Source organism: Bombina bombina, chromosome 6, assembly GCF_027579735.1.
Source record: "Bombina bombina isolate aBomBom1 chromosome 6, aBomBom1.pri, whole genome shotgun sequence".
Lineage (NCBI taxonomy): Eukaryota > Metazoa > Chordata > Amphibia > Anura > Bombinatoridae > Bombina > Bombina bombina.
In genome coordinates, this window is record NC_069504.1 from 517372420 (window position 1) to 517949135 (window position 576716).

Consider the following 576716-nt stretch of genomic DNA (forward strand, 5'->3'; position numbering starts at 1 on the left):
TATATGATTAAGTTTCATTTTATCTTATAGTATTGTCTTTATGTTTATCATATGCTAACCTGTTGTTAGTTAATATTCAGATACTTCTGGCGACTGGCATGCTTTGCCTGATAAATTAGCATTAGCCTCACACCACTCGTTACCCTCATTTGCTCTAATATTCTTTGAAGCACTCTCACTATAGGGAGGTTGTTGTTTGTGTCTCTTAGAGATGCTCATATCATGGCCTCGGGAACTATTGCCCTATGTTATGTGCAAATTAATGTATTACATATACCTTCTAATATACCCAATTGCAGTTCATTTCATTTGGTTCTGGGATACTACCTAGATTGACCATCTCTCTTCCTATTGTGCTATAGATTTAAAAATACCATAGGATTTCTGTCTTATTAGGAACAGTGCTGTTCCTATACTGTGTACCAGCAGATGTAACTATTGCTTATGTAAATGAAGTGCAGATTTCCCCCTTAATATACAGTGGTCCACAGTTCAACTCTGGTTGGAATGGATATCTCCTGAGGACTGGGTCTTAGATACACACTAGCAGGTTGTCATACACACTAGCAGGTTATCATATCATCCAAACTCATAACACACAGTTTGTAACACGCTCATATCCTCATCACCCAGCAATATATATTCACTAAGTTGTCATGTCATTTGAAGTCCTATTTGATTTCCTTGACTACCCATGTGACAAGGTGTGAGAGATCTATTAGGCCTTTATGGATACAAAGGTAAATACATGATAGGGTACCTAAGATATTTGTGTGTATTCTTAGACTGTATGTCAAATTACGCCCTATAATTTATATATTTCAATAATCCCCCTGCACATAATTCTGACAAGTGATACCCTTGCTTTTTTGTTACCTCTTCCCTTCACTGCACTCTACCATATCTTAAGCATAAAAGATCACTTTGTTCTCTGACATACCTACATACACAAATGTGGTCACGTTACTGTTATACCTATGTTGGACAAAATATTACAGTTTACAACTGCTATGTGGTTCTGTTTGTTGCTGTGAGATAGGCAGTAAATAATTATAGCTCTTCCTACAAACTATTATTGTCTATCCTATATATCCCTATACTAGTCAGACTTAGTAGAGGAATAATTAAGCCACTACAGTTTATGTAGAGTATTGCGTACAATATTTAAATAGGCCCTAGATCACCGCTATATCTAGAAGTTCTCTAGGAATATCAATCATAATTATACCCTGAGAGCACTATGAACCTCACTATTAATTTAACAAGCAACAAGCTGTTTCTTGACAGTTTAGTCTTTTGATAATACAATATGACACTCCTGTACTCCTTGCACTGTACTATCTTGGTATTATATGAGGCTCCGCCCCCCCTTATCTCCCTTCCCCGTCCCACTTAGAGCGGCTCCTGCCCGCTGATTTCCCTTTTTCCCTCCCCGCTAACATCGGCCCAAGAGTGGTCGATGCACATGCCAACTCTCCACAGGCGGATATTGTTGCATTAGATAACTTATTGGGTGCTTCCTATTTTATTGTGGAGATCATTTATTCATAACATTATATAAAATGAAGTTTTATTCTGTTTCGCCTAAATCAATGCCCAATGCCATTTGCAGATTTGATATGTGTGTTACTTCCTACATGTGTATTTTGCTTTATAGATAATCCTAGCTCGTAGGCAATGTATTATTTATTCTGATGTTACATTGGCTTAAAGGCGAACCCTGTTTGTTAATTTCTATCTCAACTTCAATAAAAAAATATTTTTCAAAAAAAAAAAAAAAAAAACTTGATTTAAAGTGTTTTCCAAGCTTGCTAGTCTCATTGCTAGTCTGTATAAACATGTCTGACATAGAGGAAACTCCTTGTTCATTATGTTTAAAAGCCATGGTGGAACCCCATAGGAGAATGTGTACTAAATGTATTGATTTCACTTTAAACAATAAAGATCAGCTGTTATCTTTAAAAGAATTATCACCAGAGGATTCTGACGAGGGGGAAGTTATGCCGACTAACTCTCCCCACGTGTCGGACCCTTTGACTCCCGCTCAAGGGACTCACGCTAAAATGGCGCCAAGTACATCAAAGACGCCCATAGCGATTACTTTGCAGGACATGGCGGCAATCATGGATAATACCCTGTCAGCGGTATTAGCCAGACTGCCTGAATTCAGAGGAAAGAGCGATAGCTCTGGGGTTAGACGTAATACAGAGCGTGCAGATACTTTAAGGCCCATGTCTGATATTATTGCTTTGGGGAGGTATTAGCTGCTCTGAATGACTGTGACACAATTGCAGTGCCAGAGAAATTGTGTAGACTGGATAAATAATATGCAGTGCCGGTGTGTACTGATGTTTTTTCCAATTCCTAAAAGGTTTACAGATATTATTAATAAGGAGTGGGATAGACCCGGTGTGCCGTTTTTCCCCCCTCCTATTTTTAGAAAAATGTTTCCAATAGACGCCACCACACGGGACTTATGGCAGACGGTTCCTAAGGTGGAGGGAGCAGTTTCTACTTTAGCAAAGCGTACCACTATCCCTGTCGAGGACAGTTGTGCTTTTTCAGATCCAATGGATAAAAAATTAGAAGGTTACCTTAAGAAAATGTTTATTCAACAAGGTTTTATCCTGCAGCCCCTTGCATGCATTGCGCCTGTCACTGCTGCTGCGGCGTTCTGGTTTGAGTCTCTGGAAGAGGCCTTTCAGACAGTTACTCCATTGACTGAAATACTTGACAAGCTTAGAACACTTAAGCTAGCTAATTCTTTTGTTTCTGATGCCATTGTTGATTTGACTAAACTAACGGCTAAGAATTCTGGATTCGCCATCCAGGCGCGTAGGGCGCTATGGCTTAAATCTTGGTCAGCTGATGTGACTTCAAAGTCTAAATTACTTAACATTCCCTTCAAGGGGCAGACCCTATTTGGGCCTGGTTTGAAGGAAATTATTGCTGACATTACTGGAGGTAAGGGTCATACCCTTCCTCAGGACAGGGCCAGATCAAGGGCCAAACAGTCTAATTTTCGTGCCTTTCGAAATTTCAAGGCAGGTGCAGCATCAACTTCCTCTGCTACAAAACAAGAGGGAACTTTTGCTCAATCCAAGCCGGGCTGGAAACCTTACCAGTCCTGGAACAAAGGCAAGCAGGCCAGAAAGCCTGCTTCTGCCTCTAAGACAGCATGAAGGAATGGCCTCCTATCCGGTAACGGATCTAGTAGGGGGCAGACTTTCTCTCTTCGCCCAGGCGTGGGCAAGAGATATTCATTGGAGATCATATCTCAGGGATATCTTCTGGACTTCAAAGCTTCCCCTCCTCAAGGGAGATTTCACCTTTCGAGATTATCTGTAAACCAGATAAAGAAAAAGGCATTCTTACGCTGTGTGCAAGACCTCCTAGTTATGGGAGTGATCTGTCCAGTTCCACAGACGGAACAGGGACAGGGCTTTTATTCAAATTTGTTTGTGGTTCCCAAAAAAGAGGGAACCTTCAGACCCATTTTGGATCTAAAGATCTTAAACAAATTCCTCAGAGTTCCATCGTTCAAAATGGAAACTATTCGGACCATCCTACCTATGATCCAGGAGGGTCAGTACATGACCACAGTGGATTTGAAGGATGCTTACCTTCAAATACCGATTCACAAAGATCATCATCGGTTCCTAAGGTTTGCCTTTCTGGACAGGCATTACCAATTTGTGGCTCTTCCCTTTGGGTTAGCTACAGCTCCAAGAATCTTTACAAAGGTTCTGGGATCGCTTCTGGCGGTCCTAAGACCGCGAGGTATATCAGTGGCCCCTTATCTGGACAACATCCTGATACAGGCGTCAAGCTTTCAGATTGCCAAGTCACATACGGACATAGTTCTGGCATTTCTCAAGTCACATAGGTGGAAGGTGAACGAGGAAAAGAGTTCTTTATCCCCACTCACAAGAGTCTCCTTCCTAGGGACTCTGATAGATTCTGTAGAAATGAAGATTTACCTGACAGAATCCAGGTTATCAAAGCTTCTAAAATCTTGCCGTGTTCTTCATTCTATTCCGCGCCCTTCGGTGGCTCAGTGTATGGAAGTAATCGGCTTGATGGTAGCGGCGATGGACATAGTGCCATTTGCGCGCCTACACCTCAGACCGCTGCAACTATGCATGCTCAGTCAGTGGAATGGGGATTACACAGATTTGTCCCCTCTGCTAAATCTGGATCAAGAGACCAGAGATCCTCTTCTCTGGTGGCTTTCTCGGGTCCATCTGTCCAAAGGTATGACCTTTCGCAGGCCAGATTGGACAATTGTAACAACAGATGCCAGCCTTCTAGGTTGGGGTGCAGTCTGGAATTCCCTGAAGGCTCAGGGATCGTGGACTCAGGAGGAGAAACTCCTCCCAATAAATATTCTGGAGTTAAGAGCAATATTCAATGCTCTTCTAGCTTGGCCTCAGTTAGAAACCCTGAGGTTCATCAGATTTCAGTCGGACAACATCACGACTGTGGCTTACATCAACCATTAAGGGGGAACCAGGAGTTCCCTAGCGATGTTAGAAGTCTCCAAGATAATTCGCTGGGCAGAGACTCACTCTTGCCACCTATCAGCAATCCATATCCCAGGTGTAGAGAACTGGGAGGCGGATTTTCTAAGTCATCAGACTTTTCATCCGGGGGAGTGGGAACTCCATCCGGAGGTGTTTGCTCAATTGGTTCATTGTTGGGGCAAACCAGAACTGGATCTCATGGCGTCTCGCCAGAACGCCAAGCTTCCTTGTTACGGATCCAGGTCCAGGGACCCAGAAGCGGCACTGATAGATGCTCTAGCAGCGCCTTGGTTCTTCAACCTGGCTTATGTGTTTCCACCGTTTCCTCTGCTCCCTCGACTGATTGCCAAAATCAAACAGGAGAGAGCATCAGTGATATTGATAGCGCCTGCGTGGCCACGCAGGACCTGGTATGCAGACCTAGTGGACATGTCATCCTTTCCACTATGGACCCTGCCTCTGAGACAAGACCTTCTACTACAAGGTCCTTTCAATCATCCGAATCTAATTTCTCCGAGACTGACTGCATGGAGATTGAACGCTTGATTTTATCAAAGCGTGGCTTCTCCGAGTCAGTCATTGATACCCTTATACAGGCACGAAAGCCTGTCACCAGGAAAATCTATCATAAGATATGGTGTAAATATCTTTATTGGTGTGAATCCAAGAATTACTCATGGAGTAAGGTTAGGATTCCTAGGATATTGTCCTTTCTCCAAGAGGGTTTGGAAAAAGGATTATCAGCTAGTTCTTTAAAGGGACAGATTTCTGCTCTGTTTATTCTTTTGCACAAGCGTCTGGCAGAAGTTCCAGACGTTCAAGCTTTTTGTCAGGCTTTGGTTAGAATTAAGCCTGTGTTTAAACCTGTTGCTCCCCCATGGAGCTTAAACTTGGTTCTTAAAGTTCTTCAAAGGGTTCCGTTTGAACCCCTTCATTCCATTGATATTAAACTTTTATCTTGGAAAGTTCTGTTTTTGATGGCTATTTCCTCGGCTCGGAGAGTCTCTGAGTTATCTGCCTTACAATGTGATTCTCCTTATCTGATTTTCCATTCAGATAAAGTAGTTCTGCGTACAAAACCTGGGTTTTTACCTAAGGTAGTTTCTAACAAGAATATCAATCAAGAGATTGTTGTTCCATCATTGTGTCCTAATCCTTCTTCAAAGAAGGAACGTCTTTTACATAATCTGGACGTGGTCCGTGCTTTGAAGTTTTACTTACAAGCTACTAAAGATTTTCGCCAAACATCTACACTGTTTGTTTACTCTGGACAGAGGAGAGGTCAAAAAGCTTCGGCAACCTCTCTTTCTTTTTGGCTTTGGAGCGTAATACGCTTAGCCTATGAGACTGCTGGACAGCAGTCCCCTTAAAGAATTACAGCTCATTCTACTAGAGCTGTGGCTTCCACCTGGGCCTTTAATACGCTTAGCCTATGAGACTGCTGGACAGCAGTCCCCTGAAAGAATTACAGCTCATTCTTCTAGAGCTGTGGCTTCCACCTGGGCCTTTAAGAATGAGGCTTCTGTTGAACAGATTTGCAAGGCGGCGACTTGGTTTTCGCTTCATACCTTTTCAAAATTTTACAAATTTGATACTTTTGCTTCTTCGGAGGCTTTTTTTGGGAGAAAGGTTCTACAGGCAGTGGTTCCTTCCATTTAAGCCTGCCTTGTCCCTCCCTTCATCCGTGTACTTTAGCTTTGGTATTGGTATCCCACAAGTAATGGATGATCCGTGGACTGGATACACCTTACAAGAGAAAACATAATTTATGCTTACCTGATAAATTTATTTCTCTTGTGGTGTATCCAGTCCACGGCCCGCCCTGTCTTTTTAAGGCAGGTCTAAATTTTAATTTAAACTACAGTCACCACTGCACCCTATGGTTTCTCCTTTCTCAGCTTGTTTCGGTCGAATGACTGGATATGGCAGTTAGGGGAGGAGCTATATAGCAGCTCTGCTGTGGGTGATCCTCTTGCAACTTCCTGTTGGGAAGGAGAATAACCCACAAGTAATGGATGATCCGTGGACTGGATACACCACAAGAGAAATAAATTTATCAGGTAAGCATAAATTATGTTTTTACTCAAACACACACACCTATAAATAGTAAAACTAGAGAAAATGATAAGTGGTCTCTTAATTTTACCAATAGCCAATATATTAATAGTAACTACTTAAGAACTGTCTTTTAGTTAAATAGTTTAGTACAAAGTATGAAAGAATTGTATTAATTATACACACTTAAGAATAAAATGTAATTGGTAGACTACTCTCACCATACAGCCACAAGTCGTCTTTTTTTGTTCTGGCATTTGGCTGCCAAGTAAGCATGTTATAGTTTGCACTTGGGAGAGCATGCTTATTTCTTATACTGTATGCTTCCTTATATGACTCCGCACAAGTGTGCCTGGCTCCTAAATATTTTTCTAGCTTTAGTACAGCATATATAGTTACTACCAGGGGCGTATTATGGCCTAGGCCAAAAAGGCAGATTTGGGAGAGGCAGCACACCTGCCCTATCCTCTCTCTAAAAACCAGCACAGTGTGCAATAAACTGCAGACTTTTAGTCACTCTTCACAGGCAGTGCTCCTTTAAACCATTGCTTCATTTAGAGTCGCCGGCATTTTTGCAGTGGAAGCGTTCTTAGTGAAAATCTTGCCCGGGGATATGCTTGCAAGGTAAGGCTGGAGGAGAATATCTTGTGCCAATATGCTGCCTCCCCTTGTCAGCTGTGGTGGGTCTGCAAGTGCAGTGCTTATTGCAGATCTAGTAACTAACAGACTGAATGCCTATGTGCACTGCTTAGATCAACTTGTGATGTCTAGTCATCAACTCTCAGCGCTAATGTATGTTTGCTACTAATAGCTAGTTTTCTCTGTAAAGGGCAGTGATTGTTTCAAATTGTATTCTTCTTTCCCTCCCTTCCCCTCTCCCTTCTTTCCCTTCTTCCCTCAACTCACTCCCTCCCTGCAATTCAACCCACCTGTAAGTGCTAGCCCATTTTCTTTTGAATTGTTATGATCAAAATAAATTTAAAATAAAACATTTTACACACTGACCCCAAAAAATATTAAGGGGGAAAAAGGCCTAAAACCTTGGGGGGGGGGGGGGGGGCAGCAGAATTTTGAGTGCCTAGGGCAGCACAAAACCTAAATACACGACTACCCATGTCAATTTATGATTGCAGTAATTAAATAAATATAGGCAATTTCCTAATAAATGGTATTTGTCTTAGATAAAATTAGCTAATTTACCTTTAATTGTTAGCATTTGATTTCCAGTAATTATTTATCAATTTTCTTCAATAAAAATAATTGTTTTGAAAGTATGCGACTATGTTTTTGGGAACTTTTAGTTAATATTGATAAGTTTCTACTAAGTATTGTTACACAAAGGGAAACTACAAATACATATTGCATAAAAGCATAACAAATATTGCCTATCCTGAATTCAAGTACTTAACACAAAAGTATGACATTTATATAAGACTGTTACATTTTTTTATTATTTTGACTAAGATAAGTAGTAATATTCAGGGCCAAAGCTAGGATTATTATAACTATAATAGCTATAAAGGTTAACTTCTGCATGCCATAACATAGCAAATCAGTGGTGGCTCTGCTCAACATAGCAAATCAGTGGTGGCTCTGCATAATAAATCAAACAGTGGTGACAATATATAAAACACTCAAACATGGAGTCAGGACTTTAGTTTTTCACCACCATACCTAGACTGATACTAGCATGTCTAACAGGAAAATGTATCAAGCTGTTGGCGGACAAGTTCTTAAACAGAGAACCTGTCCACCTGCAGTCACCATTTGGCAAAATTTAAGACCTCAAAATAGCTCTGCTATTCAATCCTTCCCCCTGCTCTTGGGCAACCAATTTTGTGAGAGCAGGCCCTGACAATCCCCCCCCCCCCCCCCGAACCAGTGCATTTTTAGGTGATTTATCTCTGCCACGTAGGACAAGAAGCAAATGCTGCTTCTTAAAGGGAGAGGAAATCCCAACTCTTTTTTTTTTCTCATGATTTGGATAGAACATACAATTTTAAACAATTTACTGCTATTATCAAATTTGCTTCATTATCTTGTTATCCTTTGCTGAAGGAAAAGCATTGCACTACTGGCAGCAAGCTAAACATATCTAGTTAGCCAATCACAAGAGACAAATGTGTCCAGGCACCAATCGTGGGGGGAGTGTATCTCAGCCACAGAAGATTCGCTGTATATGGAGTTTGATATCCACAGATTTTCAAACAGCTGCGCTACACGGATCTTAGCGTGATCCGTGTAGCGCAGCTGTTTGAAAATCTGTGGATATCAAACTCCATACACAGCGAATCTTCTGTGGCTGAGATACACTCCCCCCACGATCCGGTTACCTGATTGGCCTCCAACGGAACACGTGAGACATACGACGTCAGGGAGAGGAAGCAAGCCGCCGGGAACTTCAAACGGAGAGACGCTGATCCTCCATCGGGCGTACAGCTTCCCAAGACCCCAAAGAAAAACGAGGTAAGATTCAATCAGAAGTCCGGTTAGGGGGAGTGCAATACTACATTGTCCAGATTTGGAGACACGGAAGATAAGTCAAAGAACTCAGTTGTGGCCACAACTTCACTACATATTTTTCGCAACATATGTATACATAATCTAACAGTCAAGTTAAGACACACAAGGAGAGTGTGCACTGGAGTATTTGATACCACATCACTAATCAGACTCTAGTAGCCTTTTTATGTAAAAACGGACTTTTATACAAAGTGTTTTTTTATATGTATGCCAACAATAGGTGGCTAACGGAATCATTCTGATTTTATTTTAGTAACATTTTATCTGTATAATTTTTATTTGTATCTGCATATATAACGTGAAATTTCATATAAAAATATTTTGAACATAAACTAGTTTGGTGTCATTAGAAAGATATATCAATTTGGTATGAGAAAATATAGAGGAGCAATCAATTCATTTTACGACTAATAAAGGGATTTAAAGGCAAAACACGATAATATATTTTAAAGGCACATTGATTTAAAGGCACAAAACGACATTAGATTCTTAAAGGTATATACTGTAAACACATTATATGCACTATTAGCATAATATATGCACTATGAACACTGTTTAAAACCATAGGTTATCACCAGACAACATTAATATAGTGTTGAAAGAATATTGTTGACTATTTTCAATCACTAGGTGATAGATAGACACGTGGAACAATTGTAAATACACTTGAATAATACATAATAGATAATACATATAATTACCACAATAATTAGTCCAACTCACAGCTAGAACTATTAGCGCTCCCCACACCCCCTCACACACACCTTGAGATATTTCTTGGCCCAGTCTTGACGTTTCAGCTTGTGTGTCTTGTTCAGTGGTGGTCGTCTTTCAGCCTTTCTTACCTTGGCCATGTCTCTGAGTATTGCACACCTTGTGCTTTTGGGCACTCCAGTGATGTTGCAGCTCTGAAATATGGCCAAACTGGTGGCAAGTGGCATCTTGGCAGCTGCACGCTTGACTTTTCTCAGTTCATGGGCAGTTATTTTGCGCCTTGGTTTTTCCACACGCTTCTTGCGACCCTGTTGACTATTTTGAATGAAACGCTTGATTGTTCGATGATCACGCTTCAGAAGCTTTGCAATTTTAAGAGTGCTGCATCCCTCTGCAAGATATCTCACTATTTTTTACTTTTCTGAGCCTGTCAAGTCCTTCTTTTGACCCATTTTGCCAAAGGAAAGGAAGTTGCCTAATAATTATGCACACCTGATATAGGGTGTTGATGTCATTAGACCACACCCCTTCTCATTACAGAGATGCACATCACCTAATATGCTTAATTGGTAGTAGGCTTTCGAGCCTATACAGCTTGGAGTAAGACAACATGCATAAAGAGGATGATGTGGTCAAAATACTCATTTGCCTAATAATTCTGCACTCCCTGTATATATACATACACACATACACACACACACACACACACACACACACACACACATATATATATATATATATATATATATATATATATATACACACATACACACACATATATATATATATATATATATATACACACACATACACACACATATATATATATATATATATATATATATATATATATATATATATATATACACACACATACACACACACACACACACACACACACATATATATATATATATATATATATATATATATATATATACACACACATACACACACACACACATACACCAGACATCGTGCACTGATATCTTGCAGTATATCATAAGTTGGAGGATTGTTAGTGCTCCTACAAGTGCCTATCAGCCCCAGTAAGTAATATCCATCAAGCTGTGGTTAAAGGTGAGTCCGAGTCCCACAGCTTTCATCAGTTCCACCAACTTTTATAAAGGCTGTTAAAATTGTGCAGAGAGTGCAGGGACTGTGCAGGGAGATATTTCAGCAAGATGCTTACAGCTGTTCTGACCTGCACTCTCTTCCTCCCTATGTTCCAGGGGAGTCCCCTCCAATTCTAGCCATTATGCCAGCACATATGATCCATACTATGAAACCCAAGTTAAAGTGAATGTAAATGTTGATGCTAAAGTGCCCGGTTTTTAAAAATTTGATTAAAAACAGGGGCACTTTAATTCATCAAAATTTACATTTCAGTCCTGTTGTGAAAAAAACTTACCTTTTAATCTTCACAGCAGCTCCAGCTTCCTCCACCTTTTGCAAAGCCTCTTCCTGGGTCTAAAATGATTAATCCGACTTCCTCCAATCACGGCGTTGAATCAGGCACTGATTCCCCCGGGGGGGAGCTGTGATTGGAGGATGACCTATCCATCATTTCTGACATCAGAAATGGCTTGCAACAACCGGAGGAAGCTGGAGCTGCTGTGAAGATTAAAAGGTACGCTTTTTCACAACAGGAGTGAAATGTAAATTTTGATGAATTAAAGTGCCCCTGTTTTTAATAGAATTTTTAAAAACCGGGCACTTTAGCATCAAAATTTACATTCACTTTAAGCAGTAAAAATGAACAAAAAATGTATGTTATTCACCAAATTTGACCCCCCCCTCCCTTGTAGGGGTGCTCTTATTCAGTTGCATTGTCTGCCTCTTTTCTAGTACCTGCCCTGATAATATTAATTGATGATTGCATATTCTTCAGTATTATTAGCTCTTGAAATGTTATACCCACATTGTCCATTAGATGTCGCCATATTCTTATGAATGTTTCTTCTAAATATTTTGTGTGCTAAATTATAGGTTTTTACTCTCTATATACCTGGTGGATTCATTAGCAGCCAATAGGTCATACTTTTCTGGATATTCCCATGTACTTTACCACTTGGCTTTTAATGTTATGTAAAATACTAAACTCTGTGCAACATTAAATATTTCTTCCATTTCAAACAAATACGAGCAACTGTCATTTTGTCTGCTGTCTGACTACATCATACAATGAGTGTGTTATCTGTACTGTTATTGTATGAAATTCCTAATACTGTACCATTTGTGTTCCAATGCAGGCGTCACCGTTGCCCCCACATGCCTACAAAGATTTTTGAGAAATCAGGAAAGCCGTGTGTACTTACAGAATATGTTGAAAAGTACCCTCAGTATGATAACTTCCAACCTACAAAGAGCTTGAAACCAAACCAAGAGTACCGAGGAAACCATGGGAAAATGGAAGGAATAACAACCTTTAAGTAAATGTGTTTTAAACTGATTATATTTAAAGGGATATGAAACCCAGAATATTACTTTCACGATTCAGACAGAGCATGCAATTTTAAACAACATTCTAATTGACTTCTATTATCAATTTTCTTCATTCTTTTGGCATCTTTTGTTGAAAAGCAGGAACATAAGCTTAGGAGCCGGACCATTTTTGGAACACTATATGGCAACAGTTTTGCAAGAATATTATCCATTTACAAGAGCACTAGATAACAGCACTGTTTCCTGTCATGTAGTGCTCCAGATGCCTACCTAGGTATCTCTTCAACACAGAATATCATGGGAATTAAGCAAATTTTATAATAGAAGTAATTTGTAAACTTTTTTTTTTAAATGGTGTGCTCTGTCTGAATCACAAAATACATTTGTGCGTTTCATATCCCTTTTAATGTCATATCGTATACTACTGTCTCCCAGTTCTTACATGTTAAGTCCTTATGTCATTCTTTATTGTACAGTATCAATTCATTCTATCTTCACTGTTATTCCTTTATTTATTTCTCTTCCATCTCATAGGTTACAAATGTACAATATGATCCTTCTACTGTAATTATTGTTTTGTGTCTGTGCACTGTATGTCTTCTGATTCTACTAGGGCAGTTTATACTAAAACTAGACATGTTTTACATCTTTAGAAGAGATTCCTGAGACAGTTTGTCACCAATGAGTGATACAATTCTGCAGAAAACGTACTTTAAAGGGACATAATACTCATATGCTAAATCACTTGAAACTGATGCAGTATAACTGTAAAAAGCAGACAGGAAAATGTCACCTGAGCATCTCTATGTAAAAAAGGAAGATATTTTACCTCACAATCTCCTCAGCTCAGCAGAGTAAGTTCTGTGTAAAAAGTTATACTCAGCTGTTCCCAGCTGCAGGTAAAAAAACAAAAAAACAAATAAGAAATGAACAGCAGCCAATCAGCATCAGCAGTGTTGAGGTCATGAACTCTTTTACTGTAATCTCATGAGATTTGACTTAACTATCATGAGATTTCATTGTAAACTTCCTTACAATGAATACGGAAATAACATAAGAGTGCACAATGCTCATCCCTTCAGCTGTCCCGGGACAGACATACTGATGTGCTGCTTAGAAATCCTTTACAATGGGATGTGGCTACTGAGGAACTTTTGAGGTAAAGTATCTTTCTTTTTTACATAGAGATGTTCAGGTGATATTTTCTTGTCATCTTTTTACAGCTATACTGCATCACTTTCAAGTGTTTAAACATTTGGGTATTATGGCCCTTTAAGTGTCCTGTTTAGTTTGTTACTAAGCATGTTGCAACATCAGGGGCATTATCAAAAGCAGGTTTTCATTTTAAAGATTTTCCCAGAGTAAATTATTTAATATTCTGCCCATCCACTTACTTAGGTTCTGTAAATGTAATGGTGGCGATGGTATACATGCATTTTTAATCTTTTCTTTGCACATAAATCCTAAACATGTTATAAAATCTAGAGACTGTAGATCTCTCATAGCTACTGCTTAATCAACCTGTGCTGGGGTCGGTGCGGATGCTCAGCAGTAGTGATGGGCAAATGTTTTGTAACATTCGAAAATTAAATCATAACACGTTCATTCGTTTCGAATTTCGAATGTTTGCACAACATTCTAACATTCATTTTATGTAATAGTATTTATAATGCTTTCTTTAAATGTAATATTCGATTCAAATTTTTCTAATAATTCAATTTGAATTATGCAATTTTCAAAATGAAAATTCAAATCTATATATTCGTAATAGAATTTCTGATGTTCTCTTTAAATGTAATATTTGAATTAAGCAATATTCGAAATAGAAACATTCAAATTGATATATTTGTATCTATCATGTATCAATTTACTAAATTCCCTACCACATGAACTATTGAACTTCTGAATAGTATTTCTTAAATCGAATGTTACATTCGAAATTTAGAATGTGGATATTCGATTTCTTTATGAGCATTTGAAAATAAATTTACATTCAAAAACCGAAATTTTTATGGATTTTTATTCTTATCAACATTCAATTGTCCAAAACGAATGTCCACAGGACTATTCGTTCTACCAAACGAATTACACTTTCACCACATTTGCCCATCCCTACTCAGCAGGGACAAACTTTTGCAGTGCAGTGAAAAGGTGAAAATAACCAATGCTGACACCTTGTGTGAATGGTGACTTCTCTATTTGTTGTAGGTCCCAGGAAAACCAGTCCACATAGTGGATGTCTTTAGCCGTAGAGAACATTTGCAATAAGAAAAAAGGAAGACTGGTGACCTTTACATCTCTTGGCAGAAGTTTTATTCATTCACAGGTGATACCTGACATGTGAACAGACAGTGGCACTGCATTTGACGCGTTTCTCGCATGCACACGTGCGCTTCCTCAGAGATTGCAGGCCTACCTTTTTTTCTTATTGCAAACCTTTTTTTTTTTTTTACTTACTGATCGTTATTACTGATGGCAGAATTATTGGCGACCACATTAGAGATAATACAAATACATGATAATTCATCCTGGTTAGTGAGGGTAAAGCTCCTTATCACTTTTATCTGTTAGCAGTTTTAAATAATTGCTTTAAATACTTATTTGTGTTTTAGGTCAGATTTCATACCATATGATGTTGTAGGCCGCCCTGTACGCCCACATGCAGAATATCAACCAAAACCTGGTAATATTGACCTTGGAACAACCTATAATAAGGATTATAACCCTTATAAAATACAACCTATGGCACCTGTGCGGCCAGTGGAAAGGCGACCAACTTATGTTGGAAAGTTTGATACCAACCCTACATATAAAGGTAAAGCTGCCTAAAATAAAATAAATCAATATTTTATTTGTATTTATTTGTTTACGTTAGTTTTACCTATAGATATTAAACTATATCTCTTACTTGAGTTTTTGATTACATAATACATGCTCTGTAAAGGGACAGTAAATGTCATTTTAAACAACTTTCCAAGTTACCTTGACTATCAACTTTGCTTTGTTCTCTTGGTATGCTTTGTTAGAGAACAGACTCAGGAGCAGCAATGCACTGCCGGGAGCTAGCTAAACACATCTGGAGAGCCAAAAACAAGACATATGTGTGCACTAATCACCAGTTAGCTCACAGTTGGGCATAGCTGTTACTGAACCTACCTATGTTTACTCTTCAACAAAGGATACAAAAAGAGAACTAAGCACATTTAATAATTGAAGTAAATTGGAAAGTCGTTACAAATTGCATGTTCTATCTGATTTATGACGTTTTAATTTTGACTTTACGATGTTAATCCATTTGCTGTAAATTTCAACCATATCTTCTTTTTAGTTAAGCCAGCCTTAAACGACCACTAAATACGTTGGAATTTTATAATTGATAAATAAACAATAAAAAGATAATGCAATAGAACTTTGAATTTGAAATGAGCACTAGAATATTTTCTTGGAAATTTTTAAAGTTAATCTAATTTTCCCTCCCCCCCTGTATCATGTAGCAGCCAATTACAAAACGGGTATACATATATACTGTGCACTGTAGCACATGCTCAGTAGGAACATAAAAATAATATGCACGTTTTGATAATGGAAGTATATTGAATTTATTTTTTTAAATGCATGCTTTATCTAAATAATGAAAGTTTAATTTTGACTTTAGTGGCTTTTTAAATTTACTGTGTGGATTATCTGGAGTAAGAATTGGTAAAACTTTTAACACATCTGTTGATCAGGTTTGATAATTTTTAGAACATATATAACTTTTCTTATTTTATTTTTATTTAAGATGACTTCAGGGCATGGGATATGCAAAAAAGGGAACTTGCAAAACATGATAATGCGTATCAGCCTCCAACAGGAAAGTTTGGAAATTCAACTACTTTTCAGGATGACTATTTTCCAAAGGAACTTATGCCAAGAGAGAGCTATAAGCCATCTAACATAGCTAAACATAGTGACATTCCTTTTGATGGTACGACAAGTCACCGCACTTCTTATGTTCCCTATGACATTGTACCAAGGTTTGCAAGACAAAAAGAACAGTTTAAGCCTAGTAGCCAGCCTTTTGAAGACCTAACCACCCATCGTTTGAATTTTAAGGGTGTACTTGGAGAGCTAACAAAAAGCTATAAACCTGAGCATGGCAAGGTTGGTAGCAGTGCTAAGTTTGAGGGCAGCACTGAATTCAAAGATAGTTTTCAGCCATGGTCAGTAAATATGCCCCATGTCCACAAATCTCAAGAGTATATTCCACCAACCACCCACATGGAATTAGATACTACAACTCATCTTGATTATGTTCCACATCAGTTGGGTTTCATTGCCCCCATCAGACCAGTTTCTCATGGAAGGAGAAGCAATGCACCATTCCAAGGAAATTCGACTATGAAAGATGACTTTAGAGCCTGGGAAACTGGACGTCAAGAAATGATTAAGAAAGATCATCAAATTCCAAAGCCCACTGGAAAGTTTAATGGACTAACAACCTTCAAATCCCATTACCAACCTCATGAAATACATCTAACGCAAAGCTTTAAGCCTTCAAATGCAGCACTCCGCAGTTCTGCTCCATTTGAGAGTGGAACATTGTATCGCTCTGATTTTACACCCAAGGCAAATGAAATCTGCCCAGCAAATTATCCATCCCCTCCTGGCTATGTCTTTGAAAATATTGATACTCGAGGTCATAAAATATTTCGGAAAATGCTTACACCAGGAATGAATGTATTTTCTAAGTTAAATGAAGACAACCTTGCAAAGGCTATTGCAGTGATTTCTTAAGTAAAGTTCTGCATTGATCATCATCATGTAATAAAACGCATTGCATTATTTAAGAATAGTGCAATTAAATCAGTTTCTGCACTTTTTACCTAATTTCATTTATGATCCATATAAATTAATAATAATTGAAGAGATAATTCTGAATAGTTTATTGCATATTGATTCTAGTTTCTAAACTTAACTATGTATGGAGTATATCCTAATAAATACAAAAAGCATAGCACAGTGCAGTAACGTCTGCAATTTTACAGAAGAGCAGATTTTATTTTATAAATGCATTTATTATAGAAATTATTCCTCAGTAACAAAAATGAAGAGGTATTATCATAATTAAAATATATATTTTTGCTAAAATTATTATATTAAAGGTCTTTATCCATATAAATATAACACATTTACTACAATTATAAATATAATTTCACTCTTATTCTGTTTGACATTTGATTTTGACTGTTTAATTAATGTTAATGATTAATAAATAGCAACTAATAGATTATTTACAGATATATCTGGATTTTGATTTATTTATTAAAACACATCATGTTATAGTTTTATAAATGCATTAAAATTTACAATATTTTTTAATAAATAATAAATATAATTTTTTTTGTAATTATACACATTGAATTATCAAAGTATTCACTAAAATATATTAATAAAATTGAGGCTTCTGCTTTCAAATGAAAAAATCCCTGACATTATTTTGTTAAAGTCATTTGAGAATACTGCATTTAGAACTAACATGTAAATACAATTTTACTAGATGTGGACAACTTCATTATCATCTTTCCTTCACTTAGCATGCAGGATGTTAAATTGCATCTTGTTATTACATAAAGGGCCAGATTATAAGTGGAGTGCATGCAAGCGATATTAGCGCTCCACTTTATAATACCAGCGCATGATAATGTGCACTGGTATTATAAGTTAATCGCAATGCGAACACAAGCTCACGTTCACATTGCTAGTAAGTATTGCACTCGCAAGAGCACGCTTCCATAAGCTCCTATGGGAGCCTTGTTCTGATGCCGTCAGAGACGGCATAAGAACCTCGTGCAGCAAAGGGGTTAAGTAGCGCAGCATTTTTAAATATATATGTATATGAATGTATACATATATATATTTATGTGTTAATATGTGTATATACACACATTAACACATAAATATATATGTATATAATCATATACATATATATTTACATTGCGGTCTATGGGAACCCACCGTTCCCATAGATCACAAAGTAAAGGCACTTTTCAGTGCCTTTTTTTTTTTTTTTCAAACACCTCACTCCCACCAACTTTAAAGCCCCAGAACTGCTCAGTGCAGTTTTTTTTTTATTAAATAAAAGTGCTACTTTTTTTTTAAAATAAAAAAAAATACAATGCCCTTGATTTTGAGGGCATTTGGCACACTTTTAGAAAACTAATGATCTAATCTCTGGTTAATTTTCGGAGTGCTAATTATTAACAGGGGGTTGTAGTAGCAATAACCAGCCACTGGTAATAGCTGGCTAATTATTGTGCTCCCGCAAACAGGCAAATTGGCCCGTTTCCGGGAGCACAATAATTTAGTGCTCCATTTGTAATCTAGCCCATAGAGTGATAGAGAATTATGACTTGCCCTAAGCAAACCCAATGTAAATCTTTTATACGGTGAATTCTTATAACCCTATAAAACATGTCCTACACTGGTATGAGCACACAAAACGTTTGACATCCAACAGTAATAAATACAGGTATACTCCTATCTTGGTCAGTTCTTTAGTCACTTTTTGAACATTCCGTAGTGGTTATCTATCAAAGAAAAAAACATGTCCCTTCAAAAGAAATATGCAGTACAAATATATTAGAATATATTCACATAAATACTCCCCTTTTGCTTATAGCGCTGCAGAATCTGTTGGCGCTCTACAAATAACCGATAATAATAAAAAATACAATGTTACACAATTTCATTATACGTGAGTCCAAGAGGTATTAGCTGCTGAAAATCTAAAATCTTATGTCCCTTTTGAAGATCACTAATTGGGCCTATCTTAAATATTGTGTACAGTTTTAGGAACAAATCTGCAGAAAGATATAAATAAGCTACAAACTGTTCAAAGGCTGTTAATAAAATGTTGAGAGCAAAAAATTGAACAGATACCTTATGTAATAAAGCTGGGAATGATCCATAAACTAAAGATAAGATTCAAGGATATGTGCAAATGAAAGTAAAAAAATAATAATCCAATTTTATACTAAAAGCTTGAAAAAAAGAAACATTGACCTCATAAAAAGGAAAATATCAAAAAAGAATATTAGATTGGGGTCAATGTTTTATCTACTTATACAGAACTTAAAAACTTTAAGGCACAGGAAACCCATTTTTTTCATTTCATGATTCAGATAGAGCATACAATTTTAAACACCTTTCCAATTAACTCCTAGTATCTAATTTTCCTCATTATTTATAGAAAAGCATAGCTAGCTAGGCTCAGCACCTGTGTGCTATTTGCTGATTTGTGGCTGCACATATCTGAAAAGAAAAGAAAAATATTTTCCTGTCCCTTTAATAATGAATTACAGTGGCCGCTGTATGATTCAGTTAACAACTCATTTGTCATAAAAAGGATTTGCTTATACACACGCACAAGTTGTAATGTATAGGCTATATAAAGTCTAAAAAGGATTGGAGAGGCCATTCCATTTAAAGGGTAAATAAACTCAGAATTGGATCTCCCTTAATAAGTTTACTTATGCATAGCAAAAAACATTTTTTGCAATGTTTAATGTGGCTGAAGGGGATGTAGAATCAAGGCTTTCATATTGCACTTGGATGACAGAATACTGCAGAGCCATGGGGCTCACAATGGGATGCAGAACCAGTGGCCTTACGTGACTATCATGGGAAAGCAGAATCAGGGCTCTATATTTGCATGTGGATGTCAGAAGACTATATTGATGTGGCACATGGCTATTAGAGATAAGGTCTGATGTAATATGATGCAAAATATATTTGTGTGTATGTGTATAGTAAATCTGGTGCAAAATGTGTATTCCCAATAATAAACAATATATTAATTTCTTCAATTTCTTGAATGTTACCTTGTAATTTAACAACTATGGAATCCAAACTGTAACAAGTGAAATTTTTAAAAACTAATATAGTAAAATATTTTTATAATAGGCGAAAAAAAACCTTATGGCAAATTTAGTACTTATATTCTACCTAGCTATATCCATCTCTCTCTATTATACAATCAATATCTGTTTAGCTGCTGGCTACAGAACTCCCACATTCCTGGAAGATGTTCCTCAAAAGAAGCACAATCCACATATAGGGCTCGATGTACTAAATTGTGAACTCTACTTTGGAGCCCTGGCTGAGCCTGCTTACCGCAATCTAAGAAGCAGAAGACTTACGACCTCTGCTTCTTACCTCTCTGTCACCTCATAGTTTGTATGGGCTTTTACAAGAACAAAGGGTGGCGCTGCAGCAGACTGGCAAACACTGGTGTACAGACCTGATCATTAGTGCACCGGGGGCAGTGAGTTTAATGGCCCGCACTGTCCACAGCTTCTATTGAAGTTAGGGCTTCAGGGCAGTACCATCTCACCATGCTGCATGCATAATCACAGCAAAGTATATACTGTACATTAGTATATTGCCTCCATAGTGATGTACAGTAACCCCTTTAACATTTAAGGCACAATTATACTTACATTCTTAGGTACTATACCAAGCATTCTATAGTAGACTTCTTGAAAAAACCTCTATATACGCTCGCTTTATATATAAAAAGTATGTGGACACATGACCTTAACACCTATATGAGCTTGTTGGACATCCTATTCCACAACAATGGGCATTATTATGAAGTTGCCCCCCTCCCCTTTTCAGCTATAACTGTCACAGTCTGAAGAAGGCTTTCCCCAAGACTTTGGAGTGTGTCTGTGGGAATTTGTGCCCTTTCAGCCAAAAGAACATTTATGAGGTAAGGCACTGATGTCTAACATCATCCCAAAGGTGTTTAATGGGGTTGCTCTGTACAGGCCTCTAGAGTTCCTCCACAGTCCACACCAAACCTGTCAAACCAAGTATTCATGGGTCTCGCTTTGGGCACAGGGGCATAGTCATGATGGAACAGGAAAGGGCCTTTCCCAAACTGTTGCCACAAAAGTTGGAAGCACCCAATCGTCTAAAATGTCTTTGTATCATTTAGCAATAAGATGTCCCTTAACTGGAACTAAGAGGCCTAGCCCCAACCATTAAAAACAGTCCCAGACTATTATCCCTCCTCCCCCACATTTTACAGTAGGCACTATGCATTCTGGTAGGTAGCATTCTCCTTGGACCCACCACACCCAGATTCTTTCATCAGACTACCATAATATTAAGTGTAATTCACCACTCCAGGGAACGTTTCCACTGCTTCAGAGTTCAGTGGCAATGTGCTTTACATCACACCAGCCAATGCTTGGCATTGTGTATTTTGGTATGAGGTTTGTGTACAGCTGTTCAGCCATGGAAACCCATTTCATGAACCTCCTAACGCACAGTCCTTGTGCTGATGTTGCTTCCAGAGATAGTTTAGAACTTTGTAGTGAGTGATGAAGCAGATGATTATGTGATTCTACACTTGGCAACCCTGCTCTGTGAGTTTGCATGGTTAACCTCTTCATAGCTGTTATGCTGTTGCTCCTAGATGCTTACACTTCACAATAATAGCACCTACAGTTAACCGGGGCAGATCTAGTAAGGCAGAAATTTTGCAAACTGACTTGTAGCAAATTTGGCATCTTATGACAGGGCCATGTTCGATGTGCAGCGGACATGATCCACTATATCGAATCATGTCTGCTCACACCATCATAAATAGGTCCCTTACTGTGTGTGTGGCAGGTAGACATCAACCGATTTAAAACTGACAGGTTTTGAGCTAAACAATTGCAGTTTCTCATATATATATATATATATATATATATATATATATATATATATATATACATACATACAGTATGTTCCCAAGGTAATTTTGCTCTCCTAGTAAACAACTTAGTAATGCAGCAGCCAGGTTGCACGGTCAGAGGTAATGCAGTTGTCCAATAAAAGACTGCACTCGCTGGGCTTCTATAAAAAAATAACTTTTATTAATCCATACTTAAAAAAGGGAAAAGAGCATGACATTTCGATGCCCTACTGGCATCTTTATCAAATGTCCCCAAGTCTAAATGTAGAAATATCATAGGGGTGGTGCTATAGTGATACAAGATTATAATGACTATAGGCTAGAGGCTCTACGCCAACTATCAGATGTGTCCACATACAAGAGATTACCTTCAAATCCCACTAGTCAATACAAAAAACTTATTGACAAGACCATTCATTTTGCTCTACAAATGAATTACATCACAACACAGGAAAGTGAATTTCTCACTACAGATTTTCCCCAAACACCTCTATTATATCTTTTACCAAAGATTACCTCTCCCCCCGGAAGGCCGATAGTCTCATCCAGGGAATCTATACTGTCAGGAGTAGCCAAATACATAGACTTTTATCTTCAACCGGTTGTACGAAATTCTTTCTCATATCTACAGGATTCCATTGCTATAATCAGGAAATTAAGGGACTTCTAAATTCTTTAGGAAGGTGACATATTGGTGACTATGGACGTTGACAGCCTATATACTGTTATTTCCCATCAATAGTGTTTGGAAGCTGTCAGGTCCATAGTCACTGAGAACCATGACAATAAGGGCCCGTCCTTAGAATTCCTCCTGGAACTAATTGAACACTGTTTGACCAAAAATTACTTCAGCTTTGAGAACAGCTATTACCTTGAGACGCCAGGAACTGCCATGGGGTCAAATATGTCACCAGTTTATGCCAATATTTTCATGCAGTGGTATGAGCTGGAAGTAATAAAACCCCTACACCACACAAACATAATTTTTTTACACACAATATATTGATGATCTGTTTCTTCTCTGGAGGGATAGCTTTGAGACTCTAATGGATTGGGTACATGAATTGAACAATAGAGATTCTCCCATTTGATTCAAGATAGAATTTGATCAGAATGAAATACATTTCCTTGATCTCAATATCTTTAAAGTCAGACATGACAAGGGAGTTAGATTTGGTACCTCTTTATACTCAGACAACTGACAGAACATCTCTACTATTAGCATCCAGCTATCACCCTTGACACCAGAAAATGGGGGTAATCTCCTCACAGCTCATGAGAGTAGTCAGAAACAACTCCGAACCAAAGCTACTAACAACCCAGCTTGACTCTATATGTGATAAACTTGAACAGAGGGGCTATGAAAAAGGACATTAAGGCCGCAAGAAACAGATTGGATCATTGTACACAGGACATGTTACTGACATCTAAAACAAATGAACCGATGCCCAAAAACCAACAGCTCAACTTTGTGACTACATATACCCCTATACACTCTACCCTACAACAATCTTTATGTCTAGATGGGACATTTTGGGGACTGACAAAAGTCTTGCTAACTGGAAACATAAACCAGCAGGGCTGGTATACCGCAGAGCAAGGAACGTCTGTGGCCTGTTAGTCAAAACAGACCCTAAAAAATGTTACCCGAAGGAAACCTGGCTTAAATCTACAAGAGTAGGGTGCTTCCGCTGTGGAGACTGTGTCACATGTAATAGCATGCATGTTGAAGATTCTTTTCAACATCCACACAAGAACAAACGATACTCCATTCGGTATCAAATCACATGCAGCAGTACTTTTGTCATTTATATACTCATTTGCCCATGTTCCCTTTTTTGAGTGGTTAAAACTACAACTACTTTTAAAGAAAGAATGGCCAACCACAGATTCTCCATCAGGGAGGCGTTGAAGAAGGGAGAATCAGATCTTCCTGTGGCACGTAATTTCGTCACACATAAGCACAACCTGCCAAGCCTGAGCAGCATGGTAATCGACCATGTTCCTCGCCAAAAGAGAGGTGGGGACCGCGCTATGATGTTACTTCAATTGGAGTCCAGATGGATATTTATGCTGGACAATGTGTCCCCTAAGGGACTTAACATAAAACTGGACTTTGGACCTTTTATTGATTGAGAGCAGCGTTAATACATTCATATTGACATCCTTCACTTTATCTTTAATGGATTATCATCACAATGGTTAATCTCTCTACCATAAGTGACAAGATCTCCATTTGCTTCTATTTCTACAGACCTGCTTTGATACCTAGCATTATGATGTGCTTCTGAGGGGTGTGGCTACATGGCAGTGACATGGATATGCTAATTAACCATGTGGCTGTTTGTTTCACTTCAAGCATTGGCCCATGTGATTAACGGTTCGATCCAATCATACGAGACTTTTATCCGACAGTGAGATGGATGACTAAAATTGCTGACAGAGCACCAACTCTGATTGTACACAGCTGTATGAGTTTCAACTCACCAATTGCTCACACAAGAGGGGCTATAAAACCCTGAACATTTGCATTTTTAGATTGACTTCTTTGGGGCATCACCCTGGTGATGTTTCTACATTGAGACTTGGGGACATTTGATAAAGATGCCAGTAGGGCATCTACATGTCATGCTCTTTTCCCTTTTTTAAGTATGAATTAAGAAAAGTTATTTTTTTATTGAAGCCCAGCGAGTGCAGTCTTTTATTGGACAACTATATATATATATATATATATATATATATATATATATACATACATATATATATATATCTACACTACATAAAATGCTAGTTTAGAAGTCTAAACAAACAGAATTTTTATTGTTTAAAAAGATAGATAATCCCTTTATTACTCATTCCAAAGTTTTTTCATGACCAACACTGTTATATTAGTATACATTTTACCTCTGTGATTACCTCGTATCTAAGCCTCTGCAGACTGCTCCTTTATTTCAGTTCTTTTGAGAGACTTGTATTGTAGCCAATCAGTGCTGCCTCCTAGGTAACTCCACGGGAGTGAGCGCAATATTATCTATATGGCACACTTGATCTAGCGCTATCTAGCTGTAAAAAAATGTCAAAATGCACTGAGATAAGAGGCAGCCTTTAAGGCCTTAGAAATTAGCATGAGCCTACCTAGGTTTAGCTTTCAACAAAGAATACCAAGAGAAAAAAACAAATTTGATAAGTAAGTTGTTTAAAATGACATTCCCTATATTTATATATGTATATATATATATATATATATATATATATATATATATAGTTTAATTTTGACTAGACTGTCCCTTTAATGAGGATTACAATTGTTCTGAAACAGTTAAAGCTGAATAGTGGCATAATTTAGCTGCCCTCATGATGTCAGCAAGTGTAATTCAACTGTGATTTTGCTACCAGCACCTTAGTTGATGCAAAATGCAATTCATAAATCCTAATTCTAGTTTATTGAAAGGCCAGATGGGAGGTCAATGCGTTTATATGCAATTACGGGTCATCTTCCTTAGCACCATTGCAAACCTAGTTGAAATATGAATCTGACAATCTCACACAGAAATGTTACATGTGGCTGTTTGGTTAGGAACTAGTTTTCTGATATGGAATACTAACTTCCTGATGCAAATTTATTAACTATCCAGAAACATTTGTATTCAATGTTACAATTCACAACTGCAAATTCAGCATGTTTTGTAGTATTTGTATAGAACTGAACATAAATCCTCAATTGTATTTTACTTACATCTATTATAATTTGAAATGTAATTTCTAAAATATTAAAGGTATTTAGAGTCCTTCCCCAGGGCAGTGAGCTGGCCAGAATCTTTCTTCTTGAGCATATGTGATTTAATCATGTTCAGTTATGTATAAGCCACATGCAGGGGGTTAATGAAATCCTGCGCTCTTTGTGGCCCTCAAAGAACAGAATGTGGACATTGATTATTTACACCACTGTCACAGGGATAAGATTCTTCAGCCCAGTCTTCTTTGTGACATCAGACTATGAAGTTGCCCATTATTAATTTGTCTTCATTGTTCATTTTATGGCCACAATAAGTTGCTATATAGTGACATCAGGGAACATACCATTCTTTTGTTGGTATGCATAACACGATCATCATATTTCCCCAGTTATGGTCATCATAAAACAGCAAATATGAAACATCTGTATAAGTAATGTCTCATGAGCCTTTTATATCAGGTGCATGTGTTTTATGTAATCTTGTGATTACCAAGTCCTGCTACTAAGATTATTATAGCTATTGGATAACCCTATGTGTGAAGTACACATACAATATCATTTATACTAGGTCACAGATGAAATTGAATTTCAAACTGTTTTTGGGGAAAGTATTTTATTCACTGTTGTCAATTTATCGATAATTTATTTCTAGTCACAAAGTTAATATTTACATTTCTTTTGGGCCATCGTGCTCCCCCCTGTGATTACAACAGTTTTTATTTATTTATACAAAATACTTTAACCCCTTAGTGACCAGACCACTTTTCCATTTTCTGACCGTTTGGGACCAGGGCTATTTTTACATTTCTGCGGTGTTTGTGTTTAGCTGTAATTTTCCTCTTACTCATTTACTGTACCCACACATATTATATGCCGTTTTTCTCATAATTAAATGGATTTTTTAAAGATACCATTATTTTCATCATATCTTATCATTTACTATAAAACAAATGATAAAATATGTTGAAAAAATGGAAATAAAAAACACTTTTTCTAACTTTGACCCCCAAAATCTGTTTCACATCTACAACCACCAAAAAACAACCATGCTAAATAGTTTCTAAATTTTGTCCTGAGTTTAGAAATACCCAATGTTTACATGTTCTTTGCTTGTTTTGCAAGTTATAGGGCAATAAATACAAGTAGCACTTTGCTATTCCAAACCATTTTTTTCAAAATTAGCGCTAGTTACATTGGATCACTGATATCTGTCAGGAATTCCTGAATATCCCTTCACATGTCTATATTTGTTTTAGTAGACAACCCAAAGTATTGATCTAGGCCCATTTTGGTATATTTCATGCCATCATTTCATCGCCAAATGCGATCAAATAAAAAAAATCAATAATTTTTTACAAACTTTAGGTTTCTCACTGAAATTATTTACAAACAGCTTGTAGGGTTAATTTTAACTTTAGTGTAGTGTAGTAGACAACCCAACGTATTGATCTAGGCCCATTTTGGTATATTTCATGCCACCATTTCACCGCCAAATGCGATCAAATTAAAAAAATTGTTAACTTTTTTGCTAACTTTAGGTTTCTCACTGAAATTATTTACAATTAGCTTGTGCAATTATGGGACAAATGGTTGTAAATGCTTCACTGGAATCCCCTTTGTTCAGAAAAAGCAGACATATATGGCTTTGGCGTTGCTTTTTCGTATTTAGAAGGCAGCTAAATGCCGCTGCGCACCACACTTGTATTATGCCCAGCAGTGAAGAGGTTAATTAGGTAGCTTGTAGGGAGCTTGTAGGTTTAATTTAAGCTTTAGTGTAGAGATCGGTCTCCCACCTGACACATCCCACCCCCTGATCCCTCCCTGACCCCTCACAAACAGCTCTCTTCCCTGCCCCATCCCACAATTGTCACAGCCATCTTAAGTACTGGCAGAAAGTCTGCCAGTATTAAAATGAAAGCCTTTTTTTTTTTTTTTAAGCATTTTAAAAAAATATATATAAATAGTTTCTGCAGTGTAGGTTCCCCCTAACCCCCAACTGCCACGATCCCCCCAAACAGCTCTCTTAAACTCCCCCTTCTTCCTATTTATGGCCAATTTAGGTACTGGCAGCTGCCTGCCAGTACCCAGTTTCTTAACAAACTTGCTCATTTTTTTTTAATTATTTTTATTTTACCCCATTTTCCATAGTGTAGCTGCCCCCTCAATATCCTCCCCCTCCCAGATCCCATTCCAAACAACTATTTCCCCCTCCATCTCCCTCTCACTTAGGCACAGATCGGTCGCGCGCCCCCCTTCCCGAACAGCGGCCAGAACTAGTTTAGCGATCGGCCATCCACCCGCCTCCCTGCAGCTGCTCCCACCCACCTCTGCATTGGTGTGCTAAAAAAGGTATTGCAGTGATGCCTTAATATCGAGGCATCACGGCAATACCTTGAAAGTGGCTGGAGGCGATCAGGATCACTTCCATCGCTTGAAACCCCTGACGACGTACAGTCGTTGGTCGTTTAACAACCGTTTTTTGTATAATATACCCTGTACGTCGTTAAGGGACAGGAAACCCCCAAATTTTCTTTCATGATTTGGATAGAACATACAATTTCCAGCGACTTTCCAATTTATTTCTATTATCAAATTTGCTTCATTCTCTTGTTATCCTTTGCTAAACGAACAGCACTGCACTACTGGCAGCTAGCTGAACACATCTAGTTAGCCAATCACAAGAGACAAAGGTGTTCAGGCACCAATCAGCAGCTAGCTCCCACTAGTGTAGGATATGTGCCTATTCTTTTTCAACAAGGGATACCAAGAGAACAAAGCACATTTCAACATAGAAGTGAATTCATATGACATGCTCTTCCTGAATCATGCAAGTTTAATTTTGACTTTCCTATCCCTTTAATTTGCCTTATCGATACTGATTCATAGGAAATACTGTTCTTATTCCAGTGGGAAACAATAATTATGTAAATGTGTAACTGCTTCTCCCTAGGAATTAATGGCTGCATTTAAAAAATCAGTGTACAAATTTAACATTTAAAAGATTTTTCTTAGCTAAATGTACAGTCCAGAAACACACCACTTAAAAGCCTTTAAGTATTGTATATGTTATCCCTTTCTCATGTTGATTTTCACATAACTTAGTTTATCTTTTAAAAAAAAAAATATTTGAAAAGTGTTTACAGTTGAGGTCTATCTGCAAATAATCTTGAAGTAAAGTAAGAGAAAGAGAAGGCGTCTGATAGGGTAGACAACCACACTAGAGTGGTATATGATGGTAAGAATATATGATCTACTTACATGCAGGATAGCACAACCATGTTCCAAGTAAATAGGCCGGATCCTCGGAGTCACCCGTCAGACTCACAAACTGCACTGGAAAACAGCCAGTGTTCAGCCATGACGTACTTCAAATCCCAAAGTTGTGGACAGGTCAAATCACATCTGGTACTGGAGCACAAGGGGTGGAACATTCCAAACAAAGTCAGGCTTGCTGGCTAAGGTTCCCACTGGCAAGAAGAAGTGATAAGACAAGCTCCACTCACAGGAGCAAATAGGTGAAATAAGTGGCAGATGTAAAGTCTAAAAACATTTATTAAAAACAAAAGCAAAGCGTTACTCTGTAACAAAGTACAGTTTAATCAGCCTGACTTTGTTTGGAACGCTTTGGAGAATTCTATAGGAGAGAACAGCAGATAGAGAGTATCCTACAACCTTACCTAGATCAGGGCCTGTGCCACTGGACATTTTTAGGAAATAAATTACAATTTGTGGGTAGCCATACATTTATTTGTGGCCATTGAGGCTTCTAAAATATTGATCTGTGTCCCTTAAAGCTTCTAAATTCTGATCTGTGGCCAACATGTGTTAAGGAGTTCAGACATTCTTTAATGGTTCTTTGGCATTTGATGTATTTGATTTTCCTTTATTTTTTTTTTAAATTGCTTTTATTATTTTATATATAGTATTGTATTTTAATAAATCTGTTAAATACACATTAAGTCTTAGCCATTTATCCAGAATACTGGAGAGAGGGCAGCATATGATCCTGTAATCATATGGCATATTTGGTATCCTGAGAATGTTGTTGCTCTGTTCCATGTGAATACACACTGGGCATTTGAAGGAACGTATTACTTCTTTTGTGACATTTTGTGTTTTCTCTTCTTCTCTTTTTGGGAGCTATTATAGAGACTTGTCAGGGTATTGGTGAGTAATATATATATATATATATATATATATATATCTCAACAGACAATATGTGTTGTATTTCAATATTCTATGAAATGCCCTGAGCATTGCTAAATGCAAATCCATTTGTCAAGATTTGGAAGCTAAACTCAGAAATAAAACCCCCTTTTTATGGTTACACGTCAGGAGCAGACATTGTGTGTGTGCGTGCATGTATGTATATGTGTGTGTGCATGTATATATATATATGTGTGTGTATGTATATGTGTGTGTGCGCATGTATGTATGTGTGTGTGTATGTATATGTGTGTGTGCATGTATGTATATGTTTGTGTGTGTATGTATATGTGTGTGTATATGTGTGTGTATCTATATGTGTGTGTGCATGTATGTATATGTGTGTGTATGTATATGTGTGTGTGCATATATGTATATGCGTGTGTAACTGTGTGTGTATGTATATTTTTGTGTGCATGTATGTATATTTGTGTGTGTGCATGTGTGTATATGTGTGTGCATGTATGTATATGTGTGTGTGCATGTGTGTATATGTGTGTATGTATATGTGTGTGTGCATGTATGTATATGTGTGTGTATGTATGTGTGTGTGCGCATGTATGTATATGTGTGTGTATGTGTGTATATGTGTGTGTATGTATATGTGTGTGCATGTATGTATATGTGTGTGTATGTGTGTGTGCATGTATGTATATGTATGTGTGTATATCTGTGTGTGTATGTATATCTATTTGTGCATGTATGTATATGTGTGTGTATGTATATGTATATGTGTGTGTATGTATATGTGTGTGTACATGTGTGTATATGTGTGTGTGCATGTATGTATATGTGTGTGTGCATGTATGTATATGTGTGTGTGCATGTATGTATATGTGTGTGTATGTGTGTATGTATATGTGTGTGTGCATGTATGTATATGTGTGTATATGTGTGTGTGTATGTATATGTGTGTATGTATGTGTATATATGCTTGTGAGTGTGTATGTATATGTAGGTATGTAGTGCTAGTGCACATGACTCTTGTAAATTCATAAAATTATGCATGCTTTTACATGAATTCTGCACACAGTAAAACACTTGATGGTTTGTTTAGGTTTATTTTTTTTCTTATGGTAATGTTATAAGTATGTTTATTAAAGTTTACATGATTTGGGTTTATCATTGGGTTAAAAACATATGATGAGACATATGAATGTGTGTGTTTTATATGTTTGTTTTTAACTCCATATTATTAAATGTGTGTGTCTCTATATACTTATTTGACACATCTGTCCCACAAATGTGTAGTGAATGTATCTGTGGGTGTAGTGAGTGTATGTAAATCTGTGTCTCTGAATAAAGGTCTGTAAGTTTTCTATCTCTGACCTGTGCCTATGATTTGGGAGGTGTATTAGTATGTGATGTGTGGCTTTGCGCATTGGTAGGTAGAATTGGGTGGGGGGGGGGGGCACATTTTGAATTTTTGCACTGGGAGCTATATTCTCTAGAAACGGCCCTGGTATGCCTATACCTATATTTGAAATTGTTTGCCACTTCTTCTTCCTAAACATGGTCTCTTGAAAATGTAAATGTTTATGTCCTATATTAGAACAAGGACTGCAATGAGCATGGCAAACTGGAAAAGGGCAAGATGTCTTATGCTCTGCTTATGTGATTGAATACATTTTCTTCTTAAAATGGAAGAGTCCACAGCTGCATTCATTACTTTTGGGGATTCAGAACCTGGCCACCAGGAGGAGGCAAAGACACCCGAGCCAAAGGCTTAAATTCCTCTCCCATTTCCCTCATCCCACCGTCATTCTTTGGCTTTCGTCACAGGAGGTTGGCAGAGAAGTGTACAGAAGTTTGAGTTAGTGTCTTATGGAGGGTAGTACTCTTCACAATGGGACTGGAGTTTTAAGTAATCCTGTCAGCCTCTCAGCGAGAGCATGGATGAAAGTTAGGGTCCGGAGATGCATGGAGAGTTTTCCTGCGAACCCATCCCGACTCATATTAACAGCTCTTTGGTAATCAGCGTTGACGAGTTTCGCTGCCTACCTTTCTTCACTCAAGTCCATGTCAGAAGCGAGGCTACTATCTGTCACACTTGAAGGGCCGTGTTCCTGTTCCACGGCATAGATTCTGGTAATATTGTTTCATTTTATTTCAATATGAGATGTATTATTAAAGAAACAAGGTAGGGTCCCAGTGGGACTCCTTTTATCCTAAATAGGAATCATGGGCTAATATCTCCTGAGGGGGGTTATTGAACAGGTGGGACTTTAATCATGTTTGTTATGTGGTTCCATCTGCAATATGTAGCTATACTTAGGCTCTCTGCCTTTACGGAACATAACGGCCTTCTATTAGGACACGATCTCTCAAGATTGCGCGCCCTTTTTTGTGATTGGCACGGTGCACCTCATGACGAGTATGGTTACGTTGTTTTTTTTACTTCCATATGCTGACTGTGTGTGACCCAGAGAGTCTTGCTAGTGGGTTGTCTGGTTCACAGGAGGTGGTGAGTGCCCCAGCCATTGGGGGTGTCAAAGTGTGCCAGTTAATTTTGTATTTTTGTAATCCCAAGATTATGGAGGATTCTGATATGCACGACATGGATGCCTCCGATACTGAGGATGTGTCTTGTGATGAATATGAAATGGCCCGGGTAATTAATGCCCATCAGTTATGTTCCGGGTGCCGTTCTAGAGTACTCACTTCTCCTGAGGCTGGGAGCTTAGAGTGCGTTGAGCCATCTGCCTCCGAGGTTTCTATGACCTGTGAGGCGCGTGCCCAAGACCCTTTCCCGGCTACGCACGCAGGTGTCCCTATGGCCTTCACTCCTTCTCTGGAGAGTGGCTTGTTTCCGCCGGAGGTTATGGCACAGTTCCGCATGGCCATTTCTATGGCGCTGTCTCATTTATATCTCCCAAGTGAAGTATTTCTCCGATACTGTCCGTGCTCTGTTAACCTAGGCCCATCAAGCATGGGATTGCCTGATTCAGTTCGGCCTTCTGGGGAAACTCGGATCCTACTGATGTATGAGCCTGTGGTTTATATGCAACTTCTCCGGACGGAGGGTTGTGCGTACCACTCTAAGGATGGTCGGTTCGAGCTACTCGCCTGGGCTATGATTCTGCTTTCTGCAGATGACTCTAGGTTTTTCAGGTCCCTGAGACTTAAAACCGTTATTTCCTTTAAATGGAAGTTGGGAGATGTGTGTAACCTGTTTGGTCTGATGTGCCTGGTGAATAACTTTTGGTTTTCACTCAAGGTTCTTCTGGATGCTGACTCATTAGCCAAATGCGCTCTTTCTTGCGATGGCGGAGCTTCATCCTTCCCCACTTTTGGGGGGGATCGTCTGGTCGGGTGTGTGGGCATGTTTTACTCTGTTCCGAGTTATGTTACTCTGGGAGGTGGTGTGCAGGGGTTCCCTGCCTTTTGTGGGAGATGAAGCTCCAACGTTTGCTGACTCAAGGTAGTTTTTCTTGAATAATAGCTTTTTCAAGCTCTCTGACTGTCGTCTATTCCAGCTAATACCCGCAGTTGGACTACGGTCTTTGCCATTCGGGTGTGTTTCGTCCTCAATGTTACGCTAGCCTTGGGGCTTGTCAGTAGCAGTGTCAAGGTTGGGTACATCTTCGAGGGTCAGGCAGTTGTCCTTTTTTCCTTGATACTCCGTTTGCAGTTTTGTGGGTGATGCCTTGCGTTACTTCTCTGAGATGGCAAGCAGGGCCCTGGATTATCATTTCCTTCGGGTATTGATGTTACCCTGCCTGTGTGTGTATCATGTGTTACCGATTGCCTACGAGATTTCTTGCAATCCATTTCACTGGATGCTGATTCTCAGACTTTTCAGGAGTCCTTTGTGACTCTTGAGTTTAAGGCTATCTAGATCGCCAGGTGTACGAACTTTAGAGGTGCACTCCTCCTTGGAGGAGGCAGTTTAGGGTTCTCTCCGAGATTGGATCTTTTCATCTTCCATTGTCGATAACCCTGGCCTTGGTCCACGTCTCTCCATGGATGGGTGTGGGCGGTTAGTTTCTCACTTGAAGTTGTGGTCCAGTGAGCCCCCTTCGTAGGGACTGGGGCTCTGGGAGTGATGCCTTTGTGACTGTGGCTCAGGCTTTAGGCCTTTCTGACGGGCCCCTACCTGTCTTCTGGTGCATTCACGATGTTCATGTAGACTCCAGGTGCTTTTCATCTGGGTTGGCATTGTGGCCAAGGGCTCTCACCTCTATGGTAGGGTTTTTTTTCCCGTTGTTCATTCCCTTCTCTTCCAGAGTAGGGTTTGGGTTCTCCGGGTTCGGAATTACCTTAGTATCGTGGAGTCCTGGGGGTCCTTGGTCCTGCCTTGCAGGGTTTTTTCCCTTCCTGTGTTTCAGGTTCCTGGGAGAGGAACTGTGATGCAGTGTCTGGTTCCTCTATTCCTGCAGCAGGAGACTGAGGGTTTTGCTCCAGTGGGGGCTTCTATGTGTATCCAATATATGGATGCTGAGGCTTTTGGGGGACTTCTTCCCTTGGGAAGTGTGCCCTTTTTTTGCCCATGACTGTGTGTAGGGGGTCTCGTACCCGATCACAATGTTTCTCTGACTCACGGTAGCATGCCGTTTGCAGCAGCGGTCTAACAGGGGAGTTTGTTCCTCGTTGATCCTCTCTCTCCTGTAGTCTGGGACTCTTGTCTTCGGTCTTTTGACTAGCCTTTGGGCTGGGACTGTTATCCGGAATGAAGGTTAGGAATTGGTTACTCTACGCAATGTTGACCATTTCTGCTGTTGGCCCTTTCCTTTATACCAGCGATTGGTGCTGGGAGGGGGTGCTTCTTGGAGCCGCTATTCGGTGTAGGCCCTTGGTGGTTTACAGTTGGAACCATCCACAGCGATTTACTTAGTGTGGTGTATCCAGCTACTTGCTTTTGTCTGGATGCTAACTAGCTTGACGCGCCTTCTAGGAGGTTTTGAGTTAGCGATAGGGTCAGCCTTCCTTTTGGATGCTGGTCTTTGAGAGTTCCTGTTCAGACGATTTGAGTTTCTCTGGGAGAGCTCTGTTCTAGCTGCTGGGATATTTATCCTGTTCCTGCTGTCTCCGCCTATCTAGCCTCCAGATCTATATATGTTATGGAGCATTGGAGGACTCATGGGTTTCCTGGAGTACTGTATGGTATGGGATTGGGGGAAATGAGCGGTTCCTTGAGTCCTTTTGAGGACATGTTCCCTGTGTATGGATCCTTCTTTTTGGGTCCTTGTGTTCTAGGGAGTTTGTCTCCCGGGGCGTTGCCTTTGTACAGACGACCATGGGTTGCTTTCTAGGTGTTGAGTGGGAAAAGTTCCTTTGGATATTCATGGTCTCGGGTTCTCTTTTGGGGGGCAGATGAGGTCCTTATCTTTAGCCGGGTACCTTCATGGATGTCGTGTCCCGTGGGGTGGTTGTTTGGACCTGACGGACTCTAGGTTTGAGTGTTCTAGTTCAGCTTTGCCGGTGGTGTAACTGATCGGCAGTTACCTGGGCTTGGGTTTTTCTCGGCGTCGTTTGTACTTTTTTTTTTGGGGGGGGGTGTTGAGTAATTCAGGCTGTGGTGCCTTTTGAAGGGGCCACCTTTTGTACCCACGCGTTATTTGCATTCAGTGTCCTCTAGCTTGGGTATTGTTTTCCCAAAAGTAATGAATGCAGCTGTGGACTCTTCCCTTTTAAGAAGAAAAACATAAATTAAGCTTACCTGATAATTTCATTTTCTTCTGAAGGGAAGAGTCCACAGCTCCCACCCGTGTTTTTATCTCTATGAGGTGGTTGTAAATGTTTTGTTCTTCTGGCACCTTTTTTCACCATGATATTTCTCCTACTGTTCCTTGTTCCCTTGGCAGAATGCCTGGGGGATGAGGGAAGTGGGGGAGGTATTAAAGCCTTAGGCTGGGATGTCTTTGCCTCCTCCTGGTGGCCAGGCTCTGAATTCCCAAAAGTAATGAATGCAGCTGTGGACTCTTCCCTTCAGAAGAAAATGAAATTATCAGGTAAGCATAATTTATGTTTTCTCTGTGCTTTGCAGTCTAACAGTAATCTCCTCACACTTTTTTAAGAACAGAAGCATCTTTGAGATGTTTGCCTATGCAATATGTAATTTTCTGTCTGACCATATACCTGCTTGTTCAATCTGCTCATAGTGTTCTGCCAGCCATTACCTTCTACTGTGTTCTACTAGCCATTACCTTCTACTGTGTTCTAATAGCCGTTCTACTAGCCATTACCTTCTAGTGTGTTCTGCTAGCCATTATCTTCTACTGTTTTCTGCTAGCCATAACCTTTTACTGTGTTCTGCTAGACATTACCTTCTAGTGTGTTCTGCTAGCCATTACCATATACTGTTTTCTGCTAGCCATTACCTTATACTGTGTTCTGCTAGCCATTACCTTCTACTGTGTTCTAATAGCCATTCTACTAGCTATTACCTTCTAGTGTGTTCTGCTAGCCATGACCTTATATTGTGTTCTGCTACCCATTACCTTCTAGTGTGTTCTGCTAGCCATTACCTTCTAGTGTGTTCTGCTAGCCATTACCTTCTAGTGTGTTCTGCTAGCCATTACCTTCTAGTGTGTTCTGCTAGCCATTACCTTCTACTGTGTCCTGCTAGCCATTACCTTCTACTGTGTTCTGCTAGACATTACCTTCTAGTGTGTTCTGCTAGCCATCACCTTATACTGTTTTCTGCTAGCCATTACCTTATACTGTTTTCTGCTAGCCATTACCTTATACTGTTTTCTGCTAGCCATTACCTTCTATTGTGTTCTGCTAGCCATTACCTTCTACTGTATTCTGTTAGATATTACCTTCTACTGTGTTCTGCTAGCCATTACCTTATACTGATTTCTGCTAGCCATTACCTTCTAGCGTGTTCTGCTAGCCATTACCTTCTACTGTGTTCTGCTAGACATTACCTTCTAGTGTGGTTTGCTAGCCATTACCTTATACTGTGTTCTGCTAGCCATTACCTTCTAGTGTGGTTTGCTAGCCATTACCTTCTACTGTGTTCTGCTAGCCATTACCTTCTACTGTGTTCTGCTAGCCATTACCTTATACTGTTTTCTGCTAGCCATTACCTTCTCACAGTGTTCTGCTAGCCATTACCTTATACTGTTTTCTGCTAGCCATTACCTTCTACTGTGTTCTGCTAGCCATTACCTTCTAGTGTGTTCTGCTAGATATTACCTTCTACTGTGTTCTGCTAGCCATTACCTTCTACTGTGTTCTGCTAGCCATTACCTTCTACTGTGTTCTGCAATCCATTACCTTCTACTGTGTTCTGCTAGACATTACCTTCTAGTGTGTTCTGCTAGCCATTACCTTATACTGTTTTCTGCTAGACATTACCTTATTCTGTTTTCTGCTAGACATTACCTTATACTGTGTTCTGCTAGCCATTACCGTATACTGTTTTCTGCTAGCCATTACCTTATACTGTTTTCTGCTAGACATTACCTTATACTGTTTTCTGCTAGACATTACCTTATACTGTGTTCTGCTAGACATTACCTTCTAGTGTGTTCTGCTAGACATTACCTTCTAGTGTGTTCTGCTAGCCATTACCTTATACTGTTTTCTGCTAGACATTACCTTATACTGTTTTCTGCTAGCCATTACCTTCTACTGTGTTCTGCTAGCCATTACCGTATACTGTTTTCTGCTAGCCATTACCTTATACTGTTTTCTGCTAGACATTACCTTATACTGTTTTCTGCTAGACATTACCTTATACTGTGTTCTGCTAGACATTACCTTCTAGTGTGTTCTGCTAGACATTACCTTCTACTGTGTTCTGCTTGCCATTACCTTATACTGATTTCTGCTAGCCATTACCTTATACTGTGTTCTGCTAGCCATTACCTTATACTGTGTTCTGCTAGCCATTACCTTATACTGTGTTCTGGTAGCCGTTACCTTATACTGATTTCTGCTAGCCATTACCTTATACTGTGTTCTGCTAGCCATTACCTTATACTGTGTTCTGCTAGCCATTACCTTATACTGTTTTCTGCTAGACATTACCTATACTGTGTTCTGCTAGACATTACCTTCTAGTGTGTTCTGCTAGACATTACCTTCTAGTGTGTTCTGCTAGACATTACCTTCTAGTGTGTTCTGCTAGACATTACCTTCTACTGTGTTCTGCTAGACATTACCTTCTAGTGTGTTCTGCTAGACATTACCTTCTACTGTGTTCTGCTAGACATTACCTTCTAGTGTGTTCTGCTAGACATTACCTTCTACTGTGTTCTGCTTGCCATTACCTTATACTGATTTCTGCTAGCCATTACCTTATACTGTGTTCTGCTAGCCATTACCTTATACTGTGTTCTGCTAGCCATTACCTTATACTGTGTTCTGCTTGCCATTACCTTATACTGATTTCTGCTAGCCATTACCTTATACTGTGTTCTGCTTGCCATTACCTTATACTGATTTCTGCTAGCCATTACCTTATACTGTGTTCTGCTAGCCATTACCTTATACTGTGTTCTGGTAGCCATTACCTTCTAGTGTGTTCTGCTAGCCATTACCTTATACTGTGTTCTGCTAGCCATTACCTTATACTGTGTTCTGCTTGCCATTACCTTATACTGATTTCTGCTAGCCATTACCTTATACTGTGTTCTGCTAGCCATTACCTTATACTGTGTTCTGGTAGCCATTACCTTCTAGTGTGTTCTGCTAGCCATTACCTTATACTGTGTTCTGCTAGCCATTACCTTATACTGTGTTCTGCTTGCCATTACCTTATACTGATTTCTGCTAGCCATTACCTTATACTGTGTTCTGCTAGCCATTACCTTATACTGTGTTCTGGTAGCCATTACCTTCTAGTGTGTTCTGCTAGCCATTACCTTATACTGTGTTCTGCTAGCTATTTTATTTTACTGTATTCTGCTAGCCATTAACTTCTTGTGTGTTCTGCTAGCCATTTTATTCTATTGTGTTCTGCTAGCCATTTTATTCTACTGTGCTCTGCTAGCCATTACTTTCTACTGTGTTCTGCTAGCCATTACTTGCTATTGTGTTCTGCTGACCAATACCTTCTCACAGTGTCCTGCTAAACAATGCCTCATATTGTGTTGTGCTGGATAGTACCTGCTCACAGTGTCCTGTTCACCATTACCTGTTACTGTGTCTTGGCCATTAATTACTACTGTGATATGCTGGTCATTATTATCATACACTATTATGTGTTGCTCCAAATATCGCAGTTAGTAAACTCTACACAAACTGCTGCCTATGGTCTGTTTTTATGTGCTGTTATCATAGAAACATATCTGTGATACTTGTATTTTCTTCAGTAGAGTTGCCATCCCTCATTTATATCCAGGGAGCTCCCTTATTTTTCCAAACTTTTTTACAATCTCCCAGGCTCCCTTATTTATCTACTCTGAGAACATTTTTCTCCCTTATATTTTACATGTAAAATCTTAATTACAAACATTTAATATTGTATTCTTATTTAGTTAATAATGTTGATGTATGTGACATTGTTTTGCCTTTACTCCCACTGTGCCATAAATGAGAAATAGAATTCACGTATTTGCAGAAAGGTGTTGAAAGTATTAAGTTAGACTGAGTGAATATGAACATGATTTGCATGAAGAATTTTGTTGTACAAAACATGTAAAATAAAGTATTTTTTTCAGCAACTACTGTATAATTAATCCATTTCTTGGTCACCCTTGTTTTCTTCAATAAAAGTTGGCAACCTTTTTCTTCAATTACCTTAAAGGGACATAAAACGGAAAATGTTTCTTTCATACAATTTAATTATCTTCCTAATGTAAATTACTGTGAGAAAGCTATGCTTTCTCAAGGTGATATTCTGCCTTTAACTAAATGTATCAGTATAGTGAAGGTGGAGTTTAGCCCTAATAATGGGCCAGATTACAAGTAGAGCGATATTTAATGCTCACGCACAAGTGTTAACTGCGCTAGAAGTAAGCTTTTTGCACGCATCAGGTTGTGCTCGTAATATGAGTGGAAAGTAAACTGTTTTCGCTCTCGGATTAACCCAGCAGGCGCAAAAAGCCGAACTTAGGATATCACGTGCACGTTCACATATTCCACCAAAGAAGTCAATGGAGCAAAAAGAGAAACCCACCCAACTCGCTCACAAACCCAATTGCATATTACAATGTTCTTCACATAGCAGAGTATGTTCTATTTATTCATAAATACATATTGCTACATATATCTGATGTTTTTTTGGTAACAATATACAGTATATATATATATATATATATATATATATATATATATATATATATGTGTGTGTATATATATATATATATATATATATATATATATAGATTATATACAGGTATAGATATATAGATATACATAGGAATATCTATTTATAAATACATATATCATATTGACTGTTAAAGGCTCCAGTGCACTTATATATGTATACATATGTATTTATCTGTTCATATGTCTTTAAATACATATAAATGCATATGTACACATACACACACACACACACACACACACATATATATATATATATATATATATATATATATATATATATATATATATATATATATATATATATATATTATATACACACATATACATATTTACTTTGGCTGCCTTTTTGTTTTCTAACACCTGATATCTTTAAGCCTTTATAACTTTATTGTGCAATTTTATTTTGTAATGATTCTTATTAGATAGTGTTATTATGAGTGTAACTGTACTTTGTGATGTCTTTTTGATGTGTTTCGTGACACTTTTTTGTTTCACAAAACAGTTAACCAGGGCTCTGAAGTCACGGTAATCATTCAAGCATAAATCACGATTGCACTCAAGTGATCGCATTTACTTTCAGCTCATAATACCAACTGTAAACCCGACAAGCGATAATCTTATTGCTTGTGCGCAAATGTTAATGCTCCACTCATAATCTGGCCCATTATGTCTACCTAAACAACACCATGTATAGTACGTGCGTTTTTATTAATCTGTGGTTATTTGGGAGTAAACTATATTTCTAAGTCCCCTGTTGAAGCTCTCATCCATACCCGAGCCTTCATTTTAGAACAATTTGGATTTTTTTTGCCAGATATACACTTTAATAAATTAAGTTCTTATCCCATTATGTACATTATTATTTATATCTTGAAGGAGAATAGAGTTCATTTTCTGAACTTGTAATTACATTTAACAATTCTCCATCTCCATTTTATTTCCACAATATTAGAAGGAAAGCTGCAGGGATTTTGTTTCCATAAGGGGGAAATAATCACATTTAGTGGACCTTTCCTAAACTAAGACAATGTTCAGACTAACTTTCAAAGCTTTGTAGTATATATTTCTTTCCTATGACTTGGAGAGTCCACGACTTCATTCCAATTACTAGTGGGATATTCAACTCCTGGCCAGCAGGAGGAGGCAAAGAGCACCCCATTCCCTGCAAGCAAGGGGGAAATAATCACATTTAGTGGACCTTTCCTAAACTAAGACAATGTTCAGACTAACTTTCAAAGCTTTGTAGTATATATTTCTTTCCTATGACTTGGAGAGTCCACAACTTCATTCCAATTACTAGTGGGATATTCAACTCCTGGCCAGCAGGAGGAGGCAAAGAGCACCCCATTCCCTGCAAGCAAGGATTGGGGTCTAACCGTGTCCACGTCAATCTCTTTAGTAAGAGTAGTGGTGGCTTTTAGCAGAAGGTGGCGAGATAGTCTTTGCTTTGCTTCTAATACTTTGCTACCCCTTTGCAGAAAGCCAGGGTCGGTTACTTTGTTCTTTCTTTTACTACAGGTCCCTGACAGGGAGTGGAGTAACGGTCACACCTAAGTAGCTGTTATCTGCCCTGCAGCTGGATCCATAGGTAAGTGCTTTTGCCTTCTACGTCCTGAAGGACAGCACTTTTGAGGTTATCCCTCAAACGGATCTCTTTTGGGACTTAGTTATCCTTATTGATAAGGTTACATATTATGGGCAGCTTTACAGGCACTTTACAGGCATTGAGAGACAGTAAGAGATCGGCTTGTAATTGTGATTGACGAATGGATCGTCTGTCAAGAGGAAAGGATCGCCGAAGAGTGTCTTGCTTCCTCTTACTAGTGGGGTATTGTTCCTGTCATGGTAGGAGCCTCAGGCAACAGAGCGATTGTCTGAGGTTGTTTTTTTTTAGGGTGATAGTTTCTTTTGCACTCAATATTTTAGTCTGGTTTATGTAATATAAGTCATACTAAATTGGTGCATTATCGTTATTGTGTATAATTTATTTAAATTCCAATTGTCATATTTAGTGGGATCCGATTCTGTAGCTATGGACTCAAAACAGGATCAGTCTATGTCTATGGATAAATGCTTGCTATGTTTAGAGGCCCAAATTGTCCTGCCTGTGCAATTTTGTTCCTCATGCTTAGCTAAAACTTTAAAATTTAAAGACAAGTTACTCCCTTCTGAGCCAAGTGTCTCTCAGGATAATGCTGTGCGTGACATGCCTCAGCTTTCTCCACAAACGTCCCAAGCCTTAATTGTTTCTCATGCTGTGCCTTCTGTTTCCTCTCAACCTCCTGGGGGTGTTTATTTACCAGGGGATTTTGCCGCACAGATAATGTCTGCTGTATCTGCGGTTTTATCTGCTTTTCCTAATTCAGATAAGCGTAAGAGGAAATCTAAATATTTGTCTGCTAGTAAGGTTTCTGACACTAAATCCGCACTGGTCAACATTTCCCAAATTTCTGATGATGACACTTTAGTAGCTTCTGGAGGTGAGATCTCAGACACTGACACAATGGGGGGAAATGTTATGAATCTGAGGAAGTTAATTTCAGATTTAAACTTGTACATCTTCGGTTGCTTCTGAAGGAGGTTCTGGCTACTTTGGATGACTCTGAACCTTCGGTTGCTGTCAACCCTAAAAAGTCTACTAAACTTAATAGAGTTTTTGATTTTCTCTCTTCTGTGAATGTTTTTCCTGTTCCAGACAAGATGTCTGAAGTTATAGACCAGGAATGGGATAAGCCAGGGGTTCCCTTTTCCCCTTCCCCTGTTTTTAAAAAAATGTTTCCTGTTGCTAACTCCATTAGAGACTCTTGGCGCACTGTGCCTAAAGTAGAAGGAGCTATCTCTACTCTAGCTAAAAGAACAACCATTCCTATAGAGGATAGTTGTTAAGGATGCCATGGATAAGAAGCTAGAGGCTTACTTAAAAAAAGATGTACATCCATCAAGGTTTACAATGGCAACCTGCGGTATCTATTGCTACGGTTGCGGGAGCAGCATCCTATTGGTGCGATGCTCTGTCTGATCTGATATCAGAATTCAGAAGAGACTATGATAGAGGAGATCCAAGATAGGATCAAAGTTCTTAAACTGGCCAATACATTTAGCTGCGATGCCAACATGCAGGTAATTAGACTGGGATGTCTAGCTTCACTGTTCTAGCTCGCAGAGCTCTGTGGTTAAAATCTTGGTCGGATGATGTATCTTCAAAGGCCAAGCTTTTGGCTTTACCTTTTAAGGGTAAGACTCTATTTGGGCCTGGTCTGGTGGAAATCATTTCTGAAATTACCTCAGGACAAGAAAAATAGACCTAAAGGGTGTCAGAATTCTAATTTTTGCTCCTTTTGCAACTCTAAAGGACATAAATCTTCTCCTTCTTCCGAGCCAGAGCAATCCAGGTCCTCTTGGAAGTCCAGTAAGCCCTGGAATAAGGGGAAGCAGAACAAAATCAGCATGAAGGGTCTGCCCCGATCTAATTTTGGATCAAGTGGGGGTCAGACTTTCTCTTTTTCAGCGAGCTTGGATATGAGATGTCCCAGATCTGTGGGCTGTGGACATAGTATCCCAGGGTTACAGAATAGGATTCAAGTCTTGTCCTCCAGACAGATTTCTTCTGTCAAGACTATCCTCAAACCAGGTAAAGAGGGAGGCCTTCTTAAACTGCGTAAAGGGCCTATCCTCCCTGGGAGTAATTGTCCCAGTTCCTGTGAGAGAACAGGGACTAGGAGTCTACTCAAGGGAACTTTCCGTCCTATCCTTGACCTAAAGTGTCTCAACAAATTCCAAAGGGTTCCGTCCTTCAAGATGGAAACTATTCTTTCCATCCATCCCTTGGTTCAAGAAGGTCAATTCATGATGACTGTAGACCTGAAGGACGGGTATCTTCATGTTCCTATTCACAGGGTTCATCACCAGTTTCTAAGATTTGCCCTTCTGGACAAGCATTTCCAGTTTGTTGCACTTCCATTTGGTCTTGCCAGGGCTCCCAGAATATTCACAAAGGTTCTGGGGGCTCTTTTGGCAGTGGTCAGATCCCTAGGAATTTTTGTGGCACCTTACCTAGATGACATCTTGGTTCAGGCATCATCTTTTCATCTTGCAAAATCTCATACAGAGATGTTGTTATCTTTTCTACGTTCCCACAGATGGAAAGTGAATCTGGAAAAAAGTTCCCTTGTTCCAGCTACAAGAGTGTGTTTCTGAGGGACAATTATAGATTCCCTGTCCATGAAAATTTTCCTCACAGATGTCAGGAAATCCAAGCTTCTTTCTTTGTGCCTTTCTCTCCAGTCTGCTATTCGTGCCATCAGTGGCTCAATGCATGGAGGTGATTGGTCTGATGGTTGCTTCCATGGACATCCATTCCTTTTGCTCGGTTCCATCTGAGACCTCTGCAGCTATGCAGGCTCAGTTATAGTATGATTTACTCTGGTCTACTATTCTAAAGCTTGGTATAGTATACTAAAAGCCTGCACTGACAAGTGCCAAAGACAAAGCAAAGTGTGTTAAAGTCTCAGCATTCAAACCTCTGAGGATTCATTCTGCGTGCGTATATGCACTTAAAGAGTGGATGACTTCTTCCCTTCTACTTAAGAAAGCGGATCAGATGTACCTTTTGAAATATATGATTTACCAATAGGATTGGATTCCACTCACATCATATACACACGTTACCATAACGGCAGAGGAACAAACAGCACGGAGGCTGATCGGCTAAGAAATGTTTGTCTTATCCCGTGTTTGTCAATCATTCCGGAAGCCAGGTGCTTTTTAGTCACATCTTAAAAGAAATATCCTTGGTTACCTTTATGCACTGCAGCTTCGCAACAGCATTATTGCGCTTGAACTTGGTTGCAATTCTTTGACAGCGACTGACTGTGTTTCTTTTTGCATCTATTGTATCAATGACTCTCAGTGGTGGCAATTTTCTTTTAATTGTTATTTTAAATCGGAGACGTCCGATTTTTATTATTAATATTTTTACTATTTTGAGTACCGTATGTTAGGGGTAATATGAACCTGATGGCAGCCATCTTGTTCTTCGCAGCCATCTTGTTCCTCGCAGCCATTTTGTAATGAATAGACTTTATTATACTGGGGTATTATGCAGTAAGAATTATATGCATGTTATGATAATTTCCTTAGCTGTTCGGCCTTGCCAATGTACCCTGGCCCGACGCCCAGAAATAAGATAGAATAAGATAATGTAAACAAGAGGCTTCAGAATCCTTGTTGTCTCCGCAGATGGTAGTTTGTTATGACTCTGTAATTATTGTTATGAGAAACTCATGTTCCAGTTTTTCCTTGTAAATTGCTCTGTATAACTGTGTAAGATGACGCGGTCCTAACGTGTCATCCCCTTAACCCTGTATGTCACTATAAGAAAGGCTTGCACTGTGCAATAAACAGAATTGGCTTTCGATCATAATGCTGCGTGGTCTGAGTCATTCTAAGGGGCTTTTATCAGGTAATCTACATATGCCTCAGGTGGTACACTAGGCCCCAGGCTTTGGCCTGCGCTGACACCCCCCCGTGGGATTATACACCTTACAATTCTTGGTGTCAGAAGTGGGATTCGCAGTGCGTAAGTATGAGTGCTTTTACCATGCTTTCCTTCTGTGAATCTGAACCTAAATTTAGTTGTTTGTGTTTTAAAAAAAAAAAAAAAAAAAAAGGTGTAATATATGATAATGATATAAGGTTAAAGGGGTTCCTGTGGTTGAAGCACAGGTTTGCGGAGGTTATAGTCCTGCCGGCAGTTGTGATACCCCTCCAGACAGGTAATCAGTCCTGTGCTGGGACACGACAGGTATTGTGAGTCCTGTCGGTGATAAGCGCGCAAGTAATATATGTATGCCAGTTGACGGGGAGCTTTTAAGATAAGCTACTCCGGGCGAACTTGGCAGTGAGTGAGTCTCACGTGTGTTGAAGTTTCCCATATTCATTCCCATAATAGAGTTTTGCTACCCACCTGAAGCTCATGTTGATATCTGATGCTTGCTTTGCTTTGATTTGTTTGTGTTTTTGATGCTGTGCGTAGAAAATATTAAGTGGCTATGCATGTTATTATTGTGGCTATTATTGTATTGAGAAAGGGGAACTGCTCATAGATAAGATTGCACAGAGAAAATTACATGTATAAGGTAAAAGAAAAAGAGAGTTAATAGTTTCTGCAAAAGACAGAAATATTTTTAAAACACTGTCAGTAAGTACTGCTGTTTGATAAATAGAGTAATCTCTGTGTTAAAGAATGTAGCAGGCAAAGAAGGGGGGCCACCACTGAGCGCGCACATAGCTCAGAAGAAAAGAAAAAAAAAGAGGAAAGAAACCTGCTACAGCAGCTCCGTTTGTAAGATTTTTTTTGTTTGCTTGCAGTAACAAAAATGAAATTTTGTATATTGAGATGCATATTGTGTGATGGTCTGTAGGTTCTCACTGTGGTATGAGTGTAACAGATTTGCTTTAAACCAAAAACAGAATGTATTATTTGAAAATGATTATCCCAATCCACGCAAAAAATGGCCATTTTGCGTGGAATCGGAAAGAAAAAAATGCATTGTGGACATGGTGAAAAGTTAATCTAGTGTTTTATATATATATATATATATATATATATATATATATATATATATATGTATGTCGTACGCTAGAAATTAGATGTTTTTCTGAGAAAGGAAAATAGGGAGTGAATCTCTGGTATGCGAGATGGAATGAACTTGTGTGTCTGTATCGTAAGAATGTTTCCTTATGTTTCTCTGTTGGGAAATCAGACGTTTTAAGAAGATATTTTGTAATGTTATTTTATATACCTGTATTTTAAAGTCACCAGCATGTTTTAAGTATGTGGTATTCATATGCAGTTTTAGTTTTAAGTGATAATTGTTGTTCGGCATGTAAAGATATGATATTGTTTTTGCAAGTGAAGTAACGGCTTTGAAAGTGCGATGGTGTGTGATTTTTTTGTCACGCTCTGGTAAATATGAAATTGTTTCTGGTATGATTAATGGGTTAACGTATGTTGTATTTGTAAGGTCTGTGCACGGCGTGGGTGCACACAATGAAATATATTTATAGGCTGTAATTGAAAGTTTTTCTAAAAGGGCGTCCGTTTTTGTTGCAAGTAAATTAATCTGCAGGTCATGCTACAGTACAGAGGTGAAATTGGTGTGGTAAATCATACAAGCAGCCTAAATTATGGTTAGGATATACATATGTAATTTGCGTGATGAATGGTTAGTCCTTAAAGGGACAGTTCACTGTAACAAGGTGTTGCTATTAATGTATTGTCCATGACTTGTTATACAAGCGGCATATTATCTTATATTTCTCTGGAAAATCAGAGCTCAGTGCGTAGACGGAGCAATAGAAAATTGTCATTTTCTTATTTAAAGAACCAGTGCAATAACCCTGTATTAGTAGTTTGCTAAATATATTTTTAGAGACCTTTCTTTGTATATATTTATGTTAAATTTGCTGTTCAGATAGCAGATATTTTTTTGCAGCATAACTTAATTCTCTCTGTAATGCAAACTGAAGTGATAAGTTGTCTACAATTTTAGTGTAGGGATCCGTGAGACTAGCGGACAGAAAAGAAAAAAAAAAAAAAACGAGAAAAAACAGAGGAGTGAAAATATTTAAAGGGATACAGGAAAACTGGTATAACATCTGAGAATTTAAGGGAATATTTACATAAAAGACGATGAGGTTTACTGTAAGCCTAACACTAGTATATTTCACTGTGTTAGCAGTTTCAATTAAAGATTATTTTTAGTTTGGTTAAAATGTCCCTTTAATTAGCCTGCATCCCACTGTGAGTGCGTTCTTATGCTGCTTATGCTTGTTTAGGCTATTTAATGAACGTCAGTATACATTTTTTATTATAAGGATCATTGGGATTAATTTAAAGGGGAAATTGTATTAGTATTTCTTTTTCAGAAAGCTTATTTTTTTTGTGTTATATGCGGTTGTTATATTTGGCTGGAGAGCTGCAGAATGGGGAATATCAAATTATATACAACGTTAAATCCAATAATTTTGTTGTGGTTAAACTAATTAGCATTTATCAAGTTTTAGTGTGAATTTTATATTTTTAAGCAGTAAACAGTGTTTTCTCCTTTAAGTAAAAATTAAACTTTGAACTTGCCTCACTATCCTTGAGAAAGACTGATAACACTGTGCATGTTTTGGGGGTTTTTTTAAAAAAAAAAGAAAAGAAAGTTCTCTCTTGTGTTTGGCTTTGTCGAGAACGATTTGTCCTTTACATTTAAAGCGGCAGTACTGGTGTTCTATGTTATAAAAAATGATAACTATAAATTGCTCACTACAAAGAAACAAGTATTTATATTATATTCTGTCATAGAATATAGCTTAAAAATGATAATTTTATTTCTGTGGCTGTCAAACTGTATCTCACAGATATAACTCTTTGTTATTTAAAATAACCCCCACTGCGTTCAATAAATAAATGAGATATTATTTAATGAAGTGATTTCAGTGACACTTTAAAATATATAGTTATTTGGTTATTAACTAGTCTACCACTATTATTGCAATGACTTTGATTGCTGCTTAACAGTTAAGCCGTGGTCTATAAGGTGTCTAGAAATAAACACCCCTAATTAAGGCAATAGGGGTCAGCAAACAAATGATGCACATTTTATCTGATTCTACTGCATTTATATAACTTGCTAATTTATCTGATCACAGTTTAGTTTTATTTATATGGCTTACGTGTATTCTGTCTCTTGGTGTTGTAATGAGATTTATACAGCCTGTGATAAGAGGCAGTCCTCAAAGGTTTAAAAAATTAGCATATGAGCCTACCTATGTTTGGTTTAATCTAGGAAGGTTGGTTAAAATTAAAAGTCCTATCTGAATAATGAATTTTCATTTATCCTAGAATGTCCCTTTAACAGTGGCTACTGTGGTTATCTGATCTTTCCCAAATAAGCGCAATTTTATTTGTATAATCTGCAACTTAAGTTTCTTGGGCATCTGCTGTGATTGCTTTCTTTGTGTGATATTAAAGTTTTGTACATAGTGGATGTTTTTAATTGTTTGTCGTGTTCTGAGTGTGTTGCATTTCAGCGAATGTCAGAATATGTGTTGCATTCTAAGTTAATTGTGGTTGTTTGAAATTTGTGTCAGCAGCTAATGTTTCGTTTTGTGTAAGACAAGAACGATTGGTTTTCATTGTTTGTTATGTTTTTCTCTTTTGTTGAAGCGTGCTGTATGGACAGCATATTGAATTGTGAAGTGTATTTCATTTTGCTTGCTATTGAGAATTGTCTCTGCATGAGTGGAGTGCATGATTTATCGTTTAGTTTCTTGTTATCTTGTGTTTGCGTGCCACATGAGATGTTTTACGCAAACATGGGGGAAGTATTGATGAGTATTGATGAATATCTTTATGTAATGGGGGTGATTGTTTTGATCTTTTTATTGCCTTTCTGTGTTTTATTTTGCTCTCATATTTCAGATGCCTAAAATGTTTTATTTTTCTATGTGGTTCTTAACACTATATTTGTATTTGCAGGATGAGAGTATGCAGCTGTTTTCAGAGATTGAAACACACTAACTGAATTATTTTTGAGTTTCCATATTTAGGTAAAATCTGTACAGGCAAAATTCCATAAGTGCACTCTTCAAAAGATTAAAGATTGAAAGCAAGTAAACCTTTAAAGAAAGAAAAGATAAAGATGAAAGACTTTTTGTCAAGCTTGTTTTAACCACCATACTGCAGTAAAAAAAGTTACTGAACTATCTTTGGATCCATTCTTTGCTTTGCATGCTGGTACCAGCCCCAGAACTGGACTCTGGGTAATCCATGACTGTTTCCTCTGATGTGTGTCTTCAGGACATAAAGACTATCCTTCTCTGGACTGTGCCTTACCGCTCGATATGGAAGTCCTGTTATGCTGTTACAGGGTCAACCAATTAAATTAGGGGAGTATTGTTTTAACCCTATTCCTTATATTGCTTGTTTTGTATTCTCTTGTATTTGTTTTATTTTTATTGATCATATTGGGTATAAGACATCATATGCTTCATTGGTATTAGTGCACATTGTAGTTTATGTGCTTAACATAGTAACTCTTTAGATAAATGTAACTGTGAACTTCGCAGTATTGTACTCTATTGAATGGCCCACTGAGTATAGAAAATAGGCTTAAGGAAAATGCTGCAACATAGAATAATATTTTAGACCCTTCACCCTTTATAACATAAGGAGGACACGTCTAAGCTAGAAGTTTATAGTAAATATACAGAGAAACGTTTCAGGGAATAGCATAATTATAGTTTATGAAAGCAAAGGTATTTTTCCCTTTTATTAATTAGTATGGTATCTGCAAAGTGAATTTGGTCATTCCTGATGTTTGTCAAAGAGAATAATTCTTACCATCAAGATGTGTTTACCTTTAAAAGAGCTTGTAGTTTTAAATGATGTTCTGTTTGTATGCTTTCCTCATATAGGAGTGTGAGAGAATTTAGGTTGCAATAAAATAATTAGTAAACTAGTAGTGTTTATATCAGATGAGATTGTTGAATATTAGGATCATGGTTGGAGAATTATAAGCATTATAGATAGCAGCCATCCAGAATAAAGCAACACAAGGTTCTTTTATTTTTTAGAAGTTCAAAGTGATATTGTAAAGAAATTCATTTATTTTCATTGACTGTTTTTCTTTTTTTTTTCTATTCTTACTACAGGGCAGGCCTTAGCATAAGTTTTGGTATAACCCTTCAGGCCCTTGATGAAGTCTGACAGGATTTCACTTGCGTAGTATTCATGAAGTATCATTTAAAAGTGTATAGAGAAGTTGTAAATTATTCTCTGAGAAATATCAATGTATTTAGTTTGTATTATATATCAACAATGTTTTGTTTGATTTTAAATGACATAGGATGAAAGTGACGTTTTATTTGGACATAATTGTGATTGTATTGCGGTGTGTACTCATCCTGTACTGTTTCTGTTTGCTTCCTAGACTCCCTGTGACTCGAGTGTTTGCTTGCCATGGGTATCCACTGGTTGCCTTGTCTACCCCATGAACAAACCATCAGATTTCCAGTATCTCCCTGCGGAAGAACCGTGGATAAGCACTCCTACTGCAAATGAACTGTTGGAGAACTGTATTATAGCAAAGTGTCAAGGTGCAGCGCTCTCAAATGGACAAAGACTGTTCTTAAAGTGATCAGAGGCCACCTAGAGACAGTTGTGCTGTTGCTATGTCATGCTTTACTGTGGAAAAGGAACTGTTGGACATATTGGGGGGTGCTAGCAATGCAGGTGGAGAGATAGAAGATGCAGCGTTGTTTGGGGGTAGATGGGGGGCTGGTTGGGTCTCTGTGCTGGTAGACCGGTAGTTTTGGGAAGGCTGGAAGATAGATGGAAGGTATTGGAGGGACTGTACCTATATGCAGTGACAATTAGCCTATAAAAGTATATCACGACATGCGAATATTTTTCTCTTTAGTATTCTCACAGAGTTCTGTTACCATAATATAAGGCTTTACTAATTTTCTATGCCTGTCTATTTTTATGTTATTCTGTTAGAATAAAAGGATGGTATGTTAGGGGTAATATGAACCTGATGGCAGCCATCTTGTTCTTCGCAGCCATCTTGTTCCTCGCAGCCATTTTGTAATGAATAGACTTTATTATACTGGGGTATTATGCAGTAAGAATTATATGCATGTTATGATAATTTCCTTAGCTATTCGGCCTTGCCAATGTACCCTGGCCCGACGCCCAGAAATAAGATAGAATAAGATAATGTAAACAAGAGGCTTCAGAATCCTTGTTGTCTCCGCAGATGGTAGTTTGTTATGACTCTGTAATTATTGTTATGAGAAACTCATGTTCCAGTTTTTCCTTGTAAATTGCTCTGTATAACTGTGTAAGATGACGCGGTCCTAACGTGTCATCCCCTTAACCCTGTATGTCACTATAAGAAAGGCTTGCACTGTGCAATAAACAGAATTGGCTTTCGATCATAATGCTGCGTGGTCTGAGTCATTCTAAGGGGCCCTTATCAGGTAATCTACATATGCCTCAGGTGGTACACTAGGCCCCAGGCTTTGGCCTGCGCTGACACCCCCCCGTGGGATTATACACCTTACACCGTAATATTATTTGAGGACTGTAACAAATTGTTATTTTTGTAGCCCAGTAATCTACTCAATTATTACAAATATATCACCATTATTTGCTATTTGACTGTATTACGCCTAGGTTAACGCAGGTTTATCTATCTCACATTTATTATATGTGATACCAGTATATGAACAATTGTACCTTAGCCCCTGGGCACTCCTAACTCTTATCTTTGTATATATACCGGTTTCCTCCATTTGCTCTCTTTCATTGCTCGTATCAAGCAGGAGAGAGTGTCTGTGATTCTAATAGCTCCTGCCTGGCCTCTCAGGATCTGGTTCGCGTATCTGGTGAAGATGTCATCTCTTCCACCTTGGAGGTTATCTCTGAGGAAGGACCTTCTAATTCAGGGTCCATTACTCCTTTCAAATCTAGATACTCTGAAGCTGACTGCTTGGAGATTGAATGCCTAGTCCTGTCTAGACGTTGGTTTTCTGTTACTCGCAGGATTTACCATAAGGTATGGCGTAAATACCTTTTTTGGTGTGGATCTAAGGGTTTCTCCTGGAGCCGGGTGAGGATTCCCAGAATTTTATCTTTTCTTCAGGATGGCCTGGAGAAAGGTTTGTCAGTCAGTAATCTGAAGGGTCAGATTTCTGCTCTGTCTATTCTTTTGCACAAACATCTGGCAGATTTACCAGGTGTTCAAGCTTTTGTTCAGGCCCTGGTCAGAATCAGGCCTGTGTTTAAACCTGTTGCTCCTCCTTGGAGCCTTAACCTAGTTCTTAAAGTTTTGCAGCAGGCTCCGTTTGAGCCCATGCATGTTGTTGATATAAAGTTGTTATCCTGGAAAGTTTTGTTTCTCCTTGCTATTTCTTCCGCTTGCAGAGTTTCTGAGCATTCAGCTCTGCAGTGTGATTCCCTGTACCTTATTTTTCATGCATATAAGGTGATCCTTAGTACTTAATTGAGGTGGTGTCGGATCGAAACATTAATCAGGAAATTATTGTTCCTTCATTTTGTCATAATCCTTCTTTTCATAAAGAGAGTCTTTTGCATAGCTTGGATGTTGTGCATGCTCTAAAATTTTACCTACATGCTACTAAAGATTTTCGGCAATCTTCTGCCCTGTTTGTGGTTTTCTCTGGAAAACAAAAGGGTCAGAAGGCTACTTCTACTTTCCTTTCCCTCTGGTTAAGAAGTATAATTCGCTTTGGTTATGAGACAGCTGGACAGCAGCCTCCTGAGAGAATTACGGCTCATTCCACTAGGGCTGTCTCCTCATCTTGGGCTTTTAAAAATGAAGCTTCTGTTGAGCAGATTTGCAAGGCAGCAACACAACATGATCTTCTTTGCATACTTTTTCCAAATTCTACAAATTTGATACTTTTGCCTCGGCTGAGGCCCCTTTTGGGAGAAAGGTTCTACAAGCGGTGGTGCCTTTGGCTTAGGTCCTCCTGTCTTGTTCTCCTTCCCTTGGGTATTGGTTCCCACTAGTATTTGGAATGAAGTCGTGGACTCTCCATGCCATAGGAAAGAAAACAAAATAAATTTATTTCTTTCCAGGCATGGAGAATCCACGACCCCGCCCTCTTTTTAATAATTATTCAGCAGGTTTTTTTAGTAAACCTCAGGCACCTCTGTACTTTTGTGTTTCTTCTTTTTCCCTTTTCCTTTGGCTGAATGACTGGGGATTATGGGTAAGGGAAGTTACACTTAACAGGTTTGCTGGGGTGCTCTTTGCCTCCTCCTGCTGGTCAGGAGTTGAATATCCCACTAATAATTGGAACAAAGTCATGGACTCTCCATGGCCGGAAAGAAAGAAATTTATCAGGTAAGCATAAATTTTGTTTTTATGATGTACATATTTAATGATGTCCAGTAAAATTACTGTGGAAACAGGCTCTATTCCTTCTTAGGGTAATATTGGATTATTTGAAATAACCTCATTTTTATTCATACATTATATCAAGAGAATTGGGTTGGGTCTGCAAATATTAGGAGACATACCAAACAGATGAAAACAGGGGAAAGGATATATATATATATATATATATATATATATATATATATTGTATATACACACACTTTTCTATAAGCCCAGGGTGCATTCAAAGTATAAACAATATTCAATGAAGCAGGAAGCATTCACCCTGAAACGTCACTTGAGTTATTAAAAGTGTGAAATTATTACAAGTCCCGGTGAGAGTTTTCTGCTTCATTGAATAATACATATACAGTATATATATATATATATATATATATATATATATATATATATATATATATATATGTAAAATAAAAAAAATATTATTTATTTATGATTTTACAATATAGATCATCCATATAATAGATTATTTTGTCTGATTTGAGATCTTCTGAACCACTAGACTTTTTCCCTTCACAGAGATTAGCAGGCACTCAATTTGTAGGGCAGACTGCAGAAAACAATAAATATATATAATTGAAGGACTAAGCCTAGTTGGTGTTACCATGGAAATTCTATTTGAATTTGAGTTAATATATTACAGTGCCATATTTTATTTAACTTAAAGGGACATTGTAGAGCAACAGCTGCAAGCTTTGCAGTTCCCAATGTGAACACTACCAGTGATTGGATTGGTTGTGTGAATGCCACTGATTATTGGCTTACCAACTATTTCCTGCCTGGGACCAGTAGTTCTCTGCAGCTCCTGTATTGAACCTTATCTATGTGTTTAACCACTTTGTGGGGGTTAAGCACACAGGCCTAATTTTCATTGCTGTTGTAAACTGGTGGTGATAACAAGTATATCCATTAAAGACTATGGAGATGTTTTATGTTGTCACCATTTTACAAAGTTTACAACAGCAATGAAAACAAGGACTTATAGTTCAGTGGTACTGCAAAAATTAACATGCAATTTATCCCCTACAATGTCCTTTGAATTAGATTACTGGTAAACATAAAAGTCAGAAATATTGTTTTACTTATTTTCATGTGTGCCATGTAACCATTTGAAAAACACTTTACATAATAAGAAAACTTTATGTATATGTGGGATGATAGACAAACAGAACAAAACAAGAACGGTTTTAATAACTCAAGTATATTTTATTGCCAAAATACTGCAACTCTGTTCATGAAAGATCAAAAACATTTTGATTATTGCTTATAACAAGAATAATAAGCTTTGAAGGAATGTCAGATTAACAGTATTAAATTATAGCAACTGTGCTTCCATATTGCATGCATACTTAAAGACACATTTGTCATAGCAAAAAATGCTATACGTTGTCAAATTTTAACTTTAAATACAAAGAACAAATGAAATATATTGGTAATAAGAAAATATATGTCCCAAAATCTTTATTACACACTGTACAGAACACAATATTGCACTTAAATCAGACCATAAATATGTACACGAGTATTTTACAAACTTTATCTCTTAATTTATAAATCTCTAATAACAATCGAGACATAAGGATTAGAAAGACTAATGTGGAATATTTGAATGCAGTAGTTCTCTTCTAACATTCAGTGACTAAAAGGCAGGTTGTTTCCTCAAACAAGTATTTGTGAAGTAAATAACTTCACTGCTCAAGAGCAGTTGTAGGAGTCTATTGGGTATATGTGCTCAGTGAATGTCTAAAAATGTCTGTCAGTCAATTAGCCTGCAATATTAGCCTGCAATAAGATAATCAACAGTCTATTTTACCTGCTGACCAATGCCTATAGAGTATTGTGCGTTGACATGATGATTAAAGAAGTTATATGTTCTAAACATGTTAAATTATAGCTGTACAAAAAGTGATTTCAGTTTATGTTCCAATTTGTATTTCTGCTGAAATTGTACCTACAAACCCATCATAGTAATTTTATAAGGTAACTTGATGTCCAGATTTTTTGCAGTTCAGTGTTCCGTACTCTTTTAGCAGGAGATGATCCAAAATAAGCGCTACTTACTTATTGTGAGAAGGACCAAAATGTGCGCTACTTATTTAGCTAGAAAATCACTATTCCTTCTGAGGTGTCATTTCTCACGCTAAATAAGAAGTGCTTGTTTATGGGCCAACTCGCACTAAACAAGTAATGTTCATTGTTGGACCATCTTGCAGTAAATAAGTAAAGCTCATTTTGGGTTATCTCAAGGTCTTTTCTGCTCACAGCTAGTAATAAATCAATATATAGTTTTTTTTTCACCATTTCCTATACATTTATAAGGTGTCCCGAATTTGGGTCAGAAATCTGGTACCCTGAAATTTAAGTTAAAGGGACATGAAACCCAAATTTTTTTCTTTCATGATTCAGATAGAGAATACAATTTCAAACAACTTTCCAATTTACTTCTATTATTTAATTTGCTTCTTTCTCTTGTTATCCTTTGCTGAAATGTTTATCTAGGCAAGTTCATGTGCAGCAGAGAACCTAGGTTCTAGCTCTTGATTGGTGGCTGCATATATAAACTGATTGCCATTGGCTCACCCATGTGTTCAGTTAGAAACCAGTAGAGCATTGCTGCTCCTTTAACAAATGATACCAAGAGAATAAAACAGATTAGATAATAGAAGTAAATTACAAAGTTGTTTTCTCTATCTGAATCATAAAAGAAAATGTTTTGGGTTTTAAGTACCTTTAATGACATAGTATGCTTCATCATCAGCAGTGTTGATTGGTCGGATGTATTCTTCTCATTTATATACATTTTTCAGTGGATGGGCAGCTTTTAAGAAGTTAAATATCCTAACTTTGTATACCAACCTTAAATGCATTATTGTATAACTTAAATATGTGGTGCAAATTATGACTCTAATCTAGAATCTCTGTAATAGAATGGAAAGTAATATTAAGGGTATTTTAAATTCAAAATTAAATGCATCATGATATGTTTAATTATGCACTGTAAAGAAAATAATGCAATGTATATTCAATGCTTATTCTGCCTGGTAGTTTACTGCTACAAATTGTGCGTTTTCTGCTCTCCTCGAGAGATTTTAGTGCATATTGCAGCTAAAGTTTTCCTGACCCTGCAAAATCCTTAGAGCAGTGCAAGAGCTTATTTACATCTGACCCTAACTGGCCACATTTAAGGGACCTTAAACACTAAATACATTTTATGCACCACCCTCTAATCATGTCTGCTACCATTATGGGACCTAGGTTACACTACAGGTATCTAAGCGCGAGTTGCTGCACATATTCAAACAGGTTAGCACCGGAATGTAGTGAAGGCTATGGGGTATATTCATCATAGTGCGAGCAGACATGATACTATGTAGCGTATCAAGTCCGCTGCACATCGATAAATGCTGACAGCATATACTGTCTGCATTTATCATTGCACCAGCAGTTCTTGTGAACAGCTGGTGCAATGCCGTCCCCTGCAGATTTGCGGCCAATCAGCCTCTAACAGGGGGTGTCGGACAAGTTATGGAGCAGTGGTCTTTTTATGGAGCAGCGGTCATACGGAGCTTGATAGATCGGCCCCTAAATCTCAACATGACTGCACCCAGGACTAGAGGGAGGCGGAGAATAACCTTAATACTATGCTTATAAAATGTATTTAGTGTTTAATGTCCCTTTAAATAAAACAAAATGAGAGTTTTAAATTCTTATAAAACAGCTATTTTGTATACAGGTCTTCACGTTATAGAATGGCTTTAGCTGACGGTTACCAAACATCTACTTTGATCATGGAGTAGCACTTGCATGAGTTCCAAACTGCACTGTATCAACACTGATAATATTAAACTCCTATATCTCAAATGAGGATTTGGAGTGGGGTTAAAGAAGCCCATCTCATCTAAGCAAAAACTGCTAAAGCTCTGGAAATAATACTGTAACTGCCAGCCCAGCACCACTTGATCAATACAGTTACCATTTGTTTCTAATAGAAATGAAAAACAATGATGTAGAGTGAATGACATTGGATGTCATTGGAAAATTATTGTAAAGATAGATTACTTATTAAATAGTAATACTAATTATTAGATAACTATGTACCTTTACATTAAATAATGTATTTGCCTTAAAAACAAAGTTTGAAGGAGAATTAGAAAGTACAGCCCTGGAAATATTGCGAGCATATATTTTCTGCCATTAATCCATACTGTAACAGGAACCTATATTTATTAGTCAATTCTTCAATGCTAACTGTGTGTTATATTCAGGGCCATTATAGAATGTAACACATTCTTGAGTTACTTGAGATTAGACTTCACAAAATCTGTTTTAATATTTGTAACAGTAGTTTCATCAGATGGCTAAAAATATTTAAGGATATAATTTTCTCAATCAAATTAAATAATTTATTAATAATTCCATCCAAATTGAAATCAATGTTTATAAGTCTAAATTTGTCCCTGTATGCTAGATATTTATTTCTATTAAATTATGATTTAAAAGGTATTTTAATATCATATTCTACCTGGTATTTTGAGAATATGTTTTTGAAGATACTGTATGTATGTGTTTTACAAGTAGTAAATTATGACTGTACATCTGTGCTTAGAGGCATATTAAAATAGACTAATAAACAAGAAATCAATTGTGCAATGAATACCATTAGGAAACATCAAACATTGGATTAGATAAAGCGCTTGCTTACATTAAATAATGGGTTTAAATTTGGTTTCATAGTTTTAATACAGCAAACAGAAATGTTTGCAATCAGATTCTACTGCACTTTATAAACCATAACCAAGGGCATTCTGTTTATTTATTCTATATAAATCAGATTTACTATCTCTTTTTAAAATATGTGCTGACAATGTGACCAGAGATTATATTTATAATTGTTATTTACCAAACACCTTCAGCCTTATAGCCTTTTTTATTCACTAAATGTTAATGAAAAAAATGAGTTTGATAGAATAAAGGAATCTCAGTAAAGCTTTATGTTTTCTGGATACAAAGCAAACAAAAATGACAATATCTTCACCTAGTAATGTGAATTGATGGTAGCACATCTGTTGAATAGACAACAAAGTATTCAAATCCCTAACTGTACAGGTTTTATACAATAGGAAAGGATCCTTTTTATCTCTTCAGTTTACCGCAGAGCATGGAGAGAAGAGTTATGTTCCTGTACATGATTCACAACACCTCTGTCTGTAGAGGTCTATTAAGCACAACTTAAGCTGTTTTACAAATGAACAGTAGTGAGTTGTGTCCTTGCATTCTCCTTCTGTAAAATAAAAAAATCTTATTATAACACATGATTAATACAGCAAATTGTATAACAATATATTACAAATAAATCTTGAGGCTACGGTCTGAGTTTTTCTTTGGCAATTATGAACTTTTGTTTCATGTTTATAATCCAACTGCTTAAGTATCAATGATTGTAATAGCCAAAAACGTGCATACTTCCACAGGCTGTAACGTTGCAGTGCTGCCAGGTAGTTGGTCTCCGTTTCCAAACACAGTATTGGTTGGCCACAATTTTTCCATGGACGTTATGCACACAGTCTACCTTGCGAGACTGAAAACCATTTCCACAAGCTGCAGTGCATGGTCTCCATGGACCTATTCGCCAAGACACATCACACATCTCTGAAGAACAGTCTCTCCTGGCAGCTGACCTGAGGACAAAGCAATATATTTTACTTTAGACTTCACTTTATGCTCCAACAACTGCTCTAAATAGATCTTAATGTTTAAGCAGGAAGGTATCAAATAATACAATGGAATGATATGACCTATGATGTCAATCTTACAAACACAGGAAATTCAAACTTACTAAAACTGTAATAAGCAATACTCATTTGCGTTATGGTGGAGATAAAAGCATGAGATTAAAAGCTTCCATTTCATAAAAGTAAAAGTCATATAATTGAATAAATAATGAGAAAATCTAGACAAGTATCCCACTTGCATTACCCCAGAAGTACTCTGTATACATTGCTACCAATGCACCAGAGAACTCTGAGTAAGATAAGAATTGTAAATGCATGAGATACTGTATATCTGATTTATATATCTTACCCCGAGTTCTCTGATGCATTGATAACAATGTATACAGAGTACTTCTGGGGAAAAGCAAGTGTGGATACTTGCCTAAATTTGCTAATTTTCTATCCAATAATTCTATAACTCTTAAAACTGTAATACAAATCAATATTATAACCAGAATATATAGGGCATTATTACACTATTTATCCTTCACAGATATGTTGCTATATTACGGGCACATTCATTCAAAAGGTCAGTAATTTTTCTTTTATACATTGTTTCTACTAATAACATATTACTACATTAAAATAAACTATTGTGAAATATTTTTAAGGTATATTCTTATTCTCAGAACAGAAAATATCGTCCACAAAGATGGTTATTTACATTTTTTTCTTAAAATCATTATGCAATTTTTAAAAATGAAGGAACAGAAATTATAAAAGAATTACGTCTAACAAATGCTTTTAGTACTGACGTAGAAAAAATAAAGAAGTCTAATTTTAGACGCAACCTCCATCAGCTATAATGTCATGAACAGTTTTTTTAACTATCTTTTATATCTAGAAAGACAGAATACGGCTAATTACTCAACCGACTCTGGGTAATGCCACAGTCACCAGCTCCAAGTATAAATAGATAAGATTTCTTAAAAAGGAACAGTTATAATGCAGTTAAAAGACCTAAACAGAACTTCACAACACTGAAAGGGCCATAATACCCAAATGTTTAAACACTTGAAAGTGATGCAGCATAGCTGTAAAAAGCTGACTAGAAAATATCACCTGAACATCTCTATGTAAAAAAGAAAGATATTTTACCTCAAAAGTTCCTCAGTAGCCACATCCCATTGTAAAGGATTTCTAAGCAGCATTTTAGTGTGTTTGTCCTGGGACATCTGAAGGGATGAGCATCGTGAACTCTCATATTATTTCACCAATCAGGTAAAGGAAGCTTACTATGAAATCTCATGAGAGATAAGTCAAATCTCATGAGATCACAGTAAGAGTTCATGACCTCAGCACTGCTGATGCTGATTGACTGCTGTTCATTTCTTCATTTTTTTTTTATTTTTACCTGCAGCTGGGAGCAGCTGAGTATAACTTTTTACACAGAACTTACTCTGCTGAGCTGAGGAGATTGTGAGGTAAAATATCTTCCTTTTTTACATAGAGATGCTCAGGTGATATTTTCCTGTCAGATTTTTACAGTTATACTGCATCAGTTTCAAGTGATTTAGCGTATGAGTATTATGTCCCTTTAAGTTACATGCACAGAAAGTACCATCTGAAACATACAGGCAACATTCTACTACTACACCTATAAAACTGGCATGAACTGTGCATGACAGCACATCTGTAATCACTTATTGCATTTCTATGCTGGTCTGCAGATTGTTTTAAATACCTCTTTCTCTTGTCACAGAGGGTGTCTGGCACTGCTGTACCATTACGATACTGGCACAGTACGTGTCGGCATTGGAATCCCATTCCTTGACCAATGCATCGGTTAAAGCACTGTAAGAAAATATATTTGTATATGTTAAATGTCAGACTAACCACATAAGTATTTCTTCCCTCATCTGACAGATTTATACTGAGTGTTCTTGAGTTTCCTATCTGGATGAACATTTAGAAGGCAGATCCAACCATGGCATTGCTGTGAAGACCATACATTTGATAGTGTGTATTTTCAACTGAAATTTCAGGCAAGCAATAAACTAGCTACTTCTCAAATAACATAAATGATACATTGATTAAGAACATTCTTTTGTACAATAGAGAATTAAACATTTGCATGTGTCCCCAATCCTCTCCAACTAGTTAATATATTTTGCTTTAGAAAAACAAACACCTAGATTACGAGTTTTGCGTTAGAGACTGTGCGGTGCTAACGAGCAGTTTTCACTCACCGCTCACTTACAGACAGCGCTGGTATTACGGGTTTTTACAAACCAGACAAGAAGTGAGCGTTGAGCAAAATTTTTTGGTTAGAAGCTTTAGCGCAACAAGTAACAGATCATAATTCTCATAGCATTATTATTCTTCTTCAACATGCTAATAATTTTATTTGTGATGCCATCTTTGATATCATTAGAGTTGATGTCAGGTATATGTCTCTAGCTATTTTAGCTAGAAGAGCTTTATGGCTTAAAACTTGGAATGCTGATATGTCTTCTAAGTCTACTCTGCTTTCCCTTTCTTTCCAGGGTAATAAATTGTTTGGTTCAGTTGGATTCTATTATCTCAACTGTTACTGGAGGGAAAGGAACTTTTTTACCACAGGATAAAAAATCTAAAGGTAAATTTAGGTCTAATAATCGTTTTCGTTCCTTTCGTCACAACAAGGAACAAAAGCCTGATTCTTCATCCTCAGGAGCGGTATCAGTTTGGAAACCATCTCCAGTCTGGAATAAATCCAAGCCTTTTAGAAAATCAAAGCCAGCTCCTAAGTCCACATGAAGGTGCGGCCCTCATTCCAGCTCAGCTGGTAGGGGGCAGATTACGTTTTTTCAAAGAAATTTGGATCAATTCCGTTCACAATCTTTGGATTCAGAACATTGTTTCAGAAGGGTACAGAATTGGCTTCAAGATAAGGCCTCCTGCAAAGAGATTTTTTCTTTCCCGTGTCCCAGTAAACCCAGCGAAGGCTCAAGCATTTCTGAAATGTGTTTCAGATCTAGAGTTGGCTGGAGTAATTATGCCAGTTCCAGTTCTGGAACAGGGACTGGGGTTTTATTCAGATCTCTTCATTGTACCAAAGAAGGAGAATTCCTTCAGACCAGTTCTGGATCTAAAAATATTGAATCGTTATGTAAGGATACCAACATTCAAAATGGTAACTATAAGGACTATCTTGCCTTTTGTTCAGCAAGGGCATTATATGTCTACAATAGATTTACAGGATGCATATCTGCATATTCCGATTCATCCAGATCACTATCAGTTTCTGAGATTCTCTTTCCTAGACAAGCATTACCAGTTTGTGGCTCTGCCGTTTGGCCTAGCTACAGCTCCAAGAATTTTTACAAAGGTTCTCGGTGCCCTTCTGTCTGTAATCAGAGAACAGGGTATTGTGGTATTTCCTTATTTGAACGATATCTTGGTACTTGCTCAGTCTTCACATTTAGCAGAATCTCATGCGAATCGACTTGTGTTGTTTCTTCAACATCATGGTTGGAGGATCAATTTACCAAAAAGTTCATTGATTCCTCAGACACAGGTAACCTTTTTAGGTTTCCAGATAGATTCAGTGTCCATGACTCTATCTTTGACAGACAAGAGACGTCTAAAATTGATATCAGCTTGTCGAAACCTTCAGTCACAATCATTCCCTTCGGTAGCCTTATGCATGGAAATTCTAGGTCTTATGACTGCTGCATCGGATGCGATCCCCTTTGCTCGTTTTCACATGCGACCTCTTCAGCTCTGTATGCTGAACCAGTGGTGCAGGGATTACACAAAGATATCTCAATTAATATCTTTAAAACCGATTGTACGACACTCTCTGACGTGGTGGACAGATCACCATCGTTTAGTTCAGGGGGCTTCTTTTGTTCTTCTGACCTGGACTGTAATTTCAACAGATGCAAGTCTTACAGGTTGGGGAGCTGTGTGGGGGTCTCTGACAGCACAAGGGGTTTGGGAATCTCAGGAGGTGAGATTACCGATCAATATTTTGGAACTCTGTGCAATTTTCAGAGCTCTTCAGTTTTGGCCTCTTCTAAAGAGAGAATCGTTCATTTGTTTTCAGACAGACAATGTCACAACTGTGGCATACATCAATCATCAAGGAGGGACTCACAGTCCTCTGGCTATGAAAGAAGTATCTCGAATACTGGTATGGGCGGAATCCAGCTCCTGTCTAGTCTCTGCGGTTCATATCCCAGGTATAGACAATTGGGAAGCGGATTATCTCAGTCGCCAAACGTTACATCCGGGCGAATGGTCTCTTCACCCAGAGGTATTTCTTCAGATTGTTCAAAGATGGGGACTTCCAGAAATAGATCTGATGGCCTCTCATCTAAACAAGAAACTTCCCAGGTATCTGTCCAGATCCAGGGATCCTCAAGCGGAAGCAGTGGATGCATTGTCACTTCCTTGGAAGTATCATCCTGCCTATATCTTTCCGCCTCTAGTTCTTCTTCCAAGAGTAATCTCCAAGATTCTGAAGGAATGCTCGTTTGTTCTGCTCTCCGGCATGGCCTCACAGGTTTTGGTATGCGGATCTTGTCCGGATGGCCTCTTGCCAACCGTGGACTCTTCCGTTAAGACCAGACCTTCTGTCACAAGGTCCTTTTTTCCATCAGGATCTGAAATCCTTAAATTTAAAGGTATGGAGATTGAACGCTTGATTCTTGGTCAAAGAGGTTTCTCTGACTCTGTGATTAATACTATGTTACAGGCTCGTAAATCTGTATCTCGAGAGATATATTATAGAGTCTGGAAGACTTATATTTCTTGGTGTCTTTCTCATCATTGTTCCTGGCATTCTTTTAGAATACCGAGAATTTTACAGTTCCTTCAGGATGGTTTAGATAAGGGTTTGTCCGCAAGTTCTTTGAAAGGACAAATCTCTGCTCTTTCTGTTCTTTTTCACAGAAAGATTGCTATTCTTCCTGATATTCATTGTTTTGTACAAGCTTTGGTTCGTATAAAACCTGTCATTAAGTCAATTTCTCCTCCTTGGAGTTTGAATTTGGTTCTGGGAGCTCTTCAAGCTCCTCCGTTTGAACCTATGCATTCATTGGACATTAAATTACTTTCTTGGAAAGTTTTGTTCCTTTTGGCCATCTCTTCTGCCAGAAGAGTTTCTGAATTATCTGCTCTTTCTTGTGAGTCTCCTTTTCTGATTTTTCATCAGGATAAGGCGGTGTTGCGAACTTCTTTTGAATTTTTACCTAAAGTTGTGAATTCCAACAACATTAGTAGAGAAATTGTGGTTCCTTCATTATGTCCTAATCCTAAGAATTCTAAGGAGAAATCGTTGCATTCTTTGGATGTTGTTAGAGCTTTGAAATATTATGTTGAAGCTACGAAATCTTTTCGTAAGACTTCTAGTCTATTTGTTATCTTTTCCGGTTCTAGAAAAGGCCAGAAAGCTTCTGCCATTTCTTTGGCATCTTGGTTGAAATCTTTAATTCATCTTGCCTATGTTGAGTCGGGTAAAACTCCGCCTCAGAGAATTACAGCTCATTCTACTAGGTCAGTTTCTACTTCCTGGGCGTTTAGGAATGAAGCTTCGGTTGACCAGATCTGCAAAGCAGCAACTTGGTCCTCTTTGCATACTTTTACTAAATTCTACCATTTTGATGTATTTTCTTCTTCTGAAGCAGTTTTTGGTAGAAAAGTACTTCAGGCAGCGGTTTCAGTTTGAATCTTCTGCTTATGTTTTTCGTTAAACTTTATTTTGGGTGTGGATTATTTTCAGCAGGAATTGGCTGTCTTTATTTTATCCCTCCCTCTCTAGTGACTCTTGTGTGGAAAGATCCACATCTTGGGTAGTCATTATCCCATACGTCACTAGCTCATGGACTCTTGCTAATTACATGAAAGAAAACATAATTTATGTAAGAACTTACCTGATAAATTCATTTCTTTCATATTAGCAAGAGTCCATGAGGCCCGCCCTTTTTTTGTGGTGGTTATGATTTTGTATAAAGCACAATTATTCCAATTCCTTATTTTATATGCTTTCGCACTTTTTTATCACCCCACTTCTTGGCTATTCGTTAAACTGAATTGTGGGTGTGGTGAGGGGTGTATTTATAGGCATTTTGAGGTTTGGGAAACTTTGCCCCTCCTGGTAGGAATGTATATCCCATACGTCACTAGCTCATGGACTCTTGCTAATATGAAAGAAATGAATTTATCAGGTAAGTTCTTAAATAAATTATGTTTTTCACTCACCGCTCACTTACAGACAGCGCTGGTATTACGGGTTTTTACAAACCAGACAAGAAGTGAGCGTTGAGCAAAATTTTGCTCATTACCGCACTCCAATACCAGCACTGCTTACGTTAGCGGTGAGCTGGTGTAACGTGCTCGTGCACGATTTCCCCATAGGAATCAACGGGGAGAGCAAGCTGAAAAAAAGTCTAACACCTGCAAAAAAGCAGCGTAAAGCTCCTTAACGCAGCCCCATTGATTCCTATGGGGAAATAAAATTTATGTCTACACCTAACACCCTAACATGAACCCTGAGTCTAAACACCCCTAATCTTACACTTATTAACCCTAATCTGCCGCCACCACATCACCGCCACCTGCATTATTCTTATTAACCCCTAATCTTCCGCTCCGGACACCGCCGCCACCTACATTATACTTATGAACCCCTAATCTGCTGTCCCCAACATCGCCGCCACCTACATTATATTTATTAACCCCTACTCTGCCGCCCTCAATGTCGCCGCCACCTACCTACACTTATTAACCTCTACTCTGCCGCCCCCAACGTCGCGGCCACTATAATAAACATATTAACCCCTAAACCACCGCACTCCCGCATCGCAAACATTAGTTAAATATTATTAACCCCTAATCTGCCACCCTCAACGTCGCCACCACTATATTAAAGTTATTAACCCCTAAACCTAAGTCTAACCCTAAACCTAACACCCCCTAACTTAAATATAATTAAAAGAAATCGAAATAAATATTCCTATCATTAACTAAATTATTCCTATTTAAAACTAAATACTAACCTGTAAAATAAACCCTAAGCTAGCTACAATATAACTAATAGTTACATTGTATCTAGTATAGGATTTATTTTTATTTTACAGGCAAGTAAAGCTGATTGCATCAGCCAATAGGATTTTTTTCTACCTTAATTCTGATTGGCTGATAGAATTCTATCAGCCAATCGGAAATGAAGGGATGCCATCTTGGATGACGTCATTTAAAGGAACCTATTCTACCTAGTTAAAATAAATACAAACTTGCCTGTAAAATAAAAATAAACCCTAAGATAGATACAATGTAACTATTATTTATATTGTAGCTATATTAGGGTTTATTTTACAGGTAAGTATTTAGTTTTAAATAGGAATAATTTATTTAAAGGACCAGTCAACACATTAGATTTGCCTAATCAACAAATGCAAGATAACAAGACAATGCAATAGCACTTAGTCTGAACATTAAATGAGTAGTAGATTTTTTTATAACAAATTTCAAAGTTATGTATATTTCCACTCCCCTTGTACCATGTGATAGCAATCAGCCAATCACAAATGCATATACGTATAGTCTGTGAATTCTTGCACATGCTCAGTAGGATCTGGTGACTCAAAAATTGTAAATATAAAAGACTGTGCACATTTTTTTTAATGGAAGTAAATTGGAAAGTTGTTTAAAATTACATGCTATATCTGAATCATGAAAATTTAATTTAACCTGAGTGTCCCTTTAATGATAGGAATATTTATTTCGATTTCTTTTAAAGGGATACAAACCCCTCATTTTTTCTTTCATGATTCAGATAGAGCATGCAATTTTAAGCGACTTTCTAATTTACTCTTATTATCAATTTTTCTTTGTTCTCATGTTATCTTGATTTGAAAAAGCAGTAATAAAAGGTTAGGAGCCGGGCCATTTTTTAGTTCAGCACCTTGGTAGAGCTGCTGATTGGTTTGCTACATTTAGCCACAAATCAGCAAGTGCTACCCATGTGCTGAACACAAAATGGTCTGGCTCTAAAGCTTACAGTACTGCTTTTTCAAATCAAGATAGCATGAGAACAAAGAAAAATTGATAATAGGAGTAAATTAGAAAGGTGCTTAATATCTCATGCTCTATCTGAATCATGAAATTAAAAAAATGGGTTTAGTATCCCTTTAATTATATTTAAGTTAGGGGGTGTTAGGGTTAGGGTAGACTTAGGTTTAGGGGTTAATAACTTTAATATAGTGGCGGCGACGTTGGGGGCGGCAGATTAGGGGTTAATAAATGTAGATAGGTGGCAGCGATGTTAGGGCCAGCAGATTAGGGGTTAATAATATTTAACTAATGTTTGCGATACAGGAGTGCGGCGGTTTAGGGGTTAATATGTTTATTATAGTGGCGGTGATGTTAGGGCCGGCAGATTAGGGGTTAATAATATTTAACTAATGTTTGCGATGCAGGAGTGCGGCGGTTTAGGGGTTAATATGTTTATTATAGTGGCGGCGTTGGGGGTGGCAGATTATGGGTTAATAAATATAATGTAGGTGTCGGCGATGTTGGGGGCAGCAGATTAGGGGTTCATAAGTATCATGTAGGTGGCGGCGGTGTCCGGTTCGGCAGATTAGGGGTTACATTTTTAGTGTCTGCGATGCGGGAGGGCCTCTGTTTAGGGGTTAATAGGTAGTTTATGGGTGTTAGTGTACTTTTTAGCACTTTAGTTAAGAGTTTTATGCTACGGCGTTGTAGTGTAAAACTACTGACTTTAATATGCGGTACCAGCCTTGACAGGAGAGGGTCTACCGCTCACTTTTTGGCAGACTCGTAATACCGGCGCTATGCAAGTCCCATTGAAAAAAGAGGATACGCAATTTACGTAAATGGATTTGCAGTATTTCCAAGTTTGGCCAAAAAAGTGAGCGGTAGACCTGTACCTGCAAGACTCGTAATACCAGCGGGCGTTAAAAAGAAGCGTTAGGACCGGCTAACGCTGCTTTTTAAGCCTAACGCACAACTCATAATCTAGCCGAAAGGATGTGCATTGGGATTAATGTGTACGTAATTTTATTCATATTACGTTATTAGCAAAAGGTATTAAAATCAGTTTTTTTCCCTTTAAGTTTTGGATTGTCTGCTTTAATTATTCACCCTCTTACAAACATTTTGGTGCAGGGAGGCCAAATACGTTTACTTAAGGTTCCGTCTTTGCCAGAGGGTTTTAGCACGGTTATATTGTGCTGTTTAGTTTGGTTCCGATCCCTCAACAAAATTACTATAATAAAAATTTTCTAAAATAAAACTTTTATAGGCTGATTTTCCACATACACACACACACAACTATCTGAATTGCATAGTGTCTACATACTTTCAAATTCAAAAATATATTATTATAACATAATTACCACTTTTAACGTGGACTGAATGATACTGAAAGACATTTTAACATGCGGTTTTGATTAGAATAATACACATGAGGTGCAAGATTTAATATTTACCAATTATGTTATGAAGAATATGTCTTTAGGCTTCTCACTAATAAATACCTAATTACTCTTACTAAAAGAAAGCTGTGAATGTCCGAGTGCCAGATAGTATTTTGTGGCCAAAATCATATTAAATAAATATTAACATGCATGTAACACTTTAGAAATCTTTGTGAGGAACTCTCTTGAGATCCAGGAGTAGATGACTACATATCCAAGCACTCATGACAATAAATGGAAGTAATTAGACTACAAATGAGTGACAGTTATGGAATTCTTGCAAAATATAGATTTAGAAGAACAAAAATATTCTGCCAAATTGTACAGTGTATAATATCTATAGTAACAGATAGTGAGATAAGTTCATTAATTGATCATCCAAATGCTGTACCTGTTTAACTCATCATTGTTACAGATTTAATTCCCCGAAGGAACAAACCAACATTTCAACCTTCTGAGATCAATAAATGGAGTTAGCATTAAGGGCTAGATTATGCAAAAAAACTAACTTTGAGCATCTGGACCGCGTTAACATATTCCCGCATAGACTTCAATGGAGCATGAAAAGTAGAAAGAAAACCCCAACACCCTTACCGATGTGCAAACCCAATCGCGTTTACCCAAGTACACTAACCCGACATGAAATATAAATATTTCACATTCTGATGTTCTTTACATAGCAGAATATGTTCTATTTATCCTTAAATACACACACACACATATATATATATATATGATGTTTTTTTGGTAAAATATATATCTATACATATATATATAATTATATATAGGTAAAGGAATATATATATATTTAAAATACATAAAACGTATTCCCCTATGTTCTGATTGGCGCACAGAGCCCTGATAAACCCCTTTTCACTCACGCACAACTGTTAAAGCGCCACTCATAATCTAGCCCTAAATCGATTAAAACAGCTATTATTTATCAGCTGCTGCTACATAGCTAAGTCTCTGGTTGTGAGCTAAATGCTTCTCTGTCTTCGTGGGGGAGGCATATAATTTTAATGATAATGGCAGCAACTTTTCTAGTACTAGTTCCCTGAGAAGGACTCAAAGCACTTTACAATTTTATATCTGAAAAAGAAGAATTAGAGATTACATCTTGTTAAAAGGGATTTAAGGTCTTTCTGAACAATTTACTCTTTTTGTCTTTTTATTGGGAATATTTCCAGAGACCAAACATCTCAAACTGTTCCAGGATAAGAGTTTCACTGACTGATTGCTACACTGCATGCTTGGTAAACTCTTGGTATATGCATTTGCAGAAATGTTTCTGATGGAAGAATCCAGTTACCAAGGATTACTTAAGGTAGCTGGGTACCTGATTATGGGCCGCATTATGAGTGGTAAGCGATAAGGGGTTTATAGCAGGTGTTTGCGCAAGTTGAAAGTAAACGCGATAGCTTGAGCGCAATTCGACACGTGTCGGTTAGTGTGTCGGTTTCCACACTTCTGTTATGGTATATGTTCATCTTGAAATTAAAATTAAGCACAGACAAATCAAAATATGATTATGTATTTTACTGGGTGATAACTACTCACCGTTATAGATACATCTTATTGACATGTTTTTGGCAGGATAATGTAATAATGGTGGTTAGCCCACACAGCTAGGTCAACTGTTATATAATAAATGTCTAGCTCAGTAAGGTTTACAATATTTAGTGTGTTACCACTTTTACAAAAAATGAATCAGGAAGAGTCGGCCCATATTGTAAAAACTTAACATCTAATTAAGTCACATGTGGTGGTATAAAATGAATGCAGTCTTTAGCTAAATGCATTCCTTTCCCATAAGGATTTTAGATTAGGAGAACTATCAACCCAATTTTTCTTGATTTCTTGCAAGCCCGGTTGATATTTCCATATGTAACTAGCCTTTGTGTTTTTATGCTCTTCTTTTTACACATCTGGGGTTTTTTTATTTCAAGAAATAACATTTTTTTTACCTGTCCCCAAGGCTGAGGAGCCCACTCTGCACAAGCATCAGTGGAACATGGTTTCTGTGAAGCTGGACGGTCAGTAGGTCCACATGAATTTAAAGGCAACACTTGCACACTTCCATCTGACTTAATTTGTTGGCAATTTACTTGACGCTGTTGAAATGTTTTGCCACAAAAGGATGGACATTCAGACCAGGGACCTGTCACCCACCTGAAATATATAAGTAAGTAGGAAAAAATTATCCCATCATAATCAAAACTGATTAAAACTAATTAGATTCACCTCTTTGAAAGTAAATTAAACTCAGAGTTTAATTCACCATACTGTTATTTTTCATAGCCAAAACCTTATTATGTGCTCTCATTATTTATGTTCCCCAAGTTTCCTGTAATGTACCTCTAAAATGTGAGGTTTTTCCAATGCCCAAGTGACGTTGGATCCAGAACACCAACGCGTAAAATATTCTACATAGTAATAGCTTGAGCAGGACAGGAGCTCATGTTTCCATAATTGGCCACAGCAAGGGAGATAATATAAACAATACCCAAAAGGTTTTACAAGTGGTGTGTCCCCAGACTTAAAACAATAAGGGCCAGATTACAAGTGGAGTGCTAAATAGCGCTTTTGATCTGATCTCTGGTTAATTTTATAAGCGCTAATTGCTACAGTGAGCTCGCTGCAGCAATAACCAGCCACTTGTAATAGCTGGTTATTTATTGTGCGCCAACTAACGAACAAATTTGCACGTTTGCGGACGTGGCAATAAATTAGCACTCCACTTGTAATCTAGCCCTAAATGTATTGATTAAAAGAAAGTAAATATTGTTATTGCATATTGTTCATATAGTTAACTTACTTTAATAATCATATAATGTTAAAAAGGCTTTTTGTGTACTATAAAATATTCTCTTACCTTGCTGGACAGTCCTGCATATTGCATGTTTGCACAGTGGCAGTTAGTGGCTGTAGATAGTGACATAATGAGTTGTGTACTCGTTGTCCCTCAGTGTTCATACAGTGTTGTGTTCTGATCTGGGTTCCAGTATTTCCACACATTGCAGAACAATTTGTCCATTCACCATATTCTAATTTGTACCCTGTGGGACAAAAATATGTAAGCTATGTAAAATAGGTAAGAGGCTATCACATATTGGTGTTAAAATAAAAGATGTAAAATTGAATAGTAAGCTTCATTTTGTATGGATTTCATCAAGATGGTTTTTTTTTTTACAGCATTTAACCTAAACCTGTTAGACGTGTCTTATCACAAGCTACAATATGCTGTCTTTTTAAACAAAATTAGCCCATCCTTAATGGATATAACTGATAATTCCATTATTAGAATTTGAATATTTTGCTTTGACATAATATTCCATGACCATCGATACGTACACAGTTACCCTATTTGTTGAATTGATGCCTTAAGAAGAAGAATGCTTTTTGCACACATCAGGTTGCGCTCGTATTATGAGTTGAAAATAAAAAGTTTTCGCTTGTGCAGTTCCTTGACGTGCATAAAAAGCCGAATTTAGAATATCGCGAGTGATGACTTATTCTTCCGTAGAAGTCAATAAAGCAAAAAAATTGGAAAAAACAAACACCATACTCGAGCACAAAAATGATTGCATATTCTCAAGTGTGCTGACCAGATATGAAAATATGAATATTTCACATTCCAATGTTCTTCACATAGACGAATATGTTCAATTTATTCATGAATACATATTTCTATATATATATATATATATATATATATATATATATGATGGGTTTTTGTACAAATATATATTTATACATATATATATATATCTCAAAATAACAAGAGTATTACATTGAGCAATGATACTTTTTTATTGGACTAACTATACATTTATAAGATGACAAGCTTTCGGAAGAATGTCTTTCTTTTTCAAGTCTGAAGCAATAGTGATACATTTTATGGAATTTACAGATTATATCTTAAAACATAGGATGGCTAGAAAGACAGAAAGTGTTATAGAGGTCTGAATGCAGGGGGAGGAGGGGGTGTCGTAAAAATCATGATGGGGGTTTAGGAGACAGAGGCAGATAGTGTCAGTAAAGGATAACAGACGGGGGAAATATATGGTTATACACAAAGCATATACTGACATAAAGTTATATATCAACATAGAATCAATCTGTATAAAGATGTGACATTATGTATACAGGGGAATATAGGATAGTCAAAAAAGAAGAAAGGAAAAAAAAAAGGGGGAATAATAATGACAAAAGTGTGTACATAGGCTTACGTGCGTACCCATGCATAGAGAAGGTGGAATATACAATGTAATTGACTACAGTATATGAAAGTACATTTCAAAAAATTTTGATAATGGGTTAAGAAACCAGAGTCCACATTTAGTCCAAAATTTAGCAAGTTGAAGTGCATTATCATTTTCATTTCAAAGGTTTTTCTTTCCATGGTGTTTTTGAAGTTGCCTCTGAGAATCTTGATTTTGAGGTTTTAGATGGAGTGGTCAGGTTGGGTGAAATGGTGACCAACAGGGGTACAGTATTTTGTTTCACAGTGGTTTTTGATTGAGTGGGGCATATGTATCAAGCTCCGAAAAGGAGCTTGATGCCCCGTGTTTCTGGCAAGTCATCAGACTCGCCAGAAACAGCAGTTATGAAGCAGTGGTTACAAAGACCGCTGCTCCATAACCTGTCCGCCTGCTCTGAGCAGGCGGACACACATCGCCGGAAATCAACCCGATCGAGTACGATCGGGTTGATTGACACCACCCTGCTGGCAGCTGATTGGCCGCGAGTCTGCAGGGGGCGGCGTTGCACCAGCAGCTCTTGTATTCAGCGAAGTCTGGCTGACCTGATCCGCACTGTCGGATCAGGTCCGCCAGACTTTGATAACTAGAGGCCAGTGTCTGTGTAAGTTCATCTGAAGGTGCGGTTTTTGGCTTGTTTCTCCAATATAACATCCCACTTCATATGCAGTGCAATGTATCATGTATACCACATTTGCAGATATACATGAATCCGGAGCTTGATAATTCGGCCCCTAAAACTTAACCTTTATTTAGGTTTAATGATAAAATTATGTTTAGAAAGAGTAAAAACGCAAAAGCTTTCTCTATGCATCATCTGAGTCAGATTAGAGGCAAATATATTAGATAGTCTAGGATTCAAAACCTATGTCGCCTTGTATTATACCATCAAAATACAATACATATGATGGCTATGGATAGTGCCATTAGCGTATAAGTTTGAAAACTAGATATTTTTAAATTGTCTTCAAATGCCTCTAGGAGGTTTCTAATTGGACCATAGCGTTAGCTTCTGATATTTAAAAATAGAGAGCAAGAACGCCACTGACGCTTTTCGCCGTCATGGCTTTTTCAAAGGGCCCTTTGAACATCTTTTCATGTAATGGTTACTTTGTTGTAGACACTGATTGCTATACAGTGTACTCTTTTCTCAGCCTCTTGCTGAAACAGTTTCAAATTATGTAACTGTGTTTTGTAATGTATTTTTGTTGACACTTTTTTGTATAGCGAAACAGTTAACCAGAGCTCTGAGGGCATGCTTACCTGACGCCCGTCCGGTTCCATTGCGCTTACTTTCAACTTGTAATATGAGTGAAAAACTCGATGCGCAAACAGCAAAGATAAACCCCCTTTTCGCTTGCTCGCAACTGTTAGCGCACCACTCGTAATCTAGCCCTATATTAGCTTATATAACATAAATCAATGAATTCGTTTTATGATGATGGCTAAAACCACCTTCTATGAAGGGCTGCCAGAATCCCACTAAAACTCAATGAAGGGCAACTTCAAACTCCAAATTACATAATTAACATTCATGAGTTTACCTAATCATAAACAACAAATAACATGGAAATATTGTATAAAAACTCTGGTGGTTTTAGTAATAGACAGCTTTTCTAATGGTTTGGAATGGCACAGAAAACGGAGTCAAAATTACCTAAACTGGCATTGTTTTTAATGAGCAAACTTAAAGGAACAGTCTAGACCCAAATATTATTTTGATTACTGATTGTTACATACCAGAGAAGCATCCTGCACCTGGTCCCATATATATAAGCTTTTAAGAAGTACATGAAACATTTAAATATTCATCTACAGGAAAGTTCTTCTCTGTGTATGGCACATGCTGGGCAAAAAGAGGCTACTTCTTGGTGGTAGCTAGCCATAGAACAAGCTATTACTCTATTGTTTGTTCCCTGGTTCTGCTTCTCTCTTTTTGTGTATTTAAATATTCATCGTTTGTTAGGAGCCAAAAATGGCCACCAAGCACTTCCTATCTATTGCATGTATATTTTGTACTTGTACACACTAATTTATGCATGTGCAATTTGAAATTAGTTAACTGAAAAGTATTAAACATGCACTGCTAAACTGTCATACATGCACTGCTAACTGGACAAGAAAAAAGCTATGGGCGGAGCTTGGCAGCCATTTTCAGCTGCTAACAAACGATGATTATTTAAAAGTTTCATGTACTTCTTACAAGCTTATAGATGTGGAACCCATTGCAAGATGCTTGTCTGCTATGTAACAATAATTAATAAAGAATAAGTATTACGTCTAGACTGTCCCTTTACATGGATTGGATTATAAGGCCATGGTGTCAATGAATATTGAGTTTAGGATTAGAAATTGACAAGAAAGACAAGATGATGGGGGGTAGTTATCAAGCCGTCAACCTCAAATACGCTGGAATTCCGCAGCGTATTTGTGGCGAGGCTGATTCGCCTTAGTTATCAAAGGCTAGAGACCGGCAAAAGTAGAATTTTGTGACGTAAGCTTCGATCCGCCGGACTCAGTCCGACACAGATCGATTCTTACGTCACTCCAGATGTTCCGCACACAAGTGCGGCACAATCTGACTACTTTTGCTAGTTATCAAAAAACTAGCAGGTACGCTCGGCACTTTTACGGCCCAGCGTACCTGGTTTTCAATCCGCCACCCTGGAGGCGGCGGATCCCAAAGGAATCAATGGGAGTCTGACCATAGCGAAAGTACAAGTTCGCTGCTGCCAGACATCCCATTGATTCCTATGGGAGCTGTCTACACCTAACACCCTAACACGTACCCCGAGTCTAAACACCACTAATCTGTCCCCCCTACACCGCCGCAACTAAATAAATGTATTACCCCCTAAACCGCCGCTCCCGGAGCCCACCGCAAGCTACTCTATACATATTAACCCCTAAACCGCCGCTCCCGGAGCCCACCGCAACTATAATATATGTATTAACCCCTAAAACACCGCTCCCGGAGCCCACCGCCACCTACATTATACCTAGTAACCCCTATCCTGCCCCCCCTACACCGTCGCCACCTATAATAAATTTATTAACCCCTATCCTGCCCCCCACTACACCGCCGCCACTGTAATAAATGTATTAACCCCTATCCTGCCCCCCACTACACCGCCGCCACTGTAATAAATTTATTAACCCCTATCATGCCCCCCACTACACCGCCGCCACTGTAATAAATTTATTAACCCCTATCCTGCCCCCCACTACACCGCCGCCACTGTAATAAATTTATTAACCCCTATCCTGCCCGCCACTACACCGCCGCCACTGTAATAAATTTATTAACCCCTATCCTGCCCCCCACTATACTGCCGCCACTGTAAGAAATTTATTAACCTCTAAACCTAAGTCTAACACTATGATGAACTAAATTAATCCTATTTAAACTAAATACTTACCTTTAAAATAAACCCTAATATAGCTACAATATAAATAATAATTATATTGCAGCTATCTTAGAATTTATATTTATTTTACAGGCAAATTTCAATTTATTTTAACTAGGTACAATAGCTATTAAATAGTTATTAACTATTTAATAGCTTACCTAGCTAAAATAAAGAGAAATTTACCTGTAAAATAAAAACTAACCTAAGTTACAATTACACCTAACACTACACTATACTTTAATAAATTATTACCTGTAAAATAAACCCTAAGATAGCTACAATGTAATTAATAGTTACATTGTAGCTATCTTAGGATTTATATTTATTTTACAGGTAACTTTGTATTTATTTTAGCTAGTTAGAATAGTTATTAAATAGTTATTAACTATTTAATAACTACCTAGCTAAAATAAATACAAAATTACCTGTAAAATAAATCCTAACCTAAGTTACAATTAAACCTAACACTACACTATCATTAAATAAATTAAATAAATTAACTACAAATAACTGCAATTAAATACAATTACATAAACTAACTAAAGTACAAAAAATAAAAAAAGCTAAGTTACAAAAAATAAAAAACATAAGTTACAAACATTTAAAAAATATTACAACAATTTTAAGCTAATTACACCTAATCTAAGCCCCCTAATAAAATAACAAACCCCCCCAAAATAAAAAAATGCCCTACCATAGTCTACATTAAAAAAGTTCAAAGTTCTTTTACCTTACCAGCCCTTAAAAGGGCCTTTTGTGGGGCATGCCCCAAAGAAAACTGCTCTTTTGCCTGTAAAAGAAAAATACAACCCCCCCAACATTAAAACCCACCACCCACATACCCCTAATCTAACCCAAACCCCCTTAAAATAACCTAACACTAATCCCCTGAAGATCATCCTACCTTGAGTCGTCTTCACTCAGCCGAGCCACCGATAGAACTGAAGAGGAAATCCGGAGCGCCAGATGTGATCCTCCAAGGGGCGCTGAAGAAGTCTTCCATCCGATGAACTGATCCTCCAAGCGGCGCTGAAGAAGTCTTCCATCCGGCCGATGTCATCTTCCAAGCGGCGCTGAAGATCATCTTCCATCCGGGCGATGTCATCTTCCAAGCGGGGTCTTCAATCTTCTTGCTTCAGGATCGATCTTCATCCCGCCGACGCGGAACATCCTTCTTCCCCGACGGACTAACGACGAATGAAGGCTCCTTTAAGGGACGTCATCCAAGATGGCGTCCCTTCAATTCCGATTGGCTGATAGGATTCTATCAGCCAATCGGAATCAAGGTAGGAAAAATCTGATTGGCTGATTGAATCAGCCAATCAGATTGAGATCGCATTCTATTGGCTGTTCCGATCGCCGGTATAGGGGGTAGAACAGTGCAGTTTAGTGTGAGTGCTTAGTGACAGGCTAGCAATAAAGCTGGGAAAAAGCCGAAGAGCAGTGAGATTGGATGAGTGATAACTCTCACAGTCCGCTGCTCATCGCCCCGCGGCTTTTTGACAGCTTTATTTGATAACTTAGGCGTATTTTTTCAGGTCCGCGGCGGCGAAGGTAGGCGAGCTCAGGCAGGCGTATTGGGCCAGCGAAGGCAGGAAAGTTGACACGATGATAACTACCCCCCATAGGGTCTGATTATCAAAAACTCGCTGGCATAGAAAGACATCACACAAACTTTTTTTTAAATTATTTTGGAGCATTTTATTGTAATGTAGGTGTCTCTTCTTCACATCCAGTACATCGCCCTCCTTAGCAAGATAAACAGCTTTCAAGCTAAAATTTTCCTTTCTAAAAATGTTTGATGTACTTTCCAGTACCTTCAAGACATAGGTCTCAATGAGCTACAGGTCTCTGGGCTGGCAAGATTATTAAAGAATGTACACCAGTACTTCTATTTCCCTGGTGGAATGATCTACAGCTGCTTTTTACACTGAAAACAGGGTGTCTCGCTAAGGGGCGTATACTACATTTTCGTATGGGGAGGAGATGTATACATTACAAAAGTAGTTTAAAATTCAATAACAAGGGGGAACCCCAAAAGGTAGTACAAGCAACTCTAGAAGTGTGATTTTCCCAATGCTCACACTAACAATAAAATATATATACCAAAAGACAGAGTGCACTAAAAAGCTCTACCATATATTAATAACCACAAATGGATTAATTGTAGTCGAAAATAAATAGATATTAATAGATAAACATATATATTTTTATAATGCTAATGTTTTATTTTAAAATCAATATAATTCATACAAACACATATAAAATAGTATTAAGGTGCACCTTATAAACAATAATGAATCTAAAACTAGTAATTCATAAATAACACTAAACAGCAGTACTCCTATAAAGTTATGGTACAACAAATGTCCGTGTGTTCCCAAATATTAGGAGTATAAGAATGCTTGAAATTCTCAGTAAGTTAAAAACAGTCTCCGAATATTGCAACAATGTTCATCAAAGCTTTATGTATCCGTTTTCCAGGCTAAAACAATTGCGCTTATACTCATATATAAATGTCAGTATAATAATCCGCTCCTTAGTTTTTAGTTGTTATTGTTATGGAAGTCGTTTATATAGCCCAAAATAGTGTGTGACTCATCAGAATCCGAAAGGTTTTTTTATCCTTTCCACGAACATGTATCCACCTCTGTACAAAGATGCTGGCATCTCCAGGTTGGCCGTTAGCTCTGGCCGTGACGTGTATCTCCCACGTGTTTCCTCTGATCAGCCAATAGCCCGGTCAGGTTGCCGGTGTTAGATTTTGTTTAAAAAAACGGGTCTCCTTGTAATTAATGAACCCGGTTCAACAGGGCTTTGTTGTGCTCAACAGTACTCCTTATTCGTTCAGTCACTCCGGTGACGATTCAACCATTCGAAATGGTGTATAATAACAAAGTCCAATGTAGCAATAGAGGCTGGCCAGCTCCCACAGGTTAGGTCATCTACGCGTTTCAGCTCGTAAGCTTTTTTCAAGATGAACCTGTTCCTTCCCAGCATACTCTTATACATGTCTTCTTAAAGGGGCAGTTACCTTATGTCCAAATTCTTATATTAACTCTTTATTTATTATGTCAAGAATTAATTTCAATTTCAAGCATACTCCATTTTGGTTCCTATAGACTTTTACCTCTAAAGAGGTTTCTCTGTATATTATATAACACAAACAATTCAATACTTTATAGTTAATCAGAGGCATATAACAATTAGCATATGTTTTACTAATATATGATAAACATACAAAATATCTCCTTATTTTCCTTTTGTGAATAAATGGTATCTACTGGTCTTATGCCGCACTAATAAACATTAATATATACTAATAAACATTAAATTATTAAATTATCTTTCAACTGCATAAATATATCAAATTTTCTCTTATTTAAAAGTGGATAATTAAATTATTCTAAAATTCATATATTTAATTTAAAACATATAACTTCATTGGAATATTACAAATTAGAAAGTTAAAAATATAAAAGTAAAAATCTACCTCTATCATAATAATAATAAGCATAGATTAAACTCCATAGACACTTCTAAAATATATATAGAGATAAAAATGGATCTAAAAAATGAATCTAAAAAATCTGAACATCAATCTAAGAGATATAAAAATTCTCAATAGTCTAAAAGATCTAAAAAATCTAATGAATCTAAAATGTTTAAAAAGAAAGTGAGTCTACTTAATAGTTTTATGTGAAGAGATTAAGATCTAACCCTGCATTTAATCCTAAAGGGGCTAGTGTTTTAAAATTAAAAAATAATTCTGCTTCTATTCTTAAAAGCTTTTTATTTATATCACCCCCTCGCCAATCTTGTTTAATCTTCCTCAAGCCCCAATATTTTAAACCCTTTGGATTTTGATTATGTTTCTCTTTAAAATGTTTGGAAAGCAAATGGCCTTCAAATCCATTCTCAATATTTAAAAGGTGCTCTCTGAGCCTATCCCTCAACATACGTGAGGTCTCGCCAAGGTATTGCTTTTTACACGGGCATTCTATTAAGTAGACTATATTTTTGTCAGAGCATTTAATTAAATCTCTAATTTTATAATCTTTTTGTGTTACAGTTGATTTGACACTAGTCTTTTTACAGCTAAATTTGCATGCCTTACATGATATGCATGGGAAATAACCCTCTATTTTATTCCCTTTTAAATCTACATCTATAGAGTCTGTCCTCCTAGGTTTGAAGGTGCTTGGTGCTAGTATGTTTTTTAAATTTTTAGCTTTTTTATAAACTATTCTAGGTTTTTCAGTAAGGGATTCGCCTATAAATGGGTCTCTTTACAACAAGTGCCAATGGCCCCAAGTTATCAAAGTCTGGCGGACCTCCGACAGTGCGGATCAGGTCCGCCAGACTTCGCTGAATACGGCGAGAAATACGCTCGCCATATTCAGCATTGCACCAGCAGCTCACAAGAGCTGCTAGTGCAACGCCACCCCCTGCAGACTCGCGGCCAATGGGCCGCCAGCAGGGGGGTGTCAATCAACCCGATCGTACTCGATCGGGTTGATTTCCCGCGATGTCTGTCCGCCTCCTCTGAGCAGGCAGACAGGTTATGGAGCAGCGGTCTTTGTGACCGCTGCTTTATAACTGCTGTTTCTGCCGAGCTTGCAGGCTCGCCAGAAACACGGGACATCAAGCTCCATACGGAGCTTGATACATATGCCCCATTGTCTATTTAAAACTTCTCTTAATTTATTATGATTAATATTAAAATCTGTAATAAAAGGTATATCAAGTATATTATCATTACACTCATTTAGAACTTTTCCTTGTAGTAGTTCATTTTGCGTTTTTTTGTTGGCTTTCATTTTAGCTGTAGTTATAAGATCCATATTACATCCTCTCTTTTTAAATTTACCTTCCAAAAGAGTTGCCTGTTGTTCAAAATCTTCTAATTCACTACAATTTTTTCTGATTTGCAAAAATTGGTTCTTACGTATATTTTCTAACCCTTTTTTGTAGTGGCAACTTTTATTATGGATAAAATTGTTCGAATCAACTTCTTTAAAATGCGTTTTAGTAATAATTTTATTGTCTAACACTCATATCTATATCCAGATAATTAATACCGGTATTAGTTCTACTTATTTCATACGTCAAATTAATTTCCAAATTCATTGTTACTAAAATCTTCCAAAAAAATGTCTATGTAGTTGTTTGTATGAATTATATTGATTTTAAAATAAAACATTAGCATTTTAAAAATATATATGTTTATCTATTAATATCTATTTATTTTCGACTACAGTTAATTCATTTGTGGTTATTAATATATGGTTAGGGATGGGCGAATGTTTCTAAAAATTCGAAATTTAAAATGAATTTTGATACATTCGTTCGTTCGAATCGAATTTCGAATGTTTATATAACATTCTAACATTCTATTTTCGAATTTTCGTTTTCGAATTTTTCAATAAAATTCGAAAATATTTGTTCGAATAATAGAATGTTTAGAGATGTAATTCATTCAATTTCAAAATGTAATATTCAAATTCGAATGTGACATTCAAATTTGAAATAGTATTTCTAGTCTACAACTGTGTTTAATAAATGTAATATTCGAATTTGAATGCTACATTCGAATTCGAATGTCACATTCGAATTTGAAGTAGTATTTCTAGTCTAATACTGTGTTTTAAATGTAATATTCGAATTCCAATGTGACATTCGAATTCGAAATAGTATTTCTAGTCTAATACTGTGTTTTTTAAATGTAATATTCAAATTTGAATGTGACATTCGATTCGAATGTGACATTCGAAATAGTGTTTCTAGTCTACAATTGTGTTTTATAAATGTAATATTTGAATTTGAATGTGACATTCGAATGTCACATTTGAATTTGAATTTGAATGTCACATTCGAAAACTGTAACTAACATTCGAAAATCAAATTTTTAAGAATATTCGTTCTTATCAACATTCTATTATGTAAATCAAATTTCTACAATAACATTCGTTCTAACATTCGAATTCGGATATAAACACATTCGCCCATCCCTATATATGGTAGAGCTTTTTAGTGCACTCTGTCTTTTGGTATATACATTACAAAAGTACACAATAAAATTTGTATTTTAAAAATCTTACAAAATGAATAATTAAGCCATTCACAGAAAAATATGCAGGAAAAAAATTGTATTGTTAAAGTGCATCACAAATCGTATCAAAATTCTTCATCAAAAATCATAAAATTTGTATGTAAATTACACAGGAATAAATCGTATTAAATAGGCACAGCATAAATCGTAATTTTAGTACGCAGGATGTGCAAAAATCACTTAGAAATGTATACTTATAAGTACAAAATACAAAGCATAATTGTTGTTTTTCATAAATTGAGCTGGACATGGGCGTTACATGCGTGTATATAAAATTGTCTTTCAAAACCCAGCGTAATTCTGTAAAGATTTTCGCACCACACATCTCACAGTTTTTTTCGCAAGCTAAAAGGTGCCAAACTTTTCTCAAAATACTTATAACCCTAATAGATAAACACATGCATAGGAAAATATAGGCAATTGTAAGATGCTATACGCAAAAATATTGGCTGCTGGATTTCATTTTTAAAGTGCGCCCCCTACTCATTGCTAACTTAGCTCCATGGAGTGAAGTGTTTCCATTACTTTCAATTACAGACATCTCGCCACTGCTCCTTTTTTAGGATAATTCTATCAGGGCAGCCCCTGCGAGGGTCGGCGAGAAAAACCACATCTGATAAGGCAAAGTTTAGATCATCGGCCCCATAATCTCGCCAGACCAGAGATCTTCAGAGAATCAGGTCCATAGAGCAGACTTTCATGCAGTTGGGTATGTTAGAAAAGATAATTGCAGTGAGTTAATGAAGAAATGAGACACTAGTAATATTTTTACTGCAACTAAACTCTGGTCATTCATGCAAATACAATTAAAACTGACTCAAAATAAACCGAAAAAAAAGCATCTGTACGCCTCTTTGTAAATAGAAGATTGCAGCAGTGATGTGCAGTCACTAGAGGCAGGTGAGGCAGTGCTTCACCTCTCATATGGGCAAAAATATATTTTTTTTTATTGGCTTTAAAAAAAAAATTGTAATTTTTTTTTTCCCAGCATTTTTTTTTCTCACAGCTATATGTTGTGCAATGAAGAGGCACAAGCAGGTCTGCCCACCATTACACAACATGCTGCGCCATCTACTGGATGCAAGTGGTTAAGATCATTGCATGGCCCATTAACTGCTTATTTGAGGCAGTCCTATTTGGGCTGAACCAATCCAGCGAGAGGCATTAGTAAGTGGAACATAGGGTTGGGGCTGGATGTTAAATCATATAAAACAAAACAAAAACGGAAAAAAACAACTTTAATATATTTTGTTGCTGTCCTGTGAAGCTGCCAGCTTTGCTAAAGTGAAAAAGAGAGTTCTGTTCTTCCCCTCTAAGTGCAGTGGAATGTGCCACTGTCACTTCCTGAATCCTTCCAGAGCAGGAGAGAGGCACAGAGAGCAGTGTTTCACCCACATCTTATTAAAGTAAGATTTTACTGATAGGGATTCTGTTAGTGAAAATGCTAATTTAATGAATGTGGTTTAGTGTTTGTTTACTCTTTTACAGCAGGGTCGTTTTTGTATTTTGTTTACTCAAACTTTACACCCACTAACTTAGCAGCTTGCCTCTGTACTTCACACTAAATTTCTGAACTCTCTGTAGCTCTGCTGTTTTATTACTTTAAAATGCTGTGGTCCCTCCCCCCCCCCTTGTGTGTGTGTGTGTGTCTCTCTCTATATATATCTAGCCATCTCTCTCCTTATGTGTTGTTCTCCCCCATGGTCTCTTTCTCTCTCTGTCTCTCTTCCTCCCCCATGGTCTCTTTCTCTCTCTGTCTCTCTTCCTCCCCCATGGTCTCTTTCTCTCTCTGTCTCTCTTCCTCCCCCTCTGACTCTCATCCCTTATGTAATGAAAGAATCTATAAGCATAATTTGCAGCATTAAAGTAAAAAGTATGTTTTAAACATATTTTAATGGGCATGGATTTCTAGATCTCATAATCAGAGCAAGCATTGTGTTATCTGGCAAGAGTTTCTGTTACAATCCTTTTAGACTAAAATCAGATGTTTACTAAGTTGACCAGTTTTCAAGACACCATTTAAAGGGACATGAAACCCATATGAAACCCATATGCAAATTTAAATAACTTTCCAATTTACATCTAATATCTAATTTTCTTCATTATTTTGATGTCCTTTGTTGAAAATCATATCTAAATATGCTCAGTAGCTGCTGATTGGTGGCTGCACATAGATACCTCATATGATTGGCTCACCCATGTGCATTGCTATTTCTTCAACAAAGGATATCTAAAGAATGAAGGCATATCTTGCCACTGCCTCACCAGCCTCTGATGTCACTGCACGTCACTGGATTGCAGGGAGTAAAATGTAAAATATACAGACTCAGTAACTTAAAATATAGAATTAAAAAAGTTTAAGAAAATATAGGTATAAATATTTATGGTTAAAGCTAATTTAGTGCATACACATTTTAGAAAACAGTCTAATGTTATATAGCTTTTCTTTTAATTTAGTCACTGAACATTTGACAAATATATTTTCATCTCTTTTTTGACACTTGGTTAAAGATGAAGTAGTGTGCAATGTTGACAGATTTTTATGTGATTGCAGAAAGAGCCAGAATTTTCTTAAGTAACTAGCAACAAATGATAGTTCCCAGCTGTGTCTACAGACTCTGTACGGCAATACATCACAAAATCCTTAATTCATTGTTTTCCAGTGTTTTCTTTTCTTTACAATTTCTTCTAATTTTTTTGTTAATTAGTCCAAGCTGTTCCACATTTTGTAATTTACTCAACTTTGGTATATATATATATATATATATATATATATATATATATATACAGTATATATAAAGAAGAAACTGGGTAATATTCAGTGCTTGGTATTTCCCAGTAGATTGTTACTAATATATAATGATCTATATTGCGCATATTTATAAATAAATAAATAATATGCACTATTAGAGTGTCCAAGAGAAGCTGTAAAGTTCCTTGCTTGATTTCTGTCCCCTTGGTTTAAAGCGTTACAAAGTCCACTGATCTCAAACTCTGTATGCCTTTCTCACTCGAAGTACACTGGTTACACCACGGTGTGGAGATAATAGAATAGGGGACAAAAAAGAGGATGGCACAAAATAGTGTAACTCTGTTTAATTGAGCAAGATAAAAAACAAGCTAAAACACACTTACAAAATATAACCCCAATGATATGAGGTAACAAGATCACAGTGATAGCTAATGTTTAAGCTGGAATGCCCCGTATGAAGACTGCACCGGCCGGTTGAGGTATTGCAGTAGAAGCGTTTGGAAAATACAGAGTTAATTCCGGCAATCTTAAAACATACATCTGATGAAGAAAGTGGATATTATACATACCTTCGAAACGCGTCAGGTGCTTATGTACCAAGGAGTACATTGTTTTTAGATTACCGGAATTAACTCTTTGTATTTTCCAAACGATTCTGACGCAATACTGCAACCGGCCGGTACAGTCTTCATATGGGGCATTCCAGCTTCAACATTATCTATCACCATGAATCTCATTACCTCATATCATTGAGGTTATATATTGTAAGTGTGTTTTAGCTTGTTTTTTTATCTTCCTCAATTAAACGGAGTTACACTATTTTGTGCCATCCTCTTTTTTGTCCCCTATTCTATTATCTCCACACCGTTGTATAACCTGTGTACTTGGAGTGAGAAAGGCATACAGAGTTCGAGATCAGTGGAGTTCGTAACGCTTTAAACCAAGGGGTGCACCGTGAGGAAATACAGCTGTTGACGGATGCATTGGAGTACATACTGCCACATACTTACCTCATACTATTGAGGTATTAGTCTGTAAATAGGCTACCTAAAGAGAGTGCCGTGGTATATCCTTGTTTATTTTAATTTATGCTCCTCACCTATTCAGTATATGTATCAAGAACTTTACAGCTCCTCTTGGACACTCTAATAGTGCATATTATTTATTTATACCTTTGCGCAATATAGATCTGTCAGGGTTTCTTGTCGCTCATCTCCTATGTCCCTTTAAGGATTCACTGCATTCAGATTCCAAGCTTATATTAACCTGGTCACGCCCCTTCCTCCTTGCTTCAGTATTGTTTGAGCTCACTAGTTCAAGTTCCTATTCTCTGCAGGAGAAACTTTCCAGGCTCTCCATATTACACTGATTACCTCCAAGAACCACAGAACAGGATTGTTTGAGTTTAAAGACAATTCCCACTTGGATCTACGTTTAACTTTTACAGGAATCAACACCTCTTTCAACAGCACCTGCTACAAACAAGTGAGACCGGAGCTATTATCTAATTTCTTCATCTCCTCGCTGAATATTCCTACCACCTTATGACTGACCTCCGGTTGTATTAAAACCCTCCTGATTCTTTTCAACAAATAACCTGCACTTGAGCTCTCATTACCTGCTCTCACCAAATCACCTCTGCCATTTTTCAGAACGCAGCTGCTACACGCTGCACACACCTCTCACAGCGTGTCCATTCCTCTGCAGCACAGACACCTGTCAGCACAGGCAGAACAGATTCACCACTAACACAGTCTTACTCTGAACTCAGTTTACACAGGTGCCTGTTTCCTTGCAGCAGAAGCCAAATACGCTCTGCAAATAATTTTGATTCAAGTTAAGCCCAAGCTCTGGGAACTTCCTTATTTATTCTTATCCTGATTCAGAAATACTGATCAGGATAGACACTTACAGCAACTCTCTTTTGCCTTGTTGGGAATACTTAGCAACAGATAGCTTTGTATTTAACCTTCACTGGCATACATTCAAACTTATTAGCTCCGCAGCTGAGATCCACAATCTAGCTAACTGTGATCCTTACGTAATACTGAAGCCTAAATATGGATCCAGCGGAGTTACCCCAAATAGTGTACGCACTATCACAGAGGGTGGATCAATTGAGTCAGGGACTCAGGGATTTACAGGTACAAAACAACAGCTTGAGTAACATTATAAAAGACTCACTAACTAAATCCGCAGCTGCTGTTGCGACCCCAGAACCCCAAGTGTCTATGCCAGATACCTTCGCGGGGGATAGAGCTCAATTTACTCAGTTTAGGAACTCCTGTAATTTATTGTTTAACTTAAAACCCAAGACATATTCTACAGAACGTGTTAAAGTCCTGACAGTCATTTCCTTCTTAAGAAGTGAACCCCGAAAATGGGCTGACGCATTCTTTGAACAAGACCACCCCATTTTAGCCTCTCTTCAGGATTTCTTCAAAGAAATGGCTGTATTATACCAGGATACCAATATTCAGCTGACTGCTGAAACTAAGATGAGGTCTCTCAAGCAAGATAAAAAACCTGTCGAAGAATACCTCAGCGAATTCAAGCAGTACAGTAAGGATACAGAGTGGAGCGAGATCGCTCTAAGGAATCAATACCGTTTAGGGTTGAATGATGCTTTAAAGGATGAATTAGCACGTACCGAGTTGCCAAGATCATTAGAAGGTTTGATCACTTTAAGCATCCAAATAGACCGAAGATTAAGAGAACGTAAAACAGAAAAGCTAGCCACTGAGACTTCCAGCAGGCCTTCAGTCTCTTATCACAAACCACCTACTAGTCACACCACTGAACCAATGGATATCGGGTTCACAAAGGGACCGCTTCAGCCAGAAGAAAGGAACCGCAGACGCATGAATAACTTATGCATGTACTGTGCATCCAAGACACACACCGTAAAGGACTGTCCTATTCTCTTAAGACAAAAGAGACGTAAGTGTTTTTTGGACACAACATGTTTGTCCACTAGCATAAAACATGTGGCTTATTGTTCTCTATCTCTTAATTTGCAGTGGGATCGTCACCAGGTGATCAGTGAAGCCATCATTGACTCAGGAGCACAAAATTCCTATATAGATGCCATGTTTGTCGCTGTAAATAAAATACCCACCTTGTTGAAAGCAAAACCTGTCTCCATTAGAGTAATTGATGGTAATTTTATCACCTCAGGACCTGTCACACATCAAACAGTTCCTATTAAGGTATCTAGTCTCTCAACACATGTAGAATACATTTCTTTTGATGTTATTTCATCCCCTATGTTCCCAGTAGTCCTTGGTCTGCAATGGTTGCAAACTCATCAACCTACCATTCACTGGGATAGCTTGGAAGTACAGTTCCTCTCTGACTATTGCAAAACCACTTGTTTTCCTCATCCTACATTGTGTTGCACTATTACAAACCAACTACCTACCGATTACCAAGATTTTGAGGACGTTTTCAGTGAAAAGGAAGCAGAGACTCTCCCTCCTCATCGACCTTATGATTGCCCCATTGAACTTCTACCTGGGGCCACAATTCCATTCGGACACATCTACCCTCTATCACAACCAGAATTGGAACATTTAAAAACCTATCTATCTGAAAACCTACGGAAGGGTTTCATACAACCCTCAACCTCACCTGCAGGTGCAGGAATATTTTTCGTTAAGAATAAGGACCATTCTCTCCGTCCTATAATCGATTATAGAGAGCTAAATAAACGCACGGTAAAAAACCGTTATCCACTTCCTTTAATACCAGAACTCATTGAAAGACTCAGTCATGCTACTGTCTATACCAAATTGGATCTCCGTGGAGCGTATAATTTGGTAAGAATCCGAAAAGGGGACGAATGGCTCACCGCCTTCAGAACCAGATACGGACTCTATGAGTACAAGGTGATGCCATTCGGACTCTGCAACGCTCCAGCCACATTCCAGTATCTCATCAACGATATTTTCCGCGACTTATTAGACGTCTGTGTAGTCATCTATTTAGATGATATCCTGATTTACTCTGATAACATCTCAGAACACAGGAAACATGTCCGGTGGGTTTTAACACGTCTACGTCAACACAGTCTCTTTGCCAAATTACAGAAGTGCATATTCCATACGAATCAGATTACCTTCTTGGGGTATACAATATCCCCCAATGGTATTCAGATGGACGATACCAAAGTACAGACAATCAAACAGTGGCCTACACCGACTTCTAAAAAGGAACTTCAAAGATTTTTAGGGTTTGCCAACTATTACCGTAAATTCATCAAGAATTATTCCCTACTCACTAAACCACTCACCTCTTTGACCAGCAACAAAACTCAGTTTACTTGGAACCCTAAAACACAAGCTGTATTCAACCACCTGAAAGAGATTTTCACTCAAGCTCCAATTCTCTCTTACCCAGACCCAGATTCTCATTACGTACTAGAAGTTGATGCATCGGATTATGCCCTCGGTTCAATCCTCTCTCAACGAAGAACACCAGGAGAACCACTTCATCCAGTTGCTTTCTTCTCCAGGGTAATGACACCTGCTGAATATAACTACCCCATCGGAGAGAAGGAATTGCTAGTCATCAAAGTCTCTTTGGAACATTGGAGGCATCTTCTGGAAGGAAGTAAACATCCCATACTGATCTATACAGATCATAAGAATCTAGAATACCTTTTGACCAACCGAACTCTTTCTGCTAGACAGCTAAGATGGAGTCTATTCCTATCAAGGTTTGATTTTCACATCACATACCGGCCAGGGAGTAAGAACGGGAAAGCTGACGCTCTATCAAGGAAGGATTCAAAACCTTCTACTTTATACTGCTCCGGGAACAGTTATACCTGTTGAACAGATAATAGCCCTGTCTCTGCCCTATACACAAGTTTTGAGGAATTCTCAGAAAGACGATCCAGAGATTTTCAATAGTAATCTCACTTTAGGACAAGATGGACTTTATTACCATATGGGGAAGATTTATGTACCCCCCGCTTTACGCCTAAACATATTAAAAGAACATCATGACTCACCCATGGCAGGACATTTGGGTATTAATAAAACCCTTGATCTTCTGACGCGCACTTATTGGTGGCCTTCCTTGAGATCTTCCGTCCAAGAATACATCCACACTTGTCACGTTTGTACAGTCTCCAAAACAGATAAAAAACCACCATTTGGATTGCTGCTACCCCTTCAAATTCCAGACAGGCCCTGGCAATGCATAGGAATGGACTTTATAGTGGAACTTCCTCCCTCTGATGGCTACAACACTATTCTAGTCGTGGTAGATCACCTAACCAAGATGGCACATTTCTTGCCTTTTCACAAGTTACCTACTTCCTCTGAAACAGCAAAACTCTTTTTGGATAACATTGTTAAGTTACATGGGTTACCTCAATCCATAGTTACGGATAGAGGAACCCAATTCACTTCCCGTTTTTGGAAACAACTATGTGCAATCATGCAAGTGGAATTACGCTTCTCCTCCTCCTTCCACCCACAATCAAATGGACAGACAGAGAGAGTGAACCAATGGCTTGAGCAGTATATCCGTTCATATTGCTCTAGCCAACAAGACCAATGGGCTTCCACTTTGTCTATGGCAGAATACGCATACAACAATGCAACCAGTTCCACTACACAGAAATCCCCGTTCTATGCCAACTACGGATTTCACCCTAACTTCCAACTGCACCCTCGCTTGGATACCACCTGTCCACAGGTGGACGATGTTACAAACAATCTTCTCGACTTATTTCAAGATCTTAAGAGACATATCTCAGAAGCTCAAGCCAAACAAAGGCATTACTATAATCTTCGACGACGCCAAGCACCTACCTACAACGTCGGAGACATGGTATGGTTATCCACTAAGAACATTAAATTAAGGACACCTAGTAAGAAACTTAGCACTTCTTTCATTGGACCTTTTCCTATAACAAAGATCGTGAATCCCAACGCTGTCACTTTAAGTTTACCCTCTAACTACAGACTACACCCCACTTTCCATGTAAGTTTACTCAAACCTCACCGGCAAACCAGATGCTTGGACACCTTAACACCTCCTGAAACTCTGATCGAATCGGATGACGAATATGAAGTTGACTCTATATTAGACTCCCGCATCGTCAGTGGTGTTCTTCAGTATTTGATTCATTGGAAGGGTTTCAGTTCTGAGGACGATTCATGGGAACCATCTACCAATGTACATGCTCCCAGACTAGTTTCCTTCTTCCATAGGAGGAATCCGGATCGGCCTCGTTTTGTAGCTTCTGGGCAGCTACCCTGAGAGGGGGGGTATGTCAGGGTTTCTTGTCGCTCATCTCCTATGTCCCTTTAAGGATTCACTGCATTCAGATTCCAAGCTTATATTAACCTGGTCACGCCCCTTCCTCCTTGCTTCAGTATTGTTTGAGCTCACTAGTTCAAGTTCCTATTCTCTGCAGGAGAAACTTTCCAGGCTCTCCATATTACACTGATTACCTCCAAGAACCACAGAACAGGATTGTTTGAGTTTAAAGACAATTCCCACTTGGATCTACGTTTAACTTTTACAGGAATCAACACCTCTTTCAACAGCACCTGCTACAAACAAGTGAGACCGGAGCTATTATCTAATTTCTTCATCTCCTCGCTGAATATTCCTACCACCTTATGACTGACCTCCGGTTGTATTAAAACCCTCCTGATTCTTTTCAACAAATAACCTGCACTTGAGCTCTCATTACCTGCTCTCACCAAATCACCTCTGCCATTTTTCAGAACGCAGCTGCTACACGCTGCACACACCTCTCACAGCGTGTCCATTCCTCTGCAGCACAGACACCTGTCAGCACAGGCAGAACAGATTCACCACTAACACAGTCTTACTCTGAACTCAGTTTACACAGGTGCCTGTTTCCTTGCAGCAGAAGCCAAATACGCTCTGCAAATAATTTTGATTCAAGTTAAGCCCAAGCTCTGGGAACTTCCTTATTTATTCTTATCCTGATTCAGAAATACTGATCAGGATAGACACTTACAGCAACTCTCTTTTGCCTTGTTGGGAATACTTAGCAACAGATAGCTTTGTATTTAACCTTCACTGGCATACATTCAAACTTATTAGCTCCGCAGCTGAGATCCACAATCTAGCTAACTGTGATCCTTACAAGATCATTATATATTAGTAATTATCTACTGGTAAATACCAAGCGCTGAATATTACCCAGTTTCTTCTTTTCATTTTTCGTTTTATTAGGTTTCTCTTGGAAAAGGATATCCTGCATTTCTGGGTTTTTATTCTTAGCTGCTGGTAGTTATATCCAAAAGTCAAAATATATATACCATTCTGTCTAATTTTTATTTTCAGTACAACGCCTATTTATTGAGCACACTGTCAATTTATAGTACACATTAGATATAACCATTATCGGTTATTTTGAGTTTTAGTTTTCTTTTATGTATATTTATTTCTTGCTGTGTGCATAGAATATACATAGAATATAAAGATTTTATTAGTCCTTTCTGGTCGCTCATAGCCAGAAAGCAATATTGATAACCTCCTTAGCTTTGCGCACCCTACAAAAAGCTTACACCTACACTTGTTGGAGGGGTATTCTACTTTGTTCATATATATATATATATATATATATATATGTATATATATATATATATATATATATATATATATACACAGTGTATATATATATATATATGTGTATATATATATATATATATATATATATACACTATATATACACTCACACATATAGGCACTCAAACACACACATATAAGCACTCACACACACACTCATTTATAATATAAAATGTGCAGTGTATAACATACTAACAGAAAACATTTCGTCCCTATATGCCATTAACTTTTTTTCTGACCATAAGAGGAAATTTAAAAATACTTTAATAGACTTGTTAATCTTCATTTATATCAACACTAATAAAAAAAAACTCTTTGCTCACATTAAGCCCTAACTTACTAATTTAACATAATTATCTTAATTCTTAAACCTATTAGAAAAAACTTTAAATAGTGACTTCAGTGAGCGCTATTTGCTATATATATTATTTTACCCTTGGTTAATATATAACCAACTTGCCTGATTTTTCATGAATTATATCTTATAACACCATGTGGGTGTGAATAATGATAACCCATGAAGACTATCTGACCACAGGTGTGAGGCAAAAGAGAAGAAAACCTGATATTGAGCTAGCTTACAAGTGGAGCACTATTTTAATGTGCACCTGTAAAGGGGTAAATGTGTCACTTTACAGGCGCACGTTAAATAACCAGCCATTACAAGTGGCTGGTTAATGCTCCTGCGAGCTCACGGTAGCGTTTTGTGCTCAGTGCAATTAACCAGAGGTCAAAGCTCTAATTAATTCAACAAAAAGAAAATTTATGCTTACCTGATAAATGTATTTATTTCTTGACACGGTGAGTCCACGGATCATCATAATTACTATTGGGAATATCACTCCTGACCAGCAGGAGGAGGCAAAGAGCACCACAGCAAAGCTGTTAAATACCACTCCCTTACCCACAACCCCCAGTAATTTGACCAAAGGGAAAGGAGAAAGGAAGTAATATAAGGTGCAGAGGTGCCTGAGGTTTATGTAAAAATAAACTGTCTGAAAATACAGGGCGGGCCGTGGACTCACCGTGTCAAGAAATAAATACATTTTACAGGTAAGCATGAATTTTATTTTCTTTCTGATGACACAGTGAGTCCACGGATCATCATAATTACTATTGGGAATCAATACCCAAGCTAGAGGACACGGATGATAAGGGAGGGACAAGACAGATAGCCTAAACAGAAGGCACCACTGCTTGAAGAACCTTTCTCCCAAAAGAAGCCTCAGCTGTGTCAGGGTTTTTTCCCTGTTTTGTTTGCCATTTGCTGCTGGCAGCCATTTTACTCACCTCTCTTGCTGACTATGGTGCATTGTGGGGGATGCTGCTCATTTTCTGCACTTCCTTTTATGGCCAGACTGGTGTGCATCATCCGTGTGAGACAGGATGCAGTCTCAGAATTGTGATGTCATCACTTATTATATAAAGGGCCTCTGTTCAGTATGCTTTGCCTTTGCGTTGTCTCAGACCTGTTTGTGAGAGTTCCTGTGTATTACCTGGCTGCCTGACGTCCTTCCTGGTTCCTGATCCCTCCCTGGCTTGTTCCTGACTCTGCTGTTTTCCTTGTTCCTGATTCTGGCTCGTCTGACTATTCGCTTTGGCTCCTGACTTGGCTCGTCTGACTACCAGCTCTGGTTTTGGCACCTGGCTTATTCTTGTCTCAGTCTGATTCCTGGCACCCTGACATTACGCAAAGGCCATGAATCCTGATGGTGCTAATAATCCACCTTTACCTGCCATCATTTCCAGGATGGATGTACAGGATCACCGCTTGGATCAATTTGCACTAGCCCTGCAAACCCTGCTGACTCGCACTGCACATTTGGACCAAAGTGTCCCGCAAGTTATGGCTGCTCCTGTTTCCGCTGCTGCACCTATGCCTACCAGGAGCATGTCCGGTTCTGCACCTCTACCTCAGCGATATGGAGGCGATCCTATTCAGTGCAGAGGGTTTTTGAACCAGGTGGGCATTTACTTTGAGATTTTACCTTAGGCGTTTCCCTCTGACAGAGCTAAGGTGTGATTTCTCATCTCGTTACTCTCTGACACAGCTCTTGCCTGGGCTAATCACTTGTGGCAGACTAATAAACTTGTGATTTCAAATTACCCTGAATTTGTGGCCTCCTTTCGAAGGGTATTTGATGTTCTGGCTCGCTTCTCCTCTGCTGCTAAATGACTCATGTCCATTCAGCAAGGTACAAGATCTGTTGCTCAGTATGCTATTGAGTTCCATCCGCTTGCCGTAGAGGTAGGTTGGAACAATGAAGCCCTTGCTGCCGCCTTCTTTCGTGGGCTCTCTGATGCGATTAAAGACAAAGTTGCTGCCAGAGATTTACCAGAGGATCTCGAGGCATTGGTGTCTTTTTTGATACTAATTGGCATCAGATTCAGAGAGAGGCCCTCTTTCAAGGAGCGCTTGCGGAAGCCTCCTGTTCCGTTGTCTCCTACGTGTTCGTTCCCACCCATGCCTCCCTTTCCTCCCATGCCTCCTGGTCCCGAGTCACCAGGAACTGCTGAGCCGATGCAGTTGGGATTCACGCGTCTCGCCACGGTGGAGAGGGCCTTTAGGAAGAGGGAGGGGCTCTGCCTCTATTGTGGGTTACAGGGCCACCTTTTGAAGTCTTGTCCTACACGGCCGGGAAACGCTCACACCTAAGGTCCTGTCGGGGGCAGACCTTGGGTGGTTTATCCTCGTCCCCGGAACCGCTTAAAGGGACACTGAACCCAAATTTTTTCTTTCATGATTCAGATAGAGCATGACATTTTAAGCAACTTTCTAATTTACTCCTATTATCAAATTTTCTTCATTCTCTTGGTATCTTTATTTGAAATGCAAGAATCTAAGTTTAGATGCCGGCCCATTTTTGGTGAACAACCTGGGTTGTCCTTGCTGATTGGTGGATAAATGCATCCACCAATAAAAAAGTGCTATCCAGAGTTCTGAACCTCAAAAAAAGCTTAGATGCCTTCTTTTTCAAATAAAGATAGCAAGAGAACGAAGAAAAAATGATAATAGGAGTAAATTAGAAAGTTGCTTAAAATTGCATGCTCTTTCTGAATCATGAAAGAAAAATTTTTGGTTCAGTGTCCCTTTAAGGAGAAACCTTTGGTCACGGTTGTCCTTTCCTGGGTGGACTCCTCCATAGTCACTCAGGCTCTTGTTGACTCCGGTGTTGTGGGCTATTTCATTGACAGTGCTTTTGTATCAAAGCACTACATTCCTGTTTTGCCTCGGTCCGTTCCGCTTGCTATTGAGGCCATTGATGGCAGGCCCCTTCAGCCCGCACTCGTTACTCACAAAACTGCTCCATTGTCCATGGCTATTGGGGCTCTCCATTTTGAAACCCTCCAGTTCCAGGTGACAAACTCTCCACATTTTCCGGTTGTTCTGGGTTATCCCTGGCTCCAAAAGCACAATCCCAGTCTCGACTGGCGCAGGTCCGAAATGTTGTCGTGGTCCCCGCAATGTATTTCCACTTGTCTTCGGAAACCAGTTAAAGTCTTGTGCACTTCTTTGGTATCTCAATTGCCAGAGGAGTACCGAGAGTTCCTAGATGTTTTTGACAAGGTGCGTGCTGGTACGTTGCCCCCTCACCGGTCTTACGATTGTGCCATAGACCTGCAACCCGGAACTATTCCTCCTCGGGCCGGGTGTACCCTCTGTCTGTTGCAGAGAATTGTGCTATGGAGGAGTATGTTGCCGATGCTCTGTCAAGGGGGATCATCCGCAAATCCTGCTCTCCTGCAGGGGCTGGCTTCTTCTTTGTGAAGAAAAAGGGTGGCGAGTTAAGACCATGCATCGGTTATAGGGGTCTTAATCGTCTTACCATTAAGAATGCTTACCCTATTCTGCTCATAACAGAACTCTTTGACCGCCTCAAGGGAGCTACGGTCTTCACTAAACTTGATTTGAGAGGAGCGTACAATCTCATTAGGATTAAGGAGGGCCACGAATGGAAAACAGCATTTAACACCAGGAGTGGGCATTATGAGTATCTTTTAATGCCCTTTGGCCTATGTAATGCTCCTGCTGTTTTTCAGGAATTTATTAATGATGTCCCACGAGATATGTTGCAACAGTGTGTTGTGGTGTACTTAGACGACATCCTCATACACTCACCCACACTTGAGGCTCATCGTTCTGATGTTACACGGGTTCTTTAGAGACTACGTGAGAACGGCCTGTTTTGTAAACTCGAGAAATGGGAGTTCCATCAGACTCAAGTAACCTTCCTAGGTTATGGTATCTCCGTTGCAGGGTTCTCCATGGATCCTGACAAGTTATCTGCAGTTCTGCAGTGGCTTCGCCCAGTTGGTCTTCGGGCTATTTAACGTTTTTTGGGGTTCGCCAATTACTATAGAAAGTTTATTAAAAACTTTTCTTCCTTGGTCAAACCTATCACAGACATGACCCGTAAAGAGAATGATCCACTCCATTGGTCACCTACTGCCATTGAGGCCTTTGATAGTCTTAAGACTGCCTTTGCTGCCTCTCCAGTTCTGGCTCATCCTAACCCTGTCCTGCCTTTTGTTCTTGAGGTTGATGTGTCTGAGACTGGAGTAGGTGCCCTCTTGTCTCAACGTCCTACGCCTGACGGTTCCTTGCATTCGTGTGGTTTCTTCTCTAAGAAATTGTCTCCAGCGGAGTGCAATTATGAAATTGGCGACAGGGAATTACTGGCCATAATTTTGGCACTCAAGGAATGGAGGCATCTTCTCGAGGGTACTAGCATGCCAGTCCTCATTCTTACTAACCACAAGAATTTAACTTATCTATCTGAAGCAAAACGTTTGTCGCCCCGACAGGCCAGATGGGCACTATTTTTGTCTCGGTTTAATTATGTGGTCTCCTACCTGCCTGGTAGTAAGAATGTTAGGGCTGATGCACTCTCTCGACAATTTTCGCCTCTGTCCAAGGAGGAGTCTGTACCTACTCCTGTTATACCTCCTGACCATATTTTGGCTACCATACGTACTAATTTGACTTCTCCCTTGGGGGAGGAGATCCTGACTGCACAAACCAATGCACCTCCTGAGAAACCTAGTGGTAAGAGTTTTGTTCCTGTTTTGTTCCTAAACTTTTGCACACTTACCACTATCCTAAAGCTGCAGGTCACCCAGGCAAGAACCAAATGATTTGGTCTGTCACTCGACAATTCTGGTGGCCAGGTCTTCGTTCTGATGTTGCTGCGTATGTTGCCTCCTTCTCAGTTTGTGAACAGAGTAAGACTCCTCAACGTCTTCCTGTGGGTCTTCTTCAACCTATTGCTTATGGTGAGCATCCTTGGACACATCTTTCCATGGACTTCATTGTTGAGCTCCCTGTTTCCAATGGCAATACTGTTATCCTTATGGTGGTTGATCGTTTTTCTAAAATGTCACATTGCATTCCCTTGATGAAGCTGCCTACCGCTCAGGAGCTTGCTTCAATTTTTGCCCGGGAGGTCTTCCATTAACATGGGTTACCCAAGGAGATAGTGTCGGACCGGGGTAGCCAGTTTGTTTCCAGATTTTGGCGTTCCTTTTTTGCTTAAATGGGGATATCACCCTCAATCCAATGGGGCTGCGGAATGGTCTAATCAAGCTCTGGAACAGTTCCTCCGTTGCTATGTCTCAGATCACCACAATAATTGGTCTGAACTGTTACCTTGGGCAGAGTTTGCTCGTAATAGTGCTATTAATGCTTCCTCCAAGTTATCCCCGTTCATGGTGAATTATGGGTTTCAACCATCCTTGTTGCCCGATTCATTCATGTCTCAGGGTATTCCGGCTTTGGAGGAGCATCTCCGTTCCACGTGGGTGCAGATTCAGGATTGCCTTCATCGTTCTATGCAGCGCCAAAAGTTCCAGGCTGATCGTAGGCATCTGCCTGCACCTTCCTACCAGGTTGGTGAGAGAGTTTGGCTGTCCTCCTGCAACTTGAACCTTCGTGTGCCTTCCAATAAATTGGCTCCCCATTATGTTGGTCCTTTTCGAATACTCTGACGGGTTAATACTGTGGCCTACGCTCTTGACCTTCCTCCTGCCATGCGCATTCCCAATGTTTTTCATGTCTCCCTCTTGAAACCATTGGTTTGTAATCGGTTTACCACTGTTTTGCCTAGTCTCTGTCCTATCTTTGTTGACAACCATGAGGAGTATGAGGTCAGCAGCATTATTGACTCTTGTATGTCCAGGGGCCGTGTACAGTATTTGGTTCACTGGAGGGGCTACAGTCCGGAGGAGCGTTCTTGGGTTCCCTCCTCTGATGTTCATGCTCCCGCCCTCCTCCGTGCCTTCCATGCCCGTTTCCCCAATAAGCCTTTTGTCCTCCCGCGGGGGAGGGGTCATTGAGGGAAGGGTACTCTCAGGGTTTTTTCCCTGTTTTATTTGCCATGTGCTGCTGGCAGCCATTTTACACACCTCTCTTGCTGACTATGGTGCATTGTGGGGGATGCTGCTCATTTCCTGCACTTCCTTTTTTGGCCAGACTGGTGAGCATCATCCGTGTGAGACAGGATGCAGTCTCAGAATTGTGATGTCATCACTTATTATTTAAAGGGCCTCTGTTCAGTATGCTTTGCCTTTGCGTTGTCTCAGACCTGTTTGTGAGAGTTCCTGTGTATTACCTGGCTGCCTGACATCCTTCCTGGTTCCTGATCCCTGGCTTGTTCCTGACTCTGCTGTTTTTCTTGTTCCTGATTCTGGCTCGTCTGACTATTTGCTTTGGCTCCTGACTCGGCTCGTCTGACTACCAGCTCTGGTTTTGACTCCTGGCTTGTTATTTGACTTGTGGACTTTTTATTATTTTTTGCTATCAATAAAGGTGTGATTATTTTTGCACGTCTGATTCCTGGCACCCTGACAAGCTGAAGCAAAAGTATCAAATTTGTAAAATTTTAAAAAAGTGTGTAAAGATGACCAAGTGGCAGCCTTGCAAATCTGGTCTACAGAAGCTCCATTTTTGAAAGCCCAAGTAGAAGAAACAGCCATCGTGGAATGAGCCGTGATTTTCTTAGGAGGCTGCTGACCAGCAGTCTCATATGCCAAGTGAATAACACTCCTCAACCAACAAGAAAGAGAAGTAGCCGTAGCTTTCTGCCCCTTACGCTTCCCAGAAAAAAAACAACAAATAAAGAAGAAGACTGGCGAAAATTCTTAGTCGCCTGCAAATAATATTTCAATGCACGGACTACATCCAGGCTGTGCAACAAACTTTCCTTATGAGAAGAAGGATTAGGACACAAAGAAGGAACAACAATGTCTTGATTAATATTCTTATCCGAAACAACCATGGGAAGAAAACCTAGGGCAGTACGCAGTACTACCTTATCAGAATGAAAAACAAGTAAAGGAGATTCACATTGCAATGCTGAAAGCTCCGAAGTTCTTCGAGCCGAAGAGATAGCAACTAAAAACAAAACCTTCCAGGATAACAACTTAATATCCAAAGAATGCATAGGCTCAAACAGAGCCTGTTGAAGAACTCTAAGAACTAAATTAAGACTCCAAGGAGGAGTCACAAACTTAAACATAGGCCGGATTCTAACCAGGGCCTGACAAAAAGACTGAACATCTGGCACATCCGCCAGACGCTTATGCAACAAAATAGATAAAGCCGAAATTTGACCCTTCAAGGTACTAGCAGATGAACCCTTCTTCAGACCCTCCTGGAGAAAAGACAAAATCCTAGGAATCCTAACTCTACTCCAAGAGTAGCCCCTAGATTCACACCAATACAGATATTTACACCATATCTTATAATAAATCTGTCTAGTCACAGGCTTATGCGCCTGAATCATAGTCTCAATAACCGACTCAGAAAAACCACGCTTGGATAGAATCAAGCGTTCAATCTCCAAGCAGTCAGCTTCAGAGAAACGAGATTTGGCTGAAGGAAGGGCCCCTGAATTAGAAGGTCCTTACTTAACGGAAGACTCCAAGGTGGGGAGAATGTCATCTCCACCAGATCTGCATACCAGATTCTGCGAGGTCACGCCGGCATGAATCACAGACACCCTCTCTTGCCTGATCCGAGCAATGACCCGAGGAAGAAGCGCAAACGGAGGAAACACATATGCCGGACTGAACTTCCAAGGAACTGCTAGCACATCTATCAGTAAAGCCTGAGGATCCCTTGACCTCGATCCGTACTTCAGAAGCTTGGCATTGTGACGAGATGCCATAAGATCCAACTCCGGTTGACCCCATTTGAGAATCAAACTGGAAAACACCTCCGGATGAAGTTCCCACTCCCCCGGATGAAAAGTCTGTCTGCTCAGAAAATCCGCTTCCCAATTGTCCACTCCTGGAATGTGGATTGCGGATAGACAACAACTGTGAGCCTCCACCCACTGCATAATCTTGGCTACCTCTGTCATGGCCAGGGAACTCCAAATTCCTCCCTGATGATTGATGTAAGCCACTGACGTAATGTTGTCCACCTGAAACCTGATAAACTGGGTTGAAGCTAACTGAGGCCAGACCAGAAGAGCATTGAAGATTGCCCTCAGCTCTAAGATATTTATGGGCAGAACTGATTCCTCCTGGGTCCACAGATCCTGTGTCTTCAGTGAACCCCAGACAGCTCCCCAACCTAGCAGACTGGCATCCATGGTCACGATCACCCAGGTAGGTCTGCGAAAACAAGTTCCCTGGGAAAGAAGATCCTGAGACAACCACCATGTAAGCAAATCTCTTGCAGCCTGATCTAGAACAATCTTTGGGGACAAATCAGTATAATCCCTGTTCCACTGTCTGAGCATGCATAACTACAGAGGCCTGAGATGGAACTGAGCAAATGGAATGATGTCCATGACTAAAACCATCAGACCAATAACCTCCATACACTGGGCCACCGATGGCCGAGGAGATAACTGAAGAGCAAGGCAAGAATTGAATATTTTTTATTTCCTTGCTTCTGGCAAAAAAATCTTCATCTCTAGAGAATCTATAATGGTCCCCAAAAATACCACTCTTGTAGCCGGAATCAAGGAACTTATTCCTAAATTCACCTTCCAACCGTGGGAGCGCAGAAAAGACAACAACAACTCCATGAGTGAGCTTGCTAGTTGAAAAGATGGTGCCTGAACTAGAATGTCATCCAGATAAGGTGCTACCACAACCCCCTGCAATCTGAGCACTGCCAGTCATGCTCCCAGGACCTTTGAGAACACCCTGGGAGCTGTTGCAATACCAAAAGGAAGAGCCACAAACTGAAAATGCTTGGCCAAGAAAGCAAATCTCAGAAACTTGTGATGTTCCTTGTGGATGGGAATATGCAGATACGCATCCTTCAGATCTACTGTAGTTATGAATTGACCCTCTTGAACCAGAGGAAGAATTGACCGAATAGTTTCTAACTCTGAGAAACTTGTTTACACACTTGAGATCTAGGATGGGTCTGAAAGTTCCCTCCTTTTTGGGAACTATAAACAGATTGGAATAGAAACCTAGCCCCTGCTCCAGAACTGGAACGAGAACGATCACTCCCATGTCAGAAAGATCCTGAACACAACTTAAGAATGTCCTTCTTTTTATCTGGTCTACAGATAACCTGGAGAGAAGAAACCTTCCCCTGGGAGGAAAGGTCTTGAACTCTATCTTGTATCCCTGGGACACAATATCCACCACCCAGGGATCTGGAACATCCCGAGCCCAAGCTTGAGCGAACAAATAAAGTCTGCCCCCCACAACATCCTCCCCGGGATCGAGAGCAGACCCTTCATGCTGACTTTGAATCAGCAACGGGCTTCTTAGATTGTTTCCCCTTGCTCCAGGACAGATTAGACTTCCAAGAGGGCTTGGACTGATCCTCAATAGGAATAGTGGTTCTCTTAGCCAAGGTAGAAATTGCTCCCTCCACCTTGGAAACCGTCTGCCAAGATTCCTTAATAGAATCCGCAATAGGAAACATCTTCCTAAAAATTGGAGGAGAAAAAAGAATTCCAGGCTTCTCCCATTCCCGTGTAATAATCTCTGAAACACGATCTGCAACAGGAAAAACTTCCGCCACGGAAGGAACATCAAAAAACGTATTAAGTTTACTAGCCTTCTTGGGAGTAACTATGACCGTCAAGTCAGAGTCATCCAAAGTAGCCAAAACTTCCCTGAGTAACAAAGGTGTTCCAGATTAAATCTGAAAGAAACAACCTCAGAATCAGCAGAAGGAATTACACTATCAGAGTCTGAAATTTCACCCTCAGCCGTTACCAAAGTATCATTCCCCTCAGACCTATGGGAAGAAACATTTGACATAACTGCAACAGAGTCAGAAACCTTATACATCCTTTTGCGTTTCCCCTGTAACACAGGAAAAGCAGACAAAGCCCCAGATACAGCAGAGGATATGTTTGTAGCCATATCCTGCAAAGAAAAACTAACCTGAGATGAAACGCAGGGCACTGCATGAGAAAAGGATAGAGATTTGGATGATTGGGGAGAAATCTGTGGTATAGCTTGAACAGGAGACTCCTGAACAACATTCTCCTTAGAAAATGAAGGCTCTCAAACAAAAAGCCTATCCCTGTAATGCAATGTTCTCTCAACACATGAGGAACAAAAAGGGATAGGTGGCTCTACATTAGCATCTAGACATAAAGAGCAAGTCACAGCTTGCAGGTCCTCTTGATCCATCTTTAACACACAAAGGATAAAAAAATAATAATATAATATCAAAAATAAAACCGTTACTGTCACTTTAAGAGCAAAAAAAACGTTACCAAGGGAGAAATAATAAAACCAAATAAACCTTTACTGCACCCCCTACACCACAGCAGACCCTGCTGAGGCACTACCAAACCTCCCACAGACAAGAGGAAAGCGTAACCCAAGCACAGCACAGATAGCGATCCAGAACTCCCCTGTCAGCACCCGCTCATACGAAACAGCCAGAACAGAAGCATACAAGAAAAAAATATCCCCAGAAAAAGCGCGCAAAAAAAGTGCAAAGCTAACTCCGCGCATTGTGGGCGTGCACAAACACCTCCCGACCGGCATTACACATGACGTAACCAACAGCCGTCGGGATGAGAGTAAAAAGCGCTATCATTAAAAAACAAGCAGACCGCATACACTGATGACCCATCTGAATAAGGGAAGTCCACAGCAAATAAAAAACATCAGATACTAATACACAGAGCCATAAAAAAACCTACCAGAGCCAACAAAACCCAGCAGTGCCCCACAAAAACTGCCATAAACAAATCCTGCACACACAGGAATAATGTCTCCAAATTAACCCCATAAGTGCCAAACCTTTCTGAGCCCTTCATATCAGAAAATGACAAAGCACTTACCTCCATAACAATCTAGGTTTGAAAGGTACGTTCCTAACATGGACCTGTGGATACAAAAGAAAAGACCAAGTAAACCTACAAAGTCTTTTACCAAAAGGGTAGCACAAACAACTTGGGAGGCACAGTAAGGATTATACCCCACAAATTCCCAAAAAGCTTAAAAGCCACCACTGCTCTACTGAAGAGACTGACATGGACTACGGCTAAACCCCAGAAAAGAGACCAGAGCAAACCTGCTCTGCTTTAAAAAATAACAAACTCTTGATTGAATAATCAGACACCAAACTTTACCCCTCCTTGCAACTGATACAAGCAAAGAGAATGACTGGGGGTTGTGGATAAGGTAGTGGTATTTAAAAACTTTGCTGTGGTGCTCTTTGCCTCCTCCTGCTGGTCAGGAGTGATATTCCCAATAGCAATTATGATGATCCGTGGACTCACTGTGTCATTAGAAAGAAATGTACCCCAATTGCCCCTGAAATAAAGTGGACAGTAGTTCATTATAAAATAAAATGATGAGCATCTTTAAATTTTTTAAACAGCATGAAGCAGTTATAAGGGGTTAAAGTGAGGGGATATGGGGTATTTGAAGGGGGAAAAAAAGGCACTAAAAAAGGCCTTTACATTGGATCTATGGGTGACTGATTTAATTGTAAATATATACAGTATGTATCTGCTTATATACATATATATGTATGTGTTAATATGTGTATATATGTATGAAATGCCTTTCATGCCTAAACCTTAACGAAGTTGCGCTAGTTCAGGCACAAAACGTGTAGGTGTTTCCTTATGGAACTCGGTCTGTTTGCTTGGACTATACTTGTTATAGACATGTGCGTTTCGATTCGTTCTGAATCCAAAATTCAGATGAATTTGTTAAATTCGGAGATTCGGATCGATTCGAATTTCCAAATTACGGTAGTACCGAATCTACCGAATAAATCCGAATTAGTTCGGATTTATTCAGTAAATTCGGATGGCCATGGATTACACTAGTATTATACAGTATATTAGGTTATATCACTCTGCTATGGGTTACACCTAATATACAGTACATAATACTAGTCTAATACACAGCACATCCCACCTAACATATACCGAAATTCCGAATTTCCGAACCGAACCGAATCCAGCCGAATTTATTCAAATCCGAATGAATCCAAAACTAATCCGAAACAAATTCATTCGAATTTTTCCAACTTCGAATAGATCCAAACTGAAATTCAAAAAAATCTGAATCGATCAGAACCGAAACTAAGTTTTCAACCATGCACAAGTCTAACTTGTTATTGTTTTTACCTTGTTGTACAATGAAAGTTTTTTTTTTAATTTCCTCAGAGTCTAGTTTGGATACATTGGTTACATTGTTGCAAACCTTCGGCTAGATTACGAGTTTTGCAGTATGAGTGAAAAAGCAGCGTTATGGCTCTTTTTCACTACCGCTGCGATTACAAGTCTTGCAGGTATATCTGTACTGCACACTTTTTTGGCCATAACGCAACATAACTACCGCAGCTTTCAAAAAGTCCTTTTTCAATGGGACTTCCACAGCGCCGGTATTACAAGTTTGCCTGTCCGGCCAAAAAGTGAGCAGTACAGCCAATACCGTCAAGAGCCATACCGTAAACTGAAAGTCAGTAGTTATGGCTTTTATGTTACAAAGCCGTAACATAAAACTCATAACTAAAGTGCTAAAAAGTACACTAACACCCATAAACTACCTATTAACCCCTAAACCGAGGCCCTCCCACATCGCAAACACTAAAATAAAATTATTAACCCCTAATCTGCTGCTCCGGACATCGCTGCCACTATAATAAACATATTAACCCCTAAACCGCCGCACTCCCGCATCGTAAACACTAGTTAAATATTATTAACCCCTAATCTGCTGTCCCTAACATTGATGCAACCTTCATTACTGTTATTAACCCCTAATCTGCTGTCCCCAAAATCGCAGCCACTATACTAAAGTTATTCACCCCAAAACCTAACCCTAAGTCTAACCCTAACATCCACTAACTTTAATATAATTAAAATAAATCTAAATACAAATTACTATCATTAACTAAATAATTCCTATTTAAAACTAAATACTTACCTGTAAAATAAAACCTAAGCTAGCTACAATATAACTAATAGCTACATTGTAGCTAGCTTAGGTTTTATTTTTATTTCACAGGTAAGTTTGTATTTATTTAACTAGGTAGCCTAGTTACTAAATAGTTATTAACTATTTACTAGCTACCTAGCTAAAATAAATACAAATTTAACAGTAAAATAAAACTTAACCTGAGTTACACTAACACCTAACCTTACACTACAATTAAATACATTACATTAATTAAATACAATTAACTAAATTACAAAAAAATCAAAACACTAAATTACACAAAATTAAAAAGAAATGATCAAATATTTAAACTAATTACACCTAATCTAATATCCCTATCAAAATAAAAAAAAATAAAAAAAAATAAAACCCCCCTAGCCTACAATAAACTACCAATGGTCCTTAAAAGGGCCTTTTTCGGGGCATTGCCCCAAAGAAATCAGCTCTTTTACCTGTAAAAATATAATACAAACAACCCCCTAACAGTAAAACCCACCACCCACACAACCAAACCCCCCAAATAAAATCCTATCTAAAAAAACTAAGCTCCCCATTGCCCTGAAAGGGGCATTTGGATGGGCATTGCCCTTAAAAGGGCATTTAGCTCTTTTTCTGCCCAAACCCTAAGCTAAAAATAAAACCCACCCAATAAACCCTTAAAAAAAACCTAACAATAACCCCCGAAGATCCACTTACAGTTTTTGAAGACCGGACATCCATCCTCAACGAAGCCGGGAAAAGTCTTCATCCAAGCAGCAAGAAGTCCTCAATGAAGCCGGGAGAAGTCTTCATCCAAGCGGCAAGAAGTGGTCCTCCAGACAGGCACAAGTCTTGATCCAGACGGCATCTTCTATCTTCATCCTTCCGACGTGGAGCGGCTCCATCTTCAAGACATCCTGCGCGGAGCATCCTCTTCTTTCCACGGCTCTTCCAGAATGAATTCTCCTTTAAATGACGTCATTCAAGATGGCGTCCCTTGAATTCCGATTGGCTGATAGAATTCTATCAGCCAATCGGAATTAAAAGTGAAAATATCCTATTGGCTGATGCAATCAGCCAATAGGATTGAGCTTTAATCCTATTGGCTGATCCAAATAAAACCTAAGCTAGCTAAAATGAAACTATTAGTTATATTGTAGCTAGCTTAGGTTTTATTTTACAGGTAAGTATTTAGTTTTAAATAGGAATTATTTAGTTAATGATAGTAATTTTTATTTAGATTTATTTTAATTATATTAAAGTTAGTGGGTGTTAGGGTTAGGTTTAGAGGTTAATAACTTTAGTATAGTGGCGGCGACGTTGGGGGTTAATAAGTGTAATGTAGGTGTCGGCAATGTCAGGGGCAGCAGATTAGGGGTGTTTAGACTCTGGGTTTATGTTAGAGTGTTAGGTGTAAACATAACTTTTGTTTCCCCATAGGAATGGGGCTGCGTTACGGAGCTTTACGCTCCTTTATTGCAGGTGTTAGCCTTTTTTTTAGCCGGCTCTCCCCATTGATGTCTATGGGGAAATCGCGCACAAGCACGTAAAAACAGCTCAAAGCAGCGCTGGTATTTGAGCGTGGTATGGAGCTCAATTTTGCTGAACGCTGCAATATTGCCTGCTAACGCCGGATTTTTGCAAACCTGTAATAGAAGCGCTATAGGGAGGTGAGCGGTGGCAATAACTTGCAAGTTAGCACCGAGCTGCTCATAACGCAAAACTCGTAATCTAGCCGATTGTCTATAAAAAGCTTCTGGCAATAAAAAGTGATTAATACACTGATGAAGCAAAACTACAAAAAAAAAGTCCCAAAAAAATTCTTTCATGAGTCATAAAGAGAATACGATTTTAAACAACTTTTCAATTTACTTCTATTATCTAATTTGCTTCATTTTTTGGTATCCCTTGTTAAAGGAGCGGCAATGCATTACTGGGAGCTAGATGAATGCACACATATTAAATAAAAACAACAAAAAAAAACAACTAAATATTATATACATAAATTAAATTTGAAAAAAGTTAAAGATAAAAGAAAGCAAAAAAAAAAGAGACAAACTCTGTCAACTTTGAAATAGCGAGAAGTGACCCCTGATGAGATACTTCACAAGGGATATCATGTCTTTAAATTTGTTTGAGGTTTAGGTGAAAAACTGTACCATGTCTTGAAAATGCACCCATGGTAATCCCGAGACAAATCTACTTTACCCTAATAAAGCAGACATGTCTATATTTAACCATTACAAGCATTTACAGAACCCAAATGTGTTTCTGAAGTGTTTCAGTTTTTTCTCCCCACTTTTCTGGTGGTTCTGGTTTGATGTACAAGATGTACAAGATATCATGTATTGGATACCTCATGCAATTATAAATGTTAGCTGCAGGAATGCCCACTGCAATAGGCTGGAGTTTCAAACATGACCTGGTCTGAACAATGAGACCCTTCATCAGCCTATTGAGTGTCAGTGAAAGGGACAGTCAAGTCCAAAAATAGGGAATGTAATTTTAAACAACTTTCCAGTTTATCTTTATCACCAATTTTGCTTTGTTCTCTTGGTATTCTTAGTTGAAAGCTAAACCTAGGAGGTTCATATGCTAATTTCTTAGACCTTGAAGACTGCCTCTAATCTAAATGCATTTTGACCACTAGAGGGCATTAGTTCATGTGTTTCATATAGATAACATTGAGCTCATGCACGTGAAGTGACCTAGGAGTGAGCACTGATTGGCTAAAATGCAAGTCTGTCAAAAGAACTGAAATAAGGGGGCAGTCAGCAGAAGCTTAGATGCAAGGTAATTACAGAGGTAAAACGTGTGTTATTATAACTGTGTTGGTTATGCAAAACTGGTGAATGGGTAATAAAGGGATTATCTTTCTTTTTAAACAACAAAAATTCTGGTATTGACTGTCCCTTGAATCAAGCCCAACATCATGATTAAAAGGACAGTAAATTCAAAAATAAGGTTGAATTTATTGAATAGAGCTTGGCATTTTAATCTCTTAGTGACCAGACCACTTTTGTGTTTAGCTGTAATTTTCCTCTTACTCATTTACTGTACCCACACATATTATATATTGTTTTTCTCGCCATTAAATGGACTTTCTAAAGATACCATTATTTTCATTATATCTTATAATTTACTATAAAAAATATAAAATATGTTAAAAAATGGAAAAAGCACACTTTGTCTAACTTTGACCCCCCAAATCTGTTACACATCTACAACCACCAAAAAACACCCATGCTAAATAGTTTCTAAATTTTGTCCTGAGTTTAGAAATACCCAATGTTTACATGTTCCCTTTTGTCTTCCTCACACCTCACTACCTGCCCACTTGACCCTATTCCTTCACATCTAATCCCTCCTCTGTCTACCACCCTCACTCCGTCTCTTACTCACATATTTAACCTATCCCTTTCTACCGGCTCTTTCCCTGCCTCCTTCAAACATGCGAAGGTCACCCCCATCCTCAAAAAACCCTCCCTCGACCCTAACTCCCCTGCAAACTACCGCCCCATATCACTGCTCCCACTAGCTTCAAAACTCCTTGAAAAACTAGTTTTCAATCGCCTAACCCACTTCCTGTCCTCCAACTCATTGCTCGACCCCCTGCAATCTGGCTTCCGTCCCCAACACTCAACTGAAACTGCCCTCACTAAGGTTACTAACGATCTCCTTTCTGCTAAAAACAAAGGCTACTACTCTATACTCATCTTACTTGACCTATCTGCTGCCTTTGACACTGTTGACCATCCTTTTCTCCTACGGTCTCTCAGTTCTCTTGGTCTCTGTGACACTGCCCTCTCCTGGATTCACTCTTATCTCTCTAACAGATCCTTCTCAGTCTCTTTTGCTGGTGACTCCTCCTCTCTATTGCCCCTGTCTGTTGGAGTACCTCAAGGCTCTGTCCTGGGTCCTCTACTCTTCTCTATTTACACTTCTTCACTGGGTAAACTTATCAACAGCTATGGCTTCAGCTATCACCTCTATGCTGATGATACCCAGATCTACCTTTCCACCCCTGCACTCTCTCCTTCTGTCAACTCTCACATCAGCGACTGCTTATCTGGCATTTCCTCCTGGATGGCCTCTCACCACCTAAAAATAAATATGTCCAAGACCGAACTACTTCTAATTCGCCCCTCTAGCTCCACTCCAGTCTCTAATTTTTCTATCACTGTTGGCGGCACCACTATCTCCCCATCACCCCAAGTCCACTGCCTCGGAGTCACGCTTGACTCAAATCTGTCCTTCATTCCCCACATCCAACTGCTCTCTTCATCCTGCCGCAACCACCTACGCAATATCTCCAAAATTCACCCGTTTCTGAGTGCTGAAACTACCAAACAGCTCATCCACTCCCTGGTAATTTCCCGACTTGACTACTGTAACAACTTACTAACTGGCCTCCCTCTCTCCCGCCTCTCTCCCCTCCAATTCGTTATAAATGCATCTGCCAGACTAATCCACCTCTCTCGATGCTCTGTTTCTGCTGCGCCTCTCTGTGAGTCCCTTCACTGGCTCCCCATTCACAACAGAGTTAAATTCAAAATTCTCACCCTGACCTACAAAGCCCTCACCAATGCTGCCCCACCCTACCTGTCCTCACTCATCAACAAATATACTCCTGCCCGTCCCCTAAGATCCAACAACGACCTGCTTCTTGCGTCTTCTACCATCACCTCCTCTCATTCTATACTACAGGACTTCTCTCGTGCGGCACCAACCCTCTGGAGAGCACTTCCTCGAGATGTGAGACTTGCCCCTAACCTCTCCTCCTTTAAACGTTCCCTAAAGACCTTTCTGTTCAGGGAAGCTTATCACCCGACTTATTAACAAACTAACTTCAATTAACTAACAGTTGCCCTCTATCTCCTCACTTATATCATTCTCACCTCTGCAGTCCCCACCTCCTGTTTTCAATCCTCCTACCCATCTAGATTGTAAGTTCCCACGGGAACAGGGCCCTCAATTCCCCCTGTATTTGTCTGTAAAATTTTGTGTCTTATCGTATTGTTTCTCCACTGTACTGTTATCCTTGTACCCATGGGCAGCGCTGCGGAATCTTTCGGTGCTTTATAAATAAAGAATAATAATAATAATAATAATAATAATGTTCTTTGCTTTTTTTTGCAAGTTATAGGGCAATAAATACAAGTAGCACTTTGCTATTTCCAAACCATTTTTCTTTTTTAAATTAGCGATAGTTACATTGGAACAATTATATCTGTCAGGAATCCCTGATTATCCCTTCACATGTATATACTTTTTTTTTAGTAGACAACCCCAAAGTATTGATCTAGGCCCATTTTGGTATATTTCATGCCACCATTTAATCGCCAAATGCGATCAAATAAAAAAAATCGTTCATTTTTTCCTAAACATTTTCACAAACTTTAGGTTTCTCACTAAAATTATTTACAAACAGCTTGTGCAATTATGGCACAAATGGTTGTAAATGCTTCTCTGGGATCCCCTTTGTTCAGAAATGGTAGACTTATATGGCTTTGACATTGCTTTTTGGTAATTAGAAGGCCGCTAAATTCCACTGCGCACCACACGTGTATTATGCCCAGCAGTGAAGGGATTAATTAGGGAGCTTGTAGGGTTAATTTTAGCTTTAGTGTAGTAGGCAACCCAAAGTATTGATCTAGTCCCATTTTGGTATATTTTATGCCACCATTTCACCGCCAAATGCGATCAAATAAAAAAAATTGATAACTTTTCCCCAATTTTAGGTTTCACACTGAAATTATTTACAAACAGCTTCTGCAATCATGGCACAAATGGTTGTAAATGCTTCTCTGGGATCCCCTTTGTTCAGAAATAGCAGACATATATGGCTTCCAGTGGTTCAAACCTCAGAGGACGTGCCAGGCACGTCCTTAGTCGTTAAGGGTAGTTTTTTGGAGGACGTACCTGGCACATCCTCGGTCGTTAAGGGGTTAAATGAGATTTAATACGGAAAAATGCAAGGTTCTACATTTTGGAAGTAAAAATAAGCAGGATACGTATTTTTTAAATGGGACAAGACTTAGCCAAACACAGGAGGAAAGGGATTTGGGAGTAGTAATAGATAACAAGCTAAAGATGGGTGCACAATGCAGGGCAGCGGCTTCAAAGGCTAATAAGATACTAGCATGTATTAAAAGAGGCATTGATTCAAGGGAGGAAAGCATAATTCTGTCATTATATAAAGCCCTGGTAAGACCTCACCTTGAGTTTGGAGTGCAGTTCTGGGGACCAATTGCTAAAAAAGATATTGCAGAACTAGAAAAAGTTCAGAGAAGGGCCACAAAGCTAATAAGGGGATTGGAGAAATTAACCTATGAGGAGAGGCTAGCCAAACTGGGTCTGTTTTCTTTAGAAAAAAGGCGCTTGAGAGGTGACATGATTACTTTATATAAATATATTCAAGGCCCATATACAGAGATGGCAGAAGCTCTGTTTATTCCAAGAAAATTGTTTCTGACAAGAGGTCATAATTTAAGGTTGGAGGAAAGGAGATTTAATCTCCTGCAACGGAAACGTTTTTTCACTGTGAGAGCAATAAAATTGTGGAACTCCTTACCAAAGGAGGTAGTGAATGCCAATACCATAGATACATTTAAAAATAGTCTGGATAAGTTTCTGTATACAAACAAAATTCATGGATATGATTGCTAGTATTAAATGGGTCACATTTTAATGGGGTTATTTAAGCTTAACTGGAGCTTTTTGTAAGTATTTTAGATTTGTATAGGTTGAACTCGATGGACTTCAGTCTTTTTTTCAACCTTATCTACTATGTTACTATGTTACTATGTAAACAACTTTTCAATTTACTTCTATTATCAATTTTGATTAGTTTTCTTGGTACCTTTTTTAAAGAGTGCATGTGTCTTAAGCCATTTGGCAGCAGTATTGGTAACATGGTTTATAGCAATGTTATACATAGTTGCAAACATTGCTGCCATAGACTGCTATAGACACTTGCACGCTCCTGAGCTTCTATCAGCCTACCTAGGTTTAGTCTTCAACAAAGAATACCAAGGGAATAAGGCAAATTTGATAATAGAAGTAAATTGGGGAAACAAATTTACAATTGCATGCTCTATCTGAAAATTTAATTTTGACTTAACCGTCCCTTTTTTAGCCCTCTCCCTCCATTAAAAATAAAAACACTATGAAGGGATTTATGTGGGGGGTTGTTCCTGTGTACGGCAAATTAGCTCATCTCAAACTTACTTTGCCTCTGTCCTACTGGGACAAAACTGCTGTTCTACCCTCTATCTTTCAGAATACACAACACAGATCATAATATTAATTTATATGGTAGTTGTATCAATGTCTCTTGGCCCCTTTTTCAAAGGCACCTATTGGTAAGTTATATTTTTAATGGGTTTTTAGTTATACTATCTTACATTATAGTCATATGTAGTTATTCTAGAATATAGGTACATGGATTGTTTTTTTAAATATATGTATTTATCTGTTTATGATTGTATCACTATAACTGATATTATTTGGAAAAGTAGTAAAATCCTTTTGGTTTAATCTTCTACTAAAAAGTAAAAAATAACACAAAAATGACTTCATACAGGGGGCAAATGCCATCTTGTATTGCATTATCACATGGGTGTGAGAATTCCTAAGTATCAACTTCTGGTTAAGGCTAAGAGACTGGGGGCAAGTGTTGAGAGTCTGCTGGGCTTAAAGTGACATGCAACTAAAACATTTTCTTTCATGATTCAGATAGAAGATGTAATTTTAAACTACTTTCTACTCCTATTATCAAATTGTCTTTGTTTCCTTGGTATCTTTTGTTAAAAAGCAGGGACATAAGATCAGGATCGTGCATGTATTTGGAACACTACAGGGAGTGCAGAATTATTAGGCAAATGAGTATTTTGACCACATCATCCTCTTTATGCATGTTGTCTTACTCCAAGCTTTATAGGCTCGAAAGCCTACTACCAATTAAGCATATTAGGTGATGTGCATCTCTGTAATGAGAAGGGGTGTGGTCTAATGACATCAACACCCTATATCAGGTGTGCATAATTATTAGGCAACTTCCTTTCCTTTGGCAAAATGGGTCAAAAGAAGGACTTGACAGGCTCAGAAAAGTCAAAAATAGTGAGATATCTTGCAGAGGGATGCAGCACTCTTAAAATTGCAAAGCTTCTGAAGCGTGATCATCGAACAATCAAGCGTTTCATTCAAAATAGTCAACAGGGTCGCAAGAAGCGTGTGGAAAAACCAAGGCGCAAAATAACTGCCCATGAACTGAGAAAAGTCAAGCGTGCAGCTGCCAAGATGCCACTTGCCACCAGTTTGGCCATATTTCAGAGCTGCAACATCACTGGAGTGCCCAAAAGCACAAGGTGTGCATTACTCAGAGACATGGCCAAGGTAAGAAAGGCTGAAAGACGGCCACCACTGAACAAGACACACAAGCTGAAACGTCAAGACTGGGCCAAGAAATATCTCAAGACTGATTTTTCTAAGGTTTTATGGACTGATGAAATGAGAGTGAGTCTTGATGGGCCAGATGGATGGGCCGTGGATGGATTGGTAAAGGGCAGAGAGCTCCAGTCCGACTCAGACGCCAGCAAGGTGGAGGTGGAGTACTGGTTTGGGCTGGTATCATCAAAGATGAGCTTGTGGGGCCTTTTCGGGTTGAGGATGGAGTCAAGCTCAACTCCCAGTCCTACTGCCAGTTTCTGGAAGACACCTTCTTCAAGCAGTGGTACAGGAAGAAGTCTGCATCCTTCAAGAAAAACATGATTTTCATGCAGGACAATGCTCCATCACACGCGTCCAAGTACTCCACAGCGTGGCTGACAAGAAAGGGTATAAAAGAAGAAAATCTAATGACATTGGCTCCTTGTTCACCTGATCTGAACCCCATTGAGAACCTGTGGTCCATCATCAAATGTGAGATTTACAAGGAGGGAAAACAGTACACCTCTCTGAACAGTGTCTGGGAGGCTGTGGTTGCTGCTGCACGCAATGTTGATGGTGAACAGATCAAAACACTGACAGAATCCATGGATGGCAGGCTTTTGAGTGTCCTTGCAAAGAAAGGTGGCTATATTAGTCACTGATTTGTTTTTGTTTTGTTTTTGAATGTCAGAAATGTATATTTGTGAATGTTGAGATGTTATATTGGTTTCACTGGTAAAAATAAATAATTGAAATGGGTATATATTTGTTTTTTGTTAAGTTGCCTAATAATTATGCACAGTAATAGTCACCTGCACACACAGATATCCCCCTAAAATAGCTATAACTAAAAACAAACTAAAAACTACTTCCAAAACTATTCAGCTTTGATATTAATGAGTTTTTTGGGTTCATTGAGAACATGGTTGTTGTTCAATAATAAAATTAATCCTCAAAAATACAACTTGCCTAATAATTCTGCACTCCCTGTATATGGCAGCAGTTTTGTAAAAATGCTAACCATCTGAAAGATCAGTAGATGGCAGCACTATTTCCTGCCATGTATTGTTCTAGATCTCTACCTAGGTATCTCTTCAACAAAGAATATCATGGGAACAAAGCATATTTGATAATAGAAGTAAATCTGAATCACAAAATAAATTTTCTGGGTTTCATATCCCTTTAACAGCATCAGCAAGGGGTTTAATGCTGGTATCTAGAAGACACCATCATGTAATTTAAAATTTAACCCAAGCATTCCAGATGAAAACAGTACATTATATGAGTTGGAGTTTTCATCTAGGTCTCCTATAGTTCTGAAAGGGTTACGTTTTATTATAATCTTTACCTTAGCATCGCTGTTCTTATAAATTCCACCAATCAGAAGTGCCCCTCTCACTTCTCATAAAGGCAAGAAAGTCTTACCCCCGAACTCCTATTTTTCAGGTCCAATAAGACCAATTTTTTTTTTAATTTCATGTCTCCTTTCACTTGCTAGATGAGAGAAGAAGGTTCATGAAAGTGATAAGAAATCACCTGCTAGCATTCTGTGGTTGTGTACAAGGGAGGGGTGTAAGATTTTTTTTAATTTATTTTTTTGGCCTCACTCTTTTTAAAAGGAGTCTAATCTTCCTGAGTGTACATAACATACATATGATTTTATAAATGTATTTTAGGGCAGTAAACCACAGATTTATGAGTTGAGGTGTTGAGGTCTAAGGATTTGTAAAACCTTGATTAGGTTTGTTGAATTTAGTGCCTCATAACCACATTAAGTTCTGGCTTGTCACGGACCAGAGGCCCATACCAGCCGAGAGGGTTGATCTGGTGGTCTAACTCTGGGCAGGCTGTGCTGCCGGTCCTTCCCTTTCCCCTCCACTCTGCCATCAGGGGTCGTGACTGTTATGGATACCAGGCTGCAAGGACGACCCCTTCACCAGTTGGATTAAAATGTTTTCCACCAAGTCCCCTTGGTTGTTGCAGTGATTAAACTTTGTCCTGAAAGAACTGATCGCTACCCCGCTTTACCCCCTTTCCACCAGAGATTACCGCCGGACTTTAACTTAGGTCACTCTGAAACCCCTTGTCCCTGAGCTCTGCTCTTTTGGGGACTTAACCTACAGTTGATGGGCATGGGATGGGGTGAATACTAAGAGGGAGCTCCCTCAGGAACCTGTTTTTTTTTCACCCCCCCCCACCTTGCACTGTTCCTGGGTACCTTTACCAGGCTGCCACTCTGGTCATGTCACTTTTTGGAGTGTGACATCTGGGGACCAGGAGATCTCCAACGACACCCTGGAATAGCCTCCATTCCCTCTGGATCACCCCGAAAAGACAATCTATTCATTGTGGGGATCTCCATGTGCCTATGGCCTCTATGAAGGCGCCAGACTGTCTGGGGGGGCGGGATGGGATTAGGCTCTTATCAGATGGCAAATGTATATAAATACTGTGAGTTTGCGTGAATAACCCAGTTCTTGTTTCACCTTAATACTGGTCTTGTCTGGTTATTAGGGTGGGATACTTGCTAAAATCACTTCCAGCTCTACAGCTACAGGTTCCAGGGATCAAGAAGGTTTTTTTTGGCGGAGATACCCAGAGTCTGTCACAGGGTTAAATAAACACCAACCTGTAAACGTCTGAGCTTTACACTTATCTGCCTAAGGTGAGGTTAAGGTTTTTATGGTACCAGTAAGGCTATTTCTTTATGTATTATGAATCCTATAGTATAGTCAATTAGCTTTAGGCTTTCATCTCCCACATACTGCAGGTACAATTTAGCTGTTCCAGGGACAGAGGAACTACCAATTATCTTCATCCCCTTATTCCATAACAGAAAATTAGAAACAGGCAAATAATTAAATAAATTAAACCCCTATTTATATCTTTGTGTCCTATGCATGCTCATAAAAATAAAACCAAATGAAATGGCCTAGCAGCGAAAGGGTAAATTGTTTGCCAACAGCTACTTTACCTGCATTTGTTATTGCCTGTTTTATCCCCACCTACACTGAAAATATGAGTAACAAATATTTTCTCTGTAGGAAGGTGACAATGGCACTGATTAATCTCCTAGTGGGGGGTATAAGGGAGAGATACATTTTGTATGTGAAATAGCTGCTTGTGTTTATTCAACACCACCAGCTAGAATTATCATTTCAATACCTAACAAATAGTTGTAGGCTCAGCCAATAGTTATGGATCCCAGGTGATTGTTTTAATAAGAAAAAACACTTGATATTTCAAATACAAAAATAAACCTAAATGAACAAATTCCCATACATTAATACTCTGCAATAGGTATAACAAGTCATTTGGAACACATTAAGGGGAAATAAATTTTATTTTATCGTACAGTGTCCCTTTAAGCATGCATATGCATATAAAAGATATAAATATAAAAAAGCTTCAAACTCTAACCTTCTAGAGTGATGTTCAACCAGGCAGACATTGTTCTAGAATGATTTGAAGTCCAACATCTGTATTCTCCAGTAAATTGCTCTGATAGATTATTTATCTCTAACACTCGGCCTGAAACAAGAGCTCTATATTTAAAGCCCTTTATATTTTCAATAGGCTGTTTTTTTAGAAACCAGTGAATAGTATTCCGGTGGTTGGTTTGCACTGGACAGCCTGTAGAAAAAAATGAAATAAAACATTTTAATCAGAAACAGTATATTCTACAGTACAATATTATTGGGAGTATCTCCCGCTTTATGCATTTATTTGAAGGTAGTGAAATTAGTCAAAAAAGCGGAGATAGTATTTAGTATTTTTATTACATACTATATAATATAAGAACCAAACATGCATTTTATATAATCAGTAAAAGAACTGACACAGTAGCGTTATCACAATCTCAATCCAGATACACATTTTCTGAGTCATACTTTTTCAGAGAGGAGAGGGTAGTAAATGTGGTGATAGGCTGGAGACACGGCCTGTAGAATTGTATGCATTAGTTGTGATTATCTAAGTAAGACAATTACCTTACTTAAAACTTACCTATACGCAAGAGGTCTCCAGGTCTGACCACTATAGTACTGCCACCTGCTGATGCCATCAGAACTCGTCTTTTGGCCTTAACTTTGGATTGTTCATCATGAGACTCTTGATTACTTTCTGTTAAAAAATGAAACCTTTTAATTTATCATAATCTGTTTAAATAAAATAATTATCAGCAGTGGTAGAACTGAACAAAGACTAAATAATTTAGTCAGGTCTTAATGTTTTGCGTGAAAAAACAACCTATATAACAGCTCTAGGAGTTCTTGTTTCCTCACCGAAAGGATGATCAGAATGTAATTCATATGCTTATCTTAAAAGGATAGGAAAGTCAAAATTAAACTTGCATGATTCAGAAAGAGCATGTAATTTTAAGATACTTTTAAATTCACTTCTATTTTCAAATGTGCTTCGTTCTCTTAATATCCCTTGTTAAAAAAGAATATGCACATATCATACACTAGGGGGAGCTGCTGCTAATTAGTCCTGCACATATTTGTCTCTTGTGATTGGCTAACTAGATGTGTTGAGCTAGCTGCCAGTAGTGCAATGCTGTCCCTTCAGCAATGGATAACAAGAGAATGAAGAAAATTTGATAATAGAAGTCAATTTGAAAGTTGTTTAAAATTATATGTTCTATCTGAATCATAAAAATAGAAAATGTTGGGGTTTACTATCCCTTTAACTCACCTTGACTACAATAACCTCCTCCTATGAACCCTTCTTTATACTTGCCCTTGACCTCTACAATTTGTCATAAATAGCTTTGATGGCTCTTCATGTAACCATAACCTGTATCCCCATAATCTCACCTCTCTGCCATTTCTTACACATCTTACCTTCTTGCTTAAAGTGATTGTAAACTTATTCGTTATTGGAGAAATCAATGTAACTATGATCAAAATCTAACCCCACTTTCATTCATGGTTACTGTTTTCACTAAATAAAAGTGTTTTTAGAGCTAATCGCTCATACTGCTCATCCTCCCTGCGCCGATCTACACTTTATTTTTACAAGTGACGTTTCTTCATCCGGCCAATAATTAAAGTTTTATGATTCAGATAAAAGACCTGATGATCAAGGATTCTCCTGCTTGGAGATAAATTGTAGTGCAGATTTCATATGGGCTGAACTCACTGAATGAACAAAGAAAAAGGGTGGAACTCTCCAGCACTGCGGGATCTCTCTTTCTTATTTCTATACCTGAAGGAGAGACAAGCTCAATGCGATATGGCACTGCATGATTATGCTTTGTGCATTGTATTTTTTTTTTTTTTTTTTTTGAAACAATTTTTATTGAGATTATTGGCAAAAATAACAACTTGAATAATGTTCATTCACAATGACAGATGATTTACATAATACATAGAACATAGAATACAAGGGTAGACAATACAGGTAGTGGGAGATAGGACCTATTTGTGTACTGAAAATGTAAGCCATAGAAAAGAGAAGTTTTTGGGATATGGAATATAAATTTTCTGGGCACTTCTCTATAGGTCGTCGTATAGCTCCCTTTAAGAATATGTGAATGAACTTAGCAGAAAGAAATCTCCTTTTGTTATATAGGGTAATTTTAGTATGTGATAAAATGAAAAATAAAGCATAAAGGGTAAACAGCGGGCCAGAGCCGCTTTGATATTAATGGGAGGGGAGGGGGACGTGTCCAGGATTATGTTGATGTGACGTGATCTGGTGAATATGCGGATATGATTTACAGTCTAGGCCTGAGGGTAGGTTATGGAGGTCTATAAACAAGCTTCTGTCTTAGGTGGGAGACTCAAAAAAATCTTGAATAAGAGGCAGAGAGGGGATATAGCTAAAATGGCCTGAGAAGAGATAACACAATGGGACTGCTGCTATGGGCTGGATTAATACTGAGGGGTGAGCAGTTTTATGTTATATGGTAATGTAAGGGGGTAGTAGTAAGTAGAGTTACATAACTGAGGGTTTCACTATGTAGTGGGAAACTAAATATCAGCTGATAGAATTGGCTGTAGAGGGGCCTATATATGTGTGATAAAAGTGTCTCCTCGCACTTTAGAGAGGGAAAGAGTGCTAACCTAGACCTGCTAGGTATGTAATGATATATGTGAGAAACTGTTACATCAATGAATGCCATTAGTAATCTCTTTCTATACTTAAGTCTGGTATTAGCGAGAGCTATTAATAGGTAGGAAATTATGTTAAGAGGGATAATATTATAGGACCACTAGTACTATTACACTTATAGGAATAATAAGGGAGAAGGAGCAACACCATGGTATATAGGGTGGCAGAGCTGATTGCAATAGATGAGTCTAATGTACTTCAAAATATCTTAATGTAAAAAAACTATTGACCCCTATGTCAGCAGCAGACATATGATTATGAAAACCATAACAAATAGTGAAACAGCCTAACAGGAGCTCTTGTCTAAGTAGCAATTAATTTAGACAGACAGACAGTCATATTAGTAACAGGTACTGAGGGATATTGTCTGCTACAGCTGTTAGACTAAGTATATATGGTCTTAATAGAGTTAAGATCAGTAGGATATAGAAAATAATCAGTGTTCCTGTGTTTGTGGGTGGAGAGCATTTTCAATAAATGTATGTACTTCCAGACAATTATAACCACTACTATAAGACATGCAACTATAACTTAGCATTGGTATAACAAAGTAATAGTATCAGAGGCAGGTATCAAGCCTTATTAATACATCTTGCCCACTGGCTGAGTTGATGGGAGAAATATGTCAAACTATGCTATATTTTACATGAAAAACTGTTTGGTCCTCAACTAGTTAACCCCCACTTTACCCCCTACACAATGAGCCTCTGTCGCACATAAGTAAATATCAAATAATATCAGGCACTAAGCAACTCAGCAAACATAGACAGTATAAAATACATGGAAGCTCATCACAAAAATTTAGGAAAAGCAGATCCTATACACGCTATAGGAAACGTAAGCATCACAGTGTAGTCCTGTTCATTGCAGATCTGAGGAACATTTTAAAACTTAGGTATAGATAACCGCATAACAAAACATTAGAAGGAGCAAAGTACTATATGTAAGGCTTAAGCATAAGTCCCACTGGGTGGTCATAAAGATAGTGTCCGAACTGACCGCCGGTAAATGTGCTTGCCTGGAGGCGCTACTAGCCGACTCCTCTTCTGGAGCAAATGGGAGGTTGGTATTGGTAAAGATCAGGCCCACGACTAGACATGGTGAACCGGGAGATCAAGAGTTCTTTTAGCCAAATTTCAATGACCGGTACTTGTAGTGATCTCAAGTGCGGTCTAAACAGCACACGCTGTCGAGTAGAGTTAAGCGAAGGGAACTTGCCTTGTTCCTTGTGAAGCCATCCGCCTCCGGTGCCATCCAGCCAACCCAGGTAAATGCCAGAGAGTGCTGAGAGGTCTCGGTGGTGGTAGTTATTATCATTTCTGGCTGGAGCCTTCTTTTTCACTGCGCCATCAGAAGAGAGTTCTTCAGCAATCGGCGATCTACTCTCCTCCCCTCCCCCAAGGCCGGCCGCATCCTCCGGGTCAGGTAAAGGAGAGTCAAGAGGCGAGTTATGTAGTTGTGTTTGTGTTTGGTCAAAAGTAGCGGAACTGTACTTAGGTTGCGCAGAGTTTTCATTAATCTCCTCTGACTCCGCCATGTTTGGAGCGGGTATATCCATGTGGCCATAACGTAGCGTAAAGTGTAGACTACGAAATTGACGTGCCATCTTTGTCTCAAGGGCTATGAAGAGGGCCCTTACTGAAGTATCAAAGTCCTCCATGGTTGGTGTATATGGCATGTCCATAGTTGTAGTAGATATTGTGTCTAAGGATGGCGGTATGGTCTCTGTGTGTTTGTTTGCCTGAAGAGGAGTTTGAGAATCATCTATGGGAATGTAGGATAAGGGGCAAATGGCTGGCTCTGGGACTTCCAGAAATAAGATATAGGTGTCCTTCGATGCAGGAGAATGAGCCTAGTAAACTGCAATAGGTATCAGCCTTGGATGGCATGGAATAAAACAGAATTTATGTTTACCTGATAAATTACTTTCTCCAACGGTGTGTCCGGTCCACGGCGTCATCCTTACTTGTGGGATATTCTCTTCCCCAACAGGAAATGGCAAAGAGCCCAGCAAAGCTGGTCACATGATCCCTCCTAGGCTCCGCCTACCCCAGTCATTCGACCGACGTTAAGGAGGAATATTTGCATAGGAGAAACCATATGATACCGTGGTGACTGTAGTTAAAGAAAATAAATTATCAGACCTGATTAAAAAACCAGGGCGGGCCGTGGGCCGGACACACCGTTGGAGAAAGTAATTTATCAGGTAAACATAAATTCTGTTTTCTCCAACATAGGTGTGTCCGGTCCACGGCGTCATCCTTACTTGTGGGAACCAATACCAAAGCTTTAGGACACGGATGAAGGGAGGGAGCAAATCAGGTCACCTAAATGGAAGGCACCACGGCTTGCAAACCTTTCTCCCAAAAATAGCCTCAGAAGAAGCAAAAGTATCAAACTTGTAAAATTTGGTAAAAATGTGCAGTGAAGACCAAGTCGCTGCCCTACATATCTGATCAACAGAAGCCTCGTTCTTGAAGGCCCATGTGGAAGCCACAGCCCTAGTGGAATGAGCTGTGATTCTTTCAGGAGGCTGCCGTCCGGCAGTCTCGTAAGCCAATCTGATGATGCTTTTAATCCAAAAAGAGAGAGAGGTAGAAGTTGCTTTTTGACCTCTCCTTTTACCAGAATAAACAACAAACAAGGAAGATGTTTGTCTAAAATCCTTTGTAGCATCTAAATAGAATTTTAGAGCGCGAACAACATCCAAATTGTGCAACAAACGTTCCTTCTTCGAAACTGGTTTCGGACACAAAGAAGGCACGACTATCTCCTGGTTAATGTTTTTGTTAGAAACAACTTTTGGAAGAAAACCAGGTTTAGTACGTAAAACCACCTTATCTGCATGGAACACCAGATAAGGAGGAGAACACTGCAGAGCAGATAATTCTGAAACTCTTCTAGCAGAAGAAATTGCAACCAAAAACAAAACTTTCCAAGATAATAACTTAATATCAACGGAATGTAAGGGTTCAAACGGAACCCCCTGAAGAACTGAAAGAACCAAGTTGAGACTCCAAGGAGGAGTCAAAGGTTTGTAAACAGGCTTGATTCTAACCAGAGCCTGAACAAAGGCTTGAACATCTGGCACAGCTGCCAGTTTTTTGTGAAGTAACACAGACAAGGCAGAAATCTGTCCCTTCAAGGAACTTGCAGATAATCCTTTCTCCAATCCTTTTTGAAGAAAGGATAGAATCTTAGGAATCTTTACCTTGTCCCAAGGGAATCCTTTAGATTCACACCAACAGATATATTTTTTCCATATTTTGTGGTAAATTTTTCTAGTTACAGGCTTTCTGGCCTGAACAAGAGTATCAATAACAGAATCTGAGAACCCTCGTTTTGATAAGATCAAGCGTTCAATCTCCAAGCAGTCAGCTGGAGTGAGACCAGATTCGGATGTTCGAACGGACCTTGAACAAGAAGGTCTCGTCTCAAAGGTAGCTTCCATGGTGGAGCCGATGACATATTCACCAGATCTGCATACCAAGTCCTGCGTGGCCACGCAGGAGCTATCAAGATCACCGACGCCCTCTCCTGATTGATCCTGGCTACCAGCCTGGGGATGAGAGGAAACGGCGGGAATACATAAGCTAGTTTGAAGGTCCAAGGTGCTACTAGTGCATCTACTAGAGTCGCCTTGGGATCCCTGGATCTGGACCCGTAGCAAGGAACCTTGAAGTTCTGCCGAGAGGCCATCAGATCCATGTCTGGAATGCCCCACAGTTGAGTAATTTGGGCAAAGATTTCCGGATGGAGTTCCCACTCCCCCGGATATAATGTCTGACGACTCAGAAAATCCGCTTCCCAATTTTCCACTCCTGGGATGTGGATTGCAGACAGGTGGCAGGAGTGAGTCTCCGCCCATTGAATGATTTTGGTCACTTCTTCCATCGCCAGGGAACTCCTTGTTCCCCCCTGATGGTTGATGTACGCAACAGTCGTCATGTTGTCTGATTGAAACCGTATGAACTTGGCCTTTGCTAGCTGAGGCCAAGCCTTGAGAGCATTGAATATCGCTCTCAGTTCCAGAATATTTATCGGTAGAAGAGATTCTTCCCGAGACCAAAGACCCTGAGCTTTCAGGGATCCCCAGACCGCGCCCCAGCCCATCAGACTGGCGTCGGTCGTGACAATGACCCACTCTGGTCTGCGGAAGGTCATCCCTTGTGACAGGTTGTCCAGGGACAGCCACCAACGGAGTGAGTCTCTGGTCCTCTGATTTACTTGTATCTTCGGAGACAAGTCTGTATAGTCCCCATTCCACTGACTGAGCATGCACAGTTGTAATGGTCTTAGATGAATGCGCGCAAAAGGAACTATGTCCATTGCCGCTACCATCAAACCTATTACTTCCATGCACTGCGCTATGGAAGGAAGAGGAACGGAATGAAGTGTTTGACAAGAGTTTAGAAGTTTTGTTTTTCTGGCCTCTGTCAGAAAAATCCTCATTTCTAAGGAGTCTATTATTGTTCCCAAGAAGGGAACCCTTGTCGACGGAGATAGAGAACTCTTTTCCACGTTCACTTTCCATCCGTGAGATCTGAGAAAGGCCAGGACTATGTCCGTGTGAGCCTTTGCTTGAGGAAGGGACGACGCTTGAATCAGAATGTCGTCCAAGTAAGGTACTACTGCAATGCCCCTTGGTCTTAGCACCGCTAGAAGGGACCCTAGTACCTTTGTGAAAATCCTTGGAGCAGTGGCTAATCCGAAAGGAAGCGCCACGAACTGGTAATGCTTGTCCAGGAATGCGAACCTTAGGAACCGATGATGTTCCTCGTGGATAGGAATATGTAGATACGCATCCTTTAAATCCACCGTGGTCATGAATTGACCTTCCTGGATGGAAGGAAGAATTGTTCGAATGGTTTCCATTTTGAACGATGGAACCTTGAGAAACTTGTTTAAGATCTTGAGATCTAAGATTGGTCTGAACGTTCCCTCTTTTTTGGGAACTATGAACAGATTGGAGTAGAACCCCATCCCTTGTTCTCCTAATGGAACAGGATGAATCACTCCCATTTTTAACAGGTCTTCTACGCAATGTAAGAATGCCTGTCTCTTTATGTGGTCTGAAGACAATTGAGACCTGTGGAACCTCCCCCTTGGGGGAAGCCCCTTGAATTCCAGAAGATAACCTTGGGAGACTATTTCTAGTGCCCAAGGATCCAGAACATCTCTTGCCCAAGCCTGAGCGAAGAGAGAGAGTCTGCCCCCCACCAGATCCGGTCCCGGATCGGGGGCCAACATTTCATGCTGTCTTGGTAGCAGTGGCAGGTTTCTTGGCCTGCTTTCCCTTGTTCCAGCCTTGCATTGGTCTCCAGGCTGGCTTGGCTTGAGAAGTATTACCCTCTTGCTTAGAGGACGTAGCACTTGGGGCTGGTCCGTTTCTACGAAAGGGACGAAAATTAGGTTTATTTTTGGCCTTGAAAGACCTATCCTGAGGAAGGGCGTGGCCCTTACCCCCAGTGATATCAGAGATAATCTCTTTCAAATCAGGGCCAAACAGCGTTTTCCCCTTGAAAGGAATGTTAAGGAGTTTGTTCTTGGAAGACGCATCCGCTGACCAAGATTTCAACCAAAGCGCTCTACGCGCCACAATAGCAAACCCAGAATTCTTCGCCGCTAACCTAGCCAATTGCAAAGTGGCGTCTAGGGTGAAAGAATTAGCCAATTTGAGAGCACGGATTCTGTCCATAATCTCCTCATAAGGAGGAGAATCACTATCGATCGCCTTTACTAGCTCATCGAACCAGAAACACGCGGCTGTAGTGACAGGGACAATGCATGAAATTGGTTGTAGAAGGTAACCTTGCTGAACAAACATCTTTTTAAGCAAACCTTCTAAGTTTTTATCCATAGGATTTTTGAAAGCACAACTATCTTCTATGGGTATAGTGGTGCGTTTGTTTAAAGTAGAAACCGCTCCCTCGACCTTGGGGACAGTCTGCCATAAGTCCTTTCTAGGGTCGACCATAGGAAACAATTTTTTAAATATGGGGGGGAGGGACGAAAGGTATACCGGGCCTTTCCCATTCTTTATTTACAATGTCCGCCACCCGCTTGGGTATAGGAAAAGCTTCTGGGAGCCCCGGGACCTCTAGGAACTTGTCCATTTTACATAGTTTCTCTGGGATGATCAAATTCTCACAATCATCCAGAGTGGATAATACCTCCTTAAGCAGAGCGCGGAGATGTTCCAACTTAAATTTAAATGTAATCACATCGGGTTCAGCTTGTTGAGAAATTTTCCCTGAATCTGAAATTTCTCCCTCAGACAAAACCTCCCTGGCCCCCTCAGACTGGTGTAGGGGCATTTCAGAACCATTATCATCAGCGTCCTCATGCTCTTCAGTATCTAAAACAGAGCAGTCGCGCTTACGCTGATAAGTGGGCATTTTGGCTAAAATGTTTTTGATAGAATTATCCATTACAGCCGTTAATTGTTGCATAGTAAGGAGTATTGGCGCGCTAGATGTACTAGGGGCCTCCTGAGTGGGCAAGACTCGTGTAGACGAAGGAGGGAATGATGCAGTACCATGCTTACTCCCCTCACTTGAGGAATCATCTTGGGCATCATTTTCAGTGTCACATAAATCACATTTATTTAAATGAGAAGGAACCTTGGCTTCCCCACATTCAGAACACAGTCTATTTGGTAGTTCAGACATGTTAAACAGGCATAAACTTGATAACAAAGTACAAAAAACGTTTTAAAATAAAACCGTTACTGTCACTTTAAATTTTAAACTGAACACACTTTATTACTGCAATTGCGAAAAGTATGAAGGAATTGTTCAAAATTCACCAAAATTTCACCACAGTGTCTTAAAGCCTTAAAAGTATTGCACACCAAATTTGGAAGCTTTAACCCTTAAAATAACGGAACCGGAGCCGTTTTTAACTTTAACCCCTTTACAGTCCCTGGTATCTGCTTTGCTGAGACCCAACCAAGCCCAAAGGGGAATACGATACCAAATGACGCCTTCAGAAAGTCTTTTCTATGTATCAGAGCTCCTCACACATGCGACTGCATGTCATGCTGCTCAAAAACAAGTGCGCAATACCGGCGCGAAAATGAGGCTCTGCCTATGATTAGGGAAAGCCCCTAGAGAATAAGGTGTCTAAAACAGTGCCTGCCGATATTATTTAACAAAAATACCCAGATTAAATGATTCCTCAAGGCTAAATATGTGTAATATATGAATCGATTTAGCCCAGAAAATGTCCACAGTCTTAATAAGCCCTTGTGAAGCCCTTATTTACTGTCTGAATAAAAATGGCTTACCGGATCCCATAGGGAAAATGACAGCTTCCAGCACTACATCGTCTTGTTAGAATGTGTCATACCTCAAGCAGCAAAAGACTGCTCACTGTTCCCCCAACTGAAGTTAATTCCTCTCAACAGTCCTGTGTGGAACAGCCATGGATTTTAGTAACGGTTGCTAAAATCATTTTCCTCATACAAACAGAAATCTTCATCTCTTTTCTGTTTCAGAGTAAATAGTACATACCAGCACTATTTTAAAATAACAAACTCTTGATTGAATAATAAAAACTACAGTTAAACACTAAAAAACTCTAAGCCATCTCCGTGGAGATGTTGCCTGTACAACGGCAAAGAGAATGACAGGGGTAGGCGGAGCCTAGGAGGGATCATGTGACCAGCTTTGCTGGGCTCTTTGCCATTTCCTGTTGGGGAAGAGAATATCCCACAAGTAAGGATGACGCCGTGGACCGGACACACCTATGTTGGAGAAATTAGATTCTTTCATGAATTGCAGCCTTAAAGTGGAGAGCTCTTATTAAAGTGGCCATCTTAGATGCTGGTCCGGACACGCCCCCCCTGTACATTGTATTTTATATTAGTTTACACTTCAGATTGGGTCATTTCAGTATTATTACATTCAACCTTAGCACTTTCTATTTTATATTTTAATACATTTAGATTTTACAAATTCTGATTATGTTTTGAAAGTTTCTGTGTTACTTTAACAAATTAGGATCATACTTTATACTTTGTATATTTCTGTGTAGCTTTTACAAATTACATTGCACTTGGTATTTTCTATATTGTAAAACAAAACACAGCTTCAGAAAGTGGGAGGGAGAGGGCAGTTCTCTGGGCTGAAGAGGGGAGTTCCCAGGGTATGTCTGAAGCTCTCTCACAAGTCTTGTGTAATGCTGTAAGTTTTTTAAACAACCTGGTATTACGGATTTTTCTCGCCAGCTGTATGCAGGTGAAAATTGCTAAAAATTTTAAATACAGTTATTTAACTGACAGAAAAGTAATATATACTAAACTATAGGCAAAAGCAAGTTAAAAATTCTGGTGAAAACATTTCAGTTGATGCAAATAAAGGCTTTATATTAGTTCCAGGTGTTTTCCAGTTACCTTCTACTCCCCTGTGAAATTCTGTATCCCAGAAAGCTTCATTACTTTGCTTATCAGACCCCTAGAAAGTAATGAAGCTACAGATTACACAGAAACTTTGAAAGCATAATCAGAATTTGTAAAATCACAATCCTAAATATACTGCTGTATACAAAATAAAATACAAAATAGAAAGTGCTAAATTAGTAATAAAACTTAATCTGAAGTGTAAATTAATATAAAATACAAAGCACAAAGTGTACATACAGCAGAACTTCCATGTCATGAAATGCTATATTACACTGGCTTGTCTCTCCTTCACATACAGATATGCAGGAGCTTTAGATGATCAGGCCAAACGCCTGCAATTAACGCATGTTGGGATAGCGCAACCTCAGAACTCTTGTTAACTGTTACACAAGACAAAAAAATTACACAAAACACATCACAAATACATTTTAAAGTACAGTTGAAATAACACTATCTAATGAAAATTAAAGCTATGAGGTCTCAGGGATTAGAAAAAAAAAAAATGCAAAGGGCTTTAAAGTGATATGAAACACAAAATTTTTCTTTCATGATTCAGATAGACCATGCGATTTTAAACAATTTTTCTAAATAACTTCTATTATCAAATTTTCTTCATTCTCTTGGCATCTTTTGTGGAAAAACAGGGACACATGCTTAGGAGCTGGCCCATTTCTGGAGCACAATGTGGCAGCAGTTTTTCAAGAATGTCATCCATTTGCAAACGCGCTAGATGGCAGCACTTTTTCCAACAAAGTAAATTTGATAATAGAAGTAAATTGGAAACGTTTTTTAAAAATAGTATGCTTTGTCTGAATCACATAAGAAAATGTTTAGGTTTCATATCCATTTAACATATATATATATTGATTGGAGTAGCCGTGTTAGTCCAGAGATTTAGATATCAAAATAACAAGAGTATTGCATTGAGTAATGATACTTTTTTATTGGACTAACTATACATGTATAAGATGACAAGCTTTCGGAAGAGTTCCTTCCTTTATCAAGTCTAAAGCAATACTGACCAATTCAATGGAATTTACAGATTGTATCTTAAAACACAGGCTAAAAAGACAGAAAGTGTTACAGAGGTCTGAATGCAGGGGGAGGAAGAGTGTCGTAAAAATCATGATTGGGGTTTAGGAGACAGGCAGATAGTGTCAGTAAAAGATATCAGGCAGGGGAAATATATGGTTATACACAAAGCATATACTGACATAAAGTTATATATCAACATAGAATCAATATGTATAAATATGGGAAATTAGGTATGCAGGGGAATATAGGATAGAAAAAGGGAGAAAGGAAAGAAAATAAAAAGGGAAATAATAATAATGACAAAAGTGTGGACATAGGCTTACCTGCATACCTATGCATAGAGAGTGTGGAATATACAATGTAATTGACTACAGTATAGGAAAGTACATTACAAATGTTTTGGGGATAATGGGTTAAGAAACCAGAGTCCACATTTAGTCCAGAATTTAGCAAGTTGAAGTGCATTATCATTTTCATTTCAAAGGTTTTTCTTTCCATGGTGTTTTTGAAGTTGCCTCTGAGAATCTATAGGATGTATATATATATATATATATATATATATATATATATATATACATACATACATACATGTCTAAAGAGGGATATGGATATATATATATATATATATATATATATATATATATACACACAGGGGTTGAAAAAGTTGCCCAAGAGCTAGTGGTCCCATGAAATTTCTTTGTGGTCACACTTTTTTAACTCCAAAAAATTGTATTAAGGATAAAACACTCTTTGTATACAATTATAAACTAATAATTCTCATACCTAAAAAGAGAATATTCTTGTTCACATGGCAGCAAGTTGAGGCAGGAATAATTGCACACATACATTTATAGCCAGGGATATACACACACTCAGATATATATGCACAAACACACAATCACAGATACACACAAACACACATAAGTTCTCACTTACACACTCACACAAACAAGACTCACGCACACACTTGTAAACAATCTGTCACACAGTTTCTCTCACATATATTCTCACTTTCTCACACACACATCCTATTTCTCACTCTCTCATATTCTCACTATGTAAAACACACAAACTCTCTTACACACAATTGTTTTGCAGTTATTATGGATAAGTGGCACATTTATTACAGTAGAAGTAGCACCCATACTTCTTAAAGGTCCTATGCTACAGCAGGACAAGGAGAATGATAAATAAGAAAAGAAGGAATAAGTAAATATGATACCCCCTGCCATCTCCACTGTGCAGCCATCAATAGGGTACAAGCAAAGGTTGCTAAAAAAAACTAAAACATTAAAGTGTAGAACCACCTCTACTATAGAAAAACTTTTAACCATAATCTTTTTCAGGCAAGGCATATTTTATATTGACCAGATTAGGGGATTAATTCTTCATGTATATGGTTTATATCCCCCTATCATTTGAGAATATTGACCTGAGAAGTGCAGTGTTACTGTGAGTAAACTGGAACAGCCTCTACAATGACTTTATTTGAAAATTGTTGTGTGGGGCAGTATTAGAAAAAGTAGTAATAACCTAATATGATAAATCTTTATAAACATTAAAGTTTATATGACAGATACATGTTGAAAATAGCAGACCATTTTCCTAAGTCGTCCCAAGAAATTTCAAGGTCGTCCGGAACCACTAGGCGACCGGGTTTTTCAACCCCTGTATATATAAATATATATATAAAAAGAGGGATAAATAAAAATAATTCTGCATAAAGGAGTACCAAGGATAGTTAAAAAATATGTATGTATCCCAGTGTGCACAGGGGGCATAAAAAAAATAATCATGGTTAGTAAAAGAAAGAAAAATAAGAAAAAAGAAAAAAGGAAGAATATACAAGGACGCCCTAGCCAGCACTCTCCATAATTCATAAATTATGCAATTCCAGGGGTATGACCATCAGGGTGACCAGAGTCAGTACAAATGCAAAGACAGCATTAAATGTAAGGTAAATTTATTATAAACAAATCACATCTAATAAAAATAAAAAAACACATACGATACACCTTAAATATATAATTATATATAATTGGAAAATACCAATGGCCATGGTAAAAGGGGACCATAAATGGAACAATCTAATGCATATACATAATGCAACACAAATTATAGAAGCAGTGCAATATAGCATAATTCAAGGCATGGATATAGCATATTCCATCAGTCAATGTATGGTCACATATGAAAATGTAGACAAGACTTGGAAAATCACTGGTGGATAGTGATGTCGCGAATAGTTCACCGGCAAATGGTTCCCGGCGAACATAGCTTGTTCGCGTTCGCCGCGGCGGGCGAACATATGCGATGTTCGATCCGCCCCCTATTCATCATCATTGAGTAATACTTTGACCCTGTACCTCACAGTCAGCAGACACATTCCAGCCAATCAGCAGCAGACCCTCCCTCCCAGACCCTCCTACCTCCTGGACAGCATCCATTTTAGATTCATTTGGAAGCTGCATTCTTAGAGAGAGGAGGGACAGTGTAGCTGCTGCTGATTTAATAGGGAAATCGATAGCTAGGCTAGTGTATTCAGTGTCCGCTACAGTCCTGAAGGACTCATCTGATCTCTGCTGTAAGGACAGCACCCCAAAAAGCCCTTTTTAGGGCTAGAACATCAGTCTGCTTTTTTTTTTTCCTGTGTAATCTAATTGCAGTTGCCTGCCTGCCAGTGTGTGTGTCAGACTCACAGCGTATACTGTACCCACTTGCCCAGTGCCACCACTCATATCTGGTGTAACAGTGTAGATTTTAAAAAAACAACACTTTTTTGACTGTGTTAAATAATAGCAGTCAGTTTCCTTCACACGTGTGCGTTTCAGTGCCTGCCTGCCAGGACACAGTGTCACTCCAGTGCAACTCATATCTGGTGTAACAGTAGTGTAGATTTTAAAAAAACAACACTTTTTTGACTGTGTTAAATAATAGCAGTCAGTTTCCTTCACACGTGTGCGTTTCAGTGCCTGCCTGCCAGGGCACAGTGTCACCCCAGTGCAACTCATATCTGGTGTAACAGTAGTGTAGATTTAAAAAAAACAACACTTTTTTGACTGTGTTAAATAATAGCAGTCAGTTTCCTTCACACGTGTGCGTTTCAGTGCCTGCCAGGGCACAGTGTCACCCCAGTGCAACTCATATCTGGTGTAACAGTAGTGTACATTTAAAAAAAAATATACAATTTTGACTGTAATAGATTGAATAGCAGTTAGTTGTCTGCAAGCGTGTGTGTCAGGCCTACAGCGTCTACTCTGCCAACTTCTGCCAGTGCACAGTGCCACTCATATCTGTTGTCACAGTAGCTTGCACGCATAGTACCACTAATCGGAAAAAAAAATGACAGGCAGAGGCAGGCCACCCCGCATGGGGCCTTCATGTTCGTGGTGCTGTGATTCCCTTTGGCCCTAGAATAATGCCCAGTGTTCAGAGGCCACGTACCCCTAACTTGAACAGTTCTGAGGACATAGTTGACTGGCTAACACAGGACACCCAATCTTCTACAGCTTCCGCTCGGAACCTTGACGCACCATCCTCCTCCAGCTTAGCACCACAGCCGCTTCACTTGATCTGTCAGAGGAGATATTTACACATCAGTTGGAAGAAATGAGTGATAGTGATGCGCAACCATTATTGCCAGAGGATGTAGATAACAGGGATATGTCTCAGTCAGGCAGCATTACACACATGGACGTACGGTGTGATGATGATGTTGTACCCGCTGCTGCTTCCTTTGTTGAGTTGTCAGATACAAGTGAAGCGGTTGATGATGATGATGCGTCCGTGGATGTCACGTGGGTGCCCGCTGGAAGAGAAGAAGAAGAGGGGGAAAGTTCAGATGGGGAGACAGAGAGGAGGAGGAGACGAGTTAGAAGGAGGGGGAGGTCATCGCAAGGAGCTAGTGGCACAGTCAGACAGCATGCATCGGCACCTGGGGTCAGCCAGACAGCACTCCAATCAACGCATGCTGTTGCCACCACCAGAATGCCGTCATTGCAGAGCTCAGCAGTGTGGCATTTTTTTGTGTGTCTGCCTCTGACAACAGCGATGCCATTTGCAACCTGTGCCAAAAGAAACTGAGTCGTGGGAAGTCCAACACCCACCTAGGTACAACTGCATTGCGAAGGCACATGATCGCACATCACAAACGCCTATGGCATCAACACATGAGTACAAGCAGCACACAAACTCAAAGCCCCATCCTCCTCCTGGTCCAGCATCTTCAGCCACGTCAGCCACTGCTGTCCTCCTTGCCCCCTCTCAACCATCCGCCACTCCGTCTCTCACCTTGAGCAGTTCCTGCTCATGTGCCCACAGTCAGGTGTCTATCAAGGACATGTTTGAGCGTAAGAAGCCAATGTCACAAAGTCACCCCCTTGCTCGGCATCTGACAGCTGGCTTGTCTGAACTCTTAGCCCACCAGCTTTTACCATACAAGCTGGTGGAGTCTGAGGCGTTCCAAAAATTTGTAGCTATTGGGAAATTTCTTTGCACAAAAGGCAATCCCCAACCTGTACTCGATTGTGCAAAAGGAAGTAATGGCATGTCTGGCACACAGTGTTGGGGCAAGGGTCCATCTGACCACTGATACCTGGTCTGCAAAGCATGGTCAGGGCAGGTATATCACCTACACTGCGCATTGGGTAAACCTGCTGACGGCTGCCAAGCATGGAATGCGTGGCTCTGCAGAGGAGTTGGTGACACCGCCACGACTTGCAGGCAGGCCTGCTGCCACCTCCGCTACTCCTCCTACTCCATCCTCTTCCATAACCTCCTCGGCTGAGTCCTCTTCTGCTGCTGCGTCTTGCTCCACATCAACGGCACCCCCCCAGCTCCCCAGGTAATATTCCACATCCCGGATACGGCAGTGTCACGCCATCTTGGGGTTGACTTGCCTGAAAGCAGAGAGTCACACCGGACCAGCACTCCTGTCCGCCCTGAACGCACAGGTGGATCAATGGCTGACTCCGCACCAACTGGAGATCGGCAAAGTGGTTAGTGACAACGGAAGAAATTAGGTGGCGGCATTGAATTTGGGCAAGTTGACACATGTGCCGTGCATTGCACATGTGTGTAATCTGATCATACAACGCTTTATGCATAAGTACCCAGGCTTACAGGACTTCCTGAAGCAGGCCAGGAAGGTGTGTGGCCATTTCAGGCGTTCCTACACGGCCATGGCGCACTTTTCAGATATCCAGCGGCGAAACAACATGCCAGTGAGGCACTTGATTTGCGACAGCCCGACACGTTGGAATTCAACACTCCTAATGTTTGACCGCCTGATCCAACAAGAAAAAGCTGTTAACGACTATTTGTATGACCGGGGTGCTAGGAAAGCCTCGGCGGAGCTGGGATTTTTTTTGCCACGTTACTGGACGCTCATGCGCAATGCCTGTAGGCTCATGCGTCCTTTTGAGGAGGTGACAAACCTAGTCAGTCGCACCGAAGGCACCATTAGTGACATCATACCATTTGTTTTCTTCCTGGAGCGTGCCCTGAGAAGAGTGCTGGATCAGGCCGTAGATGAGTGTGAAGAGGAAGAGGAAGCAGCATCGCTTGCTGGACTTGCGGCAACGCTGGAAGAGGATTGTGAGGAACAGGAGTCAGAGGAGGAATGTGGCTTTGAGGAGGAGGAGGAAGACCAACCACAACAGGCATCCCAGGGTGCTCGTTGTCACCTATCTGGTACCCGTGGTGTTGTACGTGGCTGGGGGGAAGAACATACCTTCAGTGAGATCACTGCGGACAAGGAACGAGACATGAGTAGCTCGGCATCCAACCTTGTGCAAATGGGGTCTTTCATGCTGTCGTGCCTGTTGAGGGACCCTCGTATAAAAAGGCTGAAGGAGAACGACCTGTACTGGGTGTCCACGCTACTAGACCCCCGGTATAAGCAGAAAGTGCCTGAAATGTTACTGAGTTACCGCAAGTCGGAAAGGATGCAGCAGCACAACGGGAATCTAACAGGGGAAGAGGTGAAAGTAATCCTCCTCCTCCCACGACCACGCCGGCAAGGCAAGGACAGGACGCTTTATAGACGTGTTGTTGATGGAGGACATGCGGAGCTTTTTAAGTCCTACGCATCGCCACAGCCCTTCGGGGTCCACCCTCAGAGAACGACTCGACGGACAGGTAGCAGACTACCTCGCCTCAACTGCAGATATCGACACTCTGAGGAGCGATGAACCCCTTGACTACTGGGTGTGTAGGCTTGACCTGTGGCCTGAGCTATCCCAATTTGCGATAGAACTTCTGGCCTGCCCTGCTTCAAGTATCCTGTCAGAAAGGACCTTCAGTGCAGCAGGAGGTATTGTCACTGAGAAGAGAAGTTGCCTAGGTCAAAAAAGTCTAGATTACCTCACCTTTATTAAGATGAATGAGGGATGGATCCCGAAGGGACTGACAGTGGGCGATACATTTGACTAAAAAAGGCCTGATGAGATGAGCTGCCTTGGGCTAAAAATGGTCCACACGCTGCTGTATTTTATCTCTGAATGCCGGATGACTTGCGTGACTTATCCGCCACCAACTAGGGTTCAAGTCGCAATGTTTTAGGGCACTTTCTGCCTGGGAAACAAACATCAATTTTTCTGGGCGCTGCTACAGCAGCGGCTGCAACAATACCTAATTTTTCAGGCATGTGTACATGCCTAATTTTTCTGGCCTCTGGTGCTGCACTGTGGCTTCAAAAACCAAACAAAAAAAAGACACATAACAGGGATTAAACTGATAGGAATAGTACTACTTAACACACCACTCCAATCTGGTGGCACATTAGATTGCACGCGCAGTGCCCCAAATTTGAAGTAGGAGGTCCGACCAAGCATCTTTTTCCATCTCCCGGTTCCTAAAATCGATGCCATATACACGTCCCCTGATAGGGGACGTAACAGGGATTAAACTGATAGGAATAGTACTACTTAACACACCTTATAATAATGCAGAGAGAGGCAACGCAGAGAGAGGAGTCTGAAGAAGAGGAGTCAGAGGAGGAAGGTGGCTTTGAGGAGGTGGAAGACCAAACACAGCAGGCGTCCCAGGGGGCTTGTTGTCACCTTTCGGGGACCCTTGGTGTTGTACGTGGCTGGGTGGAGGAAGAGACCTTCAATGACATCAGTGAGGACAAGGAACGGGACTTGGCTAGCTTGGTATCCAACCTTGTGCAAATGGGGAGTTTGCGGTTGTGCAAATGGACTGTTTGCAGTTGTTTGCGGTGCGTTAAAGGGACAGTCTAGGCCAAAATAAACTTTCAGGATTCAGATAGAGCATGTAATTTTAAACAATTTTCCAATTTACTTTTATCACCAATTTTGCTTTGTTCTCTTGGTATTCTTAGTTGAAAGCTTAACCTAGGAGGTTCATATGCTAATTTCTTAGACCTTGAAGCCCACCTCTTTCAGATTTCATTTTAACAGTTTTTCACCACTAGAGGGTGTTAGTTCACGTATTTCATATAGATAACACTGTGCTCGTGCACGAGAAGTTATCTGGGAGCAGGCACTGATTGGCTAGACTGCAAGTCTGTCAAAAGAACTGAAAAAAGGGGCAGTTTGCAGAGGCTTAGATACAAGATAATCACAGAGGTTAAAAGTATATTATTATAAATGTGTTAGTTATGCAAAACTGGGAAATGGGTAATAAAGGGATTATATATCTTTTAAAACAATAAAAATTCTGGTGTAGACTGTCCCTTTAAACGGGGAGTTTGGGCTGTCACTGTGAAGCGGGCGTAACCCTTAAACTACGTGATCGATACAACATCATACCTGATGTTTTAAAGCACGTTATTCAAAACAATTTAGGAATGTTAGGTGATTTATGCCCTTTATGGATTAAAACCAGACTCTGCATCAACTATGTAATTTTCCATGGGAGTTTTGCCATGGATCTCCCTCCGGAATGCCACAGTACAGGTGTTAGTGCCCTTGAAACAACTTTTCCATCACTATTGTGGCCAGAAAGAGTCCCTGTGGGTTTTAAAATTCGCCTGCCTATTGAAGTCTATGGCGGTTCGCCCGTTCGCGAACAGTTGTGGAAGTTTGCGTTTGCCGTTCGCGAACCCAAATTTTTATGTTTGCGACATCACTACTGGTGGATCAAATTCAATGCATAAAGCAGCATATAATGTTAGTGCAGTGCAGCTCAAAACAGCATTAGTATAGCATTATCCATCAATCAACATGCAAAGATATCAGCCAGCAAGTATATCATAGAAGCGGTAGCATAGGGTATTCAAACAATGCAAATCAAAGCTATAGTATAGTGTAACATACTCCAGTAGGCAGCAAATCTACCACTCCACTTGTAATCTAGCCCATAATACACTATTATGTAAAACAAATTAAGAAAAAGTACACTGCAAATATTAAAATTGGACCACACAATGGTCTAGATTGCAAGTGGAGCGGTATTTTTTCCCCCCGCAACTTCGCTAGGATTTTCATTTTTATGCTGGTCGGGTTGAGTTCGTATTACAAGCTCCCAAAAAATTATTTTGTGCTAGCGGTAACCCGAATAGCGTAAAAAACCTTAACCTGGAAAATAAACAGCCGAGATTGCGCAAACATAGATATTGATATTGACGGCAGATAAGAGCCATAGGCCCAGCAAGTCTGCCCGACCTTACCTAACAGTATAAACTTATTTAGTTCGTAGGATAGCCCTATGCTTGTCCCATGCATTTTTAAAGTCCCCCACAGTGTTTGTTGCTACTACCTCTTGAGGAAAAAAAAAATTGTTGAAAAAACCCCAAACACTAATCGCGATATAACATATTCACATTAGGAAATGTCAAATATTTACAGTATATACATTAAAATCATTATTAAATATGAATATTGCATAAATATGTTTTATCATGTTTTCAATATATATATTTCTATATATGTGTGTACATATATATTAATGTTTTATATGTGTATATATGACTGTAAATACATATATACCCATATAAATACATTAATATACTATATATACACATATATAAACATATATATATACATACATACAAATACATCTTTAGCAATGTATATTTATGTCTCAATGTTAAAGCGATTTGCCTGCCTTTTTTTTTCCTAACACCCGAGATCTCATATTTTATTAGATGGTGTTATTATGAGTGTAACTGTACTTTGCAATGTATTTGTGATGTGTTTTTAGACACTTTTTTGTTTCGGAAAACCGTTAACCACAGCTCTGAGACCGCGATAAAGATTGAAGCGTAAATGACGATTGAGCTAGCACAATCGTGATTTCACTCAAGTTGCAATATCAGTGGAATGAAAAAGGCTCGCAAAAACACAATATCACTTGCACAAAACCGTTTGCGCCACACTTGTAATTTAGCCCAATATATTTTAAATGAGTTTGTATCTTCTAAGATGTTACTATTTAAGTGTTGAGTCTGGGATTGGGGAAGTTAGAAGGATAAATTTGGCAGGGGATAGGAGAAAGGGGTAGTAGAAAAATAAAAGATGTAAAAAATAACTAAGTAGTTGTAGTCATATTGGTAGCTTATAAGTGCAAGGAAATACTACATACTGTGACTGCCAACAAGAAATATCAGCCTACTGCCAAGCTGTGTGATTGTATGAATAGATAGTCATGTCTTTATATTGAGGGTGATGTTATGCAGTAGATATTATTAGAATATAAATACAAAATTAGATTACAGGTGTAAAATGTAATCTTTCGAGGTGGGCGGAGCGAGCCAGCCAGGGAAATGGCCGCGGCTTGAGTGTGCTCCTGAGCCCTTTCTGACTGAGCAACGTTTTTCTCCCATAACCGGGGGAAAAGTTTGGCCCAAAAGTGCTGTCCAGCACCATAATAGATAGGAGAATCAAATGTGAGGCCAAAACTTTACCGGTGCTATACTTCACAGCAGGTGATATGCCGCGCAACGGAACAGGCCTAAGCACCGCAGGGTCCAGCTGCAGCTCTTGCCGCCGCACACAACCACATCCGAATACAACGAGGATTCAGGCTGCGGGTAAGAGATCTGGATTAATCCTATAACGGACATTTACCTACCTGCCCCGACATGGTCACCTATCTGAGTGGCGCCCTATAGTCCATAACGCAACTTATACGCACAGAGCAGAGGCCCAAATATAAGGGGGACTAAATTTAAGCTCCTGGTACAAGAGTCATTCAAAGAGAGAGAGGAGTGTTTTGGAAAAATACTTCAATGCAACGGCAAGGTTTCCTAAGACTTCCCCTAGCATATACGGCTAAACAGGGCCAAAGAAGCTTGAAATGACGCAGCACTATAAAATGCAAACACGCTGTACAGCTCTACTTGATTTTCTACTGGGGATCTAAATTGTCATGCAAACATAATCGCTCCTGAAATATATGTGCTTATATGTTTATGGTGCTAACACATTCTAATCCTATGTACTGTCTCAAAATAATTGAAGTTACACTTGGCTGCAAGACAGGAAGCACGCTCTATAGCCTTTCATATGGAGAGGTTTCTCTATACATTCATAGCAGTTTTTTAAGGCCACATCTGTAGCTGATTCTACAAGCTTTGCCCAAAGCACACATCACTCATCTGACTTTTATCAGGCAATACCTATCACAAAGGGTACGCACAAACAGTGTCTTTGTTTCTATTCAGGGTAAACATGTCTACCAAAAAATCTAATAAAAAAGGTGCGACACAAAAGCAGAGGAGCCATGTGACCCCCTCAGTTAACGCTTTTTTTAAAGCAGCGGAGGCCAAATCTACAAACCTCAATCCCACCGAGGATCAGGATTCTGCCGCAGCCTTCTATTCCTCAGACTCAGATTCTGAAACCACAGCTGACTCTATTACAGTACCCAAAGCCCTGTTTGACTCGCTGCCCTCGAAAAAGGACTTTTCTGCACTGGTGTCACAGGTCAAGCAGTGTATCAAAGAGGAAATAAGCGAGCTAAAGAAAGAAATTTCAGATATAGGGCACAGAGTGGAAGCAGCTGAAAATACACTGGACGCTCACTCTTCAGCAATCTCGGACCTTCATACTACTATCCACAAACAAAATGACACCATACTAGGCCTTGAAGACAAAATAGATGATGCTGAAAATCGGAACAGAAGACATAATATCAGAATCAGAGGTGTGCCTGAATCCATCCCTCCCTCTGGCCTAGAGCAATACTTGCAAGACTTGTTCAACTCACTGAAACAAACAGAAACACCCATAAAAATTGATATTGACAGGGCCCATAGGGATCTACGACCAAAGCCTTCAGATTCGCAACCTCCTAGGGATATAATTGTGCGAGTCACAAATTTCCAAGTTAAAGAAGAACTAATGAAGCTAGCTCGAGACCAGCAACCTGTCAAATATGAAAATGCTGATCTTCAATTTTTCACAGACTTATCACAGAGAACTCTCCTCAAAAGAAGGGAACTCAAACCATTCACCACTCTCCTCAGGAAGTCCAACATCCCATATCGATGGGGGTTCCCCTTTCAATTAATCATACCCTGGCAAGGAAAGAGATTCATATGCACCAACCCAGGAGATGTCAGCCAGATCTGCAAGGCCTTGGACATTATTCCTCCAGAGATAGAGAAGTTACAAGACACACTGGATCAACACAACCTGAGGCCTAGAAATAACTCCCTCCCACAGAGGCAAGAATGGCAGCAGGTGCAACAAAGAAAAACACGCAAAATGAACGTGGGCAGCCAAAACCCCTTACTTGAAAGAGCAAGCCCATGAGCCATTTAGGCTGTATCCTTTTTTCTGCTTTTTACTTACTACAGTATTTTATACAGGTCAAAGCTAACCCTCCCTTTCTTAAGGGATAATCATCACAGGACTGTCACGAGATAGCTGACGATCCAGGACAACCAAGTTAATAATGTTATGCCTACTTTAGGTTGTTTAGAGTTTAGAGATTTTTGTTCTCCAATTAGCCTTATATGAAAGTTGTTATATGTTTACATGTGCTCTCACCCTCTCTTTTTCAGGGGCCTATCGGCCATTTCAACATTTAGACCTTGCTGTTCATCCTTTAGCATGCAGCCCAGTAGTTAAATTCTGAAGGTTGTACTATCATATTGTTGTAAATCTAATGTTGTGACATATATGTTCTCAGTCAGTTAGGAGATAAATTCTCCTTTAGGTAAAATTATGTACCCTACCCTTTCACTTAGGAAAGGGGTAAAATGTTATTGTATTTGTTTCTTAATTCTTTTTTATTTCTTGTTTTCTTATTTCTTCGTTATCGAGAATGCAATGGACCATCAGCATATACAAGTGCACTTGGAGTGGGAAGGTGGGCAGAGCATGGAGGTAATATCTAGTTATGGCTCCCTCAAATTTAAAAATGGTTACTCCACATAAAACTCTAGATCAGACCCTCACTATCTTAACCCAAAATGCGAAAGGGCTGAACTGTCCAAACAAACGTAGGATGGCATTGCTAGATTTATCTAGGAAGGGAGGTCATATCCTGATGCTTCAGGAGACACATTTTAAAACCAAACACATACCCAAGTATTTCTCATCCAACTACCCGCAACATTTTCATAGTACCCACCCAACCAAGAAAATCAATGGGGTAAGCATTTTAATCCATAAGTCAGTGGCTTTTAGCAAACTTCACGTAGAGCATGATAAAGAGGGCAGGTTCCTATGCTTGACGGGTCTTCTCTATGGCAAACCTATCACCTTGGTAAACTTATATACACCTAATAGATTTCAAAGCAAATTTATCCATACCATCACAAACTCCATTCTAGCACAAACCAAAGGCTCTCTGTTTATAGCAGGAGACCTAAATGTTCCCCTAGACCCCCACATAGATTGCTCCAACCCCTGTACCAGGCAAAAAATCCCGCGTATGCAAAACATATGGAAAAACCTCAAATTGTTAGGGGTCCACGACACTTGGAGATACATAAATCCCCTGAAGTCAGATTTCACCTTTTTCTCATCCCCAAATAAATGCTACTCTAGGCTGGATTACATTTTCATTGATCATCTCTCTTTATCTTTCTTGAAAACAGCTGAGATTAGGCACACTACATGGTCAGATCACTCTCTAGTCTCGTGCGACATAGCCTGGCCCTCAGCCCCACTTAGGCCCTATCAATGGAGGCTAGATGAGTCACTTCTCAAGGGGAAACAGCAAGTAAAACGCTTGGCTAAACTCATTAAATCCTATTTCACCATAAATAACACACCGGATGTATCCCATCCCATACTATGGGAAGCACATAAAAGTACAATAAGAGGAGAACTCATCAAAGTCAAAGCTTATCTGAAAAAAAAAGGAGAGAAGAGCTTTCCTCTTTAGCTAAAGAAATTGCAGATTTAGACTACCTCCACAAACAATCCCCAGAAAATACCGAAATCATGACCGACCTAACCTGTAAGCGTGACCAATTAAATAATCTCCTGCACATAGATTCTCAGAGACAACTATTGTCTTTCCAGCAAACATTTTACAGAGAGGGTAATAAGGCAGGGAAATGGCTAGCAAGAGCCTTAAAACACAGACAACAAAAGACATATATTCACTCAATAAAAAACAAATCGGGGAAACACATCGAGGACACCCACAAAATTGCTGAAGCATTCCAATCTTTCTATCATAAGTTATACAACCTATTCCCAGACAGGACAGCCACATCTCATAACCAAGTATGTCACCAATATCTATCTAACATACAACTACCTCAGCTAAGTGAAGAACAAAGAGAATTCCTGGACAAACCAATTTCTTCTAGGGAGGTGCTGGATGCAATTCATACCCTTAAACCTAATAAAGCTCCAGGCCCGGACGGGTTTTCAGGTTTATACTATAAAACCTTTTCAAAATACTTGGTCCCACATTTAACCTCTTTATTCAACCAGATAGCGGATGGCTCCACATTCCCTGACACTATGCTACAAGCACATATCTCAGTACTAGAGAAACCAGGCAAGGTGCCTGATAACCCTGCCAATTTCAGACCTATCTCCCTCCTTAACACTGATTTAAAACTGTATGCTAAAATCTTGGCCACGCGCATAAACCAAATCCTCCCACAAATAATCCATCAGGATCAATCAGGTTTTGTACCCAATAGAGAGGCTAAAGACAACACCGTGAAAGTGCTTAACCTTATAGAATTTGTATCTAAGACCGAAACACCAGCCCTTTTTTTGTCCACTGACGCCGAGAAGGCATTTGACAGACTTGACTGGACTTACTTACAGACGACCTTAGGACGTTTTAATTTCCTAAATCGATTCATTCAAAAAATTATGGCCCTCTATACTAATCCCACAGCGCAGGTCAGGGTAAATGGGACTTTCTCTGAAGCCTTTGAAATAAGGAACGGGTCAAGGCAAGGCTGCCCCCTTTCCCCGCTGCTTTTCATAATATCCCTTGAGCCCCTTGCAATTAGAATTAGGGAGAACTTACTTATTAAAGGAATAACAGTAGGATCTAAACAACACAAAACTACCATTTATGCAGATGACCTTTTACTGACACTGACGGACCCTCTCAACTCTATCACACATGTGATGTCGGAACTTTCCTCTTTTGGTGAGGTTTCCAATTTTTCCATTAACATGACAAAATCAGAATTCTTACCGGTTCTGATCCCCCAACGGATGCTAGAGGACATTAGAGCCCTTTGCCCCCTGAAGGTACAAACCAGTCGCCTTAAATACCTGGGAATTTACCTGACGCCTGACAGCCAACTAACGCGCAAATTTAACTATGATGAACTCATCAATGAGTTCCAATCCCTGACTTCCTCTTGGCTTTTAAAGAATATTTCGTGGTTAGGGAGAATCCAAGCAGCAAAAATGGTCCTACTACCCAAAGCTCTGTACATACTTCAGACAGTACCAACCCAACACATCTCTAGAGAAATTGACATCTTGCAAAAAATACTGAATGACTACATATGGAGGCGCAGGCCACCACGCATTAATAAAAGCACGATTTATAAAGCCCCAGACCTAGGTGGACTGGGGGTACCTCATCTCCACTCATATAAATTAGCAATATCTCTCCAACGGGTGTTGGAATGGTGTAGCTCTAATGGGACCCATCCTAAGGGTTGGGTGCAGATAGAAACTTACATGGCAGACACAAAACACCTAGGTAGCAAATGCTGGAACTTTCAAGCATTGGGGAACCATAAAATATCAACGTCCTCCATCTCTAACGAGACGTGGAGGGACTGGCGATTCATTCTCAAGGCGCTCCCAAAAATTTCCTCAAAATACTCTCCACTCACAAGCCTGTTGTCTAACCCAGAATTCCCACCAGGACTCATACAGGAAAGAGGTTTACACACACCCCAAGACCCTTTAATACGGATTCACACCTTGCTAGATAATAATAAGCTAATGTCAAAACAACAAGTCGATTCCCTTTCTCTCCCCTTCTTTACCTCCTGGTTCAACTATCATCAAGCGAGACATTACATACTCACACACAAACAAAAATCTGACTTCTTGCGACCCTTAACAAAATTCGAGCAATATTGCTTGAGTGACCTAAAGGCTCTTAGATCTGTTTCCACTCTATATAAACTAGTGTTGGAAAATAGGTTCCCAAGCTTACCCTTATACACCGCAGGATGGGACAGGGAGCTAGACACAACCACAAGCAAAGCAAACTGGCATAATAGATTCGAAAATCTATCACACTCCGCACATTCCTCAAGAGCAAAGGAAACAAACATAAAAATTTTCACCCGCTGGTATCTCACCCCAACCAAAATTAAGCGTATCTTTAGAAGCAGCTCAGATGCATGCTGGAGAGGCTGTAGTCAACCTGGAAGTATGACTCATATATGGTGGGACTGTGTGCCCATAAGAAACTTCTGGACAGCAGTTTTCCGAGAAATTAACGCTGTTCTTGCCACACAACTCCTCCCAAGCATAGAAACGGCCCTTTTACATGACTCCCCCCAAATAACATGTAAAATCCGTAGACAACTATTCCACATTATGGTAAACACTGCGAAACAAATGATTCCCAGATGTTGGAAATCCACTAAAATCCCCACTATTAGCGAATGGAAGAAACTGGTCAACTCTGACTTGATATTAGAAAGATTCCATTACCTTCAAATCGGCAAATTAGATTTCTATGAGAACATGTTACTCCTCTGGGAGCTAGATAGATATAAACCTTAGTTAGCCCATCTGATCAACACCCAGTTGAGCCCATGGTAGGTTAACCATATAAATACCTCCCCATTAATCTCTCGTTCAAGCTTATTCAGAGCCATTGTGATGCCCATCTCCTCACCCGAGTGCACAAGGTCTATTTATCGATATTGTCATTTATTCTGTTATTGTTATTATTTTTTCTTCTTTTTCCTTAGTTGATTTATTGGGACTCAAGTATTTTAATCTTTGGTGGTTTTTCAATGTAATTCTTTGTCCACGCCAGACAAGGTTGCTAAGCAGAGGCTTGGTCAGCCATACGGTCTTCACTATTATTTACAAATGACAGTCCACTTATAGAAATGAGTAATATTCCTGAAACTATATTGTCTTGTATCACCTACCTTTATGCACAGATAAAGGGACTAAATCTCACATGGACTGCATACTCGACTACTGGACTCGAGAAGTTTAATTTATCCACCAGATCTGTTTGTAATTGTATATGATTCCCGTCATGCTCACTGTTGGTTTAATGCTATTGTATGTTTTTTTTTCTCTTATGCTGTTGAAAACCCAATAAAAAACAACTATATAAAAAAAAAAAATGTAATCTTTCGATCTTTTGTCTCGTCTTTAAAGGGATAGTCTACACCAGAATTTTTATTGTTTTAAAAGATAGATAATCCCTTTATTACCCATTTCCCAGTTTTGCATAACCAACACAGTTATAATAATATACTTTTAACCTCTGTGATTATCTTGTATCTTGTATCTAAGCCTCTGCAAACTGCCCCTTTTTTCAGTTCTTTTGACAGACTCGCAGTCTAGCCAATCAGTGCCTGCTCCCAGATAACTTCTCGTGCACGAGCACAGTGTTATCTATATGAAATACGCGAACTAACACCCTCTAGTGGTGAAAAACTGTTAAAATGCAATCTGAAAGAGGGGGGCTTCAAGGTCTAAGAAATTAGCATATGAACCTCCTAGGTTAAGCTTTCAACTAAGAATACCAAGAGAACAAAGCAAAATTGGTGATAAAAGTAAATTGGAAAATTGTTTAAAATTACATGCTCTATCTGAATCATGAAAGTTTATTTTGGTCTAGACTGTCCCTTTAAATTATGACATTGGTCAAATATGTTACAACCACATATAACAGTAATTACCACCTACAGCAAAATCTCATATACAGTTTATTAACTGGAGGCAGAAGTCATTGAGTACTCAACACATTGTAAAAAATATGTTAGCAGTAATAGATAAGCAATATTAGTATCCATTTGCTCATAGCACAGGGATAAATAATCCTTGTTAAAGCCCAAGAAAAGTTGTATATAAGTTTATCTGATCTATTTAATGAGGTTAGAGCCATTGAATGTTGGAATCTGCATATTGTGAGACTTGTAGCTTGTAGAGAGTATGTCAAGTTATGGTATCAAGCAGCTGTTAGACTTGGCAGAAAAATGTTTGTGTAAGATGAACATTATCTGAAACTAGTGTGTGGTTGCTTGGCCATAATAAGCTTGTAAGTCCAGATCATAAGAAAAAGATAAGACGTGTGTGGTCTCTATTCTTAGTGGAATATTAACATATGTTGTATAAACTTTATTTATTTTTTTGTGGCTAAAAATATTTTACTTAATATGTATCAAGATATAAATCCTATTAAGGAACAAGCACCATAAAATGTAAAATTTTCTTCAGCCTGACAATATTCCTATTCATACACTTGGGCTGCACTCCTAGGTCAGGTTGCAAATTAGTTGCAAATAATAATCACTTAGTTGCTGATCCAAGATTGGAATGTGGGAATAGGAATAGACACTACATTAAAATATAACTTTTATTGGGTTTAACAATTAAAATAGGAAAAATCATTAAAACCACACTTAAGTACCGACTGTAGTATGTAGAAATTTAATAACCGAATTTGTGGTTCAGTTAAGCAGTTATACCTGCTTGCATGCAAGCCTAGTATACCTATCTAACGTAGTACATAACTTGTAAATTACCAGTAGTAGTGATAGGTTGGCTTAACACTCTATATTAATACGTGTGTGCGAGAATAGAGTAAAGGGTAAGTCCACTTATATTTAGACAGGTAGTTAAACCATGACTGATTGAGTATTGTCATATATGAGCTTAATAGACTAGCGTTGTGATGGCACACAATACTGTGACTCCATGTGCCCAAACTTCTCCTAAATATTCATATGATAAACCACAATATAGAAAAGGTGAAAATAACTATAGGAGAGAGGTTGTGCTAAAATATTGGTTAGAAGCTTGCCACGTGTTTATATTGGCATTGTAACATTCACAGGTTCACTTGTTATATTGTCTCCGGTTTTATGTTACGGATAATTCACCATGTATTGTTTGGCCGGTATGTCTGTATATTATTTGACCCAAGAGTTATAGGTAATACAGTTAATGCTCTTAGTATTATTTAGCCGGTATGTATCAACATTCGATCGACCCAAGGGGTTGCAAATCATACAAGGCAAATGCGGTATCAATTGAACGTCTGTAGCGTGGACTTTATTAGAGCTGATTAGATATTGGTCGTGCAGCGTCTAAACAATTGAAGTACCAGTCAGATGTGAGCTGTGTGAGCTCAATACTGTTTAGCCGGTATGCACAACTATAGTATTAACCCAAATCACTGTGAATAATACGAGGCAAGAAAAATGCCAGTCAAATATTTGTAGCGTGGGCTCCAATAGAGCTAAGCAGACATTGGCCGTGCAGCGTCTAAGCAAATAAAGTGACAGTCAGATGTGAGTAGCGTAAATTCAGTCGAAACTGAATGGACATAAGTCGTGCAGTGTCTAGATCCACTACTTGTCACCCACTTAATTCTCATATAGATTATTAGACTTAGTAAGGCAAGTGAGGTGCCGGTCAGTTGTTTGTAGCATGGGCTCTAATAGAGCTAAGTAAATAGTAGCCGTACGGCGTTTAAATAGGTAAGGTATCAGTCAGGTGTGAGTAGCGTAGACTCAGTTGAAACTGAATTATATTAGTCGTGCAGTGTCTCGGCCAAACACGTCCTCACACACTTGGTTCTCATATAAATTATTCACTTCAGCGTTCTGGGCTAGAGTCCCATGCATTCACTCTCAAACACACTTATAAATTTATGCAGGATAACTCAGATAACTGAAATTGTAATTTCATGATAAGTCTTATTGAAGGAGATAGTTACTCCATCTAATGACTACAGTAAAAGTTCGGTAGCTTAAGGCTAATCTAAAACACAGGAGCTCCTAGGACTCCTCACCATTGCCCTAACGTCCCTAACATGTTTCGCCACTTAGCGTGGCTTTTTCAAAGGTGAACGCGCCGCTCAGTAGTCGGCTATTTAAGGCTGCTTAGAATCACACCCACAAAAGGCGTGCATACACCTTCTGACCTATCAATGACGATAGAGGTGTATGTGTCATAATGAGGAGGGGATTAGCAGGATAGTCTCCGAAATGATTAACTGTTAGATGGCTGGAAACGATAAAAAAGCACATTTATTGACTATCAAACTTATAGCAAACATTTGTATTATTGTGGACAGCTTCAGACGAATAGAGAATAATTAGATTAAAAGTTAGATAAACATTTGAGATTTCGTGACGTTAGTGTTTACCAACGGCACATTGCATAGTGTATATCTTTTGCCATTTAAACGTATGTTGAATAATGCTTTTTTAAGCAAGATCAGTGTCCATATATTGCAGTCCTATGTGTATGTACATTTGCTAGCTCCATAAATCTGGAACCTCCTGATACATAATCAAGAGAGAAACAGATATAGTTAGATGTGCAATATTCTAATGTACATCTCTCAAACACTTAATTACGTTTGTATTTATTATAATATTTAAGGTCCTGGTGTTAACAGCGAAGATTGATGAAGGAAATGTGATGTTAGTGTGCTAATATTGTGTGAGAATAAACAAAATTGACCATTCGTGTGAAATTTACTATGTACGGTCATTTTATATTGTGAGTAGTGTCGGGGTTGCCTGAAATTGTGATCGTGTGGTTCTAAAAGGATTATTATTTAGTAGTAAAAACATTTTTTTATTGTATATATAAGTGAGTGTTAAGGTGAATGCTGTCTCAATTTGTCGTGAAGTTTACAAAAATTGAGATATTATTTGCGTCAAACATAATGTGCATTATAAAGGAAACTTTTAAGGGTGATGTACAATAAGACAATTATAACATAAAGTTGTGCTAAGTGTTAAGATAGGGAAAAGGAAGATTGTGATCTATGATTTACTGGAACTGATAGGTTCGTTGTATGAATTGTAGTTAGAGAGATAAGAGAGTACACGGAGTGTCGCTCATAATTATTACACATAGGAATATTAGGAATCCTATCAACAGCGTTTATTGGTCTTATTACAGAGTCGTTTGGGTATTATTCTCTATAGGTTTTAAATCTTAATTGCTTATTTAAAGCATTATGTGATGTTATACTTGGCTTAAAATCCACTTTATATTCTGTAAATTACAGAAATGAAACAAAGTTGTTATATTCATTTAGTCCATATGGTTGGAATGTATTAAGTAAAAATATCCATTTGCTTTCTGCTTGTAGCAGGATGTTTTCTAAATTGCCTCCTCGTACACCTAGTTGTATTTTTTCAATGCCAAAACATTTGAGTTCGGATTGTTTGGAATGATGATTTTTAAGGAAGTGACGTGCCACAGAAGTCAGATTTTTGCCTGGTTAGTGACAGCGGACGTAGAATCACGCTATACATGTATAAATCATGAACTAGGCATTCAAGCTGTGAAGTGGTTTCTGTCAATGAGCTCTGAGGAAGACCCTGCTCATGATGATTTTGTCTTACAACTGTTACAATTCATTTTGACACATAACTTCTTCACATTCAATAATGGCTTTTACCTTCAAACAAGAGGTACCGCTATGGGCACTGCATGCGCTCCCACCTATGCCAACCTTTTTCTCGGCTGGTGGGAGTAAAAATATGTTTTCTCAGATGATAATACTGAAGATCTGAATAGAATCCCCCTATGGATTCGGTACATTGATGATGTGCTCTTCTTGTGGGAGGGCACGAAAAACGAACTTGACGAATTCATGGCAAAACTAAATTCCAACAACCTGAACATTAAATTAACTTATGAAGCGGATCTAGCAAAGATTAACTTCTTAGATCTCCAAATCATCAAAACTCAAACTGGTATGTTGGAAACAGATGTCCACCGTAAAAAGACAGCTACAAATAGCCTGCTTCATAGCACAAGTGCACATGCTCCTAATACAATCAAAGCACTTCCAGTGGGTGAATTCTTGCGAATGAGACGTAATTGCTCCACTGAAGAAAATTACAAACTAAGAGCTAAAGAAGTAAAAGAAAGACTAATTGCCAGAGGATATAGCCGTAAGTCCATTAAAAAAGCTGAATTCAGAGCGAAAAATACTCTTAGACACGATTTGTTAAAAAAGCAAAACAAATCCAAAAAAACAAGAAATAAGATTTATCTCAACTTACAATTCCAAGAGTACACAAGTAGTGGACATCCTACAAAAAAACTGGCACATATTAACGTCGGACCCCATATTATCACACATTATGGGTGATAGAATTCAAACAGGCTTTAGGAGAACACGCAATCTGAAGGATTTAATCAGCCCAAGTCATCTACAAGGACCCAAAACTAAAGGAGCATTCAAGAAGGGCTCATATAAATGCGGCACATGCAGCACATGCAGTTTCATGCTGAAAAAAGAAGAAATTCGCGATCGTTTTCAAAAAACACATAAAATCAAATCATACATCAATTGCCACACAGAGGGAGTTGTCTATGCCCTCCAATGTCAATGTAATAAAACCTACGTAGGCATGACAACAAGAAAAATCAGAACACGATTACAAGAACATCTGAGGAACATAAAAAATGCAAGCAAAGACCTTCAAGAAGGCAAAAATCTGACTTCTGTGGCACGTCACTTCCTTAAAAATCATCATTCCAAACAATCCGAACTCAAATGTTTTGGCATTGAAAAAATACAACTAGGTGTACGAGGAGGCAATTTAGAAAACATCCTGCTACAAGCAGAAAGCAAATGGATATTTTTACTTAATACATTCCAACCATATGGACTAAATGAATATAACAACTTTGTTTCATTTCTGTAATTTACAGAATATAAAGTGGATTTTAAGCCAAGTATAACATCACATAATGCTTTAAATAAGCAATTAAGATTTAAAACCTATAGAGAATAATACCCAAACGACTCTGTAATAAGACCAATAAACGCTGTTGATAGGATTCCTAATATTCCTATGTGTAATAATTATGAGCGACACTCCGTGTACTCTCTTATCTCTCTAACTACAATTCATACAACGAACCTATCAGTTCCAGTAAATCATAGATCACAATCTTCCTTTTCCCTATCTTAACACTTAGCACAACTTTATGTTATAATTGTCTTATTGTACATCACCCTTAAAAGTTTCCTTTATAATGCACATTATGTTTGACGCAAATAATATCTCAATTTTTGTAAACTTCACGACAAATTGAGACAGCATTCACCTTAACACTCACTTATATATACAATAAAAAAATGTTTTTACTACTAAATAATAATCCTTTTAGAACCACACGATCACAATTTCAGGCAACCCCGACACTACTCACAATATAAAATGACCGTACATAGTAAATTTCACACGAATGGTCAATTTTGTTTATTCTCACACAATATTAGCACACTAACATCACATTTCCTTCATCAATCTTCGCTGTTAACACCAGGACCTTAAATATTATAATAAATACAAACGTAATTAAGTGTTTGAGAGATGTACATTAGAATATTGCACATCTAACTATATCTGTTTCTCTCTTGATTATGTATCAGGAGGTTCCAGATTTATGGAGCTAGCAAATGTACATACACATAGGACTGCAATATATGGACACTGATCTTGCTTAAAAAAGCATTATTCAACATACGTTTAAATGGCAAAAGATATACACTATGCAATGTGCCGTTGGTAAACACTAACGTCACGAAATCTCAAATGTTTATCTAACTTTTAATCTAATTATTCTCTATTCGTCTGAAGCTGTCCACAATAATACAAATGTTTGCTATAAGTTTGATAGTCAATAAATGTGCTTTTTTATCGTTTCCAGCCATCTAACAGTTAATCATTTCGGAGACTATCCTGCTAATCCCCTCCTCATTATGACACATACACCTCTATCGTCATTGATAGGTCAGAAGGTGTATGCACGCCTTTTGTGGGTGTGATTCTAAGCAGCCTTAAATAGCCGACTACTGAGCGGCGCGTTCACCTTTGAAAAAGCCACGCTAAGTGGCGAAACATGTTAGGGACGTTAGGGCAATGGTGAGGAGTCCTAGGAGCTCCTGTGTTTTAGATTAGCCTTAAGCTACCGAACTTTTACTGTAGTCATTAGATGGAGTAACTATCTCCTTCAATAAGACTTATCATGAAATTACAATTTCAGTTATCTGAGTTATCCTGCATAAATTTATAAGTGTGTTTGAGAGTGAATGCATGGGACTCTAGCCCAGAACGCTGAAGTGAATAATTTATATGAGAACCAAGTGTGTGAGGACGTGTTTGGCCGAGACACTGCACGACTAATATAATTCAGTTTCAACTGAGTCTACGCTACTCACACCTGACTGATACCTTACCTATTTAAACGCCGTACGGCTACTATTTACTTAGCTCTATTAGAGCCCATGCTACAAACAACTGACCGGCACCTCACTTGCCTTACTAAGTCTAATAATCTATATGAGAATTAAGTGGGTGACAAGTAGTGGATCTAGACACTGCACGACTTATGTCCATTCAGTTTCGACTGAATTTACGCTACTCACATCTGACTGTCACTTTATTTGCTTAGACGCTGCACGGCCAATGTCTGCTTAGCTCTATTGGAGCCCACGCTACAAATATTTGACTGGCATTTTTCTTGCCTCGTATTATTCACAGTGATTTGGGTTAATACTATAGTTGTGCATACCGGCTAAACAGTATTGAGCTCACACAGCTCACATCTGACTGGTACTTCAATTGTTTAGACGCTGCACGACCAATATCTAATCAGCTCTAATAAAGTCCATTCTACAGACGTTCAATTGATACCGCATTTGCCTTGTATGATTTGCAACCCCTTGGGTCGATCGAATGTTGATACATACCGGCTAAATAATACTAAGAGCATTAACTGTATTACCTATAACTCTTGGGTCAAATAATATACAGACATACCGGCCAAACAATACATGGTGAATTATCCGTAACATAAAACCGGAGACAATATAACAAGTGAACCTGTGAATGTTACAATGCCAATATAAACACGTGGCAAGCTTCTAACCAATATTTTAGCACAACCTCTCTCCTATAGTTATTTTCACCTTTTCTATATTGTGGTTTATCATATGAATATTTAGGAGAAGTTTGGGCACATGGAGTCACAGTATTGTGTGCCATCACAACGCTAGTCTATTAAGCTCATATATGACAATACTCAATCAGTCATGGTTTAACTACCTGTCTAAATATAAGTGGACTTACCCTTTACTCTATTCTCGCACACACGTATTAATATAGAGTGTTAAGCCAACCTATCACTACTACTGGTAATTTACAAGTTATGTACTACGTTAGATAGGTATACTAGGCTTGCATGCAAGCAGGTATAACTGCTTAACTGAACCACAAATTCGGTTATTAAATTTCTACATACTACAGTCGGTACTTAAGTGTGGTTTTAATGATTTTTCCTATTTTAATTGTTAAACCCAATAAAAGTTATATTTTAATGTAGTGTCTATTCCTATTCCCACATTCCAATCTTGGATCAGCAACTAAGTGATTATTATTTGCAACTAATTTGCAACCTGACCTAGGAGTGCAGCCCAAGTGTATGCTTTCCTCTGTAATTCCAATACTCATACTCATACACCATGCACCCACATCTTGCCATACTGTAGTGGCATAATTGAAGATATAAATAGGTCTATTACACATAGGTAGTGCCATTGGTAACTTTTTCAAATTAATATTCCTATTCAATTTGCAGTTTAAAAGACTGTTTGGTGCAAATGTGTGTGACCAGCTAGTTAGGCGTTAACACTTTGCTTTACACTCTCTATAATGTTAATTTTGTTATTGTATAGTCGCCTAACCAGTATGGCCTTAAAGATAAAAACTGTATTGGTAGGTATATTGGATCTTTTTAAAGGGACAGAAAACACCTTGTAATTTCATTTTTTCCCCCAAGTCTTGTTGTAAATTGACATATTAAACATTACGCGCAGGATAACAAGTGGCACGCTAATTTTTTTTTTTTCACTTGCATGCTAACTTTTTTTTTTGTATTTGAGAATAATTTTTATCAGATAGTGTAACACTTTATTTTAATGTATTTATGTTGTGTTTAACCCCTTAACGACTGAGGACGTGCAGGGTACGTCCTCAGAAAAAAGGCAGTTAATGCCTGAGAACGTACCCTGCACGTCCTCAGTGTGGAAAGCAGCTGGAAGCGATCCTGCTCGCTTCCAGCTGCTTTCCGGTTATTGCAGTGATGCCTCGATATGGAGGCATCCTGCAATAACGTTTTTAAGTAATCCGGTGCAGAGAGAGCCACTCTGTGGCCCTCTCTGCACCGGAGATCGGTGGCTACCTGCGTTGGTGGGTGGGAGCCGGACCGGGAGGCGGGTGGCGGCCATCGATGGCCATGTGGATGTGAAGGGGGGCGGGATCGTGGGCGGGGGTGGCTGGGGGCGCGCACGGGCGCGCGCGCGTGCACGGGAGGGTGGGGGCGGGCGCGTGCACGGGGAGGGAGCGGGTGGGAACCGCTACACTACAGAAAATGGGAAATAAAAAATATATCAAAAAGGTCAAACAAAAATGTCAAACAATAAGCAAGGTGGTGGGGGTTAGTCTGTGGGGGGTGGGGGAAGCTACACTACAGAAAAAAAACAAAAAAAACAAAAAAAAAGCATTTTTTTATTGTAAACTGGGTACTGGCAGACAGCTGCCAGTACCCAAGATGGCCCCCAATAAGGCAGAGGGGAGGGTTAGAGAGCGGTTTTGGGGGGGATCAGGGAGGTTGGGGGCTAAGGGGGGGATCCTACACAGTAGCATATGTAAATATGCTAAAAAAAAATTCATTTTTTTTTAAAAACCCTTTTATTTTAGTACTGGCAGACTTTCTGCCAGTACTTAAGATGGCGGGGACAATTGTGGGGTGGGGGAGGGAAGGGAGCTGTTTGGGAGGGATCAGGGGGTGGGATGTGTCAGATGGGAGGCTGATCTCTACACTAAAGCTAAAATTAACCCTGCAAGCTCACTACAAACTCCCTAATTAACCCTTTCACTGCTAGCCATAATACACGTGTGAGGCGCAACAGGATTTAGTGGCCTTCTAATTACCAGAAAGCAACGCCAAAGTCATATATGTCTGCTATTTCTGAACAAAGGGGATCCCAGACAAGCATTTACAACCATTTGTGCCATAATTGCACAAGCTGTTTGTAAATGATTTCAGTGAGAAACCTAAAATTTTGAAAAATTTTACGTTTTTTTTAATTTGATCGCATTTGGCGGTGAAATGGTGGCATGAAATATACCAAAATGTGCCTAGATCAATACTTGGGGTTGTCTACTACACTACACTAAAGCTAAAATTAACCCTACAAGCTCCCTAAAAGCTCCCTAATTAACCCCTTAACTGCTGGGCATGATACACTTGTGGTGCGCAGTGGCATTTAGCGGCCTTCTAATTACCAAAAAGCAACGCCAAAGCCATATATGTGTGCTATTTCTGAACAAAGGGGATCCCAGAGAAGAATTTACAACCATTTATGCCATAATTGCACAAGCTGTTTGTAAATGATTTCAGTGAGAAACCTAAAGTTTGTGAAAAAATTTGTGAAAAAGTGAACAATTTTTTGTATTTGATCGCATTTGGCGGTGAAATGGTGGTATGAAATATACCAAAATTGGCCTAGATCAATACTTTGGGATGTCTACAAAAAAAAAATATATACATGTCAAGGGATATTCAGGGATTCCTGAAAGATATCAGTGTTCTAATGTAACTAGCGCTAATTTTGGAAAAAAATGGTTTGGAAATAGCAAAGTGCTACTTATATTTATGGCCCTATAACTTGCAAAAAAAGCAAAGAACATGTAAACATTGGGTATTTCTAAACTCAGGACAAAATTTAGAAACTATTTAGCATGGGTGTTTTTTGGTGGTTTTAGATATGTAACAGATTTTGGGGGTCAAAGTTAGAAAAAGTGTGTTTTTTTCCATTTTTCCTCATATTTTATCATTTTTTTTATAGTAAATTATAAGATATGATGAAAATAATGGTATCTTTAGAAAGTCCATTTAATGGCGAGAAAAACGGTATATAATATGTGTGGGTACAGTAAATGAGTAAGAAGAAAATTACAGCTAAACACAAACACCGCAAAAATGTAAAAATAGCCTTGGTCCCAAACGGACAGAAAATGGAAAAGTGCTCTGGTCACTAAGGGGTTAATGCAATATTTTTAGCCCTAACTCTTTATGTGAAGTCTTCAGTAGCACTAACATAAATAATTTTTTGGGAGCTTGTAATACGAACTCAACCCGACCATGCCAAGCTAACTTTTTCTCCCCATAGAGTTCTATGGGGTGCACTGAAAAAAAACTATTAGTTATCTCTTGCATGCTAATCCGACACTGCACTAGACCAACTGCACTAAAGCCGAATTTGCGTTAGGAATACTTTACATTCCTATGTTCTTCACAGGCCTGAGGAAACAGTAGTAATACTGAGAAACGTGTTGCTGTGCATTTTTGTGTTTAATAAAACACTTATTTTTATGTGTCTTGCTACCTTTTACCTTTATTGGGTAATCCTTTTCCACCACTGGATGGTTATTAGCAGGAAGCAGGTTTATTTAGTATCCTACCAACTGCGAGTGAAGAGGGACCTTGAATCTCTGTGCTTCCTGCACATAAAGGAGAGTTATACCGGACAACTCTGAGGATCCGACTCATATAGTTTGCACTATGTTACAGTGCTACACCTTATGTGAGTGTATACTATCCTGTATTTGCCATTTGATATACCCTGCAGTATTACGCTATGTGGTGGTTGTGCTATCTTTTATAGAGCTACCTGCGAGAGAAGAGGCACTTTGAAATAATATTTTTAAGTCCTGTGTTTCTTACACCCAGAGGAGAGTTTTACCGGACAACTCTGAGGATCCGGTCTGTCCAGTTTGCACTACCTTACAGTGCTGCACTAAATGTGAGTGTATATTATCCATTATCTGTTATTTGATTTATTCTGCAGAATTACGCTATGTGGCATTCTAAAATGTTCTAAAATATTCTAAAATATTGTAAAAGAGGTGTGAAATGGCCATTGTATAAGTCAGTTTCTGTTGGATCTGCAGTTTAAATCGATCGATTCTAGTGAAAACTCATTTGCGGCTTTGGGCTTTAAATAGCAAAATCTAGGGGGGCGGAGCCAGCAGCAGCAATGGAAGCTGTGTAATCTCTGAGCTCCGGGACCCAGTTCCATATATCAGCTCAAAACTACTCGCAAAGCCCTAGATTCCACTAAATAACATGCCCTCATAAATGCTCTATAGATCGGGAGTCAGGAGACACCATTTTTAAGCAGACCCAGCGGGCTTACTCTCGTCTTAAAACCTCACCGCATCTCTACCCGATAACGCACTAACTTTTACCCGGCTCGGAGCCAACCTTGAATCCGGGACTTCACTACGTTTCCTGACCATCTTGAGGAATCCTTCCTCTCTCTGATCGCAGACCCGGACTGCCCTTAGCTGTAACTACAGTGTCTCCTACCTACTCCTGGACCCCACCGCCATTACTGGGAGCGAACCGCACACGCAGCATAGAGACCGCAGCTGCACTATAAGAAGCCGGAGGTCACTTCTTTTACGGGTAAGGAGAGGGGATAGAACGGTGCCCTACACCACCCGGGCCCTAACTAGTGACAGGGGGAGCGAGTGCAGACAGGCACACTCATAGTGGAGACCAGCCGCTTATCCAGAGGCCTGCTGTACGGGGCCTAAAGATTTTAGCCTGCACAGTTAACCACGTGGCAGAATCACCACGCGGCAGTGTACCAACTAACACTACTCAGACCCCAGAGGTACTTGGGCTCTGCACCTGGCCCTTAATTCATCCCACTTTATTGGACATCATCACACTAATAACAGATCTGGTTCAGGCCTTTCCCTTTTTTTTCTCTTCTAACCATAACTGCATAGGAAAGGGTATCTGTAACATTCTTTTACAACTTCCCCCTGCACAATGAATGCAAAACGCACTTCGAAACTGAATAAACCCCCTAAGATGCACAACCACAGAGACAGCATGGTCGCTCAGTTTTTCTCGCCCCCTGCCTCAAAAGTGGGTGACAGTACTGAACCTGCCAAGTCGCCAAAAAAGAAATTACAGTCTTCGCAAGTACAAGAAGATGACACTGAGGAGAGCACACCTGTCCCCAACACCATCCTCTCTACCCTAGCATCCAAACAGGATATAGCGGATATCATTCGCTCGTGTATCAGGGAAGAGATAGCAGAAATAAAGCAAGACCTTCACTCAGTGGGCAATAGAGTGGAGGCCTTGGAAGAATTCACGGACCACCTTCAAGTGGAAATCAATACAACTCAGGATTCAACAAACCATCACACAGCTCTTATAGCAGATCTCTTCGACAAAATCGAGGATCTGGAGAATAGGAGCCGCCGGAAAAATCTCAGAATCAGAGGTGTTCCTGAGTCGGTATTACCTAAAGACTTTCCAATCTATCTCCCAGCTTTATTCGCACATCTCAGAAACACCACTCCCTCCACAGATATCCCTTGGGTTCGAGCCCACAGAGCCCTTAGACCGAAACCCCCTGACACTGCCCCCCCAAGGGACATCATCATGAAGTTTAGAGAGTTCAACGAAAAGGAGGAACTCCTAAACCTCTCTCGTAGGCACCAGCCTGTTAAATTCAGGGGGGTTGTTCTCCAATTTTTTCAAGACCTCTCCCAACGAACATTGCAAAGGAGGAGAGATCTGGCTCCTGTAACATCCCTTCTCAGACAGAAGAAAATCCTCTACAGGTGGGGATTCCCCTTTCATCTCTATGTTCTTCATGGAAATAGAAAGTTAATTTGCAGAACCCTAGAAGATGTCAACGCCTTTTGCCAGGCCTTGGAATTGGACCCTCCAGAAGAACTCTCTCCAGAGAACTCTCACGAACCCCCTAGAAAGAAATCTACAGGACCTGTCATGAGAGACTGGCAGCGTATTCCCCCCAAACCTCAGTCTAAGCCGCAGGCCAAGCCCCCCGGCTTGCTCTCTAAAGTCACAACTTAATCAATTATTTTGTATCTTAGCTACCCCTACGAGCTGATCATTCTACTAGAGACTTTGCCCGGTGCTACAGCTTGGTCGCTGGGTAATGTATAGCCACATTGGCCATAAACCTTTTACTGTTAAACGACTTCTGATCTAGAAATAAGTAAATTTAGGAATTTAGGAATTATTGTATTGTACTGTTAGAAATATTTTACCAATGTAATTGAGCATTAGTCATCCCTAAATGTATATCACTTGCTATGGAATGGGTTATAATCCCTCCCTCTTAACACTAAAAGTTTAATGCTTGCATTAGTATCTAGATTTTTTATGAGAAAATGTATGTTTTGTTTTATGTTCTTATTCATGTTTTTTTTGCTATGCGACAGAGATACAGACCCTAGGGCATACTTAACACAACCTTCTTTCTATACTCTACAACCACACATGCATGCCTATCATTTATTGCAGTCATCTAATCACGGACACCAGTCACACCAGCACCATGGAAGGTCACACTAAAACTCTCACTTTACTGAGTCAGAATACCAAAGGCTTGAATTCTGCACAAAAACGCTCACTAGCCATGAGAGACCTACGTAGGAAAGGGGGTGATATTCTTTTCCTCCAAGAGACTCACTTTTTAAAAAATAAGGAACCTAATTATTTTGGAGGTTTCTATACTCAAAGCTTTCACAGCTCTTTTGACCACAAAAGGCACGGCGTAAGCATCCTAATCAGCAGACAGATCCCTTTTACTCACATCCACACCTACACTGACTCTGAAGGCAGGTTTTTATGTGTAACTGGCACCCTGTTTGGCTCCCCGGTGACACTGGTCAATCTTTATGCTCCCAACACCAGACAGCTCCCCTTTTTCAGGAAAAGTTTCGCCAAGATTCTAGACCACACAATAGGTGCCCTATATCTAGGGGGAGACTTCAATCTCCCCATTCAACCACATTTAGATTCCTCGAACCCTCGACCCACAACTCCTAAACACACAATCAAGCAACTATGGAAACTTATGCTAGACCAAACTCTATTTGACATTTGGAGATTCGTCCACCCTGAGAAGAGGGACTATACCTTTTTCTCTGCCCCTCATAGTTCATATAGTAGAATTGATTACCTCTTTACTAATCAAAGAGGCCTTTCCAATGTACTATCCTCCAGGCTTTCACATACCGTTTGGTCAGACCACTCGGCTGTACTAACAACACTCAAATGGCCATCAGCACCTGGTGGCAATTTTCAGTGGAAACTAGACGAGAAACTATTAGATTCCCCAACTCTAGTTCCTAACTTAGAAAAGCTTCTACAGGAGTATTTCAGATTTAATTCCTTACCGGAAACAGATCCTTTCGTTGTCTGGGAGGCTCATAAATGTTTTATCAGGGGGGAATTAATTAAACAACATGCACAAGCTAGAAAGAAAGCACGGCAGGTATACAAAATATCCACTGACCTACTAGCCAAACTTGAATACGACCATAAGCGAAATCCTTCCTCCCCCCAACTATTAGCAGACTTAATGAAAGCCAGGAAAACTGTACATGACTTACAACTTAGTGAAGCTAATGCACTGGCCTTACTGACTAAACAAAAATTCTACTTTGAAAGCAATAGAGCAGGAAAACTCCTAGCACGCTCCTTAAAACTGAAAAAACTTAAAACCTTCATCCATGAAATTAAATCTCCAACGAACCAAACTGTCAATACCACTTCTGAAATACTTTCCCAATTTGAGGCATACTACTCTAATCTTTACAACCTCTCTAACCCTGACCGCCCCCCGGACCCCAGTAATGCCATAAACAACTACCTTCTAAACACCCCTTTACCACAACTCTCTGATGCACAAGCGACAGAACTGGACGAACCTTTCTCAATGACAGAGCTCACAACCACCCTTAAAGACTTGCCATCAGGCAAAAGCCCTGGCCCTGACGGTCTCTCGGTCGCTTATTATAAAAAGTTCGCATCCACTCTGCTTCCACACCTCTGTACCTTATTTAACTTAGTTGACCAGGAACACCCCTTTCTCCCCCCTATGCTGGAAGCACACATTTCAGTGATCCCTAAGACCGGAAAACCCGCAGATAGCCCATCTAATTTTCGCCCCATTTCACTACTAAACGTAGACGTTAAGCTTTACGCTAAACTCATAGCTAATAGACTTAATAAGTTCCTCCCCCAACTAATTCACACAAATCAAGTAGGTTTTGTCCCCAAAAGAGAGGCGCGAGACAATACCATCAAAATCCTAAACTTAATCGAATACACGCAGTCACAAAACATTCCTTCTATCTTCCTTGCCATCGATGCCGAGAAGGCCTTTGATAGGCTGGATTGGTTGTTCCTTAGGTCAACGCTCACTCGTTTTGGCCTGAGCAACAAACTCATTGAGAAAATATTTGCCCTATACCATATGCCGAAAGCCCGTATTAAGTTAAACGATTCCCTGTCAAATGCATTCCCAATAACAAATGGAACGAGACAGGGTTGCCCTCTCTCCCCCATATTGTTTATTCTGGCCATGGAGGTTCTTGCCTCCAGGATCAGGAATGATGAAAAAGTCCACGGTATTTATATAGCAGATACCCACTACAAACTAACACTCTACGCGGACGATATTTTATTCTCACTGACTTCCCCCCCACAATCTCTAGAGGCCCTTTTACTGGCTTTGGGCATTTACAGTACTCTCTCCAATTTCAAAATAAATAAGCAGAAATCAGAGTTTCTAGGTATTGGCATCTCAGACCAGACACCCCAACAGATCACTAATCACTACCAATTCCGATTCCAACCTTCTTCCATAAATTACCTAGGGGTAAAACTAACGACCTCAAAAGAAGCTCTACACCAACTAAACCACCAATACCTTTTTGACTCCATCAGAACAGACATGAGAGCCTGGCGCAACAAATTCCTCTCCTGGCTTGGTAGAGTCCAAGCATTCAAAATGAGCATCCTGCCTCGCTTTTTATATATGTTCCAAGCCCTACCCATACAACCCCCCTTACATTACATTCGTAGTGTGCAATCTTTCGTTAACGGCTTTATTTGGGCAAATAAACGCCCTCGAATCTCTAAAACCACCCTTTATAGGAAAAGGGATGAGGGGGGACTGGGTGTACCCAACCTTTTATTTTACTCACAGGCAGCACAACTGACCAGAATAGTCGACTGGTGCAAAAACAGTACTGATAAAGAATGGGTCAAGCTTGAGCATGATCTATCTACTTCTCGAAGTCTTGGGTCAGTTTGCTGGACATACAGGCAACATAGGACACTACCTTCTCTTACACCCTCGTTAGTGACTGATACACTCTCCACTTGGGACCACCTTATAGGTTCACAAAAAGGCATATCGACCATACCCTCACCACTTACCCCCCTTCTACACAACAAAGATTTTCCTCCACTACTTCAAAAACGGACCCAGGACCGGTACACACTATCAGCGGGTTTGCCCTGCCATCTTGTTCTAGAAAGAGGCACCATCATTCAGAAAACCGCCCTTGCGGACAGGAACATTAGCTTTTTTGATAGATGGTTCGAATATTTACAATTAGCACACTTTCTCTCCCACCATAAAGACAAACATAACCTGGTAAGAAACCTAAATCCATTCGAAACACTATGCCACTCCACATTATTAGCGCAGGGCACTCTCTCTAAGATATATAAAATACTAATTACTCTACACTCCAAAAACCTTCCATCATATACAAAAGCATGGGAAGTCGAGCTAGGCCATGAGATCCCCTCTGAGACGTGGGACATTATATTTCAACAAATGGGGAAGGCCCCCTCCTCAATGGGAATCACTGAAACGAACATAAAACTCTTAGAAAGATGGTACCTTTACCCCAGCAGACTCGCTAAGATTTACCCTCACACAGACCCACTATGTTGGAGAGATTGCAAACAAGTTGGTACACTCCTCCACATCTGGTGGGATTGCCCCACACTTCAGCCTTTCTGGTTGGACACCCATAGAGAAATCCAAAAGGTACTCAATACATCTATCCCCTTCAATCCTTTGACGCTATTATTTAACAAACCCCCTAAGATCAAATGCAAATACCGACAGGTCTTATTGTATATCATGCTTAGTGGGGCCAAGCAACTGATCCCTAGACTGTGGAAACAGCGACACATTCCTACTCAAAAAGACTGGGTACATAATGTCACTCTTCTCCTTTCCCTGGAAAGGTTTCACTATCAGAAAACAAAAAGGATGGATTTTTACTGCGCCATGTCCTTTTATTGGGAAACATACACTCTCACACTTTCTAGACCCCCGCCACAACTACCTAATAATTCCTAGTCACCCCGACACCTTATACAGCCACATCATCTCCCGTAACACATCTCAAAACTAGGACACATCTGACTCATCTGGAAACTCACCCTGGAGCCATACTTCCTCCGCGCTGGTTTGCTAGACCTTATACCCTATCACTTAACTAACTCCTTGATGACTGTAACTTACCTCTCACGTATATCAACATCAGTGAGACCTTTCTATCTTTTACATAGATCTCTGTCGCATTGCTTTGCCCTGTTTAAATGTTAATGTGGAAGTTTCATCCACATGTGTTATCTTATAAAAAAAAAAAAATCCACAAGCTACTATGTCCAAGACCAGAACTTTATGTGGGACTCAACAAATGCATGGATCCTTGGACTTACATACAATGGTCATTACTGGTCTTGCTCTTCGTATATTTCACTTTCATTGTTTTTTCTTTTTTGTCTATGTTATACCACGCCGGAGTGTTTCCATGGCAATTGTAAAATTATTATTTACACTAATAAAGCTTGTTGGAAAAAAAAAAAAAAAAAAAAAAAATAACATAGCTCCCTTTAAAAAAAAAAAAAAAAAAAAAAAAAAAAAAAAAAAAATAGCAAAATCTATTTTGGATTTTGTGATCACTCAAAAAAAACACCCACTTCCTTTATCGACTGAAACAGAAACATCATTTTTAAAAGCCAATATTGGACAGCTTGGAATTGACCCCTGTCTGCTTTAGAATTGGTGGAAGGTGCCAACCATTGGTTGACAAGTGTTGATTTCATAATGCTCCATGGTTAAGGCTACTGAGAAAGAAGATTTAAAGAGTATGATAGGCAATGTCAGAGGCAAACTCCTTCCACACTAGGCAACTTGTAACATGTCATTGTAGTTATTTAGTAGTAAGCTTTTGCTATTGCTAAGTCTGTGGAAATAAACTCCCTATTCCATTTTACCCCTTCCCTTTTATTTTCCTCTTCCTACTGTATATCGTTTTCTTTGTAGTTGGCACAGATCACACTCACTGATTTTTCTTTTTCTAAAACTGTAATAATTCAGTTATGTATATTTAACAGTTGTCACGTTTTTGTTTCTTTTTCAGTACTGTATCTTAATTTCATCATCTTATCAGTCTCAGTTTACATTCCCTTGTATATTATTACTATGACGTATTTGTACATTATACATGTATGTTATTCTTTTTCTTATACTGAAATAAAATATAATTAAAACAAGCATATACCAGTCTAATATCTTGGAGGTTCTGATTGCATTTTTTTTGTAATAGGTTACTTTTAAAAAATTGCAAACATTAAAGGGCCATGAAACCCAAATGTTGAAACACTTGAAAGTGATGCAGCATAGCTGTAAAAAGCTGACTAGAAAATATCACCTGAACGTCTCTATGTAAAAAAGAAAGATATTTTACCTAAAAAATTCCTCAGTAGCCACATCCCATTGTAAAGGACTTCTAAGCAGCAAATCACTATGTCTGTCCTGGAACAGCTAAGGGAGTGAGCTTACGTGCACGCTCATCTTATTTCCCTATTCAGTCTAAGGAAAATTACCATGAAATCTCATGAGAGTTAATTGAAATCTCATGAGACACAGTAAAATAGTTCATGACATCAGCACTGCTGATGCTGATTGGCTGCTGTTCATTTCTTCATTTTTTTATATTTTTTTTACCTGCAGCTGAGCAACAGCTGAAGTATATTTTTTTTTACACAGAACTTACTCTGCTGAGCTGAGGAAATTGTGAGGTAAAATATCTTCCTTTTTTAAATAGAGATGCTCAGATGATATTTTCCTGTCAGCTTTTTACAGTTATACTGCATCAGTTTCAAGTGATTTCTCTTATGAGTATTATGTCCCTTTAATATAGAAGTGTAAGCCAACATTCTAAAATAGATATGGTTATCTGAATTTTCAAATGTTACAGTAATTATCGTTTGAACAAAACAACGTTCATTTGAATCTATTTCAATTCAAACATAACACTCCAATATTGATTTTCAAAGAAGCAAAATCTAGCAATAGGTTGCAAGTCACTACTAAGATTACATGAGCCAATCTTTTCATACCACTTTTTAAAGTATGTTCTCAGTCCTGATTTTTGACATAGCCCCAACAATCCCCAAGTTTCTGTTTCTAATTTGAAACATATGTCCTATAGCCACATTTAGTGGTTTCCAAGACTGGGCTTTCTATAACATAGGTGTAGGTCCATATTTACAAGCAACTTGCTTCTAAGCTTGACTCCCACATCATTCAGAGGACCACAGACTGCACATATGCTCTGTGATCAGACAGGTTGAAAGTGATGGTACCATTGCTATTTCTGACCCAAGATGGTCTGGAATGTATCATGCACCTACATTGCATCCCTCAATTAGGTTGTAAGAATCCCCTGCTAGAAAAAGCTGAACTGAACTGAAAAGCTGTCTCTATACTCCATGAACTTGATCTGTTATTTTAACAGATCATTTATGTGACGTCTGCATTACTGTCAGCACCAATGTGCTGCATTAGTTGAATTTCCACCGACTGTAGTAGTGCACATACAAAACCATGGTACATAAAATCTAGTAAATATTACAAGGGGTAGTAAACATTTCATCAGTGAACACCATTGCAATGCAATAAATCCATAAAAGCTGAACAAATGACATTGGGCCGAGATACCCTCTTTGGTAAGGGATATAACTGTAAAGTGCACTGAAATGCAGAGGCTAGAAACCAATTTCAGTTTTACATTCAATCAACAGGCTTAGAATAACAGAACCATGAGTTTTGTCACAACTATTATTTCTAAGGAATGCTATAAAAGCTGATATCATTATAAAACTACACCACACGACTATGTCATTCTGAAAGAATGCAAAAATAAAGTTTAATACTAACCAGAGAGATGAAGAACTGACATTGCTACTGTTTTTCCAAGTGGGTTTGTTGCTGTGCAAATGTACGTTCCTTCGTTTTCTGCAGACACATTTGTGAGTAGCAAAGAACCATTTGAAAGCAGAAAAGAATTGTTTGCCATGGAGAATTCTTTCTTCAGCCACGATAGTTTGGGTCGAGGAGAACCTATAAAAAAAAATGATGTATATTAAATGAGGTACTGGTAATCAGATTCACATCATAGCAGCTCTGGCATAAATAATGCTTGTGCAATGCCGCCCCTTGTTCACTGCCGGACAATCGGCCGCTAGCAGGGGCTGTCAATCATCCTGATCAGGTCCGAATGATTTCATTCAGGTTAAGAGGCAGCGGTCTTTTGACCGCTGCTTCTTAACTTCCATTTCAGGCAAGACTGAAATGATGGCCTCCGAAGCAGCATCCACTGCTTTAATAAATGGAGCCCAAAATATCTTCCTTTTCTACACATAGCTGTACAGGTGATATTTTCTAGTCAGATTATTACATATATGCTGCAGTGATTCAACACAGAAAGTAATAAAGCTCTCTAGGATATCTCACAGGATGTAAATGATCAGTTTGCAGAAAACATTACTATTCTGTCAGGTAACTAAGGGTATTGTGAATTTTGAATACATTTCACATGAACGCAGCTTGCAAGTTAAAGGCACATTAATTACTAAGGGCTACATTACAAGTGAGGCGCAACCGGTTTTGAACTAGTGCAATCGTGTTTTTGCGAGACATTTTCATTTCGCTGATATTACAAGTGGAGTGAAATCGCAATTGCGCTAGCGTGATTGGCTGTGCGCGGGCAGCACAAAAGAGAGGGGGAGAGAGAGAGCGCAAAAGAGAGGGGGAGAGAGAGAGCGCAAAAGAGGGGGGAGACAAAGAGAGCACAAAAGAGAGGGGGGGAGAGCGCAAAAGAGAGGGGGGAGATCGCAAAAGAGAGGGGAGAGAGAGAGCACAAAAGAGAGTGGGAGAGAGAGAGCACAAAAGAGAGGGGGAGAGAGAGCACAAAAGAGAGGGGAGAGAGAGGGGGAGAGAGCGTAAAATAGAGGGGGAGAGAGAGAGCGCAAAAGAGAGGGGGAGAGAGCGCAAAAGAGAGGGGGAGAGAGAGAGCGCAAAAGAGAGGGGGGAGAGAGAGAGCTCAAAAGAGAGGGGGAGAAAGCGCAAAAGAGAGGGAAGAGAGAGAGCAAAAGAGAGGGGGGAGGGAGAGAGAGAGAGAGAGCAAAAGAGAGGGGGAGGGAGAGAGCGCAAGGGGTTGGACTGCTGTACTGCAAAAAATGGCCCGTGTGAATGGGCTTTAGGACTAGTTTACTATATTTGTGTAAAATAAATATGATATATTCAGCATGCAAGGCAAAATATGAGCCATATCACAATTCTTACATCAGAATTAATAAATCCTAGACATCTTGTCTTCTCATCTTTACCAGAAGGTGGCATGAGATGAGCAAGCTATGAAAAGCCCTTAAGAATATGTACTGATGATATGAAGCAGTAAGCAAGATTTTTTTTTTTCGAAACAGACTTTGAAAGTTTGATATATACTGGCAAACTAAATATTTTCTTACACAAACACAAAGAATCCTTTCTCTGTATGCTGTAAATGTTGTCCAAGGAAAAGCACTGTTGATATTTATACCACATCTGTTGACTGAAAAGCATTTGGCTGTATAAACAAAACACAAATCAGCCCTAGAATGTTGTAAATATATCTCAACTTCTGCAAAGTGGAACCCTTTGATAATGACTTAGACTTACTGCTGGACAAATGGTGTTCTAAAAAAAAATATATATATATTTACTGCTGGACAAATTGTGTTATAAATATATATATATATAAATACTTGTATGAGATACCAGGGCTCGGCTAGCTCCCCAGCAACGTTCCTCATTAAGCAGGCACACTCAGGGCTCGATGATATATTGTTCGCCAGCTCAAACCTTCTTTTTTCTCGCTGACACTCGCAGGGCTGCCCCGGTGCAATGATCGTAAAAAAGGGGCAGTCCCTGCGAGTTGCGAGATAGCTCCTATTAAAAGTAATGGAGCTCGCTGGATTGGGAAACTTCGCTCCTTAGTGCGAAGTTAGCAGAGAGCAGGGGGAGCACTTTAAAATTAAAATCCTGCAGCCAATATAACTCACATTACGCTGCTTTCTGCTTATAGCATCTTACATTCGCCTATATGTTCGTATCCATTTGTTTTTCTATTGGGGTTATAAGTGTTCATATTGTTTTGACAAAAGCTTGCCACCTTTTAGTTGGCGAGAAAAAACTGTGATATCTGCAGTGCGAAAATCTTTATAGAATTACGCTGGGATTAGTGAGACATTGTCATATACGCCCATGGAATGCCCATGTTCAGCCCATTTTACGAAAAAACAACAATTACGCTTTGCATTTTGTATTTATAAATTCAAATTTCTGTGTGATTTTTGCACATTCAGTGTACTACAATTACAATTTACGCTGTGAATATTTAATTTGATTTATTCCTGTGTAAATTAGATACTAATTTTACGTTTTTGTTAACATACGATTTTTGGTGAAGAATTTTGTTACGATTTTTGATGCACCTTAACAATACAATTTTTCCCTGCTTATTTTTGTGTGAATGATTAAAATATTTGTTTTGTATAATGTTTAAAATTACGAATTTTGTTGTGCACATTTCATATGAAAATGCAGTATACGCCCCTTAGCGAGACACCCTGTTTTCAGGGTAAAAAATGGCTTTAGATCATTCCACAAGGGAAATAGAAGGACTGGCGAGCATTCTTTAATAATCTCGCCAGCCCAGAGAGCTTTCAATCATCGAGCCCTCAGTCACTTTCCAAAAAGCCTTTTATTAGAATAATCAAGCAAACCCTTAATCCATAATGTTTTGGCTCTGACTCAAGCCTTTGTCAAATTGAGGCAGTAAATATATATGTATATTTACTGCTTGACAAATAATGTTATAAAAAATATTTATATATATATATATATATATATATGTATATATAGATAGATATAAAAAAACTCTAGACATTTTAAAATACGTTTTAAATTAATTTTTAATTTTTATTTTTTTTGCTCACTTTTCTCAAGGTTAGTGTTTAGTAGTAAACACTTTAACAAAGCTTTGAGATCATTGACAAATTAAGCAAAACTTGCTCACAAAAAGGATTTATGTATCTATAAATGAGGTAGTATCCCACAGCCCCATATAAAGGTTGACACACCCTGGAAACGCCTCTATTTAGCCCAGGGAACTTCCCCATCCCTCCCATTTTCTGAAACTGTTAGGCTTATTTCACATAGAAAATGCACAAATTGCAATGTAATTTGTAAAAGATACACAGAAATATACAAAGTATGGTCCTAATTTGTTATAGTTATGCACAAAGCATAATCAGAATTTATACAATTACAATCCTACATACACTGCTGTATACAAAATCTAAATGCATTGAAATACAAAATAGATAGTGGAAAGCTTAATTGTAATAAAGCTTAAAGGACAGAATCTGAAGTCTAAAATAATATAAAATACAAAAAACAAAGTGTAAATGTAACATAACTCTCATGTCACGCAGTGCTACAGTATATTGCATTGGGCTTGTCTCTCCTTTACATCCAGAAATGCAGGGAATGACCCTTAGAGAAGTATAGTGAAATTTCCGTCTACAATCTTGTGAGGAATCTCACACCACTCTTGGATCATTTTAGATCATATTATCTGAACGGAGAGCTTAAGATCATCAGGCCCTCAGAGGGGTGCAGAGTTGCGAACAAACATAGCCCAGTAATTAGTTCTATGGGGTTTTGGTCACAAAGAGGCAACTTCCTATAATCCTCCTGTGCACTTCACAGGGGAGAACTTTTAGTTCAGGCGTACCTCGGAGATATGGCGGGTTCGGTTCCAAACCACCACAATAAAGGGAATATAGCAATAAAGCGAGTCATGTTCATTTCTTTCATGTAATTGGCAATAGTCCATCAGCTATTGACATATGGGATATACAATCCTACCAGGAGGGGCAAAGTTTCCCAAACCTCAAAATGCCTATAAATACACCCCTCACCACACCCACAATTCAGTTTTACAAACTTTGCCTCCTATGGAGGTGGTGAAGTAAGTTTGTGCTAAGATTTCTACGTTGATATGCGCTTCTCAGCATTGTTGAAGCCCGATTCCTCTCAGAGTACAGCGAATGTCAGAGGGACGTGAAGGGAGTATCACTTATTGAATACGATGATTTCCCTAACGGGGGTCTTTTTCATAGGTTCTCTGTTATCGGTCGTAGAGATTCATCTCCTACCTCCCTTTTCAGGTCGACGATATACTCTCAATTTACCATTACCTCTACTAATAACTGTTTTAGTACTGGTTTGGATATCTGCTATATGTGGATGGGTGTCTTTTGGTAAGTATGTTTTTTATTTCTTAAGACACCTCAGCTTGGCACTTTATGCATTTATATAAAGTTCTAAATATATTTATTGTACTTATATTTGCCATGAGTCAGGTTCATGTATTTCCTTCTGCAGACTGTCAGTTTCATATTTGGGGAATATAAACATCTTTTAAAAATGAAATTTATTTCTTACCTGGGGTTTAGTCTTTTTTCAATTGACTACGTCTTAAAAAATTGTGGGCGGTATTAGGCCGGCGGGTGAGACAAATGCTAAACCTTATTGCGTCATTCTTGGCGCGAAATTTTTTTTGGTGCGAAAAAGTACGTCTATGACGCAAGTTCGTCACTTCCGGCGTCATACTTGACGCCGAGACCTTTCACACTGTTGCGTCATTAGTGATGCGAGTGTGTCATTTCCGGTTATTTTTCATTATTTCAATACCCCATTGATGTTTGCCTCTTGCTTTTTTCTATCAGAGGGCTATGCTATTTGCATTTTTTCCCATTCCTGAAACTGTCATATAAGGGAATAGATAATTTTGCTTTATATGTTGTTTTTTATCTTACATTTTGCAAGATGTCTCAACATGATCCTGCCTCAGAGGTTTCTACTGGAACATTGCTGCCTGACATCGGTTCTACCAAAGCTAAGTGCATTTGTTCTGATTCTATTCTGAAAGCTTTGTCTGCATTTCCACCTTCAAATAAACGTAAAAGGTCTTTTAAAACTTCTCATTTAGTTGATGAAATTTCAAATGACCAACAACATAATAATTTATCCTCTTCTGATGAGGATCTATCTGATTCAGAAGATCCTTCCTCAGACATTGACACTGACAAATCTACTTATTTATTTAAAATTGAGTATATGCGTTCTTTATTAAGAAGTGTTAATTACTTTGGATATTGAGGTAACCAGTCCTCTTGACGTTCAGTCTAATAAACGTTTAAATGCTGTTTTTAAACCTCCTGTGGTTTCTCCAGGTTTTTTTTCCTATTCCTGAGGCTAATTCTGATATGATTTCTAAGGAATGGAATAAGCCAGGTACTTCTTTTATTCCTCCTTCAAGGTTTAAAAAATTGTATCCTTTACCAGCAAAATCTATAGAGTTTTGGGAAAAGATCCCCAAAGTTGATGGGGCTATTTCTACTCTTGCTAAACGTACCACATTCCTATGGAAGATAGTACTTCCTTTAAGGATCCTTTAGATAGAAAGCTTGAATCTTATCTAAGGAAGGCCTATTTATAGACAGGTCATCTTCTCAGACCTGCAATTTCTTTGGCTGATGTTGCGGCTGCATCAACTTTCTGGTTGGAGAATTTAGCACAACAGGAATTGGATTCTGGCTTATCTAGCATTATTCGCTTACTGCAATATGCTAATCATTTTATTTGTGATGCTATTTTTGGTATTATCAAAATTGATGTTAGATCCATGTCTTTAGCTATTTTAGCTAGAAGAGCTTTGTGGCTTAAATCCTGGAATGCTGATATGACATCTAAATCTAGATTACTATCTCTTTCTTTCAAAGGTAATAATTTATTTGGTTCCCAGTTGGATTCTATTATTTCAACTGTTACTGGGGGAAAGGGAGTTTTTCTGCCTCAGAATAAAAAACCTAAGGGTAAATCTAAGGCTTCTAACCGTTTTCGTTCCTTTCGTCAGAATAAGGAACAAAATCTCAATCCTTCCCCCAAGGAATCTGCCTCCAATTGGAAGCCTTCCTCAAATTGGAATAAATCCAAGCTTTTTAGGAAACCAAAGTCAGCCCCTAAGTCCGCATGAAGGTGCGGCCCTCATTCCAGCTCAGCTGGTAGGGGGCAGATTAAGGTTTTTCAAGGATATTTGGATAAAATCTGTTCAAAATCAATGGATTCAGAGCATTGTCTCTCAAGGGTATCGAATAGGATTCAGAGTAAGACCTCCTGTGAGAAGATTTATTTCTCTCACGTATCCCAGTAAATCCAGTAAAAGCTCAGGCTTTTCTGAAGTGTGTTTCAGACCTGGAGTCTTCAGGGGTAATCATGCCAGTTCCTCTTCTGGAACAAGATTTGGGGTTTTATTCAAATCTATTCATTGTCCCAAAGAAGGAAAATTTATTCAGACCAGTTCTGGATCTGAAAATTTTGAATCGTTATGTAAGAGTACCAACTTTCAAGATGGTGACTATATGGACTATTCTGCCTTTTGTTCAGCAAGGACGCGATCGCCTTTGCTCGTTTTCACATGAGACCTCTTCAGCTTTGTATGCTGAATCAATGGTGCAGGGATTATACAAAGATATCACAATTAATATCCTTAAATCCCAATGTACGACACTCTCTGACATGGTGGATAGATCACCATCCTTTAGTTCAAGGGGCTTCTTTTGTTCGGCCAACCTGGACTGTGATCACAACAGATGCGAGTCTCTCAGGTTGGGGAGCTGTTTGGGGATCTCTGACAGCACAAGGGGTTTGGAAATCTCAAGAGGCGAGATTACCAATAAATATTTTAGAGCTCTTCAGTTTTGGCCTCTGTTAAAGAGAGAACCGTTCATTTGTTTTCAGACAGACAATATCACAACAGTGGCATATGTCAATCATCAGGGTGGGACTCACAGTCCCCAAGCTATGAAAGAAGTATCTCGAATACTTGTTTCGGCAGAATCCAGCTCCTGTCTAATCTCTGCGGTGCATACCCCAGGTGTAGACAATTGGGAAGCGGATTATCTCAGCCGCCAGACTTTACATCCAGGGGAGTGGTCTCTCCATCCAGATGTGTTTTCTCAGATTATTCAGATGTGGGGTCTTCCAGAGATAGATCTCATGGCCTCCCATCTAAACAAGAAACTTCCCAGATACCTGTCCAGGTCCAGGGATGTTCAGACGGAAGCAGTGGATGCGCTGACACTTCCTTGTTGTTATCATCCTGCTTACATCTTCCCGCCTCTAGTTGTCCTTTCAAGAGTGATTTCCAAAATCATCATGGAACAATCATTTGTGTTGCTGGTGGCGCCAGCATGGCCACACAGGTTTTGGTATGCGGATCTGGTTCGGATGTCCAGTTGCCCGCCTTGGCCACTTCCGTTACGGCCAGACCTACTATCTCAAGGTCCGTTTTTCCATCAGGATCTCAAATCAATAAATTTGAAGGTATGGAAATTGAATGCTTAGTTCTAAGTCATAGAGGTTTCTCTGACTCAGTGATTAATACTATGTTACAAGCTCGTAAATCTGTCTCTAGAAAGATTTATTATAGAGTTTGGAAGACTTACATTTCATGGTGTTCTTCTCATAGATTTTCTTGGCATTCTTTTAGAATTCCTAGAATTTTACAGTTTCTTCAGGATGGTTTGGATAAGGGTTTGTCTGCAAGTTCCTTGAAAGGACAAATCTCTGCACTTTCTGTTTTATTTCACAGAACGATTGCTACACTTCCTGATATACACTGTTTTGTACAGGCTTTAGTTCGTATTAAGCCTGTCATTAAATCAATTTCTCCTCCTTGGAGTCTTAATTTGGTTCTGAAGGCTTTACAGGCTCCTCCATTTGAGCCTATGCATTCTTTGGGCATTAAACTACTTTCTTGGAAATTGTTGTTCGTTTTGGCCATCTCTTCTGCTAGAAGAGTTTCTGAGCTATCTGCTTTTTCAAGCCCCGCCTCAGAGAATTACAGCTCATTCAACTAGATCAGTCTCCACTTCGTGGGCTTTTAAGAATGAAGCTTCAGTTGATCAGATTTGCAAAGCAGCAACTTGGTCCTCTTTGCATACATTTATTAAATTCTACCGTTTTGATGTATTTGCTTCTTCGGAAGCAGTTTTTGGTAGAAATGTTCTTCAGGCAGCTGTTTCAGTTTGATTCTTCTGCTTTTGATTTAAGTTTTTTACTTTCAAATGAAAATAAACTTATTTTTTTGGGTGGTGGACTAATTTTTTCAGCTGTATATGGTTGTTTTTATTTTATTCCCTCCCTCTCTAGTGACTCTTGAGTGGAGATCCACATCTTGGGTATTGATATCCCATATGTCACTAGCTCATGGACTCTTGCCAATTACATGAAAGAAAACATAATTTATGTAAGAACTTACCTGATAAATTCATTTCTTTCATATTGGCAAGAGTCCATGAGGCCCACCCTTTTTATAGTGGTTATGATTTTTTGTATAAAGCACAATTATTTTGAAATTTCCTTTGTTGATGGTCTCTACTCCTTTCTTTATCACCCCACTGCTCGGCTATTCGTTAAAATGAATTGTGGGTGTGGTGAGGGGTGTATTTATAGGCATTTTGAGGTTTGGGAAACTTTGCCGCTCCTGGTAGGATTGTATATCCCATATGTCACTAGCTCATGGACTCTTGCCAATATGAAAGAAATGAATTTATCAGGTATGTTATGTTATCAGGTTTTTTTCGTTTCCCGGTGCATATAGAAGTTATATTTACACTATAATGTAGTCTTTTAAGTGTGCAATAGCATTATGTCTAACAAAACAATGTACATGCCTTACTTAAAAAAATACTTCATTGCTAAAAAATGCTAACCATCATCTGAGCCTTCAGTGAGTCAATCTTTTTGCTGGTGGTGTGTATATATAGGTGTGTATATATGTATATTTATTTGTATATATGTTGGAAGAATGGTGCCAATAGACTTGCTCAACAAAGGGTTGCCATAAACCTTCAATTTGTAAAAAGAGCAATCCCTGCAAAGCACAATAAAACGAGGTATGCCTGTATTTTAGTGTATTGGTCATTTACTTTCTGAAAAGCACAGTACATTCCAAAAATACCAGGTAATTTCACATCTGACTGATAGTTTTATACAGATAAGTTAAATTTGTATTCAAGAGTGGAAGTGCTGCTATATCCCTTATGGAACAACAGGAAACTAGTACCCATATCTCCAAGCTGCCTTTATTGAAAGTAATCAAATGTTACCATTGCACACCTTTACCGGTACCTTTGACTGTACCTTTTCAATGCTTCTAGACATTTTTGTACATTAATCACATGTTTTACTTTGGTATTATTTTCATCTTGCACAAGTCACAAATTTACAATATGAAAAAAAACAACAACACAAAAGCAAAAACTATTAAAACAGTACTTATAGTTAATTAGCTGTTCATGTAGTTCATTAGCTGTTAGGCAACATTTAAGGAACCTATTGATGGCATTTTCTGTGGCATGTTTCTTTATGATTTGTACTGTTTATTGTACCTTGTTCTCCTGCCACTGAATCTAAAGGAGTTTTTTAAATCTATTATTTTCTTGATTACGGATGTGTAGAGCAGATATATTTTAATTCATATGCTGGAAGGTTAAAACATCTGATGAAATTCACCCAATTTAAAGAATACTCATGTTAAACTTACTCTAGTACATATAACATATGGGGATTTAATGTGCTAAAACAGAAGCTTAAGGAACTTATTTTCAGATATAAATATACACAAAGGGGGCTGTGGGAAATCCACCCTCCTCATACAAGTAAGGATTGATAGATTGAATAGATTAAACGGAATCCTGAGAGCTGCCATGAAAAGTTCATATGTCTTTACTTAGATTTTAACATAAACAGAGTTGTTTCAAGCTCATCTGAGAGTCTCTTTTATGCAGTACTATTGAAAAAAAAATCAGTTTAATGGAAATGACAATCTGATATCTAATGTGAAAAAGAGGCCTTGTTTGTGCCTTACACACTAAGTAAATTATTAGAGAGTGGTTTATCCTTGCAAAAATATTATTCCCCTAATGTTCCTGTAATATTGCCAAGGTCAAGAAAAGTTTAAAATGGAAAATCTAGCTAGTTAAATTATTCACACTTAAACTAAGTTACCCAAGCCATTTATAAAACCTAATACCCAAGAGAACTGCATTGGGTTCAAATTGCAGTGATGATTTCTATTAACTTGTGAGCTCTGAAAAAACAGAATTTATGTTTACCTGATAAATTACTTTCTCCAACGGTGTGTCCGGTCCACGGCGTCATCCTTACTTGTGGGATATTCTCTTCCCCAACAGGAAATGGCAAAGAGCCCAGCAAAGCTGGTCACATGATCCCTCCTAGGCTCCGCCTTCCCCAGTCATTCGACCGACGTAAAGGAGGAATATTTGCATAGGAGAAATCATATGATACCGTGGTGACTGTAGTTAGAGAAATTAAATCATCAGACCTGATTAAAAAACCAGGGCGGGCCGTGGACCGGACACACCGTTGGAGAAAGTAATTTATCAGGTAAACATAAATTCTGTTTTCTCCAACATAGGTGTGTCCGGTCCACGGCGTCATCCTTACTTGTGGGAACCAATACCAAAGCTTTAGGACACGGATGATGGGAGGGAGCAAATCAGGTCACCTAGATGGAAGGCACCACGGCTTGCAAAACCTTTCTCCCAAAAATAGCCTCAGAAGAAGCAAAAGTATCAAATTTGTAAAATTTGGTAAAAGTGTGCAGTGAAGACCAAGTCGCTGCCTTACATATCTGATCAACAGAAGCCTCGTTCTTGAAGGCCCATGTGGAAGCCACAGCCCTAGTGGAATGAGCTGTGATTCTTTCAGGAGGCTGCCGTCCGGCAGTCTCATAAGCCAATCGGATGATGCTTTTAAGCCAAAAAGAGAGAGAGGTAGAAGTTGCTTTTTGACCTCTCCTTTTACCAGAATAAACAACAAACAAGGAAGATGTTTGTCTGAAATCCTTTGTAGCCTCTAAATAGAATTTTAGAGCACGAACTACATCCAAATTGTGCAACAAACGTTCCTTCTTTGAAACTGGATTCGGACACAAAGAAGGCACCACTATCTCCTGGTTAATATTTTTATTAGAAACAACTTTCGGAAGAAAACCAGGTTTAGTACGCAAAACCACCTTATCTGCATGGAACACCAGATAAGGAGGAGAACACTGCAGAGCAGATAACTCTGAAACTCTTCTAGCAGAAGAAATTGCAACCAAAAATAAAACTTTCCAAGATAATAACTTAATATCTACGGAATGTAAGGGTTCAAACGGAACCCCTTGAAGAACTGAAAGAACTAAATTGAGACTCCAAGGAGGAGTCAAAGGTTTGTAAACAGGCTTGATTCTAACCAGAGCCTGAACAAAAGCCTGAACATCTGGCACAGCCGCCAGCTTCTTGTGAAGTAAAACAGATAAAGCACAAATCTGTCCCTTCAAAGAACTTGCAGATAATCCTTTCTCCAAACCCTCTTGTAGAAAGGATAGAATCTTAGGAATTTTTATCCTGTTCCATGGGAATCCTTTCGATTCGCACCAACAGATATATTTCTTCCATACTTTATGGTAAATTTTCCTAGTTACAGGCTTTCTAGCCTGAATAAGAGTATCAATGACAGAATCTGAGAACCCACGCTTTGATAAAATCAAGCGTTCAATCTCCAAGCAGTCAGTTGGAGTGATGCCAGAATCGGATGTTCGAACGGACCTTGAACAAGAAGGTCCCGTCTCAAAGGTAGCTTCCATGGTGGAGCCGATGACATATTCACCAGGTCTGCATACCAAGTTCTGCGTGGCCACGCAGGAGCTATCAAGATCACCGAAGCCCTCTCTTGATTGATCCTGGCTACCAGCCTGGGAATGAGAGGAAACGGTGGGAACACATAAGCTAGGTTGAAGGTCCAGGGCGCTACTAGTGCATCTACTAGAGTCGCCTTGGGATCCCTGGATCTGGACCCGTAGCAAGGAACCTTGAAGTTCTGACGAGACGCCATCAGATCCATGTCTGGAATGCCCCATAATCGAGTTATTTGGGCAAAGATTTCCGGATGGAGTTCCCACTCCCCCGGATGAAATGTCTGACGACTCAGAAAATCCGCTTCCCAATTTTCCACTCCTGGGATGTGGATTGCAGACAAGTGGCAGGAGTGAAGCTCCGCCCATTGAATTACTTTGGTCACTTCTTCCATCGCCAGGGAACTCCTTGTTCCCCCCTGATGGTTGATATATGCAACAGTCGTCATGTTGTCTGATTGAAACCTTATGAATTTGGCCTTTGCTAGTTGAGGCCAAGCCTTGAGAGCATTGAATATCGCTCTCAGTTCCAGAATGTTTATCGGGAGAAGAGATTCTTCCCGAGACCATAGACCCTGAGCCTTCAGGTGTTTCCAGACCGCGCCCTAGCCCACCAGGGGGCCGTCGGTCGTTACAATGACCCACTCTGGTCTTCTGAAGCTCATCCCTTGGGACAGGTTGTCCAGGGTCAGCCACCAACGGAGTGAATCTCTGGTCCTCTGATCTACTTGGATCGTCGGGGACAAATCTGTATAATCCCCATTCCACTGTCTGAGCATGCACAGTTGTAATGGTCTTAGATGAATTCGCGCAAAAGGAACTATGTCCATTGCCGCAACCATCAAACCTATTACTTCCATGCACTGCGCTATGGAAGGAAGAAGAACAGAATGAAGTACTTGACAAGAGCTTAGAAGTTTTGATTTTCTGACTTCTGTCAGAAAAATCTTCATTTCCAAGGAGTCTATTATTGTTCCCAAGAAGGGAACTCTTGTTGACGGGAATAGAGAACTTTTTTCTACGTTCACTTTCCACCCGTGAGATCTGAGAAAGGCTAGGACAATGTCCGTATGAGCCTTTGCTTGTGGTAGAGACGACGCTTGAATCAGTATGTCGTCCAAGTAGGGTACTACTGCAATGCCCCTTGGCCTTAGCACCGCTATAAGGGACCCTAGTACCTTTGTGAAAATTCTTGGAGCAGTGGCTAGTCCGAATGGAAGTGCCACAAACTGGTAATGCTTGTCCAGAAAGGCGAATCTTAGGAACTGATGATGTTCCTTGTGGATAGGAATATGTAGATACGCATCCTTTAAATCCACCGTGGTCATGAATTGACCTTCCTGGATGGTAGGAAGAATTGTCCGAATGGTTTCCATCTTGAACGATGGGACCTTGAGAAATTTGTTTAGGATCTTGAGATCCAAAATTGGCCTGAATGTTCCCTCTTTTTTGGGAACTATGAACAGATTGGAGTAAAACCCCATCCCTTGTTCTCCTAATGGAACAGGATGAATCACTCCCATTTTTAACAGGTCTTCTACACAATGTAAGAATGCCTGTCTTTTTATTTGGTCTGAAGACAATTGAGACCTGTGGAACCTTCCCCTTGGGGGTAGTTCCTTGAATTCCAGGAGATAACCTTGAGAAACTATTTCTAGCGCCCAAGGATCCTGAACATCTCTTGCCCAAGCCTGAGCGAAGAGAGAGAGTCTGCCCCCCTTACCAGATCCGGTCCCGGATCGGGGGCCAGCATCTCATGCTGTCTTGGTAGCGGTAGCGGGCTTCTTGGCCTGCTTACCTTTGTTCCAGCCTTGCATCGGTCTCCAGGCTGGCTTGGTTTGAGAAGAATTACCCTCTTGCTTAGAGGATGTAGAATTCGAGGCTGGTCCGTTTCTGCGAAAGGGACGAAAATTTGTTTTATTTTTAGCCTTAAAAGACCTATCCTGAGGAAGGGCGTGGCCCTTTCCCCCAGTGATGTCTGAAATAATCTCTTTTCTCTTTCAAGTCAGGGCCAAACAGCGTTTTCCCCTTGAAAGGGATGTTAAGCAATCTGTTCTTGGAGGACACATCCGCTGACCAAGACTTCAGCCAAAGCGCTCTGCGCGCCACAATAGCAAAACCTGAATTTTTCGCCGCTAATCTAGCTAATTGCAAAGTGGCGTCTAAGGTAAAAGAGTTAGCCAACTTAAGTGCTTGAACTCTGTCCATAACCTCCTCATAAGAGGATGCTTGATTGAGCGACTTTTCTAGTTCCTCGAACCAGAAACACGCTGCTGTAGTGACAGGAACAATGCATGAAATTGGTTGTAGAAGGTAACCTTGCTGAACAAACATCTTTTTAAGCAAACCCTCTAATTTTTTATCCATAGGATCTTTGAAAGCACAACTATCTTCTATAGGGATAGTGGTGCGTTTGTTTAGAGTAGAAACCGCCCCCTCAACCTTGGGGACTGTCTGCCATAAGTCCTTCCTGGGGTCGACCATAGGAAATAATTTCTTAAATATAGGGGGAGGGACAAAAGGTATGCCGGGCCTTTCCCATTCTTTATTTACAATGTCCGCCACCCGCTTGGGTATAGGAAAAGCTTCGGGGGGCACCGGGACCTCTAGGAACCTGTCCATCTTACATAATTTCTCTGGAATGACCAAATTGTCACAATCATCCAGAGTAGATAACACCTCCTTAAGCAGAGCGCGGAGATGTTCCAATTTAAATTTAAATGTAATAACGTCAGGTTCAGCTTGTTGAGAAATTTTTCCTGAATCTGAAATTTCTCCCTCAGACAAAACCTCCCTAGCCCCTTCAGACTGGTGTAAGGGCATGTCAGAACCATTATCATCAGCGTCCTCATGCTCTTCAGTATCTAAAACAGAGCAGTCGCGCTTTCACTGATAAGTGGGCATTTTGGCTAAAATGTTTTTAATAGAATTATCCATTACAGCCGTTAATTGTTGCATAGTAAGGAGGATTGGCGCACTAGATTCACTAGGGACCTCCTGAGTGGGCAAGACTGGTGTAGACATAGAAGGAGATGATGCAGTACCATGCTTACTCCCCTCACTTAAGGAATCATTTTGGGCAACATTATTATCAGTGGCATCATTGTCCCTACTTTGTTTGTCACATTCATCACATATATTTAAATGGAGAGGAACCTTGGCTTCCGAACATACAGAACATCGTCTATCTGATAGTTCAGACATGTTAATAGGCATAAACTTGATAACAAAGCACAAAAAACGTTTTAAAATAAAACCGTTACTGTCTCTTTAAATTTTAAACTGAACACACTTTTTTACTGAATATACGCAAAAGTATGAAGGAAATGTTCAAAATTCACCAAAATTTCACCACAGTGTCATAAAGCCTTAAAACTATTGCACACCAAATTTGAAAGCTTTAACTCTTAAAATAACGGAACCGGAGCCGTTTTTACATTTAACCCCTATACAGTCCCTGGTATCTGCTTTGCTGAGACCCAACCAAGCCCAGAGGGGAATACGATACCAAATGATGCCTTCAATAAGCTTTTTCAGTGGATCTGAGCTCCTCACACATGCATCTGCATGCCTTGCTTCTCAAAAACAACTGCGCATTAGTGGCGCGAAAATGAGGCTCTGCCTATGACTAGAAAAGGCCCCCAGTGAAAAAGGTGTCCAATACAGTGCCTGCCGTTTTTTTAATAAAATTCCCAAGATTAAAATAACTCTCCAAAGTTATAAACCATTAAATATGCTTATAAAGTAATCGTTTTGGCCCAGAAAAATGTCTACCAGTCTTTAAAGCCCTTGTGAAGCCCTTTTATTCTTATATTGAAAATTAAGAAAATGGCTTACCGGATCCCATAGGGAAAATGACAGCTTCCAGCATTACCAAGTCTTGTTAGAAATGTGTCATACCTCAAGCAGCCAAAGTCTGCTCACTGTTTCCCCCAACTGAAGTTAATTCCTCTCAACAGTCCTGTGTGGAAACAGCCATCGATTTTAGTAACGGTTGCTAAAATCATTTTCCTCTTACAAACAGAAATCTTCATCTCTTTTCTGTTTCAGAGTAAATAGTACATACCAGCACTATTTTAAAATAACAAACTCTTGATAGAAGAATAAAAACTACATTTAAACACCAAAAAACTCTGAGCCATCTCCGTGGAGATGTTGCCTGTGCAACGGCAAAGAGAATGACTGGGGAAGGCGGAGCCTAGGAGGGATCATGTGACCAGCTTTGCTGGGCTCTTTGCCATTTCCTGTTGGGGAAGAGAATATCCCACAAGTAAGGATGACGCCGTGGACCGGACACACCTATGTTGGAGAAAAATAGATTGTGTTAGAAAATGTACCGATAACTCAAAGACACCCTAAAGACATTAAAATATTGTACATAAACATATTTAGTAATTACCAAATTGTGTGCTCTATCTTAATGAAGCTTTGTGATATTTTTTTAATATATATTTCGAGATTAGGGTTGTCCGGTATCCATTATTTGGTTGTCCAGTTAAAAATATGCAACAAAACTGGATACAACTGATTGGTTCTGATCTGAGGGCTTACAGTATCTCACAAAAGTGAGTACACCCCTCACATTTTTGGAAATATTTTATTATATCTTTTCATGTGACAACACTGAAGAAATTACACTTTGCTACAATGTAAAGTAGTGAGTGTACAGTCTGTATACCAGTGTAAATTATCTGTCCCCTCAAAATAACTAAACACACAGCCATTAATGTCTAAACTGTTGGCAACAAAAGTGAGTACACCCCTAAGTGAAAATGTCCAAATTGGGCCCAAAGTGTCAATATTTTGTGTGGCCACCATTATTTTCTAGCACTGCCTTAACCCTCTTGGGCATGGAGTTCACCAGAGCTTCACAGGTTGCCACTGAAGTCCTCTTCCACTCCTCCATGACAACATCACGGAGCTGGTGGATGTTAGAGACCTTGCGCTCCCCCACCTTCCGTTTGAGGATGCCCCACAGATGCTCAATAGGGTTTAGGTCTGGAGAAAAGCCTGGCCAGTCCATCACCCTTAACCTCAGCTTCTTTAGCAAGGCAGTGGTCGTCTTGGAGGTGTGTTTGGGGTCATTAATCATGTTGGAATACTGCTCTGCGGCCCAGTCTCCGAAGGGAGGGGATCATGCTCTGATTTAGTATGTCACAGTACATGTTGGCATTCATGATTCCCTCAATGAACTGTAGCTCCCAGTGCCAGAAGCACTCATGCAGGCCCAGACCATAACACTCCCACCACCATGCTTGACTTTAGGCAAGAAACACTTGTCTTTGTACTCTCCCCCTCGTTGCCGCCACACACGCTTGACACCATCTGAACCAAATAGGTTTATCTTGGTCTCATCGGACTACAGGACATGGTTCCAGTAATCCATGTCCTTAGTCTGCTTGCTTTCAGCAAACTGTTTGAGGGCTTTCTTGTGCATAATTTTTAGAAGAGGCTTCCTTCTGGGACGACAGCCATGCAGACCAATTTGATGCAGTGTACGACGTATGGTCTGAGCACTGACAAGCTGACCCCCCACCCCTTCAAACTCTGCAGCAATGTGGCAGCACTCATATGTCTATTTCTCAAAGACAAACTTTGGAGATGATGCTGAGCACGTGCACTCAACTTCTTTGGTCGACCATGGCGAGGCCTGTTCTGAGTGGAACCTGTCCTGTGAAACTGCTTTATGGTCTTGCCCACAGTGCTGCAGCTCAGTTTCAGGGTCTTGGCAATCTTCTTATAGCCTAGGCCATCTTTATGTAGAGCAACAATTCTTTTGTTCAGATCCTTAGAGAGTTCTTTGCCATGAGGTGCCATGTTGAACTTCCAGTGACCAGTATGAGAGAGTGTGAGAGAGATAACACCAAATTTAACACACCTGCTACCCATTCACACCTGAGACCTTGTAACACTAACAAGTCACATGACACCGGAAATGGCTAATAGGGGTGTACTCATTTTTGGTTGCCAACGGTTTAGACATTAATGGCTGTGTATTGAGTTATTTTGAGGGGACAGCAAATTTACACTGTTACACAGGCTGTACACTCACTACTTTACATTTTAGCAAAGTGTAATTTCATCAGTGTTGTCACATGAAAAGATATAATAAAATATTTACAAAAATGTGAGGGGTGTACTCACTTTTGTGAGATACTGTATGTGGGCAATCGGCTGATGGAGTAGTAAAAATAATTATACTGAATGCTCAAAGATGGCCTGTTAATTACTTTAAACTTTCCAATTTGCTTCTAGTATCTAAATTACTACATTCTCTTGGTATCCTTAGCTGAAAAGCATATCTAGGTAGGCTCAGGAGCAGCAATGCATTACTGGGAACTAGCTGCTGATTGGTGGCTGCACAAAAATGCCTCTTTTCATTGGTTCACCAGAGGTGTTCACATAGCTCTCAGTAGTACATAGCTGATCCTTCAAAAAAGAATACCAAGAAAATGAAGCAAATTGGATAAAATAAGTAAATTGGAAAGTTGTTTAAAATCACATGCTCTATTTTAATCATGAAAAATAAGAAAAAGAAAGATTTTGGGTTTCTTGTCCCTTTAAGTGTTTTATGTTTGCAGCTGCGTCAGATCACATACCACTTTATTGTTGAATTTGATCGTCAAACTCCTTGTTCACTACGCTTTCTCCTATACCCTATCCATTTCCTCCTTAAGCTATCACACACTCCCATCTCTCTTTTTTTCTCTTGAAATTAAGGAGTTGATTGGTTCTTAAAATGGATTATAAAACTTTGCAAATATGGCCATATAATAAACATATCGCCAGAAAGATTATCTAATACTCTTTAAATTGCACTTACTTGATCTTTGAAACAAAGCTTCTATTATAATAAAAATATAAATTTTATTTTCCACGATTACGTCATATTGCCAGCCCCATAAAATGGTTGTGTCTTCAGAAAACACTAATCACAGTGTATTACATTTGCATATTATTGAGGTCTGTATTCATAGCATGTATATCTAAGAAATTAATTATATTTATGTTGACATGTTTTTTAGATTTATTGAGAATAAATCTACTTAAGTTGTTTAAATATCTATTTCCCTCTCGAAATGTATGTTTTATAACTAATAAATGTATTGCCATTTCAAGTACTGTATAAAAAATTACTTTTACATTACATTTAAAGCTCATTGACTCATGGAGATTTGTTAGAGTATTAACTATCTATGAAAGTCTGAAACTTTTAATTCACAAGGGTCAATTTTATGATTATGAGTTTATGATTGAGTTGAAAGAAAACTTTTTTTAAACTATTAGAGAATGCTCATTTGTCTAGGGAAAGTGATAATAATGACGGTATCTGAATGAAAAAAATATTTTTTTGCTGCTGCTTTAGTTTAAAATAATTTTGCATGTTTATGTAGGGGTGAGATACGCTCGTTCACTCGGTCACTGCGGTTGTTTCTGGTGTGATCCTTCTCCAGTCATGCGGCTGCTCAGAAGGTGACGTCGGCAATTACATTATTGACACAATGCACATGCGCAGCACCGATTGAATTGCGTATGCGTTGGTAGGTGCGCACTCCCCTAAGAGACGTCGAATGTAGAACTCAGGCTGCCCACCATGATTGGACTATGCAAATGAGTCCCACGGTGGGTTTGGAAATGGCTGGGTTTTCAATACAGGATTGCAGCAAAATAAGAAACAAACAAAAATAGAAAGTATTACATTATTTTTTCAATATATAAAGACCTGGGCAATATTTAATAAAAAACATATTTGAGTTTAATATCCCTTTAACAATTCTCTGCGTTATATTATAGATAGTGTCAGTGTACGGTACTGTTTACACAGTCTGATGAAACGGAGTGGATCGCTGAGAAACGCGTCACTGTATCAATGACATTTGTTTTTACTCAATAAATGTTTTTATCGCTACCGCTCCTGTTTAAAATTTTGTTACCATTTTTATCTACCTGGATTACGATCTAGATCAATAATCCTGAACATTGGTTTGCTGCAGAGTCACCGCTTGGCACTAGCTGATGACGATTGGTTCAAATTACCTACGGTGAAAGTGGGCCATCACTCTGAGAGTTTCCCTGTCTGGAGAGCGGGTTGTCTAGTCAGCCAGGCGGCTCAGAAGTCTCGGCCTGCCCCATTTGAACTATAGTGTGCATTACCGCACGTGAGTGATTTACCTATTTCTTTGTGTTGGCTTCTTGCTCTTACGTTACTGCACTTACAGGGAGTGCAGAATTTTTAGGCAAGTTGTATTTTTGAGGATTAATTTTATTATTGAACAACAACCATGTTCTCAATGAACCCAAAAAACTCATTAATATCAAAGCTGAATAGTTTTGGAAGTAGTTTTTAGTTTGTTTTTAGTTATAGCTATTTTAGGGGGATATCTGTGTGTGCAGGTGACTATTACTGTGCATAATTATTAGGCAACTTAACAAAAAACAAATATATACCCATTTCAATTATTTATTTTTACCAGTGAAACCAATATAACATCTCAACATTCACAAATATACATTTCTGACATTCAAAAACAAAACAAAAACAAATCAGTGACCAATATAGCCACCTTTCTTTGCAAGGACACTCAAAAGCCTGCCATCCATGGATTCTGTCAGTGTTTTGATCTGTTCACCATCAACATTGCATGCAGCAGCAACCACAGCCTCCCAGACACTGTTCAGAGAGGTGTACTGTTTTCCCTCCTTATAAATCTCACATTTGATGATGGACCACAGGTTCTCAATGGGGTTCAGATCAGGTGAACAAGGAGGCCATGTCATTAGATTTTCTTCTTTTATACCCTTTCTTGCCAGCCACGCTGTGGAGTACTTGGACGCGTGTGATGGAGCATTGTCCTGCATGAAAATCATGTTTTTCTTGAAGGATGCAGACTTCTTCCTGTACCACTGCTTGAAGAAGGTGTCTTCCAGAAACTGGCAGTAGGACTGGGAGTTGAGCTTGACTCCATCCTCAACCCGAAAAGGCCCCACAAGCTCATCTTTGATGATACCAGCCCAAACCAGTACTCCACCTCCACCTTGCTGGCGTCTGAGTCAGACTGGAGCTCTCTGCCCTTTACCAATCCAGCCACGGGCCCATCCATCTGGCCCATCAAGACTCACTCTCATTTCATCAGTCCATAAAACCTTAGAAAAATCAGTCTTGAGATATTTCTTGGCCCAGTCTTGACGTTTCAGCTTGTGTGTCTTGTTCAGTGATGGTCGTCTTTCAGCCTTTCTTACCTTGGCCATGTCTCTGAGTATGAATAAGGTAGCAATACCGAAACGTTGCTGTTAATGCTGTGTTGTACCCAATAAACACAATTGTTTGCTGCTACTCTTTTTGGAGTGTGTTTGGATATTACTTTAGAGACTGGAGTGGGTCTCTTGGGTAGCTGGCACAAGGACCGTTGTGTGCTGAGTCAATTGACTTTGTATTTTGCATGTCTCTGAGTATTGCACACCTTGTGCTTTTGGGCACTCCAGTGATGTTGCAGCTCTGAAATATGGCCAAACTGGTGGCAAGTGGCATCTTGGCAGCTGCACGCTTGACTTTTCTCAGTTCATGGGCAGTTATTTTGCGCCTTGGTTTTTCCACACGCTTCTTGTGACCCTGTTGACTATTTTGAATGAAACGCTTGATTGTTCGATGATCACGCTTCAGAAGCTTTGCAATTTTAAGAGTGCTGCATCCCTCTGCAAGATATCTCACTATTTTTGACTTTTCTGAGCCTGTCAAGTCCTTCTTTTGACCCATTTTGTCAAAGGAAAGGAAGTTGCCTAATAATTATGCACACCTGATATAGGGTGTTGATGTCATTAGACCACACCCCTTCTCATTACAGAGATGCACATCACCTAATATGCTTAATTGGTAGTAGGCTTTCGAGCCTATACAGCTTGGAGTAAGACAACATGCATAAAGAGGATGATGTGGTCAAAATACTCATTTGCCTAATAATTCTGCACTCCCTGTAGAGGCGCCTCTGTTTTGTTTTCTTTCCCAGGAATCCGATTCTCTACGGTACTGTTTATATGACAAATATAGTCCTTATTTGCTATACTAGTAAATATAGTTACCTGTTTAATCCTTTGCCTTGTGCTTAGATTACAGTTATCTAGTTATGGTTGTACTTTACTGATTTATTCTATTTTTGTATTACGGAAATTGTATTTGTCTTTTAAATTCAATAAGTATAATAAAAGATAAAAAAAAACTTGAGTAATGATTTGAATGAAAAAGACTTATAAATGCTTATTAGTTATTCTCCCATATGTCCCATTTTGCATACTCTGTCAATATTACACAAGCACACAATGTCCTTCAGGGAAACCAACTGTCTCATCTCTTGATTCATGTTTGCAACCTAAGTTTGTCAACTTGTAACTCCAACATATATTGACACATACACAATAAAACCTTTTTAAACTATTTAAGGATCAAACAATATGGCCTACAGATATTTTGGTTACCAGCATGGCTGGTATTTTTAAGATTCAGGTCAAAGTTGAAAATAATAGCCCCTTGAAAAGCCTTTTGGGTGTCATCTCCATTACTGTGGCCAATTAGGGACTGATAGAAATGAGCTCCCGCACATATTAACCAATCACTGCACAGAACATAGGGGAAATCAATGCTTTTTCTGGGAGGAGTGAAAAAACACATACATTTTACATTTAAATGGCAGGAAAAGCATGCAAAAAAAAAAAATTACTTTGCAAAGTTTTTTTCTTTACTAAGCTTTTTATGGGGAATTACATTTTGAGATTAATTTCCTTTTTGTGCTATCGAAAAACAACTAAAACCAATTCCATATGTTTCTTAAACACTTTAGAAGTTCTGGAGTGACAGCTAATTGCATATGGGAGGTTAAGAATTCTGATCTATGCTATTCTTCTGAAGGATGGTATTATGTATTTGCATGAGCATCTATTCATTCTCTTACTGGATATTAGTAACACTATAGCTGCTGTTATGGGTCATTCCCTTTCCTGCTGATGATTGATTAACGACCACGGGCTGCATTTGGTCACTATGTGGCTGTATATCATCCAGCTGCAACTGGATCTACTTTATCTCATTTTATCAATACAGAATATCAGGTTTGGGACCTTTCAATTGTAGTGGAATCCTGGCATTTATAATAACTACACAAGGTAAATAGTACACAGTGGAATTCATGCTTTTAATTTAGTAATGTGCAAATTTTGAAATCATCATTATGATCTGCCATGAATATACCATTGCAATCCCTTTGGGTTATCACATTATTAAATCACATCCATTCCTTTTTAATAACAACCACATGAACTTTTTTTTAACAAGCCTTTATCATTGCCTTTAAAGGGACAGTCAACACCAGATTTTTTGTTGTTTAAAAAGATAGATAATCCCTTTTTCTCTTGTTAGGTGTATCCAGTCCACGGATCATCCATTACTTGGGGGATATTCTCCTTCCTAACAGGAAGTTGAAAGAGGACACCCACAGCAGAGCTGCTATATAGCTCCTCCCCTAACTGCCATATCCAGTCATTCTCTTGCAACTCTCAACAAAGATGGAGGTAGTAAGAGGAAAGTGGTGAAATATAGTTAGTTTTTGTCTTCAATCAAAAGTTTATTATTTTTAAATGGTATCGGAGTTGTACTATTTTATCTCAGGCAGCATTTAGAAGAAGAATCTGCCTGCGTTTTCTATGATCTTAGCAGAAGTAACTAAGATCCACTGCTGTTCTCACATATGTCTGAGGAGTGAGGTAACTTCAGAGGGAGAATGGCGAGCAGGTTATCCTGCAATAAGGTATGTGCAGTTTTAAGTTTTTCTAGGGATGGAATTGCTAGAAAATGCTGCTGATACCAGATTAATGTAAGTTAAGCCTAAATACAGTGATTTAATAGCGACTAGTATCAGGCTTACTATTAGAGATATATACTCTTATAAATGTGCAATATAAAACGTTTGCTGGCATGTTTAATCGTTTTTATATATGCTTTGGTGATAAAACTTATTGGGGCCTAGTTTTTTCCACATGGCTGGCTTGATTTTTGCCTAGAAACAGTTTCCTGAGGCTTTCCACTGTTATAGTATGAGTAGGAGGGGCCTATTTTAGCGCTTTTTTGCGCAGTTAAAATTACAGACAGAGACATTCAGCTTCCCTCAGCAGTCCCCTGCATGCTATAGGGCATCTCTGAAGGGCTCTAAAGGCTTCAAAAGTCATTTATTGAGGCAGGTAGGACCACAGCTGAGCTGTGGCAGTTGTTGTGACTGTTTAAAAAACGTTTAATTCGTTTTTTTGATCCGTTTTTTGCATTAAGGGGTTAATCATCCATTTGCAATTGGGTGCAATGCTCTGCTAACCTATTACATACACTGTAAAAATTTCATTTGATTTACTGCCTTTTTTCACTGTTTTTCAAATTTTGACAAAATTTGTTTCTCTTAAAGGCACAGTACTGTTTTTTATATTTGCTTGTTAACTTGATTTAAAGTGTTTTCCAAGCTTGCTAGTCTCATTGCTAGTCTGTATAAACATGTCTGACATAGAGGAAACTCCTTGTTCATTATGTTTAAAAGCCATGGTGGAACCCCATATGAGAATGTGTACTAAGTGTATTGATTTCCCTTTAAACAATAAAGATCAGTTTTTATCTTTAAAAAATTTATCACCAGAGGATTCTGACCAGGGGGAAGTTATGCTGACTAACTCTCCCCACGTGTCAGACCCTTTGACTCCCGCTCAAGGGACTCCCGCTCAAATGGCGCCAAGTACATCAAGGGCGCCCATAGCGATTACTTTACAAGACATGGCGGCAGTCATGGATAATACACTGTCAGTGGTATTAGCCAGACTACCTGAATTTAGAGGAAAGCGTGATAGCTCTGGTGTTAGGCATAATACAGAGCATACAGACGCTTTAAGAGCCATGTCTGATACTGCCTCACAATATGCAGAAGCTGTGGAAGGAGAGCTTCAGTCTGTGGGTGATATCTCTGACTCAGGGAAACCTGATTCTGATATTTCTACTTTTAAATTTAAGCTTGAGAACCTCCGTGTTTTGCTTAGGGAGGTGTTAGCTGCTCTGAATGACTATGACACAATTGCAGTGCCAGAGAAATTGTGTAGACTGGATAAATACTTTGCAGTGCCGGTGTGTACTGAGGTTTTTCCAATACCTAAAAGGTTTACAGAAATTATTAATAAAGAGTGGGATAGACCCGGTGTGCCGTTTTCCCCCCCCTCCTATTTTTAGAAAAATGTTTCCCATAGACGCCATCACACGGGACTTATGGCAAACGGTCCCCAAGGTGGAGGGAGCAGTTTCTACTTTAGCAAAGCGTACTACTATCCCTGTCGAGGACAGTTGTGCTTTTTCAGATCCTATGGATAAAAAATTAGAGGGTCACCTTAAGAAAATGTTTATTCAACAAGGTTTTATCCTGCAGCCCCTTGCATGCATTGCTCCTGTCACTGCTGCTGCGGCGTTCTGGTTTGAGTCTCTGGAAGAGGCTTTACAGACAACGACTCCTTTGGAGGACATACTTAACAAGCTTAGAGCACTTAAGCTAGCTTAATTGTTCATTTGACTAAACTAACGGCTAAGAATTCTGGATTTGCCATTAAGGCGCGTAAGGCGCTATGGCTCAAATCTTGGTCAGCTGACGTGACTTCAAAGTCTAAACTACTTAACATTCAATTCAAGGGGCAGACCCTATTCGGGCCTGGTTTGAAGGAAATTATTGCTGACATTACTGGAGGTAAAGGTCATGCCCTTCCTCAGGACAGGTCCAAATCAAGGGCCAAACAGTCTAATTTTCGTGCCTTTCGAAACTTCAAGGCAAGTGCAGCATCAACTTCCTCTGCTACAAAACAAGAGGGAAATTTTGCTCAGTCCAAGACGGCCTGGAAACCTAACCAGTCCTGGAACAAAGGCAAGCAGGCCAAAAAGCCTGCCACTGCCTCTAAAACAGCATGAAGGAATAGCCCCCTATCCGGTAACGGATCTAGTAGGGGGCAGACTTTCTCTCTTCGCCCAAGCGTGGGCAAGAGATGTTCAGGATCCCTGGGCGTTGGAGATTATATCTCAGGGGTATCTTCTGGACTTCAAGGCTTCTCCTCCACAAGGGAGATTTCACCTTTCACAATTATCTGTCAACCAGATAAAGAAAGAGGCATTCTTACACTGTGTGCAAGACCTTCTAGTTATGGGAGTGATCCATCCAGTTCCAAAGGAGGAACAGGGATTTTACTTAAATCTGTTTGTGGTTCCCAAAAAAGAGGGAACCTTCAGACCAATCTTGGATCTAAAGATCTTAAACAAATTCCTCAGAGTTCCATCATTCAAAATGGAAACTATTCGGACCATCCTATCTATGATCCAGGAGGGTTAATATATGACTACGGTGGATCTAAAGGATGCTTACCTTCACATTCCGATACACAAAGATAATCATCGGTTCCTAAGGTTTGCCTTTCTGGACAGGCATTACCAGTTTGTGGCTCTTCCCTTCGGGTTCGCTACAGCCCCAAGAATTTTTACAAAGGTTCTGGGGTCGCTTCTGGCGGGCCTAAGGCCGCGGGGCATAGCAGTGGCCCCTTATCTAGACGACATCCTGTTACAGGAGTCAAATTTCCAAATTGCCAAGTCAGATACGGACATAGTTCTGGCATTTCTGAGGTCGCAATGGTGGAAAGTGAACGAGGAAAAGAGTTCTCTGTCCCCACTCACAAGAGTCTCCTTCCTAGGGACTCTGATAAATTCTGTAGAAATAAAAATTTACCTGACGGAGTCCAGGTTATCAAAACTTCTAAATTCTTGCCGTGTTCTCCATTCTATTCCGCGCCCTTCGGTGGCTCAGTGCATGGAGGTAATCAGCTTAATGGTAGCGGCAATAGACATAGTTCCGTTTGCGCGCCTATATCTCAGACCGCTGCAACTATGCATGCTCAGTCAGTGGAATGGGGATTACACAGATTTGTCCCCTCTACTAAATCTGGATCAAGAGACCAGAGATTCTCTTCTCTGGTGGCTATCTCAGGTTCATCTGTCCAAAGGTATGACCTTTCGCAGGCCAGATTGGACAATTGTAACGACAAATACCAGCCTTCTAGGTTGGGGTGCAGTCTGGAACTCCCTGAAGGCTCAGGGATCGTGGACTCAGGAGGAGAAACTCCTCCCAATAAATATTCTGGAATTGAGGGCAATATTCAATGCTCTTCAGGCTTGGCCTCAGTTTACAACCCTGAGGTTCATCAGATTTCAGTCGGACAACATCACGACTGTGGCTTACATCAACCATCAAGGGGGAACAAGGAGTTCCTTAGCGATGTTAGAAGTCTCCAAAATAATTCGCTGGGCAGAGAAACACTCTTGCTACCTATCAGCGATCCATATCCCAGGTGTAGAGAGCTGGGATGCGGAATTTCTAAGTCGTCAGACTTTTCTTCCGGGGGTGTGGGAACTCCATCCGGAGGTGTTTGCTCAATTGATTCATCGTTGGGGCAAACCAGAACTGATTCTTATGGCGTCTCGCCAGAACGCCAAGCTTCCACCGTTTCCTCTGCTCCCTCGACTGATTGCCAGAATGAAGCAGGAGAGAGCATCAGTGATATTGATAGCGCCTGCATGGCCACGCAGGACCTGGTATGCAGACCTAGTGGACATGTCATCCTTTCCACCTTGGACTCTGCCTTTGAGACGAGACCTTCTACTTCAAGGTCCTTTCAATCATCCAAATCTAATTTCTCTGAGATTGACTGCATGGAGATTGAACGCTTGATTTTATCAAAGCGTGGCTTCTCCGAGTCTGTCATTGATACCTTAATACAGGCACGAAAGCCTGTTACCAGGAAAATCTACCATAAGATATGGCGTAAATATCGTTATTGGTGTGAATCCAAAAGTTACTCATGGAGTAAGATTAGGATTCCCTGGATATTATCTTTTCTCCAAGAGGGTTTGGAGAAAGGATTATCAGCTAGTTCTTTGAAGGGACAGATCTCTGCACTGTCTATTCTTTTGCACAAGCGTCTGGAGGATGTTCCAGATGTTCAGGCGTTTTGTCAGGCGTTGGTTAGAATCAAGCCTGTGTTTAAACCTGTTGCTCCCCCATGGAGCTTAAATTTGGTTCTTAAAGTTCTTCAAGGGCTTCCGTTTGAACCTCTTCATTCCATAGATATCAAGCTTTTATCTTGGAAAGTTCTCTTTTTGATGGCTATTTCCTCGGCTCGTAGAGTCTCCGAGTTATCTGTTTTACAATGTGATTCTCCTTATCTGATCTTCCATGCAGATAAGGTAGTTCTGCGTACAAAACCTGGGTTTTTGCCTAAGGTGTTATCCACTAAGATATCAATCAAGAGATTGTTGTTCCATCATTGTGTCCTAATCCTTCTTCAAAGAAGGAACGTCTTTTACATAATCTGGACGTGGTTCATGCTTTAAAGTTTTACTTACAAGCTACTAAGGATTTTCGTCAAACATCTGCTTTGTTTGTCGTTTACTCTGGACAGAGAAGAGGTCAATAAGGTTTCGGCAACCTCTCTTTCTTTTTGTCTAAGAAGCATAATCCACTTAGCCTATGAGACTGTTGGACAGCAGCCTCCTGAAAGGATTACAGCTCATTCTACTAGAGCTGTGGCTTCCACTTGGGCCTTTAAAAATGAGGCTTCTGTTGAACAGATTTGCAAAGCGGCGACTTGGTCTTCGCTTCATACTTTTTCCAAATTCTACAAATTTGATACTTTTGCTTCTTCGGAGGCTATTTTTGGGAGAAAGGTTTAACAGGCAGTGGTACCTTCCGTTTAAGTACCTGCCTTGTCCCTCCCTTCATCCGTGTACTTTAGCTTTGGTATTGGTATCCCACAAGTAATGGATCATCCGTGGACTGGATACACCTTACAAGAGAAAACACAATTTATGCTTACCTGATAAATTTATTTCTCTTGTGGTGTATTACAGTCCACGGCCCGCCCTGTCATTTTAAGGCAGGTCAAAATTTTAGATTAAACTACAGTCACCACTGCACCCTATGGTTTCTCCTTTCTCGGCTTGTTTCGGTCGAATGACTGGATATGGCAGTTAGGGGAGGAGCTATATAGCAGCTTTGCTGTGGGTGTCCTTTTGCAACTTCCTGTTTGGAAGGAGAATATCCCACAAGTAATGGATGATCCGTGGACTGGATACACCACAAGAGAAATAAATTTATCAGGTAAGCATAAATTGTGTTATTAACCATTCCCCCGTTTTGCATAACAAACACAGTTATAATAATACATGTTTTTCCTCTGTAATTACCTTGTATCTGAGCCTCTACAAACTGCCCCCTTATGTCAGTTCTTTTGACAGACTTGCATTCTATCAGTGCTGATTTCTAGGTAACTTCAAGTGCATGAGCTCAATGTTATCTATATGACACACATGAACTAATGCCCTTTAGTGGTGAAAAACTGTCAAAATGCATTCAGATTAGAGGGGCCTTCAAGGTTTAAGAAATTAGCATATGAGCATACCTAGGTTTAGCTTTCAACTAAGAATACCAAGTGAACAAATCAAAATTGGTGATAAAAGTAAATTGGAAAGTTGTTTAAAATTACATGCCCTATTTGAATCATGAAAGTTTATTTTGGACTTGACCGTCCCTTTAAGGTCTGAATCTATTTATATTTTCTGACCAGTGCAAATTTATATTTAACTCAGTCACCTCTGTCTAAATATGTTAAAATGTATGAAATAACTCTCTTAGGCCTAGATTTGGAGTTCGGCGGTAGCCGTCAAAACCAGCGTTAGAGGCTCCTAACGCTGGTTTTAGGCTACCGCCGGTATTTGGAGTCATTGATTAAAGGGTCTAACGCTCACTATTCAGCTGCGACTTTTCCATACCGCAGATCCCCCTACGCCATTTGCGTATCCTATGTTTTCAATGGGATCTTTCTAACGCTGGTATTTAGAGTCGTTTCTGAAGTGAGCGTTAGAGCTCTAACGACAAGACTCCAGCCGCCTGAAAATAGCAGGAGTTAAGAGCTTTCTGGCTAACGCCGGTTCATAAAGCTCTTAACTACTGTACCCTAAAGTACACTAACACCCATAAACTACCTATGTACCCCTAAACCGAGGTCCCCCCACATCGCCGCCACTCGATTAAAATTTTTAACCCCTAATCTGCCGACCGCCACCTACGTTATACTTATGTACCCCTAATCTGCTGCCCCTAACCCCGCCGACCCCTATATTATATTTATTAACCCCTAACTTGCCCCCCACAACGTCGCCGCCAGCTACTTACAATAATTAACCCCTAATCTGCCGACCGCAAAGCGCCGCCACCTACGTTATACTTATGTACCCCTAATCTGCTGCCCCTAACCCCGCCGACCCCTGTATTACATTTATTAACCCCTAACCTGCCCCCCACAACGTCGCCGCCAGCTACTTAAAATAATTAACCCCTAATCTTCCGACCGCAAATCGCCGCCACCTACGTTATCCCTATGTACCCCTAATCTGCTGCCCTAACATCGCCGACCCCTATATTATATTTATTAACCCCTAATCTGCCCCCCTCAACGTCGCCGACACCTGCCTACATTTATTAACCCCTAATCTGCCGAGCGGACCTGAGCGCTACTATAATAAAGTTATGAACCCCTAACCCGCCTCACTAACCCTATCATAAATAGTATTAACCCCTAATCTGCCCTCCCTAACATCGCCGACACCTAACTTCAATTATTAACCCCTAATTTGCCGAGCGGAGCTCACCGCTATTCTAATAAATTGATTAACCCCTAAAGCTAAGTCTAACCCTAACACTAACACCCCCCTAAGTTAAATAGAATAGCGGTGAGCTCCGCTCGGAAGATTAGGGGTTAATAATTGAAGGTAGGTGTCGGCTGGAAATACGCTGGAATTGTGGCGAGCCTGATTTGCCTTATTTATCAAAGCCTACAGACCGGCAAAAGTTGAAATTTGTGACATAACATACGATCCGCCGGTCTCAATCCATCACAGATCGATGCTTACGTCATTACAGATGTTCTGAATACAAATTCGGCACTATCTGACTACTTTTGCTAGTTATCAAATTTCTAACAGGTACGCTCGCCACTATTCCGGCCCAGCGTACCTGCTTTTCAATCCGCCACCCTGGAGGCCGCGGATGCCATAGGAATCAATGGGAGTCTGAAAGCAGCGAAAGCTCATGTTCGCTGCTGCCCGATATCCCATTATCGCCGCAACCTAAATAAAATGTATTAACCCCTATCCCACCACTCCTGGACATCGCCGCAACTAAATAAAGTTATTAACCTCTATCCCACTGCTCCTGGACCCCGCCGCCACCTAAATAAATATATTAACCCTTATCCAGCCGCTCCCGGACCCCACCGCAACTAAATAAAGTTATTAACCCCTATACAGCCGCTCCCGGACCCCGCCGCAACTAAATACAGTTATTAACCCCTAAACCTCTGGCCTACCACATCACTACCACTTACTAAACCTATTAACCCCTAAACCGTCAGCCCCCTACATCACCATAAACTAAATTAACCTATTACCCCTAAACCTAACAACCCTCTAATGTACATTAAAATTACATCATCCCTATCTTATAATAAATTTAAACTTGCATTTAGAATTAAATTAAACTATGTTAAACTAATAATTAACCTACCCTAACTGTTATACTAAAATTACATTAAACTACAAATTAAATTAACTATATTATATATTTAAAAACCTAACCCTACTCAAATTATTTAAATCTACAATTAAAAATTACAAAGTTACAAAAACTAACAACTAAGTTACACAAAATAAAAAACACTAAGTTACAAAAAAATAAACACTAAATTACACAAAATAAAAAAGAAATTATCAAATATTTAAACTAATTACACCTAATCTAAGAGCCCTATGAAAATAAAAAAGCCCCCCAAAATAAAAAAAAAAAACCCTAGCCTACAATAAACTACCAATGGCCCTTAAAAGGGCCTTTTGCGGGGCATTACCCCAAAGAAATCAGCTCTTTTACCTGTAAATAAAAATACAAATACCCCCCCAACAGTAAAACCTAGCCTACAATAAACTACCAATGGCCCTTAAAAGGGCCTTTTGCGGGGCATTACCCCAAAGAAATCAGCTCTTTTACCTGTAAATAAAAATACAAATACCCCCCCAACAGTAAAACCCACCACCCACACAACCAAACCCCCCCAAATAAAAACCTATCTAAAAAACCTAAGCTCCCCATTGCCCTGAAAAGGGCATTTAGCTCTTTTTCCGCCCAAAGTCCCTAACCAGCCAATAGAATGCGAGCTCAATCCTATTAGCTGATTGGATCAGCCAATATGATGAAAGCTCAATCCTATTGGCTGATTGCAACAGCCAATAGGATTTTTTCAACCTTAATTCCGATTGGCTGATAGAATTCTATCAGCCAATCGGAATCTAAGGGACGCCATCTTGGATGACGTCATTTAAAGGGAAACTTCATTGTTCCAGTAGACGTCGGAAGAAGAGGATGCTCCGCGCAGGATGTCTTGAAGATGGAGCCGCTCCGCGCTAGATGGATGGAGATAGAAGATGCCGTCTGGATGAAGACTTCTGCCGGCTTGGATGAAGACTTCTGTCGGCTTCGATGAGGACTTCTGCCGCTTCGTTGAGGATGGATGTTGGGTCTTCAAAAACTGTAAGTGGATCTTCGGGGGTTAGTGTTAGGTTTTTTTAAGGGTTTATTGGGTGGGTTTTAATTTTAGGTTAGGGACTTTGGGCGGAAAAAGAGCTAAATGCCCTTTTAAGGGCAATGCTCATACAAATGCGCTTTTCATGGCAATGGGGAGCTTAGGTTTTTTAGAGAGAATTTTATTTGGGGGGTTGGTTGTGTGGGTGGTGGATATTACTGTTGGGGGGTATTTGTATTTTTATTTACAGGTAAAAGAGCTGATTTATTTGTGGCAATGCCCTGCAAAAGGCCCTTTTAAGGGCCATTGGTAGTTTATTGTAGGCTAGGGTTTTTTTATTTTGGGGGGGCTTTTTTATTTTCATAGGGCTCTTAGATTAGGTGTAATTAGTTTAAATATTTGATAATTTATTTTTTATTTTGTGTAATTTAGTGTTTTTTATTTTGTGTAACTTAGTTGTTAGTTTTTTGTAACTGTAATTTTTAATAGTAGATTTAAATAATTTGAGTAGGGTTAGGTTTTTAAATATATAATATAGTTAATTTAATTTGTAGTTTAATGTAATTTTAGTATAACAGTTAGGGTAGGTTAATTATTAGTTTAATGTAGTTTATTGTAATTTTAGTATAATAGTTAGGGTAGATTAATTAATAGTTTAATATAGTTTAGTGTAATTTTAGTATAACAGTTAGGGTAGGTAATTAATAGTTTAATATAGTTTAATTTAAATCTAAAGGTAAGTTTAAATTTATTATAAGATAGGGATGATGTAATTTTAATGTACAGTTAGTGGGTTGTTAGGTTTAGGGGTTAATAGGTTAATTTAGTTTATGGCGATGTGGGGGGCTGGCGGTTTAGGGGTTAATAGGTTTAGTAAGTGGTAGTGATGTGAGAGGCCAGGGGTTTAGGGGTTAATACATTTATTTAGTTGTGGTGGGCTCCGGGAGCGGAGGGATAGGGGTTAATACATTTAGTTAGTTGTGGCGGTGTCGGGGAGCGGCGGAATAGGGGTTAAACATTTTAGTATAGTGGCTTTCCTTAGTGACAGGATATAAATAAAGCTGGGAAAAAGCCGAATAGCAGCGAGATCGATGACTGTTAGTTAACAACAGTCCGCTACTCATCGCCCCGTACTTGGTGCGCAGCTTTTTGGCAGCTTTTTTATAAATATGGAGGGCGTATTCAGGTCCGCGGACGCGATGTTAGGCGAGCGTATTGGTGCCATCGAATGCAGCATAGTTGACAGCTTGATAAGTAGGCCTTCATATCTCAGCCCCTGCTCCACATACAGGGACATTAAAAGGCAAGCCCCTCATTTAAAAAACACAATTTATGATTACCTAGGAAATTAATTTATTTCATGATGCTGAGAGTCCATGAGTCATCATGTGTGGGAATATTCTCTTTCTGACTTCTAGCAGGAGGCAGAAGACACCCCAACACACCAGATCTTAAAATCCCTCCCACTTGACATAATCCTCAGTCATACATATAGCCAAGTAGATGAGGAAAAAAGGAAATCAGGAAAGATAAAGTAGGGCAAAGAAGTATAAAAACAGGTACTGCTGTCGCCAAAACAAAAAAGAAGGGGCAGTGCTCATGGACCATCATGAAAAAAAATGAATTTATCAGATAAGCATACATTTTGTTCTCTTTCATCAGATAGTGAAAGTCCACAAGTCATCACATGTGGGAATCAGTACCCAATACTGTGAATAGAGGGGACAAACAATGAAGGCAGGACATTACTATTCAGGTACTATGGCCTGCAGAACTTTCCTGCCAAAGGCAGACTCAGAAGAAGCATACACATAAAAGTGCTAAAACATAGAAAAATTGTGTAAAGAAGACCATGTAGCTGCCTTACAAATTTGATCAATAGAAGCCTCATTACGAAAGCCCCAAGAAGTAGCAACTGCTCTAGTGGAATGAGCAACAATGCGCTCAGGGGGAGTTTTCCCTGCAAGTCTTGCCAATTAAAGGTTTAAGCCAAGCTGCTATAGTAACATTCGTAGCTTTCTGACCTTAGCGAGGCCCAGAAAAATGAACAAAAAGAGAAAGTCATAAATCTTTTGTGACTTCCACATAATATTTGAGAAGTCTTACAACATCCAAATTATGGAGAAGATACTCTTATTCTTAGTAGCTGGAGTATTCAGTCCAGACCCAAACAGAGTTTTAACCAGGAAAGGGAGATAAAGCAGTCTGAGCTTAGAAACCATATCAGCAGGCCAAGGGCTTTACGACTAATCAGATGAGATGATATAAAATAATCCTTCAGCACTTCAAGATCCCTAGAAAAGACAGATTTTGCTATACTTCTCCAAGGGTGTCCCTGCATTTCTCTATGTAAAGAGAGACAAGCTAAGTGAAATATAGCACTGCATGATATGAGAGTTCTGCTGCATTTACTTGTGATTTGCATTTCATATTATGTTAAACTTCAGATTACATTTTATTACAATTAAACTTTATATTGTATTATTTTATTTTGTATACAGCATTTAGGACTGTGATTTTACAAATTTTTATTATACTTTTGCAGATTCAAATTACAAATTATATTGCACTTTGTTTTTTCTATTTAAATGAAAATGAAAAACCTGACAGACCTTGCTGAATGCGGAGAGCAATACACTCTCCGCATTCAGCATTGCACTAGCAGTTTTTGTGAACTGCTGGTGCAACGCCACCCCCTGCAGATTTGCAGCCAATTGCCGCTAGCAGGGGGTGTCAATCAACTCGATCGTATTCGATCAGGTTGAAATGCGGTGGTGTCTGTCCGCCTTCTCAGAGCAGGCGGACAGGTTATGGAGCAGCGGTCTTTAGACCGCTGCTTCATAACTGGTGTTTTTGGCGAGCCTGAAGGCTCGCCAGAAACACGGGGCTTCAAGCTCCATACGGAGCTTGATAGATATGCCCACTAGTTTGGAGAGGCATTATAGTGCAAACTTCATAAGGGTTGAGAATAGCCTTCCATAGAAGGTAATGAGGCTTGCTGGAATACAGAATTTCAAAGGGGAGAAATCAGTTAACTGGAGAAGCCCTGGGACTAATAGAAATTCTCAGTTTACAGCAAATACAAATTAAACTGAAATGTTTTCACTGAAATTGAACTTGTTTTGCCAGCAGTTTAGTATATATTACTTTTCTGTTAGTTAAACATGTGTATTAAGAATTTTGAGCAAACTTCACCTGCAGCTGTCAAGATAATTCAGTGACACCAGCTTGTTTAAAATGCTTACAGCATTTTACAAGATTTGTGAGAGAGGCATACCCTTGGATCTCCCATGTTTAGCCCAAGGAACTGCCCTGTCCCGTATACTTTCTAAATCTCTGTTTTGTTTTACAATAGAGAAAATACAAATTGCAATGTAATTTGTAAAAGACACACAGAAATAAGTATGATCCTATACAAATTTGATAATAGAAGTACATTGGAAATTTGTTTAAAATTGTTTGTTCTAACTAAATCATGAAGAAATTTTTTGGGTTTTATGTCCATTTAAATATCAGAGCTAAACAGAAGCAAATTAGCATAATAAAGCACACATATAGTTAACCCCGAAGGGAAGAAACAGCACAATGTAAAATTGATTCACTCTCAAAAGGTAAAACTGTTAAAATAAGCACTGAAAAACTGTAAAACAGTAAAAAGACTTGCATAGCAAATCAGTTAACACAGCACATTAAGGGTTAAATAAAAATTGTTCCCCAAATTTGAAGTCAAGCTCTGATGATCAGTGTGCCTTACCACCTCCACTGGTCCTGAGAATCTTCCTACATGCTGAGAATGTTAGATCAACACAGGAATAGGAAAGGATTATAACACAGAAAAGGTGCACTACACGAGTTAACCCTTAGAGCACTTGCACTCCTGGTGAGCGATAAAGCTGAACACTCAAAGGTAACTAGCTCAGAAGCAACTTCTGATCTTGCTAAGCCGACTGTACTAAATTTAAATCAACAATTACCTTAAAAACACAAGATTTTTAAAAAATGCTCAAAAGTGGACAATGCAACATTTCACCAGGGAAGGGCTGTGATCCACAAATAGCAGCTCACTATAAACCAGGGGATTGGTGGACAACTCCACATCTGGAGGCCTGCAACATTTCTCACTGAGAAAAGATCCTTCACTGTCTGGCTGATAACTCCTTGTTTGTCACTCTAAGCAACAGATTACTGTGAGGAGAACTGAGCCTCAGATTGGTTAGAGTAGATCTAATGATTGAGGATCATGGGAAGGGGGAGGGATTTAAAGCTGTGGTGTGTTGGGCTGTCTTTTGTCTCCTCCTAGTGATCAGGAGGGGAATATTCCCACACGTGATAATTCGTGGACTCACCATCTAATGAGAAAAAAGGGGAGTCTGGCCTTTCAAATGAAGAATTAAATAAAAAAGTGGAAAACAGCACTGTACAACTTACAATTTCAATTTAAGAATCGAGGATCGGCCACATTCAGAATCAATGCAAACAAAAGTTTTGATTCAGGCCTTTTTCACTAGAGAAGAATAAGTAGCCATTGCCCCCTAGGATGCAGGTTGTCACCACAAAAATAGTAATCACTTGCTCCACTGACATACATTTATGGAGGTGATTGCCATAAACACATTTAATCTATGGGGAAACACTATCTCTAAAGACAACATGCACAATGCCCCATATGAGGGGGTTAACTCTCTTTAAAAATGAGAGGTCGCTGGCACCTCTAGTTAGATAGATTTCCACAGGAGTTGTACTCACCTGACGATTAGGTGATATTTAGGGAGCTCAGGCCTTAAAATGTATCATTGCACCATATATATATCTATATATCTATATATATATATATATAACTGAGAGACACAATTTTTTGAGTTGTTAATGCCAGAGCTCATACATCCTTGTTTCTCTGAGTTTGCAATTATTTAAATACATGGGTGAACTTTGTGACATCTTGTAAAATGGCTGATTTTGGTGAACTTTATGTTCAATGTTTTTATTTTTTGCTATGCTAAGTGAATTGGAATTGGGTAGATGCATATATACCCTATCAAAATTAGTTAAGTCATCCCTCAGGGAAATTAGATTTTGTTTGTTTAAAATGGTTAGCTAACTTCTACTTATTTTCTGAATCAACTTCAAAATGGTGCAAGGTGTCAAGAAAATCCTCTCAAGGTAAGAAACAATCATCTTATTTTTGGTATCTTGTAAACTACTGTGTTGTTTAAATATCAGGAAATAATGATCCCTATAAAATATTTACCCTGGTATGCTACAGAAAACAAAATAAAAATTTTTCAATATGGTGATTTTTTAATTTATTTATTTACTATTATATTTTTTTTCTAGAAACTAAAGACTAAGGACTAAAAACCCCAAAACTGAAATATTTTTTAAGGGTAACTTTACATCTAAAAAAAACAATAAAATTCACGTGTAAAAGCACTGACTGAAAACAGCACTATCAGGATGTGAAATAGTTTAGCAGCAAAGGGATTAATATTAAGTATAATTGTACTACACAAATTGGAAAACAATTTCATTTTTCACTGGTTCTCTATTTTAAAATTTCTCCATCTGGAATACAGAAATGTATTATTTTTATATGATTCTATATAACCTGCTGCTGACCTAAGTAAGCACAGCTAGGTTAGACAGAAACCCTTTCGTTATAAGACACAGAATAACTTGGAACATGGAATCTATTATAAATCCTCTAAGGAAATATATAGTTTATAATCTGATTTGTGATGGAAGACTACAAACACTGAATATGAAAGGACCACTCAGATGTCTATAGGATATTCATGAATAAAACAAATGAATTGGATACAAGAGTTTACCAGACATGACATGTTTTGCTTCCACAATATACCAGTTAACATCTTGGATTTATGGTTGGTCAATTCATTTATGATAAGTACAATGTTTTTATAGGAATCTAAAAGTTTAGGATCTTCAAATCTAATTTAGCAACAGGCTGCTTTAATTATATCTCTGCATGGGCAATGCAAAATCTCAGTGAATTACTCACTCATTAATCCCTGGACTGTCTGAGATGGCATAGAAGAGATTAAACTATATGGGCAAGATTACAAGTCACGCATTATGAGTTTTCCGCACTCAATATGGTCTTTACGCAATCAATTTCCATTGCGCAGCTATTACAAGTCTTGAAAAATCGCGATTGCTTGTGCATTCACCTTTTACACAACAGTCCTTTCTGCGCTCAAAAAGCTGTGGTTAACAGTTTTGCGTAACATAAAAGATTCATTAAACACTTCAAAAATACATTACAAAGTACAGTTACACTCATATTAACATTGTCTACTAACAATTATTTAAAAAAAAATATTGCACACAAAAGTTATAAGGGCTCAAAGATAGGAGATTTTGGGTGTTAGGAAAAAAAAGCAGACCCAGGGATTTTACATTGACAAACATACACATACATAGAGAAACATGGATTTATATGTATAGAGATATGTTTAACTATGGAGGTAATGAAAACATCTCCCATTACAATCTTATACACATTAAATAATATCTCAGAGGGATTTTAAAAGAGATATTCACATATAGATCTCGAGCTATCTAGACATATATATATTCATATACATATCTCACTATAAATAGATATATTAGTCCAAAAATCATCACATATTTAGACAAATATTTATTTATAAATAAATAGAACATATTCAGTTACAAAAACATTTTCGCAATATGAAATAATCGCATTTTCATGTACACTTTTCGAGGAGAATACGTCATCATGGGCTTTGCGAAACAGATTAGGGTTTTAGTAGGGGGGGGGTTCTATTTGTCTTCTACATTGACTTCTATTGGGAATACATGAAAGCGGACGCGATTTGGCTGTTTGGATTATGCGGCTTAACGCGTGTGCAAAATAAGTAAAAGCTGCGCAACCCCAAATGCGAAAAAGCAATAATGCGCACTGTTTTATCGCAACTGATTTGCCGCGTGACTTGTAATCTTGCCCTATGTAAGCCGTGCCTGCCGACATGAAAATGCCTAAGAAATGAGTTAAAGACCTCATATTCAATCCATATACCCCGTGGCATGGTGCAGTATTTAGAAATACCTTATGTGTTAATGCATCTGTTTCTTTCATTTATTAGACCAGGGTGATTAACCTAAAATAAACAGAGAAGCAGCAACAGGAAGAAAGCAAATTATCGTTAAAAATATATTCTGGCATCTAGCAACTCTATTCTGAGACAATTTTCTGTGATTCAAATACTCGTCACATTTATTATAGGCCAACCCCTCATAAAGAACAGTAACATAACATATCTTTTTTATCTACATTTTAAAATAAAACCGCCACCATCTTATCTGCAAAGACTTTAATTGCAGTAAATCACTTTAATCTGATCATTGTTGACAGACAACAATCAAGTTGAGAGTTGTCATTTACACCAAATATAGAGCATAAAGGCCCAAAAATATTTGCTTCAAAACTTAGAACTTTCTCTTTTGTTGTTTAATTTAAAACAAAATGTATCATATTACATTTATCCCCACCTAAGAAACGGCTAGATTACGAGTTGTGCGTTAGGCTTAAAAAGCAGCGTTGGCAGGTCCCAACACTGCTTTTTAACGACCGCTGGTATTACGAGTCTTGCAGGTACAGGTGTACCGCTCACTTTTTTGGCCAGACTTGGAAATAACGCAAATCCACTTACGTCAATTGTGTATCCTATATTTTCTATGGGACTTGCATAGCGCCGGTATTACGAGTTTGCCAAAAAGTGAGCGGTACACCCTCTCCTGTCAAGACTGGTACCGCATTTTAAAGTCAGTAGTTAAGAGTTTTACACTACAACGCCATAGCATAAAACTCTTAACTAAAGAGCTAAAAAGTGCACTAACACCCATAAACTACCTATTAACCCCTAAACCGAGGCCCCCCACATCGCAAACACTAACATACATTTTTTAACCCCTAATCTGCCTAACCGGACATCGCCGCCACTATAATAAATATATTAACCCCTAAACCGCCGCACTCCCGCCTCACAAACATTAGTTAAATATTATTAACCCCTAATCTGCCGTCCCTAACATTGCCGAAACCTACCTACATATATTAACCCCTAATCTGCCGCCCCCAACGTCGCCACCACTATACTAAAGTTATTAACCCCTAAATCTAAGTATAACCCTAACCCCCCTAACTTAAATATAATTTAAATAAATCTAAATAAAATTCCTATCATTAACTAAATAATTCCTATTTAAAACTAAATACTTACCTATAAAATAGACCCTAAACTAGCTACAATATAACTAATAGTTACATTGTATCTATCTTAGGTTTTATTTTTATTTTACAGGCAAGTTTGTATTTATTTTAACTAGGTACAATAGTTATTAAATAGTTATTAACTATTTAATAACTACCTAGCTAAAATAAATACAAAAGTACCTGTACAAATTACAATATTTTTAAACTAATTACACCTAATCTAATCCCCCTAATATTTTGTTAGGGGGATTAGATTAGGTGTAATTAGTTTAAAAATATTGTAATTTGTTTGTTATTTTCTGTAATTTAGTGGGGGGTTTTTGTACTTTAGATAATTTTATTTAATTGTATTTAATTTAGGGAATTAATTTAATTATATTGTAGTGTTAGGAGTAATTGTAACTTAGGTTAGGTTTTATTTTACAGGTAACTTTGTATTTATTTTAGCTAGGTAGTTATTAAATAGTTAATAACTATTTAATAACTATTGTACCTAGTTAATATAAATACAAACTTGCCTGTAAAATAAATATAAACCCTAAGATAGCTACAATGTAACTATTAGTTATATTGTAGCTAGCTTAGGGTTTATTTTACAGGTAAGTATTTAGTTTTAAATAGGAATAATGTAGTTAATTATAGTAATTTTATTTAGATTTCTTTTAATTATATTTAAGTTAGGGGGTGTTAGGTTTAGGGTTAGACTTAGGTTTAGGGGTTAATAACTTTAATATAGTGGTGGCGACATTGGGGGCGGCAGATTAGGGGTTAATAAATGTAGGTAGGTGGCGTCGATGTTAGGGCCGGCAGATTAGGGGTTAATAAATATAATGTAGGTTTCGGTGATGTCGGGGGCAGCAGATTAGGGGTTCATAAGTATAATGTAGGTGGCGGCGGTGTCCGGAGCGGCAGATTAGGGGTTAATAATTATAATGTAGGTGTCGGCGATGTCGGGGGCGGCAGATTAGGGGTTAATAAGTGTAAGATTAGGGGTGTTTAGACTCGGGGTTCATGTTAGGGTGTTAGGTGTAGACATAAATTTGATTTCCCCATAGGAATCAATGGGCTGCGTTAAGGAGCTTTACACTCCTTTTTTGCATGTGTTAAGACTTTTTTTCAGCCGGCTCTCCCCATTGATCCCTATGGGGAAATCATGCACGAGCACGTTACACCAGCTCACCGCTAACGTAAGCAGCGCTGGTATTGGAGTGCGGTAAGGAGCAGAATTTTGCTCAATGCTCCCTTCTTGTCTGGGTTGTAAAAACCGTAATACCAGCGCTGTCTGTAAGTGAGCGGTGAGCATAAACTGCTCGTTAGCACCGCACAGCTAAAAACGAAAAACTCGTAATCTAGCCGATAAATAATATACTCTAAGGGGTCAATTTACTAATGTGCTAGCGGACATGATATGATGTAGCGTATCTTGTCCGCTGCACATCGATAAATGCTGACAGCATGCACTGTCGGCATTTATCATTGCACCATTAGCTGGTGCAATACCGCCCCCTGCAGGTTTGCAGGGGTGTCAATCAACCCTATCATATTTGATTGCGTTGTTTTCTGTCCACCGCCTCAGGGCAGGCTGACAGGTTATGGAGCTGCTTTATAACTTCTGTTATAAGACCGCTGCTTTATAACTTCTGTTTACGGCGAGACTAAAGTCTCACCAGAAACACGGGGCCTCAAGCTCCGTAGGGAGCTTGATAAATTGACCTCTAAGGCTGTTAGTTTAGAGACCAGCTGCTCTTTACTGCAGGTGAATCCCTTGGGGGCAACAGCAGTTAGTAAATTAATATCAGTCCCAAACTATTATTCCTCACATGTTTATGGAACTACCAAAGGGATTAAATGAAACAAAATCTCACCATTTAGAAATACTGGTACTGGTAGGTGCCCATATTGCCCTCATGCCCTGTAAACTAGGAGAAACTATCAATCCTACCCCTCACATGGAAGTATAAAGAAGAAGGGGTTACTTTTATTTAAAGGGATAGAAAAGTCCAAATGGAAATGTGCATATATACATTTCAATGTTATATAGAAGCATTTTGCAATATTCTTCCATTAGCAAAAATGCTTCTTGCTAAAGACCAAATGATAAACTAAGGCCTAGATTACAAGTGCAGCTCAACTGATTAAGCGCAGCTCGTTATTTTGTGCATGGCACAATCACTAACACTTGATTGGTTGTTAGTTAAAATGCTTAACTAAAGGATTTTGATGCACTGGGTACATATATAGTGCCCTCTATGCTTTAATGGATATCGCAAAAAAGATAATAGAGTGCTCACTGCTCTCGTATTACAAGTTGACAAATCCATTTTGTGCATGCGTGCAATACATTCTAAATGTAGCCACCAATCAGCAAGCGCTACCGAGGGTGCTGAACCAAAAATGGGTCGGCTCCTAAGCTTATATTCCTGCCTTTTCAAATAAAGATATCAAGAAAACGAAGAAAAATTGGTAATAGGAGTAAATTAAAAAGTTGCTTAAAATTGCATGATCTAGCTGAATCCTGAAATATTTTTTTTGGTCATATTCCTTTATCCATCCACTCTTAATAGCAGCACAAAAATGAAAGAGGTATTGAAGCCCGATATACTGCCTAGCAACAGTGTTAACGTTCCATACCGCTAGCATTTTTGCACTCCACTTGTAACCTAGGCTTTAATTTTGTATTTGTATTTAAACTTTTGCCTTCTTATTACTCAACTGCAAATTTTGTTCATTTATCCCAAAAAGGGCTGACTGACTGGTGTGGAATTTCAACCCACACATTTCAGTATCTGCAACTACAGCTCATACTGGTACCCTGCATAGAAGACATCCATCTGCTATTCAAACACATATGATAAAGTTGCACACACATCTGGGGACCAAGTGTTTCTCTTCTCCCTAATGACTTAGAACGTTGTATACATGCTTAATGTAAACCCTTGTTCTGAACAAGGCTCCTGTGTGGGAATGGGAATTTACATCTGACAACATTAGGTATGTAAGCACATTTTAAAATATATACGCAAGGTAACGCTGTCTTGTGCTGTGCTTTCCTCCCACTGTAGCTGAAAAGTCACATCTGGTTTGCGGTGCTTTTAGGGATATCTGGTTAATGCTACATTTTCCTCTCATGATGATATTATTTGCTAATCCAGAAGGTTACTTAATTTAATAAAAATAGTGATTTTCAAAAACCTGCAAACATTTATATAAGAGCATACTTTTAAATATTCCTTTCTATGAAGAACATTTTATTCCAATGCAAAATTGTCTGATTTCTCCTATTTGTATATCTCCATATAAGAACATGAATACACCCTAGAAGTATTTAATTCTTTTTTTTTCCGGGGGTGGGGGTACAATTTACATGTGACAATTTAAATTAGACTTTTTTAATATGAACTATAAATGCAGTTGGTTCAAACGTCATTATGAAATTATCTGCAAGAAAAACATACACATGACAGTTCTTGTGCTGGAAAATTTTAGAATCATTAAGAATAATAGATCATAGGAAACACATGATATTGAGTCATCTAAATGAATCCTTTTTGCTTCCTTTGAAAGATGTGTCTATTAATTAAATAGTAGAAAAGCAACTGTTAATGCCAAATTTTATAGTCTCCGTTATTGTGAAAAAAACATGGATGTTTCTGGTTTCAGTACTTGCTTGAATAACATTAAAGGGATAGTAAACCCCCAAATTTTCTTTTCTGATTCAAATAGAACATACAATTTTAAACAACTTTCCAATTTAATTCTTTTATCAAATTTTCTTCATTCTCCTGTTATCCATTGCTGAAGGGACAACATTGCACTACTGACAGGAAGCTGAAAATATCTATTTAGCCAATCACAAGAGACAAATGTGTGCAGGCACCAATTAAAAGCAGCTCCCACTAATGTCTGATATGTGCGTATTCATTTTTTAACAAGGGATACCAAGAGAACGAAGCACATTTGAAAATAGAAGTGAATTTAAAAGTATCTTAAAATGACATGCTCTATCTGAATCATGCAAGTTTAATTTTGACTTTCCTATCCCTTTAAACATTTTCTGCCACCACAAAGATAGAAAGATAGAAAAATAACTGCAGCACTATATCTAGAAGCTTTTTACTTAGCAAAAAGTTACAGAGTTAAAGGGACAGGAAACCCCAACATTTTCTGTCCTGATTTGGATAGAACATACAATTTTAAACATCTTTCCAATTTACTTCCATTATCAAATTTGCTTCATTCTCTTGTTATTCTTTGATGAAGGAACATCATTGCACTACTGGCAGCTAGCTGAACACATGTAGTTAGCCAATCACAAGAGACAAATGTGTGCAGGCACCAATCAGCAGCTAGCTCCCACTAGTGTAGGATATGTGTGTATTCTTTTTCAATAAGGGATACCAAGAGAACAAAGCACATTTTAAAATAGAAGTGAATTTAAAGTGTCTTAAAATGACATGCTCTATCAGAATCATGCAAGTTTAAATTTGACTTTCCTATCCCTTTAAATGTTTGATTTAGATAAGAAATTAAACCATGAATCTCCAGTCGTGTTGATTTGTCAAGAACTTGAATTCTGATATTAAGGTTACTTTTTGTAATTTAATTTCCCTACTTTTTATATAGGGCCAGATTACAAGTGGTGTGTAAATTAACGCTTCAGCTTGAGCGTTAAATTGCGCTAGAAGTAAGCTTTATGCACTTCTTGAGTTGCGCTCATATTATGAGTTGAAAGTAAACTGTTTTTTCTCTCGAGCTAACCCGACAACCGCAAAAAGCCGAAGCTAGAATATCACGTGCGTGTTCACTTATTCCACAATAGAAGTCAATGGAGAAAAAAGAAGTGGAAAAAACTCAAACCTGATGGCATATTCTCATTTGCGCTAACCCGACATAATAATATGAAAATGTCACATTCAAATGTTCTTCACATAGAATAATATGTTCTGTTTATTCACAAATAAATATTTCTACATATATCTAATTTTTGGTAAAATATATCAAATTGATTTCTTTGAAATTCTTGGGTGTGTTTTTTTTTCAAATCCAAGAAAGAAAAAAAAAAGAAAATTCAATAAAATGTTTTCAAGTATTTAAGAGGTATAAACATTTAAAACCCATCAGTATATTAACACCAATCTCTACATCATTATAACATTTTTACATCAAAGAAACCTTTATAGTAAAAAAGTAATGTTCTAACTGTAGATGATTATTGAACCGACACATTAACCCTTTTATAAATATTCATATAAGTGAGATTCTTTTTTTTTCTCCAGGTAAGTATAAAAACAATACAGTTTTAAAAAATATCTTGCCCAGTGAAGTAAACGTCTGTTTAAAGTCACACTCAAGTAAAAATTAAACTTTAATGATTCAGATAGAGCAGGGGTGTCCAAACTTTGCTCTCCAGAGGTTTTGGAACTACATTTCCCATGATGCTCAGCTAGATAAAATGCTGGCTGAGCATCATCGGAAATGTAGTTCCAAAACCTCTGGAGAGCAAAGTTTGGACACCCCTGAGATAGAGCATCCAATTTTAAACAACTTTCCAATTTACTTCCATTAACAAAATGTGCACAGCCTTTTTATTTTTACACTTTTTGAGTCACCAGCTCCTACTGAGCATGTGCAAGAATTCATAGAATATATACGTACAGTATATGCATTTGTGATTGGCTGATAGTTGTCCCATGACACAGGAGGAGTGGAAATAGACATAATTTTGAAATTTGGCAGAAAAAAACGCACTACTCATTTAAAGTTCAGACTAAGGGGCCGATTTAACAAGCCCCAAATGGTGCCTAATGCACCTTCAGGCTCGCCGGAAACAGGAGTTAAGAAGCAGCAGTTTTAAGACCGCTGCTCCTTAACTTGTCCGCTGCCTCTGAGGCTGCAGACATCAATCCGCCTGATCGAATACGATCCGGTTGATTGACACCCCCTGCTAGCGGCCGATTGGCCGCAAATCTGCAGGGGGGGCATTGCATGAGCAGTTCACCAGAACTGCTTGTGCAATGTTAAATGCCGACAGTGTATCATGCATTTGTTGATTATGTAATTCTACTGTATTTACTGTTCCTTTAAATGTATTTTCTAGAATTAAAAATCAGTCGGCCAGATTACGAGTTTTGCGTTATGAGGGGTGCGGTACTAACTTGCACATTATTGTCACCGCTCACTTCCCTACAGCGCTGGTAATACAGGTTTTTACAAACCCAGCGTTTCATACCACACTCCAATACCAGCGCTGCTTAAGTCAGCAGTGAGCTGGTTGTACGTGCTCGTGCACGATTTCCCCATAGACATTAATGGGGAGAGCCAGATGCAAAAAAAAGTCTAACACCTGCAATAAAGCAGCGTAAAGCTCCGTAACGCAGCCCCTTTGATCCCTATGGGGAAACAAAATTTATGTTTACACCTAACACCCTAACATGAACCCCGAGTCTAAACACCCCTAATCTTACACTTATTAACCCCTAATCTGCCATCCCTGACATCGCAGGCACCTACATTATACTTATGAACCCCTAATCTGCTGCCCCCAACATCGCCGACACCTACATTATATTTATTAACCCGTAATCTCCGTCCCCCAATGTCGCCGCAACCTACCTACATTTATTAACCCCTAATCTGCCGCCCCCAACGTCGCCACCACTATAATAAACATATTAACTCCTACACCGAGGCCCTCCCGCATTGCAAACACTAAAATAAAATTATTAACCCCTAATCTGCCGCTCTGGACATCGTCGCCACTAGAATAAACATATTAACCCCTAAACCACCGCACTCCTGCCTCGCAAACACTAGTTTAATATTATTAACCCCTAATCTGCCGCCCCTAACTTCGCCGCCACCTACCTACATTTATTAACCCCTAATCTGCTGCCCCCAACGTCGCTGCCACTATATTATATTTATTAACCCCTAAACCTAAGTCTAACCCCCCCTAACTTAAATATAATTTAAATAAATCTAATTAAAACCTACAATTAATAACTAAGTAATTCCTATTTAAAACGAAATACTTACCTGTAAAATAAACCATAAGCTAGCTACAATATAACTAATAGTTACATTGTATAAAACAAACACTAAATTACACAAAATAAAAAACAAATTACAAGAGATTTAAACTAATTACACCTAATCTAATAGCCCTATCAAATTATCAAATCAGCCAATAGAATGCAAGCTCAATCCTATTGGCTGATTGCATCAGCCAATAGGATTTTTTCAATCTTAATTCCGATTGGCTGATAGAATTCTATCAGCCAATCGGAATCTAAGGGACACCATCTTGGATGACGTCATTTAAAGGAACCTTCATTCGGGAAGAAGACTTAGTTCAAAGAGGATGCCTTGAAGATGGACCCGCTCCGTGCCGGATGGATGAAGATAGAAGATGCCGTCTGGATGAAGACTTCTGCCCATCTGGAGGACCACTTCAAACGGCTTGGATGAAGACTTCTCCCGGCTTCGTTGAGGACTTCTTGCCGCTTCGATGAGGACTTCTCCCGGCTTTGTTGAGGATGGATATTGGTTAGTGTTAGGTTTTTTAAGGGTTTATTGGGTGGGTTTTATTTTTAGGTTAGGGCTTTGGGCTGCAATAGAGCTAAATGCCCTTTTAAGGGCAATGCCCATCCAAATGCCCTTTTCAGGGCAATGGGGAGCTGAGGTTTTTTTAGTTAGGGTTTTATTTGGGGGGTTGGTTGTGTGGGTGGTGGGTTTTACTGTTGGGGGGGTTGTTTGTATTTTATTTCAGGTAAAAGAGCTGATTTATTTGGGGCAATGCCCCGCAAAAGGTCCTTTTAAGGGCTATTGGTAGATTAGTTTAGGCTAGGGTTTTCTTTATTTTGGGGGGGCTTTTTTAATTTGATAGGGCTATTAGATTAGGTATAATTAGTTTAAATCTCTTGTAATTTGTTTTTTTATTTTGTGTAATTTAGTGTGTTTTTTTTTGTAATTTAGGTAATTGTATTTAATTTATTTAATTGTATTTAATTTAGGTAATTTATTTAATTGTAGTTTAGTGTAGTGTTAGGTGTTAGTGTAACTTAGGTTAGGTTTTATTTTACAGGTAAATTTGTATTTATTTTAGCTAGGTAGTTAGTAAATAGTTAATAACTATTTAGTAACTATTCTACCTAGGTAAAATAAATACAAACTTGCCTGTAAAATAAAAATAAACCCTAAGCTAGATACAATGTAACTATTAGTTATATTGTAGCTAGCTTAGCGTTTATTTTACAGGTAAGTATTAAGTTTTAAATAGGAATTATTTAGTTATTAATTGGTTTTAATTAGATTTATTTTAATTATATTTAATTTAGGGCATCTTAGGGTTAGACTTAGGTTTAGGGGTTAATAAATATAATATAGTTGGGGGCGGCAGATTAGGGGTTAATAAATGTAGGTAGGTGGCGGTGATGTTAGGGGTTAATAATATTTAACTAGTGTTTGCGAGGCGGGAGTGCGGCGGTTTAGGGGTTAATATGTTTATTATAGTGGTGGCGATGTCGGGAGCGGCAGATTAGGGGTTAATAATTTTATTTTAGTGTTTGCGATGCGGGAGGGCCTCGGTTTAGGGGTTAATAGGTAGTTTATGGGTGTTAGTGTACTTTTTAGCCCTTTAGTTATGAGTTTTTGCTACGGCTTTGTAGTGTAAAACATAACTACTGACTTTAGAATGCATTACGAATCTTGCGGGATAGGCTGTACCGCTCACTTCTTGGCCTAAAAAAAAAAAGCTTCTAATTCCGGTGCAATGGAAGTCCCATTGTAAAAAGACTATACACAAATTGCGTAAGTTAATTTGCGGTAAGGCAAAAAAAGTGTGCGGGACAGCTGTACCTACAAGACTCGTAATAGCAGCGGTAGTAAAAAAGCAGCGTTATGAGCCTTAATGTACACGGATGGGTGAGAGTTAAGAATAATGAGCGGTTTGGTCTGAATGGGAGTGTAAAGGGAAGCTGTGTCGGCGCCTCTCCTGGCACAAACCTAAGCTTGCAGACCAGGCTGCCGGTTCTCAGGTATAAATATCAACAAGAAGAAATTCCCCTGTATACGGTTCCCAGACCAAGTGAGATCTCCAATGAGTTAGGCACAACACAAGCACATAAGTCGAGATAAAGTAAATCAATTCATACCTTTATTGTGGCATGTCGGACAAACACTCTGCATACAATTGCGTTGTGACTACCAGGAGACACAGGTGTGTGTGGAGTGTGACGTCATCTGACGCGTTTCACGCCCTTCTGGCGCTTTGTCAAAGCAGTGTTATGGACCTTAACACTGCTTTTTTACTCATAATGTAAGACTTGTAATTTAGCCGAGTTTTTCTAAATTCCATTTCTTAGGGAACTCTAATAGGCCAGATTTTCAGGATATCTGAATTTGTGAATAGGTGAACTAATCAGATGATCAGTAGCCAGGGCTATTATCCTGGCCTAAAAAAAAAAGCTTCTAATTCCGGTGCAATGGAAGTCCCATTGTAAAAAGACTATACACAAATTGCGTAAGTTAATTTGCGGTAAGGCAAAAAAAGTGTGCGGGACAGCTGTACCTACAAGACTCGTAATAGCAGCGGTAGTAAAAAAGCAGCGTTATGAGCCTTAATGTACACCGATGGGTGAGAGTTAAGAATAATGAGCGGTTTGGTCTGAATGGGAGCGTAAAGGGAAGCTGTGTCTGCGCCTCTCCTGGCACAAACCTAAGCTTGCAGACCAGGCTGCCGGTTCTCAGGTATAAATATCAACAAGAAGAAATTCCCCTGTATACGGTTCCCAGACCAAGTGAGATCTCCAATGAGTTAGGCACAACACAAGCACATAAGTCGAGATAAAGTAAATCAATTCATACCTTTGTTGTGGCATGTCGGACAAACACTCTGCATACAATTGCGGTGTGACTACCAGGAGACACAGGTGTGTGTGGAGTGTGACGTCATCTGACGCGTTTCACGCCCTTCTGGCGCTTTGTCAAAGCAGTGTTATGGACCTTAACACTGCTTTTTTACTCATAATGTAAGACTTGTAATTTAGCCGAGTTTTTCTAAATTCCATTTCTTAGGGAACTCTAATAGGCCAGATTTTCAGGATATCTGAATTTGTGAATAGGTGAACTAATCAGATGATCAGTAGCCAGGGCTATTATCCTGATTTCATCCAAGGAAATCCTACAAATCTGGCCTATTAGTGTTTTGTAAGGACTGGAATTGAGAAACACTGCTATAGACAGTATTTTTGGCATCAGCACACACACACACTTTTACAGAACAAGACAAATTTCCATAAAATTGTGGAGCTAGACCCAAATCTTTGGAGCCCTAAGTTTTCCAAATAAAGAACAGTTATTTTAGAAATTGAATAATATTGGTCCCATTGACAGGCAGATAAGATGTTTGCAAAAATACTTCTATTAAGTTACTGCAGTGTTTATGACAGTTGCTGTGCTGTGGATTTTGTAGAAGGTCAGTTCATCTGTATCTTGCACTAAACATTGTACATCCAATTTGGAAGTTATTCTGATCAGCTAGTTTGATTTCATTATAGTTTCACTGTTATGCTGAAGTCACAGGCTCGTGGTTCAAATCACACTCAAGGCAGTTAGTATTTTTCTCATTAGTCATGTAAAAAAACTTATAAAAAATTCTGTTTGTGTAAAATAAATATACATCTATCTGACTAAGGAACCTATGGTGGTTTAAAAAAACTAGGCAAATTAAATAACAAAAACGTAAGAAAGCTAAAACTAGGATTTTTATTTTTTTCACATTTCAGCAAGAATGGGTTTTTCTCATTTAAAGAGCCTTAATAGTCAACATATTACATGCCATAATTCATTAGACCATGTCATTTTAAAACTATGTGCCCTACACTTCTGTGTGTTTATCCCCGTAAAGGGGTTAGAAACACAGCATAATTGCCACTCGGGATCCGCGGAGCACCGTGGGTCCTAAGTGGAAACCATTACTGATCCAATCAGCAGCGCTAGTCAAGCTTCGATCAGCAGCGCTTTCCACTTGGGACCCACAGTGCTCTGTGGAACTTGAGAGCTACTTCTACTGTGTTTTTAACTGCTTTGTGGTGTTAAACACACAGTAGTGTAGGGTCAATAGTCTTAAAATGACATGCTCTAACAAACTGGAGCTTGTATTCTTTCGATCTTTATGGCCCTTTAATATACTTCTACATAAAGAAACTTCAGATGAGCAATTCTTATCCTTTTCAGTGATAATCCATATCTTAGGAGAATTAACTACAAAAACTATTTGTTGTCGTTTTAATCATCAAATTAAGCACTTTAAGGATAACCCTAAAAGGGACACTGAATCCCAAATTTTTCTTTCGCGATTCAGATAGAGCATGAAATTATAAGCAACTTTCTAATTTACTCCTATTATCAAATTTTCTTTATTCTTTTGTTATCTTTATTTGAAATGCCAGAATGTAAGTTTAGATGCCGGACCATTTTTAATGAACAACCTGGGTTGTCCTTGCTGATTATTGGATAAATTCAGAGAAGCAGAAAAACAGCAGCACCTTGTTAATGCAAAAAAATCTTCCTTTATTGGTTTAACATCATGGCAGATAGGAGATACAACGTTTCGGTCATACACTGACCTTAATCATGTTCTCATGATCCACCAATAAAAAAAGTGCTGTCCAGAGGGCTTAACCAAAAAAAAAGCTTAGATGCCTTCTTTTTTAAATAAAGATAGCAAGAGAATGAAGAAAAATTGATAATAGGAGTAAATTAGAAAGTTGCTTAAAAACAGAATTTATGTTTACCTGATAAATTACTTTCTCCAACGGTGTGTCCGGTCCACGGCGTCATCCTTACTTGTGGGATATTCTCTTCCCCAACAGGAAATGGCAAAGAGCCCAGCAAAGCTGGTCACATGATCCCTCCTAGGCTCCGCCTACCCCAGTCATTCGACCGACGTTAAGGAAAAATATTTGCATAGGAGAAACCATATGAAACCGTGGTGACTGTAGTTAAAGAAAATAAATTATCAGACCTGATTAAAAAACCAGGGCGGGCCGTGGACCGGACACACCGTTGGAGAAAGTAATTTATCAGGTAAACATAAATTCTGTTTTCTCCAACATAGGTGTGTCCGGTCCACGGCGTCATCCTTACTTGTGGGAACCAATACTAAAGCTTTAGGACACGGATGATGGGAGGGAGCAAATCAGGTCACCTAGATGGAAGGCACCACGGCTTGCAAAACCTTTCTCCCAAAAATAGCCTCAGAAGAAGCAAAAGTATCAAACTTGTAAAATTTGGTAAAAGTGTGCAGTGAAGACCAAGTCGCTGCCCTACATATCTGATCAACAGAAGCCTCGTTCTTGAAGGCCCATGTGGAAGCCACAGCCCTAGTGGAATGAGCTGTGATTCTTTCGGGAGGCTGCCGTCCGGCAGTCTCGTAAGCCAATCTGATGATGCTTTTAATCCAAAAAGAGAGAGAGGTAGAAGTTGCTTTTTGACCTCTCCTTTTACCGGAATAAACAACAAACAAGGAAGATGTTTGTCTAAAATCCTTTGTAGCATCTAAATAGAATTTTAGAGCGCGAACAACATCCAAATTGTGCAACAAACGTTCCTTCTTCGAAACTGGTTTCGGACACAGAGAAGGTACGATAATCTCCTGGTTAATGTTTTTGTTAGAAACAACTTTTGGAAGAAAACCAGGTTTAGTACGTAAAACCACCTTATCTGCATGGAACACCAGATAAGGAGGAGAACACTGCAGAGCAGATAATTCTGAAACTCTTCTAGCAGAAGAAATTGCAACCAAAAACAAAACTTTCCAAGATAATAACTTAATATCAACGGAATGTAAGGGTTCAAACGGAACCCCCTGAAGAACTGAAAGAACTAAGTTGAGACTCCAAGGAGGAGTCAAAGGTTTGTAAACAGGCTTGATTCTAACCAGAGCCTGAACAAAGGCTTGAACATCTGGCACAGCTGCCAGCTTTTTGTGAAGTAACACAGACAAGGCAGAAATCTGTCCCTTCAGGGAACTTGCAGATAATCCTTTTTCCAATCCTTCTTGAAGGAAGGATAGAATCTTAGGAATCTTAACCTTGTCCCAAGGGAATCCTTTAGATTCACACCAACAGATATATTTTTTCCAAATTTTGTGGTAAATCTTTCTAGTTACAGGCTTTCTGGCCTGAACAAGAGTATCGATAACAGAATCTGAGAACCCTCGCTTCGATAAGATCAAGCGTTCAATCTCCAAGCAGTCAGCTGGAGTGAGACCAGATTCGGATGTTCGAACGGACCTTGAACAAGAAGGTCTCGTCTCAAAGGTAGCTTCCATGGTGGAGCCGATGACATATTCACCAGATCTGCATACCAAGTCCTGCGTGGCCACGCAGGAGCTATCAAGATCACCGACGCCCTTTCCTGATTGATCCTGGCTACCAGCCTGGGGATGAGAGGAAACGGCGGGAATACATAAGCTAGTTTGAAGGTCCAAGGTGCTACTAGTGCATCCACTAGAGCCGCCTTGGGATCCCTGGATCTGGACCCGTAGCAAGGAACTTTGAAGTTCTGACGAGAGGCCATCAGATCCATGTCTGGAATGCCCCACAGTTGAGTGACTTGGGCAAAGATTTCCGGATGGAGTTCCCACTCCCCCGGATGCAATGTCTGACGACTCAGAAAATCCGCTTCCCAATTTTCCACTCCTGGGATGTGGATAGCAGACAGGTGGCAGGAGTGAGACTCCGCCCATAGAATGATTTTGGTCACTTCTTCCATCGCCAGGGAACTCCTTGTTCCCCCCTGATGGTTGATGTACGCAACAGTTGTCATGTTGTCTGATTGAAACCGTATGAACTTGGCCCTCGCTAGCTGAGGCCAAGCCTTGAGAGCATTGAATATCGCTCTCAGTTCCAGAATATTTATCGGTAGAAGAGATTCTTCCCGAGACCAAAGACCCTGAGCATTCAGGGATCCCCAGACCGCGCCCCAGCCCATCAGACTGGCGTCGGTCGTGACAATGACCCACTCTGGTCTGCGGAAGGTCATCCCTTGTGACAGGTTGTCCAGGGACAGCCACCAACGGAGTGAGTCTCTGGTCCTCTGATTTACTTGTATCCTCGGAGACAAGTTTGTATAGTCCCCATTCCACTGACTGAGCATGCACAGTTGTAATGGTCTTAGATGAATGCGCGCAAAAGGAACTATGTCCATTGCCGCTACCATCAAACCTATCACTTCCATGCACTGCGCTATGGAAGGAAGAGGAACGGAATGAAGTATCCGACAAGAGTCTAGAAGTTTTGTTTTTCTGGCCTCTGTCAGAAAAATCCTCATTTCTAAGGAGTCTATTATTGTCCCCAAGAAGGGAACCCTTGTTGACGGAGATAGAGAACTCTTTTCCACGTTCACTTTCCACCCGTGAGATCTGAGAAAGGCTAGGACGATGTCCGTGTGAGCCTTTGCTTGAGGAAGGGACGACGCTTGAATCAGAATGTCGTCCAAGTAAGGTACTACAGCAATGCCCCTTGGTCTTAGCACAGCTAGAAGGGACCCTAGTACCTTTGTGAAAATCCTTGGAGCAGTGGCTAATCCGAAAGGAAGCGCCACGAACTGGTAATGCTTGTCCAGGAATGCGAACCTTAGGAACCGATGATGTTCCTTGTGGATAGGAATATGTAGATACGCATCCTTTAAATCCACCGTGGTCATGAATTGACCTTCCTGGATGGAAGGAAGAATTGTTCGAATGGTTTCCATTTTGAACGATGGAACCTTGAGAAACTTGTTTAAGATCTTGAGATCTAAGATTGGTCTGAACGTTCCCTCTTTTTTGGGAACTATGAACAGATTGGAGTAGAACCCCATCCCTTGTTCTCCTAATGGAACAGGATGAATCACTCCCATTTTTAACAGGTCTTCTACACAACGTAAGAATGCCTGTCTTTTTATGTGGTCTGAAGACAACTGAGACCTGTGGAACCTCCCCCTTGGGGGAAGCCCCTTGAATTCCAGAAGATAACCTTGGGAGACTATTTCTAGCGCCCAAGGATCCAGAACATCTCTTGCCCAAGCCCGAGCGAAGAGAGAGAGTCTGCCCCCCACCAGATCCGGTCCCGGATCGGGGGCCAACATTTCATGCTGTCTTGGTAGCAGTGGCAGGTTTCTTGGCCTGCTTTCCCTTGTTCCAGCCTTGCATTGGTCTCCAAGCTGGCTTGGCTTGAGAAGTATTACCCTCTTGCTTAGAGGACGTAGCACTTTGGGCTGGTCCGTTTCTACGAAAGGGACGAAAATTAGGTTTATTTTTGGCCTTGAAAGGCCGATCCTGAGGAAGGGCGTGGCCCTTACCCCCAGTGATATCAGAGATAATCTCTTTCAAGTCAGGGCCAAACAGCGTTTTCCCCTTGAAAGGAATGTTAAGGAGCTTGTTCTTGGAAGACGCATCAGCTGACCAAGATTTCAACCAAAGCGCTCTGCGCGCCACAATAGCAAACCCAGAATTCTTAGCCGCTAACCTAGCCAATTGCAAAGTGGCGTCTAGGGTGAAAGAATTAGCCAATTTGAGAGCATTGATTCTGTCCATAATCTCCTCATAAGGAGGAGAATCACTATCGACCGCCTTTACCAGCTCATCAAACCAGAAACACGCGGCTGTAGCGACAGGGACAATGCATGAAATTGGTTGTAGAAGGTAACCCTGCTGAACAAACATCTTTTTAAGTAAACCTTCTAATTTTTTATCCATAGGATCTTTGAAAACACAACTATCTTCTATGGGTATAGTGGTGCGTTTGTTTAAAGTGGAAACCGCTCCCTCGACCTTGGGGACTGTCTGCCATAAGTCCTTTCTGGGGTCGACCATAGGAAACAATTTTTTAAATATGGGGGGAGGGACGAAAGGAATACCGGGCCTTTCCCATTCTTTATTTACAATGTCCGCCACCCGCTTGGGTATAGGAAAAGCTTCTGGGAGCCCCGGGACCTCTAGGAACTTGTCCATTTTACATAGTTTCTCTGGGATGACCAACTTGTCACAATCATCCAGAGTGGATAATACCTCCTTAAGCAGGATGCGGAGATGTTCCAACTTAAATTTAAACGTAATCACATCAGGTTCAGCTTGTTGAGAAATGTTCCCTGAATCAGTAATTTCTCCCTCAGACAAAACCTCCCTGGCCCCATCAGACTGGTTTAGGGGCCCTTCAGAACCATTATTATCAGCGTCGTCATGCTCTTCAGTATCTAAAACAGAGCAGTCGCGCTTACGCTGATAAGTGTGCATTTTGGCTAAAATGTTTTTGACAGAATTATCCATTACAGCCGTTAATTGTTGCATAGTAAGAAGTATTGGCGCGCTAGATGTACTAGGGGCCTCCTGAGTGGGCAAGACTCGTGTAGACGAAGGAGGGAATGATGCAGTACCATGCTTACTCCCCTCACTTGAGGAATCATCTTGGGCATCATTGTCATTGTCACATAAATCACATTTATTTAAATGAGAAGGAACTCTGGCTTCCCCACATTCAGAACACAGTCTATCTGGTAGTGCAGACATGTTAAACAGGCATAAACTTGATAACAAAGTACAAAAAACGTTTTAAAATAAAACCGTTACTGTCACTTTAAATTTTAAACTGAACACACTTTATTACTGCAATTGCGAAAAAATATGAAGGAATTGTTCAAAATTCACCAAAATTTCACCACAGTGTCTTAAAGCCTTAAAAGTATTGCACACCAAATTTGGAAGCTTTAACCCTTAAAATAACGGAACCGGAGCCGTTTTTAACTTTAACCCCTTTACAGTCCCTGGTATCTGCTTTGCTGAGACCCAACCAAGCCCAAAGGGGAATACGATACCAAATGACGCCTTCAGAAAGTCTTTTCTATGTATCAGAGCTCCTCACACATGCGACTGCATGTCATGCCTCTCAAAAACAAGTGCGCAACACCGGCGCGAAAATGAGGCTCTGCCTATGATTTGGGAAAGCCCCTAAAGAGAAAGGTGTCTAAAAAAGTGCCTGCCGATATAATCTTATCAAAATACCCAGATTAAATGATTCCTCAAGGCTAAATATGTGTTAATAATGAATCGATTTAGCCCAGAAAAAGTCTACAGTCTTAATAAGCCCTTGTGAAGCCCTTATTTACAATCTTAATAAACATGGCTTACCGGATCCCATAGGGAAAATGACAGCTTCCAGCATTACATCGTCTTGTTAGAATGTGTCATACCTCAAGCAGCAAGAGACTGCTCACTGTTCCCCCAACTGAAGTTAATTCCTCTCAACAGTCCTGTGTGGAACAGCCATGGATTTTAGTAACGGTTGCTAAAATCATTTTCCTCATACAAACAGAAATCTTCATCTCTTTTCTGTTTCTGAGTAAATAGTACATACCAGCACTATTTTAAAATAACAAACTCTTGATTGAATAATAAAAACTACAGTTAAACACTAAAAAACTCTAAGCCATCTCCGTGGAGATGTTGCCTGTACAACGGCAAAGAGAATGACTGGGGTAGGCGGAGCCTAGGAGGGATCATGTGACCAGCTTTGCTGGGCTCTTTGCCATTTCCTGTTGGGGAAGAGAATATCCCACAAGTAAGGATGACGCCGTGGACCGGACACACCTATGTTGGAGAAATTGCATGCTCTATCTGAATCACGAAAGAAAAAATTTGGGTTCAGTGACCAAAAAATGGCAAAAATCAGTTGACCTGAATACAAGACTAGTTATAATTTCAGAGCGCACACAGTAAATAACATGCACCTAGATTACGATTTTTGCGCTATACCGGGTGTGTAAAGAACGCAATAAAATGAGCGGTACCACACTTTCCATAGCGTTGCCATTAAAAGTTACTGAAAAACCTCCTTGTGCTGTGCGGTATGGTGCGTTAAAGGAACAGTCTACCATAGAATTGTTATTGTTTTAAAAGATAGATCATCCCTTTATTACCCATTCCCCAGTTTTGCATAACCAACACAGTTATATTAATGTACTTTTTACCTCTGTGATTACCTTGTATCTAGGAACCTTCTTCCAGCCCCCTGATCACATGACTGTGACTGTTTATTATCTATTGTCTTAAATTTAGCATTGTTTTGTGCTAAATCTTAAATAACCCCCTGTGCCTGAACACAGTGTTATCTATATGGCCCACGTGTACTTTCTGTCTCTTTGTGTTGAAAAGAGATTTAAATAGCCTGTGATAAGAGGCAGCCCTCAGAGGCTTAGAAATTAGCATATGAGCCTACCTATGTTTAGTTTAAACTAAGAATACCAAGAGAAAAAAGCAAATTTGATGATAAAAGTAAATTGGAAAGTTGATTAAAATTAAAAGTCCTATAATGAATAATGAAAGTTTCATTTATACTAGGCTGTCCCTTTAAGCTCCATACCGCACAAAAGCCAAGGGCTGAGTTTATGTGCTCGTGCACACTTTCCTCCATAGACATCAATGGGGAAAGAGTTTTAGAAAAAAACTAACACCTATGATTGCGGAATGGCAAATCGCCATAACGCAACCCCATAGATGTCTATGGGGAAAAGAAAGTTACGTTTAAACCTAACACCCTAACATAAACCCCTAGTCTAAACACTCCTAATCCTCCACCCTCCGTAGACACAAAATCGTAGACACAATCGTAGACACAAAATAAAGTTATTAACCCCTAATCTGCCGCTCCCCGACATCGCTGACACTAAATAAACCTATTAACCCCTAAACCACCGGCCCCCACATCGCAAATAATAAATAAACCTATTAACCCCTAAACTGCCAGCCCCCACATCATAACTAATAAACTAAACCTATTAACCCCTAAACCACCAGACCCCCACATCGCAAAACACTAAATTAAACTATTAAAAATAAAAACTAAGATTAAACTATAAATTAATCTTATATAACTATTATAATAAAATAAAAAAACTACCAATTAAAAAACCTAAATTACAAATTTAAATAAACCTAATACTACAAAAAAATAAAAAAATCTAGTTGTACAAGAATTAATAAGCACTAAAATAAAAAAAAATAAAAAAATCTAAGATTACAAAAATAAAAACAATTACATTTAATCTAATAGCCCTATAAAAATAAAAAAGCCCCCCAAAATAAAAACACCCTCTTACCTACAATAAACTACCAATAGCCCTTAAAAGGGTCTAAGTTAAACAGCTCTTTTACATACAAAAAATTACAAAGTCCCCCCCAACAGTAAAACCCCCCACCCAATCAACCCCCCAAAATAAAAAACCTAAGTCTAAAAAAAACCTAAGCTACTCATTCCCTAAAGGGGCATTTGTATGGGCATTGCCCTTAAAAGGGCATTTAGCTTTTTTACAGTGCCCAAAGCCCTAATCTTAAAAATGTATTTGAACAGCCAATAGGATTTCAGTAGCTCTCATCCTATTTGCAGATTTGAATTTGAAGAATCAAATCAGCCAATAGGAATGCAAGGTACGCCATTTTTAAACGGGTACCTTGCATTCAACTTCAGTGTACAGAGGTGATCGTATGAAGAGGACGTTCCACGCAGGATGTCATCGCTGGTCCTGGATAGCTCCGCGCCGCTGAGAAGAAGATAGAAGACGCCCCCCGAGATGGATAAAGATGTTGCTGCCTGGATGAAGATTTCTCGCCACCTGGATGAAGACTTCTCGCCTCCTGGATGAAGATGGATGTCCGGACTTCAGGAAACGTGAGTAGATATTCTGGGGTTAGTGTTAGTTTTTTTTTAAGATTAGGGCTTTGGGCACTGTGAAAAAAATTGAACGCCCTTTGAAGGGCAGTAAAAGAGCTGAATGCCCTTTTAAGAGCAATGCCCATACAAATGCCCCTTTAGAGGCAATGGGTAGCTTAGGTTTTTTTTAGACTTAGGTTTTTCATTTTGGGGGGGTAGGTTGGGTGGTGGGTTTTACTGTTGAGGGGACTTTGTATTTTTTTTGTATGTAAAAGAGCTGTTTAACTTAGTGCAATGCCCTACAAAAGGCCCTTTTAAGGGCTATTGGTAGTTTATTGTAGGTTAGGGGGTGTTTTTATTTTGGGGGGCTTTTTTATTTTTATAGGGCTATAAGATTAGGTGTAATAATAATTTAGTTGACTAATTTTTGTAATGTTTGTTTTTTTATTTTTCGTATTGTTCATGTTTATTATTTTTTGTAATGTTAGATTTCTAAAAGTTTTTCGTAAAAATTTGTAATTTATTTTTTCGTAGTATTAGGTTTTTTTAATCATGTAATTTAGATGCTAACGTTAACAGGGAGGCTTAGGCTTAGTCAGGGAGATTTAAGGGCAGGGTTGTGGTTGTTCCATGTGTAGAGTCATGATAAGCAAAAGTTGAGTAAAGAGTATTCTGTGGGCATAGCCAAAGGTGACATTCAGCAGACATTCCGTCAGTGTGGTCTGAGGCAAAGCTAGGTGGCCCCAGGTTTGTTTGGGATATTTTACATTTTTAACTATGAATAAATGCACATGGCAGAAGCTGCTTAGTGTTTCTGTTAAGTAAAAAGAATCTTGGCTAAAGAGCCTCTATGACAATCACAGAGTGATGTATGGTAAGGGTAGACAGCATCTTTCTACAGAGTCAGTTTTAAAGGCTTTTCCCTTTTCTTGTATAATATATAAAATAAAGTTTAGACAACAACAGATGGTACCCCCCCCCCCCATTTACTATGTTATTAATGTCCCTGGTAGCATAATGCACAATAAGATTGGTGTTCCTATTCAACAAATCCACAAAGTACACAGAAGGAAGACATTTATTTTCAAAGCAATATTTTCAGTTTTTGATTTCAACACACAGATTATCAATAAAATTCTCCTACCTTTTCCAGGACAGTCCAGGATCAAATTTACTCCAGTTCTTATCACAACTGTATCACCCACAACTGCATACACGTTGCTCATATCCAGGCTGGTGATATTCCTTCTGGAGGATTGGATGACAGGTGCTTCTTTAATTGAAAGTGATAAATGAAACATGAGTTTCTGCTGTTCTGCTTGATTAACAATCATTCCCAACAAGGTATTCTGCAGCATAAACGTTCATGACCTTAGATGTTTGAAAAGACTAATCATAATATGGTATCATATTAATATGCTTCTAATCAAAATGCTGTGGCATCACAAATGTTGCAATCACAAGGTCAATATTTGAAATATGGTAAGTTAGGTTAAGGGTTAAGGTTATGGTTAACTCTATTGCTGTGATGGTATAAGACCACTTAAGAAAAAATTGTACCAGAGCATGGGGCTGTCTAAAAGCAGCAAAATTAGATGCTATTTAATATTTATACCAAAGAGTTGTCTCTGCACTAAATGGACAGGATGTATAACTCTTACTCCTGTCACAGACTGACCCTCAGATCAGATCATTTTACTTGCAGCTGCTGCCATTTATATCCCCAGTAATGAGGCATTTGCATTTGGAGGTTTCGGAAGCCTCTAAATGCGGAAGAAGGTGGCTGCTTGCGGCGTTCGTCTCTTTTCGGAGCTGGGTTTCTGCTTGTGAAAGTGCAACACACTAAGATCTGGGTTTGCACAGATCTTAGTGTGTTGCACTTTCCCAGGAAGAAATCCGGCTCTAAAAAGAACTGAATTCCACAAGCGGCCATCTTCTTCCGCATTTAGAGGCATCGGAAACCTCCAAATGCAAATGCCTAATCCCCATATTGGGTGTCAGGCCAAACCAATGAGGCCCATGTTACTATATACCCTCATCAGACCTCAGATCAGACCTATGACCCTTTAGCTACTGTCATCCATTTGCTTACACATCCCACGGCTTTAGCCCTGGTCAACTATATACCCAGGAAGGACCTCAAATATGTAACATAAATTGCAGCACGTTAATTTTATGGCCATACTGGAGCTCATATTAGACCTGTGACCCTGAGGGCTTTGATCCCATTGACTATATCTTCTGATAGTTAAATATGTTCTTATTGTACCACAGATCAAATATGATGTCCCCATTGCACCAGTAAGCTATACGTATGTCCATATTAGCTACTCTCTGTCATATATGCCTACATCAGTCATCAGATCATAATCAATAAGCTAAGTTTACAGTTGTTTTTTTTTTGTTTGTTTTTTTAAACAAAAACATGTTTCACTAGAAATGTAGTTCAAATGCCTGACTGATTAAATGTTGGACACCTGGCAATCCTAACAGAAAGTGATACATTCTAATTAATTCATGTTTAAAATTAAGAAACATTTTCAAATGCAATATTAAAAGTTTTACAAAATTAGCTGCAATGTTTCCATAGGAAAACAATCCAATTACCGCTCTCACAAACCATGTTATTGCATTAAGAGGTAGCACTGCCTTGCATATGTCTTAAGACTAAGTGCCAAATTCTATAAAACTCTCTTTTCTGCACAATTATCAAAGATGTCTATCAGTACTGCAAGGTCCCTCAAAAATGTTTAGAAAGGCAAATATTAGCTTGAGGGCTGTTTATCTCACTATAGGTTCTAGATACATTACAATATAATGATTTATTTCCATGGCAGCAAGATTTTGATAATCTGGCCCTAAGCCATTTGTTTTATGAATACAACCAAGTGTATCTTATATATAACTGGAAAATATATTTACAGGAATCAATTACAGGATAATTAAAAATATAACTTGTGTTTCATTTACAAACAAATAGTTCATCCAATAATATCATGAATTGTACTTAGAGAATCCTAAATATTGTTTCTCAAGCAACCAGTTCAAATATTACAAGTTTTAAGTGGGCTGAAATGTAATTTTCATATTAGACAGCTGCCATTAAAGGGACATTGCACAGTAAAATTGTCTTCTTTAATGTGTTCCAAATTACCTATGTTACATGAAGAACTCCTTTATATATATTTTGTTGTTTCATTTTGCGGCTTTTCCTGTTAAAATCTACACCTATACTTATACTATACCTTTACTTAATACTGCAGTAATGGCTACAGAAAAGCTATGTAAACAAGATGTATCTGAGGAAAATATTCTCCTGGAGAGGGATGAGACAGAGACCAGCCTTGAGTACAACAGTAGAGCAATGTGTGGAGAATACATTTGTGGTGAACATTAAAGAGGCAGATCTGGTCCATAAAAACAATTCACTTGTGTACACTCTCATTTGCTCCCAGGAGCATTGCCTTGTTGTCCGAAATGCTTTCTATGAGGGAAAAGGCTAACTAATTCTTATAAGACTGTAAAAGTAAGTTTGCACATCATTAGTAATACTACTATTTTTCTACTACCTTAACATCTAAGCTTCTTCTGCATACAGCAATAGGTGCATAAAAAAGGTACTCACTCTATTGCAAATGTAGACAGCTGGCTGATTTAAGGTTTAGGAATGTTACAATAATGAATAGGCTGAATAGCAAGTCACTGTCTACTGCAAGAAGGTGTTTGTCTGGGCCCACATTATAACCTGATTTATAAATTACCTGCATAAAGCAAATATGAGACTTCCATATCAGAGCCAAGATCGTTGGTAGCTGAACATTCATATGACCCCATATCTTCAAAAGTTGGATTGCGAATTTGTAAGTTTCCACTGTTTTCCAGGAAAATCCTAGACAAATATAAACAGATAATATAATCTAAGTACATAATTAAACACAAAATAGTAATTCTTGACATCTTGTTAATGACCAAGATGTCTTCCATTTTAAATTATTTTATCCTTTTCACACTTTAAAGGGACAGTAAACATTAACAGGCCCATTTATCAAGCTCCGTATGGAGCTTGAAGGGCCGTGTTTCTGGCGAGTCTTCAGACTCGCCAGAAACACAACTTATGAAGCAGCGGTCAAAAGACCGCTGCTCCATAACCCTGTCCGCCTGCTCTGAACAGGCGGACAGGAATCGCCAGACATCAACCCGATCGAATACGATCGGGTTGATTGACAGCTCCCTGCTGGCGGCCGATTGGCCGCGAGTCAGCAGGGGGCGGCGTTGCACCAGCAGCTCTTGTGAGCTGCTGGTGCAATGTTAAATGCGGAGAGCGTATTGCTCTCCGCATTTAGCGAGGTCTTGCGGACCTGATCCGCAGTGTCGGATCAGGTCCGCAAGACCTTTGATAAATGGGCCTGTAGTTGTTAAAAGGCAGCATCTAATGCATATGGTCCAGTATAATCTATTAATTGTTACTTCACTGCTCCTGCATTCCCTTTTTAGGTTTAACTTGAAGTTGCAATCAAACCCTCTGCAGCACCACCCTGCTGCATAAACAGTTTTATTTCTTGAACTTGTCAGCGGGTTGTGCAGCCAATCAGAATCATTCTGGTCACACTACTGAATTTAACCAGGGCATGCTCCAGATCCTCTCCTGAGTGTAGCTGCAGTGAAGTAGCTATTAATAGATGTAATACACACCTACAGGGTGTTTAGGTGCAAGTAACTATTAATAGATGTAATACACACCTACAGGGTGTTTAGGTGCAAGTAGCTATTAATAGATGTAATACACACCTACAGGGTGTTTAGGTGCAAGTAGCTATTAATAGATGTAATACACACCTACAGGGTGTTTAGGTGCAAGTAGCTATTAATAGATGTATTACACACCTACAGGGTTTTTAGGTGCAAGTAGCTATTAATAGATGTAATACACACCTACAGGGTGTTTAGGTTCAATGAAGTAGCTATTAATAGATGTAATACACACCTACAGGGTGTTTAGGTGCAAGTAGCTATTAATAGATGTAATACACACCTACAGGGTGTTTAGGTGCAAGTAGCTATTAATAGATGTAATACACACCTACAGGGTGTTTAGGTGCAAGTAGCTATTAATAGATGTAATACACACCTACAGGGTGTTTAGGTGCAAGTAGCTATTAATAGATGTAATACACACCTACAGGGTGTTTAGGTGCAAGTAGCTATTAATAGATGTAATACACACCTACAGGGTGTTTAGGTGCAAGTAGCTATTAATAGATGTAATACACACCTACAGGGTGTTTAGGTGCAAGTAGCTATTAATAGATGTAATACACACCTACAGGGTGTTTAGGTGCAAGTAGCTATTAATAGATGTAATACACACCTACAGGGTGTTTAGGTGCAATGAAGTAGCTATTAATAGATGTAATACACACCTACAGGGTGTTTAGGTGCAAGTAGCTATTAATAGATGTAATACACACCTACAGGGTGTTTAGGTGCAATGAAGTAGCTATTAATAGATGTAATACACACCTACAGGGTGTTTAGGTGCAAGTAGCTATTAATAGATGTAATACACACCTACAGGGTGTTTAGGTGCAAGTAGCTATTAATAGATGTAATACACACCTACAGGGTTTTTAGGTGCAAGTAGCTATTAATAGATGTAATACACACCTACAGGGTGTTTAGGTGCAATGAAGTAGCTATTAATAGATGTAATACACACCTACAGGGTGTTTAGGTGCAAGTAGCTATTAATAGATGTAATACACACCTACAGGGTTTTTAGGTGCAAGTAGCTATTAATAGATGTAATACACACCTACAGGGTGTTTAGGTGCAATGAAGTAGCTATTAATAGACTACACTGGGCTTAAGTAATCTTAAAATGAATTACTAAAAAAACTTCCACACATTTTTCCTTTTTAGTTCGATACCTTACATTCTTTAGATTGGGTCTATCTGATAAAAAATACCCCTAAGCTCCATATTGTATTAATATAAGTTTTATATGGCTATTTAAAGGCAATGCATATTCTTATTAAAACCAATCCAATCAAACTCACTCTAACTCTCCCTGATACGTTACTCGCTAATTAAAAGTTGAATCTCCTCAGGTGCAGGTTAGTGGATATATTGTCGGTTGGATGAGAATTTCTACTGTTAAGTTTACGCTCATGTATAATGTACTATTTTACAGTTTGCTATTAGGAACATTGTAAAGCTGAGATCACTTGTTAAAGGTGTTGGAACAATAAAACAAGTTAGTATATTGTGTATTTAAGTCTCCTTTTTAATATATGTTGCTTTATTCATGACTGAATTTCTCAGAGATACACTTTATACTATTAAAAAGACTAGATATGGGTACAATTGACGGGATAACAAGGGCTGTCATCTGACACAAATGTGCCTCAGGAAAGAGCTCAATAAAAAACAGAAGAATATATCAGAAAAATAAATTAAACATAGTCCAAACTAAAAGTTATACCAAATATATATCACATAAAGTTATAAACATATACCAAACTAAGGGCAAGATTACAAGTTGCGCATTATGAGTTTTCCGTGTGAGATATGGTCTTTTTGCAATCAATTCCATTTTGCAGCTATTAAAAGTCTTGAAAAATTGCAATTGCGCAAGCACATTTGCATTTTACGCAACAATCCGTCCTGCGCTGTAGTTAACAGTTTTACGCACCATAAAAGTTTCATGAAACACTTCAAAAATACATTACAGAATCAATCAATAAGCTCAGCACCCAAAAAGACATAGCTCTTATTTTAGTAATGATACAAGAGGTAAGGGGTAACTGCATACCCCAAGTCAATCAAAGCATCCATATAAACTACAGCACCAAGGATATCTTCACAATATTATACCTTTATTTTCATGACACAATGCAAAGCATGGAAACAAAAATATATTACAAAGCATAGTTACACTCATATTAACACTGTCTAATAAAAATTATTTTAAAAAAAATATTGCACACAAAACGGTTATAAGGGCTCAAAGATAGGAGATCTCGGGTGTTAGGAAAAAAAAGCAGATGCAGGGATTTTACATTGACATATAAAAACATACATAGAGAAACATGGGTTTATATGTATAGAGATATGTTTAACTATGGAAATAATGAAAATATTTTACATTACAATTTTATGCACATTAAACAATATCTCAGAGGGATTTTCAAAGAGATATTTGCATATAGATCTCCAGCACTTTATCAAATAGACTTTATTTAAACACAAATAGCGACGTTTCGGTGTCACAGCACCTTATTCATGCTTGGTCACAGCATGAATAAGGTGCTGTGACACCGAAACGTCGCTATTTGTTTTTAAATAAAGTCTATTTGATAAAGTGCTGGAGACCTTGCTTATCTTTACTTATGTGTTTAGGGCTTGGCAGCGCCCTAGGTCTACCGTGCACACTCTTCACTCCCAAGTGCTGTTCCCCTGTTGGACTTTTGCATATAGATCTCGAGATATCTAGACATATATATAATATCATATACATATCTCATTATAAATAGATATAACAGTCCAAAAATCATCACATATATAGAAAAATATTTATTTATAAATAAATAAAACATATTATGAATACATTTTTGCAATATGAAATATTTGCATTTTCATGTACAGTTTTCAAGGAGAATACATCATGGGCTTTGTGCATCAGATTAGGTTTTTTGTGTGTTTTTTTTTCTATTTGTCTTCTCTATTGACTTCTTTGGGGAATAAGTGAACGTTCACGCAATTTGGCTTAACGCGCATGCAAAATAAGTTATAGCTGCACAACCCCAAATGCGAAAAAGCCATAATGCTCGCAGTGTTTTTGCAACTGATTTGCCGAGCGACTTGGAATCTTGCCCTAAAAGTTTAGTAAGGGTGCACACAACACAATAAAGTTTCATTAAGGATCATAAATACTCCCAAGCAGACGTCTGCATGCCAACACCTTAATTAACCATAACATCTGAGATTTAAAGCTAACAAATAATCACAAAAAAACTCTTCAACAAAATGCAGAGGCTTTTTTTTATCAAATTCAAAAACCACTGTAGACAATTTTACCAATATGAAATGCATATTTCTTATAGAAAAAAAATGTTAAAAAAGGAATAAAAAGATGTTTGAAATATTTCTCAGTGGGCTGGTCATTTTTTAATTAGAATATCTCTAGCATTGGCATTCCCTTTTAAAAACCACAGCCTCATTGGGTGAAGACTTTATGGTTGATCAGTTTAAGACCTGAATTATTTATGAGATGTTATATATCCCCACAGACTATGTATATAGGTTCAGAACACTGCCACAGTATATCTAAGCTTAATCTTTTAAATATCCAATTGAATTGCTCGATTACACAATACAGCTTTCAGTCATCAAATAAGAAATTTCAGAAAGATTCTGTCCTGGCAAAGAATTCTTACTTTTGTCATTTTAATGCTTCCATGTGGCACAGCAAGAGGGAAATTAGACAAGTCTCCTGAGTGTCACAAAACCAGAAATGTATACATGATGCCAACGTTCAAAGTCTTGACATGACCTGCCTAATTTTTAAGATCCATTTATGAAAATATTTGTTATAGCTTTTTCGGTATTCTGCATTTAATCACATAGCTCAAGGGATGTAAACAGGGAATTCTTCCAAGTGAAAGCCGACTGCAAGAGGGATGAATATAATAAAGGGGAACAAGCAAACATACATCAAGAATTCTACAGAGGCCTAGACCAGTTGGCACACTGTTTATCATTAATGGCTGCCAAGCCTGATGATTGGGTTTAATTTCTGGTTTGTGTCTCTTCTATTTTGCTGCCTGTCTGGAGGTTGTTTTGAAAACGCCATTGAGAACCATTATAAAAGTAAGAAGCCAGCATTGTATTGAGGGAGAAATCGAGAAATTGCTCAACAGAGGCATTCAAAGGAACTACTGCGGCTACTGTGTTTATGAGCATTCCCCTAGCATGTCACGCCATGTGTAACAACTGCTATTATTAAAGTTAGCACAGCATTACAACTAAGCATAGGGATATCATTAATAAATTCGTGTTTTATGACTAACATTTTCAGTAACATTTTGGACATTAATGGCCACAGCTGATCACTGCTTTATGCATTATATTCATTGACCATATACGGTGATCAGCAAAGTATATGGGATATTGATACATTCTACTGCCTTGGGTTGTTTATATTTTTACTGATAATATAGGCTAGATTACAAGTGGCACACTAACATTAGCGCACACTCAATATTAAAATATTGCGACCACGTTAAATTGTGTGAGTATTACAAGTTGAAAGTAAATGCAAGCACAAACTAAATTTACGCCCATCAAGTTAGCTGGATTAAAGTCCTTACGTAAAGGGTTAGGGCTAAAAAAAAGTTGAATTGGTAATGACAAACACTGTGGGGAACTTTAAGAATGCCTGGGATAAGCATAAAGCTATCCTAAGCACTAGACCATTTTATACTTTTAGGAAATATTGGGCAGATTTGCTGGGCCTATGGCTCTTATCTGCCCTCAAAATCTATGTTTCTATGTAACATAAATACATTAAAATTAACACTCATATATACATTTGCTATTTAAAAATTATTGATCTAAATATTAAAAACATACGGCTAGATTACGAGTATTGCGTTATGAGCGGCTCGGTACTAACTTGCAAGTTATTGCCACCACTCACCTCCCTATAGCGCTGCTATAACAGGTTTGCAAAAACCCGGAGTTAGCAGGCAATATGTCAGCGTTGAGCAAAATTGAGCTCCATACCAGCGCTGCTTTGAGCTGGTTTTATGTGCTCGTGCACGATTTCCCCATAGAAACACCTGCAATAATGGAGCATAAAGCTCTGTAACGCAGCCCCATTGATTCCTATGGGAATTTGTTTTTTATGTTTACACCTAACACCCTAACATAAAACCTGAGTCTAAACACCCCTAATCTGCCGCCCCCGACATCGCCGACACCTACATTACACTTATTAACCCCTAATCTGCCGCCCCCGACGTCGCCGCCACCTACCTACACTTATTAACCCCTAATATGCCACCGACACCTACATTACACTTATTAACTCCTATCTGCCGCCCCCGACACTGCCGCCACCTACCTACCTACACTTATTAACCCCTAATCTGCCGCCCCCAACGTCGCCGCCACTATACTAAAGTTATTACCCATAAACCTAAAGTCTAATCCTAACCCTAAAGTAACCATAACCCTAACACCCACTAACTTTAACATAATTAAAATAAATCTAAATAAAAATTACACTTAATACCAAAATAACTTGTAGTATGTGTGCAAAATAACGCTACCACAATATTTCAATATTGCTTGTGTGCTAATCTTAGTATGCCACTTGGGGTTTCACAGTTATTACAAGTTGCAAAATAACTTATTTTGTGTACGCATTAAGCAGCATAATGCAAACAGCCAAATCGCGTGTGCGTTCACGTATTCCCCATAGGAGTCAACGGAGAAGACAAATAGAAAAAAAAACATGAAAAACCTAATCTGTTGCGCAAAGCCCATGATGTATTGTCCTCGAAAAGTGTATATGAAAATTCGATTATTTCATATTGCGAAAGTTGTTCTATTTATTTATAAATAAATATTTCTTTATATATGTGATGATTTTTGGACTGATATATCTATTTACAGGGAGATATGTATATGAATATATATATATATATATATATATATATATATATATATATATATATATATATATATATGTACAGGTGGCCCTCAGTTTACAATGGTTCAATTTAAACCGTTTCAGAATAACAACCTTTTTTTCCAGTCATGTGACTGCTATTGAAAAGCATTGAGAAGCAGTGCATTTATTAAAATAGCCAGTAGGTTGAGCTGCACGCTTGTGTTGCAGCAAAGCCAAGCAAGCTGAAATTAATCAGTTTAACCAGAACTGAGCTATCGAGCAGATTTCAAAGGAACATGATCTTCCTGTCTATAAATCAGTCCAGATTGGAATGCATAGAAAGAACTGTTTGCAGAAAAATGCAAGTAAAGTCTGTGTTGTGTGATTATTTTATTAGGTTTATAATGCTGTTTAGCAAATGTTTTTGTTCATTTAACTTAGTTTAATTATATATTCTGTGTTGTGTGATCATTTTATTAGGTTTATAATGCTGTTTAGCATTTAAAGTCTTCATTTCAAAGCTTTAAAAATAATGTATGAGGGGTTAATTATGACAATTTTGAGAGGGGCCTGGAACCTATCTCCCTCACTTCCCATTGACTTACATTATAAACTGGGTTTCAATTTACAACGGTTTCGATTTACAACCATTCCTTCTGGAACCTAACTCCGGCGTAAACTGAGGGCTACCTGTATATGTATATATATATATAGATAGATAGATCTATATGCAAATATCTCTGAAAATCCCTGATATATTGTTTAATGTGCATAAGATTGTAATGTAAAATCTTTTCATTATCTCCATAGTTAAACATATCTCTATACATAGAAATTCATGTTTCTCTATGTATGTGTATGTATGTCAGTGTAAAATCCATGCGTTGGCTTTTTTTTTTCTAACACCCAAGATCTTCTATCATTGATAACTTTTGTGTGCAATATTTTTTTTATTTTTTTTTATTATATAGTGTTAATATGAGTGTAACTGTACTTTTTAATGTATTTTTGAAGTGTTTTGTGAAATTTTTATGTTACACAATACCATTACCTACAGATCTTCGAGTGTGGAAAGGATTGTTGCGTAAAATGCGAATGCGCACGCGCAATTGCGACTTGTAATACTTGCACCATGGAAATTGATTGCGAAAAGACCACATTGCACACGGAAAAATCAGAACGCCTGACTTGTAATCTTTCCCTGTGTCTGTTATATCGTGCTGTAGAAAATGATGGTTCTTGAAAAACAAATATTTCAATACTATTTTAGTTGTACATGATAATTTTTTAATATAATGTCATATTTATTATAACGTAGTGCCATGATTTCATTGTATAAAAATATTATCAGGCTTTAAACTATCTACATAAACTGTACAGTAAATGACTAGTCTAAACAGCAAAAAGACCACAAAAGTATCAAAAAGAAAATGCTGATTTTCCTGTTTTATGGTTTAATGATTATAATGGCTTAAAACCTCTTAAAGAATACAGATGCATTTATATGATTTATAGCAGTATACAAATAACTAAACATTATTCCTTTCCTCAGCACCTCAAGGAGATTCTGAAATGCCACAAAAGGCCAGGCATTTAAATATAAATGTTAACCATATCTGGAAATGTTCTTGATTACCAGTATTTAAAATAAAGCGTTTGATCAGTGAGCTCCTAAATGAAAATACATCCCAAACCCACGTCTGTGCACCTTTTAGCCCGAAGCTTTCCACAACACCTGTGACAAACCTTACATAGGCCTATTCATTGATATGGCATTCTCCAAATATCGCTAAACCACAGAAAAGTGCAATATCGTGTAAAACAAGCCACTGCAGGGAATCAAACATAATTATCGTTAGCAGATTTGTAATTACTGCTTAAAGCTGCTCATTAAATAAGATTTGAAGAGTAGCACGTTTTTTTTTTAAGATAAACTCAAGTACAATACTCCAGTGAAAGAAGCTCCCAAGTTATGCCATTCTGTAGAGCCTATGGGGCCGATTTATCAATGTCTGGCGGACACGATTCGCTAGATTTGCGGCCAATTGGCCGCTAGCAGGGGGTGTCAATCAACCCAATCGTACATGATCAGGCGGATTGATGTCTGCAGCCTCAGAGGCGGCGGACAAGTTAAGAGGCAGTGGTCTTAAGACCGCTGCTTCTTAACTCCTGTTTCCGGTGAGCCTGAAGACTCGCGCGGAAACAGGGCAATTAGGGCTCTTGTTAAATCAGCACCTATATACTAAAATGTGTTAAATATCTACATCTTAAATAGTTTCATTTTACAAAATTCTGTTGCCCTTATTTCCTGTTACATGCATGGTTTAGGGCTAGATTTATTAAAGCTGAGGCGTACAGGGGCGCGTATACGCGCCCCTGTACGCCTCAGCTCGCCTGTGGCGGGGCGAAAATACCCGCAGGTATTCGGCATTGCACACAAGCGCAATTTTGCGCTCGCGTGCAATCCCGCCCCCTGCCCGCGCACAGCCAATCATGCGCGGGCAGGAGCTGTCAATCTCCTCGGTCTGACTAGACCGAGGAGATTGAATTCCGCCACATTAGATGTGGCGAAGAGGCTAAGGAAGCAGCGGTCTGGTGACCGCTGCTTGATAAATGACCGCGAGCAAGTTCTTGAGAGAACTTGCTGCCGTAGGGGCTTAATAAATCTAGCCCTTAGTGTTACATGCAGGACTTCAAAATACTCATAGAATTCTGTAGATCACTGTTTAACAGTGTTCCCTCTAGGGTTGCCACCTCAGCCATGTTTTCCTGGAAACTTATAAGTTACACATGCTGCAGGGTGTGCACAGAGGAATATGAATAGTGCATATAATTAGGGCAGTCCAAAAACACAATACATGTTCCTCTGTGCACACCTTGCAGCACGTGTAACTCATAAGTGTCCAGCAAAACATGGCTGAGGTGGTAACCCTAATTCCCTCTAAGGCAAGCTTTGTGTGAGGCCCCGCAGTGAAACAGGTAATCAGGTAAGCGCACCCTGCAATTAGCAAACACTGCACAATGCAGACTGTGAGGTATGGTTCCCTTATTAACTGTTTTACTGCTGGGCCGCACACAAAACTCACCTTAGAGGGGAACACTGCTGTTTAATAGAGGAGTATTAAACAAAAAAAGCACAATTTAAAGGGCTAAAAAGATCAAAATTAAAATGTGCATGGGTGTATTTTGTTTTTAAATACTTCCATTAGCACTAGTAAACGTTATTACTGTTTCTCAGTGGCAGACACACATATGCGGTGTAGGTCCTGCAGAAGTATTCACAGCATATGTGCATATGCCACACAAAAAACAGTAATAACTTTTGCTAGAAACATATTTTACTATTGGAAGTATATAGCAAAAATGCTTTGATGTGCTCCCATGCACACTTCAATGCTGACCTTTATATATCTTTAAAAGGAATTTACTTTGTTCTTTTGGTATCCTGTGTTAAAGAGCATCCTTGTGTATATTCAGAAGCAGCAATGGAATAAGTTAGCTTGTTATTGGTGACTACACACATATGCCTCTTGCCATTGGCTCACCAGATGTGTTCAGGTAGCTCCCAGTAGTGCACTGCTGCAGGGGTTAAGCACATAATTATTTGGAAGCAATAGTGCAATTATAAAAGGCTCTAACACATTAGACCATTTTCTTTTTGCACTTTTATGTACTTTAAAAAGAATTCAAATGAAAAGTTACACATCAGTTCTTCATCAGCTGAAATCCACAAATATAAACAAAAAGCAGTTTTAATTCAGTGAAGAAAGAATCATAAAAAACAAGAAAATGTAAAGCAACATTAAACTACTAGGTAATAATACAATAGCATGGGTACTACCCAACCAACAACTCTCTTTTTATACCCCATACAGGTGCTGGTTTGTGAAGCTGTCGCTCTTCATACTGAGATGATGTATTCTAGCACTATGTGACACAAGCAGAGTGCATTCACAAATACTGCAATAGACTACAATTATAGGGAAAGCAGCCAATATAAATAATGACAACATTGCAAATTTGTTTCCGTATAAATAATCAAACGTAGTTATGGGAATTTAATGCTTCTAAAAGTACTGTACATTGTGTTGAGTGTATTCTGTACCATTTTTTCTTCTTTTTTTATTAATTACTCTTTGCTTTACTATTTTATAAGAAAGAAACTGAATAAGAAACAGTCCCATCAAGTGAACACATGTTCAGTTATTTTCTATACAGTTGGTAGATAGAGGCCCATTTATCAAATGTCTGTCGGACCTGATCCGAAAGTGCGGATCAGGTCCAACAGACATCGCTGAATGTGGAGAGCAATACGCTCTCCGTATTCAGCATTGCACCAGCAGCTCTTGTGAGCTGCTGGTGCAACGCCGCCTCCTGCAGACTCGCGGCCAATTGGCCACCAGCAGGGGGGTGTCAATCAACCCGATCGTACTCGATCGGGTTGAATTGTGGCGATTCCTGTCTGCCTCATCAGAGCAGGTGGACAGGGTTATGGAGCAGCGGTCTGAAGACTCGCCAGAAACACTGGCCCTCAAGTTCCGTTCGGAGCTTGATAAATGGGCCTCATAGGGTCTTTGGCTTTTAGGGTATATTTTTGATTAAACTTAAACAGGGCATGTGTGTCTATTTTTAACACCTGATTTACTTACTTGTTGGAAAACTTCAAAACATCTTCGTCTTTAGTCCAAAAAAACTTTGTCTTTTTGCCCCCATCAACTTCACAATGAATGATAACCAGTTGTGTGCTGTTAGTGATAAAGGCAGTACTTCCAATGCCTAAATGCAAAGTCTTGTTAGAAGACAATACATAGCCATGCTTGTGCCTGCGGTTAATAAGTAAATGTTCTTTGACTGCTTCCTTTTCAATGATTTTGCTGTTAGAATGTACTGATGGGTTTGGCGCCTTTGCAATAAATTTGGGGTCTGATACGTTATCTTCAATAGCTCCCTTCCATTTTTCAGAGGATGGTTTGGTTAGCTCATTTACCACATGTGATATAATTTGTGTAGCAAAGTCATCACTTATCTCTCCAGCCTCAATAAGTTCACTCATGTTTCTTACTAGAGCCTCAAACTGGACAGTGTCCATACTATAAGCTCCCTGTAGAACCGCCGCTTCCAGTCTCTTATCTTTAAACTCTTGAGATCCATATATTTCTGCTGAGTTTGTAACAAGGGTTTCAAGGTTTCTTAACACCAGATCATCTTGGCCTTGACTGTCCTCCAGATATAAATTATTCTTTTTGTTCCATGACTTCCACATATTACTCATTTTATGCCATTTTGCTCCTAAACTGTTTGCCTCATTATGATCTATTTCAAAACTAGGAGGCTCTAGAAGTCTGTTATCGGTGCCAATAAGCTTGAGAACAAACGTTTCAGATGCAGAGTCTGCCATGCACTTGTACACTCCAATATCCTGTGCCTCCAAATTATGTATCTTTAACGATCCTGATTTTGTTACACCAAGTTTTTTAGAATGTTTAAGCGGCTGCCCATCTTTTTCCCACTTTAACTGTGATTTCTGAAATCGTCGAACAGGGCACTTAATAACAATGGATGTTTTGGGGAGCAAGTAAGCTCTGCTCCCAATAGTAAAATTAATGCGCTTTTCTTGTCTGGTCTGAATGTAGACCCTGTGGATACTGAGGATTTCAGGCATTCCATTGCTTGCTTCATTGCTTGACGAATGCTGTTTATTTCCTTGAAAAAATATATTATTATTAATAATAATAAAAAACAAACTGTTCTCAAAAAGTCCCTGCTACATAGCAAAAATCTAATAATTAATGCACACGTATTTAAATTACAGCCAATATGGTATTCAAGATAATATAAATAACAAAATAAAACAATCAATTATTTTTAAAATCATGGAACTTTGTACCTTTTTTTACATTTTCTTTAGTGCCTAATGCAATATATTTGCAAGCATTGTATCACTCTTCAGCAGCAGAAACTTGGTGAAAAAACGCCTCTTATCTCAGTGCATTTTGACAGCTTTTCACAGTTAAAGAGTGGTAGTTCATGTGTGCCATATAGATAAACATTGTGCTCACTCCCATGCAGTTAATTAAAGGGATATTCCGGTCAAAATCTAACTTAACATAGATGAATTACTTCTTTGAATAGAAAAATATTTGCAATATACATGTATTGGCAAAAATGCTTCTAGTAGAAGTTATCGCTGTTTTAGTGTTAACATTTTTCTCTGCACGTGCACGTGAAGCATAGCTAGATATTCTCAGTGCACCCGTATTTTAAATACTGCAGCTGCTCAGAGAACCAGTGGGGCTTTTATCATGTCAGCAATTAACAAATTGAGTCATTACCAGATGGTACAAGCACCTTAGGCTCTCTAAGCAAGTGCTGTGTTTAAAATGCTGGTGCACGGTACATACTTAAATACACATTTAAAACAGCTATATCTTTTATTAGAAGCATGTTTGCTAATACATGTATATTACAAAAATGCATCTATTTAAAACTGAAATGCACCCGTGTGGAATCCAATTTTGGCTGGAATGTCCCTTTAAGAGAGAGCACTGATTGGCTAAAATGCAAGTATGTCAAAAGAACTCAAATAAGGGTGCAGGCTGCAGAGGCTTAGATACAAGGTAATCACAGCGGTAAAAAGTGTATTAATATAACTGTGTTCCTTATGCAAATCTGGGGAATGTGTAATAAAAGGATTATCTATATTTTTAAATAATACAAATTGTGGAGTAGACTGTCCCTTTAAGTCCCAGTTACACTTCCTGTTACCTTTAAAATCAAAACAAACAGCATTAAAACTATTTTTACATGCATACAATTTCTAACAGGTTTAAATAGTACACTGTGTGTAGGATATATATTTTTTCGAGTTCTGTGTCCTTTAAACTTCCTTGCTATTGTGCATTCGGCAATTTCCTCTTTTCCTTTCATGTCAAGGTAACTAATGGTGCCAATGCTTTTCCACTATCACTCTCCACCATTTCATTTTAACAGCAACCACCTTGCCATTTAGTTCCCCACAATTAATTCAATTAAGACAGATATGCAGCTACTTTCTTACTTAATTCTGTGCCAAGAACATTCCTGTAAGTCCACAGGGCTTTTAAAAGTGCTACAAAGTCAGCCGACTGGCATGTTAATCTGAAATAAAGCCTGAGGAAAAGAAGTCTCTTATTATACCCTGAGATATTTTCATTGCTATAAATTAATTCCAAGCCATAATACACAGTCTGAAGTCTGGCCCAGATTTTTTAAGGTGGTTAATTTGTCAACTTTTTACATCAAAAGCAAAAACCTGTTACATTTTCATTTGAGCATTCTTTCTATACCCAAATCATTGCACGACATTTTTTGCTGCACCTGTTGCTTGTTCCACTGCATTCAAAGTCCAAATATGCCAAAGGCCACCATGAACAATATTTACAATCCTGCCCAGTGCTAAGCCATGTGGCACCTTATAAAATATCGAATTGAATCAGCCGTATGTTGTCATTTTGTATAGAACATGTGATCTTGTATATACTTATGCTATTTCATTTTGCTTGGTCTACGCAATTTCCTTCTAAAACTACTTATCTTTGCACCCAACTGTCTGCTATGATTACATCACCTCTATTGGGCCCTCAGCAGATAGGAGACAGACATGTAGCATATAGTATTGCATGCATTGGGATCTACAAAAAAATTATGTGGCAAGGGAATATATACAGATAGATAGATAGATATATAGATATCAAAAGAAGAGCAACATTTTGGACACGTGGACACCCATATGCCACCCATCCCTTAAAATACAGAACACTTATGAGTTACACATGCTGCAGAGTGTGCAGGGAGGAATATGAACAGTGCTGTCCAGAAACACAATACATGTTCCTCCCTGCACACCCTGCAGCATGTGTAACTCATAAGTGTACAGGAAAACATGGCTGAGGTGGCAACCCTACCCATATCCCATCGTCTGTAATAAAGGGAGAACTCAATCTATAATTCTCAACTCTATAATTATTTGAAACAATACAGATAATATTAATCTTTTAAACTGACCCTAATTAGCAAATTGAAAATCTATTCAAATGTAATGGTCTTCAATACAGAGATCTATTTCTAATTAACATGTTTAAAAGTCAAAATACTAAGCTACCATGAAACCGTGCAACCTTTTATTTTCTTACTTGCATTTAAATAACCCCCTATGAACAAACAGCAATATACAGTTATAGAAAATGTATCAACTGTCACCATTGCAATATGACTAATGTGCTATGAAGCCCTGTGCTTCAAGTGGTGTTTGCTTTTGTAACAGTACAACCGATGATGATGCATAAATAGTATATCAATAAGTGGGCATAACCGTAAGTAAAGCATTACAGAAAATACTCTGAGAGCTAGATCAATATACCTGTCCACATAGGGAGCTGTGCTTAAAGCGTAAAAGTGGGGAGATTTGTTAGCCTGTGCCAGATGATAACACAACAAGTGCTATAGAATGAGCAGGGGACACAGAGGGAATACTGGGGGTAAACTGCAATGTGATCCTATAAACATGCTAATGATAAAGGCTACATGCTCTCATACTATGTGCTGTCACTATCCACAGAGCAGGCACAGCACAGGAGAGCATAAAGTTTTGTCCTCAGTCTATTCATGCCCACAACAAAGCTAACTACCCCCCAGTATGTGATTTCCACTGCAAGCACTTGCTGTAAGTATATAACCGTACATTGATAATAGAGCTCATATGAGTAATACTATTCAGTCACATATTGTTGATATTTACCTGCAACAATTTCTATAGCAAGCATATTAAAGAAGCAATGCAAGATCTGAAGAGGTGGTAGAGAGGGAGATGAATATAAGCACAAAGACAAAACTCTGTGGAGTGTCACATAATTAACTTAGGTACATATTTTTGTGTATTCTTTGGAGCTGTAGTTGATAACTTATGCATGGTTATGGCTCTATATGAAAACTGCCACAAGAAGCATTATATGGGTTGAAAGTAGTATTCAAGTAATATACAGATGTTCACCAATGGACAGCCGTTTTATGGTATAAGGGATGGACTTTAAAGTTTTGGAGAGGAGTTGTACATTCATTTTAGGGTCAAAGCAAGGGGTTTATAGAATACATAATAGTTGATTTAGTGGTTTAATATTTTCTTGCTAATTCCATAACCTCTACAAATAAATCCAAAAAAATGTTCCATAACCTCTACAAATAAACCTAGCAATCTTTCTTAAGCATGATAAATCTATTTCTAATTAAGATATTATACTGATATAACACAAATTGTGGTTTGTTTTGTGGCCTTTGGTGAAAAGAAAATAACAAAAAAAATTCCATTAAATTGATAAACATCATTCCCCTTGCCTTTAAGAGCTTGGGGTAGATTTAACAAAGGTTGAGCAGACATGATTTGCATACGCTGTCGGCATTTAACATTGCACAAGCATTTTGGGTGAAATCGGCCACTAGCAGGGGCCATCAATCATCCTGATCGTAATCATATCAGGATGATTTCAAGAAGTTAAGGAACAGCTGTCTTTTTATGACCGCTGCTTCTTAACTTCCGTTTCAGGCGGACCTGAAATGATGGGGCTATGAAGCAGCATCCACTGCTTAATAAATAGACCCCCTTGTCTTAATGATTCAGATAGAGCAAGAAATTTTAAGCAACTTTCTAATTTACTCCTATTATCAATTTTTCTTCGTTCTCTTGCTATCTTTATTTAAAAAGCAGGAATCTGATGCATAGGAGCCGACCCATTTTCGGTTGAGAACCTGGGTTATGCTTGCTTATTGGTGGGAAAATGTAAGCCTCCAATAAGCAAGCGCTATCCATGGTGCTGAACCTAAAATGGGCTGGCTGCTAAGATTTACATTCCTGCTTTTAAAATAAAGATAGCAAGAAAACTAAGAAAAAATGATAATAGGAGTAAATTAGAAAGTTGATTAAAATTGCACGCTCTATCTGAATCATGAAAGCAAAAATTTGGGTTCAGTGTCCCTTAACTATCACCGTAGTAGAAGCAGAAATCAAACTGTGTCCATATATTTGATATATCACAAAACATTTAAAACTGACACCCTTCAGTCACTATTTCTATTTTCTTTAACTAGTATAGTTATTTTAAAAAGTGTTCTGTATTAGTATCAGCAAATGGGTTATAGACATTATGGGGCTGAATTATCAAGCTCCGAATGGAGCTGGATGCCCCTTGTTTCCAACGAGCCTTCAGGAAGCAGCGGTCTAAAGAGGTGATCGACACCCCCTGCTAAAGGCTGAATCTGCAGGGGGGGGCATTGCACCAGAAGTTCACAAGAACTGCTGGTGCAATGATAAAGCCGACAGTGTACGCTGTCTGCATTTATCGATGTGCGGTGGACATGATACGCTACATCGTAACATGTCCGCTAGCACATTAATAAATAGGCCCCTATGTCTATACTCACTAAAAGAGCTTCCTTATGCTGTATATCCTTTTTAAGTAATTGTGTTTATTCATTTTGGATTAGTTTTGTAAGCACTGGGATAGCAAATGGTAAGCAGAAGCAAGATAGTCATTTTGCATAAAGACATTTTTCAACATTTCAGGTTTTAGAGGATTTAAAACATACTTACTATGGCAAGTGCCCATATGGCATGATCTTACAAGTGCTGGCATGGCGAGTCCATAACACAGAGATCCATTAACAAGGATTTGCTGACCTTTGGCTGTCATCTTATTACAGGCCAGTTTGCGCCGCTGAATTCCAACCCCGCACCTTACAGAGCACTGCGGAAAACAAATATGGATGTATAATTAAGCCATTAAAGCTTGCACGGGGCAACTTTGAATACTTTCAGGCTTCTAGCTAAATTGGATTTATCTTTTTCAATTTAAGCAGGATTATCTAGTTTTAAGGTTATTCCCACAGCTGCATTTAGAAAGCAGATTCTAAAATATAGGTTTAGAATTATATACTTGATAACAGTATTAACTGTAGTGACCCTTTTCCCCCCAAAGATATAAAAAGTCACATGACATTCCTCTTAAATACATATGACATTACAATAATGCTGAGTAACAAGGAACAGGCCCCCTGAGATACCATGCACCCCCTACGTGGTCACCTTTTTCTCATTATGTAGATTCATATCTAGCCACGATAAAATTAATATTAGTGAAACAATCACTTCCACTACTCACTGCCACAGGTAAAAGATGCTAAAGCCTTGCATAGCAGGTGTAACGAGCTGAAGTGCACATGCTCATGACCAGCTGGAATAGAGTCTCTTAGGCCCCAGTGTTAAAAGCATTGTGATAAAAGCGATATTATAAAAATGGATTTGTATTTTACAACCGAGATTGGCTGTGAAATTTTATAAAGAGCCGAAATCAGCATACGAAAGCAGCCGTGCCAAGAGATGTTTTAATAATCTCTGTGCGAGGTGAAGCTTCTCTGACAATGTAAATGATCCCTTAACACAGTATTGAATGACAAAACAATTTACATGTGTCACCAGAAACGATACAATAGTGAAATGATGAAATAAATAAACTTTTAGGAGCAGGGGGGGTTGTGTGTATATTACATATGTGTATACATTTTGTTATGTATAAGTATTATACTGTAAAATACTATAATATGTATTAACAGTTTTTTGTTTTTCAAATAAACTTTTGGTGTACTCTTTTCTTTTTGGGAAAAAGATTTAGTGCATGGGACATTAATATTCCTTAGAAGACAGTAGCTGCAGCTTTTTTGTTTATACAAAAGTGCGTTTTTTCAGCTTTGCACTATGTAAAATGTGTTCTTTTGAATTGACAACTTTTTAAAAATTCTATTTTTATAGCTGCTATAGGTTGTCACTGTATTGTACGTGTTTTACTTCTGATATTGCCACTGCACTGAACCAAATGCGTTCCATATTATTAACTCGTTTGTTACAAAGTAGCTGCAATATTAGAAGTAAAACACGTTCAATACAGTGTGAACTTATAGCGGCTATAAAATAAAATATTTAATAAGCTGTCAATTCTAAAAAACACATTTTACATAGTGAAAAGCTGGAAAAAAACGCACTTTTGTCTGGTGATCCTTTTATCATCGGGCCCTTGAGCTCTGAAGGAATGGGCTGGAGAAAGAGCTACACTATAAATTATTCTAAAATTATATACAAAAATTACAAATTAATTTTTAAAACAACAATAACTTTTAGGCATCAAACTACAAATAGTGCATTAAACTCAACCTATAATGTCTAAGAGTGAAATAAAAATCAGAAAGATAACATCACATTTTAAATCAATAAACAATAAAAACAACACTTTTTTGTAAATATTAAAGAAACAGAATCCAGGGTAAAAACATAATTAACACTCTATAGTATTAATATGAGTGGTATCAAAATAAATTGAAAAACAGTTACTATATTTTAAATATGTACTCTTTGGTAACAAAAATAAATAAATAATAAGTAGAAAATAATAAAAAAAAACATTCAATATTAACAAGTGTGTGTTATACTACAAGTCTCCTGTGTTTTATTGTAAAAACTCATATAGATACTAGAGAGTTTGTGATACTTTCACCCTGGCGTAGGTTCCATTTTTTATGACCATATTAGAATTTTGAAAGGGAGTTAATAAAATATGAATTTATAGTGATCTTATATTACTGCTTATTAGTCTTCAACGTTTAATTGTTGTTTCTACTTACTAACACTGTATGTAATTTATTATATCATTACTATTTTATCCTTTGCATTTCACTGACCTTGGACCACTCTCCTATAGTTAATTGTGGAGGACAATCCACTCTCCCACAAAGCTTATGACTAACTGGCTTGTGAGTCTGGCAGAGTTCATCTGAACGTTTCATAAAGCTCCCATCTGCCAACAGCTGTTTACAGGTCACTTTGCGGTTTTGCGCACCTCCTCCACATGTCCGTGAACACTAGAAATACAATGAGAGCATTGTGACCAACATCAGGATTGCTTCAATTACACCGTGTCGTGTGGCACATGTCAAAGTGATAGTACTGATTAACACAACAGTGTCAGATGCTCAAGAGTAAAATAAACCAAATTTCCCATCCCACGGTACACATTTTATAGTATATATTAACTTATGTCTTAGGAAAATCCATTGTAGGGTTTGGGTAATAAATGACTTAACAATATACCGTTTTCATTTCTTACTCTATTTTGTTTCCCACGTTTATATTAATGGAAACCTAAAGATTCTACTTTTTATTTTTTTTAATCAATTAAATTATATTGTTTTAAAAGTACATAAAGATATTTTTTCATGACAAATTTGTAACACATATTTAGTAGTGTTTATTTAAAGGGACATGAAACCCAAAGAGCATACAAATCTTAAACAACTTTCCAATTTCCTTCTATTATATATTTTGCTTTTTATCTTGGTATACTTTGTTAAAAATATGCCTAGATAGGCTCCAGAGCTGTGAGTTAGATGCTAATTGGTGGATGCACATAGATGCCTCTTATCATTGGCTTAATTATGTGTTCAGCTAGCTCCCAGTAGTGTATTGCCACTTTTTCAACAAAAGATATCATGAGAATAAACAAATGTGATAATAGAAGTAAACTGGAAGGTTGTTTAAAATTGTATGTTATATATCAATCATGAAAGAAGAAAAAAAATGGATTTCATAGCCATTCAATATTTATGCAAAGTCATTTGTTGAAAATGGTATAGTTACCATCTAAAGTTTATTTATAAAGTACTCAATGAACGGTGTTCTATACAGAAATTGTTTACTTGCGATCACACTCTAGGGGGGGGGGGGGGGCAATTTTTATCTATAAAGATTACTCAAGGATTTATATCTTATATTACACTTAATAAGCTGGTTGAAAATACCTGCTGCCACTCTTCTGTATGCCAGGCTGCAGGGCAGTCTACTTGGTTGCATGCCTGCAATTCAGCTGGCTTTTTGTGGGTACACTCTTGATCAGAATGATTACTGGGCTCTGCTATGCTTGAGCAATACACATCTCTTGTCTGTATCCCAACTCCACAGGTAGCAGAGCAACGGCTCCAAGCACTTGTTTGCCACCTATGGTTAAACCAATTGACATTGTAAAACTTTATTGATACTGGTACATATTTAAGAACAAAAAAAGGAATTTCTTGGGCTGCTTTAGATCACAGTCATAAAACATGGATTGGCAACTAGAGACACATAACATAGCAATTATACAGATGATATAGGAGATAGCAAAAGGAGTAGGGACATATTAGATACATAACAATACATTTCTGTAGAGCTCACTAGAAGATGTTTATCATTCACCAACCTAGTCAAATAAGCAATGAGTAACCTGGCAGACATCTATTTGACCACAAGTGTTAGATGAACACTAAGCTCTTAGGAGCTGTTTAACAAAACTGTTTCTCAGAATTAGAAATGTAGAATATATCATCCATTCATGCACTCAACAAGAATGTAGTATCCAGCCTCTCTAACAAAGTGGCCTGCACTCCCCATACTTACTGTTATGTATCAGCACTGAGTGCTTTTATAAATGCTTCTATTAGAAATATACCAAGTAAACCACTCTCTCTCCTTTGTGGATCATTATAAAATAAAACAAGCCAGTTATTCCAACCTACAGTATATTAATTCTGTGTTGTCATGGATACTCATTTAACCTGTGCTCTAACTGGAATCTCAGTTCAGTTATTTACTTGCTTCTTGTATTTGCTCCTTCAACATTTTCAGAAATGCTAATCAAAGTATTAATTATGATTCTGTAAAGTGCTGCATTTTAAAATCATCTCTAACACCTTTTGAGATCCCTTAAAGGGACATGTAACCCAAAAATTTTATTTCAGGATTTCGGTAGAAAATACAATTTTAAACAACTTTCCAGTTTACTTCTATTAGCAAATTTTCTTCAGTCTCTTGGTATCATTTGTTGGAGGAGCAGCAATGCACTACAGGTTTCTAACTGAACACATGGGTGAGCCAATGACAATCGGTATATATATGCAGCCACCAATCAGCAGCTAGAACCTAGGTTGCCGCTCCTGAGCTTTCCTAGATAAACCTTTCAGCAAAGGATAACAAGAGAAGGAAGCAAATTAAATAATAGAAGTAAATTGGAAAGTTGTTTAAAATGGTATGATCTGTCTGAATCATGAATGTGTAATTATGACTTTACTGTTCCTTTAAGTATGAAAGCCTGCTGTCATCTGTTGTGGCCAAATATAAATAAGCAAAATTAAAGCAATAGAAAAGCCAAAATTAAAAGTTTGTGATTCAGATAGAGCCTGTAGTTTTAAAAGACATTCCAATTTACATCTATTATCAAATTTGCTTTGTTATCTTGTTATCTTTTGTTGAAGAATAAACCCAAGTATGCGGATAGGAACTTAGGAGTGTGCATGTGTCTTCAGCAATCTATGGCAGCAGCGTTTGCAACAATGTATAATATTGCTTTAAACATTGTTACAAACACAACTGCTAGATGGCTAAAGACACGTACAGACTCCTAAACTCACCTAGGATTACTCTTTAACAAAGGATAACAAGGGAACCCAGCACAATTTACAGAAGTAAAGGAAAATTTGTTTACATTGTCATGCTCTGTCCAATTAATTGCATTTTATTTTTGACTTTACTGTTCCATTAAGCAATCATTGTGTAGCGTGTATGTTTTCCCTTTTTTTATTATGCTTAAAGGGATATAGAAGTCAAAATGAAACTTTGATGCTTTAGACAAAGGGCTTGATTTATCACGTGTCGAGTGGACATGATTCACACATGAATCATGTCCACTTCGGGGGTAGATTGCAGCATCCGCCGCTTAGTAAATCTACCCCAAAGAGTAGATTTGATCAATAGAACTATATTTTTAATGTACACTCTATTTGAATCATGAGAGATTAATTTTGACTTACACGTCTCTTTAGTTCAATATTTCATGAGAGATTTAATGTCCCTTTAAAAAAAATGTTTATTCACATAACGTGCTGTGCTCCATTTGAGCTTCCCATCCCTGACAATCGTGACTTGCACAAGTGAGCCTGCTACTCTAGCAGAGATTCTAATAGTGGTGGCTTAGATCACCCTGGTCAGATCGGACCTGGATGCTTAACAAGCCCTGCTCTCATGTGATTGGCTGCACAAGTTCAAGCAATGATAACTGCAAGCAATGGAAACTCCCCGCTCATTGCTGGGCAGATAGGATCCAGGCAGTAAACTTTCTCAGCCCAAAATACATAATTTTAATCACTATTCCTCTGTTATAACTAAAACTTAAAATGCTCGTGTTTTTTTCCACCATTTTCTGTGACGTAGCTCACCTCTGTTTTCATAAAGTCTTAATCTTTGGAGAATTATATGTTTTTTTTAAAGACTTCAATATACCTTTTTGGGGCCTCCAAAATTGCCTTTGAAAACTTTCCAACAAACCTGTGCATCTTTCTGCTAAATGAATCTGTGCCTGTCTAGTTTCTTTAATTGTATTGCCATATGTTTAAGATTACCTTTTTGAAAATCCCAGCTCTTGTTATGGTGCCTGTAAGGGAGTATTACACTTACTTACTGTGCTCTTTGAAGTTAATTCAAAATTTAAATCTAAATACAGTAGTTGGTAAAAATAGTATGAGAAGGTGTAATGTGACAGCGTTCTGGACAACATTAAAAATCCAAAATAAGGCAATCACTTGTAGGGAAAAAGACATATTAACCTAATTATGATTCCTTGTGATTACCTCCTTATTAATCAAGGGCAAAATATGTTATTTTTATTCTCAATTGACAGTCACTTCCAAACAAGATTTATGCGCTCACAATAAGGAGAATACCTGCTATATAGAGCTTAATTCAATATTTAATATCATACATCAGTGTACCCTTAATATTATAAAGCCTGATGATTTATTTCACTAAAAAGATGGAACCGCCTGTTTCAGAAAAAAATAATTGCTTCTTATCTACAACAAATATTAGAAATTTAACAGCACACGTGGCACAAGCAAAATATTTCTTCTTCATAAACTTCAATTCACATAAGTTAAGAATACAATAAATATTAACACCATTTTTTTAAAAGTATAATTCAGAGAATTTAGGATTAAGCAAATCAACTGATCAATAAATCAATCAATAAAAAGATTAAAATGTATCATTCACTAGCTTGTCACATTACAGGTGTCCAATTTGACCTCTCCCCAGAAACAATTTTATTCAATGCTTTATTTGATATTCCATGTAAAATCAGGAGACATCTATACCAAATCTTGTTAAATGCGGCCAAGAGGCTAATTCCTACACTTTGGAAAAGTCCCCTGATGCCTACTATCCCCCAATGGATTGACCTAGTAAAAAATACTTTGACCCTAGAGAGATACTATTATTTTAAGATTGGCCATATGGATTTCTTTCAGGATATGATGCTCTTATGGGAACAATACATTTATAATAAATAAAGAACTTTAGGGCCAATATGTGCTAACTTATTATGACGGGAGCCTCAGACCCTTTGTTCCCTGAGTAGAGTCTTATAGAATGCCAATTCTTGAGCTTATACTGTTTTAACATTGTTTATTGTGAAATGTTTGTATTGCAAATCCCTGAATGTTTTGATCTGTTGTTGTTTGTTTCTACTCTATTTTTGTTTGAGTAACCACACAGCCTTCGTTTGGATCATAGAGAGACTTTGTTTTTCTCCCAATCCCGATACAACTTGACTCATCATACTGGGACTACTTCTTCATTGATATGTGTTGTTCTTGTATGCGATATGAAGAAAATGACTGTGTTTCTACTTTTACTGTTAACCTAATGTATATGTTGTAACGTGTTTTTGGAAAATAAAGAAACAAGATATAAAAAAAAAAAAAAAAAAGATTAAAATTTATTATGGTTCTTAAATGTGTTTGTCAAAAAATTACATTATGATTGAATAGAAAAATTGGAGAGTAAAACATATAGGGTCAAATTACGAGTTGAGCGCTATCTTAACGTGCATCCATAAAAGGGGCAAATTTGCCTGTTTACAGTCGCACATTAAATAACCAGCCATTACAATTGGCTGGTTAATGGTAACGCAAGCTTCCAGTTTCACTAAGTGCTAAGCACAATTAACCAGAGGTCAGACCTTTGGCTAAGAATAAAAAGTTACCCCAATTGCCCCCAAAATAAAGAGGACAGTACAAAAAAATAAAAAATAAATAAAATATAAACAAAGAAAAAGAAAAAACGTGCTTAAAGCAGATATAAGGGTTTAAAGTGAGGGGATGTGGGGTGTTAGAAAACAAAAACAAAATTGTGCTCCACTCGTAATCCAGCTCATATAGACGGATTAAATATTTATTAGACTTGGAATTTATTTGAATGTTGCATGAGTTGAAGTTAATCTTAATTAGATGCTTATTGGCTTTTTAAGTCAATGCCCAGTGATGTCAACTTTACATAAGTAATATTGCCAGTAGCTATGCATACTGATCCCAGAATGCAACCTGGGCCAGACTGGCAAATAAGACCGGCTCCACCCCCCCCCCCTTCCCCAGTCACCCCATGCTCCATCCCCCCCCCTTGCCCAGTCACCCCACCCCGGCCCAGCCTCCACCTTGAATAAATGTGCTACGCATGCACACAACGCTCACTCAGTGACCTCCCTGCCTAAAGGATGTGGCCCTGCGGCACCAGTGACCCAATGCGAAAACTCCCTGCACTAAATGCAACAGTGTATAGCAAAATGTAATCTCTTGAACATCAGGTAATTTATCCCATAAACTGCTGCTTGATGTGAAATTCACCCTTCTAGATGTTAGAATGGTTAATTTATGGCATGTGATTATATATACGCCTAACCCTTACTTACTGCATCTACTTACAAAACACATCATGGCTTAGATAGCGTTATTGATAGTGAAGGCTGCAATATCCATATAGTCACCCTGCGCTTAGAATAGAACAAAATCTGGAATTACAGGTGAATGGTAAAATAATTTTACCAGCGAATGTAAGCACCGCTGACATTTCTGTGCTCACTATCATCAATCATAAGTGGTGACATATGTGTTAAGCACAAGCACAACACATTATAGTGCATAAGAATTTAGTATGTGCACACACATAAAGATACATATGTAAACACTTACACATATATACATACACACATACAATTAACACATTTACATATGCACCTTTGAACACTTCCTAGTCCCAGTTTTTTTTAGGACGCCCCTAAAGTCTATAATGTGCAGGACTTAGTACGTCCATGCTTTCAGACCTTAAGATGTGAGTGCGCCCTAGGCTTTCACTTAAGCGCTAACCTTTTACTTTTAACTTGTAACATGGAAGCAATCTGGACTGCGCTCTAGCGCTGTTAGCACACCATACACTTGTAATCTAGGCCTATATGTCCAAATAAATCAAGATTTAATGTCCAGCACTCCTGCATACAGGTGCACTATAAGGGCTCTGCACTCACTCCAAAGTTATACAGAAAAGTCCAAATGAGTAGCAGCACCACTTGTCTGGTTCACAATATGTTATAAACTTTTCTGTATGTCCAAATACTCAACTATGCAGACGTCCCAACCTGCAAAAACTCATTTCAGGGAGGTGACTTCACCCGCTACTGCGCCGCCACCCCCCCCGCCCCCCAGTTATATATTGGACATCTTGAAACCCTAAATAAGATAGAGACTTATCATTATTGTAGCTTCCCACTAATGTCACATAAAAAAGTAGCTTTATTGCACAACCACATACAATAAACCTATTTTCCAGTGATCGTACGCTTGTTGATTAAATATTTTAGAATACGAAGTTTAATTATGTGCATTAAATAATGTAGTATCTGTGTTTTATTTTATTAAAATTAGTGGGGGCTTTTGGTTACTGATGCATATATATATATATATATATATATATATATATTTATATAGGGTACATATATATTAATGCGTTTATATATGTATATAAATGCATATGTACACACATATAAACGCACACGTATATATATATATATATATATATATATATATATATATATACACATATATATGCATTTTAGACATATATGTATGTATCTCTATGTTAAAGCCTTTTGCCTGACTTTTTTTCCTAACACCTGAGACCTCATATCTTTGAGCCCTTATAACTTTTTTGTGCAATATTTTTAAAATAATTTTTATTAGATAGTGTTTCTGCAGCTCTATACACAGCAGTGATGTGCAGTCACTAGAGGCAGGTGAGGCAGTGCTTCACCTCTCATATGGGCAAAAATATATTTTTTTTATTGGCTTTAAAAAATAAAAAAAAATTGTAATTTTTTTCCCCCCAGCATTTTTTTTTCACAGCTATATGTTGTGCAATGGAGAGGCACAAGCAGGTCTGCCCACCATTACACAACATGCTGCGCCACCTACTGGATGCAAGTGGTTAAGATCATTGCATGGCCCATTAACTGCTTATTTGAGGCAGTCCTATTTGGGCTGAACCAATCCAGCGAGAGGCATTAGTAAGTGGAACATAGGATTGGGGCTGGATGTTAAATCATATAAAACAAAACAAAAACGGAAAAAAATAACTTTCATATATTTTGTTGCTGTCCTGTGAACCTGCTAGCTTTGCTAAAGTGAAAATGAGAGTTCTGTTCTTCCCCTCTAAGTGCAGTTGAATGTGCCACTGTCACTTCCTGAAGCCTTACAGAGCAGGAAAGGAAGAGAGGCACAGAGAGCAGTGTTTCAGCCACATCTTATTAAAGTAAGATTTTACTGAAAGGGATTCTGCTAGTGAAAATGATAATTTAATGAATGTGGTTTAGTGTTTTTTACTCTTTTACAGCAGGGTCGTTTTTGTATTTTGTTTACTCAAACTTTACACCCACTAACTTAGCAGCTTGCCTCTGTACTTCATACTAAATTATAGACTAATTTTCTGAATTCTCTGTAGCTCTGCTGTTTTATTACTTTAAAATGCAGTGGTCCCTCTCCCCCCCCCCCTTGTGTGTGTGTGTCTCTCTCTCTCTCTATCTATCCATCTCTCTCCTTATGTGTTGTTCTCCCCCATGGTCTCTTTCTCTCTCCGTCTCTCTTCCTCCCCCTCTGACTCTCATCCCTTATGTGTCTCTCTAACCCTCTGTGTGTGATAGTGTCTCTCTCTCTAACCCTCTGTGTGTGATTGTGTCTCTCTTTCTCTCTCTCTCTCTCTCTCTCTCTAACCTTCTGTGTATGATTGTGTCTCTCTCTCTCTCTCTCTTTCTCTCTCTAACCCTCTGTGTGTGATTGTGTCTCTCTCTCTCTTTCTCTCTAACCCTCTGTGTCTCTCTCCCCCTGAGTGCTTTTCTGTGTTTCTGTCTACCTTTTATTTATTTAATTAATGAATTGGTAGTGCCATCTGATGGTGTGGCTTTATTTAAAGGGGTGGGGTCAAGCTCCCCACCATCTTTTAATTTCACCAGCCGCCACTGGATCAAGACATTTTTATATTTACTGAATAATGAAATAATCTATAAGCATAATTTGCAGCATTAAAGTAAAAAGTATGTTTTAAACATTTTTTAATGGGCATGGATTTCTAGATCTCATAATCAGAGCAAGCATTGTGTTATCTGGCAAGAGTTTCTGTTACAATCATTTTAGACTAAAATCAGATGTTTACTAAGTTGACCAGTTTTCCAAGACACCATTTAAAGGGACATGAAACCCATATGCAAATTTAAATAACTTTCCAATTTACATCTAATATCTAATTTTCTTCATTCTTTTGATATCCTTTGTTGAAAATCATATCTAAATATGCTCAGTAGCTGCTGATTGGTGGCTGCACATAGATACCTCATGTGATTGGCTCACCCATGTGCATTGCTATTTCTTCAACAAAGGATATCTAAAGAATGAAGGCGTATCCTAGCCACTGCCTCACCAGCCTATGACGTCACTGCACGTCACTGATACACAGATCATCATAAATAAAACCTACAAACAAATGAAATGAGGAATATTAGAGAGCCCTATACTACACTCTAGACATTATCTAAGTGGTGATTGGTTGAAGATAAGAGAGTATATTGCGAATGACAGGGGTTAGTTCTAAATACAAAAGTAAGAGAATTAAAGGGACCAAAAAAACCATTTATGTTTACAATTTAAAAAAAATATCAGGTAGGCAGGCTATATGGCACCAGTTTTACAAGAATGCTTTTAGCAATGTTATACATTTTCAATAGCACTAGATGGCTGCAGTTTTTGCTGCTATGGTAGTGATCAAGACACTTGCATGCTGCCTACCAAGGTATGATCTTCCACAAAAAATACCAGGAGACAAATTCAAATTTGATAATAGAAGTAAAATGGAAACTTTTTTTTAAAGTTTTCTGAATCACAAAATACATATTTGGGTTTTATGCCCCTGTAAGTAAATAACAATCTAGCCTTCTCTTTATAAAAGAGTCTTAAGGGATGATGTAAATGATACAGAGAATTGCAACGTTTTATAGGACAGGAGCAGCATGCAAATAGTTTGTCATTTTGGGGACTGCAAAGCAGAGCAAAGAGTTTGCATAGTCAGACATCCCAACTCTCCCTGAAGTTCAGGGAGTCTCCCTGATTGTATTAGCGGCCTCCTGATACCAGCAAATGGAATGCAATCTCCCTGAAACTCCAAGTACCATGATCCAATGTGGCCCAAATCCGGAAAAGTGTTTCTTTAAGGAATGGCTTTAGTTGCTGGGACGTTATAGAACCCTTAAAGCGTATGCTGTTGGCATTTAGCGAGGTCGAGTGGACATAATTCGCTACAGTGAATCATGTCCGCTCGTCCGTTATTAAATCTACCCCTATGTGTGGAGAGAGAATGAAAGCTAAATGATTTATTTATTACCAGCTTTGTTTGATTTGTCTAATACAATAAATATATAAAAAAAACTACAATATAAATGTTTTTCTAAATCTATTAATGAGAAAATATGCAAAAACTAAATATACTTTAGCGTAGTTGGCCCAGGTACAATAAACATACAAGGTAAATTAGGACAATGCTGATCACACTGTCTCACATATTTTTCTTTATTTCTCTCCTCACTTCATCTTGCTTTTCCTTTTCTTTTTTGGAAAGCATTTCAGTGTGCTGTGTATATGATTATGTTGCACATATTTATAAATCTCCTGCAGGTGGTCAGTTAGAATACTGTAATGTATTTAGTGTGATTGCTCTGTTTTATAGTTCAGTTTTGTTTACTATTTCCCCTTCAATTGTTCTGGGCAGAGTGATCTCAGAGATAGAGATTAGCAGATAGGACATAGATCTGCATAACCCATTCAAAAGACAAAATTCCAGTATTTTCCATAAGTTTAGGGATCATAAAAAAACTGGAAAGAAACTAAAGAACTCTTTTGCCTTCATAAAATTGGGGCCAAAACATCTTTGTGCTTATTTTTTATTAGACCTGATGAACACCTGGTTGTGGATCAGGGTAGGATGTGCTCTTGTTTGGAGATATAGACAACCCTCCCTCTCAGCTGTGTGGGCTGTTGCAGCTGTAATGGGGTGCTGGCCTTGGGATGCATGAAAATGTAGGAGAAGATGGTACCTCCCTGTTGCGCTGGAGAGAGTTAATATATGGGGGCGTGCCTGACACCAAAGTCAAGGAACTTGGTATTATTTTGGGGGGCAAGCATCTATTCCCATGCTCTAGATCCATCATGCTGCTATAGAGAACAAAATATATTATGCATTTATTGTCTTGTATTTATGCACTTGTTCTTACTTCTGTTCTTCCCTATAGACACTTTATCCCACTAACAGAAAGAAAGCGCCTCATTGTGTAGTATTTCCAATCAATGTGGAACAATGGAAGAAAACAGATGAGCAGGTACTCACAAGTGTGCTGGCACCCTTAGCGAAAAAGGAACAAACAAGCAGGCTGACCTTTATACAGCAGTCAGCACGCTGAAAACTCAGTCTCCTTATTGTGGCAAGTAAGCTGGTCAGACATCCTCGCAAACAAAACCCTTTGGGCCAATGAAAGGTGCGTCAGCTGCGGTGTGGTGTCTAGTCTGACTCCCGCTGTCTGTTAAAGGCTTGGGTTACAATGGCAGTTGCAACAGGTAAATGCTGTTGTAGGTATAATATAGGTTGCAAATCAGAACTTTATAATAATGAATATGAACCATATTGTGATCTCTTCTATGTCCGGTTTCCTCGCAGAACTAACTCAAGTGTCGAACAAGTGTTTTGTTTATATGTTTGCAGAATTGCACTCTCTTTTTACGCTGTCAATTCCTTTTACATAAAGAAAACCTAACTTATCCTCTCATTGTTCTTCTCTGCTCACTTACATTAAAGGGACACTGTACCCAATTTTTTTCTTTCATGTTTCAGATAGAGCATGCGATTTTAAGCAACTTTCTAATTTACTCCTATTATCACATTTTCTTCATTCTCTTGGTATCTTTATTTGAAAAGCAAGAATTTAAGTTTAGATGCCGGCCCATTTTTGGTGAACAACCTGGGTTGTCCTTGCTGATTGGACAGCACCAATAACCAAGTGCTGTCCATGGTTCTGAGCCACATATTGGCTGGCTCCTTAGCTTAGATGCCTTCTTTTTCAAATAAAGATAGCAAGAGAACAAAGAAAAATTGATAATAGGAGTAAATTAGAACGTTGCTTAAAATTGCATGCTCTATATGAATCACAAAAGAAAAAAAATTGGGTTCAGTGTCCCTTTAAAGGGATATGAAACCCAAATTTCATGATTCAGATAGTTCATGGCATTTTAAGCAACTTTTTAAATTCACTCCTATTATCAAATTTTCTTTGTTCTCTTGCTATCTTTATTTGATAAGCAGGATTGTAAGTTTAGGAGCAAGCCCATTTTTGGTTCAGTACCTACGTAGTGCTTGCTGATTGGTGGCTTACTGTTGCATGCTCTATCTAAATCATGAAAGAAAAAAACAGAATTTATGTTTACCTGATAAATTTCTTTCTCCAACGGTGTGTCCGGTCCACGGCTTCATCCTTACGTGTGGGATATTCTCATCCCCTACAGGAAATGGCAAAGAGAGCACACAGCAAGAGCTGTCCATATAGCCCCCCTCTGGCTCCGCCCCCCAGTCATTCGACCGACGGTTAGGAGAAAAAGGAGAAACTATAGGGTGCCGTGGTGACTGTAGTGTATAAAGAAAGAAATTTTTCAAACCTGATTAAAAACGAGGGCGGGCCGTGGACCGGACACACCGTTGGAGAAAGAAATTTATCAGGTAAACATAAATTCTGTTTTCTCCAACATTGGTGTGTCCGGTCCACAGCTTCATCCTTACTTGTGGGAACCAATACCAAACCTTTAGGACACGGATGAAGGGAGGGAGCAAACCAGGTTACCTAAACGGAAGGCACCATGGCTTGCAAAACCTTTCTCCCAAAAATAGCCTCCGAAGAAGCATAAGTATCGAATTTGTAAAATTTGGCAAAAGTATGCAGAGAAGACCAAGTCGCTGCCTTACAGATCTGATCAACAGAAGCCTCGTTCTTGAAGGCCCATGTGGAAGCCACAGCTCTAGTAGAGTGAGCTGTAATTCGTTCAGGAGGCTGCCGTCCGGCAGTCTCATAAGCCAATCGGATGATGCTTTTCAGCCAAAAGGAAAGAGAGGTAGCAGTAGCTTTCTGCCCTCTCCTCTTACCAGAATACACAACAAACAAGGATGATTTCTGTCTGAAATCCTTTGTTGCTTCTAAATAGAACTTTAAAGCATGGACCACATCTAGATTGTGTAACAAACGTTCCTTCTTTGAAACTGGATTTGGACACAGAGAAGGAACAACAATTTCCTGGTTAATATTCCTGTTAGAAACGACCTTTGGAAGAAAACCAGGCTTGGTACATAAAACTACCTTATCTGTATGGAAAATCAGATAGGGAGAAGAACACTGCAAAGCAGATAATTTAGAAACTCTTCTAGCAGAAGAAATAGCAACCAAAAACAGAACTTTCCAAGATAGTAACTTAATATCTATGGAATGCATGGGTTCAAAAGGAACCCCCTGAAGAACTGAAAGAACCAAGTTTAGACTCCATGGAGGAGTCATAGGTCTATAGACAGGCTTGATCCTGACTAACACCTGTACAAACGCCTGTATATCTGGCACGGCTGCCAGACGTTTGTGCAACAAAACCGACAGAGCAGATATCTGTCCTTTTAGAGAACTAGCTGACAAACCTTTATCCAAGCCCTCTTCGAGAAAGGAAAGTATCCTTGGAATTTTAATTTTACTCCAAGAGTATCCCTTGGATCTGCACCAACAGATATATTTTTGCCATATCTTATGGTAAATTTTCTGGCCTGAACCAGAGTATCTATAACCGAGTCAGAAAACCCACGCTTAGATAGAATCAAGCGTTCAATTTCCAAGCAGTCAGTTGGAGAGAGACTAGATTTGGATGTTCGAATGGACCTTGTACAAGAATATCCTGTCTCAAAGGTAGCTTCCATGGTGGAGCTGATGACATATTCACCAGGTCTGCATACCAAGTCCTGCATGGCCACGCAGGAGCTATTAGAATCACTGAGGCCTGCTCCTGTTTGATCCTGGCTACAAGCCTGGGAAGGAGAGGGAACAGTGGAAACACATAAGCTAGGTTGAACGACCAAGGCGCCACTAATGCATCCACCAGTGCCGCCTTGGGATCCCTGGATCTGGATCCGTATCTAGGAACCTTGGCGTTCTGGCGAGACGCCATCAGATCCATATCTGGAATGCCCCATAGTTGAGTTAACTGGGCAAAAACCTCCGGGTGGAGTTCCCACTCCCCCGGATGAAAAGTCTGACGACTCAAATAATCCGCCTCCCAGTTGTCCACTCCTGGGATGTGAATTGCAGATAGGTGGCAGAAGTGATCCTCCGCCCATTTGATGATCTTGGATACCTCTCTCATCGCCAAGGAACTCTTTGTTCCCCCCTGATGATTGATGTACGCTACAGTCGTCATGTTTTCTGACTGGAACCTTATGAATTTGGCCTTTGCTAGGTGAGGCCAAGCCAGGAGTGCATTGAATATCGCTCTCAGTTCTAAAATGTTTATCGGAAGAAGAGACTCTTCTCGAGACCATAGACCTTGAGCTTTCAGAGAGTCCCAGACCACGCCCCAGCCTAAGAGACTGGCGTCGGTCGTGACAATGACCCACTCTGGTCTGCAGAAACTCATTCCCTGAGACAGGTGATCGTGAGACAACCGCCAGCGGAGAGAATCCCTGGTTACCTGGTCTACTTGAATCTGGGGAGACAAGTCTGCATAGTCCCCATTCCACTGATTGAGCATGCACAGTTGTAATGGTCTTAGATGAATTCGAGCAAAAGGAACTATGTCCATTGCTGCAACCATTAATCCTTCTACTTCCATGCACTGAGCTATGGAAGGCTGAAGAATAGAGTGAAGAACTTGACAAGCGTTTAGAAGCTTTAACTTTCTGACCTCTGTCAGGAAGATCTTCATTTCTACAGAATCTATTATTGTTCCCAAAAAGGGAACTCTTGTTGACGGGGACAGGGAACTCTTTTCTACGTTTACCTTCCACCCGTGAGATCTGAGAAAGGCTAGAACAATGTCTGTATGAGCCTTTGCTTTGGAAAGAGACAACGCCTGGATTAGAATGTCGTCTAGATAAGGTGCTACAGCAATGCCCCTTGGTCTTAATACCGCTAGAAGGGACCCTAGCACCTTTGTGAAAATTCTGGGAGCAGTGGCCAAACCGAAGGGAAGTGCCACGAACTGATAATGTTTGTCCAGGAAAGCGAACCGCAGGAACTGATGGTGATTTTTGTGGATCGGAATATGCAGTTACGCATCATTTAAGTCCACGGTAGTCATATATTGACCCTCCTGGATTGTTGGTAAAATCGTTCAAATGGTTTCCATTTTGAATGATGGAACTTTGAGGAATTTGTTTAGAATTTTTAAATCCAGAATTGGCCTGAAAGTTCCCTCCTTTTTGGGAACTACAAACAGGTTTGAGTAAAACCCCTGACCTTGTTCCGTTAAAGGAACTGGGTGTATCACTCCCATCTTCACTAGGTCTCCTACACAGTGTAAGAATGCCTGTCTCTTTATCTGGTCTGAAGATAAGCGAGACATGTGGAACCTTCCCCTCGGGGGAAGTTCCTTGAACTCTAGAAGATACCCCCAAGACACTATGTCTAGTGCCCAGGGAACCCGGAACATCTCTTGCCCAAGCCTGAGCAAAGAGAGAGAGTCTGCCCCCTACTAGATCCGGTCCCGGATCGGGGGCTACCCCTTCATGCTGTCTTGGTAGCAGCAGCAGGCTTTTTGGCCTGTTTACCCTTGTTCCAGCCTTGCAATGGTTTCCATGCTGGTTTAGGCTGAGAAGTGTTGCCTTCTTGTCTGGAGGCCGCAGAGTTAGGATTCGGTCCGTTCCTGAAATTGCGAAAGGAACGAAAATTAGATTTGTTCTTAGCCTTGAAAGGCCTATCCTGTGGGAGGGCATGTCCCTTTCCAGCAGTAATGTCTGAAATAATCTCTTTCAATTCCGGCCTGAAAAGGGTCTTACCCTTGAAAGGAATATTAAGCAATTTATTCTTGGACGCCACATCTGCCGACCAGGATTTTAGCCAAAGCGCTCTGCGCGCTACTATTGCAAAACCTGAATTTTTCGCAGCTAACTTAGCCAATTGGAAAGCGGCATCCAAAATAAAGGAATTAGCCAACTTTAGTGTGTGAATTCTGTCCATGACTTCATCATATGGAGTCTCTTTTTGGAGCGAATTTTCTAGTTCCTCGAACCAAAAATACGCTGCCGTGGTGACAGGAATAATGCACGAGATTGGTTGAAGAAGGAAATCTTGCTGAACAAATATCTTTTTTAGCAATCCTTCCAATTTTTTATCCATATGATCTTTAAAAGCGCAACTGTCCTCAATAGGAATAGTTGTGCGCTTAGCTAACGTTGACACTGCCCCCTCAACCTTAGGAACCGTTTGCCATGCGTCCCTTCTGGGGTCAACAATGGGGAACATTTTCTTGAATATATGAGGTGGAACAAAAGGTATACCTGGCTTTTTCCACTCCTTAGTCACTATGTCCGCCACCCGCTTGGGTATCGGAAAAGCATCAGCGTGTAATGGGACCTCTAAGAATTTTTCCATCTTGCACAATTTCTCTGGAATTACCAAAGAATCACAGTCATCAAGAGTAGTTAGGACCTCCTTAAGCAGGGCGCGGAGATGTTCTAACTTAAATTTAAATGTTACGATATCAGTGTCTGCCTGCTGAGAAACTTTTCCTGAATCAGAAATTTCCCCCTCAGACAGATCCTCCCTCACTGCCAATTCAGATTTATGTGAGGGTATAACTGATAAAGTGTCCTCAGCCCCACCCTGCTCATCTTCTGTATTTAAAACTGAGCAATCACGCTTTCTAGGGTAGGATGGCAGTTTGGATAATAGATTTGCTATAGAATTATCCATTACTGCAGTTAATTGCTGCAAAGTAACCAGCATTGGCGCGCTAGATGAACTAGGTATCGCCTGCGCGGGCAAAACTGGTGTTGACACAGAAGGAGCGGATGATGAACTATCCCCACTACCTTCATTAGAAGAATCATCTTGGGCAATCTTATTAAATGTGACAGTACTGTCCTTACTTTGTTTGGACGCTATGACACAATTTGCGCATACATTAATAGGGGGAACCACCTTGGATTCCATACACACAGAACATAAGCCATCTGAAGGTATAGACATGTTAGACAGAATTTGGCAGGCTAATAATGCAATAAAAGCGTTTTTAAAGAAAAGCATTACTGTCCCTTTAAATAATAAACAAGCACACTTTATTTCTGATATTTTGAAAAACTATGAAGGCAATGTCCGATGTTTACAAAATTTGCACCCCATAGTCCTAATGCCTTGAAAGTATTGCACACCAAGTTTCAAGACTTTAACCCTTAAAATGAGCAAACCGGAGCTATTTGTTCAATTCAACAATTTTAGTACACTACAATCACTGCCACAGCCTTGCTGCGGCTTTTTACCTTCCCTGAGAGTTATTCAGCACTGAAATAAACCTTCCTGAGTCCGTTTTAGTAGCCACAGGACCCCTCACATGAAGCTGCATGCACTGCCATGGAAGTAAACTGCGCAATTGAGGTGCGAAAACGGGGCCTCCTTCCTCTGCATACCAGAGTGAAGGGGCCTTTCTGACTGAAATAGTAGTCTAACTAAATGCCAGGCGAATAAAAACGTTCCCAAAAGTTCTTTTAATTACACAAAACACTCTAAATGCCATCTAAATATGAAATAAATCAATCGCTTTAGCCCACAATAGTGTCAACCAGTATAGAGCCCATTTATAAGCCTTAATCTGTTATGAGTCTAAGAAAATGGCTTACTTACCCCTTAAGGGAAAACTGACAGTCTTCTAGCATTAACATGTCTTGTTAGAAATATGACTGATCATACCTGAAGCAGATAAGCCTGCAAACTGTTCCCCCCAACTGATGTTCTCTGGTTTCAACAGCCCTGCGTGGGAACAGCAATAGATTTTAGTTACTACTGCTAAAATCATATTCCTCTTTAACAGAAATCTTCTTCATTTTCTGTTGTAGAGTAAATAGTACAAACTGGCATTATTTTAAAATAACAAACTCTTGATAGAAGAAATAAAAAACTACAACTAACACCACATACTCTTTACCATCCCCGTGGAGATGCTACTTGTTCAGAGCGGCAAAGAGAATGACTAGGGGGCGGAGCCAGAGGGGGACTATATGGACAGCTCTTGCTGTGTGCTCTCTTTGCCATTTCCTGTAGGGGAAGAGAATATCCCACAAGTAAGGATGAAGCCGTGGACCGGACACACCAATTTTGGAGAAATGTGGGTTTCATATTCCTTTAAAATAGCTCACCTTTAGGGACTGATTTATCACATGTCGGATGGACATGATTTGCTGTGGCAAACATGTCTACCCGACATTGCTAAATGCCGACAGCGTTTAACATTGCACAAGCATTTCTAGTGAAATGCGTGTGCAATTCCGCCCCCTGCACATTCACGACCAATCGGCAGCTAGCAGGGGGTGTCAATCATCCTGATCGTCTCCGATCATGATGATTGCAGTCCGCCACCTCAGAGGTGGCGGACGAGTTAAGGAGCAGTGGTCTTACGACCACTGCTTCTCAACTTTTGTTTCGGGTGAGCCTGAAGGCTTGCGCAGAAACAGCTGCATCCGCAGTTTAATAAATATACTCCCTAGAATGTAAGCTTGAGAAACTTTCTATTCGTAGCACACTTTGTTTAAAATGCAGGTACTAATTATGTAACTCAAGGGCAGGGCCTACCTTTATTTTTATGGATGTGCCATACCCCTGGAAATGTTAAAACTTTCTAAACAAAAGATACTACTAATAATTATTTTCTTAGAAACCCCGAAAATACTCTCTTTTTACATTTTGCAGGATTTGGAGACCCATCATATAACACAATAACAGCCCCTAGGGCAAATAAGCTGTATTAACTGATAAGGGATAGCCATAATATAATCTGGAGTACATACTCCAAATGGTGTGTCACACAAACTCATATTGTATCCAGACAAAGTCAGAATATGATCTATATTGACCAAAAAAGGTCACATTTATATTTCTGATTCTAATCAAAAAGAAGGGAGAGTAAGAAAGTTTTCCTTCTCAGTTGGAAAAAAAAAGTACGTATGACCTTTCTAAAATTACACTATTACTTAAATACAGCAGACTTCTGCACAAAAGAGCACACCTGAAGCCACTAAGTCGAGCATATAAATCTGCTCAGTGCTTATTAGCAAGTCTCAGAAGAAGATATTTAAGAATAATGTCTTTAGTGTAGAACTGAGAAATCATTATGGAACCAACATGAAATCTTCTTTTAGCTACAAGGTGAAACAATTTCCTGAATCATTATTAAAAAGACCTTTCCTGACTTCTGGCGGAGGAAGAAAGAATTCAGCTGCCAGTACATGTTAAATGCTGGACCTGACTTTTGGATAGATTGCAGCCTCATATATTGTTTCCAAAATATTCAGTGTTAAATCAGCTAGATCCACGGAGGAGCTTACACTTGAAGATTGAAACACATTTTCATTTGTGGAAGATTTAGATAATATTCCTCAAAATAAAATCCCATCTTAATTAGAAATAATAATGTACAACAAGAAATCATATTAAGAATCTGGATATATAATCACTTTATTAGGATTCCGGAACCTTATCTCAGTTTTTACAACAATGCTAGAATTTGTCCGGCTTGGCACTTGCTTTATGCTAAATTCTGAAATAGTTTCATTATGTGTCTGCCAGATGTGCTATGTGCAGTTAACTTTGGTTTTTAATCTTAAGAAAGTTAATAAGAAACTGAGCTCTTCAACCTTTGGCGTCATTTGTTTAAAGTGGCAGAGAAAATCTAGACCAAACCGTATTTTCTTTATATTTATATAAACATGAAAAACAGAAGCTTAATTACAAATAAACTTTCAATTAACATCAAAGCTTTAATGCTTCCCTTTTATGAGTGAGTGTGAATTATTAAAGGGATATTAAAACATTAAGGGCTAGATTACAAGTGAGGCGCAAACGTTTTTGCACAAGTGATATTTCGTGTTTCCGCAAGCATTTTTAAATGCACTGATATTACAAGTTGAGCAAAATCATGATTTTGATAGCGCAATCGCCATTTACACTTCAATTCTTACTGCGATCTCCGATACATAAATATACAAGTACACATATAGACATATATATATATATATATATATATATATAAGTGCATTGGAGCCCTTTACAGTTAAACGGATAGGAAAGTCAAAATTAAACTTGCATGATTCAGATAGAGCATGTCATTTTAAAACACTTTTAAATTCACTTCTATATTTAAATGTGCTTCGTTATATTGGTATCCCTTGTTAAAAAATGAATACACACATATCCTACACTAGTGGGAGCTACTGCTAATTGGTGCCTGCACACATTTGTCTCTTGTGATTGGCTAAATAGATATTTTCAGCTTCACCTTAAAGGGAGGTGTTTAATGTCCCTTTAATCAAAAATAATGGCAGAGGAATCACAATGAAGCTTATACTGCTTTTGAACAGATAAAGGCATAGCCATTTCTTTGGGGTCAGAAGCCTGGCACAGAAGTCACGTTAGGGACTATCAACAGTACTGCTGTATAAATCCCCAAATTGTCCCAGACTGGAACAGATCTTAGGCTAAATAAGAACTTTTAATCCTGGGGCAGTAAATATTCCATGATTATTTCCAGGCATTTGTAAGTGTAAAATGTATTTACTACATGCCCACATATATGGTTAACTTTCAAGCAATACTGGTTGTCTATCAGTGGTGTATAGTGAGTGGGCAGTATATATATATATATATATATATATATATATATATATATATATATATATATATATATATATATATATATATATACACTAAACCCTCACCCAATTCCCGAAAATAAAAATCCTGAAGACACTCATTCTTTTGACAACCCTGGAGTAAAGTATAGGTAGAGAAACTAATATTTAGACAGCAACAAGAATAAAGTTAAGTGAATTATGGCATTGAAGCACCTTATTGCCATTGCTATATTTGTTTTTTTTTTTAGCAGAACATGATGGATTCAGTTATTTCTTTTATCAGATCTGAAGTACTTTGTTTGGGGGTGAATATTAGGATATCAAGGACACTACTGACAATACTGAACAAGGGAGGAGCAAGGGAACTACTTCAAGGTTAATTGAGGGTGTGATACAGTTGTGGTGGCTAGTGGGTTTGTTTGTTAAATGTGTAAGGGTCTCTCATGGGTTGTTGTCAGGTGAGTAGGTGGGAATATTATGTAAGTGGTTATATTGTGTAGGCGGTTGTCAGGTGACTAAGTAGGAATACTGTGTGTGTGGTTGTCAGGTGACTAAGTAGGAATATTGTGTGTGTGGTTGTCAGGTGACTAAGTGGGAATATTGTGTGGGTGGATGTCAGTTGAGTAGGTGGGAATATGGTGTGGGTGGTTGTCAGGTGAGTAGGTGGGAATATTGAATGGGTAGTTGTTAGATGAATAGGTGGGAATATTGAATGGGTGGATGTCAGGTGAGTAGGTGGGAATATTGAATGGGTGGATTTCAGGTGAGTAAGTGCGAATATTACGTGAATGGTTGTCAGGTGAGTAGGTGGGAATATGGATTTTAATGGCATGTAGCGCCAAAGACAAGCACCTATAGCTCTGAACAGTAGGCTAACTAGCTAGCTTGGAAAATGTACTAAGAAAATAAATGTGTTCAGAGCGCCTCAAATGGGCTAGGTGTTGTAAAATGTGTAGAGTTTGTATTTAGAAATATTTTAATTGTAAATCTAGTACTTTACACAAGAATAAAACATGCCACGGTGGGTACAGTGGTAATAAATAACAATAAAAACAATAAGATGTGGATCCACTCTTGTACAAATTAAATATTGAATATATCTATATAAAAACGCTGAATATAAAATGATACAGAGGCAATAATAATGGTAGCCCCAATAAAAATATGAGAAAGTTAAAATTCCAAATAATGTCTGAAAGAAATCAATGGTGGGAATATTGTGATGGTGGATGTCAGGTGAGTAGATGGGAATATATTCCGTGGGTGGATGTCAGGTGAGAATATTGTGTGGATGGATGTTAGGTAAGCAGATGGAATTTTCATCAAAAAGGCTAAAAACGGTGAGACTAATTTGTATATCATTACCCAGAATTCCTTGCTCCAGTGGAAATACTGATAATTGAGGTTTTCTGTGGAAAAAATGTGTAGAGTTGCTATACAATGATCTATTGTGTGTCAAAATACCGGGCAAATACAGTATATGTTTATAATTTCTATACATAAAAGATCATTTAATTGCTAGTTAACTTGAATGAAACCAATAATCGGTACATTGCATGGCATTTCTTCTGGAGTGCCAGACACATGTAAATGCACTTGCTTTTAGCATTGCTTTCATTTCTTTGAAGTATGCAAAGCGCCCTTGTTAAAAAATCCTGAAACTTTCAATAGAGACACATGATTAGATATTCTATATTACTTCCAACTCTATGCATTTCAGACATATCCATTATATTGCTTTGTCTACAGCTATTTCCTGTTTAGAACGCCAATTTACTTATAAACTAATTTTAATTTGAAACATATTGAAAAGATTCTTTTATAGACAAATGGATGAGTCCATGTGCATTTTTAACATAATCATGACACAATTTTACTGCTGAAGGTGGCCTAAACTATATGGTGTTTAGTGAAAAAAGATAATGATTATTAGGGTATATCCCAAAGTACTAGAATAGCTACAGTATGCAAAGTATTATTTTTTATTCAAGGCAATGGCAATGCAAATGAAAACCTGGTGTTTCATGTTTTTTTTTAATTACTTTGCAAAACCTCCTAATCCACCAGAAAACACCTTTAACACAAGTTTTCACTTTCATTTTGGATTTATTCAGTACTAGGGGGATATTTATCAAAGCATCAACTGAAAATACGCTTGAATCCCGCGTCATGTTTGTTGTGAGATTGATCCGCCGTAGTTATCAAAGGATCAAGATTGTCAAATGTTGAAATATACGCTCCCGCAATCTCAATCCGACGCAGATTGATGCTTGCGTCATTACAGATGTTTCAAATTCACATTCGACTCTATTTGACCATTTTCCCAATTTATCAAACATTTAACAGGTACGCTCGCATCTATTCTGACGCAGCGTACCTAGTTTTCAATCCGCCACCCTTGAGGCCGCGGATGCAATAGAAATCAATGGGAGTCTGAAAACACAGAAAGCTTAAGTTTGATTCTGCAAGAGAATGAAGTATATTACATAATAAAAGTAAATTAGAAACTTTATTAAAATCGTACACCCTTTCTAAATCAAACAATATTATTGCTCCACATTTGGTGCACTAGTTAGTAGACATAGGGATAAAAATTAAAAATAAACTGCTACTTATGGATTATGTTACAACTTTGTCTCTCATTACAAAGCAAGGGGACAATATTATTTCTCCAAATTTTTGCAAAGTTTTGCCCAAAACTTATCGTACTAATAGATATAGAGATACAAATTAAATAAATACACAACATAATATAGCTAACTTCCTTTTTATTTTTTTGGAAAAATCTATTTGCACCATGTTTAAGCTTAAACAACCAACACACTAGTGAATTTATCAACCACTTTTGATTGGAATATGCATAATCACATGATTTATGACATCAGCCAATCTGATTCAAATATATATTTTAAACTATCACTAACAAATCAAATTGCTTGATACTTGTGTCATTGATCAGTCATCAGAACTTGTAAGTGCCATTTGTTACATTGTGGCCGAATTATCATTGTGCGAGCATACACTCTTGGCATTTATCATTGCACCAGTAGTTCTTGTGAACTGCTGGTGCAATACCGCCCCCTGCAGGTTCGCGGCCAATCAGTCGCTAGCAGGGGTATCAATCAACCCGATCGTATTCGATCTGGTAGATTTCTGTCGATTTCTGTCCACGGCCTCAGAGCAGGCTGACAGGTTATGGAGCAGCAATCTTTAGACCGCTGCTTCATAACTTGTGTTTCCGGCGAGTCTGAAGGCTCGCCAGAAACACGGGGCATCAAGCTCTGTATGAAGCTTGATAAATATGCCCCATTGTGTATGTGAAATACATGCTGACATTAGGACACACAGTGTAATATTTTAGACAATGATTTTAAAATTCAAATTGATTTTTGATTCAATATAATCTTAAGATGAAAACTCAAAGGGATAGCCCACCTAACATTAAACTGTCATGATTCAGATACAGCAGAAATTAAAATCACCTCTTTATTGTCATGATATTTTCAGTGTTTTTTCAGTGTTTTTCTTCCTTCTCTTGAATTTCTTTTTCAGTTAGAAATGTCTTATATGTCAGCCCATTTTAGAACACCTGTGTAGGGGTGGTTTTTTTTAAAACTAGATTGCAATCAGGTGGGGTTACACAGGTACAGACAGAAAACTGTCCCAGCTCTTAAAATATCCATTGATTGCAAATAAATACATATGATACCCTGATTAAATGCTATATTCACAATTATTCCAGAGATATGACAGACAACATTGTTTAGAGCAAAAAAAGGAACTTAGGGACACGTAAATATGTTTGCAAAAATATTCTGACATACACACACACACACACACACATATATATATATATATATATATATATATATATATGTATATATATATATATAGACACACACATATATATATATATATATATATATATATATATATACACACACATACAAGTATGTGCAAATATATATGTACAAATTCTAGCATTAATAATCATTTATAAAAAAAAACATGAGATAAAAGCATATCATGACTTCTAGAAATACTAGAAATACAAATACACATTAATTTATGTGAAAGTATCATATAACAAATAAATATAAAAATAACTTTCTATGACATATTGTTTGTTGAGGTATAAATGTAGCTATTTCTTGGACATTAACAGATGAATAATCACAGATTATCTTAACAGAAATGTGCTTGTTCATGGACAGTAATGAAATGGTATAAATAAACTTGGGAAAAACCTGAATAACCTGTTACTTAAAGGGCCACTGTAAGTAAATATTTTCTATACCTGTTACTAACTAACTACCCCAAATACGCTTTTTATCAATAGCATTTCATTAACATATCTCTACCGTATATCAGAAATCTTGTCTGCAAATTTAATTAATGTTTATTAACTTTAATATGTTAGTTGTTTAGCTTAAAAATTATAACAGAAAGTAATCCTTTAAGAAGCAGCAGTGGGTATCCTTTGCTCTGTACCAATCCGCTTACAATACCTAGGTTTCAAAATGGCGCTTTAAACACAAAGTTATTGGTTTAAGTATTTTGAACATGCAGTGCTGAAAAAGTGGGCAGGATAACGTGACATCATCAGCGAATAAAAGATATAACTTTTAGAACGTTATGAAACTTCGTTTTGGAGAAAATATAGGTCAGTAGGTTTTAATTAATGTTTATTAACTTTAATATGTTATTTGTTTAGCTTAAAAATTGTAACAGAAAGTATTCCTTTAACAACAGTCCGATCCACTCGCGTCGTACTTGACGCATGTATTTTTTACTTTTTTTTAATAAATAAGGGCATTGTAAGTGGTCCCGTGTCAGCGATGTCTGGCGAGTGTATTGACGCCGGCAAATGCACTGAGATTGACGCTTTGATAAATATCCCCCCTAGAGTGATTTTTGCATGTTTCACATTGCATTTATCAGCTTCTTATACATTTTTTTTTCTTTTCAAAATATTTTAAAGGGACATTAAACAAAAAAGTTTTCTTCCGTGATTCAGACAAAGGGGACGATTTATCAAAGTGTGATCGGACATGATCCGCTGTAGTGATCATATCCGCTGCATAACAAGCATTTCTAGTGAAATACTTGTGCAATGCCGCCCCCTGCACATTTGCGGCCAATCAGCTGCTAGCAGTGGGTGTCAATCAACCCAATCATATCCAATCAGGATGATTGCTGTCTGCCATCTCAGAGGTCTTCAGACCGCTGCTTCTTATCTCTCTTGTTTCCGGCGTGATATAAAATTTACTTCAGTTATCAAATTTCCTTAATTCACTTGGTATTCTTTGTTGAAAAGATAACTAGGTACGCACTGTGAAAATGTCTGGTACACCACATGGCAGGAAAAAGTTCTACCATCTAGTGTATTTGCTAATGTATAACATTTTTGCAAAACTTGCACACTCCCGAACTTACCTTCCTGCTTTTCAACAAAGGATACCAAGAAAACAAAGAGAATTTGATAATAGAAGTAAATTGGAAAATTGTTTAAAACTACATGCTGTGTCTGAATCATAAAAGAAAAAATGTGGGTTTCACATCTCTTTGAGTTTTCATGCATGCTCAGTTATATTATGACAGGAAAACCCAGCAATCAGATACTGGTCTTACTGTTAGTCTATGGGGCCGATTTATCGGCCCCATAGACTAACAGTAAGACCAGTATCTGATTGCTGGGTTTTCCTGTCATAATATAACTGAGCATGCATGAAAACTCAAAGAGATGTGAAACCCACATTTTTTCTTTTATGATTCAGACACAGCATGTAGTTTTAAACAATTTTCCAATTTACTTCTATTATCAAATTCTCTTTGTTTTCTTGGTATCCTTTGTTGAAAAGCAGGAAGGTAAGCTGTAGCATATCATGTCTGACAGACATCGCTGAATTCGGACAGCGTACGCTGTCGGCATTTAACATTGCACAAGCAGTTCACCAGAACTGCTTGTGCAATGCTACCCCCTGCAGATTCGTGGCCAATCGGGGGTGTCAATCAGCCCGATCGTATAGGATCGGGCAGATTGCAGACCGCAGCCTCAGAGGCAGCAGATCAGTTATGGAGCAGTGGTCTTTAGACTTCTGCTTCATTACTGCTTTTTCACAGGAGCATCAAGTTCCATTCGGAGCTTAATAATTCGGCCCCATTATGTGTAGTAGGCTTCTATACGTATGTATATTTGTTGAGAATGACATGTACCAAGTCTCTCCTGCTTTATGAAAGAAAACCACAAGTGAAATAAGACCAGGACTATGTGGCAGCTGAGAGAGTTACGTTGTTACATATTAATACAGGGTAAAAAAAAAAGTCCCCCAACTTCAACTTTTCACACATAACTATTACCACTGTAGATACAAAAGAAGGGGGGAGAATCCAAAGTGGCAATCAGATTTCTCCTTGGATCTACAAGCTACCATTATACTATATATACTTCTTGTATATGCTGCTATGCCAATACAGCATTTTTTTAAAATTATCTAATGATTTTGCTTAAACAACCTTAGGCAGAGAATTATATATCCTTATTGTCGTACTCCTTATGCTGCAGGTGAATGTGCTGTTCCTCAAGTTTCAATTGATAACTTTTTGTCCATTGTACAGTCCTATTGATGAACACATCTGCTGATAATTGCTTATTTGGGCCCTGAATGTACCTATGTAATGTAATTACTCTTTCCCAGTGTAAATAATTGCAACATTTCCAGTGTTTCTTCATAACTCAAATGTTCCTTATCCCCTCACCCTCCTCAGAACTTTTTCCAGTTCTATAATATCCTTGGAAAATAAGTGCCCAAAACGGCATATTTAACATGGGGTCTTACTATTGATTTAAAAGTGGCATGATTAAATTATTATCACATAAATGTATACCCCTTTTATACATGGCAGTACCTTACTGACCATGGCAACTGATGACTGACATTGCATCTTGTTGCTGTCTGTTATCTACAATAATTCAAGTCTGTCTCATAGAATGATTTACTTAATTTAACCCCATTTAGGGCCAGATTACGAGTGCATGCTTACAGTTACGTGCAAGCAAAAAGGGGTTTATCGCAGGTGTTTGCATGTGTCGGGTTTACTGCTCGTATTACAAGTTGAAAGTAGTGCGATTGCTTAACTTGCGAATAACACTAGAATAATAACAGCGTCCTTCCTCAGAGCTCTGGTTAACTATTTCGCAAAACTAAAAAGTGTCTCAAAACACATTAAAAATATATCATAAAGTACAGTTACACTCATAATAGCACTATCAAAAATTATTAAAAACTTATTGCACACAAAAGTTATAAGGGCTCAAAGATATGAAGTCTTGTGTTAGAAAAAAAAGCCAGACAAAGGGCTTTAACATAGGAATACATTCATATACATGTTTAAAGATGAACATTTATGTATGTGTGTATATATATATATATATATATATATATATATACAGGTGGCCCTCGTTTTACAACGGTTCAATTTACACCGTTTCAGAACAACAACCTTTTTTCCAGTCATGTGACTGATATTGAAAAGCATTGAGAAGCAATGCATTTATTAAAATAGCCAGTAGGTGGAGCTGTCCGCTTGTGTTGCAGCAAAGCCAAGCAAGCCGAAATTAATCAGTTTAACCAGACCTGAGCTATCGAGCAGATTTCAAAGGAACAAGATCTTCTTGTCTATAAATCAGTCCAGATTGGTATGCATAGAAAGAACTGTTTGCAGAAAAATGCAAGTGAAGTCTGTGTTGTGTGATTATTTTATTAGGTTTATAATGCTGTTTAGCAAATGTTTTTGTTCATTTAACTTAGTTTAATTATATATTCTGTGTTGTGTGATTATTTTATTAGGTTTATAATGCTGTTTAGCATTTAAAGTCTTCATTTCAAAGCTTTAAAAATAATGTATTAGGTGTTATTATGACAATTTTGAGAGGGGCCTGGAACCTATCTCCCTCACTTCCCATTGACTTACATTATAAACTGGGTTTCAATTTACAACGGTTTCGATTTACAACCATTCCTTCTGGAACCTAACCCCGGCGTAAACTGAGGGCTACCTGTATATATATATATATATATATATATATATATATATATATATTATATATATATATATAAGCTGTAGAAAAACGAATCCTCCCTCCTGGGTCAGCCACCTGGGTGCAGCATTGAGATGAATAGAAGCAAAGTTGATGCACTCTCAGGCTTTTCACAAATAAGTGTCAAATTTATTAGATGACGTTTCAGATCTACATAAGACCTTTCATCAGATCAAACAGACTGTTTGATCTAATGAAAGGTCTTATGTAGATCAGAAACGTCATCTAATAAATTTGACACTTATTTGTGAAAAGTCTGAGAGTACATCATCTTTGCTTTTATATATATATATATATATATATATATATATATATATATATATATATATATACATATATATATTTATGTTTATATGTGTGTACATATGTATTTATGTTTTCATATGTGAATATATGTTTTTATTTACAGACATATACACACAGGGGTCAAGTCCTACAAAAAATAGTGTGGGAACTTACCAAGACTTCGACCCCTCTCTCAATAGATATTGTTTTATACACACACACTGTATTTATATGTATATAATCTATACACCTTGGTTAATAAAAGCAAATTAAATCCAATGAAGGGTTGAATGGTTGACTTTGGTCCTGAGACTCCTCCTCTGTAACAGAGTCTCACTCACTTAAGGTGCAATAGTCATATTTCTGCTGAGAGGAGCTAAATAACCCCAGAGCAAGCCACATAGAAATTTAAGCACCATGTGCACCACACAGTGCTGGGTGATCACACAGCAGGACCACTGACAGGCTTGCATTTAGTGTATTGTAGGAAGTGTTACTCCCCATTACTAGAGGTTCTCACTATCCCTCTAACCAGACTGTGTTCCAGCTCCTCCCACCAGCAGCAGCAGTGCAAAAATAGTGCAGGAACTCTGTTCCCATGCGTTCCCGCTGGACTTGACCCCTTCATACACAATAAACACACAAATACATATGAACACATATATAAACATATATAGAAGTGCATTGGAGCCCTTTGTAGTCAAGTGTAGGAAAACATATAAAAGCAGATCTATGCAATATTCATATTTAATAGTTTAAATGCGTTATACTTTGTATTTACTTTAAATATTTCATATTCCAATGTTCTGCAGATAGCAGAATATGTTCTATGTATTTATAAATAGATATTCCTATATATACTGTATCTGTATATATCTATATATATATATATATATATATATATATATATATATATATATATATATATAGGTGTATATATATATTAAACAAAAGAAAAAGAGAGAAGACAACCACAATTATGCATGGGTATCAAAGAATGACAAGGTTGCACACTAAAATCCTCATTAGAGAAAAAGCGTTTATTTAATCTTAATGTAGGTCATCAAACGGACTCCACTCACCCATCCCAAGTGCAAAAAAACATATGTTATAACATATAATGAAAAACAACAATTTTGGCAACATTCAATCTAGATAACATATGTCCCTTTAAGTCCGTGAACCAAGAGCAGACCTAGTAAGCACTAAGTGTAAAAAACACGCTCACGTCGCTGCCAAACAGCCGAACTGCAACAAGTCTCTTATTTGTATCCAATTGACACTTGCAAATTACAAATGCGGAATGAAAGAAAAACAAGGTTGCATGTAGCGATCCTTAGTTAAATCACAGACCGAAACATCACCATTTGTATCACTTTGAGCACTTAGTGTATAGAACACGCTCAAGCACAGCTGTAGATGGTGAAACACTGTTCAGTGTAGGACAAACAGTACTCGCATTGCATTTAATTTCTATATCGTCTCACCGCTCATACTTCATGGATGACCGATAATGCAGCAACGGACCAATACTCTCATGACATGGGGCGTGTTTCCACAACAAATCCTTGCTGTCGGTTGCTATTTCCAAGTTTGTGTCGACTCCTAGTTTGAAGTTGCCGGTTAGATGAGCGGGACATATGCTCTCTCCTTTGAATGTTGCAGAAATTGTTGTTTTTCATTATATGTTATAACATATGTTTTTCTGCACTTGGGATGGGTGAGTGGAGTCCGTTTGATGACCTACATTAAGATTAAATAAACGCTTTTCCTCTAATGAGGATTTTAGTGTGCAACCTTGTCATTCTTTGATACCCACGCATAATTGTGGTTGTCTTCTCTCTTTTTCTTTTGTTAAATAATAGTATATGACTGTTTGCACCTTGAATAATTCCTGGGATAAGTGTGCACCCACTCACTGTATATATATTGTACCAAAATACCATCAGATATATGTAGAAATATGTACTTATGAATAAATAGAACATATTCTGCTATGTAAAGGAACATTGGAATGTGAAATATTCATATTTTCATGTTGGGTTAGCGCACTTCAGAATATGCAGTCATGCTTGCTCGCAAGTAGGGTGCCCATTGACTTCTATGGGGGAATACGTTATCGTGCGGGCAATATTCTAAGTTCGGATTTAGACACGCATCAGGTTAGCGTGTGAGTGAAAACCGTTTACTTTCAATTTGTAATACGAGAGCAACTCGAAGCACACAAACAGCTTACTTCTAGCAGTTACTGCTCAACTTGTAATCTGGCTCTTAGAGTATAATTTGCAGTGTTTATTTTTGCTGCCAAAATACATAACACATTCAGCTAAATTGAATCTCATATGTCACTTGCCTGCCCAGTCTAACAATTTCTCCAAATCACTATGTAGAGAAAAAACATCCTTTTCAGACTGTGTTATCTTAAAGGGACAGTAAAGTCAAATTTAAATGTTCATAATTCAGACTTATAAGGAATTTATGAGCATGCAGGTGTCTTTAGCAGTCTACTTCAGCAGTGTTTGCAACAATGTATATCATTACTATAAACAATGTTGCAAACACTGCTGCCAGATAACTAAATACATGTGCACACTCCTAAGCTTACCTAGGATTAGAAAGAATATGAAACCCAAAGCTTTTCTTTTGTAATTCAGACAGAGCATACCATTTACAAAAACAAATGTTTCCAAGAGAATTAAGCTAAATTGTAATTAGACGTAAATTGAAGAGTTGTTTAAAATGATGTGCTCTATTCAGTTCATTTAAGTTTAATTTGGACTTTTACTGTAGCTATAATTCATTTTATTCTACTTACTACTTTTGTCAATTATTAGAATTTACCATTAAAAGTTAAAGGGATAAGAAGGTCAGAACTGACATCTGCATGGGTGCATTTCAGTTTTAAATAGAAGCATTTTGCCAGTATACTTCCATTAGCAAAATTTATTCTAGTAAAAGTTATTTTGTAGATAATTATAAAGACTATGGGGGAGATTTAATAAGCAGCAGATGTTGTTTTCTCCGTGTGAAGTTTCCGGCTCCCCGGAAACAGAAGTTAAGAAGCAGTGGTCGTAAGACCGTAGCTCCTTAACTTGTCCGCCACAAGGATCAGGATGATTGAAACCCCCTGCTAGCGGCCGATTGGCCTATGTGCAGGGGGCAGCTTTGCACAAGCATTTCACAAGAAATGCTTGTGCAATGTTAAATGCCAACAGCATATGCTGTCGGCAATTAGCGATGTCGGGCAGACATGGTTAACTATAGCGAATCATGTCCACCCGACATTTGGTAAATTGACCCCTATGTGTTGTGATCAGCCAAAACACAACTGACATGTTAAGTATAAAGTCGCTTTTCAGCAAACTGATAATGAAACAATTATCTCAAATAAAAAATTGAAATGGCTGATTGTGACTACATTGACATCTGCAGCCAGATCAAACAATAGATTGTGATTAACTCCTAGAGTAAACGTGCTAACAAATTAGTACCTTCAAATATTTTTCATATTTTACTGTTTCCTTATTTCAACAGTACCTTGGAGGACAAAGTTTGGTGTTGCAGGCTCTGGTCATTGCAGGAGGGCGCATGGAGCTATCGCAGAGAGTGTTATTCACTGGTTGCTTTGTCTGTACGTGTAGACACACTGCTATCGCTTCTTGTATTCCTGGTTATAAAGAACAGTAATAGGCTGGTGAAAATGGCATAGACGACTCCAAAAATATTACAGCAAACTGCATGCATCATCCCTTTTTTATTATCTATCTCTCAATATATCTATCTATCTATAGAATTTTATATATATGCACTACGGGTCAAACGTTTAAGAGCAACTCCATTTTCCAGCTTTTATTGAAATGTATGCAGTTTAATGTTTTAATGAAATTAAAGCATAGAACAAATGAACAATCAGAGATGAAATAAAAAGAAAAAAAAAAAAAGAAATACATTAGAAAAAAGAAATCATGGAATCGTTATGTTTAACCAAATTAAATATACATCAAAGTAGCCACCTTTTGCAGATATAACAGCTGAATAAGGTAGTTTTGACATAGCCTGGACATATGCTTTAGGTCATTGTCATGCTGTAGGATTAGCCCCTGACCAAAAAGACGTATACCAGAGTGTACTGCATGGCGTTGCAAAATAGTGTGGTTGTCTTTTTGGTTCAGGGTGCCACTAACTCTGTACAAGTTGTTGACTTTGGATCCATCAAAGTCCCAGACCATCATGCTTCCTCCTCCATGTCTGACAGTTGGTGTCACACAATGAGAAGCTATCCTTTTGTCTACTTGTTGCCATACAAAAACCTTGAGTCATGAACTGAACATTTCAAATTTTGATTCATTGGTGCATAGACCTTCTTTGGGTCTTCAGTATTTCACTGGTGTTTCTTCATGGCCCAAGGAAGCCTTCTTTTCTTATTTTACCATTTAGCTGCATCTTTCTTCTTAGCTACTTGATCTCTCAAATCTGCAGCTCGAAGTCTTCTCTTCAAAGTTGAAAGTGAAACAGCTTGAAGCTATTGTGCTGTGAGCCGCCTATTACAAAAGCTGTTGACTCTCAGGAACGTGTCTTCTGATTCTGTTGTCACTTTGGGTCTGCCAGACCTCTTCCTGTCAGCGTTTCCTCCAGTTTGATGGTGTAGGAAGCTGTGTTCATGGACACCCTGGTTTTCTTTCCAATTACTCTAAAGGTTAAACCTACACTTTAAAGGTCATAATGATCTACATATATTGCTTTTCAGTTTTTGGTAACCTAAACTTGTTACTTTAACCTTTAGTAGTTTTCCACTTATCTTTGCAATGTCTCACATTACTTAATGGATTTGAACTGAAGTTCAATAAAAAATGGAAAAATGGAGATATCTAGTATATATTAAATTATGATTACCTGATCATTTTCTTTTCTTCAGATGGAAAGAGTCCACAGCTGCATTCATTACTTTTGGGAATTCAGAACCTGGCCACCAGGAGGAGACAAAGACACCCCAGACAGAGGCTTAAATACCCCTCCCACTTCCCTCATCCCCCAGTCATTCTGCCGAGGAACAAGGAACAGTAGAAGAAACATTAGGGTAATGTTCCAGAAGAATAGAAATAACGGACGCCCCACAGAAATCCGGGCGGGGAGCTGTGGACTCTTTCCATCTGAAGAAAGAAAGAAAAGAAGATTAAGAAGTTTTTCTTCATTATTGGAAAGAGTCCACAGCTGCATTCATTACTTTTGAGAAAACAATACTCAAGCTATAGAGGACACTGAATGCTAAAACGGGAGGGTACAAAAGGAAGCCCATTCTGAGGGCACCAGGCCTACAATCCCTACCCACAAAAACCCAGCTTCGTCCAAAGACGAGGAAACCTTTGACAAAAAGGAAAAGGCCCCAAGGACACTGACCCATAGATAGACCATAAGCCTTGCTAGAGACCGCAGAAAGGACACGACTGAGCCAACACGCCTCCTGGAGATGCCGTCGCCCAGCAGTCAGTCCCCAACAACACACCCTTTACCAGAGAAAGGGATCAACTACCGTAAACTCTAAAAAGGGAGAAAACATGGAAGAAAAAATCAAGGATTCCCAAAGGGACCCCAAATAGGGAGCAACACATTCCAATTAAAAATAAGGAACCCCTAGAACTGAGCTAAGCTCACAGAGACCCTAACCAGTCTTGAGAAAAAAGGAAGGCAATACACTCTTTGACAGTCTCAACATGGAGACTTCAAGCTCCACAGATGAAACAGAACAACCCCAGAAGAGCAGGCTGCTCTCCTTCACAGGATAAAAACACCTGTTCCAACCTCCTGCACAGAGGACAGGAAAATGACCCTCCAGAGAGAGAAAAATTCCTCCTCCATAGGAGGACAAACTACCCCCCAAAGGGAGAGCATATATAAGGAAAGCACACATGCTCACAAGACGTGAGCCATAGTCTGATGAAAACAAAAGCTGAATAAAATCATCCAGACGTCCTGAGGAACACAGAAGAACTCCCCCTGAAGGGGAGCATACATCGTTTAAAGGACAAGGCAAGCCATAAGGAGCGTATCCAAAAGCGCAACAAAAACCCTGACCAAACTGCTAACAGGCTCAACAAGCCAGTCCTTAGACCCTAGCCTATGTCCCTTGGAAAAACTGGAGCACTCCGAACCAGCCACAGGATCTAAGGCTTCAGACATCCAGAACGATCCCAAACAAAAACCAAAAACTATCGGCCCAGGCCCCAGGGAACACAAACACCCCGAGATTTAGACCTCACAGGGGAATAACCGGAACAATACTCACTCATAAATCCCAACACAAATGGAGGAGAATACCCCTTGCAGGAGTCTGACACTCCAAAAAGGAGCTAGGGCATGACAGAAGCACGCCAAAGGCTCTAGAAACCAAGGGAGAACATTGAGGACAAAGTCACCCGAAGAACGAGTAGAACAAAAGGCTAGTTTCCATATATTTCTCAGGGTATGTAACCAGAGGACCACACCCAAGGAAAAGGAATGCAGAGCATCCCAAATCCCGGTAGAACCCCCCCCTAAGTGAAGCTCGGAGGAGACAAGGGGAAATGTACAAAGTCCAGAAATCTTGCCCCGAAGGAAGAGAACTTCAAAAGGAACCAGACCAAAAAAGGACAATTCCAAAGAGCCTCTGAAGGGCAAAACTGCCAGAAACCAATGGCAAGGAGGCCCTAAGACCTCCAAGCCTTCAACCCACGTAGAGAAGGAAACACTCTAAGTTCCAACGAAATATCGGAAAACAACGGAGTGTGTCGCAGCGGAACCTCACTGAGTCCCAGTCGACCAGTCTGAAAAGCAAATAAACCAATCCCCCATGCCTCAGTGACCCTCAGGTCCTCTCCAAATGCTTAGCTGAAACTTGTAAAATAAAAGCAAGAAATAACACAAATAATAATGTGAAGCACTCAGAGCCCTACCCGGACCAGCCGGCAGAACAGGCGCCACTTGTCTGAAAAAGAACGCAAGACAGAAGGATCTGAACCCAATCAGGACCAGCCAGACGGACAAATATAGGACTAAACATGTCCACACACCAGAACAAACTTCCGTAGAAGTAAACAGTGCAATCAAATTCGCGAGTATCGATTCCAGACAAAAAATTCCAGAAGGAAATATATAATAAACCTGAGCTAAAAACAAATAAAAAATCATCCTAACTGGATTAAAATAAAAGCTAAGGCAACCCGTAGGCTATCACCCAAGAAGAACAGACACATCCGCAGGACCAGCCCAACAAGGATCTTGTTCTTCCAAGCTCAGAACTGGAAAGGGATACTCTAAGAAACAAAACTATAAGAAGATTACATCATCCTCTTATATCTAATTCTGCTAGTCATTCGAAGGAAAAGAATGACAATTCCCAGGTCCATTAAGGATGGGATCCTTCAACAACACCAAAACGTGTCTCAGTAGGACACAAAGGCACGCCAGTCTATAACAGCATACCTTTGCCAGAGCAAAAGATGACCCCAGCCCCGAAGGTTGACCCCCTAAAGCCTCAGGGACAGTCATTCCCCCAGAGAGCTGAACAGGACCAGGCCATCCCATGCCTGAGGAGCCCCGGTTAACAGAACATGTACAATATCGTAAGCACACTTCTGGGAGTTGCAGATGTGCCATAACCTCTGGAGGGAACAAGCCACCTTCCAGAGAAGGATAAGCAAAATCTAGGTTACCTGCATGCATAGTAAAAGATGGTGGTAGGGAACTCGCCACTCGAGGGACAGAACCCCCAGAGGTGGACGGCTCAGCAGCCCCTTGATTCCCCGATCCCGAGGAATTGAGCACTCTAAAACGGCATTCTGATAGGCCTGTATCATCCGGGCCAATTCATTACAAGAAGCAGAATCTGAACTAGAGACTTCCGCCTCCACAATATCAGAATACTCCATAACCGGGTATTGGATACAAAAAATGGACCAAAGTAGAAAATGTAAATGGCACCTGACACCCCCAATGGCTGGGGCACTCACCATTTCCTATAAACCAGACACCAGCGGACCAGAATTTTTCCGGTCAGGAATGCGGAAATGGAGAGCCAAAACGTAACCACGCCCGGTCACCAGGTGAACCGTACAGTCCAGAAAAAGTGCACCAGATCGTAAAGGCCACATCATTTCCCAAGGCCGTTATGTTCCACAAGCCATGAGCCTAAGTAACACTACACATAAGCAGGTCGAATCACATAACAAACATGATTTAAAAAAAAAACCTGTTCAATAACCCCCTCAGGAGATATTAACCCTTGATTCCAAGACACAAAGGAGCCCCATTGGAGACCCTGAGTTATCGTTAGTCCCGAAATGTAGTAGCCTCTCAGGAAAGCATTAGTATAACAATACAATCATGACGAAAGTAAAATGAAAAGATCTTACCAGAATCTACGCCATGGAACAGGAACACGGCCCTTCAAGTGTGACAGATCATAGCTTTGCCTCTGCCATGGACTTGAGAGAAGAAGCAGGCAGCAAAACTCGTCAACGTTGATTGCTTGTGGAGCTGTTAATATGAGTCGGTATGGTTTCGCAGAAAGACTCTCCCTGCAGCTCCGGACTCTAACTTTCACCCATGCTCTCACGGAGAGACTGACAGGACTACTTAAAACCCCAGTCCCATGCTGAAGAGTACTACCCTCCATAAGAGACTATCAAAATTTCGGACACTCTGCCAACCTCCTGGGACAAAAGGCAAAGAATGACTGGGGGATGAGGGAAGTGGGAGGGGTATTTAAGCCCTTGGCTGGGGTGTCTTTGCCTCCTCCTGGTGGTGTCTTTGCCTCCTCCAGGTGGTGAATTCCCAAAAGTAATGAATGCAGTTGTAGACTCTTTCCATTTATGAAGAATATATATACAGGTAGCCCTCAGTTTATGCCGTGGTTAGGTTCCAGAAGGAATGGTTGTAAATCGAAACCATTATAAATTGAAACCCAGTTTATAATGTAAGTTAATGGGAAGTGAGGGGGTTAGGTTCCAGGCCCCTCTCAAAATTGTCATAAGTAACATCTAATACATTATTTTTAAAGCTTTGAAATGAAGACTGCAAATGCTAAACAGCATTATAAACCTAATTATATAGATTGTATCATCATCAAACTAAGTTTAATGAACAAAAACATTTGCTAAACATCACCTAATAAAATAATTACACAACAGATTGTATCATCATCAAACTAAGTTTAATGAACAAAAACATTTTTTTACTTGCATTTTTCTGCAAACAGTTCTCTGCATTGTTAGCATGTTAGATAATATTGGGTCTGCACCTATTCTATGCATTTCAATTTGGAGTGATTAATAGGCAGTTAGGCACCCTCATCTCAAGCAGCTGGACAGGAAGATAATAGGGAAGTGGATGCTAGATCTTGTTGATCGATAGGTCTGGTCTGCTCTGTGTACACAGATCAATTTCAGTCTGCTAAGCTTGCATTACTTTGCTTCAACACAAGTGAACAGCTCCACCTACTGGCTATTTTAATTAGTGCACTGCTTTCCAATACTTTTCAATAGCAGTCACATGACTGAAAATTGTTATTCTGAAATGGCGCAAATTAAATCGGCCACCTGTATGTATGTATGTGTGTATATATATATATATATATATATATGCCAAAGTGAAAAACGCCACTCAATGGACTTTGCATAAAAAGTATATCTTTAATGAAAACAAGTTAAAAGATGGCATAACTTTTCTAGGTCCTTTGACAAATGCCCAAACATGGCCCACCTCAGTGAACCTAAAAACATATAATATGTTATATATATTAGACACGTTCATTTAATGTTTCAAATGCACACAAATGTGGAAGAAGGCGACCTCTTGCGTCATTCGGCTATTTTCGGGGGTTGGATTTATTCTTATGAAAGGACGACACACTAAGATCTGTAATTTACACAGATATTAGTTTGTTGCCTTTTCACAAGAAGAAATCCGGATCCGAAAAGAGACGAATGCTGTTAGTGGCTTCATTCGTCTGCATTCGTGTGCATCCAAAACCTATGAATGCAAATGTTTAATATATATATATATATATATATATACAGTATCTCACAAAAGTGAGTACACCCCTCCCATTTTTGTAAATAACAGAATTTATGCTTACCTGATAAATTACTTTCTCCAACGGTGTGTCCGGTCCACGGCGTCATCCATTACGTGTGGGATATTCTCCTCCCCTACAGGGAAAGGCAAGGAGAGCACACAGCAAGAGCTGTCCATATAGCTACCCCTCTGGCTCCGCCCCCCAGTCATTCGACCGACGGTTAGGAGAAAAAGGAGAAACTATAGGGTGCCGTGGTGACTGTAGTGTATAAAGAAAAAGAAAAAATTTTCAAACCTGATTAAAAAACCAGGGCGGGCCGTGGACCGGACACACCGTTGGAGAAAGTAATTTATCAGGTAAGCATAAATTCTGTTTTCTCCAACATTGGTGTGCCCGGTCCACGGCGTCATCCATTACTTGTGGGAACCAATACCAAAGCTTTAGGACACGGATGAAGGGAGGGAGCAAATCAGGTTACCTAAACAGAAGGCACCACGGCTTGCAAAACCTTTCTCCCAAAAACAGCCTCCGAAGAAGCAAAAATATCAAATTTGTAAAATTTGGCAAAAGTGTGCAGAGAAGACCAAGTCGCTGCCTTACATATCTGATTAACAGAAGCCTCGTTCTTGAAGGCCCATGTTGAAGCCACAGCCCTAGTGGAGTGAGCTGGGATTCGTTCAGGAGGCTGCCGTCTGGCAGTCTCATAAGCCAATTGGATAATGCTTTTCAGCCAGAAAGAAAGAGAGGTAGCAATAGCCTTTTGTCCTCTCCTCTTACCAGAGTAAACGACAAACAAGGATGAGGTTTGTCTAAAATTCTTTGTTGCTTCTAAATAGAACTTTAAAGCACGGACTACATGTAAATTGTGTAACAAACGTTCCTTCTTTGAAACTGGATTCGGGCACAGAGAAGGAACAACTATTTCCTGGTTAAAATTCTTGTTGGAAACAACTTTTGGAAGAAAACCTGGCTTGGTACGCAAAATAACCTTATCTGAATGGAACACCAGATAGGGTGGATCACACTGCAAAGCAGATAATTCAGAAACTCTTCTAGCAGAAGAAATAGCAACCAAAAACAGAACTTTCCAAGATAGCAACTTGATATCTATGGAATGTAAGGGTTCAAACGGAACCCCCTGAAGAACTGAAACAACTAAATTTAGACTCCAAGGAGGAGTCAAGGGTCTGTAAACAGGTTTGATTCTGACCAAAGCATGTACAAAAGCTTGTACCTCTGGCACAGCTGCCAGTCGTTTGTATAACAAGACAGATAAAGCAGAAATCTGTCCTTTTAGAGAACTCGTTGACAATCCCTTATCCAAACCTTCTTGGAGAAAGGAGAGGATCTTAGGAATTTTAATCTTACTCCAGGAGAATCCCTTGGATTCACACCAACAGATATATCTTTTCCATATTTTATGGTAAATCTCTCTAGACACAGGTTTTCTGGCTTGGACCAGAGTATCTATCACTGAATCTGAAAACCCACGCTTGGATAAAATCAAACGTTCAATTTCCAAGCAGTCAGCTGCAGAGAAATTAGATTTGGATGTTCGAATGGACCTTGTACTAGAAGATCCTGTCTCAAAGGTAGCTTCCATGGTGGAGCCGATGACATATTCACCAGGTCTGCATACCAAGTCCTGCGCGGCCACGCAGGAGCTATCAGAATCACAGAGGCCTTCTCCTGTTTGATCCTGGCTACAAGCCTGGGAAGGAGAGGGAACGGTGGAAACGCATAAGCTAGGTTGAACGACCAAGGCGCCACTAATGCATCCACTAGAGTGGCCTTGGGATCCCTGGATCTGGACCCGTAGCAAGGAACCTTGAAGTTCTGATGAGACGCCATCAGATCCATGTCTGGAATGCCCCATAATTGAGTCAACTGGGCAAACACCTCCGGGTGGAGTTCCCACTCCCCCGGATAGAAAATCTGATGACTCAGATAATCCGCCTCCCAGTTGTCTACTCCTGGGATGTGGATTGCAGATAGGTGGCCGGAGTGATCCTCCGCCCATTTGATGATCTTGGATACCTCTCTCATCGCCAAGGAACTCCTTGTTACTCCCTGATGGTTGATGTAAGCTACAGTCGTCATGTTATCTGACTGGAATCTTATGTATCCGGCCTTCACTAAATGAGGCCAAGCCCGGAGAGCATTGAATATCGCTCTCAGTTCCAGGATGTTGATCGGGAGAAGAGACTCTTCCCGAGACCATAAACCCTGAGTTTTCAGGGAATCCCAGACCGCGCCCCAGCCTGATAGACTGGCGTCGGTCGTGACAATTACCCACTTTGGTCTGCAGAAACTCATTCCCTGAGACAGGTGATCCTGTCTACTGGAGCATGCACAGTTGTAATGGTCTTAGATGAATTCGAGCAAAAGGAACTATGTCCATTGCTGCAACCATCAACCCTACTACTTCCATGCACTGAGCTATGGAAGGCTGCAGAATAGAGAGAAGAACTTGACAAGCGTTTAGAAGCTTTGACTTTCTGACTTCTGTCAGGAAGATCTTCATTTCAAAAGAATCTATTATTGTTCCCAAAAAGGGAACTCTTGTCGACGGAGACAGGGAACTCTTTTCTACGTTCACCTTCCACCCGTGAGATCCGAGAAAGGCTAGAACAATGTCTGTATGAGCCTTTGCCTTGGAAAGAGACGACGCTTGAATTAGAATGTCGTCCAGATAAGGTGCCACTGCAATGCCCCTTGGTCTTAGAACCGCTAGAAGGGACCCGAGCACCTTTGTGAAAATTCTGGGAGCAGTGGCTAGTCCGAATGGGAGAGCCACAAACTGATAATGTTTGTCCAGAAAGGCGAACCTTAGGAACTGATGATGATCTTTGTGGATAGGAATATGTAGATACGCATCCTTTAAATCCACGGTAGTCATATATTGACCCTCCTGGATTGTAGGTAAAATTGTTCGAATGGTTTCCATTTTGAACGATGGAACTCTGAGAAATTTGTTTAGAATTTTTAAATCCAGAATTAGTCTGAAAGTTCCCTCTTTTTTGGGAACTACAAACAGATTTGAGTAAAAACCCCTGACCTTGTTCCACAGTTGGAACTGGGTGTATCACTCTCATCTTTAACAGGTCTTCTACACAATGTAAGAATGCCTGTCTACTTATTTGGTTTGAAGATAAGTGAGAAATGTGGTACCTTCCCCTTGGGGGTAGTTCCTTGAATTCTAGAAGATAACCCTGAGAGACTATTTCTAGTGTCCAGGGATCCTGAACATCTCTTGCCCAAGCCTGAGCAAAGAGAAAGTCTGCCCCCTACTAGATCCAGTCCCGGATCGGGGGCTACCCCTTCATGCTGTCTTGGTAGCAGCAGCAGGCTTCTTGGCCTGTTTACCCTTATTCCAGCCTTGCATTGGTTTCCAAGCTGGTTTAGTCTGGGAAGCGTTACCCTCTTGTCTAGAGGCTGCCGAGTTAGAAGCCGGTCCGTTCCTGAAATTGCGAAAGGAACGAAAATTGGACTTATTCTTAGCCTTGAAAGGCCTATCCTGTGGGAGGGCATGGCCCTTTCCCCCAGTGATGTCTGAAATAATTTCTTTCAATTCTGGCCCAAAAAGGGTCTTACCTTTGAAAGGGATATTAAGCAATTTTGTCTTGGAAGATACATCCGCCAACCAAGACTTTAGCCAGAGCGCTCTGCGCGCCACAATTGCAAACCCTGAATTTTTCGCTGCTAATCTCGCTAACTGCAAAGCGGCGTCTAAAATAAAGGAATTAGCTAACTTAAGTGCGTGAATTCTTTCCATGACTTCCTCATGCGGAGTCTCCCTACTGAGCGACTTTTTCAGTTCCTCGAACCAGAACCACGCCGCTGTAGTGACAGGAATAATGCACGAAATAGGTTGAAGGAGGTAACCTTGCTGTACAAAAAACTTTTTAAGCAAACCCTCCAATTTTTTATCCATAGGATCTTTGAAAGCACAATTGTCCTCAATGGGAATGGTCGTGCGTTTGGCTAGTGTAGAAACCGCCCCCTCGACCTTAGGGACTGTTTGCCATATGTCCTTCCTGGGGTCGACCATAGGGAACAATTTCTTAAATATAGGAGGAGGGACAAAAGGTATGCCTGGCTTCTCCCACTCCATATTCACTATGTCCGCCACCCGTTTAGGTATCGGAAAGGCATCAGGGTGCACCGGGACCTCTAGGAGCTTGTCCATCTTGCACAAGTTTTCTGGGATGACCAGATTGTCACAATCATCCAGAGTAGATAGAACCTCCCTAAGTAATGCGCGGAGATGCTCTGATTTAAATTTAAATGCCACAACATCAGGTTCTGCCTGCTGAGAAATTCTTCCTGTATCAGAAATTTCTCCATCTGACAAACCCTCCCTCACTGCCACTTCAGACTGGTGTGAGGGTATGACAGAAAAATTATCATCAGCGCCCTCCTGCTCTACAGTGTTTAAAACAGAGCAATCGCGCTTTCTCTGAAATGCTGGCATTTTGGATAAAATATTAGCTATGGAGTTATCCATTACTGCCGTCAATTGTTGCATAGTAACAAGCATTGGCGCGCTAGAAGTACTAGGGGTTGTCTGCACGGGCATAACTGGTATAGACACAGAAGGAGAAGATGTAGAACTATCTCTACTTCCTTCATCTGAGGAATCATCCTGGGCAACCTTACTATTTGTGACAATACTGTCCTTACTGTGTTTGGACGCTATGGCACAATTATCACATATATTTGAAGGGGGAGCCACATTGGCTTCCATACATACAGAACATGATCTATCTGAAGGTACAGACATGTTAAACAGGCTTAAACTGGTTAATAAAGTACAAAAACCGTTTTAAAACAAAACCGTTACTGTCTCTTTAAATGTTAAACAGGGCACACTTTATTACTGAATATGTGAAAAACTATGAAGGAATTATCCAATCTTTACCAAATTTTCACCACAGTGTCTTAATGTATTCAAAGTATTGCACCCGATATATATAAAACCCTTAAAATGTGGAAACCGGAGCCGTTTGCAATTTTAACCCCACTACAGTCCCAGCCACAGCCTTTGTTGTGACTTCAACTATCCCAGGGGGGTATTTCAAGCCTTCTAGAAACGTTTTCAGTGGACACCAGACCCTCTCACATGCATCTGTATGCACTGTACTTAAAGAAACTGCGCAATAATGGCGTGAAAATGAGGCTCTGCCTAATACAGAGAAAGGCCCTTCCTGACTGGGAAGGTGTCTTAACTAGTGCCTGGCGATAAAAAACGTTCCCCAATAATAAAAGTGTGAAATCCACTTCAAACTTTAAATAAAAACTTAAATAAACAATAGATTTAGCCCTAAAGAGTGTCCACCAGTTAATAGCCCATAATAAGCCCTTTATTCTTTCTAAGTCTAAGAAAATGGCTTACCAATCCCCATGAGGGAAAAATGACAGCCTTCCAGCATTACACAGTCTTGTTAGAAAATGGCTAGTCATACCTTGAGCAGAAAAGTCTGCAAACTGTTCCCCCCAACTGAAGTTCTCTCATCTCAACAGTCCTGTGTGGGAACAGCAATCGATTTTAGTTACTGCTGCTAAAATCATACTCCTCTTTTAAACAGAACTCTTCATCTCTTTCTGTTTCAGAGTAAATAGTACATACCAGCACTATTTTAAAATAACAAACTCTTGATAGAAGAAATAAAAAACTACAACTAACACCACAAACTCCTCACCATCCCCGAGGAGATGCTACTTGTTCAGAGCGGCAAGGAGAATGACTGGGGGGCGGAGCCAGAGGGGGAGCTATATGGACAGCTCTTGCTGTGTGCTCTCCTTGCCTTTCCCTGTAGGGGAGGAGAATATCCCACAAGTAATGGATGACGCCGTGGACCGGACACACCAATGTTGGAGAAATTTTATTATATCTTTTCATGGGACAACACTTAAAAAAATTACACTTTTCTACAATGTAAAGTAGTGCGTGTACAGCCTGTATAACAGTGTAAATTTGCTATCCCCTCAAAATAACTCAACACACAGCCATTAATGTCTAAACCATTGGCATCAAAAGTGAGTACACCCCTAAGTGGAAATGTCCAAATTGGGCCCAATTAGACATTTTCCCTCCCCGGTGTCATGTGACTCATTAGTGTTACAACGTCTCAGGTGTGAATGGGGAGCAGGTGTTAAATTTGGTGTTTTTGCTCTCACACTCTCTCAGACTGGTCACTGGAAGTTTAACATGGCACCTCATGGCAGAGAACTTTCTGAGGATCTGAAAAAAAAGAATTGTTGTTCTACATAAAGATGGCCTAGGCTATATGAAGATTGCCAAGACCCTGAAACTGAGCGGCAGCACGGTGGGCAAGACCATACAGTGGTTTCACAGGACAGGTTCCACTCAGAACAGGCCTCCCCATTGTCGTCCAAAGAAGTTAAATGCATGTGCTCAGCGTCATATCCAGAGGTTGTCTTTTGGAAATAGATGTATGAGTGCTGCCAGCATAGCTGCAGAGGTTGAATGTGTGGGGGGGTCAGCCTATCAGTGCTAAGACCATACGCCGCACACTGCATCAAATTGGTCTGCATTGCTGTCATCCCAGAAGGAAGCCTCTTCTAAAGATGATGCACAAAAAAACCCGCAAACAGTTTGCTGAAGGCAAGCAGACTAAGGACATGGATTACTGGAACCATGTCCTGTGGTCCGATGAGACCAAGATAAACTTATTTAGTTCAGATGGTGTCAAGTGTGTGTGGCGGCAACCAGGTGAGGAGTACAAAGACAAGTGTGTCTTGCTTACAGTCAAGCATGGTGGTGGGAGTATTATGGTCTGTGCCTGCATTAGTGCTGCCGGCACTGGGGAGCTACAGTTCATTGAGGGAACCATGAATGCCAATATGTACTGTGACATACTGAAGCAAAGCATGATCCCCTCCCTTCGGAGACTGGGCCGCAGGGCAGTATTCCAACATGATAACGACACCAAAAACACCTCCAAGACGACCACTGCCTTGCTAAAGAAGCTGAAGGTAAAGGTGATGGACTGGCCAAGCATGTCTCCAGTCCTAAACCCTATTGAGCATCAGTTGGGCATCCTCAAAAAGAAGCTGGGGGAACGTAAGGTCTCTAGCATCCACCAGCTCTGTGATGTTGTCATGGAGGAGTGGAAGAGGACTCCAGTGGCAACCTGTGAAGCTCTGGTGAACTCCATGCCCAAGAGGGTTAAGGCAGTGCTGGAAAATTAACACTGTTATACAGGTTCTACACTCATTAGTTTACATTGTAGCAAAGTGTCATTTCTTCAGTGTTGTCACATGAAAAGATATAATAAAATATATACAAAAATGTGAGGGGTGTACTCACTTTTGGTGAGATACTGTATATATATATATATATATATATATATATATATATATATATATATATATATATAGTTCATATGTGCCATATAGATAACACTTATTTATCAGTCACTAATGATTGGCTAAAATACAAGTCTGTCAAAAGAACTGCAATAAGGGGGCAGTCTGCAGAAGCTTAGATAAAAGGTAATCACAGAGGAAAAAAAGTGTATTAATTTAACAGTGTTAGTTAAGCAAAACTGGGGAGTGTGTAACAAAATGATTATCTATCTTTTTAAACAATAACATTTTTGGAGTAGACTGTCCCTTTAAACTTGGGCACAGGCATGCTGGCTTTTTCTCTTGAGATGCACAGCAGGGGTACAAAACAACTGTAAATAGACAGTAAATAAATACCTCCTGAACATGAGCTGGAGCAGGCTGTAAACCCTATATATTCCCAGTCATAAATTCCATTGGCTTCCCCACCATGCACTGAAGGTTCTGCTGTGTGAGTCACATGGTCGGCCCCACACGGTTGTAGATGGCATGTTCTTTCTGTGCCCGGTTTATCCTCTTCACATTCTTCATCAGGCAATTCCAGCTCGGCTTGAGTGAATGCAAGCAGAATACGACATTTTACCTCCCTCACTTGTTTTCCATGGCCACAGGTGACACTGCAGGATGACCATGCACCTGGAATAAACCTAAATAAAAATATGAATTAGGAAATAATCACTATTGCTTCTATACAAAATGACCTGAATGCAACATTCTACACAGTGAACGGTTGACGCACAAGTTCATTTACATCTAATTGGGGGCAACAGAGTAAAAACATGAACATGGATTCTATGTGGCTTTTTAAGAGGTGAATCTATTAACTGCTCTTGATTTGCAAAACCTTTTAAATCGTGCTCACAAAATGACAGTGTTAAATAAGTTTTAGAAACTGAATTTGCAATGCATTGCTTAATTGCTGATGTTATGAGCTTTACATGCTTTTAAGAAAATTAAAGGGACATGATTAAAAGTTCCATTTGAATACATTTTAGAAAAAATATTTGTTAAGCAAGCATCACTATTAAAGTATTATAAATTAGCAAACTATCATATTTAAACACTTACTTTTATTATCCTAAAATAGTTTATTTGGTGACATTTTCGAAGACCCTTAAAATGGATGTTTTTTGTTGCCTAAACTCCAGCACCCATCAGATGTTACTCTGTGATTAGTGCACTTGTGAGATCCTTTCTAGAAGTGCTGTGACACGGTAGCAAAAAGCTGGTTTCCTATAGCAGCAGGTGCCTCAGGGTTCAGTGATACAGCACTGCAAGTAGCGGTGTGAAGCGCACTAAGCATTCTAAGGTTACACCAAAACATGTACTGACATAACATATTCACATGTCAACCGCTGGCACAAGCTGTTCATCCATATGTACAACTTGTCCTCTGCATTAAGCGAACAATGTAATCTATGTGACATATTAATATACACCTTACTTTTAATTGATCTGATAGGGAGCAGTACAGACGATGTACACAAGGTTATACAATTACAGAGAGTTTCTTATTAACCATGACCCTCTCAAGACTTGAGTTGCTTGTGCCTGTAGGGCTGAACGCACTGCTGCTGTTTGGCTGTGGGAGTCAGTACTATTAGCTTCTTTTTGTATTACACAGCGGAGCTAAACCTACAAGCACTGATTCTCTTACTTCACACATACATAATAAAACAGCAAAACAATAAATTATAATATCTGATGCTGTGCTTTGGGTCCAAGACACGGTAGCAAGGATTCATTAAAAAGCTTTATATTAAAATGCTACCTACAGTATTTGCTATATATCTGGCAAAGAGCACGGAAGACAGCTATGGTTAAAGGGACACTCAATCAAAATTAAACTTTCATTATTCAGATGGAGCATGCCATATTAAACAACTATCCAATTTACTTCCATTAACAAAATGTGCACAGTCTTTTTATATTTAAACTTTTTGAGTCACCAGCTCCTACTGAGCATGTGCAAGAATAAGTGTGTATGCGTTTGTGAATGGCTGATGGCTGTCATATGGTACAGGGGGAGTGGAAAAAGACATAACTTTTAAAATTGTCAGAAAAATAATCTACTACTCATTTAAAGTTCAGACTAAGTGATATTGCATTGTCTTGTTATCTTGCATTTGTTGATTATGCAAATCTACTGTGTTGACTGGTCCCCACATGCAATAGAGTGGACGGCTCAGATTCTGTCCATTGTGCACTAGCTACACGTGCATATTTCCAGTGAGAAAGGAATGAGAGACTAGCAGGTAGACGTACATACGATATAGTATATACTACTATGCTACTATGCTAACAGTATACTGCTAATATATATATATATATATATATATATATACACATACATACATACACAATATTAAAATACTGTGCTAATCTGTGGGCAGTAGAATTAATCTATTAAGAAGGCAGTGGAATTACTCTAGGATGCCTAATGAAGTAGTGCTGGTTTAAAGGGAAAGTCTAGTCAAATTTAAACTTTCATGATTCAGATAGGACATGCAATTTTAAACAACTTTCCAATTTACTTTTATCACCAAATTTTCTTTGTTCCCTTGGTGATATTTTTGAAAAGCTAACCCTAGGTAGGCTCAAACTGATTTCTAAACCATTGAAAACCACCTCTTAGCTCAGAGCATTTTGAAAGTTTTTCAGTTAGACTGTACTAGTTCATGTGTGTCATATTAGATAACATTGTGCTCACTCCCGTGGAGTTATTTAGGAATCTGCACTGATTGGCTAAACTGCATGTCTGTCAAAGGCAGCGAGATAAGGTGGCAGTCTGTAGAGGCTTAGGTACAAGGTAATCACAGAGGTAAAACATATATTAATAAAGCAGTATTGGTTATGCAAAACTGGGGAATGGGTAATAAAGGGATTATCTATCTTGTTAAACAATAACAATTCTGCTGTTTAATCTTGCACTACTGCTGGCTGTGCTGTTGAAAATGACTAGAATGCCCCTTTAAATCTAGAATACATTATGAAAAAAGTCATCTGATCAGCTAAGTATCAAATATCTTCTGGATCAGTGTTACACCTCTATATATATAAATATATGTTAGCTAAGAAACATACCGTCTGAGAAATAACACATTACATTGTTGAAAAGCTGAAATTTATACTTATAACATAGAGGGCCCGGGAGTGTGGTCATTTAAAATCATGATGGGTTTCAACTGTCATCACATTCCACAACTAAAAACAAAAAGGGTCAGGCTCAGATTTTTCTTGGCTCATTATTTCAAGTAAGTCACATTATATTCTGCCAATAAAAAAGCCCTCTGAATGTTCAACATTAATATAAATGTAGGACACTAGCCGTGGTAGACCACAAAGGCCAAGCTATTTATCTTGCACGAGGCTGGTTTGGCAATGTTCAGGTTAGTGCTTTGGAAACTAGCAGAGTTTTTTGTATACCGCTCACAAAGCAGCAGATCTGGATAGATAAAATCTTGTTCAAGGATTACAATGGAGCAAACTGGAATCAAAATCTGTGTAATTCAATTCTCTTAAGCTGTGAGCTGAAATTAAGCTATGTGATGAACTACACAGTAATATCTTGCTGTTCTCCAAGGCAGGAAAGGAAAATTGTGTAATTAAATAGGTAAAAAAAATGGAAATTGATAAAAGAGAACATTTTAGCTTAAAAGTGTAAATTTACTTAATGACTTTTCTGTACATTGTACACTAGATTTTTTTGCATACATGTTTTGTAGACGATCCATTTATATAGCCCATCTGGGAGTGTTTTTGTAACAATGTATAGTTCTGCTTATTTTGTAATAACTTTGTGCTGATTTTCAGACTCTTAACCAAGCCCCAAAATACCAGATGTAGGGGGCTAGTTATCAAGCCGTCTACTTTTCTGGCTTCGCCGGCCCAATACGTCCGCCTAAGCTCGCCTACCTTCGCCGCCGCGGACCTTGAATACGTTCGCCTAAGTTATCAAATAAAGCTGTCAAAAAGCCGCGGGGCGATGAGCAGCGGACTGTGACAGTTATCACTCATCCGATCTCGCTGCCCTTCGGCTTTTTCCCAGCTTTATTGCTAGCCTGTCACTAAGCACTCACACTAAACTGCACTGTTCTGCCCCCTATACCGGCGCCCCCGGAGCCCCCCGCAACTAAATAAAGTTACTAACCCCTAAACCGCCGCTCCTAGACCCTGCCGCAACTCTTATAAATGTATTAACCCCTAAACCGCCGCTCCTAGACCCTGCCGCAACTCTTATAAATGTATTAACCCCTAAACCGCCGCTCCCGGACACTGCTGCCACCTACATTATACCTAGTAACCCCTATCCTGCCCCCCCTATACCGTCGCCCTCTATTATAAAATTATTAACCCCTATCCTGCTGATCCCGCACCTCTCCGCAACTAAATAAATAGTTTAACCCCTAAACCGCCGCTCTATGAACCCGCCGCAACCTATAATAAATTTATTAACCCCTATCCTGCCCCCCACTACACCGCCGCCACTGTAATAAAATGATTAACCCCTAAACCTAAGTCTAACCCTAACCATAACGCCCCCCTAACTTAAATATTAATTAAATAAATCTAAATAAATTAACTCTTATTAACTAAATGAATCCTATTTAAAACTAAATACTTACCTTTAAAATAAACCCTAATATAGCTACAATATAAATAATAATTATATTCTAGCTATCTTAGGATTTATTTTTATTTTACAGGTACCTTTCAATTTATTTTAACCATGTACAATAACTATTAAATAGTTATTAACTATTTAATAGCTTACCTAGCTAAAATAAAGAGAAATGTACCTGTGAAATAAATCCTAACCTAAGTTACAATTACACCTAACACTACACTATACTTTAATAAATTATTCCTATTTAAAAATAAATACTTACCTGTAAAATAAACCCTAAGATAGCTACAATGTAATTAATAATTATATTATAGCTATTTTAGGATTTATATTTATTTTACAGGTAACTTTGTATTTATTTTAGCTAGTTAGAATAGTTATTAAATAGTTATTAACTATTTAATAACTACCTAGCTAAAAGAAATACAAAATTACCTGTAAAATAAATCCTAACTTAAGTTACAATTAAACCTAATACTACACTATCATTAAATTAACTAAATAAACTACCTACAAAGAACTACAATGAAATACAATTACATAAACTAACTAAAGTACAAAAAATTAAAAAAGCTAAGTTACAAAAAATAAAAAATTAAGTTACAAACATGTTAAAAATATTACAACAATTTTAAGCTACTTACACCTAATCTAAGCCCCCTAATAAAATAACAAACCCCCCCCAAAATAAAAAAAATCCCTACCCTATTCTAAATTACATAAATTTCAAAGCTCTTTTACCTTACCAGCCCTTAAAAGGGCCATTTGTGGGGGCATGCCCCAAAAAGTTCAGCTCTTTTGCCTGTAAAATAAAAATACAACCCCCCCCCCCCCCAACATTAAAACCCACCACCCACATACCCCTAATCTAACCCAAACCCCCCTTACAAAAACCTAACACTAATCCCCTGAAGATCATCCTACCTTGAATCGTCTTCACTCAGCCGAGCCACCGATGGAACTGAAGAGGGCATCCGGAACGGAAGAAGTTAATCCTCCAAGCGGCGCTGAAGAAATCTTCCATCCGATGAAGTCATCATCCAGGCGGCGCTGAAGAAGTCTTCGATCCGGCCGATGTCATCTTCAAAGAGGCGCTGAAGAGGTCTTCTATCCGGGCGAAGTCATCTTCCAAGCCGGGTCTTGAATCTTCCTTCCGCCGACGCGGAACCACCTTCTTCACCGACGGACTACGACGAATGACGGCTCCTTTAAGGGACGTCATCCAAGATGGCGTCCCCTCAATTCCGATTGGCTGATAGGATTCTATCAGCCAATCGGAATTAAGGTAGGAAAATCTGATTGGCTGATGGAATCAGCCAATCAGATTCAAGTTCAATCCGATTGGCTGATCCAATCAGCCAATCAGATTGAGCTCGCATTCTATTGGCTGATCGGAACAGCCAATAGAATGCGAGCTCAATCTGATTGGCTGATTCCATCAGCCAATCAGATTTTCCTACCTTAATTCCGATTGGCTGATAGAATCCTATCAGCCAATCGGAATTGAGGGGACGCCATCTTGGATGACGTCCCTTAAAGGAGCCGTCATTCGTCGTAGTCCGTCGGTGAAGAAGGTGGTTCCGCGTCGGCGGAAGGAAGATTCAAGACCCGGCTTGGAAGATGACTTCGCCCGGATAGAAGACCTCTTCAGCGCCTCTTTGAAGATGACATCGGCCGGATCGAAGACTTCTTCAGCGCCGCCTGGATGATGACTTCATCGGATGGAAGATTTCTTCAGCGCCGCTTGGAGGATTAACTTCTTCCGTTCCGGATGCCCTCTTCAGTTCCATCGGTGGCTCGGCTGAGTGAAGACGATTCAAGGTAGGATGATCTTCAGGGGATTAGTGTTAGGTTTTTGTAAGGGGGGTTTGGGTTAGATTAGGGGTATGTGGGTGGTGGGTTTTAATGTTGGGGGGGGGGTTGTATTTTTATTTTACAGGCAAAAGAGCTGAACTTTTTGGGGCATGCCCCCACAAATGGCCCTTTTAAGGGCTGGTAAGGTAAAAGAGCTTTGAAATTTATGTAATTTAGAATAGGGTAGGGATTTTTTTTATTTTGGGGGGGTTTGTTATTTTATTAGGGGGCTTAGATTAGGTGTAAGTAGCTTAAAATTGTTGTAATATTTTTAACATGTTTGTAACTTAATTTTTTATTTTTTGTAACTTAGCTTTTTTAATTTTTTGTACTTTAGTTAGTTTATGTAATTGTATTTCATTGTAGTTCTTTGTAGGTAGTTTATTTAGTTAATTTAATGATAGTGTAGTATTAGGTTTAATTGTAACTTAATTTAGGATTTATTTTACAGGTAATTTTGTATTTCTTTTAGCTAGGTAGTTATTAAATAGTTAATAACTATTTAATAACTATTCTAACTAGCTAAAATAAATACAAAGTTACCTGTAAAATAAATATAAATCCTAAGATAGCTATAATATAATTATTAATTACATTGTAGCTATCTTAGGGTTTATTTTACAGGTAAGTATTTATTTTTAAATAGGAATAATTTATTAAAGTATAGTGTAGTGTTAGGTGTAATTGTAACTTAGGTTAGGATTTATTTCACAGGTACATTTCTCTTTATTTTAGCTAGGTAAGCTATTAAATAGTTAATAACTATTTAATAGTTATTGTACATGGTTAAAATAAATTGAAAGGTACCTGTAAAATAAAAATAAATCCTAAGATAGCTAGAATATAATTATTATTTATATTGTAGCTATATTAGGGTTTATTTTAAAGGTAAGTATTTAGTTTTAAATAGGATTCATTTAGTTAATAAGAGTTAATTTATTTAGATTTATTTAATTAATATTTAAGTTAGGGGGCGTTAGGGTTAGGTTTAGGGGTTAATCATTTTATTACAGTGGCGGCGGCGTAGTGGGGGGCAGGATAGGGGTTAATAAATTTATTATAGGTGGCGACGGTGTAGGGGGGGCAGATTAGGGGTTAATAAATGTATTATAGGTGGCGACGGTGTAGGGGGGGCAGGATAGGGGTTAATACATTTAATATAGGTTGCGGCGGGTTCAGGGAGCGGCGGGTTAGGGGTTAATACATTTATTATAGTTGCGGTGGGCTCCGGGAGCGGCGGTTTAGGGGTTAATATGTATAGAGTAGCTTGCGGTGGGCTCCGGGAGCGGCGGTTTAGGGGGTAATAACTTTATTTAGTTGCGGCGGTGTAGGGGGGGTCAGATTAGGGGTGTTTAGACTCGGGGTACATGTTAGGGTGTTAGGTGTAGACAGCTCCCATAGAAATCAATGGGATGTCTGTCAGCAGCGAACTTGTACTTTCGCTATGGTCAGACTCCCATTGATTCCTATGGGATCCGCCGCCTCCAGGCTGGCGCTTTGAAAACCAGGTACGCTGGGCCGTAAAAGTGCCGAGCGTACCTGCTAGTTTTTTGATAGCTAGCAAAAGTAGTGAGATTGTGCCGCACTTGTGTGCGGAACATCTGGAGTGACGTAAGAATCGATCTGTGTCGGACTGAGTCCGGCGGATCGAAGCTTACGTCACAAAATTCTACTTTTGCCTGTCTCGAGCCTTTGATAACTAAGGTGTATCAGCCTCGCCACAAATACGCTGCGGAATACGCAGCGTATTTGAGGTTGACGGCTTGATAACTACCCCCCGTAGACTCAAGTCTACAGAGTCCTGCTGCTCATGTTTGTGTAATCTGTCTTTTCATATGCAGGGGAGGGGATAGTGTCTGCTGTTCCTGCTTTCCCAGTCCCTTTCACTGGGTGTCCCAGCCTAACCTCATCAACAGTGCTAAACTGGGAGCTTCTAAGTAAGTTTTTAAAAGGTTTTATACTGGATTTTTAAATCAGCATCTGTGCATATAAGAAGTGTCTGTTATATGCAGTTACATGAAAATTAGTGTATACTGTCTCTTCAACCCACATACACATGCAAAATGTTGTATACATAGATATTTATGCTCACTGGCTGATAAGGAAACATTCCTAGAAAGAAAATAGTTTAATTCTGTAAATAAACATCATTTTTGCCAAACAATACATTTAAAGACATATTTTTTTTTTTTAAAGATGGAAATAAAAGATAACTAAAACACTGTACATGTTCCTTTTAAGTAGAGCATAGCGATAAGTGACTTATCTCCTTAACTGTACACATGATATGCAAGACTCTATACTTTATTTATTATGTGCAATAGGATTAAACACACACGAAACAAACATAAACTACTTAAGAAACTTAAGTATCAGATGATTTTAAAGTAGGTTTTGTCAATGATTTTTAGGGAAGCAAAAGATTTCTGGCCAAACCAAAAGTTAAATATGACAGATGAAAAAATCAGTATTGATGACAATCGCTTAACCATTAAAGGGACACTGAACCCACATTTTTTCTTTCGTGATTTCTAATTTACTCCTATTATCAAATGTTCTTCATTCTCATGGTATCTTTATTTGAAATGCAAGAATGTAAGTTTAGATGCCGGCCCATTTTTGGTGAACAACCTGGGTTGTTTTTGCTGATAGGTGGATACATTTACCCACCAATAAACAAGTGCTGTCCATGGTGCTGAACCAAAAATTGCCTGGCTCCTTAGCTTAGATGCCTTCTTTTTCAAATAAAGATAGTAAGAGAACAAAGAAGAATTGATAATAGGAGTAAATTAGAAAGTTGCTTAAAATTGCATGCTCTATCTGAATCGTGAAAGAAAAAACATTTGGGTTCAGTGTCCCTTTAATATCAATAATATAATATCATGGCAAGTGTGCAATTAAAAGTTTATTTATTTATAATTTCACACATTTTCACTTGTGTAGCCCCTCCCATGGCCTTGCACAACCAATTGCACAAGAGTGAGCTTTGTCAATCATCTTGAATGAAACAGCACTGGATAATTTAATTTGGGCTTAAGACGCAGCAGTCTTAAAGGGACAGTAAAGTCAAAATAAAACGTTTGGATTGGATAGAGCATACCATTTTAAACAACTTTCCAATTTACTTATATTATCAAATTTGCTTAGTTCTCATGGTATCCTTTGTTAAAGAGTAATCCTAGGTAAGATCTGGAGTGTGCACGTCATCTGGCAGGAGTATTTGCAGCAATTTTTATAGTAATGTTATACAAAGTTGCAAACACTGGTGCCATAGAAAGCTATAAGACACGTACGTGCATGCTTCTAAGCTCTCATGAGCCTAAATAGGTTTAGTTTTAAACAAAGAATGCCAAGAGAAAGAAAATTTGTCAATAAAAGTAAAAAAAAATGTTGTATAAAATGACACACTCTTTCTGAATCATGAAAGTTTAATGTTGACTTCACTATACCTTTAAGTTTACTGCTTCTTAACGGGAAATGATACCCAAATGCCGCATCAGTTGAAAGTAATGTAGCATATCTATGAACAACTCTACGTAAAAAGGAAGACGTTTAGCATAAAAATTTCATCAGTAGCCACATCTCATTGTAAAGGGACTTTAAGCAGCCAATCAGTATGCTAGTCCCAGGACTTGCAAGGCAGTGTGCATCTGGCATGTCCAGCACAGTTGCTGTATTTCCCTGCTCAGTGTAAGGAAATTTACTATGAAAATCTCACAAAATTTCACTAATCCCATGAGATCACAGTAACGGCACTGATGAAGAAAGCACATAGTGTGTGTTTTAGAGGCACTAGTGCATTGGAAACGAGATAGACAAAAGGGTTATAATGAGGGTTTCTATTTTTATATATTTTGGAATGGTTAGTATACAAGAACCATAGAAAAACACATATAATGCAGTTTGCAAGGCAATTCTGGTTGACTGGAATGGACCTCACTATTAATTTTATATAGTTTGTAACTTTTAGTTCTGACCAGTTGATTATTTAATCTATGCAAATCACAAGAGCTAATGTTTTGTTAAATCATTAGAGATTACAAATAAAATGGAAATGTCTTGGTAAATTGTGTTTGTCTTTTAGAAAAAAAAGCAGATTTAATGCCGGGATGTTGACAGAATTACTCATTATAGGACTTTTTAAAGCCTATTAAATGTCGAGCACATGGGATTAGTAAACAAACTTACGTAGGTTGATCTGAAGCTGTTCTGGGCTCATCCAGTTCCTGAGCTTGTTTGAGCCACGGAAGTTTAGCTTCTACTGGGAATTTTTCTAGAATACAAAGAAAACACAGTACTAGTTGTAAGTGTGATTAATCATTCTGACATCACCATCATGAGTTGCAGAATTATCTTATACTAGAGAACAAGGTAGCCTATACTGTAAATGATGGGTAAACATGCAAGTTACCTCTTGGTTTATAACACGGTACTGGTACAACACACTCCTCTTTTATGTGCGGCTTGAGCTGGGGATTGCACCCACCAGTATGCTGCCCTCGATGGTCATTACACAGTACCACTCTGTAGCGCAGGCCACGGCCACATGTCACGGTGCACTGAACAAATGTACAACAAATTGACAAATTCCAGTTATAACCCAACATGGGAGGTAACTCTATAAACAGGTATAAAGTGCTCCCATTACTCTTATGAAATTCTTATTGACTGATAGAAAAGCTGGATATATATTGTACAGATGCATTTATTTATGCTGCAAAACTGAATATATAAAAATAATATTCAGGTTTTTTTTTTTACCAGTTAGGACATTTGAAAAAATGACCATAAACATGTTCATGTTGAAAGATGACAGACAGAATATGTCTAGAACCACTTAACTCCAAGAGTGCCGGGCACTTTGATTTAAAGGGACATGAAACCCAACATTTTTCTTTTTATGATTCAGATAGACGTTTTTTCTATTGTTATACTTTGTTGAAAGGCATACCTAGGTAGGCTCAGATGCAGCAATGCACTACTGGGAGCTAACTGCTGATTGGTCTCTAGGCATACTGTATACACCTCATTATTTGCTCACCCTATGTGTTCAGATAGCTCCCATTTGTGCACTGATGCTCCTTTTAAAAAGGATACCAAAAGAGTGAAACAAATTTAATATTAAAAATAAAATAATAAATAATATTAAATAAAACATGAAGTTGTATGTTTCTTTAATGGGCTACTGGAAAGGAGGTCAGCTTTTTTCAGGTATAGAGGAAGGATGGGACAATAGTCACAAACTCTCTGCTTTTACCACCATTTATATACAGTATATAAAAAAGCCTTTTTATCATTTTACAATCATTCCCACATCCTCTTCCCTGCTTGTTAAAGGGACATAATACTGATATGCTAAATCACTTGAAACTGATGCAGTATAACTGTACAAAGCTGACAGGAAAATATCACCTGAGCATCTTTATGTAAAAAAGGAAGATATTTTACCTCACAACTTCCTCAGCTCAGCAGAGTAAATTCTGTATAAAAAGTTATACTTCCACTGCTGCCCAGCTGCAGGTAAAAAAAGAAGAAGAAATGAACAGCAGCCAATCAGCATCATCAGTGCTGAGGCCATGAACTCTTTTACTGTGATCTCATGAGATTTCACTTAACTCTCATGAGATTTCATTGTAAACTTCCTTACACTGAATAGGGAAATAAGATGAGTGTGCATGTAACCTCGCTCCTTCCACTGTCCCGGAACAGACATACTGATTTGTTGCTTAGAAGTCCTTTACAATGGGATGTGGCTACTGAGGAACTTTTGGGGTAAAATATCTTTTTTTTTACATAGAGATGTTCAGGTGATATTTTCTAGTCAGCTTTTTACAGCTATACTGCATCACTTTCAAGTGTTTAAACATTTGGGTATTATGGCTATTTAAGTGATCAACCCCTCCAGAGTACTTAATTATTTCCATGCACTTCCCTGGGGGACCTTTGATTTGTTGTTAAGCAAGATGAATATAGTAATTTCTTGCTCCGGTTATAAAAATGGCACACTCTTGCAGTCCTGTCACATGTTTGTGGGCAGTGCTAGCTATGGGATTATGAAAGCATATGCATGTTTGGTATCTGTCAGCTCAGGAGACAAGGGACATATAAAATGACTCCTTACTATTTACAAATTCAATTACTTATTCTCCTTACCACACTATTCTCAATTATGTGAAATATGTGAAATATTTTTCTGTGATAAAAATAAAGCTTATTTTATGTTTTTGTTGTTGTTTGACTTTATGGGGTGAAATTGAGTATGTGGAGCAGTTTAGCCTTGGTAAACCAGGTAATGTTGATTTTATGTTTAGCAATTATGGAAAATAATTTTGTGTACTTAGTAATTTTGTGTAAATATTGCCTCTAAAATTATGAATACTTATTTGTTATTGGTATTTAATTACTCCAGAAGGACCAGGTTGTTTATAAAAAGGTTTACTTTTAGCAAGTAAATTTAATTTGTTATAAAAAGTAACCGCGTTAGATTACAAGTGTCGCACTAACTGTTGCGTTTGAACAATATCGGGTTTTTGCGTGTAACGGAAATAGCATTCGTATTACAAGTTGAAAGTAAATGCGATCGACTTAAACCCTTGCGTAAAGGGTAGTGAGTTTAAAAAGTTGTCTTGAACACAACATAAATACATTGAAATTTAGTTACAATCATATAAACACTATCTGATACAGTATATATATATATATATATATATATATATATATACAGTATATATATATATGTGTGTGTATGTATGTGTGTACATATATATTTATGTGTTTTACTGAATATATACTATACATATTTCACATTCCAATGTTCTTCAGATACAGAAAAAAGTTATTTTTATTGTAAATATATATCCCTATATATATATATGTATCTATATATACCTATACCTGTTTATCTATTGCTATAGATATATAGGTATAGATATCTATTTAACATTATCGTACACACACACAGTATCTATAATAATTTTTAGTAATTATTATTTTTTTAAAATGTAATATTTAATATTTCAAGAACGCTAGAGCGCAAACTTTTTACTTTCAACTTGTAATAAGAATGCTACCCGGCGCGCACAAAAAGCTTACTTATAGGGAGCAAAGTTTATTTGTAACCTAGCCTATATTGTATAATATAAAAAAAATCACTTTTTACTTTTTTCCTGATTTATTGCATCAAATTTTAATCCAAAAACAAACATTTAAAGTTAAAGGTGCAGTAAATACCTTAAAGTGACACTGAACCCAATTTGTTTTATTTCATGATTCAGATAGAGCAAGAAATTTTAAGCAACTTTCTAATTTACTCCTATTATCAATTTTTCTTCGTTCTCTTGCTATCTTTATTTTAAACAATATATGTATGTAAAGAAAAGATACATCCTAAAGAGCACTCGCTTAAATGCTAATGTAATGTGAAGGAAGCAACGACACAAAACATCACAAACAACAAAAGATATTATATAAAAATTAACTTTTAGTAATTAAAGATAAAATAGGGGAATACCCCTCAACCATAAAAATATTATTAACAATAAAATGGATGTATAACATCTCCTGCAGTAGATACCGTTAGATGTGGGGTAATAAAGCCCGATATTATATAGTAGGGAAACTGGGCAGAAAATATATTAAACAAGTTTAAAAATAGGGACACAATCCCACAATTCCCACTGTACCACACAACCCAGCCCCATACAGTACTATCTCTAGGGAAAATTAGACTAAAGTGTCAAGTATTAATAAATACATATGGAACATTTGTCACACAAATAGAACACTCACTAGCGTAGAGTAATACACCCAGCACCATATAGTAAAGTACCTAGGCAGGACTAAAGCAAATTAAAGATAGGGACACAATACCAATTATCGTACCGGTACCGTACAGCCCAGCCCCAAAAGAACATATGAATTTACAGTATCCCTGTCACTAAATATATGTGGAACATTTTTCACACATAGATTAACGTTATAGATAGAGTAACTGATTGCCTTGATGCACGTTTCACCTCAGTTTCTTCAAAAGGCGAACCCGGTAGTCATTGGACCTACCCTTAAAAGTACTTAGTTAGCCAATCAACAGACAGTATAGTATACATGCCTATTTGATAGCCTATCAAAAAACAGAAGCCTGTTAATGGCTGAGACAGGACATGTGAGAACGACACGTCATCACCTGAATTGTGATTGGACTTGTATTACACGCCTCCTCAATTTGATTGGGTTATCACAATGGAAACAACGGTGAAGTGTGACACTGTTCACCAAATTGGGGTCTATTCCTATCATACTACATGTAGGAACAATATGAATGGTCCTATGTTCGTTATTTTACGATTTAATCGGTTGTTCAGGTCTTTGTTATGATCCTGTCACACTTCACCGTCGTTGCTTCCTTCACATTACATTAGTATTTAAGCAAGTGTTTTTTAGGGTGTATCTTTTCTTTACATACATATATTGAGGCCCATTTATCAAGCTCCGAATGGAGCTTGAGGGTCCGTGTTTCTGGCGAGCCTGCAGGCTTGCCAGAAACAGCAGTTATGAAGCAGTGGGCTAAAGGCCGCTGCTCCATAACCCTGTCCACCTGCTCTGAGTAGGCAGAGAGAGATCGCCACAATTCAACCCGATCAAGTACGATCGGGTTGATTGACACCCCCCTGCTGGTGGCCGATTGGCCGCGAATCTGCATGGGGTGGCATTGCACCAGCAGCTCACAAGAGCTGCTTGTGCAATGCTGAATACGGAGAGTGTATTGCTCTCTGCATTCAGCGAGATCTGTCGGACCTGATCCGCACTGTCGGATCCGGTCCGACAGACCTTTGATAAATAGGCCTCATTGTCTAATTATTTACACTAAGCACCCTCCTCAAATTTTCTCTTTTGGGGATAGATTATGGTAATATCACCTCTCACACATTACTGTTATTCATCTTTATTTTACAAGCAGGAATGTAAATCTTAGCAGCCAACCCATTTTAGGTTCAGCACCATGGATAGCGCTTGCTTATTGGAGGCTTACATTTACCCACCAATAAGCAAGCATAACCCAGGTTTCTCAACCAAAAATGGGCTGGCTCCTATGCATCACATTCCTGCTTTTTAAATAAAGATAGCAAGAGAACAAAGAAAAATTGATAATAGGAGTAAATTAAACGTTGCTTAAAATTGCATGCTCTATCTGAATCGTGAAACAAAAAATGTGGGTTTAGTGTCCCTTTAAGATTTTTATATAAAGTGTTTAGTTATGCTTAGTAAGACACCTTGGTAATACACTTCATTATTCATTTTGCACTCTTTTCGTTTAATTTAAAAACACATGAAACCCAATTTTTTTTCTTTCATGACTCAGATAGATATTGTGATTTTCAAACAACTTTCCAAGTTACTCCTATTATCTAATTTGTTTTGTTCTCTTGGTATCCTTTGCTGAAATTGGGGGCTGCACATATATGCCTCATGTTATTGGCTCACATGATGTGTTCAGTTAGCTTCCAGTAGTGCATTGCTGCTTCTTCAACAAATTATACTAAAAGAACAAAGCAAATTTGACAAAAGAAGTACACTGGAACGTTTTTTTAAATTGTATTCTCTAAATCATGAAAGAAAAATGTTGGGGTTTCGTGTCTCTTTAATTCTTAACGCTGCAAAAGCACACAGTTGTCCTTAAAAATCAGAGTATTTACAGGAAGAACATTAGTTTCAACTTATTTTCTTCACATTTTTCATGCAAATAAAAAAATAAATTCAACATATTTAAAGCTTGCTCTTTTGTAAAATATACATTTGAAGTACAATGCCCCATAACAAACACTCTAGAAGAATATGCTTGGAAGTTACCTGTGACCACTCCATAGCCATCCATTTAGGGCAGTCAAAGAGATTACAAGTCTGCATGACAGTGGGCTTGGGAGCGTACATGCATTTCCATTCATCCACCTGCAATATCTCTCCATGCATGGTTTCCTCCACACACACTATGCTTCGCCTTTGAATTCCTCCTCCACACGATACTGAGCATGCCGTCCATGGATTGTGCTCCCACCTGGGAATACAAATAAACTGTTTATTATCATATCACTAGTAGAGAGTGTAATACACTTTGAAATCTGTGATACCTTTTATTGACTCACTAAAAAAAATAAAGGGACATAAAACTGCCCAAAGTAAAGTCCCTTTGCTTGTCTATAACTCTTTTTAACCCCCACAATGGAGTTAAATACATAGTCAAAGTCAGCTCCAAATTAGCAATGAATTGCCGATCCTCAGTGTAACACAGATTAGTGAGCCAACCATGATTATCATATGTGCATAGCTACCAATCACCAGCAGTGATCAATTTTGGAGTGCATTGCTGCTCCAGAGCTGACTTTTATTATGTATTTAATCCTTTGCTAGGGTTGAAACAAAAGCTATTGCGAAGCAATTGTCTAATAAGAAAATTCTTTAAGGGATTAGAACATATTTATTGTAATTTTATGTCCCTTTAACAGCTCTCTTCAATTCTCATGTTAAAGGGATATTAATAAACAGTATGAAACTGAATTATAAAATGTTTAATTATGTGTATTTTTTTTTCTAAATTACACTGTTTCTTTAAAGTAATGTGCGCTGCAAAGTTTTAACTTAAGTTTTCCTGTTATCTCATTCTCCTGCTGAGAATAATTAGGGACATATCATTTATAAAATCGACTTTCCAAACAAGGCTGTGCTGAACATAAGATTATCTACAGGGTTTCCACACAGCACGGTTTGCACAAACTCTGTTTTATTGTCTGATTTATATCTGCCCCTAATTGTTCTCAGCAGAAGACAGAAACAGAAAACTAGTTTGAACATGGCGGAATCCCTTACTTTATAGAACTAAACCTTCACACTTACATAGGCAATATTTAAACAATTAATATAATCGTAACAAATAAATCTCCATAATATTCTAAGGCTAATCTTTGCTTTGAATGCATTATTATGCCAAGCATATATTTACTGTTTAATATCCCTTTAACCTAATGATGCATGTTCACTAAATAATCCAGTCTAACCTCTTCCATTATTCTTCTACGTAGCTGATTTGCTAAAGATTTGCTCCACTGAGTAACATAGGATGTGAGATTCTCTTAAATTCTCGAGCATGTATAGAAAAATCCCACCAACCTTTGCATGAGCAGCCCTCACTAGGGACTAAACATGAAAGTTCAAGCAAGTGGTCAGCTGCCTTACCTAGAAAGTAATGAGGCTCTCTGCAATAGAAAATGTCACAGCAGCACTCGTCAGTCGTCACTGCTAACAAGCAAATACCTGTAGTTTTGCATGCATATCTTTTTCTATCAGTGCAGTAAGTGCAATGCATATTTTAAGACAAGCTCGTCAGCTATTGTCTGGAAAAGTGAGACTTGGAGGCATAACACTCTTAGAGAATATGAAGAGACTTGTGAGAAAACTTCAGACATACCCAAGGAACGTCCCTGTTCAGCCCCTGACCAAGAGAGAACTTCATTTTACAATAGAAATGTAAAGTATGATTTAAATTATGTATGTTTTCTTATCATTTTATCTTTGTATTTTGAAGTCACATTGTACTTTAAATACCATTTTTACTGTGTCCATTAAATATTTATTTTCCTGAGCACTTGTAATACAATCTGCTTAGTTTAAATTTGCACTTTGCTGCAACTTTTTCATCCAAAATTTTGAATGTGCACTTCCGCTAACATGTCCGCCCGGGAACGCAGGAAGCATGCAGCAATAAGCTGCCCGCATTTAACATTGCACAAGTGCCTGCTTGTGCAATGCGGCCCTTTGATTACGCTAGCACAATGGCACGCAAGTAGGGGCTGTCAATCACTCCGGGCGAACGTGTCCTGGGTGATTTTGACTTTGCATTTCAATATAATTTTTAAACTGCATATTCTATTCAGTCTCATATTTCAATATTTCAATGCATATATTTACCTCTCACTGAAATGTAAAATTGTTGGGTATATCCCTTAGTGAGACACAGACATCTTAAAGTGAAATTTTAGAGAATCATGTGGACCTTGTAGGATCTTTTTAGAGAATTTTATCTGAGCAGTGAGCACAGAGCTTTTGAGATTCAGATCCTAAAAGAGAGAGTTTCTGCAAAGTTTCCCCACTGCATTGATCAAGTAGGACATTAAAGGGACACCAAACCCATTTTTTTCTTTCCTTCATGGTTTAGATAGAGCATGCAATTTTAAGCAACTTTCTAATTTACTCCTATTATCAATTTTTCTTCGTTCTCTTGCTATCTTTATTTGAAAAAGAAGGCATCTAAGCTTTTTTTTTAGGTTCAGTACTCTGGACAACACTTTTTAATGGTGGATAAATTTATCCACCAATCAGCAAGGACAACCCAGGTTGTTCCCCAACAATGGGCCGGCATCTAAACTTACATTCTTGCATTTCAAATAAAGATACCAAGAGAATGAAGACAATTTGATAATAGGTGTAAATTAGAAAGATGCTTAAAATTTCATGCTCTATCTGAATCACAAAAGAAAAAAAAGAGTTCAGTGTCCCTTTAAGTTGCCTGGTTTTAAAAAAGGAGAGAGCATGCTTTCATTTTTTTTTTTAATTTTTTTTTTAAATGTAGTTTGTATGGAAATATAGCTTCTGTTCCGTGAAATCCTCCCCTCAGGATGTAATGTTAAGTTGCCAATGGGCCACAGTTTATGCTCTATATAGAGAAACTGCTTATGCTTTTAATTGGATGGCAGCATTGTAAACAGATTTGACAAACTCGTCATAACAGTACTAAACATGACAGCCTGAATATAATGTAAGTATTTTTTAAAAAAAAATTAAAATAAAAGAAACATTGAATCAAATTTCAAAAACATGTAGCAATAAATATGGATATTTAAATTCTAGTAAAATCCATTGAATACATTACGAGAATAAGGCAAACAAATAATAGTGGCATGTCTGCAGTACATCTCCATAAAGTATTATTTCACATGGAAAATATTTATCCAAGGTTTACTCTTTATAACGGGATTTTGTTTAATTTATGTAGCATTTGGTTTCACTTTAAAACATATCAGGTTTTTTTATATTAGATTTGGTTTGTTTCCTCCAAGCTAATGCATTTTTATGCAAGTTAAGCTATTGATTTTATGTGTGGGTTTTTTATATTCCTTTTTAAACTAATAACAAAATGATTAACAAGTAAGGAAAAACAGCTTTAGGTGCCGTCCCACTTAACATTATACATTGAAAATATTCTAAAAGTTCCTCAAATTTTAATGCAAACTATGTTTATTTTAGTAGTTTGTATAAATAACTTTGTGGTTTAAAACCTTGTTACAACACAGTAAACACATCAGTATAATGTAATTTATCCCAGATTTTGCTATTTCACAGTTGCTGTTTATTTATGAAAACCAACACGCTTTGCAATGATTTATAGTGTGAGAAAATGCAATTTTCAAGAAAAACAGTAGTAGCAAGTAATACATACAGTAAGTACATCCGTATTTTTAATAATGTGTAATTGTTGTTCTATTTAATGTATAATAGAAAATAATTGTGTTAAAAAGTCTCTTTAAAGTGATGATAAACTGTCCCCTTTTTAAAATCAGAACCATGTCGTCAGTGATATTTTAGATAGAGTTAGAGCTAAAGGTTTAAATTGTCAAATCAGAGCTCTCTCCATATGGCACTTTTATTGTAGCTGATTGGACAATTCAAACTGTTAACTCACAGAAAAATTGACTTTTGAAGTGGGTGGTGGAGCGCGCAGTATTTGAAATCATATCGATATTAAAAAGTAAGTTATAGCGCATCTTCATTACAAATAATGAACGAAACTACATCTAAAATATTACTAACATTCAGGTTCTTATTTTAAAAAAGAAATAGTTTACCATCACTTTAAGACAGCCAGATAGGGAGTTTTGCTCCTAACTCTTTGTGGGAATGAGGAGTCTAATTTATGTGAGAGGAGTACAAAAATACAGATATTGCCCCCCCCCCCAATTCTAAACTTCATACAAAGAGCTAGATTAAGTGGTGTGCTGTTAGCGCGGGACAAGCTAAGCAATACCGTGACCGCGCTAACGCTCATATTACAACTTAAAAGTAAATGGTTACACTTCAGCACAAACAAAATTTTCACTTAACTGATTACCGTGCCTGGAAACCTATCATAAAGTGTAAGGGTTAAAAAAATGTATCACCTGGAAATCTCTAGGTAAAAAAGGAAGATATTTTACCTCAACATTCCTTAGTAGTCATATCTCATTGTAAAGGGACTTTTAGCCAATCAGAATGTCCCAGGACTTGCAAGGGAGCGTGCATCTGGCATGTGCAGGCACAGTCATTTTATTTCAAAAACACAAAACAGGGCACTTCAAGGTGTGATTTTAAAAAATAAAAGCATACATTTATTAGAAATATGTTTTAAAATATACAAATACAATCTGTTTCTGACAAGATGCCATCTGTGTCTGTATATTTGTAAACATTTTTCTAACAAAGGTATGCTTTATCTGCCGAAAAACAGCACTCCGACCTCAGGAAAGGTTTGACTTTGCTTTGTTGAACTTCCAGGTTATGGATGTCACAAGCAGCCTGGAGCCAGCGACTACAGTGTTTGGCAACAGCCATTTTATATCCCTCCTCAATTTAAGGAAGGTTACTATAAAATGTCATGAGATTTAAGAGAAATCTCATGAGATCACAGTAACGCAAAGTGTCAGTACTGATAAAGCTGATTGGCTGTTGTGTTTTTTTACAACATGCAACTGACAGCAGCTGAAGGATAACTGTTCACAGAACACATACTATTGTGAGCTTAATAAATGTTGAGGTAAAATATCTTCCTTACTTAAATAGAGATGTTCAAGTGATCAAGAGCACATCAAAAAAGCATATCCAATAAGCTAGTTTATATGCTTTTTTGATGTGCTCTTGATAACGGCAATATAGTTGCTGAAACGCATAGAGCTTTTTAATATTGTTTTAAATACATTTGACAAAGCCGCATTTCAACACTGTCTTGCTGGTGATTCCGGAAATAAAATCTGTTTACCGTTTTGAACCCTGTCAAGGCGCTTGATGTGACTGGAAAGCAAGAAGGATATTCAGCCAGGCTCCCTAAGAGACACAGCGCCGCCAGACCAATATCTACACTCATTTTTAATTTACTGTTCCCTTTTTATTACCAAGTTGTCCAGGTCCTGAGGCAGGAAAGCAGCCATAAACTATGATGCTCCCTCCACCATGCTTCCTGGTTGAGATTAAGTTTTAGTGTTTTTCATCTAACATAGCATGGTTTTTGTTAAAGAGTTAAACTTCATCTCATCTGTTCTAGAACAACTGTTGAAAACCCAGGTGGGTTGTTGAAGTCTAGAGCGTTAATAGAATCCATTCAGAATTGTCAAGGAGTATAGTTTTTATATGTGTTGTCAATTTAAGCAGCGACTTAGCGGAACATCCGTCCATACTTTATGGATTAGGTATATGGCTCCTTAGGGAGCAGGGTGCTATAATCCTTCTGTCCCAGGCTGCTTTCCTTGTCTTGTCTTTATTTATTGTAGCCCTAGTATAGCGCTGCAAACAAAAACCACAATAATAATAACAATGCATGTGTATTTACTGGCTACTTAACATTCCGTTTGTCATGTGATTTCAGTTTTTATCCCAGCTCTCTATAACTGGATTCATTAAAATAAAAAGGGAGAAAGGGTACAGATATGAAAGGGTAATACATTAAGTCTAAACAAGGAAGTGAATGAAGAGGAAATCAAACACTTTAAGAGGTGGCATACTTAAAAGGAAAGGGAAAATTTAACATTTATGATTTAGACAGATCATTTTCAAATAACTTTCTTCTCTTTGTACTCTTGGTATCCTTTATTGAAAAGGAGACCTAGGTAGGCTAAGGAGCAGCAATGCACTTCTTGGAGCTAGCTCCTGATTGGTGACTATTTTATGTGTTCAGTTAGTTCCAAGTAGTACATTGCTGTTCCTTCAACAAAGGATACCAAGTGAATTATGCAAATTTGATAAAAGAAGCAAATTGGAAAGTTGTTTAAAATTAAATATTCTATCTATCCCTTGCACCCCTCAAACCCAGCCCTCATAGCCACACCTCTTATTAACAAAACTTTCTGTTACTTTTCACCTGTAACAGAGGAAGACATCTTTAGACTCCTTTCCTCTGCTAATCTCATAACTTGTCCACTTGACCCTATTCCTTCACAACTTCTTCCCTCTCTGCTTCTTTAACCTGCCCTTACTCATCTCTTTAGCCAATCTTTTCCAACTGGCACATTTCCTTATACATTCAAGCAGGTGTCAGTCACACCAATCCTAAAAAAGCCCTAACTTGACCCTTCTACCACTTACAATTATCATCCAGTTTCCTTGCTTCCTTTTGCCTCCAACTTATTGGAATAACTAGTCTATAACCATTTAACTCTATTTCTCTTAACTAGCTCCTTACTTGATCCACTACAATCTGGATTTTGTCCTAAACACTCAACTGAAACTGCTTTTACTAAAGTAGCAAATGATCTGCTATAAGCTAAATCAAATGGACACTGCTCCTTACTAATTCTTCTGGATCTATCTGCTGCTTTCGACACAGTTAACAATAATTTCCTCTTAAAAATCCCACATTAATTTGGCATCCGAAAAACAGCCCTCTCCTGGTTAGCTTGATATCTCTCAAACCACTCGTTAACAGTTTCCATTAACAACATATCATCTGATCCTTTGAGGCCTACTTATCAAGCCGTCAACTTACTTGCATTCGACGGCACCAATACGCTCGCCTAAGATCGCCTAACATCGCGGGTGCGGACCTGAATACGCTCTCCATATTTAACAAAAAAGCTGTCAAAAAGCCGCGCACCAAGTACGGGGCGATGAGCAGCGGACTGTTGTTAACTAAACAGTCATCGATCTCGCTGCTATTCGGCTTTTCCCCAGCTTTATTTGTATACTGTCACTAAACACTGCCACTATACTAAAATGTTTAACCCCTATCCCGCGGCTCCCGGACCCCACCACAACTAAAGTTATTAACCCCTATCCCGCTGCTCCCCGACTTATTAACCCCTATATCAGTCAATAGGATGAAAGCTCAATCCTATTGGCTGATTGAAACAGCCAATAGGATTTTTTCAACCTTAATTCCAATTGGCTGATAGAATTCTATCAGCCAATCGGAATCTAAGGGACGCCATCTTGGATGACGTCATTTAAAGGAACATTCATTGTAAAGAAGACATCAAACGAAGAGGATGCTCCGCGTCGGATGTCTTGAAGAAGGATCTGCTCCACGCCTGATGGATGAAGATAGAAGATGCCGTCTGGATGAAGACTTCTGCCCGGTTGGATGAAGACGTCGGCCCACTTGGATGAAGACTTCTGCCGGATTCGATGAGGACTTCTGACGATTCATTGAGGATGGATGTCGGCTCTTCAGAAACTGTAAGTGGATCTTCGGGGGTTAGTGTTAGGCTTTTTCAAGGGTTTATTGGGTGGGTTTTAATTTTAGACTAGGGTTTGGGCTTTTGAAAAAGAGCTAAATGCCCTTTTAAGGGCAATGCCCATACAAATGCCCTTTTCAGGTTTTTTAGATTAGGTTTTTATTTGAGGGGTTGGTTGTGTGGGTGGTGGGTTTTACTGTTTTTAAGGGCCATTGGTAGTTTATTGTAGGCTAGGTTTTTTTTTATTGGGGGGGGGCTTTTTTATTTTCATAGGGCTCTTAGATTAGGTGTAATTAGTTTAAATCTTTGATAATTTATTTTTTTATTTTGAGTAATTTACGCCTAGATTACGAGTCTTGCGTTAGCCTTAAAAAGCAGCGTTGAGAGGTCCCAATACTGCTTTTTAATGCCCGCTCACTTTTTTTCCACGACTCGAGCATACTGCAAATCCACTTACGTAAATTGCGTATCCTATCTTTTTAATGGGATTTGCCTAATGCCGGTATTACGAGTCTTGGAAAAAGTGAGCGGTACACCCTCTCCTGTCAAGACTCCTACCGCATTTAAAAGTCAGTAGTTAAGAGTTTTATGGGCTAACGCCGTAACATAACACTCTTAACTAAAGTGCTAAAAAGTACACTAACACCCATAAACTACCTATTAACCCCTAAACCGAGGCACCCCCCCACATCGCAAACACTTAAATACATTTTTTAACCCCTAATCTGCTGACCGGACATCGCCGCCACTTCAGTAAATATATTAACCCCTAAACCGTCGCACTCCCGCCTTGCAAACATTAGTTAAATTTTATTAACCCCTAATCTGCCGTCCCTAACATCGCCGACACCTACCTACATTTATTAACCCCTAATCTGCTGCCCCCAACGTCGCCGCAACTATATTTAATTTATTAACCCCAAAATCTAAGTCTAACCCTAACACCCTCCTAACTTAAATATAATTTAAATAAATCGAAGTAAAATTACTACAATTAACTAAATTATTCCTATTTAAAATTAAATACTTAGCTATAAAATAAACCCTAAAATAGCAACAATATAACTAATAGTTACATTGTAGCTAGCTTAGGGTTTATTTTTATTTTACAGGCAACTTTGTATTTATTTTAACTAGGTACAATAGTTATTAAATAGTTATTAACTATTTAATAACTTCCTAGTTAAAATAAATACAAATATACCTGTAAAATAAATCCTAACCTAAGTTACAATTACACCTAACACTACACTATAATTAAATTAATTACCTAAATTAACTACAATTAATTACAATTAAATTCAATAAACTAAATTACAAAATTACACCTACTCTAATCCCCCTAATAAAATAAAAAAGCCCCCCAAAATAATAAAAGTCCCTACCCTATACTAAATTACAAATAGCCCTTAAAAGGGCTTTTTGCGGGGCATTGCCCCAAAGTAATCAGCTCTTTTACCTGTAAAAAAAAAGACAATACCGCCCCAACATTACAACCCACCACCCACACACCCAACCCTACTCTAAAACCCACCCAATCCCCCCTTAATAAAACCTTACACTACCCCCTTGAAGATCACCCTACCTTGAGACATCTTCACCCAACCGGGCAGAAGTGGTCCTCCAAGCGGTCCGAAGTCTTCATCCTATCTGGTCCTCATCCAGGCGGCATCGGAATTAAGGTAGAAAAAATCCTATTGACTGATCCAATTAGCCAATAGGATTGAGCTTAATCCCATTGGCTGTTCTAATCAGCCAATAGGAATGAACTTCAAACCTATTGGCTGATTGGATCAGCCAATAGGATTTTTTCTACCTTAATTCTGATTGGCTGATAGAATTCTAGACAATCGGAATTGAAGGGACGCCATCTTGGATGACGTCATTTAAGGGACCCGTCATTGTTCCAGTCGCCATCGAACGAAGAGGATGCTCCGCATTGGATGGTTTGAAGATGGACCCGCTCCGCTCTGGATGGATGAAGATAGAAGATGCCACCTGGATGAAGACTTCTGCCTGTCTGGAGGACTTCTTCTGCCGGATAGGATGAAGACTTCGGACCGTCTGGAGGGCCACTTCTGCCCGGTTGGGTGAAGACTTCTCAAGGTAGGGTGATCTTCAAGGGGGTAGTGTTAGGTTTTATTAAGGGGGGATTGGATGGGTTTTAGAGTAGGGTTGGGTGTGTGGGTGGCGGGTTGTAATGTCGGGGGGGTATTGTTTTTTTTTTACAGGTAAAAGAGCTGATTACTTTGGGGCAATGCCCCGCAAAAAGCCCTTTTAAGGGCTATTTGTAATTTAGTATAGGGTAGGGATTTTTATTATTTTGGGGGGCTTTTTTATTTTATTAGGGGGATTAGATTAGGTGTAATTAGTTTAAAAAAATTGTAATTATTTTATTATTTTCTGTAATTTAGTGCTTGTTTTTTTTCGTAATTTAGTTTATTGAATTTAATTGTAATTAATTGTAGTTAGTTTAGGTAATTTATTTAATTATAGTGTAGTGTTAGGTGTAATTGTAACTTAGGTTAGGATTTATTTTACAGGTATATTTGTATTTATTTTAACTAGGAAGTTATTAAATAGTTAATAACTATTTAATAACTATTGTACCTAGTTAAAATAAATACAAAGTTGCCTGTAAAATAAAAATAAACCCTAAGATAGCTGCAATGTAACTATTAGTTATATTGTAGCTAGCTTAGGGTTTATTTTATATGTAAGTATTTAGTTTTAAATAGGAATTATTTAGTTAATAGTAGTAATTTTATTTAGATGTATTTAAATTATATTTAAGTTAGGGGGGTTAGGGTTAGACTTAGATTTAGGTGTTAATAACTTTATTATAGTGGAGGCGACTTTCGGGGCGGCAGATTAGGGGTTAATAAGTGTAGTTAGGTTGCGGCGACATTGGGGGCGGCAGATTAGGGGTTAATAAATATAATGTAGGGTTCGGCAATGTTGGGGGCAGCAAATTAGGGGTTAATAAGTATAATGTAGGTGGCGGCGGTGTCCGGAGCGGCAGATTAGGGGTTAATAATATAATGCAGGTGTCGGCGATGTCTGGGACGGCGGATTAGGGGTTAATAAGTGTAAGATTAGGGGTGTTTAGACTCGGGGTTCATGTTAGGGTGTTAGGTGTAGACATAAATGTGTTTCCCCATAGGAATCAATGGGGCTGCGTTAGGAGCTGAACGCTGCTTTTTTGCAGGTGTTAGTTTTTTTTTCAGCCGGCTCTGCCCCATTGATTCCTATGGGGAAATCGTGCACGAGCATGTTTTGCCAGCTTACCGCTACCGTAAGTAGCGCTGGTATTGAGGTGAGATTTGGAGCTAAATTCTGCTCTACGCTAACTTTTTTGCGGCTAACGCCGGGTTTAAAAAAACCCGTAATTCCAGCGTTACTGTAGGTGAGCGGTAAGGAAAAACTGTGCATTAGCCACGCACACCATTACCGACAAAAACTCGTAATCTAGCCGTTAGTGTTTATTATTTTTTTTGTAACTTAGTGTTTGTTATTTTGTGTAACTTAGTTGTTAGTTTTTGGTAACTTTGTAATTTGTAATAGTAGATGTAAATTATTTGAGTAGGGTTAGGTTTTTAAATATATAATATATTTAATTTAATTTGTAGTTTAATGTAATTTTAGTATAACAGTTAAGGTAGATTAATTAATAGTTTAATATAGTTTAATGTAATTGTAGGATAATAGTTAGGGTAGGTTAATTATTAGTTTAATATAGTTTAATTTAAATCTAAAGGTAAGTTTAAATTTATTATAAGATAGGGATGATTTAATATTTAATATAAAGTTAGCGGGTTATTAGGTTTAGGGTTTAATAGGTTTAGTAAGTGGTACTGATGTGGGAGGCCAGGGGTTTAGGGGATAATAAGATAATGTAGGTGGCAGCGGTGTCAGGGCGGCAGATTAGGGGTTAATAACATAATGTAGGTGGCGGCAGTGTCAGGACCGCAGATTAGGGGTTAATAACATAATGTAGGTGGCGGCGGTGTCGGTGCGGCAGATTAGGGGTTAATAACATAATGTAGATGGTGTCGGGGCGGCAGAGTAGGGGTTAATAACATAATGTAGGTGGCGGCGGGGTGGCAGATTAGGGGTTAATAACATAATGTAGGTGGCAGCGGTGTCAGGGCAGCAGATTAGGGGTTAATAAGTATAATGTAGGTGGCAGCGATGTCGGGGCGGCGGATTAGGGGTGTTTAGACTCGGGGCTTATGTTAGGGTGTTAGGTGTAAACATTACTTTTATTCTCCCATAGAAATCAATGGGGTATCGGGCAGCAGCAAACATAAACTTTCGCTGCTTTCTCTCATTGATTCCTATGGCATCCGTCGCCTCCAGGGTGGCGGATTGAAAAGCAGGTACGCTGGGCCGGAATAGTGGCAAGCGTACCTGGTAGATATTTGTTAACTAGCAAAAGTAGTCAGATAGTGCTGAATTTGCATTCTGAACATCTGTAATGACGTAAGCATCGATCTGTGTCGGACTGAGACCGGCGGATCATATGTTACGTCACAGATTTCAACTTTTGCCAGTCTGAAGGGCTTTGATAAATAAGGGGAATCATGCTCGCCACAATTACGCTGCAGAATTCCAGCGTATTTGCGGTTGACGGCTTGATAAATAGGCCTCTTTGTCTCTCTCAGGTGGAGTACTGCATAGCTTGGCCTTGGATCCCTTGCTTTTTTCCTCCTTTGGAAAACTTATATCCTCCTTTGGCTTACAGTACCACCTTTATGCTGATGACACGCAAATCTATCTTTTTTCTCCTGATATCTCTCCCTCTTTACTCAGCCAGATTACTAACTGTCTCTCTGCAATTACCTCTTGGATGTTCTTGCACTATCTCCAACTCAATCCGTCTAAAACTGAGGTGCTTCTTATTCCCCCCTCTCTGAGACCTCCAACACCTGACATTTCTCTTACATGACTATTCTCAACACTGCACCCCGGGTCCACTGTTTTGGGGTCACACTTGATTCTGAACTCACATTGACTCTACATGTTCAATCTCTTAACAAATCCGACCGTGCACACATATGCAACATTTCCAGAATCTGACCTTTCCTTACTCTAGAAACGAAAAAAATATTAATTAATTTACTCATTTTATGACACATTGACTACTATAATCTACTTCTTAATGGCCTTCCCAAACACTGCCTCTTCCCCCTTGAATGGTTCAGCTAGACTCATTTTCCTAAGATGCCAATCTACATAAGCTGCTTTGCTCGGCCAGTCTCTACACTGGCTCCCCATACACTCTAGAATACAATTCAAAGTATTAACCCTAACCTATAATACACTCAACAGCTTCACTCCCAACTATATTTCCTCTACTCCCTTAGCCGCTCTCTTTGATCAGTCTCTGACTTATGTTTCTCCACTCCTAGTATCTCTATGTCTCTCTCTCACCTCCATGAATTCTCACGCACTGCTCTAAACTCTCTTCCCCGCTCCATCAGGCTGTCTCCAACCTTCTATAGCTTTAGACGCTCATTGAAAAGCCACCTATTCAGAGAGGCTTAACACCTCTCCTCTGTTTTTCATGCTACGCAAAATAAATCTTGAACTGCATTGACTCAATGCTGCAGCTACAATCCATGTGACAAGCTACTCCAAAGCTTATGTCACTGCACCCTCAGACTGTAAGCTCTTCAGAGTAGGACACTTCTCCTTCTGTACTAGTTTTGTTTAGTCTGTAATGTTTTTTTTGTATCTTATCACAAATCTTTGTTATTGTATACCCCTATCTCTATACCAAGCGCAACAGAATTTTGCGGCGCTATAGAAAATAAACTGTAAAATAAATGATAATACTAACAGTAATAATCTGATTCAAAAAAGAAACATCAGTATTACCCATCCATTTTTATCTTTTGTCTATTTTTCTACTTCCTCTTGTTATTACCACATAGGGAGAACCCAGAAGAGTCAGGAGGATTATTTCATGATTAGAGTGACCACACTCAGTCCTAGACAATTGTCTAATACCCTTCAAATGTGTCTCTATTCATAGGCCTAGCAATCTCTTGCATAAATCTACATGCCCTGTCTTTTACTGTGTGCAACAAAAAGCTATTACTTTTGTAGAATACCTTTGACAAGTGGATACTATTTAGAAATCAAACGGCAAGACTAAAATAGTGACAAATATATATTTTATTTTACTTTAACATTTTCTATACAACCCTTAGGATTTCTTTTCACAGGCAGCTGCTAGGTTTCAGAAAAAAATGTTTTAAGTCAAAACAAGAATATGATAAAAGGTCTGGCACAATGCTAAAAGATATCACTTACGTCAAAAGAGAGCAGAGAATGTTTTCCCTACAACATACCGTGGGAGAGGCTGGAAATGGTCATAGGGCATTATCTCCTTAAACCCATCACTGAAAAGACATAAAACAAACACTATATTAGACAGGAATATTACCATGAATAGTTGTATACAAAGAAGCAATTGCTGATCTAGATTTTAATCAAATCAAGCATTTCTCACTGCCTCAGCTAAAAACATGAGTGAAAAAGGGCACTGGTGTCTGCATTATAAGAAACATTTAAAACAGCACCAATGCATTCTGCAAAAAGGTTAAATCTTCTTTGCAAGGTACACTTCATACTGCAATTTAGCATATTACACTATGCAGGGTGCATTCTACTATTTGTGATGTACTCTTCAACAACCTTTAAATAACCTTTGTTGATGTTTTGAGAATTAAAAGAAAAATAACAAAACACTCAGTTTTAGATGTTGCCTTTTTTATAGGATATTATTAGAACATTCTTACCACATGCAATGCTTTTTGGTAAGCCTTATTAAATGTTAAAAAAAATAAATCCTGCTCCAAATCCTGTCAAATAGTATCTAAGGTATAGCTAAAGAAATCAATGTGAACACAATTTTAAGTCAATAAAGTTTATAAAACCTTTTTTTTTCTCTACATTTTAAAATGGATATTATAAGTATGAGGTAAGTGCTTTATTGCAGGAAAAATCAGTGATCTAAATCTTGTACAGTTACCTAAAAAGACACAAAAAGTTGCAATTTCTTTTAAAGTAACCTATGGGAAAATGATTTCCCATTTGTATAGTAATAAAATAAGCTAGTAATATTTAGGGCCAGATAGCAAGTGTAGCGTTAGCAAGTCAACTTGTAACGTGCGTGGGATAGTGTGCGTATTACAAAGTTAAAAGTAAAAACTTAGTCGGCGATCAAAAACCTGACGCGCACTAACTGTAGGACTTAAAATATTGGGGCCGTGTTAACTTGTTCTCCCCATAAACATCAATGGAGAGCGCAATGGAGAGCGCAACTTAAAGGGTCAGTAAACCTTAAAAAAAATGTTATATAATTCTGCACATAGTGCAGAATTATATAACATTACATTAGCCAAACTTTTTAAATCATAATATTGCCTTTTTATTTTTAAAACATATCGCCGTTTTACAGACCCGCTCTCTGGGCTCTGCTGAGCGGGTCTGTTGTTTTTACTGAGCGCATCGGGCCAGCTGTATAGTCACAGCCCGGCCCGACCGCGCCATTAGACACAATGCAGCTCGCTCCCGCGAAAAAATATATATCTATACCTATATATCTAAATAAATATATAGATATATATATATATATATATATATATATATATATATATATATATATATTTAATATCGAGAAATAAATACGGGAGAGAAGCAAATGCTTTAAAATTTATATATAAGCTAGTGAACAAGGGTAACCTCCAATCGGTCCTTGTTGGTATTATAAGTACATATGGTGCAGGCCCTTAAATAGTATTATAATGTGTAATATAACAGAAGAACTCATCCTGGAAAATAGCCAGGTTGAAAAAAGACAGGGAAACAGCACTCTTTTGAAAAAACAATATTTTTACTAGCACGATTTATATACATAAGTGGTAAAGGGGATGGCAATCGGGAGTCCTGCCTCCACCCTTGAACCGCAAGGATAGGCAAAGTACACTGTGTGTAAGGTACAAAATAGTTTGCAACAACAATATTTATCAAAAAAAACAAATATTTATAATGGGACCTTCCGAGTCCAATATACAAAACCTGACCGGTCAGGGGATGTGCGGAACAAGTTGCGCAATATGTAAATGCAGCACAATACAAAGCTGACTTAAGTAAAGCCTGTCACACTTCCTACACCCAGCTGCACACAGCACCTCTGTGAAGAGGTAATTGCTGGGCAGGTAAAACGTAGTAAGGGATCTAAGAAAGTGATGACAGCTTTATAACAAGCGGGATAAGCTAGTCAGATATACCTTGCAAACTGTACATAGAAGAATTTATATTCAGAGGGGAAGTGTATTCCTGGGATCAACTACACCCTGCTGCAGCCGACGCCTCACTCAGGAGGTATAGCGGTCGGGCAGGTAGAAAAATGGGATCTAAGTGATCTTAATGGAAACACGCCCTCAGGATATGTACATAAGTAGATAGACCAGACATTTAAATCTTCATGTATGGATGACATGTATTGCAGACAAGGTATAAGTAAGTACATTCAAGAAAACAGCGTTATTGCATGCCATGCAGAAAAGCAATTAGGTGTGTTAGTATTCAGCATATGTCTGTCCATTTTAAGTTCCTAGAAAAAGCTGTGCCCCCTCTCGACAGAGTGGCGTTTGCCAGGTGCGAAATTCATGCACATAAGCCAAAGCTGATTCATGCAGTTAGCGGCAAGGAATGTAATGGAACCATACGACCTGATAGCTGAAATGACAAGTCGGCCGTGCCGAGTAGCTGTGAGTCCATGACATGTATGCCAAAATATGCCGAGTTTTGATTCTGACTTTGCTTTAAGAGTGCCTGGTAGTAAACCGCAGGGCTTGTTTGCAGATTCTTTGCTTAATGATCTTCACACGCACATCACGTGATCCGGTCGGCTGGACCTATGCCGACGCGCGTTTCACCCGTGCGTCCAAGTTGCTTAACGGGCTTCGTCAGGGCGTGATATCCAAGGTGCACCTGTCACTCTATTTATACCTAGTGTCGTTTTGCGCCTCTACTGACGGGTGAAAGTATTGCAAGTATTTGCAAAGTATCAACAATTAAGGAAAAACCAAAATGTGTCTATATTCAAATATGAAGTAATAAAAAAGGATCTATCTTACTTTACATTGAAATTTAGAGAAATATAAAGGAGAAAATAATAAATATATTGATGTTGCAATCGTCTTTTTATTAAAAATTAACAGAATTTAGCCTACTATAGTACAAGACGCTAGAGAATGTGTTCATTCACAGAAAACAGGCCATATCCAATTTGTCATTGAGGCCTGCAGGAAGCTGGGTACCCAAAACTGAGATCCACCTGCATTCCTTTTGGAGGAGAATTCTGTCATTATCCCCCCCTCTATTGTTGGTTATGCCCCTATCTATCCCGATAAAGGAGAGAGAGTCAGGATTACTGTCATGCATGTGTTCGTAATGTTTGGCAACGTTACTTTTCTGGTTCTTATATTTCACATCGTCCCGGTGCTCTGTTATCCGGTCTTTTATGGCCCTTCTCGTTTTTCCCACGTAATAACGCGGGCAGCTACACGAAAGAAGGTAAACAACCCCTTCCGTGTTGCAATTCACAAAGTGTTTTAGAGTATATGTTTTTCCTGTGTGTGTTGCAAATTGTTTGGTCTTAACCATATACTTGCATGCAACACATTTCCCACAGGGATGGTTGCCATAGGATCTGTGTTTGGACAACCAATTTTGTTGTTTAGGAGTCGACAAATATTGGCTCCTCACCAATTTGTCTTTAAGACTCGGTGCCCTTTTGGCTGTGATGTTTGGAAAATCCCCAACATCACGTGATACTGCTTCATCACTAGTCAAAGTGTGCCAGTTGTGTGCCAAAATCTGTTTTAATGAGGTCCAATGGCAATTATACTCAGTGACCAATCTAATTTTTGATGATTCACCAGTCTTGTCTTTGGGTACCAAAAGACTATCCCTATTCAGATGGGCCGCACCGGTTAGGGCTTGTTTCACTATCCTCTTTGAATATCCTCTATTCAAAAACCTTTTTTCCATTTCAGCCGCATGCTGATAGTACTTCCCTTTTGTGGAACAATTTCGGCGTAGCCTGAGAAATTGGCCCTTAGGGATACCCCTTTTTAGGTGGCTTGGGTGATGGCTAGAAGCGTGAAGAAGGCTATTAGTGGCCGTGCTTTTGCGATAGTTTTCTGTCATCAGGCAGCCATCTTTAATCTTCACATTTATATCCAAAAAGGATATTTCTTCCTTACTAAACTGTAGGGTAAGTGAGATATTACTCTTGTTCTTATTTAGAGAATTCACAAATTCTTTCAAGGTCTGCTCTGAGCCTTCCCAGACTAGGAAGACATCATCCACATATCGTAGCCATATGTGGATGTTCTCGTCGAAAAGGGGATTCTGGTACACTTCTTCCATTTCCCAGATGCCTAGATGGAGACACGCATAAGTGGGAGCACATGTTGCTCCCATAGCTGTGCCCTGTTGCTGGGAATATATCTTATTGTCAAACATAAATATGTTATTTGTAAGTGTGAATTTTAGCAGTTCAATCGCGAAGTCAGTATGTTGTACAGCACTCATACCTCTCGTCGATAGGAAATGCTTACATGCCCTAAGTCCTACTTCGTGTGGGATTGATGAATATAGTCCCTCCACGTCTAGGGTGACAAGGATGGCATTTTCGGGGAGCACCAACCTGTCAATCTTACGTAGGAAATCCGAGGTATCCATGATGTATGATGGAAGGGTGATGAGGTAGGGTCTAAGAAAGGAGTCCACGTAGTTGCCCAGATTTTCAGTAAGGCTGCCTATGCCAGCCACAATCGGTCTACCTGGAGGATGGTTGGCATTTTTGTGGATCTTAGGGATGCAGTAAAATACAGGCATCACCGGATGTTCTGGATAAAGGTACTTAAATTCTGTGGAGGTTATAATATCCTTGCTTTTTGCTTCTTTCAAAATATTGAAAAGTGCAAATTGTAATGCAGGGATCGGGTTAAACGTTAAACTCTTGTAGAATGTTTTATCCAAGAGTTGACGTTTAACCTCCAAAGTATACATGTTTTCGTCCCAGAGAACCAAATTCCCACCCTTATCCGCGGGTTTTATTACAAAGCCCTTGGCATTCATTAGCTGGTTAAGTGCCTTTCTTTCAGATTTTGTTAGATTGTCATTGACCAATCCAGTGAAGGGTAGTCCTAGGATTTGTTTTTCAACTTCTCTGACGAAAATGTTCACAGCTGGTACCATGGATAGCTGTGGCATGTATTTGGATTTTGCCTTAAAATTAGAGTGAAACCTCTCATACTGGATGGAGTCTTCCATCTGTGAGGGGACATATTGGCTGCCTTCACTATCTGCCAAAAGACTCTGAAGGTTCAATATGCTAGATGTATCTTCTCTATTTAGAGCAACATCCTCCACTAGGTGTCTACTCTTTCCTTTCATAATTTGCGATAGTACAACCCGACGTGCAAATAGGTGTAGGTCTTTAATAAACTTAAACTTATTAAGTGAATTAGTAGGACAAAAGGTCAATCCTTTTTTTAAAACCTCTATATGTATGAGATTCAATTTGAAGGAGGATAGATTGATTATCTGAAGACCCTCTTCTGAATTATTCAATATCCCCTTCGACCCCGAAACCCTCGCGATCTGCCCCGAGGGTAGTTCGTTTGGTTCTGGTCGTAACTCCGTTGCCGTCGTTGTCTGGAGGGATACCTCCTCTCTTCTAAGTGTGTACCTGCTGCTTTTCCTCCTCCTTTTTCTTCCCCCTCTCCTCCTTCTCCTAAAAAAGACTGTGAGTTCCTACGGGTAGATCTTCGGTGCTCAGATTCTATATCTGACCCATCAGTACCCGAGTCGTAGGAACTTCTTTGTGGCAGATAATTATAAACTTTTTTATTTTTATAATCATCATTGTCTCGCGAGAATTTCCTACCTTTTCTTAATTTAATATCAGTTTGTAACCTTGATATTTGTTCTTTTATCTCCTCATTTAGTTTTGCAAAGTTTGTATTACTTGAAAAAGTGTTAACCAGTTTAAGTGATTCCTCTGCCTGAGTGATGGTCTTTTCTAGTCTTTCTTTGTTACGAATGACCATTTTTTCCATCAAAATGATGGAGCAGTCTGAGAGGCTGGAATTCCAACCTTCCATAAACTCTTCACCTCCCTCGTCTTCCCTCAGATTAGTCCCAGGGTCCAATCGAAGACGTAAACCCCTCGGGATGATGTTCATTTTAATATAATTCTCAAGGCTTGATGTCTCAGCCCTAAGTTTTACTTGTTTAACAAGTTGTTTTTTATAGCTTTTAAAAGCACCATAGATGTTGACTGGTGTATTGCTACTAGTATCCTGACTCTCTTCCAAATTGGATACAGATAGTGAAGCTGTAAGTTCAGCCTCCCAATTTTCATCTGAAAATGTAAATGCCATTCTAATAGCGTCTTGTAAAGTAATATATATGCCAAAACCTCACGGTTCAAAGCCGGAGACAAGGTATCCAGAATGCCAAAAGGAACCCCAAAGTTTTACCAGGGCAATGTATGATATTCCTGGTTATTTAGCTAGGGGATCTATCTCACCGGAGACCAGGGAAGCTAGGATAAACCTAAGTAGCCTGGTATAATAATAAAGAATATCGAGAAATAAATACGGGAGAGAAGCAAATGCTTTAAAATTTATATATAAGCTAGTGAACAAGGGTAACCTCCAATCGGTCCTTGTTGGTATTATAAGTACATATGGTGCAGGCCCTTAAATAGTATTATAATGTGTAATATAACAGAAGAACTCATCCTGGAAAATAGCCAGGTTGAAAAAAGACAGGGAAACAGCACTCTTTTGAAAAAACAATATTTTTACTAGCACGATTTATATACATAAGTGGTAAAGGGGATGGCAATCGGGAGTCCTGCCTCCACCCTTGAACTGCTAAAATTCACACTTACAAATAACATATTTATGTTTGACAATAAGATATATTCCCAGCAACAGGGCACAGCTATGGGAGCAACATGTGCTCCCACTTATGCGTGTCTCCATCTAGGCATCTGGGAAATGGAAGAAGTGTACCAGAATCCCCTTTTCGACGAGAACATCCACATATGGCTACGATATGTGGATGATGTCTTCCTAGTCTGGGAAGGCTCAGAGCAGACCTTGAAAGAATTTGTGAATTCTCTAAATAAGAACAAGAGTAATATCTCACTTACCCTACAGTTTAGTAAGGAAGAAATATCCTTTTTGGATATAAATGTGAAGATTAAAGATGGCTGCCTGATGACAGAAAACTATCGCAAAAGCACGGCCACTAATAGCCTTCTTCACGCTTCTAGCCATCACCCAAGCCACCTAAAAAGGGGTATCCCTAAGGGCCAATTTCTCAGGCTACGCCGAAATTGTTCCACAAAAGGGAAGTACTATCAGCATGCGGCTGAAATGGAAAAAAGGTTTTTGAATAGAGGATATTCAAAGAGGATAGTGAAACAAGCCCTAACCGGTGCGGCCCATCTGAATAGGGATAGTCTTTTGGTACCCAAAGACAAGACTGGTGAATCATCAAAAATTAGATTGGTCACTGAGTATAATTGCCATTGGACCTCATTAAAACAGATTTTGGCACACAACTGGCACACTTTGACCAGGATGAGTTCTTCTGTTATATTACACATTATAATATATATATATATATATATATATATATATATATATATATATATATATATACACACACACAGATATATATATAGAGAGAGAGAGAAATACATATTTAGAAATAGAAAGAACATTTTCTTCTATTAAAGAACATTGGAGTGTAAAATATTTACAGTAAAAACACAGTAACAGCCATAATTCATATTAAAAGGATAGGAAATTCAAGACTAAACTTGCATTATTCAGATAGAGCATGTCATTTTAAATTCACTTCTATTTTCAAATATAGTTTTTTTTTGTCTTGGTATCCATTATTGAAATTGAATATGTACATATCCTACACTAGTGAGAATTAGCTGCTGATTGGTCACTACACACATTTGTCTCTTGTGATTGAATGACTAGATGTGTTCAGTTAACTCTCAGTAGTTCACTGCTTCTCCTTCAGCAAAGGATATCAAGGGAATGAAGCAAATTTGATAATAGAAGTAAATTGGAAAATTGTTAAAATTACATGTTCTATCTAAAACCTGAAAGAAAAAAATGTGTTTCATGTCCCTTTAATATACAATAAAAATAAAATGTATGCTTGCCAAATACATTCCTTTCTTTCCTGGCAGGAAGAATCCACAACTTCATTCCTTACTGTTGGGGAAATACAACACTTGGCCACCAGGAGAAGGCATAGACACTCCAGCCAAAAGCTTAAATATCCCTCCCACTTCCCCTATCCTCCCAGTCATTCAGCCAAGGGAACAAGGAAAAGTAGGAGGGTATAAAGGTGCCAATAGAAAAAATAAACTGGTAGCCGCAAAAATCAAAATATCATACAGGCGGGGTTGTGGACTCTCTGTGCCAGGAAATAAAGGAATTTATCTGGTAAGCATGCATTTTGTTTTCTTTCCATACGGCAGGGAGAGTCCACAACTTCATTCCTTACTGTTGGGAAAACAATACCCAAGCTCCAGAGGACACTGAAGGAATAACGGGAGGGAACAAGAAAGAGGTGGACCCTATTCTGAGGGCACCACAGCCTGCAAAACCTTTCTCCCAAAAGCTGCTTCAGCCAAAGCAAACACATCAAACTTGTAAAATTTAGATAAAGTATGTAAGGAGGACCAGGTAGCCGCCTTACAAATCTGATCAATAGAGGCTTTGTTCTTGAAAGCCCAGGAAGAAGCTACTGCTCTAGTGGAATGAGCTGTAATCCTCTGAGGAGGCTGTTGTCCCGCTGTCTCATAAGCTAGGCGGATGACACTCCTCAACCAAAAAGACAGGGAAGACGTAGTGGCTTTCTGACCCATGCGCTTACCCGCATAGAAGGCACAAACCACATGTAGATTGTGAAGCAAACGCTCCTTTGTCGAGGAAGGATTTGGGCACAATGAAGGAACAACAATCTCTTGATTAAAGTTACAATCTGACACCACCTTAGGAAAGAAACTTAACTTAGTACGTAAAACCGCCTTATCGGCATGAAAAAACAAGGTAAGGGGGTCACATTGCAAAGCAGAAATCTCAGAGACTCTGCGAGCTGAAGCAATAGCCAATAGAAATAGAACCTTCCAATATAACAGTTTAATGTCAACATTATGCATGGGCTCAAACAGAGCCTGCTGCAACACACGAAGAACAAGATTGAGGCTCCAAGGCGGAGCCACCCTTCGAAACACAGGTTTGAACCTAGTCAGGGCCTTAACAAAGGACTGCACATCCGGAAGCTCAGCTAATCTCTTGTGCAGCAACACCGACAGGGCCGATATTTGTCCCTTCAGGGAACTAGCAGATAGACCCTTCTCCAGTCCCTCCTGTCAACTTTAACCTTATGCCAAGAAAAAAAACGCTCCTCACACCAGTGCAGGTAAATCTGCCACACCTTATGCTAGATGCGTTGAGTCACTGGCTTACAAGCTACGCACTCAGCCTAAGAGAATCTCTCTAGTAACGAAAGGCAAAGAATGACTGGGAGGATAGGGGAAGTGGGAGGGATATTTAAGCCTTTGGCTGGGGTGTCTTTGCCTCCTCCTGGTGGCCAGGTGTTGTATTTCCCCAACAGTAAGGAATGAAGTTGTGGACTCTTCCTGCCTTATGGAAAGTAAATTATTTTTATTTTTTCAGATATTTGAGTGGAAAAGACTCCAAAGTATATATACATTTGTATATATGTGTTAACATGTGTATATATGTATGCATATTTAGACATGTATATGTATGTATATATATATATATATATATATATATATATATATAAATATATATAATAGCCCATTCCAATCAAACACCTTGTCATATTTGTTGTCATTCACCAATATACATATACCTTTTAACCCTTATAATGTTTTTATCAATATTTCTATGAGTATTTTTTATTAGATAGTGTGTATATGAGTGTAACACTTTATTTTAAAGTATTTATGTTGTGTTTGTTGTTACTTTCTATGAAGTCCTAACCCTTTACATGAGGTCTTCAGTTATACTAACTCGACAAGTGCAAATTTAAGTTGCTCTTGTGCGGTCACGTTTACTTTCAACTTGTAATATGAGCGCAAGTTAACACAAGCACGATATTGCAATTTCACGCCCATGCTAATGATTGAGCTACTTGTAATCTAGCCCATAGTATATAGTAACAGTAATAAACACAGCAAGTCATTTGATTGATGGTTAAAGAAATAACATAAAGTGGTCTAGATTCAACAAGCTATGACAGAAAGAAATGAGACACGCTTCTCAACGCTGTTTCTCCCTTCTTGATACTAATCTTTAAATTCACTACCCCCTAAAAGTCCCCTCATATTTCACCCACTGATTTAAATTATAGATGGTGGCATTTGTACTGTTTAAAGGACCCTGTTTAAACAACTTTGATTTTTAAATCTCAGCTTAATTTATAGTAAACTGCTACATAAGTGTTTGGAAGAGAGTTGGGGGTGAGAGGGGTCAAATACCCACTGTAATTATCCCCCCTGTTTGAGTCAGTCTCTTGATATTAATAAGCCATTTTTTTTAAAAAGGCTTAAGCAGTTCATGTGTACAAGAATCAGATCTCTTCTGTGCCATTTGATATGATTATGTTTGGGTCATATATATTTATTTATTTGTTTGTTTACTCATATTATGCCCCACTTTCAGGAACATTTTCTGAGGATTACCATGGCCTGTGGTGGTAAATTCTTTCAAGTAACCACTATTTTATTTTTAAATTGATTTCATGTGGGATTTCCAAGATTATCCATGATGAGCAAAGTGAATTTTATAAGGATTCTTTTTTAGTTCCTCAAATGAGGCATGTAGCTTGGCATTTGGATGCATATTAAGATACTTTAACCCCTCAGTTGTCACAGGAGACTTCAACACATTGATACATTATTCTATAGGAGTTCCATGATCCATGTAATGTTCTATTTTTCTGGGAAAGAGGAAACAGCAGTCAGTCTGGACATATGATTAGTAAAATAAAGCAGAATTCTGTATGAATTCTAATGAGCGAGATTATAATTTGGTTTGACTATTCAGCCATGCATGTTTCCCAGCAGACAATAAAGTCCAGACAGGGTGGTCTTACTTCATGGCTTAAAAAATCCCATATAAGAAATATTTATGTATTGCAATTTCTTAGGATAACTACCTATGTGTCATAAGTAAATGTCAGCCTGTGCTTAACTGTGAATAAAGGAAATGGGCAGTTACATGCAGGAAGTGGAAATATAACTGGAGTGTTCCTTCATCACAGTTGTACCTATTCCTGGCATCACAGAAACAATTTTCAAAGCTGAATAAATTATAGTTTGTACATAATGCATAATTTACAGCAGGTTACATGTTGTCTATAGATTTAAATGATGTATTTGAAAGCATTTCAGCTATTTAACTATCATATCTGGTTCTAACTGGACTGGGGCATGATTGGGATTATATTTCTGCACACCTAGAAGGGCAGGCATCCATGTTACACTCCTTCAGCTTCGGTTTCGGCTTCTTGTTTTCAGGATAATAATGACAGTAATGGTCAGGAACGGTCCGATTTAACCGAATATCCACACATTCAGCAGAATTCAACTGATACCCTGAATAAACATATAAACAATAACAATGGTAAGTTTAGATATCAGTCAAAGACAGCAATGTTGATCTATATAGCAAAATATTAAATATATTGCCTAGATTTCAAGTGGAGCACAAATTTATTAGCGCTATCGATCACTAACAATGGCATGCTCAAGATAAATCAATAGCGCTCCCATTCTTGCGCTCATATTACAAGTAAAACTTTTTTGCTCGAGTAGAAGCCTCAAGTGTGCTATATCTGGAGGTCGGATAGCACTAAATCTCCCTCCCTATATACTTCTATTGGGCATGATACAAACACTTATTCAGGCATTCACTTGCGAGCTAAGCTAAGTGCACTAAAGTTGAAGGCGCATTAAAAAATACTTGAAATAGGATTGTTCTTTACTTAAATAATGTCATTATATATATATATTTTTTCATTATTTATATATATATATATATATATATATATATACACACACATATATATCCATAACAGGCCAGAGTGGTGCTAGCATTTAGTTCAAAACATGCAAACAATTGGGCTTAGAATTCCCTGACAAGAAATGCTTTTTTTTAGCACTCTTTCACCAGACTGATCTTAGAGGCAGAAAATTGTGTTTAAAATTTAACTTTTATTGAACAACTTAAAAGATGGGTGAACACGAACAAATTAAAATCCCTATCCTGAGTAATTAGGATGTGCAGATATCAGTGAGCCCCGGTATAAGGCTGTCAGGCCTTTATTACATAAATGTCAAATCGGGACTCGCTGGTTATCGGTAACAAAATCTCTATATATGCGTTTATCCAGTAAAAGTGAGCTATATAATTTGTTGAGACCTCTCTCTCATAATCCTCTAAGTTGTTTAGAATTATACCTTATACTTTCTTGTTCTGTGTGCATATAAAATGTGATCACCAGTAATTGTGTATCATCTGGATATATGTAAAATAATTATTAATGCATGTGAACAAGCCCTGTATATGTTCAGATCCTGTGTATATTCAGGGTAGGTTGACAAGGATTTAGTCTAATGGTACAGCAGTATGTCAGTGAATAAATTGTTACATTTAAGTATATTAATCAGCTGTTAATCGTTATAATTTTTACTAGCTGCAATGGATACTTGACAATGTTACCACTGGTGGGGACATCCTAAAACATTTAATGTGAAAATGGCTTAATGTAGCTTAATGAGTAAAAAAGTGGCCAAATGTTAATCAATTGCTGCATAATTTAGCACAACCCAAGATTTCCACTATCCAAGCCTATCCTAGAAGTTTCATGTATTTTGGAATTCCATAAGGCAAATGAGTGACATTAAGCTTGTTTTTTGGGGAGCTTAATGTGGCTTAACGTACAAAATTGAACTTAGATGTTAACCAATTTCCACCAAACTTACCACAATACATTAATCTATGGATTCAAACATATTCTGAAAATTTCAGAACATTTGATAAAACATACCAAAAGTTATTCACATTTAACAATTTTTTTACAATCCTAAAACATTTAATGTGAGCCGCTTAATGTAAAAAGAGCTTAATGTACCAAAATTCACCTAAACATCGATCAATTGCCTTGAAACTTGGCACAAACTCAGTTTGTCCCTTTCCAAACCTATCCTAGAAGTTTCATGGTATTTGGTTTCCCACAAGGCAAATGAGTGACATTAAGCTTGTTTTTTGGGGAGCTTAATGTGGCTTAACGTACAAAATTGAACTTAGATCTTAACCAATTTCCCCCAAACTTCTCACAATATATTAATCTATCTATTCAAACATATTCTGAAAATTTCAGGAAATTTGTTAAAACATACCAAAAGTTATTCGCATACATTAAGCCATTTTCACATTAAATGTTTTAGGATGTCCCCACTGGTGGTTGGTATATCTCTCTTTTAGTTAGATTACACTAGTGTTACGCTCCACATTTAACGTCTTGTATACAAATTAGCAAATTGTAAATTATTATGCTGCGAAATGGCGCTCTATCTGAGCAGCTGATATATTGCTAATTGTTTGCTGTAAAAAGATTGTTAATGCACATGGAACGGTTTTGTATAAGCTCAGATTCTGTATATATTCAGGGTGAGGTGACAAGGGTTTAGTTTAACGGGACAGCAGTGTGTTGGTGAATAAATTGTTACACTGGGTGTATTTGTCAGCTGTTTACCATTACAATTGTTGCTGACTGCAATAGATACTTAACAGTGTTACCACTGGCTGTTAGTATACCCCGCTTGTAGTTAGATTATACTGTTGTTACATTCCACATTTAACGTTTTGCATATAAATTAGAAAATTGTAAATTGTTATACTGCAGAATGGCGCTCTATCTGAGCAGCTGCTATATTGCTGGTCGTGTGCTATTAACGATTTGCGTGTATCAATTTTTTGTAATTGCGCTCCACCATTCGCAGTCATGCATGCACATTAGCTTGTATGTGCTTGTAATATCATGAGTGGTATTCTCTAACTGTACTAACAGTTTTGCATTAAAAAGTTTTCTTTAAGTAGTCATATTCTTGCCAGTTTACCTAATATATAAGTGTGCAATCAAATAGTGATATTGAAGTTTTTTTCCCCAAATTCAACTATTGCGTCACTTATCCATCTATGTGGTTAGACTTATCCTTCCCACCCTTATATATTTGTGACAAACGTAGAGGTTTTGAGATAGGTCACATAATTTTTAGCATTACTATATCAATTGTTAGCGATTCCCATATATAGAGACTATAATCTTTAAGTTTAGTAAATTATCTCATATTTTGACATCCATTTAGCTCGGATAGTGTATAAATTAAAATAGCAACAGTATATGGGACGCCATCATCCCACACAACCCCCCTGACGCGTTTTGCCTGCTAAGGCTTTATCAAAGGCGGCAGGCTGCCTTGGTTCCAAGTATTTATTTATTTCCTTACTTGGAAGTCCCTCAAGACATAATTGGTTTTTGCCGACTGTCACTTATGTTCGGACAGCCTATTGGGATCAAGCATATAGTCAATGAAGATTTTAAGATGGATTTTCACGTTATTTTCATGTGGTTCATATTTGATTTGAGTTTCTCTATATATGCGTTTATTCGCATCTAAAGGTGGATTAATATATCTCCATGAAATAAAAGAATTACATGTGTGTTAAAATGTTGTGTTGAACATCTTAGTATTATTTGACCAATGTTTCGTTTTTACTGTATAATGATTCACATGTTCTATTTTTTTGTTTTACTAAGTGCACTTCTGTGTATTTGTTGTGTGATATATAGACGTGATTTGTGATGTGTTAGATTTTCAAGATATCTGGACTGGAGCACAGGTGAAATAATCAGCTGATTAGTAAACATGGTTGTTAACCTGCCTGAGGACAGGTTTGAAAACTCCTGACATATATAGAACAATGCTATTTCAAGTATTTATATTCTAAAAAAACATAAATGCTGTTAACGTTGTTTTAAAGGGATATGGTGTATGACAAGGTGTTTGACTGGGAAGTTCTGGGGGTGTATGTGTGTATGTATATATGTGTATATTTGTGTATGTATGTGCATGTACGTGTATATATGTATGTGCACCCATACTTACTGTACCTACACATATATAAATACACACATCTGAGCCCTTCCCAGTCCAACACCATATCCCTTATAAACACTTTTTATACATTTATTTAAATAATAAACATATATTTTATATTTAATATATAAATAATTTTTGTTAATATGTTTTACAATTGTTTTGATAAATTTTATTCTAGTCCTAACACTTTACTTCAAGTCGGGATAATTTTTTATTCAATACTTACTTTATTTTCATTAAGTGCAGTAGTGGAAATATTCAACAGAGGGCCCTGGTGCAAACATTTTATTGGGGTAACTAAGTAGTAAGTAATAGTAATAATATACATGCTTTTCTGTATAATGCTTTGGAATAGAAAGATAAAGCTGGACCTGCACTATTAAAAGGCTGCCTTGCATCAGGATTATACACATTCTGCACACTTGCATTTGAGTCCTGGTACCACTGCACTGGCTGCACCACTGGTAGTTCTGCCCCTGAGTAAGTTATTACTGATCTACTGCCAGGACTGGAAGTGTTATATTGTTCTCATTTATTAATGGATGTTAATTTGCTGATTAAAATTAATTTTGACTTTCCAGGATTGTTCCTTTCTACAAATACACCTGTGAGCGTTGTCTTAATCACCCAGTGAGTATGCATACAATAGTTTTATTCAGGCTAATTTCAATATTAATGTAAACGTAACATTTTGTACACAAACATATTTTAACAAATTTATTTGGGGTCCTTTTTTTAGCATGATAGATGTTTCATATATAATGCTACTAAAATGAATTCCTTTTATGTCACTGTAATTACTATAGGATTGTTATTGCTACATAAATCTGAAACTGGAAATACCCTAAAATCATACTACTAAGACACCTTCTATATTTGTGAGAAAGCTTCCTGGTTATCTATTTCTATGATGATTTTATTACAATGAAACAAAAAAAATGTACATGGGAATTGTTTGAAATCCCATATAAACACAGCTGAAAAATATTAATAAACATGCAAATGCTTAAAGGGACACTAAACCCATTTTTTTTTTCTTTCATGATTCGGATAAAGCATGCAATTTTAAGCAACTTTCTAATTTACTCCTATTATCAATTTTTCTTCATTCTCTTGGTATCTTTATTTGAAAAACAGGAATGAAAGCTTAGGAGTCTCCCATTTTAGGTTCAGCACCTGGGTATCGCTTGTTGATTGGTGGTTAAATGTAGCCACAATTTAGCAAGCGCTATCCAGGGTGCTGAAGCAAAAAAAGGCCAGCTACTAATCTTTCATTTCTGCTTTTTCAAATAAAGATACCAAAAGAACAAAGAAAAAAAATATAGTAGGAGTACATTAGAAAGTTGCTTAAAATTGCATGTTCTATCCGAATCATACAAGAAAAAAAAATTGAGTTAAGTATCTTAAGGACTAGATTACAAGTGGAGCGCTAAATTATAGAGACATTTCTACCACAATGAGAAAGATTGAACACTAAACAATGTAATAAAAAGGGCAAAGCACAAAGTGCTTAAAGGGGCATTCTATTTACCTGTTTGCTTCATCCAAACAATTTAATTTAAAAATGTATTTCAGTTTTTTTTTGTTTTTTTTTAAACTCATGTCCTGTACAGCATAAGCCTGTGTTATTTTGTAATTGTTATGGAAGTGCATCTCTCTCTCCACCAATATAGCAGTGAGGTTGTTCTCATCAGCCCGGGAGGATTAATAGGACGAACACAACCAATACTATAGTGTCAGGTTCACTTTAAATTCAATATAAACAGGTTTTACTTGCAAACATATGTCCAACACTGATAAATGATGCCTGTTCAGATACATGATATAAATAATTTGAGTAAATTTCCTCTTAAAGTATATATTGAAGTTTCATGATTTAGACAGACCATGCAATTTTAATAGATTTTTTCAATGCACTTCTATTATGAAATGTACTTTGCTTATTGGTATCCTCTGTTGAAAAGCATCCATAGGTAGGCTCAGGAAAAGCAATGCACTGATGGGTGCTAGCTGACTCATCAGATATGTTCAGATAGTTCCCAGTAGTGCATTGCTGTTCTAGAGCTGACTTTAACTATGTGTTTATCACCATTTGCAGAAGTTAAACACATAGCTATATGCATGCATTAGTGCAAAAAATGGTTCTGTAACACATTAGATTATTTCCTTTTTGCACTTTTATGTCATATTTAATTGCTGTCCTTTCATAAGATAGTTGGTATATTTGTGCCTATAATGTCCCTATAACTACTAAGGAAGGTTGAGAATGCAAACAACTACATTTGGAAAACATTTATTTTAAGGAGTAGCCCCTTGTGAAACTGCACAATTACTCACCTCCTCCACAGGTTACTGTACACGGAAAGAAGTCTGTCTGTCTCCACTGGTGACTAATAGGCTGGTAGAAAAAAAACTGTACCACACTGTCCTTAGGAGCAACATACCTTATCTGCAGAAATAGCAAGAGGAAAACTTTATTGTGCATTGCAAAAATATTTTTGGACACTGAACTAAAACATCAGATGTAGAATTAACAATAAAAATGTGTGAAATTATTTAATAGCTTCCATGAAATATCCACAAAGACCTTAAGAGTTTTAAGATTTCTTCTCTGCTAGACTTGTGTAATTACTGTTTTTAATTCCTGTATGTTATTCCAGTAAATTTATCCCAGGCAGAACATCATTTCAATGTACATTTTATGGTCTGGCATCCTATGTAAATAGTTCCCTTAATAGAGATCAAAAGCTGTCTGTATTTATATGTTAATACTTTGTTAGCCAGTAAAATGCATGTGTTTTTTTTTAAAAAAACTGTAGAATCAGTTAACTGGTGTGGAAATCATATTCACAATGGGATAATAGTCAGTGCTTACAGAATCATTAAAGCATTTGTCTGGTTGTAGTTAAAAATTCCATTAAATGCCTTAGGTAATATTTTAACTATATATATACTGTATATAGACACACACACATATTATATGGTCAAAATATGTGGAAAACCCTATTAACAGGTGCACCTAGCCATGAAACCTCCATAGGAAAACATTGGCAGTACAATGGGTCATATTGAAGAGCTCAATGACTTTAAACTTGACACTGTCATAGAATGAAATTGGACTGTTCCATTGGACAGTTGGGACTCTAATGTCACAAGGAGGGTTGAGACTTTGGGGCCGATTTATGAAAGTGCGAGCGGACATGATACAATGTAGCGTATCATGTCCGCCGCACATCAATGATAAATATTTAATTGCACAAGCAGTTCTTGTGAACTGCTTGTGCAATGCCGCCCCCTGTAGATTCACAGCTAGCAGCGGGTGTCAATCAGCCCGATCGTATAGGATCGGGCAGATTGATGTCCGCAGCCTCAGAGCAGGTAGACAAGTTATGGAGCAGCGATCTTTAGACCGCTGCTTCATAACTGCTGTTTCCGGCGAGCCTGAAGGCTCGCACAGAAACAGGGGAATCAAGCTCCATTCAGAGCTTGATAATTCGGCCCCTTTGAATTCAAACACTTGGAGACCTTCCGTGAATGCTGTGTTTGGCGATTTAATGGTCAGTTGTGTGATTCTGTTCTCCCTTAACCCGAGTGATTTTGTGAGTGAATAAACCACTTTTATCAAGCTTGATGTCCCCTGATCCATCTGTATTTTTGTACATGAACCTTTTTTACTGAGAGATAAGTTATAGCTCTATAGAGTGTGAATAGACATATTCCACTTTATTTTAAGATTGTTTAAACAGGACTTCACTATCTGTTATTATTTCCCCCTTTTTTCAAGGACTTTAACATCAGGATTCCTGATGATTAAATATCCTTAATCAAGTGCTTTATTGCATTTTTTGTTGTTATTTTTGTAGCAACAGTTTTTTCCCCTTCCTGTTCCAGAACAACTGTGCCCCTGTGCCCAATGCGAGGTCCATGAAAACATGGAGTTAAATATGGAGGAACTCGAGTGGCCTGCACAGAGCCATGACCTCACCCCCAACCCCATTGAACAGCTTTGTGATGTATTGGAAGGCCATTTACCAGCCAGACCTTTTTGTCCAACAACAGTGCCTGATTTTACAAATGCTCTTTTGGCTTTTCCTGTGGAAAGGGGGTACCAACTCCATGTTAATGCCCATAATTTTCGAATGTGATGTCCAACAAGTATGTAAAGGTGTGATGATCAGGTGCCTACATACTTTTGTCCATTTAGAGCATATCCTATAATATAAACGGCCAAGTGTGTTTGTCCGAAGCTGTCACGCGCAGTAGAGACTGCGTGAGGACAAACACACCTGGCCTTCAACAGAGTCTCAGCTCAGACTGACCTGGCATACCGGGTGTGAGGGGGCATGGCGCGGACGGGGCCAGGCATGGCGCGGGTAGGTTGGCTGGGTCGGATGTGACACGGGAGGGGCGGGCCGGGCGCGACACGGACGGGGGCCGTGTGACTACGGACGTGAGAGAGCTCAAAAGAGGGGGGATAGAGAGAGAGCAAGAGGGGGGATAGAGAGAGCAAAAGAGAGGGAGAGAGACAGCAAAAGAGAGGGGAAAGGGGAGAGGGAGGGCAAAAGAAAAAGGAGAAAGAGACAGTAAAACAGAGGGGGGAGAAAGGGGAGAGAGAGAGAGAGAGAGAGAGAGAGAGCAAAAGAAAGGGGGAGAGAGAGCAAAAGAGAGGGGGAGAGAGAGCAAAAGAGGAGAGAGAGAGAGAACGCAAAAGAGAGCGGGGAAGAGAGGGGGGAGAGAGATTGATAATAAATGGCTTCAGCCAAACACTAACCATGAGTGAAAGAAAAGTTTTTGTGTTATTATTCATAATGGCCAAGAAATCATAAATTCTGCCAGGGTATGTATTATGAGCACAGCTGTATATATATATAATATATATATATATATATATATATATATATATATATATATATATATATATATATATATATATATATATATATATAATATATAATTTCCACATCTATACTACTAGTGTGTCCCTACAGGTGACAAAAGTAATATTACCAAAACAGGAAGCAATAAATCAGGGCTTTAACAAATTCAAGTAGCCAGAGCTGCTAAAATATACTGCTGGTGTTGTGGCACAGATGTGACAGGTAGGAGAGCAGTCACAGAATCTGGCAAGTGACAGGATGGTGGCCCCACAGAATCTGACAAAGGATCAGTACTTCTATCTTGCTTCCTCCTTGTCACACTCTGTGTGACGAACAGTGTCAAGTTCTAACCCCCACCCCCTCATCCCACCCTCACCACAGTGCTATTTGAGTGGAGTGGCTGCCTTGCAATATTTTAGCGCTGTTTGCTCAAAACAGGTGATGGTCTCTCCCTCCCACTTGCTAACTGCTCTGCCAGCCCCCACACCGCAACAGTGCTAGTAACTTCCTTTTTACAGGCCTGCATGTGTCACGGGCCTCCAGCTTACCTCCCACCTTATCACTTATTCTGTCTGTACATAGTCGTACAGCGTTACATAGTCCCCACCCTCCCAGTGGTGTTATTTTAGCTGAGCAGAGTGACACTGACTGAGTGAGTCAAACTATTGCTGTTGCGCAGGGGACCGGTAGTTGCCTTAGCCTAAAACAAGCAAATGTGCGATGCATGCTTGCTGGCGCGGCACTGCCCCATTGCCTTTATCTATTGGAGCAGTGAGCGGCTGCTCCCGACCACCTCAGCTGACAGCTGCGCAGTCAGTGCTCAGCTCACATAGAATTACATGATGTAATAAGTAAAATCGGCAAATGCCTGAATGAGTCGTTGCTAGGCTGATTGAGCCTGTCAGTCTGTGTGCAGTGCTGCTTGCTGGCGGCTCTGCCGCTGCGCTCCCTCACAAGTGACTTGAGTCAGAACTGCTCTAGTCTCCACACACTGTCTGCAGCTGCCCGGCCCCAGCCTCTGCCGGCCCTATGGCCCACCGGGATTTTTCCCAGTATCCCGGCGGCCCATTCCGGCCCTGATATTAAGAATCGTTTCTTGTATCCTGTTTTTGCTCTTTGTTGTAATGTTTTACAACCTCAATAAAAAATTATGGAAAAGAAAATGTAATTCTTACAATTTAAAATACATAGAAATTAATTCCTGATTAGAGGTTGGATTGCAAAAAAAAAAAAAGGCAATCAAATGCAGCTTTCTGGTAGCAATTTCTAAAGACATTAAAGGGACAGTGTACAGTAAATATTTATTTTTCCTTAATGTGTTTCCAATTACTTGTTATGCCAGCAGCAGAGTATAAAATGTAAGATAAATTGTTTCTTTATTTTTACATGAAATAGCTGGTTTTGTTAAAGAGACAGTCTAGTCAAAATTTAGATAGGGCATGTCATTTTAAACAACCTTCCAATTTACTTTTACCATCAAATTAACTTTTTTATCTTGGTATTCTTGGTTGAAAGCTAAACCTAAGTAGGCTCAAATGCTAATTTCTAAGTCCTTGAAGGCTGCCTCTCATCTGAAAGCATTTAACAGTTTTTACAGCTAGAGGTAGTTAGTTCATGTGTGCCATATAGATAACATTGTGCTCACGCCCATGGAGTTATTTATTAGAGGTCACTGATTGACTAAAATGCAAGTCTGTCAAAAGAACTGAAATAAGGGGGCAGTCTGCAGAGGCTTAGATACAAGGTAATCACAGAGGTAAAATGCAAAAAAACATAACCGTGTTGGTTATGCAAAACTGGTAAATGGGTGATAAATAAAGGGATTATCTATCTTTTAAACAATAAAAATGCTGGAATAGAAGGTCCCTTTAATTAAAACCACACCCCATTAAGGCCTAGATTAACAGTGGAGCAAAACATTTTTATTGCTCTTTAGTGCCAACTGTGCTGAAGGTAAATCAATAGCGCTTTCATGTTAGTGCTCGTATATCAAGTTGAAAGTAAAATGAGTCCAAGCGAAAGACTGAGGCGCACTAAAATCTGAAGGTTGCATCTCGCGACCACGCTAACTCCTTCTCTCAATAGACTTCTATGGGGATCGCTAAAAAAGCCTTTTCTTTCTATCACTGACTTGCTAACCCAAAGTTGCGCTACGCCAACTGCGCTAAAGCCAAAGGTGTGTTAGGAATTATTCAAATACCTATATTCTTCACTTAGAAGAAAATGTTATTTTTATTTTTAAAAATATATTTAAATATCTGTATGTAAAATATATAATTATAATTATATGTTTATATATATATATATATATATATATATATATATATATATATATATACCGTGTATATATATATATATATATATATATATATATATATATATATATATATATTGACATATATTGTATATACAGATAAATATGGAAAAATATATTTAAAAATTAAAAAAACATTTTCTCCTAAGTGAAGAAAATAGGAATTTCAAGTATTTGTATAAAAAAGAACAACATAAAAACATATCACAATTATTTAAAAATGATAGTGCATGTTTCAAGGTATTTGACTGGGAAGGCCTCAAAAGTATATACAGGTGAAACTCGAAAAATTAGAATATCGTGCAAAAGTTAATTTATTTCACTAATGCAACTTAAAAGGTGAAACTAATATATGAGATAGACTCATTACATGCAAAGCAAGATAGTTCAAGCCGTGATTTGTCATAATTGCGATGATTATGGCTTACAGCTCATGAAAACCCCAAATCCACAATCTCAGAAAATTAGAATATTACATGCAATCAATAAAACAAGGATTGTACATAGAACAATATCGGACCTCTGAAAAGTATAAGCATGCATACTGTATGTACTCAGTACTTGCGGCTAGATTACGGGTTCTGTGTTAAGGGGTCCTAACGCTGCTTTTTATCTAACGCTGGTATTACGAGTCAGGCAGGAAAGGGTCTACAGCTCACTTTCTTTCCGCGACTCGAGGCTACCGCAAATAACCTTACGTCAATTGCATATCCTATGTTTTCTATGGGATTTGGCTAATGCTGGTATTACGAGTCTTGGAGAAAGTGAGCAGTAGAGCCTCTACCGACAAGACTCCAACCGCCAAAAAAAAGTCAGTAGTTAAGAGTTTTATGGTCTAACGCCGGAAAATACAGCTCTTAACTACTGTGCTACAAAGTACACTAACACTCATAAACTACCTATGAACCCCTAAACCGAGGCCCCCCCACATCGCAAACACTATAATACATTTTTTTAACCCATAATCTCCTGCTCCGGACACCGCCGCAACCTACATTATATACCCCTAATCTGCTGCCCCTAACATCGCTGACACCTATATTATATTTATTACCCCCTAATCTGCCCCCCCCCAATGTCGCCGCCACCTACCTACACTTATTAACCCCTAATCTGCCGAAAGGACCTCGCCGCCACTATAATAAATGTATTAACCCCTAAACCGCCGCACTCCCGCCTCGCAAACACTATAATAAATTTTATTAACCCCTAATCTGCCCTCCCTAACATCGCTGCCACCTACCTACAATTATTAACCCCTAATCTCCCGCCCCCAACGTCGCCGCTACTATAATAAAGTTATGAACCCCTAAACCTAAGTCTAACCCTAACACCCCCCGAACTTAAATATAATTTAAATTCAACGAAATAAATTTACTATCATTAAATAAATTAATTCTATTTAAAACTAAATACTTACCTATAAAATAACCCCTAATATAGCTACAATATAATGTTTACATTGTAGCTATTTTAGGATTTATATTTATTTTACAGGCAACTTTGTATTTATTTTAACTAGGTACAATAGCTATTAAATAGTTAATAACTATTTAATAGCTACCTAGTTAAAATAATTACAAAATTACCTGTAAAATAAATCCTAACCTAAGTTACAAATACACCTAACACTACACTATCAATAAATTAATTAAATAAATTAACTACAATTATCTAAACTAAAATACAATTAAATAAACTAAACTACATCCGATCGGGGCAGAAGAGGTCCTCCAAGCGGCAGATGTCTTCATCCAAGCGGCATCTTCAATCTTCAATCAACCGGAGCGGAGCGGAGCCATCTTGAATCCATCCGACGTGGAGGCATCCTCTCCGAACGATGTCCTAAGTCCGAATGAAGGTTTCTTTAAATGACATCATCCAAGATGGCGTCCCTCGAATTCCGATTAGCTGATAGGATTCTATCAGCCAATCGGAATTATGGTAGGAAAAATTACATCAGCCAATCGGATTGAACTTCAATCCGATTGGCTGATTGGATGAGCCAATAGAACGCAAGGTCAATTATAGTGGCTCATCCAATCAGCCAATCGGATTTTTCCTAACTTAATTCCGATTGGCTGATAGAATCCTATCAGCCAATCGGAATTTGAGGGACTCCATCTTGGATGACGTCATTTAAAGGAACCTTCATTCGGACTTAGGACATCGTACAAAGAGGATGGCTCCGCGTCGGATGGATTCAAGATGGCTCCGCTCCGTTTGATTGAAGACTGAAGATGCCTCTTGGATGAAGACATCTGCCACTTGGAGGACCTCTTCTGCCCCGATCGGATGAAGACTTCTGCCGCTCCGGATGTCCACTTCTGGCCCATCGGTGCCCGGCTGGGTGAACACGGCTCCAGGTAGGGTGATCTTCAGGGGGGGTAGTGTTAGGTTTTTTAAGGGGGGATCGGGTGGGTTTTAGAGTAAGGGTGTGTGGGTGGTGGGTTGTAATGTTGGGGGGGGGATTGTATTTTTATTTACAGGTAAAAGAGCTGATTACTTTGGGGCAATGCCATGCAAAAAGCCCTTTTAAGGACTGGTAAAAGAGCTGATTACTTTTTAATTTAGGATACGGTAGGGCATTTTATTATTTTGGGGGTCTTTTTTATTTTATTAGGGGGCTTAGATTAGGTGTAATTAGTTTAAACTTCTTGTAATTCTTTTTTTTTGTAATTTAGTGTTTGTTTTTTTTTGTACTATAGTTTAGTTTATTTAATTGTATTTTAGTTTAGATAATTGTAGTTAATTTATTTAATTAGTGTTAGGTGTATTTGTAACTTAGGTTAGGATTCATTTTACAGGTAATTTTGTAATTATTTTAACTAGGTAGCTATTAAATAGTTATTAACTATTTAATAGCTATTGTACCTAGTTAAAATAAATACAAAGTTGCCTGTAAAATAAATATAAATCCTAAAATAGCTATAATGTAAATATGTTATATTGTAGCTATATTAGGGTTTATTTTATAGGTAAGTATTTAGTTTTAAATAGAATTTATTTAATTATAGTAAATTTATTTCGTTTAATTTAAATTATATTTAACTTAGGGGGGTGTTAGGGTTAGACTTAGGTTTAGGGGTTCATAACTTTATTATAGTAGCAGCGACGTTGGGGGTGGGAGATTAGGGGTTAATAATTGTAGGTAGGTGGCGGCGATGTTAGGGAGGGCAGATTAGGGGTTAATAAAATTTATTATAGTGTTTGCGAGGCGGGAGTGTGGCAGTTTAGGGGTTAATACATTTATTATAGTGGCGGCGAGGTCCGGTCGGCAGATTAGGAGTTAATAAGTGTAGGTAGGTGGTGGCGACGTTGGGGGGGGGGCAGATTAGGGGGTAATAAATATAATATAGGTGTCGGCGATGTTAGGGGCAGCAGATTTGGGGTTCATAGGGATAATGTAGGTTGCGGCGGTGTCCGGAGCGGCAGATTAGGGGTTAATAATATAAAGTAGGTGTCAGCGATAGCGGGGGCGGCAGATTAGGGGTTAATAAGTGTAAGGTTAGGGGTGTTTAGACTCAGGGTTCATGTTAGGTGTAGACTTAGAAAGTGTTTCCCCATAAGAAACAATGGGGCTGCGTTAGAAGCTGGACGCTGCTTTTTTGCAGGTGTTAGGTTTTTTTTAGCAAGCTCAGCCCTATTGTTTCCTATGGGGATATCATGCACGAGCACGTTTTTCCAGTTTACCGCTACCGTAGGCAAGGCTGGTATTGAGAGTTGAAGGGAAGCTAAATTATTCTCAACGCTCCCTTTTCTGAGGCTAACGCAGCCATTCAGACAACTCGTAATACCAGCGTTGTCTTAAGGGAGCGGTGGGGAAAAAAGCCTTGTTAGCACCACGGGTCTTTACCGACAAAACCCGTAATCTAGGCGCTGGTTTGGGCCCCTTTTGCAGCAATTACTGCCTCCATGCGGCGTGGCATGAGTCTATCTCATATATTAGTTTCACCTTTAAGTTGCATTAGTGAAATAAATTAACTTTTGCACGATATTCTAATTTTTCGAGTTTCACCTGTATGTCTATATAATGTGTATATATGTGTACACACACACACACACACACACACACATATATATATATATAATAGAAAGATAGATAGATACACACACACTGTGGAGCCCTTCCAAGTCAAACAACTTGTCATATACTGTATCCATTTTAAAACATTTTTCTCTTGTTAAGTGTATCCAGTCCACGGATCATCCATTACTTATGGGATATTAACTCCTCCCCAACAGGAAGTGCAAGAGGATTCACCCAGCAGAGCTGCTATATAGCTCCTCCCCTAACTGCCATTACCAGTCATTCTCTTGCACCCAACGAATAGATAGGATGTGTGAGAGGACTGTGGTGATTATACTTAGTTTCATACCTTCAATCAAAAGTTTGTTATTTTATAATAGCACCGGAGTGTGTTATTCCTTCTCTGGTAGAATTTGAAGAAGAATCTACCTGAGTTTTTCTATGATTTTAGCCGGAGTAGTTAAGATCATATTGCTGTTTCTCGGCCATCTGAGGAGAGGTAAACTTCAGATCAGGGGACAGCGGGCAGATTAATCTGCAAAGAGGTATGTAGCAGCTTACTATTTTCTGACAATGGAATTGATGAGAAAATTCTGCCATACCGATATAATGTAAACTCAGCCTTAAATGCAGTAGCAGCAACTGGTATCAGGCTGTCATGTATGTATATTTTACACTTCAGTATTCTGGGGAATGGCACTTCACTGGAATTATACTGTATGCATAAAACTTTAGCCTAATTTGCAGGGACTAGCAACAGGCTTTTTAATAACACTCAATTTATTAATGTTAAACGTTTTTTGCTGGCATGTAAAATCGTTTAATTTTCTGAGGTACTGGGTGAAAAAAATGTTTTGGGCACTATTTTTTTCCACTTGGCAGTCGTTTTATTTAATTTATGACAGTTTACTGATCTCTCTCACTGTTAGCTATCAGGGTTAGTTATCCTTTGCTAATGGGAGCAATCCTTTGCTAAAATTGTGTTTTTTTACAAAGATTTGATGCTATAACTTTTCAGTTTATTAATTTTCAACTGTCATAACTTTTTTCTGTGCTTCTTATAGGCACAGTACGTTTTCATATTATAGTAAATTACTTGAAAAGTATTTCCAAGTTGCTAGTTTATTTGCTAGTGTGTTAAACATGTCTGATTCAGAGGAAGATATCTGTGCTATATGTGCTAAAGCCAAAGTGGAGCCCAATAGAAATTTATGTACTAACTGTATTGATGCTACTTTAAATAAAAGTCAATCTGTACAAATTGAACATATTTCACCAAACAACGAGGGGAGAGTTATGCCGACTAACTCGCCTCACGTGTCAGTACCTGCATCTCCCGCTCGGGAGGTGCGTGATATTGTAGCGCCGAGTACATCTGGGCGGCCATTACAAATCACATTACAGGATATGGCTACTGTTATGACTGAAGTTTTGGCTAAATTACCAGAACTAAGAGGTAAGCGTGATCACTCTGGGGTGAGAACAGAGTGCGCTGATAATATTAGGGCCATGTCAGACACTGCGTCACAATTTGCAGAACATGAGGACGGAGAGCTTCATTCTGCGGGTGACGGTTCTGATCCAAACAAACTGGATTCAGATATTTCAAATTTTAAATTTAAGCTGGAAAACCTCTGTGTATTACTAGGGGAGGTGTTAGCGGCTCTGAATGATTGTAACACAGTTGCAATACCAGAGAAAATGTGTAGGTTGGATAAATATTTTGCGGTACCGGTGAGTACTGACGTTTTTCCTATACCTAAGAGACTTACTGAAATTGTTACTAAGGAGTGGGATAGACCCGGTGTGCCGTTCTCACCCCCTCCGATATTTAGAAAGATGTTTCCAATAGACGCCACCACACGGGACTTATGGCAAACGGTCCCTAAGGTGGAGGGAGCAGTTTCTACTTTAGCTAAGCGTACCACTATCCCGGTGGAGGATAGCTGTGCCTTTTCAGATCCAATGGATAAAAAGTTAGAGGGTTACCTTAAGAAAATGTTTGTTCAACAAGGTTTTATATTGCAACCTCTTGCATGCATTGCGCCTGTCACGGCTGCAGCAGCATTTTGGTTTGAGTCTCTGGAAGAGACACTTGAATCAGCTCCATTAGATGAGATTACACACAAGCTTAAAGCCCTTAAGTTAGCTAACTCATTTATTTCAGATGCCGTAGTACATTTAACTAAACTTACGGCTAAGAATTCCGGATTCGCCATTCAGGCACGCAGAGCACTGTGGCTAAAATCCTGGTCAGCTGACGTTACTTCTAAATCTAAATTGCTTAATATACCTTTCAAAGGGCAGACCTTATTCGGGCCCGGGTTGAAAGAAATTATCGCTGACATTACAGGAGGTAAAGGCCATGCCCTGCCTCAAGACAGAGCCAAACCTAAGGCTAGACAGTCTAATTTTCGTTCCTTTCGTAATTTCAAAGCAGGAGCAGCATCAACTTCCTCTGCACCAAAACAGGAAGGAGCTGTTGCTCGCTACAGACAAGGCTGGAGACCTAACCAGTCCTGGAACAAGGGCAAGCAGGCCAGGAAACCTGCTGCTGCCCCTAAGACAGCATGAATCGAGGGCCCCCGATCCGGGAACGGATCTAGTGGGGGCAGACTTTCTCTCTTCGCCCAGGCTTGGGCAAGAGATGTCCAGGATCCCTGGGCGTTAGAGATCATATCTCAGGGATACCTTCTAGACTTCAAATTCTCTCCCCCAAGAGGGAGATTTCATCTGTCAAGGTTGTCAACAAACCAAATAAAGAAAGAGGCGTTTCTACGCTGCGTACAAGATCTTTTATTAATGGGAGTGATCCATCCGGTTCTGCGGTCGGAACAAGGACAAGGGTTTTACTCAAATCTGTTTGTGGTTCCCAAAAAAGAGGGAACTTTCAGGCCAATCTTGGATTTAAAGATCCTAAACAAATTCCTAAGAGTTCCATCGTTCAAAATGGAAACTATTCGGACAATTTTACCCATGATCCAAAAGGGTCAGTACATGACCACAGTGGATTTAAAGGATGCTTACCTTCACATACCGATTCACAAAGATCTTTACCGGTATCTAAGGTTTGCCTTTCTAGACAGGCATTACCAGTTTGTAGCTCTTCCATTCGGATTGGCTACGGCTCCGAGAATCTTCACAAAGGTTCTGGGTGCTCTTCTGGCGGTACTAAGACCGCGAGGAATTGCGGTAGCTCCGTACCTAGACGACATTCTGATACAAGCTTCAAGCTTTCAAACTGCCAAGTCTCATACAGAGTTAGTACTGGCATTTCTAAGGTCGCATGGATGGAAGGTGAACGAAAAGAAGAGTTCTCTCTTTCCACTCACAAGAGTTCCCTTCTTGGGGACTCTTATAGATTCTGTAGAAATGAAGATTTACCTGACAGAAGACAGGTTAACAAAGCTTCAAAATGCATGCCGTGTCCTTCATTCCATTCAACACCCGTCAGTAGCTCAATGCATGGAGGTGATCGGCTTAATGGTAGCAGCAATGGACATAGTACCCTTTGCACGCCTACATCTCAGACCGCTGCAATTGTGCATGCTAAGTCAGTGGAATGGGGATTACTCAGACTTGTCCCCTACTCTGAATCTGGATCAAGAGACCAGAAATTCTCTTCTATGGTGGCTTTCTCGGCCACATCTGTCCAGGGGGATGCCATTCAGCAGGCCGGACTGGACAATTGTAACAACAGACGCCAGCCTACTAGGTTGGGGCGCTGTCTGGAATTCTCTGAAGGCTCAGGGACAATGGAATCAGGAGGAGAGTCTCCTACCAATAAACATTCTGGAATTGAGAGCAGTTCTCAATGCCCTTCTGGCTTGGCCCCAGTTAACAACTCGGGGGTTCATCAGGTTTCAGTCGGACAACATCACGACTGTAGCTTACATCAACCATCAGGGAGGGACAAGAAGCTCCCTAGCAATGATGGAAGTATCAAAGATAATTCGCTGGGCAGAGTCTCACTCTTGCCACCTGTCAGCAATCCACATCCCGGGAGTGGAGAACTGGGAGGCGGATTTCTTAAGTCGTCAGACTTTTCATCCGGGGGAGTGGGAACTTCATCCGGAGGTCTTTGCCCAAATACTTTGACGTTGGGGCAAACCAGAGATAGATCTCATGGCGTCTCGACAGAACGCCAAGCTTCCTCGTTACGGGTCCAGATCCAGGGATCCGGGAGCGGTTCTGATAGATGCTTTGACAGCACCTTGGACCTTTGGGATGGCTTATGTGTTTCCACCCTTCCCGATGCTTCCTCGATTGATTGCCAGAATCAAACAGGAGAGAGCATCAGTGATTCTAATAGCGCCTGCATGGCCACGCAGGACTTGGTATGCAGATCTAGTGGACATGTCATCCTGTCCACCTTGGTCGCTACCTCGCTACCTCTGAAACAGGACCTTCTGATCCAGGGTCCCTTCAAACATCAAAATCTAATTTCTCTGAAGCTGACTGCTTGGAAATTGAACGCTTGATTTTATCAAAACGTGGTTTTTCTGAGTCAGTTATTGATACCTTAATACAGGCTAGGAAGCCTGTTACCAGAAAGATTTACCATAAGATATGGCGCAAATACTTATATTGGTGCGAATCCAAGAGTTACTCATGGAGTAAGGTTAGGATTCCGAGGATATTGTCTTTTCTACAAGAAGGTTTAGAAAAGGGTTTATCCGCTAGTTCCTTAAAGGGACAGATTTCAGCTCTGTCCATTCTTTTACACAAACGTCTGTCAGAAGTTCCGGACGTTCAAGCTTTTTGTCAGGCTTTAGCTAGGATCAAGCCTGTGTTTAAAACTGTTGCTCCACCATGGAGTTTGAACTTAGTTCTTAATGTTTTACAGGGGGTTCCGTTTGAACCCCTTCATTCCATTGATATCAAGTTGTTATCTTGGAAAGTTCTGTTTTTAATGGCGATTTCCTCGGCTCGAAGAGTCTCTGAGTTATCTGCCTTACATTGTGATTCTCCTTATCTGATTTTTCATTCAGACAAGGTAGTTCTGCGTACTAAACCTGGGTTCCTACCTAAGGTGGTCACTAACAGGAATATCAATCAAGAGATTGTGGTTCCATCTTTGTGTCCTAATCCTTCTTCGAAAAAGGAACGTCTGCTACACAATCTAGATGTAGTCCGTGCCCTGAAATTTTATCTACAGGCAACTAAGGATTTTCGACAAACGTCTTCCCTGTTTGTCGTTTATTCTGGTCAGAGGAGAGGTCAAAAAGCTTCGGCTACCTCTCTCTCCTTTTGGCTTCGTAGCATAATACGGTTAGCCTATGAGACTGCTGGACAGCAGCCTCCTGAAAGAATTACAGCACATTCTACTAGAGCTGTGGCTTCCACTTGGGCCTTTAAGAATGAGGCTTCTGTTGAACAGACTTGCAAGGCTGCAACTTGGTCTTCTCTTCATACTTTTTTCCAAATTTTACAAATTTGACACTTTTGCTTCTTCGGAGGCTGTTTTTGGGAGAAAGGTTCTTCAGGCAGTGGTTCCTTCCGTATAAAGAGCCTGCCTGTCCCTCCCGTCATCCGTGTACTTTAGCTTTGGTATTGGTATCCCATAAGTAATGGATGATCCGTGGACTGGATACACTTAACAAGAGAAAACATAATTTATGCTTACCTGATAAATTTATTTCTCTTGTAGTGTATCCAGTCCACGGCCCGCCCTGTCACTTTAAGGCAGGTAATTTTTCCATTAAACTACAGTCACCACTGCACCCTATGGTTTTCCTTTCTCTGCATGTTTTCGGTCGAATGACTGGTAATGGCAGTTAGGGGAGGAGCTATATAGCAGCTTTGCTGGGTAAATCCTCTTGCACTTCCTGTTGGGGAGGAGTTAATATCCCATAAGTAATGGATGATCCGTGGACTGGATACACTACAAGAGAAATACATTTATCAGGTAAGCATAAATTATGTTTTTTTTTCAATATAAAAATGTTATAGATGAGTGTAATATTGTATTTGAATGTGTTTTACACGTGTTTTGACCCTTAGGGGTATATTTATCATAGTGTGAGTGGACATGATATCATGTCCGCTGAACTGCTGGTGCAATGCCGCCCCCTGCAGATTCGCTAGCAGGGGATGTCAATCAACCCAATCGTATTTGATCGGGTTGATTTCTGTCCACGGCCTCAGAGCAGATGGACAAGTTATGGAACAGCTCCATTCGGAGCTTGATAAATCAGCCCCTTATACTTTACTAATTTACTAATTCTTATAGCGCTATTTTCACTTGACCTCAAGTGCAAGCCATTACTTTCAAATTGTAATTTGAGTGATATTTAGGGTGTTCTATAAATTTGTGCTTTCATTTTGGAGCTTCCAGTGGTATTGATATTGCTTCCAGCCCTATCGTTTGCACTCCACTTTTTATTTGACTTTCTGTACATTGTACACACACATACTTCTTCCTATTATCTCTGTATGCCAAAGCTCAATACTGAGAGAGAACAACTGAAAAATAACATTATTGCTTATCCCTCCCACCTCCCACTGGGGAGTTTGGAGAGAACAATTTATGGTAAACTGTCTTTTTAAGGAATTGAAAAATGATCACAAATTCAACCCAGGTCACAACATGTAATCGAAATATATTTAAGAACAATAAACAGAATACTGCTCTGAATGCGAAAGGGTAAAAATTCAATGTGTATGTGGAGTGAAGAAGCCTTTACTGGTATTTAGAATTGTAATGTAGCTCAGAAATCGGTGAGAGATAACCTTATTCAGCAATTGCATGCTAATATTTGCTTTATACCCTTGTGTCTCTTTGTTATGCTGCTCTTTGCCAGGGGATGAGATTGCCTGGGTGGAAAATGGCTGGCAGTGGCCCCACTCTTTTAATTAGGTCAGCAATTATCAACAAACGTGTTAGGTCAGTCATAATGTCAGGAAGGAATGCACTCAAATCTAGTGTTTACATTGTCCTGGCCCATTCCTAGCTGGGTGTGGGACACTGAGATACACTGAATAATATGATCTACTAGATTATAGACAGTTTATGCAGGTTGTACTCATCTACATAAGGATAACAGTTGTGTTTACATTGTCCTGGCCCATTCCTAGCTGGGTGTGGGACACTGAGATACACTGAATAATATGATCTACTAGATTATAGACAGCTTATGCAGGTTGTACTCATCTACATAAGGATACCAGTTGTATTTAAATTGTCCTGGCCCATTCCTAGCTGGGTGTGGGACACTGAGATACACTGAATAATATGATCTACTAGATTATAGACAGTTTATGCAGGTTGTACTCATCTACATAAGGATACCAGTTGTATTTACATTGCCTGGCCCATTCCTATCTGGGCGTGGGACACTGAGATACACTGAATAATATGATCTACTAGATAATAGGCAGCTTATGCAGGTTGTTCTCATCTATATAAGGATACCAGTTGTATTTAAATTGTCCTGGCCCATTCCTATCTGGGCGTGGGACACTGAGATACACTGAATAATATGATCTACTAGATTATAGACAGCTTATGCAGGTTGTACTCATCTACATAAGGATACCAGTTGTATTTACATTGCCTGGCCCATTCCTATCTGGGTGTGGGACACTGAGATACACTGAATAATATGATCTACTAGATAATAGGCAGCTTATGCAGGTTGTTCTCATCTATATAAGGATACCAGTTGTATTTAAATTGTCCTGGCCCATTCCTAGCTGGGTGTGGGACACTGAGATACACTGAATAATATGATCTACTAGATTATAGACAGTTTATGCAGGTTGTACTCATCTACATAAGGATAACAGTTGTATTTAAATTGTCCTGGCCCATTCCTAGCTGGGTGTGGGACACTGAGATACACTGAATAATATGATCTACTAGATTATAGACAGTTTATGCAGGTTGTACTCATCTACATAAGGATAACAGTTGTATTTAAATTGTCCTGGCCCATTCCTAGCTGGGTGTGGGACACTGAGATACACTGAATAATATGATCTACTAGATTATAGACAGTTTATGCAGGTTGTACTCATCTACATAAGGATAACAGTTGTATTTACATTGCCTGGCCCATTCCTATCTGGGCGTGGGACACTGAGATACACTGAATAATATGATCTACTAGATTATAGACAGTTTATGCAGTTTGTACTCATCTACATAAGGATAACAGTTGTATTTACATTGCCTGGCCCATTCCTAGCTGGGTGTGGGACACTGAGATACACTGAATAATATGATCTACTAGATTATAGACAGTTTATGCAGGTTGTACTCATCTACATAAGGATAACAGTTGTATTTAAATTGTCCTGGCCCATTCCTAGCTGGGTGTGGGACACTGAGATACACTGAATAATATGATCTACTAGATTATAGACAGTTTATGCAGGTTGTACTCATCTACATAAGGATAACAGTTGTATTCACATTGCCTGGCCCATTCCTATCTGGGCGTGGGACACTGAGATACACTGAATAATATGATCTACTAGATTATAGACAGTTTATGCAGGTTGTACTCATCTACATAAGGATAACAGTTGTATTTACATTGCCTGGCCCATTCCTAGCTGGGTGTGGGACACTGAGATACACTGAATAATATGATCTACTAGATAATAGGCAGCTTATGCAGGTTGTTCTCATCTATATAAGGATACCAGTTGTATTTAAATTGTCCTGGCCCATTCCTAGCTGGGTGTGGGACACTGAGATACACTGAATAATATGATCTACTAGATTATAGACAGTTTATGCAGGTTGTACTCATCTACATAAGGATAACAGTTGTATTTAAATTGTCCTGGCCCATTCCTAGCTGGGTGTGGGACACTGAGATACACTGAATAATATGATCTACTAGATTATAGACAGCTTATGCAGGTTGTACTCATCTACATAAGGATACCAGTTGTATTTAAATTGTCCTGGCCCATTCCTAGCTGGGTGTGGGACACTGAGATACACTGAATAATATGATCTACTAGATTATAGACAGTTTATGCAGGTTGTACTCATCTACATAAGGATAACAGTTGTATTTACATTGCCTGGCCCATTCCTATCTGGGCGTGGGACACTGAGATACACTGAATAATATGATCTACTAGATTATAGACAGTTTATGCAGGTTGTACTCATCTACATAAGGATAACAGTTGTATTTACATTGCCTGGCCCATTCCTAGCTGGGTGTGGGACACTGAGATACACTGAATAATATGATCTACTAGATTATAGACAGTTTATGCAGGTTGTACTCATCTACATAAGGATAACAGTTGTATTTAAATTGTCCTGGCCCATTCCTAGCTGGGTGTGGGACACTGAGATACACTGAATAATATGATCTACTAGATTATAGACAGTTTATGCAGGTTGTACTCATCTACATAAGGATAACAGTTGTATTTAAATTGTCCTGGCCCATTCCTAGCTGGGTGTGGGACACTGAGATACACTGAATAATATGATCTACTAGATTATAGACAGTTTATGCAGGTTGTACTCATCTACATAAGGATAACAGTTGTATTTACATTGCCTGGCCCATTCCTATCTGGGCGTGGGACACTGAGATACACTGAATAATATGATCTACTAGATTATAGACAGTTTATGCAGGTTGTACTCATCTACATAAGGATAACAGTTGTATTTACATTGCCTGGCCCATTCCTAGCTGGGTGTGGGACACTGAGATACACTGAATAATATGATCTACTAGATAATAGGCAGCTTATGCAGGTTGTTCTCATCTATATAAGGATACCAGTTGTATTTAAATTGTCCTGGCCCATTCCTAGCTGGGTGTGGGACACTGAGATACACTGAATAATATGATCTACTAGATTATAGACAGTTTATGCAGGTTGTACTCATCTACATAAGGATAACAGTTGTATTTAAATTGTCCTGGCCCATTCCTAGCTGGGTGTGGGACACTGAGATACACTGAATAATATGATCTACTAGATTATAGACAGTTTATGCAGGTTGTACTCATCTACATAAGGATAACAGTTGTATTTAAATTGTCCTGGCCCATTCCTAGCTGGGTGTGGGACACTGAGATACACTGAATAATATGATCTACTAGATTATAGACAGTTTATGCAGGTTGTACTCATCTACATAAGGATAACAGTTGTATTTACATTGCCTGGCCCATTCCTATCTGGGCGTGGGACACTGAGATACACTGAATAATATGATCTACTAGATTATAGACAGTTTATGCAGGTTGTACTCATCTACATAAGGATAACAGTTGTATTTACATTGCCTGGCCCATTCCTAGCTGGGTGTGGGACACTGAGATACACTGAATAATATGATCTACTAGATAATAGGCAGTTTATGCAGGTTGTACTCATCTACATAAGGATAACAGTTGTATTTAAATTGTCCTGGCCCATTCCTAGCTGGGTGTGGGACACTGAGATACACTGAATAATATGATCTACTAGATTATAGACAGTTTATGCAGGTTGTACTCATCTACATAAGGATAACAGTTGTATTTAAATTGTCCTGGCCCATTCCTAGCTGGGTGTGGGACACTGAGATACACTGAATAATATGATCTACTAGATTATAGACAGTTTATGCAGGTTGTACTCATCTACATAAGGATAACAGTTGTATTTACATTACCTGGCCCATTCCTAGCTGGGCGTGGGACACTGAGATACACTGAATAATATGATCTACTAGATAATAGGCAGCTTATGCAGGTTGTTCTCATCTATATAAGGATACCAGTTGTATTTAAATTGTCCTGGCCCATTCCTAGCTGGGTGTGGGACACTGAGATACACTGAATAATATGATCTGGTAGTTTATGTAGGTTGTACTCATCTATATAAGGATGACAGTTGTATTTACATTGTCTGGGCCCTTCCCTAGCTGGGTATGGGACACTGAGATACACTGAATAATATGATATAGTAGAAAATGGGGTGATTATGGGCTAGATTACAAGTGGCACGCTAACGTCAGCGTGCTCAAAAATGGAAATGGAAAAAAATAAATTTGCAATTGTCTGGATAGCGCGACTCACGTCTTCGCGTAAAGGAATAGGGCAACATAAATACAATAAAATAGAGTGTTACACTCATATATACATTATCTAATAAAATTATTCACATAAATATTAAAATTAAAAAGTTATAAGGGTTAAAAGGTCTTATATGACAATGTATTTGAATGGAAATGTGTATTTATGTTTATATATGTGTGTGTATATATATTATATGACTACCTAACGAGCACCCTGGGCAATCTGCATCTATTTTTTGGATATCTGGAGTGCTTCACTAACTTCTTGATGCCTGTATTTACAATTGTCTAGCACCCGGCCATATAATATAAACATACATTGGATACAAGGGGGCACATATTTGCACTGGGTTGCACTGTCTTTTTACTAAGGATAGATGTATTTCACTATAATACACTAACCTAATTTTAATATGGCTGACAACATGGAGGAGGAGATTATAGAAAATTTAGAGGACACTGAGATTAAAGGCGCTGAAGAGTTTTTCTTCACTGAGGAAGACGCATCAAGAATCAGATTTGCTGCTATAACACAAAAAGCATTAATCTTGCAAACCACACAACTCTATGCAAAATTGGTGAAACTAAAGAAAAAAGAACAAGATCTGATTTTACATGGATCATTCTTATCAGAATATCACTGTACGAAATTTATACCTAGAGGATTCAGGATAAGGAATACCCCTACAATAGGGAGGAATAATCCTGGATTTTGCATTAAATGGTGCAACATTTTAAATAAATGTTCCCTGTACCTATTACTCTTAGTAATAGAAGAAGTAACAAGATTACTGGAAATTAATAAATCAGAAACACAAAAATATGAAGAATTACATCTTGACAAATTACGTGCTGAAGAGGATAAAAACTGGATCACCAAACTGAAAGAAGAAGTGGACAAGAATGAATCAGAACTTATTGCCTTCAAAAATAAAAAACTTGAAGATGTCACCAATGATTATAAGAGTAAAACTGTCTATAGATGGTTACCGAGTCCTGAGGAAAGGATTCAGTACCGTGCGAACAGGCCATGGAGACAGAGGTACAATAGAAGAAAACCTACTGGCACCGTGGACACTTCGGGGAATAGCTCTGACTCTGATAATGTGCATACAACCTCCAACACACAGGAAAGCAACGGACAAGGAATGGTAACCCGTTCAAAAAACGGGGAAGGTCGAGGCAGTGTACCAGGAGGGGGGGTTCCGGCAGACCCCCAAGAATGTATCGGAGAGGGAGCAGAACACGAATCTGATCATAAATCTCAGTGACCACATTCTTACCAAAGATGAGACCAATATTCTAAATAAAGGACTCTCGTTTGTGCCTTCTACAAGGGCGAATGACTTTGACTTATATGTGGACACTCAGAAATTCACAAGAAAACTCAGACTCCTTGTAGAAGTTTAGTGGAGGAGTAGAGGCCTTGTTTGGTTGTTGATGTGGGAATCACGGTTTTCTCAAGTGAGGGGAAGTCCCATGGAGCTGCAGAAGTTGATGGCGTCTTCTGGATCTTTACATTCAAAACGTTTATCATTTTTGATGACTTGGAGGGATACAAGGAATCCCCACCTGTAGGGTATTTTCAGGGATCTGAGATGCGTGGTTAGACTGGGGAAGTCTCTGTGTTTTTGCAGGGTCTTAGCTGAGAGATCCTGAAAGAACTGGATTTTTGTACCCAGGTAGGAGAAGCTTTGCTGGGCTCTTGAAATATTTAGGATTTTATCTCTATCTTTGAAGCTCGAAAAGCATAAGACGATGTCTCTAGGAGGTTGGTTCTCTCCGGGTTTGGGCCATAGTGAACATTGTGCTCTTTCGAGTGAAATCTCAGGGATCACAACTGAGTTTGCAATAGCCAACGCTTGGAAGAGTTCTTGTAGGTAGTGGTGTATAGCGTCAGGTACTACTGTTTCGGGTACTCCTCTTATAATGAGGTTGTTGCGTCTTGTTTGGTTTTCAATGTCGTCGGGTTTGAGGTCCAGGTCTTGAATCTGTGTTTGCTGTTGCTGGATTATTTGTGACATGTCTGTCATTTCTTTGGCCAGTTCCTCTCTGTCATCTTCGAGGGTCCCTACCCTGAAGCCTAGGTCATTAATTTCCCTTTTTAGATCAGCGCATTCCTTTTTGATACAGGCTTTTACTTGAGATTTCAATGCTTCCATGGCTTTCAGTGTGACTGGACCATCAGGTTGCGAAAGTTGCAAGACTGGGGTTGATATTTGTGGGGTCTTGCTAATATGGTCTGAAAGAGCATCGTCTTCTATATCCGAAGTTGATGGATTAGGAGGTTTCTTTTTATCTTGGTGCTTAAAGAAGGTATTAACTGAACCTGAGCCAGAGGATATGAGCTTAGAGGTTCTTCCAGATTTGTTTGTTCTGCACTGGGCCATGTTGGTGTGGTGTGCTGGGAGTGAGCAAGGGAATTGTAATTCCTCTGAGCCAGACAAAAATGTTCCACAAACATAAGGTAGTCAAATAAATTATAAAGGGGATTATGAGGCTTATGCTGCTATAAATCTTGGCTGGGGGTTATAGTATAGTACCCTGGGTGCAAACTTAGTGTGAGACAAAGATTCAGAGATGCGTCACAAAATAGGGCCCAGTGAGGCCGTAGCTATTTATTGTTGGTTAAAATGTGTACTATCTTTTCATATCCCCTATGTATGTAGAGAGTCTTTAGTAAGTCGGAGCTGTAGCCTGGGCCGTATGTAAAATCGAAAGCCTCAAACTTCTCCCCAGACCTTTATGGAGCTGAGGTCAGTTCCCCCCCCCCCCCTTTTTTCTTTACTATTTTCTACCGCCTAAAAAGGACTGCTGCTTAATGCGGGTGTGTGAATTCATGGTTAGGAGGCTCCACAGTCTCACCTGTTGATAGCCTACTCTCCGAGGCAATTGTGGTAACTGATGGCTGTTACAGATAGATGTGTTGGTGTGTCGGGACCGGCACCATTAATGCAAAGTGGTTGCGGCCTTCAGCTTATTGGTCGGGCGTATCGAGGCTTATGCTGCTATAAATCTTGGCTGGGGGTTATAGTATAGTACCCTGGGTGCAAACTTAGTGTGAGACAAAGATTCAGAGATGCGTCACAAAATAGGGCCCAGTGAGGCCGTAGCTATTTATTGTTGGTTAAAATGTGTACTATCTTTTCATATCCCCTATGTATGTAGAGAGTCTTTAGTAAGTCGGAGCTGTAGCCTGGGCCGTATGTAAAATCGAAAGCCTCAAACTTCTCCCCAGACCTTTATGGAGCTGAGGTCAGTCCCCCCCCCCCCTTTTTTCTTTACTATTTTCTACCGCCTAAAAAGGACTGCTGCTTAATGCGGGTGTGTGAATTCATGGTTAGGAGGCTCCACAGTCTCACCTGTTGATAGCCTACTCTCCGAGGCAATTGTGGTAACTGATGGCTGTTACAGATAGATGTGTTGGTGTGTCGGGACCGGCACCATTAATGCAAAGTGGTTGCGGCCTTCAGCTTATTGGTCGGGCGTATCGAGCACGGTCGTAGATCTGATGATTTTCGTAGCGTAAAAGGGTAGTCTTACTTGCTACCCGTGGCCCCTCATCATCAGTGGTATGTTTTGAGTCCAGTGAAGGTGTCTAGGTTGTTAGTGGTGAGTTTTAGGCTAAACCGTGTCCGGAGCTTCAGAAAGGTGTGACCATTGCAATCGGCTGCACGCCCCGCCCCATTATAACTTATTTTTATGTGTAAGTTCTATGAAATACTTAACTTGTCTTAAATGTTTGTAGAGCTTCTGTTTTCAGCATTATCTGAAAAGCCAGGCAATGTTGCTTACACTAATTACATACAAGGAGATAAGTAATATCTGGCTTTTACATTCATGTTTGTTACTAATTAATTTTCTAACAGTATACTTTGTTATGGACCGTTAGGTTGCGAAAGTTGCAAGACTGGGGTTGTATATTCTCTTCAGTAATTTCTATAAAATAGCAATGATTTAAATAAAAAAGTAAACATCTTAATCATTAACTCCTTGGTTACCAAAGAAAACAGTGATGTATAGCCTCCCTCTCTGGAAATCAAAGGGTTAAAGATACTTAATAAATATGTTGCCAAATTGCTTAATAATATTATACAAATGATACAAGTGAACAACTTTAATCAAAAACTCTTGAATCCGTAAAGCACACAATGGTCTAAAGCAATCACTTTCAAATCAGTCAGACTACTCACTGTAATATCAAATATAATTAAGGCAAGGGATACATTCATTGTTTGATTAATTCCATGTGCTGCAATTTATAGTATCAGGAATTACTTGGAGAAAAACTAGGTTTGTAGCGTGCTTTGGTCAGCAAATAAAATAGGCAACTGTAAAGAAACAAATGTTATGTGAGCAGTGTGCCAATCTAGATCTCCCTAGATTTCCTTTAAAGAGATCACATTTAAATAAACAGCTTTTAAACATTACAAAATGTAATCTGAAGGCTTCTTATCTTACTTGTTCTCTTGCAGCACACCTAAGTATTTACCACTATTCCCTCATTTTCTAGATTCCTGGGCAAGCATTGGGTAAAATACCTTAGTACATGCCTTGATTGGCTAGAGATTATGTAACTATTGTTGTAATGACTAGTTTTGATGAGAATAAATTAAAATGTTTATGCGCTTAGTTAAAAAAGAATTTTGTTTACACAAACATAGGAGCTTTGTGATGATTATAGAATATAAAACAAAACGCTGTTACCACAAATCTTTAGAGAACTGTTTGCAGCAGGGTATGTAAAGTAAAAAGAAGGTTGCAAATAAAATGACAGCTGCATAATGATATTACCTTAATTATGAAATCTGCTCTCAGAGGGCCGGGGATTTTTAATATTTCCCTCTCTGAACCCTTCTGAAATTCAACCGTTGTATTTTCTATAATATAGGTCCCAGCAGATATGAAGTTGTGTTCTCCACTGTCACCTTGCAGGGTCTTTGATTCAATAACTGAAAAAAAGGTACAGTTTCTTAAAGAACTGGAAGAACATTTCATAAAACTTTACCAAAGAAACGAGTGCAGTAGTTTCAACATCTTTAATAATATACGGCTAGATTATGAGTTTTGCGTTAGGCTTACAAAGCAGCGTTAGCTGGTCCTAACGCTGCTTTTTAACGCCCGCTGGTATTACGAGTCTTGCAGGTACAGGTGTACCGCTCACTTTTTTGGCCAGACTTGGAAATACCGCAAATCCACTTACGTAAATTGTGCATCCTCTTTTTTTCAATGGGACTTGCATAGCACCGGTATTACGAGCCTGCCAAAAAGTGAGCGGTACACCCTCTCCTGTCAAGACTGGTACCGCATATTAAAGTCAGTAGTTAAGAGTTTTACACTACAATGCCATAGCATAAAACTCTTAACTAAAGTGCTAAAAAGTACACTAACACCCATCAACTAACTATTAACCCCTAAACCGAGGCCCTCACCACATTGCAAACACTAAAAGAAAAATTTTAACCCCTAATCTGCCGAACTGGACATCGCCGCCACTATAATAAATATATTAACAACTAAACAGCCGCACTCTCACCTCGCAAACACTAGTTAAATATTATTAAACCCTAATCTGCTGTCCCTAACATCGCCACCACCTACCTACATTTATTAACCCCTAATCTGCCGCCCCCAAATTCGCCGCCACTATGTTAAAGTTATTAACCCCTAAATCTAAGTCTAACCCTAACACCCCCTAACTTAAATATAATTAAAAGAAATCTAACTAAAAATTCCTATCATTAACTAAATTATTCCTATTAAAAACTAAATACTTACCTGTAAAATAAACCGTAAGATAGCTACAATATAACTAATAGTTACATTGTAGCTAGCTTAGGGTTAATTTTCATTTTACAGGCAAGTTTGTATTTATTTTAACTAGGTACAATCGTTACTAAATAGTTATTAACTATTTAATAACTACCTAGCTAAAATAAATACAAAAGTACCTGTAAAATAAAACCTAACTTAAGTTACAATTACACCTAACACTACACTATAATTAAATAAATGAACTAAATTAAATACAATTAAATAAATTACATACAATTACCTAAATTAAATTAAATTAGCTAAAGTACAAAAACCCCCCACTAAATTACAGAAAATAATAAACAAATTATAGAAATTTAAACTAATTACACCTAATTGAATAGCCCTATTAAAATAAAAAAGCATCCCCCCCCCCAAAAAAAAAACCCTAGCCTAAACTAAACTACCAATAGCCCTTAAAAGGGCCTTTTGCGGGGCATTGCCCAAAGTAATCAGCTCTTTTACCTGTAGAAAAATACAAACAGCCCCCAACAGTAAAACCCACCACCCACACAACCAACCCCCCAAATAAAAACCTATCTAAAAAAAACCTAAGCTCCCCATTGCCCTGAAAAGGGCATTTGGATGAGCATTGCCCTTAAAAGGGCAGTTAGCTATTTTGCCGCCCAAAGTCCCTAACCTAAAAATAAAACCCACCCAATACACCCTTAAAAAACCTAACACTAACCCCCTGAAGATCGACTTACCGGGAGACGTCTTCATCCAAGCAGGGCGAAGTGGTCCTTCAAACGGGCAGAAGTCTTCATTCAAGCCGGGCAGAAGTGGTTCTCCAGATGGGCAGAAGACTTCATCCAGACGGCATCTTCTATCTTCATCCATCCAGCGCGGAGCGGGTCCATCTTCAAGATATCCGATGCGGAGCATCCTCTTCATCCGACGACTAACACAGAATGAAGGTACCTTTAAGTGACGTCATCCAAGATGGCGTCCCTTAGATTCTGATTGGCTGATAGAATTCTATCAGCCAATCGGAATTAAGGTAGAAAAAATCCTATTGGCTGATGCAATCAGCCAATAGGATTGAAGTTCAATCCTATTGGCTGATCCTATCAGCCAATAGGATTGAGCTCGCATTCTATTGGCTGATTGGAACAGCCAATAGAATGCGAGCTCAAGGGTAAGATGTAGGTAGTAAACCGAGCGCTAGTAAAAATGCCTTTATAAAATCTTGCTTTATAAAATACAATTACGCACATATACAGTGTCTAAAACCTACATGGATCCATGATATGTCTATAGAATTATGGTACACGTACTATACCAAGGTGATGATGTACCAAAATATGAGCACAACAAAAATAAAACGAAGCAAAGGTAAAATACAAATGTGGGTTAATAACAAAAAGCAAGAAAAAAAATACAAATGAGGGTTAATGACCAATCCTGTGATGTATGTGGCAAACAAAAATAAAAATATCACAATATAAAAAGTGTCCAAAATAAACAAATGTATGAAGTTCAAAGTGTCCAATGCTGATGTGTACCTTCAATGTGTCGTGAAGAAGTGGTAGATATATAACTTAAAGATGCAAAAATCCAAACATAAGCTAATTCCTAGTCTTGAAAAAGGCGTGGGAAAGTCCGAAACGCGTTGACATACTGGTGAGATTATTTCCTATTACTTTATTAAGTGTATAAACGTTATTGCACTATTGTTCTTTCTTGTTTAATTGCAGGTTCAGAATATATATTTTTTGGACTTAATTTTTTTGGACTTAATTCGTTTTGGACTTAATTTTTGCTTTATTTTTTGCTGTTTTTATTTTTATATATATAATTTTTTATATATATTTTTTATATATATTTTCACTTTTACTTGTGACCATCACCGCACTGATAGGATCCACTTTTTGTAATATTTTGTATTGACTATTTTGGCTTATGTTTGGATTTTTGCATCTTTAAGTTATATATCTACCACTTCTTCACGACACATTGAAGGTACACATCAGCATTGAACACTTTGAACTTCATACATTTGTTTATTTTGGACACTTTTTATATTGTGATATTTTTATTTTTGTTTGCCACATAAATCACAGGATTGGTTATTAATCCTCATTTGTATTTTATTCTTGCTTTTAGTTATTAACCCACATTTGTATTTTACCTTTGCTTCGTTTTATTTTTGTTGTGCTCATATTTTGGTACATCATCACCTTGGTATAGTACGTGTACCATAATTCTATAGACATATCATGGATCCATGTAGGTTTTAGACACTGTATATGTGCGTAATTGTATTTTATAAATTGTATTTTATATATTATGTATATTGAAATTGCCATATTAAATTTATACTGTCTTTAGTCATTTTAGCCTTTTTAGCTTTTAGCGCTCACTCTCTCACCCAATTTTTAGAATGCGAGCTCAATCCTATTGGCTGATTGGATCAGCCAATAGGATTGAACTTCAATCCTATTGGCTGATTGAATCAACCAATAGAATTATTTCTACCTTAATTCCGATTGGCTGATAGAATTCTATCAGCCAATTGGAATCTAAGGGACGCCATCTTGGATGACGTCACTTAAAGGTACCTTCATTCTGTGTTAGTCGTCGGATGAAGAGGATGCTCCGCGTCGGATGTCTTGAAGATGGACCCGCTCCATGCAGAATAGATGAAGATAGAAGATGCCGTCTGGATGAAGACTTCTGCCCGTCTGGAGGACCACTTCTGCCCGGCTTGGATGAAGACTTCTGCCCTTCTGGAGGACTACTTTGCCCGCTTGGATGAAGACGTCTCCCGGTAAGTCGATCTTCAGGGGGTTAGTGTTAGGTTTTTTTAAGGGTGTATTGGGTGGGTTTATTTTTTAGATTAGGGGCTTGGGCTTGCAAACGAGCTAACTGCCCTTTTAAGGGCAATGCCCATCCAAATGTCCTTTTCAGGGCAATGGGGAGCTTAGGTTTTTTTTAGCTAGTATTTTATTTGGGGGGTTGGCTGTGTGGGTGGTGGGTTTTACTGTTGGGGGGGTTGTTTGTATTTTTTTTTACAGGTAAAAGAGCTGATTACTTTGGGGCAATGCCCCGCAAAAGGCCCTTTTAAGGGCTATTGGTAGTTTAGTTTAGGCTAGGGTTTTTTTATTTTGGGGGTGCTTTTTTATTTTAATAGGGCTATTAGATTAGGTGTAATTAGTTTAAATATCTGTCATTTGTTTATTATTTTCTGTAATTTAGTGTTTTTTTGTACTTTAGCTAATTTAATTTAATTTAGGTAATTGTATTTAATTTAGTTAATTTATTTAAGTAATTATAGTGTAGTGTTAGGTGTTAGTGTAACTTAGGTTAGGTTTTATTTTACAGGTAAATTTGTATTTATTTTAGCTAGGTAGTTAGTAAATATTTAATAACTATTTAATAACTATTCTACCTAGTTAAAATAAATACAAACTTGCCTGTAAAATAAAAATAAACCCTAAGATAGCTAATGTTTGCGAGGCAGGAGTGCAACGGTTTAGGGATTAATATGTTTATTATATTGGCGGCGACGTTGGGGGCAGCAGATTAGGGGTTAATAAATATAATGTAGGGTTTGCCGATGTTGGGGGCAGCAGATTAGGGGTTCATAAGTATAATGTAGGTGGTGGCGGTGTCCGGAGCGGCAGATTAGGGGTTAATAATTATAATTTAGGTGTCGGCGATGTCGGGGGCGGCAGATTAGGGGTTAATAAGTGTAAGATTAGGGGTGTTTAGACTCATGGTTCATGTTAGGGTGTTAGGTGTAGACATAAATTTTATTTCCCCATAGGAATCAATGGGGCTGCGTTAAGGAGTTTTACGCTGCTTTTTTGCAGGTGTTAGACTTTTTTTCAGCTGGCTCTCCCCGTTGATTCCTATGGGAAAATCGTGCACAAGCACGTTACACCAGCTCACCGCTGACTTAAGCAGCGCTAGTATTAGAGTGCGGTAATGAGCAAAATGTTGCTCAACGCTCACTTCTCATCTTTTAACAACGGTTTTGTAAAAACTCGTAATACCAGCGCTGCAGGTAAGTGAGCATTGAGTGAAAAACTGCTCATTATCACTGCATAGCCTCTAACGCAAAACTCGTAATCTAGCCGATATTTTAATAAGTTATATTACATTTTCGATATTTATCAGAATAAAACGTGTAGTATTTGCAGAGAGAATTGCATTACATATTGATACATTCATAATACTACCTCTTTATTTATTTTATTTTCATTCTCATCCCACATTTTATGCCATAGGTGGTAAATGTTGGCACTCTTGACCAAGGTGCCATAGAAATGTTTTTCTATGTAGTGATGCCCTAGGCTACCACTACACTGCCTGCTGCTTGCACCCCCTACCCACTGCTTAAAGGGACATTAAAGGGACATTTATCAAGCCGAATGGAGCTTGAGGGCCCGTGTTTATGGTGAGTCTTCAGACTCGCAAGAAACAGCAGTTATGAAGCAGCGGTCTAAAGACTGCTGCTCCATAGCCTGTCCTCTTGCTCTGATGAGGCAGACAAAGATCGCCACAATTCAACCCGATCGAGTATGATTGGGTTGATTGACACCCCCCTGCTGGCGGCCGATTGGCCGCGAGTCTGCAGGGGGCGGAGTTGCACCAGCTGGTCTTGTGAGCTGCTGGCGCAATGCTGAATACGGAGAGCGTGTTACTCTCCGCATTCAGAGAGGTCTGTCGGACCTGATCCGCACTGTCGGATCAGGTCCGACAGACAGTTGATAATTCGGCCTCACAGTCTACTCCAGAATTGTTATTGTTTAAAAAGATAGATAATCCCTTTATTACCCATTCTCCAGTTTTACACAGCCAACATGGTTATATTAATATGCTTTTTACCTCTGTGATTACCTTGTATCCAAGCCTCTGCAGACTGCCCCTTATTTCAGTTATTTTGACAGACTTGCATTTTAGGCAATTAGTGCTGACTCCTAGGTAACTCCACAGCTCAATGTTATCTATATGGCACACATGTACTAGCACTGTCTAGCTTTAAAAAACTGTCAAAATACACTAAGATAAGAGGCAGCCTTCAAGGGCTTAGAAATTAGTATATGAGCCTACCTAGGTTAAGCTTTTAACAAAGAATACCAAGATAACAAAGCAAATTTGATGATAAAAGTAAATTGGAAAGATGTTTAAAAACTTAAATTGTGCTTACCTGATAATTTTCTTTTCTTCTGATGGGAAGAGTCCACAGCTGCATTACTTTTGGGAATTCAGAACCTGGCCACCAGGAGGAGTCAAAGACACCCCAGCCAAAGGCTTAAATACCTTTCCCACTTCCCTCATCCCCCAGTCATCTGCCAAGGGAACAAGGAACAGTAGGAGAAATATCAGGGTGAAAAAGGTGCCAGAAGAACAAAAAAATATGTCCGCCCCATAGATAAAATGCAGGAGCTGTGGACTCTACCCCTCAGAAGAAAAGAAAATCAGGTAAGCATAATTTAAGTTTTTCTTTTTAAACGGGAAAAGTCAATAGCTGCATGCATTACTTTAGGGAAAACAATACCCAAGCTATAGAGGACACTGAATGCAAACAAAGGGCGGGTACAGAAGGCGGCCCCTTCGAAAGCCACCACAGCCTGAAATTACCCAACACTCGATAAAAAACTGTATCACTAGAAAACAAGGGGTAAAAACCTGAAAGGACTAAGTAACTTCCCATCAGTTAAACTACCTGCAAGGCTGTGCTAGAGACCACTCAGAATCTCTAGATTCCACTGAGCACAAGGTCTCCGAGGAGGCTCTCGGCTCCCACGAAATGTACCCCCAACCTGAATGAAGTGAACCTCCATCTACCCCCGAGGTGGAGAACAGAGGACTCAATAAGAGATCCAAAGGACCACCAACTAGAGTAAGAAAAACCCCTCAAAATGACGAAAGCGAACCAAAGGTTGCTACAAGACCAACGCCCAGGCAAATGAACTCTCTAGAAGGACAAGGACCAGAGAGTAACTCTACACCCATGAAAGAGCAATCACGAGGAAGAACAAAGATCCACCCTCAGATCCTCAGATCCACCCTCAGATAAACTAGACAAACCTCGGTAGGAAAACCATATCAGGACCGAAAAAGAATTGGCGCCTGCAGACAAGGATTGAAAAAAACCTAACTGCCCTAGCAGATAAAAAAGGCTCTATGTGAGAACACAGAGCCACCTCTGAACAAGAACTTGCGGGCTCCAGCCGCAAGGCAGCAAAGCTGACCCTAAGCCATCGTGGGACACCATCCCACAGAGAAATGCCGAAAAATATCGGCAACAACTCCCATCCAGGAATAAATCCAGACCCTAGAAGAGCATCCAACACCAGCAGCAAATGCAACCAGTGGAGGGATGGACACCGAGAACCCCCCACCGAAGGTAGGAGAACAAGATCAACTGAAAGTACACGGTCAAGACTCGACAGAGCAATCAGATCCCCGACCCCCACTCCGAGGAAACAGACCCAGCCCAAAAAGGCTGGCAACGCCCGAAGACAGAGATAACAAAAATTTCCAAACCAGATTTTAGAAAGAGGAAGGAGGGGCCTAAGAGGAGATGAAACCCATGGGAGAACAACTCTGACCGTTACTTAAAGCTGGCATGCTACCACGAAGCCATGACAGAAAAACTACGTGCTCGGGTTCCAGAACCCATACACAGCTCCCTTCCCTAAAGAAGGAACACTCCCAAAAAGGGAGATAGGGCACTGAACTACAGCGTCCTATAACCAGAATCCAGCTCCATGACCTTGTGCCCAAAAGGAGGGGAAGAACCCCTCGGAAACTAGTAGATAAGGTCTTTAGGGGCCTCAATGGATACTGTGATACTTCCAAAACCTCCCCAAAGGAGGACAAATGCAAAGGCACAGCATCCACTGCCATAGGCATGGAGAAGAGAATGGAGAAACGGTAAAAAACCATACCAATTGAGAAGAGACCATTCGGCCATTACCTCCAGCTCAGTTGATGCAAACAAACACGAGGCCACATCAAGGTGCAATAGCTGCCCCTGACGACAACTGTAGGATCCCACCTGAGAGACAGCAAACTAACCAACAGGCAGTACCAAATCTCCCCTGAGAGACAAAACCGACCCCCCTGAAGAGACAAGCAGATGTTCCAAACCCCAAGTATTGAAACTGAGGACCGAATCCAGAATCCAAACTCCGAAATCTCAGACAAGAGACATGGCCATAAGCCAGACCCCAGAAACCGGGACCGGCCAAATGTTCTAACCCCCTGAGGAACCATTAAGTTGCCTCATACGGAGGAGTGCACCCTGGGCAGTGCATCCCACATTCCAATGTCCCAATGTCCATAGAGCCTATAAAGACATCTTAACAGGCCTAAGAAGATGGCAACCAGCAACCGGAGGTAGATCAGAACCCAGGACCCTGGGCAATACCCCAGAGTCAAAAGACCACAGGGATTACAAGAGACAGGCTCCAAACAAGCCCTTAGGTTGAGAAGACGACATTATCTCCAAAGATCCTTACAGGATCAGCCTCCCGGAAATCCCTGTACTGCACAAGGAATAATGATGGGAGCCTCACAACTCCTGGCAGACAAGCTGACCAGGGGAAAATGCCAGGGGAAAAAACAGGGATAACCCAAACCCTGGCGCTCCCATTATGAGAGTGAGTGAGATACTGAAAAGGAAGGAACAAGGACATACCCAAACTTCCAGACAAAGATGACCCGATCACCCAAGAGGAGAAAAATGCAGCCTATGAGAGATACTGCGACTAGGTCACAAAAAAAACCCAGACATCCAGAAGATACCAAGAGTGAAAACTAAAATCGCCATCCAATCTGATATCCCAGATGTCCCGAGGCCATCCAAACCTCCAAACCATAAGGGAATGGAGAACTTTGGTTCTGAGGCCAAAGGACCTCCAGAACAAACGAAGAAGCCTTAGCAGGATCCGAGCCAAGAACCCCTCAACAATAGGACAAAGTTAACAATCCAGCATCCGACAGGATAACCAGCCCACCAGCACCACGTAGGTGACATGAACCATAAGGAACAGCAGCTAGCACCCGACCAGTAACCAACTGGTACAAGAACACTCCAGAACTGTCCAAGGTCCAAGAAAAATTGAAGCACTGAAGGGAACAATAACATAACTATAAACATAACTATGTCCTTAAATAGTAATGCGCAACTTCCGAGGAAGTGCCCAAGAGACCACAAAATCGCAAGTATCAGTTCCAGAGAAGAAACTTTCCTAAAACGGGAAATTAAAATAGACATGAGCTTCCTAAAACAAATCAAACACATCCTAACCGGATCAAATAAAAAGAAGGCAGCACCCGTGGGTGAACGCTCAAGGAGAATGGACCCCACTCTACCAAGCTCAGAACTGGAACAGATACTTAAAAGAAAAGAAAATCGGGGACGTCAAGGAGATTGGCTTCATCCTCATACGTTTAACCCAGTTTGCCATCCGGCACAGAAGACGAGGATCCCTCCGCCCACTAAGACTGGGATCCTCCAGCACCATCAAAACATGCCTTAGTAGGACATGAAGATGTGCTAGTCTATAACGGAAGGCAAAATGTTACCCCGCCAGATCGATGGAGGACCCCAGCCCCGAGGGTAGGGCATCTGAAGCCTCAGAGGCCATCGCTTCCCCAGAAGGCTGAACTGAATCAGGCGATCTCACACTCAATGGGCCCTGGTTAACAGAACATGGACAGTATCTTAAAAATACTTCTCTTGGGAGATATAAATGTGCCAGCGCCATAGATATGGCCATCCGGAACTGTGCTGTAACCTCTGGAGGAAACAAGCCGCATTCTGGAAAAGGAGTAACGGCCATAGGGACACCTGCTTGCATAGCAAAAGAAGGCTCTGGGGCATGCTACCCCCCAAAGGACATGGAATTCTCGGGGGCGGATGGCTCAGCGCACGCTAAGCTCCCTGAATCAGGGGAAGAAAGTACTCTAGAACGGCAATCAGAACATAACTGAGGGGCATGGAAAACCTGGGCTATTTCATACTCTTCGAAAGACGTATACTCCAAATTGGAGATATCCGTCTCTAAACAATCAGAATCCTCCATAACTTGGTGATTGCAATTATGGTCAAACACTAAACAGCACCTTACACCACCAATGGCTGGGGCACTCCCCACCTCCTGTGAACCAGACAACTAACGAACAGACTCTCTCCGTCGCCACTCAGTCAGAGTACGGAAATAGAAATACAACGTGACCACACCCGATCACGAGGTGCACCGTGTAAGCCAAAACAAGGCGTGCTAGTCTAATAGGACCGCGCAAACTGATGATAAGGCCGTTATGTTCCAAATAGCCATGAGCCCGAGCATCACTACACATTAGCAGACAGAATCACATAACAAAAATGATTAAAGTCCCCCCTGTTCAATAACCCCCCTCAGGAGATAATAACCCTTGATTCCATAAGATAAAGGAGCCCCACTGGGACCCTAACTTCTTTGTTAACATTACATTCACATATCAAAATAAAATTAAACGATCTTATCGGAATATACGCCGTGGAACAAGAACACGGCCTTTCAAGTGTGACAGATAGTAGCCTTGCTTCTGACCTGGACTTGAGTGAATAAAGGCAGACAGCGAAACTCGTCAACGCTGATTGCCTAGGAGCTGTTAATATGAGTCGGGATGGTTTCGCAGAAATACTCTCCCTGCATCTCCGAACTCTAACCTTCATCCATGCTCTCACTGAGAAGCTGACAGGATTACTTAAAACTCCAGTCCCATTTCAAAGAGTACTACCCTCCATAAGAGACTATCTTCATCTTCTAACACTTCTCTGCCAATCTTCTGTGACAAAAGGCAAAGAATGACTGGGGGATGAGGGCAGTGGGGGAGGTATTTAAGCCTTTGGCTGGGGTGTCTTTGCCTCCTCCTGGTGGCAAGGTTCTGAATTCCCAAAAGTAATGAATGCAGCTGTGAACTCCCGTTTAAGAAGAAAATTGCATGCCCTATCTGAATCATGAAAGTTTATTTTGACTAGACTGTCCCTTTAAGCTGCTGAGTACAACTAAAGTAGAATGGTTACTGCCTACTGTGCTATTATTTTTCCTCCTTTACCTGCAGCTCTCTTCAAACCTATTGGGATCCATTTATCATCTGCCAGGTGGACGAGGTTCTCTATCATGAACCTTGTCTGCCAAGAACCTTGTCTGCCAGGCCTCCCGGCTGCTTGTACAATGCTGCCCTCTGCTCAATCACCCTGATCATGCCAGGATGATTTAAATCTGCCACACTTTAGGGGACACAGCTACTAAACTAGTGTTCCAGACTTACTTTGCAGCTTAATAAATTAAGCCCATTCTCTTATTTAAAACCTTCAAAAGTGCTGGTTAGTGAGGTTCTGCATCTTTATACTGGGCGCTGCCATTTTGCAATTTAAGTATTCTTGTGCCCTGTGACAGAAGCCGTACACATAAACAGATCAGTGATATCATCTTCTTGACTAACCTTTATCATGCACTTCAGTTTAGCCTGCACATTACAGAGTGGGACCTAAATACTACATTTCTTTTTATTATTCATAAGGGCTTTTTATATTTGATAATAATTTTAAAATAGTGTAAAAAACCTGCAAAAATATAACTCCATTGATTGTGCAAACTAATCCAAGGTGCAAGGTACAGCTGTCAAAACCCAGCAACATCACTGAGTTGTGAATGTGCAATGCTTCTGTCACAGGATGCAACAATGCATGCGCACCAAGATGGTGGCGCCCAGTATAAAGACACAGAGATTTGCCATCCGGTTTCTGTAATGGGTTAGAATAAGAGAATAGCTTTGCATTGGAAAGTGTCTTAACACTGCTGCTCTATCTGAATTATAAAAGTGTATTTTGACTTGAGTGTCCCTTTAATACCACCATATACTTTATTTTGTGTTAATTAAAATAATAATACAATAGTATTCACAATATGTTGTTACTCTCTAGCACACATGAGGTTAACAAGAGCTGCCATAGTAAAAAAAAGAAAAAAAAAAAGATTTGTAATAGATATTTCCCAGTTTTCTGCTCTTATATTGTATTTGACTCTTACTTCCCCCTCACATTCCTAATGTGTATTTATACATTTCTCTGGATGACACAAGATTGAAACAATTTTTTTTTTAAATTATTTTCCTTCACTTAAACATAAAATATAAAATTACATTTCTCATGAGAGATCTAATCCTCTAACTTCTATAGACAGCAGCCATTTCCTTGCAGGAGACAAAAACACTCCAATCAGAGTCCACTAAAGGAATCTTCCGGAATTAGACTGCAGGGTCAGACACACATAAAAATGAGTGTACTTACTTTAAGCATAGTGACAGGATCAGTGTTTTTGACTGCTCTGTACCACTGAACAATTGCGGTCATATTTGTCATTCACAAAAAAACATTTTTCCTCCATAATAAAAGAAAACATGATGAAGTTTCTTTTTCCATCTGTTTTTTTTTCTAGTTTGTTTAGTTACTCATTTACCACAGAGTTACAGGAGAAATGTTGTGAGATAATGTCCACAGAACAGGCTAAGTAGTCTAGGAATCAGCTCTTAACAGGAATGCATTGATCCACAGTTATAAATACACATTTATGTCAGCTTCTGTGCCAGTCCTCAGAAATCTGTTAGCTAAGTTCCTTTAGTTTGACATGCATCATTATTCAGACAAGGTTACTTTAGTGGAAATGTGATGTTGAATATATATATATTACTAAGAAGAAATAGACCAGGCCTAGAAGCTGAGGCATCCCCCATTACGGTAACACCCAAGTACTATGTACAAAATTATTTTATTCATAGCTTCTAAAAACCAGTAGCAGAAACAAGAAATGAGAAATACACCCAGCATAGGTAAGAAGGCAGAGGAAGATCTAACATAGGAACACTGAATTTTACTGTAGATAAGAACCAAAAAAAGCCCATCAAATCTACCATTATTACATGTTACTTATTTCTTAGGATAGCCTTATACATGTCCCAGAAATTTTTTGATTCTTTTACAGTCTTTGTGCTCCATTTCTGAAGCAGAGGATGCTGCTTTGGAGGTCCATCATTTCAGGCCTGAAACCGAAGTTAAGAAGCAGTAGTTATGATTGATCAGGATGATTGACAGCCCCTGCTCGCGGGCTGATTGGCCACCAGTGAGCAGGGGACGGCATTGCACAAGCATTTCACTAGAAATGCTTGTGCAATGAAAATTCCAGCAGTGTATGCTGTCATCATTTAGCAATGTCAAGTGGACATGATTCACTATTGCGAATCATGTACGCTCAACATTTAGTAAATCTACCACTTTGTGTTTACCACATCAATTGGAAGTTTATTCCATGAATCCACCACCCTTTCTGTAAAAAACAAAAAACTCCCCTTCTCCTGTCCTTTGACTTCTAAATTGTTTGTCTGAAAGTAAGACACCAGTCTTTCCTTTAATATAGTTTCCATAATTTCCCTGCATTTGAGGTCAAACTGACTGGCCTATAGTTACCAGAGTCTTCCCTACTATCCTTTATATGAAAATGAACTACATTAGCCATTTTCCAGTCTTCTGAAACAACTCCTGTTAACAATGACTGATTAAATAAATTAGCTAATGGAGCCACTATCAAAGATTGAAGTTCCCTTAGACACCTTGGATGAATATTATCTGGAACCAGAGACTTATTTACTTTTATTTTTTTATAACGCCATTAAAACTTCTCCCTCTGTAAAAAGAGAAGTGCAACAAGCACTATAATTTAAAGTAATATATTTTAATAGACGTTTCATGTATCTACTGAATAAAATAACCAGAATTTTATTGTCATTAATGAAGTGTTTGCCATTATGAAGTGAACCTAGGCCAGTCGTTTACAAGTCTTCTCAAACATTTCTCACTTAACAATAAGTTTATGCACATTTGGTGAAGCCTTTCTTTAATTCCAATCTTATTGTTCTGGAGATGAACAAAGCTGTCCACTGAATATCTCAACATAAAAAGTATTAAAAATGTTATAAAAAAACTCTTTAGGTTGCATGTATAAGCTGTATTATGACATGTAAATATTGCCTAACCTCTCTAAACTGTCTCATTCTACAGACGCAAATATACAAATATTCCGAAATATAAACCTTTTCTGGTCCAAAGCAGTTTGGACCTGTATTTCATACTGTGCACCAATCCAACAGCATGCTTGCAATCCACAATGAAACATTTTTACAGCATATTTCTGCAGGATTTTTGTGCTTTCCAAATTTGTCAGTGTGTTATGCTTTAAACCAATATTGGCTTGTGCCATCTGACATAACTTGGCTGCTTTGCATAGCTTTTTTTTAACATTATCGTGTGTGCTTGTTTCACATATTCATAATTACCATCATTTTTTCCCCACATTTAAAAACAAACACACTATTTCTCTTAATGTTCAGCAACACTTTCGGCAATGCAGCTAGGATTGCCGGTGCCCAGTATTCAACTGGACAGTCCAGTATATAAACAGTATGCCCAGTAAAATATGTAATATGTTTTTAAAAGTCCCTTGAGTGGTAGCTACAACACTTTAAATGTCTCCTATTGCTCTATCCATAAAAAAATATAGCAACTACTCTCATTTATCAAGCTGAGAAGGCAGATTTGGAGCCTTTCTAGTCTGTAGGCCTGAATTATCAAGGTCAATTCAGAGCTTGATGCCCCTGTTTCCGTGCGAGCCTTCAGGCTCGCCGGAAACAGTAGTTATGAAGCAGCAGTCTAAAGACCATAACTTGCCTGCTGCCTCTGAGGCCGTGGACATCAATCCGCCCAATCCTATACGATCAAGCTGATTGACACCCCCTGCTAGCGGCTGATTGGGCTCGAATTTGCAGGTGGCAGAATTGAACAAGCAGTTTACAAGAACTGCTTATTTAATGATAATCGGCATTTATCGATGTGCCGCTGACATGATACGCTACATTGTATCATGTCCGCTCGCACATTAATAAATAGGCCCCTAAGAGATAAGAAGCAGCACTTGTAAGATCTGGAAGATTTAAGTCAACCAAACTCAGTGACACCAGTTGCTTATGTAATATTACATGTTTAATACATTTATTTGCTGCAAACGTAATTGGAAGGTTAAATACATACAGAGAGAAGTGAACTCACAGGAACGAACAACTGGCTCAGTACCATTGTTAGCCTGTTGTATGGTGATTTATGAAGGTTACCTAGCTGGGAACATTGTCTGCTTGCTTTATCATCAATGGAGCACATAATCTTATAATTTTAAACAAAACTGACCAAATTTAAGTACATTTAACTAATATATTTAACAGAATTAGCTAAATAATTAAAATTAAACTCCATTGTATGAAAGCATTCCTTTTCTGCAGAGATGACACTCTTTGCTGAGGAAGACACCTGCTTCACATATTCCTGGGAAATTTACTGTCCAACGACCTCATATTTAAATTACTTATTCTTTGATCTTGCCAGGATGCAGCACACAGAAGTTTTTGCAATTTTCTTCTAGGTTTAATACACAAAAGGGAATAACCTTTTTTCAAAAAGGGCACATTCATTTTTGTACATTTTTCCATCATCTCAACATCAAATCTGTGGAAAACATCAATACATGTAATATTCTTTGCAGATCTGCCGAAGTGAAATATTTTTCACTGATTTAACAGTTTTAAAATAATGTCTCTATTTTTTGGGTGTTAAGTATGAAGACTGCTTTTTTAATTTAGTAAAAAAAAAAAAAAGTAATAAATTTGGCAATATTGTAATTTTTTTAAGACACGTACATTATTATTATTAATAATATTAATATTTTAATTAAGAAAACATTAATTAAATATTAAAATTGTTATTTCATTTTAAATATTTTTTATTTTTTATTTTTTTTGTTACTAACTCTGTAAGAGCTGCAACTGCAAGAGCAGATGTTTTGAAATTATTTTTAACTTGTAATATGGTAAAGACTTGAGTGAAAACATTTAAAGGGACACTGAGCCCAACTTTTTTTCTTTCTTGATTCAGATAGAGCATGCAATTTTAAGCAACTTTCTAATTTACTCCTATTATAAAAATTTCTTCATTCTCTTGGTATCTTTATTTGAAATGCAAGAATGAAAGTTTAGATGCCAGCCCGTTTTTGGTGAACACACTGTGTTGTTCTTGTTGATTGGTGGCTAAATTCACCCACCAATAAACAAGTGCTTTCCATGGTTCTGAACAAAAAAATAGCTTAGATGTCTTCTTTTTCAAATAAAGAAAGCAAGAGAACGAAGAGAAATTGATAATAGGAGTAAATTAGAAAGTTGCTTAAATTTGCATGCTCTATCTAAATCACAAAAGAAAAAAATTGGGTTCAGTGTCCCTTTAATCTAAGCAATAACTTCCTCTCTATTGTCTGGTTTGTTCTCCTCCACATACTTCATGGCAAACTATGTTATTGGATTCAAAAGAAAATATGGTTTATTATGGAAATACGCAGGGGTTTTTTGTTTTATTTTTTGCACCAAGCAAAAACTTATGAGATTTTACAGATCAGAACAGAAATATATTAACCAGTCAAACATAAGATACAATTTATTTCACTGCCAACCAATAAATAAAATCATTTTTTTATTTTATTGATCTAGTATTTAAGGTTACCATTGTAAATAAGTCTAAACACTAGATATGTGTATTTGGAGGTTTTTCGGATACCTACGAATTTGGAAGAAGGCGGCAACTTTTTTTTAAGCAAAATTTATTCTTGTGAAACTGCAACACACTATGGGCTAGATTACAAGTGGAGCACGGTAGCAAATAGCATTCTGAAAATTAACCAGAGATTAGATCTCTGGTTAATTTTCTAAAAGTGCCCCAAATGCCTTCAAAATAGAGGGCATCATCATTTTTTATTTTTTTTAAAAAAAAGCAGTGTTTGCTTCTGTTGCAATTCGGTGTGCTCCAGATTATATGGTAGAAATTTTCAACATTTGCTTTTTTATTTCCTGTTGCTTAGTGTCCTCCAGGAGTATGGTTATAACCTGAGATGAAATAGCTGTGACTAGTTGTGTGCGCATGCAGCAGGGGTCCAGTCAGATCAGCTATTTCATCTCAGGCTATAACCATACTCCGGGAGGACACTAAGCAACAGGAAATAAAAAAACAAATGTTGAAAATTTCTACCATATAATCCGCGCACACCAAATTACAACAGAAGCAAACAAACCCTAGGAATAAGGCTGGGTTTAACATCCACGGGAATACGGTTAGAAGGAACCTGACAGTGGAAGCCTATGAAGAGCACCTATCCTCCTATGAACACATACATTACCTCATATGATTGAGGTAATATCTGGTAAGAAGGCCATCGTCTACTTTATCATCACAATATATTGGACTGTTTAAGGCTAAGAAAAATAACTTTTTGTGCATAAAACATTTTTGATAGGGGCTAAAATAATAGCCGGATTTATTCATGGTCACACATGTAAGGTTATGTTTATATAGACCATATTGTAGATAGAAACTTAATCAGTGCGCTGTTTTCTTTTATTGATTTTCGCTTTCATATTTATTTTAAACAGTGTAAAGGGTATATTGAATCAATTACATGCAGCACGATTACACCTGCATATACATTATCCTTTCTTAAGAAAGCTGTTTTATACAATTGTTAGACACCTAAAGATTTTGAGTGTATACATAGTAATGGATTAATTCATAACAATCCACAACATATTTGTCTAGAATTTTTCAAAAAAGTTAACAAAAGTTTGAGTGCTGGTGACTTTTTTCTTTAATAACTATATATATATATATATATATATATATATATATATATATATATATATATATATATATATATATATATATATATATAGGAATAGCTATTTAGAAATACTTAGAACATATTCCCCTTTGTGTAGAACATTGGAATGTGAAATATTTATTGTAAATACACACTATAACACTTTATTAAATATGAATGTTCCACAAATATGTTTTATCATGTTTTCATCTACTTAACTGCAAAGGGCTCCAATGCACATACTGTATGTATATATATATATATATATATATATATATATATATATATATATATATATATATGTGTATAGATATGTATTTATGTGTTTATATGTGTATATATGTCTTTAAATACATATATACACATATAAATACATCTGTACACATATAAAGACATATACAGTCATGGCCAAAAATATTGGCACCCCTGCATTTTTGTGAGTCAATGCACCACTTCGCCCAGAAAATTGTTGCAATAACAAATGTTTAGGCATTCTCATATTTATTTATTTTGTTTGTATTGGTATGACACAAAAAAGTGAAGAAAAAAAGCCAAATCTGACACCCACGCAAAACTCCAAAAATGGACTGGACAAAATGATTGACACCCTCAATTTAATATTTGGTAGCACACCGCTATCAATTGCTTCCTGTAACCATCAATGAGTTTTTTACACCTCTCTACTGGAATTTTGGACCATTCATCTTTTGTCAACTGCTCCAGGTCTCTCAGATTGGAAGGGTTCCTTTTCCCAACTGCTGTTTTGAGATCTCTACACAGGTGCTCTATGGAATGAAGATCTGGACTCATTGCTGGCCAATTCAGTACTCTCCAGCCCTTTAATATTTGTTGTATATCCTAACACTACAATACCCTGGTCCCCATTTATGAAGCTTCAAAAGCAAAAAGAATGGATATAGTGGGCACTCTAGAATACACATAAAGCACTCATTGTAGACATTGGGGCCAATCTATCAAGCTCCGAACGGAGCTTGACGGCCCGTGTTTCTGGCGAGTCTTCAGACTCACCAGAAACAAAAGTTATGGAGCAGCGGTAACAAAGACCACTGCTCCATAACCCTGTCCACCTGCTCTGAGCAGGAGGACAGGAATCGCCACAATTCAATCCGATTGAGTACGATCGGGTTGATTGACACCCAAGTCTGCAGGGGGCGGCGTTGCACCAGCAGCTCACAAGAGCTGCTAGTGCAATGCTGAATATGGAGAGCGTATTGCTCTCCGCATTCATCGATGTCTTGCGGACCTGATCCGCACTGTCGGATCAGGTCCGCAAGACATTTGTTAAATAGGCCTCAATGTATTCAAATTGATATACCATAACTAGTGAATGGTCACCAGACGGGCCAGGATGATTCGCTACATATTAATTTTAAAACACAACTTTTATTGAAAACGCAAAAAAACAAGAAGATTAAAATAATGGGATGTGCAATTAAAATCAGCGGCTAAAGGGGGTTTGGAAAATAAAGTATCTGTTGTGTACCTCCAATATTGGTTAGATTGTCACGTAAATGAGATACACTGTGTCTATATCAGTATCAGTGTGATTGGTGTAAACATAGATCTTCTGTAACAGTAGTTTATATTCGAGTAAATATCCCTGAAGGAAGGGTAACTATGTTACCTCTGATGCCCATAATACATAGAATAGTAAATACTTAAAGGGATATGCTCCAACATCTTCTAAGTACCACAATGAGTATCAGGTTTTAGGTGAACATCTGATAGTGAGGCCAGATTAAATTAGAAAAAATATTATAAATTATTAGATTATTAATATCTGATCTGGCGTTCCCACTTATTTCCCATTGGTAACAAAACCTTATAATACACTGTTTACTGGTGCTTAACAGTTTTAAATTGTATTTAGAAAACTTATAGAAAATATAGGAGAGAATATTGGTATATATCCTATATTACAAATGGCAGATGAAGTATAATTGTATAGCTGATTCCAACTAGTATTCCTCTCTATACAGTTTCACAAATGCGCCTTATAGCACGTGACTCAAATTCGAGGTAACATAATTCCTTATTTTTGCCAATTAATATACTCAATTTGTATAAATATATAAATCACAAATGGTGCGCTGTGCTTTTGGGATAGAATCTATTATATCCCTAGCCTGAGTTAAGCATTCTCGTGCTTGCACAGTGCAATAGCTTGTATGGCTTTACCGTTAAGATACACACTGCATGTGATTATTTAAATGTATATGAGCTGTGGCGGCCAAAATTATTTTGGAGTGAGAATTAAATCCTTTTGGGGGCGGAGCCAACTTCTGCAATGGCAGGACGCAACTCAGAGGAGCTCCAGAGCTCTACTTGGAACTTTTAGTTAAAATCTGGATTTACCTATCCCCTACAAAGTATAACTCATATCTCAGCAGCTGGACTACCTATGCAAGGATTGAGGGGACTCTGAGAGTGTAGTATTATAATGCTAATCTAATCTGAAACTAACCGAACAGCCACACAGTAGCCTACTCTCTTAATATGGATGCCTTCCTACGAGCCTGACCTGTTAATTGCTAAACCTCAGAGATTTGCCTGAGTGATTAGAAGATCGTTCATCAAGAGTAACTTTAAAACCCACTGAACAATGCAGATAAGGCGCACTAAGCTACTCTACAACTAATTCAATCTGGTGAGAGTCGCCACTTGCGTTACCGATGGAGGTAACAACTTCCTCTTCAAATATGGACCTAACAACATATATTCTTGCCGAACTCAGCTCCCTACTTAAACAACACTGGAAAGATTTCGATAGCATACTAGGAGCTGCACCTGCCGATCCTCCTGCAGTCGACCTCCCTCGGGACTTACCAGCTGAGCGTCCGAACACTGAGGATTGGTGTCCATCATGAGCACTGCCTTATGCAGCTACCACCGTGCAGCATGTTTCCTCTCCCGAGTGTCGGGAACCAGCAAGGAATGAAAGAGGGACATATAACGATGGCCTGATTATCAAAGTATGCACCCCGTACCAGATTGGAATATATGAGGGACGTTTCCTGATGGTCAGCCTTCCGCAACTTAAAACAGTACCTTTATGGCCCTTACCACACAAGCCGAGTACTTCCCCAGAGCTATGTAAGACTAGGTCCAACTCACCCAGGCGGTCATTGCTAGCTTTCCTGCCGCTTACAAAGAAAAAGGGCCATCAGAGATTACACACCTCTCTAACGTATTGGACTTGGTGTTCATCGTACCTGCTGGATGAATGGATCTCGCAAGCTGCTCTATTGTCTCTGAGGTCTCCAGTGTACGCATTTAAAGTCGGAGTAGGCTAAGAGAATCACATTTACTGTTAAGTTACTTATGTTTTTACAGTGACTTCTTGATCTTTACAGTAATATTCTCCCCTACATAGATGAAAGTTGGTTCTAGCATTTGATACAGCCTGCAAATTGAGAGACACTGATGACTTATACATTAAGTTTGGTTTGTATTATATATACCTGTTATTGTGGTTTAACTCTCAGGCCGCCTATACTTTTTCCCAGGTGTTATATTTGGGGATGCTGTTCTTATACTACTGTTTACCTTATTTACGGTTAATGCTTATCTTGGTTATCGTCAGCTAATATTTTGAAGCTCATATCTGTTTTCTGAAACTTGGTGGAGGTTAAGGCTTGATCTTTACAAAGTGGCAAGTGGTGGTCTCCTAGAATTGCTTTACTGTCCACAAAATATAAAGTAAGGGGGTACTTCACTTCATAGAACTTTGCTTATGGTATAATAGTTTTATGTTTTTAATGTTTACTATTAAATTGACATTGACTATTACTTATCCAGGGAGCGGTGACAAGAGTTACTCTTTCACATAGTCTATAGATTGAGAGGGATAATTATTTTTACATTGACGTCATTCTACTCCAGACCGCAATTCACATTATATGTACCATTCTATGTCCTTTGTAAATATTATAAATTACTACGAGACAGGCTATTCATAAAAGAAGTTGGGCTTATTGTTATTCTAGTCCAGTTAGGGGATTCTATATTAAGTAAAGTGTAGAACATTTATTTTTTCCTACAGAATTATGGGGATCCTGTGTGGTTATTTTTGGTTTGGTCCATAGGTCTTCTGCTGGGGGACATGTTATTTAGCAAAATTTGCATAATAATATATAGGTTTATTATGAAAGATATTAGTTACATAAGGGCTGTGTTTAAAGGAATTCTCTACAGCTAACTTTGCCTTTACTGTGGGGGTTTACACTTCTTAGAAAACTGTTCAACTAGTGTTGTTCTCCTAGTTCAAAACCCCCCTTCTGTTATATCAAAGCCAATGATTGCTTAGCTATATTTGCCGCTGCTGACACTTCCTTTACCCTCCCTATTACAAGCAACCACATATCAAGCTTTGCCCTATGTTTAAGATGCAATTAATTGTATGCTACTCAAGAGGGGTTACACCATAACTATCCAATACAATGAAAAGAGTGATGTCATAATATGCCCATATTTCCCTTTGTGGATATGTCACTCATGGTTAACTGCAGTTATGCTGCAAGTTCCTACTTTTTTTCTGTTACTGTTACTCACAATTTCTTGTTTTCACATAAGCAATGCTAATGTTTTTCTTCTGTTTTGTCTTTTGTTTTGTTCTTTATCTGATAAGCATGGCTAGATTGAGCATCCTCATCATAGTCTGACTGCTTATTAGTCTACACTTTAAACTGTACACAGAGTTATTTAGCCGAAGGTGTCCCCACTTTTCAATTACGGTCATCTAGATTAGGGTGGCTTGCGCACGTGTTTAAATTTAAGCTATAGTAAGGTCTAGTTTCTTATACTCTCCTCTCCCCTGGTAATAGATGTATATGTATTGGCGGTATGACCTTTCTGTTCCTGGGTGGTGGGCCCACATTTGGGATACAGAGTACTTATTTGCCCAGAGGAGAGTTATTCAGTGGTTCATTTAACTACCCTTGCATCTACCTACTTATATTTTGTCTTAAACCTGTATAGCTTACTTAATACCCTATTCCTAAGTGCCAATTGAAGACCCATTGAATTGGTGGATGTCACCTTTATTCTGCTCAAAGCAATGTATGTGTATGGTGAAGTTAGAGAAACAGTTGCATAAGCTAGGCATTCAATCTCACATATGGGATCTTTATATTAGATGCCTAGAATGTTAGTAAGAAATACTGGGGGGAGGCTGGACCTCCTCTAGTGCTCATAAGTACAGTCCTCCTCTTGTCAGCACTACAAAATAATTATTTACCTAGTGTCGAAGCTATTACCTTAAGACCTCTAAGCTTCTTTATGCAGGACATAGCATTGACCCACTATACAATTAACCTGTTCCTAGTTACCCTCTAGCAATCCATGTGCCCTCGAAACTCTTAACACAGACTTTCTCAAAGTGAATGACACCCCCTTTGAGAAAGCCGTGTGAACGGCAAAACATGTTAGGGAATCGGTGAGGAGTCTGGGAGCTCCTGTGTTTGTTAGGGCTAGCTAAATATAGGGGTTGATTTATGATGCTTCACGCTAATTATACCTGACTATCTGACTGTGTACCGTACTGGCTATCAGCGTCCCGAAACACATCAGCTCCATACCAATGGGGCATATACTGCTAGTATATACTGCTTAGCTTTATACTTTGGTACGTCACAGTCTATCTGTGAAACTGTTTGTATTTATACTAAATAGTATCTGTGTTTTAGCCCAAATAGATCATTTTGTTACCACAACTCACATCTAAGTGCTTAAAAACTTACCAGAGACATTGCTCAAACCTGATGCAGTTAGAGGATAATTAATCTACCTCTGTTGCAATGGCATTTATACTGACAGTAATATCTATATGCTGAATCACTTATCAAGTTCAAACTTACATCCGCTATATACACCTAAACAGTTTTTGTGATATGATCATGCTAATATAGGTAAACTATCACAAACATCAGATGAGATACCTACAGAAAACTAGCATTAATTAACCTATATTATTTGGCTTCACCAGCAGCTTTTTATTTGAGACTCTATATCAATATTGGTAACACAAGGATTTAATTCTTACCCCAAAATAATTTTGGCAGCCACAGCTCATATACATTTAAATAATCACATGCAGTGTGTATCTTAGCAGTAAAGCCATACAAGCTATTGCACTGTGCAAGCACAAGAATGCTTAACTCAGGCTAGGGATATAAAAGATTCTATCCCAAAAGCACAGCGCACCATTTGTGATTTATATATTTATACAAATTGAGTATATTAATTGGCAAAAATAAGGAATTATGTTACCTCGAATTTGAGTCACGTGCTATAAGGCGCATTTGTGAAACTGTCTAGAGGAATACTAGTTGGAATCAGCTATACAATGACACTTCATCTGCCATTTGTAATATAGGATATATACCAATATTCTCTCCTATATTTTCTATAAGTTTTCTAAATACAATTTATAACTGTTAAGCACCAGCAAAAAGTGTATAATAAGGTTTTGTTACCAATGGGAAATAAGTGGGAACGCCAGATCAGATATTAATAATCTAATAATTTATAATATTTTTTCTAATATAACCTGACCTCACTATCAGATGTTCATCTGAAACCTGATACTCATTGGGGTACTTAGAAGATGTCGGAGCATATCCCTTTAAGTATTCACTATTCTATTTATTATGTGCATCAGAGGTAACATTACCCTTCCTTCAGGGATATTTACTCGAATATAAACTACTGTTACAGAAGATCTATCTTTACACCAATCACACTGATACTGATATAGACACAGTGTATCTGACTTACGTGACAATCTAACCAATATTGGAGGTACACAGCAGATACTTTATTTTCCAAACCCCCTTTAGCCGCTTTTTTTGTGTTTTCAATAAAATTTATGTTTTAAAATTAATACGTAGCAAATCATCCTGACCCGTCTGGTGACCATTCACTAGTTATGGTATATCAATTGGAATACAATGTCTACAATGAGTGCTTTATGTGTATTCTAGAGTGGCCACTATATCCATTCTTTTTGCTTTTGAAGTATATCTAATAGACAGCACCTCCTACCCTATTTTTCGACTAAGCAAAGAAGCTAATAATAACTTTAGGGTGTAGTCATTTTCACCAATTAGGTAGTGCCATTGAACCTCCCCTTCTGTAAACCCATTTATCAAACTGCCTATGCAGCTCTGGGGGCCGATCAGAAAGTTAGGAAACAGTGGTTATCAGACCGCGTCTTCAGAAACAGTATACCAGCTATTAGCTGACAGATTAAATCACTCCAGGTACGTTCGAACTGGGATGATTCACCACCCCATACATGCGCATCATTGGGCTAGCATGAACAGGGGGTGGCATTGCACAAGCAAACACTGGTGGTCTAGAGAATGCCCACTCCACTGATCTTACCCAGATATGACTCCTGAGAATGCAGTAGAGAACCCATCCATTACTGTAGCTAACAGAGGATATTGAGGGAGTACAAATTCCTAGTGCAACAGTAGGAGGCTAAAGGAACTGTCCCAGTTACACCCATGGCAGGTTTGTGACCACAACTCCAGAGAGGAGATTTACATTGCACAGCCAATACTCTCCTATGTCCCTCTCTTCCAAGAACTTTCCATTGAGGGAAAATTTCTGGGATTCATATCCCTGTAATATTGAAAAAATGCAGAGCATCCGTTTCTTCACCTGTTCCATGTTACGAGGCAAAGATATACTGGGAAGGATTAGGAAGTAGGAGGGATATTAAGGTTTTTACTGTAGGGTGTCTTTGCCTCCTCCTGATGGCCAGGTGATAAATTCCCAACAGTAAGGGATGTTTTGGAATAATATGTGTGTGTTAAATCTGGTGTTAATAGACTAAGAACCTGCCCTTTTTTGTGTTGACAATTTGCTATCTATAGTGTCAAGTGGACCCTTATGTGAGATTCTTCACTTTTAAAAGAAAAGTCTCTTGAGAGTTTGGAATTAGCAGCTTGGAGCTAGCTGGTGATTGGTGGCTGCACATATATGCCTCTTGTCATTGGTTCGCCTGATGTGTTCATCTAGCTCCCAGCAGTAGTGTATTGATTCTCAGTAGCCTACTCTTCAACTAAAAGTATACAAAGTTTAATTTTGAATTGAATGTTCCTTTAAGGGGGGAAGAGGAATAAAGAGTTAGTTCAAATATTTTAAAAACAGGGTAAATGTGCGTCATGAAAAAAATGTTTTACTCTTTGTTTTGTTTCAAAATACAAGATGGGGCCACATGAGCTTCCTTAGACACCACTTTTCTCAGGTCATCTGAAATAAATACAGTCTTATTTTGTGGGTTTATTATTTTGTGGGTTTATTATTTTGTGGGTTTGTGTTTAAAAGAGGGCATTGCAAAATGTAAAACGAATGCCCTAATTTATGTTTTTATACTGGGGGTTGAACTCATCTACCAATGGACAATCTATCTCTCTACAGTTTAGTGAGTGGGGACAAACATGCATTTTATTCATGCTAAAAATATGTTGCTCTTTCATACTCATAATACAAATGTCTAATGCCCTTTAAAGGGACACTGAACCCACATTTTTTCTTTCGTGATTCAGATAGAGCATGCCATTTTAAGCAACTTTTCAATTTACTCCTATTATCAAATTTTCTTCATTCTCTTGCTATCTTTATTTGAAAAGCAAGAATGTAAGTTTAGATGCCGGCCCATATTTGGTGAACAACCTGTGTGGTTTTCTTGCTGATTGGTGGATAAATTCACCCACCAATAAAAAAGTGCTGTCCAGGGTCTGAACCAAAAATTGACTGGCTCCTTAGCTTAGATGCCTTCTTTTTCAAATAAAGATAGCAAGAGAACAAAGTAAAAGTGATAATAGGAGTAAAATTAGAACGTTGCTTAAAATTGCATGATCTATCTGAATCACAAAAGAAAAAATTTGTGTTCAGTGTCCCTTTAGTATTAGATTGCAAATATGATATATACTGTAGTTTAGTATTTGTAAAACAAAATCCCAGTGATTCACTAGAAGTGTCTTCTTAGTCCATATATATAGTGAAGCCAGCTAATCATATACACAGGTACCTCAGAGCGTTCTGCCTAAATCAAGTCTAATATTTGGGCTGTTCTTTCTTAGTAATGTAATGCAGCTGGGGAAAGGCATTCCAGGAACATTGGCCTTGCCACTCTGGCAGACATCTAACTCAAGCCCTGCACACAAGCCTGAAACCAAAGTCATTCAAATACACTCCCAGATGTCTGATTAACTAAGATATAGGATCACTTTAATAAGACATGCTTTATCGTCAGACAGCTTCCTGCGCTGGAACACCGCTTTTCCTGTTCATTTTTTTCCCATGCTTTTTTATAATATATTTAATGGCAGCGCTTTGCTTACTAACTTTGAATAGTCCCATGAAGATGTCAACATTTTGCACATTTTGGTTCTAGGAAGAATTCACTTCTAATATGCCAATGCCAACATATCCTGGCAGCAGCTTATTAAACACAATTAATATGAAGGAAAATATTTAAAAAGATTTCATACAGACGTGCGCTGGTCCCTTCACTGTGATTCTCACGCTGCGGCTTCCATGCGGTACTGCAATTATAGTTTCTTCTCCTGTGGAAAAAGTAAAAAGTTACACTGATTAATACAGATGTTGGAGTATCATGTGACTGAACAGTGCTGCGAGACATGTTTAAATGCTAAAGCAGGTGTATGATTTTTTTTGTTAATAGAATCTCTTTTAAGTATTTCATAAAATACTTTTTTTTTATCCCACGTTATTCCGAAATCCATATTCTATTCCAAAACAAGTATTTAAAAAAATTAAAATAAAGACCTATCATAACTTTATTTTTTCCAAGGGCAGTGGAAGTTTAGAGGTAACTTTTCAGGAAAATATATTCAACATACAGCACAGCGACTTCTCTGCAACGCAATGGATTTTAAATAGTAGTAATACGAGTATACTATTCATAAAGTAAGCAACATTAAAGGGACATCAAAGTACTTTTATATAGACAAAGTATAGCAAGTAAACATTGGCAATGGACAAACACCAACACGGAAATGTATTACAGGGACAGTAAACACCTTGTAATTCCAAGATTTTTCTGATGTGTTGCTGTGGAATAGCCAATCAGCCAAATCTTAATGTTTTTAAAACCAATTAACATCCTTTTTCTGCAGCTATTTATCAATAGCCAAACTCCACCCACAATTTGCTTTATGTGAAGGAGCCAATCTGGGCTTTAGTTCACAGACAACAATACTAGCCCTGACTATAATGTTAGTATGAAGTGAATTGTTTTGCAGTTGTTATCTGATAAAGCCAATTAGTGACATATATGTAGCAGAGTTAGGCTGGAGAAGTCAGCAGGGTGCATTTCATATTCTTAGAATTACAAATTGCTAAATTTTCATTGCTAAATTACATGAAGAGGGGGCAAGATAAATAATGAAAAAATATTGCCAAGTTGTTTCATTATGCATAACTAAACATTTTATATAAAAATATTAAAGGGACATGAAACCCAATTTTTTTCTTTCATGATTTAGAAAGAGCATGCAAATTTAAACAACTTTCTAATTTACTTCTATTATCTAATTTGCTTCATTCTCTTGATATACTTTTTTGAAAAGCATATCTAGATAGGCTCAGTAGTTGCTGATTGGTTGCTGCACATAGATGACTTGTTGTGATTTGGTCACCCATGTGCATTGCAATTTCTTCAACAAAGGATATCTAAAGAATGAAGCACATTAGATAATAGAAGTAAATTGAAATGTTTAAAATTGTATTCTCTACTTGAATCATGAAAGAACATTTTTGTGTTTAGCCCTTTAAGGTGTTTACTGCCTTTTTAAGATTCAGAAATAAACATTATTTTTTACCATGTAGCTCTGTCATCAAATCTAATATTGACATGTAACTACAAAAGTAGATTATTAGAGGCCAATTTATCAAGGGCCGAATGGCTCCTGATGCCCCTGTTTTCCCGGAAACAGCAGTTATGAAGCAGGGGTCTTAAGACCGCTGCTCCTTAACTGCTCCACCTGCTCTGAGCGGCGGACAGCAATCAACCCAATGGCCGTGAATCTGCAGGGGGCGGCAATGCACAAGCAGTTCAACAGAACTGCTTGTTCAATGTTGAATGCCAATAGCATATGCTGTCAGCATTCAGCGATGTCTGTCGGACATGATACGCTACAGCAGATCATGTCGGACAGACATAGTTAAATCGGCCCCTTAGACTGTTGGTTAAAATCCCATGGTAATCCTTTTAGTTTAGGTGTGTGATCTCTTTTACCTGATCAGTGAGAATCCACATGATTAATGAGTAATACAAAACAGTCATTATGAATTTAAAGGGACATAAAAGTGCAAACAAATCCTGTAATGTGTTTTATTATTGCACTATTGCTTGTGAGTAACTATATGCTGAATCCGTGCAAAGGGCTTAAACAGCTAAAACAGCTATACAGCAGCTTAACATATCTGGTGAGTCAATGACAAGAGGCATTTGTGTGTAGTCACCAATCAGTAGCTAGCTCCCAGTAGTTCCTTGCTACTCCTGTGCCTACCTAGGTATGATTTTCAAGAAAGGATACCAAAAGAAAAGAAGTACACTTGATAACAGAAGTAAACTAAAACTGTCTCTTAAAACTGAAATCAATACCATGAACCATGAAAGTTTAATTTTCAGTTTCATATCTCTTTAAATGTTAGCTCATTCATGAAGATGTTTAAGTTCATAAAAATTATTACTAAGTCTTCAATAAAGTGATCAAATGAATGAGTTTTATTTAGCTCAGTTTTTTTATATGTAGTAAAACAAACAAACAGATTCAACTCAATTCCTATTGTTCATTATTTGAAATAGGTCTTGCGGGGTAATAAAGTGGGCTGAGCATTGTGTTGTTTTCTGTATATTTTTGTTGAATGTATATATATATATATATATGAAAAAAATAAAATATATATATATATATATATATATACAGGTAGCCCTCAGTTTACGCCGGGGTTAGGTTCCAGAAGGAATGGTTGGAAATCGAAACCGTTGTAATTTGAAACCCAGTTTATAATGTAAGTCAATGGGAAGTGAGGGAGATAGGTTCCAGGCCCCTCTCAAAATTGTCATAAGTAACACCAAATACATTATTTTAAAAGCTTTGAAATTAAGATTTTACATGCTAGACAGCATTATAAACCTAATAAAATAATCACAAAACACATAATATATAATTAAACTAAGTTAAATGAACAAAAATATTTGCTAAACAGAATTATAAACCTAATAAAATAATCACACAACACAGACTTCACTTGCATTTTTCTGCAAACAGTTTTTTCTATGCATTCCAATCTGGACTGTGTTATAGACAGGAAGATCTTGTTTCTTTGAAATCTGCTCGATAGCTCAGGTCTGGTTAAACTGATTAATTTCAGCTTGCTTGGCTTTGCTGCAACACAAGCGGACAGCTCCACCTACTGGCTATTTTAATAAATGCACTGCTTCTCAATGCTTTTCAATAGCAGTCACATGACTGGAAAAAAAGGTTGTTATTCTGAAACGGTGTAAATTGAACCGTTGTAAAACGAGGGCCACCTGTATATATATATATATATATATATATATATATATACACACACACACAAACACATAGACATACACATATACAGAGAGAAACACAATCGGCAGATCATTCAAATAACTGGAATCTGTAATATGTGGAAAGTAATATTTTTTCTCTATTTACAAAAATATGCAATTAGTGAGGAAAAGCAAAGTATTATTGTTGCAGTCAGCGTGTATCCTTGGGGCGGTTTTACACAGTTTGCAATACTATATACTTGTAAAGCTGTCAGAAGTGACGCTCTTTAAACCACAGACTTCCATAAAGGATCATTTATATGAAGATTGTAAAACTAAAATAAGCTAATTTGGTTAAAGTAGCAATTTAGCTAAATTATTCATCTGAGAGAATGTTTGCTATAAAAAATATATACATATAAATATTTACTCTAATTGTACTGATCAGGGCATCTGTTAGGGTTGCTGTGTTCTGAACTCCTTTTATTTTTGTTATTTTGGATAACTAAAAATAACATCTGTTTTGTACCCAATCATGTTTACATTGCACTCTATGGTTTTTAACACTTCTAACATGGCAACATGATTTTGCTGAGTGTGCATCTTATTGAACAGCTGCATAGGGCTTAAAGAAATACTGAACCCAATTTTTTTCTTTCATGATTCAGATGTAAGCTAACGAGCGCTCATTTTTGGTTCAGCTCCTGGGTAGCGCTTGCTGACTGGTGACACAAACCAGCAAGCGCTATCCAGGGTGCTGAACAAAAAATGAGCCGCTCGTAACCTTACATTTCTGCTTCATCAAATAAAGACACCAAAAGAACAAAGAAAATTAATAATACGAGTAAATTAGAAAGTTGCTTAAAATTGCATGATCTATCTGAATCATGAAAGAAAAATTTGGGTTCAGTATCCCTTTAAGGAATGCATCTAAGTACGCTTTGCATGTAGTTAAACTGGGCACATTCAGGTTGACCTGGTCATAAAATTAAATTTTGATACATTCGTTTGAATTTTGAATGTTTATATAACATTCTAACATTCTATTTTTGCATTTTCTTTTTCGAATTTTTCAATAACATCCAAAAATATTTGTTGTAATAATATAATGTTAAGCTATATATTTTATATCACATTCAATTTTGAAATGCAATATTCAAATTTGAATGTCACATTCGAATTCGAATGTAGCATTTGAATTCGAAATAGTATTTCTAGTCTACAACTGTTTATAAATGTAATATTCAAATTTGAATGGGACATAATTTGAATGTAATATTCAAATTTGAATGTGACATTTGAATTAGAATGTGACATTTGAAAACTGTAAATAACATTCGGTAATAGAATTTTTAAGAATATTCGTTCTTTTCAACATTCAATTATGTAGATCGAATTTCTACAATAACAGTCGCTCTAAAATTTGAATATAAACACATTCGCCCATCCCCAGGCTTGACCACTCCCACCGGTGGTTTCTATAACTCCATCTATTCAGCCCCACCCAAAAATAGCCAATATAGGGCCAGATTACATGTGGAGTGCTAACAGTTACGCACAATCGATAAGGGGTTTATCGCAGGTGTTTGCGCACGTCTGGTTTTTCGCTTGTATTACAAGTTGAAAGTAAATGCAATCGCTTGAGCACAATTCAAGTTAACGTGTGTCGGGTTAGCATCTCCTCAGAGCTCTGGTTAACTGTTTTGCGACACAAAAAAGTGTCACAAAACACATTAAAAATACATTACTAAGTATAGTTACACTCATAATAACACTATCTAATAAAAAGTATTAAAAAGGGGTGTGTCCAAGCCGCGGCCATGCTAGGATGGAAAAATAGGAGCTCTTCACTTCACATAAATTATCGGCTAATTATCCTACTATAGAAGCGACATCAATATCTTTTATATAAAGCACAAACTTTACCAGAACCTACCGAGCCGATTGATGCTTATATTACATAAGTAATCCGGTGTGGAGACCTATAATGGACTATTGCAGATATTGACGGCGTCCTTTAGTCTACTTCACATCTTCCTTCCCTGATCCCCGGGTTATAACAGTTAATATAGCACTGTGGTAACAAGCTCTCAAACATGGGGGAAGACCTTCATTGTTTAATACAAAATCTCCTCAGAAAGCTAGATCAGAAAATCCATGACTGCTTTGACGACCTCACACATCTGCTAAAAGCTCAATGCTGGGAAGAGAACAATGGAGCATCTAAGATGGCGAAGAGAAGAGACGTCGCCATACAGCAGATACAACTGCAGGGGGATAAAGGCTTCATACCCCATACCGAAGATACGGATGAGAACTGGTCACTAAATGACAGAGAGATAAACACTAAGCAACATTTTACCTTGCTTAAGAGGGAATACCCTGCTATTAGCACCATAGATAGCTCTGTCGCCGACACATTGCAGCAGATCGGATCCTGGGTAGAGCCCTATCTTGCAGAAATTCGGCATCACAGTTAATGCACAAAAGGGAACAGTTCAGACCCACCTAATCCAGAAGATAAGAGGAGACTACCAGCGATGCATGGGAAACCCCAGGGTGCAACTATCCACACATGGGACACATGGCGGTTTGAGACCTCTACTACCTGGTAACCTCAGCCAGCTAAACGCATTTGATCTGCCGTTACATTTGCTGACCCGGGTTCCCCTGCATTATATGTTTGGACTGTAGCGACTGTAAAGGAGAGGTGTGGGGTAATCACAAGGATCCTGACATTCTCACACCACGGGGTACCTAGTTACCTACTGACCATACATATTTGTTGATTTCCCACAATTCCATACCATAGATCTCATTAGTAATGTACTGTAATCTGTATTTCTTTGTATCTGTTACTCTTTTATTCATTTATAACAAGTTTGAATATGTTTTACCTAATATATATAGACTTGTTTTCACGCACAAAGTTGGTTATTGATGAAAGGTTCCTCCCTTATAACAGAGATCTATATGTCTCTTAACACCTAATTATAAGCCTCTTCTATTCCCCTAGCAATATTTTGAATACCTAAAGAGAAATAATTTTGGTTCATGTAACTGTTCAATGAGGGACAAACCTGTTATTTGCAATATTCATTTAGGGGGCCCCTACTAAATTATATTAACGCTGTATTGTTTCTACAACATGGACCCTCCACTGGGTGAGTTTAACTTTTAAAAGGGCTGGTATAGGATATTGTTCACCCCCAATCTAGTTAGACTACTACAAGTTTTTTTTTAGCCTGGCACTGTATGTTTAAAATTACAGCCTACTTTGTTTTCTTATACACATACCTTTGGCTGATTATTGTAATATTGAAAATGATTTCAGTAACTTAGAACTCTAGTTGCAATATACATTACTTAATATTCTCCCATAACTTCTACGCTGACCTGTTATTAGTATTTACTATAATATAGCCAAATGACTATTATGCAAACAGGTTCAATTTGACTACTTTGCACCATATATCACACCGTTTTTGCAAGAATACTTATCTAGAAGGGGGCTGCCTGATATATTTTTAAAATAACTCGAGAACCTCTTCTCTTATTGTTTTATTCTTTTCTTATGGTTACACATTATGTATGCTAGCCGGAAACAAATAACTGATTATAGACCCTAGGCTACGGAATTTTTTTTACTCATGTTTCAGACATCTATTGTTATAAAGAATGCCTAATTTAATACTTTACATATACAGGCAGACATTTTTACTTTGCCACTTCTAGTGTAATAGAGACTTATGGAGTTTGTAAGCTATATACATTCAATCAAGTACCTGTTTATTGTTACTCAGCCCAGATTTTCAGGCTTCCTATTCTCCTGACCATTATGATGTTATGAACAAAACACACATTCACCTGTGAGCGTCAATATCCTTACCTGAAAAGTTAATGTATATCTATTTATTATATGTGTGACACACTTTATATTCTCCTTTTTGTTGTACCATACATGAAGCTCTAATAAACCTCAATAAAAAATGTATTTAAAAAAAAAAAGTGTGGGGGCGTGGCTAAGCAAGGAACATGGCCGGTCATAATTTCTGAAGCTCCAAGAGCAGTTTAAGAGACCCACCATTTATCACTCGAAATACCCAGCATCTTGTGTTCATACAGCTACATACTGAAGCCTAAATACCTACTACACAGAATGCTGTGAACACTTTACTGGGTTCTCTTACTTTTTATCGACTTACTAGAAGGTGGTCTACTATGCAACCCTTCCCCCGGCAGCATGGGTTAGACTGCAATCGCACCAAAATACTAAAATCAATAACGGGGACTAAAACAAGAGAAGAGTTGCATTTTCAACGACATAAGCAAATATGGAGGAGCTACACTGCCTAATACTTACTCTGTTGAAGAATTTCGCAGTGGATTATTGCGCAAAAATGGAGGACTTAAGATCTGTGCTAAAGTCAGAGGTGGAGCTCACAGATGGACACCCGAGCCAAATGGATCCCCTTTTGATAACCCCAACCATCCAAACCGAGTTGAGATCTAAAGTCCTGAAATCCTCTCATCCCTCAATAGGAGAGCTGACTCTGATGGTGGAGCTCGAACCGGACCCATACGATCTATTGTTACCTCAAGGAGCCATGACAGATGAGGTCCAGCCATGGAGGAGTTCCCCGTTGTCACTGTGGAGTGCAGACGTAGAAGCGGAAACCGCTAAGTGTGATCGAGCCCTCTATGGAGGAAAATCGACACGGGTCTTGGGGATGCGGCCGGCCCTCTGATGCAACACCCTGATCCGTCCTTGCTCCGCAAATGGTCCCAACACTGGTGCAAGTGGCAGTCATCTGGCTCACCAACAAAGTGTGGCTTCTTCATAGAGACGATCTGCAATCTTCCCACCGTGACCCGACCGCAGTGCCGCTATAAATCTGGCATCGGGTGAGATCCTCTGAGATCCCTAGTCTCTCCACAGAACTTTGCTTTTGTGACACTAACTCTTCTATTATCCCATTAATGACGACAGTACTGTCCGATATTGGCTCTACTAATGCATAAGCTCATTGTACCTTTTCAGCAACTAAGAACTATTTGTTTTTTGCACCTATATAATCAAATTTGTTCCTGTTCATGTATGTCTTAAATATTCTCTTTAAAAACCTAGATAGCGGATGGCTAGTGGAATGGTCTGAAGGTGTTACCTTACATATGTTTTTACTGTTTTTAATATAACACGGGGGATAGCTTAGGGGTCTATGGTCATATAGTAATTTAAGGTACACCTGCGCCCCATAGATAGATTCTTTTGGATAGTTTACATTTATTAACCACACAGTAGTTTTCTATAAGATGTCACCCTGGTGTACACAGCCTCCTGATATCAACACACCAGCAAAGGGATCCCTTACTATTTCACCACTACCTTACTTAAAAGTTCTATAGGGTTGCTTGATAGGCTATACTGTATAATGACCCTCCATCAGCAGTAACTATATTGCAATTCTTCCATTCAGCAACTGAACAATAGTTTCCCGTAGTTAGTACTTTAGGAGACAGGAAGGGCACAACAGGACTAGCCCATTTATCGTTGTGCTCCCTTTATTATCTGTGTGTATTATAGATTGATGTACTAACAGTCTTTATTGTTTGTAGTGTATTTGAAATTTATGTGAACCTTGCTACGAATGTGGCTTTATCTAGAATACCCAGATTAATTTGTAATATAATGCCTCCAGCTCAGGGCAATATTGTTCACCTACTCTGCTTAACCCCCGCCTTCAGACTAACTATTTTAGTGCGATAAAGCAAAGCTCTGCATCACTGGCCCACGCCTCTAGGTACTTTATTTTGTTGGACGTAATAGTAACTAACTTACTGGTTCCCTTAGTGGCAGAGCATATATTGTGCACTGTACATTAACACTACTAATCCCTGTGAAAGCTATCTTTAAGGTACCTATACTTTAATGTTTTGCTATTGTTATCTGAGCCTTCTGCAACATATCTGAGTTGTATGTACATATATACCTACATCACCTAAGATCTCATTACTCTCCAGGTTAATTCTGAAATCTATATGAGCTCTGTAGTACATACCCCTAGCGTAGTATATAACCAGAGATTATGTTAAGTATACCCCCCTCTACTCTTTTATGGTGCAAACTCTATTTGCCTCCTACTTTCTAAAACCCTTTCCTAATATATAAAGTCCTGCCTCCCATTTCCCCCCATTTCGAGCGGCTCTCACCCGCTGTTAAATTCCCTTATACCCCCCATCAGATGGCACCTGATAAACTACCAGACTATGTGATTATAGATTACTTCCATTTTTTCCTCTTACAATTGAAATAGAAGTCTCTTCTCTAGCAATTCTAGGATAACTATTATACATTGGCTCTTATCTATTAGAGGCATGCTTAATCATATCTACTGCTATAGAGATAGTACCTTATGCCTCCATGGGCCCAAGTAACTTCTCACTTTCTATTACCATCTGATGGAATGCTATTGTTATAAAACTTAAAATGAGGTTACATAGTCCGGTGTCCTAAAAGACTCTCTGCTGTACACATCGGTCAAGGATTTAGTTACATAATAATTAACACAGAGTAGATGTGGCTGCTTTATTTATATCTGGATGTTATCTCTTATAATGATACCTAGTTTGATATAGGACATGTTTTTGGTTGTATGTTCTTTTTTTTTTTTTTTCTCAAAACCTCAATAAAAATTTCTTTAAAAAAAAAAAGTGTTAAAAAAAATATTGCTCAAAAAAGGTTATAAGGGCTCAAAGATATGAGATCTAAAGTGTTAGAAAAAAAAAAGGCAGGCAAAGTGCTTTAACATAAAGACACATACATATACATGTCTACAGATGTATATGTATGTATATATATATATATATATATATATATATATATATATATATATATATACACACACAGTTGTGCTCAATTTATGATTTCTTGGCCATTTTTCAGAGAATATGAATGATAACACAAAAACTTTTCTTTCACTCATGGAGATGTGTGAGCTACAAAGGCATAGGAAATTTGGTCAGAATTGATGGCAAGATGAATGCAGTATGTTATCAAAAAAAAATACTGGAGGAAAATTTGCATTCATCAGCCCGGAAGCTGCGCATGGGACGTACCTGTACATTCCAACATGACAATGATCCTAAACACAAGGCCAAGTCAACCTGTCATTGGCTACAGCAGAATAAAGTGAAGGTTCTGGAGTGGCCATCTCAGTCTCCTGACCTCAATATCATTGAGCCACTCTGGGGAGATCTCAAACGTGCAGTTCATGCAAGACAGCCAAAGAATTTACAGGAACTGGAGGGTTTTTGCCAGGAAGAATGGGCAGCTTTACCATCTGAGAAGATAAAGAGCCTCATCCACAAATACCACAAAAGACTTCAAGCTGTCATTGATTTTAAAGGGGGCAATACACGGTATTAAGAACTGGGGTATGTAAACTTTTGATCAGGGGTAGTTTCTGTTGTCATTATGATTTAAATATGGCTTCAGCCAAACACTAACCATAAGTGAAAGAAAAGTTTTTGTAAATTCTGCCAGGGTATGTAAACTTATGAGCACAACTGTATATATATATTCATATGTGTGTACATGTATATTTATGTATTTATATGTATATTTATGTATTTACAGGCATATATACACATATAAACACATAAATTCAGTTGTATAAATATATATTTGTGCAAAAAAACATGATATAATTGGAAACCAAATTTATGCTTACCTGATAAATCTCTTTCTTTCCGGATATGGAGAGTCCACAACGTCATTCAATTACTAGTGGGAATATCACTCCTGGCCAGCAGGAGGAGGCAAAGAGCATCACAGCAAAGCTGTTAAGTGTCACTCCCCTACCCATAATCCCCAGTCATTTGACCGAAGTGAAATGGAAAAGGAATAACACAAAGGTGTAGAGGTGTCTGAGGTTTAGTAAAAAATAACTGTCTTAATAAAGGGTGAGGACGTGGACTCTCCATATACAGAAATAAATAAATTTATCAGGTAAGCATAAATTTTGTTTTCTTTCCTAAGATATGGAGAGTCCAAAACATCATTCAATTACTAGTGAGAACCAATACCCAAGCTAGAGGACACAGAATGAACAGGGAGGGAGAACAAGACAGGCAGACCTAAACTGAAGGCACCACCGCTTGAAGAACCTTTCTCCCAAAAGAGCCCTCAGCCGAGGCAAAAGTATCACATTTTTAAAATTTGGAAAAAGTATGCAGAGAGGACCAAGTTGCAGCCTTGCAAATCTGTTCCACAGAAGCTTCATTTTTGAAAGCCCAAGAGAAACAAACAAACAGGGCAGAAGACTGGAGAAAATCCTTAGTCACCTGTAGATAGAATTTTAGAGCATGCACAACATCCAAGTTGTGCAACAAACGTTCTTTATGAGAAGAAAGATTGGGACAGAGAGAAGGAACAACAATTTCCTGATTAATATTTCTTTCCGAAACCACTTTAGGAAGAAAACCCAATCCGCATGAAAAGATAAGGTAAGGGGAATCACACTGCAAAGCTGAGAGTTCATAAACTCTCAGAGCAGAAGAGATAGCAATAATAAACAAAACCTTCCAAGATAGCAACTTAATATCTATGGAATGAATTGGCTCAAACGGAGCCTGCTGCAAAATTTAAAAACAAGATTAAGGCTCCAAGGAGGAGCAACAGGTTTAAACACAGGCCTGATTCTGACCAGGGCCTGACAAAAAGATTGAACATCTGGCACATCCGCCAGACGCTTGTGTAACAAAATAGATAATGCAGAAATCTGACCTTTCAGAGAACCGACTGACAACCCTTTCTCCAGACCGTCCTGGAGAAAAGACAAAATTCTAGGAATCCTGACCCTACTCCAAGAGTAGTCCTTAGATTCACACCAATAAAGGTATTTACACCATACTTTATGATAAATCTTTCGAGTAACAGGCTTGCGAGCCTGGATCATGGTCTCAATGACCGACTCAGAAAATCCACGCTTAGACAGAACTAAGCGTTCAATCTCCAAGCAGTCAGCTTCAGAGAAACGAGATTTGGATGGAGGAATGGACCCTGAGTTAGAAGGTCCTTCCTCAGAGGCAACCTCAAAGGTGGCCGAGATGACATCTTCACTAGGTCTGCATACCAGATCCTGCGAGGCCATGCAGGAGCTATTAGAATTACCAAGGCTCTCTCCTGTTTGATACAGGCTATAACTCGTAGAAGGAGCGCAAACGGAGGAAACAGGTATGCTAGACCAAAATCCCAAGGAACCTCCAGAGCATCTATCAGAGCGGCCTGAGGATCTCTTGACCTTGAACAGTACCTTGGAAGCTTGGCGTTTTGCCGAGACGCCATCACATCCAACTCCGGCACCCCCCCCCATTTGAGGGTTAACCTGGAGAACACCTCCGGATGGAGAGCCCACTCCCCAGGATGAAATGTCTGTCTGCTCAGGAAATCCGCTTCCCAGTTTTCCACTCCAGGAATGTGGATGGCAGATGGACAACAATTGTGAGTTTCCGCCCCCTGAATAATCCATGCCACTTCCTTCATAGCTAAGGAACTCTGAGTTCCTACCTGGTGGTTGATGTAAGCCACTGAGGTGATGTTGTCTGACTGAAACCTGATAAACCAGGCTGAGGACAATTGAGGCTAAGCCATCAGAGCATTGTAAATCGCTCTCAATTACAACATGTTTATGGGGAGAGCAGACTCCTCTCGAGTCCATAGTCCCTGCACCTTTAACGAGTCCCAGACTGCTCCCCAGCCTATCAGGCTGGCGTCCATAGTTACAATCACCCAGGAAGGTCTCCGGAAGCATGTGCCCTGAGACAGATGGTCCTGAGAAAGCCACCACGGGAGAGAGTCTCTTGTCGACTGGTCTAGCTCTATCCTCTGAGACCGATCCGAATGGTCTCCGTTCCATTGTCTGAGCATGCATAATTGCAGAGCTCTCAAATGGAATTGAGTAAAGGGAATGATGTCCATGGAAGCGACCATCAGACCAATGACCTCCATACATTGAGTCACTGATGGCCGAACAGTAGACTGTAGAGAGACGCAAGAGGAGAGAAGTCTGGATTTTCTGACCTCTGTCAGAAAAATTTTCATAGATAGGGAATCTATTATGGTTCCTAAGAAAACCACCCTTGTAGCTGGAACAAGGGAACTCTTTTCCAGATTCACTTTACAACCGTGAGAACGTAGAAAAGACAACAAGATCTCTAGTTGAAAAGATGGTGCCTTAACCAATATGTCATCCAGGAATGGCGCCACTGCAATTCCCCAAGACCTGATCACTGCCAAGAGAGCCCCCAGAACCTTTGAGAAAATTCTGGGAGCTGTGGCAAGGCCAAACGGAAGAGCCACAAACTAAAAGTGTTTGTCTAGAAAGGTGAACATGAAGATACACGACCTTCAGGTCTATGATCGTCAAGAACTGACCCTCTTAGACCAAAAGAGGAATGGAACGAATGGTTTCCATTTTGAAGGACGGTACCCTGAGAAACTTGTTGAGGCACTTTAGGTCTAAAATGGGTCGAAAAGTTCCTATTTTTGGGCACCACGAAAAGATTTGAATAGAATCCTAGACCCTGTTCCCTTACTGGAACTGGAACAATCACTCCCAGGGAGGAAAGGTCCTGAACGCAGTTCAAGAATGCTTTCTACCTGATCTGCAGATAATCTTGAGAGGTGGAATCTGTCCCTGGGAGGTAAAGTTTTGAATTCTATTTTGTAACCCTGAGATACTATGTCCTCAGCCAAAGGATCTTGGACATCTCGTCTCCACGCTTGACAAAACAGGGAAAGTCTGCCCCCACTTGATCCGATCCTGGACAGGGGGCCGACCCTTCATGCTGACTTAGACTCAGCTGAGTGTTTCTTTGATTGCTTCCCCTTATTCCAAGACTGAATGGGCTTCCATGAAGACTTGGACTGCTCCTGCTTGGAAGACGGAGAGGAAGACTTTTGACCTTTGAAGTTACAAAAGAAACAAAAATTACTTTGACGTCCTTTGAGTCTGTTCTTCTTGTCTTGTGGTAGAAAATACCCTTTTCCACCTGTAATATCAGAAATTATTTCTGCCAGACTAGGTCCGAACAAGGTCTTAACCTTGTAAGGAAGTACCAGGAGCTTTGACTTAGAGGTAACATCAGATGACCAAGATTTTAGCCACAATGCCCTGCGGACTAGGACAGTGAAGCCAGAAATCTTGGCTCCCAGTCTAATAACTTGCATGTTAGCATCAGAAATTACGGAATTGGCTAGTTTGAAAATCTTAATCTTATCTTGTATCTCATTCAACTGAGTCTTTACTAAAATTGATTCAGACAAGGCGTCTGTGGCAATACAAACTGCAGGTTGCCATTGAAGACCTTGATGAACATACATATTCTTCAAATAAGCTTCCAGATTTGTGTCCATGGGATCCTTAAAGGAGCAGCTATCCTCTATAGGGATCGTAGTTCTCTTAGCCAGAGTAGAAATAGCACCTTCTACTTTAGGCACCATGCACCAAGAATCTTTAATGAAGTCAGCAACAGGAAACATCTTTTTAAATACGGGAGATGGGGAGAAAGGAATCCCTGGCTTCTCCCATTCCTGTGAAATAATCTCCGTCACACGGTCTGGGACAGGAAAAACTCCCACAGAGGAAGGAACATCATAGTATTTATTAAGTTTACTAGACTTCTTAGGGTTGACAATGACAGAAGTATCGGAGTCATCCAAAGTAGCCAATACCTCCTTTAACAGTACACAAAGCTGTTCAAGCTTAAATCTGAGATTTCACCCTTAGAGGCTACTGACATATCCTCCTCATCAGATTTATGAGGGAGGGCAACCTGCGTAGCAGTAGGTGGAACAGAAACCTTACTATCTGAATGTCTAATTTTCCTCTTGCGTTTTCCCAGCATAGGAAAAGCAGATAATGCCGCAGATACCGCAGAAGATACATGTGCAGCAAAATCTGCAGGGAACTAAACTCCTCCAGGAGGCTGAGAGGAACTGCAGGGTACTGTATCTACCAGCACATTGGTGTGCTTTGTACCCACTTTATACTATAAAGCACATTTTTATGTATCATCCTTAATGGTCTGCACATATAGTGCTCTCTGTTTGTTTTACACCTGTTGCAGAACTACAGTATTGGAAGTATCCTTGAACGGGTGAGCTGTCATACCCATCTAAATCTACAGCCTGCCCCTACCAGCACATGAGTGTGCTCGTGGAGTATGTGAGTACTCATTTGGCTATTCTGTTGCTTTTTCTTATGTCTTCAATCAGACTATACCACACATGAGGCGCCCCTCTGTTTTTTATTTCTCCTAGTTCTTGCCTGGATCATCCGGTTGAGAGGAGGCAGCCGCCGCTCAGCTATCAACTTATTTGTAAAAAGAGACATTTTCTTTCCTGTATACTCCAAAAGGGATCTATATAACCTTATATTGATATATTGTTCACCTCATAAGATAACATTAGTTTGTTTAAGTTTAAAATTGTCTTTAAGGGTTATCAATAACTACCATCTGAATTGTATACCATTCTGCGCCCCCTCCACTGTGATTTTATCACGTATTAGGGTACTGTATGTGATGCCATAGAGGCTTGGGACGTTTGGAGAGAAAGCTGTGGCATTGCATGAACAGCATCATCCTGAGAGGCTCAGCAGGCAACAATTTATCTTTAAATTTAAGTGTTCTATCTAAGCATGCAGCACAGAATTGCACAGGCAAAACAATTTGTGCCTCTAGGCATAACAAGCATTTGTCAAAAGACACAGAGTCTTCCATGTCCATAATACTGAATAAAAAATTCCCCAAATTGTAGAAATGTTTTAAATATACTGTCACTTTAAGAATTTTTAATACCACAGCTGCTTAATGTTATGCAAAAATCTTTAAAATAATAAACCAATCAGGCCACCTACACCTCAGACAGGCTGAGGTGCCTTACCGTAACACTTATACACAATTTGGCTGCCAGAAGTCTCTAAAACGATTGTATAGTAGATCGACACTGAAGAGACTGAAATTCAATGACGCCGCTCCGTTAATATCCGACAGCAGAGAGAAGTCACATGACCGGCAGAGAGAGGAAACTATGCAGCAAGTAAAAGGCGCTCGTTTCCCTCTGCCTACAACACCGGAGCTAAATTTACCAACTGCCAAATTTTAAGTTTACACATAAATCCTTGTATAAAACATAAGCCCCACCCACATACTAATAAAGTATTTCAACAAAATTAGCCCAAAGAGGAAAAACATCCCAATAAATGGAAGATTAACCCCTAGGGGCCGAATTATCAAGCTCCGAATGGAGCTTGATGCCCCTTGTTTCGGGCGAGCCTTTAGGCTCGCCGGAAACAGAAGTTATGAAGCAGCAGTCCATAACTTGTCTGCCTGCTCTGAGGCCGCAGACAGAAATCAACCCAATTGAATACGATCAAGCTGATTGACACCGCTGAATCTGCAGGGGGCGGCATTGCACCAGCAGTTCACAAGAATGATGCAATGGTGCAATGATAAATGCCGACAACGTATGCTGTCAGCATTTATCGATGTGCGGCGGACATGATACGCTACATTGTATCATGTCTGCTCGCAAATTAATAAATAGGACCCCTAGTCTCAACATACATAATGTGCCTGCTCACTGTCAAAGAGAATCCTGTATAAAGGATTTTAAAAATGTCCCCATCTACTGCATATGAAATATTTTTCTGAAGTGCAAGTCTCCAAGACCAAAAGCACTTACCTGCAGGCTAGCTGTCCGGCAGGAAGACAGCTCACAAGGTGTGAAAAGACACATATTCCTTACAGAGACTTGTAGAAAAAGAGTAACCAACTCTGGCTTTCTGTACCATGGGCAGCAATGTGTTAGGAAACAAAGCAAGGACTACCTCACAACTTCCTAACTGCTTAAAAACCACCACTACTACTAGAGATTGACGTGGACTCAGCTAAACCCAAATCCCAGGCAAAGAGAATGATTGGGGATTATGGATATGGGAGTAACACTTAATAGCTTTGCTGTGGTGCTCTTATATTCCCAATAGAGATTTAATGACGTTGTGGACTCTCCATATCTTAGAAAATAAATATTTATTTATGAATCAATAGTGCATATGGTATGTGAAATATTCATATTTTCACGTTGGGTTAGCGCACTTGAGAATATTCGATCGAGCTTGAGTAGGGTGTCCACTTTTTTGCTCCATTGACTTCTATGGGGGAATACGTTATCGTACACGTAATATTCTGTTTGGCCTTTAATGCATATTGGATAAGCGCAAGACCGAAAAGAGTTTACTTTTAACTCAACCCAACACGCGCAAAAAAGCTTGCTTCTAGTGGAGTCAACGCTCAAGCAGGAGAATTAAATAGCACTCCACTTGTAATTTGGTCCATAAATTGCATACATTACGCCAACATTTTTTATGTTTTGTTATTTGAGCTAATCTGTAAACTGCAGAAGATTCATTTATGCCAGTTCACCAAGTTAGATATATTATTTTACTAGTCTGTTAGCTTAATGTAAAGTGCAAGAGATTCAGATGCTGCATTATAAAAATATATACATTAGACCAACAAATACCTCATAGACATCCAGACAGAGCCCACACTTCAGGACAGTTATTATTTTTTTTTTTTAAAAAAGAATTCTGGGCCAATTAACACAGGACAAACCCCCAAAAACCAGTGCTGTCGCCGGAAAATATTGCCAGATATGTATGGCAGAGAAGTATGGTTATGAAACTAGCTTAATATATTGAATACAAGGGATATGCCTCATATTATATCATATATACTGAGAGGAGAAGTTATTTCTGGCTTTCAACAAACATCTGTGCATTAGTTGTAAGATATTTGTAAAAATTGACAGCTGACAGCAGTTTAAAAAAAAAAGAAAAAAAAAGATCTACTCATACAGCTGAATGTCCTGGTGTTATTGTCTAATTATCAGCAAAGTAAAGGAAGTTATTCATCTGAGCCATAAATGTCTATTTCCTGCCCCATAGAGCAACACCCTGCAACATTTTCAGCATTAATAATACACAGGAAAATGTAATTTAAGACTACTTTGCTTAAATCTAAAAATAAGTTCAACCACAGATGATACCTAGCTTGCACATATAACAGGAACCTTGTATTTAAGCTACTTTTAAAAATTATGTCCTAGAAGTAGCGCTTAGAGCACGGACTAGTTTCTTATTAATATAATAACAATGTTAAGACTTTTGGATATAATAACAAAATATTTATTTTGTAGAATAAAATGAAACAGTGGATTAATTAATAAGGGACGTCTCCCTGTAACAAATTAAAACCGATATATAAATGTGCAACTGATACCAATAAAAATAATACATATAACTGTGTAGTATATATTTTCTAAAAACAATTATTCTCACATATGAAAGATCATCTGAAAAGCCTAACTACATAGACGAATTAAGGCATATGTCCACCGAACAACAAACACCACCAATGAGCAGGGAATAGTAAAGTCAATCAATGCGTCTCAGCTATTTCATGGTAATAACAACCGCTGATACAATATACCTTGCACCTCAGACAAAGGTGTATATGTGGATTTTACAGTGTGGCTCCTCTCTGCGGTCCTGTCCGCATCTAGGAGGAGAGGTAAGTTGTGACTCCTGCTGGTCCAGTCACGTGACTCCTATTACGTCACAGTGTCGTAGTATCGTGATTCGTTGCTATCAACTGTAGAGTGGATAACTGTAGCGCTACAGAAATGGAAAAAACTTGGTAACCTTTATATTCAGGGAGCAAGTGTGTCTTTATGTCGTCTCAAAGCACTTTTTATCGCCTTCCCTCTTTCTCGGTAAGTGTAATCCCAGATATTTCTGCAGGTCTTTATCTTGAATCGAGCTGTGACAAAGAGATTCTATTTGGTGTAAGAAAAGTCTACGCGTTTTACCCCAGACTGGGCTTTATCAAGACTGATGAGAATCTGTGCTGGAAAGTCCATTTAAAAAGGCCTCCCTTTGCTCTAATTAGTGCTTGTGCTTCTCAATTAAAGGTGGACACTTTTTTGGTGAATTGGTTAAGGTGGACACTTAATATTTTACCTTTTATCACAGTTTATATTGATACATTAAAATTTACTGAATTTCTATAAACCTAATATTCATTCATACTTAAATTATATATAACTTAAGTAAATGTGGTTATCTTTCCACATTATCATTCACAGACCTTATTCTAAAAATGGCTTAAGGGATAGGTTTGAAAAATTAACCTTTTCATAGGATAAACATAGCTCCTGCATGCATACATGTATGTTAGGATTTTGTGCAAATTATATGGATGTTATATAAAAAGTACATTATACAGACCCTTACAGAAGAAATACTATTTATAGAGACATTTATAGCAGAGGTGTTATATCCAACTCTGAATTTAAACCTGAAGGATACAATGTATCCATTTGATATATTAGTTCTGCTTCAATTTTCAATAGTTGTAATTCTCTATTACCCCCTCTCCAATTTGGTACCAGTTTCATGACACCCCAAAATTTAAGATCCTTAACTTTACTATCATGTGTTTCTCTGAAGTGTGTATACAAATGGGTTTCTAAATTACCCCTATCTATGCATGAAATATGTTCCCAGATTCTTTCTCTCAGGGTCCTGGTGGTCTCCCCTATGTAGAATTTTTTACAAGAACATTCAATTATGTATATTACATATCTAAACATCTTATGATGTCGTTGATGTTTAATTTAAATTAGTTTGTCGGTGACACAATACTTTTTTGCACCTATATTTGCAAGATCTGCACCCGACGCATGGATAGAATCCTTTAAAAGGATTACCCTCTATATTAGTCTAAGTGTAGGTTTTCTTTAACGATGTCATTTCACTGGGAGCTAGCAAACTTTTTATATTTTTTGCTTTTTTATAGATTATGTTAGGGTGTTCTGACAGTTGTTCCCCTATTATTGGGTCAGTTTGAATAAGGTGCCAATGTTTATTAAGGATCTTCATGATGATGACGTTATCTGTATTAAACTCTGTAATAAAGGGAACATTTAATCTGGCACTGTTTTCTAATTTGTTTTCCTTTTTATCTTCGTACGTTAAGCGATTTTACCTTTCTATTTTATCCACCTCTCTTTTTGCTTGTGACATAATCTCTGAGTTGTAACCTCTTTCAGTAGACCTTTTTTCAAGAATTTCTATTTGTCTTTCATAGTCTTCAATATTGGAACAATTTCTCTTTATTCTTATATATTGGCCCTTTGGTATAATGTCCTTCCAGTGGCCTAGATGGCAGCTGTTATAGTGTATAAAATTGTTTGCATCTACTTACTATTCTGTGATATCTATTTTTAAATCTAGAAAGGTAATGGGAGTAGGGCTGTATTGTTTAGTGAAACTAAGGCCCATGGGGCCTATCTATCAAGCTCCGAAAGGAGCTTGACGGCCCGTGTTTCTGGGGAGTCTTCAGACTCACCAGAAACAGCAGTTATGAAGCAGCGGTCACAAAGACCACTGCTCCATAACCTGTCCGCCTGCTCTGAGCAGGCGGACAGACATCTCCGGAAATCAACCCGATCGAGTACGATCAGGTTGATTGACACCTCCCTGCTGGCGGCCCATTGGCCGCGAGTCAGCAGGGGGCGGCGTTGCACCAGCAGCTCTTGTGAGCTACTGGTGCAATGTTAAATGCGGAGAGCGTATTGCTCTCCGCATTCAGCGATGTCTTGCGGACCTGATCCGTACTGTCGGATCAGGTCCGTAAGACATTTCTTAAATATGCCTCCATATTGTTAACATTCATATCTTCCAAAAACTTTGTGAGTTCCCCCCATTTGTCCCTGCCACACAAATATCAGATCGTCTATATATCTTTTATATAGCACGAGATTCGCACCCAGCTCATGCTTGAGGAAAAATTCTTCCTCCAAAATCCCCATAAAGAGATTAGCATAGCTGGGTGCGAATCTCGTGCCCATCGCTGTCCCCTTTGTCTGTAAATAAAAATGCCAGTCAAAGGAGAAGTAATTATGATGAAGAATAAATGTAATACTTTCAAGGATAAAATCTTTTTATATCTCTCTAAGAGTAGAATCCCTGTTCAGATATGTTAGTACTGCCTGTATACCAAGTTCATGATCAATATTCGTACAACGATGAAACATCACAAGAAACCAATATATAATTGCTCTTCCATTCTAGTTGTTCTAGACACCTTAAAATATCTGTAGTGTCTTTTAGATAGGAAAGGAGCTGTTTAACAAAGCCCTGAAGATAACCATCTATATACTGTGACAAATTAGAGGTGAGAGAATCAATCCCTGAGATAATGGGTCTTCCGGGCGGATTGGTGGGATGTTTGTGCAATTTGGGTAAGAAATAGAAAATAGGTATTTTTGGAAATTTTCGGCTAAGAAAATTATACTCTCTTGTATTCAGAATAGTTTTACTTTTAGCCTCATCTAATAGTTTTGTTAATCTTAATAAAAATTTTCGTGTTGGATCTAGTGATAATTTTTGATATGTGACTGAATCTCCCAATCTCCCAATAGTATCTCTGCTTCTAAAATATATTTATCTCTGTCCATCACTCCCTTGTCTGCTGGTTTCACAATTCTTTTTTTTTTTTTACAGGAAAATGTAATTTAAGACTACTTTGCTTAAATCTAAAAATAAGTTCAACCACAGATGATACCTAGCTTGCACATATAACAGGGACATTGTGTTTAAGCTACTTTTAGACATGTTCCATTTTAAATAGCTTTTTCCTCAAAACAGGTTTAATATAATAAACTCATATTTGTCAAATACAATAAGCATAGCCATATTTTGTGTAGCTAAGTGATCTGCCTTAGTAACATGTTGGCGTGCTATCTGGCAGCTACGTTGTTGCCTTTAAACATTATTCCAAATCTCTCCTGAAGCACTAGCTTTCTGAGATTTTTGTACTTCAGAAGCAGATATCTGCCTGTTGGAAATAGATATAGCATTGTAAATTATATTTTAAAAAAAGTCTCACAAACAGATAAGCTGTGATTATATTACCAGAGCAAACACTTCTTTATTAGTTGATTTTATAATCAAGCACTATATTCTTTTGGAAACAATCTTCTTAATATGAGACATACTTTGTTAAAGAGCTAGTAAACCTAGCAAATAATCTTATATAATTCTGCACATAGTGCAGAATTATATAACATTAGCTTAGTGCCAGATTACACAGCGCGCCCGATAGCGCTATTAAAATCAATGTAGCTCGCTCCCACTCTGGTCTGGTAATGAGCTACATTGAGTTTAATAGTGCGATCGAGCCGGCTGTGATTAGACAGCGTGCCCAGATGCGCTTAGGAGAAGAAAACAGACCCGCTCCGTTCTGTTTTCTTTGCGTGATATCTATTTAGCCCTTCACTTTAGAAATCTGGTGCTAAGCTAATGTTATATAATTCTGCACTATGTGCAGAATTATATAACATTATTTGCTAGGTTTACTGACCCTTTAAAGCGATGGTAAACATTCCCCATTGTGTAATCAGATCCGGAATGTTATATTTTAGATGGAGTTTAATCATCAGTTGTAATAAAGATGTGCTATAACTTACTTTTTAATGTAGCGCGGAAATTTAAATACCCCTCACTCCAGATGTCCCAGAAATTTTTGCGACCTAATGGTTTCAACTGTTCTCAAATCAGTGCTCTAGCCATACAGCACTTTCTTTCATGTAATTGGCAAGAGTCCATGAGCTAGTGACGTATGGGATATACAATCCTACCAGGAGGGGCAAAGTTTCCCAAACCTCAAAATGCCTATAAATACACCCCTCACCACACCCACAATTCAGTTTTACAAACTTTGCCTCCTATGGAGGTGTTGAAGTAAGTTTGTGCTAAGATTTCTACGTTGATATGCGCTTCTCAGCATTGTTGAAGCCCGATTCCTCTCAGAGTACAGTGAATTTCAGAGAGATGTGAAGGGAGTATAACCTATTGAATGCAATGGTTTTCCTCACGGGAGATCTGTTTCATAGGTTCTCTGTTATCGGTCGTAGAGATTCATCTCCTACCTCCCTTTTCAGATTGATGATATACTCTCATATTCTATTACCTCTACTGATAACCATTTCAGTACTGGTTTGGCTATCTGCTATATGTGGATGGGTGTCTTTTGGTAAGTATGTTTTTATTACTTAAGACACTCTCAGCTATGGTTTGCCACTTTATGTATTTATATAAAGTTCTAAATATATGTATTGTACTTATATTTGCCATGATTCAGGTTTTCAGTATATTTCCTTTTGCAGACTGTCAGTTTCATATCTGGGAAATGCTTTTTTTAGGAAAAATGTATTTCTTACCTGGGGTATAGCCTCTTTTTCAAATTGACTGTCTTTTAAATTCGTGGGCAGAATTTGGCTCGTGAGAGCGCAAAATCCCAAAGTTTATTGCGTCATTATTGGCGCGAGATTTTTTTTGGCGCAAAGTTACGTTTGGTGATGCAAATTCGTCATTTCCGGTGTCTTAGTTGACGCTGAGTCCTTCACAAGGTTGCGTCATCTGTGACAGAGGGCTATGCTGTTTGCATTTTTTTCCCATTGCTGAAACTGCCATATAAGGAAATTGATAATTTTGCTTTATATGTTGTTTTTTCTCTTACATTTGCAAGATGTCTCAATCTGATCCTGTCTCAGAAATCACTGTTGGAACCCTGCTGCCTAACAGTTCTACCAAAGCTAAGTGCATTTGTTGTAAACTTGTGGAGGTTATATCTCCTGCTGTGGTTTGTAATAGTTGTCATGATAAACTTTTACATGCAGAGAATGTATCCATCAGTAGTAGTTCATTACCTGTTGCTGTCCCCTCAACATCTAATGCACAAGATATACCTGTAAATTTAATAGAATGTATTTATGATTCTATTCAGAAGGCTTTGTCTGCCATCCCACCTTCTAATAAACGTAAAAGGTCTTTTAAAACTTCTCATAAAGTTGATGAAATTTCAAATGACCGGCAACATGCTGAATTATCCTTCTCTGATGAGGATCTATCTGGTTCAGAAGATCCTGCCTCAGATATTGACACTGACAAATCTTCTTATTTATTTAAAATGGAGTTTATTTGTTCTTTGTTAAAAGAAGTGTTGATTACATTGGATATGGAGGAAACTAGTCCTCTTGATATTAAAACTAGTAAATGTTTAAATTCGTTTTTTCCAGTTCCTGATGCTATTTCTGATATGATTTCTAAGGAATGGAATAGGCCTGGTACTTCTTTTATTCCTTCTTCAAGGTTTAAAAAATTGTCTCCTTTGCCAGCAGTTACTTTAGAGTTTTGGGAAAAGATCCCCAAAGTTGATGGGGCTATCTCTACTCTTGCTAAACGTACTACTATTCCTACGGAAGATAGTACTTCTTTTAAAGATCCTTTAGATAGGAAACTTGAATCTTATCTAAGGAAAGCCTATTTATATTCAGGTCATCTTCTCAGGTCTGCAATTTCTTTGGCTGATGTTGCAGCTGCTTCAACTTTTTGGTTGGATACTTTAGCGCAACAAGTATTGGATCATAATTTATCTAGCATTGTTAACTTGATTCAATATGCTAATAATTTAATTTGTGATGCCATTTTTGATATCATCAAAATTGATATTAAATCTATGTCTTTAGCTATTTTAGCTAGAAGATCTTTGTGGTTTAAATCTTGGAATGCTGACATGACTTCTAAGTCCAGATTGCTATCTCTTTCTTTCCAAGGTAATAAGTTATTTGGTTCTCAGTTGGATTCAATCATTTCAACTGTCACTGGGGGAAGGGAGTTTTTTGCCTCAGTATAAAAGACCTAAGGGTAAATCTAAAGTTTCTTACCGTTTTTGTTCCTTTCGACAAAATAAGGAACAGAAACCTAATTCCTCCCCCAAGGAATCTGTTTCCAATTGGAAGCCTTCCTCTAATTGGAATAAATCCAAGCCATTTAAGAGATCAAAGCCAGCCCCCAAGTCCGCATGAAGGTGCGGCCCTCATTCCAGCTCAGCTGGTAGGGGGCAGATTAAGATTTTTCAAAGATGTTTGGACCAATTCGCTCCAAAATCAATGGATTTAGAGTATTGTCTCTCAGGGGTACAGAATAGTATTCAGAGTAAGACCGCCTGTGAGAAGATTTTTTTCTCTCACGCATCCCTGCAAACCCATTAAAGGCTCAGGCTTTCCTGAAGTGTGTTTGTGACCTGGAGTTATCAGGGGTAATCATGCCAGTTCCGTTTCAGGAACAGGGTCTGGGGTTTTATTCAAATCTATTCATTGTCCCAAAGAAAGAAAATTCATTCAGACCAGCTTTGGATCTAAAAATTTTGAATTGATATGTAAGAGTACCAACTTTCAAAATGGTGACTTTAAGGACTATTCTGCCTTTTGTTCAGCAAGGGCATTATATGTCCACAATAGACTTACAGGATGCATATCTTCATATTCCGATTCATCCAGATCACTATCAGTTCCTGAGATTCTCTTTTCTAGACAAGCATTACCAATGTGTTGCTCTTCCTTTTGGCCTAGCGACAGCTCCAAGAATATTTTCAAAGGTTCTCTGTGCCCTACTCTCTGTAATCAGAGAGTGGGGTATTGCAGTGTTTCCTTATTTGGATGATATCTTGGTACTTCCTCAGTCTTTACGTTCTGCAGAATCTCACATGAATCAACTAGTGTTGTTTCTTCAAAAACATGGTTGGAGGATCAATTTACCAAAAAGTTCTTTAAATCCTCAGACATGGGTAACCTTTTAGGTTTCCAGATAGATTCAGTGTCCATGGCTTTGTCTCTAATGGACAAGAGACATTTGAAATTGGTTGCAGCCTGTTGGAACCTTCAGTCTCAGTCATTCCCTTCAGTAGCTATGAGCATGGAAGTTTTAGGTTTCATGACTGCAGCATCGGATGCGATCCCCTTTGCTCGATTTCATGTGAGACCTCTCCAGCTTTGTATGCTGAACCAATGGTGCAGGGATTATACAAGGATATCACAATTAATATCCTTAAATCCCAATGTTCGACTATCTCTGACTTGGTGGTTAGATCACCATTGTATTGTTCTAGGGGCCTCTTTCGTTCGTCCAACCTGGACTGTGATCACAACAGATGCGAGTCTTTCAGGTTGGGGAGCTGTTTGGGGATCTCTGACAGCACAAGGGGTTTGGAAATCTCAAGAGGCGAGATTACCAATAAATATTTTGGAACTCTGTGCAATTCTCAGGGCTCTTCAGTTTTGGCCTCTATTGAAGAGAGAACCGTTCATTTGTTTTCAGACAGACAATATCACAACTGTGGCATATGTCAATCATCAGGGTGGGACTCACAGTCCCCAAGCTATGAAAGAAGTATTCCGGATACTTGTTTGGGTGGAATCCAGCTCCTGTCTAATTTCTGCGGTTCATATCACAGGTATAGACAATTGTGAAGAGGATCTCAGTCGTCAGACTTTACATCCGGGAGAGTGGTCTCTCCACCCAGATGTATTTTCTCAAATTGTTCAGATGTGGAGTCTTCCAGAAATAGATCTGATGGCATCTCATCTAAACAAGAAACTTCCCAGGTACCTGTCCAGGTCCAGGGATCCTCAGGTGGAAGCAGTGGATGCGTTGACACTTCCTTGGTGTTATCAACCTGCTTATATTTTTCCGCCTCTAGTTCTTCTTCCAAGAGTGATCTCCAAAATCATCATGGAACAATTGTTTGTGTTGCTGGTGGCTCCAGCATGGCCTCACAGGTTTTGGTATGCGGATCTTGTTCGGATGTCCAGTTGCCAACCTTAGCCACTTCCATTAAGACCGGACCTTCTGTCTCAAGGTCCGTTTTTCCATCAGGATCTCAAATCATTAAATTTGAAGGTATGGAAATTGAACGCCTAGTGCTAAGTCATAGAGGTTTCTCTGATTCAGTGATTAATACTATGTTACAGGCTCGTAAATCTGGTTCTAGAAAGATTTATTATCAAGTTTGGAAGACTTACATTTCATGGTGTTCCTCTCATAAATTCTCTTGGCATTCTTTTAGAATTCCTAGAATTTTATAGTTTCTTCAGGATGGTTTGGATAAAGGTTTGTCTGCAAGTTCCTTGAAAGGACAAATCTCTGCTCTTTCTGTTTTATTCCACAGACAAATTGCTGATATTCACTGTTTTGTACAGGCTTTGGTTCGTATCAAGCCTGTCATTAAATCAACCTCTCCTCGTTGGAGTCTTAATTTGGTTTTGAAGGCTTTACAGGCTCCTTCATTTGAGCCTATGCATTCTTTGGACATTAAACTACTTTCTTGGAAAGTGTTGTTCCTTTTGGCCATCTCTTCTGCTAGAAGAGTTTCTGAATTATCTGCTCTCTCTTGTGAATCTCCTTTTCTGATTTTTCATCAGGATAAGGCAGTTTTTGCGGACTTCATTTAAATTCTTACCTAATGTTGTGAATTCTAACAACATTAATAGAGAAATTGTTGTCCCTTCTTTGTGTCCTAATCCTAAGAATTATTTGGAGAGATCTTTACATTCTTTGGATGTGGTGAGAGCTCTGAAATATTATGTTGAAGCTACTAAAGATTTCAAGAAGACTTCTAGTCTATTTGTTATCTTTTCTGGTTCCAGGAAAGGTCAGAAGGCTTCTGCCATTTCTTTGGCATCGTGGTTAAAGCTTTTGATTCACCAAGCTTATTTGGAGTCGGGTAAAGCCCCGCCTCAAAGAATTACAGCTCATTCTACTAGATCAGTTTCCACTTCTTGGGCTTTTAAGAATGAAGCTTCAGTAGATCAGATTTGCAAAGCAGCAACTTGGTCTTCTTTGCATACATTTACTAAATTCTACCATTTTTATGTATTTGCTTCTTCGGAAGCAGTTTTTGATAGAAAAGTTCTTCAGGCAGCTGTTTCAGTTTGATTCTTCTGCTTATGATTTGAGTTTTTCCTTTTATTTATGAGAATAAACTTATATTTGGGTTGTGGATTAATTTTTTTCAGTGAAATGGTTGTTTTTTATCCCTGCCTCTCTAGTGACTCTTGCGTGGAGTTCCACTTCTTGGGTATTGCTATCCCATACGTCACTAGCTCATGGACTCTTGCCAATTACATGAAAGAAAACATAATTTATGTAAGAACTTACCTGATAAATTAATTTCTTTCATATTGGCAAGAGGCCATGAGGCCCACCCCATTTTTATAGTGGTTATGATTTTTTTGTATAAAGCACAATTATTTCCAAATTCCTTTGTTGATGCTTTTTACTCCTTTCTTTATCACCCCACTACTTGGCTATTCATTAAACTGAATTGTGGGTGTGGTAAGGGGTGTATGTATATGCATTTTGAGGATTGGGAAACTTTGCCCCTCCTGGTAGGATTGTATATCCCATACGTCACTAGCTCATGGACTCTTGCCAATATGAAAGAAATTAATTTATCAGGTAAGTTCTTACATAAATTATGTTTTTAGCTTGAGCACCGATTTGAGAACAGTTTAAACTGTTAATTCGCCAAACAAATTGGGTTTTGAAGTGAGCGGCTGGGGCATGGGGTATTAAAAATTAATGTCCCATTAAAAAATATCACTTTGATTCCGGACCTGATTTTAGAACATGTAAAGTTTACCATCACTTTAAAGACACTTCCTAACACAATAAACATAAAAACTTATTTTTATCTATAAAATATTTTATGTACACAAGGGCGGTATTTGCATGGCTTAAGGGGACATAGGGCTCAATTTATCAAAGCCCTACGGCTGCAAGTTCTCACAAGAACTTGCTCGCCGTAATTTAACAAGCAGCGGTCACCAGACCACCGCTTCCCTAACCTCTTCGCCACCCCTAAGTGGCAAAATTCAATCTCTGCGGTCGAGTCCGACCGAGGAGATTGACAGCTCCTGCCCGCGTGTGGTTTGCTGTGCAAGGGCAGGGGGCAGGATTGCACGCAAGCGCAAAATTGCGCTCGTGTGCAATGGTGATTACCTGCGGGTAATTTTGCCCCGCCACAGGCGAGCTGAGGCGTACAGGGGCGCGTATACGTGCCCCTGTCCGCCTCAGCTTTGATTAATCTAGCCCATAGAATACAAACTTCCATTTTTCAAGTAGAATTAAAATTATAAAAAAAAAACTTTCAAATCTATTTCTGTTATCAAATTTACCTCTTTCTCTTGGTCTGCTTTCTTAAAACATTGTCCCTTTCCATAAGAGCATACCAAGGTAGCATCAAGAACATGCAGGTATCTTGAGCATTATGCGCGAGATTACATATACGGTGTACTGCTGAATCCCATGCCGCTCGAAAGTTCACCTTCCACATCGGGTGAATCACATATACGGTGCCGGCAGATCATATACTGCCATAAGTCGGATAAACCGGCGACATTCAGAAATGTGTGGAAATAGACATTTCTGGAGTCGCCAGTTTATGAACTGCTGGCATCTAAGAAAAAAACAAAATTTTTTTTAATTGCCCGTAAAAGTATAACCGGCTTACCAAAAATGAACCCGATACATCAAAACCCCTATATCCACCATCCCCCCACACCACAACTAATAATAAAATGTATTAACCTCTAAACCGCCATCCCCCCACAACGCAATCTACCTATTTAAACTATTAACCCCCAATCCGCCAACCCCCACATCGCAAAGTACCTAATAAATGTATTAAAGCTTAATCCGCCATCCCTCCACAACAAAAGCTACATATTAAAACTATTAACCCCTAATCCGCCAACCCCCCACAAAGCAATCTACCTAATTAAACTATTAACCCCAAAACCGCCATCCCCCCACAAAGCAAAGTATTATTCTATTTACTAAGCCCCCTAACCTAACACCCCCTAAATTAACCCCAATTAACTACAATTACATGAAATAAAAAAGACTAACTTTAAAAATGAATAACAATTACTCAAAAAAAAAACTAAGAAAAAAATAAACAAAATTATCCAAAATAAAAAAATGTAAACCTAATCAGCTAATATCCCTATAAAAACAAAAAACTCACCCCAAAATAAAAACACCCCCTAATCTAACACTAAACTACCAATAGACCTTAAAAGGGCCTTTTGTAGGGCATTGCCCTGAAGAAATCAGCTCTTTTACATAAACAAATACAAATTAACCCCTAACAGTAAAATCCCCACCCCCAAAAATTAAAACAACGTTCTATTATCAGATTTGCTTCATTCTCTTGGTATCCTTTGCTGATGGTGCAGAAATGCACTACTGGGAACTAGCTGAACACATTAGGTGAGTCAATGACAACAAGCATAAAGAGTCAGCTACCAATCAGCAGCTAGCTCCCAGGTATGCTTTTCAACAAAGGATAGAAAGAGAACGCAAAACAAACTATATAATATACGTAAATTAAAAAGTTGTTTAAAATTGCAAACTCTAAGTAATAAAATAATAACTTTGCATTTGATGTAACTTTAAATATATTGAATTTTTTTTCTTTTTATTAAATTGCACACTCTACCTGAATCGTGAAAGTTCCATTTTTTCTTCCATTGCCCTTTAAGCTTTTTAAAAGGACACAAAAGTCAAAATTGATCTCCATGATTCAGGCAGAGCATTTTCCCATTTACTTCTACGATTACATTGCTTAGTTATCTCTTGGTGTACATTGTTGAGTAAAGTTAGGCAGACTCATAGGAGCAAAACAAAATCAGCACCAGTGAATAGTTTCTCATGTACTCATTGCAGTTTAGTAAAACAGCTCGATATCTATTTATTTAATAATAACTATTGTATTAGTTTAGTTGTCACAGGGTATCTAAAAGATCAACGTTACAACTGTTTTCAGCAGACAGCGATTTCTGAACATCGGCCAGTAAGGTCAATGTGTTTTTCCAGTGATCACAATCCAAAAATGCTTCTGCAGTTAATGCTCCTGAAGGAAAAGATTGTTACCGCCCGAAAATAACACAAAATCATCTGCATCATTAGTCTCCAAATTCCGTAATTCCCAACTGTAACGTGATGATTAATTAAGCAAAGTAGCGATTTGGTGGGTTTAGCATTGCATCACAGGTGGATGGGCCTGTAGGTTGATTGATCCGTGTAATAGGTTTTAGTAATACTAATAGGTGACACGTGTGCAATTAACCTGCTGTGCTCCAAAACTATAAGATATGTGTGTAAGTCTCTGAGCAGGGGCATTATCAGTATACTGGATTTAGCTATCTTTTATAACTTTATTATTGCGTATTATTACTCATTTTTAACCTTCATTAACTGAGTGGTTAGCATTTGTATCTGTTTGTTGATGCTGCTTCTAAGTGGGATTAATGTTGTGGGGTGATATCAGTGTGTTTCACCCATATACAAAACCAATGTGACAATCAAATACTTTTTAGGATGCTCAGTAATAAGTGTGAAAATAAGGAGAGGTGTTGCTAAATAACCAGAGTTTGTGTTGTGACCAGTAAAGCAGGACTGCACGTTAGCTAGAGGGCCATTTGTCAATGAACTGATAAATGTATAAAGTGTTTCCGATAAACAATTAACATTGTTTCTTCTTATTATTTTATCTACAGCAGTTAACATGCAGATTACAGTACTAGCAAGCAATAGATTGCAATACACCCCTGTGTTTTATAAATATATTATATATTTTGGTTAACTGGACATAAAACCCAAACATTTTCTCCCGTATGCAAAAAGGCCAGTAAAATGCTCTTGTCCTTGCACATATAAGGAGAAGCCAATATCACATGTATTGTGATCTCAATGAGTTAGTGAGCATGTGCAAGGGCCAAATTACATTCGCTGCACTTGCTCCAATATCTATCTCAGGTAAACAGGCTACATTGGCCCCACAGGCTCTGAAATAGAGAGGCCAAGGAGGTGCTTTGAGCTAGGACTATCTTTTACAATACTTCTATACTTATACACTGCAATTTGTTGTATTTTGGTTGCAAACCATTCTACAAGTTTAGAGAATAAAACCCCACATGTTCTGTCTCACTTAACACCAAACCTCTAGACTGTAAGCTCTTGTAACCAGGGCTGTTCTTCTTGTATCAATTTGCAAGACTGCTTAAAATATAAAATGCATGAGAAATGCTCAACTGAGGACAGAAGGTGCTTAATAACCCACCCTATTGGATGGTGCCCACCCAGGGTGCTTCTACCTTCTGCCCAATCTGTTCTTTCCACAGAAGAGAACTTGCCTATAGTATATCAGTCTCATCCCATCCAAAATGGCAGTCCAGCACTGAAATACCAAGCAATTCTCATCTAAACAAAGGACTTGTACAGCTTTGGGTTTCCATTTGAGTGGCCGGGTTTGAAGCCGAGTCAGGCTTGACATGCAAATGTCAAGCTTTGGTGGGAAACAGCCACAGCCAAAAAGGTGACCTTGTGCACAGTGTCAGTGTGTGTGAGTGTCTTTATGTGAGTGTATATCTCAGTGTTTTTCTGAGTGTGTGAGTCTGTGAGTGAAAGAGTGAGTGCATTTCAGTGTGTACGTGTGTGAGTGTCTTTGTGTGTGAGAGAGTGTGTGTGAGTGTGTGTTAGTGTGTGTGTATGAAATAGTGTGCAAGAGTGTAAATATATAGGTGCTAGTTTGTGCTTATATGCTATTATACATAGTGTATATTCTGCAAAAAAATATTGTTCTTCTGTGCACGGTGCAAGAGTGTTCGGGTTTGGCCTAAACTAAAGGTGGCACCCCTAACGTACGTTTTGGCCTATATGGTACTCGTCAGTGGAGCTGCAGCTATATCCCTCCAGACACAGTGAACAAGGGGTCCACTTCTGGTTGCCCCCATTACCCTTAGGGAGACTAAAACACAGAAGATTAGTGATCATCTGGGGGTGATGCTTAATTACCCACCCTGTAAGATGGTACCCACCCAGTCTGCAGCTTATTTCTGCCCAATCTGTGCTTTCCACAGAAGAGAACTTTACTGTAGTATATAATTTTGACCCCATCTAAAAGGACAAGTGGGCTATTTAACACCACATGAGAACAATTTTGAGCTATACAACTTTATTATTATTATTAATAATAATAATAATAATAATATGCTTTTAATGTTTTTTGTTTTTTTATAGTAGTCTCAAAGCACATATACAGATACACACAAACACAAATACACAAACACACACATAGATACAGACATCCAATGAAACACACACAATGAAATGTAAACATACACACACAGGTGCCAGTGTGAACACACATGCACATACACACACACACACACATACACACGCACATAGAAATACAGATACACAAACACACACATAGATACATACATGCACTGAAACACACACATACACAGATGGGTGAACGCACACATGCACACACACACACACGCATAAAAAACAGATATACAAACACACACATAGACACACACATGCACTAAAATACACACATACACACATACATACACACACATAAAAAACAGATATACAAAACACACATAGACATACACATGCACTGAAATACACACATACACAGACGGGTGAACACTCACATGCACACACACACACACATACAAACACACACACATACATACAAATACAGATACACACACACACACTGAAACACACACATACACAGACGGGTGAACACTCACATGCACACACACACACATACAAACACACACACCCATACATATATACAAACAAACAAACACACATACAAATACAGATACACACACACACTGAAACACACACATACACAGATGGGTGAACACACACGCACACACATACAAACACACATACAAATACAGATACACAAACAAGCACTTAGGGGCATATTTATCAAGCTCCGTATGGAGCTTGAGCCTTCAGGCTCACCAGAAACAGAAGATATGAACTCCATAACTTGTCCGTCTGCTCTAAAGGCCGCGGACAGAAATCAACTCGATCGAATACGATCGGGTTGATTGAGACCCCTGCTAGTGGCAGATTGGCCGCGAATCTGCAGGGGGCGGCATTGCACCAGCAGTTCACAAGAACTGCTGGTGCAATGATAAATGCAGACAACGTATACTATCTGCATTTATCGATGTGTAGCGATGTGCAGCGGACATGATATGCTACTTCGTATCATGTCCGCTCGCACATTGAAACATATACCCCATAGATACACACATGCACTGAAACACACACATACACAGACGGGTAAACGCACACATGCATACATACATACAGATACATTCATACACACATGCACTGAAACACACACACATACACAGACGGGTAAACGCACACATGCACACATACATACAGATACATCCATACACACATGCACTGAAACACACACACATACACAGACGGGTAAACGCACACATGCATATATACATACAGATACATCCATACACACATGCACTGAAACACACACACATACACAGACGGGTAAACGCACACATGCATATATACATACAGATACATCCATACACACATGCACTGAAACACACACACACACAGACGGGTAAACGCACACATGCACACATACATACAGATACATCCATACACACATGCACTGAAACACACACATACACAGACGGGTAAACGCACACATGCATACATACATACAGATACATCCATACACACATGCACTGAAACACACACATACACAGACGGGTAAACGCACACATGCATACATACATACAGATACATCCATACACACATGCACTGAAACACACACATACACAGACGGGTAAACGCACACATGCACACATACATACAGATACATCCATACACACATGCACTGAAACACACACACACACACAGACGGGTAAACGCACACATGCACACATACATACAGATACATCCATACACACATGCACTGAAACACACACACATACACAGACGGGTAAACGCACACATGCATACATACATACAGATACATCCATACATACATGCACTGAAACACACACATACACACAGACGGGTAAACGCACACATGCACACATACATACAGATACATCCATACACACATGCACTGAAACACACACACATACACAGACGGGTAAACGCACACATGCATACATACAGATACATCCATACACACATGCACTGAAACACACACATACACAGACGGGTAAACGCACACATGCATACATACATAAAGATACATCCATACACACATGCACTGAAACACACACATACACAGACGGGTAAACGCACACATGCATACATACATACAGATACATCCATACACACATGCACTGAAACACACACATACACAGACGGGTAAACGCACACATGCATACATACATACAGATACATCCATACACACATGCACTGAAACACACACACATTTCTTAAAAAATAAGACTTGTATATATTACGGTGTAGTCCTTTGAATTTCTGCTACAAATTTAACATGTTGAAAAAGTTAAGCCTGTGCCCAACAGCTGGCTACATGAGCTGCTAAGAAAAATAAACAGCTTACTGGCTTCAGTAAACACCTTTACACAAACATTAGAGTTTGTTATTCATCTGCAGAATGCCAGTGGTCTCACGTCCCGTGCCTGCAACTCCTGACACGCAGTTCGACTTTCACAAATATCTGCTCTCACTTACACACTATGAGGCACGTTTGTCAAGACTATGCCAGTTAAAAATGGAGCACTGCCACTGCAAATCTATTTTTTGGCCAAAAACGTATTTTTGTAGCATTGCTTTCAACCATGATTCTTTTCTACAATTTCACAAAACTTCAAATTTTAACATCAGCATCTAAAGTTGGTGACACAGTTTTATGCAGTCTTATTTTAAGTAACAGTATAATAATAATACTTATTGTTCTTTAGACATTATACGTATCATTTCCACAAGTAACGCTGATAAATTATAGCATAGAAGCCAATTACTAATATTATTGGCACATAAATGGGTGCAGACTGCGACTGGTTCCCTTTATGTTTATGCCAATGTGACCATGAGCCCAAACCATCATTTTCTGTGTTTTGGAAATAAACAGTAGTACAGAATGTAACTGCAGTCAGGTTATTTTTATAGTTGGCGTGTAATAGTATTAAACAGTATACACAAGCTATTATTTTATTAGATTAAAGATTTTAATATAATATTGCACTATAGCTTGTATAACTGTGTGTATTTAACCCCTGTAAAGTCAGCTCCAGAGAAGCAATGCACTACTGAGAGCCAACTGAACACATCTGGTAAACCAACGAAATTAGACAAATGTATGTAGCCACCAAACAGCTAGCTCCCAGTATTGTAATATATCTACATATTCTTTTCAACAAAAGATACCAATGTAAATTTGATATAAGAAGGATTTAAAATTACATGCTCTCTTCAGTTTCATTATGACACCAATGTACAAACTGCTTGTATAAAATGAACTACTTGTTTGGCTTTTTTATTATGAATATAAAGCACCCTCTACAGATAGTATGTTGCCATCCTGACTGTGCCACTGTGCTATAAACCAGCCATTTAGGATATCCTCTTTGTCAATACGTCTCTTTGGGTAAGCCTAATAGTAGAAAACAAGTACCGGTATAATGCGATGGACACTAAGAGCTGTCCATAAATATTTACATTTCACAGAAGTACATTCAGACTGATTGTACATTAATGATCTGCTGCATAGTTACTCCCACCACAATGAACTACAACTAACCATAACTTAAGACCTGTCACTAGTCCATCTCTGACCCTACCCCAGGCAAAACCTTAGCCCCCCTAGCCAAAACCCCCTCACTTCATGACACTTAATCACTTATACCTATAGGCTCCAAACTACCCAATCTCCTCAGTAGTGAACCCTCCTTCCTTTACACATATATACAACCGACCTACCTAATCCAACCCAGAGGTAAGGCCCCCTTAAGTGTAATCACATTATATGCTCCCTCTTCAGCAGTATTAAACAACAGGCTCAGTTTTGACTGTGAGTCTGCCCACTGCAGTCCTAATTAACTAATTTAATTAATGACTAAGAACTGAATAAATTCTTTATAAATAGAAGAGAAAAAAGAAGAAGGCCAGATTGTTGAATTCAATTTGACTGAGGAGTCAGTTGCTGCTGGCCAAAAGAGGTTGAATAATGGGGGGGAGCATACTTGGGGTTTACCACTGGGGGGCTTATTAAGGTTAGTAAATCAGATAGTGGGCTAGGGTTGTGACTGGGTGGGGGTCAGACAATGAAGTTGGGCAAGTCTGGTTAGGGTCAATAGCATTGGGGAAATTCATGTTTCAGGATTAAGGAGGTAAGATAAAGGTTAATGGTTGTGGTGAGGGATAATTGTCACTGGAGAGCCAGGTTGCAGTTAACAGTGAAGGGGTCATGATGAGTTGTGAAACTGTTATGGCTATTAACTGCAACCGTCTGAAAGGAGCTGCTGTTATTTAGTGACTCACAAATTACCAAGTGTCAAAATATATTAGCCATCTACCTGTGATCCTCCCTGTAAATTATATGTGTGTGTGTGTATATATATATATATATATATATTTATATATAAGCTTTATTTCTGCAACTGTGCTAGATCTATCCAGCCTAGTGTCCATTTTTCTTTAAGGATAACGCAGGTGCTTTGGCAAAACTGAAAGACATAGAGGCCGAATTATCATATGTCTGTCGGACCTGATCCGACAGTTTGGACCAGGTCCGACAGAAATCGCTGAATACCGAGAGCAATACGCTCTCCGTATTCAGCATTGCACCAGCAGCTCACAAGAGTTGCTGGTGCAATGCCGCCCCCTGCAGACTCGCTGCCAATGGTCCGCCAGCAGGGAGGTGTCAATCAACCCGATCGTACTCAATCGGGTTGTATTGTGGCGATTCCTGTCGCCTCATCAGAGCAGGTGGACAGGGTTATGGAGCAGCAGTCTCTGGCGAGTCATTGTGTTTTTTTTTTATATAAAACAGATAAATGCATTTAAAGTTTTTATCTTAAAAGAATTACAATTCTAATTGTTTGTTAGAAATGATGAACATCTGGTCTTTATACCATGATGTAATCATACAAACTAAGTTTATAATAATTAAAAAGCAGGATTTCATTAAGTGCTCTGCTCCGGTTACAAGTTATTTATTACCAACGTAATGCTGAATAGAAAACACCATATTTTATATGTACACTCCTAATAACCCCACAAAAATGCAGAAATGAATACTGAAAAACCACTTGATGTAAATCCTTAAAATTAAAATGTGCTAACAACACACTGCAAATCTATGCTCAAAAAGACATTCAACAAAAAAAGTCTATTATAAATATGAAAGACCTGAAAATAAATATTTTTGTATGAAAAAGCTTATGCTACAGCTATTTAAAATATAATTGAGACTAAAATGGAGGTAACGTTTGCCCACAAATTATCCCTAGGGATCATTGTCTTACTGGACCATAAGGACTACACATAGACTACTCCCATGGCTTTACTGGTGGACACAAACACACCTCCAGAAGCATGAAGACAAAAAACAACAACACGCAAACATTTAAAATGCCCCTTTTAGATGTAACAAAGAAGTGAATTTAATGACCGTTCTCTCTGAAACTCACTTATACCCATCTACGGCTAGATTATGAGTTGAGCACTAAGTGTAGCACGTGAGCGATATTTTGTGGCTCTTTGCACGCATATTACGAGTTGAGCACAATGAATTTAAACGTGTGTCGGGTTAGAGCAACTTCAGAGCTCTGGTTAACTGTTACGCAAGACAAAAAAAGTTGCAAGAGTACAGTTACTCTCATAAGAACACTGTCTGATAAAAATTAAAAAATATATATTTTTTATTAATTTTATAAAATATTTTATATGTAATATTTCAATAACACAACTCACGATTACTAAGTTTGCATTGCGCTAATCCGATCGCATTAAAATCTAAATCACGAAACCAAATTTGCAAAATGCATATTTTACATTCCTATGTTCTTCACATAGAAAAAAAATGTACTTTGGAATGTAACATTGGAATGTAAAATATTAATATTACATGTCGGGTTTAGTGCTTTTGACTATACATGGTCAAGATAGCATGCGAGTAAGGGTGATAGGTTTTATGAAGGTTTGGTTTCACACTCTGTTGACTTCTATGGGAGAAGTTAACGTGGTCACAATATTTTTTTTTTGCACGCGTCTTTTACTTTCAACCTGTAATACGAACGCAAAAAGTTTCCATTTAGCGAAGGTAACGCTTATGTGGGAGCGATAATTTGTGCTCCACTCATAGTCTAGCCCAAAATGTATTCTGAAACATCTTTGGTGTAGTGATATTTTTGTGAGGCCCCTGGTTTACATGCATAACACAGCTCCTAGTTTGGTAACCCTGCTCCACTGAATCTCCTGCTGTGTCCACTACTCTTTTTGAAAGTGTGGACCTGCTAAACCCTGACCAGAAATATCTTACCAAACCACTCTAAACCACATGACCACACTCTGGATCACCCACCCATACCCAGACCCCCCGGCATCTTGAAATTGCCATTAGTCCTGGAGGAGTAAGAAATTTCTGAGGACAAGAAAATTTTTTTTATTTTCTTATATTTTACATTCAAAGTACTAATACATTTTAACCCGACTGGTAAACTATTAGAGATGTGCAAGGGGGGAAATTTTGTTTCTTCCGAAATATTTGTTTTAGTTTATTTTTTGATCATGGTTGCATTCGTTTCATTAGAATTTTCGTTTTATCTAAAAAATTTCGTTTTGAGCTACAGTGCAGATTTTTGCCATTTTGAATCTGTAATCAGATATATTGGAGCATATTTATCATAGTGCGAGCCGACATGATACAATGTAGCGCATCATGTCCGCTGCACATCGATAAATGCAGACAGCATACACTGTCGGCATTGATCATTGCACAAGCAGTTCACCAGAACTGCTTGTGCAATACCGCCCCATGCAGATTCACGGCCAATCGGCCACTAGCAGGGGGTGTCAATCAACCCGATCGTATTCGATCGGGTTGATTTCTGTCAGAGCAGGCGGACAAGTTATGGAGTAGCGGTCCATTCAGATCGTGATCATTCGGTCCCATTAGCTTTAGTTTTGTCATTCTATGTAATTTTTAAACTTCTTTTATTTATACATCTAATTTTTGTGCATTGCATTTTTGGTAAAACTAAAAAATGTACTTAAAAGGTAAATAATAAACTTAGTAAAAAACCAATAAAACAGAGATTTTTTTTTAACTATTAATAAACTTAGTACTGAAAACAAAAATGTCCCTTTAAGAGACACTAAGTGCAAATTAAACCTATCCACCAGCAGCCGCTAGCAGCAATGGAACAAAGGGTAAGTAATATAACGTGATAAAAAAACAGAGAACTTGTTTTTTTAACTATTAACTTAGTACTACCGAACTGAAACAAAAAAAAAAATGTCCTTATAAGAGAAGACAATAGCAGCTGCTAGAGCTTTTTTAACTTAAAGGGACAGTCTACACCAAAATGTTTCTTATTTAAAAAGATAGATAATCCCTTTAAAACCCATTCCCCATTTTTGCATAACCAACACAGTTATATTAATATGCTTTTTACCTCTGTGATTACCTTGTATCTAAGCCTCTGCAGACAGCCTCCTTATCTAAGTGCTGACAGACATGCAGTGAAGTCAATCAGTGAAGACTCCAAAATAACTTCACGGGAGTGAGCACAATGTTATCTATATGAAACACATGAACTAGTACTGTCTAACTGTGAAAAACTTTCAAAATGCTCTGAGCTAAGAGGCGTTTTTCAACGGTTTAGAAATCAGTTTGAGCCTACCTAGGCTTAGCTTTTCAAAAATACCACCAAGGGAACAAAGCAAATTTGATGATAAAAGTAAATTGGAAAGTTATTTAAAATTGCATGCCCTATCTGAATCATGAAAGTTTAGTTTTGACTTTACTGTCCCTTTAATATAGCAAACTCAGTAAAAAAAAAAAAAAAAAAGAACTTGTTTTACTCAAACTATTAGTACTAAACTGCTGTACTAACTTTTTAAAATGAAATATTTAACAATTTACACAACTCTTGAACTCTTCAACTAATCTGCAGTTAAACAGATAAAAAATATTTACAATAATTAAATTAGATCTGTATGTAGATTAGGGATAAATATATTAATAACACACAAGGTGCTGGTATTTTCTTCTAATCTAATCTCTCTTTAAAGCAGGCACTGCCAGGCAGTGGCACAAGCATTAAAGTAATTTTATATAATTTATTATATTAGCAGTAGCAATATTAGCAACAAGCAATAGCAAATGTCTCTCAGTGAGGGGCACAGTCACACAGGTACTGCTAACACCACACGGTCTGAGGCTGAAAATATTAGGCAGTACCTTAAAATTCCCTCTTTGTCTTCAATCCCTCCCCCTGAGAATGCTGAATGTCCAGAAAACTTACAAGCTTCCACTGATAGGCTGATAGAACCTGTCAATCTATTTACTGCTTCTTCCTGGTTTTCATTTATTGGCTAAAGTCTGCCTGTATCATAAAAGCAGCCTTCGAAAAAGAAAATACAAAATAGAATAATGCACACTTATTTTCTTTTTCGTTTCATTTTCTAATGTTTTTGTTTTTGGTATGCAAAGAAAATATCAAAAATTAAATTTTCCTTATTTTCTTTCATTCTTCCGAAAACTAATGCACATCCCTATAGTCATCATTTTCCGCCTATATATTTATTATAAACAATTCGCACAATATAAAAAATTGTGTATACTCAAAGAACAGTGTGTTATTATTTACTATGTGATGACCCTTTTTAGCTGAGGGGCCATAGGGAATATCAGGCTCCCTGGTTGACAGACACTGTGGTAAAGAAATGTTCCTGGCAGAGCTAAGGTATCAGCTGGCATTTTCTGATAGATCCCTTTACATATAACCCTTCCTTATCCCATAACACAAACATAACTAATGGATATTGTATATATATTGTATACAAATACGCAGATGAATGAGACAGGCAAAAAGCTACAATCACCTCATATGTCACTTATAAAATAAAACAAATATGTTTTGTTTGACCATGTCGTCTGGATTCCCAGTATTGCGTTTTCTGGAGCAGTATCAATGGACAGATTAGTATTTATCAAACTTATCACCTGACACAACCACACAGAATGCCTGGACAGCTTGAGTCACTTATAATGTTTTCAGAATGATGTAAGATTATACTCATGGTTGCAGACGGAGACAGTTTGTAAAGGAAGGCCATAAAAGGCATTACTGTAAGCCAAAGGACATTACAAACCTGCTGTTTGTTGTAATCCATGATTATTTTTACAAGCAACCCATGAGGCAAATCATACTCTGAGCCATTTACTGTATTCCTTCCTTAAAGTCCTGGGTGCTCTGCAGTGGGAGATAAAGAGAACACTGGGCACCTAGCATTATGATTTGTGGTATGATCAGTTCATTTCATTGTGTAACTTGTGAATCAAGAACATTTATGCTTAGATATTGAAAGGATCAGCCACTAAAACAATTACAGTCTACAGAGGGTTTTCAGTTTGCTGTCCATTTTAAAGGGACAGTCTAGTCAAAATTAAACTTTCATGATTCAGATAGGTCGTGCAATTTTAAACAACTTTACAATTTACTTTTATACTCAAATTTGCTTTGTTTTCTTGGCATTCTTTTTTGAAAGCTAAACCTAGGTAGGCTCATATGCTAATTTCTAAGCCCTTGAAAAACAACCTCTTATCTCAGTGCATTATGACAGTTTTTCACAGTAAGACAATGCTAATTCATGTGTGTATTATAGATAAAACTGTGCTCATTTCCATTAAGCACTGATTGGCTAAAATACAAATCTGTCAAAAGAACTGAGATAAGGGGGGCAGTCTCCAGAGGCTTAGATACAAGGTAATCACAGAGGTAAAAAGTGTATTAATATAAGTGTCGGGTATGGGTAATAAAGGAATTAAAGAGAATGTAAAGTTCAATAAATGAGTGCCAGTCTCTAAGAATACTATTAAAAACAGGGGCACTTTCATTCATTATACTTTACATTGCAGCATATTTTTTTTTTTAAATGAATACCTTTTACTTTAGGAAACCAAGACCAGCGATACAATTTTCAAATAGATTCTCCTTTTAACAATTATACTAATAAAATGAATCAACACAACATCACAATTTAGCTTGAGTACCTACAGAAATCACAGCTCCTATGTCCCTAAGGTATTTTGACATCCTGACCTTCATCAGAGATTATATGTTTGTTAGACCTGGAAAAAACCCTTGATGAGACATTGTAGCCATTTATTTCTTTGTTTGATATGAGGGCACTTTAAAATGTACATTAGTATTAGAAAAAAACCTTTACATTGGGGTCTATGGGAACTGTGTGACCGCATCAGAACAAGGCTCCCATAGGAGCCTATGAGGCCCATTTATCAAGCTCCGTATGGAGCTTATCGGTCCGTGTTTCTTGCGAGTATTTAGATTCGCCAGAAACAGCAGTTATGAAGCAGCGGTCTAAAGACAGCTGCTCTATAACCCTGTCTGCCTGCTCTGAGCAGGCGGACAGGAATCGCCACAATTCAACCCGATCGAGTACGATCGGGTTGATTGACACCCCCCTGCTGGCGGCCGATTTGGCCGCGAGTCTGCAGGGGGCGGTGTTGCACCAGCAGCTCTTGTGAGCTGCTGGTGCAATGCTGAATACAGAGAGCGTATTGCTCTCCACATTCAGCGAGGTCTTGTGGACCTGATCCACACTGTCGGATCAGGTCCGCAAGACCTTTGATACATAGGTCTCTAAGGAAGAGCGCTGTCGTGAGTACAAAGCTTCCTAACAATGCAAACACGAGCTCGCGTTCGCACTGTGATTGACTTGTAATATTACTGCACTGGTATTATTATCGTGCACTGGTATTACAATGTGGATCGCTAATTTAGCGCTCCACTTATAATCTGGCCCTAAATAAATGCTATATATTTTTATATATTCAAAGAAAAGATTAGTCTGAGAACACAATTTTAAAATTGTATTAGTTGTTAAAATAATGAATTTTTAATTGTAAGGGTTTCATTTCTATAAAGTTATGGGCATCACCATTATGGAACCTAGCTTTTCCTTAGCTATCTCTTCTGCTGAGGACAGTTACAGACATATATAAAACAACCAATAAGAGAGAGCGTGCAAACAAGATAGCATGAAATACAGGATTGTTAAAGTAACTATCAGGGTTTCCACACAGTCTCTTGTAATACCTATGTTATATCTGTCCCTAAGTGTCCTCAGAAGAAGAGAGAGAGAGAGATAAGGGGAAAACATAGGTTCCAAAATGTTGGTGCTCATTACTTTATAGAAAGTTAGTGGAACTGAGAATATCAAACAATTATCTGAGTTATGCAAAGTTAAGTCAACCCCCCCCAAGGGGATTTGGACTCAGGAGAATGCACTTTTGTAGCACTTCTAACACCCCTTAAATAGAAAACATCATAAAACATTTTATATGCGTGTGTGTGATTATTAAAATCACAAAGAGACTAGAAATTGCGTTAAATTCAATACTGTTTAGACACTGGTATTGTATACCACCAGCAGAATAATCCTCATTGCTGTTTACTAACCTCATTTAATGATGCCTATTTATCAAATGTCTGTCGGACCTGATCCGACAGTGCGGATCAGGTCCGACAGATATCGCTGAATGCGAAGAGCAATACGCTCTCCGTATTCAGCATTGCACCAGCAGCTCACAAGAGCTGCTGGTGCAACGCCGCCCCCTGCAGACTCGCGGCCAACCAGCAGGGGGGTGTCAATCAATCCGATCGTACTCGATCGGGTTGAATTGTGGCGATCTCTCGCCACTTCATCAGACTCGCCAGAAACACGGGCCCTCAAGCTTCATTCGGAGCTTGATAAATGGGCCTCTTAATCTCAGGCGTAGTGATAACGTCTCACTACTGTTTACAATACCAGTGCCTAAACAGTATTGAATTTAATGCAATTTTGAGTCTCTTTGTGATTTTAATAATCACACACACACATATAGAAGTTTTATGAACAAGTAAAGAGAATAAAAGTTATGTTTTAATTTACCAACCCCTACTTTCTGTTTTTCTCTCGAGTATGATGTTCTCTACTTAAGGGGTGTTAGAAGTGCTACAAAAGTGCATTCTCCTGAGTCCAAATCCCCTTGGGGTTTTTTTTAACTTAACTTTGCATATTGTTTTTGTGCACAAGCACTCTAGCTCACAAGATATATTTTAAATTAATACAGATAAAGCAACCCCATTATATTTGTGTAGTGCTATTGCTACCCTTTTCTTTGCAAAATTATCAGAGCTAAATTACAAGAAAATGGGACAAAATAAACAATTAGTAAAGTTATTTTACTTCACATAATTATAAATTGTCCAATGTCTCTTTATTCAATAAGCTTTGTTAGAAAGAACCATCAGCCAAATTAAAGAACAAATCAGCCAATGACCATTAGTAGGAAGTATACAACTGATACCATTGTATTTTAATGTAAATCATTTTTATTTCAAAGTTTTTTAAAACTAAAACAATACGTTGATTGAAATAAATTTTGAGAGCAATGGTTTCGACCTTATTTTTCTGTGCTTAAAAGATCACATACCCAGAGATTGACAAACATAAGTCTGCATTAGCCATCCACAATAATAATAGTGTGACTAAAACTTCCTGCATTGTGCCAACCATTTAATGTTTTCCCCTTGAATACTTTTTTCGCTATAATGTCCATGGAAAATTAAAGTTTAAAATGTACCTCTAGATTTGAGATTAATTATACAAAACTTTAAACAGATATATTCATAAAAAAAGTGATCTAGGAAATGCCCTCCCAGTATGTGCATTTTTTTATGCATCACCTTTTTGCGTTGGCGAGATTTCTCCATATTTGAATGAACAGCAGGCTATATATATAGAATAACAATACTAGAGATGTGGAACCTAACTGGCAGCCTCTTCTCCATCTGAGGATGTCGGCCTATGGCTCTATGTCACCTCAGTGAAAGAGGATGTGAAAAGAATTCTCTGATGAGCAGATGTCCTGTGTGATGCCATCTAAATGATCCTCTCTTTATGCAGGAGAAAGGAAATCCTGCTAATGCACATATCCCATAGTGTTTGATGCCACCCTGCCTATTTCCTTTTCCCCATAATAGTAAATGATCCCATTCAAGTGAGTTTGCTAATAATGATGTTCACAAGATAAAAGTGGAATTAACTGTTCATAGTTACATTGCTTGCAACAACCACAAATTAGTTTCATTAACATCATTGTTTTACACTAATACCCAAAGATTTTTCTAAAAATATGAACACTTAGAATATGTTATATAATATGTATAATAATATCAGGCAATAAGTTAAATCATTGCAAAAAAACACTAAAATGTATCATATTATGTATTATTCTCTCTTGCTTGCAAAACAAAGATATCTGGACCATGTACAGCTAATTTAAAGGGGCATTACATACATCTTTTTATATAAAAATTGTAATTTTCCCATGTGGCCTAGATAGGCCAAAAAGAATATTCTGTAACCTGAGTTTTCATTAAAATGCTGCAAAACAGTAGATAGTTTAGGGAATTTTCAGCATATTGAAGAACATCCAGGTTATAAAGTTTGCTTTTTGCCCTCTCTAGGGTGTGTTGGACAAGAACACATTTTTCCAAAAACAGCAGTTGTCTAATGTCCCTTAACCCTTTGAGTGCTAAGCACTTTCCCACCTGGGTGCTAAGATTTTTTAATGGTTTTTTTTTTATTTTTGAACATATTTTTTTTAAAAAAATTTTTTTTCAGAACTCCAATACTTACACTGTTGGAAAGGTTAGGCGATTACCTTTCCAATGGTGGGTCTTGGAAGTCTGTAGCTGCTTAAATGCCTGAGATACAGGCTTCTAAGCAGCATGCCCCCTGCTCCTATACTTAACATTGTTAAGTATAAATAAAGTTGCGTGGTGACGTCATCACGTTATTGCGCGTGACATCACCACACAAAACAGGAAGCCCCGGCAATGCCTGTCACTCTACAGGCACGATCGCCTGGGTAGGAGGGGGTGGAAGCCCCCAGATCCCCCTCAAGGTGGGAGAGTGCTAGTGACGGCTCTCATTAGTCTGTAGCCGTCATTAGCACTCAAAGGGTTAAAGGGACGGTGTACTGTAAAATTGTTTCCCCCTTAATGTGTTTCTAGTTACTTGTTATACCAGCTGCAAATGAAATACATTTTTATGTTTATTTTTGTATATGAAATAGCTGCTTCTGATCATTAAAACCACAACCCAAAACAATGGGCTGAGCTTATAAGGAAAACAGACCTTTTTATCTGTCTAATTTTTTACACAAAGTCTTCCTTATCTAATTTATCACTGTTTAGTCAAAGGCCCATAAATAGGGCCCGATGATCTAAAGGTTTCTGGGCTGACGAGATTATTAAAGAATGCTCGCCAGTACTTTTGTTTCCCTTGTGGAATGATCTAAAGCCACTTTTTACCCTAAAAACAGGGTTTCTTGCTAAGGGGCATATACTGAATTTTTGTATGTTATGTGCACAATGAAATTTGCATTTTAAAAATCTTATAAAACAAATAATTGTATTGTTAAGGTGCATCAAAAATCGTTACACAATTCTTAACCAAAAATCGTATTTCTTTCCTAAGATATGGAGAGTCCACAATAGCATTCAATTTCTAATGGGCATATCACTCCTGGCCAGCAGGAGGAGGCAAAGAGCACCACAGCAAAGCTGTTAAGTGTTACTAACCTACCCTTAATCCCCAGTCATTCTCTTTGCCTCTGTCAATGGAGGAGGTGACGTTTGGTGTAGGAAGAAATTAATTCCTTTTTCGGGTACTTTTCCCTGCAAGCAAGGATTTGGGTTTAGCTGAGTCCATATCAATCTCTTCAGTAGAGAAGTGGTGGCTTTTAAGCAATTATGAAGTGTTGAGGAAGTCCTTGCTTTGTTTCCTAACACATTACTATGGTACAGAAAGCCAGAGTTGGTTACTCTGTTTTTTCTTTTTCTACATGTCTCTGTAAGGAGTATGTGTCCTTTCACACCTTGTAATCTGTTTTCCTGCCGGACAGCTAGACTGCCGGTAAGTGCTTTTGTATTCTAGGTCTTGGAGACTTGCACTTCAGAAGAATATTTCATATGCAGTAGATGAGGGCATTTTTAAAATCCTTTATACAGGATTCTCTTTGGGAGTGGGCAGGCACATTATGTTTGTTGAAACTAGGGGGCCAATTTATTATGGTGCGAGTGGACATGATCCGATATAGTGGATCATGTCCACTGCACATCGATAAATGCCGACAGCATACACTCTCGGCATTTATCATAGCACCAGCAGTTCTTGTGAACTGCTGGTGCAATGCCGCCCCCTGCAGATTCGGGGCCAATCGGCCATTAGCAGGTGGTGTCAATCAGCCTGATCGTATTCGTACCTCAGAGCAGGTGGACAGGTTATGGAGCAGCGGTCTTTAGACCGCTGCTTTATAACTTCTGTTTCCGGCGAGCCCCTAGGGGTTAATCTTCCCTTTATTGGGACGTTTTTCCTCTTTGGGGTAATTTTGTTGAAATACTTTATTAATATGTGTGTGGGGCTAATGTTTAATACAGGGATTTATGTATAAACTTTAAATTTGGCAGTTGGTTTTCTTTGCTTGCTTGGCTAGAACAGGCTAACTGACAAACTGCTTGAGCGTTTTTATAAATTTAGCTCCGGTGTTGTAGGGAAACGTGCACCTTTTATTTGCTGCATAGTTTCGTCTCTCTGCCGGTCATGTCACTTTTCTCTACTATCCGATATTCACGGAGAGGAGCGGCGTCATTGAATTTCAGTCTCTTCAGTGTCTATCTACTATATAATCGCTTTAGAGACTTCTGGCAGGCAAATTATGTATAAGTGTTACGGTAAAGCACCTCAGCCTGTATGAGGTGTAGGGGGCCTGATTGGTTTATTATTTTAAAGATTTTTTGTATAACGTTAAGCGGCTGTGGTATTAAAAATTCTTAAAGTGACAGTGTATTTAAAAAATTTCTATAATTTGGGGAATTTTTTTTTAGCATTGGACATGGAAGACTCTATGGGGCCTATCTATCAAGCTCCAGATAGAGCTTGAGGCCCCGTGTTTCTGTCGAGCCTGCAGGCTCACCAGAAACACCAGTTATGAAGCAGCGGTCACAAAGACCGCTGCTCCATAACCTGTCTGCCTGCTCTGAGCAGGCGGACAGACATCGCCGGAATTCAACCCGATCGAGTACGATCAAGTTGATTGACACCTCCCTGCTGGTAGCCGATTGGCTCTTGTGAGCTGCTGGTGCAATGTTAAATGCAGAGAGCATATTGCTCTCCGCATTTAGCGAGGTCTTGCGGACCTGATCCGCACTGTTGGACAGGTCCGCAAGACCTTTGATAAATAGGGGCCTGTGTCTTTTGACAAATGCATGTTATGCCTAGAGGCACAAATTGTTTTGCCTATGCAATTCTGTGCTGCATGCTTAGCTAGAACACTTTAATTTAAAGATAAATTGTTGCCTGCTGTGCCCAATGTCTCTTAGGATGATGCTGTTCAGGCAATGCCACAGCTTTCTCCTCAAATGTCCCAAGCCTCTATGGCATCACATACAGTGCCCTGCAGTTCCTCTCAGCCTCCTGGAGCCGGCCGTGGGTGAGAATGGCCGCATATCTCTAAAGCTCCAGCTTAGCCGACCTCCTATAGGCAACAAACAAGCTTTTTATGCCCCAAAATGGTACACTAAACTAGGGGAAAGGAAATTGAATCCCTCACAGTGGCCAAACACAACTTGGAGGAATTACCCATTACTGAGGTGTTGAACTGCCACTGGATTAAATACCAAGCTGTAGAGGGTAGCAGTGGGAGACAGCTACAACGCTGAACACAGCAGTGCCTCTGATTTCAGTGTAAACGTTTTACCTGGTAGTGGCGGGACACTCCCCCGACCAGCCTCAGTCAGTGGATGAAGCTGCATAAAGACGCCGGGAGCAAGAGACCACGGAGTCGGCTGAATCACAGTGAGAACGGCAATAGGTGTATGCTAGACTACGATTTGCTCCCCAAAACAGGGAGATCTTTTCCTTTTTACACCTAAGCCATGGGTTACACTTTGAAATGTTGCTTATCGTCCGGCTTGGAAGATTTAACACTGTGTCTCCAAGCCATAAAGGTATATCACCATATTTGTAGTGCCTGGGACAATGTTATATATTTAAGATTGCAACCACCTAAAGTAACGTAAGGCTAATACTGGATAATATACATTGTATTTTGTGCCACAGTTTGAGACTTTCTCAGTGACTTTTTTGGGTCTTGTGAATATGAATTAAAACACATATGAAAAGTCAAGGACTGTGTTAAAGCCAGCACTCTTATAAGGGATACAAAGCATAGCTTTACACTAGGCACTTGTTGCGGTATTGTCTGAAAGCATAAACCACTTGTTTGTTGCAGGTTAGTGGGCTCTAAATACTTAAATATATAGGAGGAGGTAGCTCTAACAAAAGAAAGGGGAAAAAGAAAGAAAGGAGTAAGAAGGAACGCCGTAAATATAGGAGTCTGTAGGATATAGCTCTATATTAAGCAGTTTGGCTGTGCTTACAACCACATATAGCCGTAGCTAAATAAAAAGGGTCGCCATGGCCTCTAAGAAATCGGCTAAATATGACAAAGCTGGTAACATAAACACACACCAAGCACCAAAGGTGGATACCTATTTTAAAGCAGCAGACTCCACCTTATTAAATTAATCTTCAGATAACTCATCGCCTGCAAAACAAAAATCTTGCACCCCTGAGCCTAAGATATCTTCGTTAACTAGAGCAGATCTACAGACCCTGTCAACGAAAGCTGATATTCAAACTCTTTTAGAAGAAATCAGCCAAGTTAAACAATGTATTAAGAATGAGTTCTCCATAATAAAAAAGGAAATAATGGATATTGGTAACAGGGTGGCACAATTAGAAGAGGTTAATGAAACATTTTCTAAATCCACTGATTCTATGGCACAACAACTACGTCAGCAAGGGGAGGCAATAACAATTTTACAAAATCAAGTTGAAGACATGGAGAACAGGCAGAGGAGGCTTAATCTAAGGATTAGGGGATCTCAGAGATTACATCACCAACAAATATTGAACAATATCTTCTCCAATTCTTTGCCTTCCTAACTAGCAATGAAACATACTCAGCAAGGACTCTGGAGCGTTGCCATAGAGCAATAAGACCTAGGCATAAAAATTGAGACCCCCTTAGAGATGTTATTATCAAATTTGCTCACTTTAAAGATAAAGATGACATAATACAAGCTGCAAGAAAACAACAAAATATTCTGTATGAAGGTCAGCCTATACAGATCTTTTCAGATCTTTGTCCAAGGACCTTACAAAAAAGAAAATAACTTAAATTTCTCACTCTACACCTTCCCCAACTTAGTATCTCTTATAGATGGGGTTTCCCTTTTGATTTAAAAGCTACATCAAATGGAAAGACTGCCATTATGCGCTCTATGGACGATCTTGAAACTTTTTGTGCCATTTTGGAGATCAACCCCCCTGAACTCCCCTTATCAAATAACCAAGAATCTGGGAGGAAAAATTCCCCACAAAATGAAGTAGTTCCACATGGGTTAACAAGCCAACAATGGACTAAAGTTCCTTTTAGTGATGCACCGAAATGGAAATTCTGGACCGAAACCGAACCCGAAAAACCGGGATGCACTTCTGGACCGAAACCGATACTGAAAATGTCTTCTTTTTTTCAAATTATTTTCAAATATTTAGTTTTTTTAGTTTTTTTTGTGTGCATAATTAGACTATTTAATGAATGAATCTGAATTGAAAACTTTCAAGGCAATAAAAAAAGCACACACTTTTATTGAAAGTAACACACTAAAATTGGACAAAAATATCTTATAACAGTAATATGCTACAAAATTTTACCAAGAAAAAAAAAAAACAGGCAAAAAATGATAATGCCAATTTCAGCCAAAATGTTTCTGCGACCAAAATTTTGGTGCATCCCTACTTAAAACAATATTAAATATAAATATACTGTATTATTCTTTATTTAGTTCTATGTAACAGAATCAGATTTAACAGTTTTTTTTTTTTACTAATTATCCAAATATAGTCCTAGAAAACTCATTATATGCAAAACAGTAAGTCAAGTAATTAACTTAAACAGCATTTCTAGGCTAGCATCAAATTTGAAACATGCTACACAATAATTTTACTGAAAATAACAGGCAAGAAACCCGAAATAGCCAATAATGCCATTTTCGGCCGAAACGTTTCTGCTGCCAAAATTTTGGTGCATCCCTAGTTCCTTTTAGTAGAAAACAGCAAGTCAAGGCTATTGTTCATAAAGAGACAGTCTCCACCTCCAATACATAATTAGTCCTTTGTCATAATTTTACATGAGGGTTTTTAAGTTTAAAATAAGATACTTGGCTACATGATGTCATCTACAGAAAATGCCCATTGTCAAATGTCTGTAAATGGCTGAAAGGGAGGGGTTTTTGGGGGGGTTTCCACACTTTTAGATTAATTTATAGGTTTATAATTAGATTATGATACTATACTAATCCATATATGAAACATGACATTTAGAGGAAAAAAAAGAGTAAAAAAGGAAGGGGGAAAGAGGAAAAGAAAAGTATAAGTATATCAATGTAATGACCTTATCCCTTTTAAGTAGTTTATTAAGTAAAAAAATGGTAAACAGTTAGATAAAAGTCACCTATATATGTCGTAAGACACATCAAAAGCCCAGCCTCACAATGAAGGAATTTGTTTTATCACTTTTATCACATGGGATCGCAGAATCCCAATCTAAAATGTTGGATTCACTTTTTTAACTAGTTATTACTGCTACGTTTATATGTTGACACATTAAATTGTTTAGATAGGTAATGAATTTGTTTTGACACTTTTATCACTTGTGTTTTGGGTTCCTAAGGGGGTGGGGGTCTGTTTTTTTTTTGTTTGTTTGTTTTTTTGTTTTTCCACTTGTAGATTAACAATTAGATTTCATAGTTAACCGTATATGTAAAATGTCATAGATAAAATTATAGGTATATTATTAACCTTATCATTTGTAGTACATGGAACTTTTGTTTTAAATAGAGTTTTAAAGTTAAAATACGGTTAGCATTCAGATCACAGCTATTTATATATGTTTCATGACACATCAAATGTATAGGCTCATAACAAATGAATTTGTTTCATCACTTCTATCCCATGGGTTGGTAGATTTTTAAGTTAAAATGCTAGATACACTTTTTTGGTTGGCTATTGGTTCTTATAGCTACCCACTTAGGTAGTTTGTTGCATCAAAATGTATAAGTATATAATGAATTTGTTTTAACACTTTTTTTTTACATATAACTTTGGACCCTTGTAGAGGTTTTTTTTTTCCTTCTCAGGAATGCGATACATTGGGTAGCTCTATTGATATGTAGGGACTTAGGAGTAAAAACTAAGTAGTAGAAGGATTAAAGACTGTAGGTTAATGGTTATAATAATTAGAACAATAAAGATATGTTAGGTACTGGAATATAAGCTAACTAAAAAAGGGAAGGGAGGAGAGAAGGAGTGTGGAGAAGGGAGAGGAAGGGGGGGGGGGAAGGAAATAATAGGCTAAATAAAGAAAGAACCTTTAAGTTACCTCAGTACGTACTAGACACTTGTAATGTGTATAATGATATATAGAGGAGAGTGCTTGACATGTATTTAAAGCTATAGAAGTATTATAACAAAATATATTCAATAGTTTATACATATTAGGCCTTTCCTATATTTTTTAATATTATTGGGACATAGATCACTTATTTATCTTAAATTATTTTCTATATATAGTTGCCATAGGGGGAGATTTGTTTTTTCGGTTTAACTTCCCCTATTTAATGTCTGTGTGTTTTGTTTTGTGTGTTTTTCCCTTCTATTTCCTTCTCTTTCTCTCTCCTACCTCATCTTCTTATACCTCAAGATATTATATATTGAGTCTAGTTAGCTGGTCTTTAACTGGAGATAAGAAAGATACATTACTATCCCAAAATGCAAAGGGACTTAATATCCCACAGAAACGCAATATAGCATTACATAGTTTCTTTAAAGAGAAAGGAGATATTATATTTGTCCAATAATCTAATTTTGCTAGTAATAAAGAGCCTACACTTACAAATAATTACTATCCAACCATATATCAGAGCACTAATATTTTAAATATTAATGGGGTTTGTATATTGTTACATAAAGATATACAGTTGTATGCAAAAGTTTAGGCACCCCTGATAATTTCCATGATTTTCATTTATAAATAATTCGGTGTTTGGATCAGCAATTTCATTTTGATCTATCACATAACGGAAGGACACAGTACTATTTCAGTAGTGAAATGAGGTTTATTGGATTAAGATAAAATGTGCAATATGCATCAAAACGAAATTAGACAGGTGCATACATTTGGACCCCTCAACAGAAATATTGCATCAATATTTAGTAGAGCCTCCTTTAGCAAAAATAACAACCTCTAGACGCTTCCTATAGCCTGTAATGAGTGTCTGGATTCTGGATGAAGGTATTTTGAACCATTCCTCCTTGCAAAACATCTCTAGTTTAGTTAGGTTTGATGGTTGCCGAGCATGAACAGCCCGCTTCAAATCACCCCATAGATTTTCAATGATATTCAGGTCTGGGGACTGGGATGGACATTCCAGAACATTGTACTTGTTCCTCTGCATAAATGCCAGAGTAGATTTTGAGCAGTGTTTTGGGTCGTTGTCTTGTTGAAATATCCAGCCCCGCCGTAACTTAAATTTTGTGATTTATTCCTCAACATTATTCTCAAGTATCTGCTGATATTGAGTGGAATCCATGCGACCCTCAACTTTAACAAGATTCCCAGTACCGGCACTGGCCACACAGCCCCACAGCATGATGGAACATCCACCAAATTTTACTGTGGGTAGCAAGTGTTTGTCTTGGAACGCTGTGTTCTTTTGCCGCTATGCATAACGCCCCTTGTTATGACCAAATAACTCAATCTTTGTTTCATCAGTCCACAGCACCTTCTTCCAAAATGAAGCTGGCTTGTCTAAATGTGCGTTTGCATACCTCAAGTGACTCTGTTTGTTGAGTGTGTGCAGAAAAGGCTTCTTCCGCATCACTCTGCCAAACAGCTTCTCCTTGTGCAAAGTGCGTTGAATTGTTGAACGATACACAGAGACACCATCTGCAGCAAGATGATGTTGTAGGTCTTTGGAGGTGGTCTGTGGGCTGTTTTTGACCGTGCCTTTGCCTCTCCGATATTTTACTTGGCCTGCCACTTCTGGCCTTAACAAGAACTGTGCCTGTGGTCTTCCATTTCCTCACAGCTTAAATCTCTGCGATAGTTTTTTTGTAGCTTTCCCCTAAACCATAATGTTTAACAATCTTTGTTTTCAGGTCATTTGAGAGTTGTTTTGAGGCCCCCATGTTGCCACTCTTCAGAGGAGAGTCAAAGAAAACAACAAGTTGCAATTGGCCACATTAAATACCTTTTCTCATGATTGGATGCACCTATCTATGAAGTTCAAGGCTTAATGGGCTCACCAAACCAATTGTGTGTTCCAATTAATCAGTGCTAGGTAGTTACAGGTATTCAAATCACCAAAATGACAAGGGTGCCCAAATTTATGTACCTGTCTAATTTTGTTTTGATGCATATTGCACATTTTCTGTTAATCCAATAAACCTCATTTTACTACTGAAATATTACTATGTCCTTCAGTTATTTGATAGATCAAAATGAAATTGCTGATCCAAACACCCAATTATTTATAAATTAAAATCATGGAAAATGTCAGGGGTGCCTAAACTTTTGCATACGTCTGTACCTTTTCAACTTATTTGAATGTAAAAGGACGCTGAGGGAAGATTTATTTGTCTAGTAGGACTGCTCTATTACAGACCAGTCACACTGGTGAATATACAGGGAGTGCAGAATTATTAGGCAAGTTGTATTTTTGAGGATTAATTTTATTATTGAACAACAACCATGTTCTCAATGAAGCCAAAAAACTCATTAATATCAAAGCTGAATAGTTTTGGAAGTAGTTTTTAGTTTGTTTTTAGTTATAGCTATTTTAGGGGGATATCTGTGTGTGCAGGTGACTATTACTGTGCATAATTATTAGGCAACTTAACAAAAAACAAATATATACCCATTTCAATTATTTATTTTTACCAGTGAAACCAATATAACATCTCAACATTCACAAATATACATTTCTGACATTCAAAAACAAAACAAAAACAAATCAGTGACCAATATAGCCACCTTTCTTTGCAAGGACACTCAAAAGCCTGCCATCCATGGATTCTGTCAGTGTTTTGATCTGTTCAGCATCAACATTGCGTGCAGCAGCAACCACAGCCTCCCAGACACTGTTCAGAGAGGTGTACTGTTTTCCCTCCTTGTAAATCTCACATTTGATGATGGACCACAGGTTCTCAATGGGGTTCAGATCAGGTGAACAAGGAGGCCATGTCATTAGATTTTCTTCTTTTATACCCTTTCTTGCCAGCCACGCTGTGGAGTACTTGGACGCGTGTGATGGAGCATTGTCCTGCATGAAAATCATGTTTTTCTTGAAGGATGCAGACTTCTTCCTGTACCACTGCTTGAAGAAGGTGTCTTCCAGAAACTGGCAGTAGGACTGGGAGTTGAGCTTGACTCCATCCTCAACCCGAAAAGGCCCCACAAGCTCATCTTTGATGATACCAGCCCAAACCAGTACTCCACCTCCACCTTGCTGGCGGACTGGAGCTCTCTGCCCTTTACCAATCCAGCCATGGGCCCATCCATCTGGCCCATCAAGACTCACTCTCATTTCATCAGTCCATAAAACCTTAGAAAAATCAGTCTTGAGATATTTCTTGGCCCAGTCTTGACGTTTCAGCTTGTGTGTCTTGTTCAGTGGTGGTCGTCTTTCAGCCTTTCTTACCTTGGCCATGTCTCTGAGTATTGCACACCTTGTGCTTTTGGGCACTCCAGTGATGTTGCAGCTCTGAAATATGGCCAAACTGGTGGCAAGTGGCATCTTGGCAGCTGCACGCTTGACTTTTCTCAGTTCATGGGCAGTTATTTTGCGCCTTGGTTTTTCCACACCCTTCTTGCGACCCTGTTGACTATTTTGAATGAAACGCTTGATTGTTCGATGATCACGCTTCAGAAGCTTTGCAATTTTAAGAGTGCTGCATCCCTCTGCAAGATAGCTCACTATTTTTGACTTTTCTGAGCCTGTCAAGTCCTTCTTTTGACCCATTTTGCCAAAGGAAAGGAAGTTGCCTAATAATTATGCACACCTGATATAGGGTGTTGATGTCATTAGACCACACCCCTTCTCATTACAGAGATGCACATCACCTAATATGCTTAATTGGTAGTAGGCTTTCGAGCCTATACAGCTTGGAGTAAGACAACATGCATAAAGAGGATGATGTGGTCAAAATACTCATTTGCCTAATAATTCTGCACTCCCTGTATATGCACCTAATCGAGGACATAAGTTATTTTTTAAGAAAATTATTAATCAAATACTAGATGTACATAAGGGTACATTAATCATAGGTGGATATTTTAACCTCCCTTTAGAACCTTTATTGGATTGTTCTAAATCCAAAAGCAATATTTCTAAACACATAATTAAATCAGTTACAACTAATCTAAGTTACAAACAACGGATTACCTTAAGGAGGCACAGGCCAAACTTAACTCTTTCTTAAATAAAGGGGCCCAACGTAGAGCTTTATTTCTTAAAAAAGTGTTTTTTAAAGGGGGCAACAAATCAGGTAAATTACTAGCAAGAGCGTTAAAAAAAAGAACATTACAAACATATATTTAAAAAATAATAGACAGTCAAGGTAAACAAGTAGTTGGGAGTCAGGGTATTGCTAATGAATTCCAAAAATATTACCAACAGTTATACAACCTTAATTTACAAAACAACTCTCAAGCATATCTAAAAGAGAAAATTACCTATATTAACAAAACAACTGTACCTACCATTTCTGAAACTCAAAAAAATATGTTAGATGAGCCCTTTTCTCTACAAGAGATTATACAGACTATTGAGACCCTTGCTACAGGAAAAAGTCCAGGCCCAGATGGGTTTAGTATAAATTATTATAAGATCTTCTCCGATATTCTTGCCCCTAAACTTTTTTTTTTATTCTCAATTCTCTTGGCACTGATTCTTCCTTCTTAAAAGAAATTCTAGAAGCTAGGATAATAGTGTTACCTAAACCAGGTAAAGATTCTAATGTACTAGCACATTTTAGACTAATCTCGCTTTTGAATAACAATGTTAAAATATATGACAAAATTATATCTAATAGAATAAATAAAATATTACCAGATATTATAAACATTGATCAAGTAGGATTTGTACCAAGAAGAGAAGCAAGAGATAACACTATCAAAGTTCTACATATAATAAAATATGCTAAATTACATAAGATCCCCTTAGTAACACTCTCACTAGATGCCGAAAAGGCATTTGATAGGCTTGACTGGTCTTTTTTAAAATTAACACTTAAAAAATTTGGTTTTGTGGAAAAAACCATCCAAGGCATATTTCATCTTTATGCATTACCTTCTGCCAAAGTGAAAGTTAATGGAGTATTTTAAGATTCGTTTAGTATTTCAAATGGCACGAGACAGGGATGCCCTCTGTCTCCCTTGCTATTTGTTATTTCAATGGAGATTTTAACAGCGAAATTACATTCCAATACAAATATTGAAGTTTTAAAAATAGGGAAACAAGAATATAAGATTTGTACAAGTGAAGAAAGAGTAAGGATGCTAAGAAAGCTAAAGATATCAGAGAAATACAAGTGGAGTTAATAGAGTGTTCTAACTCAAAAGTGAAAATATATATATATGTGTAGTGTTGATTAATAAGCAAATAAGCATTCATGTGAAAAAATATCTGAAAAATCATATAAAATGTATTAAATACTAAAATCTAAGAGAAATAAAAAAATGGAAAAATATAAATAAAAACCGAAGAGAGATGGATTAAATATAGGGACATCTCCCTAATGAGTGTACACAATCTAAAATATCAACAGGGGTAATTATACAAAGTCTAAAATCACAGTCTAAAATGACAGGGTGTGTACAGTATCATAAAATTAGCATTAGCATGTAGCTTTCCTAAATGTATACAATATGGTAAGCGAGTCAGACTGATACAAACAGCTAAGGTTAAACATAAAGATTAGGTAACTAAGAGGCAGATAATTGCAACATGAAATCTCCACATTGGCGTCTTTGGCAATTAAAAGTCCGTTGTGAGTAGCAAAGAAATATTGGTGACAAAATAAGCAAAGTTTGCAAAGTTTCACTCTTGAGCAAATGTATGACTTGTGGAACAATATTGCAGCAAAGTTATATGTGATCCTGAAGTAGGATGGTGCAATATGCAAAAGGAATGGTAGTTACCTTTAGCTCCTGTACCTCTGCAGAGTTGGTGCTGTGTGTCGGCTGTGGGTTTGTGGATCGACCGTGAGTTCACCTAATGTGACTTTGGCCTCTGACATCACGGGTGACACTTGGGGGGCTCGTCTCAGCCCAACAAACCAATTTTTCTGTGGTAAGGGGGATCCTTCCGTTCACTAGAGAATGATGTTAACCTCTTAATGAGAGTGAATCCGTGCTATCTTCTGCACTTAGTGCTATGCACGCAGGCAGTGGTTATTTTGCAGGATCAGGAAGTGATTGATAACCTGTGTTATGGAAATCCTGTAGAGTATAGCCAAAGTGTTTAAAGGTAGTAGATTTTCACAGCATTTTGAACACCTTTGTGTACTGTTAAAGGAGGTATTGGCTACTTTGGACAACTCAATACTTCTGTCGTTGTCAACCCGAAGAAGTCTAGTAAACTTAATAAATACTATGATGTTCCTTTCTCTGTGGAAGTTTTTCCTGTCCCAGACCGTGTGACAGATTATTTCACAGGAATGGGAGAAACCAGGGATTCCTTTCTCACCGTCTCCCATATTTAAAAAGATGTTTCCTGTTGCTGACTCTATTAAAGATTCTTGGCGCATGGTGCCTAAAGTAGAAGGGGCTATTTCTACACTGGCTAAGAGAACTACGATCCCTATAGAGGATAGTTGCTCCTTTAAGGATCCCATGGACAAAAAGCTGGAAGCTTATTTGAAGAAGATGTATGTTCATCAAGGTCTTCAATGGCAACCTGCAGTTTGTATTGCCACAGTAGCAAGTGCGGCATCTTATTGGTACAACACCTTGTCTGAATCAATTTTAGTAGAGACTCCATAGGAGAAGATACAAGATAGGATTAAGGCTCTCAGACTAGCCAATTCCATAATATCTAAAGCTAACATGCAAGTTATTAGACTGGGAGCCAAGATATCTGGTTTCACTGTCCTAGCCCGCAGGGCATTGTGGATAAAATCTTGGTCAGCTAATGTTACCAAGCTTCTGGTGCTTCCTTACAAGGGTAAAACCTTGTTCGGACCTGGTCTGGCAGAAATAATTTCTGATATTACGGGTGGAAAAGGGTCTTTTTTACCGCAAAACAAGAAGAACAGACTCAAAGTAATTTTCGTTCCTTTCGTAACTTCAAAAGGTCAAAAGTCTTTCTCTCCCTCTTCCAAGCAGGAGCAGTCCAAGTCTTCTTAAAAGCCCAATCAGTCTCAGAATAAGGGGAAGCAATCAAAGAAACCCTCAGCTGAGTGTAAGCCAGCATGAAGGGTCGGCCCCTGGTCCAGGATCGGATCAAGTGGGGGCAGACTTTCCCTGTTTTGTCAAGCATGGAGACGAGATCTCCCAGATCCTTGGGCTGTGGACATAGTATCTCAGGGTTACAAAATAGAATTCAAAACTTTCCCTCCCAGGGGCAGATTCCACCTCTCAAGATTATCTGCAGACCAGGTAAAAAGAGAGGCATTCTTGAACTGTGTTCAGCACCTTTCCTCCCTGAGAGTGATTGTTCCAGTTCCAGTAAGGGAACAGGGTCTAGGATTCTATTCAAATCTGTTCGTGGTGCCCAAAAAAAGGGAACTTTTCGACCCATTTTAGACTTAAAGTGCCTCTACAAGTTTCTCAGGGTACCATCCTTCAAAATGGAAACCATTCATTCCATTCTTCCTTTGGTCCAAGAGGGTCAGTTCATGACGACCATAGACCTGAAGGACGCATATCTTCATGTTCCCATCCACAGGGATCATCACAAATTCCTGAGATTCCCCTTTCTAGACAAACACTTTCAGTTTGTGGCTCTTCCATTTAGCCTTGCCACAGCTCCCAGAATTTTCTCAAAGGTTCTGGGGGCTTTCTTGGCAGTGATCAGGTCTTGGGGAATTGCAGTGGCGCCATTCCTGGACGACATATTGGTTCAGGTGCCATCTTTTCAACAAGCAAACTCTCATACAGAGATATTGTTGTCCTTTCTACGTTCCCACGGTTGGAAATTGAATCTGGAAAAGAGTTCCCTTGTTCCAGCTACAAGAATGGTTTTCTTAGGGACCATAATAGATTCCCTATCTATGAAGGAGGTCAGAAAATCCAGAATGCTCTCTTCTTGCCTCGCTCTACAGTCTACTGTTCGGCCATCAGTGACTCAATGTATGGAGGTAATTGGGCTGATGGTCACTTCCATGGACATCATTTCCTTTGCTCGATTCCATTTGAGAGCTCTGCAATTATGCATGCTCAGACAATGGAACGGAGACCATTCAGATCTGCCTCAGAGGATAGATCTAGACCAGTCAACAAGAGACTCTCTACTGTGGTGGCCTTCCTGGGTGTTTGTGGCCATGGATGCCAGCCTGCTATGCTGGGGAGCAGTCTGGGACTCGTTAAAGTTGCAGGGACTATGGACTCAGGAGGAGTCTGCTCTCCCCATAAACATCTTGGAATTGAGAGCAATTTACAATACTCTGATGGCTTGGCCTCAATTGTCCTTAGCCCGGTTTATCAGGTTGCAGCGGGACAAAATCACCTCAATGGCTTACATCAACTACCAGGGAGGAACTCGGAGTTCCTTAGCCATGAAGGAGGTGGCACGGATTATTCAGTGGGCGGAAGCTCACAGTTGTTGTCTATCTGCCATCCACATTTCTGCAGTGGACAACTAGGAAGCAGATTTCCTGAGCAGACAGATATTTCATCCCGGGGAGTGGGCTCTCCATCCGGAGGTGTTCTCCAGGTTAACCCTCAAATGGGGGTGCCAAAGTTGGATCTCATGGCATCTCGGCATAATGCCAAGCTTCCAAGGTATGGTTCAAGGTCAAGAGATCCTCAGGCCGCTCTGATAGATACTCTGGCGGTTCCTTGGGATTTTGGTCTAGTATACCTGTTTCCTCTGTTTGAGCTCCTTCCCTGAGTTATTGCTCGTATCAAACAGGAGAGAGCATCAGTAATTCTAATAGCTCCTGCATGGCCTCGCAGGATCTGGTATGCAGACCTAGTGGAGATGTCATCATGGTCATTGAGACCATGATCCAGGCTCACAAGAATGTTACTTGAAAAATTTACCATAAGGTATGGCGTAAATACCTTTATTGGTGTGAATCTAAGGACTACTCTTGGACTAGGGTCAGGATTCCTAGAATTTTGTCTTTTCTCTAGGAAGGTCTGGAGAAAGGGTTGTCAGTCAGTTCTCTGAAAGGTCAGATTTCTGCATTATCTATTTTGTTACACAAGCGTCTGGTGGATGTGCCAGATGTTCAATCTTTTTGTCAGGCCCTGGTCAGAATCAAGCCTGTGTTTAAACTTAATCTTGTCTTTAAAGTTTTGCAGCAGGCTCCATTTGAGCCAATCCATTCCATAGATATTAAGTTGCTATCTTGGAAGGTTTTGTTTCTTATTGCTATCTCTTCTGCTCAGAGAGTTTAGGAACTCTTGGCTTTGCAGTGTGATTCTCCTTACCTTATCTTTCATGCGGATAAGGCGGTTCTTTATACTAAATAGTTTTTTTTTCCTAAAGTGGTTTCGGATAGAAATATTAATCAGGAAATTGTTGTTCCTTCTCTCTGTCCCAATCCTTCTTCTAATAAAGAACGTCTGTTGCTCAATTTGGATGTTGTGCGTGCTCTAAAATTCTACATACAGGCGACTAAGGATTTTCACCAGTCTTCTGCCCTGTTTGTTTGTTTCTTAGGAAAGTGTAAGGGTCAAAAGGCTACTGCTACTTCTCTTTCCCTCTGGTTGAGAAGTATAATTCGTTTTGCTTGTGAGACTGCTGGACAGCAGCCTCCTGAGAGAATAACAGCTCATTCCACTAGGGCTGTCTCCTCTTCTTGGGCTTTCAAAAATGAAGCTTCTGTGAAACAGATTTGCAAGGCTGCAACTTGGTCCTCTCTGCATACTTTTTTCAAATTTTACAAATTTGATACTTTTGCCTCGGCTGGGGTCTCTTTTGGGAGAAAGGTTCTTCAAGTGGTGGTGCCTTCTGTTTAGGTCTGCCTGTCTTGTTCTCCCTCCCTGTTCATTCTGTGTCCCCCTTGGGTATTGGTTCCCACTAGTAACTGAATGACGTTGTGGACTCTCCATATCTTAGGAAAGAAAACAAAATTTATGCTTACCTGATAAATTTCTTTCTTTCCAGATATGGAGAGTCCACAACCCAACCATTTATTAAGACAGTGATTTTTTACTAAACCACAGGCACCTCTACACCTTTGTGTTATTCCTTTTCCATTTCCCTTCGGTCGAATAACTGGGGATTAAGTGTAGGGGAGTGACACTTAAAGTGAAAGTAAATTTTTCTGGTCTGCAACACATAGATATATTCTATAACAATAATATATTGAGATCGCTATGTTTTTTTTTTTTTTATATTACTAATGTGACTTTATTATTTTATTTATATTTTTTATACCGTGACCATCCTTGCTCCGCCCACCCTTTACTTCCTATCTTTTGGTGCCTTTACGTATAGAGCGGTCCCACCCGCTCTATACGTAGTAGAAATGTGCGTTCACGAGCACAGAACGCATTGCGCATGCGCAAATAGTCGATTGTGACTGCAATGCGCATGCGATTTTCTTCTTATCACCCGGTCTTCAGATACAAAGCTAAGCGCATGCGCGAATCGGGAACGAGCCTCCGACATAATCCTAGGTACAATAGCTTTGCCGCATGCGCAATTGATTAGATTGTCTTATGACGTAGCTTCACGGCCGCCGATCGGCCAGAAAGTCAATTGGAAGGAAAAAAAACGTGACCAGGAAGTAAAATGGCTATAGAAAAACGGGCTGATTTGAAATTCGGAAAAATTGCACTTTATTTCCTGTGAAAAAGGTATTTAGATCAAACTTTCAAAAAAACGATGAATTAAACTCCTATTATTTTTAACTAAACTATGTAACTGGGTATAGCAGACCACCTAACTTTACTTTCACTTTAACAGCTTTGCTGTGGTGCTCTTTGCCTCCTCCTGCTGGCCAGGAGTGATATTCCCACTAGAAATTGAATGACATTGTGGACTCTCCATATCCGGAAAGAAAGAAATTTATCAGGTAAGCATAAATGTTGTTTTTATCAAAAACGTAAAATTTGTATGTAAATTACACAGGAATAAATCATATCAAATATGCACAGCGCAAATCATAGTTTAAGTACACTGGAACTGGTACAAAAAACAAAGCGTAATGGTTGTTTTTTCATAAAATGGGCTGTACATGGCCGTTCTAGGGGTGGATATGAAATTGTCTCTCTCTCTAATCCCAGCGTAAAGATTTTCACACTACAGATCTTCTTCTCGCCAACTAAAAGGTGGCAAGCTTTTCTCAAAACACAGAAAATACTTATTACCTTAATAGACAAACACATGCATACGAAAATTTAGGCGACTGAAAGATGCTAAATGCAGAAATCATTTTAAAGTAACATATTGGCTTCCGGGTTTACTTTTTAAACTGTGCCCCCTGCTCACTGCTCACTTCCCCCTACACAGCAGTTTCCCTTTCTAGCGAGCTCCATTAATTTCAATAGGAGACATCTCGCCACTCACAGGGACTGAGGTCTGAACTTGCAAGGTTTAGATCATCATCACTAAGAGAGAACAATGGCAAATGAACATTTCAGTACTCTCTATTTCACATGACATAATGAAGGTAAAGGAGTTATCTGTAAACTATTTATTACGCTACAGTAGGTAAAATGGATTATTTTAAAAAAGATAAACACTGTTCCTTTAAAATGTATAAATGTACCATCTTGCTAATCATTTCAAATTAAGTCAATTTTGCTGCAATTAGCTACAATAATAGTAATTAATTTAAGGCTCCCTATCTAAAAAGGCATTATTCCAATCCATTACAGTTTACTATGCAAAAACTAAGTATTCAAGTTTTAGCAATATATGGAAGTTCTGTGCATAGCTGCTTAGCTGATGACAATAAGGGGAAACACAGGCAGCATTTACATTGGTGTCAATAATGCATTTTTGTCAGCCTTTAATGTCTACTGGCAATTTATATTGTACAGATAAAAATTTACATTGTACAGGTAAAAAATATGACTAAGGCAAGTAGACATCCTGTACACCGACTATGTTTACAGCGCCGCGGAATCTGTTGGCGCTCTACAAATACCTGATAATAATAATAATAATAATAAAGTAGACAGTAAGGCACAAAGATGTGCGAAAATGTCAGCAAAAAAATAAAAAAATATTTTATAGAATAAAAAAAGACATATTAAACAGTATCTCAACCAGTGATCTACACTACAGCAAAAACAAAAATCAACATAGCAGGGTTGACAGTAACTCTTATAGATGAGAGCTACTGTGTTAAAGGGATATTAAACCCACATTTTTTCTTTTACATTTAGCCCCCAATCAGCAAGCACTACCCAGGTGCTGAGCCTAAAATGGACGGGCTCCTAAACTTTCATTCCTGTTTTTCAAATAAATATTGATAAAAGGATTAAATTAGAAAGTTACTTAAAACTGCATGTTCTATCTGAATCATGAAAGAAAAAAATTGGGTTTAGTATCCCTTTAGGAGACCAACCGTAGGAAAGGAATGGAACCTGTAAAAATGAAATCTGATTCCTCACAAAAGAAAAAAATGAAAGTATGATTGTCTTGCTATAAAAATGTGTATACATTTATATACTTTATCTTATTAACCTTTCTTAAACATTAAGGAGATAACAGCTGTAAAAACCAGTAGTTTTAAACAAATAATTTGCATCCTCAGCATCCAGCTGGCAAAGGTCCCATTTGTCAAATAATTACAGAATCATTCACTGCAATAATTCCTTTCTTTTAGGAAACATTTTAGCCTTTTATTCATATTATTACAGATTATGTCTCTCCGGGGAATCATATGTAGTACATGACCTTATATTTTATGACTTCATTGCTGAGATGTTTAAAGATGGAGAGTAAACTAAGAAAAAGACTAATCTGATTCCCAGCAAAGATATGGTATGAGCAATGAACTGGCAAAGATCTCCCTCGATACTTTATTCATTCCACTGACATTGTGAGACATACTTTCATAAACAAAATCTAATTTTCCCTTTTGTTTTTTTATATATGTAATAATTATTAAATGTATTTTCCATGTTTCATTGTCGCCAGGCTGTAGGGCCTATCATTTCTAGTATTGGCCTAGATTTCAGTCTTGCCTTAGATCATGGACATTAATATGTTTATGTTTTTTATTACTTGGCTAAAATTACTCATTGGTTACACCAGTATTCAAAACCGGCTGAAACTCAAGTCTTTGAATCTGTAGAGCTTGTGTACTTGTAATGCCTTCATTTAAGACCTATAAAAGTCTTTGATAATCAGAGTCAGAACAGAGTTGTTCTGAGATGCATCATTTCACTGGCTCTAATATTAAAGGGATATGAAACCCTAAATGTATCTTTTATGATTTAGACAGAGCTTAATGTTTTAAACAACATTGTAATTTACTTTTTATATTTGCTTCAACCTCTTAGTATCCTTTGTTGAAGGAGCAGCAATGCACTACCGGGAGCTAACGCGAAAGAGCTGGTGAGCCAATGACAAGAGGCATATATGTACAGCCACCAATCAGCAGCAAGCTCTTAGTAGTACATTTCTGTTCCTGAGCCTACCTTGGTATGTGTCTCAACAAAGATACCTAAAGAACTAAGCAAATTAAATAATAGAATAAAATTAGAACTTTGTTTAAAAAGAAACGCTCTATCTGAACTATAAAACTTTAATTTTGACTTCCCTGTCCATTTAAGCATTGTGGGGCTAAATCCAATAATCACTAATTAACCCCCATATCACAGGATCCTACAAAAACAGTATAATAATGCTCTTTTTGAGAGCCTTTTTATATTGAGTAAAAAGTATTGGATATGCAGGCTTGCTTAAAAGCATCCAATTGGCAAACATTATGAACTCATTATTGTAATTAATTCTACTGTAGGATCCCAAGGTCAGAACTGTGTCTGCATGGGGCAGCTAACTAATATAATTTTGTATGTATGTTATTAAAAAGAGCTAAAGATCAGAATTACAATGAACTGCGACGTAAGTTAAAGGGATATGAAACCCAAAATATTTATTTCATGATTCAGATAGAGCATACAATTTTAAACAACTTTCTAATTTACTTCTATTATTATTTTTTCTTATATTTTGTTAAAAAGTAGTGACGTATGCTTAGGAGCTGGTGATAACATTTAAAGTACATATGACCCGCTGCCAATACGGCAGTAAACCACGTTCACATACATGTCATGGGCAGTATTGAGCCCATTTATCAAGCTGCAAAAGCAGCTTTGGGTGACCAGAGTTTAAAGCTTGTCGGAAACTATAGTTAAATAGTCTTAAGACCACTGCTGCCTAACCTGTCCGCCACATAAAAGGTGGTGGATTGAAATCATCCTAATCATCATGATCTGATCTGACCAGGATGATTGACAGCCCCTGCTAGCTAATGTTAAATGCAGACCGCGTATGCTTTCAGCTCGCAGCAATGTCTAGCGGACATGATTCATGGTAGCGTAATATGTCCACCCGACCTATGATAAATGGAGCCATAAATGTATCTCTAGTAAAGTAAATATTGTGTGTATTTGTGACTGGGATAATGACATAGAACAGTGCTGTAAATAGGTTATAATATGTGCCACTGTCATTGTTTCCTTAAACCTTTCTCTGGTGGGATACGCAGGAACACCAACTGTTTAGATCATTCTTTACAGATCTACATCCACTTCATGTGTCATCATTGCAAACAACTTTGTGTGATGCTACAATATAAAACAAGGTTAGTATTTGCAAGAGATTTGCAGAGTAACCACTAGGGAAGAAATCAGTCATCTGAATACATAGATAAATCCACAAGAGAAGGACTATGACAGTCATTCAAAGAACAAAAATTAAATGTAGGGAATACTTCATAGTAAGTAGCAGAACTTTTAGTGGAAATGTCCCTTCAATTTAATGTGTACAGTATCCTGAACACCTGATGGATACTGCACTTTTAATACATTTCAGCACAATTTTATTATTATTATTATCAGGTATTTGTAGAGCGCCAACAGATTCCACAGCACTATGACATAGGTGGTATACAAAATAACATTTACAGGGGTCAAGTGGGAAGAGGTCAAGTGGGTAGAGGGCCCTGCCGAGAGTTGTGCTGTTGTAGTAGGCTCTTATGAATGTGAACTACAAACAGCTGGGCTCATAGGCTTACATGATATGGGGTTTAAGGGTATAGCAGTGGAGATACGAAGGTTAGTGTTGGTTGTATGCATCCCTGAATAGTTGAGTCTTCAGGGAGTGCTTGAAGCTTTCAAAACTAGGGAAGAGTCTTGTGGAGTGAGGCAGATAGTTCCATACGATGGGAGCCAGTCTGGAAAAGTCTTGTAAACGGGAATGTGATGGGGTAACAAGAGAGGAGGAGAGGAGGACATCATGAGCGGAGCGAAGGGGACGGGAGGGAGGGAGAGTATCTGGAGACAAGGTCTGAGATATAGGGTGGAGCAGTGCAGTTGAGGGCTTTGTATGTCAGAGTGAAAATTTTGTGTTTAATCCTGGAGGCAAGAGGAAGCCAGTGAAGGGATTGGCAGAGAGGTGCAGCAGATGAAGAGCGACATGTAAGGAAGATGAGCCTGGCAGAGGCATTCATTATGGATTGTAAAGGAGCTAGGCGGCAGCTAGGGAGACTAGAGAGGATGGAGTTGCAATAGTCAAGGTGGAAAAAGGATGATAGAGTGGATAAAAATCTTAGTTGTGTCTTGTGTAAGGAAATGTCTAATTTTAGAGATGTTTTTTATGGTGGAAGCGGCAGGAGTTAGCCAAAGACTTAATGTGAGGAGTAAAAGAGGAGTCAAGTGTGCCCCAAGACATCGGGCATGTGGGGTTGGGGTAATGATGGAGTTATCAACAGTTATAGAGAAATAGGGGGTGGAGATTTTGGAAAATAAGGAGCTCAGTTTTGGAGAAATTTAGCTTGAGGTAGTGAGAGGACATCCAAGATGAGATCTGAGAGAGACAGTTAGTGACACGGGTTAGCAAGGAAGGAGATAATTCTGGTGCAGAGAGGTAGATTTGGGTATCATTGGCATACAAATGATAATGAAACTTGTGGGACTTTATTAAGGAACCTAATGATGATGTGTAGATTGAGAAGAGAAGAGACCGAGGACAGAGCCTTGCCGTACCCCAACAAAAAGAGGTAACGGGGCAGAGGATGCCCCAGAGAAGTCTACACTAAAGGTATGGTTAGACAGATAGGAAGAGAACCACGAGAGAGCAGTGTCACAGATGCCGAAGGAATGGAGGGTTTGGAGCAAAAGAGGGTGGTCGACAGTATCAAAGACTGGAGACAGATCAAGGAGGATAAGCAGAGAGAAGTGGCCTTTGGATTTTGCTGTAAGTAGTTTGCTGGTAGCCTTAACAATTGCTGTCTATGTGGAGTGTAGGGGTCGAAATCCAGATTGCAGTGGGTCAAGGAGGGAGTTTAATGTAAGGAAATAAGATAGACGTGCATATACTAGCTTTTCAAGATGCTTTGAGGCAAGAAGTAGTAGGGAAATAGGGCGGTAGATGGATGGGGAGGTTGGATCAAGAGAGGGTTTTTTTAAAGATAGGTGTGACCAGTTCATGTTTAAGAGATGAGGGAAATATACCAGTGCTGAGGGAGAGGTTGAAAATGTGTGTGAGTATAGGGGTAAGGGTAGAAGAGAGGGATATGAGTAGCTGTGAGGGGATGGGGTCAAGGGGACAGGAAGTGAGGTGAGAGTATAAGGGCAGAAGCTTTTTCTTCTGTAATAGGGGAAAAAGAGCTACATTTTTGGCTATGTGGGTTTTAGATGATTGTGAGCTTTTCAGGGTGGGAGACCGGTAGTATGTTGAGAGCCAATTTCTTTACTGATGGGGGCGATTTTGTTGTTGAAGTAGCTGGCAAAATCTTGAGCTGAGAGAGAAGTTGTAGTGGGAGGTGGGGGTGGGCAGAGAAGAGTATTGAATATGGAGAACAAACGTTTTGGTTTTGAAGAAGGAGAAGAGATAAGAGTAGAGAAGTAATGTTGCTTATATAGATTAAGGGCAGAATAGTAAGAGTTCAAGATGAACTTATAGTGAAGAAAGTCAGCTGAACTCTGAGATTTCCTCCAGTGTCACTCAGCAGTACAGCAACATCTGCGTAGGTACCATGTCACACGAGTATGCCAAGGCTGAGGATGAGTGTATGATTTCCGAGCTATGGTAGGTGGGATCAGATTGTCAAGGACCGATGTAAGAGAGGAGTTATAGAGGCAGATAGATTCATCAGGGCAGGAAGAGGAGGGGATGGAGAGAGGAGAGGTTTGAGAGAGCTAGCGAGCTATTGCTGATCAAATTACTTGATTTTTCTGTGAAGTTTGGTGTGAGGGGTAGAAGGAGGGAGAGTTGTAGAATGGGAAGTGATGTTACAAGTGAGGAGGTGATGTTTAGAAAGAGGAAAAGGGGAGTTTGTGAAGTTTGAGATAGTGCATCGATAGCTGAAAATCAGATCAAGGGAGTGACCACCTTTGTGAGTGGGAGAGTCAGTCCATTGTGACAGGCATAATTTGCATAAATAAAAAGAGAGAAGCGCTCAACCTGGGAACAAACAATAGTATAATAGCTTGTTCTATGGCTAGTTACCACCAAAGAAGCAGCCTCTTTTTGCTCAACATGTGCCTTTTACAGAGAAAAACTTTCCTATAGCATATCAGTCTGATCCTGACTTAACAGTAAAGTCCAGCCCCGAAATACCAGGCAATCCCTATCTGAACGAGAGAAGCAGCAAAACCCCAGATTTATGTTTCAGCCTATTGTGGGCCTTGTCAGTGAGGTGCAACCATATCCCTATAGGCACACTGAGCAACAGGTCCACGTCTGGATTCCTGCATCGCACTTAGGGAGACTTCCCTAAGAGTCATAATTTGCATAAATAAAAAGACAGAAGCGCTCAACCTGTGAAAGGCACATGTTGAGCAAAAAAAGGGAGCTTCTTGGGTGGTAACCAGCCATAGAACAAGCTATTATGCTATTGTTCGTTCCCAGGTTAAGCGCTTCTCTCTTTTCATTTATGCAAATTATGACTCTTAGGGAAGTCTCCCTAAGTGTGATGCCTGAATCCAGACTTGCCAAGTGTGCCAAGAGGGATATGGCTGCACCTCCCTGACAAGGCCCACACTAGGCCGAAATGTACGTCTGGGGTTTTGCTGTTTCTCTAGTTCAGAGAGCAATTGCTTGGTATTTCGGGGCTGGACTGTACTGTTAAGTCAGGATCAGACTGATATGCTACAGGAAAGTTCTTATCTGTGAAAGGCACATGTTAAACAAAAAGAGGCTGCTTCTTGGGTGGTAACTAGCCATAGAACAAGCTATTATGCTATTGTTCGTTCCCAGGTTGAGCACTTTTTATTTATGCAAATTATGATTCTTAAGGAAGTCTCCCTAAGTGTGATGCTGGAATCCAGACGTGGACTCGTTGCTCAGTGTGCCTAGAGGGATATGGCTGCAGCTCACTGATGGGGCTCACACTAGGCCGAAACATGTCTGGAATTTTGCTGTTTCTCTCGTTCAGAGAGGGATTGCCTGGTATTTCGGGTCTGGACTGCACTGTTAAGTCAGGATCAGACTGATATGCTACAGGAAAATTTGTCTCTGTGAAAGACACATGTTGATCAAAAAGAGGCTGCTTCTTGGGTGGTAACTAGCCATAGAACAAGCTAGTATGCTATTGTTCATTCCCAGGTTGAGTGCTTCTCTCTTTTTATGTATAGGAATAAAAAGATATTGAGCATTTTTACAATAGTCAAACAGTGGATAAAAAACAGTATTAAAACAGAACTTGCCGTATCCCTTGTTTAATTCTTGTATAATTGTTTGTGCCTCACTTATAAATGTTCACACAAGACATGTGAACAGATGATCTTACAATACTGGTATCTAAGCTTGCAATACTAACCTCTGCATTGCTTCCCCTTAGCAGTGTTACATTTATAGGCCAGAGCATTCAGCTGATTGCAATAAATTAGGTAATGACATGATCAAAGACAGTCAAAAGGCCAATAGAAAAGTTTGATTCAGGGTGAGATAAGTAAAAACAGACAACAGAATTTGGGGGAAGCTGGGGTTATACCATTAGTGAAATTATAAATTTAGTAATAATAAGTATTGACAAGGTTTGAACATCACATAGATAAAGGCAAGACATCAGACGAGTAAATACATAACTTATTACACAGACTACACATACCAAAAGAGAGACTTGCTATACAAATGACACAGGGAACAGGGATTTTGGCCGGAGTTTAAATGCAGGGACCCAATTCACATACCAAAAGAGAGAGTTGCTATACAAATGACACAGGAAACAGGGATTTTGGCAGGAGTTGAATGCAGGGACCCAATTCACATACCAAAAGAGAGACTTGCTATGCAAATGACACAGGAAACAGGGATTTTGGCAGGAGTTGAATGCAGGGACCCAAGTCACATACCAAAAGAGAGACTTGCTATACAAAAGACACAGGAAACAGGGATTTTGGCAGGAGTTAAATGCAGGGACCAAATTCACACGCCAAAAGAGAGACTTGCTTTATAAATGACACAGGAAACAGGGATTTTGGCAGGAGTTGAATGCAGGGATCCAATTCACATACAGAAAGAGAGACTTGCTATACAAATGACACACATGAGACAGAACAACACACCTGATGTGTCTCATCAAGTTTCTCAGTTTTCTTTCAACTTTCAGTCATCACCTTTTTATTTATAAGTCTTTCAAAAATTATAGAAATGAAGTAAAGATGATGTATGTTATATTTAAAAGTTTTTTACTTTACTTTTTGTATAAAAATAAGATTCTTGTGTTCATATTTTCACTAGATAGAATAGTTTAAATTAAACTGAATTTAGTTTTTAATTCTGTTGTTTTAAAATGAAGAGATATTGGGTACGGATGTATAGTCTTTTTATTTCGGCCCTTACATGCTGGATATGGTAAAAGTATGATACCAGACATTTGTTTTTTATGATGGATAGATAAATAGACAGACAGACAGATACAATACTGTTGACATATCAAATACTTAAAAACAACAATAGTAGAACAACTAATACCAAGAAAATAAAAACTCTCTTACTTTTTTCAGGGGAAACATGAGACTTAGACTGCCCCCTCACCAGCCTGCATGTGGAAGCATCTCCAGCACAAACTCCACAGTTGTCTTCCTTGGCATTGCTCCCAAGCTGCCGATCACAGCCCACTGCCTGCCAATATCAAAACAAAGTCAGTAGGAAGGCAACGTTATAGTACACATGTTCTGGTTTCTGGAATTTTATACATTATGTTATCCTTTTAATTTTATGAGTTGGCCTCCTTATGTCCAGTGGCGGTTCCAAACCCATAAGTAGCACCCACTAAGCTGAGAATGCTCCATATATTGTGTGCTGTCTGTGTCTTTCAGTTTTTTCTCCAACTTTTGTTAGCCCCCCAAATATTAAATTCTGAACCGCCACAGATTATGCCAGAGCCCACCTTGCTTCACAGTTTAGCAAACCTAATCCTACAGTTTGGTATGAATTCTAAAAATGCAAGGTAAATCCCAGGAACAGCAGGCAAAGTGTATTATTATTTTCCTCTCTTTGTTTTTTTGTCTTTTAATTCCCCCCATAAACTCTTTAAATTGTTACATTTTAGTAAGTGGTCAAACAGTAATCAGAAACGTCTTCCTTGATTATTTATGTAATACCAATAGTTATATTCAGTAGTATAAGAGTTTTCTCTTTAGTAGGTAAACCATTTCCTTTTCCAATATAATGCTATGCAGCCTGTTAAGGGAGCGCTGTCTAACTTGATAAATAGTCTCCTTAGAGTAACAAAAGTATTGGGGAGAAAGTTCTCACTGTAGTAAATATAGAACTAAAAGTTATCATATAACTATTGGATATATGTTTATGGCAACATGTCAATACCAAGCTTCATGACTGAAAAGCTAGCCCCGGATATTAAGTGATTAATAGGTTTGCAGTCCTCAAAATCTTTTTCGGAATAAACTAATATGAATCATTTGAATAGTGTGTCCTTCTAACATTCAGAATACCCCTTTAAACTGCAAAGAGGATAATAAGTATTCAATTATTACTCAGCATAGCCTTTACAAATAATTTACAAGATAGGGTCTATTGATTTATCTAGCATTTGAGATATTATTTTGATCTACAATCTTAACATAAGGCTTGACACATTCCATGCATTAAAACCTTACTTAAATGGTCCCACCAGGAACGATTTTAATACAGTGATTTCCATTACATATTATTTTTTCTTTTATTATGTCTGGCGCTGTTTCGCTTGACCTATTTAGAGGTCATCAGACCCATTTAATTTAGAAGCTGCTTTTTATTCGTCCATAACTGTGTGAAAAAAATATTGGATCTACATAAAACATGTCAAACTAGTAATAATTCCACATTCAGTTTTCTTAATATCATTTAAAAAAATCTAGTTAGTGGTTTCAAAGCTACGCGACCCCTTTCAAAATAAAATGTTCACAGTATTTTTTTATGAACATCCCCAAAAGAGACTATTTTAGAGTATGTGTCAGATAAATCTGCACATTTTCCATATTTTCAGGGACACAATTCCAAGGTTTTCTACATTCTGTCCTTTTTCTTTATTTTTGTGCTCAGCTTTTGTTTCTTACCTTGCACTTAATTTCTGTTTGACCAAATTCACATTTAGGGGTATATTTATTAATGTGTGAGCGGACATGATACAATGTAGCGTATCATATCCGCAGCACATCGATAAATGCCGACAGCAAGGAACGAACAGCACCTGCTGCCCCATTTATATTTGCCCAAGCAACTGCTTGTGCAGGACTGCCCCTGCTCACGTGTGACAAAGCAAGAGCAGGGCCTGTCAGTCACCCTGGATGAATAAGTTTAAAGTGATTTAACTCTGCCATCTCTGAGGTGGGGGAGAGGTTAGGAAGCAGTGGGACTGCACTGCAAGGCTCCATGGTGTCTCAACACCTTGATAAATGTATCCCAATGGACTACTATTATCAAGCTGGTAATTAGTAGTTACACACAGTTGAGTCTTGTTATTGGCTCAACACATATGTTCAGCTAGGTCACAGTAGTGCATTGCTGTTTTGGAGCTGACTTTAACTAAATGTTCAACCTCTTTGCAGGAGTTATCCAAACTGGTTAAGGCAATATGCAATACTAGCGGTACCCCCAAAGATTTTCTGGGGTACCTGTAAATAATTTAAAAAGTGTTGTCTTGGGGTTTATAAAGTGCTTCTAGTTGAGGAATTAAGTGAAATTGGCTCTGAAAATATGCTGATTGTTATTGGGAATTTGTCCTGCAACACAGAACAAACAGGGCTGGCACAAATGAAATACAATAAGGAAAAAAGGTTTTCCAATAAGCAATGAAAATGTCTAATTGTGAGCATTTCAACATTGAAAACAGGTCATCTGGAATGTGATCAAACCCATAGTTATATACAAACAACAGTGCAATAACAACATACTAATAGATTACAGTGTTTTCTTTTTGCATTTTATATCCCTTTATATCCCTTTAAATTTTTTAAAACAAAAATCATTTTCACTTAATTGTAATCTCTCTAGCAAGCAGGGCCATGTAATCCGTCAGTCTGCCTTCTATGGCCTAGATTTGGAGTTTGGCGGTAGCCGTGAAAACCAGCGTTAGAGGCTCCTAACACTGGTTTTAGGCTACTGCCGGTATTTGGAGTCAGTCAAAAAAGGGTCTAACGCTCACTTTTCAGCCGCGAGTCGTGGCTGAAGTGAGCGTTAGAAATCTAACGACAAAACTCCAGCCGCAGAAAAAAGTCAGTAGTTAAGAGCTTTCTGGGCTAACGCCGGTTTATAAAGCTCTTAACTACTGTGCTCTAAAGTACACTAACACCCATAAACTACCTATGTACCCCTAAAACGAGGTCCCCCCACATCGCCGACACTCGATTAATTTTTTTTAACCCCTAATCTGCCGACCGCCACCTACGTTATCCTTATGTACCCCTAATCTGCTGCCCCTAACACCGCCGACCCCTATATTATATTTATTAACCCCTAATCTGCCCCCACAACGTCGCCGCCAGCTACCTACACTTATTAACCCCTAATCTGCCGTCTGCACGCCGCCGCCAGCTACATTATAGCTATGTACCCCTAATCTGCTGCCCCTAACACCGCCGACCTCTGTATTATATTTATTAACCCCTAACCTGCCCCCCACAACGTCGCCTCCACCTGCCTACACTTATTAACCCCTAATCTGCCGAGCGGACCGCACCGTTACTATAATAAAGTTATTAACCCCTAATCCGCCTCACTAACCCTATAATAAATAGTATTAACCCCTAATCTGCCCTCCCTAACATCGCCGACACCTAACTTCAAACATTAACCCCTAATCTGCCGACTGGAGCTCACTGCTGATCGGAACAGCCAATAGAATGCGAGCTCAATCTGATTGGCTGATCGGATCGGCCAATCGGATTGAACTTGATTCTGATTGGCTGATTCCATAACTTATTTTTTTTATTTTTTGTACTTTAGTTAGTTTATTTAATTGTATTTAATTGTAGGTAATTTATTTAATTAATTTAATGATAGTGTAGTGTTAGGTTTAATTGTAACTTAGGTTAGGATTTATTTTACAGGTAATTTTGTATTTCTATTAGCTAGGTAGTTATTAAATAGTTAATAACTATTTAATAACTATTCTAACTAGCTAAAATAAATACAAAGTTACCTGTAAAATAAATATAAATCCTAAAATAGCTACAATGTAATTATGCACCTGAGGAAACGGTCACGTACAGACCGAGAAACGTTGTGCCATTAAAGTCTTATACATTTTAAGATTGCAGCCACGAACTTTCTTTTCTACCTTTGGTAAAGTTTCATTTTGCCAAAGTTTTATTTTGCCAAAGTTTTATTTTGCCATCTCATTACCACTCCTAATTTGCCTTGCGGTCTAAAATCCTCTTTGGAGATTACGGATCAGAACTGATACATTCAGAATCGAGTGGATCTTCAGTCAGTTCCCTTGCAACACTGACTGCAACTGAGACCACCAGCATAGCGGAGACCACCAGCGTAGCTACCTCGATTGGCAGTGACGAGCGGTTCTTACTACCACAGTGGAGTGGGAGTTAGCTGGACGACTCTGAGGGTCCAGGATGCACTTGTGACACTTTTCAAGTGTCTTTTATCTTGTGAGTATATGATTTTACTTGCACTGCGTGTTCCTTATCATTGGTAATCGCACTATGTTGGCGCCTTCTTTTATCTCCTTATCTATTTAGTATCTACCCCTGGGTTACCAACAGGGATCGTTTGAAGAAGTGCTTGCCTCCTGTGATTTGGACATTACATCCACTACAATTATAATCACAAGAAATTTATTTTTGGGACGTTAATATTACAACTTTGTGTCTAATATACGACCATTGCTTTGCTTGTTATGCTAGTACCCCTTTTATGATAAGGGTTATATTGTCAAAATCACATTTACATACTAACGATCACTGTTATTTTGAGTTTCTGGCCTAGGAATCACTTTATTTTTTTTTTTTTTTTTTTTTTTTTTTTTTTTTTTATTTAATATTCCTTAAACTATCACTATTTGGATCATTTATATACACTATATATTTATATTTATAGTGTTAGCTACCATCAGATCACTGGCGCACTAATTATATATTTTTATATTTATTAATTACATTGTAGCTATCTTAGGGTTTATTTTACAGGTAAGTATTTAGTTTTAAATAGGAATAATTTATTTAAGTATAGTGTAGTGTTAGGTTTAATTGTAACTAAGGTTAGTTTTTATTTTACAGGTAAATGTCTCTTTATTTTAACTAGGTAGCTATTAAATAGTTAATAACTATTTAATAGCTATTGTACCTAGTTAAAATAAATTGAAATTTGCCTGTAAAATAAAAATAAATCCTAAGATAGCTACAATATAATTATTATTTATATCGTAGCTATATTAGGGTTTATTTTAAAGGTAAGTATTTAGTTTTAAATAGGATTAATTTAGTTAATAAGAGTTATAATATTTAGATGTATTTAATAAATATTTAAGTTAGGGTTAGTCTTAGGTTTAGGGGTTAATAATTTTATTACAGTGGCGGCGGTGTAGGGGGGGCAGGATAGGGGTTAATAATGTATTATAGGTGGGGCGGTGTAGGGGGGCAGGATAGGGGTTAATAAATGTATTATAGTGGCGGCGGTGTAGGGGGGGGCAGGATAGGGGTTAATGAATTTATTATAGTGGCGGCGGGGTCCAGGAGCGGCGGTTTAGAGGTTAACATATTTATTATAGTGGCGGCGGGTCCAGGAGCGGCGGTTTAGGGTTTAACATATTTATTATAGTGGCGGCGGGGTCCGGGAGCGGCGGTTTAGGGGGTAATAACTTTATTTAGTTGCGGCGGTGTAGGGGGGGGACAGATTAGGGGTGTTTAGACTCGGGGTACATGTTAGGGTGTTAGGTGCAGACAATTCCCATATGGTCAGACTCCCATTGATTCCTATGGGATCCGCCGCCTCCAGGGCGGCGGATTGAAAACCAGGTACGATGGGCCGGAAAAGTGCCGAGCGTACCTGCTAGTTTTTTGATAACTCCCAAAAGTAGTCAGATTGTGCTCGAACTTGTGTGCGGAACATCTGGAGTGACGTAAGAATCGATCTGTGTCGGACTGAGTCCGGTGGATCGAAGCTTACGTCACAAAACTATACTTTTGCCGGTGTGTAGGGCTTGATAACTTAGGCGAATCAGCCTCGCCACAAATAAGCTGCGGAATTCCAGCGTATTTGAGGTTGACGGCTTGAGAACTAGAGGCCCTTGTATCAAGCTGTGGAATCTGCTGGCACATCATAAAAAAGTAATAATAACAACAGTAATAATAATATTTGTTACTAGGTACAATAGTATATTCAAAAAGTGTATTATATTCATTAAAAAACTAGCAACATGTCAGACCTACATGGCCCTTAATCATGTAGATCGGAAACGTTGCTAGTTTTGTCTTGGGATATGTGATCTAATAAAGATTTTTCACCATTTTATTAGTTGTTTTGTCACACATTTCTGTGGGACTGATTTTGGAGTTTGCAGATCCTCCTTAGTAACTTGTACACATAAGTAAGTTTAGAGGTGTACCCTTTTTCTGTTTTTGCTGTATTATATCCATTATATACGTGTTTAGGGTGAATATTATCCCTCTTTAGTGTCTTATTAACACCACATATATGAATCAATATTAAATGGAAAGGGATATAGTAAGGCATTACTAAAATCACTTTATTGGAAACACTTAAAAACATGATTATTGTCAGCTATAAGTGTTTTAAGAGACAGTTAGAAATGTCATCACTGTCACTTTAAATTTAATTTACCCTCTTCACCGGCAACAGAAAAATCTATAAAAACAATTCAAGGCTTAAAGGAGCTGTGATATGGAACAATGCCACAGTCACTCACATAAGCCCATTCCTAAGGGTGATGAGGTCAGGGAAAACTTCTACAAGCACAACATCCTACTTCCTGATAGCCTACAGGGTTTCCTTTGCTCCGGTGTTTTGTCAGATTAAGCTACCGTCAGAAAAAGCTACCCTAGCACTGCACATGCACTATTTTACGTCACCACATTCCAAATTTTTAACATAAATATGTTTGGAGTGCTGTGACCTCAGAGAGAGCATGCAGAGTTATGGGGTACCTTTTTCTGATGCTGTACTAATTCCGCAAGCTATGCCTCTGTGACTGCTTACCCGCATGTGCAGTTACACATGCGGGTAAGTTTTCATTTGTATTGCGATGACTGCGCATGCGAACTGTAGGAGGCAGCCGCAGTCACAGAGCTAGGTAATAATGATGGATATTTTCATTTGACCCTGATCCTTTTGTACTGAAATTCTGTTTAACCTTTGGTAATTGAAAGTTGTAGAGGTTAAAAATGATAAACCTTTGGGCCGGATTTAACAAGCAGCGGATGCTGCTGAATCCGCCCAAAGTTTCCGACTCGCCGGAAACTGAAGTTAAGAATCATCGGTCGTAAGAGTTTAAGGATTGATATATCTCACACTGTTCTAACTGTACGCTGCTCCTTAACTTCTGCAATCATCCCGATCTGATACGATCGGCATGATTGACAACCCCTGCTAGCGGCTGATTGGCCACGAATGTGCAGGGGCGGCATTGCACAAGCATTTCACAAGAAATGCTTGTGCAATGATAAATGCCAACAGCATATGCTGTCAACATTTAGTGATGCCGGGCGGACATGATTCGCTACAAAGTATCATGTCCGCCCGGCACTTTATATTGACCTGCCTCCAGAAGTTCACATGCACAGTCATCGTATAAGAAATTAAAATATCTGTCAAACTAGCTATGTGGCTGTGTCTGCCTCCTGGAGTTCACATGCGCAGTCTGTGCACTAGATCTACAATCATGCTGTCATATATTCCTATGTTGCTAGAAGATTACAACAAAAATACTTTTAAGGTATCAAATTTCAGTGGATACATTCAGTACACTTCAAACACTTCCACACACATTAATTATACTTCTTTATACTTTCACTCATTATCATAGTGTATGCTTGATCATATTTCCTAAAACCGGTTACCATCTTATTATGCACTCAATTCTATTAAAGGGAAATAATATTCATATGTTAAATCACTTAAAAGTTATGCAGCATAACTGTAAAAAGCTGACAGGAAAATATCACCTGAGCATCTTTGTGCAAAAAGGAAGATATTTTACCTCACAAGAGTAAGCGCTGTGTAAACAGTTATATTTCAGCTGTTGTCCATCTGCAAGTTAAAAAAAAAAAACTATAAAAAAATAACCAATCAGCATCAGTGCTGAGGTAATGCTTTGTCTTTGCTGTGATCTCATGAGATTTCACTGAAATCTTATGAGATTTCATAGAACTTACTTAAAGGGCCAGTAAACCCACCAAATGATGTTATATAATTCTGCACATAGTGCCTAGCACCAGTTTTCTAAATGGAAGTTTTTCAGAAATATTTATCTAGGAAAACTAATGCCCACTCCTTGCTCTACTGAGAGGGTCTGTTTCTTTCCTAAGCGCATCTGGGCACGCTGTCTATTCACAGCCAGCCCGATCGCGCCATTAAACTAAATGTAGCATGCTCCAACTACCAGACCAGAGCGGGATCAGAGACGGCACCAGACCGTCAGAGATGGCATCAGAACAAAGGCGGTAAGTAGCACAGCGATGGCAACAATTTTAAATATATATGTAAATGCTTATATACATAAATATTTATGTGTTAATATGTGTATATACACATATTAACACATAAATATTTATATGCATATACATGTATATTTAAAATTGATGCCAGCGCTTTGCTACTTACCCCCTTTGCTGCGCTGAAGCTCTGATGCCATCTCTGACGGCATCAGAACGAGGCTCCCATAAGAGCGTATGGAAGCGTGCTCTCATGAGCGCAATGCTTCCCAGCAATGCTATGAACTTGTAATACCAGCTCACATTAACGTGGTATTACACAGTAGAGGGAAAATATCGCTTTCATGAAATGATCTAGTTAATATTAATTTTTACCATAATGTTTGATAATCTGTTACTCCTGCTCTTATGGAGTTTAACTCAAAAATATAGCTCTTACTGTTCAGCAAAATTCTTAACCAGAAGAAACTATTTCATGAGAAATCCATAACAATCTGGTATAATCGCCTTTAATTTGATACACAACAAAAAAATGTGATATTATATTTATCATCAGGATGAGAGATGCGTTCATATGTTTCATAACTGGGACAGGATGCTTCCATTTAATGTCACCCATATGTTCTAGAACTCTCACTCTTAATTCACATGTAGTTTGATCTACATGAATTAAACTACATTTACAAAGAGCCACATAAACTTCAAATTTTGATCTGCAATTCAAAATATATTTAATTGTACATTTTTCACTTGTTTGCAGGTGTATTAATTCCTTGATGAGTATCATACTTTGGCAGGCTTTGCAATTGCCACACTTAAATAATCATATGGTTCTTTTTAACCATGTGGTTTGTTGTTGCTGTGACTTCTGTTCAGAAGGTCTTTAACATTTTTGGTGTAATAAGGGATTTCAAAGCCACTACTTTTTTAAGTCAGGATCATTACTCAAAAGGGGACAGTATTGAGATAGAATTTTTCCTATATATCCTTCATATATGCTAGGGGTGCCCTCTGAAATAGATGTTGCTCGGTTTCCCCTTGGTCATATCCTTCATATATGCTAGGGGTGCCCTCTGAAATAGGTGTTGCTCGGTTTCCCCTTGGTCATATCCTTCATATATGCTAGGGGTGCCCTCTGAAATAGATGTTGCTCGGTTTCCCCTTGGTCATATCCTTCATATATGCTAGGGGTGCCCTCTGAAATAGATGTTGCTCGGCTTCCCCTTGGTCATATCCTTCATATATGCTAGGGGTGCCCTCTGAAATAGATGTTGCTCGGTTTCCCCTTGGTCATATCCTTCATATATGCTAGGGGTGCCCTCTGAAATAGGTGTTGCTCGGTTTCCCCTTGGTCATATCCTTCATATATGCTAGGGGTGCCCTCTGAAATAGGTGTTGCTCAGTTTCCCCTTGGTCTAATGAGCATGCTTTATCTATGTACTTAAAAGTTGGTTTTCATAAAGCTTACTGCTCTTTATGCATAACTATAACCATATGGTTAATGATTATCACTATTTTAGCAAATATAGATCCTCATGGTGTAACATGATGGCCATTTAGTGCAGCATTTGCACTGCCATCTGCTGTTAGAGGTGTTATTTGTTGAATTTGTTATATAAGTACTTGATCTCTGTGTGAATGTTGCAAACTGATGTCCTAGGACTGAATGGTCTTAGCTTTACCGTGTACTTTTTGGATGTGGTTCTTATGTATAGCCAAGTATCAGGGTCTTTATCTGTTATAGGCTTGCAAGAACTTTATTGCACTGTCTTTTCCCGAATGGGGATGATTGTTAAGGTTATTATAACCAAAAAGAAATAAGAAAATGCTGATATCCCTGTCTCTTGTGTAGGTACTTATTAGGTCACTACAACACTCTTCTTTGTAAAGTTTTTTTCATAATATTTTTAAGGGTCTGCATTTTCAAACCTTTAAACAGGTTCTGCTTTATCAACTTTTATAGCCTACCCCCCTAAATTGCTTTAATAGTATATGTAATACCCCGATGTGCGAGGTGAAATTACGGGCGGCGCGAGTTCCCACGCTTGGACCGAAACATGCGCCGTATGTGTGATCACGCCCTAAGATCTTTGCATATCTAGATTAAGAATAGACTAAGAATAAATCCTGCCATGAGTGGTCACCTTCTCATAATGCACATGTCTAGTGTTCAGCTAGCTTCCTGTAGTGCAGTGCTGCTCCTTCAACAAAAGATGCCAAGAGAAAGAAGCAAATTTTATAATATAGGTAAATTGTATGCTTTGTCTAATTCCTGAGAGAAACAATTAGGTTTTATGTCCCTTTAAAGATATGTTGCTGCTCTAAAGTGTATAAAACAGTCTCACCACCTCTAGCAAACACAGGGAAACAATCTGCAAGCGATCTAAGATGGTCACTGCACCGAGGAAAAGCAGAGGGAATACCCATTATGCATGTTTTCCAGCCGAAATTAACACTTTCCTGCCCATTAAGGCTCCCTTTACATGTTTGCATTTATAGCCAAGAACGTTAACATTAAGTGGTGAGTGTCTAATGCTGCAGCATGTAAATGGCTGATTGCATTGCTATGTGCTATTACTGATTCCGGGGCTATTTAAAGACACAGTACCTTACAATTGCCAGATTGCAGGAAACAGTGGAAATCATTTCTAAAGTAATAGTTACCCCCAGGCTATGTGAACATACACTGTAGTGTTCCATATAATAGCCTGTAAGCTGTGGCAGGTGTAACTTACCCGTCAGTAACTTCCTGTGATTGCAATAGCTACTGGAGACTGCATCCAGTAAAAGGGCCCATCTGAGGCAGTGCAAGCAAAGTGCCAAGGATCTCAGAAAGAAAAGCACACTGTAAACCAGGGGATTTACAGATAAATCCGCATTTCACATGGGAAGGCTGTGTATCCCACAAGGAGCAGCACATTTTAGACCTAATGATTGACAGATAAATCAACATTTCTCCTGGGAAAGCTATGGATCATACATGGAGCAGCATATTATAAACCAGGGTATTGGCAAATAAATCTGCATTTCACCTGGGAAGCCTGTGACATCTCCACAGCCTGGCTGAAATGTTTGTCTTCCCTTCTGTCCTTCTTAGGCATTCTGAAGGGAAAACTGGTTTTCAGATCGGTTAGAGGCCACCTATCAAATGGCACAGCATTTTAGAATTCACCTCACTCCCAGGGAGACAAATTAAAAAACTGAGTGTCTATGGTATAGGAGGAGATATTAGGGAAGTTCAAAGCTCTGAAATGTGCGGTTAGTTTGCCTCCACCTGGTGGCCAGGCAGTGAATAGATCACATGTGGTGATCTTGTGGACTCTCACAATCCACTGAAGGAAATAGGGTTCTGTTTACCATTAAGGAAAAAAAAAATCCCATTATTCAACACATCTATGCTAATGTTATATTTGAAAGTAACAATCTCATGTTCTTTAGTAACATTTTGAGAAAGCAGTTTTTGGGGGCTTTTTTGTAATTTCTCTTGTATAAGTATTAAAGTGTTTGAGAGCATAATGCAAGTATAAAAATGTCAATGCTTCCATTCAAAGTGAGGTGAAACTATACTCCCTAATGTCAACCTCATCTCCAAGCCAAAATGGTATGCTAAAGAGACCTGAAATAATAACCTTACACTTCCTGTGAAGAAAACAGATTTCCTTGAAACAATTACAGCATGTGTTTTATGTATACGAAATAGAAAGGACTTCTTTAAATCCTACAAATGAAGTGATTATTATACTAAGGATGTTTTTCAAATGAAATAACTGCAACTGATACACTGCAGAGAACCTTTAAGGAAAATAAATAAATAAAATGATCTTGAGTTTTGCCAATTGCTTCACATTACAATAGTGAACTATCTTTGAACTTTGCCTGGACTTCAAATTGAGTTTATCTGACCCATATTCTAATTTCACTTGCTCTGTTTAGTCTCAGTTTTAGAATAGTCCAAATGACATAATGTCATTTAAAATGCTTTTATTTTTCAACTTTACATGACCATATGGCAAAATATTAGGAATAGAAATGATTCTACCATTTCAAAGATTTATTATTTTCAGATCTAAGAAAATGATGAAAGTAGATGATTGCTCAGGTTGCATATGGCTGCCAGAATGTGATATAACTCCAATGTTATGTTTTTATATACATGCACCCAAACATCTAAAAGAGACATGAGCCGAGGCAGCAAAGGGAAAATATATGCAAACATGGCTCTGTAATGACTGCATATGCCCCATCTTGTTTGTTGCAGTCAATTCAATGGCTTAGCCCCTTATTCTAAACCTATGACACACTGAGATTGGTTATTGAAAGAGATTATAAAGAGTTATAGTGCTTAGTAAATATTGAAGACTTAATATGCAGAACTTAAAAATATGGCCCTTTATTATGATTTCAGTTAACTCATTTATGTAGCCAGTGGACTTCAAAACCATTTGCTGTTTTCTAATAATCAAAAATATTTATAAGCAGCTTACTATATTAGATGCCTGTAGTGTCACTAGCTCTATATAAGACTTGATTGTGCTCTATATGCAACGTTTACCTGCTTAACCCTACATTGTCAAGTGTCAGCTTTATTGCAAAGTTCTGCCATAAGCAAATCATTCCCTCTTAACCCCTCAGTGTCTAGTGTCAGCTTTGTTGCAAAGTTTTGCCATATGCAAAGCTTGCCTTCTTAACCCTTCAGTATCTAGTGTCAGCTTTGTTGCAAAGTTTTGCTTGAGGGAAGAATACACACAAGAATGTTCTTGTTATAGGGTTTAATCAATTGCTGTTGCTGTGATGTTTCACATCTCTATACTTATAATTGAACTCTCTAAAATGTCTAAAAATATTATGCTGAGGCTGTACTTAGTATTAGCCTATCATGCCATTATAAGCTCATGGCAAACACTACATACTGTACAGAGAGTTGCTGTATATCGTCCTATTCCAACTGATTTTCCACTGTTGGTTTATTTACAAAAGTTAATAGGTAGTTTTTGTCTTATTATATGCTTTTACTTGAACCTAACATAATTACTGTGGTCTCCGACAAAAAAATTTTACCTTTATTTTGCAAAGTTTTCTTGACACATGAAAAACAAAATTGCATAGGAGCTGAAATTTGTGCATCTAAACATAATAAGCATGATGCTCCATATCAGACATGTTGTGAAACAGTAAATAAACTTGTAGAGATAAGTTTCAAAGATTTTAATATTCAATCAAAATAAGCTAAGGAAAAAATACACTTTAAATTTTATCCCAAATTAGGATCGATCCCCAGCTAAAATTATGTGAGAAAAGTTAAGAAAAAACATTTAATAAACATCAAATAAACTTCTAAAATACCCCTCAATTACTGAGGTGCCTTACCGCTACCAATTAAGACCGGATCACCCAGAAATGGAGAAAAACTACTTTTTCCTCAGTAACATTATAAAGTAAAGACAGTCATGTGACCACAACTGCCGAGCTCAAATTACTGCTGCGACACAGAGAGGCACTAAAAATAGCTTCCTGGTACACGGAGTACCAGAAATAATCGTTTTTTTTAAACCGGACAGTTTAAAATGTTGCATTGTTTTATTTTAAAGCAAAGGGGAAATAAATAAGCTGCTGAAATAGAACATTTAGCATTACTTTCAGTTTAAACTGAATTGTTTTATCAAGTAAATATGTGTAAGAAAATAAAGCCTAAAAAAAACATTTTAACCTTTCTTTTTAAAAGAGTTTAAATGTTAGTCTCAAAGATTGCATGTTGTCTAAAAATTATAGTAACCAGCACTTGGATGAGTATACAAGCTACACTATAAAAAGACCCCCTAACTGGGTCTTGGAGGAGAATACAAACAGGTGCGGTATAGGAGCGCCAAAGGCTTAAGTATACAACAGGTTAATGCACACACGTGTTAGGGTCCTTAGTCAATGCGTATATAAGGATGTTATACCAAAACCTGATTTGTTACCTAGTTTTTGGTATAAAACCTGATATTTTACCTAGTATTTGGTATAACATCCTTATATACGCATTGACTAAGGACCCTAACACGTGTGTGCATTAACTTGTTGTATACTTAAGCCCTTTGGCGCTCCTATACTGCACCTGTTTTAAAAGTTAGTCTCACACATGCTACAGTGCCTGCTTCATGCCCCAGTGTAACCCATACAACAGGACTATCTATGTCCCAATAAAAAAGCAGTCTCTTTTAATTTAAGTGCATGCTCTCCGCAACTGGAAGAAAACGCACTTACCTGCTTCACTGTCCAGCATGTAGACAGTTAAAAGGTATGAGAAGACACAGTTCTTTACAGAGACCTTTGAAAAAGAAAGAACAGAGTAGCCAACTCTGACTTTCTAAACCAGGGCAGCAATTGTTAGGCAAATGCAGTGAGTACCTCTTTACAAGCTTAAAAAGCCACCACTACCCGACTGCAAGGAATAACGTGGACTACGGCTATTCCCCAAAACTTGCTTGTAGATGAAATCAAAAATTTTCTTCAGACACCTAAACTTCTGCTCCTCCATGCACCAAAGGCAAAGAGAATGACTGAGGGTTGTGGGTAGGTTAGTGATACTTGGCAGTTTAACTATGGTGCTCTTTGCCTCCTCCTGCTGGCCAGGAGTGATATTCCTAACAGTAATTACTCAAGCCGTGGACTCACCATATCTTAGGAAAAAAAGAAAAATGACAAAAAAAAATTAAACTAAAAATACAGAAACCAAACATTGCTCATTATTAGGACCAAAAATAATAATCACAAAAAATAATAATCACAAATCAAGATTACCAAAAAAAAAAAAAACTAAAAAAAACCTCTGTTTTCAACAAACAGAAAACTGAAAGTAATTATTACTGCAGCCCAAAAATGTAGCGTATTTGGCATAAGGCATGTCCATTTGTCCAAATGAACAAAATAAAAATACATAAAGGCCGGCAACCTGCAACACACTACAAAAAACAAGCTACAATAAAGGAACTAAATTGATTTAGACCCTTTGGGCACAAGGTATCTGAATAATGGATCCATATAGCATCTCCATTCTATATTTCTAAGGTACCTGATAAAGAACCATGAAATATAACTGATTGGCTTGATGTCCACCATCAAATAAAATGACCTGGTATAGGCAGGTATCTGTGTTTAGGGTTAAGAATTGTAGGCAACTAATGGATGAATGGCAGCCTGGGACAACTCTATGGACGTTGTTTTGCATCCAGTCTGTTCTCTTGGAATAAAATAAATATGTCCCAGTTTTAGGACCAGAATACACATTTCTTTAATTTTATAGCCAACAAATACCTGCAATAACTAGCCGTTAGTTTTTCTATACCATGTGTTCTCCCAGTGCAGGTTTTATATATTTTGATGCTGGTTCTGCATTAGAACTAAATGTACTGTTAGGCTGTTTGAGGATTTGTGGGCTTCAAATATAGTCCTTGGAGGCAAATTGATTGCTTTTCACTGTTCTACACATTCACACGCCAATTTAACTCCTTGGCAGCTTAATGTTTTAAAACTGAAACTATTTTAGTTTTAGTCAAAGCTACCGTTTCAAGTTTTCTTGTAATTTCACCCATACACCAAGTAGTAATTAACATTTTACATCGCTGATGAAGGCCCAAGTGACACTTAATTCTGGGACATTGATCTAAACATTTGACCTTAAAACATCAGAAAGGAGGTATACACCTAAAACGTGACATTTATAAGTGTTTTCATAATGAAGTATCTAGATTAGCTGTACGTGTAACAAAAAAAAACAAATGCCTTTGAAGTCTACATCTGAATATTATTGTTTATGGAAATAATTAAAAGTCTAACCTAAGGGAAAATGTATTTTACATCATCTGTTAAAAAATGGAAGCGAAGACAAAACACCTAGTAATAAGTGACCTAAATATTTCAAAAAGTAATGAAATATAAACACTTTAGCAAAATACTCTTTTGAGATAGAAGTCTTTGGCTCAGATGCTGAAAGGAGGTTGAAAACTCCATATGCTTATTCTGGATAAAAGCCACACATAATAAAACAGTAAATAAGAGAAAGTGTTTTCATCTTATAACTTACCTAACTGAAGAGCCAAAAATGTAATTACAACCCACTGGTAACAATTTCGGTTGGCACTTTTGTAACTATTTGTACAAACTTAGTATTCATATTACAAACACATTGTAACCTTTATGTTATGATTTGCTATAGGGACATTAATACCTCTGCTGTTTGAGGATTTGGTTATGAAATAGCAGAGAATAGCCCAAATACCACTTAACAAAAATACAAAGATTGTGTATCACATTTGTGTATTAGAAAAGTTCAAATGGAGCTCCCACTTTTTTTTCTTATAAAACACAGACTAGATGGAAAATTGTGGTAGTTTGAAATAATAGTAAAAAAAAACAAAAAAAAAACAAAACTAAAATGTGAACTATTGCTATAGCTTTAGAATAGTTTTAGTTAATCAGATTTACTTCAAGTTTAAAAAATGTAAAAGATTAAAAAATCACATTTATATATATATATATATATATATATATATATATATATATATATATATATATATATATATATATATATATATATATAGTCATGTTGATTGAAGTAGCCATGTTAGTACATTGATATAGATATCAAAATAACAAGAGTATTGTATTGAGCAATGATACTTTTTTATTGGACTAACTATACATTTACAAGCTTTGGGAAGGAATCCTGCCTTGCTTCAGTATTGCTTCAGACTTGAATATATATATATATATATATATATATATATATACACAGTATCTATATATATATATATATACACAGTATCTCACAAAAGTGAGTACACCCCTCACATTTTTGTAAATATTTTATTATATCTTTTCATGGAACACTGAAGAAATTACACTTTGCTACAATGTAAAGTAGTGAGTGTACATCGTGTATAACAGTGTAAATTTGCTGTCCCCTCAAAATAACTCAACACACAGCCATTAATATCTAAACCGTTGGCAACAAAAGTGAGTACACCCCTAAGTGGAAATGTCCAAATTGGGCCCAAAGTGTCAATATTTTGTGTGGCCACCATTATTTTCCAGCACTTCCTCAACTCTCTTGAGCATGGAGTTCACCAGAGCTTTACAGGTTGCCACTGGAGTCCTCTTCCACTCCTCCATGACGATATCACAGAGCTGGTGGATGTTTGTGACCTTGCGCTCCCCACATTCCATTAGAGGATGCCCCACAGATGCTCAATAGGGTTTAGGTCTGGAGACATGCTTGGCCAGTCCATCACCTTTACCCTCAGCTTCTTTAGCAAGGCAGTGGTTGTCTTGGAGGTGTGTTTGGGGTCATTATTGTGTTGGAATACTGCCCTGCGGCCCAGTCTCCAATGGGAGGGGATCATGTTCTGCTTCAGTATGTAACAGTACATGTTGGCATTCATGGTTCCCTCAATGAACTGTAGCTCCCCAGGGCCAGCAGCACTCATGCAGGCCCAGACCATGACACTCGCACCACCATGCTTGACTGTAGGGGAGACACACTTGTCTTTGTACTCCTCACCTGGTTGCTTCCACACATGCTTGACACCATCTGAACCAAATAAGTTTATCTTGGTCTCATCGGATCACAGGACATGGTTCCAGTAATCCATGTCCTTAGTCTGCTTGTCTTCAGCAAACTGTTTGCGGACTATCTTGTGCATCATCTTTAGAAGAGGCTTCCTTCTGGGATGACAGCCTTGCAGACCAATTTGATGCAGTGTGCGGCATATGGTCTGAGCACTAACAGGCTGACCCCCCACCCCTTCAACCTCTGCAGCAATGCTGGCAGCACTCATACGTCTATTTCCCAAAGACAACCTCTGGATATAATGCTGAGCATGTGTACTCAACTTCTTTAGTCGCCCATGGTGAGGCCTGTTCTGAGTGGAACCTGTCCTGGAAACCACTGTATGGTCTTGCCCACCGTGATGCAGCTCAGTTTCAGGGTCTTGGCAATCTTCTTATAGCCTAGGCCATCTTTATGTAGAGCAGCACAATTCTTTTTTTTCAGATCCTCAGAGAGTTCATTGCCATGAGGTGCCATGTTGAACTTCCAGTAACCAGTATGAGAGAGTGTGAGAGTGATAACACCAAATTTAACACACCTGCTCCCCATTCACACCTGAGACCTTGTAACACTAACGACTCACATGACACCAGGGAGGGAAAATGGCTAATGGGCCCAATTTGGACATTTCTACTTAAGGGTGTACTCACTTTTGTTGCCAACGGTTTAGACATTAATGGCTGTGTGTTGAGTTATTTTGAAGGGACAGCAAATTTACACTGTTATACAGGCTGTACACTCATTACTTTACATTGTAGCAAAGTGTCATTTCTTCAGTGTTATAACATGAAAAGATGTAATAAAAATATTTTAAAAAATGTGAGGGGTGTACTTACTTTTGTGAGATACTGTATATACTGTATATAACTATTATTATTATACTTTATTTATAAAGCACCAACAAATTCCTCAGTGATGTACATGGGTACAAAAGATAAAAGTACAACAATGATACAATATTTTTAAAGATACAGGACAAAATTTAACAAACAAATACAGGAGGAATTGAGGGCCCTATTCCCCTGGGAATTTACAATCTAGAAATATATATATATATATATATATATATATATATTTATATTATTTTATATATTTTTGGCTTCATACACAGAGATGTTTAATTTTTCATCGCTCCATGAAGAACTTTGATGCTATCCCTGTTTTGTCTTCATTTATTGTACCCCCTTTATAGCGCTGCAGAAACTGTTGACGCAATAAAAATATGTATGATAGACTTCCGGTAGGCGGCTTAACAAGATGGCCACAGCTTCACTCTGATCCGAGACTGAAACTTGCTTTTGAGTACACTGTGGAAACATCTCCAGCCATCCATACCTCCCTTGGCAATAATTGTGCCCGGGAATACTCCAGGATCAGGACACTACAACTCCTGGCCTCCGAGAAGGCACAGAACAGTAAGAAATTTGTCTTTGGACCTGCAGACGTGCACACTCAGACAACCAAGATGGCGCACATTGCTGAGGCCCTAGCAGATATATTCCTGCCTATGCTGGACTCCCTAACAACAACTATAGGGGATCTCCTCTGTGAAGTGCGAGAGCTTCGCTCACCCGAACCTCCTAATGTAACTCCTACATGTTTGAGTGTGCCTCGCCAGATCTCATCAGCTCATGTGAAAGAAGATACCTTGGATAACGGCACTATATCGCCGATGGAGGTGCCACACTCCCCTATCTTCCTTCCCCAACCACACTACCCGTTCATGTCGGAAACAGAGATAAGGAAAGAGGTGGCTGTCCCCCATACACTGATCTGCCCAAGACCTGCCTCTGTGGAGGTGCGTCAAATTTTTAGATTCCTGGCACTCTTTGGGAATGAGAGCGCTGACGGCTTCACGACCGGTGTCCCTAATCCTCTTCACTTTGGCCCTCCAGCCATCAGCATGCTGATATGTTCAGCCGACACGTCTGACCAATGTCTTCACATGGCGGAAAGGGGCGACGACGCAACTCCCGAGCTTCCAGATGCCCCCGCCGCACTGTGCACACCGGGAGAAGACAGCAGCTGCAGAACTCATGCTGCACAGGAGAGCAGACAGGCAGCGGTTGTCACTACCACACCGCAGGGAACCATTCTACAGATTGCCTCGGGGTCGGAATGGAGAGGTGACGGCTACTCTACTGCCGCGCTACTGTACCCGCTTCTCACTGTGGAGCAGCCCCTCTCTCAGCCGCAAAAGAACTGAACCCTCCTGAGGCATGAGTGCCATACTCCTTCTCGTGCTGGGGTCGGGTGATCCGCTCAAGACAACAGCTCTATATTCCAGCCGACTGGCTCATGTGTAATGGTGGACTAACAGGCATATTCTAATATTTGACTGTGTGTGTGCTTTAATATCTTTGCATTTTGTTCTCAGTTATACACCGCTTCTTGTATGTTAAAAGAATTGAGTCTACTGTACCCATTAGAAAACATAATTTCGTATCAGGATTTACCGGGGCTGAAAACATTTAGGAACAGCGGCTACACTAATCTATTGTCATGTATATCAATCACTTTGTGCTGCTTTGATGCTGTTAGCCTGATTTGCCGGACAATGTTATCCAGTCTACTAATAGTACTTTGCTTGGCTGGCAACTAACAATAAAATCTTGCCAACACTTTTCTTATCAGATGTATCTTGGTGAATCAAAACGCTACTGCACACTGAGATCTCACCATATATATATATATATATATATATATATATATATATATAAACTCTTGCTTGGGGCCATAGTCAGTTGTATTTAATCATTCTGAGCAGCTTAGGAATGCGCACATCCCACCCATAACCACCAAGAAACTATCAAGTATTTACATGCATGCAATATTAAGGCGGCCACACTGTTTAGACTGGGCGATTAGCACAGTCAGTCACTAATCCGTTGTATAATATAAGATACCTACCGGGCAGTATACTCTGTTAATTAATTGAAGCTGAGTAAATGACGCCCTTACACATACCTAGCTGGGGACCGCTTAACTTAGATTTTTTCCTATTGCAGTTGCTGCCCACATACCTGCTGAACCCATTTAAGACCTGTCTTGTTTTAGTTTAACTTTTATGTATAGCTTAGAGGCTTTATTTCACTATTTTATCATGTAATATGTGTTGTATCGTTAGTTGCGATTCTGAACTGCTGAACAATCATAGTGCTGTCTGCTGAAGATTGCAGTGCTTTATAACTCTCACAATATGTCAACAACTCTAGCCACGCTGCTTTCTTATAAGGGCCGCATTTCCGCTGTAACTCCACAGTTTGATTATTGTGTTTTATTTTGTTTTGTTTTGTTTATTAATGTTTTCATCCTGTTTAATATTTTAAACTCTATTTAACTAGCGCTCATCACCCTGAAACATAGTAACTCCTCCAACCAGTTCAATTTCCTCAAATTAATGGATTCCCCATTTTATTGTGGACTAGGCGATTTTGCTATATGCTTATCTTTACACATTTTTGGCTGAATGTCACTTAATCTGACTAAGATATCTGTTGGTTTGGATTTGGTTTGATTACTGCAGCATAACATCGATGCCCCATAATACTTAATGCTGCTAGTCATCATTTTCTCTACATAATTCATACTAACTCAGTATTGGCTATCAGCACATGCAGCTTTTCCTTTCCTGTAAGCAGCCTGAATATAGTCATCTTGCAGCAGCCCCTGGATTGAGACTGGCATCCTATTTCCAGGCCCCAGGCTAAGAGTCAACTACATAAATGCCTGCTGGTCCCCTATATTAGTAAACTGGTCTTTCCACTCTGCGTACCCGAAAATCTGGTAACATATAGTCTTGGTCAGGGGCACAGCATAACTCAATATCACTCCCACGATAGTGCCAATTCTATATATCAAACTCACATTGCTACCGGGCTATAGGATTGAGATACAATAGCTATCCCCCATATTGTTTCAATTTACCTTATGTACTCATTATAGATCAGATCTTATAAGTATGGTTAGAACCTCTTTATGCAGGGACAAGCCTAACATTTGGGGAACATTCATGCAGAAACGCCCACAAAAATAGCTGGGATAACCCCACAACTTTGCTCTGGCTCTTGTGATCTGAGTACAACATATCTGGGTTATGGAGCATCAAGGGAGAATTGAAAGTGTGTACTAGTTTTAGTTTTGTTATGTCTGTGTTTATAGATGTTTAGGTATGTTAGGTTATAAAATAATAAAACCCCAGTAGTGAGGCACACTTGCGTAAAAACTAGATTGCTCTCTCTTTTGTAGAGGATTTCGACAGCCTTTATTGTACCTGTGAACTGTGAACATTGAGCTCTTTTCCTTTTTGTTTCTTAATGTATCGGATATATATACATTTGGTAGCCACATTGTACTGTTTTATCTACTTTGTAAACGTTTATCTCACCCTGCGTGGTGTTTCACAGATACACAGTTTATTCTTGTACCTCATGCTGGTTATAAATAAAATTTAAAAAAAAAAAAAAAAATATGTATGATATTAATAATATTCAATTTAGACCTTAGTTAATTTATCACAATATAAAATAACATTATAAAATGATGTGCCCATAAAATTCACACCAGATGCTTTGCATTAACTGACCCAAGTTCTTGTTTTATTGTGTAGAATAGAATAACATTTTGCAAATATATTTAGGTCCTGAATCCTACACACAAATACATACACTTTCTTCATCAAAATGAATGGCTTTGCATTATATTTAAAACATGAATATATGTCAATAAGTTGCATATGCTGTGCCTATAAATACACCTTTTAAAAGGAACTGCACAGTATAATCATACATCATTTTTGGGTAACTGGTAATTGTATAAAAAAAAATAATATAGTCTGCGACATGACAGCACAAAAAGGACAGTCTTATTTAATTTGGCTTTTATGATTATTTTGTTAAAGTGTGTGTAAAAAAAATCCTTTCAAAAAATAGTTACAGTGTCTGGATGTCATGACAGTGTTTGTAATGACTGATTTCCTGGGGACAAGAGCTTATGTTTGTGTTGGCTTTACCATATGCCAAAAGAAGAAACAGACGGGATTAAGAGGTGTACGGGGGAGTCAGAACAGGGAAAAGAGAACAAAATACAAGACTATGTTGTAAGAGAAAGAGGCACATTAAAAGCAATTCTAGTGCTTTTATTTTAAAAGACTAACTAAACTTAGAAAACTACTATCTATATAGATGTAACAGGTGCTTAAATAGTGCTCAAATAACTCTTAAGGTTACAAAAAAGCAACATTTGAAACCCGAAAGACTAAACAAAACTAGGAAACACAATATCACAATAAGAATCTAGGTAAGAATCAGCTCATGAAGCCAAATAATGCTTGAAAACAGGCTTAATATATGAAATGAGAAAACAGATTAATTTCCAACAAAAGTCTCTAGAATGCTGCTTACCTCCCTGCACACTCATTACAAATCTGACATAAACACCCACCAACCCGTCCTGCCAAGGGCCTCTTCCATCAGTAATGCACACATAATATGCAGAAAGTCACGTTTCGGCTAATAATGCTGACAGTTCACAGAGGTGCTGAACTTAACCCATTCACAAACAGGCCAAGAGACCAGGATCACTGGTTATTAACAGAATTTATCTTAGACAGCCATATGTTCTTAACAATCAAAATAAGGACGCATACAGAAAAATTAATGCACACAGGCATCTGCTGACATTTGTTTATAAAATAGGCACACAGATGTCAAGACAAGTTGAATAACACAGTTCATATCTTAATAGTACATATAGCCATAGTTTCCCTCAAATATAAAATACATATATTTATTTTTTCATCTTTAAAGGGATACTGTAGTGTAAAATTAGTTACCAGATACGTTTTATACCAGCTGCTGAGCATTACATGTATGGAAATTTACTTCTTTAGGTGGATTTTTGTATTTGATGTATAATTAATATTGTTATTATTATTATTTATTTGTATAGGATTTGTAATAAGATACAAAAGCATAACAGACTAAAAAAAAATCTAGTACAGGAGGAAGAGGGTCCTGCTCCGATGAGCTTATAGTCTACAGGTTGAGGGTGCAAAGACCTAAGATTTTGGGTAGCTTGTCACGTGGATTGTAGTTGCAGCAGTGAGTCAAGGTAATTCAAGATTTGTTTTGGTTAGGATGAAAAACATAAGAGAGATGGTAAGCTTATGTAGAGCTAATAGGAGTGAAGGGACGTAGGTAAGAGGTTGATCAAAGAGCAAAGGTCGGGGACGGGTTTGGAGATGATAGAGGAAATATAGTTGGGAGTGAGGCTGTTGAGTGCTTTATAGGTTAAGGTTAATACTTTGAATTGTATTCTGGAGTGTATGGAGAGCCAGTGTAGAGATTGGCAAAGTGGAGCAGGTGTAGATCGGTAACTTAGGTGGATGAGTCTAGCTGAAGCATTAATTATTGATTGGAGGGGAGAGAGGCAGTGTTTGGGAAAACCATTTATAAAAAGATTGCAGCAATCAATACATGAAAAAAATGAGAGAATTAATTATTATTTTTGTAGTTTCTTGAGTAAGGAGAGGTCAAATTCTGGAAATGTTGCTTAGATGTGCACAACAGGATTTGGTGAGCGCTTGTATATGTGTCAAGTGTGACCACAAGACAGTGGACCTGGGTTGAGGTGTTGAGAATAGTCTCCAACTGTATGAGAAATATCAGGTGTTGGATGTCTCGAAGAGGGGGGGAATAAGAAGCAGCTCAGATTGAGATTGAGTTGGAGGTAGTGCGAGGGCATCCAAGAGGAAATTGCAGAGAGACAATTAGTAATCTGGTTGAGTAAGATGGAGAGATATCAGGAGAGGAAAGATAGACTTGGGTATCATCAATATATAAGTGGGACTGGAACCCAAAGTAGGATATAAGTTTTGCAAGGGAGGATGATTAGATAGAAAAAAGCAAAGGACCCAAGACAGAGCATTTTGGTACACCAACTGAGAGAGGCAAAAGATATGCTGTTAAAGGAAACTGTAAATGAGCAATTTAAGAGCTATAAAGCTAAACAGAAGAGGGCTGTGTCTTGGATGCCAAATGAATGTGGGATTTTTAAGAGGAGAGGATGGTCAACTGTGTCGAGAGCAGCAGATAGATCCAGAAGAATTAGTAAGGAGTGGTGTCCCTTTGCTTTAGCTGAGAGCAGATAATTTGTTACTTTACTAAGAGTGGTTTCTGTTGAGTGTTTAGGATGGAAAACAGATTGTAATGGATCAAGTAAGGAGTTAGTTGAGAGAAATTGAGTTAGGCAATTGAAGTAGTCACAAAAATCTGAGCAGTGAGTTTGGCAGTGGGTGCAAATGCAGGCAAACATAGAAGTTAGTTAAAAAGGTGGAGAACAGCCTTCGTGGGTTGGATGCATGAGTTGATACAAGGGAGGAGAAATAGACATGTTTGGCCTGGCAGAAGGCAGCGTTGTATGACCCGAGGATAAATTTATAATGCAGGAATCAGCACGGGTGATGAAAATAAATAAAGTTATTAAACCCTTTTCCGCAGCTCCCCGACATCGCCCAACACCTAAATAAACATATTTACCCTTAACCCACCGCCCCCCCCACATTGCAAAACACTAAATTAAACTATTAACCCCTAAACCTAACACCCCCCTAACTTTTTAAATTAAAATTACAATATAACTATCTTAAAATAAATTAAAAAAATAAGTTTAAACTATAAATTAACCTAACATAACTATTTTAATAAAATTAAAAAAAAACTACCAATTTAAAAATCTAAATTACTCATTTAAAAAAACCTAACACTACTAAAAAAAAAAAATCTAAAATTACAAAAAATAATAAACACTAAATTACCAAAAATAAAAACCACTAAGATTACAAAAAATAATACACGAAATTATAAAAAATAAAAACAATTACACCTAATCTAATAGCCCTATAAAAATAAAAAGCCCCCCCAAAACACCCCCTAACTTACAATAAACTACCAATAGCCCTTAAAAAAGCCTTTTGTAGGGCATTGTCCTAAGTTAAACAGCTCTTTTAACTGTAAAAAAAATACAAAGTTGCCCCCAACAGTAAAACCCACCATCCAACCAACCCCCCAAAATAAAAAACCTAACTCTAAAAAAAAACAACTAACAGCTAGATTTAGAGTTGGGCAGTAGCCGTCAAAACCAGCGTTAGAGGCTCCTAACGCTTGTTTTTACCGCCCGCTGGTATTTGGAGTCAGTCAGGAAAGGGTCTAATGCTCACTTTGCAGCCGCGACTTTTCCATACCGCAGGTCCCCCTACGCCATTTGCGCATCCTATCTTTTCAATGGGATCTTTCTAACGCTGGTATTTAGAGTCGTGGCTGAAGTGAGCGTTAGAAATCTAATGACAAAACTCCAGCCGCAGAAAAAAAACAAGAGTTAAGAGCTTTCTGGGCTAACGCCCGGTTTATAAAGCTCTTAACTACTGTGCTCTAAAGTACACTAACACCCATAAACTACCTATGTACCCCTAAACCGAGGCCCCCCCCCACACCGCCGCCACTCTATTAAATTTTTTTAACCCCTAATCTGCCGCTCCGTACACCGCCGCCAGCTACATTATCTCTATGTACCCCTAATCTGCTGCCCTATCATCGCCGACACCTACATAATATTTATTAACCCCTAATCTGCCCCCCCCAACGTCGCCGCTACCTTACCTACACTTATTAACCCCTAATCTGCTGACCGAAACCGCACCGCTACTATAATAAATGTATTAACCCCTAATCCGCCTCACTCCCGCCTCAATAACCCTATAATAAATAGTATTAACCCCTAATCTGCCCTCCCTAACATCGCCGACACCTAACTTCAAACATTAACCCCTAATCTGCCGACCGGAGCTCACCACTATTCTAATAAATGTTTTAACCCCTAAAGCTAAGTCTAACCCTAACACTAACACCCCCCTAAGTTAAATATAATTTTTATCTAACGAAATAAATTAACTATTATTAAATAAATTAATCCTATTTAAAACTAAATACTTACCTGTAAAATAAACCCTAATATAGCTACAATATAAATTATAATTATATTGTAGCTATTTTAGGATTAATATTTATTTTACAGGCAACTTTGTAATTATTTTAAACAGGTACAATAGCTATTAAATAGTTAAAAATTATTTAATAGCTAAAATAGTTAAAATAATTACAAAATTACCTGTAAAATAAATCCTAACCTAAGTTACAATTAAACCTAACACTACACTATCAATAAATTAATTAAATAAAATACCTACAATTATACCTAACACTACACTATCAATAAATTAATTAAATACAATACCTACAAATAACTACAATTAAATAAACTAACTAAAGTACAAAAAATAAAAAAGAACTAAGTTACAAAAAATAAAAAAATATTTACAAACATTAGAAAAATATTACAACAATTTTAAACTAATTACATCTACTCTAAGCCCCCTAATAAAATAACAAAGACCCCCAAAATAAAAAAATGCCCTACCCTATTCTAAATTTAAAAAGTTCAAAGCTCTTTTACCTTACCAGCCCTGAAAAGGGTCATTTGCGGGGCATTGCCCCAAATAATTCAGCTCTTTTGCCTGTAAAAAAAAACATACAATACCCCCCCAACATTACAAACCACCACCCACATACCCCTAATCTAACCCAAACCCCCCTTAAATAAACCTAACACTAAGCCCATGAAGATCTTCCTACCTTATCTTCACCATGCCAGGTTCACCGATTGCTCCAGGCTCCGAAATCTTCATCCAAGCCCAAGCGGGGGCTGGCGATCCATAATCCGGCTGAAATCTTCTATCAAGCAGCGGCTGATGAGGTCCAGAAGAGGCTCCAAAGTCTTCATCCTATCCGGGAAGAAGAGGAGATCCGGACTGGCAACCATCTTGATCCAAGCGGCATCTTCTATCTTCATCTGATGAGGAACGGCTCCATCTTGAAGACCTCCAGCGCGGATCAATCTTCTTTTTCCGACGTCCAACTGAAGAATGAAGGTTCCTTTAAGGGACGTCATCCAAGATGGCGTCCCTCGAATTCCGATTGGCTGAGAGGATTCTATCAGCCAATCGGAATTGAGGTAGGAATATTCTGATTGGCTGATGGAATCAGCCAATCAGATTCAAGTTCAATCCGATTGGCTGATCCAATCAGCGAATCAGATTGAGCTCGCATTTTATTGGCTGATCGGAACAGCCAATAGAATGCGAGCTCAATTTGATTGGCTGATTGGATCAGCCAATCGGATTGAACTTGAATCTGATTGGCTGATTCCATCAGCCAATCAGAATATTCCTACCTTAATTCCAATTGGCTGATAGAATCCTATCAGTCAATCGGAATTCGAGGGGCGCCATCTTGGATGACGTCATTTAAAGGAACCGTCATTCAGTGAGTAGGCGTCGGTTGAAGAGGTTGGATCCGCGTCGGCTGGGAAGATGGCTCCGCCCCGCTCCGGTAGAAAGAAGATTGAAGATGCCGCTTGATAGAAGACTTCATCCCGATGATGGACTTCCGACTTCAGCCCGATGATGGAGTTCTTCAGCCGCCGCTTGGATCAAGACTTCGGACCCTCTTCTGGACCGATCGCTGAACCCGGTGAGGTGAAGACAAGGTAGGGCGATCTTCAGGGGCTTAGTGTTAAGTTAATTTAAGGGGGGGTTGGGTTAGATTAGGGGTATGTGGGTGGTGGGTTGTAATGTTGGGGGGGGGTATTGTATGGGGGGTTTTTTACAGGCAAAAGAGCTGAATTCTTTGGGGCATGCCCCGCAAATTCATGTAAAAGAGCTTTGAACTTTTTTAATTTAGAATAGGGTAGCACATTTTTTTCATTTTGGGGGCTTTGTTATTTTATTAGGGGGCTTAGAGTAGGTGTAATTAGTTTAAAATTGTTGTAATATTTTTCTAATGTTTGTAAATATTTTTTTATTTTTTGTAACTTAATTCTTTTTTATTTTTTGTACTTTAGTTAGTTTATTTCATTGTATTTATTTGTAGGTATTGTATTTAATTAATTTATTGATAGTGTAGTGTTAGGTTTAATTGTAGATAATTGTAGGTATTTTATTTAATTAATTTATTGATAGTGTAGTGTTAGGTTTAATTGTAACTTAGGTTAGGATTTATTTTACAGGTAATTTTGTAATTATTTTAACTAGGTAACTATTAAATAGTTTTTAACTATGTAATAGCTATTGTACCTGTTTAAAATAATTACAAAGTTGCCTGTAAAATAAATATTAATCCTAAAATAGCTACAATATAATTATAATTTATATTGTAGCTATATTAGGGTTTATTTTACAGGTAAGTATTTAGCTTTAAATAGGAATAATTTATATAATAAGAGTAAATTTATTTTGTTAGATTTAAATTATATTTAACTTAGGGGGGTGTTTAGTGTTAGGGTTAGACTTAGCTTTAGGGGTTAATCCATTTATTAGACTAGCGGCGAGATCCGATCGGCAGATTAGGGGTTAATTATTGTAGGTAGCTGGCGGCAACATTGTGGGGGGCAGATTAGGGGTTAATAAATATAATATAGGGGTCGGCGGTGTTAGGGGCAGCAGATTAGGGGTACATAGGTATAATGTAGGTCGCGGCGGTATACGGAGCGGCAGATTAGGGGTTAAAAAATATGCAGGTGTCAGCGATAGCGGGGGCGGCAGATTAGGGGTTAATAAGTGTAAGGTTAGGGGTGTTTAGACTCTGGGTACATGTTTAGGGTGTTAGGTGCAGACATAGGAAGTGTTTACCCATAGTAAACAATGGGGCTGCGTTAGGAGCTGAACGCTGCTTTTTTGCAGGTGTTAGGTTTTTTTTTCAGCTCAAACTGCCCCATTGTTTTCTATGGGGGAATCGTGCACGAGCACGTTTTTTAAGCTGGCCGCGTCCGTAAGCAACGCTGGTATTGAGAGTTGCAGTGGCAGTAAATATGCTCTACGCTCCCTTTTTTGGAGCCTAACGCAGCCATTCTGTGAACTCTAAATACCAGCGTTATTTTAAAGGTGTGGGGGAAAAAAAGCACGCGTAGCTAACGCACCCCTTTGGCCGGCAGAACTCTAAATCTAGCCGTAAGCTAATAAGCATTGCTTATAAAGGGGTATTTTGTGTGGACAGTGCCCTTAAAGGGCATTCAGCTCTTTCCCACTGCCCTTAAAAGGGCATTCAGCTCTTTTACACTTTGCCCAAAGCCCTAATCTGAAAAAAAAACACCCCAAAAAAATAAAAAAAATACCTAACACTAACCCCAGAATATCTACTCACGGTTCCTGAAGCCCGGACATCCATCTCCATCCAGTCGGCGAGAAGTCCTCATCCAGGCGGCAACATCTTTATCCATCAATAGCCCTTCATTTTTATAGGACTATTAGTTTAGGTGTAATTGTTTTTATTTTTGATAATTTAGTTTATTTATTTTTTGTAATCTTAGTGTTTTTTATTTTTTGTAATTTAGTGTTTATTATTTTTTTTAATTTTAGATTTTTTACATTTTTTGTAGTGTTAGGTTTTTTAAATTGTAATTTAGATTTTTAAATTGGTAGTTTTTTTATTTTATTAGAATAGTAATGTTTTTTTTTTTTTTTTTTAAATTCGTCTTTATTAGCAGGGAAAGATAATACATTCACAAGACATGATAGTGAGGCAAACAAGAGCGGTGCGCAGACCGCAGATTTAACCAGTCCATACATATATGACCAAATTTGCGATGAGTTGCCTAGAGAAGTGGGTTTATCATAACATATAAGCAAAATGAATGCAGTATAGAGGCTTGTGTTTTTTTTTATCTATGTGAAGCAATCTCTCCCCATTTTTTGAAGACATCAAAACAATTAAATTAAATTAACATATTAACAAATAAACAATATTAACCGTAGTTTCAGTCAACCCCCCCCAAAAAACAAAAAAAAAAAAAAAAAAAAAAAAAAAAAAAAAAAAAAATTATATTAAAAAGGGGTGGAGGAAGAAAGAAAGGAGTGGAGGGAAGATGGAATGGGAAACAGGTAGGTAAGTAATGAGGTATCAAGGGAAGGGAGTTGGGGAGCGTGCGGTCCCCATCCCGAACACCAAGCGGACGGGGGTATTGCAGGTTGTGAGGTATTATGACTCATTAGATTATTGTGTGTCAGGTTTAGAACAACATTTCCTCCCGGAAAACCGCACCAGGGGTACCTATAGGGGGTTCCATGAGCTCCTGCCACTCACCTCTCAGGTTTGCTAGTTGCATAGATTCTAGCTGAACAAAGGGCCCAAGAACTTGTCGTTGCAGGGCAGGTTGTAAGGTCATAACAAAGGGCTTCCATTTTTTAAGGAAGGGTTGTAATCTAAGCTTAGTGTTAAGTTTAGTGTCATGCTGTTCCACGAAGAGCTGTTTCATCAGGCGAAGCCTGAACTGGGCTATCGTGGGTGGTTTTCTAGAAAGCCATCTCTCTAATATGCAGCTGCGGGCCAGGAGTGTACATAGGGTGAGAAGTTTGTGAAGCCGTTTATGCTCAGCCTCCCATCCAAAAACAAACACATTATTCACCCCTATTTCAATCTCAATTTTAAATGTGATTCTCAACCAGTGTTGTAATTGCCCCCAGAACTGTCTAATCTGCGGGCAAAGGAAAAAATAATGCTGTAGTGAAGGGGATCCTTCACTACATTTAACACATGCATCAGGCTGCTCAGGTTTCCATTTCGACAATCTGTGAGGGGTGATGTAGTCTCTGTGTAGCATCCTGAGCTGGGATTCTCTAAGTGGTATTGCTAGTGTAGCTGATCTAGCTGTTTCTATGCTATCTGTTATGTTTTGTATCGTCAATGTCGGGGCAGTGTCTAATTGTAAGTTAGTAAGGATCTGTGTCTGTATAATGGGTTCTTTACACTTTATTAGTTGTTTATAGAAGTCTGAAATTGAGAAACAGCCCAGTTGAAACATGGTCTGAGAGACAGCAAAGGGAGACCTATTCCAGAAGTCCGTGTTAGCGAGCATGAGGCTCGATACATAGTGTCGCACCTGCAAATATGCGTAAAAGTGCTTGTTGGGAATGGCGAATTTGGTTTTGAGTTCTTGGAAAGATCTAACCGTGTGCAACAATGGGTCTACCACATCACCCACTGTCCCGAGTCCCAGAGATTTCCAAATATGGAAAGGTTTATATTCATTCCCTGCCGGGAAATCCGGGTTGCCTACGAGTGGCAAAAACTTTAAGGGGGGGTGAAGAATTCCCATATGTTTATGGATTAATTGCCACGCTCTAAGGGGGTCCTTATATAGGACACTGGAAGCTATGGATTGTGGAATGTCCTTCAGTGGGGCATAAGGGAGATATGCTAGAGTGATGGGAGCCAGATGCGCTTCTTCTAATGGGGCCACACAAAAGTGGGAGGTGCCCAATTGCCAATCAGTTACCAATCTGGCTAGGGTCGCCCAATTATAAAGCTTTAAGTTGGGGACTCCCAGACCTCCACTGAGAAAGGGGAGCTGAAGCTTCTCCAGAGCTACGCGGGGCTTCCTACCTTTCCAGATGAAGGCGGACATAGCTTTGTTCCACATGGCCAAATCGCCCTTGGTTATAAGGAAGGGCAGCATCAACAAAGGGTATAATATTTTCGGTAGTAGGGTCATCTTGACCAGGCTGACCCTGCCCGATAAACCCAGTGGGAGAGTGTTCCAGCTATGAAGTTGTGTGGCTAAGCTCTTACATCTCTCAGAAATGTTGAGCGTATACATCTTGTGGGGATCTTTATGAACCTTGATGCCAAGGTATGTGAGTGCCCCCCGGTACCTCCACAAACGGGAAGGAGGAACCGGAATCGGGATGTTTGTTAAGCCACAGGATCTCCGATTTGGGGGGTGTTGATTTTATATCCCGAGAAATTTCCGAACTCGGAGATAGTCTGCATTATACGCGGTATGTGTTTGGAGGGTGAGTCTACAAAGAGTAGCATATCGTCCGCATATAGGGCTATTTGAATCGGGTTATTTCCCAGTACAATGCCCGGAAAAGAGTCCCTCAGTTTGATGGCCAGAGGCTCAAGAGCCAGATTAAACAGAAGGGGCGACAGGGGACACCCCTGTCTAGTGCCATCGCTGCAGCTGGAAGTCTGAGGAGAAGAGACCATTAACCAGAACTCGAGCCATTGGGGCGTGGTACACTTTACGAATCATATCTAAAAAGGGGCCATTAAAGTTGAACCGTTGCATCGTATCTATCAGGTGGGGCCACTCCACACGGTCGAAGGCCTTCTCCGCATCAAGCGATAGCAGGAAGGCCTCCGCCGCAGTGGATCCCTCTCCCCTCTTGTCCAAGGACCAGTAGTGGTCAATGACATGAAGCACCTTGCGAAGATTAGTTACCGAGGATCGTTGAAACACGAAACCCGTCTGGTCTGGGTGAACTAATTGGGGGAGGGAGGTTTTTAATCTGTTGGCCATTATTTTCATAAAGAGTTTATAGTCCGTGTTGAGTAGGGAGATGGGACGATACGATTCAGGAAGAGAGTGGTCTTTACCCCGGCTTGGGAATCAGGGTGATGTGAGCAGAGGTGAAATCCCGAGAAGGCAATGCCTCCTCCTGAAAGAAGGCATTGAAGAGTTTGGTCAGTGAGGTGCCAATTTGTGGTAATAGGATTCTATAGAAGTCGGCCGGAAGACCATCCGGTCCCGGCGCCTTCCCGACAGGGAGAGTCTTCAAGGTAAACGAGACCTCCTCCAACGTGATGGGAGCATTCATAGCATCCATCTGGTCTTGAGTTAATTGAGGCAGTTTAAGATCTTGCCAGAATGTGGTTTTTGGAGGCCGGGTCAGGGGAGTCTTGACACGTGTAAAGTCCGTGTAAAATACTGAGTGAAGCAATCTGCAATTTCCTCGGGGGAAGTGTGTGTGCGCCCGTTATGTTTAAGTGCCGCAATGTTAGACCTTGAAAACTTTGGTTTAGTTAGTGCCGCCAGCATTTTACCTGGCCTATTACCAAATCTGTAATATTTACCCGCCATCTTTAGCAAGCCTGAGGCCGCCTGATGTCTCATGAACGCTTCCAATTCAGCTTTACTGGCCACGTATCTCTCATACGTGTCAGATGTTCGAAGAGAGCAATGGGCTTGGTAGGCCCGGGGACAGCGTTTTGTTAAGGTCCAGGTATCTGAGTTGCGTTTTGTATTTAATTTTTGAGATGTATGAAATTATGGAGCCGGATAGAACCGATTTTGCTGTCTCCCAGAAAAGCTGGGCGTTATCTATATGTGCCCTGTTGTCGGTATAGTAGTCGGTCCAGGCCTGTTGTAGAAATTTGACAAAGGCCTCCGAGGAGGCTAGGTATGTAGGGAATCTGAGAGTATTCCTGTTTGCTCTTGGACCATGTGCGTCCAAGATCAGTGCAACTGGTGCATGATCGGATAGGACAATATCATGTATAGTGCAGGTCTGAACCTGAGAAATCAGGGGCTTAGAGACCAAGAACAGGTCAATCCTGATAAAGTGTGTTTGGCCTTGGCTAGGCAAGTGTAGTCCTTGCCCTCTGGATGGAGTAATCTCCAGACATCACACGTGTTAAGGTGTGTCTCCAGCATATCAAAAATCTTGGATTCATATCTCGCTTTGTAATTTTTCTTAGGGTCTTTCACTAGATGAGTGCCCAGCCAGGCTCTATCCAGCATGTGTGAGGGGGAGATATTGAAGTCTCCACCTATAATCAGTCTTGAATCCATATACGGGGCAAAGTCTTTGGGTTAAGTGCCTCCAAAAATACGGTGATCTATGATTAGGGGCATAAATGTTGCAAAATACATACTTGACATCATTGATGTCTGCCTGTAGGATCATAAATCTGCCATCACTATCTAGATATGTATGATTAACAGTCACCTGAAGTCGTTTGCCAAGTAAGATAGCTAGACCTCTACTGGCACTAGTGTGTGAATTATAGAGCACATGGCCCACCCAATCCCTCTGTAGTTTAGAATGTTCCTCGTCTGACAGATGAGTTTCCTGTAATAGGGCTATATCCGCACCCAATCTCCTTAGGTGCGTAAGTATTGCCCGCCTCTTAACGGGGGAGTTGATGCCTCCCACGTTCCAGGTCAGAATTTTAAGGGGCATAGGAGACTAACTTAGGGTAGCATGGAGGGTTGCTAAACCGGGACAAAGCCCAAGGAGGGGGGAGGGGAGGGAAGACAAGGAGGGGATGGGAGGGTTGGGAAGAAGAGAGAGGGAGAGAAAGAGAGAGGGAAAAAAAAAAAAAAAAAAAAAACAGAACAGAACAAAACAAAACCCACAATATCAACACCCGTGTAAACCCTCCTAGCAGAATGTATAAAGACAGACGGCTGAACCGCCAGCAATTTCTTAGGCTTGTAACATATGTGCAAGGGCAACAGTCCAACAAATATTGAATTAGCTAGAGAAACGTTACAATTAGAAAACCTCTTTCTATTGCACCTGAAAAAAAGCAAGGTTAGTAATAACAGTGCAAGTATCAAAGTGCTTGTGTGGTAGAGGTAGTGCAGGGTCACAGGTGACCACAAAACAAGTAACAGGTTGGTAAGAGAGGCGATATGTTTAAGTAGCCCTTTTCTAAAATACATGAAAACAAGCGATGGGAGGTTCCCCTGATTCCACTCACCCCCCCCCCCATTCGTGTGCATGGGCAATACTTATATGAGCTGTTTCAGAAAACCTTGCACTAGAGTAAAACAATTTAAATATACTTGCAAATCCTTTTCGTGTGTCATCAGGTGGGTTCGTGTCTGAGACATGAAGGTAACTAAACCTGTCAAAGAGAGCATAAACATTAACATATCCCCTCCCCCCTCCCCCCCCCCACATGACAAACGGGCCAGCTGACAGGATTATAGGCGACCATTATGTCAAACAGAGCAATTGTTATAAATACCGCAGTCACTAGCTGGAATGAAAAGAGAAAAGTTAGGACAACACAAAAGTAGACAAATGCCCAGCCAACATTGCACACTATCAATTTCCATGTTTTAAACTTTCTAAACTTAGCTTTTTTATCTAAACAGGTATGCTCCTTTAGGAGCCAGTCCTCAGCTATTATCCTGACCAAGGCTACGTACAGTGAGTAGGTAAATAACCTCTCCATTATTTAACACAGTTCAGTGGGAAAGTCTAGGGTCGTTCAGAACTCCTGTAGCTGGTCAAGCAGCCGGCTGACGGTCTTCAGTAGCCAAATAACTGCGTAGAGCTAGAGGGGAGTGGAAATATTTTATGCCATGGGGCGTTTGAAGGCGCAGCTTGGCAGGGTAGAGTAAGGCTACTTGGCGACCCTGTTCGTGTAATTGCGAGCACAAGGGAGCAAACTCCTTTCTTTGTTTTGTTACTTCAACAGAGAAGTCCTGGAACAACAATAGCTTGGAATGTTCAAAGATAACTTCTTTATGAGATCTGTAAGCCCTGAGGAGTTTAAGTTTTTTCCTGAAAGTTTAAACATTTCAAAATGACCTGTCTGGGTTTCTGGTTAGCATGTTCAAGAGTCCTTTCAGGCCCTACTCTATGGGCTCTCTCCACATCGATAGGCAGGATATCAGGGGGTAGACCCAGCAACTTGGGGAATGTGAGGGCAGTAAACTCCAAGAGGTCTTTCCCTTTCACTGACTCAGGGACCCCTACAATGCGCAGATTATTGCGCCGACTTCTGTTCTCTAGGTCGTCAACCCTCTCACGCAGAATTTGATTTTGTTTTAGTAATTGCTTAAGTGATGCTTCAGAGGTGACCTGCCTATCTTCGACATCTGAAATGCGGTTCTCAGCTGCACTTATGCGGGAGGAGAACTGGCGGACCTCGCTTGTGAGTGTGTCTACCCCAGATTGCAGGGAATCCATTTTTGGGAGAAAGAAAGATTTAAGTTCTTGCAGTAGGGATTTATGGTCCTGAGTAGGTGATGTTGGGCCCACCGTGTTTGTGTGAAATTCACTGTGCACTTCTACATTGTGCTTTTGTTGTTTTTTATCTGCTCTTGCCCTTTGACTCATGATGTCGTTAGTGGAGGGAGTTAGTCTCTGGAAATATTTATCCACTTTCATGTACCCTGACAAAGCGTCACTTGTTAGGAGTTAATGCACAAGCGTTCAGATTTATAGTATGCTACCCGTTCTGAGTATGAGGACCTGCATAGATCAATCATGTGGCTATGAGGGCCCCAGGTGGATAAGAGTGGGCCCAGCCTACGGTAAGAGAGTTCCCAGGACAAGTTTTTACAGTCCTGCGTTCGTGGCCGAGGGGCCTTCAGACAGTTAATGTGCTGGGGGGTTTGAGCAGATAGGTGGCTGGAGTCTAAATAAGATAGAATAAGGCCTCCGGGGTAAGTTAGGTAGATTAAGCAAGTGTTGCGCACAGCCACGTGGCAGGCCGCGACCTCCAAGGGCCTCAAATTGTGGAAAGTCACCCCCCGACTATGTAGTAATGTCTCAGTGTATAAAGCAGAGTGCTGCAACAGATTCAATGTTTCACACTAACCATAACAAGCAGGGTAGATGCGGGTTTGCCGGGCGTATTTAGGCCTCGTGTAGCGTGTCTCCGTTTTTGCTGCCAGTGGTTCTGTTGTCCAGTATCTCTCTCCGGAATAGCCCCGAGCTGAGGTGTCCTACTTTGAGGGTAAACAAGCTGAGTCCGGACTTTCGGTATGTGCAGTGTGGAGGAGTGTGGCGCCTTGCCACTTCGTGTAACGGCTCCGCCGCTTGTTGCGTCCGGTGGAAAGGGCGGATGGAAAAGCCCTTCACAAAATACCTTTTGCTGGCGATAGCTAGTATTAGCTCTCCCAGAGTGAGGAGAAGTCGTGGGGTACTAGAACGGTCCGTTTTTAAGGGAAAAAAGCAGAGTTTTAACTGGTGTTGGAGCGGAGCTCCTTCTGCATGCGACCGTCCTGTAGACCCGCCACCGGAAGTCCAGAATAGTAATGTTATGTTAATTTATAGTTTAAACTATTAATTTTTTTTGTTTCACAGGTATGTTTTTATTTTTTTTAAGATAGTTATTTTGTAATTTTAATTTAAAGTTAGGAGGTGTTAGGTTTAGGGGTTAATAGTTTAATTTAGTGTTTTGCTATGTGGGAGCCGACAGTTTCAGGGTTAATAGGTTTAGTTTAGTAGGTACCATGTGGGGGGCTGGCTGTTTCAGGGTTACTAGGTGTATTTAGTAGTGGTGATGTGGGGGCTGGAGGTTTAGGGGTTAATAGGTTTATTTTGAGGTTGGCGATGTCGGGAGTGGCAGTTTAGGGGTTAATAAATTTAAATAAATTTACAGACATATTAACATGTAAATACATTTAAATATATATATATATATATATATATATATATACACAGTGTTAATTTTTAATAAAGTGTTAACTGTGTGTTTAACTTTTTCCACTTTTCACTCTCCATTAAAGTCTAAGGAGGAATAGGTTAACGCGGTTGCGATAATTCCAAGTTCAGGTTAACGAGCGAGTAAAATGTTTTACTTTCAACTTGTAACATTGCGCGCTACCTGACGCGAGCAAAAAGTTTACTTCTAGTGGAGATAGCATATCGAGTGCTCCACTCGTAATTTAGTGACTTAACCCCTTAGCTATCACATGGCCAGTGTAAAAATTAGTTTAAAAAACCTGTGTCTGAGCTGGGAAGAGGCATTTGTCCCCTGTTGCACACACCTGGACGCTTATGTACAAGACAATTATGAAAGGTTTTGAAGAGATTCCATATATAGTAGGTTTGCTATTTGGATTATATTTAGTTTGAAAGAATATAATTAATTAGGTTACAAAAATAACCCAGGCTGCTATTGTAACTAACAGTTTAATATACTAAATATGTAATGGTTTAATTTTATACAATTACAACTTCAGCACCCAATTGGGTGTAACAAACTTTTAAACCCCTACTATTATCTAGACAAAAAAATAGGAATATTTGTCTTTGGCCACCTATTCCATCTTATGATATCATTCCCAGATGCAATGTCTGTACAACAAAGTCTCCCCCATAAATGAACTGATGTTCACAGACAGGAAAACAAAGAAATCCACATCAGCAGCAGATTGACAAGTTTGTTTAGATGATTTCACTGACAGAAACCCGTCAGGCTATTTGTAGTGTGTGCCAATATAATGTCAGTGCTCAGACACATTAAGTAGCAATAACTACAGGAAGCCAGCAATTCTCTGCTGTTCACCCACACATCCATTTTATTGAGTAAAAAAATATATTTTGTAATTGTTGAAGTCAGTTCTCTGTTTAATAAAATGTATAGGGCTTCTCTAACATGGCCCTAACCAGTAAACAGCCAGCAAAAGTTAGTGAAACAAATCTCATAATCCCATATTACTGTCTGACTAAGGTTTGGAGAGCTACCCTACATGTTAGAGAAAAAATACCTCAACATGAAAAAAACTGAATTCTTAGTAAATGTATGAAAACAGTTATATAGCATATGTATATTTATTCATTCTGATATATGCCAGCATGTGCCGATGCATTCAAAATGATATTCATATCTGTTTTATGCTGATTTCTGTTTCTATCAATAGACATAAAGAGATAGTAAATGTAGACCATTTTAACAACTTTCCAATTTACTTATATTACCTAATTTGCCACTTTCTCTTGTTATCCGTTTGGTAAAAAAAAAGCATACCTAGATAGGTTAATGAGTAGCAATGCCCTACTGGGAGCTAGATGTTGATTGATAGCTGCACATATATGTCTCTTGTCATTAGTTTATACAGTGTGTTCAGTTAGTTCCCAGAAGTGCATTGCTGCTCCTTCAACAAAGGATCCCAAAAGAATGAAGCAAATGTAATATTTAAGAAAATTGAAAACTTTTTAAAGTTGTATGCTCTATCTGAATTATAGAATAAAAATGTTACATTGCATTCCCTTTAAGGGTTCAGTTCCAGACCTTTAAATGATACAGAGCATAAAATGTTCCTTATATTCAAATACTATTACTATGCCTATTGCCTAACATGCAACATATTATTATGCATTATTATAAGTTTTATCACCAGAATCAAAAGTAAATATGACAATATCAGGGTTATAATTGGAAAACAAAGCTTTTGTATAAAAGATTAACATTTTTAATATACAGTAGCATGTGTATAATGAATTTAAAGGGACATCAAAATTCCTAATTTAAAAAAGCAAAACTCCATTTTTACACATCCCAATAATTTAAAGAACATTACAATATTTAAAGGACATTAAACACTAAATACATTTCACGCATCTCACTCTAATTATGGGTGGCAATATTACCTAGGTATCACTGCTGGTATCTGAAAGAGAGTTACTGCACATGTGCAAACACAGCAGCTAGATTTCAACATTGAGGCACCCTTGTCTAGAGGGAGGTGGGCAATAACTTCAATGCTATGCTTTTATCCCTGCATCCTATAAATGTTAAATATATTTTTGATTTCAATAATCTTAACACTGGCTCAGTCTTCCACATACATATATATATACTGTATATACATACACTATCTGTAATCCTGCAACATGGAGACTTTTTTTTGAGTCCCACGTTGGCCTGATCACTGCGGCTGCTATCACTATGGTATAATGAGGGACATCTTGAGAGAGTTGCTAACTAGATGAGATGACTCTGAACCAAAACAATATGGAGGAAAGTCATAAATATAGTGTTCCTTGTCGTTATTAGAATGTGAGAATATGCACCATAATTTGGAGTTAAAATAAGTTCTTATACTCAGAATTGTTAGGAATTGTTTTTCAGCAAATTCAAACTGATAGAACATCTGTTCAAACAAGTTCATGTGGCTTTTTGCAGGGTTGTCAAATTCAGGACAGTTCCAGCCCATTTTTGTAAAATTTCTCGCGACTTTCTACAACCAAAACCCATCATATCATTTGTATCGATAACACTCACAACCTGTATTACAACCCATCAGAAAACACTTTTTTTTAGCATGGGTTTTCGCATATTTTTGGGAAACGGACATAAAGGGCAAACCTAACGCATTTCACAAATTACTTTCATGATTCAGATAGGGCATGCAAATTAAACAATTTTTTAATTTACTTTTATCATCAAATTTGCTTTGTTCTCTTGGTATATTTTGTTTAAAGCTAAACCTAGGCAGGCTGATATGCTAATTTCTAAGCCCTTGAAGGCATCCTCTTATCTCAGTGCATTTTGACAGTATTTCACAGCTAGACAGCGTTAGTTCATGTGTGCCATATAGATAAACATTGTGCTCTCTCCTGTGGATTTACATATGAGTCAGCACTGATTGGCTAAAATGCAAGTCTGTCAAAGAAACTGAGATAAGAGGACAGTCTGCAGAGGCTTAGATACAAGGTAATCACAGAGGTAAAAAGTATATCAATATAACAGTGTTGGTTATGCAAAACTAGGGAATGGGTAATTAAGGGATTAGCTATCTTTTTAAACATTACAAATTCTGGAGTAGACTGTCCCTTTAATACTGAACTATATAGCATTCATTAAAGAAAAGATACCATAGTTTGCAGCACAATAAGCAGGTAACAGGTGTTTCTATAGCTCTGTTCATTTTGCTCCTCCTCAAAAAAATCACAGGCCATTCCTAAATGCCAGATCACCACATTAGATACATAATTTTTATTAATCTGCTGTCCTACTTGTAAAGAGCAGTAGACTCAGATGCCACAAACAAATATATACATAAGACCAACAAAGACCTCATGTGTGAACCTCACAACCACAGATATTCATGCCAAGACCAGAAATGTTACACTGTGGGTATACCAAAGAGGAAAGGTCTGTTAATAAGATCTACTTCAGCTTTACTATAAAGCATTATACCCCAAGCAATCTATATATTTATGATAATTTGTGTTAAAGTGCATTTTGTTTACACATTAGGCAACATTTAATTTCAATAGGCATGTTCGTCTAAGGAGACAGAACTTTCCTACTCCTGCCTTTTGTCAATAGCTTTGATAAAACAGAAATTTAGCAAGATTTTTGTCATTTGTGATAAACAGTACTAAGGAAATTTATGTCAGTAACTTTTTTGCTACACATTGAGATTTCTCTTGTTGTCCAACTGAACTTGATAGACCCACAAGTTTTTATTTGTAAATTATCATACAACAGTAATTAATAAATAATATTAACTTAGGATAAAATAATATATTTGTACATCTAACTAGGAAAGAATTATTAGGGGCCACAGTTTTCTTAGCTATCCATAAGATTTGTATATGCCAATGCTGTCCGGTGTTTTTGTGATACATACACCCTTATTTAATACCAATAATAAAATTTCGGCAGCCCTCTGATGAGGTTTACAAAGAAACCTTGTACTTTTTCCGTGCAAGAAAACTGATGCCAGAGTGATGATTGAGATACGCATTTTCGTGCAATGTCAGTTTTAAGGGTCCTTTAATTGGCTGATATTACAACTGCATGTATTTGCTGAAAAAGTTACACCAGACGCAAGTGCCAACGATGAAATGGGAAAACCCCTTTGCTTTCATTTTTTTGGCTGGTGCAAAGTATATAAAATCTTTGGCAAGAACTAGAGTTTTGTGCAAAAAAAAATCCTCTCAGGTTCAGTTTGGAACGTGTAATTATAGTCCTTGACTAATGACATTACACAAATTGATGCATAAAACATTCACATTTCAGGCAGTTAAAGACAAAATACATAAAGTAGGCTGGAATGTTGTATCATAAGCAGATAGTTACAATTGATTTTTCTTCTAAAAGGACATTAAAGTCAATTTTTATTTATGCATCAAAAATGATTCACAGCGTTACAAAATATGACAGGAGGACTGGCAACTTTTGGTCCAGGGAAGCAAGTACTACTCAGTGGCCCAGGTATATCAACCCACCCATTTTAAAATGCTATATTTGATATCACATAATAAAAAATTATAGTGGATCATTGGTTATCATGTGACCCCTTCTACAATATGCATGTAGGGCAGCTTATATTTATAGTAACCAGGAATTCTGGGAGGCAGCAACCCACAGCTAAGGTGCATAGTAAACTGGGCACTGAACTCTGTCATTGGCAGTTTAGTGAAAGACAGAATGGTATATATATCTACAGCTACAAACAAACCCTACACACCCATATGTATGTTTGTCTGTTTATATACACATGTTGTAGACAGACAGATACACATTTGAATGGATTACAGAAAACAAAATAAACCTACTGGGCACTGCACCTTCTGCACTAGCCCTGATTACATCACCAAGGGGGTAACTGCTACCCTGCCCCCTGGCAAAAGTCTACCCCTGAAAGATATTGGAATGCAGATAGTTAGAGCATGCAATGTCTAAATGTAGCCACCAATCAGCAAGCACAACCCAGGTGCTGAACCAAAAATGGCCCGGCTCCTAAGCTTACATTCTTGCCTTTTCAAATAAAGATACCAAGAGAATGAAGAAAATGTGATAATAGGAGTAAATTACAGTTGCTTAAAATTGCTGCTCTATCTGAATCATGAAAGTTTAATTTTGACCAGACTGTCCTTTAAACAAATAGTTAATGCAGTGTTCTCTACAGAAAATTTTACCAGCCAGGGTGGCATTATGAAGTAGCTGGGTAAAGGCAGTATAATACTTTGTAATATCTGCTATCCAAAGCACAAACAAATTGCATAATGTAATATAAATGTATTTAATGATCATTTGTGCAATAAAAATTAAACATTTTTAATATTAGCTCATTTTAGCTTAATATTAGCTAAAATTTTAGCCAGGTGGTCAGTAAAATTAGCCCGGTGGTGCACCTGCTAAAAAAGATCCTGGAGAGAACACTAATTAATGTATCCCTTATAAGCAGTGTTCCCTCTAAGGCCAGTTTTGTTAGAGGCCCAGCAGTGAAACAGTCAATATAGGAACTATATATTGCAGTTTGAATTGTGTTGTGTTTGCTAATGCTCTAATTAAAGTGAATGTAAACTTTGCGGAATGTGCTCCCGGTTTTAAAAACCTATTAAAAAACAGGGGCACTTTCATTCATCAAAGTTTACATTTCAGCCGTTTTGTTAAAATACTTTACCTTTTCTTTATGAAGCCGACCAGCGATTCCCCCGCCTGCCGCTCGTCTCTTCTTACATCAGAAAACTTTGATGAATGAAAGTGCCCCTGTTTTTAATAGAATTTAAAAAAAAACGTGCACACTTTCCTCAAAGTTTACATTCACTTTAACTATTTCACTGCAGGGGACACTCACAAAACTGGCCTTAGAGGGAACCCTGCTCATGAGCTGCAGAAAACTACTCATTTGGAGTAGAAACTGCAGCTGACCTAATGAGCAATGCTTAATGTCACCATCCATCACAGAGTTGTAAGTGATAAAAATGTTTTCATTATAATGGCCCTTTAATGCTCCCAATAGGGATTATTTATATTCCTTACCCAGAAACATACTCATGGGATAGATAGATAGATAGATATACAGACAGACAGTATATTGGATACAATATGGTAATCATTTACTGTATTTTTTCATCTTTCCTTCCTTTCAGTGCTTTTCCATTTTTGCTTGTTTTGTTATTCAATTCATGGTAGTAGATTTATCATAGTGCGAGCGGACTTGATACAATGTAGTGTATCATGTCCACTGCACATCGATAAATGCCGACAGCATATTTATCATTGCACCAGCAGTTCTTGTGAACTGCTGGTGCAATGCCGCTGCCTGCAAAGTTGCCCCGCTAGCAGGGGGTTTCAATCAACCCGATCGTATTTCGATCAGGTTGATTTCTGTCTGCGGCCTCCCGAGCAGGCGGACAAGTTATGGAGCAGCGGTTTTTTAGACCGCTGCTTCATAACTACTGTTTCTGGCGAGCCATACAGAGCTTTATAAATCTGCCCCATCTTTAATGTGGGATATTACAATATTTTTTATTAGAGGTGAAGATCATCATACACTCATTTTCTTTAAGATTACCAAAGTTTTGTCACATCTTCTTAAGTAATTTTTTATAAGGATAATTATTTGCTTCTCTTGATTTTTTTTTTTTGTATATTTCAGATTGATGGATAGATAGATAGATAGATAGAGAGAGATAGATAGATAGATAGACAGACAGACAAATAGACAGATAGCTAGAAACCATTAAAATCTATAGGGTTTTTGTAGATAAATAATTTGAGGCGTTTTTTGGTATGCCTCTATTGACTATATATGACAGTATAATTTGATTGTCTTTTCTGGTAAGGACAGAAATAAATATGGCCACTTACCTGGCAAATTCCCACTGAATACACATGTCTGGCGATGTACGTGTTACAGCGGGTACCATCAAGTACTTTGGAGCAAGTACCACCACAAAGTTCTTTCCCACAGCCTGGGACACTTGAGGAGCACAGGGGGCGCTGCATCATATAGTCAGGAATCCATCATAAATCTGCCCTTGGTACTTGACATCATTATGATGCTGAACACTGCTGTGCTCTGAAATCCCCAACATCAGAAGAGCAGTCCTGCAAAACATAAATAAATTTCTCTGTGATAGATGTATATGAATCAACAACTTTATATGCTGTGATATGAGTGATTAGCAGGATATGATATTAATGATTACCTTTTAGCAGGATTTACTATGAATTCATTTTAATGATTCAGAAAAGCTTAAAAATGCAATGCCCTACTTTATTTATGAAGAACTGTAATGTTTGCAAATGAGGATATTGAATATTAACTAAAAGAGAAATGACCAATTCTAAAAAAAAACTAACAAAACAACAACAAAACAATTGAGCTACAGGTTGTCATATTCATAAAAGGTCTGCAATTTTACCTGATAAAGAGGTGGTGTGTTTAAGGGACCTGCATTAGATGACAGTGTAATTTGCCAACCAAACCAGCCCAGGTGAACATCTGATTGCTGCTCAACTCTCTCAATAGCTTCTTCTGTGTCTACAGTGTCCTATGGTGGACATACACTTCATCATTATGTGATATTTGCTCTCAGACACGTGAGGAGCATGCTCATGTTCTCCAATGCTAGGGGTTGTTATTGGCACCAATGCTGAGCTAATTAAACTGAGCTAGATAAAATGCTAATCCTAGCGTGTCCGAGTAATGGCGTGTGCAGATACACTTTCAGAAGCTCCTGGTGAACCCTGACTAATCTGACTAATGTAATTGGACCGGCATCTGACAGCAATATAGAGTATAAATAATGATATCAAGAATCTCACTCTAAGCAGATCAAAAGTACATTCTGCTTGCTGCCTGCATAACCCTCTAGCTCTGGATCGGACTGTTGAGGCCTAAGGCGGCGGCCTATTATTATATCTTTAACCCTCCCCTCGGTAACCTGGGTAATCCAGTCGCTTTCGGGCTGTCTTTCGTTTCCATACATTTTAACATGGAGGCGCTACATGCAATTCTGCAGATTAAAAGTAAAACAAATAATCTGATACCCTCAAAACCTTCAATATAGATGGACCCTCAAAATATGACTCTTACTCCCAAAGGGTCAGTATACAAAATATTACATACAAGATAAGGGCAGCGCTAAAAAGCAATTAAAGGACCCGCTAGGGGACACACTATGGAATTTTTATTATATTAATGTACAAATGTGATACTGAGTATATAACAAAGAGCCGAGTGTTAGGTGGTTATAAATGAGATTACATATGTGTTTATGAAAATATTATAGTATGGTCCAAAGTCACGTGAGTGTATATCAATTAGTAAATCTTAATATATCCATAAATTAATACATAGTATCTAGATGAAAATCACAAAAATGCAAAGGAAAAAAATAGATTCAGTATATATATATATATATATATATGAGTATTCTATTTTGACATTTATCAAGGTAAATAAAACATGCAAGAAGCTCTAATATATCCGGATATATAACTATAGCTCAGCTTTATATCTATAAAAACTAATACGGTAATAAAAATACTAAAAATATTTTAAAAAAGGGGACCAAGTGGTGAAAAATGTATGCTCAAAAAAAAGCAAAAGTAAAAGTAAAAATAAAAAAATAAAAAAATTAAACTTGGAATTTTAGATTGATCGGGAGTTCACTGATCTTACTGAGTTATGCCAGACTATAGCAGGCCGCAATACCCCACCACCATATGTGACCATACTGGCAGACAAAAGGCTTACAATACTAGACCCAGTGGATTTGCACAGAACGACCCCAAGTTTATTGGAGCCGATAGTGGCGAACCCCGGATCAGCTCTGTAAAGCTGAACAGAAGGTGAATAACCGCAACTATAAGACACTAAAGATAGCACAAGCAGAGGAGGCAGCGAAACGGTTCCTGGCTGTTCCCAGGGGAGTTGCGGCCGGTCTCTCGTGGGTAGTTGGAGATCGCAGAGGAGGCTCCTAAACATATAGAAACAAAGTCTGCAAGACAAGGGTCTGTTGAAGTCACTTCTTTAACTATATCTGTGGTTCATGATATTGTCATTCTAATGACTCTCATAAACAGGCCTCGGGTTATGCTTGGACTCTTGTTTGATCTTAATATTATATTGATCACTTCATGCAAAATGGACACTCAATTGAAGCTCCTTCTGATCAAGAGGTCTGGTGTGAGCTAAAATGTGCACGGCCATATAGCTTCTAGCAAACCTATATGTATGGTAGTGGAAGCAAGCATAATTATCATTGCTACAGAAATTAACTAACTAGAGACTTAAGAAATTTAACTGAGGACCTGCATATGTCATTCATCAGGCTGATTATAGAAATAAGAGGCATTGTTTTTATAATCATGACTGTTTGTATGTATGTTTCTTACATTACTACTTATTGTTTGGCTGTAAGAGATGGAAGAGCCTTATGAGCTACTTTTAGTATATATTTATATATAGGCAAAGTTGCACCTATGCTATGGCCCTTACTATAAATATATTTTTACATGTTTTATATGTTTAGAAAAAAGGAGGGGGGAAGAGAAAAGAAGAAGGGGGGAGGTTTTCTGCCAACTTAAAGGTTTTCCATTGTATGGGTCTCCTTCCATGTATTAAGAACTTAAGATTCAAGATCATATTCCCTTGGTTATAGGGGCCAACAGTTTTTCCAAGCAGAAATAAGGGTTCTCTACCTGACAGGTTGGCCAATCACATCATTGATGTTCTTTACTTTTCTTTATATAAAAAATGTTTTCTTTATATACATTTTCTACTCCCAGACATAAAATAATATGCTATTAAGGATCTTCTCTTATTTATAGTAGCATATTAGTGTACTATATTTGTCATATATTATTTATTTATTTTGATTTTGGATTTATGGGTCTTTGAACTTTACAGTATATAAAGGAAGCTCATCCTGTTAAAATTAGCTTGCATATAGTTTCTCATATGAGATAATTATATCTTAGCTTGTTATCTCTATAATATAAGGCTATATACTACTACATATCTTGTATAATGTATTCGCATCACTCCTTGTTAATACCATATGTAATATCAGTTGCTAATTTATATTAAATATATAGGTCCAAAAGTGACCACTTCAAATGCTAATTTTCCTCCAACAGAATATATAAGTTTTGTTAGGTACAAAAGTTACCTCCTGTGTCAAGAGAGGAAACTAGTTAAGATAAGGATAAATAAGGAGGTTCCAGACACCTACCTATTGCAATCTATGGTGGATATTTTACTTGTGTTAATAGTTATTTTTACACAGAAATTTGTCATTTTTGTTTCATAGTAATTCATATATGTTGTATTCTTTGCACAACCTCAATAAAAAAATTATTAAATTTAAAAAAAAAATGCTAATCCTAGTTTGTGTTCAAATCCTTTGCTCTGGTTTTTTTTTCTAACCACTCTAGAATCCATGCCAATTCCACCATATATGGCCCTTACAACCCAGCAGTTACTGTATGAAGCACCGTTAGGGTACCAGTATACACATAGATCATGCTAATCATTTTACACCTTTGGGTATTTGCTTTATGTCCATAACAGAGGCAAACATCTCCCTGCAGTTAATCTCTCATGTTGATCTCACAAAACCCCAGCTAACTAATAAAAAAGTATACATAAAATAGTTACAGCTGTAAGGTGATGACTATCTTGTACCTGTCACAAGCAACAAATAGTCTATGCAAACATAACATAGGGCTTACTAAGATTAATTTCACCAGGGGAAATAATTAGTTCAATAAGTCAAGCAACTTGTACTTGATTATCTTAGATTGGATCTGACATTTAAATTCACATGATAATCACAATGTGCAATGAGTCCTATATTTATTACATTGCTGCAAATGTTGCTGCCATATAGCGTTCAAGACACGTGCACACTCCTGAGCCTACCCCGGTATGCTCTCACTGATCAAAGCTAAGTTTAAAATCAGGATACCAACAGGAAGAGGTAAATTTGTTAATAGAACAATATTGGATAGTCTTAAAATTGTACTCTTTCTGTATCATGAAAAGAAATATTTCCCAAGGCAGAAGTTTCCCTTTGAATACACTAATCGGGAGGTCTTTAATGCCAGTCATCTGGGGCAATTAAGCCAAGCTCCAGTATAACCCACCTCAGACTGTTAAATAGTACACCAGTTTAATTTACTGAGCCACTTAAAGGGACAGTCTAGAGTAGACCAATACATAATTTTGATTACTTATTGTTACATATCAGAGGAGCTTCCTGCAACTGGTCCCACATCTATAAGCTTGTAAGAAGTACATGAAACATTTAACTATTCATTGTTTGTTAGTAGATGAAAATGGCCACCAAGCTCCGCCCAGCTATAGCATATATATGTTGGCATGTTAAGTTTCTCCAATCATGATCGACTCATGAATACATTTTCCTACTAGTGCATGATGATTTGTGCATGCGAAATTTGAAATAGCTAACTGAAAAATATTAAACATGCACTGCTAAACTTTCATACAAGAAAACATCTAACTGGACAAGAAGAAAGCTGCTAACAAACAATGATTATTTAAAAGCTTCATGTACTTCTTACAAGCTTATAGATGTGGAACCCATTGCAAGATGCTTGTCTGGTAAGTAACAATAAGTAATAAAGAGCAAGTGTTGGGTCTCTAGACTGTCCCTTTAATGGCAAACTAATATATCCTTAACAACTAAAATGTCATGTGTTAGATTACATCACTGCATTTTAATGAATTTATAAATATGGTAAAATATACTTACATGGATTTCAGAATAGGTATAGAAGCATGCACTCTAGAACAAACTACTGTCAGGTTTACATATTAAAATCCTAACATCTGATGATAGATTTAAAATGAGCATCGCCCTATGCATGGAGTGGTCTGATTGCCTATTCACTAACTGTACTCACATCTGGAAAACATTGAATCTGTTATTTTTGTAATAGAGAATGAAGAAGGTAAGATTACAACCAACGTGTAGCTCGCTGTCTTCCAGTGTTAACTGGTTAGATTATAGATGAACCATGCACTATTTAATTTACGTTAATACTGTCAGAATTATTTCCAAGACAAGGACACCTGCAGTAGCCGGATAAATCACAGAAAGATGCAGATAATGAAGCAGTTATAAAAAAAAAGGATGTACCAGTGAAATAATACAAGGCTGGACGCTCTTCCCTTTTACAGCAGAATCATTTTATATGGCACATAATCTTACGAAAACATGTGCACGTGAGAAAGTACTTTGTCTATTTGATTAATGAAAAAAGAAATAGTAATTGAAAATCCAGCATTAACTTTAATTGAGCATAGAAATAACTGTTTCACAAGAGGAGATGTAGCAATTATGGGACAGAGTCAAGTTTGCAGCTACAAGTTTTTAAATGTATCAGCTTCTGTTTTGTTTTGTTTATTTAGAATCTGATTCTGAATCCAAAGTGATCTTTATCTGATGTCCTTGTATATTTCATCACTTTATGGTAACCTGAACATGCAGCTGGAGATTCATGCAGTATTTAGTGCCTGTGTTTTTTGTAGGTGACTGTCAGTCTGTGGTTGCAAGCAGCCACAGAGGTTTCCCCTAAAGCCAATGTACTTTCCTCTAGAGCAGAAAACAGATCACTCTCATTCTTTTTCCTTTCAACATTAATCTAAACTCTCCCCAATACACAGTGCTAAACACTTTTGGGTTCAAAAAGGCTAGGTGGTTTATTTGAGGGTCTGGAGGGAGTTGCATACATGTCACCCTATGAGCAATACTGGATGCCTAACACAGATTTAGAAACACAATCTTTGTGTGTTAACCTGGTACCACATTAGACCTGAAGCGTGAACCCCGATGAGTGTTTCGCATATTTTACATTCCTTTGTTCTTCACATAGAATTTTTTTTATTTTTATCATTAAATATAAATTTTTCTATATATGTGATCATGTTAATGTAAAATAGATATACACATATATAGACATGTATATGTATGTATATATACATTATAGCCCTTTGCAGTCAAACATCTTGTCATATACCATATACCTTTTAATATTTATTTGAATAATTTTTATCAGATATTGTTTATATGAGTGTAACTGTATTTTTAAATGTATATATGTTATGTTTAGTGCAACTTTGTTTAATGCACTACCTTCTACGCAAGGTTTTTAGTTGTGCAAACCCAACGAGAGCAAAATGCAATTGCGCTCTCGCAATCACATTTACATTCAAATTGTATTTGTAATCTCCAACTGACTCAAATAGTTGATATAGTTTGCACACAACACTTAGAGCGCCATTTGTAATTTAGCCCCAAGTGTTTTCTCAAGGATTAAGATAGCTATTTATAATTTTAAGATTTGGATTTCGGAATACATACAATACACATCACAACAGAATCCATCCTTAGATAAAAGGTATCCAGTTTATTGAAAAAATATTAAAAACATAACACCGTTATGGGAAACAAAAAAAGGAGCCGTGGTACACAGTACCGGTATTGCTTACATCATACGCGTTTCGGCGTCTGCCTTTCTCAATGATGTAAGTATAGATTGCATTTCGGAATAGTTTGGATTTTGTATTATTTGCATCTGTAAAATGGGACAGTTTGGAGAGGGGATGGGATCAAGTGTAAACAACAATCTCTTATGTCATTTAGGCAATATTTACATGACATAATACAGCTTATACATGCAACATAAAGGTAGTTTTATATAATTTTTAATCATTTTGAATACTAAAGACCGCTGCCCCATAACTTGTTCACTGCCTCTGAGGCTGTGGTCTTCAATCCGCCGGATCCTATACGATCGGGCAGATTGACACCCCCTGCTAGTGGTCGATTGGCCGTGAATCTGCAGGGGGCGGCACTGCACAAACAGTTCTGGTGAACTGCTTGTGCAATGTTAATGCCGACAGCGTATGCTGTCGCCATTCAGCAATGTCTGTCGGACATGATACGCTACAGCGTATCATGTCCGACAGACATTGGTAAATCTACCCCATAGTATCCTCAGAAAGAGAGTACAGTACAGTGTTGTAATCTGAAAGATTATTTTTGTTGTTTTAAATAAATATAGGTTTTTAGTATTATTTATAGACACAGGCAGTTTGTGACTTGCAAGCAGAGAAATTACTTTTTTTGATAAATAATCATTAAAAAGCCTGGATTTCATAAAAAGTTTACATTTTGGAATTACAGATGAGGGGATCTATACCTGTGATGCTATTACATCTCAATCTTTTAAGATAAATAGGAACATCATGCAAAATAACAAATGGCTTTAAAGGGATATGAAACCCAAAAAATATATTTTGTGATTGAGACACAGCACACAATTTTTAAAAAAAGTTTCCAATTTACTTGTATTATCTAATTTGCTTTGTTCCCATGGTATCCTTTTATGAAGAGATACCTAGGTAAATGTTTGGAGCAGTAAGTGGCAAGAAATAGTGTTGCCAAATAGTGCTGTTGGAAATGGTTAAAATTCTTGCAGAACTGCTGCCTTCTAGACACGTGCATGCTCCCGAGCTTACATCCCTGCTTTTCAACAAAAGATATCAAGATAATTAAGAAAATTTGATAAAAGAAGCAAATTAGTAAATAGTTGAAAATTGAATCATGCAAGAAAACTTCATGACCCTTTAAGCTCTATTATTTTGGATGTTGGGCAAGTAAATATTGTTTTAATGAATTGTCACAGAGAAAATCAAAGCTGCATATAAAACACTACTGGCAGCAGAAAACGATCCCAATAGTCCAGTTCCGAAGGTCATCATCCCTGAATGATATACATAAATTAGCGATGGTTTAACAAAAGGGCTTTTAAATTTGTGCTAAACTTAACAGGAAATCATAGGGACGACCTTTATGTGAATTGCTTAGAAAAAATAAATGAGAAGAGGATAAAGAGAAATGTTATAACAATAAAGATCTTAATGCAATAAAGAAGTTAATACAGTAAGTGCTTCCAAATACATTTGTGATAGTCATGCGGCTATCTGAACCTAGGGCAAACCAAGGCCTTGATACAATCAGGGGATTTAATGCAGATGGTGAGAATGAATGAACTGTGTATTTGTGTGCCTTAGTGTAAAACTGTTATATTAAAATGAATTATTTTGCTTAAATCTTTTCTTGTCCTGCCTTTCTAAAGAGACATTAAATTAAAAAAAATGTTTTTTAAATTAAAGAACTCATGCTGTTTAAATTAGTTTTGATCCTACAGGAACTATAAGTTTATGCACAACTTATCCCCAGAGACAGACTGTGAAAAGTCTAATAAGGACAAGAAGCAAATATTGATGAGTTATATACACTGCCTGATTTTCTGTACAATATTGAGATGTCCAAATAATGATGTGGTGGTGAACAAGTATTAACGAACAGCGCAACATATAGGTCTAAGGAAGGTTTTAAAGGCACATGCTAAAATAGTTTTTAGGTTCACTCCGTTCTCTTCATATCCTCTGTTGAAGCCATTCCTAAACAGGCTCAAGCGCAGCAATGCACTGCTGGGAGCTTGCTGGTGATTGAGGGCTTCACACACTTGTCTCTTGTCATTGGCTCACCTGATGTCCAGTAGTGAATTTCGGCTCTGGACTTTAACTTTTATAGAGTTAAACACACAGGGGGTGATCACACTCCTTTAGAAAAACTTCCCAAATGATTTATCCACAAAAATTCCCATAGACTTTAATGGTGAAATTTGCAGAAAAATCCTTAGATAAGATTAAGGATTATGATTATCCCATAGTTATACTCATACAACAGTGCAATAATAAAATGCTCTAACATATAATGGCATTTCATTTTTTTCACTTGCATCTCCCTTAAATGTCTTGAAATGTTTTGTATGGATTTATTCATAAGAACACAATATGATAATGCCTCTGCAGTGCTAATATGGGGCTTTAGTATGATCTGAAGACCTCGCTGAATGGCTTTTAAAGTGTTTTCTTTTTATTTGTGCCCATTACAATAATATTTTTCAAATCTTCTGAAATCATATCTTGGCTTGACATGCTCAGTTCACATTTAAACACACGATTGTTCCCTTGTTTAATATAGAAAAGAGATTAGATATAAAACATATGCAATAATAAAATGTGACCATCTGAATTTGTATTTGAATATATTACTAACAAATTAACACAAAGAGGTATAAAATTGTTAATTGGACATGTCTTGAATTCATCATCAGTATTGATAATAAGCTACACCTGTGATGAAACAGAAGCCTCGGGAGAAAGGCCAAAAAAAAACCCAAGTTGAGTTAGGGGCTTCTACCCAGTAGACTCTAATGCATTGAAATGACAGCCAAAAGTAAATTGTGTGGCTATATAAGTAAAGAAACTAGCAGAGACAACATGTGTGTGATTATTATAGAAGGTCAGTACCATTACAGCCTGGCTCCATAAGCCACTAAAAACATGCATGAGAAAAGTCCAAAATGATTTATCAAATATGAACAAATGCTGCATCTTAAAAGCTTCTATACTTTCCCAGTGCATAAAAGATGATGGGTTGGAGTCTAGCCCCAAAAAAGGAACAGGTATGGGATAGTCCCAAACAAGGATTATGAGTCATCTTTATGTAACGTTATCTCAAAGACCTGAGTGAACATCATAGCTTTAATAAGTGGCAGCTGGAAATATATTTAAATCTATAAAGCTTAAAAGGAAAACTATAAATTGTGGTCTGCAGAAGAAAAACATAACATAGAACCTTCATACAGTTTATATCTTTATATACATATAAAGTAACATGACTCACCGCAAATGCTTTTGCATGGAATTAATCATTCCAATGGTTCTAATAATAAACAATTAAACAATATCATAATTGCTGTATACATTACAAGCCTTCAAAAGTATGTGTGCTACTAAACAGGGCATGATCTGAATAGCATCAACATAAACTAGTTCCCGGGTGCTTACAGTGAAAGCAAGAAAAATACAGATGAAACCAATTTCATTGCAAACTAATTCTGGTTCTTTTTTCGTCTTAAGACAGTTAGTTACTCTCTCTCGTACATTTTAGTATTCTGTGGAAGCATTAAATGCATGTTCTCCATTATGCTGATGTAGTTTGGGAAATGTTTTTAAAGGGACATGAAACCCAACATTTTTATTTCATGATTCAGATAGAGTATACAATTTTAAACATCTTTCCAATTTACTTCTATTATTTAATTTGCTTCCTTCTCTTGTTATCCTTTGCTGAAAGGTCTATCTAGGCAAGCTCAGGAGCAGCAGATAACCTAGGCTCTAGCAGTTGATTGGTGGCTGAATATATATATATATATATATATATATATATCAATTGTGATTGGCTCACCCATGAGTTCAGTTAGAAACCATTAGTGCATTGCTGCTTCTTCAACAAAAGATACCAAGAGAATAAAACAAATTAGATAATAGAAGTACATTAGAAAGTTGTTTAAAATTGTATTTTTTATTTGAATCATGAGAGAAATTATTTTGGGTTTCATGTCCCTTTAAGAAGACAGTAAGCAGTGACACAGCTATGATGAGACAGAATTTTTACCAGGCATTTTGCAGAGGCATTTTAAAGTATTATTAACGGGACAGTGCACTGTAAAATGGACTCTCCTTTTATGTGTTACCGATTATATCTTTTGGGCTAGATTACAAGTGGAGCGCTATTTCTTGCTTCTGCTCGTTCATTAACTTCGCTAGTTGGAGGCTTTTTGCAGTCGCCAGGTTGCACTTGTATTACAAGTAGAAAACCCAACAGGCGCAAAAAGTTCAACTTCAAATATTGCGACCTCATATTATTAACGTATCCTCCCATAGACTTCAATGGAGCGTGAAAACTGGAAAAAGTCTAACACCCAAACTAACCTAATCATGTTTATTGGAATATTTCAAATTCCAATGTTCTTCACATTGAAGAATATGTTCTATTTATTCTTAAATATATTGTATATATATATATATATATATATATATATATATATAAAAACATTGGAATGTGAAATATTTACAGTAAATACATAGTTAAAGCCATTATTAAATATTAATATTGAATAAAAATGATTTTTAGGTATTTGACAGAAAAGGGCTATAATGCATGTATATATGTGTGTACATGTGTATTTATGTGTTTATATGTGTATATACAGGTATATATATATATATATATATATACACATATACACACATATAAATACATAAATACATCTGTACACACATATATATATATATATATATATATACATACACACACACACACACATATATATATATATATATATATATATATACACATACATACATACATACACATATTTAGACAAGTCTATATATGCATGTATGTATGCATACATATGGTAAAGCCCTTTGCAGCCCTTTAAAACCATCTATCTTTGAGCTCTTAAAACGTTTTTCGTAAATCAGACAGTGTTTATATGAATGTAACTGTACATTTACATGTATTTATGTTGTGTTTTATGTGAAAAAAAATCTTCCCCTGCCCTTCACTTGAGTTCAAAAGTACTTTAAACTCGTAATACACGTGATATGTCGGCCTCATGCAAAAAGTAGCGTGCCACTTGAATTCTAGCCCTTTATCTGCAGGAGTGCATTACATTGTTTAAAAAAACAGATCATTTGTCTTTATTTTGTCATTTGCAATAGCAGTTTATGCCTATTGAAACCATCACTTATAGTGGAAATATGAATACTGCAGTATTCACCATAGAAAGCTATGTAAACATGAGTCAGTTTCTAATAAATTCAAGAGTACAGATTGTACCTAAGAAAAAAATAATAGACAGCTGGCAAAAAGCGTTAGTAGACAAGAGATAAATGATGCAAGGAGAGATAGATAGGTGTAAAACAGAAATAACCATGAAACCAATTAAATGTGATTGTCAGGTTAGGATGGGTAAACTGGGAGTGGTTGCTGTAGCAAGTTACATGTTAAGTCTGTAGTAAGTGAATTACAAGTGGTGCGCAGCTTTTTTTCACACGTAGTACGAGTTGAAAGTAAACTCAAGAACAATTGCAATTTAAGCTCATCGGGTTAGCGTGACTTCAGATCTTGCGTGAAGGGCAGGGGAAGAATTTTTTTGGCATGAAACACAACATAAATACATGTAAAAGTAGTTACACTCATACACTAATATAAACACTGTCTGATCACCGTGCACCAAGTACGGGGCAATGAGCAGCGGACTGTTGTTAACTAACAGTCATCGATCTCGCTGCTATTTGGCTTTTTTTTTTAACTTTATTTATAGCCTGTCACTAAACACCGCCACTATACTAAAATGTCTAACCCCTATCCCACCGCTGCCGGACCCCGCTGCAACTAAATAAAGTTATTATTATAAGATAGGGATGAGGTAATTTTAATTTAAAGTTAGCGGGTTGTTAGGTTTAGGGGTTAATAGCTTAATTTACTTTATGGCGATGTGGGGGGCTGCCGGTTTAGGGGTTAATAGGTTTAGTAAGCGGTAGTGATGTGGGCGGAATAGGGGTTAATTAATTTATTTAGTTGCGGCGATGTCGGGGAGCGGCGGCATAGGGGTTAATATATTTTATTTAGGTTGCGGCAATGTCGGGGCGGCAGATTAGGGGTGTTTAGACTCGGGTATATGTTAGGTGTAAACGTAACTTTTATTATACCATAGAAATCAATGGGATATCTGGCAGCATCGAACATAAGCTTCCGCTGCTTTCAGACTCCCATTGATTCCTATGGCATCCGCGGCCTCCAGGGTGGTGGATTAAAAACCAGGTACGCTGGACCCGAATAGTGGGGAGCGTACCTGTTAGAAGTTTGATAAATGGCAAAAGTTGTCAGATAGTGCCAAATGTGTATTCGGAACATCTGTAATGACGTAAGCATCGATTTGTGTTGGACTGAGACCAGCGGATTGTATGTTACGTCACAAATTACAACTTTTGCCGGTCTGGAGGCTTTGATAAATGAGGCGAATCAGGCTCGCCACAATTACGCTGCGGAATTCCAGCGTATTTTCGGTTGACAGCTTGATAAACAGGCCTCATAGACATGCCTAAATATGTGTATGTATGTAGATATATATATATATATATATATGTGTACATATGTATCTACTTATTCATGTGTTTTACTTACATGTACTGTACATATTTCACATTCCAATATTCTTTACTTTCAGGATAATGTAATTTTTATTGTAAATAAATATTTATATATATATATATATATATATATATATATATATTCCTATACCTGTATATCTATTCCTATAGATCAGTGGTCCCCAACCAATGGTCCGTGAACAACTGGTAATCCACGAGAAGATGTTGGTGGTCCTTGACAACACCAAGCAGGAATTCATCTCCTCTGATGGTGTCACCCCCTTCGTGCCGCAACTGCCTACAGTGCCTGGCTGGACATCAGTGAAAACAGATGGAAGAGTAGTTAAATTACAATCTCCATAAGCACGTTGCATAGTACTGCGCAATTTGCGTAGCTAGATTGTATTTTGAACTCCTCTCGCCCGGTGTGTTTCTCAGAGGAAGATGCTTCCCTTCTAAAGCCAGCAGTGGTTGGTATAGTTTTGGCTTGAAATACTGGAATTAAAGTATATATAAAAAGAAAATCTTATATATCATTTATTTTCTTCCCTTTACCTGTCTTTGTAGTAGTTTTCCTAATTCCTTCAGATGGACTTCCTCCCCTCCATCTTCTTTTTTTATTAAATATTAATTATTTTTCATTCTAATAATGTTATTCCACCTGAATTCCAGTAATTGCCATCCAGCAGATCAGCCCTATCCCACCAGTATTATAGTAATTGCCAGTAACATCAGTCGTGGTTCGCTCACATCCATATTGAGAGCTTTCTGATATAAACTTAATTTATGACTCCAATGTCTGTCCATGATCATAAGTAGTTTTGAATAATTCCTAGCTTGGGTGGTAACTTGGAAATCTTGTGGTCCTTTTAAATATTATTCTTCCCCCCCCCCCCCACTTTCTGCCTCTCTGTTTCCAGCTCAAAAGTTGGCACTCACCCTTCATCTGTCATTTGGAAGTATTCTCTCAGTACTGTCATTCAGATAGTTAATTCCAAAAAATAATTCTTAAAAATGTGTAAATACAGTATATACATAATTAAACTTAGCTATGGTTATACTAGTTATGTATATTATGTGTGTATATGTATATATACTGTGAATATATATATATATATATATACACACACACACACACACATTATAGAGGTTTGAACATAAAAAAAAAAAAAATCATGTTAGTGGTCCACGGGATTCAAAATTGTGCATTTAGTGGTAACTGAGGTCCGAAAGGGTGGTGACCCCTACTATAGTATCATTTATATATATATATATATATATATATATATATATATATATATATATATATATACATACAGTATATATATTTAAAATAAAAAGTACATTATTTTCTATCACCTCGATTACAAGTTTTGCGTTATAGAGGGTGCGAAACTAATGCAACAAAAGTTGCGTTATTTACTCCCATCCATAGTGCTGCCATTACGAGTTTCTAAAAAGCCGCTTTGTGCATGCGAAATGGTGGCGATGAGCTCCATACCACACAAAATCCAAGGGCTGCTTTGACGTGCTCGTGCTTGCTTTCCCCATAGACATCAATGGGAAGAGAGTGTTAGAAAAAAAACGAAAAGCTCCGTAACGCAGCCCCATTGACGTCTATGGGGAAAAAAAGTTATGTTTAAATCTAACACCCTAACATAAACCCCAAGTCTAAAAACCCCTAATCTGCTGCCCCCGACATCGCCGACACCTACATAAACTTATTAACCCCTAATCTGTCGCTCCCGACATCGCAGCAACCGAGATAAATTTATTAACCCCTAATCTGCCACTCCCAATATCGCCGCAACTATAATAAAGTTATTAACCCCTATTCCCCGGCACCCCAACATAGCCTACACAATAATAAAGATATTAACCCCTATTCTGCCACTTCACGACATCGCCGCCACTAAATAAACTTATTAACCCCTAAACCTCTGGCCTCCCAGATCACTGTAATAAAGTTATTAACCCCTATCCCGCCGCTCCCGGACCCTGCCGCAACTGTAATAAAGTTATTAACCCCTAAACCTCTGGCCTCCCATATCACTACCATTAACTAAACCTATTAACCCCTAAACCACCAGCCCCCCACTAAAGTACAAAAAATAACAAACACTAAATTATGAAAAATAACACATTAAATTATCCAAAATAAAAACAATTACACCTAATCTAATAGCCCTATAAAAATTAAAAAGCCCCCTCAAAATCAAAAGAACCCTAAAAGGGCCTCTTGTAGGGCATTGCCCTAAAGAAATCAGCTCTTTTACCTGAAAAATAAATACAAAAACCCCCCTAACAGTAAAACCCACCACCCAACCAACCCCCGAAAATAAAAAACCTAAGCTACCCAGATTGCGGAACGGATCGTGTCGGTATAGGCTATAAAGCAAGCTTTTTTAGCCTTGCAATTTAGGACTATTTAGGACTAACGGTCGGGTTAGAGCACATGAAGAATTGCTATCTTCAATGCGCGTTATTGAAATATTAAATATAAACTATTAATAAAATGTATAATAATTTTAAATAATTCTTATTAATAGTTTTAATAGTTTATATTTTAAATATATATTTGGATATATGTTATACTGCTAATGAATGTTGGCTATATTTTACTGCTAACCCAATCCTGATTGTAATAAAGTACGTAAACATCTAACCAGACATTTGTAAAAACTATTTTATAAGGGGAAAAAGATAACTTTACTGTCTACAATGTATGTCCCAAAAAGCCCTACAATAGTTCTTCCTTTCCAGTATGTAGAACACATTTTCACAGTCCCTAAAGAAAGAAAATATTTCTTTCAAATGTTGTCCACAGGAGGCCAGTATTGAGTTATAGGAAATTAAAACAAAATGATATTCTGTCAGCAGGGGATGCAAATATTGTTAATTATTAATGTGGGCTTAATACTTAGTAATGCGTAATTTCATATTTAGCCTAATAAATTAAAAATCATAACTATTTTGGATAATATTGGTTAAAGAATGGAGTTTTATGTCTTTTTTCCATCTATAAAATGCCACTTCCTTCTGACACTCATTGAATTCTGTGAATCACAGCTTGGCAGGAAGAGTCCGCTTATGATAGTAAATATTGGGGAAGTGTTAGTTCAAAGCATCATGTTGTCAATTAGTCAAAGCTTCAAATGAGGTAAAGGAAGGAGCAACAGAGGAAACCAAAGACAGCAGATTTGCACCAAGTTTAGACTTCGGAACTTGTAGACAATGACATAAAGGAAATGAATAAATCAGCTCAGACTTACATTATTGCTGCATGTTTTGTACCGAATATTCCGACCTTCACAGCTCCTGTAATACAAATGAACTAAATGTTGGATCACAGTATGAATGAACAAAGTACACACTTTACATAAATTGAAGCAATGTTGAGGTTTTATTTAGGCAATGTTTAAGCAAACTCATAAAAGTGTAAAATTATGGTCTCAGGAGGACAATCTGTCTACTATTATAAAAATGGTATTAATAAAAGTCTGATGAGATTTGTTTTTATTACTGTAATCACAAATAGCAAGACTTCTCACAACAACAGATCTAAATAACCAGAATAGTAGAACCAATTGGATACTCCTGATTCAGTGTGAACACCTGGGAATACTCTGGTTTATAGTGTCCTGGTCCAAAGCCAAACAATTATGTCATCATTAAAGAGGCAGTAAATGTTATCAGAATCCCCCACCACAGGATTGCCCAGGGTGGCTTAATTTAAAAAAAAATGATATTAATGCAGGGTGCTGCCTAACATTCACTCACCCCTACAAAGTTCCAGAGAGCTTAATGACTTTGGGAGCTACATTTTATAGCAGGTAGCTCACTCTCTTGGAACTTCCATCCTAAGTTCAATCCCCCCTTTTTTAGAGAATTGAGTGAAGGCTGGACAAAGATCCATAGTACTGGTATCATTTTTGTCAGTAACATTTTAATAGAAACCCCTTTATAATAGCAGGAGAATTGCAGCACTCATAAGCACAATGGTCTACATTCAATAAAAGCTATTTATGAAACTAAGATCTTACAGAAAAAACTTGACCCAGCATTGTTACTGAAACAATGTGCAATTTGGAGGTTTATATTGAAACAACCTAGATAGTTTTTAAATATTGAGACTCTAACACAAGGTGAGATACTTCACGGGGCAAGAGAGTATTTATGAATTCTGCATGCTTGGCGCTAATGTAGGTGTAAAGCGGCAACTATGCCCCAGGTACGCCATAGACTAATCACAGTCAGAACCTTGTTTGTGTCTGTGAGGTTTCCAAGACACGTTTTGTTCCATCCAGCAAGACCGCAAATGTGAATATTTTACACATATTGCACAGTACTACTGGGTCAGAAACACTGAATCTATAATGCTGAAACCAAATGCTTTGTGTCAGTGAGGTGCCTATAAAGAAAGAGAATATCATGTTGAATTAAATATTTAAGGCCAGATTACATATAAACACATAAACACATATGTACACATATATAAACATATATATATATATATATATATATATATATATATATATATATATATATATATATATATATAGTTGCATTGGAGCCCTTTGCAGTTAATTATATGAAAACATGTAAAATCATATTTATGTAATATTCATTTTTAATAAAGTGTTATACTGTGTATTTACTTTAAATATGTCAGATTCCAATGTTCTGCACATATCAGAATTTGTCCTATGTATTTGTAAATAGATATTTATATATATATATATATATATATATATGTATATCTATATATAATCATGTAAATATACAGTCATGGCCAAAAATATTGGCACCCCTGTATTTCTGTCAGACAATGCACCACTTTGTCCAGAAATTGTTGCAATTACAAATGTTTAGGCATTCTCATGTTTATTTCTTTTGTTTGTATTTGTATGACACAAAAAGTCAAATCTGACACATTCCACACAAAACTCCAAAAATGGACTGGACAAAATTATTGGCACCCTCAAGTTAATATTTGGTAGCACACCCCTTGAATAAAATAACTGAAATAAATTGCTTCCTGTAACCATCAACGAGTTTCTTACACCTCTCTACTGGAATTTTCAACCACTCTTCTTTCGCCAACTGCTCCAAGTATCTCAGATTGGAAGAGTTCCTTCTCTCAATTGCTGTTTTGAGATCTCTACACAGGTGCTCTATGGGATTGAGATCGGGACTCATTGCTGGCCAGTTCAGTACTCTCCAGTGCTTTGTCTTAAACCATTTCTGGGTGCTTTTGACGTGTGCTTTGGGTCATTGTCCTGCTGCAAGACCCATGACCTCTGACGGAGACCCAACTTTCTGACACTGGACCCTACATTGCACCACAGAATTCTTTGGTAGTCTTCAGATTTCATAATGCAATGAACACAGTCAAGAAATCCAGTTGCTGAAGCAGCAAAGCAACCCCAAAGTATCAGTGAACCTCCACCATGTTTGACTGTAGGGACTGTACTCTTTTCTTTAAAAGCCTCATTTCTTTTTCTGAAAACAGTAGAATGATAGGCTTTACCAAAAAGCTGTAATTTTGTTTTGTCTGTCCACAGCACATTCTCCCAAAAGGATTTTGACTTCCTCATGTGAGTTTTGGCAAACTCCAATCTAGCTTTTTATGTTTCTGTGTCAGCAGTGGGGTCCTCCTGGGTCTCCTACTGTGGCGTCCCTTTTCACTCAGATGGCAAAGTATAGTGCGAGCTGACATATTTGCACCCTGTGCCTGAAGGTCAGCTTGAATTTGTCTGAATGTTGATCAAGGTTCTTTATCTACCATTCAAACAATCCTTTGTTGCATTCTTCCATCAATTTTTCTCTTTCGTCCACGTCCAGGGAGATTAGCTACAGTGCCAGGGGCTTTAAACTTCTTGACAATGTTGCGCACAGTGGACACAGGAACATTAAAATGTCTGGAGATGGACATGGAACCTTGAGATTGTCCATTCTTTTCCACAATTTTGTTCTCAAATCCTCAGACAATTATTTGCTGCTCTTTCTATTTTCCATGCTCAGTGTGGCACACAGAGACACATAGCAGAAAGGTTGAGTAAAATTTTCACCATTTAACAGGTTGCCAGTGTGATTTCTATATGATTTCAGCACCTGTTAATTGATACAGGTGAGTTTAATTTCAAATTACAGGAGCATCACAAACTTAAAAAACTTATTTTTTACAATTTTGAGAAGGTGCCAATAATTTTGTCCAGTCCATTTTTAGAGTTTTGCGTGGAATGTGTCAGATTTGGCTTTTTTTCTCCACTTTTTTGTGTCATACCATTACTAACAAAAGAAATAAACATGAGAATGCCTAAACATTTGTAATTGCAACAATTTTCTGGGCGAAGTGGTGCATTCTGACAGAAATGCAGGTGTGCCATGACTGTATATGTAGGTGTAGATATATATTGTAGCTAAATACCATCAGATATATGTAGAAATGTATTTATGAATAAATAGAACATATTCTGCTATGTGAAGAACATTGGAATTTGACATTTTCATATTTTCATGTCGGGTTAGCGCACTCGAGAATATGGGATCGGGTTTGCGAGCGAGTAGGGTGTTAGTTTTTTTACACTTGTTTTGCTCTATTGACTTCTATGGGGGAATACTATGCATAAAAAGGAAAGAACTATACGGCAGGTAGGGCTAAGCAAGTATTCTAAACAAGTACGGGGTCAGCAAAACAATATGCAGATATGGCTAGGTGTGTTACAACAAGCAAACAGACAAATAAATTAAAGCAAAAGCATAATAACAGAATGCATTGCTTTCCCAGCAGATGTAGTATTGAAATGAATGCTGCTGTTTTGGCAAGCTAGCAAAGTGATGGACCTCCCAGTGCACAAAAAAAGACAGAGAATCATATGCACAGGAGTGGACATGACACCTCTGAGGATCAAGAGTGATGGTAACCATGGCAGCTCCATCATATAGTTTCCCCAAAAAGGTGCAACCAGTCCACCACATTAAAGCAGATGAAGGATGGAGCATAACATCATAAGTTCCCTTCTAAAGGATGCTGTATGCAAATGGTTGGTGCTACTCTTGCAAGATCCCAAAACAGTGAGCTTGTCAGCATTTATCATTGCACAAGCAGTGGACAGGTTATGGAGCAGTGGTCTTTAGAACGCTGCTTTATAACTGCTGTTTCCGGCAAACCTGAAGGCTCGCGCGGAAACAGGGGCATTAGGTGCCATTCTGCCCTTAATAAATTGGCCCCTAAATCTGATTCGGAGCTTGATAATTTGGCCCCATAGTCTCCAGGAAACAAGACAGTAAGAGCTGCAGCTCAGGACAGGGCTGCAAAAGAATGTTATAGTGTTGCTAAACCGGTCCAATCTCAAAGACAGCTAGATTACGAGTTTGGCGTTATGAGTGAAAAAGCAGCGTTTTTCCCTAACGCTGCTATTACAAGTCTTGTCAGTATAGGTGTACCTATACTGATTGGAACAGCCAATAGGATTTTAGCAGCTATAATCCTATAGGATGATTGAAATCTTTAAGCCAATAGGAATGCAAGGGATGGCATCTTGGATGACGTCACTTGCATTGAAGTTCAAGTTTACTGCGGTGACCTATGAAGAGGATGCTCCACGGCAGATGTCTTCTGGATGTACCCGCTTTGCACCGGATGGATGAAGATAGAAGATGCCGTCTGGATGAAGACTTCCTGCCACCTGGATGAGGACTTCGCCGGCTGGATGAAGATCGAAGAGGCCACCTGGATGAAGACTTCTTGCCGGCTGGATGGATCCTTCAAGCGGGACTTCAATAACTGTAATTGGATCGTCGGGGGTTAGTGTTAAGTTTATTTAAGGGTTTGTTGAGTGGGTTTTATTTTTAGATTAGAGTCTGGGCATGTAAAAGAGCTAAATGCCCTTTTAAGGGCGATGCCCATACAAATGCCCTTTTCAGGGCAATGGGGAGCTTAGGTTATTTTAGATAGGTTTTTTATTTGGGGGGGTTGGTTGGTTGGATGGTGGATTTACTGTTGGGGGGTGTTTGTATTTTTTTTTTTACAGGTAAAAGAGCTGATTTCTTTTTAAGGGCTATTGGTAGTTTATTGTAGGCTAGGTTTTTTTTTACTTTGGGGGGGGTTCTTTATTTTGATAGGGCTATTAGATTAGGTGTAATTCTTTTTTATTTTTTGATAATTTGTTTCTTATTTTTTGTAATATAGTGTTTGTTTTTTTATGTAATTTAGTTTTTTTTTTTTTTAGAGTTTTAATTTTTTTTTTTAATTTTAGGTTTTAGTGTAAGGCAGCTTTGGTTTTATTTCACAGGTAAGTTTGTATTTATTTTAACTAGGTAGTTATTAAATAGTTATTAACTATTTACTAACTAGTCTCCCTAGTTAAAATAAATACAAACTTACCTGTGAAATAAAAATAAAACCTAAGATAGCTACAATATAACTATTATTTATATTGTAGCTAGCTTATGTTTTATTTCACAGGTAAGTATGTATTTAGTTTTAAATAGGTATTATTTAGTTAATAATTGTAACTTTAGCTTAGCTATATTTTAATTATGTTAAATTTAGGGGGAGTTAGGTTTAGGGGTTAATATAGTTTAATTTAGCTTGTTGCGATGTGGGGGGGGGGGTAGCGGTTTAGGGGTTATTAGGTTTATTTAGTTAAGAATTGTAAATTTAATTTAGCTATATTTTTATTATGTTAAAGTTAGTGGGTGTTAGGGTTAGGGTTACGTTAGGGTTAGGTTTAGGGGTTAATGGATTTATTTAGTGGTAGTGATGTGGGAGGCCAGAGGTTTAGGGGTTAATAACTTTAGTATAGGGACGGCGACATCGTCAGCGGAAGATAAGGGGTTAATAGTTTTATGTAGGTGGCGGCGATGTTGGGGGTGGCAGATTAGGGGTTAATAACATTATGTAGTTGGCGGCGATGCTGGGGGCGGCAGATTAGGGGTTAATAACATTATGTAGGTGGCGGCAATGTTGGGGGCTGCAGATTAGGGGTTAATAACATTATGTAGGTGGCAGCGATGTTGGGACGGCAGATTAGGGGTGAATAACTATATGTAGGTGGCGGCAATGTTGGGGGCAGCAGATTAGTGGTGTTTAAACTAGGGTTTATGTTAGGTTTAAACATTATTTTCTTTTTTCCCATAGACATCAATGGGGCTGCGTTATGGAGCTTTTGTTTCCGCAATCGCAGGTGTTAGGCTTTTTTTTTGCCGGCTCTCCCCATTGATGTCTATGGGGAAATCGTGCACGGGCACGTCAAAGTAGTGCTTGTTTTCTGTGCGGTATGGAGCTCAACGCAACCATATCGCCCGCACAAGCCTGCTTTTTTAAAACTCATAATACCACCACTCGTAATCTATCTGAGAGTGAATTAAATGGAAAAATATGAGTAATATAGCAATATAGTTTTTGTTTAAAGACCTTCGGACAAGTAGAGCTGTGGATATTATTATCTTTTACAAATCAATTTATTAAAAAATCAACTGCAATAAAGAGACAAATTAAAATTAATTAAATTAATTATAAAATGCGCATCACCCAGCTGTCTACTAACCTGCCATTCAAACATCTCCGCAAAGAATACGAGGCTCCTCCTCCACAGGTGCGAGAACAATCACTCCAGGTTCCCCAGGCATCCCATCCGTTGTCTTTATCATCATCAGAGCGCGTAATTCTGGATGTCTATAAAGAGGAAAAAGAATATGGTATCAGCGCATGTGAAAATAAACATAATTTGATTAATTTCACTCACCAAAGGTTATCTCAGTCAATATATTTAGAAAACCATTAAGGAAAATGAATCTCTTGCTAAAAGATATGACTACAGTGTTTGCTGCTGGAAGAGTTCATTTTAAAGTCTGAAAGAAGTTTAAAACTTTATTGATGTAAACTCACAATTACTGTCAGTCATATAGATATATTTCTTCTATTAACATAGCAATCATATCTGGATTCCTACTCATCACTGGCAGTGTAATTACATAGTAGATGCAACACATTCAGTGCAGAATTCTGCAAATATAGATCAGAAAATCAAATGGAGAAAGAGAAAAAAGGTTAAATCTAAAGCTTAGATTAAGTAATTAAATTGCAATTCTGAAAAACTGCAGTGTAAAAATAGGCTTAACAACACATTAAATGGGACTTACTAGTGTTAAAGGACCACTCAATGCAGTAGAATTGCATAATTAACAAGTGCACAATGAAAAGATAAGGAAATAGAGCTTACTCTGAATTTCAAATAAGCAGTTGATTTTTTTATGACAAATTTATTTTTTCTCCCATTTTACGGCCCCCTGTATCATGTGACAGACATCAGCCAATCACAGACTAGTATAGGTATACCCTGTGAGCTTGTGCACATGCTCAGTAGGACCTTGCTCCTCAGAAACTTATAAAATATAAAAACAATGTGCAAAATTTGATAATGGAAGTAAATTGGAAAGTGTCTTAAAACTACATGCTCTATCTGCATCATAAAAGTTTATTTTGACTTGAGTGTCCCTTTAATTGAAATGCTTTATACTGTCATGTGACCTCACATTATATCTACTAACCTATACAATTAACTTTTAATTATTCTTAATTATATGAAATTTAGTTGATGTTTTACAACTGGAAAAATCACAGACCTAGGAATGCAACTATATGTATTTAGATGGAAATTATTAAGTGCCCTAATTACTGCATACTAATGTCATTCATGTTTATTTAGGTAGCAAGGCCTTCCTTCCAATGCCCAGAGCACATGGTTACAAGGCAAAAGCCAGTCTTCTCTTGAGAGGAAGAGGAAACCAATTCAAAGCAGACAACATCTGACAAGAAACAGACAAACGTATGCAGTGAAAAATTAATGATTTATTGTATTACAAGTATTTTGTGAAACACACAGTTTCAGCTAAATAGCAGTGTCTGATCCTAAGCAGACACTTGTTTAAAAACTATAACAATTAATAATAATTTAGAGTTTGCATTGGCATTTTTGAGTTTATATTTAAATTAATAAGCTATAAGTATTATATTAATAATAATTGACTACTTTAATACAGGAGTTTTTGTGCAGCAATAGAAACAGAATATAGATGAATATATTACACAAAAAAGTGAGGAAATGTGATGTTATATTTAACCATTTACAGTGGAATGTTCTGGTCAGGTTCATATCTAACAAAAGATCAGGTGGTTTTCATATGTCAGCTTCTGTCATGCAGAAAATTGATCTGAACTTGACAAATTTTTCCAATCCATTAGAATGTTTTCTTTTTATTTACTAAGCCTGGCTGACATTTACATGTGAAAACTCCACATCTGGATTTCCTACATTTGAATTAGGTGCACATGCAAAAAAAATATGTTACAGTTACAGGAGTTTTATAAGGGTTTTTCCAAAGACAAAAAATGCAAGAAATAAAATTAAGGAACCGGTGAGAAAGGAGAATGTGTTTGCACAAACTGATTCAATATTACTGAGGACAACCTTGTGCCTGATTTTAGTTTGTTAGATTCTCCTTATAAGCTTATTTCATATGTGCAATAAATTATTTTTTTATCAATTAAATTATTTATTTTTAGAAAATCCAAGCTCTTTATTGCAAATGCCATTGTACATTCTGATAGCAATATGTTATTTTTCCAATATGTTTAATAGACAATGACATTGCCCCCCCCCCCCCCAAAGGGTTGATTAAAATGGCAAGATTTGGTTTGAAAATCTGTCCAAAATGAGTTTGGAAAAGGTCTTGAATTACATATTTCGATAAATCATGATTTGAAACCAGTTTCCTGAAGAACTAGAATATTACTGTTGAGTGCCTGAATTCGCCTTGCAAAGTCATTTGAAAACCATTAGAAATCTACGTTTTCTTACAAACTGGAATGACTTTGCATAGTGAAAACCTGTTGAAAAAAGCTCTTATAACAAACTGGAATCTAGGTCAAAGCTTGTTTAGTTGTATTTTATCACAAATCAGCACATTTTATTACCTGTAAATGTTTACTTAGCACCATTCATTTTCCATTTAATGCCACCAATATAACCATCAAATGAAAATGTTATTAATTGAAATTACGCCAAATGCCATTGTATTCTACAATAATCATTCTGCGCTCCATCCCACAATGTAAACATTTTTGAAGGAATGGATATCACTTTAGAAGTCCGACATTAGATATTTGAAGGTCTTATGTATATGTTTGTTTGCATATTCTGGCCCCTGAGTCTCCAGCACTTAAAGGGACCGTCTATACTAAAATTGTTATCGTTTAAAAAGATAGATAACGCCTTTACTACCCATTCCCAGCTTTGCACAACAAACATTGATATATTAATATACTTTATAACATTTAAACCTCTAAATGTCTGCCTGTTTTTAAACCACTATAGACAGCTTCTTAATCACATGCTTTTTTATTTGCTTTTCACAACTAGAGACTTGGGGGGATATTTATACGCTCGCCTAACATCGCGGCCGTGGACCTGAATACGATCTCCGTATTTATAAAAAAAAGCCAGCAAAAATTTGCGCAACACGTACGGGGCGATGAGCATCGGACTTTTGTTAGCTAACAGTCATCGATCTCGCTGCTATTTGGCTTTTTACCAACTTTATTTATACACTTAACGCCGTCACTTTACTAAAATGTTTAACCCCTATCCCGCTGCTCCCGGACCCCGCCACAACTGTAATAAAGTTATTAACCCCTATCCAGAGGCGTAACTAGAAACCACAGGGCCCAGGTGCAAGAATCTAAGAAGGGCCCCCCCACCCCCCCCAAAAAAAAGTGATTTTGATACATATCTTCTTTTTTTTTCTACATTTAACACAGAAAAAAGATTACATGTCTGCAAAAGGAGGTACCCTGTGCCCACAGTCTGTGAGATGGTCTGACCTATATATATTACTGTATATAGTGACACTGTTTAACCCACCAGTACTGTATATAGTGAGTTAGTGACATAGTCTGTAATCTGCCGGTGAGATGGCTGGCCTGACCCTACCCGCACCAGTACTTTATAAAGTGACCACAGTAGTCTGTGACATGGTCCAGCCCCCCCGTACTGTATAGTGACACTGTTTACCTCCCGCCCCCCCCCCCCCATGCTGTAGTAACAAGGGCCCCAAGTTATCAAAGGCTGGCGGATCTGATCCGACAGTGCGGATCAGGTCCGCCAGACTTCGCTGAATACGGCGAGCAATACGCTAGCCGTATTCAGCATTGCACCAGCAGCTCACAAGAGCTGCTGGTGCAACGCTGCCCCCTGCAGACTCGCGGCCAATAGGCCGCCAGCAGGGGGGTGTCAATCAACCCGATCGGGTTGATTTCCGGTGATGTGTATCCGTCTGCTCAGAGCAGGCGGACAGGTTATGGAGCAGCTGGCTTTGTGACCACTGCTTCATAACTGCTGTTTCTGGCGAGCCTGCATATGCCCCAAGGTCTGTAATTTGCTGATTCCACAAACATACACACACACACATACATGCATAAATACACACACAGTCACAAACATACACACACATACATACATGCATAAATACACACACAGTCACAAACATACACACACACACATACATGCATAAATACACACACAGTCACAAACACACACACACATACATGCATAAATACACACACAGTCACAAACACACACACACATACATGCATAAATACACACACAGTCACAAACATACACACACACACATACATGCATAAATAGACACACAGTCACAAACATACACACACATACATACATACATGCATAAATACACACACAGTCACATACATACACACACACACACAGTCACATACATACATACACACACACACACACACACAGTCACATACATACACACACACACACAGTCACATACATACACACACATAAACACCAATGGGTAAAACAGAAACACTAACCCCTGTAGTCAGAGACACTAGTGAAGCATCATGTCACACTCACAGTGCAGGTAGCGGCAGGTCAACGTTTTTATTGTAAAACTTTTTTTATTTTAGTTTTTAAAAAAGCTCTTATCCTATTGGCTTTTTTTCCGTAATATAGTGTTTTTTTATTTTTTGTAACTTAGCGGGGGTTTAGTAATTTAGTAATTAATAGTATATTTAAATCATTTGAGTAGGGTTTGGGTTTTTAAATATGTAATATAGTTAATTTAATTGCTAGTTTAATGTAATTTTAGTATAATAGTTAGGGTAGGTTAATTAATAGTTTAATATAGTTTATTTTAATTCTACAGGTAAGTTTAAATTTATTTAAGATAGGGATTTTGTAATTTTAATGTAAAGTTAGCGAATTGTTAGGTTTAGGGGTTAATAGCTTAATTTAGTTAATGGTGATGTGGGGGGCTGGCGGTTTAGGGGTTAATAGGTTTAGTTAATGGTAGTGATGTGGGAGGCCAGAGGTTTAGGGGTTAATAACTTTATTTAAGTTGCGGCGTGGTCCGGGAGCAGTGGGATAGGGGTTAATACTTTTATTCAGTTGCGGCGGGGGTCCGGGAGCGGCGGGATAGGGGTTAATACTTTTATTTAGTTGCGGCGGTGTCGGGGAGCGATGGAATAGGGGTTAATAATTTTATTTAAGTTGCGGCGATGTCGGGGCAGCAGATTAGGGGTGTTTAGACTCGGAGCTTATGTTAGGGTGTTAGGTGTAAACGTAACTGGTTTTCTACCATAGAAATCAATGGGATATCTGGCATCATCGAACATAAGCTTTCGTTACTTTCAGACTCCCATTGATTCCTAAGGAATCCGCGGCCTCCAGGGTGGTGGATTGAAAACCAGGTACGCTGGGCTGGAATAGCGCGAGCGTACCGATTAACTGTTTGATAACTTTTAAAAAGTGTCAAATAGTGCTGAATGTGTATTCGGAACATCTGGAATGACGTAAGCATCGATCTGTGTCGGATTGAGACCGACGGATCGTATGTTACGTCACAGATTTCAACTTTTGCCAGTCTGTAGGCTTTGATAACTAGGTCGAATCAAGCTTGCCACAATTACGCTGTGGAAATCCAGCGTATTTGCGGTTGACGGCTTGATAAATATGCCTCTAACAGTTCATGTGGGCCATGTAGATAACATTGTGTTACACAGTACTAAATGCAAGTCAATACTGAATTAAAAAAAGTCATGTGATCAGTGGGCTGTCAGTTAGATGCTTATATACAAAGTAATCACAGAGGTAAAAAGTATATTATTATAACTGTGTTGGTCATGCAAAACTGGGGAATGGGTAATAAAGGGATTGTCTATCTTTTAAAACAATAACAATTATATTGTAGACTGTTCCTTTAAAGGGACATGAAACCCAAAAATTTACATTAATGATTCAGATAGAGAATATAATTTTAAACAATTTTCTAATTTACTTCTATTATCTAATTTGTTTCATTCTTTTGGTATAATTTGTTGAAGGGGCAGCAATGCACTACTGGTTGCTAACTGAACACATTTACAGATTGTGAGCACATGGTACCTCCTTCTGTGTTAAATGTAAAAAAAAAAAAAAAAAAAAAAAAAAAAAAAGATATGTATCAAATTCACTTTTTTTGGGGTGGGGGGGGGGTGCAGGGCCCTTCTTAAATTCTTGAACCTGGGCCCTGTGAATTCTAGTTATGCCTCTGGCTTGTGCAATATTAAATGCCGACAGCGTATGCTATCGGCATTTAGCAATGTCGGACGGACATGATTCGCTACAGCGAATCATGTGCGCATGTCATTTGATAAATTGGTCCATAAATGTTTAATGCCAGCAGTGTTTGTGTGCGAGTGAAAGTGATAAATAGCGCCCCAATTGTAATTTAGCCCAGTATTGGGTATAGGCATTTTCCTTACTATTATTTTGAAAATCATTTCACAAATATACTATAATATATATATATATATATATATATATATATATAAGCCAGGGTGTTTACACATCATACCTAGAATAATATGAGGAATCCAAATCAGTCCCATGTAGAAAAAAAGGGAGAAAAGTCCCTCCTCCATAATACTAGGTATGATTATATAATATATATTCATGTCTTTCAAGTCATACACTCATAAAATTATACCTTTAGGAAACAGATAATAGTGCAAAAAAACTGAATTTATGTTTACCTGATAAATTTCTTTCTCCTACGGTGTATCCGGTCCACGGCTTCATCCTTACTTGTGGGATATTCTCTTCCCCTACAGGAAGTGGCAAAGAGAGCACACAGCAGAGCTGTCTATATAGCTCCCCTCAGGCTCCACCCCTCCAGTCATTCGACCGACGGTTAGGAGACAAAGGAGAACCATAAGGTGCAGTGGTGACTGTAGTTTACAAAAAATAAATTTAAACCTGACCAAAATGCCAGGGCGGGCCGTGGACCGGATACACCGTAGGAGAAAGAAATTTATCAGGTAAACATAAATTCTGTTTTCTCCTACATTGGTGTATCCGGTCCACGGCTTCATCCTTACTTGTGGGAACCAATACCAAAGCTCTAGGACACGGATGAAGGGAGGGCACAAGTCAGGTAACCTAAACGGAAGGCACCACTGCTTGCAAAACCTTTCTCCCAAAAATAGCCTCCGAAGAAGCAAAAGTAATGAATTTGTAAAATTTGTCAAACGTATGCAGTGAAGACCAAGTCGCTGCCTTACAAATCTGTTCAACAGAAGCCTCATTCGTGGAAGCCCATGTGGAAGCCACAGCTCTAGTAGAGTGAGCTGTAATTCGTTCAGGAGGCTGCCTTCCAGCAGTCTCATAAGCCAACCGGATGATGCTTTTCAGCCAGAAAGACAGAGAGGTCGCAGTCGCCTTTTGACTTCTCCTCTTGCCAGAATAGACGACAAACAAGGACAATGTTTGTCTGAAGTCTTTAGTTGCTTTTAGATAAAACTTTAAAGCACAAACCCCATCAAGATGGTGTAACAGATGTTCCTTGTTAGAAACTGGATTAGGACACAGAGAAGGAACAACTATTTTCCGGTTGATATTCTTATTGGAAACCACTTTGGAAGAAAACCAGGTTTGGTACGTAAAACGACCTTATCTGTATGAAACACCAGATAGGGTGAATTACACTGCAAAGCAGACAATTCAGAAACTCTTCTAGCAGAAGAAAAAGCTACAAAAAACAAAACTTTCCAAGATAGTAACTTAATATCCATGGAATGTAGAGGTTCAAACAGAACCCCTTGAAGAACTGAAATAACTAAATTTAGACTCCATGGAGGAGCCACAGGTCTGTAGACAGGCTTGATTCTGACTAAAGCCTGTACAAACCCTGAATATCTGGCATGGCTGCCAGACGCTTGTGTAACCAAACAGACAGAGCAGATATCTGTCCCTTAAAAGAACTAGTTGACAGACCTTTCTCCAATCCTTCTTGGAGAAAAGATAGTATCCTTGGAATCCTAATCTTACTCCATGAGTAACCCTTGGATTCGCACCAGCAAAGATATTTCCGCCATATCTTATGGTAAATTTTCCTGGTGACAGGCTTTCTAGCCTGGATCAGAGTATCTATAACTGATTCTGAAAACCCACGTTTAGCTAGAATCAAGCGTTCAATCTCCAAGCAGTCAGTTGCAGAGAAACTAGGTTTGGATGTTCGAATAGACCTTGAATTAGAAGGTCCTGCCTCAAAGGCAGCTTCCATGGTGGAACCGATGACATATTCACCAGGTCTGCATACCAAGTCCTGCGTGGCCACGCAGGAGCTATAGAATTACCGAAGCCTTCTCCTGCTTGATCCTGGCTACTAGCCGGGGGAGAAGGGGAAACGGTGGAAAGACATAAGCTAGATTGAACGACCAAGGCGCTACTAAGGTATCTACCAATGTCGCCTTGGGATCCCTGGACCTGGACCCGTAACGTGTAACTTTGGAGTTCTGACGTGACGCCATCAGATCCAGATCTGTAATACCCCATAGCTGGGTCAGCTGAGCAAAAAACCTCCGGGTGGAGTTCCCACTCCCCCGGATGGAAAGTCTGAAGACTCAGATAATCCGCTTCCCAGTTGTCCACTCCTGGGATGTGAATTGCTGATAGATGGCAGGAGTGATCCTCTGCCCATTTGATGATCTTGGATACCTCCCTCATCGCCAGGGAACTCTTTGTTCCCCCCTGATGATTGATGTACGCAACAGTCGTCAAGTTGTCCGACTGAAATCTGATGAATTTGGCCTCTGCTAGTTGAGGCCATGCCTGGAGCGCATTGAATATCGCTCTCAATTCCAAAATGTTTATCGGGAGAAGAAATTCTTCCCGAGACCATAGACCCTGAACCTTCAGGGACTTCCAAACCGCGCCCCAGCCTAAGAGGCTGGCGTCGGTCGTGACAATGATCCACTCCGGTCTTCGGAAACTCATTCCCTGAGACAGGTGATCCTGAGACAACCACCAGAGGAGTGAGTCTCTGGTTTGCTGGTCCATCTGAATCTGGGGAGAAATATCTGCATAATCCCCATTTCATTGTTTGAGCATGCACAGTTGCAATGGTCTTAAATGAATTCGAGCAAAAGGAACCACGTCCATTGCCGCAACCATTAGTCCTGTTACCTCCATGCACTGAGCTATGGAGGGTTGAGGAATGGATTGAAGAACTCGACAAGTGTTCAAAAGTTTTAATTTCCTGACCTATGTCAGAAAGATTTTCATTTCTACCGAGTCTATTATTGTTCCCAGGAAGGGAACCCTTGTGAACGGGGACAGAGAACTTTTTTCTATGTTCACCTTCCACCCGTGAGACCTTAGAAAGGCTAGAACAATGTCCGTATGAGCCCTTGCTTTGTGAAAAGACGACACCTGTATTAAATGTCGTCTAGTTAAGGTGCTACTGCAATGCCCCTTGGCCTTAGCACTGCTAGAAGGGACCCTAGCACCTTTGTGAAAATTCTCGGAGCAGTGGCCAATCCGAAGGGAAGAGCCACGAACTGGTAATCCGAATGGTTTCCATTTGGAATGATGGAACTCTGAGTAATTGGTTTAGGATCTTTAAATCCAGAATTGGCCTGAAAGTTCCTTCCTTTTTGGGAACTACAAACAGGTTTGAGTAAAATCCCAGTCCTTGTTCTGCTGTTGGAACTGGGTTTATCACTCCCACTTTTAAAGGGTACTCTACGCAATGTAAGAATGCCTGTCTCTCTATCTGGTCTAAAGATAAGCGAGACAAGTGGAACCTTCCCCTTGGAGGAAGGTCCTTGAATTCTAGAAGATACCCCTGAGAGACAATTTCTAGTGCCCAGGGGTCCGGAACATCTCTTGCCCAGGCCTGAGCAAAGAGAGAAAATCTGCCCCCTACTAGATCCGGTCCCGGATCGGGGGCTACCCCTTCATGCTGTCTTGGTAGCAGCAGCAGGTTTTTTGGCCTGTTTACCCTTGTTCCAGCCTTGCAATGGTTTCCATGCTGGTTTGGGCTGGGGTGCATTACCCTCTTGCCTAGTGGCTGTAGAGGTAGAAGCCGGTCCGTTCCTGAAACTGCGAAAGGAACGAAAATTAGACTTATTTTTAACTTTGAAAGGTCTATCCTGTGGAAGGGCATGGCCCTTTCCCCCAGTGATATCTGAAATAATTTCTTTCAACTCTGGCCCGAATAGGGTCTTACCCTTGAAAGGAATATTAAACAATTTTGTTTTGGACGACACATCCGCCGACCACGATTTTAGTCAAAGCGCTCTACGCGCCACTATTGTGAAACCAGAATTTTTCGCCGCTAATTTAGCTAACTGAAAAGCGGCATCTATAATGAAAGAATTAGCCAACTTCAGGGCGTGAATTCTATCCATGACTTCATCCTAAGAAGTCTCCTTCTGGAGCGAGTTTTCTAATTCCTCAAACCAAAAAGCAGCTGCAGTGGTTACAGGAATAATGCAAGAAATTGGTTGAAGAAGAAAACCTTGTTGAACAAAAATTTTCTTAAATAAACCTTTACTTTGAAAACTGCCCCCTCTACCTTAGGGACCGTCTGCCACGCGTCCCTTCTGGGGTCAACAATGGGGAACATTTTCTTAAATATAGGAGGGGGAACAAAAGGTACACCTGGTTTCTCCCACTCCTTATTCACTATATCCGCCACCCTCTTAGGTATCGGAAACGCATCAGTGTGTACTGGGACCTCTAAGAATTTATCCATTTTACACAATTTTTCTGGGACCACCAAAGGGTCACAATCATCAAGAGTAGCCAGGACCTCCTTAAGTAGAGCGCGGAGGTGTTCTAGCTTAAATTTAAATGCTATGGTATTAGGCTCTGCCTGCTGAGAAACTTTTCCTGTGTCAGAAATTTTTCCCTCAGACAGGCCCTCCCTCACCGCCAAGTCAGATTGATGTGAGGGCACTACAGATAAATTATCCTCTGCGTCTACTTGCTCATTTTCTGTATTTAAAACTGAGCAAACACGCTTCCTAGGAAAGCTGGCAGTTTGGATAAAAATGCTGCGATAGAATTATCCATTACTGCTGCTAACTGTTGCATAGTAATCGCAATTGGTGCGCTAGATGTACTGGGCATCGCCTGCGCGGGCATAGCTGGTGTTGACACAGAAGGAGAGGAAAGCAAGCTATTTTCACTACCTTCAGCTAAAGAATCATCTTGGGCTATATTTTTAAGTGTGATTGTACTGTCCTTAAGCTGTTTGGACGCTATGGCACACTTCACACATAAATTTAATGGGGGAACCACCTTGGCCTTTGGACATACAGAACATAGGCTATCTGAAGACTCAGACATGTTTAACAGACTTAAACAGAACTACAATGCAATAAAAATTATTTTTGACAAAAACTTTACTGTCTCTTTAAATAATAAAAAAGCACACTTTTTTACTGAAATATTAAAAACTCATGAAATAAACATCCGATTTTAATGAAATTTTCACCACAGAGTCTTAATGCTTTGAAAAGATTGCACACAAATTTTCAGATCAATTAACCCCTTAATGCACACTTTTTTACTGAAACATCAAAAAAAACATGAACTAAACATCCGATTTTAATGAAATTTTCACCACAGAGTCTTAATGCTTTGAAAAGATTGCACACAAATTTTCAGATCAATTAACCCCTTAATGCCCAAACCGGAGCTAATAACAGTTATTAACCAGTTAACACACTACAGTACTAGCACAGCTTCTCACTGTAGCCTTTACCTTCATTAGGGATTATTTTAGCAGGAAATAAGCCTCCCTGGAGTCTTTTATGATGCCTCTTGACTCCCCACATGAAGCTGCATGGATTGCCTAGGCAAAAACAACTGCACAATTGAGGCCTAAAAATTAGGCCTCCTCCCTCTTCATTCTAGAGTGGAGGGGCCTTTCTGACTAGATTTAGGTGTCCAAATAAGTGCCAGGCCGAAATTAAACCCCAAAAGTGTTTTAAAGTCTGAAAAAACACCTTATTTATAGTGAAAAACATGCTAAAAAGCAATCGATTTTAAAGCCCACAATAGTGTCAACCAGCATAGAGCCCTAAATATAAGCCATCATTTTATACAGAGTCTATTAGAAAAAAATGGCTTAACAATCCCAGAGGGAATTTCTGACAGTCTTCTAGCATTACCTGGTCTTGTTAGAAAAATGACTGATCATACCTGAAGCAGTTAAGCCTGCAAACTGTTCCCCCCAACTGATGTTCTCTGGTTAACAATCCTGCGTGGGAACAGCAATGGATTTTAGTTACTGGTGCTAAAATCATATTCCTCTTAGCAGAAATCTTCATCACTTTCTGCTGTAGAGTAAATAGTACAAGCCAGCACTATTTTAAAATAACAAACTCTTGATAGAAGAAATAAAAAACTACAACACCACATACTCTTTACCACCCCCGTGGAGATGCTACTTGTTCAGAGCGGCAAAGAGAATGACTGGGGGGCGGAGCCTGAGGGGAGCTATATAGACAGCTCTGCTGTGTGCTCTCTTTGCCACTTCCTGTAGGGGAAGAGAATATCCCACAAGTAAGGATGAAGCCGTGGACCGGATACACCAATGTAGGAGAAATCAGGGTTATCAACCTGTGACTTCCACTCCCCTCACCAAGGTTTGACAGTATCTATAAGGAGCAGTTCTCAATCAAACCAGTAGTTGGTCATTTTTAATAACAACAAAAGATCAACAGAAAAACAAAAAAACAAATAAACAAGTTAAACAAGACAATGAAATTGTAACAAGGCACAAAAGGTAATGTCACAAGGTGTCCTCTATAAGACTGTGTGGTCTAGCCCCTCAAGCTCATAATAAAGTGTAACTATGACTTATTTTAAGGTCTAGGATATACACCATCATCACTATCTACCGCCAGCAAAGCTAATCATGATGTGAGTGCAACACTCCCCTTAACTCCTCCCTTAACTCCACCTCCCCTAGGCAATATGTTTGTACCTCTCAAATGCTTCTCTTGTAATGTCTCAAAACTGTATACTGTAAGTAAACTGTATTAACTCTCATATGAAATAATGCAGGAAAGGAAAGTGAATACAACATAAACCATACTGAAAGCTTTACATATTGATTTGTTATTATTTCATAGAGAGGTTTTAGCTGTGACAGGTTCTGCCATATTCAACCCTATAGTTCCTGTAAAAAGCTACCGTTTTATAGAGCTCATTACTATTTAAGGAAAGCTGCTCATGGCTTGCAGGAACCCCATTTATTTCTTAACAGGACATAAAAGTGCTAAAGTAGTTATTTAATTTGCTAGAGCATTTTATTCTAGTATTATTGCTTGCATAAACCTACTTCTAGTGGATTTAGCACACGAGCACACGCGTTAAATATTGCTCCACTTGTAATCTGTGCCTAAGTGTTTAGCCTCCCCGTTATGGTCCCTCCAGAGCATCAAAACACATTTAGTGAGCCAATGACCAGAGGCATATGAGTGTATCCACCAATCACAAGCTAGTAGTGCAATGATGCTCTCAAGCTGACTTTAATGATGTGCAGGTGTTATATAGTGCAATATTTTATTACATCTAAGCAACTAACAGGCCATCCATTCTCTTCAGGCCTTAACCTTTTTTGTATAGGATTGATTGGGCTCCATAAAATAGTATATTAGCTGGAGAGGATTCAATTGAGAGGCTGTTAATGAATCTAGCCCACTGTCTGTTCCTCTGTACCTGCTCCTTAGAATGAATTTCTATAACAATTTACAAACTAATGAGAAAGAAAGATGAGCAGCCTTGTAAAATGATGAGCAGTTACAGATTTCTGATTGGCTGTTTTGCTGCACCCACAAATGGGCTTGTTTAGTGATGAAAGATTCATTGTTTACCTCAATTTGTTTTATGCAAACATATTTTGCAACATAAAAATGCTCTTTTCAATGTATAAGTAAAACTTAATATTCCTTAAAATGTACCCATTAATGCTTAGCATATCTCAATGTGCTGTGCACTTTTTTACTGCCTATTTATCACTGAATGGGTTAAGAAGTACAAATGAGACTGGGAAAGCTAACTGTCAAAAAGTCAAACTTCCAGTCCTAGAGTACATTTTTTCACTGAGACACATGCATTTTTCAAAGATTTCCTTAAAAGCTTAAAAAAAACATAAAACTGGGGTTTGAAGGGAAATGCACTTCCCTTGCCAATCTGTGCACTAATCCAACTGGTATTTCAAGCATCACAATGTGTTTTTATTGGCATACTAATTTTATTTTCATTATTTTTTACCCTGTGTAGACTTCAGATTCACTTTGATTCTTTCAAGTTAATCAGCTGATGGTTAACCCCATAACTGTCAGATTTTACCTAAGCGGTTTAATAACAAGAGGTTTAGAGAATTATGCTATGTAAAAGTCAGCCCAGATTTAAGTGCTATAGGAGCCACATTTCCTGCTGTATAGATACAGGAATCTTTCAAAATGGAGCTGCCAGACCAGAAAATACTAACAGAATAAGACCTCAGTGGGGAAAGGAATCAGCCATTGCTCTGTGGTTATTCTGAAACACAAACACGTCACCATAAACAGCAGCAATATAGGAAGTGTCTTCTCCCAGGGTTTGACATTTAAATGATTGAAATTGTCTGTTTTACAGTTTGCTAAACTCGTTAAACATTCAAAGATGTCTTTACTAAGGGAACGTTCTCCAATTCATACAGTATCCAATCTAAATGATTCACTAATGTTTGAGAGATCTTTTACAATTTAGTAAATAAACATTAAAAGAAAATATAAGAATTAGATGATTTATCTCAACACTTTTTTTAATTATTTGTGAATTAAGAGAAAATGTGTTTATCTAGAGTGGTTTATTAAAGTCATGAGGACTCTACATATAATAGTAAATTGGCTCCATATGATCACTTCAAGAGACTTTGCCCACTTAAAAGGTCTTAATTTGGCCAACAGCCTTGTCTCACATGACAAGATATTGCTGTGTGTTGGAACACTAGAAAACACACGATCAGGAAGAAAAAAACAATCTATGTGAAATGATAAATTCTAATAAACTTATGAGAAACTAGCTGACAAGTTTTTTTAATAAAACACATCAGTAAATAACAAAATTGCCAAACTCTAACTATACAAATGGTAGTGTCTGAATAAGTATCTAAATTGAAGTTAAATCATCTACTAAAAAATGCAGGAAAAAAATGAAAATTTCTACTAAAATTTGCAGCAGATGAGAACAAAATGGCAATTAAATCCATTTGGATACATAATTTACAACTAATGAAATAACAAATTAAGAAAAAAATCCCCATGAGATACAAACAAGCATTGTGTAAACTGTTTGATTTGGTCCTAATTGCTAATTATTCCCTGGACACTAGATTTACAATTCCCATCAATAAAAACAGAAAAATTATGGATCTATAAAATTACAGAGTGTATCTGTGTATCCAATATTACGTAAAAAACTATTCAACTACATTCTTATATCCCTAACTGAGCACAATGTACCTATATGCGCCTATATGTGTATGTGCCTATATGTGTATGTACCTATATGTGTATGTGCCTATATGTGTATGTACCTATATGTGTATGTACCTATATGTGTATGTGCCTATATGTGTATGTGCCTATATGTGTATGTACCTATATGTGTATGTACCTATATGTGTATGTGCCTATATGTGTATGTACCTATATGTGTATGTACCTATATGTGTATGTGCCTATATGTGTATGTATCTATATGTGTATGTGCCTATATTTGTATGTACCTATATGTGTATGTGTCTATATGTGTATGTGTCTATATGTGTATGTGCCTATATGTGTATGTGCCTATATGTGTATGTGTCTATATGTGTATGTGTCTATATGTGTATGTGCCTATATGTGTATGTGCCTATATGTGTATGTACCTATATGTGTAAGTGCCTATATGTGTATGTGCCTATATGTGTATGTACCTATATGTGTATGTGCCTATATGTGTATGTACCTATATGTGTATGTACCTATATGTGTATGTGCCTATATGTGTATGTACCTATATGTGAAAGTGCCTATATGTGTATGTGCCTATATGTGTATGTACCTATATGTGTATGTGTCTATATGTGTATGTGCCTATATGTGTATGTGCCTATATGTGTTTGTGTCTATATGTGTATGTGTCTATATGTGTATGTACCTATATGTGTATGTGCCTATATGTGTAAGTGCCTATATGTGTATGTACCTATATGTGTATGTGCCTATATGTGTATGTGCCTATATGTGTATGTGCCTATATGTTTATGTGCCTATATGTGTATGTATCTATATGTGTATGTGCATGTGTCTATATGTGTATGTATCTATATGTGTATGTGCCTATATGTGTAAGTGCCTATAGTCACTACTGGTTTTCAAATCTGTCCTCAGGCCTCCCTAACAGGCCAGGTTTTGAGGATATCTGAAGGTGATATAATCAGTTGATTAGAATTTTACCTGCTCTCACCCAAGGTAATCCTTAATTAAAGGGATAGTCTAGGCCAAAATAAACTTTCATGATTCAGATAGAGCTGTAATTTTAAAAAAAATTCCAATTTACTTTTATCACCAATTTTGCTTTGTTCTCTTGGTATTCTTAGTTGAAAGCTTAACCTAGGAGGTTCATATGCTAATTTCTTAGACCTTGAAGCCCACCTCTTTCAGATTGCATTTTAACAGTTTTTCAACACTAGAGGGTGTTAGTTCACGTATTTCATATAGATAACACTGTGCTCGTGCACAAGAAGTTATCTGGGAGCAGGCACTGATTGGCTAGACTGCAAGTCTGTCAAAAGAACTGAAAAAAGGGGGCAGTTTGCAGAGGTTTAGATACAAGATAATCACAGAGGTTAAAAGTATATTATTATAAATGTGTTGGTTATGCAAAATTGGGAAATGGGTAATAAACGTATTATCTAACTTTTAAAACAATAAAAATTCTGGTGTAGACTGTCCCTTTAAGTTTTAGGATTACCTTGCTCTAACCCCAGGTAATCCTTAATTAAGTCTTAGGACCGCAGTTTCTTAACTTTTGCTTCAGGCGGAACTGAAGCGGAGTGGGTCAGAAGCAGCATCCTCTGCTTTATAAATCGAGCCCATACACTTTAATGTACAGCTATGCATGTAGAGTAGGCAGTTAAATGGACAACATGTTTCTTTCATGATTCAGATAGAGCATACATTTTTTAAAAAGCTTTCCATTTAGTTCTATTGACACATTTGCTTCATTCTCTTATTGAAGGAGCACCAATTAACTACTGGGAGCAAGCTGAGCCCATTGGTAAGCCAATGAATAGAGTTAGATATGAGCAGCAACCAATCAGCAGCTAACTCCCACCTCCTGAGCCTATCTAGGTATATTTTCAACAAACGACACCAAGAGCTAATTAGATAATAGAAGTAAAATTGAAAGTTGTTTAAAATTGTATGATCTGAATCATGAAGGACAAAAGTTGGATTGTATGCCCCTTCAATAGACATGTGGTACTGCACAATTATGACTAGCTAGAAAGACATACGGGTAGATTACGAGTCTTGCGTTAGCCTTAAAAAGCAGTGTTGAGAGGCCCCAACGCTGCTTTTTTCCTAACGCTGGTATTCCGAGTCTTGAAGGAACAGGTGTACCGCTCACTTTTTTGGCCAGACTTGAAAATACCGCAAATCCACTTACGTAAATTGCGTATCCTATTTTTTCAATGGGACTTGCATAACGCCGGTATTACGAGTCTTCCAAAAAGTGAGCGGTACAGCCTCTCCTGTCAAGACTGGTACCGCATTTAAAAGTCAGTAGTTAATAGTTTTATGGGCTAACGACGTAGCATAAAACTCTTAACTAAAGTGCTAAAAAGTACACTAACACCCATAAACTACCTATTAACCCCTAAACCGAGCCCCCCCCCCCCCCCACATCGCAAACATAAAAAAAAAAACCTAATCTGCCGAACCGGACATCGCCGCCACTATAAAAATATATTAACCCCTAAACAGCCGCCTTCCTGCATCGCAAACACTAGTTACATTTTATTAACCCCTAATCTGCAGTCCCTAACATCGCCGACACCTACCTACATTTATTAACCCTAATCTGCCGCCCCCAATGTCGCCGCAACTATATTAAATGTATTAACCCCTAAACCTAAGTCTAACCCTAATCCTAACCCCCCTAACTTAAATATAATTTAAATAAATCTAAATAAAATTACTACAATTCACTAAATAATTCCTATTTACAAACTAAATACCTATAAAATAAACCCTAAGATAGCTACAATATAACTAATAGTTACATTGTAGTTATCTTAGGGTTTATTTTTATTTTACAGGCAACTTTGTATTTATTTTAACTAGGTACAATAGTTATTAAATAGTTATTAACTATTTAATAGCTACCTAGTTAAAATAAATTCAACTTCACCTGTAAAATAAATCCTAACCTAAGTTACAATTACACCTAACACTACACTATAATTAAATTAATTACCTAAACTAAATACAATTAAATTCAATTTTAAAAAATTATCTAAAGTACGAAGAAAAAACCCCACTAAAATACAGAAAATAATTAAAAAAAATGTTTTTTTATTTAATTGTAATTAATTGTATTTAGTTTAGGAAATTTATTTAATTATAGTGTAGTGTTAGGTGTAATTGTAACATAGGTTAGGTTTTATTTTACAGGTAAATTTGTCTTTATTTTAACTAGGTAGTTATTAAATAGTTAATAACTATTTAATAACTATTCTACCTAGTTAAAATAAATACAAAGTTGCCTGTAAAATAAAAATAAACCCTAAGCTAGCTACAATGTAACTATTAGTTATATTGTAGCTAGCTTATGGTTTATTTTATAGGTAAGTATTTAGTTTTAAATAGGAATAATTTAGTTAATTGTAGTAATTTTATTTAGATTTATTTAAATTATATTTAAATTAGGGTTGTTAGGGTTAGCGTTAGACTTAGGTTTAGGGGTTAATATGTTTATTATAGTGGTGGCGACTTTGGGGGCAGCAGATTAGGGGTTAATAAGTGTAGGTAGGTTGCGGCGACATTGGGGGTGGCAGATTAGGGGTTAATACATATAATGTAGGTGTCGGCGATGTCGGGGGCAGCAGATTAGGGGTTAATAAGTGTAAGATTAGAGGTGTTTAGACTCGTGGGTTCATGTTAGTGTGTTAGGTGTAGACATTAAAAGTATTTCCCCATAGGAATCAATGGGGCTGCGTTAGGAGCTTTACGCTGCTTTTTTGCAGGTGTTAAATTTTTTTCAGCCGGCTCTTCCCCATTGATTCCTATGGGGAAATCGTGCACGAGCACGTTTTACCTGCTCACTGCTAACGTAAGCAGCGCTGGTATTGAGGTGAGATGTGGAGCTAAATTTTGCTCTACGCTCACTTTTTTGCGGCTAACGCCGGGTTTCTAAAAACCCGTAATACCAGCGCAGTCTGTAGGTGATCAGTGAGCATAAATTGCTCGTTAGCACCGCACAGCCTTACCGACAAAACTCGTAATCTAGGTGATGGATAGATAGATAGCAAGATAGTTCAGCCAGATGCTTCCAGCTGTTCTGACTGACCTGTACTCTCTGCCTCCCTATGTTTCAGGGGAGTACCTTCCCATTCTAGCCATTATGCTACCATATATTCAACTATAAACCCAGGTTAGGCAGGAAAAAAATGTATATACGCATTTAAAAAAATATGTCATGTACCAAACCTGCACCCCCCTGCCGTCCGTGCATCAAAAAATAAATGCAGCATTAAAGGTGTCAACGTATTTTAAAAAGTTCACACTTGGTCAATATTTTAATTTATTGTAACACTAAAGAAAAATCTTGCAAATGCAAGGTGCTTTATTTGCCTTTCATGTAGATGGGAGCTGGTTCCATTAACTCCTTAATTGCCAAGGAGAGCAGCAACGCATGATGCAGACCTCCCTGAAGTAGCTGTCTCTATAAAAGCCTTAAAGATAGGTTCCATAATACAGATAATAGAGTGACATAATTTAGTAACAGTTATAATACAGGTATAATATAAGTATTGAGGCCATATTACACACCAAATACATGGTTTGACTGAGGATTATATTATCAAGTGATTCATTTCATACAATTAAATATGCTTTGCTATGTGCTAATCAAAAACAAGCCATAGTAATGTGGGTTTATTCATAAAAATATACTGCTTCTGAATAAATGAAAACACTGAACAGCTTACGTCCCAAAGGAATAAAAAAGCACTGTTGATAGAATGGAGAAGTGGAAAGTTTTACCCTCTTAGGACAGAAACCAAAATCCAGAAGGTCCTTTTTTAATTCATAATTATGCCTAAAACAATGTTACACTGTAAGAGCCAGACAGCTACTGATTGTTAATAAGGCATTAAGCACTCAGCTTAGAATTTCATCCTGACAATTCCAACATCTAAAAATAGTGTTTGTGGCTCTTCTCCGAATGGCTTCTATGTTCTAATAAAAATATGGATTCTGCTGCATTCATTGGTGTGTGCTACAATTGCACTATACAGAATAAATATTTTGTCTGTTAACCACAAATCGTGTGTCAAGTTCGGCTTAAAGGGACATAAAGCTGCAACAAAAGACTTGACTAATGCATTTGAACATTTTCTTATTACACTACTAGTGGGAAAGCCTGCCCAGAGGGCAGTCTATTGTGGTGACGGAACCACCGAACCACCCTGCCATTTTCGGAAGGGCAGTCTATTGTGGTAACGGAACCACCCTGCCATTTTCGGAATCCACCTGGATGCAGCTTTCGCGCCGGATGTTCCTGGAAGAATAAAGAAGAGGTTGCGCATGGAAGAAGACTTCATCGCCTGGAACAGGACCTTCTCCGCCGGACTTCAGGAACGGTGAGTACCCAGCTGGGGGTTAGACTTAGATTTTTTTAAGGTTTTTTGGGGGAGTTTGTTTTATTTAGATTAGGGTTGGGCAGTAAAAGAGCTAAATGCCCTTTTGAGGGCAATGCCCAAACAAATGCCCTTTTCAGGGCAATGGGTAGTTTAGGTTTTTTAGTGTTAGGTGTTTTTATTTTGAAGGGTTTGGTGGGTGGGGGGGTACTGTTAGGGGGACTTAGACTTTTTTCTGTAAAAGAGCTGTTTATCTTGGGGCAATGCCTTGCAAAAAGCCCTTTTAAGGGCTACTGGCAGTTTATTCTTAGATTAGAGGGTGTTTTTATTTTGGGGGGGCTTTTTTATTTTCATAGGGATTAGGTTTAATTTTGTAAACTTTGGTAATTTGGTTTGTTATTTTCTGTAATGTTAGCCTTTTTTATTTTTTTGTAATCTTAGCTTTTTTTCTTTTTTGTAACTTTAGTAAATTTTAGTTTAGTTCATTTGTTTTAATTTAGGGGTGTTAGGTTAGGGGGCTTAGTAATTTAATTAGTTATTTGTGTTGTGGGTTTTGGTGGTTTAAGGGGTTAATAGGTTAATTAGGTTTATTGCGATGTAGGGGTTTTGCAGTTTAGGGGTTAATAGGATAATTAGGTTTATTGCGATGTGGGGGTTTTGCAGTTTAGGGGTTAATAGGGTAATTAGGTTTATTGCGATGTGGGTGGTTGACGGTTAAGGGATTAAGGGCTTAATTACTTTATTATTTTGCAATGTTGTGGTTTGCGGTGTATGTGTTAATACTTTGTGTGGGAGGTTGGGTTTTTTGTGTTATACTTCGTGCGGGCGTTTTTTGTTTTTTTTTAATACTTGATGCAGGCGGTTATTTTATTTTTTTTAAAATACTTGATGCAGGCGGTTCGTTTTTTTTTTTTTAATACTTGATGTGGGCGGTAAGTTTTTGCTTTTGTAATGCTCCGTTTGCCTTCGCTGCATCCAGGTGAATTCTTTTGTCCTTGCACTGCCAACATTCCATTGAGGATGCGTGAGCAACTGTCGACAGCGACGGACATTACAAATTACAATTATAGTATAGATTGGCTGCCTGCATGTGTTTAACATTAACTCCAGACCAGCAGTGAAACACAAGCAGTGAGCCAATCAAGGAAGTCATATGTGCGTACCTGCCAATCATCAGTCTTGTTCAGCTAAAGACTCTAGAGCTAATTTGTGTTTAAAGGGACAGTAAACACTTTGAGATTATAATTTAAAATGATTCATGGGGTAGATTTATCAAGGTGTGGACGGACATGATCCACTCTAGCGATCATGTCCACCGCACTTCGATAACTGCCGACAGCATTCCCTGTCGGCATTTATCATTGCACAAGCAGTTCTGCTGAAATGCTTGTGCAATGCCGCCCGCTGCAGATTTGCGGCCAATCGGCCACTAGCAGGGGGTGTCAATCAACCCGATCATATGTGATCGGGCGGATTGATGTCCGCAGCCTAAGAGCAGGCGGACGAGTTAAGGAGTTAAGACCGCTGCTTCTTAACTCCTGTTTCCAGCGAGCCTAAAGGCTCGCACGGAAACAGCTGCATCAAGCTCCATTCGGAGCTTAATGAATCGGGCCCATTGTGCGAAGTAAAACAACTATGTAATATCATTCATTTCATTATTTATTTTGTCCCCTTTTACTGTACTTTAAGTCTGAAAACTGTGGCTTTTCAAGTACTTAAAAAGGACATGGCAAGCTTCACTAATCTAACCTTGCCACATATACGTCCCCCATTTGCAGTTTCTTATCTTATCGTTTCTGTTGAAGTAAAACAATGCAGATTTTTAACACAGTGACACTGACTAGATCTTTAGGTCTGGATTGGCATCTTAAGATAAGGAAAGTTGCAGGTAGAGTTTAACCATTGAAAAAACAATTAACGCAAAGAAGATGTTAATCTGTTCCTATAAGTGCTGACTGCAGAAAAATGCTGTATTTACAAGATGTTTCCCGTCCTAATAATCTATTTGCAGAGGTTGAACACATAAGTATAGGCATGAAATAGTCCAATAAAACCCAACATTTTATTTTTTCATGTTTCAGATAGAACATGCAATTTTAAACAACTTTCCAATTTTCTTCTATTATAAAATTGTCTTTGGTCTCTTGGTATCCTTTGTTGAATAAAGTTCAGGAGCGTGCACATAAATGGAGCAGTTTGTGGCAGCAGTTTTGCAAAAATGTTATACATTTGTAAGAGCACTAGACGCAGCACTATTTCCTGCCATTGTAGTTCTCCAGATATCTCTTCAATAAAGAATAGCATGAGAAGAAAGCAAATTTGTTAATAGAAATAGATCAGAAACATTTTTTAAATTCTATGCTCTGTCTGAATCACAAAAGAAAATTATTGGGTTTCATATCCCTTTAAAGGGAACACTCAGTACTATTAACCAGTAAAGAGTTTGTTCTTGTTGTTATTAAATTCAAATCATCCATTGGTCTAGAAGAGTAAACCCTTACAGAAAACCTCTAAAGCACAAGAAAACGACAGTGCAAGTGAGCATTACTGGTAGTTGTGACTTTATAGCTTAGTCATTTAACGCTCTAGTAAAATAAAACTTTGCTGCTCTTACAGTCTTCATTAGGTGAAACAGTTGCTTATGTTTGAAGGTAAAAAAAGCTAAAGTCTACAACATGCAGTGTTTGTTTATGATCCATGAGGTTTATGCAGAGTAACACAGAGCTTCCTGTCTGGTAGGCAGTTGCATAAGACCTCTCAATACAGCGTACATATGTTCCTTATTACCAGGGAGTAAGGCCACTTGCATTCTTAGTGAACTGTTCTACCTCTGTCAGGTGTCTTTGTTTGGGTAAAAATGTATAGTCAGTAAATCCTTCTTGAAGGCTCCATATATTACGAATTCTAATAAGCTATGATTTTACTATTTACACATTTATAAATGATGTTGCTGAGAATCTTTACATAAGCTCTAGAAATGCAATACCTTGTTTCTTTCCATGACAAGATACTTAGGTAGGCTCAGGAGAGGGCTCGTGTCTTGAGAACTATATGGCAGAAGTGTATGCAACAATGTACATATAGTTTTCAATATACATGCGTGCTCCTAAGCTTACCTAAATATCCTATCATGAGTAGAAGCTACATTTCCCTAAAGCAAATTAGAAAGTTGTGTTTTTTTTTTGGGGGGGGGGGTTTAAACTGTAAGCTCTTAAAATCATGCAGCCCATGATTACATTTCGATAGGCTTCCAGTAATCTGTTTTTGATACTATATCAGAAACTATGGGCTAGATTACTTGCTCAGTGAGCATAAGGTGTTTTTATCGTCTTGTAATCACCATTTTTTTTAATTGCTGATATAATACACGCCCCCACTGGTGGTATGAACAACTACAGTATTTAAAATGCTTGTGCACTGACAATATCTAACTTTGCACGTGCAGAGAAATTGTTAACACTAAAACAGTAATAACATTTAATAGAAGCATTTATACTAATATGTATATTGCAAATGTTTCTTTTCAATAATACAATTCATCTATGTGCATTTCAATTCTTCATGTGCACTAACCCGACATTACGTTAGACCTAAATTGCAAAACACAAATTGTGTTACGCATATTTTACATTTCTATGTTCTTCACATAGAAAACTTTTTTATTTTTTATTATTAATATGTATTTCTTTAGCTATCTATATCTATATATTTATAGCAATATATACATATATATATATATATATATACACATGTATAAGTATATACAGAAATATATATATATATATATATATATATATATATATGTGTGTGTGTGTGTGTGAATATATATTTACAATAAAAATAACATGTTCTGTATGTGAAGAACATTGGAATGTGAAATATGAATAACTCCTGTCGGGTTAGCGTGTGAGTGATTGTTTTTTTTTCTTTTGCGCTCTTCATTGATGTCAATGAGGAGAATACATTGACGTGGTTGCGACATTATGAAGTCGTTTGGTTACTTTTTGCTTTCAATTTGCAATAAGCGCACTACCCGAAGAGAACAAAAAGATTACTTCTAGCAAAGTTTATGCTCAAGCAAAAGCGCTAAACAACATCACTTGTAATCTGGCCCTTTGTGAGAGGCTTTTATAGGGATAGAGAATATGTGCAGACTTAATGACGTCAACATTTATATTTCTGTGGAACTGAATTTTGAAAATTATATTTTTTTCTAACATTTACCTTTTTGGTATTTTGGGCATTAGATGCAGAGACCTAAATGATTTAAACTAGTGGAAAAAAGAATAGATGGGCCAAGTTTTCTTTCTGCCCTGAAACTGATATTTTGGGTTGATCAAAATCTTGTGCTTGTTATCAGCAGATAACGATTTCTGAGCACCGGACAATATTACCAGTGAGCGAAAATAACAAAATTCCTCTGCCGTTAATACCCCTGAAACTCAAAATTGTTACCTCCCCAAAAAAAAATAATCCTTATTTGTCTCGTTAATTGGTCGATATTGTAATAAAAAAATAATGTACGCGATTAAACAAAATGGTAATGTTAGGGATTTATCGATTACATCACAGGTTTAAGAGCATGTAAGTTGATTCATCCCTTTTAATCGTGTTTAGTGATGCTAATAGGTGACCTGTGCAATTAACCTGTTGTGCTTCTAGAGATATGTGCGTATGTCTCTTTAAGGGGTCTGAACAGAGACATTATGGATGCAGTGGAGTAGTCATTATCCTCATTTTTATTAGTGTAAAAGTGCTTATTATTTTTATTTTTTTTCATTGATTAAGCAGGTAGCATTTGTTTGATTAATTGGTTTCCTAATGTCATCCAGTATGGCAGAGAAAATGTCAGTGCGATTTGTGCAGGGTTAAAAAAAATAAAATTCAGTGCACCCAGTAATAATTAGAAAAAGTGTTGTCTGGGGGTTTATTAAGATCTTCTCATTTTGGAAATCAATAACTGAAACAAATTTCCTCATAAATGCATCATTAAGTACCAAGAATTTAGCTTGTCATAAGCCAGGTATACAGGCTTAAAGGGACACTGAACCCAATTTTTTTCTTTCATGATTCAGATAGAGCATGACATTTTAAGCAACTTTCTAATTTACTCCTATTATCAATTTTTCTTCGTTCTCTTGCTATCTTTATTTTAAAAGCAGGAATGTAAATCTTAGCAGCCAGCCCATTTCAGGTTCAGCACCATGGATAGCGCTTGCTTATTGGAGGCTTACATCTACCCACCAATAAGCAAGCATAACCCAGGTTCTCAACCAAAAATGGGCCGGCTTCTATGCATCACATTAATGCTTTTTAAATAAAGATAGCAAAAGAATGAAGAAAATTTGATAATAGGAGTAAATTAGAAAGTTGCTTAAAATATCATGTTCTATCTGAATCATGAAATAAAACATTTGGATTCAGTGTCCCTTTAAGGCCATTTATAACGGATAATGTAACAAGTGGCTGATTGTGACTACATCAGCATCGAAAAGGGCTCGCTGTCCACCAATTAACAAACAATAATGTGACAAATTTCATAACTAGCTTTTCCAGTGGTTTTAAACAAGATTTCAAATGTACCCCTATATTGCTCCAGCAGCCAAACCTTATAATATTAGTAACTAAAGCCATGTGTTCCCAAGATACTTTTTGCATTCGTAGACATGTTTTCCTTAGCACTGCCATGTTGCTATGGGGCTAATTTAATGACTTTCATTCTGAAATAGAGATTTGTTGGGCAGTTTTATGTTATCCTGCAACCACACAAATGTTATGAACCAACCGTGCAGCCGTTCATTTATTGCTGTTGATGTCAGATGGACCTTTGCTTGCCACCAAAACTTGTCCAATTTGGAGAGTTTTGAGCTGTTAATCTTTAACGAGAGGACTGCTATGGCAATTTTGTTTTATTTTTATAAAATGTGGCTGACACTTAAGTCTTTTTTGTTTTTCTAAAACTAAAGAGAATTTTTTCCAAGCACATAGTAGTTTATGCTTTCCTGTACAGGGTCCCATTCAGATTAAAAGTCACTATTTTGGGCTATATTAGTTGAATGTCATGACCAGAGGTTAACCGCTGGATTATAAAGAAAGACTTAAACAGTAGGAAAAACATTTGTCATATATTTTTTCTCATCCCATGCCTAAAACACTTCTATTTTGAGTAGACATACTGAAAAGTGAATGAAAAAAATATGGCCTTACTTCCTTGTAGAATAATGAAATGAAAATATTCAATAATGTATTTATAGGCACTGCAGAAAAAGCAGACTTTCTTCCTGAATGATTTCAGAAGTTATACCTGTGCACAGAGGAATTGAGTGAGTTTATGAATAAAATACATTTTTTAAATACATTGTAAATGACACTCTCTGTTTCTTTACAAACCATCTGTCACACAAATGTTACTTTAAAAACGATAGCTTTAGTGCTCTTATAAATTATATTCTGTAACTACAATCATGAAAATATATAAAGCACATCTCTAAACACTCTAAGCGGAGGTTATATAGACATTCTAATTAATTCTACTTCTCCTGTACAAAGTGGCATCATAATTAGTATGTAAATGACCTAAAGTTACATAATTAGACATGTGCGATTCGGTTCGGTTCGATTCGGAAAATTCGGAAAATTCAGTGATTCGGATCGAACCGAATTTCCGAATTAAAATTTTGCCGAATTTTCCGAATCGAACTGAATCGAATCGAATCGTAAATTTGGATGGCCATTGGATTACACTAGTATTATACAGTATGTTAGGTTAACACCTAATATACAGTATAATACTAGTCTAATCACACCTAACACTTACCGAATTGCCGAATTATCGAACCGAATCGAACCGAATTCAGCCGAATTTCTTCAAATCCGAATGAATCCGAAACGAATCGATTCAAAATTTTCCGAATTCGAATCGATCCGAACCGAACTTCGAAAAATTCCAAATCGATCCGAACAGAACCGAACCGAATTTTTTCACCATGCACATGTCTATTACATATCTGCTGGCTATCCATTAATCAATGCATCCATATTTGCCCAAGAAAAAATAATTTAAAGGAACGAGGAGCAGACTATATGTGTATATCTCTTGATTTTTTTGTGGCAGGCTTATCCTAAGGAGAGGTCTACTTAGGCAGATTCCCAGTTTTACTCATGACAAATACAACTCAATAATGAGAACGTAGTAATGCAAAATATATCATGTTCTTAAATACGCTGATTGCTGTGGACAGCACACATTAGCTTCAGCCAAACTGCCACCAAAACATAAGCCAAATCTTATTTTGGGATGTAAGAACTAACCTTATAGTAACTTTGTTGCCTGGAATTGCAGCAGGTAAAGATTCCGCTATCATTTTATGCTAAAACTCAATTTGAGTTGGAGCAGGCAACACTAGTTGAAATTAAACAAGAGGTGTTAATGCAAACAGCCTACTAAGAGCTAAGGAAATTGAGCACAGAAGAACAAGAAAGAGCAATGGAAACTTTCATTAATAAGTAATAAAAATATCATTGAATTTGAATAACAGGCACCAGATTTTTGAAGCCAACTTCAGAAATGTAAAGGATTTAGTGTAAAGATTATCCAACTCTATAGAGCCTGAAGATACCACAATGCTGGATGTGAGAATGAAGAGTGGCTGCCTACATAATGCATTTTTTCAACCAAATCAATAGCAGGCCGAAGCATATGTTGAGTTCTGAGTAATTTTAAGAAGCAAAAGAATGCTTAGAAGGTAAAACGGTGGTTATGAAAAATAATCCACTGTGTTTATTATATGTGCATTCAAAGGCATTTATTGTAAACCTACCATAGCCATGAAATTCAAATCAATTCAACATGGAAACTTTTTTTTTAATCTACTCTTTACTCACACAAAGAAAAAGAGAATGTTTTATTTGCGCAGAGGTTTTTAAACATTCTGTAATATTGGTTTCCCTCCATACTAGAGGCTACAGGCATGCAAATGATTTTATATCCCATGTGCTATGATGTCTGTTATATTATAAGATAAAAAGTCTCATTGACTGCCCCTTTATTACAAATAACAGGTCAGGTTTTTCCTATGCACACAAAGAAGTGAAAACGTTCATTTTGAGGAAGGCTGCATTAATAAGTAAGATATCCTAAATGTACATAAATTATATTACTAGAGAGGCTTTTTTAGTAGACAAATTTAATCAGCTTAGTATTTTCATGGCATGATTGATGCTACACTGGTAATGTGTGGTTTGGTAATGTACTTCTTTATCTCTTGGGCTTCATTTAGATATAGACAAAATAGGACAGAAATAAAAACAAATAACATTCTCCCTTTTACAAAGTGCATCAGTGACAGGCAGACTGTGGTGCTTAGTGTCTTGACTGTTCTTCCAGAGCAGAGCAGTAAATAATGACCCATTTTTACCTCCCAAAACCACTACAATCCTATAAAACACCAGCTTTCCCTCTCTTCCTTTTTTTATGTGTCTCTATCAAATTGGAGAGACACATACTAACATCTATAAATCCTCAAAACCGGTAAAAACCTAATGGATACAAGCCAAATAATTGAGGATAAATATAAAAATAGACACGGCTCGATATTCCACCAATCACATTCAGGGAATATGATTAACAAATATGCACTCCAATCACGTTACGCAAATAATGACTGACAGCTTATGCAGGCTATCGGAGTCCATCCTAGGGTATAAAAATCACGCGAGAATGCAGCGATATTGCCCTTTGAAAAAATCCACGGCAGCGAAATGCATCAGTGGCGTCTCTGCTCTCTAATTTTAATAATCATTAGCTTACTCAATGACTTAATTTAAAAAAACCTATTTGAGGCACTTATGAACATTTAATAATTGAATATCAGACCCTTTTCGCTACGGCATTATCCAAAGCCACCTAATAATCCATGGCTTGTCAAATAGCGATCAAAAGGCTCTGATTTCTATCTCTCTCACTCTTGCCTCTGATTTCATTCTATGTTCATTATAGTATGCGTTTGTGTTATTAATTATTTTTTCTTTATTTTATGTTATACCTAAATAAAGGTTAAGTTTTAACCCCTTTTTATGTACTGTATATAAACAATAACATTTTTGCAGACACTGAGGCCCATTTATCAAGTTCCGTATGGAGCTTGTGGGCCCGTGTGAGTCTTCAGGCTCGCCAGAAACAGCAGTTATGAAGCAGCGGTCTAAAGACCGCTGCTCCATAACCCTGTCCGCCTACTCTGAGCAGGTGGACAGGAATCGCCACAATTCAACCCGATTGAGTACGATCGGGTTGATTGACACCTCCCTGCTGGCGGTGGCGTTGCACCAGCAGCTCTTGTGAGCTGCTGGTGCAATGCTGAATATGGAGAACGTATTGCTCTCGGCATTCAGCGAGGTCTTGCAGACCTGGTCCGCAAGACCTTTGATACATAGGCCCACTGAGTACTTCAAGTGTACTCTTTCTTCAGCCTCTTGCTGAAACAGTTCTCTTGAATATTACTATAGTATACTAGCAACATCCCATTTAATATTGATATTTAAATACATGATAAAATATGAGGGATTGTCTACTATTATCTAGTAGTGCCAGTGGTATTCTTGTACTAATTGCACAATTCACCCTAGAGGAGGAGGATAACATGGGACCCAAATATATTAGAGAGGTGGTCAGGATTTTTCACGTACGCCTCAGCCCAGCATGCGGAATTCATAAAAACGTAATTGCCTTTGTAAAGTATTTGATCTCACAGTTGTGTCTCATTATTTTAAAGTTAACAAGGTTGTCTCATTTTTCTTTTATTTCTCTTTTAAAGTTTTCTTCATTTAGAGTGGACTGTTTCCTAGGTTCTTTGCTGCTCCTGAACTTTCCTAGATAAACCTTTCAGCAAAGGATAACAAAAAAGGAAGCAAATTAAATAATAGAAAAAAGCAAACAGACTAGATAGACTAGTCAAAAAAGTGTGGTGTCAAATAGGTATCTTATGTTAATAACTTCATTGTGCATCGATGCTATGTGCGTTCATGTCCCTTTAATTAAAGACGTGAGTAATGTTCCTGTGATAAGGGGATCCGCTTTGCGTGTTTGCCCCGACTCAATGAATGGTAGTCAACACAGTCTATTACACAAGATGCAGCAGCAGTTATTATTAATCAATATATGTTATTGCCAAAGGAGCTGACGACTTTGGCACTCACCCTCTCTGTAGCAGTATTCGTGATCGCTCAATCCTGTGGGAGCCGTGTATAGCCGAAGTTCCTCTGCAGCATTCTGGCACAAGCGGTCTTTTGCCTTCTACTCGTGCTAGCTGTGTGTGGCGTACCACATGTGGGGGGCGGACCAATCCGCGGTCCAGACGGCTTCCTCCTCAATGACGTCACCGGCAGCTGAAAGAGCAATGCAGCCCAAGCCGATAGTGCAATTCCGCACTCAGAATGAATAGAAAATATATACAGGATTCAGGACTGCTAAAAATCGCTGTCGTCAAGGTCCTCAACGGTGGGTATCTTGAATACATAATGTGTAGAAAAAGAGGGGAGTGTTACTCACACATCGTCGCTCCTTAAGCACATATATTAAGATCCTGGTTAAAGTTTGGCTGTCCATAGACGAAATACACCTTCGTTCAGAGTTGAAAAGAGTGGATTCCCCACAATCCACAATAATAGTATAAAAAAAAGGAATTCCAAAAACGAAGTAGTTGAAAAAGTGGTATTCTTTTATTCCTTAAAAGAGTATGTTTCAGCATACAAGAAACATGAGGTTAGTTAGGACAAGTGAACATCTGACCGGTTTCGGTCGTATTGACCGTAATCATAGAATAGCACCTGTTAGGGGGTGCACCCTTTTGTACTTAACACTTCATGTCTATTGGTTAAAAACAACAATCCACAAACTTAACCCTGTATCCACATATCCACAAACTTAACCTCCTAAAGTTATCGATAAGGCCTTCTTTGAAACTAAAGATATAGAAAGAGCTTATGCACTTTCTAAACAAGGGAAAGCCCAAAAAGACTCGAAAAGACATCTTAAGTTCATTACATCATATTCCAATCAATATGATGATGTATGTCGCATCATAAAGAACAATCTACCAATATTAATGGGAGATAAACAATTGAAGGAGGAAATTAAAAAAGGGTGCATGTTTGTCCCTAAAAGGAATGCTACATTGGGGAACATTCTAGCTCCTAGCATTCTACGAACAGACAGTGCTACGGGGTCATCATGGTTAAGACATAATGGAACATTTAAGTGTGGGAGAAAAGTGTGCACCTCTTGTGATCATGTTAACATCTCTCCCACATTTAAGTCCCATGTTACCGGAGAGGAGTTCACAACCAGAGGTTGTATAAATTGTAGGAGTAAGTTTGTGATTTACATCATCGAATGTACCGATTGTAAGAGACAGTACACAGGTAGGACCACCAGGGAGGTATGCAAACGAATCAAAGAACATTTATCTTACATCTCTAGTAAACGAACATGTTCAGCACTATCTACACACTTTATTGAGTTCCACCATAAAGATGTCACATCATTTAAATGGCAGGCAATTGAGCAAATTACCTATTTTATGTAAACAGGAGACTTACTGGATTTTTAAGACAAAATGTTTATTACCACATGGTTATAACTCAGAATATGATGTCATAAATTTCTGGCAAAAATAATTGTAGCAAATTAGCCTTCAATGCTCTGTTTTGCTCTTATATTTGCAGTTGATAATGTTATTATAATAGGAAGGGGACATTGAGTGAACTCTTTTTCTCTCCCACCCCCCCTTCTCTTTCCCCCTTTTTACTGTATTTATAAGTTTCTCTTTATGGATATGGATATGAACAAAAAATAATACATTAGATACATGTTATCTGTTGAAATTTAAATACATATTAGACATGTGTTTTGTGAATCTTTATATCCATATTAGGGATAAAATTATGAATGTGTATATGCTAATTACATGTCAAAATGAATGCCATAAAGGTTTAAAATATTTAATACCTTTATATGGGAATGCTGTATTTGTCTTTGCCTATTATATGAATCTCTATTGTGTCTCAAATTTAAAAGATTTTCTTTGCTCATAAGTCGTTTTGTATAATCTAAGACAGAGTTTCCAAATTTAAACATGACATTTATATTTTCTTTGTATTTAATGATCCATAAGCACATGTTTGACATTTTGTAAATAACTAATTTGCTATACCAGTATGTACAGGGTTAAGTTTGTGGATTGTTGTTTTTAACCAATAGACATGAAGTGTTAAGTACAAAAGGGTGCACCCCCTAACAGGTGCTATTCTATGATTACGGTCAATACGACCGAAACCGGTCAGATGTTCACTTGTCCTAACTAACCTCATGTTTCTTGTATGCTGAAACATGCTCTTTTAAGGAATAAAAGAATACCACTTTTTCAACTACTTCGTTTTTGGAATTCCTTTTTTTTTATAAAATTAAATAATAGAAGTAAATTGGAAAGGGGTTTAAAATTGTATTTAATGGGGGGTAGTTATCAACGTGTCAACTTTCCTGCCTTCGCCGGCCCAATACGCCCGCCTAAGCTCGCCTCACATCACCGCCGCGGACCTGAAAAATTTTGCCTAAGTTATCAAATAAAGCTGTCAAAAAGCTGCGCACCAAGTACGGGGCGATGAGCAGCGGACTGTGAGAGTTATCACTCATCCGATCTCGCTGCTCTTCGGCTTTTTCCCAGCTTTATTGCTAGCCTGTCACTAAGCACTCACACTAAACTGCACTGTTCTACCCCCTATACCGGCGCCCCCGGAGCCCCCCGCAACTAAATAAAGTTACTAACCCCTAAACCGCTGATCCTAGACCCTGCCGCAACTCTGATAAATGTATTAACCCCTAAACCGCCGCTCCCGGACACCGCTGCCACCTACATTATACCTAGTAACCCCTATCCTGCCCCCCCCTATACCATCGCCCTCTATTATAAAGTTATTAACCCCTATCCTGCTGATCCCGCACCTCGCCGCAACAAAATAAATAGTTTAACCCCTAAACAGCCGCTCCCAGACCCTGCCGCAACCTATATTAAATTTATTAACCCCTAATCTGCCCCCCCTACACCGTCACCACCTATAATAAATTTATTAACCCCTATCCTGCCCCCCACTACACCGCCGCCACTGTAATAAATTTATTAACCCCTAAACCTAAGTCTAACACTAACCCTAACACCCCCTAACTTAAATATTAATTAAATAAATCTAAATAATATTTCTATTATGAACTAAATTAATCCTATTTAAAACTAAATACTTACCTTTAAAATAAACCCTAGTATAGCTACAATATAAATAATAATTATATTGTAGCTATGTTAGGATTTATTTTTATTTTACAGGTAACTTTCAATTTATTTTAACTAGGTACAATAGCTATTAAATAGTTATTGACTATTTAATAGCTTACCTAGCTAAAATAAAGAGAAATTTACCTGTAAAATAAAAACTAACCTAAGTTACAATTACACCTAACACTACACTATCATTAAATAAATTATTCCTATTTAAAACTAAATACTTACCTGTAAAATAAACCCTAAGATAGCTACAATGTCATTAATAATTACATTGTAGCTATTTTAGGATTTATATTTATTTTACAGGTAACTTTGTATTTATTTTAGCTAGTTAGAATAGTTATTAAATAGTTATTAACTATTTAATAACTACCTAGCTAAAAGAAATACAAAATTAACTGTAAAATAAATCCTAACCTAAGTTACAATTAAACCTAACACTACACTATCATTAAATTAATTAAATAAATTAACTACAAATAACTGCAATTAAATACAATTACATAAACTAACTAAAGTACAAAAAATAAAAAAAGCTAAGTTACAAAAAATAAAAAAAATAAGTTACAAACATTTTAAAAATATTACAACAATTTTAAGCTACTTACACCTAATCTAAGCCCCCTAATAAAATAACAAAGCCCCCCAAAATAAAAAAATGCCCTACCCTATTCTAAATTAAAAAAGTTCAAAGCTCTTTTACCTTACCAGCCCTTAAAAGGGCCTTTTGTGGGGGCATGCCCCAAAGAATTCAGCTCTTTTGCCTGTAAAAGAAAAATACAACCCCCCCAACATTAAAACCCACCACCCACATACCCCTAATCTAACCCAAACCCCCCTTAAAATAACCTAACACTAATCCCCTGAAGATCATCCTACCTTTAGTCGTCTTCACTCAGCCGAGCAGCGATGGAACCGAAGAGGAGACCCGGAGCGGCAGAAGTGATCCTCCAAGCGGCGCTGAAGAAATCTTCCATCCGATGAAGTGATCCTCCAAGCGGCGCTGAAGAACTCTTCCATCCGGGCGATGTGATCTTCCAAGAGGCGCTGAAGAAGTCTTCTATCCGGGCGATGTCATCTTCCAAGCCGGGTCTTCAATCTTCATCCCGCCGACGCGGAACATCCTTCTTTACCGACAGACTACCGACGAATGAAGGCTCCTTTAAGGGACGTCATCCAAAATGGCGTCCCTTCAATTCCAATTGGCTGATAGGATTCTATCAGCCAATCGGAATTAAGGTAGGAAAAATCTGATTGGCTGATTGAATCAGCCAATCAGATTCAAGTTCAATCCGATTGGCTGATCCAATCAGCCAATCAGATTGAGCTCGCATTCTATTGGCTGATCGGAACAGCCAATAGAATGCGAGCTCAATCTGATTGGCTGATTGGATCTGCCAATCGGATTGAACTTGAATCTGATCGGCTGATTCAATCAGCCAATCAGATTTTTCCTACCTTAATTCCGATTGGCTGATAGAATCCTATCAGCCAATCGGAATTGAAGGGACGCCATCTTGGATGACGTCCCTTAAAGGAGCCTTCATTCATCGGTAATCCGTCGGTAAAGAAGGATGTTCCGCGTCGACGGGATGAAGATTGAAGACCCGGCTTGGAAGATGACATCGCCTGGATAGAAGACTTCTTCAGCGCCTCTTGGAAGATGACATCGCCCGGATGGAAGAGTTCTTCAGTGCCGCTTGGAGGATCACTTCATCGGATGGAAGATTTCTTCAGCGCCGCTTGGAGGATCACTTCTGCCGCTCCGGGTCTCCTCTTCGGTTCCATCGCTGCTCGGCTGAGTGAAGACGACTAAAGGTAGGATGATCTTCAGGGGATTAGTGTTAGGTTATTTTAAGGGGGGTTTGGGTTAGATTAGGGGTATGTGGGTTGTGGGTTTTAATGTTGGGGGGGGGGGGTGTTGTATTTTTCTTTTACAGGCAAAAGAGCTGAATTCTTTGGGGCATGCCCCCACAAAAGGCCCTTTTAAGGGCTGGTAAGGTAAAAGAGCTTTGAACTTTTTTAATTTAGAATAGGGTAGGGCATTTTTTTATTTTGGGGGGCTTTGTTATTTTATTAGGGGGCTTAGATTAGGTGTAAGTAGCTTAAAATTGTTGTAATATTTTTAAAATGTTTGTAACTTATTTTTTTATTTTTTGTAGCTTAGCTTTTTTTTGTACTTTAGTTAGTTTATGTAATTGTATTTAATTGTAGTTATTTGTAGTTAATTTATTTAATTCATTTATTGATAGTGTAGTGTTAGGTTTAATTGCAACTTAGGTTAGGATTTGTTTTACAGGTAATTTTGTATTTCTTTTAGCTAGGTAGTTATTAAATAGTTAATAACTATTTAATAACTATTCTAACTAGCTAAAATAAATACAAAGTTACCTGTAAAATAAATATAAATCCTAAGATAGCTACAATGTAATTATTAATTACATAGTAGCTATCTTAGGGTTTATTTTACAGGTAAGTATTTAGTTTTAAATAGGAATAATTTATTTAAGTATAGTGTAGTGTTAGGTGTAATTGTAACTTAGGTTAGTTTTTATTTTACAGGTAAATTTCTCTTTATTTTAGCTAGGTAAGCTACTAAATACTTACCTTTAAAATAAACCCTAATATAGCTACAATTTAAATAATAATTATATTGTAG

At 38.5% G+C, this 576716-nt stretch overlaps 3 protein-coding genes across 3 annotated transcripts in view; 1 reads left to right on the forward strand and 2 right to left on the reverse strand.

Annotated features, from left to right (window-relative positions):
- SAXO2 (stabilizer of axonemal microtubules 2) overlaps nucleotides 1-17109 on the forward strand; it is a 36948-nt gene extending 19839 nt beyond the window's left edge. The window contains exons 2-4 of the mRNA XM_053717411.1: nucleotides 12068-12247; nucleotides 14873-15075; nucleotides 16042-17109. Of these exons, the coding sequence (XP_053573386.1) occupies nucleotides 12068-12247; nucleotides 14873-15075; nucleotides 16042-17036 (1378 nt within the window). The 3' untranslated portion in view covers nucleotides 17037-17109. The remainder of the gene's footprint in view (nucleotides 1-12067; nucleotides 12248-14872; nucleotides 15076-16041) is intronic.
- Nucleotides 17110-55317: 38208 nt separating this feature from the next.
- LOC128664505 (ADAMTS-like protein 3) lies at nucleotides 55318-472427 on the reverse strand (the record flags this gene model as incomplete). The annotated part of the gene is made up of 25 exons (XM_053719326.1): nucleotides 55318-59413; nucleotides 59596-59810; nucleotides 61588-61697; nucleotides 71296-71500; nucleotides 72204-72387; nucleotides 118706-118918; nucleotides 119291-119407; nucleotides 168600-168782; nucleotides 230300-230428; nucleotides 232917-233044; nucleotides 244480-245533; nucleotides 250452-250605; nucleotides 252590-252769; nucleotides 253706-253901; nucleotides 285139-285268; nucleotides 299381-299670; nucleotides 309693-309777; nucleotides 309916-310063; nucleotides 315351-315555; nucleotides 329326-329376; nucleotides 340589-340727; nucleotides 346635-346746; nucleotides 371363-371520; nucleotides 398655-398729; nucleotides 472295-472427. Coding segments are annotated over 25 exons (4704 nt in total), but the record flags the coding sequence as incomplete, so codon positions are not given.
- Nucleotides 472428-517363: 44936 nt separating this feature from the next.
- Nucleotides 517364-576716, reverse strand: part of LOC128663202 (ADAMTS-like protein 3) — a 372033-nt gene continuing 312680 nt past the window's right edge. Inside the window, exons 4-6 of the mRNA XM_053717413.1 lie at nucleotides 540008-540135; nucleotides 533726-533771; nucleotides 517364-517447 (exon numbers count right to left, since the gene is read on the reverse strand). Coding sequence (XP_053573388.1) covers nucleotides 517394-517447; nucleotides 533726-533771; nucleotides 540008-540135 — 228 coding nt within the window. The 3' untranslated portion in view covers nucleotides 517364-517393. The remainder of the gene's footprint in view (nucleotides 517448-533725; nucleotides 533772-540007; nucleotides 540136-576716) is intronic.